At 35.6% G+C, this 576,716-nt stretch overlaps 4 protein-coding genes across 7 annotated transcripts; 1 reads left to right on the top strand and 3 right to left on the bottom strand.

Moving 5' to 3' along the window:
- Positions 1–1,637: 1,637 nt before the first annotated feature.
- Positions 1,638–105,831, bottom strand: Tbc1d8-9 (TBC1 domain family member 8/9). Of its 3 annotated transcripts, none has more exons than XM_081751436.1 (22): positions 105,561–105,829; positions 98,873–99,039; positions 95,085–95,258; positions 91,285–91,381; positions 87,860–88,046; positions 84,286–84,362; positions 76,253–76,309; positions 74,141–74,345; positions 66,299–66,507; positions 58,051–58,133; positions 52,980–53,228; positions 52,429–52,632; positions 48,998–49,256; positions 32,580–32,652; positions 31,751–31,906; positions 28,487–28,672; positions 24,865–25,062; positions 23,227–23,386; positions 18,843–19,013; positions 13,232–13,417; positions 7,879–8,006; positions 1,638–2,822 (listed from the first exon to the last, which is right to left on the bottom strand). In XM_081751436.1, exons 1-22 carry the CDS (start codon positions 105,602–105,604, stop codon positions 2,496–2,498), a joined length of 3,597 nt encoding a protein of 1,198 aa, XP_081607562.1. In that variant the 5' UTR covers positions 105,605–105,829; the 3' UTR covers positions 1,638–2,495. The 3 variants fall into 3 exon arrangements, with proteins under 3 accessions (XP_081607562.1, XP_081607564.1, XP_081607565.1); XM_081751438.1 differs by having other exon boundaries at positions 52,980–53,210; positions 105,561–105,828; XM_081751439.1 differs by lacking the exon at positions 18,843–19,013 and having other exon boundaries at positions 105,561–105,831.
- A 27,877-nt stretch (positions 105,832–133,708) lies between these two features.
- On the top strand, positions 133,709–300,256 carry fng (Fringe glycosyltransferase). Its single transcript, XM_081751440.1, has 10 exons — positions 133,709–134,311; positions 153,293–153,341; positions 171,719–171,761; positions 175,574–175,633; positions 247,169–247,316; positions 287,418–287,503; positions 291,582–291,652; positions 294,594–294,688; positions 297,878–297,960; positions 298,934–300,256. Exons 1-10 carry the CDS (start codon positions 133,862–133,864, stop codon positions 298,986–298,988), a joined length of 1,140 nt encoding a protein of 379 aa, XP_081607566.1. The 5' UTR covers positions 133,709–133,861; the 3' UTR covers positions 298,989–300,256.
- A 4,466-nt stretch (positions 300,257–304,722) lies between these two features.
- Positions 304,723–395,756, bottom strand: LOC145680660 (xylosyltransferase Oxt-like). Of its 2 annotated transcripts, XM_081751441.1 has the most exons (16): positions 395,424–395,756; positions 383,047–383,455; positions 381,159–381,315; positions 377,257–377,399; positions 373,195–373,355; positions 368,566–368,765; positions 363,749–364,046; positions 360,336–360,512; positions 357,918–358,023; positions 355,706–355,908; positions 353,647–353,772; positions 350,096–350,293; positions 336,776–336,930; positions 333,787–333,951; positions 327,788–327,949; positions 304,723–314,507 (listed from the first exon to the last, which is right to left on the bottom strand). In XM_081751441.1, the coding sequence occupies exons 1-16, from the start codon at positions 395,610–395,612 to the stop codon at positions 314,498–314,500; spliced, it is 2,859 nt and encodes a 952-aa protein (XP_081607567.1). In that variant the 5' UTR covers positions 395,613–395,756; the 3' UTR covers positions 304,723–314,497. The 2 variants fall into 2 exon arrangements, with proteins under 2 accessions (XP_081607567.1, XP_081607568.1); XM_081751442.1 differs by lacking the exons at positions 304,723–314,507; positions 327,788–327,949; positions 336,776–336,930 and having other exon boundaries at positions 333,793–333,951.
- A 26,169-nt stretch (positions 395,757–421,925) lies between these two features.
- Positions 421,926–477,995, bottom strand: Tif-IA (RNA polymerase I-specific transcription initiation factor RRN3 homolog Tif-IA). Its single transcript, XM_081751443.1, has 10 exons — positions 477,754–477,995; positions 462,421–462,614; positions 458,924–459,013; positions 453,899–454,028; positions 448,066–448,159; positions 444,164–444,316; positions 441,947–442,462; positions 437,452–437,630; positions 430,610–430,871; positions 421,926–422,174 (listed from the first exon to the last, which is right to left on the bottom strand). The coding sequence occupies exons 2-10, from the start codon at positions 462,610–462,612 to the stop codon at positions 422,000–422,002; spliced, it is 1,791 nt and encodes a 596-aa protein (XP_081607569.1). The 5' UTR covers positions 462,613–462,614; positions 477,754–477,995; the 3' UTR covers positions 421,926–421,999.
- Positions 477,996–576,716: the final 98,721 nt, after the last annotated feature.

The following is a 576,716-nucleotide window of genomic DNA, read 5'->3' on the forward strand; positions in this document are numbered from 1 at the left end:
CTAGGAAACTTTCCCGTGTTCGCTAATATCGAAACGTATCGACCTATTGATTTTTATAAGGCCAGGTTTGGAAGGGAGTGTTCACAAATTTCAGATAGTACGCAACGTTTTTGGTTTTCTTATTTCTTAACGAAATGACCAAGGTGTTCAATATTTACTGGCATTACCCTATATTTTTTCACCGTTTTTCGTGTTATGTTTCATATTTTGTTTAAATATTAATTTACATTTAAGGAAATAGATTTTGAAACGAAACTTGCGCAGAACGCCATAATGCGTTGTTGCCAAATTTGTACGTTTACTGTAGTAGTCACAATAAGAAAATTCCTGGATTCTAGCGTTGCAGTTCGAGAAGAGGAATTGCGGTAAGGGTCGAAAAATAATTTCACCAATAAGTATCTAAGCAGAATTCCATGATTACTCTATTGTCTGGCATGAGAAAATACTCGACACAATCTGGCAATGCCGCACTATTCAAGCAGTGTTTAGCGTAGACCGAGAACACCTAGTGATCCACCTTAAATGCTGCTAACAAATGAGAGGCCTGCGGTATTGCCACGTTTATTGTGTACACATTCACTTCAGTCTATTCCCTGCCACCTGATCGCGCTGTAGTGCGTCTGCTTAGCCAAGTCATAGCCGCATCCCTTTACGACTTGGCAACGTCGCGTCAGAGCTTGAATTTTATTCGTTTAGCTGAAATGCCAAGATGTTTGTCACAGGCTTTACTATAACGTGTAGAGCACGCATCGAGTGAAATGATCTTATCTTCTCAACCTGTTACTCATTTTCGTTCAACATGCTCAAATTTTCCATTTAACGAAAGGATTAACTCACTTACTCACTTTATGCTCTTCAGCCGAAGGTTCAATGCTGTCCTTACCCAACTGGATTCAGTTTCTACTTTCTATTATATATTCGCAAGATCATCTTAATATTGCCCTCTCATCAGCGCCTATGTCTTCCTAATAGTCTTTTTTCCGATTGTGTTTCTAGTTAAAATTTTAAAAGCGTCCGTACTTTCTTCCATTCTGGCTACATGACCTGCCCACCGGAGCCTCTTAGATTTAATGATCGTAACAATGTTATGTAAATGATATAAAAAATAATCTATTCCTCGTTATGAAATTTCGTGTTCCTCATTCCTGTCTCTGTTGGGTCCGAATATTCGACTCACGATTTTATTCTCAAATACATTCTGCGTTTTCTTCTCAAAGTAGTAAGAGACTATGTTTCGCAACCATACAGTACAACACCATAATTATTGTTCTATATATTTTAAGCTTCAAATTCTACAAAATTCCAAAACGAAAGAGTTTGGTTTGAATAATAATACGAATTTCCTGCTTTCAGTTGATTTTAATTTCTTCGTGGATACGATTTTGATCTGTTAATGTTGATTCTAAATGTTTGAAAGTATCCATTTTGTCGAAAGTATTATTGGATATTTTAATGTATTCATAATTTGTAGTATTACGGTCACAGCGAATTTAGATGTATTTAGTTTTTTCTGCATTTACTAATAAACCTATATCCCTGCAGGTGTTTAACAAAACTTCTTCATTTCTTTCTATTGTCCTCTTTAACGTTCAGGATATCGTATCGAAATAAGAAAGATAATAAAAGCATAAGTATAATACACTTTCAACGCTACACGTTTAATAGCCATTTTGCATTATACATAATCCTTTTCTACATATGCACAACGGTCTGTATCACAAATTACACAGCTCTTTCCCTTAATAAACATTCACATACCAAATCAATAAAAATGTTAAAACTTATAATCACGCGAACACATTTAAATAAATTCATGAAATGCATTATCTTCGGACTGCTACATAAATAAAAAGGAATGCTCATTATGCATCAAAATAACGTCTGCATCAATCAAATTCCATAATGAATGACAAGAATACAAATACAATAAAAAATATTACAATTAAGTCTCATATTCTGAAAAGTGAAGTCATGTTAAGTAAAACGAATATTTAAAAATATGTCCTAATGATATGTTGATAACTATTCAATACAGAAAATTACAGTATTGTTAATTGAAATAATCCCCAATCACAAAAATTAGCAAACCGTATTACGTACAGAAGGTAACATAATATAACACTTCGATATCCCTTATCCACGCTCTCATCATTTCTGTTATGAAGATACGGACAAAGATTTGCTAAAAAGCAATAAAAATACAATAAGAAAAGTGGCGTATGTTCCAGTAGGGTAAGTATAAACAACTATTTACATGTGTCAGTTCAACTTTGTGAACACCAAAAATATAATTTCTTGTTTTACGTTACAAATCTGCTTTACAAACATAGTATTTTAAACATTACTGGCAATATGTTACATTTGTACAGTACAATCATCATAAAATGCACAGACGACCTACTTGCAAGTCATATAATACAAGCCATGTCTGAGGCCAATTGTGTAATACTAATAAAATGAGGAGAGGCGGAACTATTTATGGATTGCCAATATGTTTAAGGTTTCTCATTAAACTGAGCCATTGTAGAATTATTTGACAATGTCTGTACTCGAGTAAACCGAGAACTGCGAAACTTTTCAATCGCATCTGAAAGGTTCACACGTTTTTCGAAGAATTCTACTAATGTAGGGTCTGTCAAAACTGAAGCAAGGAACTGTTCTACTGAAATGAACCACTGTAAATCCATATTGCTGTCTGTTCCGGACTGTTTTCTACATATGGAATTTCTCTTAGATCCTACAGAATCACTATCGGAACTATCGAGCTTCTTCTCAGTGTCTGAATTTCCATTCTTGTCAGAAAACGCTTGGTGCTCAGGTTGCTGCAAAAATTAGAAAACAAAAATTAATGCATACTTAAAAATATTTCTCTCTACGCATTAATTAAGACATTACGCTCGTCTAATATGTGAGAGATCGCTGACATGAGAAACATATGCCGAGTAAATTTACTATTAGATCATAAACAACTGCGAAAAGATCATATGCTAGGCCATGAAGATAAGAGGATATGATACGACTGGAACCTATGGAAATGGATAATAATAATTTTACTAGAACTGGATCAACAGAAAATAAAAATAGAACGGCTCACTTTTGTTTCTAAAGCCTCTATTTTCAACTTTCGAAGACTATGGCTGGTTAATTACTGAGATTATCAAAAATAACGTAACAACTTTCAAGAAACGCGAAAATATATCTTTCTACAGAGTAATCCTGGAGTTACAGTTTACTGCTTCACAAAATCCCAAATATGAAACAAACAAAACAAAAAATCTTTTTGTATATATATATAAATTAAATTTCCTATAAGTACTTGTTTTCTACCAGCACATACCAAGAAATAAGGTACTACATACACGCACCCACACATACATACGCTCGAATGAAATTATAAGTCCCGTATGCTTACGCCGGGAGCTATTACTAGCATGCAATGTCAATATCCTCTGCCTTTATACAGTTAACGAACCTTCCAGAATGTTCCAGACGGTTCTAGAACTTTCTAGAATGTTCCAGACGATTCGAGAAACTTCCAGAATGTTCCAGACGATTCGAGAAACTTCCAGAGATTCTAGAACCTTCCAGAATGTTCACACATTTAGGCCAATGCAATGTATTAGATTAATAATGGAATGTTCAGAAAGACCCCCAGAGGATTACTGAATTACAGATTGCACCAGAAAAACACTACTGCTAGGTCAGTTACATCTTACTTCACCAGTACTGACAAATTCGCAAGTTGCCACATTGGCACCCCCGGTGTCTCTCCCGACTTGGTCACACGAAAATCATTATAGATCCCAGGCCCAATCTTGGCCCAAGTTGACATTTGGCACACATATGCCAGACATATGGGGCTACCTTGGTACTCAATTTCAAGGAAATCAAATGGACACTTTCTGAGACATCACTGATCCAAAATTCTCCGGGATTTTACGGAAAATGATATGTGATTTTCAATTAAATATTCCTGGCATATCTCGTAGCCTTTTCTTTTCTCTTCAAAATAGTATATTATTTTTCTTTCTAGCTCACTATTTACGGGAGATATGAACAATTGGAGCTAACAAGATTCTACAAAGAACATCAAATTTATCCATTTTTTATCACCCTGTACTCTGAAACTACAGGGGGTACAGAGCTAAAATTTGGTGCATGATCACCTCTCATAGGGGCCTACATTTACACCAAGTTTCATAAATTCTGAGACGACGACGTTTTTCTTTTCTCCCTGAAAACTTGTTTGATTTCACATGGAATGGCTCTAACAGTTTTGTGACAGATTACTCTAATTGCATTACTGTAAGGAAGCGCCACTTTGAAACTTTATATATTATGCCTACTCAAACTAACTTTTTTATGTCTGCTTTTCATTTAGACTTTTAGCGAAATTCGAGTTAATTAAAAAAAAAAAAACTAGTAGTCTTAAAATCATGGTATTGGCTTACATCATGTGTGTTTGCATTATAGTAAGAATTATTATTTATTACTTACAAATTTACTTTATTTAGTAATCACTTGAATACGTGCGCATATTCTTCATTCTTCTTTAAAAATAAAGAGAAACAAACGAGTAATATTTCTTTTTACTTTGTATTATTTTATGGAGTATCTGTAGAGTAAAACTTTCCTCTTAACTTCAATTATTTTAAAACAGTAACACCAGTGGTTTATTAAGGATTTTGTTTCGGAGACGGACGCTATATTGAAAATAGCGATAAACCTGGTTTTATTATAACACTATGTATTACGAACCGAATGGGAAAAAAGAAAGTGTTCTTTTCTTTCGGGAGAGGGAGAACTCAAGCCCTATAGACATTATCAATATGCAAATTTGTAATTCTTATCATTTCGAAAATACCTCTCAGAAAAAAAAAAAAAATCTGAAAGAAATCCTGATCCTACAAATTATCATCTTTTCCGGTCCATGCACTCCGTGGCACATCCTTCGAAAACAATGTGCAGTTGCAGAATTTCAGTGACAACAAGCCAAGTTTTTTTTTTTTTTTTTTCCGTCATGACATTCAACTACTAGTTGAACATTGAGAACAGATTGTGAGCAATGCCGGGGAATACAATGATTCATTGTCTGATTAGCTTAACTCTTCAACAAGAAATGTATCCATTAGTTCCAAACGACACGAACTAATGAATCAACTAAAACTTCCGACACTTTTTTGTTTCCAGTAGTTCCTAACAAACGTCCAACATAAAAAAGACACAATTGTTAAAAAGTTCTGTGCCGTTTAACAGACACTGTAATGAAACTGGTTCTTCTTAAATTTGATTAAACTACTCGCTGAGAAAAACATCACTTTTTATTTTGAAACTAATAATCTGTAACCGTTTTGCCCACTATACACTTTGGCTTGTCTGATGAAATGAAAGTGCATAGTTACCGAAACCACTATACACGTGGCCCAAAAGTAGGTATACAGTCTCATACTGATTGACTTACGGCATTTTATATAATTTACTTACTGTTATCCAGACAGGTTTAACTTAGGCTGGTTTATTATTTGTTGTTAATTTCTTTTCACTTATACGCTAAAGTCGGAATAGACCGAAGTAAATAACCTCATTATCTTAATAAATTGTCACACTTAATCAATTTCACGGTTGTATACCTACTTTTTGGCCACCCTGAATATAATTAGTTTTGTATATTAAAATTGTTTTTCTCAGCGGGTAGTTTAATCATTTTTTTTACATGGATTCCAAAGCTAGTTAATACGGAAAAGATTTTTCTTTTTTCAAAAGAAAACGCGTTGTAAAAAGAGATGGATAAAGTTAATGATAAGAAAACACATCTGCATAAAAATAAATGTGAAACATATATATACACATTTGCTTTGCTTTTCGTACGCAGAAACCACATGACTCAAATCGTACAGCTTCATTGACCCGGAAGTGACGAAATTAATTGAATCTTCATCAATATCTCTTAAACTACATACATTAATAGAGTGCTTCCTACATTGTCAAATTTAATTTTTAATTAACTCGTTAACGTCCACTGTACCTTTAAAGGTACAGTTATATTTTGGTCCTCCATATATGTCGCTGCCTTGCAAAATTTTGTAAATGAGATTACTGTGGTCTTATTGTTAAACTGAAATTCATACTTGTGTTTTAAACTTTGGAATGAAAAAGATGTAGACGGCACTTTCTCCTTAACAGTCAATCTTTTTCAATTTCACCATCTTGTTTTAAAAAAATTTACAATAATTTCGTAAAAAGATAAGAACAATTGTCGTTAATAATCAAGATATGTTTGTAAGATATCTTTAGTGGTGTTAGTTGTGTTACTACAGTATTCACTTGTGTTGTATGCCAGTGGGATTGCGAGAAATAAGGGTGTTCCTCGAAAGGTACACTGGTCACTAACGATATCAGTTTGAGATTTTCCTCTTGGTCGTAAATATGTGAGAGCATATTGTGTACACTATTACTAGCACTAACAGCAGTTCTGACATCGCATTCGGTGATGTTTTATGATGGAGATGGCGTCGATCCTGGCGGCCCGGGACCCCCAAAGCTCATGTGGGCTCCCATGTATTTTTATGAATAAGTATTTTTTTTAAAAGTACTTATTATTGTTATACGTATTTTATTATGAATGCCTCCCCACCACCACCACCACCACCAAAGTTACAGAGAAATCGGCGCACTTGGCTAGCACAAGTCGAGTTTGTCACCAGCGTCGCTTCCTATCATTGCAAGAAGTTTTAGATGAATTAGAAACCTTGTCTGTGGATAATGAGTGTGATACAATTGATGTGACTTTCCTCCTACCTAAGGCTGATGTGCTCACAGATGAAGAAGGAGGTGACGATGAATGATCCAAAGAACACAGGCGACGTTCCAAAACCTAAGAATAAAACTTCGCAAAGTGAACCTCTCCCGAAGTGGAAGAAAGGAGATACTGTATATGCGAGTAATTGGGAATGTAAATGTACAAATGGAGCTGAAGAAAGGTTTCAGAAAATGAAGGAAGAACCTGAAAATCTTTTGCCCTATGAAATATTTTGTGTTTATGACCAATGAAGTATTTGAACATATTGTCCAGCAGACAAATCTATACGATCGGCAGAAAAACAATCATGAGTTCACTGTTACTAAGACTTGAACATTTCATTTTTATTCAGAATTTCATTTTTATTTTACTCTTATCGGGATATCACAGATTGGAGAGGAAAAGGCAATATTGGTCTCTGGATGAGGATCTTCATGTAAAAATAAACAAGAAAACGCCAAGCAACATATGGAGGTGGGCGGAGCAGATTGACAGTAAATATCTCACAGTTTGTGCGCTTTAGCTCATTTGGACACTTTGCCGCCAAATTTGCAAATCGATGCAGGTGCGTCCTGTGACATATGAGAACTGTCTAGGAATGCAAAAAATGTGATGTATACCTATGCCAGGAAAGAGACTTTCGAAGAATTTCACACAAAGTAGAAGGTCTTTTGAAAGTATGTAATGTTAAAAAAATGTCACCTTAAAAGCCCAGTGTCCCTTTTAAGGTACACATCTGTATCTCCGGAAGGGTAAAAGATATTACCATGAATAAATGCGTATGTTCAAATTATAGTGTTATTAGTATATATACAAAGTTCCGTTAAAATATCTCAACTACATTTCCCTTGGGCGTTAAGGAGTTAAACTGTTGTGCTTAAAGTAAGCAAACAATACAATGCATTATTAATATTTTAACTCTACGATGTTAAAATATTAATGGTAACATTAATTTATCACCCTCGAATGCAGTTAAACACTGGTGTTTGTAAATTCAACACATTTTATCCCTATTTTTTAACTATTATGGAGAACATTAATGCAAAATACCGCAGCAGTATTGATTGTTTTTAATTTACCTGAGGAGTCACAGGTGTATTATCACCTGAAGCTGAAAGATCAACAGCAGCCATTAAGCTATCAAGCGACTCTTCCCGATCAGTGTAAAATTTCTTCCCAACATCACCAAGTTGAAGGAGCAACGTACCTTGTAAGAAGAATAAACAAATTAACAGGTAATTTTTACTTAATTCGATTTTAATCAATACAATGAACTTCATTAAAGACTACACATGGCATTCCTTTGTATATATACATATATATCAAATAAATGATTGTATCACCCTTTTCAAGAATAACCTACCAAAGTGAGTTAAAATAATGAACATGAATATTGAAAAAAATTTACTACATTTACTTTTCAATTTCAAACGCTCCTTGTAGGTGGGTACTGAACCTCGTTTTGTAATTTTTCCCCCCAAGTTTACCTATTATTTATTATAATGCTTCTTTTATAAAAGATCAGTTTGAAATCTATTTTATACACGATTGCAGCTACGTTTTTTTTAATTCGCAATTTGGGGTGCTATTCAATCTTATAACTACAAGAATCATGGAAGTAAAGCTTTAATGCACAAATATAAAGTTTAAGAGTTGGAAAACAAAAACAAACACAAACTTTTAATTTAAGAGAAAACGATATTTGGATTATAACTATATCAATGTGTTTTCATTCTACATATTGGGTTAACTTATTTACTATTCATATTCATTTATTTTAACTTACAAAGCAATAAGGTACACATAAATAGTCTCTGATAATGAAAACAAATCAAACACCAAACACCATATAATTTGCGATAATTCATTCAATCTTTGTCGCTGTCTTCGTTGATTGACATATTTTAAACTTTAGAGCTTGTTTTAAATATATTAGTAACAAAAGAGAAAGGAAAATCGTGAAATCTGGCAAAGAAATTCGAAGTTTTGACCTTGAAAGTCCTAAAATGGTCAAGAAAACTGATTTTTTTTTCAATGTTGCCATGACTTTCAGAGCCTGAAAAAATATATGTTGTGCCTAAGGATACTAAAACATTTTGAACAAAATATCAGCGACGTTCCCTTCCCCCCCCCCTCATTTTTTTTTCTTTTTTACGATTTTTTGAAATTTTCAACACGCAAAAAAAGAAAAATATATGCATAGATTTTCTTTTAAAAAATCACATTTATACCTTCAGAGTATCTATAAAATCTGTAAAACTTCCAAATTATTTGGACCATCCCCACCAGAATTAAAAAATATTAAATTTTGAGCATGCATAATACGATAATTCGGTAAGGGGTGGGAGTAGGGAGTCGAAATTTTTTTTGGAGAGTGGTTTTAGGTCAAAAGTAACATTTTAGGCCAATAATGATCCAATTTGGATCAAGGGCCGATTGCACTATCTTACTAGGGAAGATCCACCGTAGCTCTACGTTTCGTACCACCTACTGCTGGAAAGGGACACTGAACTTCAATAAACACGCAAACAAATATTTACAAGTTGTGGTACAAAGCTTATATCTCTTAAATAAAAGGAAAACATGCAACCTTATGCTGGTCAATATCATATCCGTAGATTTACTCAAGATTCTTTCCACTACCTATCATTCACTTCCAATAATCATATCCAGGATTTAGCGGACCGCGAATCAACAGACTTCGGGTTTATCGGACATAAGTTGAGGCAAACAGTAATATTTGATTATTACGAAACAACATTCAACGGAAAAGCAACTAAAGCTTGAGACTTTTTTTCATCCTTTTAAACGCACTTTTAAGAAATATTTTGTTACTAGCATATATGCACATTAAATATTTTACATTTACAATATACGGCATAGGTGCATGTAATATCATATTGTAAATGTAATTTAAATGTTATTCGTACTACGATTCGCGATTTAATAGGTTTCCGATTCTACGGACACCCTTTTGTCCCAATTATTGGGTTAAATCGTTAGTTTACTGTACCTTCACTAACGTAACGAGCATAACTGCGGGAAGTTAAACTGAAGATTTCGTTTTTCCTTACAACACAGAATAAGATTACATTATCTTAGGTATAGTCGGATATTTTTTTTTATCCAGATAATGGGTGATACTCACCTATTATTCGTTATTGAGATACTATTGAATACTAATATCGTTATTTACGAGGAAAAATCGAAAAGTCTTTGCGCTTACTTTTTATCGAGCGTGTAATTCATTTTAAAACAAAATCGAGATATAAAAGGGTTGCGGTAGGCTTTTCTTGGAACGGCAGCAGTCTAATTTCCGATTTCATGCACCGCTGTTACAGCTGCCGAAGATGGCCGGTATCTTCAAAAAGTTCACACCATATGAGCAATGAAATGTTATTCGTTTTCTATGGTGCAAGGGACACACAGACACTCATATCCACAGGGAAATGCAGCCAGTGTATGCAGAAAAATGTTTAGCAGTGCGAAGTGTGCAGTGATGATGGAAGAAGTTTGAAAATGTACAAGAAAATGTACAGGACAATGAGCGATCGGGTCAACCTTTTCCTCGCTGACATCGGCAGGGTTGGAAAATCACGATTTTTTCAAAAATCATTTTTGTTGATTATTTTATTTAAATCCATTTCTTTTCTTTACGTCACTTGTACCTGGACTTTTTTTTAAATGGCATACAATTTACATGATATCCCTTTTTTAAATGGTAAACTACGGAAATTTCAGGTTGCTTTTATTATGTGATGTTAGAAAAAAAAAAGAAAAAAGAAACCGGGGGTTTCCTGATATTTACGCTGTATATTTTTAGAGATGTTCCTCACATGTGACAGTTACTTAGTAGCAGTACATTAATATTCTCCTAGCAAACACGAAAGAGTATGGGAAAATTTTAATTATTCCCCCGAAGATACGCGATTTTGATGTAATTTGGCTTGTGCATATATTAAACCTTATGATTTAATGAAAATCATTCATGTATATCATTACTTCCTTACAGGTGTCGCTGGTTATCGGTAAGGAGCAAGATGGAGAAGATAGTATTTCAGTATGATTAAGTTTTCGAATTTGAAAGTTATAGCGTACGGCAAAATTACAATGAAATGAAGTTTGTATATGGTGGTAATTGCCCATCCTATGACACTGTCGTGAGGTAGAAGAGAAATATCCAAACACTTCCCTTACAAATAAGCCAAGACCTGGAAGTCCATTCATCATGGACGACGACGCCACAATGAGGAAAGCTGATCCGGGAAGACCGACGAATAACCATCCATAAAGCTCATTATACATCATCATAGTTTACCATCAAATTTTGTATCAAATTTTCTTTGATGGTAATTTGGTTAAATAAGTTGGCTAAAACCTTTGCATGCACCACAAATTCTCAAATATAAACATGACTCGCCTTGCTGATTTGTTCATGTTTCTTGCAGTTTTATAGTTGCACATGGTACTGTAACTACTATGAATAAGAAAAAAGTTATAGAAATGAATGGAATGACTGATTGAAGTTCCGCTAATGGCTTCCCTCTGTTTTCAACGTTATATTCCTAATTAGTTGTGGTTATGTTAATATAATTTATCACAATTCATTGTTCCATTTCCTTCCTTTATTAATAATTGTTATTCGTAAGTGTTAGTTATTTTCATGCTTGCTTTCTTGCTCAGTTTGTATGGATCTATATTCTATTTGTTAGTCTGAAGCTTAAATTTCGTCCAATTCTGGTAATTTTGCCGTAAGTTTTATCGTTTTGGAAGACCATCTGCTGTACTTAACCTTAATATCCTTTAGTTCTATAGTTACATAAAAGAGGATATCGCTTGTATGCACCAATAAGAATTTCAACCTCTTCCCTTGTCCACGTCATACTCAATTTTACCGCCACCGCACAGTGATCTTCGTTTGTTTTCGTTGATGCAATATCGAACAGAAATAGAAGTTTTATTTTAGAACAGTTGTAAGAAATGTTATAAGCAACCAAAAAATTGAATACAACTTGGATCGTACACGTTCAAATTCCACTTTGATGAAACATCTGTTACAATTTATGATGGAATATTTGATAATGTATAACCAGCTTAACATCACTGAGCAAAGTGGACTCAGTTATGGTAGGATGAGGCAATAATTCATGAAAAATTACAATGTCTAATGTGTCAGCACGTTGGGTTCCGCATTTGCTAATCCCTCTTCAGAAACAAACATGATGTGACATATAGTGTCGCTTGTTGAATATTTAGAGCAAAATGATTTTATTATTATTATTTCACCATCTGATAGCTATGGACCTATACGATCGAGAGACAAAAGAGATGAACAAGGAGTCGAACAACTCATCTTTCTCTAAAACGGCAAAGATACAAAAGTTTGTCAGTGAAGTCATACTTTCCGTTTTCTGGGACTATCATAGAATCATCCTTACAGACTACCTTCAGAAGGGTGGTACTATCATTGGCACATATTACTGCTAACTTCTGACGAAGTTACGAGATGCTGATACGCAAAAACATCGCTGTATGTTTACCAAAGGAATCCGTCCCCTTGGAGACAATGCACGCGCTCACGCATCCCAATCAGCAATCGTGGAAGCTGTTAGATGTAGTTTTGAAATAATGCCGCATTCACGCTAATCTCCTGATCTGGAACCAACCCATGGTAGGCAATCGAACATGTTCCAGTCGGGCGACTGCAGGAAATCGGTTGTCATTCGCGATATAACTCGGATCTTGTTTTAAACACTTTTCATGTCTTCTTAAATCTAAAAGAAATTCCTGTCCATTAAACATTTTTATACGTGAAGTGACGAATAATTGCAGACGGCTGGTTCCACTCCCACGCAACGGACTTTTACATCGGAATACAAAAGTTCATCACATTGTATGCCAAGTGTTTGAATTCCGGTTGTGAATACGTTGAAAAGTGGTGTCACCTACGTTGTATTTATAGCAATAAATGTTTCAAGGTCATTGTGTCTTCTTGTGTTTCTCCTGCCCTACGGAAACCTACTTTTTGAAAGCGCCTCGTATTATTAAATAAGGTCAGTTTTATTTTTAGTGTCAGGTTCATGGAGTTTCTTTCTAAGGAAAGTAATACCAAATTCCTTAAGTGAAAGCTTCTAAAACTTGCATTTTACAATTACAACAAATTTCATTCCACCATTACCAATTCCAAATCTCTTGGACTATCTAATATATAATAAAACAATTTAAATATGTCTAGATTTGAAACAGGCCTTCCAAACACAAAATTTCTAACATTACTCGGAGCACAAGGTATATATGGGTTTAACATGTACAGATTATATGTTCGCTTGAATCGACTGAAATAATAGAAGCCAACTATCATTAAAGAAAGAAAGATATTTCAAAAGAAATGCAATACTGAAAAAAAAAAAAAAAAAAAAAAAAACTACTTACCAACTTTGGTTGTGGAATGATACATCTGTTGATCATCTGGATGAGTCTGAAACATATCGTACAATGTTTTCCACAATGCAATAAAATGCGGTTGAGACATTTTCGGCATTGTCTTCAAATCCAATCTACTGTCTTGACAATCAACAAGCAATCGTAGGCTAGCTGTACTCTGAGTTTCACTCCCATCTGAAATAAAGGATAATTTGCATTCACATCTATTTTATTGCCTAATTACAAAGTTTCTCACCTTATCTTCTTTCTCCTTGATATACTTACCATTTCAATGTATTACACTTTTATAATTCATTATATCATTCTATACAATATTAATAAAGAGCTTATCTTTGTTCCCGAATATATCACGTTGCATATAAAGTATTGAGCTTTTGAAGGTCAAAATTGAGAATACATTTCTTATGATTTGAAAATAACACTGTGAAACCAGGAATGCTATTTTCTTCGATGACCTTCTGCCATTTTTATAACACCATAATCTCATCGTTAGACAGCTTCTGTAGTTTTTGGTCAAAAAATTTGACACGTGGTTTTCACAAGACTCTCTCGAAACTAAGTTAACACTAGTCAAGGAGTTCTGCACAAACCGAAAAAATTACAGTCTGACAGTGTCAGGTACGGGTTATACAGTGGATAGATTAAAATTTCTCAGCCAAGTTCTCTGAATTGCTGAAGGGTCGTTAGAGATGTATGCTGTTTTGTGCTGTCAGTGTGGCATACGATTCCCTTTAAGTTGATACTTTTTTTTTTTTTTTTTTTTAACTGCTACGTGCACTCGCGCTAATTGTTGACAATACAGGTCCGAGTCTATTGTTCTGCGTGGCAGCAGCAGCTCGTGATGCACAATCCCTTTCAATCCCTCCAAACACTCGGCATAGCCTTTATGGAGCTTCTCGTCGCTTTGACTACGAACTTCCTCGCACATTGTTGTCGTATGTTATCCACTTTTCAACACTCGTGAGTAACTGCTTTAAAAAAAAAAATCGAGTTCGTTACGTTTCAGTAGAAATTCCCAGATAGAAATTCGATAGAGTACATGTTCTTGAGTCAGATCACGTGGCACCCAAACGGAGAGCTTTTTGTATCCAGTTTTCTTCAAATGGTTTAGTATTGTTTTACGATGGATCTTTAGTCATTAGCGATGCCATAACTATTTACATGCCAGTCTTGCTTGACTTTCCCCAGTATATCATCCACTTTTGTTGTGATTGATGTCCATTGCGAGGAGCACCTTTGATATCAAAATTTTCAAAATGAAAGCAACTGAACTGTCTTTTGCCTGGCCAAAGCAACACAAATTTCTACACGGGGCTGCGCGCATCTGCGACTCTATCAAAATAAAACTGTCAAATGTAGCGCACTTTTGCGGCAAGTTCACTCCTCTTTACGGCGCAGTATCTTACGTCTGATTACAAGAATTCACACACTTTTTGCACATCCACTAGCTTCAACTGTCAGCTGTCAAATGACGTTAGGCCTGACCCGCTGCGATTCATATATCCTCAATTTGTCACGTTTACGTATACTATTGGTATATTTAAACAGAACCAAACTTGTGTAGAATTATTTCTTCAATACATCAAGTAGTCAAAAGCTCTTACGCAGGAGATGGTGTAAATGTGACAAATCTGAGGACATATGGATCGCAGTGGGTCAGACCTAACGTCATTCGACCTGTAACAGTTAAAGCTAGTGGATGTTCAAAAAATGGTAGAATTCTTATAATACTTCACATGCTTTCAGAAAACTCCGAGGTGCCAACGGTGGGCAGTATGTTGCACACACATTCAGGAAATATTCTTCACATTGAAGTACTAAATAGTAAAGGAACGAAACTCTATCGTGTGTGTTAATGACATTGCTAATGTTTAAGATTACTAATAATCACTGCAGAGGTTGAGTATAAACAGGAAATTTACAAAGAAAATATTGAAATTGTATAAATGGAAATGTGTCAACTAATAAAATGCAATGAAATGAAATCCTTTTTTGAGTTTTACGTTCCACGATTATGCCGGTTAGGCTAAAGAAGACGGTGATGATGAGTAACGAATGAAATTGTGGAATGAAGTGGGAGGAAACGGGAGAACCCCGAGGAAACCCACGCACACGGTGTTTGTCCGCCACGAAGTTCACTTGGCGGGGGCTAGGGTCGAATCCGGCACCCCAAGCACCAGAGGTGAACGGTCTACCACTGAGCCACCGCGTGTCAACAATGAATTAGAAGTGTGAATTAAAGGGAAAAAAATAGGTTATTCATTAACAGTTCTCCGCCTCGATTTGTAGTAGTAAGGAAAGGCAGAATCCAATGCAAGGGGAACCCAACTCAGGGAACAAGAGGGGTCCACGGGTGGTGGATAGTGGAACGGTATCCAGTGCAGGTCACCTGCAGGTCACCAAATAAGCAGCCTCCAACCAGAGCGGCAGTAAAGACCAGAAAATGCTCTATCATCACGTGACGATGATCACCCAATCAAATAGCACAACGCCCATACCTCACCGTGGCATGGCGAGGAAGTGCTGCCTTGGTGAAGGACCCCCAAAAGCTAGGTGATGACTGTCAACAGTAATAAACCAAAACCCACGATAATGGAAATGAACAAGAGAAAAGGAAGCCTCAAATAAATAAATAAATAAATAAATAAATAAATAAGCTCCAGGGCAAATCTATAGCCAATACTGGACATGACAGCATATGAGTCATCGGTGACAGGATGTTGAATCAGCGGACACCTGAAGATACTACAACTGAGCAGATAAGTATCATTCTATCCACATCAGTACATCTGCAGAAAATTTTGTACCCAGCAACTACCAAGGCAAGAAAACCGTGAAAGCGCATGAAATAGTCAAGTGAAATAAACGAAGAATTAATGCACTTATACAACATAACAACGAAACTCAAAACAGTTAACACAGGATATAGGCAACAATTTGGAATGCAATTCAGAAAAAAAAATCCAGAAATCGAAGTAACCGATCAGAGAATAGCAGACCAGATACGAACAATAGAAGTAAACAACCTAATATCAATAATCAGACTACAGATCATCAAAGAAACAGCAAAAGCAATAGCTACGGAAACAAACAAACAAAAACAAAAAAATGACAAACGTCAGAGATTTCAGAAAATATAAACAGTACGGAAGACGCAAATAACGGACGCAATCTAAAAGCAAAAGAAATTAGAAACTCAACTAATGGCAAAGACATGGATAAGAAAGACCACAGCCAACTGAAAACAATACGAGAAAGCAAAAGCAGAATTTTAGGAAACAGTTCCAGAAGAAAAACCACCAATACAGAAACCAACACTATTAGGAAAACTAAGACAACAAAGGAAATGAATAAAATATTGCCAGAGGAAACGAACAAAGCACAAACTTTTAATGATATCCAAGCAATATTATCTTATGCAGTTTTAGCAATAACAAGAATAACAGAGGAGAGAAATAAGATCAAATACCAACCGAAAAAAGAAGCTAACAGAACCCGGAGGAAATACTTAAAGGAAGAAACCCTTAATAGCAACATAAGAGGAAATAAGAAAAGACTCAGGCAGAATAAACCAATACGAGAGATATAGAGGAAAACATTTAATGAAACACATGCAGGAAATTTTCAACAATGCAAACACACACACCAGACACGAAGAAAATAACAAACACATAACGGAATATGAGAATATACTGAAACAAAAACTAGTGTTTACAGCAGTAAAGGAATTGGAACCACGAATTCACGAGGTTAACGCAAACGTATTCCTGGCCGTTTGAGGAAACTGGTTAACAACACAGACGGCTAAGTTGATATTTAACATATTATTTTGTTTTCTTATGTAACAAAGGACATGTGCATTTCGTTCTAATAAATGAAAATCAATATCACATATTTATAAGAGAGTTATAATGCTTAGTTACTTTTCACCTACCCTGTATTACTTTTACATCATTTTGTACACCTATGCAAAGGTTTTCTCCATATGATTTTCAACTGACCTTCTATGCGCTTCCAGTGTATTTCGCGTGCAAAACACGTGTCTCTCCCTCTTAGACGCTTATTCTTATTTCCGTATATATACGATAACAAATACATATAGTGAAATTTCGTTCGTGTAATTTCCTCCTATCAGAGTTTGATTGTGCTTTATTTCAAAATACATTTTCCTCAAGAGTTTCTTTTTTCTTTTATTGTTTTTTAAGATGCTGTTTGTTTTAATCCGTTTGAATTAGTACCCAACTTTCAAACACACATACACTAAAGTAAGATAAAATAATGATTTTCATACATTTTCATTTTTAATTTCTTCAATAGAGTATTAACAATACATACTTTAAATTGTTGTTCACATTATTATGTTCATCACCATAATGCAGAATTGCAACAAAAAATTGAAAGTTTTAGCTTTTTTAACTACCTCGTGTACACAATCCTTTTTTCACTTTATGATCGCTGGATTCCAATATTACACAATGTTAGTACTACCTATTAACTGTTAAAAAGCTTTATGAAGTTTAAAAGTATCTTCGTAATTTTTTACAAGGTATGTATATAAACACGAACTTAAATTAATTTAAATATAGCTATCTAGAAATATGTGTGTTGCTTATAAAAGAATTACTGGGTTCAGTAAAATAGTAACAACATATTATCCATGTTACATCAAGTCTATTTAGAGATTGTTTTATTGTATCTAGACACCAGTTTAAATTCATTACGCTAGGGACAAAACGTAGGCTAATGCTCTTCAAACCAAAGTATTCCAAGTTCTATATGAATTCGAAATTTACTCCAACGTTAAGTATTATGACAATACTCCAATGCTCTCAATTTCAATAAATATTTTCCAATTGTATTTATTTTTTGTGATAGCGAATTGATGCTACTGATAATATGGTATTCTACCCAGCAATATAGAATTTAGCTTCATCTATATTATTTGTAATCAGATGAGTCCGTGACTCTGTGTCATACACTTAAAGCTAAGTGTTTGTCTCTTGTTTTGAATTTTGTGTTCGTAACGCAAAATTTAAGTGTTGAAAAATTCTTCCTACAAAATCGATGGAGACTTTATAATTAATTTCTTGTCTGTCAAACTGTATGATATGTACAGTTATAGTATGTGTACAGTCATATAGTATAATACATTTCTATTTCACTGACATATAACTACATCAAAAAAAAAAAAAAATCCTTCAAATAGTTTTATTATTTATTTACTTATTGGTCTGAAACAGAAACAGCGTCCAAACCATACATTTATTGTACGACTGGATTCCAGCTCAATAGTTTTTTTTTTTTCCTTCCTTCCTTTTCTTAACGAGAGCTATTGAATTCGTAAGACACAAAGCTACGTTTAACTTAGCTAGTAACCGAATCTGTTTTCTAAACAACATTATTCTTTCAAAATGGCAAATATTGATTATTTCGCCCCAGAAACACAGTGTGTTTCTCTTCTATTTTTGTCATTATTTTTAAAAATATCATGGAATCATATCAACAAATGATATACTATTTGACTGATAACTCAAGAACTATTACTTACTAATTCATACTTTCCTTTAAAATAACAATAAACTTAATATACTGATCTAACCTGTTACTGATGCATTCTCATTATTAATTGAAGTCTTGGACTTATCATCAGAGCTAATACCCAGTGTTGCTGTTTCATTAGCTTGACTTGAAAGAGAACTCAATGAATTCAAACTTTTCTCCATAGTGTCAAAGAACTCAGTAGCTTCTGTCGCCACTTCAGGTCCACTCTCTGTGAACAGAATCATGATTTCCTTACCAATCAGTCACCAACATTTCAAATATAAGAAAAAAAATAAGATGGAATAAATGCAAAGAAAACTACATAAAAATTCAGAAACAAATTAGGTATCTTGAGTTTGTTGCATTAAATAAGATTATCCTCACGCTGCTGAACACTACTGCTATATTTTTATCTGTCATCGAACATTTTGAAATCAATGATGTACATATATTCGATTTGCGAAATAGGTTTGGTCTTAAATTTTCAATGACTATATTCATTGCACTTTTTTCATAGCACTATCTATGAGACTATTACAAAACAAGCATTTTGGTTATGTTTTTGTTGTACAAAAATGTTAAAAAATATTAATGAGGCAAAGATTAGAATTCTTTTTCTTTAAGGACGCGATGTCAATTACCTTACTTGTGGAATTGTTAATAAGCGGTATATCGCAGTTATACCAACCTAATGACATGAGCATGATTACCTTTTGCGTCCACGAATGGAAACGGCGTGAGGAAGGCTTCAAAACTTAATCGTCCCATGTAACCTCTCTTCAGGACTTGTCTTCGTTCCGTACTCTTCAAATATCTCAGAATCATGATCTTTGGTAACCCCTTAGGTATTGGATTGGTGTAACTGGAATGTCCAATTTTACGTGTGGGGAAAACAACCGTCTATAACGCAAGAATGAACCGCGGTCACGCTTACGACGTCAAAAACTTTGTACATGGTCAGAAAACAAGTTAGAGTATCCTCTCAGTCAGGAAACAGTGTTGTTAAATAGGCCCGTAAAAAAATGCACCATATAGAACACAATCGTGAGTGCTCTTCATTTGTAAGTTCAAACGGGAACGTTCTTCTCATACAGTCACGAAAAATATTCACACTATACGTGGAACAGAAGTGGTGAATAAATGCTTCATATGTCGTTGGTTTGTGAAATTCGTGAGAGAACACAGAGATATAAGCCCCGCAGCTACCGACCAACAGCATGTACTGAATGTACAGGAAACATTCCTCTTCGGTTCCATCCAAAAAGTTTCGCCAGGTGTCCCAAGTGAAAACTTTTATGCAATCTTCTATCCTACCCACTTACTCACCTGATCTTGCACCCAACAACTTCTGCTATTTACAAAACTGAAGGATTCATTACGAAGCACACGTTTTATGTTCAGAAATGTCCTTAGTAGTGTTATTGTCTAGTTTCTACCCATCAAAATAACTTCTCAGACGCTCTTGATAGTATGATGAAATGATTGTACTGTTTTATAGAAGTACACTAGAATTATGCCAACGCCCTAGCAGCACTGAAATGACGCTTCTCGTTAGATAAGCAAAGTCAATTAGTGGCGGATCTGGGTCGGAGGAAAGAAGAGTGACCGTTTGTACTCACCCGATGGTGTAGGTATTGCGGTGTGCACACAGCATCGCGAGGACAGGTGGGGGGCAAAAAATAAGTGACTGACCTTCCATACGCTAATAACATTCTCATTAGAATAGGTCAACTATTGAGTAAATACATCAGGAATGTGTGTCTGTTACCGATGAAGGTAAAGCAAACTACCCTTAGTAAACAACATGAAAAACTAACTACGCCGAGTGTGTATTACTTTTTTCCTAATAAACAATGGACAAGAGGGTAGTACGATACAAATCAGGTGGAAGGAAAATCGACAATACACACACTTACATAAAAGAGTTGAATACTGAATGCTGAAGAAATAATTTGAGATTACGCAACACATAATAACCCAGGGCCTAAGATTTCCTTCAAAGATAATAATAATAATAATAATAATAATAATAATAATAATAATAATAATAATAATAATAATAATAATAATAATAATAATAATAATAATAATAATAATAGTAATCATCATCATCATCATCACAACCACCACCACCACCATCGCGAACAGCTTGTTGACAAAAATACAGCATATTTTGTGGTATCAGAGCACTACATTACGACGCAATAATAATACTACTAATAGTAATAATAATAAGAAATAAGAAAATGGTCAACATAGGAGCTCTAATATAAAACATAATGCATATAAAAGTCAATTAAAGAGAAATAATTCCTTGTCAACGCTGTAAAAATTACCAAGCTCTCTATCTATCTAAAACAAAGAAGAGCTAAGACCAGCAGTCTTATAATTACATTTTAGTTTAATGTTGATAAAAGTTATTGCTTAAAAACTATCAGTCAGATCTCATAAAATTTTCACTTGCTTAATACAGTAAGTCAAAATTTATATACTTAAAGAATCTGTCAATCTTTTTTAAACTTTCACATCTCCAATACACAGGAACTAAAATCGTGTTATTTCTTTGCTATGATGTAGTACTTTAAAACCTGTTTCGTAAACAGTATTCACTGATATGTATGTTATCTAATATTTTTTGCATGCATACTTTGCCAAAATCTTATCCTCTTTTCATACGACTCTCCAAATCCCAATAATCATTCCAATATTCATAGCTATGTGAACAGTAGCTCATTTTCATCTTAAAACATAGTAGTCGAATAAAATATTTTTGACCTCTATCTTGTTCGTCAAAAAGTTTTAAAAACACTGTTTCGTATCATCATCATCATAGGTATTCTGCCATTATTGGCAGATCACTTACCGCAACTGAAAAGCTTCCATCCTCCACGGTCTTCCGCTAACCTCTTCCTCTTCACACACGATTTTTCTGTTTTGATATCGTCCATTAATTGTAGTATCCTTCGCCCTCTCCCTCACTTTCCTGCCACCAAACCCTCTAGCATGTCCCTTATGACACAGTTCCTTCTTAGCCAATATTCCAATCAGTTTCTCTTCCTCTTCTTAATAATATCTAAAATTATTCTTTTCTCGCCCACCATTTCTAACTTCCTTTCATTTCTTTTCCGCTCGACCCAGCTAATTCTATCCATTCTTCTCCACATCCACGTTTCGAAAGTTCTCTTCCATTCGTTTTTCATCATTTTTCCGTAATGTCCATGTTTCTGCCCCATACAGCACAATACTCCACACCACGCATTTTATGAGTCTTTTTCTCAATTCTTTATTCAAGATCCCACTTTTGTCTTTACTTCCTCCTAAAGGCTTCTTTCCCCATTCCTATCTTTGCTTTTATTTCACGTTCGCACTTCATATCATCACTAATAATACTACCCAGATATCAAAAACTAGTCACCTGTTCTTTTTTCTCCCCTCCTACTTCCATATTTGACACTGGCTCCTTCGTTCCAACTACCATGGCTTTTGTCTTTTCACCATGTCACATTTATTTTCATCTCATATTCCTCACAGCTCTTCCTCAAGTTTTCTAACATCTTATTGATTTCATTTTCAGATTTTGCAACAAGAGCCATATCATCTGCAAACGGTATACATCTAATCATTCTACCTCCTACTGAAATGAAGTCTTCATTATGCAGGTTCTATTTCTCTATCTCTTCTAGATTAACCAAATGTTAGTTTTGATCTTACAGGTAACTTTTATACATATAACATTACAAGCTTTATCTCTGAAATATAGCCCACTGTTTAAAAATAAAACCTACTATCTTTTTGGAATCTTGTACAATAGAATTTATGTGATAACGAACTTTAACTGACCGTCAAATGTAATACCTAGATCTTCAATAATGCTTATTTTCTCTATTTGTACACCACTGACCTCGTATTTACTGACATAATATTGAGTTTTATTTGTGTATATTATAACTTTTGTTTCCTTATCATTAATTTTTAGTAAATTGTTTCTACATCACGTGTTTATTGTATCTAAGTATTGCTGTAGTAAATAATCATCATACTCATTGTTGACTAACCTGAACAACTTTATATCGTCAGCATATAACAGAATGTTTAGAGTACTTGATTTTTCCGGGAAATCATTTAAAAATAAAGAAAATAACAAGAGCCTAAGAGCTACACTTGCGGTATCCCATTTTTTTACTAGCCTACAAGAGAATGTGCAGGCCCCATTTTAACTTTGTATGTTCTATTTTACAGATAGCTTTCCAACCAGCGAATGTACAAAGACGAACAGACATACAAAATGAATTATCTACCAAAAACAAAACATTAAAAAACTACACTCTAAGTACCTTCGCTAAATGCTTCATTAGACAAAGAAAGAAAGTAGAAAAATTCATTATATCCATTTCATTAAAGAAACAAAAAAAAAAAAAAACTAAAAAAAAAAACTTAATTACCTGACTGAGGAGTATCTACTTCGGATGTATTTAGGAGAGGCGGTAAATGGAGTATGTAGAGCAACTTCAGCCTTTGCGTTAAATCTGCAGAGCTAGTCATGCCAAGAGCTGCAACCACTTCCCGAAAATTAAGCTGACCATCTTGGTTTCCGTCCAGTAACTACACAAAAGGAAACATTTTTACTTGTTGCTCAGGCCACGTCAAAAAAGATACAAACGAAACTTTAAAAAAAATTTTTTTTGCTATTTAAATTAAAATGATAAAAATTTTAATCAAAATTCTCAACAACTTTAACCACGTAATTATTGTTTCAAGGACTGATATATTTCTGTTATTAATTATTGAAATGTTAAGCTCATTCAAGGATTAAAATACACTTTGAAAATCTGGGAAGTAGCGCAGGGATCGAAGCTGTTATAATAATAAAGTAACATTAAGGATAGTTCTTTCCATTTTCCATTTATTTGTAGATGATGCCACAGATGTCACAGAGCACTCTAGTGATCGTAGCCATGTCTAACGGGCAAGTAGGATACAGTAAGTTTTTCACGATAACTTTAAATTTCAATATTAGTGTTTAACGGAAAATAATTTGACCAAAGATGAGACATATAGCAACTGATAAGACCTCACAGAATTGGAAGAAAATGATATGTGAGAGTGTAAAACCTCATGCATGGCTTTCGAAAATATGGATAAAAACTAATTTCTTTGTAAACTTAAAGACTGATCCTGTACGAGAAGCATACCACTTATTAAGGTGAAACTGATACTGGAATATACCTTCATTAAATTCTTTATTACGACACTAGCAAGACGCCAGTGCATATTACGATTAATGAGATACAATTTAAAATTATCATTAAATCTTAAATTTTAATTTCTGCTTAACTAAAATATTGTCGAAGGACACAAGACATATATCAATCGATAGTTCACATGAAGCTGAACAAAATAACAAGCCTGAAGATAAATTCTTATGCGCAGTTCTCGAGAAAATCAAGAAAAACGAATTTTTGTGGGGCTAAAAAGTATGTTGTTTATTTCCAATAACAAGTGATAGTTTTTATTTTGCTGGAAGAAATTATCGTGTATTTATGCATGTGAAACATACACTGTTAAATACCAAAGTGCATCTGCAGTTGCTAGTTTTTTTTTTCCTTCCTAACAGTGACACAAGTATTCCTTTACCAACGCACTACTTGTAAATTTACCACTTCTCATCAACAAATAAATTGTAATAAAAATAAAACACCATCGAAACACTTTTACTTTTACGAATACCTCATCGTTGTTTTAAAATCTTAATAAAAATAATATATTCACTCATATATACATATTAGTTCGTTGCCCTCCCCCCCCCCCTCCTTAATCTTGGTAACAAAAATTACTGCTACCCTGTAACTTATCATTATGTCTGTAAACTTCATCCTTTGAAATAAATGTAGTTCTGGATCATGGTGTTCGGTTTTTCAAAACCCAATTATTTTCCATCCCCGTATTCCTAAGAGCTGGATTTCAAGTTTTAATAAAGAGTGATTTATTTCAAAGTTTATCTCTCCAAATCTACTTTACCTCTTCTTAAAATATTTAAGTTTCTAGTCCCATAAATTGAAGTTAAATTATAGTATACGTACCCTAAACAGTCTAGCTGAAAGAGATTCTGCTAAAGATCCTTGTCCCCATGGAGAGAGACCAGTAAACAACAAGTGAAAGAACTCAAAATCCACTTGGTAGGCTTCATAATAAGGCTGTGTTGGATCGTATCGATCAGCTGTCTCAGGCGATGCTCGTCTTTGGCTCATCACCTCTTCACGAACAAGAGCAAGCAAATCCTTCAGAAAAAAGCAAAACAACGTGTGAAAAACAATAACGTATGTGATCTTTTCACAGTTCCACTAGATTTAGGAGTGCCGTGGATTCCGAGGTAGAAAGCCACACCAATCTGAATTAACTTGTAAAAAGGGCGTTACAATTTAAAATTTCTGAATTGGCAACATCATGACGTCAGTGTCTCACGAACAACAAGGCACTATCTATCGTTCATCAAGGCACTATCTACAGATTTAGTGATTATCTCTAATCCTAATTGTATTCTGCAACAACTATTTTTTTATACACTGGGCCTTTTACTTAGAAGAATGTTTTCTTCACTTGTTTCAATGACCAAGGTCCTATTATTTAATCAAATCAGTAACATATCTCCCTAACGACAAAAAACTAAAAGACCTGTCGTTCCACAACAGCTTTTTAAGACAGTGATTTAGGAATTTAGCCATGCTTATCAAAAGTAAATGTCACCTACTCTTATTTACGGTCAAAAACCCCAAACATCTGTTATAAATTTAAATTTTAGTTATTGAAACACCAATTTCTATTGCTTTAGACACCAATGCGAAAGATGTTAGGTTCGCGTCCGATTTATGCACAAGGAAATTAGATTACAATATTTTTTTCAGGAAAATTTTCCAACCTCAATAAAAATTAGCTGGGTAAGAATTAATATTTACTAAAACGTTGAGCAAGTTAAATTGTCATTTCTATTTAATTCATTCAATCCTAACTAACTCTACGAGTTAACACTCGCCCAACGGAGATCGGGTCATTTTTGACCCATAAATGTTTTATTTTAACTTTTTTCCCATTTCTTCTTCCTTTTTCCGGTCATCGACCTAGGTAATTCTTTTAACCTACGTACCATGTAGTAACACTTTTATTACTCTAATATTCTTTATTTGTCAAGCACAAATAAACAATTCTTTGTCTGGGTCTTGAATGATCCGGTTTTCGCTGTTTACGTGAAGCATATTTTATTTGTCTTGTCTACCTCACACCGTCCGATTTGTTGCCATTTTACTCTCTCTGCATGATCACTTCTACTCATGGTCACTTGCTCATTCCCTTAGCTTGCTCCATGTCAGCAGTGTTGCCAGGTAGCAAAAAATTCTCACAAAACGGGAAATTCATATCAGTGGCGGGAATGCAGGATACTTTCTTCCAAATATGTAGGATATGAGATCATTTTCTTCAAAATATGTACCAATGGAAACGCATGGTAATATATATGCATATCTGGGTGTGTTTGTGTGCGTTATATATTTGCGGGAAACATTGAATCATATTAGAAAATTTCATGTTTATACGGACGGGAAATTTCCTTTCATGAACTGGTAACACTGCCTGTCAGAGTAAATATCAAACATTTTGGTCCAATTTGACTCATGCAGACGAAGAATATAAATAAACTGTGCGCGTCTGTTCTCTGTGCGGCAATAATGTCCGAGCAAAAGTTTTTGAAAACTTCAGATGAGATATTTCGTGAACTGATTATACAGCAACAAGAAAATGCTGAAGCTATATAGTCTGGGTTCTGGCTGGCACCCCAATTTTTACCTTCTAGATCTGCCACTGAAGACCAAAATGCTCACCAATATCAAACTTTAAATTAATTGAAAATCTAGTAATAATATTATGTTCTCCTTAAAAAGCAATTAAAATATTGACAGATCAAAAATGACCCTATGTTCGTCGGATACGTTATTTCTAGTATCTTCGCTGGGCGAGTGTTAACGAAGCCGGACGTTCATCGCGCCAGAAATAAAAGAAGACCACTGAATCCTATCCTGTGCCAAACCATCCAGTAGGGATTGGTTCACCTACTTCTGACGGTTTTGCTTTATATTCTTCTTCTTGTTTGTTCTTGGCCTGCCCAGAGCTCTCTTACCCAAAAGCTTTCCAACCAGAACTCGGTAAACCCCGCATGAAGAGTTCACGTTATGTAACTTTGTTCACTCAATTTGTTCGTCTGTTTTGGCTCCAGACAGAAAAATATTAAATATTTTATGCCATCTTTAAAAAAAAAAAAAAAAATCCAAAATGGACTCACAAGATTTTCATTTTCTTTCGGACTCGCGAGATTTTCTTTTCTTTTTTTCTCTAGTAAACAAGATCATCAAAATACGAAAAATAATGATACGAGATCACTGTGAGGAAAAGGCAAATCAAATATCACTTGTTTACATCTATACTAATACAATATAATATAAGTGTGTATATAATCTCTCTGTCAGCTTTTCGCACAGAAAGGAGTAACCTAGTGTCACCAAATCTATGTCATGGATAAATCATCACAAGATCTAGTTCTATACTAAGCCCTTTTTTTCCGAATTTTGGCACGGGTGGGATTATGGAGGGTCAAAATGTATGCATAAAGAGAGATGATAAATACCCAGTTCAAATCCAACTTCAGCCCTCATCGTCGTGGGAGAAGGAGAGATATTTAGGAAAAGCGTGCAAAATAATATGTTCAAATGACCGATAGTAGTGTCAAAACCATATTTTTCAGGCTTGCTGAGATAGACAGTAACACTCCCGACGCCATTTAAGTCGTAACTTTTGCCATTATCATCATGAACGTTACGGGTGAGAAGGGCGTGCAAAATAACATGTTCAAAATGACCGATATTCGTGTCGAATTTAGTTTTCGGGATCGCTAAGCTGATTGGTGACAGTCCCAATGACATTTGAAATCAGGTTTAGGCAAGAAGGGACATGTCAGCCGGTCCGAGAATTCACAGGGGCACCGTCAAAGGCGCTGTTCTTCGGTATATACATATTTCACTCATATTGATAGGGGCAACGCCTAACCTGATATGTAAACATATCAAATAATAAGGATCTAGGACCAGCATTAACAGATCAAAACTATATCCACGAAGAAATCAAATGTTGGCTAAAATCGGGTAATTCGTCTTCGCGAATTATTTCGAAGAGTTTGAAGTTTAAAATACATGAAACGGTAACTATGCCTGTTGTACTGAATGATTGCTCGCTTACTTTGAGGGAAAAACGTAGACTGAAAATATTTGAGAATAAAATTCTGAGGCGTGTATTCGGACCAAAGAAGAACGGAAATGGGAAATGGCGGAAATTTCACACCACGGAATTGCATAATTTATACCGTTTACCTAACATTGAGTGCCATTAAGTCTAGGAGCCTCCGGTATTCAGGTCATGTAGTAAGAATGGAAGAAAGTACGAACGTTTTCAAAATTTTAACTGGAAACCTAATCGAAAAACACACACACATTAAGAAGACCTAGGCGCAGATGGGAGGGATAATTGATATGGATCTCAGGAATACAAAGTAGAAACTGCATCCAGTTGGCTAAGGACAGAAGTTAATGGAGAGATTTTGTGAATGCGGCATTAAATCTCCGGGTTCCAAAGGCTATAGATTTACTTAGTTAGTAAACGCACCTGCAACTCCTCAGAAGTAAAATAGCCATCCGTGACTACACTGCGAACAATATTCCTTGACATTCCATCTTCAAGAGATTGTACTACTCGAAGCCGATGTTTCAGCCGAAGCCTTTCAATTGTTCCAGCAGACAGAAACCCGTATCGACTGTATGCTTCATAGATAAGGGATTGAACAGATATACTCTGGAAGTATAAATACAGTATAATTAATATTGTTAACGGTACGTACACAGCAAAAACTTATATTCTCCTTAAAATTTCTTTATAAAGTCGTGTAATAATATCATTCTATTAAATTTTCTGATGCAAACGGAATTCCTTACCAAGAGGATCAAGGAGAAAATTGCATTGAGAATAAAAGTGAAAAAGTGAGATTATATATGTAAGAACTAATATTTGTAAAGAAGTTAACCTTCTCACTTGTATTGAAAGAGAGTAAGAACTTTACATAAATCCAAATCACAAATAGGAACAATACTTATGAATTAAAAATAAAGAAATATTAGTCATCAATTATGTTAATTTCTCGTATGGTACTCATTTCAGCAAGAGACTGTTGCCATTGTCAGACTACACTTAGAAGTTAATACAAGTCTAGAGGAATTTACCTATATTTTCTTATGAGACGGGCACTAATCAGTAAACATTTGAAGTTTAAACTTATGTAGTTTTAAAAAATCGTATGTTGGCCTGCTATTTTTACACACTTCTGTTGCACTTTTAACTGGAAAAGGCTACTTCAATATTTAGGTTAAGTTACGAGCATCCACTTTTAATAGCTTTTAAATGTTTATTAATCTAATCAAATTGAAAAAAGTGAAATTAATTGTCTAGTTTTATGTCCTCCAATTATGTCCTGTAGCCTAAAGGAGAAAGGTGATTAATGAAAGTGAATGATTATGAAATAAATAAGAATGTGAGAGGACAAGGGAAAACCTTGAGGAAATTCATGTCAACAATGCTGTCCACCACAAACTCATATGGTCTGGGATCGAACCGGGAACCCCTCGCACCACAAATGAGCGCTTTAGCACTGATCTAATTAAACTCTTCTAGACTTCTATTAATTTCTATGTCAAAACTCTGTAGCGAAAATAATTACCATATGCGAAATTGGATAGCACAATTAGTAACATACCTTTATTTTGTCAATTAATTATGTCCCACATGAGTTGAATAATATACTAAATGCATATGAAGCGTATCACATTAAAACTTTGAAACCAACTTGAAACGCTGACCAAGGCAATTTTAACAGATCTTGATACCACATGATAGACAGCTTTAAAGTACATAAACAAGTAACATCAACATGCAGTTAAGCATTTTCCTTTTTAACCAAAATAAGTACTGTATACAAGAAGTTCTAAAGCTAGAATGAGTAATATTCATATTATTTGGATTCCATTTATGCTGTTCGTTTAGCCTCATATAGTTTTGATGCTTCCAAACGAACGAACGAAATTTATCAGATATATAACATCTAGACGCGAAGTTTTAAATGCGGAATGTACTTACTGCTTCCGATTTTCAGGGGTCCTAATACGAGGGCTATCCAGAAAGTAGATTACGTTTTCGTCTGTGTCCGCTAGGGGCGGGGCTAGCGCGGCCATCTTGGGGTCAGAGCGTTGCGCAGCTCAGTCGGCATCTAGCCGTGCTAGTGAGAGGTTCGTGCTGTGCTCCGTTAAGATACTGTGACGGTTTGAAATGTCTGCGTTAATTGAAAATCCCGCGAGCTGCGAGGTGCGTGCAGTAATAAGGTTTCTGACAGCAAAAAACTGTAAACCGATAGAAATCTATCGGCAGCTGTGTGAAGTGTATGGGGACAACATTATCACTGAAGGTGGAGTGCGACAGTGGGTCATAAGATTTAAAAATGGCCGAACCAATGTTCACGACGAAGATCGAAGTGGGAGACCCAGCAAAGTGACTGCCGAACTTGTCGAAAAAGTCGATGTTAAAGTCCGTGAAAATCGAAAGTTCACAATAACGGAACTTTCTTTGAGTTTTCCACAAATTTCGCGAAGTTTGTTGCACGAAATCATCAGCGAAAAGCTTGGTTACCACAAGTTTTGTGCAAGATGGATTCCAAAAATCTTGACAGAGGACCACAAAAATCAGCGAATGGCTGCAGCGTTGCACTTTTTGGACGCCTACAATAAGGATGGTGACTCTTTACTCGATCGCATCGTTACTGGTGACGAAACATGGGTGAAACACGTGAACTGTGAAACGAAATTGCAATCAATGCAGTGGGGGCACACAGGTTCTCCCCAAAAACCCAAGAAATGCATGCAAACAATGTCGGCAAGGAAGATGATGGCGACTGTTTTTTGGGACAGAAAAGGTGTGATTTTGGTGGACTTCCTGGAAAGAGGCACTACAATAAACGCTCAAAGGTATTGCCAAACTCTGCAAAACCTCAGAAGAGCAATTCAAAACAAGCGCAGAGGAATGTTGAGCTCTAAGATCTTGTTGATTCACGACAACGCCCGGCCCCACACGGCAAATGTCACGCGTGAAGTTCTTGAATCTTTTCAGTGGGAGTTGTTTCCTCATCCGCCGTACAGTCCCGACCTGGCACCGAGCGACTTCCACCTATTCCCAGCAATGAAGAAGTGGCTGGCTATGCAGCGTTTTGATGACGACGAACAGCTGCAAGAAGAGGTAACGAAGTGGTTGAAGTCGCAGGCGGCCGAATTTTTCGACGAAGGAATTTCCAAGCTCGTACATCGCTACGATAAATGCCTTAATTTGAATGGTGACTATGTCGAAAAGTAGTATTTGTGTGTGGCTTTCATCTGTATATAATAAAATTTGTTTCCTATACTTTGTTGATTTTTTATTCCAAAACGTAATCTACTTTCTGGATAGCCCTCGTATCTTTATTTATTACTTATTATATTTATTTATTACTCATTTCATATCGCTCTCTATTTTTTTTTAATGAGTAACTTGTGAATGATAAACAAAAGGCATTTTTCTGCACCCCGAGGAGTTCATACAATGGAAACTCCTGTACGCAGATTAAAAAGAACCACATCATCATCCAAAATTTCATATAATCCTTTACTCACTCACATCTTTCCTTTTGTATGGCACCTTAAAAACAAATCAAATTCAGACAATTCTAAGTTAAATTTTATATTTAAAAAAAAAAAACAAAAAAAAAAACTACTGATTACTCATTCACTCTACTTCGAAGCATAAGGTACACGTAATTACTCATATGATAGTAGTATATTTCTTTGTAGTACTTACTTTTTTCCCTTCATCAGTGGAAGCTTTTTCTACATCCACCTCTACTTCTTCATTGTAAACACCTTCAAGATAATCTGTAAGTAACTGCATAGCTTCCCCATCATCAGAACAGTTCATCAATTTATCTTGCATGAATTCCAGAATAGTAAGTGCTATCTGTGAAGATAAAAATAACATATGTATATACGCCATAATTAAATGATATCACATGAAAACAATATTTTACACTGTTCATCAACAAAACATTATTTAAAATTTATTCTATCTATTCCCCCAATGAAATTTATTAACTTCAATAGTTAGTTTTAATTGAAACGATAGCATGTTTGAAAAAAAAAATGAATAAGAATGCTTAAAGGCGAGGAAACTACATACAGTGTTAAATGTGAACCAGGATCACGATCCATCGCTTTTGTCACACACTTACTTATGCATTGCCCAAACCATATTACTTTAAAGAAAAAGAAAGTAAAATATACTCTATGTATTGGACCCAAAGCTCTATTGACTTATTATCACCCTGAGAACAATCCGATTGCTTAAATCCTACTGAGCCAGCTAAGAAAAAGACATATGATACTTGCATATATTACGCACATCATTTTAGCTTCCTATCTCGCTCTGTTAACAAACAAACAAAAAAAAATGTATTTTCAAATGATATTGGTATTTTTCTTTTAAACATAACACGCAACGATTGTTTTACCAACAAGCAATTTACCTTCTACGGTTACCAGAAAATATTAATGTATAACTATTTCGATAAGTGAAATCTAAAACCATTTTTATATTATCTAATTTCAAAGCTATATATGAACTGCCTTCTTACCTGAAATATTACTTTGGCTCCATCATAAAAGAAACAGTCTATTATATTCACAGCGCTTTTATAAGGCATCACACTGAAACAAAAAAAGGTTTACATATAAATTCTTGTAAATTATTGATTCCAGCTTTGAAAAATTCAAGAACCTAATAAAATTCCAACTGACAAAAGTAGCATATATGCTTTAAGAGAGTATATATATATACTGTTTTGGTCAGTTGGAGTTTTATTAGCAATCACGAATTTTTCATTTAGCTTGGAAAACCGTTGCCAGTGAAACAGATGCACAAAGGAGTTACAACAGTTATTGTTGTCATTATATCTTTAAACAATTAAATTGGATACATAACTTAAACAGACAGAAAAACTGCATAAAATATACAATGTCGTCATATATAAATATTTGGCTAGCTGGGGCTCCGGCCCCAGACCCCGAGTCTGCTCGGCCTACGACCTCGCATTTCTTATCTATCGGCCTTTGCATCAACACTGAATTTCGTGAACTTGTTCTTCATATTTCCTGAATCTACCAATCCGGGGGCTTCGCCCCCCACACACTGTCTTTGCTCGGCATACGGCCTCGCACCTCTTGAATCCACAATTCTATAGTTTCTTTTCCTATTTCAACTATCTAAAAGATAAGATTTTGTATCCCAAGAAAACGCCCATTTAAATAGCATGGGAATTTCTTCATCCCCCCTTTAGATCCCTAAAAAATTAAAAATATTCACTTTTGGCAATTTTCCTGTCGATCAGTCCTAGAAGACTACAATCATGTTAAATTTCATCATTCTAATTCTGCCGGGAGTGTCTAAACATTTTGGGGTGTAGAAGACGTCCCATATAAATAACATCGGGAAGATTTTTCAGTTCCCCATAAAACCACTCTACGGTTGGAAATTTTTATTTCTGATGATTCACTTAGGTAACGCTAACGAAAACGTACAAGCATACCGAATTTCAAGTTTTTATTCCTAAAACTATGGTGGAAAGACTACAAGGTGGCTGCATGCGCATGTCGCCTGGAGCGCTGTCGTGGCTGTGACGTCATCTAGTTTGCAAGAGACAACGGGAAAAGGCGCGGCTTTAAGTGACAAGTGGAAATTCTTTGTTACTTTGTTCTTTTAAATGATATCGAGAATGCCTAACTGTGCAGTGTACGGCTGTACTAATTATTACAGAAAAATTAAAGGAACTAATATAATATACTTTAGATTTCCTCAAAAAGAGGGGGAATGTCTCCAGAAATGGATTTTAGCTTGCAGGCGACAGGACAAAATAAACCTAAAATATGGTAAGTTTTGCATAAAAGTAATAAATAAATGCAATGTTAAATGAAATTATAAAAAAGCTATTTCATTATGTAGTTTCTTTTTAGTATTAATAGTATATAGGGCTACAGTAGCTTGTGTTGATTCTGCATACAAAATATCCAATAATACAATTTAAAAAGACGAACTTTGAGGCAAGACCCGGATTCGAAATCATGAGGAAGGGGGACCGACAGAGGTGATCATTTCTATCATCATTTCCTTCTACATAAGATATTGAGACAAAATTTTCCCCACAGAGGCAGGCATGTAACTCAAGAAGGGAGGCACGATGATCTAGGGGGCATTACCTCCCTCGAGTTACGCAAATGGAGAGCATTGAACGCGTTAAAGTAGTTCAGGTCCCATTTCATTCTGGAGGTCTGCATTCCCTGTAGCCTCGGTGCTAAAACGGGACGTTGTACTTCAAATTAACTAACGAATGGAAGGTTCGTAATAACGATTAACGGCTAGAAAGATATATAACAATGTATTAGATCAAAAGAATAAAGTATCCACCTATCATGTCAGAGAGACATTGTCGGGACATTTTTACACTCATATTTTGAATTTTTTGTTCATTTTAATCATAATTTTGAATAATTACATATACATATTTAGGGGCCCCCTCCAGAATTACAAAATTAAGAATGACTGCAGTAAATTTAAAAATATGGTAGATTCTCAACCAATGTCCGCGAGTTTCTCGGGGTATTCCCGCATTCTCATTCCACCAAATTCCACATAATCATTCACTTGCATTTATCTTTTGTCTTCTTTAGTCCACAGGACAGAAAAGAGAAAACTTATCAAGAAAATTAAGAAAATTATGTAATTTTATGGTTTATATGTTTCCTAGTCTAGCTGTAATACCCCTACATCGTCTTCACCTACGCCTAGTACTTTGTTTCTTGCTTGAAATAGTCAAGTTGCAATTTCTTTGTTTAAGGTGCTTTGTATATACATACACCGGTGTATTTATTTCTATATATTTTTAGAACACAATAGTATACGTAACGTTTTATTTCGTACAAATGTTTAATAATACAGTTTGTTATGGCGTAAATTTTAACACTAATATTCAGAGAACTGTCAGTTTTAGCAAACCTTTTGTTTAAATACGAATTATATAAATAAATGATCAGCGATTCCAAATAAGATTATTTTTTTTTATAAATCAAAAATAAAAACTATATTTAAAATAATAAATACGTGCGTCCCTGCTCAATAAAGTTTTTAACCTCCCCTGAGATTCTAACGAAACTTACGTGGGAGCAACCTCTTTAAAAAAAACTGTCCAAGCATAACGAAAATGTACGTACGTGCATTTCTGTTTACGAAAACCATGAATTCTCCCTTGAGATATTCTCAAAATGTATATGGGGTCATCAGTAAAGAATTCTCTTTCAAGCTAAATAATAATAATAGTAAATCAAAACCGATCAATGTGTTACGAAAATATACTAGAGCACACATAAATATATAATAATGAAATGCATTAACGACACACTGTGTTATAGATTATTCAGGCCTATACATACTCGAGTGTATTACTTCAGATGTTTAAAAAAGAAAAGAAAAGAAAGAAAGAAAAAGCAGAAAATGTAATGAGTAATATTGGGTTGTTCAAGCTTTAAAGTTGTTTAATATGAACTGATATTACTATTTCTTTTGCTGTTGTAAATATCTTCCTCTGAATTCATTCAGCTTAAGCATTGATTATATTACGTTTATATAATTATTGTTTGTACTAAAATCTTTACTTCGTTGAAGATCACTATAAATAGAAGAGAAGTTTGCGTGTAAGATACCAGCGAGCAAGCACTTATTAAAAGTTCATCTGATTCTCGCTGGCCACGTCTGCGACCGAGATGACGTCATGCGCCAGAGCGACAAGAATGTAGCACTGCATTGCATCCACCTTGTAGTCTTTCCACCATGCCTAAAACATGAGATTATAGGCAAAAAAAAAAAGCCCATTTAAATAACATAGGGAAATTCTTCATCCCCTCTTTAGACCCCCTAAAAATTAAGAATATTCGCTTTTGGCAATTTTCCTGTGGGTTAGTTCCGGAAAGCTACAATCATGCCAAATTTAATCATTGTAGCCCTACAGGAAGTGCTCAATAATTTATGTCAGCTCATGTAGTTTTATATATAGTTTGGATATGTCTATAAATAATGTAAAACACATACAAGTGATGTATTGGTAGAACGCTTATCTTCAGTGTATGGGGTTGGGGTCCCTGGTTCGATCTCAGCCCGTGACAAATGTTTTGTGGTGGACAAATACCGTATGCGTGGGTTTTCTCGGATTCTACCATGTCATCCCACTTTCTTCATTTCACCCTTATTATCCATCTCATCATCACTGTGTCCCTTAGCCTCGGTACAGAGTCATGGGACGTTAAACTCACAAAAGAAAGAAAGAAGGAAAGAAAAAAGAAAAGATAGAAAAATTAATAATAAAACGTAATGAGTATATATAATGTATGTGTATATATAACATAATGAACGAACACACGTATTAATATTACATAAAATTGAAATACATAATGTAAAAAGGTGGATACATAATGTAATTGGGTGTGAAAACACGTTGATTCCTCCGATATGGTAAGCTATATGGATAATCATACATTCTTTCATGATGTACACCTTGTCTCAAAAAGGTTGAGCGCATTCTTTATTGGTGTTTTGAGGCAAAAATTTTCTAAGTCCAGCTTCGGGTATCTTCGGGAAAAAGTAAGCCAGGTTCGAACCTCCAAGCCAGCCTTTGCAATCGGGAAAAAGTTTGCAGATGTGTTTTTCTTCTTTTAAATATAATAAGACTTGTTACCAAGTGTTTAAAAAAGCAACATTGATTGAAATACTTAAGGATACAATATTTCGAAACCTTTTTTTTTTTTTAATGTCAGCACATGCTTGTTTGTCATTTAGCTCTCCATACGTAATGGAACATTTAAATAAACATTAGGAATCTTTCCATATATAAAAGAATGCTCAAAGTTAAGAAATAGAACATAATTATCGCCTGAGTACTAAAATAAAAGTCAAAGTAGAACAGAAACAGCGTTTGTAATGGATATGAATGTCATAATTATCTTGAGATCCGTTATACATCGCTAGAAGCAGAGTTCTAGAAGTCATTGTGTTAGCTCATTGGTAAGCTGTCGGATTTCTAATCATAAGGTTGAGAGTTCGAATCCCGTCTAGGTTAATCATTTTTTTCTTAAATTATATTTTCTGCAATGCATGAAAAATTATATAAAATAATTACATTAGAATACATAAGTTGTGTATATATAACATAATCATTGCAGAACATAGTAATTATTATGTTTAAAATATAACATCTGAGATAATTTTCACAGTAGGTCGGTATTATATATGAGGATGTAAATACAAGTTAGGAAAATCATTTAATAGCAATAAATAAGTTATGTAGTGTATTTATTTGCATCTATTTGTCATACAGATGTAACTTCTCAATATTCTCATTACAGCATGTCATTTACATTCGTGAAATACAATATATTCCTACGGATATAGAAAGTGTATAAACAGAGTATCCAAAGTCGTATCCTGCTTCAAGACACATAACTTTTCCCGATCCCCTTAACGTCACGGGAAGAAACAAACTCTCTTTAGAACGGAATGTCGTTACTTAGAGTCTCATTCGAATACGTTGAATATGCTTTTGTATATTCATCTCTCTCTCTCTCTCTTTCGCTTTGTTTATGTGTGTGTGTGTGTGTGTGTGTGTGTGTGTGTGTGTTGCGGAATATCCCAAGTTGAATACAACATTTGCCAAGTATATGAGCATCATTGTCATCGAATACCAGAAATAGAAAGTCGTGTTTCTTCCGGTTGGGTTTGCGTGTTCATGTTAGCTCGCTGGTAGAGTACGGACTTGCCAATAAAGAGGTCTTGAGTTCAAAGCCTACAGCTAATTATCATTCTTTTGTTAGTAGGATTGCACAGAAATCGGATACAAGGAGTGGTTTATTTCTAGAAATATTTTCAGAAGCGTTTAGGTAGCCCTGAAAAGGGCTGTTTTCGGGAGTTAAGGCGGGGACATTAATATTGTGTCCAAGACCCTTCTGAATTTATTACACGCTCCATTCTTCTGGGCATGGAATCAATTACATGGGTGACAAATCTATCTCCTTCCCCTACCTCCAGCCATGCTTCGGAAACAAGATGCCACAGGTCATCCTGAGTTCTTGGTGGATCTGCCTCAGGCCAACTTTCCCTTAGAGTACGCTTCACTTCTGCCCACATATTTTCCATGAGATTGAGGTCTGCTCCACGAGCGGCCAGTCGATTAAATCAATCTCAGGGTGCCCTGCAAACCATTCCTGAATCACACGGGAAGTATGTATTGGCGACTGGTATTGCTGGAACTGAATTACACCATCAGGCTGAAATACTCGTACAGATAGCACCATGATATTACTGATAATGTCTAAGTACTGAGCATTGTCCAGATGTCCTTCAATTCTATGAAACTGTCCTGCTCCGCGACTGGAAATCCAACCCCAACATAAAATAGATACATGGCCACTGCGATTGCAATCAGCCACATATCCATGGTCATATCGGGTGCCTCTCGGACGATACACAAAACGGCGTCCCTCCTTTGATGTTGTGAATATGGATTCATCTGAGAAAACTACGTTTTCCCAATTGAGACCCACATTCACCTGTGCAAACGCGAGACGGTAAATTTTGTGGTCGTCTGAGAGTTTTTCCTTCACGGCAGCAACACGGCCACGTAACCCAGCATGACGAAGCCTTCGCAGAGCTGTATGCTTACTACCAGGATAGAGAGAAACTTCCCTTAGCTGTCTAGACGTCCTTAGTGGGTCTAACCGGGCTTCGTTTACTAATATCGCATCTTGGGCTTCGGTTGACACATGCGGACGACCAGGAGATCGTAAATTATCAGTCTGACCTGTAGCACCATATTTCCGAATCCATCGCCTTCCTGTAGAGGCCGGGACACCTACTCGCCTGCTAGCTGCAGTTGCAGAATAACCTTCCAACTCCCATAAAGTAATTACTGCTGTACGTCTATCCATAGTTACCAATGTTCTGAGCTGTGAGAAGGAAGCAATAGGTAAAAGCTAGTACCTGACGTGTGATTGGTTAGTTGCACGACACGCCTACTGTGGGAAACAGCGTTGCCAGATCTAGCATAATGATGCTAGATCTAGCATAATTTGCATGTCTCTAGCATCTAGCAGCTTGCTTTTAGCATCCTGCCCAAATCTAGCACAATTTCAGCAAGTTTATCAAAAAGCCGTAAAACCTGGAGATGAGAAAGAAGTTGGTCGTGGGAAGAAAAAGAACGGCAGAAATGTATCCTCTTCCATTGATTCATACAGTCGGTAAACCATACAGGCAGTCTTATTTTCCGAAGTAAGTTCGAAACGTCTTTGGGCTTTTTTGTGGCTCCACCCAGGGTTTTCTAATCCTTTAACTCCGAGGCATGGGCGGAGCTATGGGGGCCATTCTCCCCCCAACTTTTTGACAACTTCACCATCTTTATTTCTGACTTCATGATCATATTTATTCCTGAAATGACAGCTCCGAGACCGACCAAAAATCTGCCGCCGCCCCCCCCCCCCCCCAGCAAACGATTCCCAACTCCCCTTATGCTGCGAAGTAATTTTCTTTTAAAATATGTAAACAAAAACTTTGCATTCATTTATACGATATATACGCCATTGAGTCTGGCAACGACTGCATTAATTTAGTTGAGTTAAAATTTTGGTGCGTGAAGTATTGAGTTCTATCCATGCATTCTTGCTCTCTGTGTATTTTAAGTTACGTTATCGTATCTCAACTTCGTTTTTTTAAACTCCTGAATTAGTAATTATGAGGATCTAGCATAATTTGACCGAATCTAGCATAAGTTCGATCAGGTTTTGAAATAATTCCGAGCTGTGAGTCTGGCAACGCTGGTGGGGAACGACTTGGTCAACGACTCGCGAAAGAAATCTGAAAATGGTGCGCCGTAATAATAATATCAAAAACAGTTTTTATAAATGAATATTAATACATACGAAAAGCTGTTTAAAGAATGAATTGTTATACTGACTTTACACGTATAAAAACATATACCATATACCAAACAGATTGAGCGATATGATTATAGCTGTTTTAAGACGAACACTTTCGAAGTCCAACTTCGGGTGTCTTCGGAAAACAGTAAACTAAAGCTGCTGGTTCGAACCTCCAAAGCCAACCTTAGTAATCGGGAAACGATGTACAGATATGTTTTTCCTTCTGTTAAATATAATAAGACATGTTGAAATGGTATTAAGTGTAGAAAAAAGTAACATTGAAATACTTAATGATACAATATTTCGAGACTATGTATTCACACTCTCGTTTCGTCATTGTGATTTCCATACGGCAAAGAGCATTTATGTATGAGCTCAGTTATATTTCAGAAGCAGCTTCCGAAAAGCGGTCATGTTAGCTCAATCGTGAGTTCGATACCCGTTCAGGTGAAATTCTTTTATGATATTCTACTTTTTCTCAATGCATGAAAATTATGTAAAATAGTTACATTACAATTCATCAGTTGTATATATCAGTTGAATGTATATGTTCATATCATCAGTTGTATATATCAGTTGAATATATATATTCATATCATTTCACGACATAAGTAATTCTTATCTTTAAAATGTAACATCTGAGGTATTGACAGAACGTCGGTGTGTTATGTGTGAATATTGAATACAAATTTAAAAAATCGTGTAATAGCAATAAATAAGTTATGTAATGTATTTATTTGCAGCTACTTTCATCGCAGATAACTTCTCAATATTCGCATTACAGCATTTAGGTAGAGCATATCGAAAATCGGATCGTGGTCCAAGACAAAAAACTAGCTAGCCCCAAACTGTCACGTAAGAAATTCGCGAATCGCAAAAGTAAAGTGAAGAGATTAAGAGCGGTAATTCCTTAATCGCTCTCTCTCAACTCTCTCTTATCTGCATTTATACACAAAAAATGTATGTATGTATGTTCCAACATAACTCATGTATGCCTAGAGCAGGGTTTCTCAACCTGGAAGTCGCGGCCCCTAGGGGATCGCGAAGATAGGCGGAAGAGATAAATATAGTTAGAATCTAATACCAGAAATTATTTTTAAATATTATTTTTAATTTTGTTCTGATAGGCATACTTTTATTTTTTATACACACTGTAAAGAACAATAAAAAATAAGTCTACTGAACATTTTCAAAGGGTGTAGAATTCGTGTTACTATTCGGTTGAAAGTCTCTTGTCGTCGCGAATTCTGTCGAGAAATTTGAAGCTTAAAATATACAAAACGATAATCATGCCTGTTATTCTGTATGGTTGCGAAACATGGTCGCTTACTTTGAGGGAAGAACATAGACTGAAAGTATTTGAGAACAAGATCCTTAGACGAATATTCGGACCCAAGAGGAACGGGAATGGGGAATGGCGGAAACTTCATAACGAGGAACTACATAATTTATACGGTTTACTCAACATTGTTAGGGTCGTCAAGTCTAGAAGGCTTAGGTGGGCAGGTCATGTAGCTAGAATGGAAGAAAGTAGAAACGCTTTCAAAATCTTGACTGGAAGACCAATCGGAAAACGACCATTAGGAAGACCTAGGCGCAGATGGAAGGACAATATTAAGATGGATCTCGCTGAGATACGAATACAAAGTAGAAACTGGATCCAATTGGCTAAGGATAGAAGTCAGTGTAGAGCTTTTGTGAACGCGGCATTGAACCTCCGCGGCCATAGAGTTAGTTAGTTAGTAGAGTTGTTTAAAAATGAATTTAAATCAAAGAGGTATGATATAAAACTAATGAGAACTGTATATAGAAATACTAGAAAAATACACATGCAACAAAACCTGCACATTGAAATACAATTAAAATTAAAACCTAATGAGACACCTAAGCATGGTGTAATTTCACTAGTTCAGCAATGTCCGGTTCAATCTTCATGACGAACATTATCAAGCCATTTTCAACTGATAAGCGATTTCTTATCTTTGTTTTAATGTTTACCATAAAAAACACACTTTCGCACAAGTACGATATAGCAAATGGAATTATTACTTTTAAAGCAGCAATCCCCAGACCAGGATATTCTTCTCTCCTCATCAGGCAGAACTTGTCCAAGTCTTCGTTACAAAAAAAAAAAAAAAAAAAAAAAAAAAAAAAAACAGTTGCAAAGACTTGTCGCATGATCGTTCTATTATTTGGTCAAGAAGTTGTGGGAAGTTGTGGGTCTCTGGCAAGAGCGTGTGATAAAAGGAAATCGTGATAGGAATTAGATTGAGAACCACTGGCCTAGAGTAATTTTAACCACATTTCTTATAGTTTCGAAAAGAGTGCTGTCGGGTTACCTATGGTGAATGGGAGGGGGATACATATAAAAGATTGCTAGAAAATGATCGATATTAGATTCATAGTTTTCGGGGTCGCTTAGATAAATAGTGAGACTTTCAATTTCGCTTAACTCCGATTAAGCTCTCATTAATAGGGATGGGCACGAACGACTTTTCTTTGAAACTCGACTCGACTCGAAACAGACATCTTTGAGGTCTACTCTTGGACTCGGCGCGAAAAATATCTTCCAACTCGACTCGGATTAGAGTCAAGTCGAACCAAAACGAGCAAAATCTTGTGTGTAGCCCTACCTAGACAATACATAGACAATAATTATTCTATCATCAATTATACTACTATTACTACAAGCAATAATAATAATAATAATAATAATAATAATAATAATAATAATAATAATAATAATAATAATAATAATAATAATTAGGCAATGGGACTAATGTGAAATGTGGACTAATGTGGACTAATGGGAAATGCTGCACTGTTAGCGGCGCTGAAAACTTACGATTCGATTCTAATATCGAAGGATTTCGATATCTTTATGTCGCTACGTAACCACCCTGGGTGCTAATGGGAGCTTAATTGGACTTGAATTGAAAGTAGAACTATTCACCTAAGCGACCACGAAACTATGGATTCGATACTAATATCGACCCGTTTCTAGCATTTTTGATATGTATCCCGACAGTACTCTTTTTCCAGACTGTAAGAAATATAGTTAAAATTGCTCTAGATATATCAGAATTATGTTGAAATACACACATAAATCCACTTTTATATTCTGTATAAATAGAGAGTGAGCGAGCGAGCGAGCGAGAGAGGGCGACTCAAGGCATCACCACTTCCACATTGCAAAAGCATTTATCAGGAATTGAATTGAAAATCTATGTAAAGACTTTCTGCTGTGGCATGCTTCATAAGGACAATTCCAGTCTGCTCACGTGACCTTTGGGGTTCATAAATTTTTTTTGCAAGCGTTCCGACTTTGGATTCTCTGTTTATACCTTCTGTTTATGCATCGAATAACTTTTCAAGAACATAAATGACATTCTGTATTATGAATGTTGAGAATTACCCTCTATATGACAAATAGCTGCAAATAAATACACTACATGGTTTATTTATTGCTATTGAACGAGTTTCTTAACTTGTATTTACATTCTTATATATAATACCGATCTACTGTGAAAATTATCTCAGATGTTATATTTTAAACATAATAATTACTATGTTCTGCAATGATTATGTTATATATACACAACTTATGTATTCTAATGTAATTATTTTATATAATTTTTCATGCATTGCAGAAAATATAATTTAAAAAAAGAATGACTAACCTAGATGGGATTCGAACTCTCAACCTTATGATTAGAAATCCGACAGCTTACCAATGAGCTAACACAATGACTTCTAGAACTCTGCTTCTAGCGATGTATAACGGATCTCAAGATAATTATGACATTCATATCCATTACAAACGCTGTTTCTGTTCTACTTTGACTTTCATTTTAGTACTCAGGCGATAATTATGTTCTATTTCTTAACTTTGAGCATTCTTTTATATATGGAAAGATTCTTTAACGTATTTAAATGTTCCATTACGTATGGAGAGCTAAATGACAAACAAGCATGTGCTGACATAAAAAAAAAAGGTTTCGAAATATTGTATCCTTAAGTATTTCAATCAATGTTGCTTTTTTAAACACTTGGTAACAAGTCTTATTATATTTAAAAGAAGAAAAACACATCTGCAAACTTTTTCCCGATTGCAAAGGCTGGCTTGGAGGTTCGAACCTGGCTTACTTTTTCCCGAAGATACCCGAAGCTGGACTTAGAAAATTATTGCCTCAAAACACCAGTAAAGAATGCGCTCAACCTTTTTGAGACAAGGTGTACATATCCTAGCACTACACGATGATTAACACTTTAGTCTACTACGATATGGTTAATAAGAAAATTGTATTTCACCTTATTTAAAAAAAATCCCAATACGGATACTTTTTACGACAGCTGAATAATTCTAAAAGTTTAAAATTATGTTAGAAGCAAGCGAACTAAAATCTTAGAACTAAAGAAAAAGAATTAGTAGAACCATTACAAAACCTAACTATACTATGGTTATCCATAAAAATGTTCAGATTACACTGATAGTCCTTCACTATTACTGATAAACATCTAACTTTGGAATACAGGAAAGTAACAACTATAAAGTGAAGCAGAAGTTTGTAAATGGCTGCAGGAAATAATATCACATGTTAGAAAGGGAAGGTAAGTGAAGAAATCAACCTGATAGGGAATGAGCACAATCACAGCAATCTTGGGTCATTTAACTTAGCGATTAGAGGTAAATTAATAAGGAACCAAGTGCTGAAGCTAATTTTACGTAAGTTTATTTCATAAGAAAATAAACCTTGAAATGGATGCTGACTGTCTAACAAATTATAATGAATGTGCGAACATTTCGCCACACACAAATTAGGTCGTTTTGTCCAATTCTCGTAATATTGATATAAGATTCTTTGCTTGAATGAACGTTCTGTATTTTGATGAAGCAAATGTCACGAGATGTCGGATCTGAAGATCCAGAATACCCATGGATCCTTACCGGCCGATCTAAAGTCAGGAATATTATTCTTTCAACCACTGATGGGCAACAACAGCAAAATGTAGCAGTGTACGGTAACCTCAATAGTGATCGTCTTTTCCAGAAGAGAAGAAAATACTTGAACACAAAACATGCGCACGTACTATCTATCCATCATCCAGTGCGCCATCAATCATGGACTCACAATTTGGTGTTCCAGATTCCACACTACACCATAGCTCTGTTTTCTCTAATGATTTTGATAAGATTAGTCAACGATGATTTGGCATCAGATCGGTACCCACGGTTCAGTTTATTTAATTTAAGTCACCTCAAACAAAAGGAGCCTTATCAGTAAAAATTATCCTTAGAAAAATAGACTTGGCAGAGATTTGATCCAGGGTTCATTGAGCAAAGGCGAGCCACAGTCTGCATTTTTCCAACTTAAGTACTGTTGTATTTCAATCTTCCACGGCTTTCGTGTAAAACACCATTATAACCGGCCTTTAACCCACACCTGAGTTCAGGGATAATCGACGGATGATATGTTCTGAGTTTCTGACAAATGCAATCCGAAATATATACTGCGTTCGGATCTGTGAAGATCTCTAGGTTTGTTTTGCTACGTACGGTATTGTTCAAAACAAAATGGCCATCTTCCTACCTTTTAAAGCCTACATTCAGGCAAAAGTATGTAGATAATCACGATGCTCCAGCTTGAAGGAAGATTTCAACTCGCTACAGAATTTTCGCATGTTTGATTTAATTCCACCTACGGATGAGGATATAGGGGTTTTCAAGAAGTTTGTCCTCCCTGGATCTGATTTCCTAAATTTCTGCAAAACCTCTGTCGATAGTACCTTGCGAATGTCTACTCTCTCAGAGTAAAGCATGTTACATGTATCTGCAACTACTCTGAGCTTAATGCTTAATGTTTCAAATCTGATCCTATATGGTTAACTGTGGATTACCTGGAATGGAAAAATAGTACTCCCTTCAAAAAAATCTCAAACACTTATGAAGAAACTAATTTTATTAATGTCTTCATTAAATTTTATTAATAATTAATGTTATATTTTCATTTCGTTTAAGGTTCTCGATCCAGATCTAGGGTAACTGGCGTAATAATTGTACTATCCATTAGGTAAGAGTTTTACCCACTATTTCTATCTAATACGACTTTACTTTCAGCAGAAACTCAGAATTAAAATGGGTTTTCCAGACTTTGGCCTCACTTTAAAATTTCGATCCGAGTGGGGCATCATGTTTTGGATCCTGAATTAGACTAGCCTTGGTGGGAATATAGAAAGATTAGATACAAATAAATATATACTGATTCACTGAAAGTTCCAACAGATTTTGAATTGTATTGCATTGTCAAAATTTTCGCCAACTCCACGCCCAGAAACCCATTCCAAACCTTGACCAGAAACTTATTCCTCTGACTTAGCAGCATGCGACTCTTCTTTTCCAAATTATAAAACCGCTTTTCAAGGACACAAATCTGAAGACATTCCAGATATCCAGCGCGTCGGGACGAAACATATGGCGAAGACTTTGGAAAATGAGTTCCAGGAATGTTTCCGCCAGTGAGATAACAAGATCACTTCACGTGGAAACTACTTTGAAGATCGACTGCAACCGCTAGCATATGAATAAGAAAAATTTTCTACATGACGACTCCAAGATTTAAATTATCACACCTCGTATATTGAGTAGAAAGTGATACATTAATGAATTGAAAAGGTACTCATAAAGATAAACTCGTACGTCATAATTTTTTTTTTTTTTTAATTGATTTATAATATAACACAGAGGAGAAAAATGAATACATTTTCACTTCATACTTGACTCATGAGGAAGTGGTAAATCAGCAACAGAGTAAAATGTATTTGCAAACTAATGTAAACAAAGTACGTTTTTTCTTTCAACGTGAAATCACAATTTAAAAATAATCAGATAAGTAGATTCATCATTTTTGTATTCTGTACGTTATAGTTGCTGCTTGGACTGATTTGTGAGTAAAAAATACAAATATCGAAAAGTTTTTGGTACAATATTTACCGGTAACTAGTGTTGTCATATATATGCTGTCCCTCAGAGAAAGTCACCTAGTACATAGAGCACTTGACAGAGCACAATGCAATTTATCGCATGGAGTACTTGCTTCTATAGCATCTACAATAACAGATGCTCAATATTCCACTCTTGGCCTTTATACAGCTCCGCAAACGGTCCGCCCACTCATCTATCTCCGCACGCACCACTTCCAATGATATGGATGCTGTTACCTGTATCGAATCTACTTTCAAAGCTTTAAGACTGCGGTGAATTTAGAGGAGACCTTCTTTTCTAAAATGATTCACAATCAGTAATCCAAAGGATGAAGATCAGGATTGCCTGAAGGTCAATTGCTACTTATGCTGGAAGTCAGACACCGGTCAGCGTTATGTCGTCATTTTTTTCTATGGGCATATGCAGTCTTGTTGCAATATCCATTGCTGCTCAGCAAATAGTGAGATGCTTAATGGTTTCACAACTGTTTTCAATACATCACTTTGATAGTTGAGGGCACGTGTTTTAACACTCGTCACGCAGAAATGCAATTGTGTGACACCCGCATATGACATATTATCACCTAACCATCACTGAAGCTGAGCAATGCTCAAGTACTTTTCATTTTAGGAATAAAGTCAGAGGACTGCTGAGAGTTATGCGCATACACTATCATTTCAGAGATTTTTTTTTTCCTCCACAGTGAAAATCATTTCATCTGTAGAAAGGATTTGTCGGTGCCAATATTTTGCGAATCTCTCAAGCTGCCTCTTTGCTCTTGTTGCCCATATGTGACGCAAACATGCTGTTAGTCTATGACTAGCGCTTCATCGGTAGGTTTCAAGCCGCAGATCTTCGTTAATAATGTGTGATGTGGTATGAGATTTTGCAGGGTGTTTCAAAACAACACCGACAACGTTGGGAGGTAATTCCTGATACCAAGATAAGGCAAAAATTATAGACCAACATTTGGTGCCTCCTTTACGAGTTATAGGCTGCAGAAAATATGAAAAAATGAACTTTAAAGGTCTACAGTTCCAAAACTGTGGCATGTACCGGAGTCGGGTCAAGAGTTCACGTAGGATCTAATATATGCACTATCCAAAAATACATGTTTCAGAATCCTAAGGTACTCACAAAACAATTTTTATAGAGGTTTATTTTTTTTTTCTACGAACATATAACTTGAAGTACTCACCAATTATCTCTACGAAAATTGTTGCGGAAGTAACGAGGGATTCTGAAACTTGGATATTTGGATAAGGCACATAGTAGTTCCTAAGTCAAGTCTTGACCCAACTACGGTAGGTCCCATAGTTTTGGAGCTATGGACCTTTAAAGTTCATTTTTTATGTTTTTGGCAGCTTGTAACTTCGAAAGGAAGCATTTGTGCACCCAGGTTGGTCTATACTTTTTGTCTTATCTTGGTGTCACGAATTACCTCCCAAACGTTGTCGATGTTGTTTTGAAACACCCTGCATATTCATTTCCCTTGTCATGATTTTCTGTTTCCTGAGCGGATTTCTGCGACTTCTTTAGGAAATCGTTAATGATGCTGATGTCCTTTTACGTAGTCGACCCACGACACGAGTCGAAACAGAATTTTCGTGATGAGAGACAGGACGAGATACGAGGACATCTCATTGTATCAGTTAATGGCGTGATACAGTTATTTGTGTTTTGTAGCAGTTTTAAAAGGTTCCAAATCTACAATGTTGCCTTGTTACATTTGTTTAGAGCAGTCAGAGTAATGTGGCTCTCTTTCATTCCCCCACTCCATCTTCAACATGTAGTGCTACCACCTAATTAGTGTGCTTTGTATTGTCCTGAATCATATGGTCTTAAGTTACGTGTACCACTCCTTAACGACACTTGGAACTACTGTAGAGGGCTGTGGAAGTAGGACACTAGGAAGCATTTAAATTTTACTACGGAACTGATGAAACGTGAAATGCTTTGTTAACATAATTCAAACACTTTAGCACGCCTCTAACAGTATAATATCCTAGTATCTTTCAATCGTAAAAAGACAGACTGTTAATTCGCTTATTTACTTACCTTAAAAATATTGTAAGAAACCAAGACAACGATATCATGCGTATCATTCCCAACTGGTCCAATCGTGCGTGAAGATACGTGTTATGCTCTTGCGTAAGGTCATCAAACACGCCTTGGTCCACAAGTGCTCCTACAACCCGTGTATTATAGTAGTCAGGTAAGAGTCTTTCACACAACGCTACAATCAACCAGAAAGCCTCTTCCTCCGAGCAATATATAAGTAACACTGAGGCCACAATATTCATGGCTTGGCAATACCCTGAAATATATAAAATTATGAATTGAAAGCGTACAGAGAATAAAATAAGTGTTGAGAAATAATTTCCTATCGTCAATTCTAGATCCCTTACGCATGAGTATATATATATATATATATATATATATATATATATATATATATATAGATAGATAGATAGATAGATAGATAGATATAGATATATTAATTTACATCAGCAGTTGCCAGGATTTATGCCAGAAGGAACCTTATGCACAGGGCGGAAGGCAAACAACGTTAGAACTTGCTACAGCTGCAAGTATCATCTCAATCATGAAAACTATACTATTTTGTGCAAAATTACCGTGCACTGAAACCAGATTTTGTTATTCTACCTATCAACAAACTGACTACCTGATACGACGATACCATTGTAAATTTAATATTCCTGACTTACTTACTTCTTGGATTTACGCTTATTACACATTCCGTGCATACTACTAAAAGTGCATAGTCATCTGACATAAGTGAGTGGTCTAAGTTATGAGGGTGGCGAGTATAAAAATGTTGGGTTCGAATGCCTTTAAGGGCAGATATATATTTGTCACTGTCTTTTAAACATAATTTAATGATTATCATATTTGTAATTGTAGTCTCTTTCAGGCAAGGTGATACTCCTGTGACATAAGACTGGAATAATATAATGAAGGTTATGACATTTAGAGAACCATCAGTCACCAGCAAAAACAGTTATAGGTTTTTACTATGTTAAAATAGCTTGTGATCTGGCAACACTGACACATATACAAAACCTAACTTTCATATTGATTGAAGTTTATTTTAATACCCAATTAATTTTGTTTTTCAGGTGTAAGTGTCCTAAAATTTACCAATTTTAGTGTAAAATAAACTCATTCAAATGTCTACCACAAGTTATTATTTTTAACTCACCCTTGCATAACGGACCACTGAAGGCGAAGTAATGTATTGCACTTTTTTAAAAAAGCTTATTAAATAGGACTTATTTAATGCTCGATACAAATCCTCTCTAAAATACTGTTAAAATAATGTTTACTTTATAGGACGGACCAAGAACTGAAACTCAGTAGCTACAAGGACGATAATTATGTATAATTATGGATAGCAATTACGGAAAGCAAGTATTTAATTCTTTCGTACTCCTGTATATTCCTGTACTTTTGATACTTATTTAATCTTGATTTCATATTTTAATATCATATATTCAATATCAAATGACTAAAGTTTTAAATCACTAACTACAATGGCTTTGAATAAGTAGTGGCTGGCGTTCCTTTTACGCAGCGCCTCTTCTTCACATTACACATGTAAACACTCCTCTAGCCTTACTAAATGTTACAATCTATTGCACCCTGCGTGGTGTTATTATTTCGTACTCAAAGAGAACTGAACAGATATTTTCAAAACGTTAACAACGATTCTTACATTACATTTTCTAACATTTTCTAATTACATTACATTTGTCTTTCTCTTTTCCTTTTTTCTAGTTCTATCTTCCGAGTGTCAATTTTCCAATTGATTCATACTGATCATGTTCTTCATAGGTCTACTATTGGAATTTTTTGAAACTATACATTCATTATACTTCTTCTCCTGCACGTCATTCAATTAGAGTTAATATGAAGAACTGACTAATCTGGTCTAAACTTTCTTCTAGCCATCACCACTTCAACCTTTTAGTATTTCTGCTTAAATTTCAGTGCTTTCTCCTCCATCATCTTCTTCGCTTCTCCCACTTGGCCGTTTCCAAAAATTGCTGAAGACAGCAAATCTCACACATTCGTTAGTTTTTGTCTAGAGTTTGCTCTGACTACTGGAAGTACTTCATTGTTGGCTTGATCTACACCGTGAGCATAAAGTCCTGCACTGATTATAAACATTTATTACGGAATAACCGTTGGACACAATAATGTAAATTCTGGTCCGTTACATAGGTTAGTATTACAAGTTTTTTTTAAGACCAATAGATGGCACTAGTGCTACCCAAGAGTGACGCAGTAAGGTAACTTGACGCGCGCGGGTTAGTTGGCGAAATGGCATCGAAGCAGGAGAAAGCGCAATGCGTGCTGTGGTATCACTAAACCAAATCGCCCATCAGTAACATCAGAAACGTACGTGGTCTTAAAAAAAAAAAAAATGTCATACTAACGTATGTAACTGACCAGTATTTACATTATTATGTCAAACGGTTCTTCTGTAACAATTTTTTGTAATCAGGGCAAGACTTTATGCTCACCCTGTACTTTTGTAATTTCTGCTTCCAACTTTGTTGGATTATGACTGTTTTTCTTAGGTAACTTTTGAACTTCCGGGTTCTTGATTCTACGTTTCCACTTCAACTTACGGTTTAACTTCTTTGCCAAACATGCCATCGCATAGGGGCAGATAAACAAACATCTAAAACATAAAGAATCCTTATTTTGGTGAACTCGATTACATCTTTTACACGACTTAAACACTTCACTAATGCTTGACGATGTAGTTGCATTTCTGTTCAATCGTTGTATCAGCATGTTTGCACTTTAGTTTACGTTTTAACATACAAATTTCTCTTTGAATAAGATTATCTCCTGATCTCGATGTTGAATTTTCTCTGCAATCCACATTCGAACTTCTGTCTACCATCTTCTGTATTTGTTCCAACGAAATCCTGAGCATAGAATTCTTTGAAGTCAGCTCTGCCATTGTTACATTGTAAAATTAGAGGTGTTTTCGGAGAGGATTTGACAGCATTAGGGATTATTTATAATTATTTTAAACTATCCGGAATAGTATTGCTCCAGTAATCATAACTTATCTGTTCACTATTATATAAATCAGGAAACCTTATTCTTACTTAGAATCGTACTTTTATTCTTTACTCTTCTTAATAGTATTCTCTTTAAAATCTTACAAATTCCTATGATTATATTTTCTTTGACCTTACGACATATAATTAGTATCTTTGATATATCTTGTTTATCCAAGTCCCACGGAATAATTATAATCAACCTCAGCCTGCATTAGCATTTGCATCTTTTCGTGACACTTCCTGCCAACAAGATAGTGCGCATATTTTCTAGCTCTAAAATAGTTTTAGCAAACTCTATTTTCGTGTTTGTCCATAACTTAACTTCTACCGACAACCGATATCACTTAAATATTAGTAACTAAACCTTCAACAAGATTTCTTACTTACCTATTTGTGGGTTTCTCCATGCATACGCTGACAATACCCTGCGAAGAGCACTGATCCCTACTTGTGACTGAAATGCTAAGTGCTCTGGCAAAGATCGATGTAAATCTCTTTCTATTTCATCATTTGCTGTAGTTTGTTTTCCTATACTTTGATTTACCAAACTCTGATATAAGCCTCGATGAGTGGTCATTTCATTTGCAGCACCTACAACAAAGAATCCAACATGATCAGAATTTTCATATAATTTCAAATTTAAAGTATAGATTTTTTTCCAGCATAATTACCAACTAAAGATTAGGAACGACATAATGAAACAGGATTTGAATGAGTATCACGCTATTAGCTATGAACGGAATGGCAGAACGAAAAATATTGAAAGCTGCGATTGAAATATAGCAATCAAATAATATAATATGTATGAAAGGAGAGGTGCATGGAAATGAAAAGTCTAGTATAGGTATAGGATAGGAAAGAGTGGAAAACTGAGTCAAACCTATCGAAAGATGGCTGACACGAGAAGAAGAATTTCATTCTGGTTGTATGAACTTTACCTGAAAATACCATCCAAACTTCTCTCCGCAATCTATCCGGAATTCCTTGCAATACTAACTTAGCAATTTCAGTTGTGCGATACATGGTAATGCCACGACCATACTCTGCGAAATGGTTCTCCCACTGATGTTCTTTCGCTTTTTCTTTAGCAGCTAACTTTGGTTGTACGTCAGTCTTAAATAGGGTCATCAAGGGAGGTTGTGCTGTCCATGCAGGAACGTCTTCACCATCTGAGAAATGAGAAAAGCCTTATCCACATTACAAGAATTCCAAACCTTTCTAAAGAAAAGAAAATAATCTAATACATAGAGGGACCGGAAGTACAACTACCAGAAATGCATTTGTTCATGTAATTTGTATATTACATGTACTTTAAATTACACATCCTCACATGTATCAACAAATGTTCTTGATTCCAATTAAATCAAAGCCCTGTCTGTATATACAGTAGGGTGCATCGAATTTCCACTTTTTTTGAAATCAGCTTACCCTTAGTGAAATGTTTTTGCGAAATGGTCTCTATATGTCATATAGAAAATCGCACGCCGATTAGTTAATTTCTTTAGGTGCCACTAACGACCTAAAGTTTCAAAAATTTGTTAAAAAATACATTTTTTAAAAACAAATTATACATATTTACTTTTACGAAAATATTTTATCCTTAGTAGTTATTTTTGGCAGAAATGCACATATTTTACGTGAAAAAAAATTTCAGCTTGATCAGTCAAGTCCTTCAGGTGCCACCAGCGTCTTAAAATTTGGACGAAACGCCCCCAAAATATATTTTATTCAGTGTTTTGTTAAAAAAAAAAAAAAAAAAAAAAAAAACGAGTTTTCGTCTCTTATAAACAGGTAATTAGGTAAGAAATGGGGCAATCAAGGTATATAAAAAAAAAGAAAAAAAAAAGACTTTATAGTAGAATGAATGTTATCAAATAAGATATATACCGGTAGTTGTCCAGCTTATGTTCGTAGCACGAAAAATAAATGATTATTTTTGTAGATAAAACTCCTTTCGATAAAACACCTGCACTGCATAGAATGAAGTCGCCCAAGAGCGAGTTTGTCGTAAAATTAGAAGTGGAGTAGTATCGAGAGAAAAGAAAAAAAGTGACTCATTGTTAGTGTGTCTGCAGATGAGATTAGGAGTAATTTTGCGTTGCTTTCTAGATATAAAAATTGGTGTTTGATGTGGAAACTGTTTACGTTGCTGATTGTGTTTAAGTGAAAATACGTGTGCATTTGTGTGCGTTTTTGAAAGATTGCGTCCTACTTGTGCTTATAGGCAGTCATTGAATGTGTCAGTTCGTCATTCCAATGGTGCGGCAAGTTTGTTGAGGTCTTGCGTTGACAAAAGTGTCTAACTGTTCAAAATTGGTTTCGGTGAATAAACTATCAAGTGTCCGTAAAGATGTCACCTAAAAGGAAGTCACGTTTGAATGTAAGGAGCTTTGTCCATAATGTCATTGGATCCCCTGCGGAATTCACTTTTAGTCAGCTTCCAACAATCGTTGATATTCTTAAGCAATTATTGTGGGAAAGCGAGAACACGAAATGGGATACAGCATCTCAGAAAGACCTCTCTGCTAAAGTGCTAGCTCATTCAGTGGCAAGGAAAGTAATTCAAATTTGGGAAAATGCATCAATCAGTGGTGCAGCTATTTTGAGCGAGCAACGGGTTATCGCGTTGATTTTACATCATACATATCACAAAAATGTCCGTCAGCTGCAAAAGTTCAAGGACAAACCCGTTTCCTTTGCTTCCAAAATTACAGAATTCCAGACGTTCGCCAGCAAAACTTTGTTTGATATCGCTTCTTGTAAATGCATCGACCCGGTTGCTTGCACTTGTGCGAGAAAGAAGAAAGTGCCTAAATTGGAGGTTTCATCTTTAATTGACCAGAGAACCACCCGACAGATGGGTATGACAGGACTTGATAGAAAGGAGACACAGAAACATGTCAAACATTTATTGCGAAAAAATCGAGGTCAGAAAAATCAACCAAAGCCCAATGAAATTAGTAGTTCCGGAAGACAAAACGATAGTGTCCCTTTACAAAATGAACGGGAGAAGAGTCAGATTCCACTGTCAAATCTCTTCCTGCGCTTAAAAGAAAGAAGACTAGCCCTTCTAAACAAATGAGAAGACTAGCCCTTCTAAACAAATGAAAGTTAGGTTGCCGACATTCCCCAATGCAGTATATAGATGTAATATATCAGACCGCAAGGCCGCAATTATCGCTTCGTCGCTTTTGGTAGATATCGGACTGGTTACCTCAGTTAATAAGCAGAAGGTGATCGACAAAAGCAAGATTCGGAGAGAGAAGAAATCCTTAGGAAACGCCATCGTTGAAGAGGCGAGTACATCACTTGAATCGACCAAAGTAAAAGCATTATACTTCGACGGAAGAAACAATCAGACTCTCACCGTTGAGACTAAAGACGGCATCAAGCACCGAATAATGAAAAAAGATCACTACGTACTGCTACAGGAGCCAGGATCGAACTATCTTGGCCACGTCTCTCCTTCATCTGGAAGAGAAGAGAGCATACGGGTTGCCATTACAACGTTATTTGTTCATCAAAATATCCCCCTGTCAGATCTGGTTGTTTTGGGTTGCCACGGTTCTTCTACCAACACTGGTCAGAAGAATGGTGCGATGGCACATATTGAAGTCTTCCTGAACAAACCCCTTCAGAGAATCGTCTGTATGATACACACGAGTGAGTTCCCATTTCGACATTTGATTAAATTCATAGACGGCAAGTCTACTGGACCAAATACATTTAGAGGACCAATAGGATCAACACTTCCAACCTGAGAAGAGTTGCCACTCCAGAGTTTTCACCCCGTTCGAGTAGACGGGAACTCAACTTCACTGAGGATTCATTAAGCACGGATCAAAAATATTTGCTGAATATCTGCCAAGCGGTTTCTTCAGGAGAATGCCCCGTTGGGTTAGCTCACATGAAGCCTGGTAAAATTCATCAAGCCAGATGGCTAACTACAGCAAATAGAGTCTTACGTTTGTACGTAGGAACAAAAGAACGCATTAATGACCTTAAAACCATCGTCCACTACATCACGATGGTCTACGCGCCACTCTGGTTTGCTGTGACCTGTAATCCATCGTGTGCATAAGGAGCTCGTCATTTGTGGCAACTTATCACGACTTCTCGCCACATGGAAGCGAAATACAGGAAAATTCATCCAGTGATCCGTAGAAATGTGTGGTACGGCCATCCTGAGAACCTACTTCTATTAATGTTGACTGACCAAGATGCTAAAGTACGAGAGCTTGGCTGGAGGCGAGTCCTAAAGGAAAGACAAACGACCCAACCTGGTGATCGCGTACCGGTACGAGAATTCGTCATCCCTGAAATCAACTTAGAAGCGACAAATTATGTTGATATGATTAATTGGTCAACATGCACGTTCATGGAGCCACCACTGACAAAACACTTGAGCCTACAGAAGCTAAGAGAAAATGTAAAGACGGCTCCAATGGCTGATGAATCTATTACATCCTTACCCTGTCACACTCGCGCTGTAGAAAAAATGGTGAAGTTGGTGACAAGCGGCATCAGCGGTATGTGGGCAAGAAGCATGGCATAGATTTGTCCTAGCAACACTACAGTAAAAAAAAAAAAAAAAAAAAAAAAAAAAAACATACCAGAATTTAATACAAAAAACAATTTGAGGTAAAAGAGTAATGATATGAACTTGCACTACCATACGCAATATTAGTATATAAGGGTGGGCGAAACTCGAACTACAGCCACCTCCTCATGGTGAGTTCTGGGTTATTTCCATCATTAATGTTTGGAAATAAGCAAAGAGCTGCAGATGTAAAACAAAGTATTTCTTATTTAATTAGCGATCCAAAAGTAGGGACACAATTGTCCATATTTTAAGCCACTGGTGGCACCTGAATGACTTGACTCATCAAGCTGAAATTTTTTACACGTAAAATATAGACATTTTACAGAAACAAAACCACATAGGATAATAATTTTTCATAAAAGTGCATATTTTACATTTTTTAAAATAACATTTATTTTTTTTAACAAAATTTAAAAATTTTCGGCCGTTGGTGGCACCTAAAGATATTGACCAATCGACTTGCAATTTTTTACACGTGGACCTACAGATTAAGGTAGAATCTGAACCACCGTACTGCGTTCTAATTTTCATGCTCTCCCACCGCGAATCGAAAGGTAAACGCCTTAGCCTTTCGACAAGCGGGAAGGGTTGTACCCCAGACAAAGGCGCTATTCACTCGTCTATAAGGGAGTAAAATAACATTATTACCTTAACGCCATGTGACTGAATAAATATTTGCATCATCTTTTACTTTAAAAGTACTGAGAAATTAAAATTCGTCCTGAACTACATCGTGTTCTACAATGTACTACTATTTTACTAAACGACGTAATAGGATACTATTAATAATAAAAGTCACAATTGTACTTACATCAACATCAAAGTAGTAAAATGGTAATTCGGCGTTACGTTTTAGTGACCCCTTTTCATCTTTTTATGTACGATTTTTTTAAAGGAATTATGCTGCTTCTAGAACTAGATGCTATTATTAGTTTCCTCCATTGTAGAGAGAATGTTAATGTTTCTTCAACCATTGCTATTAAAACTTTTTGTCAAAACCCACTCTTTCCTCTTCTTACTATGTCGTATTGTGATTTAATATGGCATGGGTATTTGTTGGTTTCTTTTTTCCAGAGAAATGGTAAGAGAAAGTAGTGGTTTCTGACAAGAAATATTAATAACAATGATTCAAGAAACATTAATATTTTCTCTACGATGGAGAAAACTGATAAAAATATTTAGTTCTACATGCTGAAATGCAGTGTCGAATTGCCAGTTTCAAGTTGCATGCTAACGTAAGTACAATTTTATTTTTTGGTATGACTATATTACTTTTGTCCTTAAAAATGTTATTGCCTACAATAAGAATGTTCCTCAACAAGTGTTTGTATTTGCTGCCACAACGTTCTTTCTCGTTATAAATCTTATGTTTTCAATGAAATATAAAAAAATACATAGAATCTTACCTCCTATCCGCGGTCTCCTATCATCATCTTGAGCTGAAGAATTAGAACCACTGCTATGGGTACTGCTATTGTCTCCTACGCCCCTGAAAATGTAACGCACTTCATTAAACCAAAAGAATTTAAAGTATTTGATTGAAGAGTACAGATAAACAAAAAATAATACACAAAACGCACCGAATTTCATATGCGTCGATGGTATGTCTTGTTGGTGATGGATTAGAATAACTTGCTATTTTCTAAATTTGGCTTCAAGTTAAAGCACTGTGTAGGCTACATGAAACAATAATATATTATTATTATTAATAATGAAAGAGACGATGATGAAACTTCATTTATTGACTAAGGACATCAGCAACACGACTATTTCGCTCCTATCATAAGTCAATGGCCAAAACACTTGTTTCATGCAAAGAATGTCAAATTAAAAACTAACCAAAAAGATTTAAAGCCCGGTTAGATAAATGAAAGTCTTAGCTGCAAAAATATATTGCATGATGGTGTCCCACCAATAAACTCACTCTAATGAGATTTAGGATCGAACTCGGTCTTTACATCTAAAACGAAAAAAAGAAACTAGAAATAGCGTTTCAAATATTTTTATTACTTAATTTTGCTTACTTTTCGTAGTCACATGCCTTATACTCTAGTCTATTAACTATAAACAGTAACTTTCCCCGTAAAATAAGACTTTTCAAAATAATAAATCAAGACTAAAGTGAAGAAATCATACACAACCTCAATCTGTGTGGCTGGCCTGGACAAGTTGCATTTCACATTCTTGTCGGCCTTAAGAGGTAGCGACTCACTGAACCCAGTGGATACAGTACAACTTTCAAAGCAATTATCAGTACAAATGGAAGCTCGGAATACTTGCACTTTAAGGACAGTAGTCCTTGAGCCAGACCCCGAAAAATGGGGTGTCTGGTTTCATTTAGAGGGAGTAAATGCCACCTGCATTTCTGAGTAGCTAATATTCTGAACTTTCAAATTTGGCATGATACTTCTCTTAAAGCGGTAGCTTTCAGGGGGTAACCCCCCCCCCCCCAATTTAGAATCTTACAGACATTTTTTACTTAACTCAGTGGTCTTTTGAAATACCTATATATCTGTCCACTTAAGTCATAGAACAATGAGTTATACCTCGTTTGATTTGGAATTAAATAGGCTTTAAAGTGATGTAACACACTTACCTATAGTACTGACGAAAGGGAAGTAATGAGTGAAAAATTAAGAAAAATGCCCTAAAAATGCCCTTTTTACAATTTTCTTCTCTTATTACGTGGCAACACTGCATGAAGAGTAAAGGACACCTATATTTCAGAGTAGCGAATACTATAAGCTTTTAAATATGGTATTATACTTCACTGTGGGTGGTAGCTTTCAGTTGCTAAAACCCCCTTTTTAGATTTCTAATGAAAATGGTAACGAAATCCCGTGTGATCTTTCGAAATTCCTTTAACTATGTTCGTTATGATCACAGAAGTAAAAATTACGTCTCTTTAGTTTTAGAATTATATAGGCTTTTAGATGATTAATACAGTTTTCAATAGTACTGACGAAAGGGAAGTAATAAGGGAAAATGTAAGAAAAATTCCCTAAAAATTCCCTTTTTACAATTTTCTTTTCTTATTACGTGGCAACACTGCATGAGGAGTGAAAAACTCCTATATTTCAGAGTAGCATATACTGTAAGCTTTCAGATATGGTATGATACTTCACTCTGGGTGGTAGCTTTCAGTTGCTAAAACTCCCTTTTTAGATTCTTAAAGAAAATGGTAACGAAGTGGGCTTTCGAAAGAGAAAGATGATCGTGTAGCCCTACCTGGAAATATTGTGCCTGGTAAATTTACTCAACTTGCTTGGGATAACATTGATAGGTTGGAGGAGACCCTGTCTGGAGCGGGAACCACTCATCGTGTGAATGGAATAGCAATACAGTTAGAATCAAAGTCACAAATTAGTAGTCTGGTTACAACAAAAATGGCAGTAAAGACAAGACAACGAACTTTTGTTGGTGCCACGAAAGACCTAACGCCTTACATTCCTGGGAAAAGAGTTGGTCCAGTTGTAATTGGGTATGATGATCCTATTTGTGAAGAGTTCGTTGCAGCGTCAAGGTCTAAGAATTTATTTTGGATTATGTTGCGGTGTATAGATCCCCAGAATCAGCTAATTCCAAGTTGGACTGGATTCAACATCAATCTACTGAGGGATCGTGAAATTCAACCAATAAGCTTAGCTACCTACCAACAATAAATTCGCCAGCAACCAGTATGACTACAATATATGGGATACTAAATCGTTCACTCATCATAAAGAAGCAACTACAACTTCAGTCTTTAGTTCTAACTGCAGATCAAGCTATTTACTCAAAAGCAAATGAAATTGTATGCAAGAATACTGAAAAGTACCGGACAATAGTTTTAAATCTTGAAGGATTCCATACTATTTGTAACTTCATGGGCATCATCGGTAGACCATTTCAAGATTCTGGCTTGCCGGAGCTCTTATCCGAATCAGGAACTGTTGCTGAGGGATCCATAATTCGAAGTTTACAAGGGAAACACTATAACCGTGCTATTCGTATGCACAAGCTAGCATTTGAGTCACTGATGAGAATAATCCTCAATGAATTCCGGTTATGGTTACAGTCCGAGTACATAGATATCTTTCCTGTGCTGAGTCTAACATATCTCAATTGTTCGAGGAAATAGGAGACGCCACTACTGAGCAGTTATCTCAAATTTTGTCAGAACAGTCTTTTGTAACAATTTGGAAAATGTTTGAAGCATATCTGGACCATCTAAGGCACGAAAATGGTGACCTATGTTCCTTTTGGATATCCTACGTCGATATGGTAGATGTTCTTTTAATGACAGTTCGCGCAACAAGAGAAGGTAACTGGCCGCTTTATCTGGTAAGTATTCGAAAGATGATCCCGTGGTGTTTTGCATATGACCATCTAAATTATGCACGCTATCTTTCGGTATATTACAATGAAATGTTAGGTCTTGAGAAAAATCATCCAACTGTGTATGAAGCATTTCAGAGAGGCGAGTTCTCCGTCCAAATGGGGACAGTCAATCCATTTGGGAAAATTCCTGCAGACCAAGTAATTGAAGAGACTGTCAACAAAGATACCCAAAGGCCTGCTGGAATAATCAAATTTAGCACTCGGCAGGCTGCTGTTGAAAGGTACTATTTAGTTTCAGATGTAAGGGCAGAATTTCTACGTATCCTTAGAGAAGCCACAAATTCTTCGCTAAAAAAGTAAAATCACTCATCTTGACCTTTCACCATCGAGAATCAAGAAGGATGAAAAAAATGTTTCGTCGATGGTTGAGATATTGACGAAGGAATGGACAAATCCTTTCAAGGAATTTAATCTGCTAAATATATCTTCTGGTATGGTAGCTTCTGTAGACATCACAAACGACTTACTTAATGCTTATGAGAAAGGTGAGAAAGCATATAAGAACTTTAAAGAGCAACGCCTCCAGAAAGGTGTGCAGCCAGGGGCATTCCACGCTCCAATGCGTAAGCAAGGATTAAAGACGTTTGCCCATTCAAAGAAAAGTAAAACTATTAAAGTTAAAGGGAGAGACGTTATTCTAAAAGTAGGCAGGGGTATTTTTGCCCAGATGGCTATAATAGCTCAAAAAAGGAATCTGAACATGAGGGAAGTGCTTGTTTATCCTCTTGGACCATTACCTTGGTCTCGGGCAACGCCACAGGGAACCATTAGGAAAACCGTCAAGTCAAAGCTGATGCATATGTGAAGTAGAAACTGCGAATCAGAAACAATACCGGAAGAGACTTCAGCATACATTGTTGACGCAATGAGCCAGGTGCACAAATTAATGAAAGTACCTAAAACATTTGGCCTCCTAGCAGAAAAGTTACTTTCAAAAATATTACTTGATTCTGGTCGTTGCCCTCGTGTTGATATCATATTTGATACCTATGAAAGTAGGTCTATAAAGAATGCAGAAAGAATGCGGAGAGTCTCTGAGGACAGTATGTATATTCAAAACATCATGGCTGGACATCCAGTCAGAAACTGGAGAAAATTCTTGAGCAACACTAATAACAGATGTGAGCTCATTCACTTTCTGTGGAAAGAATGGCAGCTTTCAAAGTATACTCAAAAACTGGGTAACAAAATTGTGTTTTTAACATGCGAGAAGGAGTGCTGTCAACTGTCTTCAACATTACCAGTGACAAACATTCCAGAATTATGGTCTTCACAGGAGGAAGCAGACACAAGACTTGTGCTTCATGCGTTTCATGCTCTTAGATCAGGCTGCTCTACCATTATAATCAACAGTGAAGATACAGATGTTGCAGTCAAAGTACTGAGCACCTTTGACGAACTAACAAAGCATGGAGGACATATTTTCCTGAAGAGTGGAACATCTAACCGTCTTTGTTACCACGATATGAACAAGATATATCACGCAAATGGGGAAAACATTTGTGCAGCCTTAGCAGGATTTTATGCTACCACAGGCTGTGATACAGTGAGTGCTTTTCCTGGTAAGGGAAAGTGTAAAGCTTTTACACTTTTTAAAAGGGGAGAGTTTGTATAGGCACTGAAGGAACTGTCAGAAAGTTTTGAACCCAAGAAAGAGACGATGGATATAGTAGAAAAGTTCGTTTGTAGGTTGTATGGTCACAATGTGAACTCTGTAAATGAATTAAGGTACTCGCTGTTCTGTGCAAAGAAAGGTTTAGTTGAATTCCATCTGCTACCACCATGCAAGAAGGCTCTTGAAAAACATATCCAGAGAGCTAACTACCAAGCAACCATTTGGAAGAAAGCACTGGAAGCGAATCCTGACATACCAAGTCCCAATCTTCATGGCTGGAGGACAAACGCATCGGGTGAGCTTGACATCGATTGGATGGATTGTCGGCCTGCACCAGAAGAAGTGATGGAGCTGTTGTCGTGTACGTGTGTTAAGAACTGTGTGCCATCCGATTGTAAGTGCATGAAACATGCATTAAAGTGTAATGACATGTGAAAAATCCAAACATGTGCCAATTATCAAGATGAAGAAATATCTGAATTGTTAGACGAAGTTGTAGACTCAGATGAATATGAATGAATCAAAATAAAGGATATAAGTATTCAACAAACACTGTGAATATGCAATTGGCTACAAACTATATCATAAGACACGCTTATTTTTCCATGTGATTATTATTTTCATGGCATATTTGAATGATGATCAACATAACTAATGTAATGTAAATAGAATGTTATTTAGATCTTGATATGTGAAGAATATTTCTAATGATGCTGTAAACATTACCATACTGAGTTACGAACTTCTCTTTAACTTACATACCGCCATGATATTTTACAATCAAAATATTTTCAAAGTTAAAATATTATGTTTTCGAAATGTTTATAAAGCATATAGATCTATTCTCTTGCACCATTCAGTTCACTTCAAACATCAAGCAATTTACGAACGGTCTGTGAAAAAAAAAAAAAAAAAAAAAAAACTGAAACTGAAAGACATAACCCCCCTTCCTGCCTCCGCTTCTCTTTCCCTACAGAAACTTTAGAATTTTCTGATCTTTCATGGTCAGTTATTCAATTATATAAAACCAGGATCAGAAAACTTATTACAGTTTTTTTTTTTTTTTTACATCAACTTTTCTCGAAATCATTACTAAATTTTCTGCCTCTCAAGGACTAAAGAATCTGAAAAGGGGGTTTTATTCCTTGAAAGCTACCGCCCACAGGCAAGTATGATACCATATCTGAAAATTTATAGTATTGGCTACTCTGAAATATAGGAGTTTTTCACTCCTCATGCAGTGTTGCCACGTAATAAGAGAAGAAAATTGTAAAAAGGGAATTTTTAGGGAATTTTTCTTACATTTTCCCTTATTACTTCCCTTTCGTCAGTACTATTGAAAACTGTATTAATCATCTAAAAGCCTATATAATTCTAAAACTAAAGAGACGTAATTTTTACTTCTGTGATCATAACGAACATAGTTAGAGGAATTTCGAAAGACCACGGGATTTCGTTACCATTTTCATTAGAAATCTAAAAAGGGGGTTTTAGCAACTGAAAGCTACCACCCACAGTGAAGTATCATACCATATATGAAAGCTTATAGTATTCGCTACTCTGAAATATGGGTGTCCTTTACTCCTCATGCAGTGTTGCCACGTAATAAGAGAAGAAAATGGTAAAAAGGGAATTTTTAGGGAATTTTTCTTAATTTTTCCCTCATTACTTCCCTTTCGTCAGTACTATAGGTAAGTGTGTTACATCACTTTAAAGCCTATTTAATTCCAAATCAAACGAGGTATAACTCATTGTTCTATGACTAAAGTGGACAGATATATAGGTATTTCAAAAGACCACTGAGTTAAGTAAAAAATGTCTGTAAGATTCTAAATTGGGGGGGGGGGTTACCCCCTGAAAGCTACCGCTTTAAGAGAAGTATCATGCCAAATCTGAAAGTTCAGAATATTAGCTACTCAGAAATGCAGGTGGCATTTACTCCCTCGAGATGAAACCAGACACCCCCTCTGGCTCAAGGACTACAGCAAGCGATAACTATACAACTTCTTAGGAGATATAGTATATCTTGTGACTGGAACGAGAATCAGCTCCTTTCAAAATCAATCCCTTACTACTCCTTCACAAGAATTTGTTGCATTAAGTTACTACTCAAGTATATAATTAGTGTTTGTATTGGTTATTTCTTAGATACATTTTAACAGAATATCAATGAGATATAATAAAAGAAAAAAATGTACTCCGGTCTTAAGTAATGAAATAAATAAGTACTAAACTATTAATACAGGTTCGAAACCTGAAGAACACGAAGGAACGAAGGACTTGGTAGTAAATGCCAAATACAGTATAAGAGAGATGATGGAGATATGTTGTAAGTTCAAGTACTTAAATCCTTAAATATCAATTACGTCCGGAGGGTGGGTTTTTCAAAGTACTCCCGTTTTCTCCCTCATTATCATTCCACTGAACATTTCATGTTATTTCTTTGCATTTACCATCATAATCATCTTCATGATGTACAGTTCGCAACAAAAGAAATTAATGTACTGGATATCCAATTTGAATATGAAATATGCTATTTTCTTTTGTTGATGACTCACCATCCGTAGGACAATAAACTTAATGCCATTTAATTAGTATTCGTTTACCGCTGTTTCTAAGTAACTTCCTACTGCTAGGTTATAAATAAATATTTATGTTTGGTTGCTTTTAGCACTTAATGTAAATTATTATTTGCTTGTGCCTTACTGATTACTTCATTTTCAGACGCTGCCTGCGTTCATCTACAAGACATGTTACATAGCAAATAAAACAAAACAAATCAAAAAGAACTTTATTGCAATGGTCTTTGTTCAGTAATTGTGTACATCAATATTGCCAGGTCATCATTCGAACTCCCTACATCGGTTGACGTAAATACTATTATTACTAGTCTTTGTTTCTTGAACTGCTTAATAATATGATGCTACAATTTACTGAGACTGTCTTCGTACAAATTAAAATGCCTATGTCTTGTTAAAATATAAAAATATTCCTAAGGTTTCTTTTCTAATTGTACTTTTTACTTTGTAAAATGTAGCTATACAAAATTTGTGCTTCTATTCAAATAACTGTTTTGACAATTACACATTGTTTTCATTGCTTTTAGAATTCCTAAGTGTTCCTTGATCCTAACTTTAATATTAGTTTTATTTTATTTATTTTATTTATTTATTTATTTATTTATTGGACTCAAGACATACTTCTGGGCTTTCGGCATCTATGGCCATTTTAGCCTGTCACGTATATGGTATAACGTCCCTCGGTGATCACACTATCTGGTAAGTGAGCAAGGAAGAAAGGACTTGGTAAGGAATTAAGCGGCCTGACACTTTTGTTAGGTACCATCTCAGCATTTGCCTGGTGTTAATGAGAAAAGCACAAAAAAAAAAAAAAACTTCACTCAGAATAATTGGCTTGAAAAGGCTTCTACACCTTTCCGACCGAGTGTCCCAAGCGGGAATCGAATCCGGCTTATATCTATTGGAGGAATTTGTACTGACCACCATCCAGAAATTTAATACATGTCCAAACGACAATATACACTGTACTCGGAATTGATCAATTTACATAGCAAATGTTAACAAAATAATTTCATAAACTACAAAAAATTAATTTCCAAAAGCACATACCGTTTACACTTATATAAAGGGTTAACTTACCCTCCTGGTACTTGTATTTTTGCAAGAAGCTCTGAGATTTTCTGAACAACGAAATCACGGTCTTGAAGTTGAGCAAACAAAAAACTAGTTCTATCCTGCAATGTGATAAGAACTGACTTATCAACGGCCGGATTAGATGCTTGGTTCTCAGCTTTTTCCACTAGACTAATGTCTCTAAGTGGTATCACAACTGCAACAAGACCTTTTACCTAAAACAGAAATTTTAATATTAGTCATCTTGTTCAAGGCTGAAGAGAAAATTTGGGAGTATCGTACAAAGTATTATAAAAATTTTACGAGTGGTTCTAAAGCAATTCAAGAGCTTCAAAATAATTTATTGAAAATATATTTTGACTGCTCTGACTTTTATTATTTCTGTTTGTTTAAAAATAATTATTGAATTTACAAATGTAATAAATAATGAATCTCTTATATTAATGAAAGGTAAAATTAACTCTTTTTATATTAGGAGATATAAAATTTAAATGATTAGGACGACCTTCTATACTTAGATTTCACTTCATCAAATACACAATAAAGGCTATTCAAAACTACGTCTTCAACATATTTAATTAACCAATAACATCAAAAGAAAGAAAAATTAAGTGAAATTTTTAGTTTAATTTGTTATGCTCGGTAGGTTACTAGAAATAAATATTAAATGTAGGGCAATGAAGAAACAAAATAAACTAGAATGAAGACAGCTGGATGAAACGAAAGAACGCCGAGACAATCCATAAACCCGATGCTGTGCACCATAATCTCATATAGCCTACGATGAAACTAGGATTCTTGGACAGAGATTCTAAGCCGCCGTTTAGGGGGAGCTCATTGAAAATCTGTAGTTATATGCGTTTACCCACATGATTATCAAAAATTCCTTATTAACGGAAAGTACAGATGCAACTACAATTTATAAGTAAAGAAAGCTTTCGACAGAAAATGTGTGCAGTACATCAATTCAGTTGGTCAAAGCAAGAAAGAAGCCGAAACATGTAGCCAAATTTATTGATTACTTTAAAAAAAAAAAAAAAAAAATCTGCAAGCATTGTTTATTCTCCGTTCGCTCTGGGCACTGAGGCTATGAGAGTTGTTTCTCCCGAACCACCAGCTGTTACGTAGACAGTTGTTTCTGTGTTCGTAGGAAGCCTCGCCCCTTAAAGAACTCGTGTGTGCTTCGCGCGATGACGTAAGCTGCCACTTAGCTGCCCGGCTTCTACGAATGTCTCCTTGTAGTGTAAAACAGGTAATAGTAAGGGAAAGTACGGAATCAGGGTTTTGAGTCAAAATGAACGTTCGTAACTTAGAATTCTTGTTGAAACATGTTTAAAAATGAAAAGTAAATTAAAAACTGTGATACAGTTATCATCATAAATGCTAATTGCATATATTCAAGGCTCAAAACTACTGATTTTGTGACTGTTAATGTAAAGTAATAATCATAATATAGAGGAAAAGTAGAAATAGAAAAACAAATAAAAACGTATATCGGAGCTACAATAGTTTAACTGGTTGGTTAATGCTTTGTTCTATTTAAACGCTATTATTACGGCATGTGAGAGTTACTTTCTGATCGTATTATTAGTTGTTTCAATACACTAAAAGGCTTGTTTTTAAACGAGCACAATTTACAACTGAGTGAATCATTTTTGGCAATACATTATTGGCGAGAGTCGGCGGGTTACGTCCTGCATTTGAATGATAAGGGCTCTAGGTTCGATACCATTTAATTACTATTGAATGTTGTCCCAGAATAAACGGTAGGACGTAATAGGAAACCATTATATATATTTGGAATGAATAATTTAAGGCTATTTGTTACTGTGAATGGAGACTGGTAACGTTCATGGATTTGATGTGCACGGTCCTGGATTTGATTACATACAGCCAGTTCTTGGTATCTCATAAATAATACGTATGTGCACGCTTATATATATATATATATATATATATTGTAAATACTAGATGCTAATAAATATATTGAATTCCATTTAATAAATAGCTAATTAGCAGAAAATATAATAAAATTAAATTGGTGAGCAGACCGTATCGCGTATTAATCCTTAGAGGAAATTTAAGTAACATATATATATATGTTTTCAGAACCGTAGGCTCGCCTTGTCAAATACTAACATACACTGTATTATTGTCGAGCGTTTTCGATTGGGCTCGACTGTTCAGATATTGCCTTAAGTGGCCATGTATTTTTTCTTCCTCAGTTACTAACACAAATCAGGCAGCCACAGACGTTAAATGTAATAAAATATTGTTATTGATTTTTAACAAATTGTTTGATTTCTCTGAGATTGCGGCATATATATATATATATATATATATATATATATATATATATATATATATATATATATATATATATATATATATATATATATATATATATATATATATATTTCCCGGTGTTACTTCCAGTTCTTCTTGAACTTTGTGTGTCTTTATAACACAACTTAAGAGTAATACAAACAGGAACTGGTACTATCCCAATTAAAAGTCCAGACTATTACACATTGGACTACTGGAACAGTGACATTTTTATCGTGCGCATTTAGTTTAAAGCGTTTGGAGATCCTGCAGAAAGAACGGGACAATACAGACATGCCTCAGTTTCAAATAATCAACCAGATCTATGACAAACAACCGTTTACGTTAGAAAACTATAATTTTAAAATATTAAATTACCACTACTTACGTCATACTTGAGTTTGATTACTAAACATTAAACTCACGCTTAACACAAATCAGTTTCTACAACGTGAGACTTTAAAGTGTCGAATAGGAGTAAGAGATTGGAGTGGGTGCGTTATACTGCAAAGGTCTTTTGCACCCGTCGGTGTCTAAAATTCAGTAACAAGTCTGCCATGAAACAAAATATGGGAGAGAAAACTTGCAAACACAGTGATAAAATCAGTAGGGTAAAATTAGTAACAAAGTGGGGTATTAATCTTTTTTGCCGGAACTCGCGGCAAGGCTCAAGTTAGTATTTGAAAGACAAAAGAATTCAAATACTTGTCAGGGTTGTCAATTGAACTGGAAACGAAAAATACTTTTAGTGACAATAGACAGAAGACAAACACATAAGGAGGAAGCAAGAAATGAGTTAAGTACAAACATAGGACAATTACACTACTGGTAAGACATGTAGGTAACGAAGAAACATAAAACTTGAGATGTTCAGTGGTCATCTCCAAGTAGTGTTGGTAAGTTTGCTAGTACCGCAAAGTCACCTCGAAACTGAGCATGATAAGAACAATCCACAAGCAGATGTTGAATACTTCGTCTAGCTCCACAGGCCCCACACAATGATGGGTCTTTGCCACAAAGTAGAAATCCATGTATTAAGTAAATGTCCAATGCAAAATCGAGTTAGAATTCGTTCCTTCCGTCGAGAAGATCGGAAGCTAATGGTTTAGAGAGAAAGTACATGTAATTTATTGTTGACAGCCTGGTCCGATTCGAGCTGCCAGCACTGATGCAACTGAGCAGTGAACAGCGATCTCAGATCAGTGCTGGATTTGAGAAGATAAAGTTCTCTTCCTTCATAGGCAACAACTTCTCTTCCTTGATAGTGCTCGTAGACAGCGATATTTCAGCTCTCGTAGATGGACTACCCAAGATAGCCGGTGATCTAATACAAAGACTCAGTAATCATATATTGTCAACAAAGGCCAGTATGTATGGCTCAGGTAAAGATCTGGGTAATATGCGAAGTTGCGAAAGCGAAAAAAGTAGACACAGTCAGTCTTGTCGATGGAGAAAATAAATGCAGTGGTTCTTGACCAACGTAAAAGCTTGATTGATTGATTGATTTTTGAGTTTTACGTCCCTTTCAGCAGCGAGGCTATATGAGACGTGGACCTACTGATGAACGTGGAATCCGAACCACATGAGCTCCCGCCGGGAACGTAAAAGCTTGTTTAGAGTGATTTGTAATTGCCTAGCAGCAACACCGACATCGCAAGAGAGAGAATAAATTCCCAGGACCGTCCACATATAACATTTCATGAACGGAAGTATCTGTCAAAGCACCATTTACCACCGCCATTTTCTTGTAAGAAGCGGTCGGAGAGTGTGGATCCTGATCGGACTCGAAAGTATTGATCTCCAAAAAACTAGTGTAGAAAGAAGGCCATACGGCCTCGTATTAAATGATAATAATAATAATAATAATAATAATAATAATAATAATAATAATAATAATAATAATAATAATAATAATAATAATAATAATAATAAAAATCTGACGTAAAATTCCATAACGCCAAGTGGTATCATAAGTCCTCAGAAGATCAAAAAAGATTGCAATTAGAAGTTGGCGATGGCAAAAAGCATCCTGGATTGCACTCTAAAGATGAACAGGATGATTAGTAGTGGAACGGAAATTCCGGAAACCACATTGGAGATTGGAAAGCAAGGAGTTAGTTTCCAAATACCACATTTAAGTGTGTATTGATCATTTTCTCCAATAACTTGCATAAGCAACTGTTACAGCAGTTGACCTATAACTGAAGCTGGGCGTAGCCGATTTCCCAGGTTTCAGGATAGGAAGAATATAAGCTTTGCGCCAAGCAGCAGGAAAGGGTCTTTCAATTCAGATACGATTATGGAGGTCTGAAGAATGTTTGCCAGTGGCAGGAAGATTGCGAAGCATAGCATGATGTATGGAGTCTGGTCCACGTGCAGTGTTTCTAGTGCTAAATGGGAGCAGTGATAAGTTCAGCAGCAATAAAAGGTAAGTTATAATCTTCACTATTTGGTGACGTAAAATATAAGGGTCTATATTACGCTCGTGCTTTAACTTGCAGGAAATCAGGTGAATAATTAGCCAAACTAGAAACTGCCGCAAAATGCTGGCCCAATTCATTAGCAATCCTCTTCTGGCCAGTAACCAATTTGTCTTACACAAGAAGTGGAATAGCCCTGAAAACAACCAACTCTGGACTAAACAGCACTCATTGAATTCCTTTGTGTAACCACGTAGCGTGCTTCGTAACGAAGGCGATGAAACTGTGCCAAACTGCCAGAAGGAGGCGCACGATTGAAACGACGGAGTGCTCTCCATCGTGCAAAAATGCCTTGAGTATTTTTTCTGCCCACCAAGGAAATGTACATTTTCAAGGAGTTTCATCTAACAATGGAATCAAAGCATTAGCATCAGACACCACACTTGCATGAAAAGCCACAATGTGTTCATCAACAGAAAGTTAGGGGTTTGGCATAAAGTCAAAGCTGCCAGAAAACTGCCCAGTCTGCAAGGAGGAGATCGTAACGAGGCAAATAAGTGAACTGTAAACCAAATAGCCTAGTAAGAATGATCAGAAAGTAGTCACTGTTATATAAATCATGGTATACATGCCAATGACAATTAACTGCAAGTTATGAGATGCAGACACAAATATTCAGTGTAAATACGTTCCTGTAACAGTGGTAAAATGTGTTCGACTGCCATCATTTAATAACATAAGGTGTAAAGTGGCGAGAAAAGTTGCAAATTCTCGACCTCAAGGCTCCGTACGAAAGGAACCCTGCAGTTCATGATAAGAGTTTAAGTCTCCCACCAGAATAACTGGTAGTGGAAGTTGACGATATATGTCACCTAGATCAGCCGATGTAAAAGCTTCAGGCCGTGTAGTGTAGAAGTTGCAAGAAGTGATCGATTGTCCAAAGAAAACGCAACAGCTAGAACTGGAAATCTCTGTTCATCTAGATGGAAGTGGAATGATATTTGCCTTGTATTCTAACAGCTATTTCGCCAGCTGCACGACCATCGTCGTCCTTGCCATGAGGGTAAACAGTGTAGATGGAAGTAATAGAAGGACGAGTAGCAGTAAGGTGAGTTCCTTAGAGACAGAAAATGATACGCAGAATGACAGTTAGAAAGTGTTTTAATTCTTCGCAATCAGCGGAACAGCCATTTAAATTCCACTGTAGAAGAGTTATTATGGGTTAGAATTAAGAACGACTAAAGGATTTCTTTATTTGTATTATTATTATTATTATTATTATTATTATTATTATTATTAATAATAATAATAATAATAATAATAATAATAATAATAATATTATAAGAAGGAAATTATCAAAATCGTCCTCATCATAGATCACTCTTGCGAGATTGAGTGTTCCTACTTTCTCTTATCCACAGGACTTAAAGACTGCTGATGTGCAGATTTCTGTTTTTGGGAGGTGATGGGAGCAACAGGCTGATATTTTAACAGATCGCTCAAGTGCACGGTCCAATGGGGACTTTGTTCCTGTATAGCTGACCTTTTAGGTTGTTGAGCTGATTTTGGGCTTAACGTCCCTTTCAGCAGCGAGGCTATATGACATGGACCTACCGATTAACGTGGAATCCGAACCACATGAGCTCGCGCCGGGAACGAACCCGGGTCTTTCGACGTAGAAAGTGGAGTACATTTTAAGAATTCTTTCCTCAAGAATCGTTGGGCAAGATCCCTGGAATTTCTCCAGAGTAGTGGTGTTTTGGGCAGCAATTGGTGGCTGCTGTGCTGTGTTCACTGCTGGCGCAACAGGAAGATTGTCTGAGTGCTACCATCAACAATCTGCGTTTCGTGCGAACTATATTTCACAGCAGATGAAACCGTGGAGGCGAAACAATGCGCCGGTTTGATGCAGCACTTGGCCTCAGCGGCGGAAATCTTTTCAGTAATCACAAGTTCACGGATTACTTTTCGTCCTTGAATGTGCGACAGTAACGAGACTAGGTTGGATGTACTGTTTTACAATTGGCATATTTACACGAATTCGTACACTGTGTTGGACACAACGCTTAACGAGAAATAACACAGTCACTGCCTTCAACTTCATCGGAAGAAATCCACGAAAAAGAAACTACTTTCCCGTGAATAGCGTATCTTGAAAATCAGTGAACGTTTACCACAGCTTCTACAGAATACCATGTTAATAACAGAACATCATCTCTAATCACATATCATACACTGATATCTCATACCACGTACAGGGGTAGCATTTTCCAAATTAATGTATCTACTGTATTTACATACATGCACAGAAAAGAATTGGGAAGGGAATCAGTCCTTGGAAAAAAGAAAAAAAAAATATTAGAGGAAACTATAATTGGCTTCATGTCATTTTATCAATATAAATAAGAAAATTTTGTGGGCATCTGTTTCTCAATATCTCCTCTAGTAGAGTCTTGGCAACTATAAAATCCTTTATATGGCACTTCATAGTTAACGTTGCACTACAAAGAAGTATGCGCTTCCGCGGATGTGCTTGAATTTGACAATGTAACTTACACATACTTATAAAAATGAACGCTATACTACCACGACACGCAATCAACACAAACTTAGAATCACATATTCTACTATAATTTTATTGCTTCCATTTCGCCACATACTACTCTACCTCGGAGAGCTCTTTTGTCTTTACAAAAAAAAGAAAAGATTGAGTAGAAGACCTGTGCTCGCAAATTTTTGAGAACATCTGCCACCTATTTCAGATGTATGAAGTATTACCGCTCTTCAGCACTTCTGTCCGAACCATAGAGTTGAGACATAGTAGCTGGTTGATCGCTTTGTTCTGCGGTAAACGGGACAGACTTAGTAATTTTTTTATTATCGGATGCTGTTTTTTTTTTTTTTTTTTTTTTTTCGTTATGTACTGAATTGCAGATGCAAACGTAACCACAATATTTTATATGTGATTTATTTGTTTACCAGTTGTAAATGTGGTAACAGACGAATTATCTTTTTCTATATAAATCAATACACTGAATATTTAGAAATGCAGCTCTAGTCTCCACTTTTTATAATAACAATTTAAAATAACAGTTGTTCTTACCCTGCTTTCGTAACATAGATAATTCTGCGAAAGAAACATGCAACCCCATACGTGTCGCTTGTTGTACGGGGTCCACAAAGTACAGTCAGTTCTACCATCAAGCTTTTCGGAACTTGGCAACCTAAACAGTAACCTATAAGCTTCTGAATGAGCTCGTGCGTCCAGATCTCGTTTCAGAAATGATGGTTTCTTTGGCACATTTTTGCTGGAAATAAAAAGAGGAAATTAAGATTTTGAGAAGAAAAGACGCATAACAATAATATGATCACTTTAGAGCAAATAGAGTTGTTTTAAAAACAAGCAACTTAGCAATCAGGATTTTTAATGGCACGATCACAATGCTAGCTGAAATTGTATGTATAATTGTTACTAGTTTCTTTAATTTTTAGCACGTTACTTTATATACATACAATGTTATTACAAATGATCTTCCCGATTACAAAATGTGAACAAATTTCCTTTAACAACATTCATCAAACGTGAAAGCATTTTCAATGGAAACGGAAATTCAAAAAGTTTTTGTTTTACAATTGGTTCAAAACATCACATCACATGTGCTCAATATGAACTCCTCTGTCACGCGCCTGTAGTCCATTTCTTGTCATACACTGTGTAACATTGAATGATCCACTAATGCAACGGTCTCTGTGATGTGAAAACGAAGATCCTGGATAGTAGTTGGTTAAGGTAGCTGATATATATGTTATCTGACAAAACCCCAAAGAAAAAAGGACACAGGATAAGGTTGGGGGAACGTGGAGGCCACGAAAACGTTCACCATCATCTCTACGAGCACGCCCAATATATATGTTTGGTAGACGTCAATTTGGTTCACGACTGACATCTGAGCGGAATTTAGGTAGTGCTCCATCATGTTGACAAATGAAGCCAGGAATATCCTGTTCTAGTTGTGGGAAAAGCCAGGTCCGTAACATTTGGAGGCATGAAGTCCCGTGATTGTGTCCTCGTCTAAGAAGAAACGGACATACAACTTTTGTGGCTGATAGCACAAAAAACATTCACGTTGAAGGAGTCGTACATACTCTACATAACATCTAGGATTTTTTTTTTCCCAGATCCTGACATTATGTTCGTGCATTTTGCTTGACAGCTGGTAGGTACTTCATTATTGAACCGCAATAATTCTGTGAAATCACCAATTTACATTTCGATTTGCATACCCTCACATCTCTTGGCTTTGTCGTCTGGTTTCATGGCCTGCAACAATTGCAGAAGGTAAGGATGGACCACAGATTTTTGTGTAAAATCTTCCACACAATTGGTTGTGGGACACCAACTTCTCTGCTGGCTACGACGGTGGATTTCTGAAGACTTCGTAAGAAACTCTGCCTCACATGCTCCACAGATGCCTAGATTATCGGTGGATGGCAAGTTGATTTTAGCTTACAGATGCATCCATTTGCTTTAAATTTAGAATAACAATTAATGACATTGTGCCTACTAGGTGATCTACATCAAACTTTCTTCTAAAATTACAATGTATATTCATAACATACTGCCAGACGTGAATATCCGACACACAAAACAACCTCCTGTCTGCATTGGTAGGCATTTTTCTCTTCTATCGCCGTAGCAGCGAAAACTACAACTACGCGACAACTTGCCCTACTGAAAAATGTTCAGTCGCCGTTTCCATTAGAAACACTTTCACGTATCGATGAGTGTTGTTAAGCAACATTTATTGAGGTTTATAATCGAGAAGATCACTTATAGTAACACTATATATATATATGGAAATAATAGTCTTGTAGTCTAGATTAAAAATCTTATTCAGGCTATATATACAGTACAGTACAAATGTGATTTATTTACAGCCTTCGGAATCTCTCTAGTAAAAGGAATGTTTAATTAGCTTTCATCAATTAAATTAATGAACACAGTTCATGTTTACCTGTTCCATATATGGATTTTTACAGGGTTAAAAGAAATATCTGCATGGAAGCTGAATGTGGTCGTGCCTAATGTGCTTCTAAAATAGTTTTATTTTTTCTTGTTACTGGTAAATAAACAATAATTAAAAAAAAAACTGCCTAATAAGAAAGGAATGCTTATATTTTAGTTCAATAAATAGTATGATATTAATGGACTTACCTGAATTTACTCAAGAGATCTCTATCTTCACTAAACCCACTTCTTTCATCAATTAACCTGAAATATTTCCATACAAAGTTTAGTACAACGAAGAATGGTAAATGAAATCAGAGTAAACGAAAATAATTATGTTTACTAACATTTTGTTAAGCACACATGTTCATAAAATAAAGATTAAAGGCGATTTCCATGAAGTAGTGCATTATACCTGTTCTTTATTTGTGGAAATGTTTCCATACGTCACACGTATTTCTCGCAATTGTTAACGTCACCAGTACATATGTGATGGTGCTAGAAACGCTCTGTTGGCGCAATAAATACCTCGCCTTTGTAAGAGGCCACACAACACGAATGTCACGTACAAACAGTGTTGCTACTAACGTAATATCCACGAAGGGAATGTGGAGACCTTCACTTAGGACGGTAGACTTGAAGGAACTCATATCTATTGGGCGGTGGCTTAGTATTTTCAGGTTCCGCAAAATGAAATATCAACGCTCTGGTTGAGGTTCCAGCAACATGCAAATGCCAGTTAGTACTTCAGCCCAGGATATTCACGCAAAGACTGAACATGAAAGTTACTCGTCAATAACTGCCTGAATATGCTAGCGTAGTACAACACTGAAGGTGATAAAGAAATTACACGTAAGGCACTGACGAAAATATATTGCACTATACGATGACGTGATGACTGCATGTGAATCAGTTGATTGCAACCCATAACAGAATTTCTAAACTGAACATCGTGCAGCGCTTATGGGCGGGTGGTGAATATGTATTATCGTCAAACAACTCCAGATTCGTTTCACAAAGTAATTTACTGTGGATATACATCTGACGCGTACGTAGCACGCAGTGCAACTGAAAGAACATCTATTCACGTAATCTTGATACAGGTCGACATTATGCAAGAACTACTACAGCCTTCTAACTGTTTGCTGAGGCAGTTCTTATTTGCCAGCTGCATTTAGGTGTGATTCTGTAGCAACATATTCTTCGGTACAAGAAGAGTGAAAAGGGATAAGTGCTCCCTTTTATTGTATGACCATTTGTATATTTCAAACGCAATGATGCTACCATTTGTGTATTTTCTAAGTACAAATATTGATTCTTAACACTGATTTAATAGTAAATGCATGCTACTAAATTTCAATTACAATGAAATCTGTCTATCTTGGCTCCCATTGGTTCTGCTGCAAAGTGGCCAGCTTAAACAGGTAGGCTATTTATAGAAAATACACTATTTTATTGAAACAAAAACTATTATAAAAAAGATCGTAATAAACATTCTAATGCAGCTATTAATTATTATGTATGTATTAGTTTCTGCTTTATAAATCATGCATGGTAAAATCTATTTCTGAAATATGAAAATATCCTATGAAAAATACGTATCTATCTTAGTTCGTCATTTCACACGTTATGTTTTATAAGCATACTAATTAGCTCCAAAACGCTACGGCGCATTCATTGTTTTTTTATTTTCTCTCCCTTTACAATGACGATAGATGAAATGAGTAAAATACCAGTTCCAGGAAATATTCAAAACATCAACACTCTATCGCCCACCACACTCAGCAATGAAACACGAGAAGCTATTGATTGTGCATCTGGAAAAATGGTTATTGGCAATCACGCATAGAAGAAAAATTGTTTTATTATCTTATGTATCTTTCTTTTTAACACTTTGTAACATGTATGAGGGCTGTCTAAAAAGTATCCGACCTTTGGCCAGAAAAATAGTTGCGAATACCTGACAGATTTGGGACCCTAATCCCCTTCAAAGTAGGCCCCTTGTGCTTCCACACACTTAGCCCACCGATCCTTCCACTGCTGGAAACACCGCTGGAAGTCTTCTTTTGGAATGTTGTTCAGCTCCGTCGTCGTGTTCCGCATTATGTCTTCTCTACTCTCAAAACGGGATCCCTTCAGAGGCGTATTCAATTTTGGAAACAACAAGAAGTCACAAGGAGCCAGGTCTGGAGAGTAGGGAGGTTGGCGAACGGTTGTAATTCCATGTTTGGCTAAGAACGTGTGGATCAATTGCGATGAATGTGCTGGGGCGTTGTCATGATGGACGTGCCAGTTCTTCGCTGTCCATATGTCTGGTCTTTTGCGCCGGACTGCGTCACGGAGTCGCCTGAGAACATCTTGATAGTACTCCTTTGTCACTGTTTGTCCTTCCGGTGCGTACTCGTGATGCAGAATTCCACGGGCATCGAAGAAAACAGTCAGCAACACCTTGATTTTGCTTCGCACCTGCCGCGCTTTCTTCGGCCTTGGAGAATCGGGATGCTTCCATTGAGACGATTGTTGTTTTGTTTCTGGGTCGTACCCGTACACCCATGACTCATCTCCAGTTATCACGGAATTCAGATACCCAGGATCAGTGTTGGTGGTGTCCAGAAGGTCCTGTGCAACGTCAAAACGGGTGTCTTTTTGTTCCTGAGACAACAACTTGGGTACAAATTTAGCAGCCACTCGTTTCATGTTCAAATCGTCATGCAAAATTGCATGTGCAGAATCTTTACTCACTCCAACATCTTCTGCAATCTCCCGCACTGTCAAACGGCGATCTGCCATCACCAAATTTCGCACCCGCTCAACAACAGCTGCATTCCGAGCAGTTTGGGGCCTGCCACTACGCTGCTCACTCTCGACTGATGTGCGGCCATCTTTGAATCGGTTGAACCATTGTTTAATTTGTGTTACACCCATCGCATCTTCTCCAAACACTGCTGAATCTTACGAATTGTTTGGCTTTGAGAATCACCCAGCCTTTGACAGAATTTGATGCAGTATCTTTGTTCAATTCGTTCAGTCATCTTGCGAGAAACACTAAATCCGACGAACACTACCAACAGCACCTCACTTCGCGACCACCAGCTCACGACTGGCACACGCGAACGCGGTGAAAAAATTCAAGCATGCGCATTAAGGTTCCTCCTTCCACCGTGCACGGTGGCGCCGCCTGAGAATCACTACTTTGCGTGGAAAAAATTAAGGTCGGATACTTTTTAGACAGGCCTCGTATTTGATCGTCATTATATTCAGAATATCCTACAAGCTCCTTGAGGAAAGAAAGGATTCGAAGAGTGACAACAACAAAAGGAGAATTGAATCCTCTGGATTGAACTAAGAAAATAAATCATGGTCTTGAAATAAAAGAATAGAAATGGGAAACCTTAACAACACTAATCTATTGATACACTTGCCGACAACAGTCATAAGGACAATAAAGAGTAGCACCACTTGCTGTCGTTTTGAGTAAGTTACTTTCAATCAACGAATTCTTCCTTTTTCTCTCTGGGTCATTCCACGTCAGTTCAACCAAGGCTTTTAACCCACTATCTCAGATTTGGATGAAATTTGGTAGTATTATAAAACTTTTAATGCTCATTACAAGTGTGTAAATTTTATTACAATAGCATCAGTGGTTCAGAAGTTATTGCAATTCAAAAATGAGAAGAAAATCCATGTTTAACGGTCGTGACATGATATTTCTCCGTTTTAGAAGAACACTAAAACAATCATATTTCCGTTCCTATTAATGCCAGAAACATAATTCTTTTTTTATTCAGATTGTCTTTAAGTTGTTTACTATTTAAAACATGAAAACTTAATTAAACAGGGTTCATAGAAAATTTATAGTCATTTGAAAGATAAAATTTTGAGAAAAAAACTAGAACGCCATTTTGTAAACTTCAAACCTTTATTTCTCAAAATCCCCGTCATGGATTTCAATGAATTTGTTTTTGTTTGAAAGCTTATTACATCTAGTTTCACATATACAAAAATTGTGATGGGCCACTCAAACACTGAGGAGACATCCCAGTCAGTGTTGCCAACTGATTGCGAAATAAACATTTCCAATAACTACCATACGATCTAACATATCGACCCCAAAATTGGTATACGTACTCTTCGGTATCCTAGAAACACGTCTGTGAGCACTACCACTCCTCCCAAGCAACCCAATTGTCAGGGTTGCCAATCAATTTCAGGGTTGCCTGTCACTGCGTTAGACACATTTGTGCCACATTTTGCAGTAAGCTTATTACATCTATTTTCACTATACAAAAATTGTGATGGGCCATCCAAGTACTGAGGATATATCCCAGTCAGTATTGCCAACTGATTGAGAATAAACTTTTTCCAATAACTTCCATACGATTTAACATACCCCATCCCCCCCAAAAAATATTAGTATAAGTACTCTTCGGTATCCTGGAAATACGCCTGTAAGCATTACCACTCCTCCCAAGCAACACAGTTATCAGGGTTGCCTGTCACAGCGTTAGACGTATCTGTGCCCACACTTTGCATTATTACGTGCGACATTACAAATATACGAAATCGTGTGGACCCAATACCCCTAATTACTGAACTACCAATTTCGAAAAACATAATATATATATTCAATTAATACAGAACACTATGTGTTCGACACCCTACTAACCTGTACGTAAGGCTCGAAACCCGTATATACTCTGCTCTCATTTCCAAACAATAGCGAAATGCGTCTTTTTCTTTCTTTCTTTGAAAATGTCCATGACACGAAAAAATACTACATGGTTCAACGCTCTAAATCTTTCCGAAAGTCAGAGTTAGTGAATGTATTTGAAGATCTTCCAAATGTTGCTTACCCCGTACAATGGAGGGCGTATCAGCTAGTATATCTATGCGGTTTTAATGTACTATAGTTGTTGTTAGAATTAAGGAAACTATTGTATCCCAATGTGATTCCCCCAACTAATTATGACTATTCAACACAAAAATTACTGCATTCTTTCAGATGATATGGAACACGGCGTACCAAAAGTCTTTCAAACCCAGAAACTGGTAATGTCGGATTTAAAACAAAATTTTCTTCGCGTAACAAAAGTGGAATATTTCACTAATTGGTGTGGAGCTCAATATAAAAACTGCAAAGCCTTCTTTCTTAAATCTTTACTTCCACGCAAGTGATTTCCATGGTATGGTGGCAAAATTGTCTTTTTTTGCTACCAGCCTTGGAAAGTCCCCATGCGATGGAATTGGTAGGGCTTTTAACCGGGTTGTGACAAAAGCAAGCCTTCAGAGACCATTGTCTGATCAAATAAATACATGTGCCCTTATGTTTCATTTCTGTGAAGAAAACATCATTAGCACCATGTTTTTCTTTGTGTACAAAGAAGAAATGACTGTTGTTCGTGCCACACTTCAAGATTTCTGAGAGCAAAAACTATTCCGGGAACACGTGCAATGCATTGTTTTGAAAAAAACTGGTCCATTAACATTGGAGCGAAGCGTACAGGTCTGGATGAAGATTTTAGTTAGTGCATAGTGATGAAGGTGGTGCTTCAATAAATTTCCTACATCCCCATGGTCCATCTCCCTAATTTTATTGGGCTGAAAATGATTCTTGTTGTGTTCCGTTTACTCACATCTTATGTAAAATGGATATAACAACTGCTACTGGCAGAACATACCTGTTATCTCCAAAGTCTCTCCAAGTAGTTATTTCAATGTGGGAAACGTTAACAAAAAGTACTGATGTTAATATCTAATTACAGCAAAACCGAATATTTATTTTATATGCCATAACATGTAGGCCTATAATACTGTCAAGCTTATTATATCTGCTTCTTTGGTAGTTATTCTGATTAACATTTAAAAATGCTAATGCCCATTTATTGTTCAGATTATTGTATTTTTCCCCTTAACTATACATTTTCGAAACTCCCTATTTCTCTTCCGTGCTTGGATGGCCCATCACAATTTTTGTATAGTGAAAATAGATGTAATAAGCTTACTGCAAAATGTGGCACAGATATGTCTAACGCTGACAGGCAACCCTGACAACTGAGTTGCTTTGGAGGAGTGGTAATGCTTACAGACGTGTTTCTAGGATACTGAAGAGTACTTATACCAATTTTGGGGTCGATATGTTAAATCGTATGGAAGTTATTCGAAAATGTTTATTTCGCAATCAGCTGAGAACACTGACTGGGATATCTCCTCAGTGCTTGGATGGCCCATCACAATTTTTGTATATGTGAAACTAGATGTAATAAGCTTTGAAACAAAAACAAATTCATTGAAATCCATGATAGGGATTTTGAGAAATAAAGGTTTGAAGTTTACAAAATGGTGCTCTAATTTTTTTCTCAATATGTTACCTTTCAAGTGACTATAAATTTTCTAGCAGCTCTAAGGAAAGATTTCATGTTTTTAATGGTAAACAACTTCAAGACAATCTGAATTAAAAAAAAGTCATGTTTCTGGCATTAATAGGAACCGAAATATGATTGTTTTAGTGTTCTTCCAAAACGGGGAAATATCATGTCATGACCGTTAAACATGGATTTTCTTCTCGTTTTTGAAGTGTAATAACTTCTGAACCGCTGAAGCTATTCCAATAAAATTTACATACTTGCAATTAGAATAAAAAGTTTTATAACACTACCCAATTTCTTCCAAATCTGAGATAGTGGGTTAAATTTCCCCAAACTTTTGATTGAATTGACGTGGAATGACCCCTCTTCTGTTTACCGACCTCCTGGAATACACAACAGTAAAATCTAAAAGGTTTTCTAAGAAACAAAGATTAAGGTGTCCAACATACAGAAGCAAATTTACCATTAGCTGCACAGGAGCAACGTTGCTTCAATGTGGGATAAACAGGTGGCCAACTTATACAGTAAGAAGTAGTGTACGTTTAATAGAAAAATGCAGGTTTCATAGGAAAGAGACAAATACAGGCATGTGGCCAAGTTAACAGGTTTTACTGTATTAGAAGAAAACCAAAAGATTTCATTTCTTGTACATGCTTGACTGTTTATTCGTAATAATATACAGTGCAATTCGGAAGTCCCTGAACTCTTGAGTTCAATATGTAATATTTAATAAACGCGAAAATATTTACCCGTATTTTTGCTAATGAAATTTATGAGGGACTTCGAAAAACGTTTGCCACCATCAGACAGAAGCGAAAAATGACAGCGTATGCGCTAGAGTTGGCAAGAAATCAAAGGAATAAAATTAATATTTTTAGTTTAACGTCTCATTGTTAAGTTCCTTAGGCTAAAGGAGACAGATAATTATTGAAAGGAACTAACTATGAAATTAAACTTTTGTGCTCGCCCAACGGAAATCGAAACTGTGATCACGCGTTGGCCACTAGACCAGCAGGGACCGCAGGCAAGAAGTCAAGGATAAAGGAAAGCCAGTTCACCATGAATCTCAAGCAAGAACAGACGGTTGCTATGGAAGCAGTGCATTTTGCAACTAAATCGTATGAACGTTGCTTTGGTATCTATCGACAGCGGTTCCCTGGTATTCATATACCAAGAAAAACAAAAGTATATGACCAAGTGAACCGTTTTCGCAAGACAGGTAGTATTGATAATTAGCCTAAAAGCAACAGACCGTCCGTGTTGGCACTAACATTCCTGTGGGATGTTCGAGATAGACTGTGTGTGTGTAGGCTGAAATTATCACTAAGTTCCTAGCTATGTTTGGAGAAGATGAACGCTATTGTTGTTTCCAATAAGATGGTGCAAAGAGTTGTACATCACACATAAGCACGGGAATGCTTCTTGAATTCTTCCAAGTTCGACTATCAAAAACTTCGTGGCTCACCATCACATGATTTGTGTCTACCAGAGTTTTATTTATGGGATTATCTAAAAAACATGGTGTACCACAACCCAGGATACTCAGATTTGCAGTACAACATAATCAAAGTCCTAATGGATACCTCTGCTAACACAGAACAAAGTAAGCAACATGTGTCGCCAGGTCAATTTGTGTCTAGGGACTAATGGAAGACATTTTCAACATCTTTTATAAAGGCTTTTGTAATTAAAGTGTAGGTAAAATGTACAGTATTTTATGTAAAATGGAGGTATTTATTGCATGTAATTATATTCTGCAGCAGTACATTCTTTGAATAAACTTGGATAATTTCAATCCAGAGTTCGGTGACTTTTTTACTGCACTGTATAACTGCGAAGTTACATGAAATCACAAAAGAGAAATTTCATACGTACTGTTTCATTGCGAGGTTAGTTAGCTGCTCCATTAAGGCAAATGTTTCACTTTTGTGAATAAACATAGAAAAGTAATACTGAAAAGGAAAAAAATAAATGCATATAGAGTTTGAAATAACTCACCAAAAGTTACAGGTTTATTATAATTATAAATAATAGTAATAATATAAAATCATGCGTAGCATGATTTTTTTTTTTTTTTTTTTTTTTTAATTTCCTCACATTGTTAACAAGATGCTTCAACATTATTCAAGCAATAATATCTGTGTTTGCTGCGTAAAAGGTTGTAAGTAGAACTTTTTTATAATATTTTGTGGGGAATAATTTATGCAGAGATTTAAAACACTAAACACTTCGCCAGCAGTGTGAAGCGCTTAATAATATTTTTTTTTTTTTTTTTTTTTTTTTTTTTTTTTAAGGCTTTACACAAGCAAAAAATTTTCAATCCTAATCTTTGTCACATGACTACAATTTATTATTTTTGGACTTAACATCTTTTACTCAGCAAACACAGATATACCCACCTAACATGAAAATCGCTGCAGATCTGGATCCGATTTACAATTGGTATATAGTTAACCTATTGATCCATGTGTCAAAATCTCAGTGATTAAACTTCCAAACAAAATTTAAAATCCTCTAAACCGATGAGTTAGTTTCTCCCTACATTTCATCTGTTTTTCCAAATACCCTAGTCAGTGTTCAATTTTGTATTATTTTATAAGCTACGATTCAAATATTTAATATAAGTCGCTTGGAGAGTTGTCTTATAAATCAACTTAAAAAATATCTTACAAAAAATACCTTACTTTACAGCGTACAACTTATTACCAAAAAAAAAATCAATCATCGATTTTTTACTTCTTTTACTAGCAATACTATCAAAACAGATAAGTTAGAGAACTTCGGGAGGATAAGATGAATAAGAATTAAGCACACAAGTAGCAACTATGTGCAGTAAATATTATAATTTATAAACACAAGCATCTTGAACCTTCCTGCATGAGTTTTGCACAGTGTAAAAGTATTAAGATATTATGGTTGCTGCAGACGACAAAGGTATCAATTTAGCACGATCTGTGGAATAACAAAAGTAGTAGTGACAGTTGTATGGGAGGAGTTTATATGCTGACCTTCCGCTGCCTTTTACAATCATTTAGCAATAGTGAAACGGTGCAAATAAGGGGGCTTTAATCGATAGCAAAGCTGGTACGGGTCTCATCATCCGACGATGTGCCTAACAGGCCCCTACGATGTGGTCGGTCAGAAATTGTTAAAAAAAAAAAAAAAAAAAAAAAAAAAAAAAAAAAAAAAAAACGGCAGCCCGCTCTAATCCCCAACGCAATGCGTGTCATTAGGACAGATGTGACACAGGACATCTAACGCAGAGAAGTTCGACCATACGGCACGATATCTCAAGACAGTTTTAATGTCATCCGGAAGACCTCACATTGGAAGTGCGTCATAGAGCGCGGACACCGCCTCACAGAAAGTTTCATTTGAGAAGCTTCACAAACGCCAGAAAACTATGAAGCACACTTGAAAGGAGACGAATGGAAATGGGTGTGTACCCTTGATGAGAGGTGACTCTACCTAGATGAAACCACAGAGTTCAATTCATTTTCTATCGCCACACAGATCACAAGTGCCGTCCTGTCTTTGTGCTCCAGTTCAAGGAAAAATTTTCAAAAGGATATTTGGTTGTGGCGGGATATTGCAATCACGGAACGCTGCCAGTCGTTGAAGTGTCTTCCAATGTCAAAGACAACACTGCATACTTCCAGGAGTGCGTCATGGACTGCATAATACATACCACTCACCTGTACGGTGAGAAGTTCATAAATGTATGGATCCACATATATCAGGCCTCCAGTCATATTGCTCGATCATCCCAGGCGTTTTATGCAAGGAAGGCAAGAGAGGAATTCGATTGATTGATTTTTTGAGTTTTACGTCCCGTTCAGCAGCGAGGCTATATGAGACGTGGACCTACTGATTAACGTGGAATCCGAACCACATGAGCTCCCGCCGGGAATCGAACCCGGGCCTCCCACAGAGAGGAATTCGAGTGATCAGTTTCGTCCATCCCTGTGAAATTCCCGGACACCTCACCAATGAGTTACTGTGAGTTTGGACTCCCCAAACAGACACTTACTCAACGTCATGCGCGTACCAAAACGATATGGCGAGACATTCCCCTTCTATTTCTACGCAGGAGTTTGCTCCAGTGAAAACTACGTTGCAAGGCGATCGTTCGGGTTCGTATTCATCTGTCCCTGTCAAGACGATCAGCCGTGGAGAAAGGGGATTTACTAAAAATAAATGATTCAGTAGACTTTTTTTTTTTTAAATCATGGGCAACCTTCTGTATGTTGAAATATCTTATGTCGGAGAATCGTTATATTTGGCATAAGTGATATATATCTTTTTAGTCTAATAAGTCTAACTTTTCAGTTATCTCTATCTAAATGTTTTAATATGTGCACGAGATAATAAGGAAATTTCAAGTTTAGTGGATTAGTGGGTAAACGTTTATATCCCCTAAGCTTTTATCTATATTCTTTAGAACACTGACGCCACATTCAAATATGAGTGAATAACATCACGATAATTATACAAGTTACATTCCTCGTAAATGTAAATAACATAAAACTGGTGTCCTTGGATGTGGAAGATATACGAGGCCGGATTAATAAGTATCACATTTTATTTCACGTGCTATTATAATGATCTGGAGCGTGAACACTGAAAGAGAAGTACTTCGAAGATCGCACTGCAGTCGGCAGTTTTTCGATTAGGTGTATCTCTAGTGGCAGAAGCATGAACTATTGCGCAAAGATGGCGCGTGTGTTACAATCGTCTACTTGTGAAGAGCAAAGGGATAACGTTCGTCTTCTGTGGGCAAAAGGACAACAAAAGCTGAGTGAAAGTTACAGAGAAATGGTATGCATGTAGGGGGAAAAACTGTATGGAGCGTTGCAGCATCTCCACGTAGTGCAAACTCTTTGAAGAAGGCCATGTGAAGCTTGGAGATTTGACACCTACAGTCCTGCCATCGTTTTGGCCTGATGAAGAAATTCTTGGCCAAAAGAAACGTTTCAAATCCGATGATGAAGTCAAGTCGGTTGTGCACAGATGGATATATTCGACCAATAGATGGATTTCTATGAACAGGATATTTTGAAACTTGTGTCACGATGGTAAAAATTGTGCTGAGACTTGCTGTTGAGCGATATTTATTGATCCGTTCTCGTACATACTTCGATTCCCTTCCACCATAGATAACACGCAGAGACATTAGATTGATTTTTTTTTATTTTCACGAACTATTTCATTTTTTTTAATCAGGTATGCTTCTTTTCTTATATTTTACCTCGCTTGCAGGATCTTTAAGGTCGTACTACTTTTCTAAAGGTCGTACTACTTTTCTAACAGAATTTTCTGAAAGAAGATAAAATATAAAAAGAAAAGAAATCACTCCTAGAGAGAATTATAATGAGATTATTATATTCTTAAATTTTAATCTTTATCCTCAGTGAGTCGCAAATTTAGGAGCTCAGATTTCGTAACTAACCTCTTTCTCTCTTATAGCAACACGTATGCTGTCTGGAAACAAAATACTATTTGATTTATCCAAAGCCGTAACATCTGACCATCGTATTATCAACTTGGTCTCCTTGCCAAGAATATACGAATAAAAGCAGAGATAATTTACACTCAAATAAAGCCATCCTTGGCGTGGAATTCGTCCTTTCCAATAGCTGCAAAAAACGAAAGGAAAGTTAGTATGACACAATTAATCGAAAAGTAGTAAATTACTAGATAAAAAGAGAAAGTTTAGTGAATTCCAAGTATTAAACAAAAAAACAAAAAAAAAAAATTCTCAATGCAGTGTAACGATATACTAAAAATGAAATAATTACAAAAACAGTAATACCATAATAAACGCAATCAATTAATTACTTTTAAGAGTAATCAATGAAGAACAAATATAAAAACAGTATGCTACGAGATAAATGAAATCAACAAAATACTATGAATGTGAAGAAGAACACAGAACACAAAATCCAGAATTCAACCACGGGTGTCTCTGGCGGTGATGTCGTGCCCCTTCCAAATATCTTGGGTATGAAATTAAATATATCAAGCTGAAAGTAGTTAAATAAAAAGAAATAACAAAGAAAAGGTACACCTGTTGTTAAGTAATTGTGTAACTATATAAAAGTTCATTTTTTTTTAAGGTAGTATGGATGAAAGTATTACGTCGCCACCCTAATCTTACAATTCTGCTCTAGTTTCTTTCTCCTTTATTCAGATGATATAATTATTTCGTCTTTATTATCTTTAAAACATACTAACTTGCAATATATATAGGAAGCTATAATAGCTACATATACTACTACTACTACCACTATACAACAGTTATAACGAACCTCTCGCACCAAAGCCAAAAACTCTTAAACAATTTAGCTTTTAAACAACTACTAAAATTATACAAAATGTGAGTGCTGGATACAACAGAGTCGAAGCTATGTGGAACAAAGAAATAAAAAACGAAGCAGAAGGAATATGGAACAAGAGAAGGAATAGGGAATAGTAGAAAATAATATAAGAGGTAATTAAAAAGAGGTTAGATCATCACTGGTGAAGAAACTGTATCTTGAGGTACATAGTAAATGTGGTAAAAGTGAATGTGACAAAGTCTAAATTGATGGGTGTTACTCAAGTGGGCAAATTTTATGTTAAGTCAAAGAAATTAGCTGAGAATTGTTGACACGAAAATTTAGTTGCTGCAAGTGACCACGTCATATAAATATACCTAGGTAATGAACTGTATAACTAGACTTTCCCCCCAACTCTCACACACACACACACACACACAAAAAAAAAAAAAAAAAAAAAAGTTCGCTAGCTCTTAAACAGTCTTTCAATTGACTCTTAATTTACACGCAAATTTAGTTAGAGCAACAATCATATGCTCTCCCTCAATTTTAATAAATATCCCACAGAAGCTCACGTATTCAAGAATTATGGGAGAGAGAAATAATTTTAAGACACGTTGATAAACTCAGAGTCTACTGGCTTATATATCACAGAGGATACTTGAAAGTTGTTTCTCTGAAAATATATTTTTTGAAATTTTCCTTTCCTTTTTAAATGCGGTAGCTTGGTTACAATTTTTATCCTTGTGCTTCTGTTTTAGTTAAATATGTAGAAGAACCGTACTTGTTTTAAACGAAAACAATATTTCAGCAAAAATTTAAAATCTTTAATTTCTGTCTTACGATGTTACGGCATTAAATATACAAACTAGGTACTGGACAAAATTCTGTAGGATTTTGATCTTAGAAAGACGATAATATGAAAACGTATCTGGAAAATCAGAAATTTTCCATACGAAGTGTGCCTTGGAGAGATACTTTACCGTTCTTACACTTGCTAAACTACCGTTGTACTGGCCGCCCATCTACCACATCCCCGCCGAATGCCTGACATATTTTCTTCTCGTTTGACTAGTGTTTGTTTCTAATTTAAATTTGTAAAGCATATAGGTCCATATGATGCTGTTTGAGTTTCAATTTTGGCCTCCTGTCACAAATGTTCCCGCTTAACTGTAGTGACCGCAACCAGCAGGCTAGAATACGAAGCACTTACTAACATGTTACATTTAATCCCAGCTCGAAACGACAAGTATATGAAGTACTTGCAATGTCACCACGTGTAAAGCAAACAGAACTTTATCGACTATGTAATACATAGAAATCCTAACTAGTTTAAATCAGCGTTTATGTATTATTACTATTACTGAAGCAAGTTAAGCGACTCAATACACATTTGTATATTTCCATTACTGTTCGTCTCCCTGTTCTATGATAACTACACGTGTGCTTTCCTTGATGCTTATAAAATAAACCGATTACTTAAAGTTGTTCCTTTGTAGATTCTAGCTATACTTCCTTAATGTTTACTGCAGGTGACACATATTTCATCCTCATCGCCAATGTTTTCGTTTATTTACATTAAAATACAAATGCTAAGCAAAGCAACGTTTTATTATAAAATAATAAATAAATTATGAATTGGAATACAGGACTTAAAATCGACGAGAAGTGGGCCAAGTTATTGGAAAATCTTAATTTGTAGCTTATTTTCCACTGGACCAGAGAGGATCTTGTATTTAGTTTCAATTTGATCAACTTCTATTATGGCTGGATGATTCTTTATTGATTAGCCAATCGGCGTTCAGAATTTTCCATGTTTCTGTTATATATGTCTGTTAAAAGAATTTAAAAATTTTAACAATGAATATTTATATATGTTAAAAGGAATTAAATTTTTCTTAACAATGAAAATATGTTTGTTAAAGAATTTTATAATTCTCATAACAATGACTAACTACATATATATACAATTTCATTTATTTTCGATAGTGTCTGAAGAAGAATATGTTAGATATCCGAAACTGTCACATTTGTTATTTTATTTTATTATAAAACGTTGCTTTGCTCAGCATTTGTATTTTAATGTAAGTTATTGAATATAGCAAAGCTAGTATGAATCAGTTCGTTTATTTAACATCGAATATCATTCACTTTACATCACATCAATATCCTCAATACTTCTAATAATTCCACATTGCCCTCCCGACAATCGTAGCTACTTTTACCATAATATATCCATTGTTAATCACTTACTCTACCCATGCAGAGTTTCACAGAAACAGAATTCACTGCCATAAACTTTCAACTTCCTTTAACTACATAATTATCTCGCAGTACACAGCGTGCCTACCATAGCCAACTCTACACTGTGAACTGATATAAAGCGATAAATTTACCTATATTTAATATACACACTTTCAACTTATTTTTCAAAACTGGTATGACAACTTGTTTCCCAATCACCTTCACATCTTTCAAAATTACTTGTACTATCGTATGACTATGATAAACGTATTAAAAGAGTTTAAACTGAAATTACAAGCAAACTACGACTTACCTGCAGGAGTAGTAGTTAACAAGTTTCTCCGACTGAGGCATGTTGAACCACTTATGGAAATTAAAAGATTTTGTTTTAAATGATGTAGTGTCTTCGTCTGTGAAAACAAGAAAAACAAATATGAACTTAAAATCACAACAAGAAAGAGAATCCTTATAGCTGACAGCTTACTTTATCTGATAAATATTTCAAATGAAAATTCAAATGAAATTTTTACAATACTTTTGTTAGGTTACTTTTGACAGCTTGCTTTATCTGATAAGTGTCGACTTGTACAATGCTTTTATTAGTTTACTTTCTCTGATAAGTATTTCAAATCCTAAAAGACTTTTTATCATTTTTTTTATTAGGTAGCATTTTGCTGGTTTTTATGTAGTGAAATCTTGCGACTTAAATTTCGCGCATCTCCATACTACCTACTGCTCTGAAATGATACCTAAACCAGATGACAATACAATGTTTTCACATAATTTTTACTTAAGCTTATCGTCTTACCGTTAAATTCATTAAGTTATTAAATTTACTTAAATTGCCATAGAGAACCTTAGTTAATTAGGCATTGCTTTAATAGATGGCAGAATGGTTCAGTGCTGGTTTGAGATCTTTGTGTGGCGCCTTCAACGGAAATGTAAGAAACTACTGCTTTCCACAAATCTTGCTCACACATTGAAATCATATAGTATTTTCAAGTTAAGGAAGTTAGGGGTACAGAACTGATTAAAGGATATTGAGTAAAGGTTAAGAAATAAATAACCGTCAAAAAAAAAAAAAAAAAAAAAAAAAAACACCTTTTAAACACAACACTTATATAAAATGCACTTTATTTTTAACGAAAAATTACGAAATAAGTAAGACTATAGCACTGGGTGCGATTTGGTATTTAAGTTAATGATTTTATGTTTAAGCAAATGACTGATCGTTCTAGCTAGTGTCCTTAAAAATTTCATCTCTCAACCTTCTGAACAGAGTCCAATACTTTATCCTTTTATCCTCAGTCTCATTTCTTAATTTAACCCCCCCAAAAGTTCTTCTTAATCCATCTTTAAAATTAATTATATTTTTAAAAGATTAATCATCTTAATGTTTCTACCCCTTGATAATTCTGCCCTTGATTCTGACGCATCTGTAATACTTCCTCTTACTGCCTTGAGGAAACAGTAGTCACTGAAATCATGTGAAAGGTACAAGCCAGAAAACTACAACTAAATCAGGCAAACTAAAGCCAAAGACTGAGGAATTTTGAAACATTTACGAAAAGTAACAATATTGTTTTAAATTATGTATTATCCCCCATGTGATAAAGGCAAGGTTAAAGATAAAATAATCCAACTGGAAAAAATGAAATGAAATCTTTGAGTTTTACGTCCCACGGTTATGCCGGTTAGGCTAAAGGAGACGGTGATGATGAGTAATGAATGAAATGGTGGAATGAAGAAAGTGGGAGGAAACGGGAGAACCCCGAGAAAACCCACGCACACGGTGTTTGTCCACCACAAAGTTCACTTGGCGGGGGTTGGGATCGAACCCGGGACCCCAAGCACCAGAGTTGAACGCTCTACAACTGAGCCACCGCGGCCCCAATAATCCAACTGGAATTCACATCATATGGCAATGTCAATCCATAATAAGACTGGATTTTTTTTCTTGATAGTATGCCTCGATTTTCATGTAACTCTCCCAGACAACAAATATTCGTAAATAATGTGTTCAGAAAGTGAGAAAGATCAATCCTGCTCGTTAGCTGATGGCATCGCTCTGATAAACAAGTGCTCATATGAGAACACCGAATACCTGTTAGAAACTAATATTATTTCAATTTTATTATAATATCCTAAAAATGACTGCTTATAGTTTGGATACTGAGGAAGAGTTCTCCAAAATTTAAAAAGCTTTGACATTTCTTTACTAGTACATGCTGATTACAAGGTAAAATCATACTTCCAAATATACTAGCATATCGGAATCCACTTTCCATATAATTAATGAAATTCAACAGTTGACAATTTTCATGGAAGTTTCTCTCTTTATGTTGAACTCTTTTTACAGTTGATCATAAGCTCCCATTCTTTCGTCAAATTTCAGTTTTTACTTTAATTATACTCACTGTCATGAGATTTAATTGCAAGATAATGAACCTGCTCTAAATTATAACGACTTCAAGCATGAAATCTCTCCTGAAAGAAACCGAACTTTCTACATATACTGATGTCTATCATTTGAGGGAGTCATTCAGATTTATCTCTTTCAAAATAGTTCCTTCCACTATTAGTATATCATTTCCAGGGCATCTTCAATTACTAGAACGCATCCTGGAACGCACTCTTTCGCAAAGCCTGGACGTCTCGAAGGAATGTCATCTCTTCTGTGAATTAGAAACTGTGATCATTCAGGGTGGATTTCACCTTGGGGAACAGAAAGAAGTATCAGGTGCCAAATCAGGCAAATTGGGTGGTTCTGGTTCAACAGTCGTGTTGTTCTTAGCCAAAAATTCCCTAATGAGGAGCGCCGAAGAGTTAGGAACATTGTAATCGTGCAGTATCCACGTTCCATTTATCCAAGTTGCCGGTCTCTTCTTCCTCAGTGCCTCCCTCAAGCGTCTCATTATTTCTTGATAACATTCTTTGTGGAAATATAATTATAATCAACACAAAAATGAAAAGAAAAGTTAAGCGTAACTTTAACGTTTGAACAACCCTCACGTATTAGTCGGGTTTCGGTGGAGATTTTCCCACCCATTCGGATGGTACCTTTGTTTTAACGTTATTGCCATAGACCAAGTCTCATCACCTGTTACGATGTTTTTCAAGAATCTATCACCTCCATTTGCACGTTTCAAATGGATTTTTTTTTTTTTTTCAATCGCAGAACGAGTTTTTCAGCTACATGATGAATGTTAAGTTTTTCAACAATGATCACTACAGGGCAAATTACCGATTTCTACTTTCATCAGCTACTTCGCGGATGGTCAAACGACGATTCTTCGCATACTGTAAATGTTGATGGGCTTTCAGGTTTCGGCTCATCTTCTATGCATCTTCTTCCTGCATTGAAACGTGCGAGGGGTCCCAGATTCAATTCCTGGTGGAGAAACTTAGTCGGAAAGGTGTGAAAGCCTTTGCAGGCCAGCCATACCAAGTGTTTTTTATCTGGATTTCCTCATCCATACCAGGCAAATGCCGGAATAGTACCTAGCATAAAGGTCCCAGGTACCTTTCTTCTCCACTTTTCCGGCTAGTGAGATCACCAAGGAATGTTATCTTCGTACGTGATGGGCTAAAATGGCCACAGATACCGAAAACCATGAAATATAACTCTTAATTCTAATCTTGCATTAAAACGCTGAAACTACTACTAGCACTGGCCCTTTCCGCACACTTTCTACAATATTTTCTAAATTTTTTATAAATATCTTGCCCAACTTGAACCAAAATTTGATGCACCCACGCGGCTCTTCCAAAATCTTCGTTTTCTTAATACCACAAAATCATCACAAGTACGAAACCCAACGTCACTTCAACGCACGTCTCACAATAATACAAGGCAGGATGATGCAATTACGTTAAAATGCCTGGGAAAATTCCCACTTCACGGCGCTGGCAAGCAGAAAATTACGGGGACAGTTTCGCTGATTGTAGTTTTAGAAATTAGATTTCTTTCTAGACAGACCTTGTAGGCTTTTAATGAGCAACGATTCACATGAATTTCAACTCCGGTCAATGATAAACATTAGTGTAAGATTCAACTTTATAGGTAAGTTTGTATCTGTGTAAAACAAATTTTATTCTACGTCATTTACTTACCTTCTTCATTTTGGTTATTCAACGCATTGTTAGCAATAAGAGATTGTATCTTGCAACACACAAATTCTGTCACATCATCTTCATTGTCAAAATTTTCAAGCGTGTCAAGCAAATTTCTTAATAACCAATCCCAGTCCTGCTCGATCTCCTTATATGTCAGTGAACAAGCTATCACTAGAAACAAGAAAACACACACAATAAAAACAATACATCAGTACGGAGTCTTTTTTTTTTTCTTTCTTAAGAAAAATACATACCACACAACATGAAATTACGTACAATAAAAATAAATACTGACCTTGTATTTAGAAAAAAAAAATCGTCTTATATAATTTCGACCTTCTCTAGAGTCATCTTAAGTAACTTGTCTCTTGCTACTATTACTTTTCTGCCAGAAATTTTTCCTTTTGTATGTATGTGTGTAGCTTGGAGATCCTCACACATCTTCACTTATTGATAATTATTCTTGAGAATTGAATTTTAAACCACTATATCATATAGGAAAAAACTATTTACAGAAGAATGCCACTAGTAAAGATACGAAATTATGTACATAAGTATGAACAACTACGTTCTTTCAACACAATGGTGCATAGTGAGTCGTCGTTCTCAATATATGCAGGCAAAGGAGAAGTTACTTAACAAGACCCCATAGAGGAATGAAATTATATACGAAAATTTTAATTTATTTACATATATACAAAGTCAGCGCTTATTTTTGATCGATAAATATTTATCCTATAGCGTCCATTAGCAAGTATGAAATTATGTAGTGATGAAATTTTATTTGACAGTTACACTATTAAACAGTAACATTTAACATGTTGATGCTTTAACAAAATAAAGACACCCAGAAATTTGCTAAAATAGAGTTAAAATATATTGTCAAATATGGCTGCTAAAGTTGTGAAGGCATTTACTTGAAGTGTTATATTATTATTATTGTCAAGGCACGAAATTTCAGATCTGAATCCAGTAGCCAGATGAGAGTTTGATTTTTTTTATTTTTTTTTTTTCTAATTATTATTATTTTGCTGCATGTGAAATAAATACAAGTACATTAATTGGTCGTCCTCCCATAGCCGAGTCGCCAAACAAAATATTAAACAGAAAAAATGAAAACTGGCTAGGCAAGATATTGCTTTGAAGCAATCAAACAGAATGCAACGATTTTCTCAGGCTCCAATATTAGCGACGATAAACCTAGTGGAGTCGACAATACTAAGCAAGATACTGTTAACAATATCTAATAGTTAATAACTAAGCGAGCTACACGTCTAATTACTTTGACTACGTTTGATCACATTATAGTTCTTCCATTTTCTTTCATTTATTAAGCCTCCGTCAAAGCAAGGAAGATCATTCGAATGAACCTCAAATGAATGTGAAAATGATTTTCGAGTTTACAGTTGTCTTGAGTAGTCAGCTCTTGCATCGTACTGTCTGTGAGCCCGTAACAGTCGATGAGTGCGACGCTCACCCCAATAACAACCATGGTGATATCCTCTGTACTTTAGCCAATAGTTTGTTGCTTAGCACAGTCTTGATAAGCATTAATGGCTGCTCTTGAACAGCCACGCTCGACACTAACTGAGCACTAGGCGTTTGTTTGCGTCATTCTGGTATAGAAGAAAAAGACTGTGATTGATACACAACTACACTTATCGTGTTATTTGAAGACCTTCCAACTACTAGCAACATGGCCTTTACAGACACTACGATCGATTTGGCCTACGGTTGCCAACTTTCCGGTACTATACAAGAGCTCCCTTATTTCCCAAACTTTTAAAACTTCCTGTCATCTCCCAATTTGATTTAATACGAGGGAGAGTCAAAAAATATCTACACTTTTGTCATACTTTTCTTACATTGCGCACTTTGTCTTCTGTCCTCGCATATTTTATTGTTAAACTGTTGTGATAATGCTGTGAATGTGTGATCTTAATTCCTCCATTTTTCTTCCTTCCGTTGCAGATATATCATGGCTGCTCCATTAGGAGTTTGCACCAAAGAGGAACAACGAGCAGTGATCCGATTCCTCTGGTCGGAGGGTGTCAAAGGGTCAGACATTCATCGCAATATGGGCAACTGTGTTTTTGTGCCTCGAGAAGTTTAAAAGTGGTCGAACAAGTGTAACGCGTGAAGAGGAGCAGAACGGCCATCAACCTCCACTACCCATGACAACATTCAGCAAGCTCGAGAGATGGTTCTGGCGAATAGGCGAATCACTATCGATCAGGTAGCAGATGCTTTAAACATCAGTCATGGCTCTGCCCATCAAATCATCTACGACGAGCTCGGTTTTCATAGTCTGTGCACGGTGCAAAAGTGGCTTTACGACCAACCGAAAACCTTTTATTTGGAAGAAATACGTAAGTTCGTTGACCGTTGGGCCACGTGAATTGATAAGGAGGGAGATTTCGTAGAAAAATGATGTGCATAGTATAACTCTAGCTTCATGTAATTAAACTGTAGAAATTTTGACTTGCCCTCGTATAAAAGCTCATCCCCGTATTTAAAAAGAAAAAAGAAAATCAGAAAAAATGGATACTTCAAGAATGAAATAGCATACAATTCGTCAAGTTTATCTTCCTGCTTTTCTTTTTTATAAAGGAATCTTTTTTTTCAGAAACATCAAAATTGAGACTTTCTGCAGTCTCTAAATATTCTAAGACAGGGGTTTTCAAACTTTTTGCAGTTGAGGCTCCGCTCAACCATCAAAATCTGAACGCGCCTCCCCTGTCAAAAATTAAATGTGTCACCAACATAAATCCGTGTGTTCATAAAAGAAAGACTATCACTATGATGAACTATGTTTCATTTGTTAATCACTAATGGAAATATATCATTAATACAGATGATCTACATTGTACACACTGACTACAACTTTTAATGGTATTAGCCTGTGTTAATAATTATAAATTGTGGTAAGTCAGATATTTATGTTAAAATTGAAAAATACGAGCAGAGAGGGAATTTAAATAATAAAAACGGCACATTTAAATGCTGAGCAAAGTCAATGGGATGTATAAGCTTGTTTCGAGTCATTCAATTTACTAAATCTCGGCACATATGTTGAAATGGCAAGACACAAGACAGCTTCGACCAATGACAATAAAACCATTTGCGAATGGCGGTAGTACTTTAGAAAAAATTAAAGCTCAAGAATCGTCCAAAAAATGTTAACAGAAAATTAAGAGAAAGAAAAATTCAGCTCTGATGGCGCCCAGCGAAATTCCAGAGACATTTAAGAAGACATACACTATTCTACAGAGATAAAGTAAAAGATCGTTAGTGGCCATCTAATAAGCATTATACACGTTTAAGCCAAAGGTGAAAGAGTCATTCCTGATTGTGTGTGGAACAGAGGTGATACAAAGGCTTAGTCCACTATGTATTACTAAAGAAGGGTGCAGACTTAAGTATACGAGTTGCATTATAAATATGTTTCTTTCTAGGGTCTTTTTTTAAAAGGCCCCAAAAATTGGTTAGTTTAGAGCTTACCATCTCGTTCAGCACCGAGACTATAGAAGACGTGGACCTACCCACAGGTTAACGTGTGATAAGAACTACATGAACTCCCAGCGAGGATTGAACTAGGGTCTCCCACGCCGAAGGCGCGTATGCTAACGATATAGCCACGAGCTGCAACACTGAAAGTCATATCTTATACCTTTCCCTTCGTATGTTTATGAATGTACTTATTTTCAAAAGCTGCATCCATATGTACGATACATATAATACATTAAATTTTGATAACAATAAAATGTTACTAATCAAAAACTTACAGTAATAAACCTCTGACGATGGTGTCTGATGTAAAATTCGATAAGGCGGGGGTTTCGTGTCAAACACGCTGTCCAGCGTTCCGACCAGTAAAGATGAAAGTCCCTTCGAGTTGCCATGTCCTTTTCGACTTTGTAAAACAAAATATGCGTTGGCCTGTTCTGTTATCCTGTAAAAACAAAAGATAATAAATTAATAAATAAACACCAAGCCAAAACCATAATAAAACGTTTTCCCATTGTACTCAGGATTCCCACTTAGTAAGCATGAATTTCCTGACTTTTCCAGTTCAAGATTTACGAATCTTCAGGTTCAGATATAAGTGAAAAAGCAAAATATTTCCCCCAAGAAGTTCTTTGTCTATTATGCGTGTACAGGTATATAATACGTGTAGGTAGAGAAGTTTTGCTTATTTATTTTTATACAATATTCCCTACCAAACAGCCGGGTAAGGCAAAAAGAGAAATGGGTTCTGAGAAGCGAAAAATTCGCACTTAAAATTCCCTGATTTTTCCAGGTTCTGCAGGTCGGTGGGAACCCCGGCTCTCCCTTTCTTCTATCTATCAACTACCTAGGGATTAAGAACAACATATTAAATAAAAAGAAGGAAAATTAATTAATACTGACAATATTTGTAAAGGAACGCCTCCCATTCAGTAGTCCATTGGCGTTCAAATTTAACTTTACAGTAAAATGATATAAGAATAAATCTGTGCAAGGTTGCTCACTCTCAACTCCTCTTTTACAACCACAGACAGAATATACAGACCGCAAACTCAACGAAAAACTGGAAAATTGGCGACAGTAGCGCCTCTAACACACGACGATGGAACTAACCAGTCGATCTAAAATCACCTACGTGGAAATTTCGAAAGTAACCACAGACTAGATTATTTTTCTTCCATTTTGTTATACAATCGTAATATTGGATAGATTATTTTAAGGATAAACGGTTTAATTTCACTGCCATATCTGATAACTGGAGGGAACAATCGATTGTATGTCACATTAAATAAACGTGATACAGGATTAAACTAGTTATTTCCTCCATTTAGCATGTAAATCTATCAGTGGTGTTCTGTAGTGTAAACACTGCTTTCAAAGTGACTCTTTTAAAAGGAAGAAAATTCTATGAATGAAAAAAAAAAAAAAAAAAAAAAAGCTGGAAAGGAACGTCCAGTCCAGAGACAGAACAAGAAAAAGTAAACATTGGCTTATCTGATCATTTTGCACTACATCTAACACTGAGATGCGAAGCAGACGAAAACAATCCGCCGGTTACTATGACAACCCATGATGTCACGTTCGAAGACCGATGGCACCGCCATCCACACAATGACACTGATGCCGCCCACCGAGAGCGTTAATTGGTTCTTTCGCTGTGCAGACGATTCAAACTGATTTCGATAGCGCATATAGGAAGTTGCTTGTCTGTATGTATTCTAGTCTGTGTTTACAACTGTTAAGTATGAAAACATTTGAATGATTCACCATATCATTCACTGATCTCCCAAAGAATAATTTTCCGATGAGAACTTGCCGTATGTCTTCATTTTTAATGTTAGGACTCAAATTCTAAATATACAGAGGAAAAAAAAAAAAAGCTTGTGTAGGTCTCTCTCTACAGCACCAGAGCCACGATTTAGCACCCATCACTATGCTTAAAGAGCAAAGATTTGTAAAAGATCTACAAACAGTTCGATTTAGTTCACTACAACAAACAGAACTGTCTTTCCCAGGTATACCCAAGTATTAAATCTCTCACGATTTCAATTGTGGACATAAAAGGGAACGTAAGGATGAGAACGAATAAAAACAAATACAATACACACATAAATTAAAGAACTAAAAGATCCCGTGGGACCTAACTACAGGTTAGTAAAAGCGCATTGCTATCGCATTAGAGATTAAAACAATCATCAGCAAAACAAACTTAAATTTTAAAATAAAACACTTTTAATTACCTAAAGATTTACTTTGTGTATTTGTTATATTTTCACGTAAAGCTGTCACAACTAGGCCTATAGCAAAGGTAATTATAGGCCTAACACGATTAAAGGATTCAATAATTGCTTGGGGTTTAATGAGGAAGCCAGAAGAGGCCTGATTCAGTTTCCTGTTTCCAAATAGGAATGTAATCAAAATATATGAGGATCTTACTCTGACATCCCTAGTAATGCTAAGAAACGTAATCCAAACTGTATGCTTTTAACCATATAATAATTGAATGCTGCAAGTGACAACAATTCAAATTTACAGAAATAAAAAAAAAAAAAAAAAAAAAACTATAGTTGATTATGTATAGGCTTTAAATTGACATTTTCAGCTTCAAACTATGTCTTTTTATGAAATGATGTTACATAGAATTGGAACTTCTATTACAGTACCATTTATCGGAGCTACCGAAGTTTTAAATGCATTTATTCCAGAAACAACGTTGCAAGCGACGGCGCTTGCAACGTTGTTTTTGGAACAACTAAACACTGACTGGGATGGGCTGGTATAGTAATGCACGTTAGTTTGAAAATACGACTTTTATGAATACACGAATGTTAGTAAAAATACAATGAACTGTTGAACATTGTTAACATGAAATTTTTTAGAAAAAGGAACAAACGTTTGAGGGATTGTTTACAATTGTTCTTTATAATTTTTTCATAACATTCCACAAACTCTTTAGGGATGTACTTCATATTTCTAATAAGTTTTTTATTTATTTATTGGAAGTTTGTCACCATACAAAGGTGGGAAACTGCGAACTTTCACCGGAGGGTGTCGTTTGTTACCGGGACCCCTTCACTTGTGTTTGCCAATGTGTGCTCTGACCAGCTTTGAAGGACCTGTGAGATGTTCTTCCACAAAATGTTTTATGTTTTTGATCAGAATATTGAAAAAATGAAATCTTTGTTTTACGCCCCACGGTTATGCCGGTTAGGCTAAAGGAGACGGTGATGATGACTAATGAATGAAATGGTGGAATGAAGAAAGTGGGAGGAAACGGGAGAGCCCCGAGAAAACCCACACACACGGTGTTTGTCCACCACAAAGTTCACTTGGCGGTGGCTGGGATCGAACCCAGGACCCCAAGCACCAGAGGTGAACGCCAGAATATTGACGATAAGCAGCTAAAGTTAGTAGTATTTTTACTAAAGTAACAAACGTTTTCGCAGTAATACTGCATATAAACTTAATGTACATCGGTTGCAACATTGTACTACTTACCTCTTTAGATGGTAGTTTGCCAGACACAGGCTGCTTTCTTTTAGATATATATATGGATTTCCAGCATGTCTTACACGTTTATGACATTTATCTTTCCACTCACTCACATTAATTTTCCTCCTTTTACCATTATTTAAACGACTTTGGTCACCAGGCGAGAGAATAACACTATCCGCGGCTAACATCACATCGGTTGCAACGTTGTTCTGGACAGGGTTGGCTGGTTTAAACCAGCTGATTTTTTTCTCTAAAAAACCAGCAGGTTTAAACCGAAATAAAAGGTCTACACCGTGTGAACTTCATGGTGACGTTTCCGCATATCAAACCATCTGCATTACTTTTTATCTCCTTTGCCAGAAGCCAGAATTAGTATTAAATATACTGACAGAAATTGGCAAAATTTATCGACTGCCTACGTAGTTTCCAACATTCGCTTGTATTGGACGTTATTTTAATTTTATTGAATGATATCTACATACTAAATTGGTAATTTAATCCCTGAGTTTTAGCGTACTAATTATGATACGTTGACCTTAAAATTTTACATGCCAAGCAATAACGGTATTTTCCCGATGGCTTAGGCGGGAGTTTCCCGATTTATATATAATTCTGTATAATGGTTTCACTTGTGCAGGAGTGCCCATCCCCCCCAAAGCTGATGGCGCACTCCCCCCCAAAACTAATAATCTCTTCCCTCCTCAAAACTCAAGTCCTCGAAAAACAATTGCCCAGCAGAAAATGGGTAAATTACCTACACAAAGCGATAAACCGACCAGCCCATCCTTTCATATAGCAACTTGCGCGGTATTTCATTCATAGAGTTTCTAAGCAGGGGATAGGGGGATTCATTCTCGAAATTTAAAAAAAAAAAAAAAAAAAAAAAAATCGCATCGTGTTCCAATGTTATTCTGACGACATCAAAATTACTTATTCGACATTAGAGTAAAATTCTTCCCCAATTTTTTTATTCCCCCCATTTTTTTTTTTTTTTCTCGATGGCACAACTTGCGCCATTCATCCCTCCTGTGGGTGGCCCTTCTCTCTTAAAACGAACCAACCTTTCCTTTCATACGGCTATTTGCGCCGTACTTCATTCATCGAGTATCGAAGCAGGGGGGTACGGGGGTTCACCCCGGAAAATTTTTGAAAATTAGCTTCTCAAAATCGTGTTTTAATGCTATTCCGACAGTAAAATTGCTAGTTCGAAAGTAGAGTAAAATCCCCCCCAAAATTTTTCTCAATGGCGCAGCTTGCGCCATACATCACCCCTGTGGGCGGCCCTGCACTTGTGCAACTGTTTATCTTTTTGTCCTTCTGAAATGAATCTTAACAATAACTATTTAAAATTCATTACAAGTATTTTATCAGGAGTCCTTAGTGAGTGAGTCGGCAGACTTACCACATTTGTAGCCAATTAGTCCCGGTTTGGATTCTGCATTAATCTGATGCAACCCCTTCCAGCATAACCCCTTTGTTGCATAATAACACCAAGGGGAAACAAACTTATTTCTGTCTATATGTAATATAAATACATAGAGCAAATTATTTAAAGCAAAAAAAAAAAACTTTAAACATTTTTTTTTAAAAATAAACCATGGTTTTTGCCAACCCTGGTTCTGAAAGAACGTGACGACTTGGCGCTCATTTCAGTGACTGTTAAGTGCTGCAAACCTCAATATTATGTAAAACGAAATAGCCTAGGTGGTGAGGAAAGTCGTTTTACATGCTGTTCTGTTAAAATCTCAATGTAACAGAAATTGTCGCTTGCAACGTTGTTCGGCGGAGCTATTCAATTCATAAGGGAGCCATGATCAACTGAATTCTTATGCCAATGCAGTGTGCTACGTCATGGTACGTAACGATAACGCGGTCTGATACGTAAGGCATCTAGTAACATGACGGACACAGCGTGTTTCCACTATCCTCCCTTACGCGCATACCTATCCTAACACACCTGCTTCCTACGGAGACAACTCCAGGTAGGCCCACCAGCTTCCGCCTGCTCTGACTAGGTTAGAAAGCATTCATGTTTTTAGTGACCACCTACCACAGATTGGTTTATGTTTTACAGTATAACCCTATGTCGACATGACATAAAACAGATAAGCCTTTCCCAAGTGAATCTGCACCCATCAATGCAACTCTCCTTCATTAGAAGCAATTTATAAGGCTGCAGTAGTACATTTCCTGAAGAAAGAATTCATAATTCACGAATTCACAGATACCTAAACTGGGATAGCAAGGTTATTTATAAAGTTACTCACCTGATTGTACGGTATTCACAATCCAGCGTATTCGAAATGTGGTAAAGCTCATTTATTCCGTTAAGCTCCACCAGTTTTTCCAACATGGCAATACTTATTTATGAACAGGTTAGGTTAGGTTTCGTCTGGTTTCTTTCACTTACTTAGTACATAGGTTTAGCCTGGCAGGATTTACCGTACTTATCCCTGGTAAAGATTTGTGGTGCAGTTTTACTATACGCATCCACAGATTGTAAAATGTACAGAAAATTTGGGGAAGTCTTTAATTTGCCTATTTTATGTCGAGAACAGAACCTAACGAACCCCTGCAGAGCTTCTAACCCGTTCCTACTATTACTGCTACTCCTACAGCTACCATTACTACTTATTATACTATGGATCAGTATACTAAAACTGCACAACATTTGTTACTACTTCATAAACGCAATGGATTGAGTATAGCCCGCTCCCCCCAGTGATTTTTAACGAATAATAATGATTCTAACGATTCATACTAGTTCATAATGAATCGGAACCGCATGTTATAAAGATTTAAGATGTAAATTCTGTGGTAAGGAAGTTTTAGTATAAACAGTAGTAGTAGTAGTAGTAGTAGAAGTAGTAGTAGTAGTAGTAGTAGTAGTAGAAGTAGTAGTAGCGGTAGTAGTAGTAGTAGTAGTAGTGGTAGTTAGTAGCAATAGTAGTAGTAGTAGTAGTAGGAACGGGTTAGAAGCCCCGCAGGGGTTGGTTGGGTTCTGTTCTCAATATAAGTAGTAGTAGTGACTCTTCCAGTTCCGGTGACAAAGAACTGGGGGGAGCGGGCTATACACAAGCCAACGCAATTAGCAATGAGAAATAAGAATAACGATAATGTACCAAATAACAGTTTTAAATGTAAGCTACTCTCCAAGAATTAAATACATGCCTATTTACAGGTAATATTGTGTTTAGTATACACCAGTCGTTTGCAAATCCCGTTCAGATGTCATTGTTCCTTTAGTTAATGGCAGCGAGCAAATTGTTTCTACCACAAATAAATTTATTTCATGTTATAACAGTAAACAACCTCACCGCCCCTTTACAAGAAATGCGTAATTTACTTTGACAGTATTGTAAAGACTGAATATCCGTAACAAGGACAGATCAGTATGAGCAAATAGCTTTTAAACATCTTTCACAAACAGGTCGTTGACTTAATTTGAGAAACGCCTATAATAGAACTTACCAAAAAGCATTAGCCAACAAAACTTCCTGAGGTTTAACCCACATCGGTTATCATAAACACAATCAATCTATATCAACAACTATCCAAACGTTGTCATGAGCTGCATTTGCAACCAAGTGTAAGCAAAAAGTACTGCTCGTCGCTACAAAATTCATAAACGCTTATGTCACTTTTCACAAAAACAATTAGCACCTAGCTTCGAAACACCTATCACAGCTGTACATCTGTCGCCATCTTAAAAATCGTATTATTCATCCATTGTTTACGAAGTGTTTCCCATCTGTACGAAAATTCCCTATACTAACAACAAAAGGGAATATTCTTCTAAACAGGAAAGAGAAAAATGAAAATAATACTAATGTATCTTTTAAAACTAAGTGTATGTAAATGAAGTATGTATATACAATAAATCTAACACACACATATCATACAGCGTTTATATTTAATACACAATGAAAACTTATCCTCATGACAGAAAATTTCCCCCCAAGTTTTCTAAAATTTCAGAGGACTGAAACAAAGATTCTGTAACTGCATAACGTTCCATTCGCCCAGTGAACACTATGTAAGCAGTGTTGCTGAAAAGTTGACACGAAAAGCCGCTAAGTGATAGGTGAAATGACTATAATTTGGATGAAAAGTTGCTATATATATATATATTCGTGGTGTCCGTGTAACGTGGGTTCCTGTCACCACGGCATGGCGCGTCCTCAGATTGCGGATCGAGGAGAAGGCCTCTATAGAGGTTAGCTGCGAATATACTGAATAAACAGTCGCGGACAGACGACTAGGAGTGGTCCTCCAGCTTGGGGGTTTGGGTAAGGCTAACACCCTCACCCTGTAAAAAAAAGGTACTTGTTCAGAAATATTCACAAAAGCCTCGGACAAGGACTGATAACTTGGCACGACATCAGCAAAAGAAAATGGACATGAGATTTGGAACATGGAATATTGGAAGTCTTTATAGGGCAGGCGCGTTAAAATCTGTAACGAGTGAGTTAGAGAAATACAGGATGGACTTAGTAGGAGTTCAGGAAGTTAGGTGGGAAGGAAATGGATCTGAGAATTCCGGAAATTTTACGTTCTTTTACGGGGAAGGAAATAAAAATCACCAGTTAGGAACAGGGTTTTTCGTTCACAAACGAATATTACCAGCAATTAAACGGATTGAATTTGTTACTGACAGACTTTCTTTTATTAAGGCGGATTTTCATGTGTCCTTTACCTCCGTGAGTTGCGAGCGATTGTGCTAAACAGCCAATGAAATCACGCATCGGAGATGGCGCGCTACACTCGCGTCAGAGTAGAAATTTGTTCAATTCTGACGGAAGTAGCGCGCGTACACTATTGTATTCACTGACTAACATGGCGGAAGTCGCAAACTTTCTATTTTACGCATGCGCATTAGCTAGGGAGTAGTAATTTGGCGCAATACACGCACGGATGTATGAAAACGAAAATAATTTACGGTGAATACGCTACATGTGATGCTTCCGTTCTAACGCGGGCATGAAAATCCGCCTTTACTCTTAAGGGAAGGTGGTGTGATATTATTGTTTTAAATGTACATGCTCCAACTGAAGATAAGGGTGACGATATAAAAGATAGTTTTTACGAAGAAGTGGAACGGATATTTGACCAACTTCCGCGATACCATATGAAGATTCTATTAGGGGATTTCAATGCGAAGGTAGGACGAGAGGATATTTTCAAACCGATTATAGAAAACGAAAGTTTGCATAAGGAAAGTAATGACAACGGTGTTAGACTCGTGAACTTTGCAACATCCTAAAACCTAATCGTGAAGAGTACAAAATTCAAACATCGCGACGTTCATAAATACACTTGGACATCACCAGACGGAAAAACACATAATCAAATTGATCACGTTTTGTCACTAACATATGTTTTTGTAACTTCTGTGTTCTTTTTTTTTCTTCTAACGTTGGTTTCTCTTTTTCGTAGAAATATGTTATTTTCATTTGAACAGAAACTGATGTTTGATAAAAATCTGAAAACTGGTTTGGAACAGAAACTAAAGTTAGACTAACCCGCTATTATAAGCGTATTTCATAACGCATCGTTACACGTGTTACGACGATGTGACCTAATTTGGAATAAACTATAATCAATAAATTATTTAATTACCATGGACGTCATTAAAGGGGGGACGGGTGGGACATAGTTTTCCATGTTATGTTTAAGTATTAGAACTGACTGGTGTCTTGTCGATAGGGCCGAAGATATTGCTAATAGTTTGATTAATGCAGATTTATCTCATAGGCAACTTGTGAGGCAGAGGAGGTGCCGGCAATTTTCCAGAGATGGCAACCCAAATCATGTGTCATATCAATGGTTAATTTCGTGTATGATATTAAATGTGGTTTGGATTCTGAAAAAAAAAAAAAAAGTTTTCTATGGTATTTGCAAATAGCGAGAAAAAACGGAAGAAAGTCATCGTCTCCCAGTAACCCTTCAAAGACTGAAGAAACTGCCAAAACAACTTACCTGATTAGCATATAAATGTATGGAAAGTGCTATAGAAGAAAATACCACAGATGATTGAGTCAGCTTTTTTTTGGGGGGGGGATCTGATTAGAATAAATTCGATCAGCCAGGGATGAAGCAAGCTTAAATAATGGGAAGTAGAATTGCTGTGAACTGAAGTTATATCCTATATTGATGAACTGACCAAGTGAAACAAATTCCGGAGAAGAAGCATATCTTCTGATGGAAATGATAAGATATGTGTACCCCTGAAATGATATTTACCCCGTATTGATATATCATCTTTAGATTTCGTATTTACGCAGTGGTTGTTGTCCATGAAATTACTCTTGAAAAAAGAAGTTTAGTTTCAAATGTGGGTAAGTTTCTTCGACTGCTCTTGATTTTACCGAATTCAACCCGTGGAAAAGCAAAAAGTAATTTCAGTGTCTTTGCCACTTGGAAAAAAAAAATGCTTCTACGATGAGCCAGAAGAAACTAATCAAAAACCTTTTAGACAGAGTTGACAAAAAAAAAGTTAATGCAAGTTTTGTTTCCAAGAAGGACAGTTTGGTACTAGCCATAGAGAATTGATAGATAATTTAGATGACTGCCATTTGTACTTTCGATAAGCTCATTGATCATATTCTATTTAATATACGTATACTGTATTATTTTGACATGAATAACATTTTTTTTCTTTTCAAGTAAAACAAGCAAATTGGTTGTTAGTTTTTTTTTTTTTTTTTTTAACCTTGGAGATTGTACGTACTTGCAGAGACAAACTTAGAATTTTCAGGGGGTGAATTTTATCAGAACGTGTAATTTTCTTAGGTTATTTTTCTCACGTATTATAATTCAATATTTGGAGGGTTTTTTCTTTCATATTTGTGAGAAAGTGTCGATATATGTCGCAACCCCCTGTGGGTTCGCCCATGTGTATTCGTATATGCTTGTCATTTTATTTTACTACATGAATTGCGATAAATCATCAAATTTCTTCTATCAAAACCAAAGCAACCAAATCAAAATATAAAGAATAACTGGCATATGTGAAATGTAATACCGTATGTTCCACCCATGGGCGGAGTTAGGAACTGTCTGCTGGGGGAGGAACGGTAAATACAAATGAAAATTGAAGGATCTTGTAGGTGGCATTTTTACTTTTTGTCAAACAGTTGGGGGCAATGCCCCCCTAAGCTCCGCTTATGGTCCCACCCAATATTTAAAGGCTAACTACAAACACAGTTAAACACAAGACTGCATTATTTCTTGCAAGATAACTAAACTTCACGGTTGAAGAAAAACAAAAAAGATCGTTCAGGTGAACCCAATCTCAGAAGTAATGTTAAATGCTTATCTGTCAGTCTCTTTCTAATACAACTCTTTTTGAAATAACCCTATTTTTCTTCTCATTCGTCAGAGACCGGAAATCACCGCATTTTACCCGCTTGCCATAGTTTGCCCATCAGTAATTTGGACTATGGGTTATGGAAGAAACGTACAGGATGAGACGCTTATCCACTTCTATATACAATATGATAATGGTGGTGACGAATACGTGGTTTAAGAAAAGATTAACCAAACTATACTAAACGCAATATTAACTTGAGAGCCGCATCACAAGCGCATTAATACATGTCGGCGCGCGTACCTTTTCACAGGGAAGCCTTTGTATGTGTGTGTGTGTGTTTTGGTTTGGCTCTCAATCGCCAGGGCTTCAACTGGCGCTGTTCTGAGTTTCAGCTGATACGCGCGGAGCGATGATTTCTCGTCATTTCCCTGCCGCTTACGAAAAATATGTTTCTTGGTCTATTTGTTTTAATAATTCATGAAGACACGACAATAGTAATAAATGTATTGGAAATTCGCACGTCATATATTTTCAATCCTCACAATTAAAACCCGAGAGAATGAAAACTATTTTGCTTATTCATTTCAATTGATTAAGGTAAGAAAGAATAAGAAATGAAGTTATTCTCATATATCTACCTGGAAAAGGTCAATCATAAACAGAAACATACGAGCAGCAGCCATCCTTCCACACAATAAATTAAAAATACGATCTTTTTTTCTAAAAGCACAGCAACTCTACATTGACACTGAGTAAACCACAGCGAACCGGCAACAATCATATTAACACTTTCTTCAATAGTTGTGTCTGCATATTTTTCTCTTAATCGAGCGTACAAATTGTTGGCAATTTACTTTGCTTGACTTTAAAGAGGTTTCCCTTCCTCGTGTTTGCGATAATACTGAGAAGATGATAATTCGGATTCATTCATACTTTCAACTTCGCGCTTAACACTCTTCATGGTTTCAATTTCAGTACACCCACGTACCCACTCTAACGCACGCGCGAAGACGATATTTGGCAGAGCAGTGTTACTCTCTGCACAAAAATTGCAGAAGTTACATGTGAGTTCCGTTATTTCTTTTGTTTCATTTATCAGCAGGCAATGAAGTTTCTTACGGGGTAGTTACTCTATTTAATTTATATATCATATAAAAATATTAAGCCATTTCCTATCCATCGTGGACGGTTTCTAACATTGACCAATTAAGTAATTTTACTGGTCCTCTGCTTTGTTATAAGATTTTTCAAGTTTATAGTCTTGCAACACTTGCAAGAAACTCGCATCTTAGCTGCCGGCTTTTCACTCCTTTCTTTCCTTCTCTCTTTCCGATTCTGAGTCGTGACGTCATTTTCATAACCCTTTACTAATAAATGTAGTATCATTTATTTTAAATATTGTTTCTGTATTGACATTTTTATATACTTGAACTCAATTAGCTCTTTGAATTGATCTCCTAAGTAATGTTTTACTTGTGTAACGCGAGGAACTATGTAATGTGCGCGGAGTCGCCTGAATTCAAGCTGCGTATCTCGGCTATCAGGATAAGGTCGCGGCAAGTATACACATGTGGAAAGGCACAGAAGATAAAAGACATTATCAAATCGATTATATTCTTGCTAAGCAACGTTTCAAGAATAACGTGTGGGTCGTAAAGATACTACCAGGAGTGGACATTTGTTCGGATCATAATTTTCTAATGGCAGAAGTGCAAACCTGGTTAAAATCAATCGGGTAAAATGGGAGGGGAAACCAAAAATGGGACTAAGAACGACTACAAAGTATGGACAGTAATGTGAAAGAAGAGATAGAAGAAACATTTTGTATATACAATAGATCAGAAGTTTTCAACCGCTAGCCAGCAATGATTTTCCTCGGAGTCGCTAGGATTGTGATGGTGTTTCATATTTACCAGTCCCCAAGATATCTCCGTCTTTTTTTAAGGTTCACGAATATCGAAAGGTTGAAAACCACTACAATAGACGATATGATTGGCAGAGTAGTCGTATCTGAGAAAAAGTTAAGCAAATTCTGCTAGCTAGATAAACTCAACAATATTATTCGCAAAAATAGGAAGGGGTTAAGTATAGTTTCCCAGAAAATTAAAAAAAAAAATCTTTGAATCTTAAAAGAAGATGCTGTACGATAATCTCCCCACCTTAGCTGATACTGATTCTGAAGTATTCATTTATCAAGCCTTTTTACTATGATGCGAACAAGATAGTGCGTTGTATGGTTGATGAGATATGGCACTATAAGGATTAACACACTTAGACTTTAATTTTTATTTAACTATGATGTTGTCCAGAGATATGTAGATCAATAGAGTACTCAAGCTGAACAAAATGAGAAGCTTGAGATTAAATTCTCATGCTTACTTTTCGAAAAAAAAATCACAAAATGTTTTAGGGCGCTAAAATGTAATAATTGAAGGTTTTCATTTTGCTTAAACAGATTATTTAAAATTTCTTTTGATTTACGGTATATTAAAAAAAATACATTTGTTAAATAGCATATTGTACTTACTGTTGTTCGTCTTCTTCTATTGATGGTACACATACTACCAACAGTGACACAAGTGACACATACACGCTACTTGTAAAAAAAAAAGAAAAAAAAGAAAGAAAGAAAAAGAAAAAAAAGTATGTTCCAAACAATGTATTTCGATGTTTCCTTTGCCCCTTAAATTGTAATGAATATTACTGTCTTATGTAAAATTGATCTCGCCACACTTTGGAAGTTGTTTCAAGGACAAAGAAAACAGTTTTTTTTAAGGATGTTTAAACAAAAAGTTTCTTGTTTCCTAGCGTAAGTTCCAAATTTGAACCGAAAGGTACCATATTTCATTTTGAAAGTTCGACCTCCGATCTGTTACAAAAGTTAAAATTCCACTATTTAACAGAACAATCAGAATTTAGATGTCATATTTTGACAAATTTGACAAAAAAAAATGACCTCCCAAAAAAAAATCACTTCAGAAGAAGTGAACTAGTAATGTCCTACATGTATGTATTAAGTTGATTATTTCATTGTATTTTCATTGTTATTTTGAAGACAAACAATACATTTTAGAGGGACAAATTATATATATATATATATATATATATATATATATATATATATATATATATATATATATATATATATATATATATATATATATCGAATTTTGATCAAAAATAACCACTTTCTATTTTTTAATGACTTGTTTGCTGCCTAGATAGACCACTTTCCGCAGGTCTTAGAAAAAAGTCGTGAATATCACAATCTATTGGTACTCTCATATCACTGCCATCCAAAGATTAAGAAATTTATGTTCGGACTCAAATGATGAAAAGAGTTGATCGTTCCTTGGACCGAATTTGGACTAGGAATTAGATTTCTGGACTTTCTGCATCTATGGCCATGTTATTCCGTCACGTAGGAAGATGACATCCCTGGGTAATCACATTGCCGGTGATTTGGAGAGGAAGAAAGGAATTAGGAAAGTATCGCAGTAACTTAGATTTTTTTATGGAGCGCATATTTGGGCCCCTTAGAAAAAGTTTTTTTTTCTAATTCTTTGGCCCCTCTTTTCATCTTTCTCTTACTCTTTATGGGCTTCCCGGAGCCTGTTTGCTCCCCATCTCCTCCAGCACCACAAAGTCTGCGGAGCCGTTAGTTACGCCCCCGGGCCCGTTCTATACATGACAAATTAATTAAGGAGACAATATTAACAAATCTCAAAGCAATGCGAATAAATATTATTTCTAGGGCCCCTAATAGTAGACATTTTTTACTGAAATGGGCCCACCCACGACTCATTTTTGTTTTATTTGCCTTTTGTGTGCTGTTTTGTTTATATAATGTAGTCCGTGGCGTATTTACGATTTTGTTTCGGGAGGGACTTTGCTAATTTTATTCCTGGAAATGTGAAAATTCAGCAAAATATTTTATTTATTTTGATATATTAATTATAATTTGGGAACTTAAGCCCGGAAGCCCCACCCCCTTAAATACGCCACTAAATGTAGTGAACCTGTTTAATGCTTCATTTATAATTTCAGGTTCTTGTCGTATATGGAGTAAGAAAATTTTGTCTTAAAATGGGCCCCTCGAACTGCGAGGAGTTTCCCTGGGGAATTAGTTGCCCTTCCTGCCTCCCCTCAAGTTACGGCCCTGGGGGAAAGAAGGAAGCGGCCGTGGATCATCATGTGAGATGAATACGCGACAAAACGTACTAGCGACAAAACGACCACCGACAAAACGTACCACTTATTCTGAGAGCTGCTTGTGAAGGGTTTTCTAAAAACACTTTAAATAATGACAAGCGACAAAACGTACCACTTGCCTGGAGGGCTACTTGCGAAGAGTCTTCCAATCAGCCATCAAATAATGTCAGGCGACAAAACGTACCACTTGATAGGACGGTATATAAGTATATATATATATCGGCCAAAATAAGGTTAAAAGTTGAACAGATGGTGGTGAGAAAAGTACCGATGCAAGACCAAGACTAAGGCTAAGACTAAGACAATATCTGCAAGATTCTCGCCAGACCAAGACCAGCAAGAATCTTGCATATGCAATATTTGAATATTTGCTGATTTCCATCACACTTTATCCAGGCTTTGGACCAGAGACGAATAGGCATTATTAGAGGGGCGCGGGCGCTTTCTCCCACAAGGGCCACCAGCATCTCAATGTCACAAATCAATTGCACAGTTTTCTTTCTACAGTAAGTCAATAGTATTAACAATTGACAATTAAAACCTGATATTCTTCCATTAGTATATTATTCTGAATTGTTCAAAATATTATATAAAGTTCAAGGAGAACGTATACTATATTACAAAATTAGCAGATGTTTTAGTGTACTAGTTTTTGATGCTACTGTATCTATCACTTTTGCATTCGAAATATTTTTTAATAAATCGGGTTTTGTCGCGGATTAAATATCCGAAATGTTTTAATTAGTCCATGAAAGGTTGTAATTTATATAAGTGGTACGTTTTGTCGTGGAATAAATATCAGAAATGCTTTAATTAATCCATGATAGGTTGTCATTTATGACAGGTCGTCAAAAGTGGTACGTTTTGTCGCGAAAGTTCAAGTGGTACGTTTTGTCGGGACACCATGTGAGATACCATCCTAGCATTTGCCTGATGTGAATGAGAAAAAAACCTCACTCAGGATGGCAGGCGTGAAAAAGCTGTTACACCCCTCTCCGACCGAGTGTCCCCATCAGGAATCGAGGCCGTGACCGCTAGCATCAAAGACGAGGGCGTTAGCAACTATGCTACGGGGAGCCACGTTTCTTGCATTGGAATGTAAAGATTGGAGTAAAGGATTCCTTTTTCTGATCTGAAAAGAACCTCTGAAAAGGGGAAAAAAAAACTTTCGACGTGAGCAAACAATTCATCTTCAGATTATTATTATTATTATTATTATTATTATTATTATTATTATTATTATTATTATTATTATTATTATTATTATTATTATTATTATTATTATTATTATTATTAACTTTTGAGCAACGATAGGAGAGAAGAAAATTTATGAAAAAATCGATTAGAAACTTCATGGATTTATACGTTTAACGGCTCCGACTTCTACATGCCCAAAAAGTTATATTTGAAGTCTATCTGTCCATCCTCCGGTCAGATTGTTCCGATGTAAATGTGTTCGCTTGCCTGGAGGTTGTATCGTTCAACATATCCACACCAAATTTTAGCTTTTTAAAAGATACTCTAGGAGATCTGAAGTTTCTTTTCTCCGAGAAAAATCAAGAAGAGAGTTTATTCTTATGGGAGTGAATTTATTTGGGTGATTTTCTATATTTAAAAAAAAAAAGACGTCATTTTTATTTAATAAATAAATTTCCACTAATAAGCTGATAGCACGTCATAACGCATTTGTCCTGAAAACCTCCACAAAGGGATCACTCACTGGGAGGTAAGACGGATTCGGACAGTTTTTCTCAAAAGAGAGACAGACGAATTTCTTCATATTTGATAAATGTATGTTTCATCGGTTCCGTGCATGTAGCGCCCGTAGACTTAGCGCCCAGTGTTTCTGGCTCACAGAAGGAATTTCATATTGATTTTATCTCACAATCAGGGATGTCCAGTTCATTTTACCACTCTTTCCACAGGTCGTTAATTCCTGTTATTTTCTTACATCCATGTTCCGTGTACTTGGCGTCCACTAAGTAAAACTGTTATGAAGAGGGAGAGAGAGAGAGCGAGAGAGAGACAGAGAGACCAGCCAATAGCACTGATTATGACGCTTCAATGAATCATAACCTCCGGGGGAAAGGGTGAAACGCAAAAACGTAGTTATATATATATGTATGTATGTATGTATGTATGCATGTATGTAACTGTACTCCGTGGTATGCAATGCTCTACAATATTTAAATGTACTATAAACTAAGGTTACATATTTAGCTTTTAATGTGAAAACTATGTAAAACAGACGTAATCTAGAATACAGCAATGAGGATAAGGCATACAAAAAACGGTGAACATATTCTCACGACTGAGAACCGGGACAAAATGTAAACTGGCGAAACACCGGGATAAGAGTCTTCATGGAGGTCACGGTGGTTCAGTGGTAGAAACACTCACATCTGGTTCATGGGATCCCTGGTTTTATCCCATCTTGCGTCAAATGGGCTTTGTGGTAGTCAGATGCTGCGTGCATGGATAAACTCGGAGTTCTCTCGTTTTCTCTCACTTTCTTCATTCCAGCATTTCATTCATTCTCACAATCACCGTCTTCTCTATCCTACTCCTATCTCCTTAATCGTGGGATGTAAAATTCAAAGATTTCATTTCATTTCAAGAGCTTTCAAACCGGGACTGTCTCGGTAAAAAACCTGACATATGATAACTCTGACTATATAACAACATCGGTTTCGATACCAAAAAAGAAAAAGTCAAATTATCATATGGTATTACACAGTTTCAGAAAAAAAAAAAAACATCTAACAAGTTAGCCGCATTAAGTCTGATACATATTTTACAACTTTATGCGTAATATAAATGTATATAGTTAAGCAATTGATATCATACACTACAAGCACTGAAAAACAACGTAACGTTCTATAATAAAAAGAACGTTACTTTACGAACCAATAAGTTAATCGCTCTACGAACCTTATTGTACACATTATACCCTAAAGTTACAGCCTTATGCAGTAATCAATTCCAATCAGATATTGAACGAGTATGGTGTTTCTTTGAGAATAATCCATCACTAAGTTGAACAAGCGCCTTTGAAGGTTAATCGTCTTCCATTTTACCCTCTTCTTCGGTAATTCATCTCGCTACTCTTGTTCGATGCAGTTGAAACCATGACCTCATCCTTTTGCAATGTCCATCCACAAGGAAGGATGAACAGGTTCAACCTTTTGGAATTTCAAATTCGAAGCTTCTGTCAATTTATTTGTTCGTGTCTCTTTCTGTAATGTTGCTATATGAACGGGTATGTTGCGAGGAAACAAAAGAGGCTAGCAAAGAAATCGAATCGTAAGATCACCATAAGATGAAAGCCGCATACTCCAGAGACTACCTGATACGTAGTTATACGTAGTTATACCTGATACGATATGTTGATCAAAATAAATAAGGAATTCTTCAGTTTCTTCTGGTACGATTTGCTGTAACTAATCCATCCCTTCTGACCCTTGTCAGAGAGAAGGAAAACAAATCCGTCCACCATTCCATAGAAATCGGACCTTCTCATTCTCCCTGTAAAAATTCGCCAATCCCAACTGCTGCAGTATGTACTTCGTGTTCGTGTGACTTGTCTGGAACGCTTTGGCTTACGACTTCCCTCACTAGCCACGTCTGGTTGTGAATTTAATTTACATATTCCAATATTTGTTTGTTTTATCCCTCCCCGCTGGTCTAGATGCAAGCACGCAAGCCTTTGGCGTATGAGGTACAAGGTTCGATTGCTGGTGGAAGAGCATTGAGTGACCAAAGTGGTTCGGGTTCCACTATAATCAGTAAATTCAAGTCTTCCTTAGCCGACCCGGCAAAACCATGGAACGTAAAACTAAATACAAACCTTTTCTTTTTTCACAAAAGGAACGTTTTATTATGAAGTAAAACACTATTCAGAAATATAATATTAAAATTTGCAACAAGGAAATTTATTTCTGCGTAAAAAAAATTAAAAATTAATTATTCACAGGTAATTGTTTTATTGGATTGTAACGAGTTACAGTATAATTTCCCAAAGACTCTTCTCATACAATTCTGCTGTTTTCACATGTAACACTTCCCAAGTGTAACACTCCAATTTTGATAAAATGTAGCAGGTAGATATTACACATGAAATAAACGAATGCATGTCTTTTTTCTTTTCAGCGGAAAAACAGTTTTAGGGGGCAAAAGCCCCCACCCAAAATTTTGAAATTTGAGTCCCGAAAGGCAAGAAGTAAACCGAAGTGAATAATATTGTGCACAGATGCTATAAACGTAAAACGAAGGAATAGATGTTTCGTATTTTCCTGGGAAAAATGGTTGGACATAATTGCAACGATAGTTTGTGTAGGAATAGTACGCAAAAATAAAGAAACAAAGAAAGAAAGAAAGAAAAGAAAAAAGAAAAGAAAAGAAAAGAAAAGAAAAGAAAAGAAAAGAAAAGAAATGATTACGTGTTTTTGATTTTGTGCAGAAAAACAAAAGTGTGACAAAGGGCCCCCCTCCTAAAAATACGAAATTCAACTCCACGAGCCCAGAAGGAAATATACTGTAATAAATGAAAATGTCCACAAATATTGTAGACGTAAAATGAAAGAATAGGTGTCGTATTTTCCTATGAAAACTACCTGCGCTTCTGCGGTAATAATTACTTTTTTTTCGGAGGGACTTTAGTCACACCACAGTTTTTCCGCAGAAACTAAAAACACGTATTCGTATATTTTTTTGCGTATTGTCTCTAAACACAGTTTCGTTACAATTCTCCATGTCCTTTTAGGTACTTTTCACTATACTAATGAACACTTTGATAAATTGTGATTAAATGTTTGAAGGGGTCTGTACCCCACCCAACCATCTTTTCCAGAAAAATTCTGTCATTTTACGTCTACAATATATGCACACAATTTCGTTCATTCCGGTCTACTTCTTCATGCCTTTCGGTCGTCAATTTCAAAATTTTCGGTGGAGACTTTTGCCCCTAAAAACATTTTTTCTGCAGGAAATAAGAAAGAAGTGTTCACTTAGTTTTTCTATATTGTCCCTACCCAAAATTTCCTTACAATTCTCCATGTCCTTTAGGCATGTTTAACGTACTGTTATTAGCGCTTTTGATATTTCGAGATCAAAGGTTTGAAGGGGTCTGTGCCCCACCCAACCATTTTTCCCGGGAAAGTACGAAACATATATTCCATCATTTAACGTTTATAATATCTGTGAACAATTTCATTCACTTCGACTAACTTCTTCTTGTCTTTCCGGCCTCAAATTTCTCCAAATTTTGGGTGGGGGCTTTTACCCCTTAAAACAGTTTTCCCCAGAAAAGAAAAAAACACGTATGTTTATTTCATGTGTAATATCTACCTGCCAAATTTTATGAAAATCGGAATGTTACACTTGGAAGATATTACATGTCAGTACATTCATATAGCTTGCATTTGCGGCAGAAAGTTCTTGTTTTCTGCTCCCTCTTTGCTGGAGAGACATTTTTTAGGCTGTTCCTCTTCAGTATACTGGGAAGCTTCTATTCTCCGTGATTTCTTCTCAACGTTGGCGAACTGCTAACCAGACGAAATGAAGAATTTACGGCGTTTCAAACTTTTTAATGTTTGTTTCTCGTTTGAAATTACGCTTTGATGACACAATACCATAAGTGTTGAGTCCACTTACATCAGTTATGTAAAATACTGTCATAGGCCATTTTGTTCATTGTTTTGTGGTGTAACGGCGAACTATATGATTGTTAGTATGAACGTCTGATTTTGTTGTGTTGTAATATATGATAACTTTGAGTATTTTCCTCCGCTCTAGAAGTGACCACTTCAGGATATAGTTGTGCATTGTGTTTTGCAATTGTAAAATGGCTGATCTTAATGGGTATATATTGTCAAAAGAGACAGCGCACCCCAAAAAATGAGAAGTTGTTCGTCTACAGTCATATTATATATAAGAATAAAATTATATTGCAGAGTGTGTGAAGAATCTGCAACTTCACGAATTAGGAACAATTCGTCATCAGGTATTTTAATAGCGCCGATGTTGGCATCAAAACATAAGGCAGCCCTTGTAGGATCGCTTTTCTCCGGAGTTTTGCCTTTTGCATTAGCTATAGGTGCTACGCTTCAAACTTCTAACCAATCCTCTGGTTAAGAAAACTACTCAACGTCTCATTTCAATATCGGTACCTGAACAAGAAACTTCAGTTGCATTTGTATACAAGTCTGCTAATATCTTATCGTCTGTCGGGAATCAATTTCTTCATTGTTTATTGATTTACCAAAAATATTCCTCCTCTACCATCAACAGTGACGTGTATTGTTAGGCCTAATCAGTGACGTGTATTGTTATAGTAATCTGTTAATATACCACGTGCAATAGTCAAAACACACTAATAATAAACAAAACTTTACATACAATCAGTGGCAAAGCCACGATTTCTATTGAGGGGGGAAGTCAGTGTCCTACTCCGGAAAACTTTTTTTTTTTTTTTTTTTTTTTTTTTGTCAATATGGAGACTGAAAGCGCAAATTTAGGTTTTATTCTAGCAACTTTTAAAAATGTTGGGGCTTGGGAGTCCAGATCCCCGGAAACTGCCACTGAATACGCAACTGCATACAATGGGAAATTAATACAGTTTGATAGAAAAAGCAACAATTATGCTTCTGACAAGGGACTTATATAAGTGAATAAATAAAGAAAAGCTGCTACTAAAATAAGCAAAATTGCAAATAATTAAATCAATCAAACTGCATAATAACATATAAAGTTGCAATATGTTATATCTGACTTCATTAGAACAGTTAGAAGATTATCAGAACGTTAACTCCGCTACGAGCCATAATCTCAATCTATACTGAATCCATCCTCATATTTCTGCATTAAGGCTGGAGTTTAATGGACCCACTCGGTACCCAATGCTATAAATTTTAAAAACTATCACTTGACTCACGGAAATGAAAAAAAAAAACTTAAATAACACAACACAAGAACACAACCAGGGAAATATCATAGAATCTCAATAGTTACTAAGCCTTAGTAATTATTAAAGAAAGTATGCGTACGAGTGCAATGGACCCACCTGGTAGTCCTAGGGTTAAAAGTGTATCCTTGTATGGATATTTAGATAGAGGAAATACTAGTTCTTGCCGGATTTCTTTAACTACTTGCATAGTTCCATTATTTTCAAACTAGGGTTTAAAATGTAATTGATTGCGTTTAGGGCGGCTTATAACACTGAAAGGAGTCGTTTTATGACATATTTATTAGAACGTTTTATTTTCATTTGATATAAAGAATTACCCACCAAATTTTGGCAGTTGAATTTTGCCCTCTGACACCCTGTATTTACGATAGGAAATGAAGTTATGTAATGTGCATAAATAATTGCTGTTTTTGATGCAGTACTCGTAGTATTTGCATTAAGGTGCGTGTAATTATTATTATTTAAAACTATATAAATTTTAAAATAACACTAGCACATGAATTCACATCCACATATGAAAATCTCATAGGTGATATGGTAATGCTCTTAAGTCGTAATTAAATTGTACGTAATTACAGATGTACATGAAAAGCCAGAGTGTTAGAGCTGACGGTGGTGAACAGGAGAGGAAGAAAAGAACACATTTCTTTCAAGTTGCCTAAGGGGTTTTAAAAGTGACATGACAATTGTGCAGCAAGAATAGCAGGATCTTTCAAGTGAAAACTCCTTGTTCTTTAGTCGTGAAAAGAGAGGGGATGCGGGTAGATATGAGTACGAAATTACATTTATACATATAAACTAGTTCTCTCTTTGGTCAACCCTAGCACACTGATAAGCATCAAATATTTTCTGGGCGCTAAGTACACGATATTATATGTGGGCGCTAAATCTAGGGGCGCAAAGTATACTCCACGGTTTCATCAATAACTTGACAATACATACACATAATTTTCTCAAATACAATTCATGGGATTTTGTTGGTATTTCATGAAAAAATATATTAACAACGTCAATATATACCGTAACATCCTTGCTTTTGTTTTGTTTTGTTTTGTTTTGTTTTGTTTTTAAAGGGTAGTTTGCTTTTGGGAGGTAAAGTTTCTTTGGACAAAATTTTCTGAAAACGTATTATAATTTTGTTCGTGCTTTACTAATAAGTAATGAGTAATAACTGCAGGAAGAATTATTTAGTTTGAGAAATTGGAGCAAGAAAGTTTAGTGTCGTTGCCCGTACCTTTTATTTTTAAACTTGTAATCTTTTGAAAGCCAATCTTATTTTTCTGGAGTAGTAGCTAAAGTAGCAGGCGAATAATATCCAGATGAATATCGGATGAGAGATCATATCCAAATTATGGGTGTCATTTAAGTATAGGATAAATGGATAATATTCGGGTAAAGAAAATACCGGGTGTCAAGTAAATGATATAAATAATTTCGAAGAGAATATAGAATTTGTACTAATAATATTTTCGGAAAAAAATCTCTCATGTGTCGCTCGACAAAGGGACTGAATATAAAAGTCATGAGTAGGCTTGGCTTTTATCTTCAAGAACCACTGGTCCGTTTACATTAGTGTTCTTTACATTACTCCTGTCCATCATATTTTAATCGCACCTTGTATATCTATTCATTATATTTCACATATACACATATATATATAAATACATTCATAACAATTCTTTCATTTCATCAATATTTATCTTTAATTACATTAATTATATTTATTTCATTATATTATTATTACATTTTCTTATTAAAATATCGTCGCTCATTTAATTCGTCGTCGAAGTGTGCGATTTCAAAAAATGTAAAGGACAAACGTGGGTTACAAATAAGATAAATATTTTCGGGCGCATTAAATAACAAATAAGTCAGATGTTGCATTTAAAGATATACATAGTAGCACTAAGATGTTATAATAAAGAAGAATATTGTTCAAGTAAGTCGTTGAATAATTAGTTTTATAGAATAGAGCTTCTTTTTAACATAATCTTTGACAATTAAGTTTTCAACACAAATCAATCTAACATAAATAATCTTTGCCTTTAATTAATTATAAATCGAATTATGATTCTTCACATTAACAAGAAAGAATAAAAATCATTTGAAAATTATCATTGATTAATGAGAATTAAAGAGAATTAAATTGAATAAAAATCATTTGAAAATCAATTTTCCAGTCTACTTAAAACTCTATTTAAGCATTTCAAGTATTTTTAAGAATCGTTTTCATTATTGATATTAACACATAAACTTTAAAATGAAATTTACAAGAATCTATAACTAACATGAATTTAACCTAATTTCAGTAACGGTAATCAGGTTACATTCGAACTTGCATACGGTTCTAATAACGTACACTGTACTGCGCTATCATGATTAGGTTCTATATCATGTCGTACACGTCTTTCATCGTGATTTTGATTTTGGTATGAAGTCCCATCTCTTGATCTCCAATTACGTCTATACACGTAGTTCGCTGTGTTTCTGGAATTTCGCTCAGTACTTCGACTATTTTTATATCTATTGCGGTTGAGTGATCTGACATCATAATTACCATGATTAGTTAGGTTAGGCGGACTCCCTACATAACCTTGTTTATTTTGTTCATTTTGATTGCTAGAGTATACTCGGCTTAGGTTAGGTTCTATATTATTCACACTCCGAATATTTAAATTCCGAACAGGCACCAAATGATCTGAATTATTCTTATTTTTACCCATTCCTGATTGTGGATTCATGGCATGGTATTGGGTTTCGTAGCATTGGACAAGCATCAATAAATGGCTGAAACTCATACACTGTGTGGAAAATAAGATCTGTTGCAATTTAAATGGAAGCAAATTTCGAATCGATGCTATTATTCTCGATTCCGATTGCAAAGGATTAACGACCTTTAATTCGTTGTAGACATTTACAACAAATTCTACAACAGATTTGTGCACTCGAGGATTGAAGTGTTGATTTCTAAGGGTGGCATCTCTATTTGCCAGCAAAAAGTCATTTTCATTACACTTACCAATGAATTTGCTCATAGCTCGAATTTCACTCATGTTAACACTCGACTTTACCTTCTTTTTCTCATTCCTTGTTCTTGTTGAGTGATAGTTCCTATCCATAACGTGCTGTGTCGTCACACCATCTATGTTTCGCTCATCAGTACTCTTCGGACAACTTTCTTCATATTGCTTGTTAGCTTCGTCATACCTCAATTTTATCTTCTGTTCCACGGTCTTGTTAGATTCGTTGGACTTCTGTTCCATGGTCTGGTTAGATTTGTTGAACATCTGTTCCATGGTCTTGTTAAATTCGTTGAACTTCCGTTCCATGGTCTGTTTTAATTCTTCTGTTTGCTTCTTAGCTTCGTCAAACTTCTGCTCTATGGTCTGCTTTATCTCGGTAGTCATCTGCATTATTTGTCGCTGTATAGCTAACAAGAGTCGATCCTCTGATGACAAACCTGGTGTTACACTAATTTCACCTTGGTCACTAGTATTTGATTCCTGCTGCATTGTTTCGTTGTCCATTTTTCTTATGATTACTTTACCACTTCGCAATATGGTTAAGTTCGTATTCATTAACTGTAGTAAAAGTAAATTCAACCTTACTCTTCTTCTTCGGGAACTGAATTTACAAAGTCCCGGGTGAGGTAAACCAAATTTTTACAACGACTTATCAAAATGATAGTCGTAAACCTGGTTCGTTTGCTGAGATAAAAATTCGAAGTGGTAGTATTTCTTTGACATTAAAAATATTAGCTTCTATATTTAAATACCATTAATCTCACCTTTTTAATAAAACTGACAACGTCAATAAACGATGTTAAACTGGTTTATTATTTGATATAACTTATAATATCCTTTTCTTAAAACTGTTAAGTACACAAACTCACTGACTAGGTAACCATAAAACATGTCCATATCAACAACTATCCCATAATAATCTCATACATATATTAAAAACATTCTTCTTTTGTTAATAGGAAATGAACATTCTACTAAGTTTTTACAACGACTTATCAAAATGATAGTAGTAAACCTGGTTCGTTTGCTGAGGTAAAAATTTGAAGTGGTAGTATTTCTTTGACATTAAAAATATTAGCTTCGATATTTAAATACCATTAATCTCACCTTTTTAATAAAACTGACAACGTCTATAACCGATGTTAAACTGGTTTATTATTTGATATAACTTATAATATCCTTTTCTTAAAACTGTTAAGTACACAAATTCACTGACTAGGTAACCTTAAAACATATCCATATTAACAACTATCCCATAATAATCTCTTACATATATTAAAAACATTCTTCTTTTGTTAATAAGAAATGAACATTCTACTAAGTATAGTGCATATGTATGAGTACTTTCTGCCCAAGGTACAGGTAAATATTACACAAACCAAAGTATTTTGTTATATAAAATGTCGCTCGACAAAGGGACTGAATATAAAAGTCATGAGTAGGCTTGGCTTTTATCTTCAAGAACCACTGGTCCGTTTACATTAATGTTCTTACATAACATATGTCCATCATATTTCAATCGCACCTTATATATATATTCATTATATTTCACATATACATATATATATAAATACATTCATAACAATTCTTTCATTTCATCAATATTTATCTTTAATTACATTAATTATATTTATTTCATTATTATCTACTATATTATTATTACATTTTCTTATTAAAAATATCGTCGCTTATTTAATTAGTCGTCGAAGGTTGCGATTTCGGAAAATGTAAAGGACAAACGTGGGTTACAAATAATATTAATCTTTGACAATTAAGTTTTCAACACAAATCAATCTAATATAAATAATCTTTGCTTTTAATTAATTATAAATCGAATTATAATTCCTCATATTAACAAGAAAGAATAAAAATCATTTGAAAATTAATTTTGATTAATGAGAATTAAAGAGAATTAAATTGAATAAAAATCATTTGAAAATCAATTTTCCAGTCTACTTAAAACTCTATTTAAGCATTTCAAGTATTTTTAAGAATCGTTTTCATTATTGATATTAACACATAAACTTTAAAATGAAATTTACAAGAATCTATAACTAACATGAATTTAACCTAATTTCAGTAACGGTAATCAGGTTACATTCGAACTTGCATACGGTTCTAATAACGTACACTGTACTGCGCTATCATGATTAGGTTCTACATCATGTCGTACATGTCTTTCATAGTGATTTTGATTTTGGTATGAAGTCCCATCTCTTGATCTCCAATTACGTCTATACACGTAGTTCGCTGTGTTTCTGGAACTTCGCTCAGTACTTCGATTATTTTTATATCTATTGCGGTTGAGTGATCTGACATCATAATTACCATGATTAGTTAGGTTAGGCGGAGTCCCTACATAACTTTGCCTATTGTGCTCATTTTGATTGCTAGAGTATACTCGGCTTAGGTTAGGTTCTATATTATTCACACTCCGAATATTTAAATTCCGAACAGGCACCAAATGATCTGAATTATTCTTATTTTTACCTATTCCTGATTGTGGATTCATGGCATGGTATTGAGTTTCGTAGCATTGGACAAGCATCAATAAATGGCTGAAACTCATACACTGTGTGGAAAATAAGATCTGTTGCAATTTAAATGGAAGCAAATTTCGAATCGATGCTATTATTCTCGATTCCGATTGCAAAGGATTAACGACCTTTAATTCGTTGTAGACATTTACAACAAACTCTACAAGAGATTTGTGCAATCGAGGATTGAAGTGTTGATTTCTAAGGGTGGCATCTCTATTTGCCAGCAAAAAGTCATTTTCATAATTAGCGATCAATGCCGCTTTGAATTCCTCATATGTACTAATGTGATCACGTATTGCCTTAAACCATAAGGAACAAGGTGGGAGTAATACATGGGGTATTAATTTCATATATTGGGATCGATCGATGCACATTATATTGCATTCGTCTTGGAATTTCTCTAAGAAAGAAGTAGCATTCTCATTACACTTACCACTGAATTTGCTCATAGCTCTAATTTCACTCATTTTAACACTTAATTTTACCTTCTTTTTCTCATTCCTTGTTCTTGTTGAGTGATAGTTCCTATCCGTGACGTGCTGTGTCGTGACACCATCTATGTTTCGCTCATCAGTACTCTTCGGACAACTTTCTTCTAGTATAATATCCTCATCGGACCCCGGCGAAGGCGAGTTCATCTCTGGTGAGTGGGACAACTCAAAGCGATCACTACCCAAGTTATTACGGTAAATGTTGTCTTTGGCCTGTAACATTTTAATCTCTTCCTGAATAGTAGCTAACAACTGTGTATTTACACGTATGTTATTAGAGTTGTTGCTGACCTGGATCTTTTGCTGCTTAAGGGAAGATTCTATTACTTCTAGATCTTTTTTTACAGCACAGATTTCTTGATTTTGGTGATTGTGCTTTTCCTGACAATCATCGGATATTCTTTTTAACTTTTCCTCGAACTGTGAGGATAGGTCGTTCACCACCTGGACAATTGTTTGTTTCGTTTCATCTGATTTCTGTTCTATCCGTTCTATCCGTCTACTTAATTCTTCATATTGCTTGTTAGCTTCGTCAAACTTCAGTTCTATCTTCTGTTCCATGGTCTTGTTAGATTCGTTGAACTTATGTTCCATGATCTGGTTAGCTTCGTCAAACTTCTGTTCCATCTTCTGTTCCATGGTCTTGTTAGATTCGTTGAACTTATGTTCCATGATCTGGTTGGCTTCGTCAAACTTCTGTTCCATTCGTCTACTTAATTCTTCATTTCGCTTGTTAGCTTCGTCAGACTTTTGATCTATGGTCTGCTTTAATTCTTCATTTTGCTTCTTTATCTCGGTAGACATCTGCATTAATTGTCGCTGTAAAGCTAACAAGATATCTTCCGATGACAAACCTGGTGTTACACTAGTTTCACCTTGGTCACTAGTATTTGATTCATGCTGCATTGTTTCGTTGTCCATTTTTCTTATGATTACTTTACCACTTCGCAATATGGTTAAGTTCGTATTCATTAACTGTAGTAAAAGTAAATTCAACCTTACTCTTCTTCTTCGGGAACTGAATTTACAATTTCCCGGGTTTCGGCACCAAAGAAGATTCGACAATTATGGATTCATCCAGTTTAGTGAATATGGTGAAGATCCGAAGACATAACAAGTTTTTGAAACGTAATTCGCAAGTAGAGTCTTTGCAAGAAGGAAAATATCGGATCAAGGTCAATGACTTAGTTTTTGTTAAGCAACATCCACAAAGTAATATGCTGTTAAAAAAGATTTATAAATTTTGTGACATTTTCTCAGGTCCTTATTTATGTTTTAAGGAAATAAATCCTAAAGTTTTCGAATTGTTGAACGCTAAAACGGGGATGTCAATTGGACTTCGCAATATAGATGAGTTAAAGGTTTGGAAACCTACTCCGTATACAAAGGAAAAATGGATGCATCTAGTGAAAGAGTTAGTAGCACCTGACATTCTTGCTCAAATAAATAGGAATGAAAAATAATAATAATAATGATAAAAATGTATTTATATAATAACAAAAGGATGTCTTTTGTTTCCGTAAAAATAGATTTATTTACTTACATGTGCTTATTCAAACGTAGATTGTGTTTAATTTTTGATTTTTGTTCAATTATATTTTCTTTGATTTTCATTCATCAACGATAAGTTTTCAATAACTTGAATCCTTTCTTATTAACGTGAAGGATTATAATGTAATTCATGATTAATCTAGCACAAAAATTGTTTTCATTATATTAATTTGTGTTAAAACTTTCTTGTTAAAAATAGGTATTTGATGAAATGAAAGAATTGTTATGAATGTATTTATATATATGTATCCAAATATAGGGCACATATTCACATAAAGAATATGTGGATAAAATTCGGATAAATGACATCGGATGATCCATATGACATCCATATAATATGTAGATAATGTTGGGATTAATGAAACATAAATAACATTCAGATAACTCGGGAATTTTTCTGAATTCCGAAATTGTCTAAATTCCGAAATTTTTCCGAATTCCGGATTTTCTCCGATTTTACTTTCTGAGAGTAAGAATTCCGAAATTGGCCATCCCTACACAAAACAGCATCTAAGTACCGCATTCTGAAGGAAAAAAAATAAGAGAAGTTCATTCATTAATCAAGGATAATCGATCACTCGATAGGAAAGGAAAAGGAGAAATTGGTGGACACAATGGGTTTTCTAGTTCGAACGAATTGTTTGTAGAGCTATTACGGTAAAATTACAAAATTGTTATTAGTAAAAAATTGTTTTAGCGAAAATTTAATAGGGCCTCAATAACTGTTCTAGAAAAAAATGTAGTAGTTAGACTTAGTGGAATACAATTATCATTTAGAATTTATGCATTAACTAAAACTTCGACAGTTTTGGTCCTAAACAATTTTTAGGCACAAGGTTTCGCGGAATAAGTTAAAATTCAAGAGGGAGAAGGTTATACCCAAGTTTCCTATATCAAATATCAAATACATATTGAAGTAAAGAAAGAATAAATTATGTAAAGAATGAACTTTTAGTGTCGTTAAATTAGCATCCTACCCAAAAGAGCCGTTTCTGGCTTTACTGACGTACGCTCTAATAGAACATATGAAGCTCACCATAAAATGTTTTCCAAACGGAGAAAAAGGTGTGAGCAAACTAGGCGAAATTCTATACCAAAACAAAGATAGAATTTGTATCTGTTTCCTGGTTTATGATAATGCTTTTTTTTTCTTGTCTGTCAGTTTGAATTTAGGCAACTCATGGAATACGCACAACAAAGAAGTTTAATTTTCAGGAATTTGATAAAGTTGTTTAGGCAACCAACATGACCCTTGTGATATTTTGGGTTGCATAACTTAGGTACACTTGTTGCACACTGATGAAGTGTCAGTTAGAAGACCAATAAAGATACCAAGCCAAGATCTGAACATAGGACTCGTGAAGTTTCTATTCGTAGTGACCCGGGGCAACTTTGGAGTTTTGTGAAAAGCAAAACTAAACATATGCCATCAGTTCCCTTGAGTTACAATGGAAAAGAAATAAATCATGACAGTGAGATTGCTCAGGCCTTTGCGCATTACTTTCAATCTGTTTATAGCAATGTTTCAGCAAAATACAACGTAGATAGTTTAATTTCTAGCAAGACGGAATGCAGTAGCCTGTTGGACAACTTTCAACTTGGAGAAATACAACTTCAAGAAATTGAATTGGCTATAAAGTCACTTAAACCAAAAGCGTCATGTGGACCTGATGGCATTCCTCCCTATGTTGTCAAAGGCTGTATTGATATATTCAAGTATACACTCCATACTATATTCAATATATCCATAAGAACAGGCACTTTTCCGGACAAATGGAAAGAAAGTTTAGTGTGTCCAGTACCAAAGTCTGGAAATAAAAACGAAATACAAAACTTCAGACCTATAGCTATATTATCTCCTTTTGCCAAAATTCTTGAGAGTATTTTATATGCACGAATTCTGAATCACGTTAAACCAGCTATATCCATACATCAACATGTTTCTTTTACGCAATAGATCTACTGCAACAAACCTAGCAGTTGTAACAAATTTTATAGCAACGGAGTTAGACAAAGGCGGCCAGGTAGACGTTATTTATACCGACTTCAGTAAGGCATTCGAAGTCGTGGATCATGATTCGATGAGTGGTGAAATTAGCAAGCCTAAACTTTACAAAGTCGGCAATTGAATATATTGTGTCATATTTATGCAATCGGAAACAATATGTTCTATACAAGGGTCATATCACTGAAAAGTTTGCTACTCTGTCTGGGGTTCCTCAAGGATCTCATCTGGGTCCTCTGTTATTTCTCCTACTTATTAATTATATTCCGCTTTTTATTGAAAACTCCGAGATTCTCCTATTCGCTGATGATCTCAAATTATATTCTAGAATTAATGCAACTGAAGACTGCATACAACTACAACAAGACCTACAGCGAGTTCAAACATGGTGCGATGACAACAAATTAATAATAAATGTATCTAAGTGTAAATCCCTTTCTTTCACGAGAAAAAGAAATCCCATCACCTTTGACTATACACTGAAAGAAACCAAACTGTCTAGGCCAAGTACTGTTAAAGATTTAGGTGTTATATTTTTGATCCTGAATTAAATTTCAATTAACACATAAATATGATAACAAACAGCGCATATAGAAACTTAGGTTTAATGTACAGAATAGGACAAAACTTTTTCAGTGAGACAACGCTAGCAACACTTTATTTTACATATGTTAGATCAAAATTAGAATATTGTTCTACTATACGGACTCCCAATAATAAAAAATATTCTCTAGAAATAGAAAGTATTCAGCAAATTCTTGAAAGTGCTTACATACCAAAAAAAAAAAAAAAAAAAAAATAGTTTTTATCCCAAATATTTTTCCTACAATGATCTAGTAAACAATTTTAATTCTCAAACTTTAGAACAAAGAAGATGGATGTTAGACTTGTTATTCTTATACAAGTTATTAAATAATGAGATTGATTGTATGGAGTTGGTCTCGAAAATATCACTGCGGATTCCCATTTGCAAAACCAGAGTAGAGAATACAAGTACATTTTATTGTGCGAACGCCAGAAGCAATATATTATTTAAATCCATTATGTGGAGGGTGTGTACGTTATATAATGACATTGTAAATAAGTTTGATAAAGTGGATGTATTTAGTTTATCAGAAAACAGGTTCCGATCATATGTAAAACAAGAAATTTTCTATAGAAATAATTAAGCATTTTATGTATGTAACATTTACTGTATGTACACAACACTATTCTTAGGCACTAAGCCTGTTGTGTTGTATATTAAATAAATAAATAAATAAATAGTGAATGTTGTAAAGTCATTTTCATTTAATACTAGAATCTCTTACAAGAAAGCAAAGGTCAATAAGAAAATCATAAGAAGTCAAAAATAGAGAAGTTTTTAGTTCATTCACCAAATAAGTCGGCTTTTTTAAATGAAAATTAACTTCCATCCCTAAAAATTCAGCTTTTTTGCATATCTAGTCCGGACCCACCTCAATGATATCCAAAAGGCGGATAGTATGACAATAAGATCGTATTCGAATGGTAGATTATAGCTATTTTTATATCAAAATTCCAATGTGCCAATTAACTTCTTATATGTGCTGTTAATTCAGAATTTAACATATAACCTCTAGCTTTGAAAAATTAACATAAGCTAATAAACCTTAACAAGGAAAGGAGAAATGCAGAAACAAAACAGGAAATAAGGCATTTCCTTGAGTGACACTTTCAGAAAAAAGTCCTAATGTATATTACCTGTAATATTTAGGATAGTTTATATATATATATATATATATATATATATATATATATATATATATATATATATATATATATATATATATATATATATATATATATATATATATGTGTGTGTGTGTGTGTGTGTGTGTGTATGTATATATATATATATATATATATATATATATATATATATATATATATATATATGCTTAAATTATAGTATTTTAGGAAATTTATATAGTCAATTTCTCCGAAAGTGTAATAAGTTATATTTTTAATGTAACAGTTTATACAAAAATTATCAAATCATTATATCTTCTTCTCTAGTGAAAGCACGGTAGCTCAACGGTAGAACACCCACGTCTGCTGCGAGGAGTTCCTGGCTCAATCCCAGGTCACCATCCATGGACTTTCTAGAGATTCTCTCGTTTCCTCTTTCACTTTATTTCTCCAATTCTTTCATAATCACTCACTTTTATCAATTATCCGTCTTCTTTAGGGGTTACCCTACAGAACATGATCATGGAAGATAAAACATATTTCATTTCATTATTTCTTCTCTCTTCTAAAGACGGTAGTTTAAAATTTATAAATATCTTTGTTAATACATTTTTTTGTAATTTTCTTATTTGGAATAGTACTCTACGAAAAGAAAATGATGCTGCTATTTCTGAGTATTCTATTGATATAGATTGCAGATTCCAAATAATAACCCACGCAAATTTTAATTTTGTTTTTCTTTAAGCTCAAGATTTATATATAACTATGTGCACTGTCAGTGGCGTATTTAGGATTTTGTTTCGGGGGGGCTATGCATAACACGGGGAAGCAGGGGGCAATTGCCAACCTGAGTTTGAGAATTAAAAATATTTTAATTTATGCATAAATTGAAGTTTTAATGACAAGAATTGCAGACTGGTGAATTTTGTGTGATAGGATACACACAAAAATTTAGCAGTAAAATGAAATGAAATCTTTAAGTTTTACGTCCCACGCTTATGCCGGTTAGGCTAAAGGAGACGGTGATGATGAGAGATGAGTGAAATGGTGGAATGAAGAAAGTGGGAGGAAACGGGAGAACTCCGAGAAAACCCACGAGCACGGTGTTTGTCCACCACAAAGTCCACGCGGCGCGTGAAAAATTTAGCAGTGACCCGGGTTACTTATCCCCCCCTTGATTTTCTTTAATTCAAACATTTACCTTCCTTTGTAACTAAACATGTAAATATTCCTTTGCCATAGTAAGTCCTATTATGTTGATATCCATGCAAATTGGTGTGGAGACGACTGCCGATTTGAATCATAACTAACAATGGTCGGAAGTATGATAGGAGAAACGAAAGAAAGTAACAACTAAGAAAAAGAAATAGAAGAATAGGATGAACGAACGAAAGAAAAAAAGAACGTAGTTCTTACATGGAATAAAATTTGACGAATACAGTATTATTTTTGAACAAAGACCATAAGAAAATGGAAAGTCAATGAAATTCTTAGAAATGCTAAGAAGGATTATTGTTGCACGTGGAATGCGAAAAACTAACAAATTTATTTCAGGGGGCTTGAGCCCGATAGCCCCCCCCCCCATAAATACGCCACTGTGCACTGTTATATGTTAGCTTTCAAAACACCTGCAGTACTACGCTAAGAATTACATCGAAGATAAGGTGAAAGAAGTGTGATAAGCGATAAGAGAGGGCGCCTAAGAAACCGCAAGAAATATCTTCCCACTCTTGTCTACCTGAAGACTTTTCTCAAAACGACGTCAGATGGTGCTAGTTGTTCACCCAACTGTTGCTCCAGCAAGTGTTTGGGTTGTGGAGGAGAGATGCGCGGGGAAAGAGACTATTGCAATGAGGGCTGTCGTCGTGCGATCTTGTAGTATAAACAGTTGGAACTTCGATGTGAGTGAGTGATGTGAGCAGAGCAGTGGTGTAGACCATGTAGTTGTCAGTGGATTGAAGATAATGAGGAGCGATGCCCCTGGCACAATGAGAATGCGACTGAAGCGTGTGTTACAAGCAACAACTATTGCTGTAACTACAGTATACACAACGCTTCTGTTGTATCGAATGTCAGGGCAGCAAGACCACAATAGCAGCAGTGGACTTCCAAGGTTCATCAGCGCCGTGTTAGGCCGGACTAGCAGGTTCAGTGATTGGGGCTGGCAAGAACGAGTTCCAAGATCTATACCTGACGTTCCCAAAGAAGATTATGAAAATAACTTAGTGATAAACTCCAATCTATATCCGATAAACGGTAATTTTGTGCCGAGTCCGACAGTGTTAGTGACAGCAACTACAAAACCAACCACGACCCTTGAAGATATTTTCATTAGTGTTAAGACAACGAAAAATTTTCATCAATCAAGACTTGATGTTATTTTGAAGACATGGTTTGCATTAGCAAAAGAACAGGTGAGTTTTTTTAAAAATTCCAGTCTTAAATGTTATCTACGATGTAGTCACACGTTTCTCTTTTTCTTTCATTAAAAAAATGTTTCACGTTAACTTTAAAATTATTTAAAACAATTTTATTTATTTATTTGTTGTTAATAATACATATTAAGTTGAAATGTTTAAAAGAAAACAAACAAAAAAGTCAGGAGGTAGGTAGGATAAAAGAAAAAAAAATAGACTTATGGAGCAGTTTAGATTTTAGAGTAATTAAAAAGTGCACTAATTTAGAAGTGTAGAAATGTCAAAGGTCGTAAAAATGAGTGTCAGTTTTGGTACTGTCAGCGAGAAAAGTGTTGATCTTTAATGACTTACGATTTTATCTTTAAAGAAACACCTCTCACTTCCAATTTTCTTTTGTCTGTTTAATCCATAGAATAATTTAAAAATTCTTTATTATTTTTTTGTTTTAAATTACTGCATTTTTAAATTAATTATATGCGAAAGAAAAAAAAAGAAAGTACAAACGAACTTATTCTGACGAATAAATTCATATAGACGGACTATTCAAGTTCTCGTCGCTGACTTTCTTATGCGCGGGAATTCTGAACGATACACAGCTGACGCACATTTCTGAATCCACATGTTTCCATCAAAACTATTTTCTCTCCGTTTATAATTCATGGAACAGAAGGGAAGCGAGTATCAGGTTTTAAATTTCCAAAGAGAGAAAACCATTGGAAACACACGTCAATCTACAAACTCCTATTATTATAGTTTTTTTTTAAAAAAATAATAACAATATTGGGAGAAATCAGATGATTCCCCTTTGATTTGTCTCACCCTTTAGATCGAAGGTGCTCAACCTGCGGCCCGCGAGACTGAACATTTCGACCAAAGTGGAGAGTGGTATTTAGCTATATAGTTCATGTCTGGACAGCTCTTATTTGGATTAAAATTAAGTTCCTGTATTTTAGAAGGATAATAGAATGAACAAATAAATATATTTTGCTTCAATACTAAAGTATCTTGAAAAAGGAAGTGCAAAGCTATAAGGCCCGCAACGCAAACACTTTCAAAATTATTTTTGTGTAGAAAACTACATATACACCGCACCATGTATACCTTATACAAAACTTCATCTATAATTTTCATTTGTTATATTGGAAAACATTATATTAGTTTACAAATGGAGATTTTCTCCGCCAATCCTGCCGGTAATTCACACAATAACAAGAAGATGTCTATTTATTTATCGCTGAGTTGCCAAACTTCTTGCAGTCGGCTGATAGCAAACGAGAGGATTCTTGACGGGAGAATGAGGGGAAAATCCCCTCCTCGTCTGAAGATTGCATGTTATTTTCTAGAGTGTATTAAAAATATCGCTAGGAAAATGAGTATATGTTGGGCGTGTAATACGAGATATATTGCTTTTATGGCCATTTTTTTTTTCAAGTAGTCTTGTTCAAAGTCTTAGGAAACCACTTTTTTTTAAGCATTTATGTATAGACAACAAATGACAGAAGTGTGAGCTGTCTTTAGCTGTTCAAGACTTTAAGTTCAAGTGAAAATATTGAAATGTCTTGCACATAGTTATGAAGTTACGCTCTTTTCAGTGGCGGCTCTTGACGAAAGCGAAATAGGTAAAAGAAAAAAAAGAAAAAAGAAAGAAAAAGAAAAAAAACAATCACGGCACCTTTTGCGAATAAGACTATCTCACTTATGTCTCATACACAATCCTCTAATGCAGCGTTTCTCAACCTTTTTTTCTTTAGGGCACACTAAAGTACATTTCAAACTTTCGAGCACCCCTGCATGTAATTTTTTCTCTAGATGCAAGAAAGCAAACATAAAAATACATATAATACAATTTTTTCAATGGAACAACTGTGAGATACAAATCCCAAGCAAATTACGTTAAGATTCTTGAATGGAATCATATTAACGTAAATTAAACTTACGACTTTCAAGCAGGAATATGAGAAAGAAATGTTACCGTCAGAAATGCAAGTCGATTGGCGATACATTTTTATTTTCATCTAGAGATAATGTCTGTGCGGAAGATCTTAGAAGACATTAAAAATCTCGCGACACATTTGACATATATTCGCGACACAGCGGTTGAGAAACGCCTCTCTAATGGATAGATGGATTAGATTTTTTTTTAAGTTTAACATCTCAAGGGAGATGGTGATGATAATGGAGAATGACTGAAGTGGAAGGAAACAGATTCCCGAGAGAACCAACGCGCCAAAGATGAACGCTTTACCACTGAGCCACCGCGACCCCATTTATGGATTAGAGTTTTTAGCGTTCCTTTTAACAGCGAGGCTATATGAGACGTGGATCTACTGCTTAGCGTGGAATATCATCCACATGAGCTCCTAGTGGGAATCGAACTCGTGTCTTTAGCGCCAAAGGTGCTTACCCCATTTGTTAAACATTAAGCTACAAGGGAGCTCAACTACCCTATAATAGTAGGAAAGGGAAAATAAAGAATACCCGATTTTTAAAAATCGTCAACAATTTAGTCTTACATAGGCCTATGTACTGTTATGAAATACTGAACGAGGGAGAATGGCACCCACCATTTGCAAAGTGGGACATGGAACGCTTAGCAACGGTGCAAAGGATTCTGGTGCAATTCCAAGCGACGGGAGCTTGCTCTTCCGCTCCCCTCATTCCCCATTTTTTAAATGGTCGCTTCCGTTTACAATTTTTTCTTTAATCTGTGGAACATACTTGTAGAGCATAATTAACCTATTTTAGAGAAACTCTCGTGGCTATATGGTTATTGTTTTCGTCCCTTTTGGTTCTGAAGACCTGGATTCGGTTTGTAGTGACAGCACAATGGGTTGGAATTTGTGGTAAACTCCAGGTGAACAAACAAAAATCTTTTATTATTTCGGAAAGAAATTCCATGGTTGAATAATACGTCTTATAAAAATACTTGCAAAAGTCAATCGCACACCGCACCACCTTCAGAACAAAACAAGAGGCAATACTCTTGACTTGAAGTTCTGCATTTGCATGGTATCAAGATCTTGATTCATGACACGAATATACGAATATCATTTACAATTATGAAGATTCTTGTTTCGTGGCAGCAGCAGTTCTCGAACTTCGTTCAAGGATGAAGCGCCTTGGCAGATATGCAACCCGCCCGTCACCTCTGAATTTGTGGAGGTCTACCATTTAAGGATACGTTAATACTGATGAGAACTTTTTTTTATACACTACATAAGGCATTAAACACGTGAGAACTTAAACAGTCTACCAATATTTAGAATAAGATCCTGGATCCAATTCTGATGTCATTTTTGAAAATTGACCGACATATGAAGCCGAACTAGAATTGAGAAGTGGCGAGCTCTAGTGTCTTCATAAAAAATGCTGCTGGAAGATGATGCGAGACGTGTCTCACAGAAGAAGTCACAGTTGAAAGTGCAGCATCTGGCGGGCATCTGGACTTCATGGAACGTAATGCCACGGAAAGTCATTATTATTATTATAGTTATGCAGCTATTATAAAGTTCAAGAGATTTGTAAATTGTATTGACTATAGATTTTTGGATAGCTATCATTTTGTGAACAGTTCATTACACTTCACTTCTACTTCTCAGAGAAACTCAGTCCTCTATATGGACTTTTACTTGTAGTTAGTTTTCTTTGAAAGGTAAAAGTTGAATTTTTTAATATTATTTGTATTCGAGCACATACGGGGAATTACTTTCGAAATTTTAAAGTACTTCTCATAAATCTTATTTCTAGTTTTAATAGACAGCAGTCTCGTGTATTACATAATCCCGTTAACAAATGAGAAAGAAAAACTTGATTGAGGCACAGAATGAAATCTCAATTGCAATCCTTCATTTGTAGATGCATTTTTTCTCTCTTTTATGCGTGTAATTAAAATACTAAAGGCGGAATGTTAACGGTAAATGGGTTCAAATTTAATTTATGACACATGCGTAGAATAATTATAGAAATGTCTTCATCTTGTATCTCCTACCAACCAAATCTTGTCACAAGTGCACTTGGACAAGGAATTTTGTAAAAGAAAACGATTTTTTCCCTCAGTTTTACGTCCTACGTTATCCCTGTAAGCTTAAGGAGACGGGTGACTAATGGAAGTGAATGATTATTAAAGGAAAGGTGGGATGAGAATGTGTAAGGAAACGGGAGAATCTCAGGAAAACTCACGTACACGATATGCATCAATAACTCACATTTCCTGAGATCAGACCAGGGAATTCTCACACCAGAAGTGAGTGTTTTACCACTGTACCTCTTTGCCCCCCTGAGGGATTTAATGTTGAATAAGTGAGAAGAGGTTTAAGAAGCAGAGTTATATCCTAAAATTTATTATTGTTATTATTATTATTATTATTATTATTATTATTATTATTATTATTAATATTATTATTATTATTATTATTATTAGTAGTAGTAGTAGTAGTAGTAGTAGTAGTAGTATTATACTTCCAAACTGTTATGAATAAACTCCTATAAAACTGCTATATCTGTCTATCTGTCTGTTGACAGATAATCAGAGCAAGAACGGTAAGAAATATCGACAGGTAGTTAAGTCGGGGGCACAGTGGCTTAGCAGTAGAACGCTTTTGAACTTTTGGATATTGATATTTGTAATTGTGATAATAATAATAGGACTTACTACTTGGCTTTCGAGACACAGTCGAATTTTACACTGTTTTATTTTATTTTTTTCTTTACTTTACCTTGATTTGAGACTTTTAAATTTTATCTTAGTTTCCACTGAAAAGTATCTGTAATTCAACAAGGAAATAATTTTATATTATAAATTGAAATTCATCGTTATACGGCCCCTGACAAACACTTTACCATTTTTTATCGTAAAGGTTCGATTCAGCGGTCTAGTAACAGAGCGGTGCTTGAGCGATTGACCGTATATTTTCAGAACCTTGTTTTATTACAATTGTGAACTCTTTATTTAGTCAGTAGAGAGGAGGACGTGGTCAGGGTTGGTGACTATGGGTTTTAGTGAGTGGTGGGTCATGATGGGCCACGGTGAGTAGTGGGTCAGAGTGTGTCACGTGAGTGTAGGGGCATTGTGGGTAGTGATTCAAGTAAGTCGTGGCGGGTAACCGTGGGTGGTGGGTCAGTGGGTGATGGGTCAAGTTTTCATTGACCCACGCCATATCTGGTTTCAACATTAATTTTCACAGAGCAAGAACAGTAAGAGACCGAGCATTGTTTTTTTTTCTTATGCATCGTTCCAAGAACAAGTTCTATCATCTGTTCTAGCTCTTTATACAACAATGAAGCCCTAGAAATAGTCCATTTCTGGTTTCACCGTTGATCGCCCTAGACGAAGAACGGTAATAAGTAGCGAGAAGCAGTTTCTTGATACGTATGGATTCAGTACTGCTAAAATATGTTTGCTTTGTTACTTCATTCCTCTAGCAACCGGAAGTTATGAAAATGTACTCTCATTTTCAGTTTGAATATTAACTTTTAAATATCCAAAACGGTAAGAGAGAGCTAGAAATTGCTTTTTAATGTGGCTTTAGTGTCCCAAGAATCAATTCCACCACTGATCATCTCCAGTTCGTACAACTAATGGTTATACGTAGACCTACTACGCCTAGTTTTAATATTTCGGTATTGACTTCCATAGTATGGAAGTCTACCGTGGTTTCAGAATGTGAAACATAACTTTATTATTATTATTATTATTATTATTATTATTATTATTATTATTATTATTATTATTATTATTATTATTATCCACTTCCCTGGATTGAAATAAAAAACTTTAAATGCACAACTCCTTATGTCATGTGTTTGGTAAAAATGTCAGTAAAAATTAAATATTACTATTATTGGCTGAATTTGATTTAAACGGCATCGGAGGGGTCATTGTTCATCTCATCGACCCCGAAAACTATGGATTCGACACTAATATTGGTCAATGTTGGTAATTTTTATATATAGACCTCAGATGTAGAAGGTGATAACCCACATACCAGGAAAATTTTAGTTCCGTGAATGAACTATAGGTTGTCACCTTATACGTGCGTAAGATTTCCCAGAGCAGCATGTCACCGTGCCTTTTCTTACCATCTATATGTGAAAATCAAAAATGTTTCACCTTGAACAGACGGAGAAGAGGCTTGCCGCCTTGTTCATTCACAGAACTACTATCCATTTCATAAAGATAGGCCCCTGACTTCGTGGTGCTGCCGTGACGTTCAGTCAAAACTTATATTGCATTGCCGTACCTCGTTGGAATTGCTGAAATGTTGTCTTTTCAATACTTAAGACATAAAAATTTTCTCTGTACTATGTAGTGAGAAAAAAATAAAAATTAATGAAAAAGTGCGTATTTTTTCGTACTTTTTTGGTAGATCAATGTTTAGAGGACTATATCTCAGAAAAGAGATCACGTGAAATAATTTCCTGTGCACAATATGTAGATGCATCCATTAACTGTAAGTTGTGAAAAGTTCAATTTTCATCACTTGATACTTTTTGTGTAATTAAAACAAATGTACGACGCTCTGATCTCCTTTACCATGGTAGTTAGAGAAACGTACAAAACACTGTTCGAAAATTTGGAAGTCTAGTGTTCCAAATATTTGAAACTATTAACATAAAAAGGTTTAGTTGGTAGAGTATTTATTTTTTTAATTTTTTTTTTTTACTTCAACATGTTCTCTGCGTTAAGCGGTGAGCCATGTTGCAGCCCAATCTTTAAATTCCCCGCGCTTATATGAAGAAACAGCATACAGTAAGTGGAAGTGCGGCAACGCTGTCGTGCAGTGTTGTCGCGTTCAGGAAGTTTGTAGCGCGAAGCTTACTTCATAAGAATGTAATAGGAAAAAGTATTTATTATAACCTTTCACAACATCATAAAAATAATAATAATGCATTACACATCTCAATTTAATCGAAATAAAACGTTGAAGTAAAACATCCGAAAACTCATCTATTTACTTCATTCACTTTCGTAATGGGTTTGTTGACTCATCGCTGCTCCTGTTATCTTCCTGTATACTTATTAACAATGGCTCCATTTCTACCTCAAGATCCTGTATCAGTATACACACTTTCCAGCTTACGAACATGTTAAAGGTTAAAAAGAAATGTATCCTTGGCAATCACGTGTTCACTTAAGTTCTGCGATCAATTCCCCTGCCGAATGTACAATAACACAGAATGGGTCCTTTGTTTTCTTTCAACGAAAAAAAAAAAAAAAACAAAGCAATGAGTAGGTGACGAGGGCTGTATTTGGGTCTAATCACGTTGCACTGATTACGTCTTCAACACTTCCCTTCGGTTCGTAGGCGTCAAAAACTTAGACATGCACTCACACCATATGGGTTCATTGCAATGAGACGGACGAATAGGCATTTATATTTTCCTTAGTATATGTCGTGGCTTTTGATTATATATATATATATGGATATTCCTTTACGAGCGGTGGTATTACAAAAAGAAGAGACAAATTTTTTAGGGATAATGAAATTGCAGAACTGATGAATGACTCCGACTCAGACGGTTATGAGTTAGTAATGAATAGTAATGGCATTGATTATTCTGTGCTCAGTGGCGTATTCGGGAGTGAACAAGATAGTAACTCTGTTTCAAGTGAACCTGAGGCTGCGCCGGGAAAGAGAGAAAAAAAGTGTCGTTCTTATTCAAAGACAGATTCTGATGTAGCTTGGAGCGATAAAATTCAAGTAAATGCATACCCCTGTTTAGTGGTATCCCGGAAATTGATCAAAATGCTGGGCTATCTACAGAGTATTCCGCATATAAAGTGTTTCAGCTGTTTTTACCGATGAAGTTTTATAGTAAAAAAAAAAAAGTTGAATTGATTTTGAGTTGAACGTCTTGTTCAGCAGTGAGGCTATATGAGACGTCGACCTACTGATTAACGTGGAATCCAAACTACATGAGCTTCTCCCAGGAATAGTAGTAAAAGTTATGAATCAATACGCAAAACAGCAGATTGAGAAAAAGAAAAAAATACTAAAACAAAAATCTTTGTTTTCTAAATGAAAGCGTGTTACTTTAATTAAAAACAAGGAAATTTTTACACTAATTATTCACATAAGCCTTGTACGGAAGCCAGCTTTACGCGGTTTTACAAATCAACTACGCAAGAGCTATTAGTATGTCTGTCAAGTGGTGGAACAGATTTTCTGTGAAGTGTAAACTCAATATTACATATCAACTAAGGTTGTATCATATAATAAAGTTTATGCTTGTATTTGTTTCTGTGCAAGTGTATTTTGTACTGCGTGCAGTAAGTGAAAAACTGATAAAAAGCAACAAATTTTCGAAGACCATCACATGCAAATCCAAATAAAATAAGAGTTCGCTTTTCTAATTTTGAACATTTGGCACATTTTCTGTATATCCTGTTAATTTCTAAGAAATTGGTTTAAAATCTGTGGAGATAAAATTTTAAAAATATCTCTAAAAAGTGCCGGACAGTGTGCGTGACAAGTTTAAATACCCGTCCGTCTGAGAGTGTATACGCGCCAGGAAAATGTGGCAACGTAGCACTCCGTATAAACTGCGATAGCGAAGGGCGCAAAGCTGAGAAAATCATAATGTCATATTTGTGATTATTTATCTTTTAAAACAAGTCAAAACAGTTTGGTTGAAAAAGCTACTTTAAGATCTTTCTAAAAGTTTTTTAAGATTGTTAATACACCGCAGCAATTCAGAGATAATGATGTCTCACTTTTTACTGAATAACAAGAAAATTACTACGTGTTGAGTGATGAAATTTTCAGAACTTACAGGTAACATATGCATCTACATATGGTGCACAGGAAATTATTTCATGTTATCTCCTTTCCGAGATATAGTCCTATAAACATTGATTTACCAAAAAAGTACGAAAAAATACGCACTTTTTCATTAATTTCTATTTTTTTCTCACTACACAGTACAAAGAAAATTTGTATGTCTTAAGTATTGAAAAGACAACATTCCAACAATTCCAACGAGGTACGACAATGTAATATAAGTTTTGACTGGACGTCACGGCAGCACCGCCAAGTCAGGGGCCTATCTTTATGAAATGGATTTTGTGATATGTGGGTTATCACCTTTTACAACCGAGCTCTAGACTCCCTCACCCCAAAGTTACGGGGCTGAATTTGGATTTAAACGGCATCGGAGGAGTCATTGTTCATCTCAGCGACCCCGAAAAATATGGATTCGACACTAATATGGGTCAGTTTGGGTTCTTTTTAAATATCTTCCCACTTCCACCTCAGTTAAGTTGCACGTCGTCAAAGTGAAATGATAAAAAAAAAAAAAAAAAAAAAAAAAAAAAAACATCCCAGGCACGAACCTCATCTATGTTACAAATTTGATCGAGATCGGTCTCCTTGTTCAAGAATTATTAACTTTTATTTATTTTCAATATATTTTTCCTTCCCTACGTTGTATCATCAGAGTGAAATGATAAAAACAATCCCAGGCTCGAACCTTATCGACGTTCAAAATTTGATCGAGATCGGTTTGGTGGTTGAAGCGGTGAGAAGTCAAGAACATAGTTACTTTCATATATATATAAAATTATACTAAGGTTGTTGCGGGCATTTTAGTTATCCTCCATAAAAATCTTAAGGTTTCCATGCAAATCGTAACTAAATTCCTATTGCTTTGATTGTTTCTTAGTTAACTCACGTTTAGCCCCTCTTTGGCATTAGTCGGCTACCATTTATCTTCTAAAATGTTGCAATTTCCAGTTTTAAAGATTCAAGATAAATTATAAGAACTTGTTTTATATTAATAATTCGCCTTTTTCTTCTTCTTCTTTTAAATCTTTGACTCTTCAAGCTTTCTACACAGCTGAAGGACTTTTCTAGTCTTATGAAACATTGACAACGTAAATCGGTGTGAGATATTTTCATCATTGGTTGATGCTTTTCGTCAGAAAGTGATTTCCAGTGCCGTGGCTGCCGTCGTGACTGATATGTTCAAACAGAACTCGGTTATGGTCCAGTTCATGTCAAATAACTATTTCTGAATGTCTGTTACATTCTTTTTACACTGGACAAATGTTCATATGGTACTTTGAAAGCTGAGAAAGATTAATCCTTTGGATGAATAAATGGAGAAATCATTTAAAAAAAAAATCATAACATATTCATGATTCCAATTAATTGTTGTCGGGATATCAACCAGGTGTTTGTGTTCGTTGTCCAATGTGTGGGGAAAAATGAATCTAATTCAAAGCATGCGTAAAGTTACTCAAAAGGTTGACGTTTCTAATTGAATGGAAAAAATATTACAATATATTTATTATCAAGAAGGATAGTTAACGATGTATTCTGCCCACCCTTAGCTCCTTAAGAGGCTTACAACAGTGGGAAGAAGACCCTCCACAATGTGACATTTGAACCAGCAATTGTACTGCGCATATAACAATGCTTCTCCATCATGAAATCATACGAGATATGAAAGATAGTAAGTACTTTTTTTTGTTCTTATTGTTGCGTTGCCATCGAATCCATCTCCCGTTTTTGTTGCTGGATCAGCCATTTGGTAGCGGATGTCAGTCAAGTTTTCTCTGGTACTTTGTCCTGTGAAAGAAGCCATTGAGGTTGTAGCACCGTCAGCGCTGATGCTGCAACGTTTCAATCTTGTATGTATGATAAAAAGTAAGATAGAAGCTGCTGTTTATCCCGAATGCACCTTGTATAGCTGTAACTCTCCCAGTTGCCCTTTGATCTTCCTCCCTCGCTGTAGAGTACGACACCAGTGCAAGGTCACGTGGCGATGACATGGGGCAGATTGTTAACTGGCAGCAACCAGACGGTTCCCACGACCCAGGGGAGCTGAGCCAAGTGGGAACTCCGATCAGTCTGTGCGCTGTGCTGTTCTTGGCTCCATTTTTTTTTTTCTCTATTATTATTATATACTTTAGGGTAGGAAAGGAAAGCCACTTGAGAGTATATACCAGACGGAAAACTCTTTCGGTAAAAAAAAAAAAAAAAATATGTGTCGTGTCATTAGAGAAAAGAAGTTCGTGAGCTAAATTAAGAAGAGGGCTTACCATGAAATTAAACTTCCATGAGTTCATGTCGAATAGAAATAAGTTAAAAGTGCAAAATCCCAGTTCTCAAGGGTTTTCTTTTCTTTCTTTAACAAAATAACATTGACATTGGAAATGAGGTTATTATACGTGTCATGCTTCCGGATTGATGGTTATTGTACTTCTGCGTGTACATATCTAACAAAGTTACTATAAGGAGAGGTTTTATATAGTTTTTATACTTGAAGTTTCTCTCTGAAAAAAAAAAATCCGAATGCGAACATACTTTGATTTAGTCTTTATTAAATTGCAAATAATGCGCGCACTTTGTAGATATTAACCAAGCTATAAACGTCCACATACTTTTGGAACTATTGTTATACCTTGTACTGAATTCCTTTAAGTGGCCCCGCGTAGCGTAGTCGCTAACATTCTCGCCTTCGGTGCGAGCGGTCCCGGGTTCGATTTCCGGTGGGGGCACTCGGTCGATGAAGTGTAAAACGCTTTTTCAGGCCAACCACTCTGAATGAGGTTTTCCTTATTCACACCAGGCAAATGCTGGGGTGGTACCTAACTTATAGGTCCCAGGCCGCTTCCTTCCTTCCCCAATCCTTTCTTCCTTCCCTTTCCCCGGACTGGGTGCTCACCGAGGGACGTCATCCCTCAAAACGTGAAGAACTACATGGCCTTAGATGCCGAAAGTCCAGAAATCTAAATCCTTAATCCCCTGAATTCCTTTAAAATTATGTTCAAAGAGAATTGTGGAGGGAGAATTTGCCCCTATGTTCATTGCTTTATATCGAGCCCTGAGTTGAATGTTGAACATTTTTGAACTGAAACCACCTTAGCTTGCTGCTAGAGAAGATACGCACTAATACTGGTATAAGTAAGAACAACATAACATAAAGGTCTATTTTTCCTTATGAATTAAGATAATTGGCAATCATTGACATTTTTTTCATAATTTGCATAATAATTCAAAAATAATTTATATATAATTAATCAACTGTAGTTCTAGTGTTTTTCGTACTATTGAAAAATTCTTGACAAGAATTATGGGCTTGTTAGCATTGACAATAATAACTGTTACTGGCAGGGATAAAAGTGAATGGGGAATGCGGGGATGTATCGTTCCCCCAGTTGCAAAAGTAATTGTGGCGTCCCTCCACTTCCTAAAAAAATAAAATGAGTTAAGATAGGCGTGACATCATGCGTCCTCCTACCTTTCAGATCCACTTTTACCCCAGGTTACCGGTTCCAACAACTTTTATTTTTACCAAATATTCAGTACTCCGCATTATTTTCTATCCTTATTTAAAAGAAAAAAATATTTTGTATGTTAATTGTCTACTATAAAGTACATATAATAAACAAAATTATTGGGTACCCTGCATTATTCTAACTTTTAATGCAAGACCGAACGAACGGATTTCTTTTTCTAAGAACAGATACTTGCGTGTCTTGAGACATACCAGACTTAGCTAGAATTGTATGGTTTTATAGATTCGTCTGTAAAAATAAACTATTTCTTCTCTCTTTCTGTACCGTTTGGTAATTAGAATTGTCCAAAGTGCAACACTAAACCTGCTCTAAAATCTGACAAGACAGACTTGATGAAAGGGAGCTCAACTTCCCTTCTCTCGTAAGGGTCACACTTCACAAAATCCCTCAGCGATTTCTGAGATCTGGTTATGATTTACCGTTTTTTTTTTTTTTTTTTTTGTTTTTTTACATAGATATTACTTAATTAAGTAGATAAAAAAAGAAAATGTGGAATAAAAACAAACTGACAAGGAGCGGACATGACTGTCATCCGGACATCCGAATCAAACCTAGTCCATTCGATAAACATAACAAAGATATGTTCGTGCACAAAAAATAGGTGCCACGGACAACCGAGTAAGTCCCTGAGGCCCATTGGCCCTGTTAGTATAAAGAAAATCGTAGACTCGCAGTGAAATAGCTGTTGAATCAACACTGTTCATTGCAAAGTCATGGTTTATAGTTCATTCTCTTCAGCATGAAACAAGCTTTCCAGAGCTTCTATGTCTTGTAGATCATAATGTGTTTGAATAAGGAAAATCGGGACCCCCACTACTATAGAAATCTTCCCTTCTCTTCAAGAGAAAGATTTCCTAAAACGCTGAAACCTGTGCTCCATTGTTTTTATTTAGGAGTTTACATTCCGAATTTTACACCTCTAACTGAATCCTCATATTCAGCTCTTTGTGAACAAATAAGGGAAATTTTACTATAACTGAAATGCCCTTCCCTCTTAACCTCCTTAGGAGTGGAATATTCGAAAACACTGAAATAAGTGTCTCATTTTAAATTTAAAGTCACCAACATACGTATGTCAAAAAAATCGAAATTAGTCACGCAACAGTTAAACCACGCCAGTGGCCGCTAATAACAGCTGACAATGTTTATGAATAGGTCCCCGAATGTTTTACTTTCTGTATTCATACAAACGATAGTTAGTTAACATAATTAACCTTAATGTACAGCCAACATTTCAATTGGTGATATCGCAAGTATGATAGTATCTTCTGCTTTAATTTTATCACTTATTGTCATCATTTATTAAAATGTCACTTAAGAGTTCATCAAACGAAGTGCTGCTCATGTGAAAATAACTAAAGAACTTTTCTTCGATATTACGTAAATCAATAAACATGGAAGAAATCTGTATCTGAAAATAAAATGAGCTGTTTTCTATGTTTATGTGAACTGGTTGGGCTGAGACGCCCGCCCGAGTTCGTTGCAAGCCCGCAGCAGACTTTCCCGCTCGTCTGAACTGGTTGATCTATAACGCCCGCGCGAGTCTGCTGCGAGTCCGCCGCGGGCCCGCAGCAGACTTTCCCGATCGTCTGACTCGAGACATAAGGTGATGATATTCCTTCAAATTTGGGATTCAAACGAAGCTACATGTTTCGGGGTAACATAAAAACATTTCCAGTTTTTGCTTCGCAAACGTTGAATGAAAAAAAAAAAAAAAAAAAAAAACAGTATAGCTTGCCGGTACTTTAGGTTCACGTGTCATGCACATATATTAAGAAATGAGCATTATAGCATTTTCCCTTTCCTTTCTTATATCCAGAAAATTTTATGTGATTTAGTTCTCAGCCAAAGAAGGGATGTGAGTGTTGTTTTAGCTGCTATTTATGTGGGTTTGCGAATGGTAATTGGGTGGTGTAATTTGGGTGTAATACGTAGTTTACTAGAGGGATAGGTTGTTACTGGGTTCGATTCTCCGATAGTATCTTATTTGTATTGTTAAACAGGATTGAGTTTTATATATATATATATATATATATATATATATATATATATATATATATATATATATATATATATATATATATATATATATATATAACTATTCTTTTTAGGAGCTAAGAACTTGAGAACCAGTGTTTATAAAACGAGAAAAAAATATTCCGATTTCGCCTACAAGAAATTGATTTGACAGAATTCATTTAGGACTACCTCTAAGTATATGGATTTTGGTAGAATAAGGATAGACTTAAGATTTTGTCTAATTATTTTGCATGAATTGGGATACACCTATTTAACTCAGTCTACAGCATAAAAAGAGATGGTTATCACAAGAAATAAATCTACATGTCTAGAAAGGTATATGTAGATCATCTAGGTGGAGCTTTTGAAATCTTAATTAGAAATTTCTTTTTTGCCCACAGGAAGGAAAAGTTCTTAATAACTGAGGGATTTTTTTATATATATTTTAATGTGTATGTTTATATGCTAACCTACTTTTAATTACTATATTGTTCGCATTTTCTCATTTTGTTGGTATATATCTAGAGCAATTTTAACAATAACAACAATAATTAAACTTTTCCATAACAGTGTTAACGTGTATGTATATATCTGTGAGGTAAAGGCACTGCGATAGTTTGTCTGCTTCTGCTCCAACGAGGAAGCTGTGTGAATTTCAAATGACTGTTCCCGTAACCTCCTTTCACAATTCTGCCATTGGTTCCTGACAGAATGGGTGACAGCTAAGACATCATTCTACAGATTCACTGAACTCGCAAGTAAAGTGTATTTTTTTTTACCTTGTATAGGCAGGAGCGAAATCTAAAATCTTTAAAAAAAAAAAAAAAAGAAAAGAAAAGAAAAGAAAGAAAAAAGGACGGAAAAAGGGAAGGAGTTGCATGTGAATCTTTCCACGGTACCAATTCAAGCGTTTGTTTTGGACTACAACAACAACCAGGAAAAAATATGGATAGATAAAAATATTTTAACAACCTTTCACTTCACGTAGACTAAGATCGAGCGTGTGGTGATGTCCCTATAACAAGCATCGAACTGTGGGTGACGCCAAAGTTACTGATATTTCATATTCAAATGGAGTTTTATTTCGAATCAGTGATAGAGTGCTCTCCTCTGGTATGAAAGGTCCTATGTCAAGTGAATTTGAGGTGAACAGTATCGTCGCCGTGTTTTTTTCTCGTAATTCTCACATTTCTTCTCATTCCGCCGATTATTTCATTAATCATTCACACTCATTAATCACCCGTCTCCTTTAGCTTAAAGGTCATAAACGAGGGATAAGAAACTCGAAATTTCATTTCATAATTTCAAACATTCAGTTGATGACAAGCAATTTTATTAATAATTAAACACGGAATTGTTTTATTTGCTCTTCCTAACGTCGTGAGGGCAAATGGGAACCTACTTCAATCAAAAATAACCAGAAACGTCGACACTGAACAAGGGATGTACTGAACCCTGCAAGCAGAGACGTACGCAAGAATTTATTTCGGGAGGGGTTTAAAGCATTTCGAAGGGGCCCAAATACAATTTGAGGTTAAATTATATGAACATTTCTAAAATTGCCCCTAAAAGTAGACTACATTTATTAAAAAGTCGGGATTTGGGGAGGTCCGGACCCCCAGGACCCACCCCCTGCGTACGCCCCTGCCTGCAAGCTTAAAATTGCCAGCTCGTTGGTTTAAGTTCTTCAAGATAAAATGGAAGTCTTGGTTTTCGTGTTATAATGCCACGTTGGCTGAAAGAGGCCCACGATAATATGATGGTGAAACTATTATTGAATTGAGGATAGAGGAATGAAGAAGAGATGCCAAGACCCATAGACACAATAGGTTTATGACGCTGGCAACGTAATCTTATACAGTAAAACCTCTCAATAACGACATCGATGAGACATAGTCCGTCACGATTGAGGAATGACGTCCGTGGACTATCACACTATCCGGGGAAGTGGGGAAAATGAAGGAAGGAAGCGGAACTTGTCTGGTGTGAATGAGGAAAATCCAGGAAAAAACCTCACTTTAGGATGGTTGGCTTGAAAAGGCATTTATACCTTCCAGACCAAGTGTCCCCACCGGAAGTCGAACTTGAGACCGAAACTTTGCTTGTAACTCGTGGATTAATTAGAATCAAATTGAAGATGTATTTTCAAATTGCGGCGTTTTCTGTGCTAAATACATATAAGCTGAGAATAATTCCTGTCTGCTAGGAAGAGATTACTAAAACATTGGTTCTAAAAGAAGACTGTTCATATCCGTATCAGAGAGTCTCAGTAAAAGGAAGAATCCTCTTCCATGATAACACATATATTTTTGCCGGGACGAATTTGATTGTTTCGAGGTTTGATAAAGGCACTCGAATACATTTGAAGGTCATCCATAATCAGTAAACGATATACATAGCAATATTATCTTCCTTCCAAATAAGGTTTAAATGCTAGAGATATCTGAAGCTACAGCTGCCAACTGTTAGCACCTAATTCAAGCATAAAAGTAACCAAATTTTGTCAGATATTGTATAAAGAGAAAAGTGAGACAGTTCTGACCTAGCAAAATACAACAAATTACTACCAAGATCCACATTATTACCTGAAATTGAACTCAGTTGTAAATTGTTTATCAGATTTGAATATAAAAAAATTGCAAATAAAGAATCATATAATTCAATCTGTAACTAATATTTTGCTTTACTTTGTCATTGGTATAATTATATTACCAAGGATGTTACTCCCTGTCATATTGTCTATTGATTTGAACACTTTTATCGGGAAAGTATTTATCCTTCAATATTAGTCTTCCCAAAATTCAATAAAGGAAGGTGGGTTGCATGTATAAAAGGTGCATGTATTTGAATATGAATAGTTTTACATTTCTTAAAAAATGAAAACGAAATCTTTCAGTTTTACGTCCCACGCCTAGGCTAAAGGAGACGATGATCATAAGAAATGAATGAAATGGTGGAATGAAAAAGTGGGAGGAAACGGGAGAACCCCAAGAAAACCCACGCACACGGTGTTTGTCCATCACAAAGTCCACTTGGCACAAACTGGGATCGAACCAAGGACTCCATGAACTAGAGATGAGTGCCCTACCACTGAGCCCGCGGCCCCTACATTTATTAAAGTTTAACGTCCCATGATTATGCACCTAGGCTAATAAAGACAGTGATCCTAAGATGGACGATAATGATTGAATGATGAAAGTAGGACGAAACGGAAAGACTCCCAGAAACCTCACGCTTACGGTTTTTGCTTAACACAAATCCGACTTGGTGCGGGTTGGGATCAAACCACGGACACCACACACAGGAGGAAAGTGCTCTACCATTTGAGTCACCGCAGCGATGCATAACTTTCTGTAAACGATACACTTTAAATAGAAATTCCAATATGCCATTGTAATACACTTCTACACCAGACTTCTACATTTCTACACCATTTAAAAAAAAATCGGATTAGATCTCATTCCAAATTGAGAAATATTTTCTAGATGACGTTAGTGATAATAATAATTAGGCTAAATTTTCGTATTTGAGATTTAGTGGTTAGAGTGCGTGCCTTTCGTATATGAAGTCCGGGCTTCAATTATCGTTAGAGAACATCAAACCACTGCTGTGGTTTCCGATCATTTCAGAGTTGTGGACCCCTTTAGATTTTTAAAGGAAGCTAAGGACCCCATGTCTTTAAATTTTGATATCTGCGTAACAACAGTTAAATTACAGATGTTTATTCATGTTATACAACATACAACATACACATGTATATAAATACAAAGTGTCCATTGCATTACTTACATCTCTTATAAATTTTGAGATATTAATAACTCTGCGCAATGATGATTTCAGACAGGGCATGGGAGTAAAATTCCCTCCCGGCGCTACAGAATTTCTTTTGGACCATATTTCCGATTGTGCTTAACGTGGGTTACCAGCATTTTTGCAGTGCTACTTTCTTCCTTGGTATTGAAAGTTTCCCTGGAGGAGATCTTCCGAATGCCACGAACCTTACCAGAGGTCAACAAGGAGACTACCAATTGGGAAATAATGCACTAAAGTAATTACAAAATGAAATGAAATGAAATCTTTTAAGTTTTACATCCCATCGTTATGCTGGTTGGGCTAAAGGAGACGGTAATGATGAGAAATGAATGAAATGATGGAATGAAGAAATTGGCAGGAAACGGAAGAACCAAGAGAAAACCACCACAAAGTCCACTTGGCGCTATCTGGGATCGCACCTAGGACCCCATACACCAGAGGTGAACGCTCTACCACGGAGCCACCTCAGCCCTACTACAGTAATTCCAGATCCCACTTTAAAACTGTATCCTATATTGCCCCTCTGGCAAAAGGACTGAATAGATATTAGTCGATTAATATGCACAAGTTTTAGATTTCCGGTTTCAATATTGATATCTAATAGAACAAAAATGATACCAGATATGATACGATTTTTAAAATATGAATTCAACGACCAAAGGATAAGTCCTATCTCGACCCTTAACCTTTTACTGAAATCGGAAATAGTATATTTGATCCTTTTTTTTTTTTTGTATAAGTTTAGAGTACTTTCACAATATAGAAATAAATTCCCTTTTGTTCCTTAATGATTACTAACAGCAAATTTAATACGTGATTCGTAATTTGTTTCTTTCTTTTTTCAGACATGGTTCTTTACCGACTCAGATGATCCCGAATTCCAGGAAAGGACAAGTAAGACTTATTATTATTATTATTATTATTATTATTATTATTATTATTATTATTATTATTATTATTATTATTAGTAGTAGTAGTAGTAGTAGTAGTAGTAGTAGTAGTAATAGTAGTAGTAGTAGTAGTAGTAATATTTATCTAAAAATATAGTCGTCAAATTTTAAAATAGTTGTTACTACTGGGTATAGTATTATTACTGTCCTCCCCGATAAACGATTACCTTTACAAAGACACTTACGTGTCGGGTTGGGAGAATTGCGTGCTACACTAAAATTTGCTATGACAGCGGTCGGCTAGAAGGGCCACCCCTAGCGAATTGATTTAAACGGAGTAACAGACGAAGAGTGTTCTGGGAGAAGGCAGCATTTCTCCAGTAGTCAAGTTGGCGGAAATCATAGTGATTGGTGTAACAACTTAGGAGTCCGATTTGTGGCAATAGCGTATTGTGATATTCCGGAACGGGGATGCCAAAGTCAATCACTTGTGCGACACGAAACTATTGCAAGCAGCAAAATAAAGCTATACCGAGGAAAAATATAGAAAGGGATTTAAATTCTGAAATTTTTAACAAAGTCACCTTTGGGTTCCTCTAAGATAATAAGGATTGATGTTTTGGTGTACCACAACTTTCGTTAATTTAAACGTTGAATCACGATTTCACAGACAACACTTCTTCAAACTTGAGGAAACTTATCAGATAACGACGAAATCGCAAAGCGTCCGTTCTCTTTTACGTTTCTGCACCAAGTTTTCAGTGCTCACTTCGTTCCTCATGATGAATATTCTTATGAGCAAAGTTCTAATCCATTTTCGCACTATTCCATCGTTCATAACGTTTTCTCCGTATACTTCACTAATCTGGCGATGAATTTCAGCCGCTTTCACGCTAATTAACATGAAGAAAACGAATCACAGTCAGCGGGATGCTCAATAGGAGGGAGCATGTTAACCAGGCCCGTATCCAGGAGGATCTAGGGGGCCGGACCCCCCTAAAATTTTCACGGTAGGCTTGCATATGAACCATAATATGGTGAAGAGCTATAATATGGTTGGATCTCCCCCTCCCCGTAACTTCGGCCGGCCCCCCCTACATTTTTGGACTAGCTACCATCCTGATTTTAATTACTCACCAACATACGTAAACGCAGTCGAATATTTTAGGTTTGTGGCTTGCCAACAGATATAGGTACACAGCGCGCATATGTGGGATGGCGACCACAGCACTAGAGCGACTGAATTTCAAAACGGTACTTACTTAAAAAAAAAAAAACACCTCGTAGCAAAACCTCCATCGATTTACACCTTTGTACCCTATAGAATGGCCAGTTTTCCTTTATGCTTAATTGTTAATTATTTTCCCTTCAGAATGCAGTAATTAAATGTTGTTTTTTTCCTATTCTAATGAGAAAACAAGGACACAATATTGTAGGATGTAATATTGTCTACACTAAAATTGAAATATTTTTTTAAAAAATCTCAGCATTTCCCAGGCAGAAAACAGGAAAAGCTTCGTTATTATTATTATTTTTTTTTTCGTGCCCTCGGATCACTATGACGAGCACCACACTGTGATTTTGCACAGGACATTGTAAAGGCTATACTCCACCGGAGCTGCTATGCCACAGCCGTCCAAAAACTTTTTCTATCTGGATAACAAAAGCTATAACTGGTTATAACTACGCATGGTAACGAGAATATTATGAAATTCGATCTACTACTTTTCCAAAATATTTTTAACTACGCAAAAACAACTATTGTTGTAACTTAATAAAATGTAAACGTCATATCATATCGTCGTATCATAATATCGTAAAAGACTTAGTCTATGCTCTACTCCACCTGTAGGCAGTGTGCCTTCCATCATCGGTTAAGGTGATTGGGATTGTTCTGGAGACCATTCCATAGGCTGTGCCTTGGACTTCAGGCTTCTCGGCAGTGGTCCGGTTTTAATTAAAGACTCGGAAAAATGTCGTGTCCCTTGTTTTCCTGTGCTCCAGCTTGTGTTAACCAGATACATTTTCTTTGTGTCTTTGTGTGCGTGTCTGTGCATTGAGGAAAAATACGTATATGTGGCGTATGTAAAATCCTAGGTTACATGGTAAATCCTGTAGTTTTTGGACTTAACATACAGCAAACATATAACTGAGAAAGTATATTTTATACGTACTTTACGTGTAAGTGTTCGAATAAACGTACTTTCTGTACGAACGAAAGAACTATATATAGAATCTCACATACAGATGGACGTATGCAACATATAGCTAAAGTGTGTAATATAAGGAAGACTATTAGATAGTATACATCCTGTAACGGCATGATGTAACATGTAAGTATGTAGCGTAGAGACCTGCACGGGCCGGGCCAGGCCCGAGGCCCGAAGCTCGGCCCGGGCCGCGGGCCGGGCTTGGACGGGCCGACTCTGCCATTTCTTTGGGACGGGCCGGGCTTGGTCGGGCCGACACTGTTATTTCTTTGGGCCGGGCCGGGCTTGGGCTGGCCGACACTGATTTCCCTTCAAGTCGGTCCGGGCTGGGGCCGATCAACTGCAATTCTTTAATAATTATTGACTTTCGTTAAACGATAATTGGAATAGAGCCAAACGCTGAAGAAGTGTGCCCGTGAAAAATGTTACAAAGAATGCAATAGCAATTTACAGTTTGTGTTGCTTAGCGGCTCCACTTTCACTATAGAGGATTGCAGGCATTATGCGGTAAATTGAGCTCTGACCTTGACCTTCACTGAACTCAAAATATAACAGGAAGGGGTGGGAATGTTTTGCCAGTCGCTAAACAATATTGTCATCTACACTTTATGCTAAAAATCAATTAAGTTAGAGTTTTGTTACAGGGAATGGAATTTTTGTTCTCTCGATGACAGGCAAAGTTCTAGGAGGCAATGGTACTATTCGGGAGGCAAGCGCGAGGTTGTGAACCAGAGTTTAGAAAATGTTTCTGAGGGTGAGGTCAAATTTAGTACTAAATTTTGAGAAAGATTGGGGCTCGAGCTAAGTTTTTTTTTTTTTAAATTATCGGGCCGGGGTCGGGCCAAAAACTTTTAAAATTTATCGGGCCCGGGCCGGGCTTGGGCCAAGAATTTTAAAAAGCTTATCGGGCCGGGCCGGGCTCGGGCCGAAAATCTTCAAAACTTTTCGGGCCCGGGCTGGGCCGGGCCTAGGTACGTTCGGGCTGGATTGGGCTCGGGCCGAAAAATTCGGCCCGTGCAGGTCTCTAATGTAGCGTGATGTAAAGTATGTAGCATATGGATAACGTATGTTCCGTACTGATTTTCGTAGTAAACATAAGGATGCCGTATATTTGTACAATATACCGCTGTCTGTATAACAGATTTTTCTCAGTGTGTATGTATATGTATATGACGGCCGTCTGGTGCAGTATGACGAGGTCGACAGCACGACCATAGCACAGTAGGGGCATAACCCATGTGATCTAGTTTAGTACTAATAGTCCAACTCTGGATTTTCTTCTTTTCTCTTTGACATGAGCATAAACGACTGTATGTGAGAGTTACGTAAACAACACAAATACGCTTCTACAGAAATCAGGTTTCACAAATAAATTGCATGAGTTGATATTATGCAAGAGTATGTCCCCTTATACAAAAGTTTTCAACTGTACTTTATTTCCGATTTCAAGTGTAGTTTTCCGATTGATAATAAAACATTAGATTTTTTTTGGGGGGGGGGGAGGAAAGAACGTTGACGATGATACATATTTTGAATGTATACCATTCTAGCATTCACCTGATAGTACTGAGGAAATACTCTGAAATACCTTAGTACTCAGAATAGCCATCGATGAAATTTGAACCTTGGAAGTTCCCGAGTTTAAATCGAGAAAGCTAATCGTTCACCTATAGCAGGATTGTTTAGCAATTTTTGGTCGTTCTAATTAAATAATTTGTATGTATATTTTATCTACCTAGGTAGTATTCTTGACACTTTCATATTGAAAAAATATCCGAAGTAGTTAGAACTATTAACATTTGACTTTACTTTTATATTAGTTTCTGAAAGAACTTCGCATTATTTTGTTTATCTTATTACAATATCATAAGAATATTTTCTCTCTCTTGAAGCAACGCTAACATCGAATTTAACAATACCTTTTCCCTCCTATGGGAAATAAAAGACTTCGAATGCCCATCGTTATACTTAATCTGGGTAATTTAGCTTCAAAAACTTTTTTGGCACCAGTAAACAAGAACAATAATTTAACTGTTGTAGTGGTTAACTGTAAGTTCGTTTGTATATTAATTATAAAAGAACAGTAGACAGTTAAGCGAAATGGAAAGAGTTGGTGATTGAGTGAACTTGGGGGAAAAATTCTTTTTAAACAAAGGTAACGCTATTGAGTGGAGAGAGAAAATAGCGGGCGGGAAACTGGCGGAAGTGAGAGCAGGTGTGCAACAGGTGTCTGCTCAGCAGCTGTTGTTTAGCCTTGCAATGCGATGCGATGCGATGTAGACGAGTCAAGTTCAGACTTCAGATGGGAGGAAAAGGGAGGCTTCCAATTGGAACGAACGGGTTTCGCTTGTAGCTTATAAATCGACGCTTTGGTTTCCGTGTGGTGAATAAAAATAACTCTACAGTTGGCCTGCCAAGTGCCTAAAGCAATTTTATACCATAACAATTACAAAATTTAAAGCAAAATTCTTTAAATCACCAAGGTTAAAGTTTACAGTATATTTTACTTGGAACACATTATATAATTGTTTTTGCCATTCATTTGTGTGCAGCAGAGTGGATTTATTGTTGTCTTTTTTCTTTGCATATTTCAGATCTCCCCTTCCACTTCATCACTTATCAATCCAGTGTCGTTGTTTAGGGGAAAGGAGGGGGCAATTGACCCCCCGCAAGAGTTTGAGGAATACATATACTTTAATCGATTATCGAGTAATATACTAGAACAAAACCTAAAAGTCTTAGTTAGTGGTGCTCTTCCCCCTTCAAGCGAAGTCTGAAATGACTCCCCTGTGTCAATCTCTTTGTCCTGGCGTAAGATTAATCAATTTTTTCTGTTTTATCCCGTGAATTTTCTTCATTCTTCTTCACACCCATTCGAGTCGTTTCGGAAGTGTCTATTTGTTTCTAATGAATTAGTCCCAGAAGCGACAGTCCTATTAGCGACAGGAACTGTTATCTGTCCTATGAGCGACCGATTCATTTACATTGAGATGATGGAAGATGATATGATTCCATCTCGTGAAATATGTTTGCTCTGGCGTTATTAGCGCCCGAACAACCTTGGTATGAAATATGTACGTGCCAGTGATACTGTTCGTCAAATATATTTTTTCTCTACTGTGAGTGCAAATAAAACTTATTTTAATTTTGAGTTAGATTTGACATAAAACATATCAAATAATTTAACGAGACAACAGAGATATTTCCATGAAAAGTACATTCCTATGTAATTATTCAAAATCCAGTTGTAATATCCCCTTTCTTCTAAAGCTCTGTTTTCTGTACTTAATTTGATTCAAATCTAATTACTCACTAAGCACAGTAATATATTTTATTTTGAAAAAGTTAAACATGTAAGAGTTTCGCTAACTATCTACTTTTTAGACTTCCTAAGACTCTAGTAATAAAATGAAAAAAAAAAAAAAGTCGATGATAAAAGACAGCTTTTGAGATCCCTTACATCTGATTGGCTATTCTCAGCCAATCCCACCAATTACAATGCAGTTCACTCTAAACAATCCAAAAGATAAACAAACTCTTTAAACTACCTTCCCCCCTATTGTAAGTTACTAAAACGTAAACTAATTGCTTAATTTGCTTTCCTCCCTTGTTTTGACTTATACATAAAAGCTTGTTGTGTAGTAATCTGAAATAATCCCTTATAACTAGACGAACTGTTAAGTCCTGCGAGAGATTTGTAACTTGTGTAATAATTTCTTCGAATACACCGTGTTTTTTAGATTTCTTTGATATCCTCAAATGGTGAACAACTTTTTTCCATGGGCGCCCGGTGGGAAGGCAGGGGTCGCCCCCTGGCTCACAAAAATGTATACGTAATATAACAAACCACGTATATTAAATACCAGATATACCAGACGTGATACAGCAACCATGAAAATACCCCTCCCTAGAAAATTTTCTTCGGGCGCCCCTACCTCTTTCTGATTTCTTTCTTATGCCATAAACATATTCAATCTAAACTTATGCTCCGTATCATTTTAACATGATTTTTTAAAATTATATTAGAATCATAGACAAAGGGGGAACTACTCTAAATATTTACTTAGTTTTCCCCTTGATGTATTCATAGAAATTAATTCAAAATATAATATTAGGAAAAACGTATAAAAGACTGTTAATGTAATGAGAGCATTTTCACGTATTAAATTCAGGTAGAGCGAAATTTTTCATAGTACATTTTGTTAGGTTCTAAATCACATTAGCATGAAACAAGTTAAAGAAGAGAGAACCTTATCTTCTTCCATTATCTTAGTATGAACGAATCGGTGACTCATAGGGCAGTTAACAGATCGAGTCGGTCGCACATAGGACAGTTAAAAGTTCCTGTCGCTAATAGGACTGTCGCAAGTGGGAAGTATGTTGTACAAAGAATAGGGATTAAATTAAAGATTAAAATAATGCAATGGTAGTTGGAACGATGCAGTTTCTATTAATTACAAAAATAAGAGAGGAGATAGAATAAGTGATTTCTGAAAGGATTTAGTCACGATAAGTTCTAGTTAATCTTGTGTTAATCGACATGGAGAGGGAATTGAAGCGTTTGGAGGATAAAGGTGTTATACTACATTTTTTGAAACGTTGCATTCTGGTGGTTCATGCACGTGTTATATGTTAATCATGCTACGTAATACGTTATTTAGTGAGTCGTCGTCTGGGTGCAGATATTTAGAAACGATGAAGGCGGTATGTTAACGGACAAAGTTGTAAAAGTAAATTTTCCCGTCATATTCAATTTGTTACATAACACCTTTATCCTCCAAACGCTTCAATTAATTCAAGCACTAAGGCGAGATTTCTTGAAAATGGCTTTATTTAACTCTACTGTACTTTTTATACGTGTATAATATTTGACAGTTTGAGTATTTATTTATGTATGGGAAACATAAAATTTAAAGAAATAGACACAACAGCCACTGTGCAATGTTGCCATATGGATAGAGTGAAACATGAGAAGATAAAAATTAAAGTTTTGATTTTGCTGATGCATCGGCCGTTTCCTTAGTCACAATCGTTTTCCCTCCACATTCAGGAATATTTTCTAGTGATTACAAGTGATAGTTTGGACTAGTGTTCATTAAGTATTAATTTCTGATGCGGTTTGCTCTGACTATAACGCTAATTAATTTCGTGGAATTCATCAATAAACACTCTCTTAGCATCAACCAATTCATCAAAACTCGTGTCCGTAAAATTGCGCGATCCAAAGTTTGATTGCGTATATCTTTTGAACCAAGAACGATGAAGACCTGAGACTTAAAAACAAATATAAGCGTATTCTACGTAGATATTTTGAATATCATGACCAGTGATGTAATTTATAACGTTTTTGTGTAGTAACGAAAGGAAGTACTAAAAGTGTTTTTAAAAAATGTGCAAATTGAATAAAATCAATATTCAATTGCAAAAAACTGATTTCCTGTGGGTGAATTCCTGTGTGTATGCAGTATGCATCAATATTTATTCATTGGTGCGAAAATGTGACAAAGTTGATGCAATGTTCTCATGCAAAGAGGCTATTTAATGCAAGTCCTTAAAATTGGTGTTTTTAGACAGAAACGCGCCCCATGTGAATACTGTTGTCGTAAAATTACTGCAACAACTGTTTTAATTTTATTTTTTTTTTGGATTAATTAATGATAAGCAATGAGCATTTGCGCGTAATTGATAACCTGAGCTTTTATGCCGGTTGCCAGGTGGGTAATTTTTTATAGCAAATTTTTGCATACGAACTCAGGTTATCAGTTATGTGCAAATTTGCATTGCTTATCGTTAATTAATCTAAAACACATTTGTTGCAGCAATTTTACGACATCACTGTTGGCAGGGGCCGCGTTTCTGTCAAAAAAACACCCATTTTACGGACTTGTATTAAATAGCCTTTTTGCATGACAACACTGCATTAAAACTTTGTCACATTTTCGCACCAATGTATAAATGTTGATGCATATTGCACATACACAGGGATTCACTTATAAGAAATCAGTTTCCTGCAACTGAATATTGGTTTTCTTCATTTTGTACATTTTTTTATTTTACACTTTTATTACTTTCTTTCATTAATTCACAAAAACGTTACAAATTCCAACACTGGTCATGATCTCGAAAATATCTACAATAGAACATGTTTATATTTGTTTCAAGTCTCAGGTCTTATTCAAAAGATATGCACAATCGAACTTTTGGTTGCGCAACTTTACGGACAGACTGGACAAGAGTCTTTGGGGATAGAGGGAAACGTGAGAAATCAGATAAGCACTAGGGTTGTCTACAAAACAAAAAAAGTTGAGGCTGTCTCGTCTCGAGAAGATGTTGCGGAAATGATGTCTCGTCTCAGAAAAGTGTATCTGCTTCTATTGGAAGAACTCAATTTCGCCTGATATCTCGTCTCGAAAATTCTGATTTTGTGGGCAACGCTAATGAGCACCTGTCTTCTATGTTGAACTTGGTAATGTAGGATAATGATGAAACGATACAAAATTAGATAGGCCTCATCACAAGCTCCTGGCGGCTTCGCAATATACGGTAAATTCTGCACATGCTATACTTGTATTAATGCATATGTTGTATTTTCTCAAATTTCTGTTTAACATTTTTCGTTTCAAGCTTTCGATACTCTGAAAAGTCTCTAGTATTTTGTATCTGTTTCTTCCTTTGGAGATACGTATTAACCTATAATCTTCTTTGAAGTGCCACGGGGCATTTAGCAATTAGAAGCATTAACTTTTACAATGCTCTACGCATTGTATAGTATATTTAATGTAATCTCCTGTTTCTTTGTCCTTCTTATTACTGTGTGTGCAATTGAATGAATATTCTTTTTCATGTTCAGATGCAGATAAGTTGAGTCATGCAACGCGTTGTATGATAAAGTACACTTGCACTACCGGTTCTTCAATAGTAGCTCACACGAATAGTGCCATGTTGGTTCAGCTCTTATAGCGTGATATATACACGTCGTGCAGTAGGTGTTGTATCAGGAGAAAGTACACACTAAATTAGGATGAAAGAAAGAAAAGAAGAAAACAAACAAAAAATAAGCCTGGTTCTTAATCGGATTCGTCTTTTGTTGAACTTGGCGTCATTATTTAGGTCCTTTGTACACGCTATAGTTAGTGTCTTCCCTTTTTCAAGGACCTTTAGGGTACAATAAGGTCTCCCGGAAATTGAAAAACAAAATGCAAGGAAAAAAAACTGTGAATAAACCCTTAGGAGATGGGATGACCACTTCGATTTTTCTGTTTATTATGTTCAGCGAACTCACGAAAGAGTTCAGGGTCCTCGCAAAAACATAACTGCAATTAATATAGCTGCTCGACCTGTTTGAATAATTATCGTGCACTTGACAGGAGACGTTACGGAAAAATGCTACATGTTCCATTTGACCGTGATTACTAGTTTTACAAATGATAATAATAATAATAATGAAAAACGTTCTAGTAGGTAAAGATGATAACGTTCTGTTTCCTTAACGGTTTTGAATACCTGCGCCATCTTTGATTTTATCCTATTGATTTATAACAGGAAATTATATTTCTGTTTTCTTAATGTTTAATAATCAAATTTGATTTAAGTATAATAGGCCTACATTACACTTATATATCTAATGCAAATTCTTTTTGAAAAAGTAAAGAATGTTAGATCAGACTTGATGAAATCAGTAAAATTACATAATTAAAATTCGTTTCCATGTCTCCAAATTGCCTCTTAACCTTGTTTGTTTGCCAGAACAGTCGAGAATCATATGTATTTTGGTCGCTATTACGTTGCACAAGAGTTGGATAAAAAGTAATGGCAACATTGTTACAATTCGTATCGTACCTGGCTTTACGCACAAAAGAATTCCTGTTACATTTTTTTTTTTTTTTTCAATGTAATCGCCTCCCGTCTCTTTATCACCCTCTGCCACACATGTGGAAGGCGTCGTCGTACACCGTCAGCGCGTTAATCTTTGTCGAAGTCCGGCAAAGACCGCTATATGATACAGATATGGGTTGTCTTGAGCCGTAGTACTTCCCGTGAAGTGGTTTAGGTGAAAAGGTGTCACGGAGTTCCTGAAAACGTTGTTGTGGACTGTGTCTACATACAACTTCAATCTTGATCCACGCATGTTGTTCATTTTTCCGAAGCATATTGTCAGGCGCTTCCACTTTCTTCCTCTACTTTACGGCATTATTACTTTCGGCTGAATAACAAACATTCGTTATCATTCGACACACTTCATCTCTCAACATTCCTTTATCACTCTTCTAGCAGCTACTGAGTTCGAGTAGTGCTAAGACACAGCTCTATGACGTGAGAACAGTGTTGCCACTATCTTTTATCCAACCTCTATTTACAACGATTGCCCTGAGACTGAGTACGGGGATTATTTAATGTGGTATGATGAGTATAGAAGACAATCAGGGTGTGAATTACTGGCAAGATGAGGGATTTCCCCCTCAAATCACATTTTCAGCTCCTCAAAGAAACTAACTAAAGCATCCCTTCTGGATGTCCTTGTTCCCCCTCCCCAAACCATGTTTATTTATTAAAAAAAAAAGTTGATGTATAATGTCAAACTGTCCTTTGTGTTGTAATTTTAGTCTATTAGCTGTATTCCGAAATCAAAGAACTGCTAGCTGTACTATTCAGTTTCGGCTAATTTTATACTCACAACCATGGGCGGCGATTAGGGGGGCAGTTGCCCCCACACTTTTTTGAAGTAACCCATTAATGTATATAGTTTCATTTAAAAATGTAATGTTTTTTTATGTATTACTGGTTCATAAAAAATTGTGCCATAAAATATTTCCCGTTGCGTGAGTACATATTGGTTGTCTTCTCGTGGAGTTAAGCAAGGTACAGGAATTGCGTTTTAATTGCCATTCAAAGCAATTAATATTGCAATTGCGTATTTCTTTAAATTTCGTAGCATATGCTTGTATTATCTATTGTATTTCATTTTCTAACAAGGTACATTCGCGAAGTGTACCCTCGGGATTCGTGTAAAATTGATTCAAATGCAAAGTTCTCCTCGTCACAACGTGTATTGTACTAATTTTAGAGGCCCATACTGGTATTTATGTATCTTCATATATCCAGAATTCAATCATATACTAGTATAACGCTCAGACATGGACGGGCGGCCCATACTGGTATTTATGTACCTTCATATATCCAGAATTCAATCATATACTAGTATAACGCTCAAACATAGACGGGCGGCCCATACTGGTATTTATGTACCTTCATATATTCAAAATTCAATCATATACTAGCATAACGCTCAGACATGGACGGGCGGCCCATACTGGTATTTATGTACCTTCATATATCCAGAATTCAATCATATACTAGTATAACGCTAGTATGTAACTGGACATAAATATGGGCATGTGCAAAACAAAATTTGATCAAGTACTGCTTCTCTGACACATGCTACCAACCCGAGCTGCCATCTTGGATTCAACTTTCGGTTTTTCAAAAGGGAATAGGTGCAAGTGAGACATCAAATTCATCTACAATTTTCTCGGAAACTCACTGATGTAGAGGATTTTACTGTAGCTTGTACCGTTTGCAAGGTATTGCATGTTAAATCCTTCCAGGCATTTCGCGAATAGACATTGCAGAGTAATATAAGTTACACGCATATTTTTGATGTTGACAAATCAAAATAATTTCTAACTGGAAAAAATACTGTAGATATAAACAAACTCCTTACAACATTGGTGTCATAATCTTATTACATTTCTGTGAGTGATTGTATTACTTCCATGATATACTATAACAAAGAAGTATTGTATAACGGTCAAAATGCTTAATGTAAATTCAGATACGACCATATTTAGGTGAAGACCATTTCCGTATTGACGTATGTGTGTCTGTATTATGTACGTTCAGAGAATATTTCGTCAACGATAAATCACGTAAAACATTACACATACACAGCAGGCCCTACATAAGTTTCTATTTGATTCAATATTCATGAAGTACCTGACATTTAACACGCAATAGCTACGGTAAAACTCACTACATTAGTGATTTTCCGAGAAATTGTACATGAACTTGATGTATCACTTGGACCTATTCCCTTTTGAAAAACCGAAAATTGAATCCAAGATGGCAGCTCAGGTTGGTAACATGTGTCAGAAAAGCAGTACTTGCTCAAATTTGTTTTGCATATGCCCACATTCATGTCCAGTTACATCTAAAGAAACTAAAAGCAATTTTGTGTCCGAGCGTTATACTAGAGTATGATTGAATTCCGGATATATGAAGGCTCATAAATACGCAAATTACCAATATGGGCCGCTAAAGTTAGTACAATACACATTGTGGCGAGGAGAACTTTGTATTTGAATCAATTTTATACGAATCTTGAGGGGACACTTCGCGAATATACCTTGTAAGAGTAATAACATATATTTAATGTCATGTGTAGAATTATAAATTAAGTTGTTCATTAATCTCCAGTTTGAACATAACTTTTGCAAAACAAGCCTCATTATTCATTACTATAATTAATATTATCCTTTCTATTTACTTGTTTTGTAATCTTTTTTATTAAATAATCTGATCACACAATTTTCCAGACATAATTTTAAGATGTTCATGAGCAAGGAATCAGATCTCTTCTTATACCTTCGTTGTTTAAGAGTACAAAGGGCTAGTATCTACTTCCGTTGCTCTTGTCAATTTATTTAATAAAATATGAAATACGATATACAGTATTTTAACCGAAGAAGATAGTATCCTATTAGTTATACAACCTTTCGTCAAACACAGAGTTAGAAACAATCAGATAAACTAAGATTAATATACAAATATTCAGATGATTCCTTGCCCCCCCACCACCACTTTTAACGTCCAATCGCCGCCACTGCTCACAACTACTACAAAATACACATACTCCCTCTCCCTGTTTTCATCAATCGCTTAGTTTCACTATTTTATTGTGACTTCAGTTGTCCTTTAGCAATCATATCCTCATACACTTCAGTTTGTCACTATGAAGGTAAATTTGGATCGAAGACATGCATAGATCTTACATTTCACAGATGTATACAAAGTAAAATATTTCCAGTTCGACACCCAAATACATACATTTGGAAAGGCGAGTGCCGGTATCTCAGCCTAATTGTTGCTAAGTTCATTGATTTAATAAATTTCTTGTTTAAGACTTGTCAAATAATATTTGTGTGGAAAGAGGGAAAGAGTGTCGTTGTGTCATTTTGAATTACTGAGCCTCCAGATTTCTGTGTCCTGTTGGACTTAATTTATCCCTCTCCCCTCAATATCAATAATCTAATTTGCATACTGCAAACTTTTACATACTGCAGTTATCTAGTACATAACGCTAGTCAAGAGATTACGGTGTTGTTACGGCAATCTGTCAGGGTGGTAAAATGTATAAGAGCAGTGAGTGAACGTCCCATTTTAGGTTAAAATAGTTAAGAACATTTACTGAGCCATGTGCTCTTCTATGCCAAAAGTATGGGAAGCAAGAAATGTCACGGACCCAAGTTCATGATTGTCGAAAGTCATTTCCAAGTAGTCATATTTTCACTAAAGGCATCCAGTTCTTACTCAGATTAGCAAGATTAGAAATAATTGCTATATATCATTAAGGAGTGAGACGAGACCTGCTTGTAGCTTCTTCTCGAAGACAAAACATTGCTCAAGGTTCGGTGGTTCACTTCAGCTGGAGCTGTACGAGACGGTCGTTGTGAAAGAGGTATCCAAAAAAGGAATTCAAAGACTTTTTTTTTTTTTTTTTTTTGACAAGTAGCATCAACGCTGGTAGAAGCGTGTCGCTGTCCAAGGTCATTATCTTGAAGGTGATGGTGTAAAAAAGGCTGTATTTAATTTGCAGTAGAGATTTCTATAAAAGTTTGGTTTATTTGAGTGTACTAGTAAACAAAAAAAAAAAACAACCTATTTTTGCTCTCATTTTTACAATTAAATATTCGGTAGATAGGATTGGGATTTAGCGTCCCTCTCAGCATCAAAGAAGTAATATATGCCAAATTCTACTGTAGTATATTAACCATACAGCCACGAGAGACCTCAGTCAAGTGCTTGGCCTAAACCAAACATAGACTAATTCAAGTAGATGACTTACGATTTGACATGACCGATCAGCGTGTTCTTATCGCGTATTTTGCAGATTTGTGTGTGTGTGTGTGTGTTTGTAGAATTAAATATTGATGCTGTATGATAGCCAAGCCACGTATTAAGATGAAAACTTATCCTGAAGTATCCTGAAGGCGATTAATGAAGTATAGCCTAAGATTATGATAAACTTTTAAACTTTGATTTCTGTCTAACTGTGATTAACTAACTAACTAACTCTATGACTTATGGAACCCGGAGGTTCAATGCCGCGTTCACTCCCATCTGCGCCTAGGTCTTCCTAATGGTCGTTTTCCGATTGGTCTTCCAGTCAAGACTTTGAAAGCGTTTCTACTTTCTTCCATCCTAGCTACATGACCTGCCCACCTAAGCCTCCTAGACTTGATGACCCTAACAATGTTTGGTAAACCCTATAAATTATGTAGTTCCTCGTTATGAAGTTCGCCATTCCCCATTCCCGTTCCTCTTGGGTCCGAATATTCGTCTCAGGATCTTGTTCTCAAATCCTTTCAGTCTATGTTCTTCTTTCAGAGTAAGCGACCATGTTTCGAAACCATACAGAACAGGCATGATTATCGTTTTATATATTTTAAGCTTCAAATTCCTCGACAGAATTCGCGACAACAAGAGATTTTGAACTGAATAATAACATGGATTTCCTGCTTTTAGTCGACATTTAATTTCTTCGTGAATATGATTTTCGTCTGTCAATATTGATCCTAGATATTTAAAAGTATCCACTTTATCAAAAGAATTATTTAATATTTTAACGCATCCATAATTTGCTGTATTACTGTCCCGACCCACTTCCATGTATTTAGTTTTCTCTGCATTTACTTCTAAACCCATGTACCTGCAAGCGTTTAATAAGATCTCTGCATTGCTTGCTATTGTTCTCCTGTCATCCCCTATTACATTTACATCAGCAGCATATGCCATAACCTGGTGAATACCGTTCAACTCTAGACCCTGGTTGTTATCTTTTCCTTATAGCGTATTCCAGGACAAAGTTGAATAATAATGGTGACAACGCATCTCCTTCTTTCAGGCCTTTTTCGACGTGAAAGCTCGTGGACGAACATTTTCCTACCCTGACTTTGCTTTGGGATTCATTTAAACATGCCTTAATTAATCTAACTAGCTTTCTCGGTATTCCAAGTTGTGTAAGAACGTTGTATAATGTTTCTCTCCTAACCGAGTCGTAAGCCTTTCTAAAATCAATAAATAGTTGATGTACCAGAGTATTGTATTCCCACTTGTTTTCGAGCATTTGGCGAATGGTAAATATTTGGCCGATAGTTGATCGATTTCGACTAAATTCTCACTGATAATCTCCAATAATTTCATCTGCGTATGGTGTCTAACTGTAATATTTTCAAATATAAGACAAATACAAAGGGGGCTAGGAAAGTGTTACAGTATGACTTTTTTTTCAATGTTTCAGAATAGTTTGTATCACACATGACATACTACTCCATTCTTTAAATCCCGTCTTCAAACAAGCTCTGCCATGTTTCGTTTGAGATTTGGACACATACATCGTATCAAGACCTTAGGACGTCATCATCGCTCCTAGAATGCCCTCCTTTCAGTCTGTTCTTTACCTGGTGCAAAAGCATGAAGTATAGAGTGAGGTCAGGATTGTAGGGATGGTGCTCTAACAGTTATATTCCAGTGCTGGCCAAATACTCGAAGCAACCTTTGAAGCCATGCGCTCGAGTGTTATCATGGTGAGCAAACCATCTGTATATCCTTGAGTGGGCGCAGCTTCTTGAGAGCTTCGATAACTTTGGGTAGGCATTCCTTGCTATACAACTCCCCTATGAGTGTCTTCTGAGTTTCCAACACAAGTTGCTCCAAAAACAAAAGTCGCCACCATTCTCTTCACTGTTCGGGATTTTCGAACAGCCTGTATCCTTATCTTCGAACACACACTTTGATCCGAATCTTGGTCGAGATGTCGTCAAAGTAAATGCAGATTTTGTCACGTGTCAGAATACCTTTTATTTTCCATTTTCAAACTTTTTTAGCATTTCACGGCACCGTGAAACATGACGTATCATCTGATCAGCGGTGAAGTTATACGACACCCAAAGGATACAATGTTTCCTAACTTGAAGATGATCTCGGAAAGGGTATGATTTGCTGGTGCATATCTCTATTTGGTGGTAAGTTCACATCTGCCAGTCTCAAGTATTTATTGTACTGCGGCAATGTTTCTTTCAGTCGCAGACGAAGACAGTCAACCTAATACTGGAACATCCTCCAAGTCCAAATTTCCTTTTTGATACTCTTGGTACTACTTAAATATTGTTGTGCAATAGCAATCCTTTCGAAGTACAGAAGCTACGGTGTATTTCGTTTAAACACTGATCAACACTTAACCCACGTGCAAAATTGTTCGATGTTCAATTTTTGACCATGACGACACCACTACTTTTTTTTTTTTCACTAGCACAGCTAATCTGCAACTGACAATGGGAATGTGACTAGAGCGGTTACAGTGCGTTTTGAGCCTGTTTAACCCTTTCCAGATTTAGGCTTTTTGGGCTATTTTTTAGACTTTCAGTCAAGCAGCTACTGCATCGTCACTATTTATCCTACAATCATGGTTCACCTCATTCTCTTCAGAATAGAGCTGGCTTTCAAATGGTACTACTTGCATGCTCATACCATATACCAGAAGCGGGAAAAATTATGTCAAAGGGAAAATTTCGGAGATAAATATTTTTCTCGCACTTTGCCCCCCCCCCCTGGAGCGGCCCTGTGTGAACGTAGCCACCTAAAAAAATCTGATAAATAGTACTTGGTATACTGAATGTGTGTGCCAAATTTCAAGTTTCTATCTGGAACAGTAAGGGCGGAAGAAATTTTATGAAGAATTCCCACAATGCCCCAAATTACCACAAAACACTATGATCTCAGGGAAAAAAATTCCTGAGACATCCCTAATTACCCTAGGGTCATGTTTCGTCCATCATTCTCTTCAGAATAGAACTGCCTTTCAGGCGGTACCATTCACATGTCTCCATCATGTATCTAAGGCGGGAAATTCCCGAAAAAAGGGATTTTTTGGTCTAAATATCCCTTTTTCAACTTTTAGCCCCTCTGGATCCCCCCTGTTTTAACGCATAAATCCGGAAAAAATCTGTTAAATACTACTCGGTGGACTGAATGTTTGTGCACAATTTCAATCTTCTAGGTGCAAAAATAAGCTCGCCATAAAATCTATATAACGACATTGCCCCATATTCCCCTATACACAAGTATATTTTGATAAAAATTCCCTGACACATCCCTAATTACCCTAGGGTCATGTTTCGCACATCATTCTCTTCAGAATAAAACTGGCTTTCAGACGGTATGACTCACGTGTCTCCATCGTGTATATAAGGCGGGAAAATCCCGAAGAAAGGGATTTTGGGGGTAAAAATATCCGTTTTAACTCACAAATCTGAAAAAAAAATCTGGTAAATACTACTCGGTGGACTGAATGTTTGTGTAAAATTTCAATCTTCTACTTGCAAAAATAAGCGCGCCAAAAAATATTGAACATAGGCTTAATAAATGAAAAAATATATTTTAGACTTATGACGTCGTCACCTCCTATGTCTGGACGCAGGAAGGTGTGAAACCATATGTAATGTCTTTTACAATGCCTCTGGACTTGAACAAAAAAAAAAAAAAAAAAAAAAAAAACCGGACGAAAAAGCTCAGATAGGAGAGTTATAACGCAATGTACCATGAAAAACGTGTATGGTACAAATTGTACCACAAAATCCCCAAAGGGTTAAATATGTTCTAACTTGCAACTGTTTGTGATGATCGCTCACGTCGTATTACAACACTTTCCTAGCCCCTTTGTAGGGTAACATGTTTCAGAGTAAATTATCATGTGTAATTTTCGAGGAAATCGAGCAAAACGAATGTTTATGGCGCTAGAAAGTGTGTCGTTTGTCACCAGTAATGATTGATAGTTTTTATTGCGTATTACGTAACTAATAAACTTTGAATTAACGTTTTCTTCTTTATTTTTCAGATGGCCACATGATTAATACAAACTGCTCGTCCTCGCACAACAGGTAAGTTTTAATTCTAAAAACAATACTTTTTGAATGAGTTTATTTTTACTTTTAAAAACTTTTTCGAGGACCTTAGTTCATATATATTTTTAATATTACTGCTTAATAAAAACAAATACTGTAAATGCGTTTTCCAAGCTAGGTACTTGACTTTTTGTATCTTTCGATTAAAACAATCATTCATGACCATGTGTAGACTACGCGAATATTTGCTATATATCCAGTGTTCGAAGTGGAAAAAAACAGAGCCGGTATGTTTTATTACGATTTTGACTTGACATACCGACTACCTAAATGTTGAAATGCAGTGAGGGTATGTTGCCTAAAAGATTGTATTTCTATTTACATAATGACTGAAAACCATTGGAGAGTTTCTCTGTAGTAACGCGGGAGGCATGTAGAGACTTTGATTCCCTCCAACTTTCTGAAACAAAATATCCCCTTACGTTGTATTATAGAGAATTAACACGAAAATGCTCAAAAACCGAATGAGGATATTAATAACTTCTTGCGGGAAAATTCCCGGTCCCACACTCGACTGTGGAGTATTCTAAACACCGGGAAGGTCCACTCCCACAGCAGACAACTCCTAAACCTGTCCATGCTCAAAACACGGCATTTATATGCATTTAGGCAAGAAGCCACACACATATACATAAGAAAGAAACAATTCAATATGGCACATCAAAATATAAACTAAGTGAACTTCGTTTAGAACACCTCATTTTATAAACAAAGGTAGGAAAAAGATAACAAAAATGTCGGTATTGTCACCTTAGAAATTATTCTACGTAAGAAATAAAATCTTTTTGCGTGCAAAGCTATTCGTCAATTACTGCATCTACTTTCCAGCGACGGTATATTTTAATCATTGGAAAACCAGAGGCGGTATGACATACCACCGCATACCGTCTCACTTCGACCACTACATATATCTAGTCCCGGCTTTGTTCCCTTGTCTTGAAAATTTACTTGGTATGAAATCAAACGTACGACAATGTGCAGTAGAGGTATGACCTTAGATTAAAACAAGAATACACTTTACTCTTAGAGAGGTTTGAATTAAGCAGTGACGATTCAGTAAAATTTTCCCGTAGCTTGTTTGTTCTTTGTTACTTTTGTATTGCTCCATGAAGTACGTACTTTCCAAACTGGCAAGGAAAGGACTTCCTAATCAGACCTAGTCCATTTGATAAGAAATCCGTGTGTACTAAGTTTTGTATTGCTAGACAGAATAGGTACGAGGGGAAATCGTGTATTGGTATACAAGCTTTTCCCTTACCGTATATCTATTCCGTCCATTAATACAAAACTTGGTACATTTATTTCCTAACCCCTATAGTATGTTTAGAGATACCTTTGTATGCTTTTACCCAGGGCCATTCCAGAGGGGTCCAAAATTGATGGGAGGAAATTTTCCCGACATTCTCCCAATTTTCCATGTTCAAGTATGTTATCAGCCCCAATACATAGCACCTCTGGCTAGCTTGTTTCATGCTGAAGAGAATGAACTATAAACCATGACTTTCCAGTGAACAGTGTTGATACAATAGCTATTTCATTGCGAGTTTACGATTTCTTTTATACGAACAGGGTCAATGGACCCCAGGGACTTACTCCGTTGTCCATGCCACCTAACTTTTTGTGCATGAACATATCTTTGTTTGTTTATCAAATGGACTAGGTTTGATAGGGAAGTTTCGTTGACAGGTTCATGTCCTTTCCTTGTGAGTTCGTAAGCTGATCAAAGAGAGTACCGTGTAGGCTAAAAGAGTTTATAGGTAATTCAATGCATTACCATTTTAAATCAAAATTGGCATCATATGTACTAACTATACCTATGATCCGAGAACAAGGAGGGACGTGAAGTTTATAAGATTAATATAAAATAAGCCCCAGGTGTATTTCTGTACCGATCTATAACTAGATCCGAATCTGTAACTTAATACAGGTTAAAGTGCTACTGGAACAAAAATCCTAGAACCGTAAAGTGGTTACGTAAAATATAAGTTTTCCGCTCTGTAAGCGCCATTAAACACGTTTTACTGTATTTGAACTACGATTTTTAATGATTTCTGAAGTCGAGAGGTACGTTATTGTTAGCCAGGGTTTCCTAATTTTGTATTCTCTGCCTGCCTGGAAATAACATCATCTACAGTAGATTGCAAGAATACTTATTGCGCTGTTGAACGATTTACTGAACCTATTCTCACGATGTAACATCGTCAGGATTCCAAATGTCAAGCCAAACCATTGTTTCAGCTCAAGAGTTATGAACGAGAGGAGTGTGAAAAGATTTAGTGAACTATAGAAAAAAGCGAGAAAAGAAAGAAGAATGATGTAGAACTCCCAAAACCCGTTAGATCAGCTGTACCATCTACAAATATGTATAATAGCAAAGGAAGAGCATTTCTGAAAAGTTGAAAGAGATATCATACTATTATTATTATTATTATTATTATTATTATTATTATTATTATTATTATTATTATTATTATTATTATTATTATTATTATTATTATTATTATTATTATTATTATTATTATTATATTATTATTATTATTATTATTATTATTATTATTATTATATTATTATTATTATTATTATTATTATTATTATTATTATTATTATTATTATTATTATTATTATTATTATTATTATTATTTTACAAAATGGACAGAAGACGTATAGGTAAGCCAGTTTATTTCGTCATTTCTGTGTTAGTAGAATGTCCATATAGTGTATAGGCCCTACTTCCAAACAACTTGATTGCTATGTGAAGAAGCATAGGCTGCCTACATTTCACTTTTTTTTTCTAATCAAAAATGTGTTTCATTCATTTGTTCTTTATTATGTTCCTCTTTAAACATACTTGAACAAAAACAATTAGCACTGTATACAGTGTACACCACGTGAAGAAGTTTGGTTGGTTTGTGATAAATCCGAGTTTGGTGGATTTTTTCGATGATTTGTCGCGAGATGATGATGGGCACTCAAAGCAAACACAATCTTCAACACTTATCTTGTCAAGTTTAAAGCGCCGAAACCACTCGAAAACTTTTGTGAAACTCATAGACCCTAGCATTCTTCTTGATAGCCTGTTGAAGTATCTGGTAAGCTCCCGTTGCCGATTTTTTGACTAGGAAGCAAAATTTCAAACATTCTTTGTTCCTTTTAATCTGCCATAACGATTTCGCAGGGGGCAAACGAAAATAATTAAGAAAAAATAAGGAAAAACAACACTATAATCAAATATTAACCTCTTAAGCAGACGCTACGTGGGCAAGGGCAACTGATTTGGGAATTGAGAAGGTCTCTACTATGCCTAGGAACGGTCGCGCGCTTTCAATCCGGTTTCTTTTCAGTCATTCTTCATATTATAGGCCTAACATTGTTTCGAGATGTAACTCGAGATAATGCAACATAAATAATTAAATTAAAATAGTACGGTCTTTAAATTGTAAATAAATCCTCACAATAAGTTTAACACATTGCCTGCAACCAATTTCTTTAGCGTGACTCACAAACTAAGACGTTTCTCATTCATCTAGTATATTTTTTTATAATTAGGATAGACAATTGTCTAGTATGATAAGCTTGCTAATTAAAAATTGAAATTGTATAAAATATATAAAATTAAGTATACATTTCTTCATGCTTATCTGTAGTTTCTAGATCACTCCTGCACATAAACACAAGACGTCTTTGTTTCATGTAGACCTTGTAGATTTGAATGTATGAATTGTATATTAATTTTATGCTGTTAATTATCTTTTTCAAAAATTGTTATTTCTATGCATGATATTTTGCAGGAAAGCGCTCTGCTGTAAAATGTCCGTAGAATTGGATACATTTTTGGAAAGTGGCAAACGGTAAGTGAACAATATATATATGAAATCGTTTACATAGTATAGTACACAAAGACTCTTATCGGAGTCGTAAAATGATCATAAGTGACTGACCACATACAATTCTTTAAATATATCACTTTTACACTACTTATTTGAATACTTTTTTGTTTTTGTTTATTTATTTTTTTAAGAACAACTATTTTAGAATTTTTACTTAGCGGCATATATGCTTTCTACTGCTATGCAGTTAGAAGTGAGACTCGATAACTATTTGACATCGCAGTCGCAGTTCTCCAATTCACTTCACGCTGATAACTCTCTTATTATTTATTAGAAGATGGAATGTAATAATACCAAGAAACATGTTTGCAGATATTCTAAACGATATTAGACCTACAATTCAGAATATGTTTGCATTCATTGATGCTTTTAACGGCTCTTAGTCTCTCACTACCATACATATGTAAAATGGAATATATGGGGCTAAGAAGCTTCCTAGGTAGTAGAGGAAGAGGTTCACTTTTCTTATTTTCTATTTCTTATCTATCTTATATATAAAAGAGAACGCACAAATCCTTTGTTCCCTCATCACGCTAATACGGCTGAACCAATTTCTTTCATTTTTGGGGGGTTATTAGGATTTGGACCCTAGATGGTTTTTATCATATCACTTTAATTTTCAATTACCAGTGTCTTGAGATAATTGACCATTCAAGTGTCCATAACGTACAAATCCTTTGTTAGTTCATCATAGGTAAAAATAAACGTATTTATATGCAACCCGCATGACCGTGTCACTCGGCGGGTTAACATAAATGACAGGCGATATAATGTTAACATTTACTGCAATCTACTATGGTTTTTATCATATCACTTGAAAGCGAAAAAGTAAAAATTATCTAAGTAACAAAGTTTATTGCGTTCCGGGGTGACCCCAGCGAAGCGGGGTGAACGCTGCTAGTCTATATATAAAAATGAAATTGTTTATGTTCGTGACTTTGTACCTCGTGAACCACCCGACTGAACTCCATCAAATTTTCAACATAGATGGGGTTCGAGCCTGTAATTGATTTTAGCATTTCACTTTGACGGTACAACTTAGGGGATTGGGATATATATATATATATATATATATATATATATATATATATATATATATATATATATATATATATATATATATATATATATACTAGCTATAAAGTGTTTAATAAAAATGAAAGTGACTGCGTTTGTAACTTAATAACTCTTGAACCACCCGGTCTCGGTCAAATTTTCAACATACATAATTTTGCGGCCTGAGATGGTTTATATAATTTCACTTTAACGGTGAAACTTAGGGGAGGGGGAGATATTTTAAAATGATCGAAAATGACCGATATTAGCGTCGAATCGATAGTTTTCGGGGTCGCTGAGATGAACAGTGACACTTTCGATGCCGTTTAAATCTAAATTCAGTTCCGCAACTTGGGGGAGGGGTATATATATATATTGTAGTCAAACTCTAACATGAATTTTTTCAAGTTTCTTCGGTCCATACTTTGTAGAAAAAGTTGCTTTGTTTAAAATTAGCGTCCCTTTTTCAGCACGGAAGCTATACAAGGGTGGCTTTGGAGCTTAAAGTGGAATCCAGATCACCACAAAGCACTCAATGCTCTTCCTTCTGAAAATCAAACACGGGACCGCACATACAAAAATCACGCGTTCTAGCCTCTAGATCAGCATGGAGGGCTTGCCAAGTTGGAAAATTATAATTCAGTATTCATTAAATTTCTGTTTAATACTTATGAAAAAATTGTAATTTATAAGCTGCAATCTACTTCTGAAGCTAACAGATATGTTGTGATTTACACATTCATATAAGTAGTGAGGTCATGAAAGTCGCCTATTATTTTAGTGGAGTTCTAATCCTTACTCATATTTCCAACCGAAACCTTGATTGTAGCAAATAGGTGTAGGTTGGTTGTTTTTGGAATTTAATGCCCCTTTCAACACTGAGGCTGTATATAACATGGACCTGTAGCTTAACATGGAATCCAAACCATATAAACTTCCACCGGAGATCGAACTTGGTTTTACCCTATATCCAAGAGGAAGCTTGATTCTAGCAGGTTTTGAATCTGTAACCACATCAGCGAGCATCATAGATATTGCACTAAACGGTGGTTCTATGTTTGTCTATACATGTGAAATTTATTGTACAGAAATTGTATAGTTGTACAGCAACTATACTCATTGTATAACACTTATTTGTCGTTGAGGATCTATATTGGGTAGCCATGGCGCCTGTCAAGAGGGTAACTTCTCTCTTTCTCTCTCTCTCTCTCTCTCTCTCTCTCTCTCATGTGAGTTTGTGTGTGGGTGGGTGGGTGCGGATGCCCCGTAGGCCCTAGTTTAGCCTCATTAACAGGGTTTGCCCAAGTGGGCCCAGCCCGAAAAAAACCACCGGGTTTTTTCGGGTTGGACCCACCTGATAAAACCCACCTTAAAACCCACCTGGGTTTTTGAGCTTTTTGTTAATATATTATTGATACAACCAAGGTAATCATATTGAAAGTGATTTTTATCAGATTTTGGTCTTTCCGTGGGCGAATTGAATGCTTTTACGTTAAGGTATACAATAACATTCAACACAAGACCTTTATAAAGTTCTGAATGCACTGAATGGAAAAAAAAAAAACTTACCTTAGCTTGAGATAATTAAGTAACAAATTAATGTATCGATTATGCTTATAGCCTATTTGAAGGGAAAAAAATGCAAGTTTATACTTTAGAAAATACTTTCCGTGAATAGTGTGCTCGCCAACTCGGACGTTGTCCCTCATACGTTTGACGCGTTTAAAGGCATAGATGCCGGTACTGCCAGTAAAATGTAGTGCATTAGTAAAACTATTAGTATTATTTCTTACCTTTGATGGTAACACAAGTATTCTTCAGTAAAATTTAGTTTTCCAACAACAGTTTAGTGCAGTTATTTGTAGGTACTCTTCAAATAAGCATTCTGTAGAATCAACACCAACAAAAGCGTAAAAATTCGTCAAATTTAAAAAACTCGATGCTCAGAGTTCCGAACTACGTACCGCTTACTATTTCAAGTGCTGAATTCGAACTTTCGTACTAGTGGAAGTTTCGATGTACAGTAAAGGGAGTTGTATTTTAGAGGGAGGAGGAAAAAAAAACACGTCCCGAAAGAAGTTCTCGGGAAATTCCCCCAATTGAACGCACAAAGCATCGGAACTGAATACTTCAACAATAAAACTATTTATTTTATGCTGGAAGATATTTAATTTCATTTAAGACATTCTGAAACATCCTAACTATATATAAAACTACATGAGCTGACAAATTATTGAGCCCTTCCTGTAGGGCTACAATGATTAAATTTGGCATGATGGTAGCTTTCCGGGACTAACCGACAGAAAAATTGCCCAAAGTGAATATTTTTAATTTTTAGGGGGTCTAAAGAGGGGATGAAAAATTTCCCCATGTTATTTAAATGGACCTTTTTTGGACCTATAATATCATGTTTTAGGTACTTAAAATTGGAATAAAAACTTGAAATTCGGTATGCTTGTATGTTTTCGTAAGCGTTACCTAACTGAAACATCAGAAATAAAAAATCCCAACCGTAGAGTGGTTTTATGGGGAACTGAAAAATCTTTTCCATGTTATTTATATGAGGCGTCTTCTACATCCCAAAATGTTTAGGCCCTTCCAGCATGATTAGAATGATTAAATTTGGCATGATTATAGCATTCCAGGACTAACCGACAGGAAAATAGCCCAAAGTGAATATTTTAAATATTTTTAGGGGTCTAAAGGGTGATGAAGAAATTCCCTTGTTGAGCTCCTCCGTGGCTAAGCGGTTAGCGTATGCACCTTTGGCGTGGGAGACCCGGGTTCGATTCCCGGCGGGGGCTCATGTGGTTCGGATTCCACATTAATCAGTGGGTCCACGTCTGATATAGCCTCGCTGCTGAACGGGACGTTAAACCCAAACTCAACTCAAATTCCCTTGTTATTTAAATGGGCTTTTTCTTGGGATACAAAATCTTATTTTTTAAATAGTTGAAATAGGAAAAGAAATGATAGAATTGTGGGTTCAAGAGATGCGAGGCCGTAGGCCGAGCGAAGACAGTGTTTGGGGGGCGATGCTCCCGGGTGGGCAGATTCAGGAAATATGAAGAGCAAGTTCACGAAATTCACTGTTGATGCAAAGGGCAATAGATAAGAAATGTAAGGCCGTAGGCCGAGCAAACTCGGGGCAGGCCCGTAGCCAGCCCGAAAATGTAGAGGGGACCCGGTGGAAGTTAGGGGAGGCCCGATCCAAAAATTTTAGTTCATCCCATATTATAGTTCATTTTCAAGCCTACCGTGAAAATTTTAGAGGGGGCCAGTAAAAATTTAGGGGGGGCGGCCCCCTAGACCACCTCTGGATACGGGGACCTGGGGCAGAGCCCCCAGCTAGCCAAAAGCTAGTTTATTTTATAAAATATGAATTATATCTTTCTTAATAGTCTTAAATTAATTTTCTGGAAAGATCCCTCTTGAAACAAGTGCTCGGGAAATTCCCGTAATTGAACGCACAAGGTATCGAAAGTGAACTTCAACAATAAAAAACATTTATTTTACGCTGTTAAATTAATATAGTTGGTGTTCATATTTGGCAAACGTCACTAAGGCTTCTGTGATGGTTCAATCTGCATTTGTTCGTTCGTCTGCTTGTACCACACATACTACAGGGAATCACTTCCGGTCTTTTAAGTGTAAATTTTCAGAGTACAAGCACGAGACACACTAAGTTTCCTGTATAGATTTTGGCGGCATACCAACGTAAAATTTCAAAATGGTGACAATTTATTTTTTTCAAAATAGCGGGTATGCAGGCTACAAAGCGCAATTTTCGGTCTTTTAAGTCGAAATTTTTAGAATAGAAGAACGAGGTACTGTAAATTAGGTTGTATGTATTTTGGCGATGATCCAACATAAAATTTCAAAATGGCGGCCATTTTTTCAAAACAGCAGTGATTAGAAAATTGTTGCAAGTTGTGACAATGATAATCTTGAATTATAAATCACATTTTAACACTTTTACCCCAAAGACATTGAAATATTTTGATAAAACCCAATTAAACCCGAAAAAAACAATAAAACCCGAAAATACCCGAAAAAACCCATATGGGTCCAGGTGGGTTGGGCTTTTTCAGAAAAACCCGGGTTTTTTCAAACCCTGCTCATTAATATGTGGGATAAGAATGGGTATAAAATTAAATTTTCAAAATGACTGAGATGAGCTTTTGGAATTGGGAAAACTGGAGATTCGTTTGAATTGGCATTTAGAACATACCGGTAGCTAGTACGAACCTCAAGCTAGGAATTTATCATGTCGCTTTGATTAAAGGGCGTATTCTAGAGTAGTAGGGTGTTTGAAAATTTTTGCCAAAACTTTCATTAAAATGCATATCCAAAGGGAGAAGGAGATAAAAATATTTTTCATAAACCTGTTCTCCTTGTGCAAAGAACGGCGTTTCTGTTAGTGGGAAATACAAGGTATAATTGATTTGTGAAAATCGAAAAATTGAGAGTCAAAATAAATGCCATGCGAAATATATATATATTGTATGTATCTCGATTTCTTTTAACGTTTCATCGAAGAGTCTCTTTCATTCCTAGCAAAGAACTACGTAATAAGTTCTGTTATTGTACAAGAGAATTTTGCAAAGAAATGTCATCTTTATTTCTATATAGGAGAGTATTAACTACAACAGTGAGTGTATGACAATGACAAAAATGTATACGAACTGAAGATCAGAACAAAACGTTATAATAACGCTGTTGATCTCATCGGAAGGAGAGATGTTTTCATTTTTTTTTTTCTCACGAAAGTACTGAGTACTGAATGAAGCTTTTTTTTAATTTTAACTCTTTATTATTTTAAAGGAGTGATGTGCTCAGAAGGATAGTTATTTCGTGATGCTTTTCTATTTCCTTTTCGTAGCTAGAGTCACGTCCTCTGACCGCGAAGTAGTAGCCTTAAGGATCGTCATTTCTTTTATCCCATACTGGTTTTTCATTTCTTTTTTCCCAGAAAAAAGTATATAACGAAGTATCCGTAGCTTAATCGATAGTTTTACACACAAATAATACACACCTAGTTAGTATACCTACAGAACTCAAGACTTTTAACACTAACTAAACATTACTAGCTTGACGAAAGGACGTCGTTCCGGAGCTGATCAAAATTTGTAGAGACAACTTGTGATTCATTAGTCAGTTGCAGGCAAAAAGATGTAAAGTTCATCACATGCGTGGCAGAAAGTCTTGCTATTGCAGTATACAATACGACAGTACATCAAAATACAAGCGAATAATATTTTTAAAAAGCTATTAGGAAAATAAAACAAATAGCAGTGTCACAGCGCGTGTTTTGAGAAAGAGCCCATCAAATTGGTGGGGGTCATGACGTCATCTGATTAACCTTCAAGAGTACAACGCAAAAGGCTTATTTTGTTCTCTCGCAAATGCTGTCTAAAATGTTTTATGGGATCCAAGAAGATATATATATATATATATATATATATATATATATATATATATATATATATATATATATATATATATATATATATATATATATATATATAATTAAGTAATTTTGAGATCCGTACGTTAACACAGCCGGTTCAGAGGGGTCTAAACTGTTGAAACAGTTTTTTTTTTTTTTAAATACTAATTTCCTCGAATTTCTCTCTTCAGGTTTATGATACGGACATGCGAATGGTACTGTTTGGAAGGTTGCTTTAGTCTGAAAAGAATGACGTACGAACCAAAATCCTAGAGTAAATACTGTAGTAATGATGTAGTAGCTGCTTGACTGAAATCCCAAAATCCCAAAAGGGTTAACATGCTCAATTTTACCAAGCCAAGACTTAAATGTAATATTGCATACTTTAACATGAAAGAATATTTCAAATAGATTTTTTTTTTTTTGAGTCTTTAAATTTGTCAAGACATTTACTATCATTTTACCGTCATATTCCACGGACAGATTAGAATTTTGCTTTGTGCACAATATGCTAATCCGCTAATCTCAACAGTACTGCGATTGATCTATGAAGCAAGGATAATGCTCATAATTACTCCCACATAGGAATACATGAGGAATCGATACCGTAGTTTTGTCTTCTAAGTCCTGGCCAAAAGTGATGGAAATCCATGAAGTACTGTGGTTCTTGAGATTTTGCGTCTCCCGTCAGGCCCGTATCCAGGTGGGTCTAGGGTAGGATGACCAACCGTCCCGTAAAAACGGGATTGTCCCGTTTTTTCACTCGCATTCCCGGTGTCTCGAAAAAATCTCCCGGGACGCCACAATGTCCCGTATTTACATTGGACACTTTCCAATCGCTAAAATTTCCTAATCTATATTATTTTCTAAGCTATGTGATTATATTGGAACATATCTAATTACTGAGCAACATCACTACGACGTTTGCGATGGTGGATGTGTTGGCTGCACTGTTTCCCCTCCCAGGTCTTCTCACTCCAAGACTTCCACTTCGCAGATGACAGTGCAAAAGACTGAAAGCCTTATGAAGAACAAATGTAACCTGTTTGTGCTCTCGAGCTCTCGTGGTTAAACTGTTAGCGTGCGCACCTTTGGCGTGGGAGACCCGGATTCGTTTCCCGGCGGGAGCTCATGTTCGGATTCCACGTTAGTCAGTCGGTCCCGTCTCATATAGCCTCGCTGCTGAAAGGGATGTTAAACTCAATATCAACTCAACTCAGTTGATTTTCTCTCTATTTTGGGCCGTGGAAAATTGAGGCGCTGTCATCAGTACAGTACAGTGTTTTCGTGATTTGACTAGACAATAATCCTTTAAGTGAAGCATAAATACAGTTTATCTATAACGAGCTTAGTATCTCCCGCACGGAATTAAGAAAATTGAAAGGAAGTGCAAAAACAAATGTTATGAATGTCAATAATGGAAAGCATGCTTAAAGCTATGTCTAAAAGAAAAGAGGAACAGTTTTTATCATTTAATGTAAAATCCTTTCTCAAAAGGAATGAAAATACGCAACAACACAAAATCAACTTCAAAAATGAAGTTAACGAGTTTTATGAAACTTCCATTGAATATCTAAGGAAAGTTCCCTACTTTTTCAATATTCAAATGGATGCTGTTGAGCATGCTCAGTTGGGGGCAGGTTGAAAATAGTGTTGCTTACTTCAAAGAGAAAAGTATTGAAATAAATGATTGTTTCCTTTTCTATCACGTGGCTTCGTTGAAGGATTTAATTAATAATAAGAGATAAAGGAGCGGAGAAAGGAAAATTAAAAAAAAAAAAATCTCTCCACCTGCCACAAGAAGTAGGTTTGTTCTTTTTAAACCCCATACTAGGTCTGAGCACCACTCTGAATCTTTAAAGATAGACCAATATATGTTTGCGATCCCTGCTTATAATGGTAATACTCAAAGAATATTTTCGCTCATGAACATTCAATGGACAGACGAAAGAAACAGGATGGTAGCGGAGACCCTTTCTGCAATTCTTCAAGTGCTATACAATTTCAAAATGGATTGTTTGACTTCTATAACTTTGTTAACTTGTTAGAAAAAAAAAAAGAAAGAAAGTTTTAAAGACAGCTAGGTATTCTCATGAATGTAGTTCATGAAATGAATTCGTTTTGCAATACATTATTGTCATGAACATACCTCATGTTTTTTTTTTATCTTAATAATTGAAAAAAATGTTTCATATATTTTTAATAATGTTTTCAAATATGTCATTATTTTATATTTTCATTTCTTGTTAGCTGCTGATAATTACTTGTTATTTAACTGATTCTACAACTTTTTCAATAGGTTTTAGAACGAAAAAGTGTAAAGTTGCCTCTTTTTATGAGAGATACAAAAAGAGTGAGAACGGAGAGGCTAAAAAATATATTTAGGGGGCAACCTATCCAAAAATAAAAGATGTCCCGTTTTTTCTAGTTGACGATTTGGTCACCCTAGTCTAGGGGGGTCGCCCCCCTAAAATTTTCATGGTAGACTTGCAAATGAACTATAATATGGTGTTGAACTATAATAGGTTAGATCGCCCCCCCCTAACTTCAGCCGGGCCCCTCCTACATTTTTGGGCTGGCTACCGGCCTGTCTCCCGTACGAAGGGGCACATGGATAAAGAGAGAGTAAATGTATTAAAAAGTTTTTGGTAAACCAAACTTTTCTTCTTGGTAAAAATAGGACCTGCTGAAGACTTATGAATACTATTGTTCGCAATTGCCCACTCGTGTTTTGAATATATATAAAAATCATTGGCTTTTACTATAAATGGAATGACCAGTAACAAACTACAAAATTATAATCTGAATTGTTTATATTTTAGTTAAAGTAGAAGGAACTAAATAGTTTTATTAGTTATACCTAATTTCCTTTAAATTAAATTTAAAGAATATCCAAAGAGATTTGGATTAATATGTATCCATCTTTGTCTAGATTTTTTTTAAGTGTTAACAAGACAGTATAGTAATATAACGACAGTGAACTCAAAGCTGGATAAGAACTGACAGCATTCTTTCTCCAAATACTAAAGAGCCACTAAAAACTCACAATATCTCCCTCAGTTAAAAAAAAAAAAAAAATGCTTCAGTTAATTACAGTTCATTAGTAACATGTCTTAGTAAAGAAAAGAGAAAGAAAAAAAATAAGAAAGATCCAAGTTGACATGGGATGGCGTTCTATATAATTAGTTTGGCAATGGGATGTTTGTATGTGTCAATAAAGAAAGAACGAGGTACTTTGTCTGAAGTGGTACTGCTTAAGCAGTTAGCTTTTAAAAAGTCTGCAAACACAGATTATGAGAACTAATAATGAATATTATGAGGCCTACTGTATATACTAAGCGGTGAAGCTCAGGGAATGTCGCTATCGACAACGGTGGTGAAGCTAAAGATTTACAGCTACGCCACAAGGTGTCGTTACAGTCGGTGGTAAACGTAAGTGGTCTAGCCCGTTTTATTCTAATAGAAGTACCATTGTGTATCTTAACATCAATGGATAGTTATGTACATAGTACGGTTTCTTATTATAATTACATAATTAAAATTGAGTACATATTTGAACTGTGTGATTTGTAGCTTTGCACTGACGCGACACACTTGTTTGGTATTTTTTAAATATAAATAATAATATATATTATAATATTGAAACCTATTAATGTTTATAATGACTATATAGCACTGAGCATTATTGCTAGTGAAACTTTTGGTACAGTATGTCTCGATTTTAACTAATTGTTACTAAATTCTTTATGATTATTAAATTCTATAATTTCGCAACACCTTAGGGGGGCTGCATGACATACCAATTTATCGGGTCAGTGGTAGAGCGTTCACCTCGGGTGCATGCGTCCTTGGTTCGATTCCAGCTCGTGCCAAGAGAACTTTTGGTGGACAAACACCGTGTGAGTGGGATTCCTCGGGATTCTTCCTACTTTCTTCATTCCACCATTTATTTCATTTCTCGTCATCACCGTGTCCTTTAGCCTAGCCGGCATAATTGTGGGACGTAAGATTTCATTTTATTTCATTTCACCAGTGTGTCGCAACACATCGGTTGAGAACCCTTACTCTAGAGAACCACACAGAATGCAAATTTGATTGTAGTGTTGTCTACAAGATGAAGGGCAAGACGAGAAGCATGGCAATTCTCGTCTCGTTTTTGAGATTGGACGATTCGAGAAATTCAAGTCTCGTAAACAACACTAATTCATTCAAATATTAGACCTTTTTAGTGTTATATGGTTCATATATAAAAACTATAAATTGATAAAGTGATTGTAGGAACACAATGAAGAGCATTTATCAACGTTTTAAAAATATGCAAGTCATTACACAATATACTCAAATAATAAATATGATTTAAATGATATATCACATCCTTCATCAATTTATTTCTACATTCTTTGTGCATGAAGAAAGCGAAATCGACCAAGTATTTGACTCGGTCAATTTATTTCGAAGTTATTGAGTAATTAAAATTAACAGTGTAAAAACGCATCAAAGTGCATTCTAGAAGCATTTTTGGAGTTATCACAGATAATTTAATGCCTTATCACTTGTCACGTAAAACGTTTTCTGTGTTTGAATTCTTTATTTTACACAAGTTAAAGTTTAGAGTTGAGTTGAGTTGATTTTAACGTCCCTTTCAGCAGTGAGGCTATATGAGACGGGACCTACTGATTAACATGGAATCCGAACCACATTAGCTCCCTTCGGGTTAAAGTAAGGGTGTTCAATCTGCGCCCTAGCAGGTGGCTCATAGGTAGAGGGTGCCCAGGGGCTCAGTCATTCTCACTTCAACCACTTCAGCTTCGCTTAAAACTTACAGTTGCTTATTTAGATAAAAGTATGTTCAAAAGGTAAACAGTTAAATAATTCTTATAGCTTATTTCATTACAAGAAAAAAAATGTTCAATTTGGTTGTCAGGCGGAATGGAGAACCTAATTACAAATTTTAGTATTTCTGATCCATCATTTCTTCTAAGGAAGCATCTCTTTCGTTTAAGGTTATTCATTACGTCCAAATAGTTTGTGTCTAAAACGGTAGATGGCGCCACCGTCACCAATGTTAACATATGCAACTAATAAAATTAAAACAATCAAAAATAAAATGAACAATTCAAAAATTAATCAAAAACGGATATAATCTGGTTAATGGACTTTACAAAATCTAGGGAATGGTACGTGTCGATTTCACTTATTGTTATTAGTTTCATTGTTAGAGGCCACCATTGTTAAGTAAACAATCAACTTTATCTGCCGTACTTTTTACCAGAAACTGACCAAACTTTACACACCCATTTAAGATTGAAATATCTAGGGAATGGTACGTGTCGATTTCACATATTGTTGTTAGTTTCATTGTTGAAGACCACCATTGTTAAATAAACAATCAACTTTATGTGCCACACTTTCTAAAACAAACTGACCAAACTTGGCATACCCATCCGATTAGCACAGATACATCTAGCGAATGGTACCTGTCGAATGTTCGACAGGTTTCATTGTTCGAGGAAACCATTGTTAAACAAACAATTGCTGGATTTTTCCATTGTTAAATAAACAATTAACTTTATCTGCCATACTTTATACTACAAACTAACCAAACTTGGTATACTCATTTACAGTTGAGACATCTATGGAACCGTACGTGTCTATTTCACTTATTGTTGTTAGTTTCATTGTTAGAGGACATCATTGTTAAATAAAGAATCAACTTTATCTGCCACACTTTCTACCAGAAACTGACAAAACCTTGCACACTCATTTAAGATTGAAATATCTAGGGAAAGATATGTGTCGGTTTCTCATATTGTTGTTAGTTTCATTGTTCAAGACCATCATTGTTAAATACACAAGCGTTGGATTTCTACATTGTTAAATAAACGATCATCTTCATCTGCCATACTTTCTAACACAAACTGACCAAACTTGGCGCACCCATCGGATTACCACAGAGATATATACTGAATGGTACCAATCAATTTCTCATATTGTTGTTAGCTTCATTCTTCGAGGCCACCATTGTTAAACAATCGTTGGATTTCTCCATTATTAAATAAACAATCAACTTTATCTGCCATACTTTCTACCACAAACTGACCAAACTTGCACAATCATTTACGATTGAGATGTCGATGGAACGGTACGTGCCGATTTCACTTATTGTTGTTAGTTTCATTCTTAGAGACCACCATTTTTAAAAAACAATCAACTTTATCTGCCACACTCTCTACCAGAAACTGACCAAACTTTGCACACGCATTTAAGATTGAAGTATCTAGGGAATGGTACGTGTCGATTTCACATATTGTTGTTCTTCCATTGTTAGATGCCACCATTGTTAAATGAACAATCAAGTTTTTCTGCCACACTTTCTACCACAAACTAACCAAAATTTGCAGAATCCTTTAAGATTAAGATATCTATGGAATGGTATGGGTCGATTTCACATATTGTTGTTTGTTTCATTGTTAGAGGCCACCATTGTTAAACAAACAATCAACATTAATGGCCATACGTTCTACCAGAAACTGACCAAACTTTGCACACCCATTTAAAGTTGAAATATCTACGGAATGCTATGTGTCGATTTCACATATTGTTGTTAGTTTCATTGTTGTAAGACACTATTGTTAAATACATAATCGTTGGATTTCTTCATTATTAAACAACAATCAACTTTATCTGCCATATTTTCTACCACAAACTAACCAAACTTGCACAATCATTTACGATTGAGATGTCGATGGAACGGTACGTGCCGATTTCACCATTTGTTGTTTCTTTCATTCTTAGAGGCCACCATTTTTAAAAAACAATCAACTTTGTCTGCCACACGTTCTACCAGAAACTATCCAAACTTTGCACACGCATTTAAGATTGAAATATTTAGGGAATGGTACGTGTCGATTTCACATATTGTTCTTTCATTGTTAGATGCCACCATTGTTAAATAAACAATCAAGTTTTTCTGCCACACTTTCTTCCACAAACTAACCAAACTTGCACAATCATTTACGATTGAGATATCTATGGAATGGTATGGGTCGATTTCACATATTGTTGTTAGTTTCATTGTTAGAGGACACAATTTTAAGTAAAGAATCAAATTTTTCTGCCGTACTTTCTACCACAAACTGACCAAACTTTATACATCCATTTAAGATTGAGATATCTAAAGAATAGTACGTGTCGATTCCACATATTCTTGTTAGTTTCATTACTGAAGGCCTACATTGTTAATTAAACAGTCAACTTTATCTAACACACTTTCTAACACAAACTGATAAAACTTGGCACACCCATCGGATTACCACCGAGATATCTACTGAATGGTACCAATCGATTTCACATGTTGTTAGTTTCACTGTTCGAGGCCACCATTTTAAAACAATCGTTGTATTTCTCCATTATTAAATAAACTATCAACTTTATCTGCCATACTTTATACTACAAACTAACCAAACGTGGCATACCTATTTACGATTGAGATATCTATGGAATGGTACGTGTCGATTTCATTTATTGTTGTTAGTTTTATTGTTAGATACCGCCATTTTTAAATAAACAATCAACTATATCTGCCATACTTTCTACCAGAAACTGACCAAATTTTGCATACCCCTTGAAAGTTGAAATATCTACGGAATGCTATGTGTCGATTTCACATGTCGTTGTTAGGTTCATGATTGATGGCCACCATTTTTAAATACAGAATCGTTGGATTTCTCCAGTGTTAAGTATACAGTCAACTTCTGTCTGCCATATTTTCTACCAGAAACTAACCAAACGTGGCACACTCATTTACGATTGAGATATCAATGGAATGGTTCGTGCCGATTTCACATATTGTTGTTAGTTTCATTGTTGAAGGCCACCGTTGTTAAGTAAACAATCAACTTTATCTTTCGTACTTTCTACGAGAAAATGAAGAAACTTTGCACACCCATTTAAGATTGCAGTATCTAGGAAATGGTACGTGTGGATTCCACATATTGTTGTTAGTTTCATTGTTGAAGGCCACTATTCTTAAATAAACAATCAACTTTATCTGCCATACTTTCTAAAACAAACTGTCCAAATTTGGCACACCCATCGGATTTGCACAGAGATATCTACTAGTCGATTTCACATATTGTTTTTAGTTTCATTGTTCGAGGCCACCAATATTAAATAAACAATGGTTGGATTTCCCCATGGTTAAATAAACAATCAACTTTATCTGCCACACTTTCAACCACAAACTAACCAAACTTGGCACACTCATTTAGGATTGAGATATCTATGGAATGGTACGTGTCGATTTCACTTATTGTTGTTAGTTTCATTGTTAGAGGCCAGGTTTGTTAAATGAACAATCAACTATATGTGCCATACTTTCTACCAGAAATTGGCCAAACCTTGCACACACATTTAAGATTGAAATATCTAGGGAAACATATGTGTCGATTTCTCATATTATTGTTAGTTTCATTGTAAAGATCACCATTGTTAAATAAACATTCGTTGGATTTCTCCATTGTTAAATAAACGATCAACTTTATCTGCCATACTTTCTACCACAAACTAAGCAAACTTTGCACACTCATGAACGATTGAGATATCTATGGAATGGTATGTGTCGATTTCACATATTGTTGTTCTTTCATTGTTGAAGGCCACCATTGTTAAATAAACAATCGTTGAATTTCTAAATTGTTACCTAAACAATCAACTTTATCTTACACTCTTTATACCACAACTAACCAAATTTGGCGCACTCATTTACAATTGAGACATCTATGGAACAGTACGTGTCGATTTCACTTATTGTTGTTAATTTTATTGTTAGAGGCCACCATTATTAAATAAAGAATCAACTTTATATGCCATACTTTCTAGCAGAAACTGACCAAACCTTACAAACTCATTTAAGATTGAAATATCTAGGGAAAGATATGTGTCGATTTCTCATATTTTTGTTAGCTTCATTGTTGAAGACCACCATTGTTAAATACACAATCCTTGGATTTCTACATTGTGAAATAAACGATCAACTTTATCTGCCATACTTTCTACCACAGACTAACCAAACTTTGCACACCCATTTAAGATTGAAATATGTAGGAAATAGTACGTGTTGATTTCACATATTGTTCTTAGTTTCATTGTTGGAGGCCACCATTGTTAAATAAAGAATCAACATTATTTGCTATATTTTGTACCAGAAACTGACCAAACTTGGCACACCAATCGGATTACCACTGAGATATCTAGGGAATGGTACTTGTCGATTTCACATATTATTGTTAGTTTTATCGTTTAAGGCCACAATTGTTCAATAAATAATTGTTGGATTTCTCCATTGTTAAATAAACAATCAACTTTATCTGCCATACTTTTTACCACAGATTAACCAAACTTAGCACACTCCTTTACGATTTAGATATCTATGAAATGGTACTTGTCGATTTCACTTGTTGTTGTTAGTTGCATTGTTAGAGGCCACCATTGTTAAATAAACAATAAACTTTATCTGTCATACTTTCTACCAGAAACTGACCAAACTTTGCGTACCTATGTAAGATTGAAATATCTATCCTATGGTTCATGTCGATTTCACATATTGTTTTAATTACGTTGTTGGAGACTACCATTGTTAAATAAACGATTCACTTTATTTTCCATACTTTTTACCACAAGCTGACCAAACTTGTCATATTTACAATTCAGATATCTAGAGTGGTACATGTCGATTTCTCATATTGTTGTTAGTTTCATTGTTGGAGGCCTCCATTTTTAAATAAACAGTAAACTATTTTCCATACTTGCTACCAGAAACTAAGCAAACTTTGCTTACCTATTTACGATTGAAATATCTATGGAATGATACATGTCGATTATCAAGGGCTAACAAGCTCTAGCCAAATTGTGTGTAATACATCAGTATGCGTTGGGATCAAACGATAATTATTCGTGATCAAACGAGCTGGACAAATTCCGATTGAATTTGTTTTCATGGTGGCTGTGGTGGAGGGGCTAACAGGTCATCGGTAAATGTTATTGTTCGGAAAATGGAATAGTATATATATATATATATATATATATATATATATATATATATATATATATATATATATATATATATATATATATATATATATATATATATATATATATATATTTCATTCAGAACTTTGTTGCGCCAGAACTTGTTTATAGCCAGTGTGAACTAGTTGTGTGCCTCCAGATTTTTTTTGTCTCAGGTGGAGCGGGATGGCCCCCTACAGCGTTCCTAGAATTACACTCTAAAAGCCCACAGTGTTCCTAGAATTGCACTCTAAAAGCCCCTCCCATACATCTGACCTGTGCTTCCCAGCAGACACCTCACATATTTGAACTCTGTTGAGATTCTATGTAAGTTTGTCGGCTGTACGTACAAATTCAGAGAATAAACATGTATTAGGGAATGAGAAGTTCTCGAAATAAATTTGCAAGCTGAATATTTTTTCGCGACATAAGTGAAGAGTAATTATATACCCTTGAAGAGTACCCTGGAGAGTAAAAAAGCTCTAAGCAAAATAATCATTGAATAAATAGCAATGTAATCACAGTAATGTGTATATATCATGTTGTATTTCTACCAGATTGTCAGAGCACTAATTATCTCATTTTTTGATGTGAGCGATCTCGCTATCGAATTTCCAGAAGAACATTAAAAAAAAAAGTTGTATTTAGGTCTATTCCATTTTAAACAAACGAAATACGTTGCGTAAAAGAATTTTCCATGTTAAAATATTTGATGGGTAGAGTAGTTTGTGTGGGATTTGATTGTTATTGCATGTATCTATTGCATGCTGAATGGGTAGCTGGGAAAGCAGCCAGGATATTCATTCTGACGGTTGCAAGCCCATGAAAATACAGAGCAACAGTTACTCCAAGGGAGCAGATAATAGATAAAAATTCTTAAAACAACCGTAGGGGAGAGAGCCGAAAATTTGGGCCAGAATCACCTGTATACAGCTCTCATTGTTGAGACACTAAAATTTTTCAATTACTCGTATACGGAAGATAAACATTACGAAACTATTTTTATTTATTTATTTATTTACTTATTCCTCGGGGGGTAGTCTATTTCAGAAAATTACGATTAGCATAATTCTATGTTTCAGGAGTGCGCTTCGAACCCACCCCCCAGAGGCGGTTTTTTGGGCGGGCGAACTATACCTGGTCCGCAGGTCCACACATTAATTAAAGTATATGTAACACACATGTACGTGTGTGTGTGTGTGTGTGTATGTATATATATGTGTGTGTATATATGTATGCTAAATGTAAAATATTTTTGAACCAATGTTTCCAATCCAAATAATAGAGCCCCACGGCTCCAACTTGCCAAGGGCTCCATAAGAACAAATTCCGCCTGTGTCACCTTCTACACATCAGTGACTATGCCCATAGTATATTCTATGATAACAATTGACTGAATGTGCTTTTCAAGTTTCACTTTCTTGGAAAGAGAATGCGTAAGACTCTCTTAGTGTTCTAACGAGACGGGACTGGACTTTTTGAAGCGAGACACGATACAATACGAAACTTTTTGTGAAATGTCTCGTCTCGAAAAATACAAACACAGTTTCTGAATTTGCTTAAAAATTTATTAACCCGGAATAAATTATTTGCCTTCGAAATGTATACCATCTTTTATTATTTCAAATGATCCAAATGATTCAATGTTTCAAATCCTACAAAGAACAGGGAATACCTAAAGAATTTTTTAAAAATGATTCTTACAAACAGCTTTCACTTCCATTTTTCAATCGATTCAAGTTTAATTATTTTGTGATAGTGCTCTAGATTCAAATACAAATGTAAAGCGTTCATTGAGATCAGTGTTTCAGAAGATTTTATTCCGGGGGCTGGTGGAGATATCTACGTATAAAAATCCTGTTATAGAAGTACAAGTAGAAGTGGCAATTTTATCAGTAACTAACTATTGTTTCATTGTCTTTCTCGTTCCGGACCAAGACAGAAACGTGTCAGCCTTTCTCGATACTGAGTTTTGAAAAGATGATGATTTGACAACAAAATTTATCTTTTTTATTGTTTTATGATGTTATTCGAAGCTAAACCATTTTTTAAATGGGAAAGTTACATAGGCCTCCTTATTTGTTGAAGTGGCGCCAGGGGTTCTGAAAAAAGGATATCAGAATAAATGGGGAAATCTTGCCTTTCGACTGTACTGACGGTATTGACAAATGTTCCTATCGAAGTAATTACTGGTTCAGTCGAATCTAAGCAGCCGTTGCTGGAAGATTGCAGTCGTGTTGTGTGTTGTGCTACCAAACAAAACTTGGTTAAAAGTTGTAATTTTAACCACTTGGTATAACAGCTCTTTTTTGGGCCTCAGCCTTTCTGGTGTTGCCACGAGACGAGACAGAACCATTCGATATGAGACGAGACGACACAGCCAGAAATCTCGTCTTGTCTCGTGGCAACACTAGACTCTCTAGATATGTCAATAAAAGGAATGACAACGTTCCTCACGGAGCACGTGTTAGCTCTCAGCCTCTTTCTTTCACTGATGTTTGTTTACATAGTAGATGAATATATAGAGAGTAACAAAAGGATGAGATATGCAGATTCTCCTGAAACCACATTAAAATTGTAGCAGTATTTGGAGCTTGTTATAAATGGATGTACCGGGGAACTAAAATAATTCTTGGAATTGATCATACAGTATTGATATAAAAAAAACATGGAAACAAGTAAAGACAAAGAACTGAAATCGTGAATTTGTTTTCAAAATACAGAAATCTCAAAGGAATATCTGTTTAGCCGACTTTAATTGTAAACGAATTTTGAATAAATTTGCATTCCCTGAATTCTTATACATAAAAAAAAGAAATTTTTCTTTTAGCGTACGAATGAGAGGCTTTAGGAAATTAGGCCAAGATAATTAAAATGATACTGTCCTTTACAAAATTTAAGGGGAAGACCATGATCGAAAAAGCATCAGTCAAACTATAAAGGTCAATGGTAGCTTTTGTCATTTCTTACGACCACTATATGCACCTTATTGCGAAAAATTTATTCGTATTATAAAACCGCTATCGTTCAATAAATGTCAAATTTAATAGATCTTAAAGATGAAATTGTCATTACCTCTGTCGCATAATATATTCTAGCTTTATATGACTATGTCATTATATGACTTTCACGATAAGTGACAAGAAGAATATAAATCCCAAGTTCAAAACGTAAGGAAAGAAACCAGCTGTTCGCCCTTCAAATTATGAAAAATGTACCAAAATGGTTGAAATTATGATTTTGTATTTCTTTACGAGAGAGAAGGCCACTATCTTCTTCAAGTTACTAAACTAACTTCAAGTGTTTCAACCATTTTTGACACATATCTCGAAAACTTTTAGTGATATTAGAGGCAAGAATACGTGGTTGATAATGAGCTTTTTAATTATGTCACAATACTTTTGAATTTTACCTTATGAGAAATGGCATATTCCAAAAATAATTCAGTACCACCCTAACCTGAATTTTACCAAAAGATTAGCGAAAGTGATACGGTGTGCGTCGTCCAGAGTTTAATTCCCGGTGTGGCACTCAAACATTGCTGTGTTGACCAAACATCGAGAGAAAAGTTGGGAAACTAAAAGATAGCGGACTTCAATCTAGACAGCCGGCTACGTTGGGTGTAGTTGTGCTGACCACTAACATAAGCCCGCTGCAGACTCAGATCACAAGGGACTGTTGCGCCAGGAGTTTATATATATGTATATATTGGTGTTATTATTTTACCTTACCTCTCAGTAGCGTAAGTAAGGACGAATGGGCCTCCCCGCAAAAATGTTAAACGGACCCCCTCTATCCACATCCATGAGTCACGTAAAATTTACAGAGAACAGTTTTGACTTTCTATGTTCTATCAGTGAGTCACAACTTGCTCATATGCAAAAAAAAAAGCACATTATTATTATTATTATTATTATTATTATTATTATTATTATTATTATTATTATTATTATTATTATTATTATTATTATTATTATTATTGTGCTATAGTTTTCGTCTATTCTTCTGTACCAACCTCGAGAGTCTACGACATTTTTAATGAGATGTAGTCGCCCCACTTTTTGTTGTTTGGTTCGATGCTGGTTTCACTGTCCTTTTCCCATCTTTGAAATACATAAGCACTGCAGATCGCGAAAACTCGACAAGTCGCGCTGTTTCCGAAATGAAGCTCCCAGCCATTTACTCACCCTGATATATCGTCGTCCTTCCCCATTCAAGGCACAAGCACCACACTGACTAATCGAGTGAGATTCTTGTCGTGTTTGGCGCGAGGTTGTGATATGCCTTGTAGCTCTTATCTCAGCCCGATGATTTCGTTCAAAAAGTAGCGAGTGGTCATAATGTTTTCGCTGGTCAGTATAAGTTTTGTTGGCATTTAATTTAATAAATAATCGCTCAGGTGTTACCGTCTTCACAGGTAAAAATGATATATAGTTGAAACATCACATAATTTTTAACATCCTAACATTATAAAGTTTAACTTCGAAACTGAAATGGGCCTCTTTCTGTTCTGGGCCTCTCAATGTTGCGGGCCCTGCAGGCCCTTTAGTTGCGCCACAGCATTCTCTCTACTCAGAAGGATAGGGACAAATAGAAAAATCAAAATTCATTCTGTCCATTTTTCAAGCATCATATACTTCATGAAAAAAAAATCATATAATACTGATATGTAAGAAAATATTGGCATTGTTCGTTTTCTGTATACAAAGAACCATTTAGGTTTTTTATCTCATATTCTGGTAATAATCGAAAAAAAAAGAAAAGAGCTTCATGTGATAAACGGACGAAAGAAAATTTGTCAACGCGATGCGAATGACGCTCTTTGCAACCTAATTCACGTTTTTCGTACAAAAACTCTATTCCTACCTGCAAAAAGAAAAGATTTCTGTTACCCGTCAATGGTTGAGATTTTGCCCTGCGGCTGAACAACACGGCTTGCTGACTGACTGCAGGTGCAAGAAGGAAAAAAAAATGTTGGATTCCTCTCCCCGCCCACTTCAATTGTGGATATCCTGGACACATTTAAACTGAGCGGTACGATCTTTCAGTTCTTCCCAGTAGAGGTACCAGCAGTGATTGCTAAATGAAAAAGTGAGCATCTGGTGGCGAAAAGGCGAAGTGCTCGGACAAGGGGGTGGGCACAGTAACCTTAACTTGACTGAGCTGTTCTCATGAAGGTTCATTTCCTTATTGACTTAACTACGATTTGTAGCATCACTGAGGGAGGAATGGATTGGTATCTTGTTTTCTTAAATTGATTTTTATCTTTCTTTTCGGAAACACTATATTATTTATTGTGCCAATCTGACCACTCTGATATTTCCTTTTTGATAAAAGTTCCAGGTAAAGCTTTATGAAAAGTTCTTGATAGAATTATGTATTCCTTTTTGTAATCAATTTTCAGAACTTGTTTAAGTGTTGAAATAATGAGACTGTGCTAGTTAGCCGCATCCCCTCCCCGAAAATTATCCTCTGTGTTAGTGTTCTGACTACGGACCTACCAGTGATGCTTTGAGATTTAACGGTACGAAGAGTGTAGAAAAGAATATTCAGCTCTACAGCACAACTATATGACTATATCCTATGAGCAGTGAACAACTAGGCATGTCAGTTGAATTAAAAATACCTTCAATGACGAATAAAGTGACTTAATGCGTTTTTTAATAATATAATAGCATGTTACAGTATCCTTAAAATAGCAAACGAAATGGAAGACTGCAAGTTGCAGGTTTCATATTGTCTGTTCACAGCAAAAGGGAGGGCACTCCTGGTTTCACCTGTCACTGGAGTCAACATTTATTTGGAATGTAAGCATCAGTACATTCGATATAATGATGATCGAAGCTAATCAATCTTAATTGTAAATGAAAAATGTTTAGAGAGGCAGTTTATTGAAAAGGAAAGAAGTAATACGACTCTTAGATAAACATTCTTTCACTTTTCTCGTAAGAAAGGAAGCGTCTGGTAATTAAAAAGCTGCGACAGCAAACGGAAAAGGAAAAGAGAGAGAGAAGTCTTTAATGCCTCTGATTGATTAATGCAAACACACGCAACTGGAGCTTAACGAATACGAAGCAGACTTTTGTTCCTCAAGTGCAGTGTCAATAGTTTTAAAGCAAAGTCATTGTGGAAGTAAATTTACAAAGAATTATCATATTCCATGCTTCAACAAGTTGTCCGAGAAACATCATCAGAGCCTGCTGGAAAAGAAGGTGCACTTTTCTGGGATGAAATACTATTGAATTTCTTCACCATCTCCTTCCCATACCTACATCGTCTCTGTACACAGTTGACAGAAGATTGTCTTTTTCAATGGATTTGTAAATATCTTTTCGCTTCTGCAGGTATCCTTATACAAACATGTGAATGATTCCAAGTGGAAAATAGATGTTATTTCGTCAAATGCGCACATGCGCAAGTTTGTGGATTTTTTTTTTTTACATGAAATTTAAATTAGCTGGGTCTTTAGATGACATTTTGTTATAGTTTTATGATGTAAATGTGGTCATATATATGACAATTTATCCTCTTAAAGTCTTCTAAGCGAATTCCCCTATTATAGTACAATGTATGTATATTGGTCCTTTACTCTTTTCTCTGAAGGAATCAAAAAATGTTCTCTTTGAGCTAACAAGGAACTTTTCTTCAAATTGGTCCATCTATTCCGAAGTATTGACATAAGAAGTTTTTGTCAGTTAAAAGCTTTTCCCCCTTGTTTCTTCTTTCTTTTTGGAACGGCCTGTGCAGTCAGCTTGCAGCGTCCAATCATTATCAGTAGTTTCATCAACATATCTTAATCTGTAGCCATCTAAACGTTTTGAAAAACTCACAATACTACACTGAGCCTGACTATGTGATAAAAATATATAAAAACAGAAACACGTAATAGTTTCAACAGTAACTGTGTCTTCATCAGTCTTCCAGTTCTTCTGGCTTCTTGCAAGTTGGTTACCTCTTATATACCGTCCGAAGATCAACTTTTAATAAGGCTGCGTCTCTTCATTAAAAAGTTTGTCTCTTCATTAAAATACTTGTTTTTTTTTTTTCACTTTCACTTGTTCAGCTGCATACATGTCCAATTTAAAATATACCTTTTTGCTAAATACGTACAAGTCCTTTAATTATCCTTCTTTATGTTACCTTGTCCCTTTGTTCTCTTTCTTTCTTCTTTTTCCTTTTCTTCTTTAAGTAAAATCCTCTCCCATTCACTTATCACAAATCCTCCATTTCAATTTATCGTCTTGTCTCCTGTCTTCATGATTTTCTTGGCTTCTTTCCATTTTCTTACCAAAATCCTGTTATCTGCTTCTATGATCTCTCCTCCTTCCCGCTCTATCTTGTGGTTTATCCTTTTCAATCTTACGCCATCCTTGTGCTACTTTATTCTTTCTCCCATCTTCCCTTTTGTTTCTCCTATGTATTTTTTTACACTTCGCGCATCCCACTTTATATATTAACCTAGTTTATCTTTGTCCACTCTTTCTTCCCTTGGTTTTTCTGACTACTTCTTCCTCCTTTCCTGTATGTCCTAATTCCTGCTTTCCGAAATATTCTTATTATCTCCTCTGTTTCTTTGCCTATGCTCTCTATACCAAACTATTTTTTGTTCTTGACTTTTTCCTCTTCCTTTCTCTCTTTTGCTACATTTCTTCTTATTCTATTCTTCTCATTGTATTCATTACGCCTTAGTTATGTCCAAAACTTCTTAAATCTTGTTCCTCTGTTTTAAATCTGCGTTTAAGTCTTCTATTCTTTCCTAAATGCTTTTTATGAAATTTTTCTTCGTACCCTTATCCTCATCACTTCTGTTGTATGGAAAAAAAACTCCCTCTGCATACTCTTTCTGGTAACAGGATGTAATGAATTCTCCTTCTACTGACTTTTTTTTTTTATTTTGATATTTAGATAGGTTTAACTATCTGATTTATACTAGCTTTACTATATTCAATAACTTACACTAAAATACAAATGCTGAGCAAAGCAACGTTTTATAATAAAATAATAAATGTGACAGTTTCGGATATCTAACATATCCTTCTTCAGACACTATCGAAAATAAATGAAATTGCCTCTAACTAGATAGTTTATCTCCTTGTCTACCTCTATCTCATTTTCTAGTCTAATGTCTTTCTCTTGATCTTCCACGTCTCTTATGAATTTATCCAGCTGCCTTTTCGTACCTTTCCATATTCGTAAACAGTCATCTACATAACGGCGCAAAAGAAGCAGTCTATGTCCTTCTGTTTCTATTGTTGCCTTTTCCTATTGCTTCATTACTATATCTGACAGTATGGACTCAAAGAAGTTCCTATATTGAGTCCTTCCGTCGTTTTTACAATCCTGTCCCTGATTATACAGTGTCCATTCTCTCACAATACCTCTGATCCTCTTCTTATCTTTTTACTGTCCCAATCTTCTATTTTTTTCACCCAATTTTTCTTCCACTATTAGACATACTCTTAACACAATTTTGCTATCAAATTATTCGTTACTCCAGAGGTGCCCATCTCCCAACCAGTGTTTCTTCCAAACATGTTTTTTTTGGGGGGGGCACTGCCTCCCGGAGCTGTGAGAGTTCTCCCCCGGAGGAGACCAAATAATGCGTTTATAACATAATAATAATTAAAATAGTACCAGCAGTGCACCCCAAGATACTAAGTGCCTCCCCCGGAACACGTTTTCTGAAAGAACGACTGCTCCCAACGATTCATCATGCAACCTCTCCCATGCGTAAAATGTAATATGTCCCCCGCTAAAAGAAACAATGCTCATTTAACCCCCTCTCCTCGTATATAGTTGATCAGTTTACACCATTACCTTTTCCCACTTACGGACACTCCTGGTTCTTCAAATATTTCTCATGAATGTTTTTTTTTTTTTCAACTACTCGAATATATATTATTGGAGTAAGTTATATTTTGCTAAGCTCATTCGAATTTTAACAGTACTCTTACATTGTTTCTACTTTTCTCTTCTTTCTTTCTTTCTCTTTCTCTCTCTCTCACACTTTTCACCACTTCCCCTCCACAGCACATAGGCATTCCTTGTATGTCCAAAGGACATGAGTCCTGGTATTGTAGGATCTCCACGGGATGTCCTGTTTTTGCCGGTAGTTATCCTAGAGAAATTCAAAATCTCCGCTTATGACTCGTAAGTTTTCTTAAAAAAAAAAAAAAAAAAAAAAAAAAAAAAAAAAAACAACAATAGTTTTAATCGTATTGTGAAAAGCTACATAGTAATCTGTTTCCTCCAAATTTGAAAAAAGAAAATGCTCAAACTTGTTGATATGAAATCAACAGAACGCCTTGGGTTCGGCAACCAATCATGCTCGTGCAGAATTTGGGTTGTATAAACAACAGGCGCACATTAATAAGTACATAATTACTTTTTAAATCAACCTTTAACTGCCCTGATGAGAATAAGTTACCCTTATAGTCTTGTGGACTCTGACATACCTCAATTGTTTCTTTCGTGAATTTTGACTTTGTTGTGTTTTTCTCTTCTAATTCATCGGCTAAGTTTTTTTTCTGTTTGTTTCGCGTATTACAAAGCTACCAATATATATGAACTCGAGAAGTTACTATTCGTAGTATCATGATGAAAAATATTTTCTTTTGACTTCTGTGTTATATTCATCCCCAGATATTCAATGTTAAAATACACTGAAAATAAATGTCATGTTCTTCTTCCACATCGTCTCTGCCATGTATTTCTTGAAGACAAGATTCGTCACTAGTAGTTGAGCAACCACTGTCTTCCAATTAATTATATCACTTTCAAATTCTTCGTTTGTTTCCTCTTTTGTCTTAAAGATTCTGAGTAATCTCCTAGTCTTTGTCTTGACCATTTTCAAATAAATAAATCCTAAACTCACATACACACTTCAACAGATATTTGTACAGTGTCTGAAAATAGTCTAGCCGCAGAAGGAAACACCTTCTGTAGGTCCAATGGCATCTGTTATGTAGTTTTGAGAATTATATGTAACAAAATTCATAAAAGTATTTACCATTCACGACGTTTAATAGAAGAAATACAAACGTTTATACTGTGGTGGGATATGTCAGATCCCATGTAGCTCATATAGCAAATAGTCACTGTAATTGTTTTGTTTCCGTTAATACAATGATAGTTCCCACCAAGCTATCAGAGTATATAACAATCAGCGTAATCTATTGAAACCATTTAAATTTACAGAGAAACGTATGAGGGCTAAGGTCTGTGAGACTCCTTCATAGTAGGTAAAGGTTAAATTTACAGTAAAAGGAGACGGTAAAGCAAAAAAATATGTAAAAATATTGTGCACCAAGTTTACGTATCAGTGCAAAATTAACTTTTACTTTGTACTTAACGCAGTTATTATGATAGGGCATTACCGTTGAGTTTACGTATCTGTGCAAAATTTGAGAGTTGTAGTTAGTATGAAAGGGCATGAAATTAAAGTTCCAAGATTTTACTCAAACAGAAAAGTAACTAAGTAAAGCATTTTTGGAAAAGAAAAAAACAGCTGACAACGTGATTTGATATATTTCCCATTACTGTTGAGTATTTTATTACATTTTCTGTGTTTCTGTTACATAAATTCTTTATTTTTCTATGATTGTAATAGGAGTTAAACTAATAGGTGTCCATTTTAATTCAGGAAATAATTCCATTTACAAAATATCCAATTTGGGCCACACACACGCACACTATAAGATTAATCACTATGCATTCTAAAGGAAAGTTTTTTTTTTTTTTTTTTTAAGCATGTAAACAAACGTTGTACGACAGTAGTGATTGTCTGTTACTTTGGGCAGTATTCTTTCGTTTCTTTTTAAAGACTTTCTTGGCAACGTCCGCCGAAAGAGCAAATTACACATTTTACTTTTCCTACAATTCTATTGGCAATTTTTTTTCTGCAAACTAGTAAATGAGCAAACCAGATAGTTATTTTCGATATATTTTTTCACTCAAGCATGCGATTATAGGAAGAAAGAGCAATGCAGAGCGTAACATATGCTTAAAATACTTGAAGTTATTTCCAATTGCTATCAGACTAACAACTTGCTTTTAACATTTACATAAGTTTTCTTTTGCTGGAAGTAATTTACTGAACAAAAGGAAAAAAAGATTGAAAAACTTCGTGACTTCCCGAGGGCAAATTAAAACCCTTTCTTCTTAAATTATTGGAATATGAATGCAGAAGCCTATAAGCAATGAATAAACTACCACATACTATAGGCCAAATTTGATTTCACAAGTATGACGCCATTAGGAATGATTAAAATTCTAATAGATACGTAACTTAAGGGTTGAGTGCAAAGAATTCCTTTTCTGAAAAATCCTTGAAATGTCTACATGCAACCCTAAGATTCAAGTCTCGAATATGGAGTGACAGATGTGTTGTGAGCTAAATAAAAATCCACCCTTCTAGTCATAAGTAAAAACTTCAGTCCCAAACAGTTTTTAACCTTGGTAGATTACAATTTTCAATAATAGTGTTTCAGTGGTGTTTCCTTACCTTTTAAACAGTGCCATCATTTATTTAGGAAGGCACGGAGATCAGTTACCTCTAAATTTGATAAGCGAGCATGACGGTGTGTCGCGATTTTATTTTTTGTTTTATTTTATTATTTTTTTATAGAATTTAAGAAAGAATTTTGTGATATCCAGAAGTTTTTATCCAAAATATTTTATTTTTACTAAGAACCCTTCCATAAGTTAAAATGCTTTTTGAGACAGACTTATTACGTCAACGCCAGTGATGATGCTAGCCTTAATTTCTTTGAGGGAAGTGGGGAGGGGACAAGTGAACGAATATAATCGCATTATTTGACATACCTCACAACATGTATGGGGTGCAGTCGTCAGGGGGCAGACGATGGAACCGGGTGATGCCCTTCTCCCTCCCGTTATTCTAGCGTCGTCACTGTCAATGTCTGCTACGGTAGCAACAATAAACAATTCTAACCTAATTTAGTTTTCCTTGAAATGTCGAAAGTGTTAAGCTTATTGTGTAAGAAATTTGTTTTATTTCAATGAAAAATGTAGGTGAAACACCTATGCCAGCCATAGAAGGTGAAGGGAACTTAATGAACCAGGGACTAGTTTTGAGCACATTAAGCAAAGGTAGAAATATAGTGAGAACATATTGTTTCGTTATGAGTCGTTAAAAAGGGGGAATAAAGTTAATGCAAAAGGCTCATCAAATGCAAAAGGCCAGTTGTAGGTATTTTGACACCCTAGACAAGAAATATTTTAGGGCCGTTTGTCCCTCCTCTCACATTTTCATCCCATCGGTAAAATTGGAAGGAGGGAAAATGTAAGGTTGCCAATCTGATTTAGTAATATTACCTTTTTCTTTCTCTCTCTCTCTCTCTCTCTCTCTCTCTATCTCTTTGTTAGGTAAAAGGCGTTTACAAAAAAAAAAAAAAAAAAAATCCTGACATGAACGTAAATTAAGCTTGCTACCATGTATGGTAGCTTCTTCAATGTTTTTACATAGCTTGTTGTAATAAATGTTCACTCCATTAATGTTACTAACTTCGCAAAGAAAGAAAAAAGAGAGAAGAGAAAACATGAGCCGCGCCGCCCTAGGCAGGTGCGTAGGTCTCCTATATGGACAAGCCGGCCCTGATCCGATATTTTGTGTGAAATATGTTATGCTGTAAGGAGTAACAAACATAACTGGAAGTATATCTAATAAATGTGAAGACAAATTAAGAAAATTCGCTGTTTGAAGCGAAACACTAATGAGGGAGAATTGGCAAAATTGGAGAAAAGATAACAATACTAGTGTTCTTAAATGCAGGCAAATGGAACACGCTAGGAAAGTGTTTTTCGTGTTACCTCTTCACATATTCAAACATTGTTCCCTAGGGTTTTTATTTCCAAAGTGTATTTTTTTTTTGGCATCATTTAGTTCTGTTTAAATGTTGTTGTTTTATTACTTTTAATATTTATTTTCATTCTATATTCTTCACAATTACCTTTGTAGTTCCCTTGGCTATTTTAGGTATTTAAGAAAAAATAACAATGTATCGTATGAAGAGACTTTAAAAGAAAGTTAACCATGGACTATATTTAAAGGTACAAGACCAATGAAACTGAGGACTGATACGTCCAAAGTCGCGACTTCTGCTTAAGCTCAATAATTGATCACCTCTTGTGACGCCCACAAAACGAAAAATAAGTTTGTCTTGCCTCGAAAATTATTTCGTCTCATTTTGTAACTTTATATACAAAGTTTATGCCTTTTTTTTTTTTTTTTTTAATTTCCTCTAGAAGTTAGTCAGAATCCTTTCGCGAGGGCTCCACGAAGGATATGGTATAAAACAACATTTAAATCAGAATTATCATTGGAGCATATTATGTAATGATTTGTATATCTTTAAATGTTCATAAGTGTTTGGGATCTAAGACTGTGACCTAGTGTTGTCCACGAGATATGAAATTTCTCGTCTCGTCTCGAATTTTAAATCTCGTCTCTTGTGCAATACTTAAGAGTCTTCATCCCGGCGAAATTAAAATACCGCTAATTTTACAGAAATTATGTGATATCTTCAAATAGATAAAAGATAATCGAAATGTGGAACAAGAGCGTCCTAGACAATATTATTTTACATGAGAAACCGTTATCACGACTCACTTATCTGCTTTCGATTTCGAGCCATTTTGAAAATCGGCATTTATTATCGCGTTTCTAAACAGCTGGAAACGGAAAGCCACTAGGTGACTTGTGATAACGGTATCTCACGCAAAATAATATTGCCTAGGGTGCTCTTGTTCCATATTTCAATCATCTTTTATCTATTTTAAGATATCACATAATTACTGTAAAATTAGCGGTATTTTAATTTCGCCGGGATGAAGACTCTTAATCACCCCGCCTCATGTGAACGCGAGCTCTGTAAGTAGATACTGAGCCGGGCCCATAAAATAAGACGACAAACAAGGTTGACTCGCCGTTAAATTTTGTGGAAGTCTCGTGTCGAAAAATGTTTTGCCTCATTTTTGTAAAACCGACAGAACCTCAACCTCATTGAGCAGACTTGAGCCTCACTGAGGATAGCGAACATGAGCCCCCAGAGCCATTGTTAGCCTCATTGAGGCTGGTGAATGTGAACTTCATTCAGGTTCACTGGTGAATGTGAACTGCTGATTTTAAGCCTCGATTCAGTAATAAACATAAGAAACACAAGTGGGTCTCCCGTTCCGGGCTGTGAAGCTGATAGTGAAACTTCCAATTACAAAGTAGGAATGACATCCATTTATCCGTTTTCTTGCAAACCATTTGGTCAAGGCTTTTTGAACACATCAATACTAGAAATGTGTGTGACAAAGTTTGTGTTTGTAGTATTCAAGTTGTAGAATGCGTTTACAATGAGAAGTCATGTATACGTGAAGCATGCGCGCATCCAAAAACTTCTGTTGGGAGGGGTCAAAAATTTCGGGGTGGGGGGTTCAATACTACAAACCACTACGTCTGTGTAGTATTGAACGGGCATTATTTTGCATCCGAAAAGACGATAAGTAATTGTAAAATGTTTCTACCTATATTTTCAGGAGAAAAATGATAGAACTAGATTGTTTTTATAAGAGAAAGAGTGCAGATAAAGTGTAAGATCAAATTTTCATGCTACATCCATCATTTCATTGTTAAACAAATATAGTTTTTTTTTTTTTTTTGAAAAAGTATATGAATATATGTTGAGTTAAAAAGTGTTTGGGGGGCGGGTTTGGACTCGGTGGACCCCTTCTGTGGGTGAGCCCCTGACCAGTGGCGAATCTATAAGATAAAAACTAGGGGGGGCAGCCAGAACCCAGACTATGATAAGTATATCATGAGTTTACGATAAACTTCCAAATATATATAAACAATAACTTTTTTTTATTTTTGTCACTCAAAAATCTGGGGGGCATAGGCCCTCCGGCCCTGGCGTGAAAGAATTCGGGCATGTTGAAAATAGTTGCATGATATGCAACCAGCATGTAACTTAGGTAAAAGTTTGTTGCATACCACAAAGGGGCATTACACGGCGAACCGATTTTTGATTGCCTTTGGGTTTAACTGGATGTATAGCCTCATCAACGAATTTGATTCGTAATCCTGAGCAACATTCATGTGTAATGTAACTTTTAATATGTATATTAAAAGTTACATTACAGATGGTGGGCCATCAAGTAGTTCTTGAGTTTTTTTTTTTTTTTTTTTTTTTTCTGGACGGACAGACGGAAAGGGGTTTTGGTAGACCAAAAAGGAATATTAAAGATAGAGAAATCCAGCAGTGTTGATCTACATGAACACTCACAGTACATATCTCGCGAGAGGGATTCGAATTTGCTAACTTTTCTTCTTCGTCGTCTTCTTTTTAAAGAGATATTACATCAAACTGTGAATTGACTGTTTCCAGTACATGGATCATACTGAACATTACTGCAGTTTTGACAACAGAGAATAACTTCTACGTTGCGTGTATAGCATAAAACTCTTTAGAGCAATAAATTTCATGTTGAATTGAATCCGTATTTTGTGTGTTGTTAACCGTAATTGCCTATGTAGAGAGAGACTTTACTGTTTACAGCAACAAAAGTTAGATTGATGTGCCCGTAGGGAGTGAAGCAAAATGGAAATCATACACTTATTATAAAATAGGAAGCGCTCTTGTTTTACCCACAGGGGAGCAGTTAATACTTCCTTCTTCTGTTCGAAGCTATATTTCGGAACACCGACCGTTTCACTAATCAAGGTATATGACCGGTGACCGACCAATTGCGTGTTACAACCAAATAGTGCGCTTAAAGGCAAACTTTCAATTGACAGGTTAAAAATATACATACGATTAACCCATTCGTTTATGAAATAAAGACGGCTTTAACAAAGTTTTCTAGTTTTGTATCTGCGCTCTGTAAAGAATTAAATCCGCCTTGAGCACTCAAAAATAGGAACAATACAGCGATAAAAAAAAGAAGTATAACAAATTTTTGTTGTAGGATATAATATTAGGAAAATGTAAAAAACAAATGCTAATGGATTGTTATTTGCCAACATGGAAAGTGCATTTTTTTTCTAACGGGATTCAGTATTGTAAATATTAGGATTTGTAAAAAGTCATACGTGATTCATTTCACACCAGTTTTCACTGTGAAATGCAGCCATAATATTTTATCATTTTTCGAAGTGTTGTTCGCAAATTATTATTATTATTATTATTATTATTATTATTATTATTATTATTATTATTGAAGAGTTGAATATACTTCTTATTAGACTGAGAATTCAGTACGACAGGAGTTTATTTAGGTAACGTAGACTTTCCGATAATTTTAAGTCCAAAAGATATAAAATAAGAATCACTGAAAGGTTTTTCACAGTTTATGGCTACTTTTGAGTTTATTTTATTTTATTTTTGAACTGCTGAAAATTGGTTGATTTGGAGTTTGGCATTCCCTTTCAGCACAGGGTAGAGACGTTAAACCGAACGTAGGATCCGACTCATATGAGCTCCCATCAGGAATTGAACACAAGTTTCCCGCTCCAAAGGTGCGCATGCTAACCTTATTTTTGAGTCTTGTTCTATTGAAGAGAAACAAATGCTTTCGTTGATTCTGAAAATCGAGGAACGATTTTCTTCTAACTCTAGACCATAGATATCCCCGATTTTTTTAACCTTATATTTTCTACTTATTTGCCCATCGTTCTATCTAAAATTTATTTTTATTGATTTTTCTCGAAAACTCGAATTGAGCAATTATTCCAATTTATTGCACCCTTAGTTTCTATTGTCTCATTTGCTATCGAAGATAAATTTGCTGAACTTCGAGGAAGAAACAAAGCGAAAATTTGTTGATCTAAGAATGACCCTATCTTTTTCGGTCTTAAATCTATGAATTTCTCTCCTATTCGGAAAGAAAGGTAGAACTTCTCATCACTAACATTCTTAAGCAATATTTTAGTGCACATTAAATATACTTTTAACAAACGTATTGAATGAATAAAACTTTGATATTTGACCAACAGTGGTATAATATAAGGCTAAGGGTATACCATTTATCCGAGCAGCACAGACATGTTCTTCCGCAACAGAAACATGCGATTTGGATGATACATTAAAACTGTAGGCCAGTGTCTTACATGGACTTTGTGCTCCGTGCTGAAAATGATCACCAAATTGCAAACATCCCAGAAAACAAGGTTAGGGACAGGAATAACGGCTTTGACACAGTGTGGCCACATTTCTCTTTTGTTTGAGGGATGGTAAACAGATCCTTTGGCGCGTTTCCTTCTTTCCCCTTGTTGGATGCATTTATTTTTGAAGAAATTAAATTTTATGTTTTGAAGTCCATGCCACTGTCCTGTGTTTAATTCCCTATCTGAATATACTGCGTGCCTGAAGCCAGATTTCAATAGTTCTTAGTTAGGCTGGGCCAGTTTAATTAATTTATTTATTTTCTTGTGAATCAAGACACTTCATGAAAGTTATGAGATGTGGGCGAGGATGCGAAGTAGGATCGGGAAAAAACTGAGTAATTATCGCTTCCTATACATAGATATTTACTTATACATGTTCATTAATATTCTGTTTATATATATAACACTTCTGTTATGCCATCAAGACAGGTCCTTTGCAGAAGTTTTGCGTACAATAAATGTATTTCAATTTTGTCATTTACTTTATTGACAGTTACAGTAACAGCAATTTAGCATCTTTCAGCCACTGATTTTAGATTTGATTTTCGAATCTTATGCTGAATAGCTCTTGTAAGAAATCATTATTACCCCCCTTCCCCACAAAGCTTTCACTTATTTAAATCTATAAAATGCTTTCTTTCGGGCCGCATAAGTATCGACTTCGGAGTCCACTATTTTCTTTTTTTTTTTTAAAAAAAAAAAACCTTTCTTCATCTTGGGTATGTTGTTAACGTAGGTGCATTCGGCGCGGGAGATTCAAGTTGATTCCCGGAGGGAGAATGCTCAAACGGTTTGGACTCCACGTCTCATATAGCTCCAGAGTTCAAAGGAACACTAAAACTCAAATACAAACAATTAATTTTCGGCACTGATTCAACATTTCCATGATGGAGGTGGAGAGTTACTTAGTTTTTGTGTTTTACGTCCTTTATACAACACCGAGAGTGAGCTCCCTTGCTTATAAGCGGTTAGCATACGCGCTAAAACTTCAATACAACCCATTAATTTTCGGCGTTAATTCAACGTTTTTGTGACGGGGCTGGAGGGCTACGGAGTTTTCGTTTTTCATCCTTATACAACACTGAAAGTGATCTCCTCGTGGCTAAGCGGTTAACGTATGCGCCTTTGTCGTGGGAAATCTGGGTTCTATTCCTGTTAGGACCGCATGTTGTTCGGACTCCACATTAAGCTTTTAGCTCCACGTCTCATGTAGCCTAGGAGCTGAAAGGAACTCCAAAACAACCAATTAGTTTTCGGCGATGACTCAACGTTTTCGTGATGGGTAGAGATTTACTGAGTTTTTGTGTTTTACTGAGTATGAACGTGGGCTCTGAGCAAGAACTGGAGCTTGGAGTCAGTTCAGTTTACGGATTCATAGATCATCATACGATATCAATCCTCACATGGTGCGCCGTTCCCCACTACACGATCTTGCCTCGAACAGAACTGAATTACGGGACCACGCTATTGACTTCAATTTATTTCAATGAAAGACATAGGGGATTGTGGGTTCAAGCAAACTAGAAATAATGACAGGAGTCATTGATGAGACGTTAATGGTTACACGTTATCCAGTTAACTGTAGCGCGCTTAGCAACGCCACAGTTCAATTAATATATTAAGCACGTTGTCACTTCAAAAAAACATGCGATAATAATTAAAAGAAAATGAAACTTGAGATGTAGAGTAAGAAATACTTGACAGTGACGCACAAATGGCGCCAGACGCTGATAAATGAATTGGTTCAAGGGCTTCTGTTACCTTTTTAAGTGAAAAGCCGTCTTCGGCAGGATATCAATGCCAAGCTACAACTTGTCAGAGGAGAACAAGATCAATTTTATGAAGAACAGTCGCTACTTTTGTGGCTACTTTTTTGGTGTTAATTACTAGCAAGGCCACTGCATTGCTACAAAAAGTTGTATTTTATTGATTACCGTAACAGATATACATGTAAGTGTTCTGAATTGTGGGGAGAAATGTGCAACCAGGAGCAGCTACAGTATATTGGTTGATTTTATGCTGATGCTTACATTCAGCGTTGTCGGTGTTCCAGTAACTTCAACGTTTTAATGAATCTCTCTGTTATATACAATAGAGCAAAACTATTAGTTTTCAAAGTTCGCGTGTAGACGATTTTATATACCAATGATGGGCATAAGGACCAGCTGAAAAGCTCTTCCTTAAAAAAAAAAAAAAAAAAAAGAAAAGAAAGAAAGAAAAAAAAGAAAAAAGAAATCCTAAATAACACAAGCACAGTTCGGAAAGGAGGACTTTAATATTTATGATATTGTATTTAGGGATGCGCACGAGACGAGTCGAGACAGGATTTTCCTGACAAAATTCGAGTCGAGACACGGATCTTGCAATACTAAAATATACATTTTTCGAGTCGAGACATCACTTTTACAGCACATTTTCAGGACGAGACAGCCAGAAATCTTGTCTCGTGCGCATCCCTAATTGTAATAGATTATTTATAGTTACCTTGAAAACTGCATATTCTGAAGAAGTATAGAAATGTAGAAATATAGCAAGTGCCCTACAATTATGATGAATTTAGCTGTACCAGAATTTTCTGTCACATTACATATTAACTGACTGATTATTGATTATTTTATTTCATAAAGTTTTGTAGATTCAAATAGCCGATAATTACTTTCTAGGCGAGCACCCAGAAATTTTTGTTTGGAGGGGTCCAAACTTGAGGAGGGAGGGTTCAATACTGTAAGCTACTATGTCTATGTACTATTGAACGGGTATTATTCTGCACTCGAAAAGACGATAAGTAATTGTAAAATTCTCCCACCTATATTTCCGGAAAAACTGATAAAGATAAATTGTTTTTATAAGAGAAAGAGTACAAATTTAGTGTGAGATCAAATTTTCATGCTACATCAATCATTTCCTTGTTAAACAAGCATAGTTTTATTGAGAAATTGTGCAAATGTATGTTGAGTTAGGAAGGTTTTTTAGGGGAGGGGGGTCCGGACCCGGTGAACCCTCTGTGGGTGCGCCCTGCTACTGTGCAAAGCTCTGAATCATTGACGGTGGCCTGGGAATGTAATACAGCTTACTTAGAGGCGAAATAATGTGGTGAGAAATAGCCTTTGTTGTGAGCTTTATTTTGCATGATAGTCTGTGCACTCGGTTCAAAGCCTTGTAGTGGTTGGGAGTCCATTGTTATTTTAGTTTGTTTATTGAAGTTCAGTAGCATGGAGGCTAAATGAAACGTACGGTGGAAATAGGAAATAGATTTCTAGCTCTCGGCATTTAAGGCCTTTTAGCCTGCCACGTATATGATACCGGCATTAGCCTGATGTGAATGAGGAAAACCCTGAAAAAATCTCAAGAGGGCTGACCTGAAAAAGCTGTTACACTTTTTCAACTGAGTGTCCCCACCGCAAATCGAACCTGACCCATCAATAATAAATCCCGTCGTTCATAGTCTCGATGTTGCATAATGACACGACACAACTAATAATTTCCGATTCTTGGTTTTATGGTGAGTATAATACATCGGGTGACTAAATAGGATTGGTCCGTTTTAAGATGTTGAATATTTGCCATGTATTTATTCCATGAAAATTACCGTTCATCTGGATTTTTTTTTAAAAAAAACTAACTAGCTGAACCTGCGCTCTCACCACAGCGCATCATTCACATATGATCATGATCCTCATAACATCTGTACATGTCCCTTTACAGACACAAGTGAAGAACGTCTTGATAAAAATGGGCAAGGGATATCATGAAGGAGAGATTTTTTTTCGATTATTTTTTTTTTCAATATCACGCACCGATTGCAAGATTTGAGCCTACTTCCGGTTGGAGTTTCTAATTCATATATGATCGGTGTTTTCTTTCTTCTTGCATGCAGTATGTAATAAGCAATTACATTATACACACAATTAATTATAATGTCAGGAATATATGGTGTTCATTGAGCAAAACACTCCAAACAATGAAGATTCGCTGGAGACTGGAGAAATGGCTATTCTTCGTTTTTCATTATCATTTCGCCATGATACAAACGCCGGAGAGATATACTAACCCCGTATACAAGTGTGTGGTATTGGAATATATAACTCGCAGGATATGTTCCTTTTTAAAATTTCAATACTTTCAGTGTACCCCTAAAAAATGCAGTAAAGAGAAAACGGCCATTTTTAAAAATATTCAATTAGAACTGAAGAATCTACACAAAATTTGCAATCGATCAGTGAAAACGGTATCTTTCTAGAGCCTGTGGTTTCCGAGATATCATTGTCAAATGAACTGGCCACAAACATGTAAACTTTTCTTGACCACAAACATATAAACCTAGCATTTTAATATATAGATAGTGATGGTATACTTTTATTCTTTGGTGCTATTCGAAATTCAAAATTTCTTTATCGTAATGATTTCGGCATTGACCTATTTTCATTTACTCTTTTGCTGAATCAAACACTATTGTGTGAGAGCATTGCCAATGACGTTTTGCGTCCGTGGAAAGATCATATTTATTAAGTAGCTTGTTTTATTGTCGTTTGAAAGTGTTCATGGTTAATAAGGATTTATGTTAATGTTGTCCTTCGCACCATAATGCCGAAGATACATGCTCTGAATTAGAAAAGAGATCTTGAAATACAGTAGACTTACGATAATCTGGTACGTTCGGAACTTGCCCAATGCCGGAGTTGCTAAACGCTTAATCGTAGACTGAATATAGTTATAACATGATGTTGGCAGCAAATATCGTTTACCAGAAACAATAGGATAATCATTTTAGCGCAAATATAGAAGTACAACTAAAATAATTTTATTCTACATTTGAAACAATACAAACTGGTATAGAATTACTGTATTGTCCTGTTCCAGTTAGTCTCGGAAAACGCCGAACGCTTTCGAGTACCGTTTGAAGATGTGATTGTCAGATTTTTACTTCCTGTAAGCATTTATAGCTTTTTCTTTTTTTAACTGTTGATGCCGGAGTAACGAAAGTCCACTGTATTAAAATTTAGCTAGTACCAACCAATGCATTCACTAACTCTGTTTTGACATGTGTACCACCTATGAAATGTTTATTTCTAGAAACATTTATTGAGGATTCGTAAGATATGAAAAATATGCACCGTATATATACAGCATGAAGGCGCCAATTTTAATCTATTCGCGTCTTTTTCATAAAACGAAAATGATTTGTGCTGATTTTCAAGCTTTCATATCCAATCCTTAAAAGAACCGTTAAGTTTATGGGGTAGCGTAGCGGTATGTGCTATTGTTCTATTAAGCGTCTTTTGAAGTATAGACAAAAGTCATTCTGAGGCAAGGTCCATTTGTTTGTTTGGTGTTAAGAATGAGCATTAATGACGACACTTTCATGCATGAAATCACTTAGTGCTCGTTTTGAATGCTGTAAGTATTTTAAACTCTTGTAAACGTCTTGACATTATCAAGGTTGTTTAGTCTTTAGATAATATATTTTCGTAGATGTAAGCATGAAGTCATGGCTTTGGGATGCGATGCAAGACATAACGAAAGAAAAACAGCAAATATATAGTAACGCATTCCATTTTATAGCTGTGTCGTCTGTTTTTCTGGCAGGATATTGTCACTTTCATTGTAGTTGTGTCTTTTATATTCTATTATTTCCAGTGTTCGTAAACCTCCCTTGGGGCATAATTTGAGCTCGTGCTTTCGCGCCCTTCCCCTATCAGTAAACAAACTGGCAACATTGGCTGCAGCCACGCTCCGCCGTCCGCCAGCCACCTGCTTGGTTGCGCCAATTTCGTGGTGACCGGTAGTCAACCTTGCTTAGCCTGAGGCTGTTCCAGTTACACCAGGTCATCAAGCTTCTGGAGGCTTTTTCTTTTTCTCAAGTGGAGGACAAGGCAAACTGTATATGCTCCTCCCATTTCTCCTCTGATCGTTCCACCCCGTACAGCTTCTTCTTCTTTGTTTTGTTTACGAAAAGGAAATTACATTGCTTGGAGAATCGGGAACGATTTTCTTATATGAGACGGCACATACACGGCGCGCGGACAAAAAACTTGTTTGTCAAGTCACGTTTTATAGGCGATACGTTCTTGAATACTGTATATTATGGTTGCATCTGGAAAAAATTGATTGGATAGACTGTAAAGGAATGGGGACGATAATTGGACCTTGCAGGGCGGATGAAGTGGCATCCGTCTCTTTTCACCCCCTTTTTTTCTCCATGCTTACTACTACCCTTGAAAGAAAAAGAATGTAGGTGTTGAGTCGTTTATTTTTGATGAAATCCGACTCGGAGAAGTAAAAAAAAAATCTTCGTTAAAAAACAAGGTAATCATTAAACGTGATGCAGTGTGATCAAGTAAGCCGTGATCAAGGTGTAGGCACGTCTAGAATCTGATATAGAAGAAAACCTTGAAATAGTGAATGTTGAAGAAAACCAACCACCACTACGCTGAGATATTCAAGAGGATATATACATATTTCTTGTTTCTTTATTATCAACTTATAATAGATAAAGTTATAGTCTTTTTAACAAGACAGAGAATTCCAAAATTACTTGATCCTAGTGCCAACATAGTTTAATTGGCTGACTTCACCTTGAAAGTTTTTTTTTTTTTTTTGTTCAATATTCAAGATGGTTTGAATTAAAGAAATATAATTAAAGAAAAAAGTGCCGACCCTATATAGACACAAAGTTAAGGCATGGACTAAACGATACAAGTTGCTTTTTAGATCGGTATTTTTGTCCCAAACTGGAAGGCGTCCTATATAGATGCCAGCCAGGACTGCTGTAGAACTTACGTAAATCTAAATGACATGAAATGATTATTCATTGTATCTCTATCTCACTATCTGAGATTCAACGCTGCATTACCTACATAAAGACACTGAAGTTCCACCAGACCTACTAGTGGGAGATGGTGTTAGCAGGATCTTAAAAATGGATAAAATATTTTATTCCCTAAGAAGAGATTTCGAAGGAATTAAGCTTCGATTTTTAAGAATTTTGAACAAAATTCTATTCTAAGAATATAAGATTATTATTCACGTGTACAAAAACTTTAAAACATCATAATTTGAAATATGAATAATCAAGTTAAAGACTCTCCAAGTAATGCTCCTCATTCGCTTTTCTTGTGTTTTTGTGCTTATCTGCTGTAACTGTATAATAATGAAAATAAAACAATTTTGGATATTAGACAGCTCTATATTTATAACAGTAAAGAATAAAAGGATGATTTACAAAACAGTGGTTGGATCAGCAATAATATATGGAGCAGAAACATGTCCAATAAAGAAAGCAGAAAAAAAAAGACATAAAGCTACCGAAACGAGAATGTTGCACTGGATGTGTGGGATTACAAGAAGAGGCAGAGTGACGAATGAGAGTGTAAGGGGAATTACCAAGATTGTAGAGAAATCTAAGATGCAAAAAAGAAGACTGTAGTAGTATGGTCGTCTAATGAGAAGAACAAACAACTATGTGGTTAGAAGAGTTACAGCAATGGAAGTGGATGGGAAGAAAGGTAGAGGGAGACCAAGAAAATGGATGAGTGACATGAAAACTCTACATTCGGCAACAGCATAGCTAACTTAGTACATGTATTACACATGAAACGAGAATGTACGTGGGTTTTCTCCTCGTTCTCCTGTTTCCTCCCATTGTATTCATTTCGGCATTTTATTCATTGTCATCATCACTGTTTCCTTTATTCCAGAGCACACTGGTAAGCCGTCGAACTACAAATTTCATTTATTTCATAAAACATCATTGTTGTTGAAGATTTTGAGTATTTGTGTTTTACCATGTTCTTCTGTAACATCGAAGTTAAGAAGGACGGGGCCTGCTATTAAAGTAAGACTCCGAACCACGATCGTGGCTTAAGAGGCCTAATCACTGCCAAATTAAAATACCGCTAATTTTACAGTAATTATGTGATATCTTCAACTAGGTAAAAGATGATCGAAATATGGAAGAAGAGCACCCTAGACAATATTATTTTGCATGAGGTAGCGTTATCACAAGTTACCTAGTAGCTAGCCATTTAAAAATGCGAAAATAAATGCCGAATTACTAAATGGAAATCGAAAGCAAACAAGCGAGTCGTGATAACGTATTACATGTAAAACAATTTTGTCTATGGTGCTTCTTGTTCCACAGTTCCATCATCTTTTACCTATTTGAAGATATCACATAGTTACTGTAAAATTAGCGGTATTTTAATTTAGCCGTGATAGGGCCTCCCATCCGGTGCAGTTGGTGGATGCACGGACCATTATGATGTAAATTCAAACTCTCATAGTACATTCCGTTCCCCATTTCACTATTTTGCCTCTTAATATAAGAGAGCTGAATTACAGTACCACGCCACCATTACAGTGTCGTCATTGTTATTGGGTTAACGTCACCGAGTGTAGGACAAAATCCAAGCGGACAAAATCCAAGAGGACAAAATCCAAGCTAAATTATGGTAAGACGGACAAAATCCAAGCGGATAAAATCCAAGTAACAGTATCATGTGCGTAGCTGTGGTATGTGCCTGTGAACACCCTAATTAAATTGTATGTTTGTTTCTTTCTTCAATTGTCATGCATTTTAAAGTTTTATCAGCAATTCTTCAATTTATTGAAATAACATCTCATTTACTTTTAAAGGACTGAAAATCCAATAAAATATGAAAAATTGTCACAGTAAGAGTGCAGATGAGCTTTAATTACTCATAAAATATTCTGGCTACTGCTAGAACATGCCCAGGTGGATCCAATTTAGGGTGATCAGAAATATTTTGCTAAAAAGAGTATATTCACATAAATAACCAGAAAATGAAAGCACTGACTTGCTAAATCAGAGATAACAAATAACAGCAAAGCAGCCCAGTCTTAAAAAGAGTACACTTACGTAATTTTATTCTATTCATTAAGAATTAAAGTAGAAATAAAATTAAAAAGATATAATTTAGATTTAAAAAAAAAATTACTTCTCTACCCTCAAAATATTTACATCAGTTACACTTTTGAAAATAACCAAAATCCAATCAATATACATTTTCATTTAGTTTGTCTAGACACATTTTCACATTTCGATTTTCTAGATAGCACTTTTACATTATTTAATTCACACACATTATTATATTATTGAAAATACACACTTCAATAGCATTCAAACATAATAAATGGTGGATGGCAACGAGTAAAAAAAAAACACTCAGCATTCTACCATTACCATATTCACATTTTGATCTTGATAGATACATCTATATTTCACTTATTTTGAGTATAAGCGAAACACGAGAATACAAAAAAAAAAAAAAAAAAAAGGCATTCTACAACTACCGTACATGTTTCCATTTTGATCATTTCTGACGAAAATTTGATCAGTATATCAGAATTATTTGTTTCAAAATACTGTGTATAATAAAATTGAGATGAAAATACATACTTTTACAATGTATTTGTACATACATAATACTTTTACATACTTTCATATGGATGTGATAAGTAATTAAAGCTCATCTGCACTCTTACTATGACAATCTTACATGTTCTATTGGATTTTCAGTTCTTTAAAAGTAAATGAGATGTTATTTCAATAAATAGAAGAATTACAGATAAAACTTTAGAATGCATGACAATTGAAGAAACAAACACACAATTTAATTAGAGTGTTCACAGGCACATACCACAGCTACGCACATGATACAGTTACTTGGATTTTGTCCGCCTTGCCAGAATTTAGCTTGGATTTTGTCCACTTGGATTTTGTCCGCGCCCCAACGTCACCTGCCATTCAGTTTAGTGGGAGTAGTTGGCCGGCTTTTATTCGTTTCAAGAAAGGATTATTATTATTATTATTATTATTATTATTATTATTATTATTATTATTATTATTATTATTATTATTATTATTATTATTATTATTCACTGTCACTCATCTTATCATTGTTACCATGGTCGGTTGTTGTCATATACACTTGTGTTACCACAATATCCATTGGTGTTTCACTTAGCTTTACAAACATCAAGCTATGTAAATGCCGCATTTCACTTTCGTTATACTCTTGGTACTTCGTTCCCCATTGCTATTGCGACACCATTCTCGACCTTATCGACAATCGAATAGAAATGTGTAATTTCCCGATATCTCACCTTTTCCTAACTATCTGGCTTCACTCAAACCACCATGTTCACTTTACATTCAGCCATTTCCACTTTTAAATTTTGAGGTTTCTCTGCACGCCTTAATGTTCATCCTTTCCAGGTTGCTATACTAAAACGAAAGTTATTACTATTACCATTACTTTTTCCTCTGACAATTCTTCCCGGAATAGTCACCACCCGGAGATTCGAGCAGAAGACTATTTTACCTCAGGAAGAACTTCTCCTCCTTGGAAAAAGGTAATGTAGTATTCCCGTTTCCTTTAGTACCCGGCTATTTGAGGCGATCGCAAAGCGTATTTATTGCTCATGCGTACTCTTGAAATACGCTGACCATGTATTTAAATGTAGATGGCTAATCATAAACGCGAAAGCAATAAAATCGCTGAGAAAACGTCAGCTCGAGCGTATTTGGTGCAGGTCGGAACAATAGACCGCCTGCTGTTTAAAAGATTTCAAAAGGAAGGGGAAAAAAGGAAAGACGTGTTGCCAGGCGAAGGGATTGTAGCAAGAAACAGCTGCCTGGAAGATGGTTTGTGCAATGTATTGGAACTCTACTATTACACATTTGGACCTGCCAAAAAGACCTGGAAACCCTGACTGTCTCACAGTATGATTTACACATCTGGTGAAAGTAAAATTACTGAATAGCCACTTTGGCCGCGTTCACTACTTTGGCCGCGCTTTCTCAAATAGCCTAAGACTAATACTTCTCCATGCTGTTGACCGCCTTGTAGTTCCGCCGCCTTTTAGGATAGTCCCCCCTCTAAGGACAAAAAGGTGCCCTGATCTCCACTCGCTCATCCGCCCTCCGAGGAAGCCGATTCGTATCTGGTGGAGGTTGACTCCTTATCTCGGGAGTCAGTCGGTTCCTACCTACGTTAGCCGTTTTTATCTTCAGACTTTGCACGCAGATAAAATTTGAAAACACTTTTAGGCTGGTTGCACATTATTATTATTATTATTATTATTATTATTATTATTATTATTATTATTATTATTATTATTATTATTATTAGACTATTATTATTATTATTATTATTATTATTTGATTTTTGTAAATGACGGATTCTTTTAGACTTTAGTAAGATTAAGTAAAATGTAATTTTAAAATTCTGTTCTTAGCTTTTCTTTGTTTGAGATGGAGAGCTTACCAATTTTTATAGCGTTTACAAGGATTTATTTCTGGTCGATCTATGTTTTATATTAGTGCTTCTCGTTTTACCGTTTAATTTATTATTATTATTACTATTGCATCGTAATGTAGTGCTCCGATACCTCAGAATGTGCTGTATTTTTGTCAATAAGATGTTCGTGCATTGAAATAACGATTATTATTATTATTATTATTATTATTATTATTATTATTATTATTATTATTATTATTATTATTATTATTATTATTATTATTATTATTATTATTATTTATTATCTTCCTCAAGCTTTCCGCTCATCTACAAAAGTGTCTGTACGCTAACAATATATTTTGGTGCCACTAAGAGGTAGCGCAGTTGGCGACAACTAGTAGCTTGGCTATGAATTATTAGGAATGTAACTGGCAGACTCAGGCTTCTTACTTATAATAAGGATTAAGATTATCGTAAATATCTTTGCCTAGATATGTATGCAACCCGTAACTCATATTTTTTGAAGTTTGCATATTAGTGTTACTCACTGGAATGTTTCCGCCTTATGCAGAGTCGTTTTGATGTATGATTAGCGTAATACTAAAGGCACGACTACTGCAGGAAACATATGTTAGTAGAACACTTTAGTATGACACTAATCGATTGTCAGAACGACTCTGCATAAGGCCCTTTATGTTTTATAAAAATAATTATTGTAGCCAAAAACAAATACAAAAGCGAATTTTTACGCGCTAGAATGCAGTTATCGTTTGAATATACTATATAGCACTAATTTGAACTCACAAACTGTTACAGACAGAACGTATTTGAACATGAACAGCGACGTACATACTGTACGCTAGTTGTCGCCCAGAGAAGGAACTTGCCTTAGCACCCCCCTGACCAACCAAACCAAAACACTCCCCCAAATATTTGCCCAATTTTTCACCGTCCCAATCTTGCGTCCGGGGCACAAGCCCCGTTTGCCCCTCCCCCCAGTTACATCTCTGAACATGATTAAGCATGAACAGAAAATGAGTAAGCATATGTTATCAAGTCCTGCAATGGAGATAATAAACCTATGTGATTATTATTATTATTAAGAAAGTTGAACTAACGAAAATGGTAAGAGTTTGGACTCATGAAACCACTGCTGTAGTAATATGATATGTGACAAGCGATAACATTTCAACTATATATATATATATATAATCCAATGGTGTTGACATCGTAACTTGACGCGAGATCACCTTGAACCAGTTGCTTGGGTGTATGGCCGGTCTGGAATTCTCATTAGAGAAAAAAAAAAAAAAGCGAGAGAGAAACCAAAAACGAAAGGTTGTTTTTCCAATACTGTTTTTTTTTCCCCTCTCTAGACTGCCTAGGGACGTGTTTTTCGATCTTAACTGGTTTGTTCAAAAGTTTTCGTGCTGTCGCATTTCTAATGTTGAAAAATAAGTGCTGCAGATTTTTACTGGCGTCATAAACATGGTATGAAAAGAAAGTATTAAAATTAAAGGCTGACAAACACACACATAATAAATTCCACTATAGTCAATCACTGTTTTTATATGGATTGAATTCTTGTTTCTTACTTATTTACAAACATTCTACAAATATTATAGCATTGCCCTAAACGAGTAAGTGATTCTCAACCTATATATCGCGAGCCACTGCTGAAGTTTTCATATTGGATTGGGCCAAGAGCTCGAGGGAATTGGGAGAAAATAGATATTTACATTGTGCATTAGTATCCGCCACAGTTTTATTCAATGCTCTTTCAATGTAGGCTTAAAATTCGTACACGAGATCACTACTTCAGTGGAGGTAGGGTAGGTGGGCTCTTTATTTCGCCTATGATTCTAAAGGATATAGACTGTATACAGATTTCAAAATTAGAGAGATAGAGTGAAAGCATACGTTTACCTTTGGATTGAGAAATATTATCGGGAATATTACAAAAATAAGTAGAGGAGTTCAATAACATAGAATTAAAGGTTACGACACAATCGCTAGAATGTGTGCTCTGCGAATGATAAGAAGGATGTGACCCGACATTGCCGTGTGGCAAAAGGGTACAGTCAAGCAGACGAGCTACAACGTGAGCAGGTGACATAACATCACGCCATGGGCGTCTCTGGCGGGGAGGACGAGGGGGACGCGTCCCCCCAATATTTTGAAGTACAAAATATTCCATATTTTATTCTAATTTAATTTATTTACTAACGACCGTATTTGGAATATAATATTCAGGATGTGAAACGATTATAACAGAGTTCGGAGTTCTCAGGGGGTCCGGGAAAGTAACAAATGTAATCAAAGATAATACATAGCTTGGGTTAGGTAGTACCATTTAAATAACTTTTTTTATGTCCCCCCAAACATTTACATGCCAGAGACGCCAGTGCATCACGCTGTCTGCTTTAACAAACTAGATAAGATGTGGCAACGCCACAGCCCTCTCGGAGCGCCGTCTTCAAATGCGATAAATGCTGCCCCTTTGCATAGGTAGAAGAATCTTTAATGGGAGTTTCATGTAAAGTATTGAACTCTATGTATGAAAACGTCGGACACTGTGTTGGGTTTTTTATCCGGGGCAAGCACTCGTATTCCTACCGTGACCATGTGCATAGAAGCTAAAAGTTGTAATTGATTTCCAATTTCTAACATCTTGTCAACCCTATATGTATACGAAACCTATCCAGTGACTTTCTTTTACTTTACCAGCCTTCGTCATCCTTTCTTTTCGTGTATATGTCAATACCAGGTTGCTTCGATTTTTCTACTCTTGCTTGAGTGTATTCCTGCTTGATTGCTCAATCTAAAGTCGACTGCGAATATAAGAATGTTTCTGTTTTTTTTTTTTTTTTTTTAATTTGCCGGGCAGGTGCTCAATGGGACAAAAATTTATAAAGAGATTAAACTAAAATTAAAAAAAAATCCTCCGACTAATTAGCTGTTAATATGTGTTATTTCTACCTGGGGCTGTCAGAACTCGAATTTCAGATGGGTGCGAATATTACAAGACTATGGGGATTCGTTGTAATACTAAAAAATGCAGGAAGAGTCTAAAACGTTTAGTAAATTTTCATGTTAAAAAATTTATTTTATTTTTTTATTTCTTTTTTAGTAGAGTATGAGTCGGAGTGTTTGGTCTGGTCAACATATAATATCATATTTTAAAATCAGAAATAAAAAATGTCAGAACTGAAAAATTGTCGAGTTTATATAGTACAGGTCACTCACTTATTTTACAATTTTTGAACCTCCTTGTGTATCGTTCACTCCAAGATTAAATAATACCGTGAGAGAGTCCGAAATATCGTGCAAAACACGACCTAGCGCGTTCGCGCTCTCGCTGTGAAAATAATAAAGCAGAGGTGAGGGTTCATTCATATGCATCATTCTTCCTGAGGACGCAGCTATTAATGAATCAGTTGAAAGTGACGACGATGACATCAAATAATTGGTAGATGATGTCGAAGAAGTGCGCTTGATCCCATGACGGCTGACGGGGCTGCGGTGGCTCAGTAGTAAATTCTTTACCTCTGGTGCATGGGGCCCTTGGTTCCATCCCGGCTCGCACCAAGTGAGCTTTGTGGTGGACAAATACCGTGTGCGTAGGTTTTCTCGGGGTTCTCCCGTTTACTGCCTCCTTCTTCATTCAACCATGTCCTTCATTTCTCATCACCGTCTCCTTTAGCCTAACCGGCATAACCGTGGGACGTAAAGCTTAAAGATTTCATTTTTTCCATGGAGACTGATCATTACTTTCATAGATATGGCCGTGTTTTTTTTTTTTAAATTAATAGCTTTGATAACATCGCGCTCGTTTCATTATGTATTTTGTCAATATATATATTTAAAAAAAAAAAATCTTTCTATCGATGTAGAAATGGTCGTTTCAACTTAGCAACTTAGCATCAAGAAAGTGGGGATGCGTGTCTCTGACTACATGAAATATGCGTTTTGATTGTTGCAATGACATTGGTTTAACATCTGTGAGTAGGTGTTTATGATATTTTTCTTTAAAAGAAGTGTAAATACTTTTTTTTTTCTTTCTAACAGAATTATATCACTTAATATTTAGCCATATGCATCGGCGCAAATCTGTCTTCAACATTGGGGGAACGGGTAAGACTGTTCCCATATAACAGTCTTACCCGTTCCCCCAATATATATAAAGTAATGTTGAAAATATTTATGAAGTTGAAAAACAATGCTGTGAAGGATCAGGGGAGCAGAGTTGTCTTCAAAATTGGGAAGCGGGCAGATTTGAGGCTTATTCTAAGGTTGGGAGGTGAGACTTATATTACGGTAGATGAATCTGATTTCTGAGGTGAACCTGTTGTATATTGTATATCAAGCGATGTAGATGAAGTAGTTAAAATGAAACAGGCCGAGGGACATCAATTTCATCTTACTTTCCTTTGTAGCAGTCGGACACAAATAATCACATTTCTCCCCCCCCCCCCAAAAAAAAAACACATTACAAATCGGATTATTGGGGACAGTTCCCCAGTTCCAGGATGAGGGACATGTCCTTCTCATTCCCCGGGATTTGCGTCAGTGGTCACATGAACATATTTTTTAGAATGTAGGCAGGCAGTTTTTCAATTTTAATATACATTAAGATATGTTATAAATATATAGTAAGTATTAATTTTGAAATAAAAGTCTATTTTTACTGTTTTCTACACGATTGTTTTATTGTATCAATCTTTTGGTATGATCAGATGGGAGGATAATATTAAGATGGATCTCACAGAAATAGGAATCCGAACTTGAAACTGGATACAGTTGGCTAAGGATAGAAGTCAGTGGAGAGCTTTTGTGAACGCGGCATTGAACCTACGGGTTCCATAGGCCATAGAGTTAGTTAGGTAGGTAGGTATGTTCAAATTAGCTTGACCAGCTAAATCATTGACTCTCTGAGTAAGACTAGAGAGTATGCCATTTTTTTAATTTTTTTTTTTAAGTTTCCAGCTCAATTTTCCCAAAAGATATTAATTTAGATTCCCCCTTGTTTTTGCGTTTTTACCCCACTGTGCGGTGGCGTGGTATTGTAATACAGCTCTGATGGTGGCGAGATTTTGTGGGTGGGGAACGACATATGCTGTGAAGATTAATCTTACATGGTGATCAGTGCGTCCACCAACTGCACCGGATCGGAGACCTCATTAATAGCAAGTCATGTCTCTTATAATCTCGACGTTGCATAAAGACGTTGAACAACACACTACCTTATTTCAGACCACATTTCATTATTTCGATTTGTTCTCTTTTTCCATGATTCGTTCGCATTTCATACTCTTAGTCTTCATTGAAATTGTTTCCCACTTTTGTCCCTATCTGCTGAAGTCTTTCCCATATATGATTCCTTAGTACGTTAATCCCGTCTCTTTCTAATTACATATCTCAGTTCACATATTGTATCTATCGTTAACATTTCGTTTCTAAAATTGTGTTGCTCTCTCTCGCTCACATTCTGTACGATATGACAATTATTGTTTCGCATGTTGACCATTGTTTATTTTTAAGACGGAAATTCCCTCAAAATATCAGATAGTACTTTCGACAAAATAGGTACTTTCAAATATCTAGAATCTGTGTTAACAGACCAAAACCCATCCACGAAGAAATTAAATATCGACTGAAACCAGAAAATTCGTGTTATTATTCAGTTCGAAATTTTTGTCGTCAGGGAATTATGTTGAGGAATTTAAGGTTTAAAATACATAAAACAATAATCATGCCTATTATACTGTACGGTTGCGAAACATGGTCACTTACTCTAAGGGAAGAACCTAGACTGAAAGTATTTGAGAATAAAAATTCTGAGACGAATATTCGGACTCAGAGGAACAGGAATGGGGAATGGCAAAAACTTCATAACGAGAAACTACATAATTTATACTGTTTACCTAACATTGTTAGGGTCACCAAAAGAACGTTTTTAAAGTTTTAACTGGAGATCCAGTCGAAAAACGACCCTTAGGAAGACCTAGGCGCAGATGAGAGGACGATATTAAGATGCATGTGGCAGAAATAGGAATACAAAGTAGAAACTGGATCCAGTTGGCTAAGGACAGAAGTCAATGGGAAGCTATTGTAAACGTGACATTGAACTTGCTGGTTCCATAGGCCATAAAGTTAATTAGTCCCGCAAAAATTATGTATCTGTTGTAATATAAGGCAAATAAGCAGTGCTTATTTTTTAAAAGTCACTCTTCCTTTATTTTATCTCTATTTTCTTAAATTTTGCCTTTACTGCAAGTCGAGATGAAACGTAAGAGAGGATTCCAGATCTGTTGACCTCAACCTCATGTTAACAGTACTTAGTATTGTTAACTGTAATTGTCATGTAACTTTTTAAAAGTTAAGTTCTTTCTATTGAGGACAACGCTTTACAAGTTTTTTTTTTTTTAAATTTCTTTCTCGTTGAAATTATTTATTCTTGGCAGTTCTGAGTGTTCACAAGACAATATAACTCCATATCTGTATCACTGTCCATATAATACAGAATGTGACGTACAATAAAATACTGTTATATATACACATAAGCTATGTGCGTGTGTTTTATTCAGTTGTTATTTAAAAACTTGATTTTAATCTTTAGAAGTTTTCATATATCTATTGTTTGTAATTTCTGTGTGTTTTTCTTTTCCTTGAGGACAATACAGTAATATATATCCGCTTTTATAAACGAGAAAAAGGTAGAGAGCAAATTTTCCAAGCTTTTGTTACAAATGTTACAGGCTTTTTTTTTTTTTTTAAATGGCGTGATGGGAAGTAGCAGACAATACTGTAGTCACCGTATTATATATCTTATCGCAAATTTACAATGTGACCATCAGTCCTTTTAACCCGTCATGTGTATCTCCTGTTCTTTTTTTTCTTTTCTTTCTTTTGTTGGCGCATTGTTGACGAAAGGTTGATTTTTTTTTTCTATTCGAAGAGAATCAGGTGTAAGTATTCAGGTAGCAAGGAAGGGGAAAAAAGAAGGTTTATTTGAATTTCGAACATTTTCCTTTTATGAGTGATGTTTGAAAAGGTGTTTTGTTCACCTACATAATATATATATATTATGTATGTATGTATGTATTTGATTTTTACGTCTAGTTATCTTGCTTTGCTTGTGATTTTTGTTTGAGAGTTACTTCCACCAAGGAAACTTCTTTTTCGGTATGTGGCATAAAATTTGGGACTAGTCTTTGATTTATTCTCTTGAATTATGAGGACCATTACATATAAACTTATTTAAAGATAGGTAGACTGAAGGATAGCATAACAGCAGGAACGGATCCAGGACGGACTTCTGGGGGTGGCGGTGGGTTGTAAGAGTGCTACACTTAGAGCAACATTTAACAGCTCCAAACTCTGGGTTGGGTTTTATTTATATATAAAATAAGAAAGTTTCGTCTTTGGGGGGGGGGGAGATCTCCCCCAGATCCGCCCTTGCATAACAGTTAATCATATTGACTACCTAAGCTTTTTTTTAAAGCTCATTGGTTTATATAGGCAGTGGTGCCCACCCCCCTTATTTCCATGACGCACCCCCCCAATTGTCTACCCATAGGTGTTCTTCCATGAAAAAAATCTTCTTTTTGATTAATTTTTACACTCCCTCAAATATATTTATACAGATTTTTACCCCCCCCCCAAATATTTCAATGACGCACTTTGCGTCATAGCCCCCCCTTGTGGGCACCCCTGATATAGGAATAGGGAATTATTTTTCGGTCTTCTTTGAAATAAATTTAGATTTTAAAGATGTGATTTTACTCTTCTTCAAGTTTACATAAATGTCCCTTGCTTTTTTCAAAATGAATTTGCATCATGGTCAAGTTTAATATTCACGAAGTAAGGAACGTTTAGATGGATTTGAAGAAGATATCAATAAGATTGAATCATTAAATATCCACTATATTGCAAAGAAAAAAATAATTCCCCTTAAAAATCAATAGGCTTTAAAAGAACGAGAGAAAAAAAAAACCAGCGCGAGTTTTCAACACTTTTAACAAGCAAGGTGTTCTCAGATGTGGCTTAGTGGTAGAGCAGTCACTTACAATGAGGGGGTTCTGGTTCAGTCTCACGCCATATCAGATTCTGATGCACAGTATTGTATTTGTGGGTATTCTTGTTTTTTCTCCAGTTTCCTCTCCACATTTTCATTAAACCACATGTACTGTATCATGGGTTTTCACTTGTGTTTATCATTCATCTCCGTAAGGCTCAACGGCATAACTGTGAAACAATATAAAGATTTGATTTAATTTTAGTAAAACCGCTAATTCCTTTAAATTATTTGTATTTACTGATTGACTTAATTCCTGTTATTTTGTTTGGAGCATAGGGCAACACTGAAGTCATTTCATCTCATCATATCACTGGCTAACCTCTCCACGTCTCCTCAATTTTTCTCACCTTACCGTATTTCGTAATCTACTGTTTTCTTCCAAGTTTTTTTTTTTTTTTTTTTAACTGTCCTTTCCATCTTGCTTTAATGTATGACCTATTCATTTCCATTATATATTATTTGATCGTTTATTGGACGTTGCTGTGTTCTTTCCCATAACTGTTCGTTGGTAATGATTTCTGGCCATCTTATGTGTAGAATTCTCCTTAAGTCATCGATTTACAAATGTTTGTAGTTGTCTCTGAATAGTAGCTTGTCACTTTCCATGTTTCACAGTCATACAGTAAGATTGATTTCATACCTAGTATTTGAGTTGAAAATTCGAATCTTTTGAGTGTCCTTAGCATTTCTCCATACTAGGTCGTGTTGCACAAATGCTCCATTTACTTGTTGGATATATCTATTCTGCCCATTTTTGTCACCATAGTTTTCAAATAAAAGAAGAAATCTACTTCTTCAAGGTCTCTATTATCCATCCGGAATTTTCCTTCTACAGTTGCATTTATTTTCATTCCTTTTGTTTTACATGAGTTTATTTTTAGCCAAGCTCTCAGTTTCCTCCTTTAGTAATTGTAATTTTGTTTCCATACCTCCAAATCTCTTCTAAGCAAATGCCATCTGCAAAGTCTAGATCTTCAAAATGTTTTGTTTAGTCTCCATTGTATGCATCTTCTCCCTCCTTTTGTAACTTCTCTCAAAACTGTATTCAAAATTACTACAAATGCTATTGGAGACAGTATACACCTTTATCTTATTTCCGAATTTCTTTTTAAAGCCTCCGTTAGTTTCCCTTCGTGTACAACGTGACAATCGTTTAATAATGTTTACAATGTTGTGGGCATACCATATTCTTTCAGAGTATACCGTATTGTAGATCTATTTACAAAATCAAATTTTTTTTTTCGAAATCTATGAATATTAAACATAGTGTATTTTACCATTGATAGTATTGTTCCAGAATTAGTCTGAGTGAATTTAATAAATTTATACAACTTCAAATCCTGTATTTTCCTAAGTTTTCGTTTTATTGTTTCTTTGATTCGATTTAACAGTATTCTAGATAATATTTGCCTTTAGAAGGAAGAAAAGTCTGTTTTGTGGGACTTTGAATAAGAAGTTGAGAAAAAGACTCATAAAATGCTTCGTGTGGAGTGGTGTATTGTATGGGGCGGAAATGTGGACATTACGTAAATGTAATGAAAATCGACTGGAAGCCTTCGAAATGTGGGTGTGGAGAAGAATAGAAAGAATTAGTTGGGTCAAGCGGAAAACGAATGAAAGATTGTTAGAAATGGTGGGGGAGAAAAGAGCAATTTTAGATATTATTAAGAAGAGGAAGAGAAACTGGTTGGGACATTGCCTAAGAAGAAATTGTATCATGATTGACGTCCTATAGGGTATGTTGGCGTGGAAGAGAGGGAGGGGCGAAGGAGACTACAATTAATAGATGATATAAAAACAGAAAGATCATACATGAATACGAAGAGGTTAGCGGAGAACCATGGAGCATGGAAGCTTCTTAGCTGCGGCAAGTGACCTGCCAATATGGGCAGAATACCAATGATGATGATGATAGCGATGATGAGATAATATTTTACTGAGAACTGAGAGCAATGTACCTCTTCAATTTTTTACGCTCTGAAAGTATTATTTTCTTCGATAATTTTATTATTATACCTTTCTTCCATTCTTTTTTTCCTCTCTCCATATTCTCTCTATCAGTGTGTGCGTCAATCTGTATGTTGTACCTTGCTTCACTTTCATTGCTTCAGGTGAAATTCTATCTTTTCTTGGGAATTTGCCAATATTTATTTCCTTCAGAACTATTACTAGTTTTTTCATGTGTTGGCGTCTAATATTTATTCTAGAGTCCGTTTCTGCATGGTCTGCGTGGTGTATCATTATTTCATGTTTGTTCTAGAGCACTTAGAATTTCTTCAGTGTTTCTTCCACCTTTGCAGCTGTTCGCCTTGTCCCGCTATCTCTCCTCACTATACATCTTGTATTTTTATATACGTAATTCCTTAGTATCTGCTCTTTGTGCAGCCTCCTCTGCTCGTTTGGCGCAGTTCTCTATCCGTTTCCTGTTGTCTCTCCTGGTACTTCCCTTAACTTATTAATATCTGCATATTCATAATGGATCTATGGTTTTTGCCTCCATGTCTTACTTATATTAAATTTAGCTTTCGTTCTCTTTCTTTCGCTGGTTTGATTCCATGTATCTTCTTGGTATCCATTCTTTCGTTTATTGAATCTTGTAGATATTTTACTTTTCCATTGACACCATAGTATGTATTCTTTATTTGTTTCCAATATTTCTGAATGTCCTCTTGATCTCCCTCTAATACTTGTAGTACTTGATAGTGGTTTCTAATTTCAACCCTATTTTCCACTCTTTTCTCTTGTTCTTTTAATTTGCCCATATCGTTTGTTTCCTTGCTTGGATTCCTACTTTGACGCTATAATCTTCAACTTGAACTCTCCTAGCATTAAATAATGATCACTACCAACATGTGCTCGTCTCTTATTTCTAACATTTGTCAGTGATCTTCTAAAGGTTCTACTTGATGGTTGTTTAGTCTATTTGGTTTTCAGTAGCATGATCTGAAGATACCCACGAGATTTTGTAACATGTTTTATGTGGGAGTATAGTACCATCAGTTACTAAATCTCAAAACTTAACAAACATGTCTTCATTCTCATTCAAAGATTCCACTCTGTGAGATCACATCACTTGTTCCAATTCTTTGTTTTCAAACACGACTTTTGCATTTTAGATCTCTCATTACAATTTTTATATCCTGTTTTCTTGTCTTTCTGAAATCTTGTAGTGAGAAGTGTTTTTCTTCTGTTGTTGAAGTTTCCATTAGTGTATAATACTGGTAGGTAGTAACGCATCTTATTTTAGTCTTAATTTAGCGATAAATGATCTATCTGAGGTTGGATGTCATACTATTAATGCTCTTCGTGCAGTTTTACTTAATACCAATCCTACCCCATTTCTATGTGCTACATTGTCTCTACTTTGTCCAGAATAGAGGAATGTACTTCTAATCATGTGATTTCACTTAGCCCCAAATGTCTAGTTTGTAGTTTTCCATTTTCTTTAGCTACTACCATATTAATTTACTGTATTCTACTAATGTTCTTACGTTCCGGAAATGTGTTCTCGATCCCGCTATTTTCCACTGCTGTTTCAGTTAAGTTTTACGTATGAATGGGATTGGCCTATAATAACCCTATCATGATGGAGAGGCTACCTCATTTTGCGATCATACTCGCAAAAGCGTAGTTGTTTAGCCTAAAAGCTTAGGATTTGTGCTTCCATCTGGTTAGATTTTTAGAGTGGACTCCTTCTTTCTTATCCGAGTTTGAGACCGGTAACGGCAGAGTTCCCTTAAATTATATTGTAATGTATTTATGGTGTATTGCAGTGCAGTGTGCTTCTTTTCTCAAAATTAGATTTTCGAGATGATTAAAACTTATAGCACGATCACAAGAAACCATTCTAATCTTCGGGGAGTAAGAAACAGATGGTTCATAGGGAACATAAATAGGAAACTCCTCTAAAATGTAAGTCAAAGATATTGATATGAAATTCATAAGGCATTCGTATAAATCACCCTTAGCAACGATAGAGATCTGGCAGTGACACAGCATACCTCAAACAAGACGCTGTAATGATTTCTATTATTTATCTGGGCGACTGTAGCAGCTTCTCTTCGTCAAATCTCCTAAATTTATTTAACAAGATTGAGATCTAGTGATCGCATTGTCCATTTTAAATAGGGAATATTTTTACTTTCTGAAAAATTGTCCAGCAATGTTGTTATCCAACCACCGTGCGCAGTAGAGGCATTCGTACGCTACTTCAACAATGTAGATCTTAAAGAGTCCATTTAGAATAATTTTCTCAAAGCTGTAATGAGAAATCGAAATCCTGAATCTGTAGTAGACTTAATTTTTCATCAAGTAATGAGAACAAAATCAACAACAGAGACTTCACGTAAAAAAAAAAAAAAACAAAGAGAATGTATATCCAGTTGCTCCGAATTTGTTGTGAGGTGAAATTTCGTAAGTTTGTAACAGTATCGTTTCATGAGTTTACACATTGATTGTTACTGACGATGTGTAATACCGTATCTTTCTTTGCAAATGTAAAGTAATTGACATTGTTGTTTTATTTTATTGTTTAATCTGTTGGGTAAACATAGAAACTAGTTTTTCAAGAAGTGCAGTGTCTTGGAAATTCCTGGACTATACCTATTTATTTACATAATGATAATACTGGGTATGTAAAAGTGCATTTGTGTTTATTGCTTAATTGTTACATTATTATGTACGTAGTTTTCTTCTAAGAATAAGTGAATGCAATATTTAGAACTTGTTACTTATTTTAAAGAATTTCAGAAGTTTTGTGCAAATGCAGTAACGGTAGTGGGTTCCACTTATATACCAAGAATCTCCAAACTACGGCCCACCCGCGAACACCACCAATCCGGCAATACAGTTTATTTTGATGAAATTGTTAAATTTACTAATTAAACCATACAAAATAATAATTAGATGTATTTATACTGCCAATTAAGGAACACAATAATTGACATACATAATGAAATTGAAAATTTTAACTGTAATTAAAGATATGAGATTTACCAAAAAAAAAAAAAAAAAAAAAAAACAGTAAGTAACATCCAGGTAATTCACATAATTAAATTAAACATTATAATTATGGTTAAATGACATTTATATAGCTGTAACTTTCCATTGACAGTTATTTGCACTTGTGAGTCAAATTTACTAGTGGAGATTATTAACACAGACTTAAAATGCTCATTAGTTAACTTCGGCCTGTAGTTATTTTTATATATTTCATTTTGGAGTTTTTTTTTTTTTTCATACAGATAAGTAGTTTCGAATGGAAAGAATGCCACCACCAAATGTATGCAACTGATCAAACTGTGTGATCGGAAGACATAAAATTCCAGCAACGGTAAATTAAAAAAAAAAAAAAAAAAAAATCTTTGAAAATATCGCTACGTTACTAATCAGTCTTTGTCATTTGAAGTTCTTCGGCAAGGGCTTCTATGTCGGTGTTAAAGGGATTTTGAAAAATCTTTGTCGTTTGCAGTTGCATCAAATCTTTTTTTATTTTTTTTAATAGACCCAAAGTTCATTTCTAAAGCACCCAGAGCTTTGCAAAATCTGCCTGAAATGGAGCCTCAGTTTGATGACTGATTTGTTTGGCATGTATTACAATGCGTGAAACTTTTTTTTTTTTTATTGGGATTGAAACAAAAGGTTGATTTTCGAAAGGACTTAATGTGGGTCTTTGAACAAGACATAAGCTGATTTCCTTCTTGTAATTTTAAATTAAGGTCATTCATATGTTAAATTTATATTAAATACTAACTTCCATAACCTTCATAGTTAACAAGTAGTACGGATTACCTTGGGTTGTCCTTTGACTCTTTATGATTATTTTATAATACTGTCTTTATTTAGAAAATTAACTTATTCTAATTGAGTTCAAACGCTAACAGTTGTTGAAATTAAAAGCACCTTCCTGTTGCCTTCAAACTCATATATTGAATTTCTATTGCTGCACTTTTTTTTTTTTTTTTTTCGGCTGTAGCGCAGTTGCAATGACATGAAATGACCTTATTTGCTGATAGAAAAAATCATCCTTTCCTGAATTTTGTTGATAAATTTCAAGAATTAAACGCTAAAATAAAATAAAATAAATTTTAAAAAATCCGGGTTACTTTCTTCGTGAACCAGACATTATTTGCTTCATCCACGAATTGGGCAGTACGAAACATCTTTAGATTTACAGTACATGTATTTCTTTCTTCGTAAAGTAGTAATGACGAATAACATTGGCGCCTTCTGTTGTAACAAAGGGAAACGAGAGAAAACAGAAGCACTTCGTCTACACCAAGTTAAACCTCAACTTCTTATATTCTACGCTTGAGGAACTACATTAGTTTATTCTGTTAGTAATTTGTACTTACTACGAGGGAGCTGAGCCTTTGAAATTATAAATCGTATTTTATCTGCTGTACCGAGCATTAAATTACTGCTCGTTTGCTAAACTCATCAAGCAGTAAAACGTTATTTTTTTTTTCTTACACAGTTGATGCGTTTGTAGGTATACGAAGCATGAAAAGGAAGAGTATAAGAGTAAATGATATGTTTAGGAAGAATCTTGCTCACGCATCTGGAAATAATATCAGTTACATCATGCCGAAGAATAGAGTAATGTAGATGATATGCAGACGCTTTTGAAACATTTTCTGCTCTCTCAAATGGTGCACTAGAAATTAACAGAAAGCAAAGTGTGTTGTGCTAGTTGAATGTACAAAACGGCACAGATAGAGTATTCATAGGTCGTGACAATACACAAAACTGAAGGTGGAGAAAACGAATCAACATGCGTTCGTTGGGGATACGCTTTCCAAGGTGTTCTAGTGGATTGTGACGGTTTTTGATATGTCACTGTCGATGTAATAGTGGGAAAACCATGCTACTTAAATGTACCTTGAAATTTCAGTAGCCATGAGTTTGTAGACAGCGGAACCATCCTAGTCCCTTACGATTTTGTGTACAGTTACTGGAACTTCCAGATGATATTTAGAAATGATTCAAAATCTTTTACCAGCTAAATTACTTGCCCGGGAACAATAAATATGATTTAATGATTCCGTCACGATGTAAGGACATTAGACAAGAAATCACACGTATAAAGCAGACTACATAGAGCTATACAGAATTTTGTAAGCCCGCAAGTGTACGGTGATTTTCTCCAAAAAGAAGTAGGAGCCTTGGTCACGAACTTATAGTTACTGAAACTGTGGGTAATGTTGAATACTTTAAGTTACTTAACTTACTCACCATCATCATAGTGACGTATCATAAACCGTAACAACCGGCGAGGACATCCTGTATATCTTAGGATATTTCTACAGTGTGGCAGTATTAATTTCTCTCTAAATAAGCTCCCCCAGTACGTTTTTTTGATGGCTAGAGGCCTTATCGACTAGAGTACTGCTGTTCTGATTAATTTCCTAATATAAATAAGAATTTATCTCAGGAAACTTAGAAGTGGATGAAGTTTTTTTTTTTATAATCTGTATATTTGCCAGATTTTGTGCATCCTGTAAGATAAAATATCAATTTGTATATTATTTATTTTTGATTATCACTAAATATTTGTACTGATTTTTGATTATCACAATATTTATACTGTACGATTCTTTTTTTTTTTTTTCTTCTTAATTTGATTTACTTTCCGGCCCTGACTTTTCCTTCAGATAAGATGGTATCTGTGAATTCGCCTTCAACCAAGAAAACTGTAATTTAAATTTCTTTTGCACAAGAAAGCAGGTTAAAATATATGGTACGAACTGGCTAACTAGTAAATATTGTAGCACATCAAGGTGGAGTAGAAACTTGTTCACGGGAGCGCGTTCATTCTCTTTGGTCTCTTTTCATAATGATTATTATTTAAAAAAAAAAAAAAAAAAAAGAATATAATTGTGAGTTGAATCGTGCCAAAAATTTGGACATAACTACGTTTAACGTAAAATTTCAACGTTTACTTGTAGGGTTGCAAATGATTCAAAGCAGAAAACCAAGATTCACACATGACGAGAAAAAATACACACCTAATATGTGTTGTGTGCGATAAAAAATGAAATGAAATTTTTGAGTTTTACGTCTCACGGTTATGCCGGCTAAGATAAGGAGACGGTGATGGTGAGAAATGAAGAAAGTGGAAGGAAACGGGAGAACCTCGAGGAAACCCACACACACGGTGTTTGTCCACTACAAACTTCACTTGGCGGGAGCAGCGTTTGAACCCAGGAGCCCATGCACCAGTGGTGAACGCTCTACCACTGAGCCACCGCGGCCTCGTGTTGTGTGCGATAGTTCGTTTTAGTTTTCCACTAATTTGATACCGGTATTGCAAAGGTTTGTATTTGCAATTAATTGCGCTTACACTGAATTATATAAAGTTGTTGCACTCAATAGTTGACAAACATTTCATGATTGAGAGTGTTGGACTCTACCGACAAACCATAAGAGGTGATTCCTCTCATCAGAATACGAAAGAAAAAATTCATGTTGGGAATACTCTATTGTTTCGAAGATAGAATCGATCTAAAGCGTGAAGAAAATAAACTGTAGCACGCGTTGTCCCGAATACTGAACTGTGGATCTGACGATCCTAACACTTCCAACGTAGCGCCGACACATTCCGTGTTAGCTGCTTCCTTTTTTGCCTACTTAACCCACCTGTGAGTCTCAGCGTATCTTGGAGATCTCTATTGTCTATGGTGAATCTCTTACACAGCCATTGCGCATTGTTAAAATGTGAATTTTTGGGTGATTTCCTTTATACGGTGATATGGGCCACCTCTCTGCTGTTCCTCATGTTAGAAATATTGCGCGGTGCAATGTATTACCGCCTGGTTTTGATGTCCCTAGTCGTTTCGCCGCAGATTCAAATTGACTTTTTTCCCCCTTATTATTATTTTGATGTGAGGAATCACCTCATACAGCTTATCCGTCTACTTATATATATATCCGCCTATATATATATATATATATATATATATATATATATATATATATATATATATATATATATATATATATATATATATATATATATATATATATTTATAAGAGAATGAGTACAGATGAAATGTAAGATCAGTTTTTATGCGTATGTTGAGTTACGAAATTTGGGAGGGGGTTCGGACCTGGTGGACCCCCGTAAGTGCGCCCCTGAATAGGGTGATTATGCACCAAGGCTAAGCTATAGATGTAAGAGACTGTCTACGTACTGCTATTTATGAATATTAAAAAATGTGTTAGTTGGTCGATTAGAGTTTGGCGTCGCTTTCAGCAACAAGGCTATATGGCACGGGGTCCTATAGCTTAACGTGGGATCAGAATCACATGAGTTCCAACTGAGAATCGAACCCGGGTGCATCTTAAGTTTTAACACTAGGTTCACTTGGCCAGGTACTTGAACGTTAAATATTTATTTATTTGTTTAATTATAGAGGAGTGTTCAATTGTAATTATATATTGAATGTACAGTAATATTCATATTTTAAATTACACGTTTTCTTCATATTTAATAGCATTCTAAACGAAAATTCTGGGGATCGATCCTCCCTGCTTTCCTTTGTCGGGCTTCACTACCTCTTTTATTGTTTTATTATTTTGTTTTGACAGAGAGGGAGCTGGACAACGTTGATCTTTCTTCATTTTTAGAAAGCTATAGTTGAACATGGCTTGGGTTCAGTGTCTATATAACGGTGTCTATATAATCCACCCCTCTTGAAACGACTCGTAAACTCGGTGGCTTTCTAGCCACATGTACGAGTATTTCAAATGAGAGAGAATGTCTTGATAGCACTTTGAGCCGGCAGCGTTGCCAACCAGATTAGAACATATTATCGTACGCAGCACTTAAAATTATCGTTTTTGATGTAAAATTATCGTATCTTTTGTTTTCAGTCTCAATATCAAGCTTTATTATTATTATTATTAATATTATTATTATTATTATTATTATTATTATTATTATTATTATTATTATTTTTATTATTATTATTATTATTATTAGACCCTATTATTATTATTATTATTATTATTATTATTATTATTATTATTATTATTATTATTATTATTATTATTATTATTATTATTATTATTATTATGAAATTAACATAAACGTTTGCAGCTAAAACTATAATTAACAATCTGGATAAAAGACAAGTTTGAAGCGTAATTCTTCATCAATCTATCGAAAAAAATCTTTCTTTCAACACTTTATGCATTTACTTGCGAAAACTTATCTAATACATTAAGTATTAAATAGTTAGTAATTGCCCCTTTTTGATCGGTTGCCTGTGTGCGTGTTCGTGGTACTCGGTTTGATTACAGGTGGAATCATGTGTTTACAGTACAAATACTAATACTGGTTTGGATTAATTTTATAGTACTATGTTCCATCTCACACAGTATCGGTGTTCAAAATGTATGTTAAACTGCAATGATTCAATCAACCAATTATCTAGTAATAATGAACTGTGTAAGCAGGTGGATTGGTTTCACGTTTTTGAAGCACGATACATGTAAAATGTAGTTGTGTAACAAAAATATTTAAATTACTAACCGAGTAACTTTAATTTGCCTGGATTATTTACCTTCTCGAGGCGGTTTGAGTAATTTTGTCACACTACACGTATGTTGCCAAATTCATATTCTTTTTTCATGCAATGAATAAAATTTCTTTCGAATTTCAAAGACCTGCAGAACTGTCTTTGCTTCTTACCAAGAGTTGTTAAATTATCGTATACTTTCCTATTATCGTACAGCGGCTATCGTACATCGTACAGGGGTCAAAATTATCGTATGATTCGATAATTATCGTACAAGTTGGCAGCACTGCTTTGAGGGCTAGTCCGGCCCTCAGCCTTGGATCTTTAACATGCTTTACGGTAAATTCTCATACGTAGAATATCGAGGAAAAGTTATTTTTATGACATTATAGCAAATACAGGCTGAACTATCTGCAACAGATGGTAGCAGGTTTTTCCTATTTTTCCCAACATATTTCGTTCGGAACGACAGTATTCAAGAAATTTGAATCAGCTTCAGGAGATAAATGTTCAAAGTTTGTTCAAGGACGAATAGAATCAATAATTAAAGAATAATCTAAGAACTTTTTGTTGTAGACAGCGCGTCATTTTACTCAAGCATGTTTTGAACATTAAAAATATCTAAATTATTCTCTTAATTCTTCACTCACGTTGTCTTTGGACAACGCTTGAATATTCATGACCTGAAGTTGATTCAGTCATTATGAGTATTGTCTCTGCCTACGAAATACATTGAAAAGATGGGGAAAACGTGCTGCCATCTGTTGCTGATTAGCACTGATCTTAAAAAATATGTCGATCATTTATAATCTCAAAAGCAGTTAATAATTTATATTCGGTTAGAATAGATTACTAACTTTTGAACTAATCAAAATGGAGGATATTATGGAATTTCAACTACCTGTATTAAGAAATTTATTTAATATGTAAATTGTTTATCTGTGGTTTCTAGTTTTGAAAAAAAAAAAAAGATATAAAGTACGAACATTGGTGAAAATCGAATTAATACGAATATGTGCCAAATGTTACAAGATATTAAAAGTAGTATGTTGTTCGTAGACATATAAAGTAGTTTGAAGTATGTGCTTCACTGCTAGGAGTGTCTTTATTACTGTTAGAAGACACGATATAGATAATGTGTAACAGAGTACAGTGAAACCTCTCAATAACGGACACCAATGGGACATGAATTTTTGTCCGTTACTGAGAGGTGTCCGTTACAGAGAGGTTACAGTAATTTAATTTCTCGCAACGGTAACTGTATGCAGTAATATAGGGTCTACAGTAAATTTATTATGTATGAGCATAACTACGTAAGATTCAATATGAAAATAAATATAGTATGTATTTGACTTACTGGGAGGAATGAAGAACATATTGATTTCTGTTAAATAGTATTATTGTTGGGGATGTGATAATATATTCGTATATTGCAAAAGATAATGCATGTATGGTAATAATTTTATTCCTACATGGGAGGGGAAAGTGGGAGGGAAAGCGTTTTTAATTTCTTTCAAATTCTGAGGACCTTCTCAAAAGATGCGTTAGGCATCAACTAACCGGTTAAACTCATTAGCAAGTGTCCTCTGAAAATCCTCAGTACAGTTGCGGAAAAAATGTGTGTGTGTATGTGTATGTTTGTGTACTGGCGGAATGGATGAAAAAGCAAGTTATTGTGATTACATGTGTTTATTGACTCAGCCCCAATCACAAAGAATATCTTCTTAGAAAAAGTGAAAAAGGATGCCTGGAAAACTCCAACCCAGACTTGTTCCAGTATCATAAGTAAAAGAAAAATGTTACTTTTCAAAAAAAAAAAAAAAAAAAAAAAAAAAAAAAAAAAAAAACGAGGAAATATTGTTCGTTGAAAATGTTATTGTAAAGCAAACAGCGTTTGTTTTGTTATCTATGAAATTGTCGGGAAAAAATTCAAGGCTCAGAAAGAAAAGGACTGAATTTGTTAGGGAAGGGAAGATCTTTTGTATAGAATTCTTGGCCAAACGACTGACTCTACATGAGTGTTATTACTTATTGAAGGTTTTCTATGATTTCCACCAGAAAGTAGTTTATTGAGGGCAGACAAAAATAATTTCAAGTTCAGCTTGAAGCTGTTCTGTTTGATGGTTCACTGGCCTAGACTCATGATAGATACATCTGTGGGGAAAAGACTTTTCTGTCTACTGTAATATATCGCAGAACCGAGAATAATTCCTGTCCGTTATGAAGAGGTTATTGAAACGTTTGGGGGAAAAAAGGACTGTCCGCGTCCGTATCTGAGAGTGTCCGTAAAAGGGAGGGTTTTGTTCCGTAAGAGAACATATATTTTTGCCGGGACAAAAAAAATCTGTCCTTATTATAGAGGTGTCCGTTATTGAGAGGTGTCCGTTAAGGGAGGTTTCACTGTATATACAGCGTATAAATGTAGCTAGGCCCTATGAACAATCTGTTCCACCCAAAACTATCAATCTTATTGGAAACGAACCACGGCGCCACAAAAAGTTAATTTTTGTCTATTTTCTCATGAACTACGCAGTAGAAGCATGCAGTTGTGTTAAGGTCGATGAGGTCTCTAAACTGATATACTGTATATATAGTTGAGCCTGATAGCCACCGCCTAAATACGCCATTATATATATATCAGTTGAGAGATCTCATCGACCTTAACACAATTGCATGCTTAATTGTATATGCTGTATCTTTCAAGAATATTTTAATTAAATAGGAATACAACTAGGGATAAAAGTGAGGGAGAACGCGGAGGGATGCCGTCCTCCCACCTCCAAAAAATATGTACGGCGTCCCCCAGTTCCTAAAAAATTACAATGGGCAAAGATAGGCAAGGGGATGTTGTGACATCGTGCCGCTACCTACCGTCCCTCTACCTTCTTAGCAGGGTTGGCAAAACCAGGTGTTTTTGGTTTAAACAGTTTGCTCTATGTATTCATATTTTATATGGACAGAAATAAGTTTGTTTCGCCTTGGTGTTATTGTGCAACAACCGGGTTATGCTGGAAGGGGTCACATAAGCTTAAAGCGGAATCCAAACCGCTTCTCGACTTACATCCGAGAGAAATTGTCCTCCATTTGAACTCGGAACCAGGACTAATTGGCCACAAATGCGATACGTCTGCCGACTCACTCACGAATGAAATGAAATCTTTGAGTTTTACGTCCCACGGTTATGCCGGTTAGGCTAAAGGAGACGGTGATAATGAGAGATGAGTGAAATGGTGGAATGAAGAAAGTGGGAGGAAACGGGAGAACCCAGAGAAAACCCACGAGCACGGTGTTTGTCCACCACAAAGTTCACTTGGCGGGGGCTGGGATCGAACCCGGGACCCCAAGCACCAGAGGTGAACGCTCTACCACTGAGCCACCGCGCCCCCATACACTCACGAATGACTCCTGATAAACATACGTTGTACTGATCTTTACGTAGGCCTACTTGTTAATATTTATATAATTGTCAAAGAGTCATTTCAGAAGGACAAAAAGATAAACAGTTGCAGAAGTGAACAGAATTACATATACAGAATTACATATGGACAATTTGAAAGTACTACAGAGTACAGAAGAACTAATTTAGTCCAAGTTAGTTAACAACAATTTTTATTAGTCCAAGTTAAAGAAATACTGTACAACGACTAAATTTGCATATCAGTAAGAAAAGTGAATAAAGATACGAATTAGTTGAGTCCACTTTGGCTTTGACCCATTTATACATAAATAGATACCAAAGGTACTTCTCATTTCACTAAATGCCTCTCATGGGGTTTGTATGACCCCCACACACAAAAAAGTACGGCATTTCGATGTATTTTATCAATAGTAAACATTATTGAAACGAAACAATATTTAGAATTTTTCTTTGATTGCATTTACATAACAATAATAACAAACCATAAAAAAATCACAAAACATTTATAAACATAAAAAAAGCTGCTTTGTAGTATAATCTTTTTGAGTAATGAATAGGGGATTTAGGTCTGAATATAATACAAATAATATACGGGAGTGAAACGTGATAACCCACAAAAGTGTGTTCATCAAGATTTTACAAACACTTACACTTTTAAGAACATTTTTCGTTTTTTGGTTTAAACCAGTTGTTTTTTTCTGAAAAACAACAATAACAACAACAACAACAAACAGCTGCTTTAAACCAGCCCACCCTGCTTCTTAGATCTACTTTTACTCCTGAATACAACTGTAAGAGTTAATGATCATAATCTCGGGCTATATCTCATTTTAAATATCTGTTCTGTCGTCTTGCTAGTGTCATAATGAAAAGACCTTCATGAGAATATATTTCAGGATCAAATCTCATCTTGATAATGGCGTGGCTTCCGTTTTGCATCAATTTTTATGTTTACGAAATATTTTTTTTTATTTTCTCGAAAACTACACATGAGGTTTTACACTGACACGTATCATTTTGTTCTGCTTAATGAGATCTATTAGTTGCTATACGTATGATCTTTGGACATTTTTTTGTTTCGTTAAACGCAAATAATATTGTAGAATTCATTTACTTATGTCCTGTACCGGCGCGAATCCAGAAATTTTTGTTGGGAGGTGTCCAAGCTTTTTTTTGGGGGGGGGGGAAGAGGTTCGCTACTACAAGCCACTATGTTCTATGCAGTATTGAACGGGTGTTATTCTGTACCTAAAAAGACGATAAGTAATTGTAAAACACTTCCACCTATATTTTCAGAAGAAAAATGGTAGATCTAGATTGTTTCTATAAGAGAAAGAGTATAGATGAAGGTTAAGATCAAGTTTTCATGCTACATCAATCTTTTCCCTGTTAAACAAGTATAGTTTCATTAAGAAAATGTACACATGTATGTTGGGTTAGGAAGTTTTTTTTGGGGGGGGATCCGGACCTGGTGGACCCCCGTGGATGCGCCCCTGGTCCTGTATATGCATAAGTAGCAGATTTTATCTATTGTTGTTTTATTTCTCCTAATACTGACACAAAAACTATTCGTGATTTTTTTAAATATAGGCATTGTATTAATTACAAATTATTGTTACGGCCGATTTGACATATTGTATATATAATCTTGGCTACAGTGTTTGAGTGGCAATGAGAGATAACGTTACTGTATCATCGCACTGTTGGACTAGAAGTGCAAATATTGCGCAGAGAAGCAACAAGCATCGCCACCTGCTAAGAAATTCATTGACCCCTCAACTGATATTTCCAGTTTCGGTAATGAGATTTTCTTGTATAACGATGTCGGTTCAGCAGCTGCAACAAGTTACATTTTCTTCTTCTTCGTGTTATATTTTCCTATGTTGGAAGAAGCTACAGTGTGTAGTGTATATAGTGTGCTTCCTGCGTGGAATATATAATCAGGCCCACCACAACAAGTAATTTAAAATGTTTTGTTAATACCGTAAGGTGAACTAATACGGCTTCAAATCCAGATCTAGTTGAGCGAATATGTAAAAATTCTGTCCATACTTGTTCTAGATTATTAGTAGATAACTATTAGTAACCTCATTTAAAAATATTCGTGTGATTTATAGAATGTTAAATGGGAATTGATTTTGTATCCGAAACGAGGACCTGAATTGAAAAGATTCCAAGTCAATTTTTTTCGTAGAGTTTTTATGTATTTATTTATTTATTCGTCGTCATCTATGTTCCAAGGGCAGTTCACTTGCCCATTCTCCACTCTACTCTAAACTTGAAGTCCATTCTTAAAAATAGTTTCAGTTGAGAATAACATACCAAGTACGGTTGGTGTGTTATTCAATTCAGTTCAGGGATCTAGGATATTCTTGCAATCGCATCGCTGCAAGGAAAACTTCAATGACTGAGAAAGATTTTATTCGGCTATAATGCTTCATTTGACCTTACAGTTGGGATCACGGTGGCTCAGTGGTAGAGCGTTCACCTCCGGTGCATGGGGTTCTTGGTTCGATCCTAGCTTGCACCAAATGAGCTTTGTGGTGGACAAATATCGTGTGCGTGGGTTTTCTCGGAGTTCTCCCGTTTCCTCCCCCTTCATTCCATCATTTGATTCATTTCTCATCATGACTGTGTACTTTAGCCTAGCCGGCATAACCGTGGAACATAAACCTTAAAGATTTTTAACTTTACAGTCGCAAATAACGAAACATCATAGCCACCCTTCAGACATTTTTAATAACATTACTAGATTCTTACTCCCGCTTTTTGAAGTCGGTTCGGCATTTTTAGCTGTTTGATTTCGGTATACTTTTATACGTAATATCACAACAATACGTAAATCACATTTTTTTCAGGATTTGCTTTTTTGAGGGGTGTGTGCAGAACTCTCTGATATAAGTAGATGTTTTACTTTGTCATTAGTATATCATAAAATATAACCAATTATTTACACTTTGAACATGTAATGATTCTTAACAAACAACCAAAAAAAAAAAAAAAAATCAAATTGAGGACCTAAATTGAAAAACATCCTAAATCCACAGACATAAGAATATATACATATTTTTCGTGTGGATATAGCTGTTTCACGCAGACTACAAGAAACATAATTAATAAGACCAAAAAAAAATCCAAACAAAACCATTCAATATTATAATGCTTTTTTTTCCTCCTGAAACAAAAATTACTTAGGAGGACTTAGGTCTTCTTTAATTCATGTCTTCAACTTAAAATATAATTTCGAAATTTGGTGAAGAATGAATTAGCTATGATAGTATGACTACTTTATTAAATAAAAGTTATATATATATATATATATATATATATATATATATATATATATATATATATATATATATATACAGGGGCGGATCCAGGATATGATCAAGGGAGGGGCTAAACCATATTTTGCCGTTTTATCCAGTGTAAAGCAGGATTGAAGCCCATTTTATCCAGTGTATACCTGAGCATCAAGGGGGGGGGGGCTATAGCCCCTATAGCCCCCCCTTAGATCCGCCACTGTGTATATATATATATATACATGGAAGTGAAATATGTGCAACTGCTTTTTGTAAATAAATAATCATTAATTTAACATTAAGAAAATACTTGTCAGACAAAATTGTGGAGGTTTGCCTCTGTATGCATGGAAAGAAGTGATCAGTGAAATGTAAGGTGTGATAGCTAGGTTATTTGACTGATTTTGCGTTGTGCTCCTACGTTATCAAGGAAGAGACATACCGGGATCCAACTTGAATCCGTGTCAGTTAGTAGGAGCATAGACTATGATGCAAGTTCACCTTGCACCAAGATTATTTGATCTAAGATTCTATTGACTCAGTAATAAGTTAGAGATTGGCCATTAGTGCTGTTATAATCAAGGATGTTATAAATAGAGGATCTGCCCATATGTATCTTCATCCTATTAAATCGATGAAGCCTAAAAACAACCGAGCATCGGCACGTCTGATTGGCTACTTTCGTTTCCGCCATGATTGTTGGCTCAAAACATAACGATCCTATTGGGCGAAGTGGGCAGAGTAGGGGTGGCGAAACTGTGACGTATAGCTTCAAGATTTTGTTGTAAGGGCAGATCCTCTATTTTATAAGAGCTTTGGTTATAATACTCTAGTATCCTTCCATATTATTATTCCTACAAAAGTTGATTGTTGAACATCCACCAAGATGTGTCAAAAGTCCTTTTGCGATATACTTAACTATTATTTTGTCAGCTTTGCCGCTGCCATTGGTGTTATGTATAGAATTTTTGTGGTTATTTTACCTAGGTGTAAAATAGCACTATTAAAATTTAATCTCTCTCTCTCTCTCTCTCTCTCTCTCTCTCCCTCCCTCTCTCTCTCTTGGTTTATTAAAGTACTTCAATATCACATTGTTTATTTATGTGTACAATGTCAAATTTACGTCAAAATATTTGTCTTGTTTCTAATAGTCATTTTTTACCCCCCAGATGGTTCTGCCACTTCGATGACGATAATTACGTGAATATCCCTCGTCTAGTTCAGTTACTAAGTAATTTCAATCCTCAGGAAGACTTCTATTTAGGAAAACCAAGCATAAGAGCACCTTTGGAGATCTTGAACCGTGAAAATATATCGGTGAGTACCAAATACAGTATATATTTATCAACTAAATGTTAACCTGAATTATAGTGTCTGAAAATAGTGAGAATAATAGAAGTGGTTGTTGGACTAATTTTCCTTTTTATGCACAGATGGTTTGTATATAGGCCTATGGTATACATACAATAGTTTATGACAATGTAATCAAGCATGCCTGGAAAGTGTATGTAAATTTTGCTCAAGTACAGGCAGAATACTGCTCTTTTTATATAAGGATGTTATTTACTTGTATTACATCAATTAACAACAGATTAGAACCAGATATAAAACAAGAAATATAGAATCTGCGAGATGTCAGAATTATTCAGACTCTTCAGATACTTTGAGTTCTTTCAGACAGAAACAGTACACCATTGACTAGAGCTCTTGTTGTAGCCTGAGAATATGAATTCAACTTGCATATTGTCCACACTGGCGGTATCATCGAATTGAGTTGATATTCTCACCTTTTTTTTTTTTAAATAATAATAATAAAAAAGACTTCTAGATGATGATCTAGCTACTATGGTTTGCTTTGATTGATTGGGATGGATAGGAAGCTCGTGCCAAGTGAATTTTGTGGTGGACAAACACCATGTGCGTGGGTTTCTTCGGGTTCTCTCCAAGAGCGCCGATTTTCTGTAAATTTGGGGGGACCCACTCATACGCAGAAGGTATATATATATATATATATATATATATATATATATATATATATATATATATATATATATATATATATATATATATATATATATATATATATGAGGATGTTAAGACAAATTGCATTCAAATTATGACAAATATTGTATATTAATAAGTACACTAGGGGGGCCCACATGAGCTTTGGGGAGGCCCGACCCCCCAGGATCGGCGACCGTGGTTCTCGTGTTTCCTTCCACTTTCTTCATTCCGCCATTTAATTAATTATCGTCATCACCGTCTCCTTTAGACTAGCCGGCATAACCGTCGTATGTAAAACCTAAAAACGTTCTGTTCCCGATGGTAGAACATGGAGCTCACTTCAAATTGTAGGCCTTCGTGCTATGAAATGTCACTGCTGACAAAGGATGTAACTACACATCAATAAATGAATCGCACTATCAATACTGTACACTATTTTCGAAGGAAAACTGTTTGAAACAAAGAATACTGGTAATTCGATAGAAGATATAATAAATATACCGTGTTATTAGAGTATCATATCCTTGTGTTATACAGCGTACACCATACGTAAGCGTACGATTTAGCTGTAATCTTTTCTCTTGTTTCGTATTATCGATTACTTCAGTCCTTTCTTCAAGCAGCAAAGTAGTCTTCATGAAACAGAAGCAAGCAATACGGATAATATTTGGTCTACACATGAGAACATCATGCAAAGAAAAATTTAAACAGCACCACATCCTTACCCTACCATCTATGTATGTATACGAAAGCGCAATCTATGCAGCTAAATTGAAAGATGGAACCCAAATAAGTCACGTTTATAATACCAGACAACAAAATGAAAGAAGACAATATTTTACAAAACTAACATTAGTACAGGAAGGCCCAAGCCATATGGGAGTACAAATTTACAATAAGCTGCCCAGAGAAATAAAAAATGAAGAAAATATAAATGTTTTTAAAAAGAAACTCAAGAGATTCCTGGTGGATAAAGTATATTACAGCGTAGCAGATTATCCTTACAATAATGTATATTAAATAGTAGTAACATATTTCTTTTTCTAAGTGTATTTAAAACAAGAAAGAGGACTGTCTGAACCCTCCAAGTACCAAATGTATCTTGGTTTCAAATGGAGTAAATAAATACAATACAATACAATAATTCTGTAGTTTATTATTATTATTAATAATAATAATAATAATAATAATAATAATAATAATAATAATAATAATAATAATAATAATAATAATCGAAGTAGCCTCTCGAAGACTTTTCTCCAAGCAGTGTCTTTTTACATTTTGGAGGGAGACATGGATGGAGGGAGACAAGGTACTCCACCGACATAAAGAGTTTCACTTTTTTTTATTAGTATATTAGTATACAATATATTAAAATGTATGTAGTTTTCAAACTTAGGGGAAAGAGGAGTGACGCCCATCCCAAACGACGCCCTTGTTTTCTCCCCTTCGTCATATTTTTACACTCAAGTGTTCTGAAATTCTTTTATCAATGGTTGATAACTTGTATTTCTTTTAATTATAACTGTGCATTAGATAGTACAAGCAACATGTGGTATGTCAGGCAGGATAGCTTAGTCAGATAACAGGAAATGCATTAGATCATCAAAACTACTGTACACTTTTTTTTTTTGTGTGTGTGTGTGTATTATTAAAGAAGAAGATAGTATGTAAGAGAGTACATATAAAAAGGAAATGTGTTTGTGGGGGGAGAGAGTAGTAGCAAATGTTTATCCAGTGTCAAGCGGGAGGGGGGAGGCGAAGGGAAGAGGGAGTCTCTTTGTTGGTGGAAGAAAGAAGAGACTCAACAGCTTGTATGCAATGAGTTTCTTCTAATGAGTCTCATCCGGTAGCTGGTGTCTGACTCTTTGTTGCGTGGCTCAACTCTTCCACCCAGTTATTAAGTCATGTAATGTGGAAGAAAACGCTTTGATAAAGGGAACAGTGTCTTCGACTTCTGTTGTTGTAGGAGGAGAAAACCAATAGAAATGCAACAATTTGATGATATGACTTTATATATATATATATATATATATATATATATATATATATATATATATTCGAGAGAGGTTAAAATATAATTATAATTGTACTTGGAGAAGTGTTAACTAAAAATTAAGTTATAGATTACCAGTAATAATAAAGAACATTTGCGAAATTGAAAGAAAATACAGGCAAAAATAATTTACTACATGGGTTGATAATGGTCAGTATTGTTGCAAAATTGAAGTTGAAAAAATACGTAGACTCAATGATGCGCCAACGTAGTTAAAAGTGTGTATTGGCTAACCAACAATTTGCCGTCATTTATTCAACAGTTGGCCACTTAAAAATTTGTCGTTATTTATTCAACAGTATATGTTGGCCAACTAACGATTTGCAATCATTTATTCAACAGTTGGCCAACTAAAAATTTTGCCGTTATTCATTCAACAGTTGGCCAACTAAAATTTTACCGTCATGTATTCAACAGTATATGTTGGCCAACCGACAATTTGCCACCATTTATTCATCAGTTTATGTTGACTAACTAACAGTTTGCTGTCATTTATTCAATAGTTTGTGTTGGCCAACCAACAGTTTCAATCTCATACTCCCAATTGTAATTTTTACTACTTTCGTAGGGCCAACGTAGGCGAATTTTAAATAAATTTGACGAATAACACAGTTATACTGAAACGATAGTTTAAATTATTGATTAATACGATTTTGATTCTGATTAAGCGTAAAATCGTAGTAGGCCTATTTATTTGCATTAATTTTTTCAAAGTTTCAATTTGAATTTCATCAGAAACTTAAACTTGCCAAATGGATTTTGAAGAAGGAGGCGTTACACCCCACGTTTCCTTTAGATTTGACCAGAAGCATCTCAACTCAAAGAACTTAACTTCATAACTGAAAGAGTTCACTTGTTATTGCAAAATGAATTGCATATGAAAAAAAAAATGCGCAAAATTAGTGCCACGTTTACTAGCAAAAGGGAAATTGCAGAGGAAAAGCGAATGCGCATGAGAACATCTGCAGACAATTTGTAAGTGTCTGAAAATAATTCAGTAGAGTTTTGTGTCGTTTTATGACAATTGACGAAACTTGGCTTCACCATTCTTATCCCAGAAATGAAACAGCAGTCAAGACAATGAATCGCACATGGCGAACTGACTCCGAAAATCACGAAATGCGTTCCATCGGCTGCAAACGTGATGGCATCAGTATTTTGGGATGGCATTGCAAATAGAATTCTCTTAATTGACTGCATCGAAACGGATAAAACCATTACCGAAGAGTGCTCTGCATCACCTTTAAACCGATGAAATGCGGTAATAACAGAAAAACGCCCTGAAATTAAAAAAAAAAAAGATAGTGAATAATTACACATGGGTGCATTCAAGCTGTGTTGCCACACAAAAAATGACCGAATAGCGATTTGAACTGCTTACGCATCCTCCCTATTAATTAGATATTGCTGCCTCAGACTACCATCCATTCCCGAAACTCAAAATTGAATACGGTAAGTAAACAAGAATTTTGAGAATTTGGAAGAAACGTTTTTTTTTTTTTCTGCGAAGGAATCTAAGCTGGAGAAACGTTGGGGTAAGTGCATTGAGCTTCGAGGGGACTGTGTCAAAAACATGAAGTATGTTAAAAAAAAAAAAAAAAAAACTTCTGCTTTCTTTAAAGTCAAAGCAAGTTACTTATCACACTAGTCTTGTAATTCAAGTTTTATAAATTAGCATGAGTGATAAATTTTGGTAGTACTTAATTAATTTTGAAATTGAGTTCACAAAAGAAAATTAAAGTAGACCTCTCAATTTAAAAAAAAAAAAGAAATCATCTGGTAGACATCTGAGGAAAGAAAGAAACAAAAATAATGTAAAAGAATTTTAGTTAACATTAGTAGTCTTCACTAGCAGTGAGAGACATTATGGCTATTTTGGACGCCGTGACTGGAATATGTAAAACAAGTTTGCAGCCGAAATTTTGCATAATTGTCCAGAGAATGGAGTGACTGCTTTATCAAAAAGAAGGGAAGGGGGAGGGAAGCGAGCAAAAGCTCATATTTCAAAGGAACATATCAAGATAACGAGTTTTCATTTAACTATATAGCTACGTACTTAAGAACAGAATGAAGGAAACGTGTCTTCACGAAGAGCTTCGTATTGTCATAGGTGACAGAAGAAAACAAAGTATAAATGTTTATTATAAAGACATTATCATCAAATCAAGTACGATTGAAATGCATTACAATGTACTTTCTTTCAATCCCAACAGATCGTAACCTTCATGCATTGACCAATGAGAAGTTTTTTTCAAAATTATAGTTCAGTGGAGGTTATTATTAAGTCCTTACTAAGCAGTAGGCAAACACCATGACAAGCAGAACTGCAGCTGAGGGAAAAGGATGAGCTATGTTTATAGATTTGTGTATCCATGGTTTTGTTTTTCTTTTTCTTTTTACCTTCTTATATCTACTGGGAATGAGAAGTGCATGCCCAAATAACAGAGTGGTTCGTGAGGGGCATATAACTAGTAGGCTGAAGATTTCTCCCCCAACATCCGTCTTAGGAGGCACAATTATATTAACTTTCCTTCCTTTTGTGCATTGGAATGTGCATATAGAGGGAAAAATAATAATAAAAAAGTGGTGTTTGGCTAACAAAGATTGTGGCGTTATTGTTGAAGTTTTCCTTGCCCCCCTTTTGCCACTGTTAGGACTTCTTGAATCTTTTCATGTGTTGATTCTTGGTGTTTACTCATGCACACAATAATGGTCTAAAGTGGACGTGACTTGGATTTCATCTGTGTTCTTCCCGAGGTGGATTTAAAGTGGGAAAAAAAAGAAAGAAAGAAAGAAATAATGAAAGAAAGATAGGAAGAGGAAGGAAGAAGAAGAAAAGGAACGCAACATAGATAAATGATTAGAGCTGTTTCCTTGTATGAAACCTTTCTTACTATGAGTCTCTTCTCTCGCATACATCATTGGTATCAAGCATTACAATGAAACATGTTGGTGCATAAGTGAAATAGTTCGTGCTTTTTTCGTATGGATCACACACTATATTACTCCGAACGGCACTTTAACTTGCGTAAAAATCAAAATACTGTGAAAACCGTCTGATATTAACACATCTGTAGGTATAAGAAGTTTTCAAGTGATGCACTGTGCTCTGTTATCCACGTGTAGGGCCAAGAACTCGATATAATTAATATTTTACTAACTTTACCTACAAAAGGACAAGAAGTACAATACAACAAATGACTTCCATCAGAGGTGTTAAAACGAATCCAAAATAGTTTAGCCTGTCTCATCTCTGAAAGGAGTCGTGAAAGTGATGTCTCGGAAAATATTTATTTCTCCCTGTTTCTATTGGAAGAGCTCTGTCTCATTCCGTCATGTTCTCCTAGCTAGTGTTGTGCACTAAAGTTTGAGTTAAACTGTACGTGCATGTCTCATATAGCTTCGATGTTAAAAATGGCAGCTAAACTTCAGCAACCAAGCAATCAATCGTATCTCGTCTCGTCAGTAGCTTAGTGATACGGCGCTCACCTTTGGTACGAAAGTTGCATGGTTTAATCCTAAGCCATGCTAATTTGTGGTGAACCATGTCGTGCGTGTCCGTTGAACTTCTCGAAGTTTTCTTCTTGTTTCTTCCCATTTAATTACGCCACAAACCTTTCCATTACCATTCACTTAGGCTTTCTTTCCGACAATTTTGTTCGGGGGTGGTCAAAGTGTGACGGTGTTGCACTGGGGCACTATTTTGATATATTAGCAATAGTAACTTAGTTTTTGTTTGCACTGATTGAGTAGATGATCAAATGGAGGGGGGATTCGAAAGTGTGCCTGGAAAAAAACATTAACTTCCATTTATTATCCGTTGCCATTATTCTGTTGGGGACAATCATTCTATTTCTTTGCAAAACTCATTCTCAAAAGCGAAACTTGTTTTGAGTGGTCGTGAACAGGTGGTGGGGTGTACAATCGCTAGCATGAGGGCTAGATCACAATTCCAATTGAGTTAATACAGTGGTTCTCAAACTTCTTGTTACTGTGACCCACATTAAATAGTAAAAAGTATTTTGTGGTCCGCCTACTTTTCTTCAAATACACATTGACATTCTACGTAATGGTGGTGTATTTCAAAACAGTTAAATTTTATAACTCATATCTCTAATTCCAATTCGTTCAATAACAGTCCGTATGAGTGATTAAAATGAAATTTATTTGGGGATGTTGTAAACGCCCCGAGCGACCACGAATGTTACAAAGTGCAGCTCGATGCTTACATCTTAATAAAGCAACATTTAGTTGGTTGCTTTCATATCTATCGTAAATATCTCACTTTCAAGTGAAATTGTAATGCAAATTTATGAATATAGTGGTCCTGTCGGTACAAGAGCGTCAGTCGGTGACGATCGAGCAAATGTAATGTAAATTTCTTTCTCAATGACTGTATTTGTTATGTGAAATTGTACGCATGCGCAAAGAGGGTTAAAATGTTTCCATAGAAAGGTAACACAGAACACTAGTTCCGACGCAATGCCCTCTTCCATGACTCACTCATTTTCTTTCCGTCCTAACCCAGCATTTCACGGTGTACATTGTTCGTGTGCCTGTTCGCGGGGCCATTTTTCACGATTAGCTTTACCGAAGTTTGAGTCCGACTGGAGTCGAATCTCGGTTCAGTTGAAAACGCTACAGATCCGAGGATTCGTCCGCTGGGCCGCCTGAATATGACCTCCCCTCCTTCTTCACTCCTAGACCAACCCCTCTCCGAACGGATTCCAGGGCTTTGGAGAAAGGTAAGTCTTAAAAGTGGAATTTAAAGAAAATGTCATAAACGCTAAATAAAATGTTTTGGCCAGTCTTCTTTCACATGCTGCATGGCTGAAATACAATCACGCTAATGCAATTCGATTGGGATAGCCTGGCTGACCATCTCTCAAGAAGCAAGTGAATTCTTAATGTTTAAGAATTCAGTTGCTGCCTGATGCAATTTTTAGACTTCACCAAAAGTATTTTTTTTAAATGATAATAAAACCTAGTATTTAACTGAGTGATTTGAGTGAATGGCGTTAGTGATAGTCAGCTCAACTATCACCAAAAACACTAATAGTATAGACTCAAAAATAATAATAATAATAAAAGGATTACTGAGTTAGCCAAAGTAAATAAGTTAAAGATGTTTTACATAAATGAAAACAGTTAGGAATTTGATAACGGAAATAAACTTTTAATGACTAAAGAAAAATTCGAATGTGAATATTAAATGAGCCAACAATAATTTTGATTTTCTTTTCCTTGAAACAACAATAAAACAAAGAAATAAAAAAATGGTTACGTAACAGGAATTTTGTTATAGTAATAATTACCGTGACTTTGAAAATGGTTAATAACAATTACCTTCTTGCAATCTTCTTAATTTTACAAAGAGAATTGAATCTGTTATCTTGTTTGAGTACAAGAATATTATTTAAACTACATTCACAATATCAGGCCTTAAAAATCCTTTTTGACACCTAAATGAATTGCATTGATTTTGATCTACCTTTTACGAGTTAGTACATTGATACACAGGTATCGAGTTACACGTAAAATGATTTATTACAAACGAATACCATTTATTTAAAAGAAGAAATATATTAAAAAGAGAAAAATGATGAAAGGAGAAAAATACTTGAGTAATTTAGAGGTTGTGGATACTTCTGAATTTCTGTGCAGTCATGACTTGCTAGATGAGTGAAAGCTCGAAAATATATGAGGGATAGACAGAATAAAAGTGCACTTACGAAGTTTAGAATAGATAACGTTAAGTTTGTATACGAGTGTATGAAATACATCTACATAAATTAAACATACGAAATGATCATTAATTATACTTATATATATATATATAACCTTAATACCAAATCATTTTGATCTTCACAATCATATAAGTATATGTATATAAAGCACTTGATACACAAAACTACGTCTAATAATACACATAGAAATATTCATACTTGTACATAAAAAAATATTGACGTTTACTTATTAATTGGTCATATTTATAATATCGACATTTATTTAATAAAAATTGACTCGTGCACAACCTTTCGTGAACTTAGTCCTGGTAATAGGCTTAACGTTGTATTTTCCTACCAGTAAAAAAATTGTCAAGAATACATCTGACTTGATGTCTGATAAATAGATAAACCATAAGATATCAAATGCTACTCTGATTATAACAATCTTAGATGAACTGACCATATTGTTAATTTTATGTCATCAATGACATGAATGATAAGGAAGCGATTTTACAATATTTGTGAATATTAATCTACAAATGGTCTCGATTTTACAAAATCATATCTGGAACTTAAATTATGACCACTAGCAACCCTAGGTCATTAGAAGACCGATGTAAGTGATAACTTAATTTGATCAAAAAAATATTATTGTTATTATAATTAAAATTTGGTCATCTGCACAGTTTTTATCGATGGAGAAAATAAAGTTTTAATTTCGCCCACATAGCAAAAATAAGAGTCACTTCTTCTTTCGGGAATTAAATATACATTATTGATAAGTCTCCAAAATAACGAACGTTGAATTTAAAGTTCGTTGAGATTCCCCCAACACAGAAGCTATGGATCGGTGCAGCAAAAGGTAATGTAATGGATGATAACCACAGTGGCCATGAAACCGTGATCCATCGCACATCCAACAGTCTGATTAGTAAATAAAGATTTAAACAGCCTACCTCAGTTTTCATGTGTGAAAACTCTCGTTCTCTTACTTCATTGTTACTCGTATACACTCGAGATTGGAGGCTGGGGGCTGAGTCCTCTCCTTCCCTCTGCGACAAGAAAGAAGTAAGTTCTGGTACTGACATCTCGTTGAAGCTTACTAGCCACGCCATGTTACTGCACACAAATACACTGTCCAATACACACATCATCAGGAGAGAGTAACTCTAGATAATACAAGATGTTCGGCACATTGACTAGGACGACACTACCGTCTGTAACTATTTATGCATGATGATGATGTTTAGAATAAAAAAAATGCACTACAAACAAAGAAGCACTTATCCAACGTGGTGTCTTTTCGAAGGTTTCCGTACCACTGCCCTAGATTTTAAAATTTTGTCTTTCTCTCTCTCTCTTCTGTTAATTTTAAAATTTGTGTGTGTGTGCGTGTGTAGTTCGTTAAGATGGCTGGGGTTTCTTCGTCACCCGAGAACAATAAATTACCCTAGTGACAAGCGAGGGTGTCCTGTTGGATGCTGAACGCGATGACCACTGCCCAGTTTCGTGAAAGAAAACGTGGACAAAAAAAAAAATACATCCAAATTGAAACAAAAATAGGAAAACAAAAATACAAATTTTTATTTAACAATATAAATACAATTGTGGGAGGTGACGACTGTCATAATTACCCCCCTCCTAAGATGAAGCACGAGATGAAGTGAAACGGAAGATCTGCTTCATCTCAAAGAAGTCTTTGTAAGTGACAATGAGTCACCGACAACAATTATGCAGAGATGTTTTACATGAAAATCCTGACCCTGATGTTGCTTCAACCATTCTTCGTTTAAGGGTTAGCAGAGAACTTCTTTCTGTCAAAGCGTAACATATTGTAGGGTTTCGAGTCCGATCACAGTTTGACGAGCCGCTAGAGTGCTATTTATATTCGCTTCATTTTGCGTATTTTTGGCGCCATTTGTAACATATAAATATATTGCAACAAATTATTATTAATTTTTTTAACGCAATTTTAACATATTCTGAATGCAAGGTCATTGACTCTTCGATATTTATTCATTGATGTGTCGATATATCATTTATTTTTCTTTTCCTTCGGGGATGCGTTCTGGTATGTCCGGAGGTGCTATTGGAGCTTTTGTTCTTCTCTTTTGCGAGGTAAACTTCTTTATTGATACTTTAACTTGTACTTCTCTCATGCTGTACTAATCTTACATGATCCACTTGGACTTCATCTATACAATCAATTAATAAAATAAGAGGACGTCTTCTATCTTCTACCATACTGGGTAGGAACAAATTTATAATTCTGGTGGACTCTGAGGAAGTTCGCTGCTTCAAGCGAGTATGTACTCAAGCTCGGCGCGTTAAATCCTACAGAAAGTCTACACCACAAATACGAAGAAGGTTGCGTTGAGCTTCTTACCAAGTGCCTCTAACGCAAGCTCTACTTCGGAGCTCAACCGGGACCGTAGTACAACCGAGTGCTCTAACTTCCATTTTTCTCGAGTCAACAAGTGTCATCTTCATTGTCAGCCACAAAGTGTAATTATTCACATGTTCAAATTTCCCCTCAAGTTTTGCTCCTCCGTCTTCAATGTCGCTTCTCTCCGTCACTACCTTGCTTTCGACAATTATCCATTAATCTCAATTTCTAAGCCTGAATTACGTGTTTTCTTATTTTTTCTTCTTTCTCTCCCTTGTGAGAGCAATGTTGTAGCGATATGCATTTTAACTTTGGGAGGGCGCGCTGTTTCTGTTATCACAAGAGCGCTGCTCACCTCGACCAGATAGTCTTTTTTTTATGGTTTCTTCTAATATTTTTTTGATCGATCTACATTACTACGTTTTTTTTTTTTTTGCAAGTTTCTTATATGACAAGTAGCGGCTTATTCCTTTGGCACTCTATTTGATCGTAGACTCGAACCCTGAAGTCACAGGCATCTAATAATTTGTTTGGCTTTGGTCGTCATTTTGTTCCACTTCGGTGTCATCAACTACTATATCGGGTTCCTCTCTAGCAGACTGGGACTGACCGTCAACCCGAAACCCACAACGTTGGCGGTCAATTTCTAGTTTTCCGACTGCTGACCGCTTTGCTGGGTCGCACTTTCGGAACCGTTTGTAGTTTGGCTAATTAGATTTTGCCTGCCTCGTGTGCCACGACGATAAGGCCTAGAGTTTCCTCGCCGATTTTGAACACCTACTTCCTGGGTATTGACTTGGCTGATTTGTCTTTCACGCCTTCCACCTCTGTTCCGTGGACTTCCCTGGAACCTTCGCGATTGTTGACCTCTGGACGGAGGTGTTCCTCGTCTCCTCGTGCTTCCATCATCCTCGTCACTACTTGCCGACTGTTGTATAGCGCGGTCACTATGTTGTCTTCGGTAAGGGTGATTTCTATGTTGTCTCTGTTGATGGTTTGTGTACTCCTGCCCCCTTTGGTACTGTCCTTGTAATTGCTGTACTCTCTTTTGGCCTTGGGCGACTCCTCTCTGATTTCTTTGTGCGTTCCGGTCCCTCTGTTGCAATTCAATACGATCCAGCTCCTCACTATCCCAAAGGATCATAGAGAGCTGCTCTGTGTCCTCTAAATGAACTCCTATCAGCTGCCTCTGTACCCTGATAGGCAACATGTTCTTAACGTTCGACAGGATTTCCGTCTCTGACATGCTGGGACTCAGTTCACGGAACGATTTTACCTGCTCCCAGAAGAATTCCCGGAGCGTTTTCTTGGAGTCAACCCTGTACCTGGTGTTCCTCAAGCGAGTGAGTTTCCTCTGCACCATAGCCTCACTCTGAAAGTTTCTTAGAAACGCGTTTTTAAAATCGTCAAAAGATCGAAATTGGTTCAAATGATTATCGACCCACATCTTGGCTGCGCCCCGCAAAATGCGTGGCAGGATTGGTAGAAGTTCCTCCTGTGCTATCCCATATAGACGACAGTCATCCGCCAATCGGTCCAAGAATACGGAGGGTAGACCTGTATCGGTGTCCGGATCAAATGTAGGTAACTCGTCAATCTTCGGAGCACGCAAGAAACTTCTCATACTGATGTGTGAGTCAGCCGATCTATGTGACACATGGTTCTCCTGACCTAGACCCTGCAAGAACGGATTGGATGGAGGAGGCGTTGGTGCTCTATGTGCCTGCTCGTTTTCTACTTGAGAAGTGGAAGGTGCTGTCCTCACTGTTTCTGCCATTCTCTGCTCTACCAACTGACTTAGTCGGTTTGTCAGCGAAGTAGCCAACTGATCCACTTGGTCTTGAATGGCTTCAGTTTTTCTTTGACCTTCCTGCTGACGTAGTCGCAGTGTGTCAATGATATTGGACTGTGAGGTCATTTGTTCAACAAGCTGCTCCTGCGATTGTCGCACGGAGTCTTCAAAATTTTCAATTCTGTTCAATTGTGAGGTTATTTGCGCTGTTATATCCTCCTGTCCATGTCGCACAAACTGCTCTAAGTTCTCCATTCGAGTCTGTAACTCCAGTCTGTCTGTCTTGGTCTGCGCCTCTACATTAGAACAGATCTGCCGTACATCTTGCAGCAACTGTTCTTGCTTCCTTTCAATCTGCTGCACCACCCTTTTCTCCATTTCTCTGGTTTTCTTGCTTAATCCCTCTTCAAGCTGTTGCAGCTTGTCTTCTAATATCTTAATTTGTTCTTGCCTTTCATTCTTCCTTTCTTCCTGTTCTCTTTTTCGTTTTTCTTCTTGCTCTTCTCGTTCCTTCTTTTGCTGTTCCACGTACATGCGAAACCATACTGGCATCTCTATGTCGCTCCGTGTACTGTTGTTCGGCGTGACGCCTTCCTCGGATGTATCTCCTACATCCATAGTGTTCCCTACTTGTTCGTTGCCTAGCTGTGCCGAATTTTCCTTTGCTGACAATTTTCTGCGACTTTGTCTTTTCCTTATCTCACCACAAATGACGCAGTCAAAGCTTATCTCTGTGGACTCCGACTCCTGCTCCCACAAGTCACGTTGACATTCCGAGCAACGTTGTTTTTCTCCGAATATTATTTTTCTTCTTTCTTCTCTTGTTGAGGAACGCAGTTTCGGCATCTGTAACTCTTTAAAAAAATCAGGACCCTTATCCCTTCACACACAGTATCATCACAATAAAAATTAAAGTAATATATGTATGTATATATATGCAAATGTATAGTTGCACTGACCAATTAATAAAAATGATTTCATAAAATAAGTAGTGCCGCCTTCGTTCCAGTGCCGTTTGAACATCATACATTATCTAATCTCTCTCTCTCTCTCTTTCGTGTAACTACTCACTAATATTAGATATTTCTTACATCATATAGAAATAAATCAAGATATCCTAGCAGTAAATACTGTACATTTAACATACTAACAGACATAAATAGAAAAATATAAGACCAGTAAATATACAATACTTAAAAAGAGAAAATAAAGATATTGGTGTTTTATTAATATAATGTGGAGCATAAAAATAAATACTTAAACCTAAAACGTTACTAAAATTACGAGTATACAAACACCTCTTGAATAGAATAATACTAATGAATGATTAACTGGGTTCGAAGTAGATACATATAGCAAAAGATAAAAAGAATAAATCAACTTAGAGTTAATTGTACTTACTTTTTTTATTTACCTGTTTTTTTTCGGTGTCCCGTTCATTTTTGTCTTCTACTTTCCTTTTTTCTTCTTTTTTTAAAAAAAATCCAGTCAAGTCCAGGCAAAGGACAGAAACACAATGGATCATTTTAAGCTTAGCCAATACAGTACTCTTTATCTTTTTTTTTTTTTTTTTTACAACGGTCAGAAGGTTCACCCCCTGTCGCTAACGAAGTCTTCTTGACCTGAGCTTTCCTCCCTTCTGTGGTTTAAATACTCAGAAGAGTAACAAAAAAAATTGAACGGTCGACAGAATGTAATCCTTTTTCTTTTCTTTTCTTTTTTTTTAAACACGTAAGTCTTTCTGGGCTGTTCCGCTGAAACTGTTTTATCCAAAATAAATAGAAAAATTTTAGATTACCGAAAATAAAAGAGCAATGTAATGAGTGTTATGACACTCGTCGTGTTTGTACTTAGGAGGGAAAAATATTTTTATTTACTGCGAATCAACCTAATATTCGCGAAGCTTTTTTTTTTTTTACAGAATATTCGGGTCCCTGTTCGGGCGCCATTTTTCACGGTGTACATTGTTCGTGTGCCTGTTCGCGGGGCCATTTTTCACGATTAGCTTTACCGAAGTTTGAGTCCGACTGGAGTCGAATCTCGGTTCAGTTGAAAACGCTACAGATCCGAGGATTCGTCCGCTGGGCCGCCTGAATATGACCTCCCCTCCTTCTTCACTCCTAGACCAACCCCTCTCCGAACGGATTCCAGGGCTTTGGAGAAAGGTAAGTCTTAAAAGTGGAATTTAAAGAAAATGTCATAAACGCTAAATAAAATGTTTTGGCCAGTCTTCTTTCACATGCTGCATGGCTGAAATACAATCACGCTAATGCAATTCGATTGGGATAGCCTGGCTGACCATCTCTCAAGAAGCAAGTGAATTCTTAATGTTTAAGAATTCAGTTGCTGCCTGATGCAATTTTTAGACTTCACCAAAAGTATTTTTTTTAAATGATAATAAAACCTAGTATTTAACTGAGTGATTTGAGTGAATGGCGTTAGTGATAGTCAGCTCAACTATCACCAAAAACACTAATAGTATAGACTCAAAAATAATAATAATAATAAAAGGATTACTGAGTTAGCCAAAGTAAATAAGTTAAAGATGTTTTACATAAATGAAAACAGTTAGGAATTTGATAACGGAAATAAACTTTTAATGACTAAAGAAAAATTCGAATGTGAATATTAAATGAGCCAACAATAATTTTGATTTTCTTTTCCTTGAAACAACAATAAAACAAAGAAATAAAAAAAATGGTTACGTAACAGGAATTTTGTTATAGTAATAATTACCGTGACTTTGAAAATGGTTAATAACAATTACCTTCTTGCAATCTTCTTAATTTTACAAAGAGAATTGAATCTGTTATCTTGTTTGAGTACAAGAATATTATTTAAACTACATTCACAATATCAGGCCTTAAAAATCCTTTTTGACACCTAAATGAATTGCATTGATTTTGATCTACCTTTTACGAGTTAGTACATTGATACACAGGTATCGAGTTACACGTAAAATGATTTATTACAAACGAATACCATTTATTTAAAAGAAGAAATATATTAAAAAGAGAAAAATGATGAAAGGAGAAAAATACTTGAGTAATTTAGAGGTTGTGGATACTTCTGAATTTCTGTGCAGTCATGACTTGCTAGATGAGTGAAAGCTCGAAAATATATGAGGGATAGACAGAATAAAAGTGCACTTACGAAGTTTAGAATAGATAACGTTAAGTTTGTATACGAGTGTATGAAATACATCTACATAAATTAAACATACGAAATGATCATTAATTATACTTATATATATATATATATATATAACCTTAATACCAAATCATTTTGATCTTCACAATCATATAAGTATATGTATATAAAGCACTTGATACACAAAACTACGTCTAATAATACACATAGAAATATTCATACTTGTACATAAAAAAAAATATTGACGTTTACTTATTAATTGGTCATATTTATAATATCGACATTTATTTAATAAAAATTGACTCGTGCACAACCTTTCGTGAATTTAGTCCTGGTAATAGGCTTAACGTTGTATTTTCCTACCAGTAAAAAAATTGTCAAGAATACATCTGACTTGATGTCTGATAAATAGATAAACCATAAGATATCAAATGCTACTCTGATTATAACAATCTTAGATGAACTGACCATATTGTTAATTTTATGTCATCAATGACATGAATGATAAGGAAGCGATTTTACAATATTTGTGAATATTAATCTACAAATGGTCTCGATTTTACAAAATCATATCTGGAACTTAAATTATGACCACTAGCAACCCTAGGTCATTAGAAGACCGATGTAAGTGATAACTTAATTTGATCAAAAAAATATTATTGTTATTATAATTAAAATTTGGTCATCTGCACAGTTTTTATCGATGGAGAAAATAAAGTTTTAATTTCGCCCACATAGCAAAAATAAGAGTCACTTCTTCTTTCGGGAATTAAATATACATTATTGATAAGTCTCCAAAATAACGAACGTTGAATTTAAAGTTCGTTGAGATTCCCCCAACACAGAAGCTATGGATCGGTGCAGCAAAAGGTAATGTAATGGATGATAACCACAGTGGCCATGAAACCGTGATCCATCGCACATCCAACAGTCTGATTAGTAAATAAAGATTTAAACAGCCTACCTCAGTTTTCATGTGTGAAAACTCTCGTTCTCTTACTTCATTGTTACTCGTATACACTCGAGATTGGAGGCTGGGGGCTGAGTCCTCTCCTTCCCTCTGCGACAAGAAAGAAGTAAGTTCTGGTACTGACATCTCGTTGAAGCTTACTAGCCACGCCATGTTACTGCACACAAATACACTGTCCAATACACACATCATCAGGAGAGAGTAAGTCTAGATAATACAAGATGTTCGGCACATTGACTAGGACGACACTACCGTCTGTAACTATTTATGCATGAAGATGATGTTTAGAATATTAAAAAAAAAATGCACTACAAACAAAGAAGCACTTATCCAACGTGGTGTCTTTTCGAAGGTTTCCGTACAACTGCCCTAGTTTTTAAAATTTTGTCTTTCTCTCTCTCTCTTCTGTTAATTTTAAAATTTGTGTGTGTGTGCGTGTGTAGTTCGTTAAGATGGCTGGGGTTTCTTCGTCACCCGAGAACAATAAATTACCCTAGTGACAAGCGAGGGTGTCCTGTTGGATGCTGAACGCGATGACCACTGCCCAGTTTCGTGAAAGAAAACGTGGACAAAAAAAAAATACATCCAAATTGAAACAAAAATAGGAAAACAAAAATACAAATTTTTATTTAACAATATAAATACAATTGTGGGAGGTGACGACTGTCATAAGCATCTCTGCTGACTGTACAACAAAACAGGGCTCTTGAGTAACTGCTTACTCTTCAATTCATTAACAGGCACTTCCAATTTTCATTTTCTGAATAATACTTCATAACATATGTTTCTGCATCAAAATAAAATTTTGATAATTAAAAGGAGAAACTTCTCGCGACCCATCAAAAAGCGGGCCGGGGACCCACCAATGGGTCGCGACCCACACTTTGAGAAACACTAAGTGTGAAGGTTATTGAATTAAGGAAAGAGCATTGCCTCACATGAATTAAGTACGTCTAAATTGATAATCTACACAGATTGCAACGATTTTTTTAAAAACAAACGAGCGTCATTTAGTTCTTGTAGATTGCTGATCAAACTGAAGTGTTATTGTAAAAATTAGAGATTTTTATATTGAGCAAATTTAATTATTTTTACGTTGTACAACGATTATTATTATTATTATTATTATTATTATTATTATTATTATTATTATTATTATTATTATACTTCCAAATTGTTATGCATAAGTATCGGAAGTTTTATAGAACGGTTATCTCCGTCAGTCCGTCGATAGGTATTACAACAAAAACAGTATGAGATATCAAGAAGCGGTTTTTTGCAATCTATTCTTCGTCCCAAGATAGGTTCTATTTCCTCTGTTAACGTATTATTCGAACCTGAAGTGATTGAAATTAACTAAATCTGGTTTCAGCGCTTTTCGACGTACAACAAAACGGGCAATATATAGTGACAAACTTTTTTTTTTTTTTTCTTGGTAATCGATTCAACGTCTCATGGAAACATATCGTTACCATTCGGAACACTGCCAAAACCGGAAGTGGTCGAATATTTACTGCTACTTCCGATTTTAATATTGATTTCCATAGAGAGAAGAAAAAATGGTAAGTGATACTGAGAAACGGTTTCTTGGAATCGATTGTTTCAATAATAGGTCTCAGATTTTCCATTAACCCTCTATTCAAATCGGGAGTGGAAGAAATCAACCATTCCTGGTTTTAACGTTGAATCACTATAGAACATAAACGATCCGTAGGTTATTTAGGTATTATAATATCAATTTTGACAATGTTGGCCCATGTCATATTAAGATATGATATAGTCATATGTTAGTAGCTTGCAGTCATTGCTTGTCTTGGATAGAGATTTGGCTATAACCCATTTCAGTTTATTTAAAATCCAAAATGAAGGACCATTTAGTATATTTTTAAAGATTTTTTTTTTTTTGGCATATTGATTATGATACCTTAGGCTAAAAAAGCATTAAACTTAAGTTGCTGGAAGAAAGCCGAGTCTTATTGTGAAGTATTAAAAATAAAATATTTTTTCGTTATTAGAATTATTCTTAATAAAAAGTGTGTTGGGCTCTATAGCATAGCCAGGACCAATGCTGGAAGGGAGGGGCTGAGATGATACCAGAATCCTCTTTACATCTAATGAAATTTAGTTTAGACAACACTGTTTCTTAGGCATCGAAGTTCCAGCCTACTCAAATCCCATGGCCAGGTTTTCTTCCAGAAAATTTTGCCCCGGGGGTTCACTGAGACACTTTTTGCTACAGGATGTGCCTTACACAAGAATGACATATAGTTGCAATTTAATTCATCTTAGTTTCGGGGAGTGAGGGGGGGGGGTTGTTGGACAACTCGGAGGAGTTGCTTCCCGGAAGTATGACCGGAAGAAACACTGCCCATGGCTACTCAATGCCAGGTACTTAGTCTACAGATACTCGATGCGTTCGCAACACGTTTTTATGGCTCACGCGTACGCTTGGAATACGCTGAGCATGTATACAAATCTGGATGGCTAATCACAATGTGCAGCAAACGCGAAAGTAATAAAAACACGCAAAATATGTCGGCTCGAGCGAATTTGGTGCGTTTCGGATCAATAGACCACCTGCTGTTTCGGAATTAGTAAAAGATGTCTAAAGGAAGGGAAAAAAAGGAAAGACGTGTTACCAGGCAAGAGGATTTTAGCAAGACCTTCATGTCTTCTCACAAGAAACCAACTGAAGCAGGTCATTCTGATTCTACCCTTCCGGCGTGGGAAATGAAAAAAAGAAAAAAAAATATCTGCAAACCCTGACTGGCTCACAGCATGATTTATAACTCTGATGGCGAAAATAAAATTACTGAGTAGCCACCTAGGTCGCGTTCGCTGCGGGAAGTAATACATCGGAAACGCATCCTCGTTAGCCATAGCCTTAGCGTTTTACTTTAATGATAAATATGGGATTTGTGCAATGATCGTTGAACTCAAGAGCCGTACTTCAAAACACCTGTTCGTAAACAATTCACAACAACATATAGTAGGACTGCGGTAGTGGTCCGGTTGTTTTCCTGGGACTTCATGGGACGTTTGTTTGCTTATCAAAATGGTGCTAAATGACAGTGAACCATCTCTATAAGAGTGAGTCAACACAAATACAATAGAAACCGACTGTTGCTGGTAATAATTATATGCAATGAAATAGGTAAACAATGCATATATTATGATAAGTACGAAAATCATGTTAGTGTAGAAACTCACACTTTGATCAAAAACAAAATACAGTTTCGAGTTCTTTCTCCTTGTTTCTTTTTGAAATCACAAAGTAGGTTTTGTGTATACAAAAAGACACGAACTAAAAGGAAAGAAAAATCAATAACCACTCAAATTTCAAAACTTGCTCATGCAAATTTATTATAATAAAGTTATGTGTATATTGCTTATCTCTCCTAGTACAGTCAAGCATATGTTGCCCGACAATGTAAATTAACGAAGTAGAAATAACGGGTATAATCTAGTATAGGCTTCTATAATTTAAATTGACTAAATAGAATTAACAGAGTTGAATCTAGTATAAACTGCTCGACATTTTTAAATTAACGAAGTAGAAATTACGGGTATAATCTAGTATAGGCTTCTGACAATTTAAATTAGCTAAGTAGAGTTAACGGAGTTGATCGATATGTTAAATTAACTAAGTAAAATTAACAGGCACAGTCTACTATAGGTTGCCTGTTTTTCATCATTACATGACAATCGGCTCGTTTTCTAATGGGAACCGCTGTCAACCTATAACCTTGTCGAATCACAAATACAAAGCTAGGGATGTACCGATACCACTTTTTCACCGATACCGATACTTTTGGACATATTATCAAGAATTTTCAGAATAATGAAATGATCAACGTTGTAATAGGGTATATTAGATATAAGGTCAACATTTGACAAAGACAAAAAGCAGAATTTCATATTAGGTTCCACACAAAAAATATATTTCCTCTAAATTTAATCCAGCTCACATAAAATGAACTAAAAACCACCAAATACTTATATAGTGTAAACTTTATTCTAAGAGTCAGTGATTGATATTTGGAGTGATAATGTACTTTAGTTACATCGTATTTACTAGTCTCTATTACATACATATAATGCAAATGGATGCTACCGTTACAAATGTTTATCATTTACAAAATTATGCATGCTGAATCAGGTGTTGCTGTGTATACCATAAAAAAATTAAAGGGTTATTTAAGCGAAGTCAAAAACGATAAAACTATTTATTAACTTTAGAACTAATTGTTTTTAACCAGTAAGTAGGAGAAAATAATAACAAAGTGAGCATCTTTGTATTTCTTCCATACCATTTTCTTCTCAATCGAAACCTCTGTCTGTTTTGGGATTCAAATTACGGGTCTGCTATCGTGACCTCCCGAAGGGGGAGGGTAGGGTACCACCTGGCTCCCGAAATTGTATATGTATATTAAATACCAGACATAATATAGTAACCATGGAATGCCCCCTTCCTAGAAAATTTTCTTCGGGCGCCCATGATCCTGACTGAGGACCTTTGGCTTTTCTTCACCACTATTTTGGCATCAAAGGGCATCAGTTGAGTACGAGTAGTGCAAATCAAAGATGTGCACATACACAGGGCCGTGCCGTGGAAAATCAGCGCCCGGGTCGAGAGTATACGACGGCGCCCCCATACATATATTCCAAGCAATTTTTCCTTTTTTCTCCCGAATTTTTCGCCCCCTTACTTCGGCGCCCGGGGCCGTCTAAGTCTAAAAGATACCAATGAAATATGTGTCACTGTTAATATTAAACAAATTGAAAATAGTTCGGAAAATGTAACGGTAAATGTCGGTGTCCAAAAGTGGCCGATATCACTAATACCGACACCGATATATCGGTACAACCCCATACGAAGCCTCTTGGTGACATCAAAGGATCAAACTATGCGTGTCAGAAAAAAAAATGTTCCTCAATAGTTATTTCAATCTCGCAGACATAAAATCATTCTTAATCGACAATCATAGTACTTAATTACTTGTATCATTCTTCCTTATGTAGAGGGCCGATGCCCGTCTACATCATCTGCATATCAAAATGCAGATGAGAGGCACATTTGCATATGTATATGTAAATAGGATAATTTGTGATTTAATTATTTGCTTAATATTAGCATATTCTGTGCATATTTATTGGATATTATTAGTATTGATGTGTGAAACACCTAGCATAGTACGTAAATATTAATACAATATTGTAATATATTGTATTTATTTCATTGTGTTTATTCCATTTATAGCCCGTAGATAATGTACTAATGGGTTGCAGATAATTACTTCGTTGTTGCATAATGCATAACTAACAGGGGATGATGGAAGATAATGAATATAAAATCAGAGATGAAGGATTAATTAAAGAGGAAATGAGCAGAATCTATAAGAATCATACTTGATTTTTCTGAACGCTTGGAAAAGAGCTAGAGCTGAAAAAGTTTTTTTTTTCTTTCCCGACTGACTGTCGCCTATACTACAGGTTGGGAGGTCTATCTCAACTCAACACGGAAAGAAACACCCAGAATAGAAACTAAATAAGTATTGTATACCCAGGAAGTAGCCTAGAGACTTCCGTTGGTGAATTTACACTGGGTTTGATACAATGTGTTGAAACACGGAGTTCTTATTGTTTAAAATGTCATAAACTTTTTCACGTCTACATGTGAAAATATTGGTTTCTATACGTGTGACTTCCACTGCATCCAGCGTCAGCGTCTCTTCCTCCCCCCTTGTTCACCAAAACCAGTAACCTGGCTAGCGAGCCTCTTGCTAGGTTCCCAGTAGGCAACACCAATTTTGAAAATGTATACTTTAATTTGACTCATTTTATGTGTTTAATATTAATATTTACGTACTAAGCTATAATCGTTCTTGGAAAGACCGCATAAAATTCTGTTTATTTTTAACAACGAGTTTCCCTTATCGAGCAAGACATTTAGATCTTGTTTTGTGAAAATTAAATTATTTACAATGATGTTTCCTTCAATCTCTCTCCAAGAAAGCATGGCTGCATTAGTAAGCAGACGGTTTGAACGACTGCCACAGTAATTGGGTAGAATGCTGCTTCTGGGAGAGATGTCAGTTAATAAATTGTATCAATATGTAATCCTTGTATGTTAAACTTTATTTTTATGTGTAATATCATATGTTTCTGTATTTCATTCATATGTAACTAGCAAAGGAAAACAAATGTAGGCGGAAATCATCCATAGTTTCTGCTGTGAGCATTAAGCTTCCGTGTTGTCCGCTATCAGGGAGGGGCAGCACGTATCAGCCGAGAAAGGTAAAGTTGGCTACGGATGGTAGCTGGAAGAAGGGCATTGACACGGGAGACCACCCGCAATATTCGCCGCAAGGCATGAACCCTTTGTCAAAGGGTGGTGGAAGAAGCGAGTTTCTTCGTTTCCTGTGTTTTGCCCAAAACATATACTCGTTTTCCGTGGAGAAGGAGGCAGTGGAAGCTAGACTCATGAAGTAACACGAGGTAGTTTTGCAGTGTTAAAGGGAGTCATCCGACTTCCAGTACAGAGTTCAAGACCCAGGACGCGGTGAGAACAATTTCGGTTCCCCGGGTTTTGTCCTGTGAACTACAGTATCGCGAGTGAGTTGTACAAAATTCCTCGAAGAACATGAAATAGTACAGTGACAAACAGTGTATAACTTAACCTATTCTTAGTTATACGTCAGTGGTGCTATTATATTCAGTGAAAAATGAAGCTTAACATTGAAAGTTAATATTAATTATTCTCCATTCACTGAGTGCTTAGGACCCTCAGTGGAGCTAATCTATTTTAAAAGCTCTTCACAACCCCAGTGTTAATATGGGACAATTGCAGTTTCCCCAATATGGGAGAAATCTATATATCGTTACATATCTCAATTAGAGATATAACATCAAGGCTAGTAACGCTATTATACTAGGTCTGTCCTTGGACATTTTAGCACAAGGCTTACAAGTAACCATTTGCTTGTTTAAAATTGGAGCTACTGAACATTCCTTTATAGAATGCTTCACATTCAGTGTACCTGATTTTGTAGCAGAACATTTTCATGTGGTGGAATGATCATCTTGGAGGAGACTGTGTCAGTGAATTGGAACTTTGAGTACGTAGAGTAACGGTTTGGAACAGTGTATCAGCATTTAAAATTTTCTTAATTCTAATCTTCACTCTGTGGTTTAGGTAACAAATAATAGTGAAATATGTTGCTTCGATATTTTAATACATCTCTCCTCTAGAACTGTTAGAGACGAGAAACTAGATAATTATGAGGAGATAAAAATAATTGTATAAATATTTTCTATAAAAGTTTTTTGTTATTTTTAAAGGTCAGACAGACCTTTTCAAGTTATCAGTTTAATCTCATTCAATTTTTTTTTTTTTTAAGTGTGTTAAATATCAAATATATATCAAATAATAAGTTATGTGTTTCATGTGATAGTGCACTAAAAAGGTGAAAAGAAATAGTGTATAATGAGTGATATCATCTCATCTACCATGGTTGGGATGCCTGTTTTCTTCAGGGAAAATAAATCTGTAAGCTCTTACCGGAACAACTGTGTATTCAATTGCTGTAGGGTGAGTACCTGCACTAATGACAATTTTGTTTCAGGAGTGTGATTCAAGGAGACATTTTCCCCTTGATTGTGTATGTTGACCATCTCTCTGCATGGGGCTCAGAGAGAGAATACTGCCCAAAAGAACAACTAACAACCATGAAATAGTGAGATCATTTACAGGCTGCTACCTGTAAAAATTTAAATTATAGATTTTTTTTTTTACATAACTTTGAAACTTATTACAGACTCACTATTTATAGCATCCTTGAGCATGGTTGTTATGCAGATGGCCCTGAGATCTTCTGTTCTACAGATAGAATTAATATTTGCTCTACCGAATTCATAAGAGAGTGGCGGCCCTGACAGGAGAGAACTAAATCTCCAAGAGGGAATAAATAACTACGATTATAATATTTCTGATATTTGCATTTTATGTAAATCTTCAGTTAATTAAATATTCCCAGCCACTCTCCTTTCAACATTTTTTTTTTATTTTATTGTGTTGGTGTTTTTAGGTATAGAGTAGCTTCGGCTCTGGCCACCTAGCACCTCACAATAAGAAGTGGCGACCCAGCTATCGGGCTGGAACTTCACGTGCTGTGTTAGCCACAATATAAGTGGCTACCCAGCTGCAGGGCACGATTCTTCACGCTTCTGCGCCACAATATAAGTGGCGCCTTCAGCGTTAAGGGCAAGAGAGTATAATTCTATATACTCAAATGGTCAACATACGGCTTGTGTTAAATTTCGGTATATGTTTGTTTTATCTCCCCGAAAATTTCCAAGAACGTAGGTGTCTTGTGTTTTGAAATTTGTTTATGTTTGAATATTTTTGTCTTAACATTAATAGAGAATTCAGTTATTTTGAACTTTGGGGGGAAGAAATCTTGTAAGCCCGTTTGTTGTTTTTCTTAATGGTGATAACGCGAGCACAGGCTCGAAGAGTAAGAAACATGGATAACGAGTTCGTTTTCGAAGAGTTCGCTCAGAGAGCTGGGGAGCTCTCAGAGGATAGTAATGTTGTTGACGCGCAGAGCGCTAGCGAGCGTCCCGTCAGCGTTGTGGGAGACGCTGATGCGGTAGAAACGGTTCCGCCAGGTCCCAGTAGGGAACCGGAAGTACCATTGCGGGAGGACAGGGAAGAAACCGCAGAAATTACAGAACGAGGTGTTAGCCCAGCCGGTAACATAAGTAGTGCTATGGTAAACATGAGTAATTTGAATATTGCGGCCATGTTTAGTGAGCTTTTGGAAGGTCAGCGGAAATTAGAAAAAAGGTTAGAAGCAAAATTAGATGAGAATAGCAGAAGTTTAAAGGAGGATTTGAATTTAAAGTTAGTAGAAAGCTCAAAGGGTCTGGAAAAGCTAGAAAAGAAAATAGAGGAAAGCAATAGCACGCTAGAAACTAGTTATCTGAGACTAGAACAGGTGGTTGAGTCCAGTAATGCTCGTCTTGAACTCCAGATGGAGGCTGTGAGTTCAAGACTGGAGCAAAGTGAGCGTCAGCTGACGGAGCGTCTTGAGCTCACGACTGCAGATCTTAGGGGGGAAATACATCAGGCCAGAGAAGAACTGTCTACGCGTGTAACCGAAACTTCTAGCAGGATTGACGAAGTTCAAGAGAACGCTTCTAGCTTAGCCAGACAGTTAGATGAGAATTACACCGAACTAGCTGAGAGTGTTAGACAGGTCTCGTCTCGCGTCGAACAGACCACTCTTACCTTAAATAATCAGGTCAGGCGAGTGGAAGTGAATTTCGCTTCCCAACTAGCTAGGATCCGGGGGGAACTAGACCAGGAAACGCCACTCGATGAGATCAGGTCAGAATGTAACGGCAGCATACAACAGATGCAAGAGACCGTTCATGACGTGTGTGCTCAGCTCGAGAAGAAGATGGAGGAGTGGAAGAGCTCCATCCAGAAGGAGACCAGTGAGGTTATAGAGGGGAGACTCGCTAACATCTCTGTCTCCGGCACACAGGAAAGGCCAACGTCACCAAATGACATCTCGAGTCGCGATCTGCCTGGTTCTCAACCTGGGAACCTCGCTACTTCCCGCGAGACAGAACCTGTCCCGTCGACGTCTCGCTCATGCAATCATGAGACGAGACAACACCTAGCAACAGCCTTTGGACTAATACACAGGGATGTTACCTTACCAGTGTATTCAGGGAACGAATCTGAGACAGAAACATACAACTTTCTCCAAGATCTCGACCGGTACTTTGAGGTCACTGGAGTACCGGACGAGATGAGGCTCAGCTTCATACCGCGAGCGATCCGTAATACTTGCTACCAATGGTTTCAAGTTAACCGTAACAAGATTCACAGCTACGAGGACTTTGTACACAACTTTAAACAGTGCTATCTTAGTGAGGAGCGACTGGCGAATCTAAGAGCAACGATCCTCACCTCCTACTTCGACACCCGTGTACACAAATCCCCAGCAGAATATCTGCTGGATTTGTTACATAAAAACAGTATTTTAGAGCCAAGGATGTCTGACGCTACTTTGTTAAAGGTACTTCCGCGTCATTTCCCAAACTGGCTGTTTAGGGCGATAGTCTCTTCTCGCCCAAAGACAATAGCCGAGCTTTTAAATCTTGTGCAGGAACTGCAGTCGTCGATGACGAATCGCGACCAGTTCTTTCAGGGTAACCAGAGGAAAGGGGTCAACATGCTCCAAGTGAGCATCGAAAACGAGGACAATAACCCCTCTGGCCACAGTGGTAAACACGCTGCTCGTAAAAAGAATAGAACGAGAGAAAACCAGCGTCCTTACCAGAGAAAGAGACAGCAAACCACGAACCAAAACAACAACCACCAGCGATCCCCGCCTCGCCACCAGAGCAGCGGATGTGGGTCGTCTGGCTGGTCACGTGGGGGGAACTCCCACTCCTCTCACAACAACAACAACGTTCGTGGAGCCCGAGGTAGGAGGGGAGGTATGCGCCAAACGGATAGACAGCAGGGAAATTCCTTCCGTCACGAGGACCAGGAAATCCAGCTGTTGGAGCACTATGACCGAGCGCCTCCTCCTACCAGTCAGAATCATAACATGCCCAGGAGTAACCAATCCTCTTCTTCTGCTCCCAGAGAATGAGGATTGTCCGCATGTACTTTGGACAACGGTAGGATGACTATGGAGAACACGAGTACATCTGAGTTGACAAATGAAATTTCCAAGTATGTGCGTAATTTAGAAGAAAATGTAGAAAATATTCATTTATATGATAATACGTGTGAAACCGCAGTGAAAGAGATTTTTGAAAATGTAGTAGAAAAAGAAGAAGAAAATTGTAATATTTGTTCAGATATAATAGCAAAGAAGCATTTTAGTGAAGGCATGTTCAAAAATAAGTTAACCTTGTTAAGTAGGACAGGAGAACACATCGATTTAGATAGGGCAGTATATGAAGAGGCCAATGGCATTTTTAAGAATTTATTTGATTCAAGTGATGAAGAACTACCCAGTAATAACGTCATATCACTACCAGAGATTAATGTACTTTTGTTTGGAAAGGAAGTTAATTCATTATTAGATACAGGAGCTACTTGTTCTGCTATCTCTAAAGAAATTTGGGACTCCGTCTCAAATAGCCACCCCACACCCGCATTTTTGAGTGCTAAGAATATACGGGTTACGTCTGCTTTCGGAAGTAAATCAGCGACGATCATAGGCCAGACGCTGTTAGTCATTCAGATACATGGGAAGGAATTTCATACATTAGGCATCATTATATCAGGTCTGAATAGATCTTTGATTTTAGGTTCCAACTTCTTTACAGAATCTCGTGCCGTGTTAGATTATGATACTGGCCTTCTACATCTCAAACATCCTCATGATGTAGAAGTCAAATTTAGATCTGTAGATTGCGAGACTGAGGATCTAGTAGTTCGATGTTTAGAATTGAATGGTGAGTGCGAGAAACCATATAGTTTCATTGAAGAGTTAGATAATTTTGAGTGTAATTTTTCCCCGTCAGATGAAGGACGGAAGGCCATACGGGTTAGCGCACAGGATGAGCATAAGACCTGCAGAGAAAAGGCTGCTCGCGCCCCGAACTTGGATGATGGGAGATTCCCAAGTGCCCAAGAAATGGCAGTTCATGTTTTCCCACCAGAAGAGTGGCGTAAAGTGAACACACGTGCCTCCCATTCAGATATAGAAGATTTTGTCACGAACTACACAGATCTCTCAGCCTCACAAAGAGAGAGTTTGAAAGCTGTTCTTTTAAAGCACCAGGCGCTTTTTGATATCAAGCCAGGTTGCATAACTAACTACGAGCACGAGGTTGGAGTAACGGACGAACGTCCCATAAAAACTAAATTGTATCCTTACCCAAAGAAATTCAGAAATTTAGTATCGAATGAAATTTCGCGTTGGGAGGCCTGGGGTGTGATCAAGAAGATGCCTACCGCTTTCATAAACCCTCTGGTAGTGACACCGAAGAGCGATGGACGTATTCGTGTCTGTATAGATGGCCGAGCTCTGGCTAAAATTTCAGGGGATCTCTCTGACAGACCTATGCCACCCCTATCTGTTCTCCAAGATATTTGCGACAACTCTTGGTTCAGCTGCGTGGATGCAACTGAGATGTTTTTACAAATTAAGGTCAAGGAAAGTGACCAGAAGTATCTTGGGTTCCTACATGAAGGCATTTCATATGTTTTTCAAAAACTACCGTTTGGGACAAAACAGAGCCTTGCTTCTTGCGTAAGAGCATTAGATATGATAATTGGATCAGAGGCTAGAGAGTACTGCGGCGCTTATGTAGATGATTTAATTCTAGCCGACAGGAGCTTCGAAGATCATTTGGTACACCTCGACAGAGTGTTGGGTTTACTCACTGCGGGCGGCCTAACTCTCAGGCTGAAAAAGTGTAATTTTGCGAGAAAATCACTTAACATACTTGGTTTCCATCTTTCGCAATCCGGTATCGGCAAAGATCCGGCGAAAGTGAAGGCGGTGTTAGATTTTAGGACACCACGGAACGTGAAGGAACTGCGTTCCTTCATTGGCTACTGCCAGTATTATCGTTGCTTTAGTAGGAAGTACTCGGAAGTTCTCCATCCGTTGTTCCAACTGCTAAAGAAGAATGTTAGATTCAAATGGGAACCAGTACATCAGGCAGCGATGGACAGGATCAAGCAGATCTTCCAGGAGGAAGTAGTTCTGAAAACCGTCCTGCCTGACAAGCAACTGATTCTCGAATGTGATGCGTGTGATATTGCGTGTTCTTCACTATTGTACCAGCGTGATGACAATGATGACATCCGTGTCATTGCTTTTACATCACGTGTGTTCAATGCCGCACAACGCAACTATTCTATAACGGAGAAGGAATTTTATGGACTCATAGATGGCGTTGTTAAGTTTAAGCAGTACTTAGTTGGTACTAAATTCATTGTACGCAGTGACCACCTTGCTCTTAAATTTATTCTCTATTGTAGACTTACAAACCAGCGTATCACCCGGTGGGCGATGTTACTCTCAAATTTCAATTTTGAATTCCAGTTTGTCAAGTCCAATGAGAATCTGAGTGATTATCACTCTAGGTACCCTCCTCACACAGAAGAAGACCTCAGTGTTGCACGGAAGCCTATCCTCCAGGAGTCGCTGATGTCCATCCTGACGGAAATTCCATGTGAGTTGAGGAAGATGATAGCCATACTACCGGAGATGCAGTCTTCAGATCCTGTCTATGGCAAGATCAAGAAAGACGTCGAAGAGAAGACGGACTCACCAAAGGTGAACGGTGCTTGTCACCGTTTTGAAGTTTTGAACGGGCGCTTATGCAAGCGTGACCGGGAAGGAGTCCGAATTTGCATCCCAGAAGTGTTAGTAGTTCCACTGCTCGATTATTACCATTCAGATCGAGGGCACCTGTCGGCCAGTAAACTACTTCGGCTTCTAACAGAATTCTTTGTATGGCCAAAGATGAGAGCAAGTGTGAGGCGGTTTTGTGCTTCCTGCGAACTGTGCCAGAAAAGCAACCCCCCTCAATGTTATCGTCCGGGACCACTGAATCCCGTCGTAGTTGAGAAGCCAGGCTATTTGGTCTGTGCTGACTGGTTAGGGCCTCTAACCAAGGGAATTGGGGGAGTCCACTACGTATTAGTATTTTATGATGCTTTCTCCAAACTAATAGGATTGTACGCATGCAGAAAGGCAAACACTACCACTGCCATAAGGAAACTCAAGGAGTATCTGAAGGTTAATCCTAGTGTGGAACTAGTCTTAACAGACAGAGGGTCACCTTTCCAGTCTAACCGCTGGAAAACAGAATTAGCAGATCTTGGTATCAGGCACATCACTTCGACGCCATATTATCCGCAAGGAGAAATGGCAGAAGTAGCTGTCAAAGCTACAGTACGTTTGCTACGTAAATTGTGCCATGATAACCAAAGATTGTGGCCCAAATACTTGGAAAAGATAGAGAAGTGCTTGAATTCCGCTAAACACCTGACCACTGGCGTCTCAGCCTTTGAGTGCCATTTTGGACAGTCTATGTCAAGAGACATAGCCAGGCTGTTTGATATCCCAGAAGTGGATAAGCGCCATGACGTGCAGTACTATGTAGAAATTGCTAGAAAGAACCATAAAAGGAATGCTGCTGCACGAAAACGCAATTTTGACAAGTCACACCGTACTGTAGAGTACAAAGTGGGTGATCTTGTTCTAACTAGAGTTTTCCCCAAGTCGGATGCTCTAGCAGGTGTGTCAAAGAAGCTCTTGCTCTTGTACTCGGGACCGTGGCAGATTGTCGCCGCCACTGGTCGAAACATGTACACACTAGGGGATCCAGCGACTAAAGAAGTGAAGATGACAAGGAATGCGTTTCTATTGAAACCATACATCTCTAGAGACGAGAAGGATCAAAGTGGTACTGGTACATAGAGAAGACACAAATCACACATATATGCATCACGCAACCGGAAGTGACAACTAGTGTATATAGTGATAGTGTTAGTGTATATTTCAGTGTATGAGTGTGAGTGTATGTATTGGGAACTTATGTCATTTATATTCATGTAATTCAGGGAACACTGAATTCTCTTATTTAGCTTTTGATTATTGTTTTGCATTTATTATGTTTATTGTGTGTTTAACAGTGTTTTATATTGTTTTTTTTTAACCTTGGATGTATTGTGAAATTCTAATATTTCAGGAACGAAAATGTGCCCTCCGTATGATCTACGTCCTGTACTAGAAAGTACAACACCTAGAATCATAGGGGGGAAATTTATGTAGAGGGCCGATGCCCGTCTACATCATCTGCATATCAAAATGCAGATGAGAGGCACATTTGCATATGTATATGTAAATAGGATAATTTGTGATTTAATTATTTGCTTAATATTAGCATATTCTGTGCATATTTATTGGATATTATTAGTATTGATGTGTGAAACACCTAGCATAGTACGTAAATATTAATACAATATTGTAATATATTGTATTTATTTCATTGTGTTTATTCCATTTATAGCCCGTAGATAATGTACTAATGGGTTGCAGATAATTACTTCGTTGTTGCATAATGCATAACTAACAGGGGATGATGGAAGATAATGAATATAAAATCAGAGATGAAGGATTAATTAAAGAGGAAATGAGCAGAATCTATAAGAATCATACTTGATTTTTCTGAACGCTTGGAAAAGAGCTAGAGCTGAAAAAGTTTTTTTTTTTCTTTCCCGACTGACTGTCGCCTATACTACAGGTTGGGAGGTCTATCTCAACTCAACACGGAAAGAAACACCCAGAATAGAAACTAAATAAGTATTGTATACCCAGGAAGTAGCCTAGAGACTTCCGTTGGTGAATTTACACTGGGTTTGATACAATGTGTTGAAACACGGAGTTCTTATTGTTTAAAATGTCATAAACTTTTTCACGTCTACATGTGAAAATATTGGTTTCTATACGTGTGACTTCCACTGCATCCAGCGTCAGCGTCTCTTCCTCCCCCCTTGTTCACCAAAACCAGTAACCTGGCTAGCGAGCCTCTTGCTAGGTTCCCAGTAGGCAACACCAATTTGAAAATGTATACTTTAATTTGACTCATTTTATGTGTTTAATATTAATATTTACGTACTAAGCTATAATCGTTCTTGGAAAGACCGCATAAAATTCTGTTTATTTTTAACAACGAGTTTCCCTTATCGAGCAAGACATTTAGATCTTGTTTTGTGAAAATTAAATTATTTACAATGATGTTTCCTTCAATCTCTCTCCAAGAAAGCATGGCTGCATTAGTAAGCAGACGGTTTGAACGACTGCCACAGTAATTGGGTAGAATGCTGCTTCTGGGAGAGATGTCAGTTAATAAATTGTATCAATATGTAATCCTTGTATGTTAAACTTTATTTTTATGTGTAATATCATATGTTTCTGTATTTCATTCATATGTAACTAGCAAAGGAAAACAAATGTAGGCGGAAATCATCCATAGTTTCTGCTGTGAGCATTAAGCTTCCGTGTTGTCCGCTATCAGGGAGGGGCAGCACGTATCAGCCGAGAAAGGTAAAGTTGGCTACGGATGGTAGCTGGAAGAAGGGCATTGACACGGGAGACCACCCGCAATATTCGCCGCAAGGCATGAACCCTTTGTCAAAGGGTGGTGGAAGAAGCGAGTTTCTTCGTTTCCTGTGTTTTGCCCAAAACATATACTCGTTTTCCGTGGAGAAGGAGGCAGTGGAAGCTAGACTCATGAAGTAACACGAGGTAGTTTTGCAGTGTTAAAGGGAGTCATCCGACTTCCAGTACAGAGTTCAAGACCCAGGACGCGGTGAGAACAATTTCGGTTCCCCGGGTTTTGTCCTGTGAACTACAGTATCGCGAGTGAGTTGTACAAAATTCCTCGAAGAACATGAAATAGTACAGTGACAAACAGTGTATAACTTAACCTATTCTTAGTTATACGTCAGTGGTGCTATTATATTCAGTGAAAAATGAAGCTTAACATTGAAAGTTAATATTAATTATTCTCCATTCACTGAGTGCTTAGGACCCTCAGTGGAGCTAATCTATTTTAAAAGCTCTTCACAACCCCAGTGTTAATATGGGACAATTGCAGTTTCCCCAATATGGGAGAAATCTATATATCGTTACATATCTCAATTAGAGATATAACACCAAGGCTAGTAACGCTATTATACTAGGTCTGTCCTTGGACATTTTAGCACAAGGCTTACAAGTAACCATTTGCTTGTTTAAAATTGGAGCTACTGAACATTCCTTTATAGAATGCTTCACATTCAGTGTACCTGATTTTGTAGCAGAACATTTTCATGTGGTGGAATGATCATCTTGGAGGAGACTGTGTCAGTGAATTGGAACTTTGAGTACGTAGAGTAACGGTTTGGAACAGTGTATCAGCATTTAAAATTTTCTTAATTCTAATCTTCACTCTGTGGTTTAGGTAACAAATAATAGTGAAATATGTTGCTTCGATATTTTAATACATCTCTCCTCTAGAACTGTTAGAGACGAGAAACTAGATAATTATGAGGAGATAAAAATAATTGTATAAATATTTTCTATAAAAGTTTTTTGTTATTTTTAAAGGTCAGACAGACCTTTTCAAGTTATCAGTTTAATCTCATTCAATTTTTTTTTTTTTTAAGTGTGTTAAATATCAAATATATATCAAATAATAAGTTATGTGTTTCATGTGATAGTGCACTAAAAAGGTGAAAAGAAATAGTGTATAATGAGTGATATCATCTCATCTACCATGGTTGGGATGCCTGTTTTCTTCAGGGAAAATAAATCTGTAAGCTCTTACCGGAACAACTGTGTATTCAATTGCTGTAGGGTGAGTACCTGCACTAATGACAATTTTGTTTCAGGAGTGTGATTCAAGGAGACATTTTCCCCTTGATTGTGTATGTTGACCATCTCTCTGCATGGGGCTCAGAGAGAGAATACTGCCCAAAAGAACAACTAACAACCATGAAATAGTGAGATCATTTACAGGCTGCTACCTGTAAAAATTTAAATTATAGATTTTTTTTTTTTAACATAACTTTGAAACTTATTACAGACTCACTATTTATAGCATCCTTGAGCATGGTTGTTATGCAGATGGCCCTGAGATCTTCTGTTCTACAGATAGAATTAATATTTGCTCTACCGAATTCATAAGAGAGTGGCGGCCCTGACAGGAGAGAACTAAATCTCCAAGAGGGAATAAATAACTACGATTATAATATTTCTGATATTTGCATTTTATGTAAATCTTCAGTTAATTAAATATTCCCAGCCACTCTCCTTTCAACATTTTTTTTTTATTTTATTGTGTTGGTGTTTTTAGGTATAGAGTAGCTTCGGCTCTGGCCACCTAGCACCTCACACTTACACGGCAGACCACACAGAAAATCTGTGAATCCGTCCGTAGTTATTTTGTAAATGATATTTCAAGTGTATTCTCGTCTGTTCAGTGGTCGAAGTGAGACGGTATGCGGTGGTGTGTCATACCGCTTCTGGTTTTTCAGTGATGAAGACATACCATCTCTGGTTTTCCGGTAATCAAGACATACCGTCACTGGAAAGTGGATGCTAATATACCTTTAATAAATTTATTTTTATGCACCGTAATTGACGAATAGCTTTGTACGTTAAAGATTTAATTTCTTATTTACAAATAATTTCAACACATTTTTTCTACCTTGTTTCTAAAATGAGGTGTCTATAATGAAATTCACCCCTTGCTCCTACGCAAGAACTCGTTCTGGTTGTGTTGGTTGCAGATAAGGATCCCATGACTGAAAAGTATGAATCATGGGCTCAATCCAAACAAAAAGTAGTGTATTGAGACAACTCGTTTAAACTGAAATCGAAAAATATTGTTATGAGTTCGTCGGGACTTCTTTTGAGCCTACAATGATAAAGAAATACATAACTGAGTCCGATATTTACGAGGGAGGTCATCTAATCAAAAAAATCTGTTGGTTTCATTAAAAAATATTTTTGTCTTTTTCTAATAATTGGATAACACTGTGAATACGCGTGCGGTGATTGGGTGCGTGAGTGTATCCCTAATATTTAGATCGTTGTGGCGATTGCTTTTAGATAATTTAATCTGATATTGTTACTTAATGGAATTTAAATATTATCAATATGGGGTGTTTAGTAAAAAAATAAAAAGCAACTCTCTTACGTGCTTCCCCAATAAATTCATTTATCAGGACCGGTTTCAAACCCTGCTTCCGCCAAGTGAGCTTTGTGGTGGACAAACACCGTGTGCGTGGGTTTTCTCGGGGTTCTTCCGTTTCCTCCCACTTTCTTTATTCCACCATGTCATTCATTTCTCATAATCACCGTCTCCTTTAGGCTAACCGGCATAACCGTGGGACGTAAAACTCAAAGATTTCATTTCATTTCATTTTCATTTATCAGGAAATTAATCCTTGAATTTCGCTGCATTTCCTGATTATGTTACTAGAGCATAATGGGAGGCCAAATTTCCTTCCGGGGGTCTGCGTTGAGTGGGTGTTCAGGAATTGTCTCGCGAGAAACTTTAAAAAATGTTCATATAAAACTCGGTTTTTGAGCATTTTTCCCAGAAAGCTGGGGGGTGGGGGGAAGCCTCTTCATGTTCCTTTTCCCCATAACTACGGAGGAGCTCTACCGTGGTTTTAAGTCATTATTTAAATAGAAATGCAATATTTTAGGCAACATACCCTCACTGTATTTTAATATTTAGTTAGCTGGTATGTCGAGTCAAAACTGTAATAAAACATACCGCCTCTGATTTTTTTCCACTTCGAACACTGCGTGTGTTCATTAACGTTTTGTTAGATCAGTGGTGCCAGTGATATATGCAGATAGCAAGATATCTGCAAGGATTATTCATGTATTAATTAACGTTTTATTAGATTAGTAATGCCAGCGATATATACGGATAGGAATATACCTGCAAGAATTAAGTACAGAAGAAAATCATCCAAAGGATATTTAACGTCTATCCCAATGATGCAAACAAACCATATATTGTAAATACTTTAAGTGTGAATTAAGGATAAAAGTGTTTGATTTGCATATTGTACAGTATGTTTTAGATAGTTGGATTCTCTTTGCTATAAACTGGTTGCTTGTCATACTAAAGGTTTAAATTTAAAACTCTCTGCTAAATTTAAAAGTTTAGTGAAGACAGTGATAGACAGTGAAGAATGTTTATAAAAGTATAGAAAGTGACCCAAATAATATCTACAGAATGCAGCGGAACAAACTATAACTGTTTCCAAACATTTTGTTATATACTATATGAAAAGTCTTGAAAGTAATCACTAGTTCGTGTAATAAATAATATTTTAATGAGCAAATACCTTTTTTTTTTTTTTTTTAAGTTTTCATATTCTTCAATGTCTTTTAAGTTATTTACTAAAATTTAAAACAAGTGGAGATAAGCTTAGCGAAGTCTTAAAAACAGACAAACAATGAACTGCCATTGTGCAAATTTAGAAATAGTTAATACGAGAAAAAATGTCAAATGATTTGATCATAATATTGATCATAACTCAGCCACACAAATAAATAAATAAATACTAAAAGTTCTGTGCACTGAACCTCAAGATATGGATTCAATGTATTTTGTTACACAGAATCCAAATTTCGAAAATGAAATGAAATGAAATCTTTGAGTTTTACGTCCCACGGTTATGCCGGTTAGGCTAAAGGAGACGGTGATGATGAGTAATGAATGAAATGGTGGAATGAAGAAAGTGGGAGAACCCCGAGAAAACCCACGCACACGGTGTTTGTCCACCACAAAGTTCACTTGGCAGAGGCTGGGATCGAACCTGGGACCCCAAGCACCAGAGGTGAACGCTCTACCACTGAGCCACCGCGGCCCCTCCAAATTTCGAAACCCCAGGACAATTGACTGTGTCATTTTTTTATGGGCAAAAAATTTGAACGATTTTGAATAGGGTGTGTTATCGTTTTTCGCCCATAAAAAGGAATTGACATGATTAATCGTCCTGGGGTTTTGAAATTTTGGATTCTGTGTAACAAAATACATTGAATTAATACTCTGGGGTCTGCTGCACAGAACTTTTGTTTCTCTGCATATTTGTATTACATGTATCCTCCCTATGCAAAATCTCTCAACTTTTTCGCCAGTAACAAGAAATTGACACAATCGACTTTCCTAGGGTTTCGAAATTTGGATTCTGGGTAACAAAATACATCGAATCAATACTCTGGGGTCCGCTGCACAGAACTTTTGTTTCTTTGCATATCTGTATTACATGTATCCTCCCTATGCAAAATCTCTCAAGTTTTTCGCCAGTAACAAGAAATTGACACAATCGACTTTCCTAGGGTTTCGAATTTTGGATTATGTGTAACAAAATACATCGAATTCATACCCTGGGTTCCGGTGCACAGAACTTTCATTTTTTTTTTTTATGTGTGGCTGTATAATTATTCCAACTAAATCGTGTCATTTACATATGTTAATATTTTTTATGTTTTTGTAAAGAGAAACATTATTGAAGATGCTTTTGTTATTCATTATGAATAGAAAATAATGGAGCTTTTTATATAAAGAGAAGAACCTGTTCGTTTTGCATAGCAGTTTTCAAGTTATTATAATCTGCTTCATCTTCTCTTTAACCAATCTTAATTCCAAACGCTTCTCTCAACGTTGAAAGTATCATCGTGCAACTTTGCTGTTTTATTGCCTGTTGGTTGCAGAACTGTTCTTTATTCTGAGAACAAGGGCTAATTCATGGTTGCACACGTGCCATGAAAACCTATCCATTTGCCTTTGCTTTTTATCAGTCATCATCACTGAGCAAGAAAAAAAGATCCCGACGACTCATCTAATCTTGTATAGTGGCTCGAGGAGCACGAATGCTTCTCTCTTACACTTACTCTCTCTCTCTGCCTGCCCACGGCGGCAAATCTCTTGAATTTTCAAATCGTTCCATTAGAAACTAGTTTAACTTGCTGATGGCGTTCTGCAGGTCAATGAATAACTATAACAGGTTCGTGTTGCTCTAGGTTGTCTCAATTACACTCTCCCTGCCGCCTGGCTGCTGTTTGTAACCATGTATAACAATAGATAACTCGGAATTTTGTACGAGACAAATGAAATCTATATGATTAAATTCTTCTGCTATATTACATACAGTACAGTGACTAGTAAAAGTGTAATGACTGTTTTACAAAATAATCTTGAAATATGCCGATTAGAGAACAGCTATGCCTATAGCTTAAGAAGATTCGGAACAAAAACTAACATTATGTTTCGAACGCTTGCATTTCAGAGTCAATTATACAAGCTGGCTTTGGAGACTAAAGTTTCAGCCAAATCACATCATATTACTTTAACGTTCATATCTATTTCTTTTTATCAATTACCTGCTTTTCTCCTAGTTTGTATATTGAACTTTAGAAAACACTAGCTTTACTGCTAACTCTGTATTCAATTAACAGATAAAACAAAAATATAAAAGAAAGATAAAGATATTTTAATCTTCTGATTGTTAGTTTATATATTGAAAATGCTTTTATTATTATAGTAATAATTACAAATTTATAAACTATCCGCTTATTCGACCTTCCGAATTTAGTGCTAAGGAGTTTAGCTTATTTTATTTTTTCTTAGAATGTTTATTATTATTATTTTGTGAAATCAGTTCAGAATGAAAATTTAAAGAATAAAAGAAGATGATCTTGTCAGATGTTACGAAGGATTTGAATCTTATACTTCGATCTAACAGGCGTTCCCTCTTTTACTTATTCACAAGATTCTTCATGGTGATTTAATAAGAGTTTATTATTTAAAAAAGAAGAAGAAGAAGAAATTTAGTTCCTTTTGTTATAATTGTGACAGCAAATACATTTTATTTTTTACTGCGTCAATTACCCGCTTCGCTGGGTTAAAATACGAAAAGTAGTAATATGTTCCGTTAGTCAGACACTTTATACTAGTACAGAAGCGCTCTCTGATATGGGCCACTTTCGATCATTTATATATATGTATATATCCCCCTCTCCCAAGTTGCGGAGCTGAATTTGGATTTAAACGGCATCGGAAGCGTGACTGCTCATCTCAGCGAACCCGAAAACTATGAATTCGACACTAATATCGGTCATTTTCGATTATTTTTATATACCTGCACTCTCCTCCTCCCCTAAGTTACACCGTCAAAGTGAAATGATAAAAACCATCCCAGATTCGAACCTTATCTATGTTGAAAATTTGATCGAGATCGGTTGGAGGTATGAAGTCACATAGTCACTTCTATTTTATTTAAATCTTGTATATCAAATTATTGAAAGAAATGACAACAATAGTCCAGATCTAAACTTCTGCTTAAGAATCTAGCATTTATTGATATTATTTATATTAATAATCATATAATGTCCGATTTTGATATAACAAGACTTTATCTTTTTATATCAAAATCAGAAGATATCAAATATATCTTCGTCTTTTTCTTCTTGTTCATTTTTAATTTAGAAGGAAATGTTATTGCTTCTACTAATTGCTTACGATCAGATAGAAAGAAACGGTGTTCTTTATTTGGAGCTAAAAGACAAAAAATATAGAAACAACTCGTTCATTTGAAAGTTACATCACAAGAAAAGAATGCATGATGTTGATGCTCTACATATAGATAAATATACCAAGTTGATTTTTTAGTTTTTTCTCTTCATTTCTTGTTAAAGAAAAAGAATATGTCCATACGTGTATATGATAATTTTACTAATTAGTATTTTCCTTTCCTCTTTACGACAGCAAAAAATTTCGTTTTGGTTTGCTACTGGTGGAGCTGGTTTTTGCCTCAGCAAGTCATTGGCCCTTAAAATGGTTCCATTAGCCAGGTAAGTTGAGCGTTTGCTTCAGTTATGTTTTCTTTAACCACATACTAATATTTTCTTTTTCAGATCACAAGCATTTGAATTCAGTTTTTTTTTTTCATCATTAACTTTAAATTCAAGTATCTTAGTGAAACGTTTAGCCAAATAAAGTAGCATAATATTACGTTCTTCTTTAAATTTTATGTACATTGAGTAATTTCCATTGGTTTTATATACATAAAATAGTCTACATTAACATTTGATCATGTGGGATTGTACGTCATGGGAGCACGGTCTTCTAGACTGTTTTAGTTGTATCGCGTTGGCCAACTGGGTAATAATACGTTTACAAATTTAAAAAAAGGTGTAGCCAGAGTATAGAGAAGTTTGTTAGACTTTGTAATTCAATTCTCTGTAATTTAAATAAGGCATCGGTTAATCATGATCTAATTATTACACCATAGTTTCCAAATGTTAGTGGGTTGTTATAATGAGAATATTCGAAATTAATGTCAAATTTGTATTGGAAACCAAAAATTTTAAAATCACATTTAATATCTCGTCTCTCTCTCTCTCGCTTTGCTTAATATTAAAAAAAATCCTATATACACTTTCAAAAAGTTATTTTAAATAGATTTATAATACTCCTGTGATTAGATAGTTTCTGATATTTTAGTGGTAATAACACAATGCGCAGTGCGCCATGATGCTTATTAAAATCTCAATACTCTCAGTCTACATCATGATGCTAAGATATGTACACTCATGTCCAAAATGAGTGTCGCATATCTATAACTGTCTTCTTGTAAGAATATAATTTGATAGTGATTTTTCAGTCTACTTTTAATACTGATACTATGTGTATAATCGGGAAATGTGTATTTGTGGTAAATTTCATAGGAAAAAAATTATAAATACGAAAATTAGAATAAGTAAAACAAAATGTTGCTAAATGGACAAGAAAGTTGTTTATTTTCGTTTTATTGTTGTTATTTACTGTTCTTTTGACATGAAATTTGCCACATACATGTCTTTGCCGATTATACACATACTAACATTATAAGAAATACCGGGAGAACTCGTTATCAAATTATATTCATACAACAACATATTTATAGAATGCGACAATAATTTTGGACATGAATGTACATGTAAACTTTCACACTAAACATTTTATTACTGAATCTTTTGAGGGTGAAATTTATGCTCTAAACTAAAAACATTCATAAAAGCCTTGTAATCAGAAAGAAAAGCTGTTATCATTTCTATTAAAACACATTTCACATCAACTCCGTAAAGTCTTCCTATCATTTTGTGTCTTTAAATATCCATCACCATGGCTGATACAAAAATAAAGAGTATCCAAATTGTTGAAGGAGAAGGAAAAAGATACCGGTAACAATATAAATAGCTGCACCGAGTAGAAGAAGGAAAAAACATTAACCTTATGAAAACATATTAATTTTAAAATTTAAACAATAATCTGTATATGTCGTTTATCACTTGTTATTTGCATATAGTGTATAATAATTACTTATCTGACAAATTCGTGCGTTTGTTTTGTGGAGTTGCTGCTTCGTGTTGATATGCAGTTATTGGTTAGAGAAGTTGTTGAGAGAGGAGGTATGAGGTTTTCGAGAAAACAAATCACACAAAGTAATATATTCTGATATTAGGACTACATATAAACTTTATAGAAAAGAAAAAAACTGGACTCATATTGCATTTAATAATATAACAAGACACAGCTACCTGTGCAGTTGTTGAAATTGGTATATTTTGTTAAAGTATATGCATAAATCCACATTGTAGGCTAGTGGGAAAGGAAAGGAGCTGATGCTCTTTAAGCCTACACCCTCATAGTATAGTGATATCAAAAATTGATTCTGCTAATATGCAGTATATTCTATTTGTGAGTCCCGATAATACCACTTTCCTTAAAATTTATCACAAATACTGTATAGCTAGTGATGTTAAAAACAAAACTTACTTCCCAGAAGCTCTCTTTAATCATACATAAGAGTTTAACAAATTGATTATGCACTGAATTGTCTTCTTTTGAGGAAAAGGGACTCTGTCTCCGTCAACATAAGCATCAAAATGTACCATCTGGAATGCAAGTAAGAACATTAAAAAAAAGTTGCTCGCTTAAAGAAAAAAAGTTTGCTTAGCTGAATTATTAGCGCACGTGACTTCGCAGTGTGTCCCTGGTTCTACTTCCAATTGGACCACTAAAATTTTCTGATGTTGACTCATCATTATGAAGGGACGCGGTAGCTCAGTGGTAGAGCTTCTCTCTGCTGTGTGGGGTTCATGGTTTGATCCCAGCTTGTACCACCTAGTGATTCTTGTGGTGGATAACTACCATTGCGTGAATTTTCGCGTGTTCTTCCATTTCTTCCCAGCTTCTTGATTTCCACCATTTCTTCATTATCATCACCTCCCTTAGCCTCAAAATCATAATCGTGGATCGTAAAGATTTCATTTCATTTTTTTCATCATCATGAGATAATTGGGGAACTGCGTGAATTAAGAAGTAGCGAACTCAGATCTAGAAAGTCGGAAATAATGACATCTGAGAGCCAATGCATTAACCACGTATCACCATGTTGAACGTGCTACATCTGGTTAGCCATAGCTCTTCATGGATTTTAGAGACAGTGAGTTGAGTATTTCTTTCTGTCTGTTAACTAACTTGATCAGTATTTCAAATTCAAACTCCTATGACTGTAAAGAAAATTGAAAAGAATGAGACTTATCTATGCGTCGATTTATATATATATATATATATATATATATATATATATATATATATATATATATATATGTGTGTGTGTGTGTGTGTGTGCTTTTCTGTGCTTCTTTGACATGAGGCGTATTAAATTAATGTTTTTTGATATCTTATTATAGGCCTTATATTATTTGATATTCAAAGTTCTATTTTCATATGGGAAATTTAAGTTTGCAGGCATCTACATTGTTTCATTTCATGTTAAATAGTTTTACATATTCAGCCGAAAACGACTGAAAATATTTACAGGACTGATTCCTTTAAATTTGATTTGGTTCAAGATATCCCTTTGATTTTCTTGAAAACTGCATATGAAAGAAATCTCAAATAAAACTAGTACCTCTGGCAACCCTGCCATGGGGCTGGCGTCAGTTGCAACGGCGCCAACTTTCCAAAATTTATGTGGGTGCATATCAATGGCGGGAAGTGTTGGCCTATATGTTTTCAGGGAAGTCTCGATATTTGATTGATTTATTTTTAGTTAATATCTTTTATGGACACTATCATAAAAGGCTGTGCTGTGATAAAGCAAAATATACCGGTACTATAAGGATAAGTTGGGACTGCTCTGGCTCAGTCGGTAACATGGCTGACTTAAAAAGCAAAAGAAACGAGTTCAAACCCGGGTTCAAACTAAAAATCTTGCGGGTGTGTCGCACCCACAAGATTATTTGCGTGGGTGCCGGAGCCCCGGAGCACCCACGTAGTCGGCGCGCATAGTCAGTTGAAAACAAAGAAATTACTTCGCAACTTTGCCGCACGCACAGATAAATCAAATAAGATATACATGCTTTATTTTATAAAAACTGACTATTCAAGTGTAACATTGATAATCTTGGACCATCTGAATTTTCTTCTGTGCTGATTCTACATTATCTATCATATGACCAGTACTTAGTTCCTAATAAACGGTTCCAAGGAAAAAGAACTGACCATTTTGCAGACTCAAAGCATAATCTTCATTTAAAATGTTAAAAAAAAAAAAAAAAGAGAGTGACTTTATTATTAACTATAGAAGAACAGCGGAAATTAGAATTAAAGTATTTAGAGGATGAAATACTCTTATTTCTTGATACGAAGGATGAAATTCCCATGTGCTTGTTTCATTTTGTAAAATTTCATACTTCCTCTCAAATTTTTGTTGGTACCTCGATTAGGATAGGTTAAGTTGCGATAATTTTTCTCCTCTAATTAGCATCACTAGATTAAGTAAGGAATAAAATTAAGTATGGTTTTAATCGTAATTCCAGAAATTATAATTTATTAAGGGACTTTAATATTTTTTATTTTTTATTTTATTTTTTTTTTCAGTGGAGGAAAATTTATTAGCATTGGCGAAAAGATACGACTTCCGGATGATGTTACAATGGGATATATTATTGGTGAGTATCTAAAATACCGTACTTACCAACCACAAAAACTCTCTACTAATTAACTTAACTTTTATGATAATTAATGGGAGGTTATTAAATCCGAGTTTGTCACCAAAAATTGTTGTTATCGTATAGGTATGGAATCCATTAATCAAGTACAAAATGAATTACTGTACTGCTGGACATGTAATAAAAAGACTGAAAATGTAATCAGCTGAACCAGCTGTGGGAGAAAATAGGATTTAATAAAAATAAATAAATATGCAAGTCTTCTTATGCATCGTAAACACAGGGCCTATGTCGAGAATGGTAGTGCTTTTTTAATTTCTTATTGAGTTCCTGCCCACACAAGGAATGTTTGTTTATAAGGAGCTGTCACGTAAGATGTCACAACTGACGCATATGTTTGCATTCCATATGGCAATATATCTCAATATTGTGCAGATGGTATGTTTCTGAAACAATTTTCACTCTCATTTACTAATAATGGACATAGGAATTTAAATTTATTTCTGCGGCTGCCTTTGTTCTATTGTCAATTTCATGTTGATTGCATTAATAATGTGTTGTCGGCATCGGCGTTCACTACTCATTCAACGGTTTTTGAAAGTATCTATTTACCTAACATTTCCTTGTACTAAAGGGACGGTAAACGGAAAATGAAACAAGAAAATTATTTGTTAACTATACATGCTGCTCAAAAATACCTTTTAAAGTAAACAATTACAGTAATGATTTTGAATTATTACAAAAATTTTCACATTATTGCAAATTCTTCTGTATCTTTAGTAACAACATTAAAATATTAGAAATAATTGACTAGGAATTTCTGATGTGTTTCATGTAATCAAGCGTGTGTACTTACTGCCGTTTTGGAAGGGGAGAAAGCAAAATCATGATTACGCACTGCTACATTATAAACAAATATATAACTTTTCAGTTGTATCTCTAATATAAAAGAAAAGGCTGAAATGGAAAATGGATGAAGTCAGGTTTGGGGCTAAAGTTTAATTAATTGATATGCATCCTCAGAAAGGTATTTTTCTGATGCCTAAACAAACTAAGGTAGTTGATTGGTTGCCCAATATTTAGTATATGCCCAATATATTTCTTTAGATTTAAAACTGAATTTACAGTTTATTTTATTTACTTTTATTTCGACAGAGGAAATATTTGATGTTTATACATATTGATGATACAACGAAATTCTGGTAGTTTTGTCAACATTAGTACTTTTAATGCGACACGTCAATAATTTTAATTCTTTTATGTATCGATTTAACTTGATTCAATGTTCAGTTTATGAAAGAATCATCTTTTTGAGAAGTAGAGATAATGTAGTGTATTTCTGAGATTACTAAAGTTTGTTCAAGGAATGTTCAGTACCTCATGTAAACAAATACACGTGGTGATTGTTTCATTTTATTGGTTAAAGAGCCTTGGAACATCCATGCGGCAGAAGAAAATAGTCCATTGTTAAGTAAGCTGTTTTTCAATGCTTTTGTTGCTTATAAGGCTCATTATCAGAAATGCAATTTCCTTACAGTTAAATAACAGAAACAACATTGTATCTAAGAACTAAATTGAATTAATGCAATAAAAGAGAATACGCATGCGTAGAAGGTGGCTTTGACCCATCTTACGGGCGAATCACAGTTTACAATATGGCCGCGTGCGGGAAGTATGTAAAACACGGACAGGATACAAGCACGTGCTTCTTGAAAGAAGCGCTGACCGATAGCCAATCATCCGATGACTGGCGGAGTAATACCATTCTGCAATGTTTACTTCTGGATCAGAAGGTTCGTTGAATGAACATTAGTTTTAGTGCTTGACCCTGTAGAGACGTTGCTAGGAATTGTAAAATTTGCAAGTCTGTTTATGTATTTAAACTATTTCAGTAAGAAACCGATTTTTGCCACTAGACATTGTTTTTAGGTTTCACCAGTTAATGAAAAAATATTTAAGTTTTATGAACTAGTTTTTAGTAAAGGTTTCAGTAAGTTGTTTGTGCGTTGCTTCTCAATAAAACTATAATTTTCAACAGGGAAATAATCGATGTAGCATGAAAATTTGATCTTACATTTCATCTGTACTCTTTCTATTATACAAACAATCTAGTTCTATTAATTTTTTTCTGAAAATATAGGTGTAAGTATTTTACAATTACTTATCGTCCTTTCGGGTGCAGAATAATACTTGTTCAAAACTACATAGATTTCAACAAAAAATTCTGGGGCGCGCCTGAAACAGAGTGTGTTGTTTCACGTGGTACTTATACTCCAACTCGTATTTGCTAAAGTCTATTTATATGCTCAACGTAAATTATGTTTTATAGCCTAAAACAAAGTGAAGACATAAATTTCGAGGAAGGTTATTATATAAATTTATGATTTAAATATCATCTTTTAAAATTGTATTATATAATTTTATGTTGCTGAGCATTTCTACACATCTTTCAACATGGTTCAGTTTTAATAATGTGCAGAAATATCTCACTTTATCCGATTCTTCCAAAATCACAGTGCTTTGAGTAGAAAACATTGCTAGTTGAAATAATATTCAATTAATTAAGATTTAGTCTATATTCATCATTGGATATGCCAAAGTCACCAAACTATAAAATCTGTTTTGAGAAAATCTCATTTAAAAGTTTTATGATAAAACAAACATACCTACGTTTTTTCCAATCGAAAAATATTTCTGATATACTACGAAGGATAGCTGAGCACCCATTATACAGTATTATTTGTTTTCGATTATATAATAAAGTACCTAAATGGAAGTAGTCAAATTTGTATATTGATGTCTTAGACATGTTGTCAATGGTAGTCGATACTTTATATGTGTATATAATCTGTTTCCATTAAATACTTTTATTTTAAACTACAGTAGATGTTATAATGTATTTTCATAAAATACCTAAGGAATTTTTTTCCTTCCTTTGCAGAACATCTTCTGAGAAAGAAGCTTACCGTTGTAGATGAGTTTCATTCTCACTTAGAGCCAATGAAGTTCCTTCACCAAGACACTTTTTCAAACCAAGTAAGTTGCGCTTATCTACTCCTTATGTAAATATTATAAGTTATTAAATATATATCTACGAGAAAGGTAATGACTTAGTAACGTTCAGAGTGTGTGTGTGTGTGTGTGTGTGTTTTTTTTTAAATACCAAAATAACTATTTGTGTTCAAACTAGACTAATGTTTAATCAAGACAGGATGCCCACAATAATTCTCAATGCTGAATATGAAAAATCAGTTAGCAGTATTGTTGTTCCGAGGTACTTCGACGCTCATATCTCACCATCCGCCATGTCCACCTACACAAAGACTAATTTCATATTGATCACAGACTATTTACCAAACTCTTTGTTCAAACTACTGTTCATAACTATTCACTATAACGTTAAGAGATCGCACTAGAAGCAATTGTTGTGTATTACGATATGGATCATCTGTGTAGTTTTGTACATTTGGCTTATGTCCAAAAGAAGTAGTATTAAGGGTATCATATTTTAATTTTGTCAAACTGAGATCCTATTTCCCTAATCTCGAAATGAACTACTGATACTTGGTGATCTCGTGCCTTAACAAATTTACTTTTAATGGTATAAAGAGCTTCGGTTTCACAAATCGTCCTTATTTTATTCAGCTTAGTTTTTTTGATGCTATCTTAGTTTATCGGACCATATATGAATTCATGTTATTTACGAATTCGTACTTCTTTCATATTTAGGAAATCGACTCCTAGTACTTTATAAAGTGTTTCTTATGGGAGGAGTTGCATTCCTAGGTTCAGATCAGATTCACTTTAGGAGGGCTTAACTGTTATAGGTATACAGTAGCCCTACGCGGATACATGCCGTAAAAACGACAATGCAAGAAACAACCAACCGTATTTAGTGACCACTAAAAGCAAGAATTGTATCTAAGCCGCGTAAGGGCAGGGCGAAGCTGGTGGACTAACCTAGAGGTGTCTGTAGGGAGCAGGTTTCAGTGATGGTGGGTATGCACATAAACCAAGATAGTGGAAACATACTGCGTTTCTCATGTTACTAGATGCCTTACCAGTTGGACAGCTTTCAGACATTTTAGTCGTTACGAATCATGACCTAACATCTGCATTTACATAACAAATCAATTCATTATGGCTTCCTTATGGACTATTACGTGATTGAGAGCATACACTTCATATTACGTTTCTCAACATTATTACGGTTGTCACATCTAAGATCAATCCATCTATCTTCTATCTATCTATTAAAATGCTACAATAGAAATTAAAAGCGCCTGAGCTCCAACCTATAACTTTGGCTTTCAAATCTTTCATTTACGGTTATGTACAGGGGCGAATCCAGGGGGATCGATCGCCCCCCCCAGAAGAGGAAACTTTTTATTTTATATATAAATAAAATATATAGTTTATTTTTTGACGCTCTTAAAAGTAGCTCTAAGTAGCAGTATTACAACCCACTGCCCCGCTTCCCCCCAGAAGTCCGTCCTGGATCCGCCCCTGGTTATGTGTGATTTCACGTTTAACAAAGACAAACATTTGAGTATTTGTACTTTAAATAGTCTAAATTAGTTAACTATATCTTTTTCATAAAGTTTATGATATAAAATTATTGTTCAAAGCCTTTGTATTTTAATAAGCCTTCTCTAAAATCAATGCATGTGAATTGTGCTTCCATCTTCCGAGTTCTTTTAAACTATGTTTATATGTTTGTGGTCAATCCTTTCGACAGTGAGATCTCGGAAACTACAGGCTCTAGAAAGATGACGTTTTCACTGATCGATTGGAAATTTTGCATAGATTGTCCAGTTCAAAATTGAATATTTAAAAAAAAAAAGACATGGCCATTATTTCTTTATTACATTTTTTAGGGTACACTGGAAGCGTTGAAATTAAAAAAAAAAAAAAAACTAAAGCATCGTATCCTGTGCGTTATACATTCCATCACCACAATGTTGTATATTGGGTTTGTATATGTCTCAGGTGTTTGTTCCATGGCCAAATAATAGTGAAAAAGGAAGGATAACAATTTCTCGAGTCTAAGATAAATCTTTATTTTTTGAGTGTTTTGTCTCATGAACACCACATATAACTGACATTATAATTAATTGTATATGTGATGTATTTGCTTCTTACATACTGCATGCAAGAAAAAAGAAAACACTGGTCACACATGAATTAGAAACTCCAACCGGAAGTAGGCTCAAATCTTGCAAACGGTGCAAGATATTGAGAAAAAATAATCGAAAAAATCTCCCCTTTATGACACTCCTTGCCGATTTTTTTAAAATCAAGGCGTCTTTCACTTGTGTCTGTAAAGGGACATGTACATATGTTGTGAGGAATGAGAAGGAGATTTATGCTCATATGCGAATGATGCGCTGTGTAGAGAGCGCAGATTCAGCTAGTATATATTTTAATTACTTATACATTCGTCTTTTGAAGCAAGATTGAATATTTCTTCTGTAAATTATACAAATCTCTGGCTCCATAAATGAGAATGGTACCGTTCTTTTTTCACAGAAAACACTAAAACAAGCAATAATATTTTAAAATGTTGGGGTAGTCACTACTGACACTAAATCACAGCTTAGTGGTACCAATATAAAAACAATCTAAGACGATGCTATTTGCATATGTTTCATAGAATTAAAATATTTTTCACTTAGGCTTACTTCAGTTGTGGATGCAATTTGTCAAATGCTTTAACAAACTTGTCGTGATAAAAGAAAGCATTGGAGATTAAGACAGGAAAATATTTCGATTATAGGGTTACAAAAATCGGAGAAGTGTACTTCTTGTTTTACTACTGTTAAATTAATGTTGAGTATATTTATTTCTATAACTAACCGGATATACTTCTACGAAAGTTTTCATATCATCTGTCAAATTATTAAACATTTTAATGTTTGAGATGATAAACATAGCGTATAGTAAAATACTATAAGATTATACTAAATTATCACGCAAATAATGAGTATATAACAAACTATTCGAAAGCAAGTAATATAATAATAATAATAATAATAATAATAATAATAATAATAATAATAATAATAATTATTATTATTATTATTATTATTATTATTATTATTATTATTATTATTATTATTATTATAAAAAATCTTTAAAATAAGAAGTTAGATAGAAATTAATATCCACTGTAAAATGAGAAGTATACTAAACATTTGGTTTATTGTTTTTTTTTTTTTTTTTCAGATAACATTCAGCTACTCTCGGCACGGTAAAGAGAGCAATGTGTTGCAAATTGATGGCTTTGGATTATGGGCCGACCCAACAAGGTGGGTAGTCAAAATTAGCTCTTTTTCTTTCTCAAAATCCAAATTGTCTATAAAATGCTTGTCAGTACTAATTCTCACAACTTTTCACAACTATCATAAATCTCAATTTTGATGCTCTGAAATAGGATACATAGCTGAAATTTTATGTAAAGACTAGAAGACATGCTGTAAAGACCAGTAAATATTGGATACCTTAAGCCCACCTTGTTACGTTACATGAATCTTGTAGTTGTCATTTAAAAAAATTGCAACCCGATCTTTCTATTTACTGTTTACATGTTATAACTTCCTGAAAGCAAGAAAGGTATCTTCACCGATGCAGCAATGCACTCTAGTGGACAAATAGTGAACCTCCTCATTAAAAACTTGTATTTTGGCGCACTTCCCGTCCCTGTCCAAAAGAATACGTTGTTTCGGAAGCGGCGAAACTGTTTTTTTTTTCTTTCTTTATGTCAGCGGGAGGGCGATAGCAAGTAGCAAGCAAGACGACCCAGAAAGTTGCACATGGTTCAACTCCTTGCAAGATGGAAAAAAATGTTGTATGTCCCTTTCAAGATTATGTTTACATGGAGAAATATAGTAGGCTTGCATTTTTTTTTTAATAACAGCTACAAGATTCATGTAACGTGACAACGTACCATGAAGCATATATTTTTTTACTACATTTGCTACCAACATTTCAAGGATTTGACGCAAGATATTACAAAGCTAGGACAATTTTTATATGTTAATGAAAACAAATTAGTAATGGCTAAATTAAAAATTCCATTGATAAATTGGAATTTTTAAAACTGATAAATTAAATATTCGTTGAGCTGATAAATTAAGTAAAAACAATGTTTCGACTAATTTGTTCGAATTTTATTAGCGCTTGGTATGTTCTTCAGTTTAACTGCATCATTCAATAGAATTTAATCCAAATTGGTTTACACAGTGTTCATTACTTACACTCTTATTTTAATCTTTGTTTCAGATTTCTTTCCCTGCACTGCTTCCTGTTTCCACATTTCAGCTTTTGCCCAAGGTGAAAGTAAATTTTTGTCTTGGGGCTAACTTATTTTCGTGTTATAAAGCGTTTCATTTCCCCAAGACGTGATGATAAAATATAACAGAAAATTCAAGTTAGCAAGTCATAGTCAAAATGTTAAAAGGGTTTCGAGAAGAACAGTGTACAAGAAAGTGTGTTCACGAGTGTCTTAAGTGTTTACTCAATCTTTTACAATAATGTGAATGCAGCTGTGAAAGAAGTTTTAGTCATGTAAATAGTGAATTCGATATTTTTTAGAAGCGATTTATTTTATAGATATGTATATATTATATATATAAATATTTTGTATAAAGAAGTAAATATATAAAATTGTACAAATGTTCCGTAAAAGCAATATTGAAATGCAAATTTTGAGAACAATAACAATCACTTTAGAATTTACGCTTGCCGAGTTAAATGAAATTTGAAAATATCGAATGTAAAGTATCTGAAAATCGCTGTTTTAATAAAAAATGGTACGTTGTGGACGAATGAGTCATTCTTTAGCGAGTATATGTAAGAAAGTTTGGTTTATATCGGTGTCAATAAGTGGAAAATCACCGAAAAATACAAAAAAAAAGGTTTCACATTCAAAGTTTACTTCCATACACATTGATCAGGTTATAATGATAGTGATTAAATATTCAGTATAAATATACGAACAGTTCCTAAAGATAAATAAATTTTATATAATGACAATATAGTTTGCTTTGATAGTAACATTTTATTTTGAAACTTTTCTTTTTTTTTAAAAAAAATTACGTTATTTGTAAAATGCATCCCTTGTCAATCGAAACATATGACTACTGCAATAGTTGTCTTGTACGTATTATTGTAGTACTATTTTTAGTCAGAGTTTAGTGAGCATGTGTGTAATTTCTTCGGACACTCCTGAAGTTTGTTAATTTCGTATTTTTTAAATTAATATTATTTGGAATATTAACTACCGTATCAAATTATATCTCTAAAAATTGTTACAATGGTAGATTATTTTAAAAACAGATATATATGTATTTGCAATTGTGACATAGTTTGAGTATTATCTATATAAAATGTGTTATAAATATTTTTTTAAAAAAGAGGATAAAGTTCCTTGTTTCGTTTAATTTCATGTCTGCAATATATAGATTATGATTTATAGAAGTAAATTTTTCAAAGGATGTATTAAAATAATTTTTAAAAAGAGATTGTGCAATAAAGAAAATAGGTATACGAATGAAAAAAGTTTATGTGAAAAATAAATCAAATAGAGAATTGAATTTTTATGTGCTATTTACTTGAGCTTGTTTATACAATATAAAAACTATTACATAATGTACAATAATTGTTATAAATTTTATGTATTATTATGAATTTTAAAAAAAGTTTTTGCAAAGTAAACTACTAAAATTTGATGATTTTAAGAAGGCTTTATTATTTCTTTACACCTGTATTTGAATTACAGGGTGGCCCAAAAGTAGGTATACTCCCCTGCATGATCAAGTATAATATTCTAGCTTATAGGTTTATTTGCTTCGGCTGTTCCGAGGTTAAGATATAAGTAAAAAGACATTAAGAACAAATAATAATGAAACTATGGATAACAATAAGAAATTATATAAAATGCAGTGACCTGATCAGTACGGGACTGTATACCTACTTTTGGGACACCCTGTGTAATGGTCAAAATTTATGTCAATGAAAGTTAATAAATGCTACTTTTTTTTTTTAAACATGAAAGAAATTGCCCGATAGAACACATAGAAAATTAAATTGTTTAGTTTTCTGAAGACAGGTTATTCCAAAGCCTTTTTTCTCTTTTTGTGTTGCTTCTACCTTGCCTCTATTTTACTCCATCAGTTTATTGCAGTCCTAACTCATTTCACGAGTTGTTAGCTAGAAGCTAAGACTCGCAGATTCTGCAACCACCGGATCTAAAGGCGCCAAGTGGAAAAGTCTGTGAACGTGGTGGAATTGTGGCGACAGCTGGAAGATTAATAATGAGAAATCGGAACGGGCGAAATGATCCCTATTTTGCCCATTGCTGTTATAACTGGACAAATGATGCAAAACTGAATCATCTACCGACTACGCATAGAGGTCTATGCGGATATACAGAACATTTCTACGTTCTGCTTTCGCCTGAAACATTTTTATTACTGCTGCATACATGTGGTATTATCTTCTCATGAAGCTACTTCAAAACGTTTTTCTTTTAATAAGAGACATTTTTGCCAGAAACTTTAAAAATTATTACTCTTTCTTAACATAGAAGCAGTGCCGTGCCGTGGAAAGTCAGCGCCCGGGGCGAGAGTATACGACGGCGCCCCCATATATATATTCCAAGTAATTTTTCCTTTCTTTTGCCTTTTTTCCCGATTTTTTCACCCCCTTACTTCAATGCTCGGGGCTTCCCCCCCCCCCGGCACGGCCCTGCATAGAAGGAAACCAAATCTCGAATTTGCATCTGCAGCTAATGAGATAACAAATATATGGAACTTGTTTATTCTATGACAAGATTTCAAAAATAGTTTCTAATATAACAATTGCAAATATGTCCTGTATAGTTTAATGAATCCTATGATATAATATCAATAAAATTCAAGCCAACGTTGAATACAGTTTCTTCCTACGCTAAATAAAGAAATTAATGGAAAACATACGTACTTGTTAAGACCTCCTCAAATGCAGAATTCTGACGAGACATTTGTCTACCGCACCTGTGAATTTCATATATATCGTCATTCCATACATCATGTATCATGTATATATGAAATGAAAAGTTTCTATGGAACTCCAATTGTTAATTTCTTTGCTTAGCAACGAGTCCTTTTATTGTCATAATCAATTACAGCTCAACTGTAATAAACAATATAATACCGTAGAAACAATACAATACATTATGTGATTGGGCTTGTTGGAACACAACACAAGGGCAGGACTCGGGGATTTGGCTGCCATAAGTGACAGCAGACCGGAACTCAGGCAATTGGGGCAGAGCTCGAAGGGTACAGCATCACTCTTCAAAATTCGAGTTTTTAAAATTTAAGAACTAGCATAATTACTCTCTTATCTTGATTCCTCCTAATGTGCTTGGACAACCCTGCGGAAACGTCATGGCTGGCCTGTTTCGATATAAATAATTGTTAACTTCACTAGCGTGTTTCTAAATACAGAAATTTGAGTGTTATTCAGAAAGATGTACCAACATAAACATAACAAAAGTAAGATTTTGATATCAACGCTATCTCTGTGCATGGCCAAGAACTTTTCATCTTGCTCATTTTTTTTTAAGAATATGAATAAAATATATATAAAAAATATGAATAGAAAGGTGGGGATTTTCTTTTATTCCAGTGAGGCAATTTTAGGAAAGAAATATCAACTTGGTTCCGAATAAAGTCCTTGTTCCTGTAGTCCTCTTCAGAGGCAAGTTTGGATCGTAGAAATCTCCCTTTTTCCAATGGTGAAGCTCGACCTTACTTCGTTTGCAGATTTTTAAATTTCGGGAAAGTGATTTTGCGGATGTTACATACCAATAAACCAAATTCGTTGGATATATATGTAATGTTAGGGAAGTGAAATACGTTCAGCTTTCAACTGAAACATTTATACCTAGGTATTACTGCTGCACATACGTTGTAACATCTCATTAAGCTACTTCAAAACTGTTTTCTTTTAACAAGACATTTTTGCCAGAACTTTAAGATTATTATTCTTCCTTAACATGGGAGGAGACCAAATCTCGAATATTGATTTAGAATTCAAAAGATGACTACTTTTTCAAAATACCCTGTTCATACAAGTCTGTCTTAGCCATCTGTGCATAACGGATTTGACTTAATAATCAGAACTGAAACGTTCACCGGTCAAGAATTTCTTCATCAGGTCAAAAAGATAACAATCTGAAGGTGCCAGATCAAGACTGTACAGCGCTTGCTTGAGAACATCCCATCCAAACTTGAGTTTCTCACAGCAGAAGCATCAATATGGAAGTATGCACTATCATAAAAGAGTATAGCATTTCCAGCATTAACGTCACTACTTTTGTCACGAGTCGCCCGATGCAACTTTGCCAATGTTTCACACGATGCACCATTCAGTCATTACAAAATTCATCAGCAGAACGTGTTGCATATCCCAGAATAAACTAATTGGAACTCTTTTTACAGATTGACTTTCTTCTTTTGTTGAGAATCGGTACTTTCTATTCCATGGATGCCCGCTTTGTTTCAAACGTGTAGTAGTACGCCTATAACTCATTTATAACGATATCTTCCAGAAAGGCATATTGTAATTTTCGGTACAGCAACGATACACGCTTTTCCCCCCTTCATCTTTTTATTATAAAAGATGTTTATACACAAGATCACAAAACAAGTAATTTTCTATTTGTCTGTATACATCTTGTCCGTTGCAGCTTGGAGATAGGTGAGGATACCTCTTGCCCGTTGCAGCTCAGAAGTAGCGTTAGAGAAGTCTATCTCACCCATTGCAACATGGAGCAATAGGTAGGACATAATCAATTAACAACTGATAACTTTTGCCTCGAAGTGTCCGTTATATAGCCAGTCTTTGGAGGCGGAGTCTTGTGTTCCATCGGTGTGACGGTATCCGTCGGCTGCTTGTACTGAAACGCATGTGTCTGTTTACTAATACAGGATGCTTCCAATATAAGGGGATATTGCAATACCCTTCTTCAACGTACCGTGCCTGATGGTCCACGTACGTTATCATTCGCTCCCCTTATTGGCACCTACCAGGCACTCACTTAACGAAATTTCAGTTTGTCATGCACTACACCATACACTGTACCGCACAAAATGTTGAATATGGGGTTCTTTGGATTTGACAATGTTTTGAGATGGATTCGCCGGTCATTACGAATTGTTTCTTCAATGGCCGTGGTGTTCAGTTCACTTATGCTGTTACTACACGCATAGTATGTGACCTATCCGCAACGTTCACATGGCTCTTTTCAAAATATTTGCATTACCTAGGGATCCATATACAGCCCATACGCTACGATCTATACAGTCTGCCACATATACACACACACACACTATTCCCTGTGAATTTCAGTCGGCTTTTGTACTTTAGCCCATTAAGAATTCTGCTCTACGTAAGTAGACGATTATTAACACACGCACTATCTTTATTCAGTAGTTCCTAGTTTTGCCGCTAGAGGTACACCAAATCGAAAACTGCCAACTCAGTGCAAACTTCGAAGTACAAACCCAGCACTATTCTTCAAACTTTCCAGATCGGTATAATTTCGCGTCAGAAAACATATTGTGCGCTACTTATTGATCCGCCCACGTAGACTCTACAGCTCAAAATACTTCTTTCTTGAGTTATATCCTTTTTGTATCATTCGACCAATTTTCGCAGTTCTGTAGTTCCTAGTGACGCCTTAGTGCATCCAAATCAGTCTTAAGTTCTATCTCTTTTTTTTTTTTTCCATGTTTTCGAGTGAGGGATCCATCCATCTTCAGTTTGTTGACGTTGAGTATATATATATATATATATATATATAATTCTATTATACATAATAATAATACAGAAATATACTAATCCACGTTAATGTACCATTGAACACATCGACTTCTGCTTTATGTAGCTTTACGAACTGGTGAAAGGAAAAAATAATCAGAATTTTTAAAGAAAGATGATATGCGTAGAATATGATTCCAGTTTTATCTTGTGTAATGTTTTGTACGGAATGAACCATTTCCGAATAAAGTGCACATGTGAAATATTATTTAAATATAAAAGTTTATTGCCAGAATATGAATTTTACACATACAAACTGCAAAATATACGTTATTTGTTTTTTTTAAACACTATACATTTTACATAACTGCATAAATTGTGCTCCTTACTAGTTTCATTTTTATACATTTTATTATTTTTTTACATTATATAATACAATTTCGTAAATTATTAAAAATAGGATAAAGTTTAAGAAAGAAGAAATCAAAATTTTCTCCTTTCTTATTTTGAATGGTTGATTACTTAAAAATGATAGCTGTAAAATTCTAAGGATAAAAAAACATAAAAAATAAAACTGCAAAGAAATTTTGGGGAACATCTTTGCACTATACATTTTCTTAAAGAATAAAGTTACAAAGCCGCTGAACTAATACACAATAATAAAAAAAAAAAAACTAAGTCAATCATGTAGTTGACTCTTCACTACCTGCCGAGGTGGAATATATATATATATAATTAATATATTACTATAATATTAATATAAGATCTGGAATTTTCTTTCAAATGACTATATCAATACAACAAATTACTAAAGTGACTATAAGCGCATAAATAATAGTTCATAAATAAACAAAGGCATTACTTGTATTTATATAGTTATTTTGTTAAGTAATATCTTTATTTATTTTACTATGTTAAGCTTATTTTAAAGCTGAAAAAAAACATTAACAAGAACAAGAAATTTTACCAACAAATTAATGTTAGAGAGAGAGAATAAAACACAATTTTATGTCATTTATTTCTTTCTTACCGTGACTTTTTTCCTACAGCTTGATGATAAACACTTTACTAAAATTATGCACTGTTCTTCATAAATTGGATCTTTCACTCTTTCTTTACTATGCTTAAAAATAAACAAACATGTATTTCTTACGGATGGCCAATTCCGGGTAATATCGGAAAAATTCTGGAATTTGGAAAGATTCTCATGTCGGAAAACTCCGGAATTTAAAAAAAATCGATTTCGGAAAAATACCGAAATTCAAAAAAATTCCGATATTTTTCCGAATTGGATTTTTTCTGAATTAAGGAATTTCTTAAATTCCGGGTTTTTTCCGAAAGCCGAACGTAAAATTTTCGATTCCGGAAAATTTTGGTCATCCCTAGTATTTCTTATTGAAGTATTAGCCTTCTCAAATGAAATAAATCGTTTCATTTTTGACTAAGTAAGGTTTACACACCTTAAAAATAATTTAATATATATTTGATTACGATACACTGAAACAAAAAGTGTCATACAAGAAAAAAAAATGTCTTAATTACGAAGCTGTTTTCATTGTGTAACATGCGTACCAGGTACCACACAAAATTTTCAATATACACTTTTAATCCTACTTTTAAGGCCTAAGCGTATAACTATTTTTCTCTTCTCCATTTTCTTTATAAGTTGATCAGGCTTGCTGATTTGCTAGAACTAAAACCCTCCAGTACCTAATAAAGTAAACAGTTTTCAATGATTTAAACTCACTTAACAAATGTACATGCCAATCTACCTACAAAATTACGTAAATGTTGACTGAACAGTGTACACACACGCTTTTTGCTGCATCTGACTCTTCTTTCTTTGCTTTGAAACCCTCGTAAAGGGAGTGTAGTTACTTTTTATGACAACAAGATTAAGGTTCAATATTATCCAGGAATTACAGGTTATACCAACTTTAACCTGAATAGCTTTGCATGTTAAAATCTACAACACCATGAAGTAATAATCTTGGAAATACATGTTCTTCAATTATGCACCTGTTACGACACGAAAATAATAATAATAATAATAATAATTAGAAGAACAAAAGAAAATAAACTCAAAAAGGGGAATATAGCCAAGTATTTGAGTACTATGGCACTTACTCAGTTTTACTGTAGAAAACTACTGCTAGTATTATTATATTAGTTAAGGTTCAGAGGATTCGTTTCTAGCACCTTTTAAAATTTAAGTGTTATCTCGAATACACGAACCTATGTGAGAAACTTGAAAATACCATACACATTCATATTTGATATTTCATAGTGTTTGTTTCGGCAGATACCATTTTATTTTAAAAATGCAGAGTAGCATACATACTCCACCCAAATGTTTATCTATCCCAGAATCCCAGTGCATAACACATACATGCACTTTTATCACCGTTTAATCATTTTTCAACTATTGCTTTTTTTCGTAAGTCTATAAGTTTTTAAGTGCATTTCGTTCAACTAATTCTTTTTCAGACTTAAGAAATAATCGATACGCAAAGAAATATGTTATGACTGATCTCTGTATGAAATATATAGGATAAAAACAATAATTAGATAATTAATTACCCAAAAAGTGATTTTAAAAAGTTCATATCACCAAATTTTACATGGTATAACAGATAATTAAATGAGATGTTCGTATTATTACAATCTCAATACTAATTATTAGAAAAGCTGGTACCGAAATATGAATCATGACAGACCACCCATTGTAAGTATATGACCTACATAAATAAAAACAACCCAACAAACAATAATAATAATAAAAAAAAGAAAATTTTATAAAAACTTTTCCTTACTACACAGCGCGAAATTTCCGGTCCCCAAATCGCTATTTGGGGCCCAAATATTTTAATTTGGCAATAGACATTTGGCCTGTACTTTGTATGCCAGATGCCAAAGGCGACCGAACTCTCTGATATAGATATTCGATTTAAACTTTAAATTTCATGTTCTACCTTAATATGTATGTTCTATTTCCCAATACAGTATCAAAAACATTATGAAACCTTTTCTTTTTACATAGCTCGTTTTTACAATATTTTATATGAAAAACAAATATGTATATGTATATACAACACAGTCTGAACAGCAATTAATTTTGAACACATAAGTAAATAAAACTATACAGTCTTTTACAGTCCTTTATTAAAACTTTGAGCAGCTACTTAAAAGTAAGATAAAAATCTACTCAAACAATAATGAATGATCATGTAAAAACATGTTTTACTCTCCTTCATCTCTCTCCGTTACACAGACACACACACACACACACACACTCATACGTACCGATGCATACATATATCAAACACACATTGTTTTAAAGTCTCCTACGATAAGCTGAAGACTTGCATTTATTAATGAAATAAATCTTGCTTTTTATGTTGCACATGTAACTGTTTTGTCATGCCGAAAAAATCTTGAAAATTGTCCCAAAATAAAAGGATATCAAAACTTATATAACACACAAAACTAATATACATATATACTACAAATAAACAGTTTGAAAACGGATGGGGAGGAGAGAGGGGAATATCTACGTAATGGCACTACTTAACGGCAAGACCTTTTTATCTTATGACTAGTATTTAAAAATATGTTGAACAGATTTATTGTATAAGAAAAACGTAACTTTCTTGTTAAATTTTTATGATGAAGCGAACATAACTACCTTTTTATTTTAAAACTCTGTAACTTCCTTACTATTATTCACTTTTTTTATATCAAGATAAGATTGTTGTAGAAATAAATTATATTTTGGTGCGGTATTATTGAAAGCAAACAACATCAATATTCGATACCAGACGCTTCTTCTTCACAAAAGCTAGAATTCGTGACAGGAGCTTGAACATATACAAAGCGTTGTTTCTAACAGTCTTATACGTAAAATATCTAGTTTTATGGTTGTACAACACTGTACTAACAAATCTAAATGCATATACATTATGAATAGATTTGCTACAGCTTGTCAAAGTGTATGACAAACCAATTATTAATGAACATAAGTGTACAATACATTTCAAACTTTTTAGAATTCTTTCTAATACTTGAAAGCTCTCTGCTTTCTTCACATGGTATATTTTTTTTTTGCTCCAAGCTTTATTAGTGTAACAAAATGCTGTTATTTGAAATTATATAGAAAGAGCAGTCAAATGAAAACAGATCATGACGCATAAATCCCATAGCGTGCAAGTTGGTAATATTGGCATTTGTTACGGACTATGACATCTAGTGAGGATTCCGGAAAACAAAGTACCAGCGTGTACAAATACACCAATCGTGTGTTGAAATGTGCTGGATCTAAGGTAGTCGATACAGGTATTCGTTCAATATAAGAAGTGGAGGCGGATAATGAACAGAGACGCGTGATAACCTTTTTGATCGCTAAGAAGCTGGAGTACGCAAAATTCATCGTCAGATGGATGCTGTGTACGGCGAACACAGGATGTTACATTTACGTGTGCTGGAGTGACAAGAGAGATTGCGATCATCACTTCTTATGTTAGTATTTGCCTAAGAAATCCTTCAATATTCTCGCTATAGCCCAGATCTCTCCCATGTGATCTTCACAATTTTGGAGAGCTGAAGAGAGATATTCGTGGAAATCTGTTTGCATAGGACAATGACGCGTGCGACTGTGTTAAGATGTAGTTCCATCATAGCCCACAGGTTTCTTCAAGGATAAGAATGACGGTTTCCTCCCTCAGTGGGGTCAATGTGTGCAGATAAGGTAATAAATACTTAATGGCATTTTTTGGCGTCTAACTTGTTTTTATTCGACTGCCTCTCTATATACATATAAGAACGTTGTGCTTTCATATGAAAATATAGTAAGAATAATTTTCTTGAAGAAGTACAGATACCAATAGTTCTACGCATAAATTAATACTACTACAATTATAATTGTAATACTATTAAAATTTTAGTGGAACACTTAATTTTAACATACATATATTATATTCAATTACTGAATTTAAAGGAGAGGCATCAATAAGGGCCGTGTTGATACGTTACTTGATTACTATAGCAACATACTGATGCAATTTGTTACTGAACTGAGAAGTAAAAAATTGCTGTTTACCTTTTACGCAAAGTGCTTTAAAGTTTAATTACAAATGAATATTCAGTCAACGGCACTATCTTCGAGAAAAATCGACTATGAATCCTTGGTACTATTACTTAATTAAAATCCAACTGAAGTTCTAGTTTTAGAAACATGAACTTCAAACAACTCACGACGTATTCACATAGGATCATTTGCAAATTATTTTTCCATTCGTAATTTAATATTCTTCGCCACGTAAAACAACTTTCCCCACATTTTCATTATATTAATTTTAATAGCTCTTAAGAACAATTCTACATACAGGAAAAGCTGCACTTCTACCAGCTACAATAGCAACCAAATACACATGGGCATCCAATGCTGCACAAATATCGAATTTTATTCTAATAACAGTGAAGTCAACAAATAATCCTCGTATATGATGTAAAATATAGCACGAAGTACTCAGACAAGCTGACCAAAATTAAATACATTCAGGTAATTACCATCTATTAGTATATATATATATATATATTGGAAAGAGCTTATCTGAAATTTACTGTTACATTAACACTATGCTCTTATTTATTTTTAAATAAAACATACATATATAAAGAATGTTTAACACTATTCTATGACAGCCTACTTTTCATATGAACTTCTTCCTCTACGTGTGCTCATTTTTCAATTCTACACACATGTATTCCTCATAAATAACTCTGCATATTAATTAATTATCTGCCCTTCAATTTCAGTGCCTATGCATGTTGGCATTATTATTATTTTTATAGTTAGTGAAAAAATGTATTAATTGTGAATCTGTTCATCTTTAAACAAACAAGTGGTGAGTTAAATAGTTATAGGCAATACATAATACAAAGCATCATACGATACTTTTTCTTTCTTAAATAAACATGGCTTCGGGCTGAAATCATCAACTACAAGTAGTAGAATAGTATTTCTGAGAGAAGAGAGTCAGCAAAGAAGGTATTGTTTACTGATCAAACTTAGCATCGTTAGTATATACTGTATCCCCATTTAAATGCTTATTGGCCCCCAATGATACCAGCTGATATGTCTTACAAATATTATGATATATATGTATAAATGTACAGAAGGGATAGAGAATTCGTAATGTATCTGTGAAATGTTATTTAAAAAACAGGGCATTTTTTTCCTTGTGTATAATCAATCATGTGGATACTTTTCATTCTCTTCATATGAAATTGCGATTAAGGCCTCCGGAAGCATACACTTCATATACACTATTATCCTATTTATTTCTACTTGCCAAGACAGGGCTTTATGTGAATTTAATTTTAATGTCTCACACTTTTATATTAATTTATATCTCATGAATATACTCCCCTTCCAGGTAAAAGTATTATCGCTCTAAGATTTCCTGGTGCGTCGTGCACCTTCTTTCTTTATATAATATGAATTTAAATCGCTCTAAGATTTCCTGGTGCATGTGCACCTTCTTTCTTTATATAATATGAATTTAATTCGATTAACGGTTTATTTATAGTTTGTCTTGTAATACCATATATGGATTACATGCAACATTAGTTTTAAGCCTACCAAAGTGATTATATATATATAAATTTATTTATTTTAAAAATTCTCTGTGAATTTTACTGCCACAGATAGAAAATCAGACACACAAAGTAGCATGTACTATGTATCAATAATTTCATCTTGTATTAACTGATATAAATTACGTTAAAAAAAAAAAAAAAAAAAAACTTACATTACTGATTCACTTCTAATTCAAATTTCGCCTAGATCACTGTAATAATGTACGGTAACTGCACATATAAACGAAATAATGTTAATCTGAAGGGATTCTAGTTAACGAAGTTTATGAAAAATCACACAAAGACATTAGATTTATAAACGGTAATTATAGAATTTTAACTCAAAGGTATGTACTTCAGCCATCTAACACACACATTTAGTTCAATAAAACTGAGATTAAACGCTAAGTAATAGTTGTAAATTTAACGACTCATAAATTTGGTCCCATTTTCTTTAAAATTAATTTTTCCCCTTGGAATATTACTTTAGAAAATAAAACAAGGACTGAATTTATTTATTAAAAAAAAAAAAAAAAAAAGTAAAATCCATCAAATACGCATTTCTATTCTGTCAAACGAATGTCGTAGTGGTTTTTAATATTTCTTGCTTCTTATAAACCACTTTCTTCTAACATAGACGAATAAATTGTTTTGAAAATGTCATCATTTTTTTTTTTTTTATTTTTGTCCGTACGTTCCGGAACTAAGTCTGCAGTGACTAATACCCATAATTACATTACGAAAGAAAGACAAATAATACAGAACTGTACTTTTAATCAAGCACACTGTTCCACACGACAGTGTAAAATACACTATTAATACAGTAAATTCAACATTTTAGTTTCAAATCAGGACTTTCTGGCTGAACAGACTACATCAGAGTTTGTCCGTTGCTTCCGAAGTTCGTTAAATCAAGGGATGAGTGTACATGTATATCCTGTTCTTGACAACTATAAGAGGAATGTAAAGAAAATAGTGTATGTGAGATTTAAAATTTCAAGTACTAAACACATGGCATTTGGGAAAGATTACACAAAAACAACGAGTAAAAAACCTAAGGTTTCAACCCACGACTTCCAAGAACGGAAGGAAATATTTTGTACATGTTATGCAACTGATATGTTCAAAAATTATTAGGAAGACTCATTTAAATGATACAACTGAGTTCTGGTTAATAAATATTCACAAGAGAATTTAAATATGTAATATACGTAATAAATGCAATTCAGAAAATCCTTAGTGCAGTGTATTTAAGATAAATGGGATTTCGATTATTGGATAAAAAAGAAAAACCTAGTTACGCAACAATTATTTTAAAACATTGTACAATATGGATTTATATAACGTAAATACAGTTAACTCGTTCCTTCGACACATCCTATACACAGGCCTACGCGTAAGTGCAGAAAATTAAATTCTCACCAGGAGGACATTACAAAGAGAAATTACCACAGAATTGCAGTCGTTAATAAAAATGTCAATTTGTCACTCAAAGTTTAGCTTATGAGATGTGTATTCTCAATATATATAGTATCTTAATATTCGAAATACATCTACCTGAATCACGGCACATTACTTCTGCCTTCTCCCTCCTTGAGAACATGCAATGGCACTCAATGCAATTATAACCAAAGGAAAAAAATACAGATGAATTTATTACAAAATAATAGAACATAAGAAACTACCTAGAAAATAAAAGCAAAATTACAACGAAATTTAAGATTTTTTGACTCATTCATCACAAAGAAAACACAATTCTATCTCTTTTTGTTGCTCTGAGTAATAAGAGGCTGATTTCTATTATCCTTTACTTAAGACTAGCACTAAACCTTTATTCCGCAACGTACTGTTCAACACAACAATTATCACTACTATCTTGCTGTTGTGCACGAGTCACATGTTATGTAGATACTGCATTCTTGTTTAATTTATTTGGTGTGAACTCCAAATACTAATTAAAGTAATGAATAATCATTTTATGCAACGTTATAATGATTACAGAAAAACCTGAAGAATTCTGGCCAGACAGATGGCGCACATTTAACAGGCTGATACGTGATCAGTTGGATTCTTAGTGTCATTATTTTGGTTTGTTTGACCCTTAGAACCCAGCTTCTCAGATGTTCATCGAATGGACTACTACGTATGGGACGTGGTTGAGAGAAGTTCAACAAACATCAACAGAAAACCGCTGCGGCTCTCGGGGCAGCTGTTGTGGATACAATAGCAGACATTCCCAAGACCCATCTCCTTACCGCCAGCAGGTAGTTTCGACAATACGTAGAAGGTCTTATTGCGGAAATGCCGGTTTTATTTAATGATGTCATCCATTGTCGATGTGATCACATGTACAACCCGTTAAAAAATAAATGCTTTCTCTCTATTGTCTGTTCTTTATTGGCTACAAACGTGACTTCGGGGTACCTATGACAACACTCCTCTTTAAGTTATTTTTAGAACAATGGCATAATTCTTTTTAAATAAAAACACACTCTCATCTTGTTGGAGACACTGTAGAAATTGTTTGGACCATGTCCGTATTACATTACCGTAACGAACAGATTGATACACTAAATAAAGAAACTACATTACATAAAGAAAGAAACACTTGCTAAGAAACAAATTAAATGCAAGCATCTTGATACTTCGGCGCAACGAGAAAATAACTAGCGAACATCCAGCCTAGCAAGCATCAGTTTATATGCATTTTTTTCAAGAATGCAGTTCCTACAAAACTGTTACTCTCTTTGCACAATATAACGTTAAAACAACATTTACAATACTTTTATATAACGCATACGATGCAAAGGCTATGCGTCTTTAAACAGTACATTTCACACTACCTTTCCTTCGCTCATATTAAATTCATCAAACATTACATAATGTCTCAGAAATGTACAATTAAAACTATAATGCAAGTCTACACTGGAACTAAACAATGAATACTACCACAGAAGAGACTAAGTGATAACAAAAACTGATCCCTAACTTCTTTTACTCAATACTGAAAATGAAAAATTGTTTCATTTTATGATCAATACTGAAGAGAGATTTCTTGAAAGTATTTCTTTGAGGAGTATATTACTTGTATATTTTGCAATAGATTTGATATGTGCTCCACGAACACTGTTCGAAGATATTAACTGAAACGGGTGCTGGAATGATTAAAAACACACTCAAGTATAAGGCAATATACCGTCAACTAAACCATGCACTATATGCATTATAAACTCTTATCACAATATTGGTATGTTTGAACAGCGAATGGAAAATATAAACTTTTCTTCCTTCTTTTTTGTAAACAAGCACATCTGATACTTTACCACTGAGCACCATTCATAATTATCCTCATACACTGATGAAGAAATTCCGAGAAGTTGTATACTTGATCACTTTATCCCTTCAGAATAACCTGGAAAAATAATTAGTCTAATTATTATTCTGTGCTTTATCATAGTAAAGTATCTGAATAGCAACAGTTCGTATTTTTTCTAAAGGTAATAATATACCAAAACAAAGACATTTTTAAACTATTGAATGGAGAACTTCCGGAAAATGAAATGTCATAACAATGTTTGTAACATCCTTTCATTTCTAAAAACAAGCATTCATATATCTACTGCATCATTACTTGACATACAAGCTTACCGTGACACACCATGTCTTTCTAGCATACTACAGAGGTTGATTCATTTATATTGAGTCGAATTTGAATGTGCCACTTCTTTAGGAAATGCCGTGTTCCCACTGGATGTGTTCGATATGCAGGCTACCTCTACTGTCTATTACCCAGCATCGGAATTTCCAATGCAGGAAATTGCGTTGCAGCTGGACCCCACTTTTCTTTGCAGGCTTTCCATAGGCCGGAAACGGTGTGGATTTGACGACGGAACAGGCATCACTGTGGAGTCCGAAAGCACAATAGTCCATTAAGTTCGCATCTGCACTCTTGAGAGGGATGTCAGAGAAGGAAATAGCTGAAACTCCAGTTTTCTGTTCCAAACAGCGATAGAACTCTAGTGATGTTTTTGTGTAGATGGATGCCTCGTCTTGATGCAATTCAACCTGGTTCATAGTTTGTCCGTACAATGCTGGGATTTCATGCTGGAACATTTCAGGACAAGAGTCTGGTATTTCGCAGCATTGATTTTGACGTTTCGGTCCATCTTTCGGAGACGCAATTTTCCCCTGTACGCAATATTCCCCGGGCGTCAACAGGTCTGTGTGTTGTAATGGGACGAACTTTACCACAGTCTGCGAGGTAAATCCACGCCTCATCAAGGGTAACAACAAACTTCCACCACCACCCGCGAGATGAGGTTAATACAGCCTCCTGTAACTTCTTTTTCGCCGTCACATGACATGTTTTCAGAGCATGCATACTACTCTTGCGAACAACTGTGAGGCGTAAATCCTTGTGAATGATGCGGTTGATTTTCGCGAGTGGTATGCAGATTTACTGGTTATTGTAGTATGTTGTATGTATGTGGATTTTCGGAAATCGCCACATCCGGAACCACGTGCAGCAATTGTGGCGGTGTGGCGGGCCCAGGACTCTGTGGGGCATATTTCCATATAATACGATTCACAGTGGGACGACCTACACGAAAATTACGCACTTGACACATTTCTACGATGCGCGACACACTGGACTTAGCGTCGGAAAGGGCAACAATGAACCCCTCCCAGAATCTGTTCAGTTTTGGGGGGCATCGGACTACGCTCAACCACACTGCTCTATTGCGTGACTAACGAGATACTGTTCTTGCTTGCTTCGTGGCAATTTCATGCTGATGGGTTGCGCACCCGCGGTACAGTTGCACATTGACTTTGGCTCAATATAAATGAATGAACCTTTATACACTTGTTCAAAAGTGTTACAAATTATTTCAAAGACTGAAGGGGATGCAGTCAAAATGAATCATATGATAAAGGAATGTCCACATAGTGATATACCAAATGAGTAAATATGAAAAATGTACCAAGAAGCTGAACTTTCAGTTTGAAGAATATGTTATAATCGTCAGTTTAAAGAAAGCAACTATCAGCATAATGCAAACTATACGCAAGACAAGAATATGTTCCAGTGAGAACTGTGAACTGGGCTTTGATGAGGTGTGAAAATATCCACAATAACTACTCTTTACGTAAGAAAAGCTACAGGTCAAAAAAATAAATAAATAAATATATAAATATATAAATAAATAAATAAAATAAATAGAAATAAAAATAAATAAATAAGTAAATAAAAAAATAAATTGTAAGTGATTAGAAAACGACTTCGTTTTACGATAATGCCGTTAATTTAGAAATAAGTAAGTTTGAAAATAAACCAGTCAGTATCATAACTTCGAAGAAAGAACTTTAAGATTTAAATCTTAAGAGGATGCGTTGCACCAAAGGAATCATTTCTACGAGATGAGAATAAGAAAACTATCATACTGAATATCGAGACTAAATTTACATTCTTAGCGAAAGAAGGTCTTATTAACTGACGAATTGCGTTTGTACTATTTGGTAAAAACCGAAAGTTCGTTTGGTTTTGTTTTCTTATCATTAGTTCAACTTACTTTTCCAGCACTAAGTAGACGCGAAAAACTGCTTTATAATTTTCAACTTGAGATCCGAATCGTATGTATTTCCACTGGAAATCGAACACCGATTTACCAGCACCGAAGTCCTGCAATCCGCATCTCCACATAATATCGAGATTGGGTAAGATCGAATAGTAACATGGCAGGCAACATTGTAGAAAGAATTATAAAGAAGGAGCATTATGGTAGCATTCTCCATCGCTATGCAAAGCCGTTTAAGAGATATTTAATTGGCATTTAGTTCGTCCTACACAAATTAGTCCCAACCCATACTTTGCAGAAAGTGTGATGACAATTTGAAGAAAATGCAATCCACAACCAATTTAAACCATCTTAGGAATAAATTACACGAATGAAGGGACGTATCTGTGAAAGACTTGAAGTATTTGATAAAAGAGAAGTAAATGAAAAATCTTTGAGTTTTACGTCCCACGATTATGCCGGCTAGGCTAAAGGAGACGGTGATGATGATTAATGAATGAAGTGGTGGAATGAAGATAGTGGGAGAAAACGGGAGAACCCCGAGAAAACCCACGCACACGGTGTTTGTCCACCACAAAGCTCACTTGGCGGGGGCTGGGATCGAACCCGGGATCCCAAGCACCAGAGGTGAACGCTCTACCACTGTGCCACCGTGGCTCCAGAAGTAAATGAATCTGTACTGAGAGACAATAATTTTTTGCCGAAACCTACACAGATAAATTTGGGTGCTTTTGATGCGTATATTTTTAATGAATATTTAATATGCTTCAATTAGATCAATTAACAAATGCACTGCTTTCTTATTCAAACTAATAAATCAATAATCATTAATCAGGAAAAAGAATAAAATACACATTCACCTGATATAATAATATTGACTTATATTATTGAATCATGTCAGTTGTTTTGAGTGTAAGTAGAAAGTAGAGTTGATGAACTTAGATTCATTATAACATTGAAATGACTAATTAAGCCAAAGACGAAAAAATAAAAGAAAGAAAGAACGAAATCGAATAACATGAGTTCTTTGTTAGTCATGTATTTGATGTTCGTAATTCCCCGTTTCTATAACGGAGACTTCTGGAGAAAAATCGAACTGAATCACATTTACGGTTTGCCCTTTTCTTACTATCTCCAAGTACTGAAGATAACGTCTATTCCTCTCTAATGCTTTTAGGATATCAGAGGGAGGGTCAAAGTAAATTTTCAAGAGCTGAATCTCTGATACATTGAAGATGAGAAGAGCAGAAGACACTTTTTAACTACCCATTATATATATAAAATTGCGACACCCTGTAAAACATGAGGAACATTGATGTACTTCCAGTATTGGGTTCTTTGGTGATAGGAAGTAGATGATTAACTGTGTAACAGTTTCTGCCAACAGATGGCAGTGCTACAGAGGGACATTTGCGCCACCTGTGAAGAGTCTGTGTTGTGAATTAGCAGAGGCCGAAGATCAGCAGGTGCATGAAAGTGACTTACACAGTAAACACAAGCAAGACAACATGACTCGACGACGTAATCGTGCTCCATACAATCAAATGTGTGAGTTCGAACGGGGTTGTATTGTGGGCCTTGGAGAGGCTGGTTGGTTCTTTCGTCAAATCGGCAACCAAGTTGGCCGTGATACAGCACTAGTGCAGCGGTGTTGGCAGCGATGGATAGCAACCCATTCCCACACCCGCAGAGAAGATTCTGAACGTCCTCGTAGCACGGACGTGTGCCAAGATCGGAGTATTGTAAGGGCGGCATTGGCAGACCGCACAGCTACCACGTCCAACATTAGAGCGAATGTGGCCCCTGAAGTTTCCACACGCACTATTGGGAACAGATTACTAGCGGCAGGACTTCGGACATACACACCAATTGCCCGTCTCCCACTGATGCCACATCATCGCCGTACACGGTTGGCCTGGGGTCAGCAAAGGAGCACCTGGAGGACGTAATGGCTTTTAGTTGTGTTTAGCGATGAAAACCGATTCTCTCTCTATGCAAGTGATGGCAGACTGCGAGTGCAACGTCGACTGAAGAGCATCTGCTCTCACAGTGCGTGCGTGCAAGACGCAGTGGTCCCACCCCAGGTGTTATGGTGTGGGGCGCGATAAGCTACAACTCTCGCTCACCTTTAGTGTTTCTGAATGGGACATTGACAACCACCGCTTACGTGCAACAGGCGGTAGAACCGATTTTACTGCCTTTCTTGAGACAGGAGAGTCCTGTACTCTTTCAGCAAGACAATGCCCGGCCACATATTGCCCGTGCAACAGAAAGTGCTCTGCAAAGTGTGTCCCGACTTCCCTTGCTAGCACGTTCCCCAGATTTGTCTCCTATCGAACATGTATGGGACATTGTGGGTCAACAACTGACAACTGCTCCACGTCCACCTACAACTGTTGCTGATTTGCGGGACCATATCGAGCAGGGATGGCAGAATGTACCGCAAGACTGTATCTGTCATCTCTATGATCGAATGCATGCAAGAATCCGTGCCTGTATTGCAGTTTGTGCGGGGTATACACGGTACTAAAGTGGTGGTGGTACTGTGATGATAGACGTGCCGTTCACAAAAGAATGTACTGAAGGAGCTAATATTATAATAATCTCATATTCGTACCATGTACAGTATGGAATAAATGTGGTTCAGATTAGAAAACAATTTCATGGTGTTGCAATTTTATTTTCCGGTAGTATATTATATATATATATATATATATATATATATATATATATATATATATATATATATATATATATATATATATATATATATATATATATATATATATATACCGGGTGAGGCATTTAAAACTGTTTTTTTGAATATCTGGAAAACTACAAATCGGATTTTGAAAAAGTTGTAATAAAAGTTGTTCGTCTCGAAGGGGGATATCCAATGATACCACACTCGACCCCCTGCCCCCACCCCCCGGGGACGGGAGGGGAGGCAACTTTGAAATCTTAAATAGGAACCCCCATTTTTTATTCCATATTCTGATTCCCCGTGAAAAAATACGTAACTTTTGTATTGAACATTTTTTTCGTTGCGTGATAGATGGCGCTGTAATCGACAAAAATCAAAATGGCTCACAAACATTTGAAAAATGAGGCATTTAAAACTGTTTTTTTGAATATCTGGAAAACTAAAAATCGGATTTTGAAAAAGTTGTAATAAAAGTTGTTCGTCTCGAAGGGGGACATCCAATGATACCACACTCGACCCCCTGCCCCCACCCCCCGGGGGCGGGAGGGGAGGCAACTTTGAAATCTTAAATAGGAACCCCCATTTTTTATTCCATATTCTGATTCCCCGTGAAAAAATACGTAACTTTTGTATTGAACATTTTTTTCGTTGCGTGATAGATGGCGCTGTAATCGACAAAAATCAAAATGGCTCACAAACATTTGAAAAATGAGGCATTTAAAACTGTTTTTTTTGAATATCTTGAAAACAACAAATCGGATTTTGAAAAAGTTGTAATAAAAGTTGTTCGTCTCGAAGGGGGACATCCAATGATACCACACTCGACCCCCTGCCCCCACCCCCCGGGGGCAGGAAGGGGGGCAACTTTAAAATCTTAAATAGGAACCCCCATTTTTTATTCCATATTCTGTTTCTCCGTGAAAAAATACGGGTGCTTGTTTTAGGTGAGTCCTCTTGAATCTCACCATCGGGGTGCTTGTTTAAGGTGAGTCCCCTTGCCTCTCACCATCGGAAGCTCCATATTTTACCGAAGCAAATGTTCAAAATGGTGTCCGTTTTCTGCAATACACATTACAACTCTGTTTCTGAAGAACAATTCTACTGCTCTAAGTGTCTCTTCGCTAATGTTTGCACATGCATTGATTATGCGCTGCGACATATTTTCTGGGGTTGTTGGTTCTTCCGTGTAACATTTTGCTTTTAGCGTTCCCCACAGGAAAAAGTCGGAAGAAGTTAAATCAGGGGATCGTGCAGGCCAATTTTGAGAACCACCTCGTCCAACCCATCGATCAGGATATTTTCTATTCAAAACCTCACGAGATATCCGTGAATAATGCGCTGGACATCCGTCTTGTTGAAACCAAATATTCATTCTTGTTTGAAGTGGGACATCTTCCAGTAGTGTTGGCAAAATATTATCTAAAAAATCGGCATACATTTGACCATTCAAATTCCCGTCTATGAAGTATGGGCCAATTATTCGAGTACCTAAAACACCGCACCAAACGTTCACACTCCATGTACGTTGACGCTCGGCTTGCCTTAACCAATGTGGATTATCTACTGACCAATAATGCATATTATGCCGATTCACTTGACCAGTATTCGTGAAAGTTGCCTCATCAGAGAAAAGTATCTGTGAAATAAAATCATCATTAACTGCCAATTGCTGTTGTATCCAATTGCAAAAGTTCAAGCGGTGTTGAAAGTCGTCCCCATGTAGTTCCTGATGCAACGAAACGTGATATGGATGGAATCTGTGTTCATGCAGTATGTGCAGAACACTTCTTTGCGACATTCCAGAACTTCGTGCGATTTGCCGAGAACTGATGTGAGGATTTGCAGCAACTGCAGCTAAAACATTCACTGCGGCATTTTCGTTCGTCACAGGCCGTGATCGGACTCGTCTGGGTTGAATACTTCCAGTTTCAATAAATAATTGAATAATACTGCGAAAAGTCGTTGCAGAAGGAACATTCCTATCAGGGAACAGGTTAGCATACCTTAAACGTGCTTCTTCTACTGTCTATTTGACTCAAAGTATTCCTTAACTTCGTCACCTAATGTTACTGATATCTTCAATTGATCCATAATAAGAATTTTTCTGTAACTAATGAACAACTATTTTCATCATTATTGATCACAGACTCTAACTACATAGCAACGTCCAACTTCATCATACGATACGGACTATTGTCTTGTTGTCCATATTCTTTTCTTTCAGTTAACATCTCATTAAAAGTGAAATCCACAATCGAACTCCACTCAATAGAATTTCATCAAGAAACTAATCCTTGAAACTACATGTTATTCTCACCAATACAAAAAACGATATAACCCTGAATGACATGTGAACGTACTTTGTGAGTACGTTATGTAACATTGTCTTTCTTGGCGCTGTCTAATAGATAGCGCTCTAATAGACAACAATCAAAATGAGTAAACACCGCTGACAAGTGATAAGAAAATGTTCGAAATTGTGACTATTTTTTGCGATATATTTTGCATTATTCAAACTACCGTCTACGAAGCAAGAACTGCTATCACGCGTAGCAGTCCATGGTTAGATTTCCTGTAGGTGTAACACTTGCAATTAGGGATGGGCACGAGCGAGTTCGAGCAAGTTTTCTTTGAAACTCGACTCGACTCGACTCGAAAAACTTCCTCCAACTCTACTCGAAATTCTACTCGAATTCGGGTTAAGTTTCGAGTCGAGTCGAGCCAATTCGAGCTAAATCCTGTGTGTAGTTCCAAATACTCTTTTCAAATATCCTACGTAGATAATATAATTATCAATGATATTACTAGTAATATACTACCACTACTACAACTTATTATTATTATTATTATTATTATTATTATTATTATTATTATTATTACGCGGTTTGTATCTGAATACTAAAAACTAGTTGACTGTCTATCTGCGTAGTCGACAAGTCTTTAGGAGGCAAGGACATCGGTCATGAGGTTCTGGGTTTGAGTTCCGGAGGAGCAAGCCAAAAATTGATAAAAGTTATAGGGCGTCGGTCAAACATGTTCAAAACTGCTTGGTCCGGGTTTAGGGTTGTCATCGGCTCAAGCGGTCGGCTCACAGCTTATTCACTATCAAGCCAAACAGAAAAGTGAGCCAACAGCTCACCGAAGCGAGCCGGCTCAGCCATAGGCTCAGTTAAGATGAGTCGAACCGAGTCGATGGGCTGCTTTTAATGGAGCTGGCTCGAGCCGATGGCTCACATGAGTCGAGTTGGTGGCTGATCCGAATGGAACCGGCTCGAGCCATCGGTTCAATTGTGCCGAGTCGCTGGCTCGTCCCAACCAAGCCGGCTTGAGCTGTTCGCTCAGTTGAACCAGCCGAGCCTATTGACATCACTGCACGGATTGGGCTTCTTCTGGGGCTCAAAAAGTCGACCGTGCAGGTCTAAGCCTAGACGGTAAGAACTACAGTATATACTTATATTGGTGCTCACGAAATTTGAAGCTGTCTCGTTATAAAAATCTATTGTTGTCTCGTTTTCGAGACGAGATGACATATACTAAACGTACCCCCACCAGATGTACCTCTGTCGTGAGAAATATTGAAAGTATTCGACATTACTGCTTACATTTCTCATGGCTTTCGCTTTCCAGTCTAAACAGACCATAGTTTAAAAACGAGTTAAAAAGAGCTGAATGTGCGAGCCATTTATCAAACTCGACTCGACTCGAAACTCGAGCTCAAAACAAGTCGAGAAAATTGCCTTTGACTCGACTCGAATTCAACTCGAGTCGAGTTTAAGCTCGACTCGCGCCTACCCCTGCTTGCAATGTGTAGTCTATTGCAGAAAAGGGGGACCATTTCGAACGTTTGTTCGTTTGTTCAGTAAACAATGAAGATGTGTGAGAGGCAAAGAGACAACCCCAAAACAAACACCCGAATGGTAGGATGCAAGAGGCTCAACTAAAACAAACACCTCGATGACGAGACTCAAGGGGACTTACCTGAAACAAGCACCTCCTTAGTGAGAGGCAAGGGGACTCACATTGAATCAGCAAACAAGAGGCAACAAACTAACAGATACTATGTCCACGTAGTCCAATTGAAGTAAATTTCACGTACATCGGTAACAGAAATTACACCAAAAATATGGGCAAAGTAATGAATTATGTTCTGGAGAATCAAGTGTTTTGCTTAAAACATTACAGTTTCTCATTAAAGATTTTAGAATAACCACCTTTCAGAATAACTGAGATAGCGTTACGGTAGTCAACTATGGTGTCATTTGATAGTATTTACAAATATATCAAAACTATCTACTTTAATTTTCTTAATCTGATGCGTATTTCTTGGATATTTTTCAATTGTTCGAAACAAATTTTCGTCGATTACAGCGCTACCTATCACGAAACGAAAAAAATGTTCAATATAAAAGTTACGTATTTGTTCCCAGGGAATCCAAACCTTTATTAAAAAATGGAGGTTCTCGTATAATATTTCAAATTTGACCCCCTCCCGCCCCCGGGAGGTTGGGCAGGGGTCGAGTGTGATATTGTTGAATGTTCCCCTTCGAGATGAGTGATTTTTTTTTACGTTTTTGTTTTAAAAATCCGATTTTTAGCTTTCCAGATATTCAAAAAAACAGTTTTAAATGCCTCATTTTTCAAATGTTTGTGAGCCATTTTGATTTTTGTCGATTACAGCGCCATCTATCACGAAACGAAAAAAATGTTCAATACAAAAGTTACGTATTTTTTCACGGGGAATCAGAATATGGAATAAAAAATGGGGGTTCCTATTTAAGATTTCAAAGTTGCCCCCCTCCCGCCCCCGAGGGGTGGGGGCAGGGGGTCGAGTGTGGTATCATTGGATGACCCTCTTCGAGGCGAAGAACTTTTATTACAACTTTTTCAAAATCCGATTTGTAGTTTTCCAGATATTCAAAAAAACAGTTTTAAATGCCTCATTTTTCAAATGTTTGTGAGCCATTTTGATTTTTGTCGATTACAGCGCCATCTATCACGCAACGAAAAAAATGTTCAATACAAAAGTTACGTATTTTTTCACGGGGAATCAGAATATGGAATAAAAAATGGGGGTTCCTATTTAAGATTTCAAAGTTGCCCCCCTCCCGCCCCCGGGGGGTGGGGGCAGGGGGTCGAGTGTGGTATCATTGGATGTCCCCCTTCGAGACGAACAACTTTTATTACACCTTTTTCAAAATCCGATTTGTAGTTTTCCAGATATTCAAAAAAACAGTTTTAAATGCCTCATTTTTCAAATGTTTGTGAGCCATTTTGATTTTTGTCGATTCCAGCGCCATCTATCACGCAACGAAAAAAATGTTCAATACAAAAGTTACGTATTTTTTCACGGGGAATCAGAATATGGAATAAAAATGGGGGTTCCTATTTAAGATTTCAAAGTTGCCCCCTCCCGCCCCCGGGGGGTGGGGGCAGGGGGTCGAGTGTGGTATCATTGGATGACCCCCTTCGAGACGAACAACTTTTATTACAACTTTTTCAAAATCCGATTTTTAGTTTTCCAGATATTCAAAAAAACAGTTTTAAATGCCTCATTTTTCAAATGTTTGTGAGCCATTTTGATTTTTGTCGATTACAGCGCCATCTATCACGCAACGAAAAAAATGTTCAATACAAAAGTTACGTATTTTTTCACGGGGAATCAGAATATGGAATAAAAAATGGGGGTTCCTATTTAAGATTTCAAAGTTGCCCCCCTCCCGCCCCCGGGGGGTGGGGGCAGGGGGTCGAGTGTGGTATCATTGGATGTCCCCCTTTGAGGCGAACAACTTTTATTACAACTTTTTCAAAATCCGATTTGTAGTTTTCCAGATATTCAAAAAAACAGTTTTAAATGCCTCACCCGGTATATATATATAACAGGTGCGGCAGTGAAACGGGCGATTTTGAAACCTCCACCAGCGATACAAATTTATTCACAGCAATATAAATATAAAAGAATTACAACATAAATTTACAATGCTTGGTATTTGTGGGGAATGTTTCTGAACAACTTGCTTATCTTGCACATACATGTCACGACACAAAATGTCCATCACTTGAAACTGACATAAGTAGGTGGCCCCCTTTTTCCTTCACACATGTTCCAAGTCTTTTACGAAGTTAGACATCACATCTCGCAGGACTGGCACTGAAATTCGATTAACTTCCTCGCGAATTTGATCCTTCAGTTCCTGGATGGTGTGTGGTGGGTAACACCGGAAGATCTCAGATTTCAAATGACCCCAAAGGAAAAAATCACATGCTGAAAGGTCAGGGGATCTTGGAGGCCAAGGAAAGTCCCCGTTCTTGGAGATGAGATGACCACGAAAAATCATCTGTAGCGCGTTAATGCAAATGTGCGAGGTGTGGCATGTGGCCCCGTCTTGTTGAAAAAAAAAATTTTGCAGTTACAGGAAGATCAGCAAGCTGTGCACTAGGAAATGGTTCAACATGAGAACGTTCTGTATTCACAGAAACAGCATTACCGCGATCGTCTTCAAAAAAATAAGGCCCGATGATTCCAAATGATGGAACGCCACACCACACTACCACTTTCCGACTGTGAAATGGCTTTTCATGAAGCATCTCAGGATTTTCACGTGACCAGTATCTAAAGTTTTGCTTGTTAATAAAGCCTGACACACAAAAATTGGCCTCATCGTTCATGATCAGATTGACGCACAGGCTTGGGTTGTCGTTCATGAGTTCCAACAATTCCCGGCAAAAACGTGGTCTCTTTGGGAGGTCGTCAGCATTCAGTTGTTGCACTATTTGCATTTTGTATGGGTGATATTGCAGTTCTTTGTGCAATATTCACCGTACACTGCGATCCGGTATGCCAAGTCGCAGGGCACGCTTGCGTGCATTGTTCTCCGGTCCACGACGCTATCTCAACTGAACACCGATTTCAGGATCAATGGCAAATGTTTGTTGTCCAGATGGCACCACTCTCGTTTTCTGATTCCTAACGTAACTTACTATTTCCAGGGTTTCAAAATCGTCCGTTTCACTGTTGTACCTGTTTATATATATATATATATATATATATATATACACGAGTCACTTAACTCGAACTGGCAACACCGCTACGATTGGAGTGTCGTGTGGGCAGCAGACAAATGACGAACGTAGTGTGTTCCGTGGGTGTGTACGAGTCAGTTCAACGCTGCTGCGGTCTCATATTACGATGTGTGTGGCGAGTAGATATTGTTAAAGTGATTGTTGTGTGAAATACCACCCTAACGCAATGTTCACGCGTGCAGAACAGCTTGTGTTTATGAAATTCCAGGTGGCACGAGGTCGAAATGCTAGGACGATTCGCAGAGGATTAGTAGAGGCCTGTGGTGAAGCTGCTCTACCGTATAGGACAGTGGCGAGATGGGTTGCAGCATTTCAAGCGGGACGACAGTCAACAGTCAAAATGCACGGTGGAGGGCTTATGTGAACGGCTACGGACGAAATTTATCTTGCAAGACTACGGACACTGCTTGACGGTGATCGGTGCTGGACTTGTAGTGAATTGGCGCAGGAGCTGAACATTTCTTCCGGATTCAGTGTTCCGCATGCTAACACAAGATTTTGGCATGTGGAAAATTACAGCCAGATGGGTACCTTATGCTCTGACCGAGGTTCAAAAGAGGCATAGGTGGGAATGTGCGCGCCTACAACTTAAACGTTACAATAAGGAAGGTGATGCCTTCTTGCAACGCATTATTGCAAGTGCCGAAACGTAGGGAAGATAAGCCTGAATTGAAACGTCACCCAGAATCTCTACAACTGAAAAAGCTTAGGCAAGAGCCAGCAAACGTGTATGTGACGATAATAATGTCATACGATCACGAAGGCATTATCCTGTCACATCAAGTTCCACCGGGCGTTACCATCAATGCTGAATACTATGTTTCATACTTCAGTCACCATTTGCAACCAGCATTGCGGCGCAAACGTTCACACCTCCTGGAGTCTGGACAATTCTCCTACACGACAATGCCAGATGCCATACAGCCAATCCAGTACAGACTCTGTTACGGCGATGGGGTTGGAAGGTACTGGGGCATCCGCCATACTCCCCAGATATGAGCCCCTGTGATTTTAATCTTTTCCCAAAAATGAAAAAAACTCTCAGGGGCAAACGCTTCAGAGACATTCCCAGCATTGTTCGTGCCTTAGGGCGCACTGTCAACACCCTCTCACAAAGTGGGGATTTGACAGGTATTCAACGGTTACCAGACATCTGGTGAAGAGTTCAACAGGCTGGTGGAGACTACATCGAAGGACTGTAAGCTTCTTGAGGTCAGTGATTCACTACATCCCATTTCACAACTATGTTGCCACTTCGAGTTAAATGACCCTCGTATATTTGTAGCTGGAAGGTGTTCTCAATATTTTTTAACCTGTTTATATTACACATACCTATTTAATCTTCCAGTAGTACTGTTTACTGATCCTATTCTAGATTTTGGATCAGGAGAAAGGGAACTCCAGAACGTTTCTTTGCAAGAATCAAGGAAATCTCCTGAACATATTTTTCTCTTAGTATGATGCGCATAGCATGAATCCTGTACGGTATAAAACCTGCAAAAATACAAGAAAAACAACACTATTACTATAGTGCAATAGTAAAATATAATCTAAACCAAGTTTTTAAAACAAAGTTTGCACCGCATTATTTTTTCCAAATAACAGTGAAGAAAAAGGAATGATTCAAAATTTTATATTTTTCCTTTTGTTGTAAAATTATGTCGAAAGAAAGAAAAGTTGAACCAATTTTACTTAAAATTACTCTCAAATAACAAATAAAAGGTGTCAACCATTCATAATTGTGTTAACTTCATTTAATTCTTTTTTTTTTTTTTTTTGAACAGTTTTCGTAACTCTCAATTGAAAAATTCAGAGAAAATTCTACAATATTTTTAGTGTTCAGCGAAGACAGAAAAATCTGTCTAATATACCAATCGATAGATCCTACTGAGCTGAAAACATGATCTAGGTAAGTGTAAATCCTTATGAGTAGTTTTAGAAAAAAAAATTTAATGTAAACCTACAAATTGATAATATACGCTACTTAGTAAGACTAAATTGATACTGAAGCATACACAAAATCATGCTTCTTATTATGATACTAGCAAGACGAAAGTGCATAAATACTTAATGAAACAATATGATTAGATCTTACCCGGGATGTACTTGAACCTGAATCCACTAAACGTGGGTGATGTATATATTTCCTGAAAGCCTGGGTCAAGGTAAGATCAAAACCGGTTACCAAAATTGGGGAGGTCTCATGTATTCCGCGTGGGAGCAGCACTTTACTCATTTTTATTAAAACCTGTAAGCGTGTCTATGAAGTCCGTTTCAACCCCGACAAATCTGAAAAGGTGAGACAGATATGAAAACAGAAAAACATGTCTTTCATCATTTCAAAAGTACAACGTATCAAAATAAAATAAATTGCCCCGGTGTCCCTCGCAGGCTCCCAGACGGGGTCCAACTCAAAATTTTTTAATGGAAAAGGGGGTCAACTTGCATATCGTATGAAAGTTGGTGTTAAATGAAAGTAGATAAATCAAGTCTCGACTTTCTACGATAAGCCTGTGCAAAATAGCGGTGGGTCAAAATATCAACACAATCTTCATTGCAAAGTTTATGGCCACTCGTATGAACCTGAAAATGGGATAGGTGTAAAAACAAAAAACACGGATATGTCATTATTTCAAAAGTATAATGATTCAAAGTAAAAAAAAACATGATCCAGGATCTCTCGCAGGGTCCCAGACGGGGTCCAACTCAAAATGTTGAAATGGGAAAGGGGTTCAAGTTGAGTATCATTTGAAAGCTGATGTTAAGTGAAAGATGAAACAAGTCTCGACTCTTGATGATAAGCCTGTGCAAAATGGTGTTGGGTCAAAATGTCAACACAAGCGTCATTGAAAAGTCTATGCCCACTCCTATGTAATCTTAAACGGTACAAAGGTATAAAACAAAACAAAGCAAAACAAAACAAAAAGTTTAAAATGTTTCAACACGCTTGTGTTGACATTTTGGCCCACCGCCATTTTGCACAGGCTTATCATTAAGAGACGAGACTTGTTTCATCTTCTTTCACTTAACATCAGCTTTTATACGATACTCAACTTGAACCCCTATTCCATTTCAACATTTTGAGTTGGACCTCGTCTGGGACCCTGAAACATTTTTTACTTTAAATCATTATACGTTTGAAATACTGACATATCCGTGTTCTTTTGTTTTTACACCTATCCCACCGTTTCAGATTCATACGAGTGGCCATAAACTTTGCAATGGAAATTGTGTTGATATTTTGACCTACCGCTATTTTGCACAGCTTATCCTAGAAAGTCAAGACTTGATTTATCTACTTTCATTTAACACCAACTTTCATATGGTATGCAAGTTGACCCCCCTTTCCATTTAAAAATTTTGAGTTGGACCCTGTCTGGGACCCTGCGGGGGACACCGGGACAATTTATTTTACTTTGATACGTTGTACTTTTGAAATGATGAAAGACATGTTTTTCTGTTTTCATACCTGTCTCACCTTTTCAATTTTTTCAGGGTTGAAACGGACTTCATAGATACGCTTACAGGTTTTAATAAAAATTAGTAAAGTGCTGCCCTCACGCGGAATGCATGAGACCTCCCCAATTTTGGTAACCGGTTTTGATCTTAACTTGACCCAAGCTTTCAGGAAATATATACATCATCCCCAGTTTGTGGGTTCAGGTTCAAGTACAACCCTAGTTAGAATTAGGAATTATATTTCTGGGCTTTCGGCATCTATCGTTATGCTAGCCTATCACGTAAGAGGATGACGTCCCTCGGCAATCACAATGTCAGAGGAATTGGAAAGGAAGAAAGGAACGGGAAGGAAGGAGGAGGTCTGTAGACCATTACGAGGTACCATCCAGGCATTTTTCTGGTGTGAATAAGAAAAACCTCACTCATGATGATTGGCCTGAAAAAGCTTTTACACTTTTTCGAATGACTATCCCCATCGACAATCGAATCCGGGATCGCTCGCACCGAAGACGAGAGCGTTAGCGACTACGCTACGCGGGGTCTCATGATTAAATCGTCAACTTCAAATTTTTGTTTAACTATAATGTTGAAAAGACCTCGACATATATCAATCAATAGATTAATTAAGCTGATGTTTCTACGCGAATATTTCGAGAAAATCGAATTTTTATCTGCTTAAAAAGTATATGTTCACTGTCAACCTAATTAGATAGTTTTTGTTCTGTTGCAACAGATACTGTAGTTTGATTTCTCATAAGAGTGATACATATACTACTTTTTTAAATAATAATAATAATAATAATAATAATAATAATAATAATAATAATAATAATAATAATAATAATAAACACTGAGCTTTTGATTTTAAGACACCTTTTTAAAACAAATCGCTGCAAGAACTATGCTACATGATACTGTAATGAAACTATGAACTGAGAATTTAAAAAATCATTTTTTTATAAAAATTATAATGGCAATTTGGTAGGTGAAGATGGAACTAAGTTTTCTGTAATATTTTAACTTTTGGATACATGCATCACATTATTTTTAAAAACTCACAAGGACAGTACTTGTAATCAAGAAATCGTTGGAAGCAGAAGCAAAATAGTCAAGAATCACCTGTAGTCAAATAACATTGCTTGTCAGTAGTAATTAACAATTCGGATAAAATCACGAAAAAAATAAAAGCAAACCTCAGGGTAAATTAAAATTCAAAAATACTTATTTTTACATCATTAAATAACAACAATATTTTGTCAGAAAATGTAATTAGGACTTTCCTAAGATTTTGTAAATTTTTATGTTGGCTTTTGGCAAAGTTAAAGGAAAAATAATTAATGAAACCATGAACTGAGAATTTAAAAACTAATAACATACGCTAAAGGTACTGTTCAGGAATTTTTCTTCCAGTTGGTGGGGTAATGTAATGAAACCATGAACTGAGAATTTAAAAAATCATTTTTTCATAAAAATTATAATGGCAATTTGGTAGGTGAAGATGGAACTAAGTTTTCTGTAATATTTTAACTTTTGGATACATGCATCACATTATTTTTAAAAACTCACAAGGACAGTACTTGTAATCAAGAAATCGTTGGAAGCAGAAGCAAAATAGTCAAGAATCACCTGTAGTCAAATAACATTGCTTGTCAGTAGTAATTAACAATTCGGATAAAATCACGAAAAAAATAAAAGCAAACCTCAGGGTAAATTAAAATTCAAAAATACTTATTTTTACATCATTAAATAACAACAATATTTTGTCAGAAAATGTAATTAGGACTTTCCTAAGATTTTGTAAATTTTTATGTTGGCTTTTGGCAAAGTTAAAAGGAAAAATAATTAAAGTAAACAAGGACAATAGTCCATATAAAATGACCAAGTTTGCAAGTAAAAAAGGATTCTGCATTCTGCATTCTGGGTCCTGTATCCAAAATCGCAATGGAATGGTCTATACGAAATTACAAATGCTGCAAGAAAGACCATTGTCCGGTCAAAACCAAGCGACTTATGCAATGAGGTAAAGTATGACTACAGAGAACTTTAATTGTCTATTTTGCATGTGACATGAAATTAGGAGGTCTCTGAAAGTGACAGGCAGATTTAAATGTTTAAATATTTAGCTTATTTCCGTTTGGTTAAGCATTGAGTAAAATTATAATAATCTGTTATACAATTAATCTGACATACTAATCTGATAATCTGTATTCAGTACTCTTGGATGTTCACTGTTAAATAATTTATATTGTTACAAAAATTTCCACTATACTACCATTGTAAGTCAGTTGTTTCATCAATAAAATATTGTCATTTTATGACAATAAAAGATTGCAACCATTAGTTTAATTGAACTCTTAATTTGATTTAAACATTTACTGTTCCTTTAGTTATTGATTTCAAACAATTTACTTTAATTTTTATTTCTTTAATATTTAATTTTTTTGACTTACGGTACAATACACATTAGAACAAAACTAAACACCTCAAGAATTCAATTAACTTTGCTGTATAGATCCATCTTGGTTCCTTGAGTCCGTGGAAAGACAGGTCAAGCTATGGATTATTTCACAAGTTATGGGAACTTTCTTTCACGGATTTCCAAACTATGTTATGCTATGCGGTGTAAAATATTTATATCCGTCCAGCCGTCCATCTGTTGACAGATATCAGACCAAGTTAGGTGCAAGACCGCGAGAAATAAGCTTCTAATACGAATTTAGCGTCCGAAGATAACGTTCCATCTCCCTTGTCCCAATATAACAATCGAAAGTGTCAGAAACAACATTTCCGGTTTCAATATTGATCACTATAGACAAACTGCTAGAGATAGCGAAAAACTGTTTTTAGTATGAATTCAGAGTCTCAACAACAGACCTAATCTCGACCCTTATCACTTTAGAGAAAGCGGAAGTGGTTGAAAATTACAGCAAATTTCAGTTTTAATACTGATTCCCTTACAGCACAAAACAGTGATAGCAGCGATTGGTTGGTTGAGTTCAGCATCCTATGGCTTACCGAAGGCTATATGAGACATGGACCTATATCTTAACGTAGGATCTGAACCACGTAAGCTCCCACCGGGAGTCATGCTCGGTATGCTAGTCATACAGTCATAAAGAAATTCTGGTAATAAAAGAAAAAAGTTTTTAACATGAACTTAGTGCCCGAAGAAGATTTTCCGTTTCCGCTCTATTCACTGTACTGTAAACTAAAGTGGAAGAGATCTACCATTCTTGGTATCAATAATGGTTGCTTACAGAGTATAAGTAGCAGAAATGCACCCAAATTTTTAGGTTTCAATACTGGTCCTTTGGAGCAAAATAGATAATATACAACAAACTTTTTTTCCCCACCTCAATTCTTATCCCTTTAAAACACCTGCAGCGGCAGGTATACCACTTCCGGTTTCAATCCACTTTTATCCTAATCTAGTAAACGGTAATCGTTAATGAGAAAAATCTGTTATATATATATTTATATACAGGTTTAGGATCCATATCTCCACTAAAACAAGGAATGATAGAAATCTATTACCTTTTCCAGATTCAATATTGATTGCTGCATAGCAAAACTGTAAAGAATACCAAGAAACGATTTTTATATGGGTTCAGTCTCCACCTCTGACCCTTTTCCTCTATGTAAACCCCACAATTTAGAAGGCTACCGTACTTTCAAAATGTGAAACGAAAACACCTGTTTCCTTGATTAATAATAATAATAATAATAATAATAATAATAATAATAATAATAATAATAATAATAATAATAATAATAATAATAAGTCACGAACCCTGATTAAACTTCAAAAAATTAACTGCTACATATTACATCGATCTTCCCGTTTAAGTGGCTTTATTACTAGTTATACCTACTTCTTTGTAAGAGAATCAATCCAATCCCTGAGATCTGGTCCGAATCGCCTTGAATTAACGACTGCTTTCCTGAGAAGTGAACTTCTATCTTCTGCCTTCAAATACTTCTCGTACTCCGTCACATCTTGGTTGGTGTACGCCTGTCCTGGTCCATTATGAAGTAAGCTAAAATAATTTCCAATGAATTAATTTCTCACTAAATATTGCATACATTGTTTCTAAATCAGTATCAATAATAATAATAATAATAATAATAATAATAATAATAATAATAATAATAATAATAATAATAATAATAATAATAATAATAATAATAATAATAATAATAAAGGAAATGACAAGAGAATTGATAGTCATTTCTGAGTGTAACAGTCAATTATTTTACTGATGATCATTTTGAAGTACTGTTTGTATTTATAATCAGGTTCGCACTACAATTAAATTCAATGAGATGTGTAATTACTAGGCTCCGGATTCTTAGGTTCGAACCTATTTTATTCCTGTACAGTGAATGCAAAAAATTCGTGTTTTCTTTACATTTCAAGTTGCTATAAGTAGACCTATATTAGTTTTATAGGACCTAAAATGTCCTAATTGGGGGGTTAGGACCTAAAATATCCTAAATGTGCTTTTAGAACCTATAACGTCCTAAATGATTCTTTATAGTTATTTTGAAATTGAAAAATACTTTGAAACACGTAGTCAACCAGTTTTCAACAAGGCAATAACAAGGTTTCCTTCACACAGCATGTTTCTTTGTAATTTGCGGCTGCGATTGTGAATAAGCGGGGCAGCAAGTTTATTTTTAGCAGCAACAGGTGCGCTGTCATTCGATAGAAAGTTCAAGCTGATGGCGTTGACCTCTTCTCCCTGTCAGCAATGGACATTGTGTCAGTGTTCTAACCTTGTAAGAAAGGAGAAGGAAATGTGTTTATTGGGATTGCATTTGGATCATATCAAATTTGTACGAGTTCTCTTAACATTGAAGATTGGAACTGAAAAGGAAAGATCACGCCGAAACAAAAATCATCCAAAAGTGCTCTAATTCGAGAATGGAAAATGTCGGACAACATCACAACTGATGGCAAAGTCATCTTTTGCCAAGCATATATGCGTGTGCAGCGTATATGTTGAAAATGGGTGAATGCTTGAAGGTTTTCCATCCTCGCATGTTGCACGTCACCTGTTTAGCACACGGACTCCATCATGTAGCAGAAATCATTCGAGAATTACACCCAATCGTCAACGACATAATTTCATCTGTAAAGAAGGTTTTCTTGAAAGCTCCTAACAGAGTGGCTACCTTCAAGGATATGCTTCCAAACACACCACTGCCACCACAGCCCGTTATATCCCATTGTGGAACGTGGCTCTGCAGCAGATAATGCAGAGATTATTTTGAAAGCATTGTTCAGGTCATCGATTCGCTCGACGAGATTGAAGCCGCTTCAATCACGTCTGCAAAAAGAAAAAAAAAAGCACTGAAGTCACAGTTTGCTGTACAACAACTAAGTTACATTAAAGCCAACTTTTCTCATCTGCCTCAAGCCATCACTGAATTGGAGAAGAAGTATCTTCCACTAACAGAAGCTCTTCAAATTCTTCAAGAAGTGAAAGAGAAAAAAGTACTTGGGGAAGTTCGAACAAAAATTGTGGACAAGTTGGAGGCGGTTTTGAAACGCAGCCCTGATTTCACACAGATACAACTAGTGGGCCAAATTCTTTTGTTGAGACAATATCCAAGAAAATTTACTATGGAATCCCGAGGAATTAGCCAGTATGAAATATGCGCCTCTTACATCGTGTGATGTGGAACGCAGTTTTTCTGCATTCAAGAGAATTTTGTCAGACGACAGGAAAAAGTTCACAACAGAAAATCTTGCCAAATATTTTGTTGTTCAGTGCCATTACAGAGAGTGAAGTGACCACTTTTTGCACTATAGAAAACATGAAAAGTGCCGGAAAAACAATATTTGAACATTCGTATTTCCTCAGTGTATCGTTAGAAAAGTGAAGTGATATTTGTGGTGTATAACATTTCAAATATGAGAAAACTGACAAAAAAAACTACTACTACTACTACTACTACTATAGTACGACAGGCCATACGTATGTTAAACTATATTTCAGCTATCAAAAAAAGTCCGAGGTAAGAAGAGTTTTATTATTTTTATTACGCAGAAGACTGGTTAGCATAAAGCTTACTAAATTAAGGTTACCATTTAAGTATGAAATAGCTAACAAAGTGTTTAAAGTGTAGTAATATTCCGTTTTCAGTAATATAACGCTAAAAATCCTAAACGGCTTTTTTGAAAACCTATAAAATCCTAAAATGCACTTTTTAAAATCCTAATTTGAAATTTTTGGGACCTAAAAATCCGAAGCCTAGTAATTACAATTTATCTGTTTACAATGTACAACTTTATTTCAGTATCAACCATATTGTATAGTTATTCATACATATTTTTTTTTCTTATTTTGTATTATTCAAGCGCTTTAAAATCTTGAGTTTATTGCTAACTACTGTATAAACAGCAATAAACACCTTTTAAATTAAAACATAAAAGGCAATCACATACAGTTGACGACCCACACACCAAGAAAGAATTCATTCACTTTTTACAAAACAGTGGAATAAATGATAAAAAAGAGAAGAAAATCACAGTGCAATCCAAGGAACATAATGTGCAAGAAAGCTATACACATAAAAGCTTTAGAAGTACGTCATTTAGTTTACACCAATCGAATATCAAACAATACATAAAACAATGTAATGTGTTTTCTTTATATTAAAAAAAAAAAAAAAAAAGTGAATTCATGCCTTAATTGAAAACCACAAAGCCAAGGGTTATGGTAGTAGTCAGGTTAGATTTGGAATCTTAAAACAGTAATAAGGTATTTGAAGGGAAATAATTATTGGACGAGAAATGCCATTAGGAATGGTTCAAGCAAGGGTTAGAACCATGAAGACAAAATTCCATTACATTACCCTGCTTGCTGTTGAGAAATTTCAACTCCCGATATGAATTCAAGGGGTGATATTAGGAACTGTGTTTCAACGATAACCACCCCGTTATGTATCATTTTTACTGTCCATATACCTGGTCTTAAAGGTTGTCGAAATCCTGGTTTGATGAAATTAACCTAAAAGATAAAAGCAATTTAACAAAGAACATTATTTTCTTTTCCTCTTACGGCGTGAATTTTCCATATCTCCGTAGAGCATTTTAGTATTTTACGTTTGCATTTTATATGCATATCTCCAGCATAGATAAGTTTTGTAACACTTACATGACGGTCTCATTACTGTCGACATTTTATTGGGGTGAACGAAATCAAACAAGATTTATTACTATTACACATGAAGAAGCAGTTAATCATAGAAACAATAGGAAAACGAAACAACACATACATGGAAGTTACATGATACACTTAAGTTATTAAGATGAACACGAGAAGGTTATAGAAAATGGGAAGATAAATATATTTAATATGAATTTATGTGTAAGGAGAGGAAACACACAGATATAAAGAAGAAAATATTAGAATATAGCGTGTTTTACATAAAGAAACAGAACTATTTTGGTAAGTAGCAGTACCGATTACTTTTAGTAACAAAAATCCATATAAACATGTGTATAATTCTCAACAGATGAGGAGATACAGCTCTGAAATAAATGCGTAAAGCTTATGATGAGAGTTATTAAGAACAACAAATGGCGTCAAACTACAATAACAAGCATCAATTGATTAATTGGAGTTTAACACTCTTGACAAGCATCGAGATTAAATTAAGCGGAAACTACAGCTTGAAGTGAGACTTGGATCTCAACGAAAACAACTCGGTACCATGCAACGTACAAGGTATAGAGTTCTTACTGATTATATATATTTATCAATATAATATACATAGTTAGTTAGTTGGTTTCGACTTCCGTGAATAATATAGATCTTTCAAGCTGTTTTAATATTAGCGGTACACGATTTATTTGTAATATAGTCTAATCAGAGCAATGTACATAAGCATAAATTATTGAAAGTGCTAACTATACTGGCACGCTCTTGTTTTATTTATTTATTTATTTATTTAAAGTATACTGCGGCTCAAGTACATGTCACCATGCAGAGGCTAGACTTCACGTCAAATCGCACTATCTCACACAATTCTGATCACAACGCAATTCGCGAACTCTATGGGCAAAACACCATTAATTGTAGTTTAACACCCTTGACAAGCATCGAGATTAACATCTATATATGTAACAAGTTGTTCATTCCTCTTTCTTTTCCTTCTTTTTAATTCGACATCTCATGGCTGGACTAAAGGAGGTGCATGATTAATCAAATTTAATGATTATGAAAGGGTTGGTGGAATCAGAAAGTGGGGTCGAACTAGGATCAAATCACAGACTCTACGCAGCAGAGGTGAGCACTCTACCATTAAGCCACTGTGCCTCTACGTTGTTCATTGTGCTAATCGCAGTATATCTAAAGAACACTTGTAAGCTCATAGAACCATCAAAACAAAAAGCACGATTAAAGTCTTGTGCTTTCATTAGGTGCCCTTTCCTTATTGACAGTCTGATTGATACAAAATATACAAGATGATACGCTCCCATATAGATGAAATGCAAAGGGCATGTTATTTTCCAGGTGCAGCACAGAATCGTGAAATCTGCATGGTGTATGATATGTCCATTACCACACGTAGTAGTGTTGGGCGAAGTGCAATAGCACCAAAAGTTAACTGATTTTAGGAAGGCTACATTATAGCTATCAGATGCACATTTAAGTTATTCTAGCATTGTTAAACGTCCTAAGATCATGGATATACTGTTGAATAGTTTCGCTATGAATGCGATAGTGCGACGCTATGCTGCGCAACAACTCTCGAGCTGTGTAATATCAATTACTCGACATCTGAAACGAACCATATTAAAATTAACACACACCATTGGTGCTGTGCGGAACTAAGACACTGAAAGCATCGGAGAATCCACCGAAACAGTGCTACTGCCACCCCAGTTCTGTGCATCTCAACCACCATACCATTCACAGAGTAACGGCTCAAGGTAGTCCTTAAAGCGAATGTTTATGTGTTAAAATCAATCACGTAGCCAAATGCAGAAAGCTATACGTGCTCTATTTGGCGGGAGATCGGAGGAAGTTTGTAGTCATTGCAGACGAGTATTACGTACAGAAGTGTCAATGCAAAAGAACGAAGCAATTTTGTTTGTCAATACACCGAAAGTTATACACGAGTTTTCATGGTTATGGACGGATTTTGTAAAAGACGGAAATAAAAAATAATAATAATAAAAAGTTGCGTTCCAACAATGTAAAAATCAATGTTATGTATTGTTGGGAAAATGTTTTAACGAATATTTACAACAACGAAATCTTCACACTGCATGAAGAGGACACCAACAAGGTGAAACTGCATAAGGACAAGGAGTACAATGATACTGCAAAAACATCGCTGGGATTCTATGGACGGATGGAACTGATGCTATTCCCTCCACTCATATCCCAGTGAAGAGTCCACATGCCAGCCCAATGGACAATGTGCCTTCTGACTACTGAAATATAGTCTTCCTTCCCGTAGGGTGCGTACAGTTTGTGGCCTCTGGAAACCATCCCAAGGAGTGGAATGAAATACCAATTGCACACTTGCAAAGAAGTACTTTTCAGTGAAAAGAGCGCTATCGGGAAAATCGTCAAGGTGGTTGTAGTGAGATAAAACACAACTGATGGTGAAGAGTGGACTGTCATAGGTAAGAGAACATTTCAAAGTCGTCTACATACTCTAAGTCTCTGTATGAGCAAGTGTAACATAGATATCTAATTTAAAAAAAAAAAAGAAAAAGAAAAATGACTTCCCAATGAAAACTCACATGTTCATACACTTCAATAGCATTTGTAGCAGGTTCTCTTGGTTATAATATTTGTATATTTTTTCAGCATGATGGAGCTCCTGAACTTCACTACAGCCTCACATTTGAGTTCTAGTTATTAAAGCATTTTCCATCGTTTACACAGAAATGTCATTTAATTAATAAAACTGGTTTTTTAAAACCATAAAATTTATGCCGGTCAGATGGCGCCATTTCATTAATAAACTGTAGACTTTTGAGTTCATAAAAATTTTAGGTCAGATTGCGCCAGATTTATTAATAAACTAGAGTCTTTTTAAATCCACCGGTCATATGACGCAACTTTTCAACTGGGTGATACTTAGCGCATTAATTCCCAACGCCATGATTTCTTGCTCCTTGATGACACATGTGCATTACATCTTAATTATACAGTGCCCCTATTTTCTTATGATAATGGAGCAACATCAAAAATTCAATGCCCAACGGGAATAGAACCCGGTACAATAAATAAAAAAGGCACGTTCACCACTTCGATATACGAACGCACTCACATGTTATCATTTTTTTTTTTTTTTTTAATATCTCTCATAATAAGTCTTTCAAATGTCAGTTTGAAATACCTTCAAATAATGCTGAAAATACTACACATGTTAATATGAGTTTTTACTCAGAATATTCGATACTAACACTATTTACTATTTCATCTGTGATACTCTGGTATATACAATGACAGAACGGTAAGAAATTAACTTTGACGCACAAAATGATATTGAGTTCGACATTTAAAATTTGTGCAAAGCTATCATTCATATAACATGCCTATATACATAAGTTACAGTTCGCAATTAACAGATATTGTAATTACTATGAAAAGACATATCTGATGCATTCTAGTTTTGAGTAAGATTTCGGTTAACTGTTTTAAATCTTCGTGCTTGTACATGTTACGTTCTCCTCCTACATACTGGCAAGTTCCCATAAATTTTATGCTTTTACACTCTATCCTGTTTGAAAATTCCCAATTTGAAGAAGACGGGTAGATGTCATCGAATCAGTTATCATACTCGAAAGTGGTGCATTTGCTAACCCTTTTCATAGTTAATACCTATATACATGTTAAGTTTAAATATTCTCAATCAGAAAAATGAAAGATGGGTAAGACATAATACACTTAAGAAACAGTAAATTATTGTTTTGTAGAAGCAAGACACTTTCTCGCAAATTGCAACAACTAAATGTGACTACCATACTTAAATGTCAAAAAATAACAACAATAAGTGAGCAGTCCCCACAGAAACGAAACCTCTTGATTAGATCCTACAGATCTAACAAAATATTTAGCTCGAAAAGACAAACGAATTGGTGAATGGAGGATATTTCATAATGCGGAGTTCTGTAATACCTACAAGCCAAAGGGTATCATGCGAATAGTAAATTCTATACGTTTTACTGTTAAAAATCTATGTCGCTCACTTCGAACCATGAGCGGCATGCAAGAGTTCTCTACTCCAGAAGTCCGGTGCAAAGGGACGTTTGGGTACACCAAGAAGAAAGTTGAAGGATAATAAAAAGCAGACTTTTAGGAAAGTGGCAAGAAATGCAGACTGAATTGACGTGTCACAGCACACAGCCGCTGATTCATTTATATTGAGTCGAATTTGAATGTCCCACTTTTCCTAGGAAATGCGGTGTTTCCAACATCGGTTCTGTTCGATCTGCAGCCCAGCTCTACTGATTATTGCCCGCCATAAGAGTTTCCATTGCAGGAAACTGCATTGTATTGCATCCCACCCTTCTTTACAGACTTTTCACCAACGGGAGACGATTCGACTCGACAATGGACAGGTGTCGCTTGAAGGATCCAAAATAGTTCATTGGGGTGGTATCTGGACTCTTCACAGGATGTCAGAGAAGGGAATTGCCGAAATTCCATGTTCCTGTTCCATACAGTGATATATTCTAGCGATGTTTGGTTGGATGCCTTGTCTTGACCCAGTTCAATTTGGTTCACGTCTTGTCCGTACAATGCTGGGATTTACTGGTGTACATTTCAGTCCAGACAAGAGTCTGGTAGTACGCAGCGTTGATTTTGACGTTTCGTTCTACCTTTTGGAGACGCAGTTTGCCCCCGTACGAGAAACCGGCCACAATTATAAACCATTTTGGGAAACTCTGCGCACTAGCGGAAGAACGTGCTTCGGCCCTTGACGTCAACAGGTCTGTATGTAATGGCACGAACTTTACTACAGTCTGTGAGGTAAACCCACGCCTCATCAAGGGTAATAACAAACTTCCACCCGCGAGATGGAGTTTATTCAGCCTCCTGCAGTTCCTTTTTCGCTCAGCCACATGGCACGATTTGAGGGCGTGCATAATGCTCTTGCGAACGATCAGGAGAGTAAATTCTATAAATGGCGCGGTTGATTGTTGCCTGCGATGTGCAGCATTAGCTGGCCATTGCACACTGTGTGTGAGTATTTTCGGAGGTCACCATACGCCGAAATACACGCAATAGTGAGGGGTCCTCTTCACAGGAGTCGGTTTTAAAATGCTCATGTCGGTGTGCTAGATCCAGAATTCTGCGCCACATATTTCCGTATAATATAATTCACAATGGCACGACCTGTACGAACATTCTGTGAACTTAGTGTCGGAAAGTGCCAGAATAAATCTTTCCCAGAATCTGTTCAGTTTCGGCGGCATCAGATTACGCTCTACCACACTGCTATAGTGCGTGACTAATGAGATACTGCTGCTTGACTGGTGGCAATCTCACGGCGATGGATTGCGCATGCGCGGTACAATTGCACATTGACTTCGGCTCAATATAAATGAATCAACGTCTGTATGCTGTGGCACAACAATCAAATCTGCACTTCTTGCCACTTCCCTAAAAGCTTGCTTTTCATTATCCTTCAAATTTCTTCTTGGTTCACCCAAACGTCTCTTTTCAGCGGACTCCTGAACTAGAACTCTTAGATCCCGCGCATGCTTCACAAGTGAACGACATACATTTTTAATAGTAAAACGTCTAGAATTTACTATTCTCGTGATATCTGGTGACTTGTAGTTATTACAGAACTCCACATTAAGTAATATCCTCCATTCACCAGTTTGTTCGCGCTAAATATATTTTCTCAAAACTTCGTTATTGAAAACCTGTCTTTTTTGGTTCTTTGCGCGTCACCAGCAACTTTTACATCCAAACAATACAATGGGCTGAATAGTACAAATATGGAAGTTTGCTTTTAATTTCTTCGATATTAATCACGAAGATATAATATTTTGTTCATGACTTCGTTCTTATTCATTATTTGTATGCTTAAATATTTGAACTTATTTTCTCTACATTTTTTATTATTAATTAGTTTCTGTGACTAAGACTGGCTTGACTATGAATTCGCAATTCTTTAAAGTTGTCTTATATTCTGCTCAACTTTGTGATTGCTGGAGCTACTACCTTCACCTGAGCTTACACTGAGCTTGGTTCAGAAATTTAGATAAAAATTAAGTTAAAAACAGGGAAGATCGAATAATTTGTTTCCTGAATATAGTTTCTTAAACTTACACATACACATGAAACACTTCTTGTCAAACGATCATTACTTTATGTGGATGCACTACTAATATATTGCATATGCAAGCTTCTTATAATGTACTTTCTCTTATCTTCATTTATTTCCAGATCGATTTTCTTACACGTCATGAGGAACCATGATGAAAGAAAGACGTTCTTCCCTGCCAAGAAGTGATCCAGAAGCCGCAAAATGTGGAAGCCGATGGGAGAGACGTTAGATGAGTAAGGAAGTGTTTCATACTGCAATTCATGGGTAGTCTGCACCATCCTTTGAGCGATACGTAGTCATGCATTGTCGTGTAACATGCGAACATTATGTCTATTGACCGTTGTTGCATACTTGTGGGCAAATTTGCTGTCCATTAAATGGGGTTCAGCACTATACCGATCTGCTGCGATGGTTTCGTCTCGACCGAGAAACACATGGATCCTCCCCACTATAGACAACCATACCAGCAAATAACACCTGCGGGGGGTGGTGTGGTTTTCAAAACCGTTCTGGATGTAGATCTTGATTTACTCTCTATCCTTACCGTTTACGGTTATCGTTGCAGATCTATTTTTCATCAGAAGCGACACTCAATGCCGAAAATCTTCTCGGTTATTCCGTACACTTTGATCATTAGAAGCGACAATCCAATGCCGAAAACCTTCTCGGTTATTCTATACACTGTAATCACCAGAAGTGATAAATCTAACGCCGAAAACCTTCTGTTATTCTGTACATTGTACTAATCAGAAGCTACAATCCAATACCGAAAATCATTTCGGTTATTCCGTACACCCTGATCATCAGAAACGACAATCCAATGCCGAAAATCTTCTCGGTTATTACGTATACTCTGATCATTAAAAGCGACAATCCAGTGCCGAAAACCTTATCGGTTATTCCGTACACTCTGATCATCAGAAGCGACAATCCAATGTCGAAAATTTTCTCGGTTATTCCGTACACCCTGATCATCAGAAGTGACAATTCAATGCCGAAAACCTTCTCAGTTATTCCGTACACTCTGAGAACTGCATACATTTCTAGACGGCGATCCTTGTTGACTGGTGTCAAGTCATATGTCACATATATGAGTCCAACTTTTTCACCTTACCAATTGTGCAGAACCACCGAACGATAGTGTATGCGTAAATCGTCCTTAATTGTAAGAGCACTTTTCCGTAGATCTGCCTCCAAGGTGTTCCTAAGAAGACTATCAGATCATATTATTTATTTGCAGCCGTGGAGCTCGTTTTTTTAATGTCACCAAAACGAAATTTCACAAACTAACAGCATATAGTGCGTTTATTCACTATTCGTGGTCCAAATGCATTGTAAATGTTTTTCGTGTTAGATGTACAGAAATATCCCAGCTTGAACTCCTAAAGGAAAACCAATCGCAACTGTGTTCTCCGTAGTCACTTTCATACGATCTATTCAAATACACACTTCTCCCTGACTGACTGGTGATCACAGTCTGTTTTCCACATATTTACAGTTTTTAACGTCGTATATAACCTCGGTACGCCTATTCCGTTACAAAGGAATACTTTCCAACCAGATGTAAGAGTGGAAATTTCAATTGTACCAACCCCATATCTAAAACAGCTAAATTTTCACGTTAAAAACTGCTGGTTAATAAAAATACATAAATAAATAAGTCCAATTAATTAAAATAAATAAATAAATAAATCCCTGAAGATGACCGTCACATTTTGATCTGAAGATGGCCGTCACATTTTGATGTTCAAATTTTCGGAAGAAGTTATTTATATTTCTAACGTAACAGCATAACAATGAAGTACTATTTACACTTCTACAGTTTTATATATACATTCTGAAGTATATGCAATTGTCCTTACTTCAGCAACAAAATGAAGTTATCTGGATGTCATGAGTTTGACCTTAGTTGGAAGATTTAACGTTTTTCCAGAATCGAGAAACTATGGAATGTGGTTTTCCAATTTCAATAGAACTTGAAGCACATGTACTCCCATTGGGATTCGAGTTATTTGATGTTATTTTCCCATATCTGTACGTAATAACATACGGTAAATATAGTATTTTTCCTGATAAACAAGTTTATTTAACTCTATGAATTCTTGTCATGCGACAGAAATGACACTATATCAATCACCAACAACCCCAATTTACAACTGAGGTCTACTTAATGAATACGTTTTTAAGTCATAATTTTATAAAGAGATTCAAAGAAATACCATGACCAGCTAAATTATGTTCAATATACTACGGATTGCCTTTTAATATATTTTGTGAACGTATCTTTTTCTCGAGGTACTTAAATGACTTTAAACTAATAAAGATTTTTACTACTTGGAATGGATTGAACGAAACGTACAAACATGTCTTTGACGGATGTGTTCAACAAAGCACACGGCATCACTTTGTCAATGCACACTATAAATGCAGAGAGTACTCACAAAATATTAAGACTAAGTAGCATCAACTTAAACCAATTAGGAAATAATTATGGTTTTGCATCTCTCTCTCTTTTGGAATTATCATTAATTGATGGCCATACTTAACTTTTCCTCTTTTTACGTCTTTCTTGTAAGTCTTACAAATATGCCTATGATGTCAGTACACGTTTCACAAAGACGGCGGTGCTCAAATTCTTTACAGCATGATTATACGAGGGACGTTCATTAAAGTGATTTGTAGACTTCTATCAAGAATATGTACTGTGGAAAGCTATTTGATCAGCACATATTCGGCGTGTAGTAGTTCGGCTGAATACCACTCGAGAACCAGAAAACCAACATGAAGCAACCTGAGAAACCAGCTGAAGTTCACAGTAGGTTGTTTTTTTAAAGAAAGAAAAAATATCCAAAAGAAATCCATGCTGAATTTGTGGCGGTGTACGGAAGGAATGCTTTCTCATATGACATAATGGTGTGGAAGTACTCAATGTGGTGAAACAAGTCATCAAGAAAAATAACGTAACGGGAGGCCTCCTCTCTCAGATGAATCAGGAATTGTAAAAAAAAAAAAAAAAAAAAAAAAAAAAAGTAATACGAGTCTCTCGTAGTCGCAGAGGGAGGTGAACATTAATCAGTCAGTATTTAACAGCACACGTAATGAGCTGCACATGATAAAGGCTGATGCCTTCCGAACTGCAGCACAAACAGGAGGTAGTAGCGGAAATGCTTCAGCTCTGCAGTGCCGATCGAAAGGATTTTTTCCAAATACCGACCATTGTGAACTGGATATGCTACTATGACCTAGAAAGGAAGGCATGAAAAAAAAGAAATCTTTACGTTTTACGTCGCACGATTATGCCGGTTAGGCTAAAGGAGACGGTGATGATGAGAGATGAGTGAAATGGTGGAATGAAGAAAGTGAGGGGAAACGGAAGAACCCCGAGAAAATCCACGAGCACGGTGTTTGTTCACCAGGAAGACATAAAGTAAATAGTGGAAACACCATCCACACAAAGGCCAAGGTAGTGACATCGGAGGCAAAAGTAATGCAGAGTGTCTTCTTGGAACTTCTATGGTGTGCTCATACGTGATTACGTTCACAATGAGTAGATCATCACTGAGTGGTACTACCGAGACTTCCTACCCACGCTGTAGGATGCAATCAAAAACGAATGGTGTGACATGCTTACGAAAGGAGTGAGGCTTTTCCGCGGCAATGCTCCCGGCTATTCCGAGCCGTGAGATTCCTTGGTAGCAGTAACTTTTTTACATTTTGCTTTTCTACATGAGGAAATTCTACAAATTATTAATTTAAATTCTAAGAATACGTTACTTTGTACAGAATATTCTTGGATAAGGAATAGCTAGTTACTTTTTTTTTTTTTTTTTTTTTTGCAAAATTTACTCTTAGAATGGATTATTATTAATTCAATGAAAGTAGGACAATACTTACAGAAGTTCTATATATATATAAACTATTTCAGAGAAGGAATGACTAGCAAAACAGAGAAATTACGAATTACAGAATACAAATATTCCAAATTAATTCACAACTAACTTTTTTAATACAATCAGGCTAGGCCTAGCTCAAAGGAAATATTCAGAAATCCTTGAACTTAAAGAAGCAATCCTCGTAGCCACCCACGTTACTTTTGTACTTACGTTAAGATGGGAGTTTTTAAGCACAATTTCTTTGTTTCCTATTGACGACTTAAAGTTCTCTTCGTACACTTTTTTTTTTTTTTTTAAATGTACCAAAAGTAGATACATAATATTACAAGTAAATTGCTTTCGATAACTTTCAGAAAAATCCCGGTTTCTAGTTAAATTCCAGGTTTTCCAGGTTAGTAGATACTCTACTTTGCATATTCCACACATCGGATTCAGCAACCTCTTTTTCTTTCGAGAATTAAAGAATCCTTTGTGCTGGAAAAGTTTCAATGACGATGATGTCATCACTTCTATGGAGAATGAACTGGACAGCCACACACAAGACTTCTACAACAATGGTATCCATCAGTTAATGTACCAATGGGACAAGAGTACAATCTGGGTGGAGGTTATGTAAAGAAAAACTTTGTTATTTACCAAAATTTTTGTGCGTTACCGTATTATTTCTTGACAATAATTATTACTTTATTAACGTCACACGTATAAATGTTTTATATTTACCTAGCCTGTAATAAACACAAGACTAGCCCAGAATCGAATGTGAGGCAACGCGCATCAAAAATGATCATGTTAATACAGGGGTACTTATTTACTTCACGTTCAAAGATTGTGTAATCGTTATCTACATTTCTATATTGTTTATATATTAAAACCTAATTTAAAAGCTTAATAACATTTTTGACAGACCAAGAAATAACAAACCTGAATCTCTGAACCCTACATAAGAGTATTTTAGTTTCGAAACTGATTTAATCTGGCATTTTGGTTCATGCCGTAAGTGCGTTAATTCTCAGTACGCTATCGAAAAATCGTATTTCAATTGGTCATTTTATTTAGAAATTATTACCAAAAGACATTTTAAGAATAGGAAAGCCTTTTGGCGGCTATTGTACAAATGTATTCCCACATTTAAGCACTGACGGAATGCTAATAATTGAAGGGATTAGAGGATAAATATGTCATGTTACATTTTTGAAAAGATGAGTTTTATGGAGGATGAAAGAGTTATGTGCTATTCTCGATACACAACACCTCATTTAAATGATTCCTTGTCTGGATGAAGAAAGAAAAAATTGTGATCCATTAATAAATTCTATCATAAATACTTTGACCTCAATTTTCTCGAAATATAACATTTATTACATACTACATTCATCATCTATTCTTCTCAACTAGCACAGTGATCATTTCCATTTAAACAGTTAAGGACAAAACACAAACCTGCCACTTAAAACGAAGAAAAAGCTATATCCTGTAGCAGCCATAACAACCGAGTACGCAAGAAACTCTCTATTTTCAAATATTCATACCTCGTAAACTTATGTATATATGAAAGTGAAGCTTCTGTTGTTTTACTACATATTATGAAGCTACAGTATTCATAGTTTTTTTTTTTTTTTTTAAATATTTGTTTCAGTATTTTTTTCAGGTATGAGAAAAGACTAGTTGACTAACCATTGAGGGGAAAAATTTAAAACTACTCAGAGATATGTTGTCAAGGTGCAACAGTGTTGAAATCAACATTCTAGACATTCTCTTCTGACTGCAAAAATAATCAAAAAGTACTAATGATACCATTAATGTAGCGGAAATTTAGAGAACTTGCAGCCCTTTTGTGTCATGCTCTCAAAAAACTTAAAGACATACTTGATCAAAGTACTTCGAAATCTGTCAAGCGAACCCGACGAGAAAGTTATTACAGTCGTCATGCTCTAACTGATCTTCATGAAGTTACAGTATCGGCCATGGAAGTCTCATACTGTCCAGTAGTCTCCTAAATGTAAGGATTCTGATAGGTATGTGGTATTTCGCGAAACAAGGCTTGTATAGAAGAGTATAACGATCAGTTGAACACTATTGATCTGATGATGCTATCCTAGACATGACAGAATATAAAACAAGTCAAAAGTGAGAGTCTGGGGCGATATAACTTCCTTGGATTCTTGCATCCTGTCCGCTGCGAGGTATTATGAAGGCTGAACGTTATCTATAAGTATTACAAACATTTGTGAGGACAGGAACTCTATATGGGAAGAGATAAGCGGGCTGATAGTTATGTAAGAAAGCAGTCCATTCCGCCAAGTCTGTTATGAATTTGTTAAATGAACACTTTTCAAAACGACAGGTACGCTATCGAGAGTCCACAAAATGAAATCTTTAAGTTTTACGTCCCACGATTATGCCGGCTAGGCTAAAGGAGACGATGATAAGAAACGAATGAAATGATGGAATGAAGAAAGTGGGAGGAAACGGAAGAACCCCGAGAAAACCCACGCACACGGTATTTGGAGGGTCCACAAAGTAACCTGAACTACGATCAGACCTCACCCTCTGTGATTACTTATCGGGCTGGGCACAAGAAAATGTACCAGGTTAAATCTTAAAACTCTTGGTGAACTTAAGATCACTGAGTCATATTTGGTGGATCTCCCGATTTCCTAAGGAAGACCATACAGAATGTTTATGGTCGTATAGAGAAATGTATTAAGAGACAAGTAAAAATGTACATTTAGAAGTAATGGCATATAATAAACATACTGTTTCTTCAAGTGTTTTGATGAATACATCATTACAAAATATTATGTACTTCATTTACTAGATTTAAGCTTCATGATGGTCACGCATCTCCTGATTTACTATTTCTACATACATTAACAGCATTCAGTAGATACCTTTTCCGAGTTGTTTCTCATTACAAGAAGAAAAATGTATTCATTATATCATTAATTAAAGCTTGAAAACACAACTAACTTACCACTGCCGTATTTTCAATAAGAACATCAGAAACTCCAGCTATAATTTGTGCTGGATCTATCCACAGGAACGTAACATTGGCAGCATCGCCAGCAATAAACTGATACATTAGGGAAGGCTCTGAGAACGGACCTAAGGTTCTGAAGAAATTTCGTGACACATATTCCTTTTGGTCGAATTCGGAACTCACCAATAACAACTGAAAGTAAAATACATTACGCATTTATAATACATTCAAGTTCCAAATAACACCTACAGTCGTGTGATATTTAGATAAAAAAAATTATTATTTAACAACATCTATTACAAAGAATTAAATATTCTGCGTAAGTGTATAAACGAATACTGTAGCTCTATGTGCATGGTAATAACACTTTAAATTCGAAGATAGTAATACTATCAAAGAATTTAAATATGCTAGGCAACACTGTTTAACTCAAACTATTAAGAACAGAATGTTGCCGATCCAGTAGTAGTTTAAATGCCCTCCTTAGAAATACTACTTCTCTAATACGAACAACAAAATTACATTCACAGTTAATTGTGTATCTACAATCAAAATAATATGTACTTACATAATAATGAATAGAAGTGCAATGAAAACACACATAAAAGCACTTAGCTTTCAAAACAGAATTTATTTTCATCAGAATATAGAAGGTTGTTAAGAAAGAAAATAATATACTGAATAGAAGATTAGTTATGTATCATACTGTAGTTGCCATAATGAATAATGTGAAAGGATGTTACGAAAAACAGAACACTGTCTATAGATCACTAATATGAAATAGTGAAAAATGTGCAAATGACGAGATAGAAAGAAATAGCAGAATGGAGGAGTGGCACAGGAAGTGGAAATAATGTGGGGAAAGAAATTAAAGAAACAACAAATGAAATGAAAACTAATTAAATAAACAAGTAATGAAACTATTATTATCATTATTAATTAACCCTTAACGAGTTTTCGTAACCATTTGGCTACACATTTTTTGATCTTGCCTATTGCGTTGGAAGACTATTATTTTTAGGTATTTTTCCTTGTGGTTATTTGTGCACATACTTTCCGCGATCCAGAGAAGCTATTACCTCCTGGTGACAACTCTGGTAAATTTTACGCGGAAGGTAGTCTGTGGATATATTGTTTTGCAAGCAGTGCCGGAAACAGACAGAAAAGATAGGGAACCGTTAAGGGTTAAAGGGAAAATAAGGTGTAGGTCGGAAAGGGAAAGATGATAAAGGCGATATAGTTTAAGCTCACAGTTGCCAAACACATGGAAATATTTCTGTGTATTACTGTCTTTCTTAGATAAGAAAGGGAGTTTGGATGACAAATGTTTAAGATAGAAACACGAAAAGTTGGGTCGAAGATTGAGCTGTAGGTATGAATGTGCGAAAAAAAGATTCTGGGTATCTGAACAAGAGTAAATATAACAGTTGATACGTATGGAGGTTTAGGCTTTTCTAATACAAAAAGAATGCAGGACAGATAATAAGCCAGTTTAGAACGTAAAAAAGCTTGGAGAAATCTTAATTTCCTGATGGAGAAACCAATGTATATTGAAAATTCTGGGATTTATATATGTCTAGCTGGTGTCGAAAGTGGAATAGGTTTCATGTCTGAACTCTGTTGACAATAATTCGACGATACGACGCGAGATTTTAAAGGTTTGTTCTCGTATGAAAGTATGCACCCTGGAAGGTATGCGATTTAAACGACTTAAGTGTAGAAAATGTTTTATCAGTTTCTACAGATGAAGTACGAAAGTATAGCAAAGGAGAGGTTCATTATAATGGATTTGCGTAAAGAAAATACAATGAAACAAGTTCAAGGTCACTCCTTCACTATATAGTACGAGGCGCAAATTATAGTCACAATCAACTCTACTAAGGACCTAAATCGACGTCATTCGTCCAGAACTACTCGTTATACAATACATTTGATCTAAAGCATGGCTTCTCAACTCGTCGTGGTTCAAATAAAAAAAAATATATTGTCTGATGTGCGACCAACACATAAGTCAGACAGAGTATACGAAGAAAATGCGATAACTCTGAATTACTGTTACTTACGATTAGCTAAACGGAACTTTCAGAAAGTAAGTGTTCGTGGTTTTTCCACATTATTTTTTTTTCAAGTATAACACTAGCAATATCAATACGCTGAATGATCTACTATATGACATGACCCCATGTTGTCGGATGCAACAATTAAAACCTTAATGTGTAAAAATACAAGGTGTTCCAAAATGAATGTCAGGGTTTTAAGGCTCTGTAGTATTTATTTATTACAATTAACTTGCAATTTTAAATAACACATCAAATGAAAGAGCAACTCAAACAGTTTTGTACGCACGCATGCGGATGCACTGTTTCCTCTGTCCGACGTCAAGAAACGCTATTTGTGTTTTACATTTTGCAAAGACTGAATCTGTAGTTACAGTGCAACCATCTATGTGAAGAATTTTAAGGAGACGCTTACGACTACGCCCTTATTATTTGCAATTGCTGCGAGTTCTACAGACTACGGTTTACGTGCAAACTTTGCAAATGAAATGTTACTGCATGACGACGAAGATTTTCTGGATCGTGTTCTCTTCAGTGATGAATCGACATATCACTTAAGGGGCGAAGTGAACACTTATGATGTTCGCATCTGGGGATCAGAAAATCCCCACGAGATGGTACAGGTGCAACGAGACTCCTAAATTGAATGTGTTTTGTGCCATATCCCGATGGAAAATTTATGGCTCTTTCTCGTCTATAGACTCGATGTGTGCTGTGACAAATAGTGGTCACATTGAACACATGTAGCAAAAACTGTTTCAGTTGCTCTTTCATTTGATGCAATATTTATAATTGTACGTTAAATGTAATAAACACTACAAAGCAGTGCCGGACTGGCCACGTTGGCTACTTGGCAATCGCCAAGGGCCCCAGGCCAGAGGGGCCCCGCAGAGATCACGAGACGCAGGACCTGTTGGCCTTGATCGAATTTTCGAAGTCCCAAATGCTTTCTTGAGTCTTCCTACCAAAAAAGGTTGTGGACGCATAAGTTCATCTTTCCGAAAGAAGTCTTCTCGTCCAACCTCCTTGTTCATATCAGTACGGCACCGTGAGCCAGTAAAACTTCGTACTTAGCTTAGCAACCCCCCCCCCCCCCCAGTTTATGTTTATGTTTACAGAAAAAGATTGATTCCAGAATATAGACAAAGAAAAGTAATTGATTTGATTGCCTCATCAAGTAGAGAACTGCGTTAAAAAAAAAAAAAAAATAAAATAAAATAAAATAAAATAAAATAAAAAAAAAATGGGGGGCTTTAAGGACCCGCGCCAAGGGCCCTCAACTTGGCCAGTCCGGCACTGCTACAAAGCCTTAAAACGCCGAAATTCATTTTGAAATACTCTGTATCTTACTCTTTCTACGAAGTTAATGAAATAGTTCATGGTACACATTCAAAACTCAATAAAATGAAGCGGCTCTTAGATTAAAAGTGCAAATTTTATACCTTTAGTGAGTTTTGATGTGTCAAGATATTTCCTCAATAAACTCACCTTCAGTCTTTCAGCTAACCCCGTCAACTCAATGGTAGTAAAGTGATGTTTCGGCACAACCCATGTTTCAAGTTTGATCTTTTCTGGCATATTATTTACAGTTACTTCATGTAACACCAATGAACCCTGTAAAAGAAAGAATTTTTCGTATATATTTACACCAATACTAAATGTAATAAGGCATTAACACCTCTAAGTTTTACTTTCAAATTCAACTTACAATAAATGTATATGAATGTTTTAACATAAATTCTATTAAGCAACATTAATTACCATACCGATAATTTTAATTGATATTTACTTCTTTATCAGTTTTTAGTATGCCTTTTGAACAAAGGTTACATTAGATGTGGATCTATGGTTTAATTTGGGATCCGAACAAACATTAAAATCCCACCGGAAATGGAACCCGGATCTTTAACACCAAAAGCAAGAACGTTCACAATAGTTACGAGGGAGATCGTTATTTTATGTTTGTTTGCATTTATTCAGTACCTTAATTGTATTACTTTGAGCTTAGGTGTACACAAAAGACGCACACAAATGGATTATATGAACTACAAATGTAGTATATACAGGATGTTCAATTTAAAAGAGACTCATAGTGGGATTTTTTAATTTACTTTACTACAGAATAAGCCAAAAACAAAGAACCGATTAATTCACCGTCCTGAAACGACACACCAGATGCCGATTTTCTCTGGGTCGAGGTCTCTTTAAATTCATGAAGATTTTTATTGTTCCACGTTCTGTAATTTTGACTATTAACATATCCACTGAGATAGAATCAAGCTTCATTCGATAAAAGAACGAGGAAAAAAAAAAGGTGAATTTTTCCTCGAATAAATTTTTTTAAACTGGTTACGGTACTCAGTACTATAGCACCATTATAACTGTTCGCCATAATCATGTAGTGATTGATAGCTCTTGAAACACCTGCATCCGATACGAACAGAATTTAAGCATTTTTCTTAGGCCATTGTGGGTAGAACCAAGAGTAATTTCCATTTTCTGGTTTAATTTTCGCCAAGACTTGCGTGAAGACGGTGCAATCGCCTCCTGAACTTCAGATGCTATGTCTCTTGTTAATACAGACCGCTTTCGTGTCGTGTTTCTTATCAAATACAGAACACAAGTCACGAAACTTCTTTATAAGCACGTACGTTGCATTTTTCACTGGAGTTGTCTTTCAATACCTTTCACTAAAGTTTGCACAACACTGAATGTAAAGATTCAATCTTTAGACAAAGCTGCACTAAAGATCACGTTCTTCAACATTTACCCACATCGTCTTGTTAGCAATTCAAAAAACTTTGGAACAACATCAGGGTATCTACTAAAATTCCAAAATGAAATTTCATGACATTTTCTTTCCCAAACTATAAAATTTAGTAACATTCTCAAGAGCGAATTTGGTTGCGAATTCAGAAGAATTTTCATGCATGCAATAGAACAAGGGTGCTTTGCTTACGATTTGGTAGCGTTTAATGCCGACCACATTTTTGGTGGTGAATTTTGACGTTTTACGAACAAAATTTTCTAGTCTATATTTATATTTGTAGATAAAAAAAATCGTGACTCAAAAGCTAAATTTCGTGACTTTCATGACCGTTTTTTGATTTCATGACTTTCGTGACCAATAGACACCGTGAACACATTTGTTCAAAACAAATCACGCTCGACTGACTCATCAAAAATGTATGCATCTGGAGGCTTTTGCAGTGTCTCCAAACTGACACAGACAGGAGAATTACATATCAGTATTAGAACAATGTGCACCAAAATTTCAAACTAACATTAACATCTACATAGAAAACCTTCTCTTAAATTGAACACTGAATACTTATAAACAAAACTAGTATTTCAACTTTTTAACAGGGATCATCTTCCTTTTCTACGTAACTACTACTACTTTATGAAATACTCTTGAAAATAAACAGAATTGATTTTATAGATGGATATCATAGTTGCTCCAAATTTATTATTATTATTATTTTGTTTCATAATTTTACGATTATTTTATGCTATCTTTGAATCACTGAACATAACTGTACAATACCTTATAATTATCACTTTGGTGATATGAGGTAACTTCCAGCACCTCGCCTGACTGTATGGCACACTTGTTGTCGATATCTATCAACGCCTTAATGCTCAGCCTTGAAACGCTTGCCGCAATGGTAACTAAAGCTTCATCTGGAGGAGGGCTTAAATCGAGATGATGGTAAGTGTTTTGCCAATAACTATGTAGATTTGGAAAGTCTGAAAAATAATGCATATAATTACCATTTCACAATTTCAAACAGAGAGGGTATTAAATGTTAATTTGTTAACTTTTTTTTTTTTTTGGTCTATTTACAATATTTTTTACTTATATACAGTACACACTTCGAAAGAAGGCTGGAATATCTTGAGTAAAATAATGAAATATCATTATCCAAACTCTATTATATCGAACGAAAGTACAATCCAGAAGTGTACAGTCCGCAGCAGAAAACCTGCAACATGAGCATGTAAGTTTACTGTGAAACGACGAAGTCTTTTGCTCCAAAATAATTGTGCAGGGGAGGATGCCGAAGTTTCTCCTGGCGTGATTCGTACCACTTAGATGTTATGTTGATTCCCTGGGCTGTTAGGCATATTTTCACAATAAACTTACATGCTCATGTTGCAGATTTTTTGTGCGGACTGTACAATGTACGAATGAGAAAACACATTTGATCTATTATCATAAAGAAGTAACAGTAAGTGGTATGTCTCCGGTACGAGAAAATTTTCATATTTACAATGTTTTAATATCGCTTCAATGATCCCTTTAGAATTGTGCAGTTTTCTGATACGTTGTGGAATCTCTGTCATTAATCTACTAACAATGACTCCTGCATGCACTTCATCTGGCAAATGCAAATGAATTCCTGAAGCTTTCAATGAAGGTTGTGGACGATAAAAGCAGCCGTCCCTGACTGAACTTCATGTCTTATGAATTTGAAGACGAACTTAACGACATAAAACGATAAGAATATGTACATATTTTGCAGTGTTCTCCATCGCTTATGCCAGCACTGGCGATGTCTATCGTATATGTTATCTAATATCACAATATACAATATAATATTACAAAGTATTTATAGGTTTATATGGCAATGGATTGACTGAAAGAACAAGTGATATCTAAAAAATTATCAATTTTGTTTTTAACTTCAGTATATGCAATTTAGAATATTAATTTCTATTTAGCAATATATCTTATCGTATAATTTTAAAGAATAAACGATAATTAGTCGCAGAAACGTTTCTATACATTACTTTTACATTATTATAGTAATCTTGATTTGAATCACATTTAGGGTAAATGCCACTTATTTTGTATAGAAGCTATATGCAGCAATCGAAGTGTTTTCTCAAGCTGTAGTACAGCAGATTCAATATAGGGTATCGACCCAATATACTGCAACTATACATAATTACATTAAAAAAAATTGTAGTAATTACAAATAATTTAATCTTCATTGCAAAATAATATAACTAAATAATTATCTAGTATAGGTCCTTCCGGATAAAAAAGGAAAACATGCTTTAGGAATTTCGGAAACTTTTTTGCCTGCGCGTCCTTCAAGATTCTAACGGTCTTTATGTCATTGAAACGCAGGAAACAATACACCTGTTCTACGTCTTTCTTATTCTCCGTTGATATGTCTACTACCCTGATTCTGACTGAATCACTTTGGATTTATTAACAGCATCCTATGACATATTATAATAATAAAACTTGTAACCGACATTCAATTTCCAGCAATATGTGATGATAAAAATCCGCCCTTCATTTCAAAACTGAAGAAAAACTTTTTAAGATCATGTAAGGGTCAAATCAGAATTATTCGTACATTATCAGATTTTAAAAGTATTTCTTTAAATTCGAGGAGGAGTCAAACCATACAGGACAAAATTAGTTAAAGTAAATTAGAAATCCTCCCGTTAATCACTGCATATACACGTAGGTAAACGTAAGTCAAATATGTGAAATAAATAAATTAATACACATATCATCTACTACACATTTCTTATACAAAATATGAAGGTCATGCTAATTTTAAAATATTTCGAAAAATGCTTCTTCGATCTATTTCTTTGGTAAAGTAATATCCGCCTTGCTGGTATTTCCATTAAGATAGAATATGTCCTGTATGCTTTATATGTTTTACATACATATATTCATGAATGAAAATGTAAAAATAAACCAAGAAGTTACGAAAGGAATATAAAAGTCTTACTTGATGGATAGGGACCATACAACCACTCTTCCACCTTTTCAATAATTGCTTGATTTACAACTGGTTCAAATTTTCGTGCAAAATACAACAATCTATCTTCTGTAGCCTGAAACAGAAATTTTTAGTATTACCATCGTACGTAGTGAAACAGTGAATTTTACATAATAAGGCACCATTCAATATATTCTAATATATAATTAGTATATGAATACGATTGGTCGATTAAAACACTTGCAGCTTTAGATTATCTACAGTCTACACAGTGTTCACTATAGGAGTGATCCCACTCAAGACAAACCCACGTGGTCAGGACCGAAATGCAACATAGAAGGGATGCATTCAGATAAAATAGCTCCAATTTTAGAATTCATAACAAATGGAAATGGTAGAAAGTATTATCTTCTTACATCATTAGGAGGAGGAAAATTAAAGACAAATTTCAACAGTCTTGTATTACGTCATTCTGACGTCTCATCACCAATCACTGATCTTTCACTTTCGCGCTGCCAGGTGTAAAGATGTATCTGTAGATCTAAACATTTTTCAAACCAATGTGGAAAACAAGAATTTTTGGTATAATCTACAGACTGTTCGACTTCCAAACTGTGCTATGCATTAAGTGTCGGAAATTTTATAGAATGGTTATGTCAATCTGTCTACCCGTTTATTCACAGAAGTCTCAGCAAAATCGGTAACAGATATTGAGAAGAGGTTTTTCTGGAATCGGTTCAGCGTCGTAAGAATATGTTCCATTTTCTTCGTTAACCTTCTATTAAAATTGGAAAAGGTAGAAATCAACCGTTTCCAGGTTTAAATGTTGACTCCCATAGAGCAAAAACGGTAATAGATGGCGACAATCGGCTTTTTGGAATTGATGTAACGTCTCAAAGAAAAGACACTATCTCCATAACACTACTAAACCTGGAGGTTTACTAGCATTTACGGTTTCAAACCATTAGAAGTGTTATATGAACTCGAATCACTGCGAAACTCACATTAAGTTACTTGTAGAAGCAACATACAGTTACTAACCTAACGTATTCTAACCCACTCTACTCTACTATACCGTAGCACACGTTGGTATAGTTCTCATGACATATCAGTTTACATACATATTATTTATCTGTACACAATTGTGAATATGCGAAGAAACTAATAGTGCAGAATGTCTTAGAGAATCATTTAAAGAAAGAATATCTGAAAGAAGAGAATCATTTAAACCGAAGCACAGGTAGGTGTGTTTTCTGCAATAATAATCATTTTTGTGGCATTTCAATTTGCCCGCAGATTAACAATTTGCCTCCATCCATTAAAATACGGGTGAAAACAATGGCTTTATTGTCCATTGGATACAGTAGCAAAGAAATCAACTAACTAACACTTGACATTGGACGAAATTAACTGCAAGAAATGCATGTCGAGGTGACTCAACATCAGAATGGAAAGAACAAGATTAAATGTCGAGTCCTACCTCTTTTCCATGACCCAACTCAACAAAATATCAGGAAGGTCTAAACTATCAGACTGATAAAAACATCGATTATTGAGCATGTCATTAACATTTGTGGACCCTCTGAATGCTAGAACAATTTATTTAATTCGCTCTATTTTGACATTAGCTGGAAATTATACAAATCACCTCTAGAAATAGCTAGAAGTTATACAAATTATCATTTCATTACATAATTACTCAGATATTTTAATAAATATACGGATTTCTACAGACAGTTTGGCTTTGCGACCTGGCAACACTGCTTCAGAAGGGATACAATTGTACACAGTTTACATTAGGTTCGCTCTTACATTGAACAATGTGTAAATTGAACTAGTTCACGGAAATGATGGTTATGAGATAAAAATTATCACAATTTATTTAATATGAGTATTGGATACAGTAATAATGATTATCAAAAATAAATTAAATGTTATAAAGCAACATCGAATAGTTTAAGTTCCTGCCCTTTTTTTAAAGCACAATATCACGACGAAGCTTTAACAGACCATATGCTTTTTAAAATAATAAGCCAATCCAATCCTATAATCACGTATTAACAGAAAAATATAATTCCACGACAACAAGTTTTTCACGATTTCTAGGTGCATTTTGATATTCGTATCCATAAAAAATGATACGAATATCTATCTAGACATGGTGCAAGTAATAAATATAAATAAGTAAATTTAACAAAACAATTACACGAATACATACAGTATATCTACGATACTACAATTTATTAATGTTACTAATATAAGTTTTTTGCTTAGTCATTTCCAAGTATTCATTGGTTGTAAAAAGACTATACGAGACTCGTACTACAATTCTTGATATTAGATCATTATCACTTTCAAAAAGACTATCGTTTCATGTATTCGATTAAAGTGCTTCAAAATCAGAATTAACATATTCGGTGGTATTACCTGCAATCGCGGCCAGTCTTCCGATTTGAAATCATTTGGACTACATCCACACCAATCCACAACATGTTTATATTGGCACTTGCAGCCTAATCGTCTCTTCCAATTTGTTACATGTAAATTATTATCAACGTAAGTATGACAAAACTTAGAGTTTCTCAGCACAGTATGGAAGAATGACTATAGAGAAAGAACAACAAAACACAATTATACACATCGCAACATTATAATGTTGAAACTAATTAAAGAAAATAAATAAAATAGTACAGAAATAGAAATATCTAAGTTTAATATTGTGTGGGCTGGATTAAGTTCTAATCTATGAACTACTTTACCAACAGTGGTAAAAAGAAACAGAAGCTTCCCAGCATACATGGCACTAATTTTAAACAATAAATAATATTTACATCCATTTTGAAAAATAGTTCCTTTAAAAAGAAAGAAAAAAACTATATTACACGTGCACTCATTTAACAGAAAGGTATTATTTTCGAAGAAGAAAATTAAAATTACTATACAAGGTGTCCGTACAGTTACTATGTATTATGAATGCACGTTTCCAAGTATAGACCTATAAAACAATCGAAACACAGTCGGTAAACCGAGCTAACAAGCTCACGCGTACAAAGCTATGGAATACAGTCTCTGTTGTACCTGATAACCATTTATACATTAATTCCCACGGAAAATACATATAAAGTACCACATACAAGCCGATCCAAACTCGGCCATCAAATATAGCGATCTTCATTCATTAGATAATGGGTTACTAGCCCACCAAATTTCATTCAGACCCGGCCAGTAGCTACAGAAAAATGAAGTATTACACACACACCTGGAGTGCAACTATAAGCTCCTGTATGCTTACGCCGAGAAACAAAAAATTGCATCTAAATATCTTAACAAACATCTTCGCTACACTAACATACAAATGTGTCAGTAGGCATGTTCGTACGTCCGGCGAGATCCATTTTAAATATTTTTTATACAAAATACTTCAAAATGGTGCTACCTTCGGTACACAAAAACTTTTCGGACACCCTATATATTCTCTTATGTTGTCTTTATACCATACGGTGAGTCAAAAATCCCTTACCACCCCTTATAAAATGAAAGCGAGTATAGAAAGCCGGAATTGGTAATTGTAGGCACACGTTAGGCCGAGGGGGAATTTTTATGGTGCATGTCAGGTGAACGGCCGCCATCTTGCTGTCTTCCATTTTGAATCACGCTCAAAAATTTTAAATAGGAAGGGGATATATAAAATACGACTAAAATTTTAAGAGAAATCCGATGTCTAAATATCTTAACAAACATCTTCGCTACACTAACATACAAATGTGTCAGTAGGCATGTTCGTACGTCCGGCGAGATCCATTTTTAATATTTTTTATACAAAATACTTCAAAATGGTGCTACCTTCGGTACACAAAAACTTTTCGGACACCCTATATATTCTCTTATGTTGTCTTTATACCATACGGTGAGTCAAAAATCCCTTACCACCCCTTATAAAATGAAAGCGAGTATAGAAAGCCGGAATTGGTAATTGTAGGCACACGTTAGGCCGAGGGGGAATTTTTATGGTGCATGTCAGGTGAACGGCCGCCATCTTGCTGTCTTCCATTTTGAATCACGCTCAAAAATTTTAAATAGGAAGGGGATATATAAAATACGACTAAAATTTTAAGAGAAATCCGATTATGTAAGCAATATTACATAACTGTAATTACTTTTAAGTTATAAGCACATAATCAAATTTATCTTTCATTTTTAGGTACTGGACCCATGCCATTAGCCAAAACTTACCGCACTGAGACCGTCAAGTGTGGAGTGATGGAAGTGCCCGTGCTGTAGTTCTGATTTCAATAAAAGGCATTCTCAATATGCACGTAGCATAGTTACAGTTACTGACCAAGTTCGAAGAGACAGTCGAGGAGTCCACGATCAGGTAGGCCCAGAATTGCCACTAACGAAGGTACAGCTATGGCAGTGCTCGCACCGTTTCTTACGTCTCCACAGCGCAACACATGCCGATTATCACTGGAATGCCACACCAGTCAAACCTCCATTTGAAGGGTATTACAGACGTGAAAGTGGCATCCTTACAAGCTGCAGATAAGGCAACATCTTTCTGAGGATGACCTAGTTTGGAGAGTGGGTGGGCAGCGGAACAATTGTGGCAGGACCCCAGCTTTGCAATGCAAATTCTACACACCGATGAAGCAAATTTTTACGTTACAGGAGAGGTAAACAAACAAAATCTACGCTACTGACTCCAGAAAACCCCAAGTCGACAGATCCGTGTAAAATGGTTCGTGCATGGAAAATAATGGTATAGGCAGGGATCTGAGGAAACACATATCACTGGCCCATTTGTTATCTCTAGCACCTTCACTGCAGAGTGTTACGTGGACATGTTAGAACAACTCATTCTTCCCTCAGTGTCGGCCCAGGATGACAGCTTTCTCGTATTTTACCATGATGGGACGCCATCTCATTATGGACTGTAGATTCGTCAGTATCTGGATGAACAATTTCCTGGTCGACGTGGATCAGTGAAATGGCGTGCCACATCACTTGATTTATCATCATTGGGCTTTTACCTGTGGGTTTACTTAAAGGCAATGGTATATGGTGAAAAGATTAAGGATCTGGATCGTCTGAGCAACGGATACAGGATGCATGTTCACAAATCACAACTGAGACAATGTTTCGTGTTCATACAGCTTGGATTTTGTAAGAGGTAATCTGAGTTTCATGTGCTTATAACTTCAAACTTATTATAATTATGTGAAAAATGATTACACCATTGAGTTACTCTTATAATTCTAGGCCTGTTTCACGTATTATATGACCTCCTTCTCATTTAAACCTTTTGAGCGAGATTCAAAATGGCGGACAGAAAGATAGTGGTCATTCACCTAACACGCACCATTAAGATTCCCCCTCGGCCTAACATGCCCCTAAAATTACCAATTCCAGTAATCTACACTCGCATTTATTTTATAAGGGGTGGTAAGGGACTTTTGATTCACTTTGTATATTATCTTTTATCTCTTGTATTATGAAGAACAACAAGGAGAATGTTTTGGTTGAGAAAATTAACTTTTTCACAGTACCTTATAACATACAAGATGAAATGATTATTTAATGACTAATTACTTAATTATGATCAGCACATTCATAAAAAGATTAATACTCTAAAAATACAGGGAAACCTATCTGCGTTGGCCTCTTTTAGTATCATGGAAAGTGTCGAACATGTTTTAATGACCAACTCACGGAGTAATGATAATGACTTTATCTATATTGCCACCGATATACGACCAAATTAAATAGACGAGGTGGCCAATTTAACAGGTTTTCTGTAATTTATTTTCGCACCACAAAATCGCACACTTCTTTAAACATACCTCAGCTGGAAGAAGAGTATATTTAAAAACAGTTTTTAATCCACTGACTAATTTATCTTTGGTATTCACTATGTAATCAACAAATGACCTAGACAATGAAACCCAATCACTTCCACCATCCATCTGCACACCCCAAGGCAAAATTCTATCTCCAACTCTCCACATGTGAGTATCACACTCGTAGAACGTCTTATCCAGTCCCTGCTTCTGAATGAATCGTTGAACTTCTCTGCCATGAGACTTCACAAAGTTTCTTCCTTTGTTTGCAGTTAGAAAAAGAACTAACTGATCGTTAGTCCTGTAAGAAGGAGAAGGAGTAATTAAGTAGAATATAAAAAGAGATAATGTCTGGTACATGTTTGACAAAGGAGCAACTCACTAACCTGATTCATCCAACTATAATGTTTCTAGAAGTTCAATGTTGAAATAACTTCAGCAGGTGGCTACTGTTTTCGTCGGTCAATCAGCAGCAGCAAGCACCTTCCTGATATTATTGCAACATTGAACTTCACAGAAGCAATATAGGTGCTGATCAATCAAGTCAGTGAGTTACTACTTTATCTTAAGTAGTACATTTAATTAACAACTAGTCAACTAACACCATTTTGAATAATCTAAAAATACATTGACTACGAATTTAATAAATAAAATTTCCAATCCATCGCTTAGCTGTTTCCATGCAGTGTCTGAACGAAATAGTGTATCTTACACAAGCTGAAACACAAAACATGAAATCCTAACGTTAGATATACCGCTCTTTCCACCGTTCATAAAACGGTCTACGGTTCATTCCGTTTGGCCTAAGGGTTCAAATTCTCTTCATATACAGATACAATATATTTCGTCGGTATCCAGAATAGATGTTCAAGTCATATCACACGCAATGGATTAACTAATTTGTAGAGATGGCCCAGTAAATTCCCCTAACTACCACGAGACGACGTTAGCAGTTGAGGCTGGACCTAGAGGGGCCGAGATGTCTACACTTGACGTCGTCAATTAATTAATTTTAGGTCCATTGGAACATGACAGGCAGTCATCATTGGCAAGAAGGACACATCGTACAGCAATTCTGTCCCGTAACGAACACATCAAAGTAATTACGCGGAAGTAAAATGTCGTTCTGGACTTCCATGAATAAATATTAGAAAGACTATGTAAGCATCTCAAAACTAAATACTGTTAGCGTAACATATTTAAATAATTTAAGAACACTTCACTACCATATTTCAACAATAGGAAACTGAATACAAAATATCATCCCAGTGTTTGTCCGAAATTGTTTTATTTTCGAACTTTGCTGAAAAAAAAAGTTAAGGAAATGCTGATACAAAGGAAATAAATAGTAACAATATCCTCTCTTCTTAGAAAGTTTATCATACAGCTTAGAAATCATATCAGATGAAAATGGAATATTATTGAAGAAAATGTAGAGTAACAGCGAGGCATAGAGCTAATATTATTTGCTTCAACTATGTTAAAAAAAACTTTGATTTTGGTTGGTATTTGTAAAATATAATAATAATAATAATAATGTTTTATTTTTGGTGGTACGCAACGGTACGACGGGTACCGTACCGGTACCTTTCTAGTGAGAACAATATCTAGTGTTCTGTCTTAAAATGAGGTTGACAAGAAACTTCGGAAATACCAAATAGTAAATATATAGTTTTACTGAAAATCATACTTTTATTGTTTTCCTTTTCCTCTTTTTCTTTCTAGAGAAAAAGCTGCGAATCTTCGTTCTTTCTTCAAGTCAGCTAATTGAATTCAGGGACTATAAATATTTGGGTTCTCCTGTCTCTCGCTCGCTGGCACGTCCTCGCACTTCCCTTCGCACTCGCACTTTCATTCCTCTTTCGCACAGTAATATAAACTATGAAAGCTCTGAACCGGCCAGATTTTTTTTTTCTTTCTCAAAAGACTGACTTCCTATAACGAAGTAATCCCAACAAATTTGTCTGTCGCTGAAGTTCGACTAAACTGAAAGCCAGTACAAAAATTCTCTTGGGACTCCATCTCTGTACTTTCTCTGCAGAGAAGCCTTTGTTCAGTTCCTATTTTAACGGATCGAATTAATTGCTTTTATTCATTATTAGGAAGAGGATTAAGTGAAAACATCATCTAGATTTTTTTTGTAAAGTTTATGTATTAATTTAGTAGATGTCTGTAGCATGATTAGTATTCTGAAGAATATTATGTAAACAAGATATTGTATTTGTGTTGTTATTGAAATTCAGTATTTATGGAGCTCTTGATGCCGTTCAAAATAAACAATAATGATAATATTGATTATTATTACATTTATTGTATTATAAAATTAAGATGTGAGACATTTTTAAAGCATCTTTATATCTATTATAAGAGATTTTAGTTACAAGACTGCAGTGATACGCTACTGGACACCATTTGTTCATAATACCCTGAAAGGTATGCAACTTTTTAACCATTAAGAACCTGTGGTCCAACGTACCGGCACCTTTATTTTCATAAATAAAACACTGATGATGATAATAATAATAATAACAATATTGGGACATTTATAGACCTGTATATCATTCGCTATGAACAAAGGAATATGTCAAAAAGAAATTTAAATATCAGTTAAATTTACTTTTTATGTGTTCTTTAAGACAATTAACGAAAGAATATGTTTACTAATTCATATTTCGGAATCATTCTCTTGTATTTGTTTAGAATGAGCTCATGTATTGGAGATAATTGATGTACAACGATGTGAGTTTGGATATAAAATAAATATATTAATACTAATAGCAAATATATTATTGAAATATATTATAATCATTGAAATATATTAATAGCATTTATTTCTTATTGAGGAACAGACTATTGTGCTTTCCACTCGAAAGGGAAATCATCTATGGCGCGGCATAATTGTCCGAAACATTTATAGTTTAAAAATATATATAAGACTTTTCAATTTTCTATTCATATAAAATACGGCGCTTTGCAAATCGCTTTCATTTAGTAACTTGCGATGCTTATAGCAACCTTTAAATAAAACCATATTACTTCATATTACAGTATTGTAAAATTATTATGTGCAATTATTGTATAATCAGTTTTACTCTTCATTTTATTTGGCTGCACGCACCGAATTGACGACATTCGGTTCGAGAAATACACCTGACAACTTTCGCTATTCAATAAATAAACCATAGCTTTATCATTGTATATCATTTATGCAATATAAAATCATTTAAACATACCACAAATTGTAATATTTGCCATTACTGTAAAATATACAAACAAATTGCTGTTCATAAACATATCGTTGTACTATCAAATGTCATTAGATAATCTTAATGAGCATGTATATATACAAATGTTGATACTAATTCGATTCCTGAAGAAATTTTTAGTACTGCGAATTTTGCTAGCGACTCTTTAATTTAAAATTTCCCTAATGTATCAGATGGCATAGTATTGGAGGAGAGACCGAAAGTTTCCAAAAATACTGCTTACAGCCACTGCATTTTTACACAAATTCCAGTGATTAGAACCAAACTTCTGCACAAAAGTGCCAAGAGCAAAAATAATGATGCACTTACTAGAAGTGTTTTTTTCGCACTACAAATTTGGATTTAATTTTCCAGATTTTAGATTCTCAGTTTGTACCAGTAGCAAAATACACTTCTAGTATTTCATAGTATTTTTTCAAATTGATATTCACTTGCATTGTTGTATTATTTTCTTATTATCAAAACTTAAAGAAAGCAAATTTACCTAGAAACGTACAACAAAAATTGAACTTTAAACAATAGATATAATTATTATTAAAATCTAATTAAAAAATAAATAAAAAAGACTTAATAATAAATATATCATTTTGTATTACACATGACTCTATTACTCAATGATGTTATTTGGATTACATAAGAACTAGTATAGTGGATTAGTTTCACTAATTCAATGTGGAATGGAAGCTATTGAGTAATGAATATTTAAAGTGCATTTGGTGTATATGTTGAATGGATTTAGTTGCTAAGCCTAACACGGAATCTAGTAATGTCTCTTTGTTGAAAGTATAGATGCGCTCAATTGTGGATTATAAATAAGAACAATTTCTGGCGCAGCTCCAGTTTAGGCGTTCCTTTTTAAACTTATTCAAACTGCACTGAATAAATCTAACATTTGGAACAGTTGGTAGAATGGAACATTAAATATCTAACTAGTAGTTGGTGTGCATGATTTGTCTTGTGGGACAATAGGTCTAGTTTAAAAGCAACGGAACAGCTCGTAGCATGTCGGGCTTTCCCTATTCTACTGTAGAAAAGCAGTAGTTTAGGGCATAGACACCACTTTCTTACGTTGGAGCAGTCGGTAAGATCACTTTAATCACACAATTTCTGAATTTGATGTTCATGATAAATGTCCTCATTCCATTCAAGATTCATTCCCAACAGGTAGCAGATATCTGATGAATTTATTAACTATTTACAATTGACGAATTACTGGAAGAAGTTACAAGGATTAAAATTTCAGGGAATACTGTAAAGTAAAAGCTCTTGTACAAAAACTGGAAATAGTAAAAACTAGTACAACTTCTGATTTCAACATTAGTTCTTCTAGAGAAATAACTGTAAGACATAGTGAAAAAAACTGTTTTGGATATGGATTCAGCGTCCGAAGAACAGGTTCCGTCTTTAACCTTATCCCTCCATTACAACCGGAAGTCATAAACCTACTACTTTCGGTTTCAATATTGAATTCACATAGTTTTTGGTAGTGTATTGTAGTTTCACAACGTGAAACGAAACAAACACACAAAACAAATAAAAAAAATACATACTTACTTGATAGGAAAATCCGACTCACTAAGATTTACAACAAAGTCCCACTTCCATTCAAAATTTATCAATTCAGTCATACAATGCAAAAGCATCTGCAACAAACTGGCTCCACCCCAAATAGTAGCAAATCTAGTTCTAGTTAGATATATATTAGGTAGAACTTTTTCAAGATATAACAGCTCTCTGAACAAGTAATCTTGCCGCTGCAAAATAGAGAACAAATCATCACATTATTAGTATTTAATATTGTTTAATTACAAATAGCCAAAGAAAATTATCACTATTTGAAAAGGTGAGTGCATGTCAATAAGAGGCTCTATTTACGAATAATAATAATAATAATAATAATAATAATAATAATAATAATAATAAACTGTGACGGCAGTACTTCACTTATGCTAATCCACAATCATCAGGCTTTCTCTTAAGTAAATATATTTTGAGACCTGATGCATTAGCTCCATATTAAAGTATTAAAATTGATATACTTGTAGAAAGAAATTCAATTTGATATTATAATCCAAGTATGATTACAAGATATAAAACGCACTTTACATGTAAATTGAATCTACCCCAACATGGAGCTACCTGGACGATATACAGTTACTTTTCTGTTCATTCATTTTTCTTACTTTTCTTCATACTCTTTACCATTTATATCTATACATGAGAGAGAGAGAGAGAGAGAGAGAGAGAGAGAGAGAAAGAGAGAAGTTGTAACACTAAACATTCGTGTGCGCTATTAGTTGGGAGTAAGTACATCGAAGACTGCTATTGTTTTGTATATTGAGAACACGACCGTCTTTGGCATGTAAAAGTTAAGGGGTATGACTAGAACAAAGAGCGATTGTAGATCGCAACTAATACGTCAAAATCATGAGATAAACGGGAAGCTACTTGAGCTAGCGGAATCAGGTTTTTACCAGAACACTTAATCATAATATATTCTTCCATCACTGATAGGTCATTTCGTACTCATTTATAAGTTTCCACACGTTATGATCCTTATATAATTGATGAAGAAATTATACCACTAATACTATTCATTTACTGTATATTTCTCTACCTTCCTTTTTTCTTCAACCATACATTCTTCCACGTCATTTAAAGTACAATTTATTCTCTAATAAAGTCCTAAAATCTTTTAAAATTATTTCACATTATATTCTTGCACCCCCTATTATTTCTAATGCCCCTTATTGGTTTATCGTTCTAATCAGCTAAAACTTTTCCATTCCACTCAACGAATAAATTTTAAAGAATTCAAATATAATATTTTTTGTTGTCTCTCGTAATGTTCACATTTTTGCTCCGAACAATATCCAGCAATATTCAGCATTTTTGCAACTCTTTATTCAGTGACTCACATTATGTGTTCATCATGATCACCACAAACCCTATTTCATTTTTCACGTTGCTTTTTATTTCTAGTTTACATTTCATTTCTTTTCTACTTTCTTTGCTCAGACTTCTTCTTTCTTGTCACTCCCTCAATCATGTTCGCAACCATTACTTTAATATTTTTCATATTTGTTTTGATCTCAAATTATTTTTACAGCTTTTCTTTTGTTTTCTGACATCATGTTAATTTTTGATTCAAATTTCGCAACGCCAACCATATCATCTGAAAAACAAATATACTGTATACTAGTTCTTCTAGTTCCAATCAAATTACCTATTTCTTAATCAAACTCTTCTTCGCTACTTTTGTAGATAGCAAATAATGACACTGAAAGGCAATATTTTTTTTTTGTCAAACATCTCTTCCAACTTCACTACCCTATATTATTTCTTTCTAAATTTTAATGGTTGGTTCATATGCAAATTTCTTCCGAGTTTGGTCTTTTATTTCATTCCAAGCATGTTTCAGGTTACCCACTTCAGTACTTAAAAGCCTTCCCTAAATCAATGAATACTAGTTCAAAAAGCTTCCATGTATTTTATTCGATGGAGACAAATTGTATCTTTGTGCTGTGTCTCCTTCCAAATCATAATTGCTTAACTTCCTCATTTTGTCATTCCTCTCTTTCATTTTCGAACCTGAGTTTTTTGCTCGTATGATGTGAAATTACGACACTGGTGGAAAAGCATTTTAAATAACTTAATATATAGTACGTTGCACGATTTGAACGAAATATGCTCCATAGAATGTATATTTGTAGAGGACATACTGATCTTAGTCCGAAGATCCCAGCAACCATAGACAGAAGGCTCATTGTAATATCTGTAGAGGATACGCTACTGGGCAATAAGACGAGGATAATTAAATGTGAATCATTCCCGGCCGACGCCAGTGAGCCTCTACTGTACAATTGTCTTCAAGTGAAGCCATATACCGACGTGCCCTTTTCAGTGCCTTCACGACGTACCGAAGTGCTCCTGAAAAGACGGATCACTCGGGCAGCTCTAACCAACAGGGCGATGACAGTGCGGTCACCATGGTTTCCAGAATACTAAACCCAGTGAGAAAACAAACACTAAACAATCGATTTTTGAACACTGATCTATTATCTATTATACACATTAGTGTTACTGTGTATACAAACATAAAAAGCTATCTAATTATTATTATTAAAGATATATCTTGAGTTAATAACTTTGCTAAATCTCCATCTTTTCTCACTTACGTAGGGTCGACGTTTTTGATGAGCCTTTTTCATAAAACCCTATCTATGAATTATTTCCCTGGTAGACCCTTTTCCCTGAATCCATTCTTAACCATACCCATCCATTTTCTTCTTGGTCTCCCTCTACCTCTTTCCGTTCACTTCCATTGCCGTCACTCTTCTGACCACATACTCATTTGTTCTTCTCATTTCAATCTTCTTTCTTGTTCATCTTAAATAACTCTACAAACTTGGTTCCCCTTACACTCTCATTCCTCATTCTGCCTCTTCTTCTTATCCCACGCATCCAACGGAATATGCTCATTTCCGCAGCATCATCTTTTACTGTGTTTTTTCTATTGACCATGTTTCTGCTCTGTACATCATTGCTAATCTAACCACTGTTTTGTAAATCATCTCTTTATTCTTTAACGAGCGGTAACAGAGAACTCTACAAACTTTCTTCTAATTTCGCCATTCCTCTTGCATTCTGTGTGTTATTCCCAAGTCTAAATCAAAATTCTTAGCAACAGATGAACCTAAACATTTGAAGTTTTTAACTTTATTTAATTATTCTCCTTGTAGCCTTACTTCCTTCTTTCCTTCTCCGTTGAACTCGAGATATTCCGTTTACATTCTATTAAATTTTAAACCGTGATCTTACAAAGACTTCCTCCAATTCTACTTTACGTTCAATTTCTTCCTTATTTGTATTGCATACAGCAATATCGTCGGCAAACATCATACACCAGGGGCTTCATTTCTCATGTCCTGAGTTTGTAACATTCATGTCAACGTTGAAGAAGCACGTGCTTAAGGCTGAGCTCTGGAGTAATCCAACCCTAACAGGGATTTGGCATGGCTTCTGTATACACACATATATACATACGTTGCTTTTTCCGTCTTCATTTTCTTTAACACTTTCCCTACTTCCTCCTTGCTTATTCTTGATGTTGCTTCAAGATGTTACTCTCTTCTGTCCTATAAATATCCCACTATATGTTTGCTTCACTCTTTGCATTAACAGCTTCTTGCACTTTCTCGTTCCATTATCAACGTCTCTTTTACTGTAGGGGAACTCTTTCCTGAAGCTCTATCCATCTCTTCTCTGTGGTTATTAATATGTTCCTACTATCTGCGCTTCACCATTTTTCTATATCTCCTCTTCTTGCAGTTTACTTCTTTCATAAATCTTTCTTTGAACAATTCCCCTAGTTCTCCTCTTTCAGCATCCACCATCTTATTTTCGGTTCTCCATTTCACAGCTTCCTATTGTATCTACTCACAAATTTCCAGTCTACGCTCACCATTCTATGCAGTGGGACAAGTTTCAAATACGCACCAACGTTCAGCGAGCTACGTTAATTTTTAGGGTTTCGAAATTTTGACTATTTGCACTGAAAGTATTAACAAATCTAATAAAATAAAGGCAATATATATATACAGGAGCGGATCCAGGATATGATCAAGGGAAGGACTGAACCATATTTTGCCGTTTTATCCAGTGTAAAGCGGATTGAAGCCCATTTTATCCAGTGTATATCTGAGCGTCAAGGGGGGCTATAGCCCCTATAGCCCTCCTTGGATCCGCCATTATATATATATATATATATGTGTGTGTGTGAGTGAGGAGTTTATGTCAAAGCAGCAAAAACATGCACTGAAAAAGAAGGATTTCAAATTTGAAAGTGATGATTTGCAAATGCGTTGGTCGCATTTTCATTAATGTTTTTACTGAAAGGCCATTAGTTCCAAATACTCGGGATAACCCTGAAGATTACGTATCTGTTTTCTTTAACTTGGGTTATAAAATGAATATTTATCTACTGTACATTTTAAGATTATAATCATTCAAAGACAAACATTTTATTAGAACATCCTGTAGTACTGAGCCGACTCCACAACCTTCCATTTTATAAATATTTGATTTTACTGTTACATACGTGAAATAATTTATCTTAAAATAACAATAATAATTAGAAAATTTTTACTTCCGAAAATATTATGTTACAGAATCAATACTTACAGAATCAACATGAATGTAGAAAAAATGATCTTTATGGAAAAGCACCTTTATTAGTCGCTGCACCTGACGAAGAGCTCTACCATTTAAAGTAAGCAAAAAGGCAATTCTCACACGACGCTCTTTAGGATCAGCAGCTTCTCTTGGCACTTGTGGTGTAAATTCTGAAATACAGAGTTCGTACAAAGTATCTGCACAATATATTTTATTCACAATAAAATTCATAATTATTTTCAGACCTATTTAATCAAGTTAGTTAAATCTGTACATAACATTATCTGTTTAAGGAAATAATGGGAGATGCAGACGTACGCCAAAGCCGCATTTTAAAGGTGTAGGGAGTGTTTCAATACAGAAATATGTAATAAAAGTAATTGGTTGAAATGCTAGCTATTTGCACTGGAAGGCAAAAATTTATAGAAAAAATATGAATGATATATTTGAACCCCATTTTTCTCCTTAGGATGTGTTTTTCACTCGAAAAGAATTTATAGAAACTCAACTAAAACGAAATGCTATGTTCAAAAATAAATTTCAAACGGTTCAACCGTTTTTCCGTGACGACGTAATAGATAAAGTCGATTTCATTTTCATTTAGAGTGAAAAATATAGACCCCCCCCCCCCTTCTTCAGAAACAGAATTCGAAACTAAGGAACAGGTTATTTTTAATGAGATAGGATTCGTAACACTTTACGCATTGTAACACTTTAAACGCGAAACCTCATAATCAAATGTTTTTGTTCTAGGGCTAAGTAAGATGGTGAGTACTTTGTATTGTATTATCTTAATTTACTTAGGGCACTCATTCACTAGCGAAGTTCGTACAATATTACAATCACAATTGGGTCAAAGACTTCAGAGTGCAGAAGACTTCAGAATCAGAGTTCAATGCGGCCACTTTGAAATTATGTGTTTCTAACCGAGAATTTCTTTTATTTAATCAATTATTGACATTCATGGTATCTTTCATGTTATTTTCCTCAATTATGTTACGAATTTTGGACGATCCACGCGCACCTACAACAGACTAATTTATGCATTTAATGAATAATTCATTTTAAAATGAACTGAGTTCGATTCTCGGTTGTAGGTCAATTTAATCTGAAGTTTGTATCACACGCTAATATTATTACTATCTTTTGTCAGTAGCAAGGCTATATAGTACGAGACCTACAGTTTAAAGTAGGATCTGATTGATTTGAACCACAGTAGTATGGTCGATGCTGTACCATCGGATATCGGAACAAGGACCTCTTCCATCAAAGAGACGCTCATTAGGTACTAGTTCAGCGATGACGGCCGGTTAATAACGTTTCAAATTCCTATCCGTCGAACATAACATGTTTTTAGAAACTCCAAAGACTTCGTGGGACACCTTAAATTTGCATCTCTACAAGGTTACTAAATTTCATTCGACTAAAAAGAGGGTACCTCATTTCAAGTATTGGTATTTCAAACAAACTGCTTTAAAAACGAAATTAATGGCGTCAAGTGCAAACACGTTCTTCTACCCAATACAAACTCAATTACTCAATGCAAACAATGATGAGCTTAAAGATAAAACAAGCAAAGTCGCATGACGTTATCAAAAGTACCTATCTCAAAACACAACATGGCCACTAGTCGTTTAAGATGTCTGATTCTATTCGGCACCTGCACAAGCTCATTTTGAAGATTATTTCTAAAAAACTCCTGATTATTTATCTTTTAAAAGTCGGACATATTACTATATCTTAAAAAGCCGACCGGACACATTTTCCGAGAAGAAAAAAAGAGAACATGTGTGGGGAAAAGAGGACGTTTCGTAACTCTTCATGTCTAGGATAAAAAATCTTTGTAAAAAAGTATATATATATATATATATATATATATATACCGAGTTCATAATACATTACTAACAGTATATTTAGAGTTTCCATGTGTATTCTATAGTAGCTATGTATCTTACGAAGAGTACAAATGGAAATGTTACCAACTTATTCACTAGACTCTCCAACTTAACTTTCAAATTTCAGATCAATAAATATTAATCTATATTGAATTACTGGATTCATACAATCATTGCTTCACATAATGAATATATATCTTTTGCACTTGGGTTTAGTAAGATGAACAATAACTATTTCACTTCTCTCTCGGATATAGGGTATATGATGATATAAGCACAGAACACTTCGACAAAAATATTTTACGTTATGTTCTCTATAATCAATACTACTAGAACGCTTATTCTACACTTTCTAAGCAATTACAGAATGAAAATAAATTACAAAGATTTTCTTTTTTTCAATACTTAACAAAATCTAAACAAATTATAAGAAAAAAATTATCAGCTCCGCAGATTATTTAATTCCTTAAAATTAGTATAATTATTTTATACTAATTCGATAGATATTTAGAATAATAATAAAATACTTGGAGTTTTAAATTGGTTGCCCTAGGTCTTTGAATATAGTTCGAACTTTACTATTAGACTTCATGTTAATGTACAATACTGTTTACTGCTTTTCCAACATTGTTCATATTTCAGGGTGTCTGCTACAAGTGAAAAATGTTATTTCGTCACTATTTCTTGGTATAAGCTTTTTGTTTTTTCTTTCTTCTTTCTTTCTTGTGCATGTCTAGCTAATTAACGATCACATAGTTTAAATTTTACATCTATAGAATAATATTTTACATCATGCTTTAGCTCTTTTGGGGATACTACCTTCTATTGGACTAACCTATTTGGAAAATGCTGTCGTTCTTAAAGTCTACCTTATAATCTTTACTGAAATCTAACCTATAATCTCTTTTTAAGCTCCGCACAGGGATGTACGGATAGCTTACAATTGTAGCTACTTTCGAACAGGCATGGTTAAACAAAAAGTCGGACTGAAAAGTTATTACAAAGTGTTCCTTTGGTAATGATAGTGACCTCGAAAACGAAAACTTTGCCTTCAATAGAATATCTGCTAAGAAAATTTTGTACAACACTGAATTCTGAGTACGGAGATCTTGTCTGCGTGTGATTGGCGCATTTAACGAAGAAAGATAAATTCTAATCGTTCTTTGAGTAACGTTCCAATTGACTGATTTATTGATTTATATTACACATCGCTCATCAGTGGAGAGGCTATACAATTTAGAGTGGGATCTCACCATCATACGGCGTTTGATACTCTATCACTGAGAATCGAAACCCGAACCTCGTGCATCAAAGGCATGATTGGTAGTCATTAGGCCAGCGACAAAGCCCGGCTAATTAATGTTTCGAGTTTCTACTCACCGAACGAAATGCACTTCTAAAAACACGAAAGTCCTTCCTTGTGAGACGCCTTAAATCTGTATGTCTAGAATGAAAATCTTTGAAAAATTGCTACATTGTTTACAGAAAATTTATTAACACGTTATTTAGCTTTTCTATGCGTAGTTCTGTAGCAGCCGTGTATCTTATGAAGAGAACAAGTGGAAATGGGAATACGTTTTTAGTTCTCTCCACTGGTCTAGTGGTTAGTGCGTGTGCCTTTAGTGCACGTGGTCGCAAGTACGAAAGCATAAAAATTCAATTTCACTATCATTCTTTTTCATTATCAGTATTCTTTACCCTAAAGGTATACCCATGGATGTTAAACATTTTTTTTTTTTTGGTAAGTTCTTTATTTGTATCTCCAGTTTTACTTTTAACTAGTCTTTCGGTATCATTTAAGAGCTTTAAATTTACACCTGGACCTATCTTCTGTTCCATTCGATTCGAATCGAATTCATTCATTTGGCTCGAATTCTACACGAATCAACACCTCGTAACCACAAGAACTCTAAATTAACGACTAGAAGAAGAAATAAAGAAAATCTTTTCCGCTTTCTTGAGTTTTTTACTCAAACTTTCGTAACGGCCAGGCCAGACACCCTGTATTTGGACAATATTTAAAAAATGAAAAGAACAGAAGGCAATTATTTCTTTAAATACGACACTACATACCACCCAGTACCATCCACAAGACATAAAATAAATGAACAGAAATAGTTGCAGAAATTAAAACATTAAAATTTTGGATGAAAAGATCATTGACTAAAAATCTTACTAGATATCCCTGTCTCAAAGACATTTATAGTGAAGACTCCTCCACAGGCCTCTTTTGGATTTAAAGGACACTTCATGTTACAGGAAGAATCTGGGAGACGAGCTGTGGACGGAGGTTCATCATTTCCGCAAAAGCATTCAGTCCTATAGAGAAACAGTGAACGAATTTTTGTACAAACGCAACAATCTAGTTAACACTCAAGATATAATTTCTTGCTGTATGATTTTTGTTACACCTGTTCTATCAAGAGAAAGAAATGACAAAGATACATAATTTACAATAAAACAAGCGAGCAGGCTTTTACTTTTATGTAAGATCGGCTTTTACTTTTGTTCCAACTTTCAACTATAGTGTAAACTTAGCCTGTTCCACTTGACGATACGCGATACACTGAAAAAATATCTGTCTTTGAAGAGAAACTGATATTTTCGAAGAAGTATTTTTTGATTAATAATTCAAGGTTAACTCGAAAATTAGATATTCAACCATTCATATACAATAAATAAGAATACAAAATACCATCATAATTTCTCAGGTTTTCCCACAAGAGGTATAATGTTCTAACACTAAAGAGACCTACTTTAATAGCAATTAAGAGTTGTCAGAATTGTAGTAATTATCTGGAATACACGATGAAGCGGATATCTGGAGACAATTATTTACTGATATATAATAATCTTTATCCTGTTCCTCAATATTATCTCTCAACTTCTTCATCGTCTTGATAATGCTATCGAAGTTAGAGCCAAAATTTGCCAAGTATCAAATTGATTTCACGGACAAGGAGCATTTTGGAACGGGGATGGGGAGATTGAAATCCCGAGTCAATGCGTCCAAATTTTCCTACATTACATAGTTACCCAAAACATCATCTTCTCGAGAGACACCATGTTTACGAAAACATTTGTGTGTTCACTGGGGAAGATTAAGTGTTACAACAAAACCAGTACCTAAGAAGGCGGTAGTACATTGTCAGAAGACCAAATTGGTCTAAATGGAGTAGCCAGATGGAGAAGGTCCTGAAGACCCCGCAAGTTCTTCCAACAGTCAAATTGGCTGGAATCATAGTAACTGTACAGCAACTTACTGTTAATTCCAGATGCTGTCAATGATTTTAATAGCTTATCACTGAAATGTAGAAAGTAACGGAAAATTATCAAATTAATTTTTCCTACTTTGCCTAAAATGGAAAATTATGTAAGATAATAGTTCACGAAGGAAAACTACGAGGATCTATTTAAAATTTTATAGAGAGAATTCATTAGTTATAGGTTCCCTAGTACAAAAGAAGATATACCTGTAAATTATAATAGCTAGAGAGGTATCAAATTATGTCACGACCCAGGAAAGATTTTGAAATATCTTACCAACGCATGAGAAACCAATAAACGGTAGGAGCACTTTTAAGATTGGCATAAAACATGCCGCGGAAGAACCTGTAGAGTACTGCGATCAGATAAGGGCTAAGCCGTAAGTTCGTGACATAATGTTAAAGAAAATGAAAGAAAGAAGGATACTGAAATAGGGTATTGTAGAGAAAGAAAACAGGATGTGCAGGGATGAGAGCTGAATAATAAATTACAAAAGAAAACCGATAAAGTCAGAAAGGCTTATTACATAAGTAAATGTAAAGAGATAAGAGGCACATTAGGTAGAGAAATATTAACAAATGAATTAGAAAGGTAAATAAATAGAAGAAATATATATATATAAAAGGACAAATATGATAGTAGAAGATAAGAATAAAAAGATAATAAGAAATGTTAAGTAAATAAATGTAATATACCGACCAAGTATACGAAAATAGTAACAGACCACGTGGTATGGAAGTTGAGGATGAAAACAAGTAAATCAAGATGAAAAAAATATTCACGATACTGAAGGCAGAATTCGAACAAGCACTTCAGGATACGAGGAAGGAAAAATGCAATTGGGATAGACAATATATCTATTGAGATAATCGAGAATTTGAGGAAAGAAGAAAGGAAAAAAAAGGTTGTTTTGTATATGCTGTAAAATAGTGAAACGAAAAGACAGTGGTGATTCTGTTCGGAAGAAAATGGGGGTAAACGGGAAACAGAACAATTACAGGGTGTCTACTGAGTTTCACTTTCAAAATTCCAGTATATTCATTTAACTATCAGCAAAATTCCAGTGTCTATTACTATGATTTTTAAAAAAGTTTTTAAGGAATAATCACACCCTTGATGATTTGAGGTTTGTAATTGTTTTACAATCAAAAGAACATTTTATTTTAAAAAAATTTAGTTAGCAATGATTTTTTGAAATACGCATGATTTTTTAACATTTTTTAAAGGGCCTCCCAACTTCCCTCATAGCCCTACACTCCACCCATTGCTTTAAATGTCTGATTACAAGATGTACACAACTCCTGCTTTGAAAAAAATTACAATCTCAATGAATATAAAATTGTTTCTAAGACTATTAAAACTATTACAAAAAAAAAAGCATTTTTGACAAATTACCAGCTTCATGATTTTTCCAGTATGTGGATGAAAATGCCAATATATTTCCAGTATCAAAATTACATTCTAGTATAATTCAAGTATTTCCAGTATCAGTAGACACCATGAATTAGTTTAGTAGCATAAACGGCAAAAACTGCAGCTCCGGTCTTCAACAGGAGACTTTACGCAAAATCAAATGAAGAAACTGACGACCAGCAGTTGAAGTTCAGAAGGGGAAAAAGCACAACAGGAGTGCTGTCTTTTTCAAATATCAATTTTACAAGAAATAGTAAAAAGGATCCATGTTGAAGTTTTCTTCATTTAAATGAAATAAAAAAAACTTTAACATTTCATGCTTTTGTTCTGTACGCTAAAGTAAACGAGTGATTAATAAAAGTGAATAATTATGTAAAGAATTGGTGGAATGAAAATACGGGAAAACTCAGAGAAGATTCACGAACAAGATCTTATCTATTACCAACTCACATGGTTTAGGATCGAACTAGGGACTCCTAGAAACAGAGATGAGCGCTCCACCACTGACCCATCATAATCTCCGAGGAAACAGTGGTACTGACCGTACAACGATAATAAAAGCTGCCCAGTACGGGACCAAAGTGTGGGCATAACTTAAGCCACGGCGCGGTAATCGATAAGTTGAAGTGGAATAATTAAACCTGCCCTCGTTCAACCTTACGATGGCCACGTACATTAAAGAAACGGGAAAACACTAAAAACTATAATTTCTTTTGACTTTTATTTCCTTCTAATAAGTTTTTTCTGTTAATTTGAAAAATTTCTACATTTTTAGTTTGATAACGAAATTCGCGGCTTATTCCAGGTGTTCTCATGAAATACGAAATCCACATGGTTTCATGGTCCACAGTTGAGTGGACACTGACTTTTGCTAGTAAATCACAAAACAAATTCAAGCTATATGAATAAATGTTCGTATTTATAGAACTAGATAAATCAGGTTTGAAACGCGATCACACACGAACTTACGATAGCAGCTATATTCTCTTAAAATTATACCCAATATTCTTTCAGAGTATTATAAAGCTCTAAATAACGTTAATGGTATCGGCTTAGTATTCACCTACTAATGCTGCAAGAAGTATTGCAATACGTTTTGGCAGAACACCAGCTATGTAACCTGCAACTCTCCGTAACACGATATTCGAATCAAAATTTGTCTCCAGATAACTGTATCGCTGTTTCCAGATTAAGTATATTACACTACAATAATTGTTTTTAAACAACTTATGGGGAAAAACAAATTCAAACGATACGCACAAACTACAAATGCGCGGAATAGTAACGAAAATATGTAGACCATATATATTTACATGCGTTTTATATTTACTTCCAAAACAATTGTTTCTATAAACACATTTCAAATTGTTTTGTAAAAGGGAAGAAATTTATACTTACGAATATTGAACACCTGCATAAGTAAATCCTGATTGAAGGCACAAATTTATACATTGTTGTGGTGAATTGTCATTTTTTAAATTGGCGTAATATCCTGATAATATCCTAAAAGCTCTTTCATCTTGATAGCAACCAAGAGATCTACCAGCGGAACGACCTAGAAATTAAAAAAAAAAAACAACTTATATTTGAAGAATATTACTAAGTAAATGCACACAATATGTTACAATCCAGAGAGTTTTCCTAGCAGGTACAGCCTCTATCTGAAATTATACATGTTCATTATATACAATATTCTATCCAGAAGATTACAAAGTTTAAAGTTAATGTTAATTATATCAGCTTAGCATTTACCTATTCATGCTAAGAAGTATTAAAGTCGGGACGGCACAACGGCAAGGCAAGAAAAATCACTCTAGGAAATTACCAATTACAACAAATTATCTTCACAAAAAGTGAGTAACCGCTCCAGCCTTGTCTCTTAACTTGATTCATTGAAAGCTTTTCTTTTCTCACTTTTCTCGAAAAAAATCACGAGACGTGGGTTGCCCCTATGTAAAACTGCGACAAACACAAAAAATGATGATATTGTTGCTTGCTTAAATGATGCAACTGCATCCGACAAAAGCGAGATCGTGATTTGACGTCCAACCAATTCAGCGATTATTATTTTTATTTCTTACTTCATACATTATATTCAACCCAATATTCGAATTTATAAATATACAAGCTGAAAATACCCATTCTTCGCATGGGGGCTGTATTTGGAAGTCAATACCGTGGGAGTATCTCTATTCATCTCAGCGACCGCGAAAACTATGGATTTGACACTAATATCGGTCATTTTGGATTATTTTTACATGACTCGGTAACCCCCTCCCCAGTGAACTCTGTCCCCCATACAATGGTGGCTGAAGTTGAAAGTCATCGCTAATGGAAGTGTCACCATTGATCTCAGCGACCGCGAAAACTATGGATTTGACACTAATATCGGTAATTTTGGATTATTTTTACATGTCTCGGTATCCAGCCTGGTAACCACCGGCCCGCAACCGAATGGGGTGAATTTGGAAGTTAATGCAATCTGAGTTTCACCATTGATCTCAGCAACCGCGAAAATTATGAATTTGACACTAATATGGGTTATTTTCTACTACTTTTACATGTCCTGGCAAACGACCCCCTGGTTCGAACTTAAAAAAAAGCTTCGTCTTGGTCTGAGGCCTGGACTAAGGTACCCGTGACCAAACTTTGGTAGCTCTCGATCCAGTCGCCTGGTCCCCAGGCCGCACACAGACGCACAAAGAAACTCTTTATTTTATTCATATTATATTTCAGTTTTCATTTCTGAATTTCAGAACAAGGTTTTGGAACAATAATTATGGAGTAATTTACTCATCTGCTCACGATGTAGTAATAATAATAATAATAATAATAATAATAATAATAATAATAATAATAATAATAATAATAATAATAATAATAATAATAATAATAAGAGGAGGAGGAGAAGAAGAAGGTGGTGGTCGCGGTAAAAAAAATAATTACTTCATAATTATTGATTCCAAACATTTTTACGAACTTTAAAAAAATTAAAAACATATAAAGTGCAGTTGTTTAGGTAGCATCTTCAACATGGATAGATATACTTGACCCCAGCTTTCTTCTACTTTCTTGAGGAAGACTATTTTTTTTAATTAACAGCATTATACTTTAAGAAATACAATCCCCTGAAAATATTAACAAAAGTTACATTTGAAGATGAACACAAAGTTTGCCACGTACCTACTTGCTAATTTAAAGACACACATCTATTATACATATAATTAATTATTCAAGTTTATTTCAAGGACATGGCCACTCCTAATTCTGTATGTAAAGATCTCACCTGGAGCAAGGCAGAAGTTAGGAAGATGCGTTGGATATAGTTTACCCTGCTGAATAAGGCACGTTATATCAGCCAACTCTCGTTTGCACTTTTGTGTTCTTGCACGATGTATAGCTGAAACTGCCTCCTTTAATCCGATATCACACGATGGAACGAAATCCAAATCTTCTAATCTTAAACTAGTTCTATTTATATCCTTTTGAACACTTAACTGAGAACTGAATTTTGAATTTCTTAGAGGCATACTATCCACCGCATTATTTTCATATTGCCCTGATTTATCAGGAGGAACTTTATTTCTATGCAAACTATTCACTTGGTTGCTATTACTAGGACTATCTTCATCATCTACTGAATAATTGTCTTTAAACTTCCTAGATGATGCACCAGCTTGCAATGGGTCCACAATCTGAAAAAGAAAAAGTTAAATTTTACTTACTATTATCTGATACTTCTTTAAGACTTACGTTGTAACAGAATTTTGTAATGTTTTTCTCGAACACCATAGTAATTATTAACGAAACTTAAGAATAGAAAATCTGTATCTTATTGAAGGCATTTCTCATCAATATTTGATCATTATTGCATCGTACTTTCAAGTTATTTGCCAAAATATTTGTCACTTGCTAATGCAAGTCTACTTCCTAGTATTATTTGAAACAAAAATGATTTTTTCTTTAGTTTAGCGTCCTACGGTTATGTCCTTTAGGCTAAAGAAGATGGATGATTAACAAAGCGAATAACTGTGATTTGTGTGTGTGTGTTCTCCCATCGGGAATCGAAGCCAAGACCTTATTCACCAAAGGCACACGTTCTAGACCAGCAGGGAGGGTATTACCTGAAGTAAATAGTATTAATAAAATGTATAATTTTCTAATTTACATTCCCAATAATTTATTACATTCAATAAATGGAAAAGTAGAGTAATTTTACAACGTGGAACAACGCAAATCATTGACGTTACTTATGTCTTCTACCATACTTTTCATCACGTTCCTAATAGAACATCTCTGACTATTTTTAACTTGCTTTTCCCTTTTATCACACCTTTAGGATGTTATAATATTTTTTTTTTCTTTTAATACTCTAACAAGTTTGTTTTCCATTTTTTTTTCAAAACTAATTTCCTCTTTTTAAAACAATTTATCATTGGTTTTACGCTAGAGTCAACTTTCTTCATTTTTCTTCGCACATATTTCGCCAACTTTTACAGTTTTCGTCATATCAGTCTTCTGCTCCGTTCAGTACAATACTTCACACGAAATATTTGATGTCTCTTTATTCAGGATTCAGAATATCAGCTTTCCTTCTTCCTTCTTTCGCGAACCCATACACCTTCTTTTATTTCCTGCTTGCATATCAGTTCTTCACTAATACTATTCTTAGGTACTAAAAGCTAGTCACCAGTTCTATTTTTCCGCATTAAGCTCTATAGCAGAAACGTTTCCTTTCGTTCCAAAGATGAACTACCTTTTCAGCATTCACTTCCATTGCAGCTTCACAGCTTGCCTTCAAAAGTTCCGGAATACGTACTAAAACATAAGTTTGGTAGATGGAAGGTATCTTTCGTTGAAATCTACATGTAGAAATTAAATGCTTTGAACTTCTGAATTATATTATTAATCGGAGTCCTTAATGACATTGAAAAAGGCTATTTTGTAGGCTATATCAAGTAAAAACAAAGGAGACTGTAGACTAACCAGTCTCGGATAAGATACTTTACAAATTAACTCTATCATTTAGAGGTTAGAAAACGAACTTTTTGAATTTTTTTAGTGATTTACCCCTAGTAAGATGCCAGTAGGTACCCCCCTCCACACACACACACAAAAATTGCATTCTTCCAATTTTTGACAAATGATTAAAGGTGTTTTCAATTTTTGAACATATCTGTAAAGAAATCTGCGCGATAACTCAGCTACAGCCTTAATCTCAACAAAACTTTTACTTCTGACCCTGGATGGGGATTGGCTTTTCTCATTTATATTTATATCATCTGTAATACGACACACATCTCTGAAATACAGAAGAAAGAAAAAAATAAAATAGACTTAAAGCAATTTCACTTGAGCAAATTTAATTTTTTGTTCGATTGTGTATTAAAGAACGTGTAATGAGAGTATTCTTTTCTTGTCAACACTTTTTTTTTTTTTTTTTGAGCCTGAATGTCCTTGTGCTCTTTGCATTCCTTTCATGATACCTTCCAACATACCTTTAGCAATATGTATCTCCTTTAAGTCCTCCTTTTCAGGAGCCTTTCGAAATCGATCTGTGACTTCACCAAGCAGAGAATTTGCAAATTCTTTTCTGTCACTGTTCTTCCTTTTCCTTTCCATTACTTCTATGTTGTTCTTAGCACTGCTAGCATTTTCCAACCCATCTTCTTCCGAATTTTTCCACTTCATTTCCTCTTCTCTAAGCGTAACACTTCTTCCCTGTGCTAGCTGCTGTTCCTCCAAAAACTGCTGGAATGTTTATGAGCATTTTGAGCCAATCAGTTTCTTAGTAATTGGAACGATATGAAGCATGTTGTTATAAAACTTCACGACATCTTTCACCGTCAGAATACTGTTTAACAGGGTGTCTACTAAAATTTCAAAATGAAATTTCGTGACCGTTTCTTTCCCAAACCATAAAATTTAGTAACATTTTCAAGAGCGAATTGGGCCGAATTTTCATGCATGCGATAGAAGCGCGCTTTGCTTGCGATTTGGTAGCGTCTACAGCCGACCATAGACTTTTTGGTGGTGAATTTTGACATTTCATAGAACAAAATTTTCCAGTCTATAATTATTTTTGTAGATTAAAAAAATCGTGAGCCAAAAGCTAAATTTCTTGACTTTCGTGACCGTTTTCTGATTTCGTGACCGATAGACACTCTGTTTAAGGTTCTACAAGGCATCTTCATCTTTTCCTCTGTAAGAGTATTTTTTGAAATGAAGATTTTTCTTTCAATGTCAGCATTGCCATGGAAGCAAGGTTGCCGCTTTTATTACTTTATTTACCAAAAGCAACTTTGGTGAACAATCCTCCCTCTTTAGTCCCATGAAAGAAACCGAGTAACTGTCAATATATGAAGATGATTTCACTTCCAACAGGTTCATCCTCAAGCAGCAGACATTTCCACTCGTCAACCAGTTTATCATTCGGAATGGCCACAGGTAATATTTTTGCCATAGTTCTGATATATCTGCAGCTATTTTGTAATTTTCTTGTCTGAGGGTTGAGAAATGCAAGTGCTTGTTTAATGTGAACAGAATGAGTCATTGTATTTTGTACCAAATATTTATCACATAAAATATGATGTCCTTGTACATTCTTCAAGAGTTACAGATCATTTACTTGTGGTAACTTAGACGATTCATATTTTGTTTGCTCTGAAACGACAACTTGTTGAAAGACAGTAAATTATCAGATTTGAACAACCTATTATCTGTCCAATCATATCAAAATGACTTCATTTCACTAACAGCAGTACTTTTAGGCACTCTGCCTATGATAGTTTCAATGGCCTCTCATAACTCTGGATATAAAACACGTATCAGTGGAACTTTTCAAATTCTATATCGCTGTGTTAAGTTGAATCCTGTGAAGTAGAACTAAAAGAGGGTTGTGCTAATTACTCCGAAATACAGTCCAAATTTTACATATTTCTGTTTTTTGAAATATAATCGTGTTTTGAAATGAATTGTGTGGTTTCATACATTAGAGAAAGTTCAACGAACGAATATCAAATAGATATATACAAAATGCCACCAAAAAGAAACGAAGTGCAATATTAAAAACTGAAATGAAATCTTTGAGTTTTACGTCCCACGGTTATGCCGGTTAGGCTAAAGGAGACAGTGATGATGAGTAATGAATGAAATGGTGGAATGAAGAGAAGTGGGAGGAAACGGGAGAACCCCGAGAAAACCCACGCACACGGTGTTTGTCCACCACAAAATTCACTTGGCGGGGGCTGGGATCGAACCCGGGACCCCAAGCACCAGACGTGAACGCTCTACCACCGAGCCACCGCGGCCCCTATTAAAAACTGAATCACCGAGAAGTGATAACCTGTTGCAAATTCACTTGTAGTGAACAAAAAAAGGTAAGAAACAGAGAAGGGTCTTCCTGGCAACCTCCCTCCTAGGAGACAGAAATCCCGCTAACTTCCCACATAAGCTGACTATATTTACTTTGTATTATGTGGTCTCCTATTCGTCATCATCATTATTATTTTATTTAATCACCGACATATTCCAGTACATTGGCCACAATCCAAACAATTTGACTAAGGAGAGGTAAGAAAAGGAAGACTGATAGATACTTTCCCCCCCAAAAAAAGAAACTTTTAGTTGAAGGAGAGACTCGCTCCAATCCTTGTCAATATTATTTCAATAAAATGAAACGAAATGTCTAATTAACGTCCATTATTTCTCTGGACGCTAAAAGAAATGGGTGATTAATGAAATTGATGACTATGTGAAAATTGCTTGCGATGGATACAGATGTGAAAGGAAACGAGACAATGCCGAAACAAAAGTATCCATCATAAATTCAGATAGCTTGCGATCGAGTCAGGGACTTATCGCACCATAGGTACTGTAAGAGCTCTTTGTTTTACACCCTGTCCCCTTCCTCTATTAAAAAATGAACCTAAATTAAAATAAAAATCATAATGCCCCATGATTATGGCTTCTAGGTGAAAGAAGACTGATAATTACTGAAAGTAAATCTATGGTGGAATGAGAATGCAGGTGGGAACGAGGATATATATATATATATGTTTATCAAACTTAAATAATAAGGTCGAAATTTTATAAACAACCGTACAGTTTTAACGAATCATTATCAACGATGTTGAAAAAAAACTTATAATTACATTATTTCTTATAACATGAACTTGAACATTCCTGAGCTAAATCTTCGACATGTAAACGCATTTGTCAACTTGCATGTAACAAGAATGAGAAAACAAAAGAAAAAAGAAAAAAAAGCTAATTGATCACTGACAGCAAACTCACTCAACTGTAGTGTTATTTGAAAAAGACTAATTTTGTGCATAGGTTTAAAGTCCTTTGTGGTAGTTTATATAAAACACGAATAATTAATGTAAAAATACTAATGGCAACGTTCTGAAAAGATATTGTGTTTTGGATCACGTTGAAAACACGCAGCAACAAAAGAACTTCAAAGTAGTGTAACTGCATTGAAGATTAATATTGTGAAAAATTAATTATGTGCACAAATTATGTATGCTTATTGAAATATAGTAATTGTAAAGATCTACTACCATATATAGTATTTTGACCTCCATTTTAATTTAAACCTACAAGAAATTCAAGAGACCGATACCCTGATAACAGTTATAAAGCACAGAGACCGACAGAAATATTCGAATAGTAAAACACTTTATCGTATGTATTATAAACAATATAATATTTATTTAGTAGTACTGAATTTGTAAAACATATAAGCGTTACCATTGTGTGTCACCGAAACTATATTTAAAATGCCATAATGCATGAACACAATCTATAGTGAATTTATCCTGCGGTCCCACGTATCGGACGACATAAGTTTTCGAATGTACCCAAAGAGTAGAAAGCCACATGATTGGATGCATATTTTATGCCCTCACCATACAGTCGTTGTATTCACACTGTGTCTCGCAACAGCAACTCGTAGGCGTTACTCGTACTACTCGTAAGCGTTCATAAGTGCTTCTCATAAGCGTGTGATGTACTCGTAAGCGTTCATAAGTGAAATGGGACGTAAAGGTACGGACACAACGGTGGAAGAGAGAAATATTGTAATTAATCTGTACAAACAACACAAATCCCTCTCTCAAATTGCCAGTAAAGTGAAGAGAAGCAAAACGACCGTGTTGTCTATCATTCAGTGCTTCTAACAATAGCGTTATGAATAAGCCGAGATGTGGCGCTCCTTCTAAACTTAGTACTAGAGACATGAGGCAAATAATAAAAATGGTGAAGCAGAATCCAAGGATGACGGCACCTGAAATTACAGGAAGCTTTCAAGGATATTCTGGCATACAAAAACAGTTGAGTAGGTTTTACATAATACTAATTACAATGCCTGTGTTCCTAGAGGGAAACCATATGTCAATCGTGTGAATTAGAGAAAGCGTCTCGAATTTGCAAACTAGTATGTGGGCAAACCAACAGAATTTTGGGATCACTTTCTCTGGTCGGACGAGAGCAAATTCTGCTTATACAAAGGTGATGAACGTGTTACAGTTCGGAAGCTACTAAATACAGAATGGGAACCTAAGAACATACTAGCAACAGTGAAACATGGACGCAGCAGAGTGATAGTATGGGGCTGTATGGCTTCATCAGGCGTTGGGGAACTGGTGTTTACAGATGGGATCATGGACAAGTTTGAATACAAGAGGATTTTTGAAAAGAATCTTAAAGAAGAGTGCTGAGGCTGGGGTTGGGAAATAATTATACTTCCAGCAAGACAGTGATCCAACGCATACTGCGGAAATTGTGTGACTTTGGATCGTGTACAATACTCCCCACACTTTGAAAACACCACCCCACTCTCTATAGATTTAAAACCTATTGAGAACATCTAAAATGCACTCGAAGATTGTGTTAGGAAACATCACATCAATAGTAAGGGCCATCTGAAAGAACTTCTTCAAACAGAGTGGAGACATATGAACTAGACTCTGCAGTCATCAAAAATAAAAATAATAATAATAAAAAAAATAAGTGCAGTCAATGTCCAAAATACTATCGGCAGTAAATCATAGAAAAGAGACGATAACTAAATACTAGCTTTTCTCTGTTCGAATACTTCCGTCCAGATGTAAACACACTATCTTAGTTCGTTCTGGTATTGGAGATACGTATTAGTTGCTTTTCATAAGTTTATATGTTTCGTAGAAGACTCAACTATACTTTGAACCAGTTGTATTTATGTAGCTTTCTTTGCATACTTACAGCAATGATAGAACTAGTAAACATGTTTATGTTCGAATACTTACGTCGGCCTCTGTATATAGTTTTCACAAGTACAGTTGCTGTACAGTGCCACAACTCGTAGGTGACGTAGAATTTATTTTCCAATGTATTCGCAGTATCGGAAATTACTACACGCAAAAAAGGTCAGTCTCTATTTATCTTGTAAAATGTATTCCATACGTTCTATTAGTAAGTATTAATTTGTACACTTGTTCAGTATCATATTATATATGATAAATTGAAGAAATAACCGATTTTACATTATTCAGTTCCAGCTTATCATGCCGATGTGTAAATAACTACGCTACCCAGTCCGCTCCATGAACATAAATACATTCTATCAAGATAACTCATGAAGTCGGTGTTCAGCCACTGTATTACATGTATTATATGTTAACGCATTGGAAGGGTGAGCTGAATAACCGGTTTTGATTCGCTGTTCAGTCGTGCATTTTTTAAAACTCTGTATATAACTGAATACCTAAAATTAAATACGTCCGAAATCCACCGGAATATTTTTTGTTTGTTTGTTTTAGAGAAACAAAAAACATTAAAATATTGAAAGTTTTGGTTTGGAAGTGCTCTTTTGTGGTTTGTCTGATTATGTTCCTTGTTAACCCTCGTTACAGTTCCAATTGCACGGCATAAATCAATGTGAAAAATATGTAGTTATACCGTGGACCTGGGATGTTTTTCAATTCAAATCCCCAAACTGAAGGTTTGTGTGTGTGTGTGTGTGTGTGTATTGTTAGGTACCGCTGTATGTTCAAAATACAAATAATTGGTTTCATTTTAATACACAAATTAAAAACGTAATTTTTATATCGAAGTCTTGGCCCTGTCCCCCAAGCAAATCCTGAAATGACGCCACTATATTCTGTTACATGTTACTGAGTGCTTGTGGTAATGTTATGTATAAAAAAAATGTATCGAAATCAAACAGCTTAAAAAGTACTGACGCACCGACTTCAAAAATGGGTAATTGGGAAGTGACTAACTTTGGCTTCTCGTTGTTTGCGACTAAAGTTAAATAAAGCGTTACAGCCGAATAAAATTTTTTGGGGTCATTTAAGTTTTCCACTGCAGTGATATGATTCGCCTGAATGAGGGATGTCGTATTATTCGGCTGAAATTATTTTGTATTAAAGATATGATTTTGATTTAAGCTTAAGTTGTAATTCTATCCAACTGAAAAGCCCTTAGAACACAGATCAAGTACAATAATAACAGAAACTTAGAAAATACGAAAAAAGTAGATTTTGGATAGTTTTCAATTCAGCTCCTCAATTGAATTCGCCCCTATAAAAGGATTGTTGTGATATAAAATTGGTTATTTCCTCAGTTTATCGCATATAATTCATCCGCATGAGGTATTTGTAGCATAAGCACTGGGTTGTCAACGCACAATAAAAGTTGTAGTACACTGCATGAAGAGCATTTCTATTTCAAGTGTGCCCCTGCTGGCGCTGGTGTCGATGTCGGTTTTCTCGTATTTCCCTCCAAAGAGAAGAGACAAATAGCTGTGACCGAGGTCAATCAGTAGTTGAATGTGGACAGGGTTGCCACACTGAATTATTTTAATGGGCTTCGCTATGCACTGTCTTGTTAGCCATTCTGAGAAGCGTACGATCTTCACTCGCCAAGACTAAACGACTAAATGGCAAATTGGCAACAGAGACAAGATCATTCACTTCTTTCTCCCAAAGCAAAGGGAAGGTTTCATCTGTAAAAGGGCGGCGGGGTGTGGCTGAATTATGTTTCACATATTTTCCGAGGGTACACGTGAAATAAAAAGGCTTTAATCTGAGTGGTTTAGCATCGACTTCAAGAAAGAATATATGTCGAGAACAGCGTGGGTAGTGTACGATTAGCATATTAGCACGGTAAGCTGGAGACTCTCCCATTCGATTCTTGACCAAGTCGTGCATTTTTCACTCTTTCAATATCATTATCTAATTTCTTTATAACTTTTTAAGTTGTTATCTGTTTAGTAAACCCTGGCGGATATAAGGACGAAAACGAAAAATGACAGAAAATGTTTCTATATTGTGAAGACACTGTTCAATGTGATAAAACTGAATCACATCTGTTACGACAATACTTAACTTACTAATTACAGTAAATAACTGGAATAAGATCAACATATGAATTTAATTACAGTGTATAACTAGATATGCTTGCACGAAAATGGTGGAGGATGGCAGTACTCACCTCTGGGGCCATGTGAGCTTGTAGTAAACTATATTGTATCCATGGATTCTCTCTCGTTTCCTCCCATATTCTCACTTCACCAACTAATTTCATAATCACTTTAATTAATCCTTCGTCTCCTTTATCGGACGTAAAATGGAAAGGTTCCCTTTGTTCTCTCTTTTCGTGCTTGTACTAGGGATGGCCACAAAATTCCGGTTCCAGCGGAACCGGTTCTTGGAGATCCGGTTTTCAGAACCGGTTCCAGACCTGGATCCGAAAACTCGGTTCCGGAACTGGATCCGTTCAGATCCAAAAACTGGTTCCACCAGGAACCAGTTCCGGCCATCCCTAGCTTGTACATAAGGATTATTTTCGTGATTTAGCGAGAAGTATTCGAAGCGAAGTGGAAGATAGGGGGTTAAAGAGATGTAGGGTACGAAGGCGTAGGGCGGGCTTTTTTTTTACCATTGACATAGTCCCTTGGGTAAGATTACGAAATATGCACTTGTTTGACACTGGTACCGTAGCTAAAATATTTAATAATATATATTAATGTTGGTTAACTGCCACAGATGGCGGGTCCGAAATACAAAAATTTACGGGGAAATGAACAGAATTAGATTAGGGATTAGGATTTAGATTTCTGGGCTTTCGGCATCTATGACCATGTTAGCCCGTCAAATATGAGGGATAACGTCATTTGGCGAGCACATTATCCGATGAAAGGAAGATAGGATTGGGGATGAAAGGAAGCGGCCTGGGACCTATATGTTAGGTACCACCCCGGCATTTGCCTAGTGTGAATGAGGAAACCCAGGCAAACCTCACTGAGGATGGCTGCCCTGAAAAAGCTTCTACACTTTTTCGACCGAGTGCCCCTGCCGGGAATCGAACCCGGGACCGCTCGCATCAAAGGCGAGAGCTTTAGCGACTACGCCACGCGAAAATGAACAATCAGACGAAATGCCAGCATGAGACTAATAAAAGAATTAATAAATGTCATCACAATAGGGTAAGTAATTATGGAAATTAAATTGTGGACTATACGTCTTCACATATTTTGATGAAATACTGTATTAGATAAATATCATAATGTGTCAGTGTTTTAAACAAACTCTTCTTAACTAACCTAGGACGTGTATGCTGAAATAATGAAGGGAAATACATAAATGCGCCCAAACTGGCTGCTCTTGTATGGCAACCTGGCACATCTAAGAAATAATTTCGTATGCGTTTAGTAGCTTTTGATGTTCAAGGGACTAGTGAGAAAGTAAGAATTCATTGTTTTTGCCATTTCTGAATAGTGCGCAGTTTGCAACACTTAACAGTTTAAATGTACTAATTTTGTACAGTAATAAATACAGATGCAAAGTACTTAGTGAAAAGCAAAGAGAGCAGGACTGTAAGAAACATTTGTCATTAACAGTTAGGAGTGAAATAAAACAGAAGTAATTGTGAATAAGATATATATATATATATATATATATATATATATATATATATATATATATATATATATATATATATACTACACCGTTAGAAACACAGTAATGCACTAATGGAAACAGGGACACTACTTCCGCAGACAATTCTACCTGTTATAGTCAATTTTTTTTTTAAATTTTCACATTTTTGGCATGTTGGCTCGCCTACATTCACAGGGTGTCTACTAAAATTCCAAAATGAAACTTCGGGACCTTTTCTATACCAAATCATAAGATTTCCTAATATTTTCAAGAGCGAATTTGGGTGCGAATGAGGCCGAATTTTCATCCATGCTACAGAAACGTACTTTGCTTGAGATTTGGTAGCGTCTAAAGCCGGTCATAGACATTTTTAATGGTGAATTTTGACGTTTTATAGAACAAAATTTTCCAATCTGTACTTACATTTGCACAGTTAAAAAAAAAAAAAAAAAAAAAAAAAAAAAAAAAAAAAAAAAAATGACCCAAAAGCTAAATTTCGTGACTTTCATGACCGATAGACACCCTGATTCACTAACTTTCGGTTAGGTTAGGTATCGTTCGCTCTAAATTTTTATCATGGTTGCCAATTATGATATGACTGGTTGCTAGGTTAGGTTAGCTTAAGACGACCTTTCTATATTTACTAACCCACACACTTGTTTTCTATACACACTTACATTTCCGTTTCACTTTGTTTAAAGATTGCATAAATACGCAATTTCACCTGCAAATTTTCTATTTGGTAGAATGGTTTGCGGAAAACCGAAACAGGTTCATATACGCTTCATTCGGAGTCATCATCGGCAGAAGATTAGGGGTTATGTTTAGTTGAAGGGATCCAGAAGTACGGTACGTTAAAAACAGAAGATTTACTGGAAAAATGAGTTGAAGTAACGGAATCGTAACTGATTTTTGTCATTTAAAAATGAAATCGTACTACATGTTGCGGAAATGAGAAATGCAAAATGTTGTAGAAACTACATGTACTTACCGGAAGCGCACGTAAGGAATATATAAACAAATATGCAAGTAGTTAACCCTAGCCTAAAGTAACCAAACTTAATATAATATTAACAGAAATAGGCGAAATTTCATCATTTTTTGAAAAATAAAGCTGGATCCCATTAACTAAACACAGGCCAGCCTTAATATTTAAATCGGTAAATGTTTAGCAGACGGGAACCAGAAGTACAAATACCTAGACCTATAAAAACCTAACCAAATCTAACCTCACCTAAACCTGAACTAACCTAATAATAATAGATATAATTGAAATTATATCATTTTTTCGAAAATTATGCTGGACCTGCACTAACATAATCTAACCAAACCTAACCTAATATGAACAGAAACTACTGAAATTGTAACATCTTTTGGAAAAAATAGCTGCACCCCTTTTGCTAAACAATGTCTAAATTTTATCTTAAATATTCCACTTTGTGAACTGGTTATTCGAAATCTATACTTTCCGTCGCAATTCGCTAACTGCGCCCTGAACCTGTTAGGTACACGCCTTCCTGTATTCCCTCCAGCCGATTAAATAGTTTCGTTGTACCACCATGTGTCACAAAAATGACATTGGGAGATAATATAGACCTTTAAGCTATACAGAAACAAATTTATGTAAACCAGAGAAGCAGTAAATTAATTTACAATATTGTTGTCAATAGTTAAAGAATCGCTTAAAATCTTAATACGGAAGTAAGTCGATCTTCATATATAAAGAATCATATCTTACCTCTGATTTTATTTTTTCCTGGCTATGTACAATACCGTGTTCCATTCCATTAACCTGATTTTCTTCTGCATCTATTCTCAAAAACTTGCATGCAAGAAAGACTTGCACACTCAATATAAGGCTACCTAATACAAAGAACAATCGATATCTTCTTGTCCATTTTATGCCTAAACCTTTCGTTGCGGCCATGGCTATGCAACATCAACAATAGCACCATAACACAACACTCAATATAAAATCAACAACAATAAATCTTCGTTCAACCCATTCACCATAGCAAGTTACGGCTAAGCCCACTGCTTCCACTTTTGATCTTCTTCTTTCTTTTCTTTCTATAAAAGGCTGTAGTATGTGCTTCTGTGACAATCGTAACGCAGTGCAGACAATTCGTTGCATGATATTTTCATTTAACAATTTGAATGACAGATTGTTGTTCTTCCTTCCTCGATCTTGCTTCAACGACTAGAACCTAGAATTCAATATATTTATGTTTTACCGCCCCTACCGTACTTGCCCTTATATCCTACAAATGCATGGAATTACCCCACTCATATAATTAACGTCAAGACTAGTATAGTGACCCTAAAGAAAATACCGTTCTTGACACGTCTATCGTATTACCCAAGGTGGTGTTACCCCTAGTAAATACTACATTAAAAGCGGTGTTATGCTTACTGGATTTCAATGGAATGAAATGATATTTCTAATTTAACGTCCTATAATTACGCAACGAGGCTAAGGGAGAAGGGATGATGGTGGAATGATGCAAATGGGAGAAAACCGAAGAATCCCGAGAAAAGCCACGCACCGGTGTTTGGTCACCACAAAGGGAACCGGTCAAAATCCCCACAGCCAAAACCCCCACACTCAAGAAATGTCAAAACGCCCACACGATCGGTCATAACCCCCACACAAATGGACAAATCCCCCAAACGCACGAACGGTCAAAACCCCCACAGCCAAAACCCCCACACTCAAGAAATGTCAAAACGCCCACACGATCGGTCATAACCCCCACACAAATGGACAAATCCCCCAAACGCACGAACGGTCAAAACCCCCACAGCCAAAACCCCCACACTCAAGAAATGTCAAAACGCCCACACGATCGGTCAAAACCCCCACACAAATGGACAAAACAGCCACACATAGCAACGGTCACAATCCCCACATAAATGGACAAAACCCCCACACAAATGGACAAAACTCCCACACAATCGGTCAAATCTCCCACACTCTGAAATGATCCTGGTTGTATGTCTTGCCCTTGTACTTTTTAATAACATTTTTTATTCCACTTAAACCGATGTTGCAACTATTCTTCTTGCACTGTTTTGTAATGACAGAAACACTAAGGTGGGCGTCGTAAAGAGCCGCAACAAAGACGTGCAATCACGGTATTTTCAGAGTGTGGGGGATTTGTCCGATTGTGTGGGGGTTTTGTCCATTTGTGTGGGGGTTTTGTCCATTTATGTGGAGATTGTGACCGTTTCTATGTGTGGGAGTTTTGTCCATTTGTGTGGGGGTTTTGACCGATCGTGTGGGCGTTTTGACATTTCTTGAGTGTGGGGGTTTTGGCTGTGGGGCTTTTGACCGTTCGTGCATTTGGGGGATTTGTCCATTTGTGTGGGGGTTATGACCGATCGTGTGGGCGTTTTGACATTTCTTGAGTGTGGGGGTTTTGGCTGTGGGGGTTTTGACCGTTCGTGCGTTTGGGGGATTTGTCCATTTGTGTGGGGGTTATGACCGATCGTGTGGGCGTTTTGACATTTCTTGAGTGTGGGGGTTTTGGCTGTGGGGGTTTTGACCTAGACCCACCACAAAACCCCTGATCAGATCGAACCAGAGACTACACGCACCAGAGGTGAGCGCTGTACCACTGAGCAACCGCACCCGCTATTGGATTTCAAGTTTGGAAAACTAAACTGGAACCTTCTTAACCTGCTTAGAAACGAATTTGCACAAGTTGTGAGGAATGAGAAATTTACAAAGAAAATTTCCACTCACCCTTCTTACAGCCACTCGCCGATTTCTGATAACTATGGGTGGGGGAAAACATTCAGGTATGTGTGTTTTGTTGTTAGATATCCATCCAAAGAAACATGCAAATGTATTTACATCCTTACGGTCCCAGAAAACTTTATTAGGGGGAGGGGTAGAATTGGCGCCCATCTTACAGCGTCGTATTGTAAGAATAGAATATTACAATGCGTCCATGAGTCCTCTTTTCAGGGCCGTATAAATAATAAAAAATATAGGAAATGTGTAGAATCTTATATTCTGTTTGTTTCCTATGAACAATAATGATTTTAAGATACTTTAAATCACGGGTGCCAATCCCCTCCAAAGGTTATGACACCAATCTCCCAAATTAACAAAATAACCCCCTCACATTTGATTTTATACCTCTTCCTAGGATAACATGTGAGATAATTGGTGAAAAAAAAGGGGGGAGGACTCAAGGCTCACATTGCAATGACACAAACTTTCGATTTAAATGTAATTTATTTCAACGTAAAATTGATAATTAATCTTTGTACACTTTAGGGTGTTTCATTTTGTAAGGCATAAAATAAAATGTAAAATTTTTGCAGACTTTGCTACTGCTCCGAGTCTCCATGATGTAAAAGTTATGTAGAACTATAACAAATTTCAAGAAAATTGAAAAATATCTTGTGGTTGCACACTGGTCAATTTTGTAAAAGTAGGCAAAAATGCGAGTTTTCAATGTAAATAATTTTTAGTTTTAAAACTAGACACTAAAATTAACGGTAGTATGACAGGCAAAATATGTGTTTTATTAATCAACTTTGAATTATGCAATCCCTTCTTTTGTTCACTTGACGACTTTTCTGTGATGCTCGACTATCCTCAACAAGAGTTTTTGTTCTTCGTCCCTGACTGAGACCCCAATAGTACCCGAGAGACTTTTATTTATTTATTTATTTATTTTGTTATTAGAGCAATTCCTCTTTCTATGGCACAGTTAATTAAAAATTATTGTTATTTTACTTACCTAAAATTCCCTATACACTTCGATATTCATTTGTAACCAGTATTTTACTGATTTATTTTTTACACGTAAGTTTATGTTAAAATTAGCGTTTACTTAGGCATATTGTTATATTTATTTTGACATCCGTTAACGAAAAGCAAGGCCACATGATGAAAAGGAAGACATATTTTCTTAAAGATACAGAAAAAATTACAGAGTTCCAGAAATTGTAAGATGTAAAAATTACATCAAGTTACACAAGTGAAAATGATTAACAAAAACATTCAACTTGATGAATGTAACGTTTTAACAACAATCTTTGTCTTTATTTATTCGTTAAGGAAAACTGATCAATAATGTCCGCATTCATTCAAATTTTCAGTCTCGCTACTTAAAATTAGTGTTATTTAACCAAGTATCCCCATGCTTGTTCCGAGGCGATTTTTTTTATAATTTTGACCCGACTTATGGTTTTCTCAGTTAAGCAGCTTGTTACAGAGTGAAAGCAAAATTCTGTAAAGCCCATTTAAATTTGGAAATCCTGAGAGATGTAAACTGTGTATGGCTTAATAAAACCTCATTTAATCCAAAGCTTCATAGTTGCTTCCATGCTGTTTTCCTCTTCATCATTATTTTCTTCTCCATCTAAATCTTCTTGAGCATCTTCTGAGTCTAATTTACTACCAATGTTCATGTCTTCTTGAAAATCTTAGATTATTATTATTATTATTATTATTATTATTATTATTATTATTATTATTATTATTATTATTATTATTATTATTATTGGTTTGGGCAACAAATCAGAAATGTCTATTTTGTGGTGTGAGGTCTTGTATATGAATGAAAAGTTTCTTTTTTTTTTTAAAAAAAAAAAAAAGCTCTCATCTGTTTCTTCATTATTAAGATTCAGTTATTACTTCATTAACTGTCAGCTCGTTCAGAAACATTTTCCCCTTCCGTGATCTTTTGGTTGTTTCATGTTTGGAAGTTCATGTTTTCCAACAAATGCTTCTGTCTCTGAACATATATTATTCCACGATTAATCATTCCTTAGTGAACTAAGCTTCTTTTTTTTATTCCATCAATCACTGAATAAACTATTAAATAATCAACTGTTGTGCCTTGAAGATAAACCGTCACAGGGTTAAGAACTTTAAATACCTGGAGCAGAAAGGGGCAATAATGTTGTAATTGATTGAGTACCTAGCTTTTACCTTTATTTAACCTTACGTGAAATGAGGCAATTTTAATTATTTTACATTAAAAAAATCCTCCCAAATTTTAATGACGCCATTGGTGTTATGTTCCCCCCATGTGGGCACCTTGTTTTAAATACAGAGAGGGTAAAAATATTGGAAACACAAAAATATTGAGCATGATCGGAGAGGAATTTCATAGCTCCAGGAGAATTTTCCTCAGGCTACCCCACAGGCCTGGTGTTAGTGATTTGACACAAAGACGATGTTAAGCAGTGTGAAAATGACATCGCGGCTGTTACAGAACTAGGTGAATGAACGAACGAACGAGTAGGGAGCACCCCACGGTGATCTTTCTATATACACAATGTATTATTAGTAATACCTCAGCTAACATGGTAAACACAGACCATTGATATACCAATAGTTGTATAATTCGTTAGTGGTCAGCGAAAAAAATCATTTGGTAAGATCAGTGACTGAGCAAATTTGTCGCCTCAAAATTCTATGTATCAATCAGATATGGTACGTTCACTATTTTAACTCTAAGCATTTTTTTCTTTGCTAGCCGGAGATAGCTACACGCTCGAGGGTTACGCCCTTTATGGGGAGATGGGTAGTAGCGTAAGGAAGAAGGAGTAGTAGTTGTAGTTGGTCTATGGGATAATGTCGTACTGAGGCAGGAGAGAGATAAAAAGTGCAGATAGAATAAATGAAGGAGGGCAATAGGATAATTACAGAGAGGAAATTTTATTTATTTATTTATTTCAAGCATTGCCCGGTAGAATATTGTGATCTTTAGATCACAATCATGAGATGAACATGGAAAGGCGACATTTGATGTGGCAAAGCGCACTGGGCTATGTTAATTGACCGATGTTAGTTAATCTTCTCGCTTGGGAGGCTGCTCCAAGCATTGATGGCAGACAGGAGAAAGCCCAGATTGTAGTCCGCGTCAATTATGAATGATTAGATTTCTTCCTGAAGGTTTAGTAACAACGCACTGCAAGCTTATTGGCTGATGCCACACGCCTATTCGGGTGACGCGAACTATAGTAACAGAGGTGTTACAGTGGGTATGATAGACAGATGAGAAACTGAGTATCGTAGTTTTCAAATCTTCCGATAAGGGTAGATAGTTGTGGTTTGGAGGTAGATTGTAGTGGTAAATCGTAAAGGATGTGATAATGGTCTATTTATAATAGAAGCTGAAATAAGAAAGTCTATGTAGGCGTTCATGGTGTCTACAAGGAGCGGATGGCGTTCATACGAGTGTCTATCGATATATTTGAGACGGAGAGATTCAAGATGAAAGAGAATGTGTGGGAGTTGTGTTCTTCCATACAATTTGTATGTCGGATGGAGCAGTATTATCCTATATGCAGTGTGAAGTGCATGGTGTTCAAAGATCTTTAATTTGTTGCAGACGGACGGAGGTGCAGGATTCCAAGTCAGATTAACATACTTCAGAACCATGGGCGGAGTTAGGAATTGTCTCCTCGGGGGGCAGACCTATTGTATGCTTGGGGGCACGGTAAATATAAATGAGAATTGAAGGATCTAAATAGGTTGCATTTTTATTTTTTGTCAAAAAGTTGGGGAGACAATGCCCCCCATGCCCCCCGTAGCTCCGCCCATGGAGAATTGGAAGCAAAACGACATTATTAGTATTTAGCATAGTTCTACAACTGAGATCCCAAGTAGTACCCGAGAGACGTTTTACTAACTAGGAAAGAACATGAACGTGTCAACGGGACTTCCAACGATATGTTCATGCACAAAAAATTAGATGTGGGGCCCATTGACCCTGTTAGTATAAAGAAAATCGTAGACTCGCAGTGAAATAGCTATTGCATCAACACTGTTCATTGAAAACTCATGGTTTACAGTTCATTCTCTTCAGCATGAAACAAGCTTTTCAGAGGTGCTATGCAGGGCCGGCCTTAGGTGGTACGGGGCCCGATTGGGAACATTTTGCGGGGCCCCAGGTTTACAACTAACTTGCACACGCTCTCTCTCCCTCTCTCTCTCTCTCTCACACACACACACACACACACACACACACATATATATATATATATATATATATATATATATATATATATATATATATATATATATATATATATGTATCTATATCTATATCTATCTATCTATTTATCTATCTATCTATCTATCTATCTATCTATCTATCTATCTATATATATATATATATATATATATATATATATATATATATATATATATATATATATATATCCCAGCTGGACTATCTTTTATACTCATTTCCCTTTATAATGTTTTTCCATCTGAAAATGTTCCGCTGAAAACACTCACCCTGTTCATTGCTTATAGCAGCTATTTTTTTTTTTTTTTTCTTCTGAAAAATAAGTCAAATGGAAATGCAGACAGTAAATGAATTTTAAAATAAATATTTCACTCTTGTGTCTCGCAATTTTTCAAGAAGATTCTCTTCCAGTATTTCAGAGTTTTCTTCTCTTACAAGTAAACCTATTGCTGTCGAAATCTAGTTTCTTGGGAGACCAAAGTTGGCAGAGAAGTGTGGAATATCAAGGAAAGAGCGTAAGCAAGATTTAAACTGCTTCTGTCCATAAAGACGCCCGCAGTGTCCAAAAACTTGATTGATCAGAATAAGCCATAACAATGGGTGATATCAATAAAACGGAGAAGTTACTCATTACGCCCAATTTTGAAGTAGTTACTCGCATTGGTATCAATAAAAAGAGAACTGAGCACTAGTCGTCTCGGCTGACCTCGGAGAAGCCCCGCCCTTTTGAAGTAACCACACCTCTATTCTCGAGACGAGTAACTACTCCGCGTTTGATATCAATAAAAATCAAAGACTCCTCTGTGATGCTAGTAACTTCTCCAAATTTGTGGAGCAAGCTAAATAGGTGACTCCGTGCGAAATATGGCAGAGTATATGATTGTTTTACTACGTAGAAAAACTTATAAACTGCATAGAAATGTTGGAAATGGAGATTACAAAAAGCATTATAAGTTTATGAAAGAAAATGTAGTGATTAGCACAACATTTTTTAAGGAGAATCAACCGAAATTCGGGGTGATGGACTACGTAATGATGAAAAGATGCGGGTTTTCTTCAAGGGCGCCGATCCTGTGGGCCCGGGCTCCCCAAAGCTCATGTGGGCCCCCTATTGTATTTATGAATATACAATATTTGGCATAATTAGAGTGCAATAGTCTTAAAATCCTGATATATATACCTTCTGCATCTGAATGCCCTCCCCCCCCCAAAAAAAAAATTACAGAGAAATCGGTGCCCTTGGTTTTCTTGCGTTACGTGAGTGATCCGGGATTCCAGGTCGGAATGTCAGGCAATTCTGGTGTGGCTCAAAGTACTGTCTATGACTACCTGAAAATGGATTGTTTCCGGAAGTGTGCGTAATATACAAACAGCAAAGGCAGAGTGGCAAGAACAATATACATTTCCGGGTGCTATCGGAGCACTTGACTATACACAAGTGGCATTAAAGAAACCTAGTATTTTGGAGAGTAATACGTTAATAGGAAGAGTTATTTCGTGGCTAAGCGGTTAGCGTACATGCCTTTGGCATAGGAGACCCGCGTTCGATTCCCGGCAGGAGCTCATGTGGTTTGGATTCCACGTTAATCAGTGGGTTCTGTCTCATATAGGCACGCTACTGAAAAGGACGTTAAACTAATAATCAACTCAACTCAACGTTGATAGAAAGGGTGTATACATGAGAATGTATTTTGTTTATGTCAAGGCGAAAGGGGACACGTATGGTGTGGCAAACGCAATCAGATGGACGTGATTTATGACGTGGGTGGCTGGACTTTTTAAAAAGAAAACAAAGGAGCCAAGTGTCTGATTTCGTTCTTAAAGCCAAACAATCTACAAAGACCTTGGACAACACGTCATATGCGCTTGTCGTGTTAATCTTGATATTGCTGGATTCCAATCAACATCCATCAGTTCCAAGAGGTTCGTTCCCGTGGTTTCAGTATTACTTTCTTGTTTCCCGTTTTCTTTTTCATTTTTTTTAAATGCTCGCTCGGATATCAAAGATTCTCTTTTGGATTTGTGTCTCATTTGTAGATGTATTTGATATTTCGTTGCATTTCACTGTAATTGCCTTCAAAGCTTCGGCTTTCCTTCGTTTACTTTCTGGTAACTGTGACTTTGAAAGTACCACTGGAACTTTTATAATATCCACAAATGCACTTTAATTGAAACTGTTGTTGCTACTTGTCCCTTCCATGGCGTTTAGGATACTGCGCCAGAAGTTACCCACAACGAAATGACCGCCCAACAGATGAGAGAAATGAGTAACTACTTCTTTTATTGATACGACTCAGTGCTACGTGCAGAGGAAGCGCGAGTAAACGTTCATAAATCTGGAGCAGACTAGACCTGAGTAGTGGCTTGTTTTATTGATACGAAATTGAGGGAGGAGATTACTCCAGGTGTAGTTACTCCGATTCTCGAGCAGGACTTCTCAGGAGTAGTTACTTATTTTTATTGATATCACCCAATGTGTTTCAAGTTTTAAAATTTCATTTCATTTGTAAAACGGGTAAAGGGATTAAAAACAAAAACACATTAACCAACACCGGGAGGAAGTATACATCTATTTGAGGGTATGCTTATCATGGCTGCCATTTTGAAATCAGCCATCTTGTATCGCTCGACTTGTTTAAATACGAAGGGGGTCATGTAATACAATGGTGAAATCTATGTTTCCATAAGTTTATATTTGCAAGACACAATGAAATGCACATTGATATGAATTTGTTGGTTCAAAGATTTCTTAACAGCTGTTTTGTTTTGAAAAGAATTCAAGTCAGGAAAACCTAATGTACGCTAGTGAGAACATCGTAGGTAATTATTTATGAAGGTATAATTAGCTTGAAATCATTATCAACTGCAGACAAAATGAAATGATGATGAGACGATCACAGACTTTAAGGAACTGATTGAATATGGATGACATATTTTCCATTGGATTATTCGAGTTAGAAGATAAACTTTGATAAACAACCACCTATTCAGTACGGACTAGTATCCATTCTGTTTTCCTAACTTGATTTAAAAAAATAAATAAATAAAAATACATTTTCGCAGGAGAGAACAAAGTTTGTCCTCTTGTTTTGTATTTTTAATATAGCTATAATAAGAGAAAGGATATGCAAAGAAGTCTCACTGAGGCTAATTCATTTGATACCATCTCGATATTCACGGTAGTATTACATGACATAATCAGTAGGAACGCCAAGAACTTTTCTTAATGGGGTGTTCAAAATAAAAGTGTGTGTGCACCCAGAATAATGATACACATGTTTACACTAACTCAAAGAAAACCATATTTTTTACGTCCAGGGGCAGGGAGTAATCTACACCCCCTCAACACCCCCCTAACACCCCTCCAAATTTCTTTACACACACCCCTGGATGGAAAAGGAATCCTCCACCAGATCCAATTGTATCAATCAGTATCACATATCTTATTTATTACATCAAGTTAAAAAAGTTGAGTTGAGTTGATTTTGAGTTTAACGTCCCGTTCAGCAGCGAGGCTATATGAGACGTGGACCTACTGATTAACGTGGAACAACATGAGCTCCCGCCGGGTCAAGTTCAAAAAGGTTTAGCGTTTAGGAAAGAAGGCAATATTCTTATTTATTTTATTTAACTTCAAAATAGTACGAAGCGACCTCGTTCTCATGTACGGCTTCGAGAACCACATGACCTCATTGTTTCGGGCGGTGTTTGGATCGAAACAATTAACAAAACAGACCGTTGATATCTACCATTCTGGGCTCCGCGGTCGTTTCCGAGAAAAGAGATTGATGGACAGATGCAGATGACTGAAATTGGCAACGTCTTGAGGGGTCATTCACCTACCTCCTCCTCAATAAGGAAAAATGTGAAAATATAGTAATAAGCCTATACCACATTCAATTGGTAAGTGCTATTGTGCTGCCAAAATGTCTTGAGCCGTGGCAAAATGCAAAGCTCACACACTCACGCGTTGAGCCAATAAGGGTTCAGCTGTTACTAAGCGAGAGAAAGCGAGTGGAATTCCCTCAGCAGATACCAGCGCTTGCAGCGGAAGACTAGGGATCAAGTTAATGTGGTATATCTTTAGTCTGAAACAGCTCGCAACAGAGGGGGGCTAGGGAGGGCCTGGCTTTCCCTAAATTTTTCATGTCCCCTCCAGACCTCAATACAAAATGCACAATTTAGATATTTGTAACAGAATTTTTAATGACTTGGCCCCTCCTAACATATTCATGGCCCCCCAAAGCTGTGTGGCTGGTTTCGAGCCTGCTCTGCAAGTGGTGTATCAACGGACGGATGTTAGAAGAGTGTAGTCAAAACGTGTTTAAAAATGAAGAGATCGGTCGAATTAAGAATTATATATATTTTAGACTGATTCTAGTGTTATGCAGGAACGCATTTGGCGCTAGCTTAATGTTTTGTAAAGTATATTTTTATTCACGTAAATTCGTTGAGTGGAACAGGGCTCATAGCGAGTCACTTTTTTTAAACTAAAATTTACTTTTTTTCAAGTTGGTCACTAAAAGTTACTTTTTTTCAAATTTGTCACTAAAAGTTACTTTTTTTGAGAGGTAAAGTGACTTTTTCGTGTGATTTATGTTTTGCATTGGCAGTTTTCTAAGAAAAATATAAAAACAAATGGAAAAAGGCAGAAACTTGTTATTCATTACTCTTCTGAAAGCTTCAGTACTTGCTGCTACATGTGAAACAGTCAGCTTTATTCTCACTTCAGCTTTTATTCTTTCTAAAGCACAGTGGACGGTTGGTGGATGCTTAAGCTCTCAAGGTGGGTTTGAGAACCCATCTGTGTCTATTTTTCTTCCATCATAATAATCTTTTAGTTTTCTCGCGTAATAGTTAACGCTCCGTTGAACGTTGTGTATGTGTGCCTGTGTGGTTCATCATGTTCGTCTTGTGTTATGCTTCTTGTATGTTCTTCTTAAGAGTAGGTGATGAATTTGAATATTTCACGTTTTTAAGAACTCTTAATGATAAATTAAATATAATGTCTGGGATGAAGAAATTCGGAAATAGTCTAGAACTGGTTCCACTTACTCAGAAGCTTTTTACATCTGTTAAGTCTGCTTACCGTAACTACAAAGCATACTTTGAAAACCTAAGAAAGGAGGAAGCTCAAAAAGAAGAAGTAAAGAAGAAACAAAACAACAAACAAAGAGAGAGGTGATGGAGGAATTGACAAAGGGAAAAAGGGGCATGATGAGATTTTGGTCACTTTTTAGTGTGCATTTGGCCATTTTTGGTCACTTTTCCGCTATTTGCAAGAGAGCAGATCACTATGTGCCCTGGGATTATAAAAATTAGGGTATATTAAAGAAGACAAAACAAAAAGATACAACATATTTGTAAATTGAAAAACTGCATTTCTGGAAAACAACTAAATCAATGAATAATTTTCTTATGAAAGATATTCAGAGCGAAAAACGTAGCCAGGAAGGAGCAGGAACGGAGATTAAGAGGTCAAAAAATATTACAACAATTAACGTTAACAACAGGGTTAGAATATTAAATGAAATTGGAACTATGTACAGTATTGACGAATGTGATTTCAGCATGAGACGAGGGAATTTTTTTCCAATTAATATTTTGGAAAAAATCACCCACTAAAACTTGCTTGGGGTGAATAAATTGAAAAAATTGCAGAATTTTGCAAAATAATTACAATAATTCGTATGTAATCAATTCACATGTAATTACTGGGTAAAATAGTGGAGGATAATTCCCACAATGAAACCTCTCTTAACGGGCATCTTTCAATAGTGGACATCTTCATAAGAGGACAAACTTTCTTATTCTTCCATGCCATAAATATGTGTGGTGTGGTGTTATGAGAGAAAACCCTTCCTTTTAGGGACACCTCTCATTTACGGACAAATAATCGGTTCCACCGATGTCCGTTTTGAGAAGTTTCATTGTAATACTTAGTTTAATAATAATAATAAGTGCTCAAATGTGTGAATTTACTTTATTGATCTTATCTCTGCACAGAGCTGATATTATTATTATTATTATTATTATTATTATTATTATTATTATTATTATTCCAATAGTTGCGTAACAAAATATACTGTTTTCTTGTTTGAGTTTGTTTAAAAATTATATCACGATTCTGAAAGCACACACCCCCTTTTATATTGAACACCCCCCCAAGTAAAAATTTCTGGCGTACTTACTGTCCAGGGGTGTGTGTAAGGAAATTCGGCGGAGTGTTAGAGATGTGCAGAATATCTCCTGGGCATATCTATTTTTACAACAGAAGTTGTAAACGTAAATAAAATAAATAAATAAATAAATAAGAAAAAATAATAAAGAAAGAAACTACTGCAGCATTAAATTCAGAAAATATTTGCTTATGCCCGGAAACAGTACAAACTATTCATTTACTTGTTAGGGAGAGGCCATACCCTCGCTTGTGGAGTCCATGGATGAACCTGTATTGCCATATGTTGTTGTGTGTACTTGACTACTGAGAGTAGCAGATCCATCTTAACGGTACCATAGCCACTTGGAAGCGGCCCCTCAAACATTGGGGGGCCCCGCGAGCAGAATGGCATGTATTAATTACATGTATTAGGAGCAAAATTTAGACATAGGAACCACAACACACTTGTTTGCTCTGGGGCCTAAAATGATGTTAAAACGGCACTGGAGAGTATATTAGACTGGACTGTAGAGTAGACGGTATTAGTGCGGGGCCCAATTGGGAGCAATCGGTCCAATGGGCTTAAGGCCGGCCCTGGTGCTATGTATTGGGGTCCTAACGTACTTGAACAAGGAAAACTGGGAGAATGTCGGGAAAATTCCCTCCAGAAATCCCTCCCATCAACTTTGGACCCCTCTGGAGTGGCTCCGGATAAAAGCACACAATCCAAATGTATCTCAAAAAATAGTATAGGGGATGAGAAATGTGATTACCAAGTTTAGTATTGATAGACGAAACAGATATGTTGGAAAAGTTTGTATACCAATACAATTTTCCCTCATACCTATTTCGTCTATCAATACAAAACTTAGTATTCACATTTCTTATCACCTATACTATTTTTCGAGATACATTTGAATTGTGTGCTTTTATCCGGGGCCCAAAGTTGATAGGAAGGATTTCAGGAGGGAATTTTCTTGACATTCTCCCAGTTTTCCATGTTCAAGTACATTAGGGCCCAAATACATAGTTACCTCTGGAAAGTTTGTTTCATGCTGAAAAGAATGAACTATAAAACATTACTTGTACTTTCCAGCGAACAGTGTTGATGCAATAGCTATTTTATTGCGAGTCTACGATTTTCTTTATATTAACAGGGTCAAGGGTCCCAGGGACTTACTCCATTGTCCATGGCACCTAATTTTTTGTGCATGAACATATCTTTGTTGTTTATCGAATGGACTAGGTTCAATTAGTCCCGTTGACAGGTTCATGTCTTTTCCTTGTAAGTTGAGACGGTTTGAAGCTTGTGTAGTCACGGCCTGTAAATGTGGTTTCCAAGAAAGTGAGGTGTGCATCTAATGTGAGGGCGAGGTATTTGACAGATTTACTGAGTTGAAGACAAATTTGTCGTCTATGAGATGAAGGAGGTCGGGTTTCGCTGGACATTCGTGCGCTTTTTGCGCGACAGGAAAACAATAGTCTGAGTCTTCAGAGCGTTTATATTGAAGCCCCACTTTTCATACCATTTAATAAAGGAATCTATGGCGGACTGCATTAAGATGTTAAGTTGGTGAACAGTTTTGCCGAGTGCTAAGAAGGCGATTTCATCTGTATATTGGAAACCATGGGCGTGAGTAGGAAGTGGTGATAAGTCGGCCACATAAAGAAGATACAGCACAGAGGACAGTAAAGATCCTTGGGGTACGCTAGAGTAAGGGAATACAGACTGTTTCAAAACAACACCGTCAACGTTTGGGAGGTGATTTCTGACACCAAGATAAAACAAAAAGTATAGGCCAATCTGGGTGCACAAATGTTTCCTTTCGGAGTTATAGGCAGCCGAAAACATGAAAAAATGAACTTTAAAGTCCATAGCTCCGAAACTATGAGATCTACCGTATACTCCAGTAAAGATAGCCCATTTTTCTGCCAAGAAAGGAACAAATTAGTAACAAGCTGAAAATTGGTATGGAAGTAGGGGGATGTGTCAGGAATAACATACTAAAAGTCCCCTAAAATCCCACTGTAGCTTTTCCCGCAATTTTGAAAAATGTCCGCCATCTTTAGACGACGACAAGGAATTTATGGAAATCGTCACCCTTTATGTTTATTCCTCTAGCCACCGTTCTAATTATCACAAAGCCATGAATCATATATGGTTGGAAAGCTTGAAAGACAGAAAATCTAAGTAAATAACATATATGCCCTCGTGCTAAATTTCTAGAAGAAGAGGAAGAAGAAAACAGCCTTTTTATTTAAAAAAGATATATTTTCAGAAATCATGAGAAGTTTGCAAAACTGACAGTTATTGCACACCAACAGATGTCCTTGATATTTATCTCAATCATAGCCAACGATGACACAAATCGGTGCAATACAAGCGGAGAAAAAAATATAACTTATGTTACTTTCTGACCTCTTTGTACAAAAGTGCATAAGGTGACACACTTTCACGGTTCTAGTCACCTTCTTTTATCACATAGGACTAAGAGTTATATATCATTGGAAACCTTAAGAAACGTAAATTCGAACGAGGTAACACTTATACTAATCAAGCCCAATTTGTGGAAGAAGCGCAAAACTCAAAAATTCGGGACAAAACGTGATTTTCGCAAGAAAACTTGCAACACTGACAATTATCGTATGTTATCAAAACTCAGTTACCGTTTTCACTATCATCATTATTAATTTACTCTTAAAATGGCCAACGTTTTTCCCAATGGAGTAATCTTTTATGAAACATAGTTTTACATCACTTAAATATAGCACAAAAATCATTTATTGACAGCATTAGAAAGTAGCAGAAATTGGTAGTCTCCTATTCATAGAAAAATCGTAATTCACAAACTAAAAATAACTCTCAACTACAATAGTCATTTTAATGTATTTTTTTTAAAATGGCTTGTTTATAACTAGAATGCAATTTTCCTCCTAGCATTCTTCAAATCAACTTAATATTTAACATTACACTTTAAGAACATTCGAACTTATTTTATTAGAAATCGATGAGGTTATCATTATCTCGTTCATCTCTATGGTCTTCATCATTTGGTTTTGCATTCATGCATCCAATTCCTCGACACTGAAATAAATTAGAGCACACAATTCCTGCTTTTCGACAACCGTACATGCTTTCACAGTCCTTTTTACAGTTACAGGATATTACACGGAGCGGGTTCCTTGGTCATTCTTGCTGGTACGAGGATATCTCCTAATGTTGTCCATCCATATTCAGTCGCTCGCAAATCATTTCCACGATACAATTGAACCTGATGATATGGTGTTTCGCAGCATCACTGGTGGGTGGCAGTTTTGCCAATTGTATTTCGTTCTGAATTGGGAGCGACTTACTGCAAGGGTGTATGAATGATACTGGAATTCATCCAGTAAGGTTACTATTGCTGGAGAATCGTAGTGTGTTAGTAGAAATAATGTGTCAGCTTAATAGATTGTACACTAGCATTATCATGGTTCAAAACTTCAAGTGATCGGCATAAATCTTCCCGTTTTTGAAGTAATCAGAATGGAATTTTCTTTCCTTGTTGATACAAACCACATGATGTGTCGCATCTAGTTAAAGCATGGTAGCTGAGCAAACCAGTTAGTATATTTGCCTGTGTATCTTACAACTTCTTAGTACTAAATTCCTTACTCACATCTTGTAGACACAAGCTTTCGAAATGTGATGTCGTACTGATTATTACCTTGTTCAAGCAAAATGATTAACATATCAACATCCTCGTGTCAACATCATGTCAACATTATCACGACGTGCTTACAAGGATTTAGAGATTTGGCTACAGCAGTTTTAGCTATAAGTGCGTCACATCACTTCTTGCTTGCTGGGTTTGAATTCCAGCTTGTGTCAAATGAATCATCAACTCACGGGCGAAACAATCCTTATTTTTGAAATTACCTAAGAATTTATCTTTTTTGTTAATAATGTGGTTTCATTTGTGAATAACACCAAAGCTGATTGAACCTTTGACTCACGTTGCTCCCGCTCTGCGGCTTTTGTACAGTTTTCAGTGCAATACCTATTAAAAAAAATTGTTGCTTTCGTTCCTGAGTTTGTGAGTACATAGGACACATACGAGTTGTGCACGGCAAGGTATGTTCCATATTGTGGCCAAACAACATGATGTAGAAGCCAGCCTCCATCTATAACGTACATAGTGTTTTCAAATTGAGTTTTAAAATTTGTCCGATATTCAAACATGTCGTACAAAGCGGACTTTTTCGTTTTTCTCATGGGCATTTCTGTGAAAAGAGAAAGTGAATAGGGTGCAAGCTCGTAAGCAAAACACTGCTGGAGTTCTTTTTCGGACTTCTACTCATATGATTCAGTTGAAGTATGGTGTTTACAGCCAGTGGCTCATCACGGATACGCATTTTTTGTTTCACATTTCCAAAAGTCCGCCCAAACATTCCTTCCATAGCAGCCAATCCGATTTACTTAGATTTATCAGTTGACCATTTCATTACCTACCATGCCAGTGCTTAGGGACGCGAGCTCCGGATTTTTTTTTTTTTTATAAGCCTCCACTTCCCCCTGCCTTGGCCGATTTCTTACGGTCTTATTATAGGGCAGTCGCAACTTGCCTCTGCCTTTTTTTCTCTCTCATATACTCTTTTATTTCAGTTTTTCTCTCTCTTGCTATTCGGCTTTCGTCCTCGACAGATTTGAGGTGAGGCTCTGTTTTATGGCATGGTACCTAATTATATAAACCATGCCTTATTTTCTTCTTTTTTTTAAAAAAAATTACTATTTATATTTATTACAATTATTATTATTTTTTTTTACAAAAGTACATACACAGACGATCACAGACATAAAACCTGAAAAGAGACAGAGCTGAAAAGATACTAAAAATAAAAAATGATTAATAAAATATATAAAAGTGATAGTTATGATAGTAAAAACACAATAATTTCCTTCTCGTTTATTAGGAAATCGGTACTCCAGACTTCCTAAAAGTTTTTCTTCTTGTTTGTTAGGAAATCGGTACTCCAGATTTCCCAAAAATTTTCTCATATTAACTTATCTTTATTGTTTATTTACTTTTTATCTAGATTTGAATTTTGCCTCTTGACAGAACACAAACACTGCACATTCTGCACTACAACACTACACTAACACTAAAACACTAAGCAGATAAAGTGTTTAGCTCTTGGCTTCCTCAGAGCTGATTGTTTTATTTGATATCAAATCTATTTAATTTTATTTTTATTTTTAGTGTATCACACAAACTTTATCTTCTTCTTCTTTCTTCTCGTCTTTCTTTCCAAAGGTTTTCCAAAACATGTCTTGCCAGAGTACTAAATTTTTCTAGTTTATGTTCTTCTTCTATGATCGTTTTTATGCTATTTTCTTTCAGTTCATTCCTTATTTCTTTTATTGTATTGTTTGTTATATATCTGTCGCAAGACCAGAAAATATGTTCCGGAGTGTGAAGATCGCCACAAAAGCATTTATCATCGTTTTGTAAGTTTAGTCTTTTAAAATGCGTTTTAAATGGTCCATGTCCTGATATATATTCTATCACATCTTTACTTATATTTGCCATCCTTTCTCTTGTTTCTAAATCTGGTATAATATTTCTAGTCCTGGCACCTTTCCTGGAATTTTTCCATTCTTCTTCCCATTTTGTTCGAATGATTCTTTCAATATCGTCATCGCAGCTTGGTATTTCTCCTGTGATTTCTATCTTCGTCATTTCTTTATTTTGGATCCAAGTCTTGATACATTTTCTTAATATTTGGAGATGTATTGGTTCTTCATATGTAAGTAATTGCAGTACTTCGGCTGGGATTGTCTTCATTATGTTGTTTACCCTTATTAAAATAAGTCTCTGTACTCTTGTCAATGTTTCTTTTAGTTTAATGTTCATAAAAATTCGGTGTCCCCATATGCCCACGTAGTACTGTAAGATTGCCATTAAAATTGTCTTGTTATATAATTTGAAAATCTTCTTGTCCAATCTAAAGTCCTTTGTTGCAACTGTTAGTAATTTGTTGGCTACCTTTTTTGCTTTTTCTGTTATTTCTGTTATATGTTTATGAAAGTTTAATTTTTTATCGATCCATACTCCAAGATATTTGAATTCATTTACGTGTTCAATTTTTTTATCATTAATTTTTATTATTGGATCCCTCTTTAAGATTTGACCAAAGACCGTGTATTTAGTTTTACTTGCTGATAAATTTAACTTATTTTCTTTGCACCAATTATCTAATTCTGTTAATACTATTTTCCCTTTTGTTTCTATTTCATTTCTTGATGATGCTGAAAATACAACTGCCAGATCATCAGCATAACCCACAACACCGATTGTTTCTTGCATATTATTTAAGTGATTTAAACATGGCTGTAGTGTAACATCCCACATTAAGGGTCCGAGTATCGAGCCTTGTGGGCAGCCTTTTGTGCTTATTGTTTTAATGGTTTCTCCCGGTGTTTGTATTTGTATTTGTCTTCCGCTACAGTAATCTAACATTATATTATACAGTGTTTTACTGATGTTCATTTTCTTTAATTCGTTGAAGAAAGCTGGCCACCATAAATTATCAAATGCTCCACTTATGTCAGCGTACATCACTACTTGATATTTTTGTACTTTTCCCTCTTCTATCAGGTCTATCATTCTTTTAATAGCTGTTTCTGTGTTTTTTCCTTTCCTAAAACCATATTGTAATAAGTCATTTTCTAAAACTCTCGTCCGATTAATCCTTTCTGTTATTGTTCTTTCAAACAGTTTGCTTATAATATTTAGTAAACATATAGGTCTATAGGATTTCGGATCGTCATCTTTTTTATCGTCAGATTTCTTAAAAATTACTAAGTTAGCCTGTTTCCATCTTCTGGGTATTTGTCCTTTTTTAAAACATAGATTAAACAGCTTTGACAAGTATGGTGCCCATTTATCCGCGTTTTTCTTATAAATTTCTGGTTTTATGCAGTCTGGACCTGGTGCCTTTTTATTTTTTAATCTTTTAGCTCCGGATATGAAGGGAATGGAGAATGCTGGCAAAACCAACGCAAGAATTTCTTTAGATGTAATATATCTCGCGATTGACTGCTTTAGTACAGGCCCACATTCCGACCAGTGTGAAGTTCTTGCCTATCTTTGTTTCATAATTTTTCAAGACATTCTCGTAAGTGGCACGCTGCTGGCATACTTGACACACACCTAGATATTATCTTTTCAGTTATGCCTCTCCTATGGGTCAGTCCACCGCTGCTCTTCATTGCTCTCGCTAAAACCTGCTCAATCGTCATATCAGACCATGTGCCACTCCAAAATATATCTTTTCTACGAATAGTGAAGTACCCGTCTCCTGTAAATAGCTGGAACTCATGAAGATCCATTTCATCCTCCAACCGCAACATTTCTTGTAAGTACAAATGTGCGTACTTGGCATACAAAAGATGCTCAGCTGCATAGAAGTATGGTAACATTTCTCACATGCAGTGAAGATGAAGATTCAAGTCTCCAGTTCTTTCGAACTAAAAGACGCATAATTTCTACAAGCTGAAAGTACAGAGCGAATAACTTAGAGATACGGCTTGTTTCTGCAGCAGCGTCAATGAATAACTTCAGGTAATTTACAATCTTGATTGACTATGTTTGAATGTTGAACCACATCAGTATCGATATCTTCTTCAGTCATCAGAGGAATACAAACATCTCGTAATTGACGCTCAAACTCCTCAGTGGCGTCTGATTCATTAAATAAACAGTATATATTGCAATTGCTAACTGTGTTTTAAAAAAATTAGCTCGCAAAGCACGAGCAATAAGAATGGCATGGCTTTATCTGTGGCATGGAGTTACTAGCATACACACAAGACCAAAGTTCTTCAATGCCACTACCTTTCATTATATATGTAACTGTTTCCATAAATGACATTATAGAGTGAAAAACCCCCAAGTCTAACAATCACTGACGGTAATTCACCAGAATTTCTACATGCTGCTACAATGTCACATGCTTTAGAGTACAAAGATTGATCCAAAGTGACTAAGCACGCTTTTTTGCTTATTTTCTGCACATTCTTTGCTGGCAAACATAAGCGCCGAGTATACAGCATCCATGCTTATGACTGAAGATTGATGAAAGGTTGAATTACTACTTAATATGCTTGGTACTTATGGTTGTTGCTTGTCACCAGCTGCATAAATCCATTCCAATTCGGGCAAGTTGGTGTCTTCAACCACTTGAGAATCATCCATGTTACATCGTACAGAAGGTGGATTTTAGTTTGAATATTCATAACACGAAGGTATCTTATCTCTTCAATGATTAAATCCGAAAGACCATTACCTTTGCGTGTGTACGTTAAAAGTGGTATATTTCATTTATTCTTTGACAGTGTACGTTTTTTGAGCCCAGGTATTGCTCAATGATATGCGAGCGACTGAATAAGAATGGATAACATTAGGAGGTATCCTCGTACCAGCAAGAATGACCAAGGAACCCGCTCCGTGTAATATCCTGTAACTGTAAAAAGGACTGTGAAAGTATGTACGGTTGTCGGAAAGCATGAATTGTGTACTCTAATTTATTTCAATGACGAGGAATATGGATTCATGAATGCAAAACCAAATGATGAGACCATAGAGATGAACGAGATAATGATAACCTCATCGATTTCTAATAAAATAAGTTCGAATGTTCTTAAAGTGCATACTAACGTGTAATGTAAATATTAAGTTGATTTGAGGAAAATTGCATTCTAGTTATAAACAAGAGATTTTTAAAAAATTACAATAAAATGACTATTGTAGTTGAGAGTTATTTTTAGTTTGTGAATTACGATTTTCCTGTGAATAGGAGACTACCAATTTCTGCTACTTTCTAATGCTGTCAATAAATGATTTTTGTGCTATATTTAAGTGGTGTAAAACTATGTATCATAAAAGATTACTCCATTGGGAAAAACGTTGGCCATTTTGAGTAAATTAATAATGATGATAGTGAAAACGGTAACTGAGTTTTGTTAACATGCGATAATTGTCAGTGTTGTAAGTTTTAAAGAATTTATTGCGAAAATCACGTTTTGTCCCGAATTTTTGAGTTTTGCGCTTCTTCCACAAATTGGGCTTGATTAGTATAAGTGTTACCTCGTTCGAATTTACGTTTCTTAAGGTTTCCAATGATATATAACTCTTAGTCCTATGTGATAAAAGAAGGTGACTAGAACCGTGAAAGTGTATGTCACCTTATGCACTTTTGTACAAAGAGGTCAGAAAGTAACATAAGTTATATTTTTTTCTCGGCTTGTATTGAACCGATTTGTGTCATCGTTGGCTATGATTGAGATAAATATCAAGGACATCTGTTGGTGGTGTTTCGTTGGTGTGCAATAACTGTCAGTTTTGCAAACTTCTCATGATTTCTGAAAATATATCTTTTTTAAATAAAAAAGCTGTTTTCTTCTTCCTCTTCTTCTAGAAATTTAGCACGAGGGCATATATGTTATTTACTTAGATTTTCTGTCTTTCAAGCTTTCCAACCATATATGATTCATGGCTTTGTGATAATTAGAACGGTGGCTAGAGGAATAAACATAAAGGGTGACGATTTCCATAAATTCCTTGTCGTCGTCTAAAGATGGCGGACATTTTTCAAAATTGCGGGAAAAGCTACAGTGGGATTTTAGGGGACTTTTAGTATGTTATTCCTGACACATCCCCCTACTTCCATACCAATTTTCAGCTTGTTACTAATTTGTTCCTTTCTCAATCCTATCTTTACTGGACTAGTAGTCGGGTCAAGACTTCACTTAGGAACTACTATGTCCCCTATCCAAAAATCATGTTTCAGAATCCTGCGGTAATGTCGCAACAATTTTTAAAGAAGTACTTGGTGAGTACTTCAAATTATATGCCCGTAGTCAAACACCCTCTGTAAAAATTGTTGAGTGAGTACCTTAGCAGTCGGAGCAATGCAATGGCCATGAGCATAGTGTTTGTGTTACGCCGCGAACAACGCATTTTCAGAAGTTGGAGCACTGCTTGGTCATCAAATTTCTCACTAATGACTATTTCCTCTTCCGAGACCTGAAGAAATACTTGTGGGGACAACGTTTCTTGTCGGACGACGAGATCCAACAGACTGTCTTCCAGTGGTTTGCAGGTCATGACAAAAACTATTTTTTCTCTGGGATTTCTTCGCTGCCCACGAAGTGGCGACAGTGTGTGGACCTCCATGGAGACTACATCGAAAAACAATGATGACCGGGTGAGCCTATCTGCATTCCTTACTGTACAGGCAGATGACTTATTGGATACTCCTCATATCTATGATGTCCGGTGATTATGCGACCTACTTTATAGTTTTGATATGGCTTGGAGCTGTATTCTGCCAGACCGAAGAAGCATAGGTTAAGATGGACAGTATCATTGATTTGAGGATATGTACCATTGTTCTATGACTGCGAGATGCACAGCGTAACATTATGCACAAGGTGAATAATTTACGAAGTGCTAGTTGTTTAATTTCTGAAATATAGGTAGCAAAGTTGAGGTCTTAGTCCAAATTCCTAAATATTTTTCAGCGGGGATTCAGGTATGAGTCTCCCTTCATAGTATAATGTCGAATGATCTCGATGTCTTCCTTTGATATAAACAGCCACACTTTTTTTCCGAATTTACTTGCAATCTTCTTTACTCAGTTTTGGAATGCGTTGAGTTGATCTTGTATGTATCGGTAGCAGAAATTTAATTTATGGCTGAAAGTGAAAAACCTCTGCATAGGTTGCAGGGAAGCAGTGATAGTGTATACACCTTCTGTGTAGGTTAATGGTGAAATACTGGTCCTTGCGGTTTCCCAGCTACAATTGGTCTGGGGGAAGAAAGAAAAACTTTGTCTATAGTAAATTCTAAAATGACTGCTTTTCAGGTAAGAATTTAGTAGTTCGACATAAGTATGTATAAGGAATATTTTGTTGCTTAATTTATACAATAGTTCTGACAACCATACCCGATCCAAATCCTTTCATACCTATATCTAGGTACACTCCCAGTCGATTGAAGACTGTGGTGATGTAGTCTATTTCACTAATTGTGCTGTGTTGATTGCGAAAACCAAATTGATGGGGGTAGCAGGGAATATGTCTCAGTATCATGTTTTAGCCTAGTAAGAAACATACGCTCAAATAGTTTACTTATATGAGATAGTAGACTTACAGGCCTGCAAATCCTTGGCAATGCCCGGTTTCAATATTGTAATGACCTTTGATTCCTTCAATGCTTTTGGAAAATAACGTGTATGAGGATTGTGTTGAACAAATAAGTTAAGAAAACGATCAACTTTCTTGTGCTATTCTTGAGTAATTCCAGTCGTACGGTATGTTGTCCATACCAACGGCTTTCTTGGTTGGTAATTTTTCGATATGTTCAACTTTTGGGGGGGGGGGGAGCTTAAGTTCATGAACAGATGGAGTTTCACACATGCCTGCTAATGTCGAATGTCGCTCTTACGTGTTGGATGACGTGCAGGTCCGATGGAGTAGTGATCGGTTGAAACTGTTCTTCCAGGGTGTTTGCAAAAAAAATTCTACCTGCTCTTCTGATAGTAATTTAGCCACTTAGGACTCTGTATAATTCTTGTTCGAGAATTAGTGCTGTTTGACAAAAGCCTTAGAGTAAAACCAAATTTTTGGGTCATTAATCGAGACTTCTTGAAGGTGGTTTTCCCAGTGTTTGATGCTTTGTAGTTGGTTAAATGTTTGATTTGGCGACTAAATTTGTTCCGTTTTATAAACCGGGTGGTATGTATACTGCCATTGATTTCGTGTCTATCGTTTTAAGTGAACATAGATCTTTAAGATATAGCAATGTCAGTCAGTCCCATCTGTCTTGAGGTTTGTGAAGTGATTGTGTTAGCTCGCTCTGCTTGTCTTAGTGCGTATGAGCCACGACTTGATCAATTTCTACTATAGTTTGTGAACAGTCTATGAGGTTGATAATGGAGTTTAGCTCTTGTCTAAATTTATCCGTTTGCGTGATAGTTCTTAATAGAATGGATTCTATGAATGGTTGTTTTGTGTACCAGTTTGAAGAGAATAGAGTAGTGATTTGAGTCCAGTGCTGAAATAATAAAGGGTTGACTTTACAGTGGGACGTTCTTGTTAAGTACATCTAGAAAGTCTGGTTTACTTCCAAATTTTGGATAATGTGTAGAATCTTTTGGAGCACTGATTAAATACAGAATTTAGTATATAGTCATGCAGTGCTTCTTCGGCAGCATTTTGAACATGAGGGTTCTACTCACTGTTTTGGGTGTAACACTCCTGTCAGTACACTTTTGGACCAAGATTTGCAATATCAAAGTCAGTTGGCTCAAGAATTGTAGAGGGCGATCGGTACCCTCAAACCAAGATGAGGGAAACTCCAAGAGTCTGCTGGGGCTTCTAGTGTTTTAAGGGCGGAACAGGTAGTAGTCATGTAGGTAGGTCTCGTTTAGTAACTATGAGTAATCCTTTACATTGATTTGCTCTGTCCAGTCTTTGTGTGGTGTAATTTGGGCCACTCCAATCCTTAATTTTATTAGTAAAGTGTGTTCTTGAATAAGGCATATATCTACTTGATCTGTGAGAAGCGTACCAGTAGAGAATTTTGGTTTCTAAATCCATCGACATTCAACGTGGCTATAGTGAATAGAGTAGTTTATTTCGGTTTATTTAGAAATAGCCATCATTAAGCATTCCCAAAACTATAATAGTTGATTTTGTTGCCATGTGAGTTGCCTTTTGGAATTTCTTTCATCCCCTTTGTATATATGGCATCAATGTCAAAAGGTCAAGACCTTTTAGAAACTCTAATACTGATTTTATATTGGTGGACTTGTGGATGGTGGATTATGGGAGTTTGCAGCATTGTCTGATGTTTGTGGTGATTTTCTGGAGACTGTTGTCTCTGAGATATCAAGTTCGGTGGCTGTGACTGTTGCTTTAACGGTAGAGGACTTTGGAAATCTACAGTGGCGGATATGTTTACTGGTCGTTTACTGTTTGTGTTGCTTCTTGTCCGAGTTTCTTTAAAGCCTCTGAGTAGTATTTAAATATTGGACAGCCTCTATAATTTGCTGGGTGAGGTTCATTACAATTGGCACGGGTTGTACTGTTTGGCTTGGTACAGGCTTTGGTGAAGTGCCCTTGTCCGCACTTAAGACATCTTGGAAAAGTTTTTGACACGTATCCTGTGAGTGCTCCATTCTCTGGCACCGGTAACATTGCAAAACAGATGGGGGGCCTGTAAGCTTCTATTTTAACTTTGTGGTTACATTATGGAATTTATTTTATATCTCTCTTTTGATTTGAAGTTCATGCACGTACACACATGCCACTAACAATCCTTCAACTGTGTAACAGCAACCACTCACATCACTCATAGCTTCATAACTGTAATGATCCACGTGACCCTGAAAACAGAAATACCAGACAGTGCTTCAAATAATGTTTCACGATAATTTTCGCCAAATTTTGACGCAACATGCCATAACGGAAAGGTCCCATGATACTTTTTGTAAAATATTTCGAGATTGAGAAAGTGAATCTCCCCGTTTATTTCTTAAGTGTTCCATATTAAACATTCTGCACTTGAAGAGGTTTTGTCTTAGGAAAATTTCGGCTTCGCGAGATTCTGTTCCTCGGGGGGAATTTGGGCGGCGATGTATTGACCGAGAAATTTTGTCCTTTCTAATTCCTCTCTAGCCCTTACTAGGGCATTTCCATTATGCAACACGAAAAAAGTTAAAACTCAATTCGTCATTGTTAAAAGGGATATGTTTCATCATCGTTAGATCTAAATGATTCATATCTCCTTTTAACAATGGCCGATTCAGTCCCTTTCAGTAAAAACTTCGATTCATGGAGGACATATTTCACATTTCCTTCACTTTCTTCGCATGTTCAATTTTACATTAAGTGAGCATATCACCAACAAATACCGTACCGTGAGTTTCCTTGCGAATACATCCGATTCTTCCCATTATTAAATTGAATTATTCTATCATGTAAACTGGGCATTAACATGAGATTGTATGCACAAAGAAAGAAAAAAAAAAAACATTTTTTCCTGAACAACGTATTCCGTTTATTTCAACGTGATAAATAAACAACTCAGATGTAGTTATGACAATATATTATACATGTTTAAACCCCGGTGATGTACTATACGAGAACGCTTCTGCTAACTGCTTTGAAGATGTGGACAGCGGTTCATCGAGGAAGTCATCCTCATCACGTTGACAGTACGTTTCATAGTCCTCCAAGGAATCATCATACTGCCTGTACAATGGAGCGATAACTTTCCCAGATCTGAAAGTAAACAACAAAGTATTGTAATTATATGTAATGTCTACACTTTGAACTCTCGCTTATACTAGGTTTAAGGCTGTTAAATTATAAATAATACACACAGGTCGCGTACACAAAAGTAATGAAGGACGGGACCTATTGTTAACGTGGACTACGAACCATGCTCGGCACTTGAATCCGATGCAGTTTGTGGGTGCACAGACTATTGTTGGTCGATTAAATCTCTCATAGTATAGGTCATTCCTCACCACACTACTTCGCTTTCAAGAGGGCTGGATTACAAGAGCACACCACCAGTCACAGCAAGCGTTGTTATTGTTATTATAATAACAGCAGAAAAGAAAAACAAGCGGACTCACTGCATGACCCAAGAGGAAGAATAATATTTTTACACCAGCACTTTCTAATGCCTGTTATATTATAAATACGATCATCATTATAGATACGATTTATGACTAAATACATAATCGTTATCAATAGATTAACATCTACAAAACTAGATACATACTACGTAAAGCACATTCATAATACTAGAACATCTAAATAGTTTTATTATCTCGATTTAACACTGCTGAACAGTTTGCACATGTAATGACCTAAATGAACTATAGTGGAGTGAAATCAGTAAACAAAAGTAGTAATACAAATGAAGCTATGATTTTATGGACAGACAGTTAACAAAATAATGGAAATACTCATGCACTTTAACCAGGCCTATATTTATATATTGTGCGCCCCTGTGCTCTAAATAATTTGCTGCCGCCCGAGAACGACCAATATTAGTGTTGAATTCATAGTTTTTGGGATCAGTGAGATGAATAGTGACAGTTTTAATCCAACTCAACTTCAAGGGCATACTCCACTCCCCAGGGAGGTGGAGACATTTTAAAAGTAATCGGAAATGACATATATTCGTGTTGAATTCATAGTTTTCGAGGTCGCTGAGTTTAACGGTATCAGTTTTCATGATGTTCAAGTTCATCCTCACCCCTTTGGGTAGGGGTGGGAGAGGATGACTTTTTAAAAATAATCAGATACGCTAGCTAATTAGTAACTACTGTAATTAGAGCGAATTAAACACATTAACATATTTTCTCGCACTTGCGTGGGACTCTGCGGGTTGCTAGTTTTAAATACTACTTTATTGTGAATCTCTGGTTCATGGGGTCCTTCGTTCGATCCCAGCTCGCGTAAAGTGAGCTCTGTGGTGGACAAACACCGTGTACATGGGCTTTCTCGAGGTTATCCCGTTTCATCCCATTTTCTTCATTCCACTATTTCATTCATCCTTATTAGCCCTCCTTTAACCGTGGGACGTAAACCTTTAAGATTTAATTTTATTTTTAAAAATCCAAAATTTTGCTACCCCCAAATTCTGCCGCCCTGTGCTCGAGCACAGAATAGCACTTACCTAAATACGGACCTGACTGTAACATGTAACCTTTAGATGTTAGTATCACTGAGCATTTGTGCACTCAGAGTGTCTATTGAGTTTCAATTTCAAAATTCCAATATATTTCCAGTATATTCAGTATAACTATCAGCAAAATTCCAGCACCTAATACAACGACATTTTAAAAAGTTCTTTAGAAATAATCACACTCTTGATGATTTCAGGTTTGTAATTGTTTTGCCAACAAATGAATATTTTATTTTTAATAAATTTAATTCGCCTTGATTTCTTTGAAATACAAATGATTAAGTATATGTAACTGCTCATGAAAGCGCTGAAATCTTTATACAAGCAATGTGCCACATCTATACCAAGCATTAAAACTGGCTCTTAGTTTCTCATCATTGGACATGCTTTTACTAACTTTACTGGCTAATTTGCAGCCTGTATACTGTACTTGAAGCATTGCATATAATACAATGCATCCATTGTTATTATACGTGAGTTATTGAAAAAAAAAAAAAAAGAAAAGAAAAAAGAAATAAAGGGAAAAAGCGGAAACTGAAAACAGTATTAGTAGAAAGGGGGAAGTTAGTGACTATCTGCAACTCCAAGAGAGATGGCATCATCTCTTAACGCCGGATCATTAGGGAAAATCACAATTTATTATTTCAGTAACTGTACCGTATCACATAAATATTGTTGTTCTATCAAAACACTTTTTTTATGATCTGAAACTTAATTTCACTACTTTCCTTTGACCGACAACCTCATTCATGATTTTCATGGCCCGTAGACACACTGCTCGGAGGCCTAATACAGTAAGCCAAGAGGATTAAGAGGATTACTTGTATTATATAAATGTATTATTAAGTTACATTATAACTTGTATAAATAACTGTGTATTATTCTATTCTACTTTTGGAGTTCAAAAATACAAATAATAATATTTGTATACATTTCATAATTTTCCCAGTATGAGGATCAAAATTCCAGTATATTTTTAATATTTCCAGTATCAAAATTAAATTCCAGTATTTCAAGTATTTCCAGTACAGTAGACACTCTGGCACTGTGACTGTCTTGCAGGCGCGGATCCAAGGGGCGCTATAGGGGCTATAGCCTCCCCCCCCTTGATGCTCAGGTATACACTGGATAAAAGAGTTTCAATCCTGCTTTACACTGGATAAAGATGCAAACTATGGTTTAGCCCCTCCCTTGATCATATCCTGGATCCGCCACTGCTCTCTTGTGTTAGGTATTACGTATTGAATAGTACTAAGGCGGTGGCGTATAGATTCGTATATTGAACAGGCCAAACGTTGGCCACGCAAAATGGGAGACGTCACAAAGGAAACAAATTGCTCGTGCGTACTTAGTTGGAAGTACATGTACCCAAGAAAACTAATAGACAGAAATACAGTCGGTCACAAAAAAAAAATAGCACCACTCAGAGCAACCACAAAGGTTTCATTATATTTACTATTTAAATAAGCCATTCCGTGACATACTGGTATCTACTTGGTGTTTCCAACAACCTTTAAGTTTAGGGAAGATCAGAGCAGTATTTTGCGTTACAGTAGCTCAGATGCTCTCCGTTTGGTGTCTCTGTAGTCAATATGAGTGTGGCTTAAAATGCTCATTTTATTTGCTTTTCTGGAGCGGTGTAAAGTGCAAATTTTAATGAAAATTATGTATTATTGAATGTTCGTTTTGTTTACGTTCTAAACGGAAGTGCTTCACGTATATTATAAGACGCTGAAGAATCTCATTATTCCCTAGAAACTCGAAATATGAGAAAAGTCAGTGATACAAACCTTTGTAAACAAGGACAAATTCTGGCACTGCGAAGTGAGGGATACTCAAATAGACAAATTGCAAAAATTCTAGTTGTACATCATACTATCTTTGGTAGAATAATACAAAAGCAATGAGAGCATAGTATGTCTTCTGCATGAGAACGGTGTGGCAGAAAATGAAAACAGCTGCGAGATTGGATCGAGAGGTTTTTCGCTTGGCTGTATCAGACAGAGCTTCCAGGGCTATGAAATACAGCGATTATTTATTCTAATGCAGGTTACAACATAAGCTGGATGACTGTTGTCAGACGATTTAATGAAAAATGGTTATATAAGAAAACCCTAAGAAAGAACCAACTTTTAACTAATAAACATGTAAACGCTAGAAGAGAGTTCGTGGGTAGATACGGTGCATGGAGTGACGAATAGTGGTGGCACGTAATTCTTCAGTGGAATTAAATTTTGGATGAAAAAAGGAGAACATGTGAAACCAAAGTATGTTTGCAAAAGAAGGAAATTTGATGGAAGTGTCATGTTGTGCGGATGCTTTAGTTCAAATGGACTGGGATGAATTAAAATCTGGAATAAACAAGTTAATGCGGCATATTACATTGACATCCTGAACCGAAAATTACTACTATCATCTGTTGACTATTTCTCAGATCCTAATTCGAGTTGATTTATTTTCCAAGACAACAATGCGCCGTGTCACAGAGCACGGAGTGTAGCGGATTGGTTTCAAAGAATGAATTTCCAAAGATTATGGTGGCCACCAAATTCTCCAGATATGAATTCTACATAGATTCTGTGGCATATTATGTCACAAAAAGGACATGGGAAAATATATCAGTCTAGGAGACAAATCATTGAAGAACTGGCACCTCGAAGTGGATATCACATTAAGTGAAACACTTGTGAACATCATATCCCGTTGGTTTGCAGCATTAAGAGCTGCCCGTGGCGTTGTAACAAAAGACTGAAGTGTCATAAAGATTGTGGTGTAAACAATTTTCTTTTTTCATTGACTTTCAATGATTTACCTACCGTTTAGCGATAAACTTTGCACAAAGAGTGTGATAATAAAAAATATGCATTAAATTTAGTTTCTGGATTATAAGGTCCCTTGATGTATAAAGTAATGTTTATATATGTACTATAGTAGCACAACATTAACCATTGGAGAACTATTAAAAGATCAGTTAAACAGTGTGTGACCAACGAGGTGTATAAAATAGGGCTGGAACTAACAATATAACAGTTTTTTCAAAGTGTGCTATTTTTTTTTCTTTTGTGACAGACTGTAATTCTATTTTTTAAAATAGACAGCTAGAAAGACAGAGTGCGTGGGTTTTCTCGGGGTTCTGATGTTTCCTCTTACTTTCTTCATTTCACCATTTCATTTATTCTTATCTTCAGCGTGGCAAAACTATGGGATTCTAAACTGACTACTGATTTGATTTTAACGATGGCTACCCATATCTACGTGCACGGAAATACGTCCGAAGTTATTTTTTTTTAAAGGTTAAACTTCACATACTTGGGGTATGAAAGGTTATATAAAGCCTAGGGTATTGTTTATGTTTGGAATCAGTTTAACCTCAAATGGAAGATTTTTCGGTTAAACCTCTAAAAATGTAGGCGAGGCTAAAACCTCATATATTCGGGGTGTATAATACTGACTGCTTCGACTACCAGATACATTTATTCATAAACGTAAGTTTCACGTAATCCTCTTTACTATCTTCATAAGAGTTTATTTTGATAACTGTCTTCAGCGCCTGTCCAGATACAGATTCACTATGGTACGACTTCTATTCTTTGAAAGATTTTACCTCAAGTTTATTGATTGGTTGATAACGCTATGAAAAAGCGCAGCAAGCGAATAATTTACTTCGAGCTTTCAATTTGCAAAGAAGGGGAGGCATGGATTTGTAAATGAGAACCTCAAAATTGAGCACAACTTCAAGAGTTTTGTCTTCAATTTTATGCATTATTTTCATAGATATCATATATTTAGATATTTAAGTATTTGTGAAGAGATTTGTACCCCTAAATTTATCATCAGCTACTCTTCTGGTTGTAAATACTTGGTCAGACCAACTTCTGAAATATTTAAGTGCTAATCCTATGATTCACATCTATATGAGTGCAACAACGTTGATACGTAAAGCGGAAATTACAGTTCCTACTTCTGATAAATGATTTTTGTCTTAAGCAATTTCAGCGTTAAAAACTGACCTCCAATTTTACCGCTATACCTAACCTATCGCTATTATTTTTCTTCCAATCTATCTGATGAAGTATTCGCAGAAGAACTTTCATTTCACACACTTCTTATTTCTCAAAATTCCTTTTGCTATCAAGTATCCCCTCACCCTTGTTCATGTAGGATAGAAACAAGAATAAAATAAATAAATTAATAAATAAAGTTAAAAAAACACCAAAGAAATATAAAAGAATGGACTTACCGGTAAAGAGAAGTGAAGATACATGGATATTATGATAAAAAGGCCTTGTGTCCATCTTAAACACCAACTAAATACAACTTTCTTACAAGGCTGTCTATGATCTCTATTATAAATTAACTAGAAATGTTACAGTTTCGGAAGTATATCACTTCCTTCTTCAGACTCAACAAAGAGAATGCAAGAACGTTTAAAACACCATAAAGATGATGTAAGATTGAAGAGAGACACTAATGCCATTTACAAGCACGTCGATGAAACAGGCCACGAAGTAAACTGGGAAGGAGCGAATATATTGGAATATGAAGGGAGACAACTGGTTAGAAAGTGGAAAGAAGCGAAGAGGATAAAAGAAGTTTACGATAAATCTATGAACTGGAATAGTGGTTTGATTATTAATGAAGAGTGGGACATTTTGAATAGAGAAGAAAGGTAGAATATAAGGACAATATAGGGTTAAATTTATTTGTGTGTTTTTTCAATATTCAGGTAGTTAATTAGTATTCAATATTCAGGTAGAAAATTTTAATATTTAGGTAGTTAATTAATATTTATTTTAGTTAATATATGTTAAAAGAAATATAAAGATTTGTTAACAATCTGTTAAGAATTTAAAATGTCACAACAATGAACATATATATTGAATTTTAATGAAAAGTGATTCCTGATTGGTAGAGATAACAAATGATGTAATATTATTTATGATTTCAGTTGGAGTAGTAGTCTGAAGAAGGAAGTGATATACTTCCGAAACTGTAACATTTCTAGTTAATTTATAATAAAGATTATAGACAGCCTTGTAAGAAAGTTGTATTTAGTTTGTGTTGAAGATACATCTACATCGGGAGGTTTTTTCTATGTTATTCAGTCAATATTGGATCTATTTTCTAATTACCGTCTTCCACTCCTTACGTAACTAAGCCTTATACACATTAAGTTTTGGATGTTTTATAAGAATTAACAAATTTTCTAAAACTACTCTTTCTATTTCATTTTTGACTTCAAAAACGCTTGAAGGCGAGTGTTCTGCTTTAGGATTTCTTACGATGTTCTTTGGCACGTATCCCTAAATTTCTCTGATTTCTGGTAAAATACGTGGGTTGTTCAACGAAAGTTTCCGTATGTTGCTAAAGAGTTATTTCTTAAGGTACAGAAAAAAAAATCAAGTTGCGCCAAATGGCATGGTCCTTTCTCACTCTTCAACATACGTAATCTCCAAGGCGGCACAAGTGTTTGTCCTATCGTTCCAAGAGTTTTTGAAACCCATCTGCAAAATACTCGGGGTTCAAAGAATGAAGAACACTTTTCACAGCTGTCTCAACCTTCAAACCATTTTGAAAAGGTTGCTCCTGCAGCACGGACTTCAGCTGAAGAAACAAGGTACGTTATTCGGTGCCAAGTTAGGACTGTAGGGGGTGTGTGGTTACCTATCCTATTTCATTTCTCAAAGTTTATCCTGTGTTTGTGCTGCCGAATGGAAACGAGTACTGTCATCCAGAAGAATGACACCAGCAGAAAGAAGTCCTGGATGTCGGCAGCGAATTGCGTTGGGCAATTTCTCCAATGTTTGGCAATAACGTGCAGCATTGACCGTTTCCCTTTCTTCACCATTTCTTCGGAATCACAAAAGACAGTTACAAGAACCTTACTTGTAGATAGTTAAACCTTGAACTATTTCCTCACAGAAGACGTGGGATGTTTCCATTCCATCGACGTCTGCTTGAATTCTGGAGTGTAGTGATGAACGAAGCTCTCATCGTGAGTCACAATACGGAAGAGAAAGTCGTTCCTTTTATTGTGGTAACGGTATCTGTTCTTTACTATACACCAGCAACACACTTGTTCCACCATGACACATCAGTCATTATAGCCAAGGCATGTTTCTTGCTGCATGACTCATGTTAATCACGCGTCGCGCATTTGCGGTAGCTTGCACGAACATTGCATTGTGTGCTAAATGTAAAGAAAAGATAAGAGAGCATATTGCTACTCTCACGACAATTATCGGGCTCGTACTTTCTCAAAACCTTTTCTTCGAACGACCCACGTAATACATTTCCCATGATAGCCGTTAGATTCGATCTATTTTGTCTTTTCTATATACCGGATGAATCAAACGTCCGGGACCATACGAAAAAGTGGAAAGAGAGGAATGTTGTTGTGTAACATAGTTTTCAACCTAAAATGGTAGAACTTCCCCAATAGCACCAGCCGTTTACGCTTCACACTAGTGATGCTTCCTACGTAAAATGAAAAAGAAACGTTTCCAGTTCAGCAAACTGTTCGAACGGAACACAAGGACATGTAAGAAAAACAGAGAGAGAACCCAGAATACCTCGAATCTGTTTCCCAATAATGCTGTATTGTTACTGTGGCGAAGGCCTAAGGAAATAGCCTGCTGAACTGATTACATTGATTTTTTGTTTAACATATGGTGTCTTACCAGTTCAGAACCTAAACGGCTGAGTGTAGAACCCAAACGGCTGGTGCGACTGAAAAAAAAAAAAAAACACATGTTAGATTGAAAACCCACCTATTTCTAATAACTTTTCATGTTTTCGTATCTTTACTTATAACGGAGTTGACCTATGGCTCCGGGCTTCTGATACACTCGAAAAAGAGGAATCCAAAGGATGAAATAGAAAATAAATTAGAGAACAGCTGAAGCACGTCCAGATAGGATCCAAACACAGAAAGAGAAAATACGTATTTTATTTTGCTATTCAACGTAAACAAAATTCAATATTTACTCTACAATTAGATTCGATCTCTACTTACCTGGGTAGCACGTATGGATCGAAAGGAAAGAACGTTTCCAAGTAGCAATTGCGATAACTCTTTGGATCTTGCAACTCTTCGATTGTGACAACAGGAATACTGCTTCTATTATTATGTTCAATGATGGTATAACAATACGCCAGCTGATAGGTTCGTGTCACAGCAGCGAAGTTTTGAACTACTGCAGGCAGACACACACGAAGCGGATTTAATCTGCAAGTCACTATCTTCGAGAAATTTAGACTTTGAAGAAAATTGAGATCTGAAACATAATAAATGAAGTATATATAAAAAACAATGGCACTTGTGTATATAACAAATTTGTATAATTCGTTTAATATACACATGAAAAAGCATGTATCAGCACTTTCAATCAATTACTGTAATCAATAACTAAGACATACATTCAACTGCTTTTTCAAACTTTTGTCATTGACTAATTATTATTATTACTAGTTCAAACGTCCGTTCTTCGAACAGGGAGAATAGATTTATGGGAAATATTTGGGTTTCCTTTCTCCTTGGGCTATGCATTTCAATGAAGTGGAATGATAAAAATCCATAAGATATTCTACTTTTGGCATATATTTTGAAACACCCTCCCCTCCTCCTTCTACAATATGCTCTTTAACCCTTTCCAGCCCAATGATGCCATTTGGAATCACAAAATTTTTATAATCATAAATCTAATATAAATTCATGCAATTTCCCCATGTAATCATAACACTTTTCTTTCGGGTCAATCTCATAATTTGATATCTCTACTTACTCGCGTTGAAACAAAACCGAGGATCTATGATGTGGCACCATTGCAATAGGAAATACTGTGTACATATGTTTTTCCAAAACACAAAAAAATTCGGGCTGGAAAGGGTTAATCAAAATAACAAAGTGGATAATAACTGTTAGAAAAAATCATTTCAAACGAATCAGCCGATTTCCTGATCCTGAAAAGTATGGGTCTGTCACTAATATTGATAGTTTTCCGTTGTTTCTATATTTCAGTTTTCACCTTTTTCAACCTCCCATGCTGGTGTTTAACTTTCACTTACACAACATTTGAAGTGTCACTATTCATTTTAGTGACAATGAAAACTGTGGATTCGACACTAAGATCGATCGTTTTCAATTATCTTTACGTCATTTCCTTCTTATCCCTCCCCTAGAGGTACCTTACTCCCTCGACTTAGTCTTAAATGTCATCGGAACGGTCATCAATCAATTTAGTGACTCAAAAAACTATGGATTCGATACTAATATTGCTAATTTTAATTATTTTATATGTCATCCTTTGGATGGAGCAGAAACGATAAGATAGCAAGCGGTATTTCTGGAATCGATTTTGAGTTGTAAGAGTAGGTACTATGCTCTCTCTTAACGCTGGAACTACAGATAAAATTTTATACCTTTCAATACCAACCGAGTCCAATGGACCCACGGTGATTTCTTAGCTTTTGTGTAGCCAATAATGTACACTTAAAAAAAAAAAAGAGGGCATTTAAACAGTAAATTGCTACCATTTTACGTTTTATGAACTATATAAAACTTCCCAAAGAATTTTCACAAACTAGCAGTGGTTCTTTCATTTTAGGGAACAAATGAAGTTCATACGGACTTATGTCAGGTGAATAGGGGTGTGCTCTAGAACCTTCCAATCCCATTGTGCAAACAGGTTCTTCAGAGGAACTGCTTTGTGACAACGGGCGTTGTCATTCAAAACAATAGGTGGATCCCTTATGAAGTTGGGTCGTTTCCTGCGCAGTGCAGGACGAAGATCATGTTTCAGGAACCTGTGGCAGTGCACTGCATTTATGGTCTGGTTCAGAGACACCATGCCGTAATATGACACATGTACATCGTGTGCCACTATCTGCACCACCTCCACATTCCCCCCAGGTTACATTTACCTTCACGTCCTCTGAGATCAGATAGATGATGGGTATTACCATTCATTGGATTGGCGCTTAAGTTCTGGCTCATAAGGACGCGCTCATATTTCGTCAAGTGCGATAATCCTGTCCCGGAACACGTGATCTTCTCGTCTGTAATGTGCCAAATGATCACAGGCGACGGTATATCTATGCCATTTTTGAACGCCTATAAGGTGTGCAGTATCCACCGGGATGCAATTTTTCGTAACCAAGGACATTGTGTATTACATTCAATACTGTAGTGGGATATTCCTACCTCGTTAGCCAATTTCTTGCCAGTCCACCTCCTGTCCACATGCAACAAAGATTGAATCAATGCAATGACTGTTTCCGACACCATGTCGACCTCCATCTGGTTCCTGTAGCACACTATTACGTACTGCACCAAACACTGCCACCCAAAGTATCGCAGTCCGATACCGCAATACGTCATTACCGCATGTTTCACGTAATGCAGCGTGACATTCCCTGGCGTCTTTTCCACGCACCACTTCCGATCTTTATCCATGCACGTTGTTCTAACTTGAAAAACATCCCCTTTAGACCGGTATGATTTGACAACCTACATTCAACATACCCCACTATTATCACTACAGAATCTACATTAACGCAGCCACCTGCATTGCATTGTATTGTTCCACACACCCTCTACATGTGTTGCCAACAGTAGCACGAACAAAACTCCTTGCGCGGGGATAAAACAATGTTGCCATAAATTTCTTTCCAGCCCTCGTACTTATTTCTAGCTTCAACATGATAGCTAGGAGAACCTTAAAATGCTAATGCTGCCATTTACAATGGAAAATTTCAACCGAAGCTGAAGTTTGATAAATATATTTGCCCTCAATAAAGGTGAGGGCCCAATGGACCCGCATGGGACTTGATGCTATATATTAGTAAACCTACCACATTACTTACAAAAATAAAATAACATCTAAGCAATTTAAAACAAGAATGCAAACAGATAAAAGTCAGGGAATATCAATACCTGGAAACGCACAGTATCATTATAATCACTGACAAAAGAATCCAATGGACCTACCTGGTAGTCGTAGGATTAATCTTCCGGTTTTAATGTTTATCGCTAAGGAGTAAAAAGGGTAACAGGTAACGAGAAGCTGTCTTCTGCAATCAAGCGTCCCAAGAATGTCTCAATTCTAACATCTCTACTAGAAACCCTTTATTACTCCCAGCAATTATTTCTAATTTCTACAATTTGTGTTTCTATAATATTATCATCTGGAGTCCCATTACATATACGTACAATCAGGCGCGCACCAAACATTTTTGTTGGATGGGATCCAAGTTTATTTTTTTCTGGCGCGGGAGGGGGGGGGGGGGCAATACTACAAGCCACTATGTCTAAGTAGTATTGAACAAGTATGATTCTGCACTCGAAGAAATTGTAAAATACATGCACCTATATTAAAAAAACAACTAGATTGTTTTTATGAGAGAAAGAGTACAGATGAACTGTAATATTAAATTTTCATGCTATATCAATTATTTACCTATTAAACAAGTATAGTTTTATTGAGAAAGTGCACAAATGTATGTTGAATTAGGAAGTTCTGGAGAATATCCGGATCCGGTGGACTTAAAAAATATTTAACACGGCAAAGCAACAAAATGTACTTCATTAAAAGCTAAAGATAAGTTATTCATAATCTATGTGATTATGAGCATTATCATTTTCCGGTAGAAAAAATTCGGGAAAGTCCACAGGAAACACGAAATAATTCATCTCAAAACAGAAACAAGTAACAATACGCACGATTTTTTTTTCTTATCTAGTAGCCTTAACCAGGATGAAGACAGCAGACAATAGATTGCTGAGGTGGATGTGTTGTGTAACAAGGAAGGATAATAATAAGAATACGCGGGGAAAAAGTCATGCAAATGAAGGTGAGCGGATCACGAAGAGGCAGGCCTAAGATAGGTGGCGGAATCCACTGAAGATGTACCTGAGAAAAAAATGGTAGCCGAAATTACTTTAAACATTCCAGAAATTGCTTTCCAGCACGTAGCCTTTGAGGAGCCTGCGTTAGTACACTGTATTTACGGTCTGGTTCAGAAGGACTGCATGCCGTAACATAACACCATGTACATCGTATGCCACTATCTGCATCACCTTCACATTCCCCCCAGATTACACTTACTTTCATCCTGACACAGCTTCTTGGGTTGGGGAGATGATGGGTGGCACCATTCAATGGACTGGGGCTTAAGAGCGCGCCCATATTTCGTCAAGTGCGATAATCCTGTCCAGAAACACGCGACCTTCCCGACTGTAATGTGCAAAATAATCACAGGTTAAGGAGTATCTGTGACATTTTTGAACGCCTGTAAGGTGGTGGGGTATCCACCGGAACTAATTTTTTCGCAACCAAGGACACTGTGCATCACATTCAATAATGTATGGGGATGTTCCTACCTCGTTAGCCAATTCCCCGCCAGTGCACCTCTTGCCCGCATGCAAAAATTGAATCTTTTCAATGACTGTTTCCGACCCCATGTCGACCTCCATCTTGTTCCTGCTGCACATTATCACGTCCTGAACGAAACGCTGCAACCCCCCAAAATATCGCAGTCCGATACTGCAATGCGCCATTACAGCATGCTTCACGAAGTCCAAAGTGACATTCCCTGGCGTTTGCTCCACGAGCCACTTCGATCTTTATCCATGCACGTTCGGTATGACTTGACAACCCACATTCAACATACCCCACTATTATCACTACAGAATCTACATTAACGCAGCCACCTGCATTGTATTGTTCCACACACCCTCTACATGTGTTGCCAACAGTAGCACGAACAAAACTCCTTGCGCAGGGATAAAACAATGTTGCCATAAATTTCTTTCCAGCCCTCGTACTTATTTCTAGCTTCAACATGATAGCTAGGAGAACCTTAAAATGCTAATGCTGCCATTTACAATGGAAAATTTCAACCGAAGCTGAAGTTTGACAAATATGTTTGCACTCAATAAAGGTCAGGGTCCAACGGACCCGCTTGGGACTTGATGCTATAAATCAGTAAACCTACCACATGACTTACAAAAATAAAATAACACCTAAGTAATTTAAAACAAGAATGCAAACAGGAAAAAGTCAGAGAATATCAATACCTGGAAACGCACAGTATCATTATAATTGCTGACAAAAGAATCCATATGGGTTCAATTGACCCACCTGGTAGTCGTAGGATTAATATCGATGTAAGCTCAGGAAACCAAAAATGCATTGTTTCTTTCATGTCTTGTATAGTATGTACGTTATGAACACACAGTTTGAAAATTACGTACCACCAGATGTTCTATGTAATGGCCATATCGTTTAATCTACAACCGTAGTTGCCTTATTCACTCCGATTGCACACACAGAATGTCTGGTGAAATGTGATTACACACATGCCGAATATTTCCTGTAAATACCTTATATCGCGGGATTTCTCAGCACACACTATTTTAGATGGTCCCACAGACAGAACAACGGGTGTAAGGTCTGGTGATCTGGATGGCCATTTCAGGGCATCACAGCGGTTAATCGGGGAATAGTGCATCAAGCTATTGACGCACACTACCGCCATAGTTGGGATGTGCCACGTCACGTTAAAAACAAGAAAGTTGTTATCTGGGCTCAGAAGGGAAGGAAACATGTTCCTGAAAGAGCGTCAGGTATTGTTATGCCTATTGTGTACTGTTGATGAAAAATGCACCAATGATGTGGATGTCCCATATGCCACACATCATTATCTCTGCTGGACTATGCTCCTTACCTGAGTCAATCCAGTTCCGGTTCACTGTTATACCATTAGCAACAATTTGTCATCTGACCTTCCCATTCAAACAAAAGTAGGCCTCGTCCCTGAACAGTATACTAAGGGTAGACGAGGGATTTAGTTTATGTTGGTTCGTAATCCATGTACATCTGTCGATTTGGATCATCCTTATTTATGTTGCATATGCAGGTTATAAAGATGCCAGCGAATGTATGCAATATTCGGACAATGGAGGACTGGTTGACACCACTTCCCAGTGAGAAATTACGGGTCTTGCGTCTGGGACTCTTCACAACTGATTCTAGAACCGTCGTTGGAGTCTCATCATTGGTAGGTCTTTTGTCGTCCACTACGTGCCCTATCTTCCACAGTGCCACTTTCTCGGAATTTGGCGTGTGTGATACTGTAGGTCTGATAGGGTACTGTCTGTTTGCAGTCCTTCGCAATGTTACTAGAACTACGATCCCCTGATTTTAGTTTATTTTTGTCCTTAGTATGTATGAGAACTCCTTATTTGACTGTTTTTTTTTTTTTTTTTTGTCAGGTATTAGGATGACTTCTATTCCTTTGACAAAGGCATCTGAGATAATCTGCAAAAATAAGATATTCTACCAGTAACAATGAAACTTTTAGTGTTCATAACGTGTAACCCATAAAAGAAACACAAGAAACAAATATACCCTTGGATTCCTGAATTATGCCCATATTACGTGATATGCGACAACATAGCCTCCTTCCCGTTTGAAATTTCGAATTTGACTGCTATGATCGCCATGTACCCTTGGAAACTGTGGATCTCTTTAACTACCATCTCCTATTAATAGATTTTACATTTTTCCTCGTTGTTTTGAAAATTAAGGAGTGTCCAAAATCTTTTTGATTCACCCTATGCATTTATGTATACGTCTTAGATATGCCTGTTTTGACCTGGAGCGCGGATGAAAAGTTATGAACTCACTAAGGGCAGCTTGAACTTAAAAAACAAAACAAAAAAGTAGGAAACTCTGCCATACGTATTTACAAACCGAAGGGATTCTTTTCACGACACACAACAATATTTTAAATCTGAACACACGTACACGAGCATATTACATATTATATCCATATATAACACCATTAATACATTACCTTCCTTTTTGTTTGCTAAATCGCGGTGTCGAAACGCCACAACATAAAACAAAGCTTGGCAAAGAGAGTAAAATGCTCCATGTACCCGAATATCGGATTTCACACATCCAAGTCCATCTTGAGTCTCAATGTATGAATGTATCCATTGGGCCATTTGAAACAAAGAAGTTTTGACTAATCTGTGAAAATAAGAAAGATATTTCAAACACTGTTAAATCTAAATAGTACTTTACAACAAAATAAAGAAAATCTAATTTCTATTTATTGTTAAGCAAAATTTAAAACCGGAGAAATTGTATTCAAAAATGATACGCATTATCTATTCCATTGAAATGAAACACGTGGGGAGATTGATAAACTTCTGCTCTCGTATGGAAATGGCTGTGCTGTGTAAATGAAATTTACGTAGTAAATGTGCAATTTTTGTGTCTATAAACAAGTATGGAGTCTGGAATGAGTGAAAGTGTCGAACTGTGCTCACATCTTTTCAGAAACAGCAAAGAGTTGATTGTGCATCCGAAGTACTGGCCCTCTGTATGACCATGGATGAGTGCTGGGCACATTACCACGATCCAGAGACTAAAGTTATAAATAAATAGTGTACGGATTTCTACTTTCCCCACCCAAAAAGACCCATCTGCAGCCTTCTGTCTAGGAAGTCATGTTTTCGGTTTTCTAAGCATAATTATCAGATTACCTAACTTATTGTCAAAGCATAATTCGAACATATTTACAGGGAATCTGCTGCAAAAACTTGGATAATGCTGTCTAAAGGTAAAACGTCATGACATACTCAGAAAATATATCCTATTGTTAAGCTGAAATGTACCCGCCCACAATGTCCAGGAAACAATGAATGCTGTACAAAAACTCGGTTACCAGATATTTTCCCAGCCGCCATATTCCTATTACTGCGCTGCCGGACATCATCTCATTTCTAAAAATGAACGGAAGGCGAATTTCCTTCATATACTGAGGTCATTTCCACTGTCAAGCAATGATTTTCAAGGCAAAGTGATAGTCTACAGAGAATAGCTGTAGAAGCTGAAAGACCATTTAGAGAAATGTGTTACATTGTAGGATGACTATGTGGAAAAGAACAAATAACATGAGTCAGTTTCAAACTTCTAACTATATTCTCTCTATGTGAGGGCAAAAATTTATTAATTGTCCCTCGTATAACAATCTATCTATTAAAATGCTACAATAGCAACTAAGAGCGCCTGAGGTCCAACCTATAAGTTTAGCTTTCAAGTCTTTCATTTACGGCTATGTGTGATTTCACGTTTAACAGAGACAAACATTTTAAGTACTTGTACTTTAAATAGTTTAAATTAGTTAACTATATCTTTTTCATAAAGTTTATGATATACAATTATTGTTCAAAGCCTTTGTATTTTAATAAGCCTTCTCTAAAATCAATGCATGTGATTGTGCTTCCATCTTCCGAGTTCTTTTAAACTATATGTTGAGGACGTTTATATGTTTGTGGTCAATCCTTTCGACAATGAGATCTCGGAAACTACAGACTCTAGAAAGATGACGTTTTCACTGATCGATTGGAAATTTTGCGTAGATTGTCCAGTTCTAATTGAATATTTAAGAAAAACTTGACCATTATTTCTTTATTACATTTTTTAAGGGTACTCTGGAAGCGTTTAAAAAAAATAAAAAAACTAAAGCATCATATCCTATGCGTTATACATTCCACCACCACATTGTTGTATATTAGGGTTGTATGTGTCTCAGGCGTTTGTTTCATGGCCAAATAATAATGAAAAACGAAGGATAACCATTTCTCCAGTCTAAGTTGAATCTTTATTGTTTGGAGTGTTTTGCCCAATGAACATATATCACTGACATTATAATTAATTGTGTGTATAATGTATTTGCTTACTACATACTGCATGCAAGAAGAAAGAAAACATGATCATATATTAATTAAAAACTCCAACCGGAAGTAGGCTCAAATCTTGCAAACTGTGGGAGATATTGGAAAAGTAATCGAAATAAAATCTCCCCTTTGCGGATCTCGTGTCGATTTTTATCAAGACGTCTTTCACTTGTGTCTATAAAGGGACATTAACAGATGTGAGGAATAACAAGGAGATTCATGCTCATATGTGAATGATGCGCTGTGTAGAGAGCGCAGATTCAGCTAGCACAAACTTAGAATGTACTACTTTCCAAGCTATTTTTCCTTAAATATATATATTCTTTTAAATTCTAGAGAATACAAAAGTACGCGTTACGTATTCGTAAACTAAAACTGCACAACTATACATATCCAATTACAAAGCAAGTTTAAAAATTTGAATTCCAAGCAAAACAAAACGTTCTACGAATTTCAGACAAATAAGGGGCGGATTTTAAATAATAGTTGTCAGTTTCAAGTTTAAAGTCGCATAATTTTTGATTAGATGAAATTTAACGTCACTTTCAACAACGAACTTATATACAACTACTTAAAATTTGAACGATTACTCGGGTCTTCTTTAATCAAAGATTAGTATACCCTCCACTCCGACCCGAAACCACGACCAAGTGCACAGTAAACAAATTAATTAGCTACTTGGCCATTTTTTTTTTTTTTTTTTTTTTTTTTTAAATAAGAGTTTCAACATTCAGAGAACATCTCGATATTCGAGAATTCTATTAGGGAAATGTATATTTTATAGTTAGAAAAATATTTACAAGTTGGACCTGCACACGATTATAATCAATAAATATGAATCCACAAAGCTATTTACCCGTAATGTTGCTGTCTGGTAATGGAAGGTCAAGTGGGTTCGAGTCCAGGTTATGACAAAAATTTCGACTGACGTTTTCTAAGCTGATTTTAAGCCACATCAAACACAGCCCGAAATGATATCTTACACATAAAATGCTTTTATCTATTTCTTTCCCAAAAAGAACTGTCATGTACAAATGCAAATAATATTACAAGGTACGTTGCAATAACGTCACATTCATTAGAAGCTAAGATTACTACGAAACTTATAGCAATATAAACCTAAAACTACTTCACATCAATAAGTTTTTCATCTCAAATTATCGCAAGATTATCATCCTCACTAAATAATCCTGTACATTTTTATTTATTTATTTATACATATTTCTGGGCATTACCGGCTTCTATGGCCTTAAGCCCGTCACGTCTGAGAGATGATGTACCTCGGCGAGTACGTTATGAGTGGAAAGGTTAAGGAAGGAAGCGGCTTGGGACTTGTATGTTAAGTATCATCCCGGTACTTGCCTAGTGTGAATGATGAAAACGAAGAAAAAACCTCACTCAAGGCGGATGGCCTGTAAAAACTGTTACTGAGTATATTGTACATCTGTTATTCTTACGAAGGCACTACATAATTAACATTATTATTATATTCTTATAGTATTTACTTTGTTGCGAACAATTTGGAAAGGTCATGAGGTAGCATAAGAACATGTTAATTTCTATTTTTGAACGTACAAGACTTCAAGATACTGAACTCCAACCAAACCTTCATTAAGACTTCAATCCACAATTCTCAGTTCACTACACGAAAGCCTTTTCTACATCAATAAACAGAACATTCAAGTCCCTTCTTTTCTTCCATAATACTGTCACAGATTATTCTTACCAAAGTTAATAGCATTTGTGACCTTATCCTTCCCATAACTGTTCCTCCTCAATTCAATATGAAGCCTATTAAATCAAGTAACTACTTTCTCATTTGTTCTTTCATACAGGCTTCTGTTCCGTATTCGAGTACAAGTTTTGCAGACTACTAGTTCCCTGTTGTGCATGGTCTTGGGTTTCTTCTTTTCAGCCAACGTACCACTGACGTCTTCAAGAAATCTTTCGGCCATTCTCTAGTTTAATTAATTTCACTACAGAATTGGAATAATTCTTTCTTGCCCCTCTTCCCCATATTCCTGATGAGTTCGACTGGTTTATTATTTATACTAATTGTCTTGCCATTTACTCAGATACAGCTTTTGAAAACTGAACCAGAAGTGGGAGCACGGTGACTCAATGGTTGGTTGGTCATCTCTAGTGAGAGGGGAGAGGGACACCCTTGGACACACGAGTTAGTAGTGGATAAAGCAGTGTTCGTGGGTTTTCTCGGAAATCTTCCGTTCCCTTCTACATCATCATTCCACCAATTCTTTCAAACATTACTTTCATTATTCATTCGTTTCCTTTAGACTACGTGACATAACGTGGGACGTAAAACAAAGATTTCAAACTCGTTCCGAAATATAGTAAAGTCTTCTGTATTTTCTTCAACTGCTAGGTTACGCGGTCTATCCCTACTCTTATACAATCCCCAATCTATTCTTCCGATCTTCCTTCGAATTCGTTCTGGTCGCTACCTTCTCATTCTTATTTTCTACTCCCATAGTAATAACTAGCTTGTTTCCTCCAAATTATCCTATCAAAACTGAATTCTAGTTTAAAACTACTACATACTAATTTATTTTCACGGTTTAGTTTTAATTTCATCATACTTACTTTAGAGGAATATAATTAGCTCTCGCCAAAAAACCAGCCATGTAATTAGCACAGCTCTGACGTATTCCTGATACTATGTTTGGATTTGAAAACTTAGTCCACAAGGAGGACATGAACGCCTCACATAAACACACTCTAAAGCTACATAAATATAGTACTAAGAACTGTACATAACAGGTTGCCTGCACTGGTAAAATAACAGTTTTAAACACCTCTATGAAATCTTTGTAAAACAACCTCGTCCTTTCTAGATCAAATTCATCTTCGTTATGACACTCAGAGTACACGTAAGATAACATGCGTTGCATCAGGTGATCCAATGTATTTGCTACTGGATGTTTAATTGCAAATTCTTGCAGACTTGAAATTTCCGTTCCACACGTAGAGGGCGCCATTTCCATATCTTGTTCCATTGAAAATGTGTCTTCAGTTACACTCTTTTCGTACTCTTCTTCCATCTCTTCCTCTATGCTCTCTACTTCTGACCTTGGAGCATTCAGATCCAAAGTTGTTAGCCTAGAAATAAAATAATAAAAAAAAGTAACACTTACACTGACTGCAAGAACAGTAATAACAGATAATGATTACCTATTTTCTTCTTAAATAAGGGATATTTTATTACGATATTATGACTATTATGAATTAAAAACAAATGCTTTGAGTTTTCAAATATTTTATTACCCAAAATAGCCATAAAATTATTGCAGAGTTCTTATATACAACTGCTAATTTGGCAGAAGCTTGAACTTTGAAATTTTCCCTACATAATCTACAAATTCTCTGCATTGTAGTCAAAATTAATAATGATTGGTAATTCAGATTTCATTAAATCTGAACTACTTTAGTCCCTATCATCTATTTTTGTTCATAAAAGAAAAAATGTTTTCTGTGTGAACATTAGACACTAAGTTTTGTGTGAGCATTAGACACTAGAATACTCAAAACAAAAATAAAATTTTCATCCAGCGCGTACTACTGATTAAAGAAGATAAATTTTACAACCATATAACACGATTGCACACTGCAAATAGTAAAGAAACAGCCTCTGGACTACGCAGGCCAAAACTGGAAGCAGAAGTTGTGATCGTACCAATTGATTTTAATGTGGTATCGATAGTCGCATTGGATCACTTATGGTGATCTCAACATTAAAATATATTTCAATGTGTAAGAATTACTAGAATAATTTCTTTTAAATTACCCGGCGGCTTTAAATAAAATTTTACTTTTTTTCTTTCTTTTAATACGAGTGTTGTGAGCTTCCGGATTAAATCAAATAGGAAGACGAAAAAAAGTTAAATTTAACCAAACACGAAAATATTGGTAATCCTAACGATATCCTACTTTTTAAAGGGCAACAAAAGTTAATATGAATTTTGAAAAAATCATCTCCGTAAGAGTACTATTTTAGCTTTAATGAATTACTGCAGAAATAAAATAAAATAAATAAATAATAAAAAATAAAAGTTAACAAATAGTATATTGATAGACAGAAGAGTTCACTGCAAGAAACTCTCAATTAAGTCCCTAGTCTCAAATATACAACTAGCCTTAACGTCTACTATATTCTTTCCGTTTCACTTCGATTATTTACGGAACACACCAATTAATTATTCTTACAGTGGCTTGGTGCGAGTAAGTGGTAGTACTACTTTCTTTTAAAAATAATTCTTTTAATTTAAATGTTACTTTTAGTTATAACCTTTATGTAATTCATACACAATTTTGCTAGTTAAAATATTCATGTGCTCAAGACAAACGCTTAATCATACTATATTAGACAATATAAGAAGAACTTGTTCCATCAAGGATGAAATAGAAGGTATGGAAAAGATAAAAGGAAAAGGTAAAGGTAGAATGAAAAAAAGGGAAGAAAAATTTACAAACAATACTAAAAACTTCAAGAATAAGTAAACCATCGGAGGACGAAAAGCTCAACATAGTTTTTTTTTCTTTCTTTCTTGTTGTTTTTATAAATAGACCCAGACACTTGTCTCATAACTAGGAACGAACCTGGAAGCACTAAACACAAATTTTAGATGGTTTGCAGCTAAATGTAATGTATAACAAATAAATAAATTTAAAAATCACTCGTGATTCATTTTCATCTCGGGCATTTTCAGACATATTTCAATTAATAAATACAAAAATATATTCAAATAAGCAAAACCGTCAGCAAATAAACTACATGCAATTAAACTATTTAGAATAACTTACTGGTCAGCAATTATCTGTAAAACTTCCAGTTTATGTTGTGGCTGGTATCGCAAAATCCACAGAAGATTGTACAGATAGGAATCCTGTTCATACACAGAGCGCTTGAAATAGGGATAATTCTTTCCTATCAAATGCGGAAGGATATCCTGAGTCCTGTCAAGAATAATAATAATAAAATAACATATCCTGTCTCGATTTAAGGTACACCGAATCAAAGGTTATAGACACAATGAAAGGTGTAAACCTTGTTACTATGCTAAAACGTAAGAATTGCACGTTTTCATCGTATCTACATTCCTCTTGACTCAGAGACCTCCAGACTTAAAAAAAACTTACGAGACACATACAGGAATATACTACAAAACATTAAGTTCTACTAGATTTACTGAATCTGTAACTGGACTGAGCATGGAAGGCTGATCCACATTTATAGAAACAAGTTTGCACTATCCCTATGGACGCTGTAATCGCAATGTGCAAAACCAAAGCTCAGAGAAAGATGTCTATATTAGAGTGTATGCAGATATCTTTCTCTGCAAACACTGAGGACGAACATTGCCTATACGTGGTAGGGTGGTGCCACCTACGAACTTACGTTGTTTAAAGCGATCTATCGAACCTTGTAATATTGCAAGGTAATTGGAACTGTTAACACTAATTGTGATTGTGTATAAAAGTGTTTCATTTTTGTGTCGTGAAGATCAAATAGTTAAAAGTTATAATATGTGTGAGTTTGTATAAGGAACCAGGATTAAATTCTAGTGTGTTAATATTCACTCATTCTTTATATATATATAAAATGGTAATTTGATCGAACGTTGTGGTGAGTATTGGTCGTCCACTTGGGATATGACTGACTCCTATTCTATTTTATCTTGTTAATATTTGTGCTAATTGGTTAAGTATCCTAATTCGAACTAACCTTCTGCTTCGAAATTTAAACTTAAAAATTAATCTAAATTATATATTCAATGGTAAAATTTTATGTTAAGATACTCCACCTTCCGACATTCAAACAGTGATTGAATGGAACACTTAATTAAAGGAATCATTTTTCTCTTTGTTGTTAATTATTTATATATGTTATTTGTTTATTATTTTGTCATAATAAATTTACATGTTTGTTGAAACTAATTCCTTCCAATTTACAAAATTAAAACTCCTTCACCTAAATATGAACTCCGTAACCACTCGGAAATGCAGTGTACTTATCAATCCTTTGATATGATTGCCGCAAGAGGAGGAAGTCACAGCCTATTTGAACACAGCGTACGGTAATCAAAAAAACAATGCTCTTCGCCGGTTTAACTATATTGAAGAAGAGTATCAGCAACGACCAAACCTAATAATGTATCACCGCAGCAAGCAAGTTGGTCTACAGTGGAAGACGAGAAAACACCCAACGGATAGCCCAAGCAAACAGCGAACGTGGTCCAGCAAATGCATCTGCTGGTTAACAGGAAAAATCCATTTACTTAACAGGAATTGCCAGGAATGTGGGAACCCAAAACGACAATGCAAAATATCATTAGCCCTGATTTACAGCCCAAAACAGAATATAAGAAACGTGTTCATTCTTTCAGAGCAATACAGCCAAGAATACAGATGCACTATACGCGAATGTGTAACCGGTATTTATCGGGTGAAAAATGGCAATACGTTGTAACACTGGATGAGTCCTGAATATACTTGTAAATATCCAAGCAGGTTCGTCCATACGGCGAAATATTTTCATGCGCATTTGTGGAAGTGGCAGGTTTAGGCAAGCATTCGCCGCATTGATTTGCACCAAATTTCTAAACAAATGCAGCATACTATCGACAGTATTGTAGCAGATACATCTGTTCTTTATATGATGATTAAGCGTCGAAGGTTTACGTCCCTCAGACAAAGCGCCCAGTCACACAGCTTTAACAACTATGGTCATCAGATTTTTGGGCTGTATCGTGGAATCGGATATGTCAAAGGAAGTGTGCCAGAAAAAGTCAATAACAACCCCCTCTAACGGAAGTTTCGGTGTAGAGCTACTGTTTAAAGTCAGAAGCGCCATACAGAACAATATCGCTGGTAGAAATATAGTGCAAAGCTCCGCATTTTATTTCTATAAATATGGACTGAGCCCTGTATTCACCTAACAACAACACGCAAATTAGAATTATTAATAAAAAGAAATCCATCATTCAAAAAATAAACAAGAAGAATATTGTGTGCGTCTTATTTCTTATTCCCATTTTATCAAGGAATATAACGAATACATTATATATATTACACGCATCACCAGTACATTAACTTCTATCAATTATTTTTTGTTTTCTAGATCAGAGTTTGCTATTTTATAGAAAAGAAGTTCAAGTAGCTCTCCAACGGACTCCCGAAAAATTGACCCTTTTCTGATCTACTTGGTCTTCTACACGTCGGCTTGTTTTTCAGTCATTTTCTTCCACGAATTATCTTACAGGGAGTCCATAAAGTCCTGCAGGAAAGTAAAACTCTTTAATTTGGAAATCGTTACGTTTAAGTGTATAAATTTTGGGGGTTAGAAGAAGGGAAGTTTAAAGTTTTGTTCTGGTCACAATGTTCGATGACGTTTGCGCTAGTAATCATGTGACTTAAGATGGCGTCTATTAAAGAAAAGGCACAATATATTTTGTGGTTTGCGAAATTAAAATCTTGTGTTTCAGTGCGGAGAAAGTTCCAAACAACGTATGGGAAAACACCCCCAGCAAAAACACGTATCAAGAGATGGTACGAGAAATTCAAAGAAACGGGAAGTGTGTCAGATTTACCACGCAGTGGAAGGCCAGGAACGAGTGACGATGTGATTCACACGTTGCAGGACAGCGTAGCCTGGAGTCCAATGAAGTCGCTTAAACGTAGGTCATTGGAACTGGGAATACCGAAGTCAACGTTACAAAAGATCGTACGCAAGAATTTGAAGTTCCGGCCCTATAAGTTAAAATTTGTGCCCGAGCTGATAGAGGAAGACTGTGACATGAGAATGGAATTCTGTGAGTCAATGCTTACCCGCTTACAAGAAGATGGTGACTTTCTGTCTCGATTTCTGTTTTCAGGTGAAGCCACATTTCATGTGTCGGGAAAAGTGAACAGGCATAACTGCCGAATTTCGGGGGTGGAAAATCCACGTGAATTCGAGGAGCACAAGCGGGGTAGTCCCAAAGTCAATGTGTGGTATGCTGTTTCAATGGACCACATTATCGGCCCTTTTTTCTTCGAGGAAGACGGTAAATGGTAACAATTATCTGAACATGCTACAGACATTCCTTTTGCTTACTTACTAGATTTTACAGAACTTACTAGATTAGGCATTCTTAATGAGGTCCACATGCAACAGGATGGGGCACCGCCGCACTATGCCCTTCAAGTTCGACAGTTTCTTAACGAAGAATTTAAAGCGAGATGGATTGGCAGAAGAGGACTCACACCTTAGCCTGCAAGATCACCAGATTTGTCGCCTTGTGATTACTGGCTGGGGGGACACGTGAAGACCAAAGTGTATTCGCAGAAGCCAGCTAATCTGCACGATCTCAAAAACAAAATAACTGATGTGATTTTGAACATTCCAGACGGGCACAGCCAACACGCAATTCTTGGTTTCCCAAAAAGACTGCAAGAGTGTTTGAATGGTGCACAATTGGAGGTTTGGCGATGAACCTTAACTAGCTGAAACAAAACTTTGAACCTTTCTGTAAGTACACCAAAAAGTATTTGTTAACACATTACGTAGTTTACAAGTTATAGAGTTTTACTTTCCTGCAGGACTTTATGGATTCTCTGTACTATCAAAATTATCGACCTTTCCTCCAATTTAATCTTACCCTATTCTATTAAAACTTTCTACTGTAATAAATAAATAAATAAATAATAAAATAAAAGAAACTTACATTGGAACTATTTTAAGAATTCCTTTAAGAACTTTATGAATATGCTGAAACAATTGTTCATTCTCCTCAGGATCACATTTTTTCTCATCTCCAACTGAAAGAAAAAAAATAAATAAATTATACAACAATGATACTAAAACACAACATATTGGACCTAATATTACTATTACAAAATGTTAACTGACAATCTCAGACAAAGAGCAAATACTACTCAGTACACCTAGGTTGGACCTCTTTCTCCTACCATACAGAACTTCATTAAGATTACAATATTAACTGTCACTGAATTTGAATTTATAAATAAACTAGCATAACAAATCTGTTCTCACTCATTTTTAACGCACTATCTAATGCAATCTTCATGTCATAGGCGTTCATTAACATAGAAAATGAGTTTGAACAAGTACAACAAGAATTATGACACAGTCTATATGATCTGAATGGTTAACTAATGAGATCACGAAAAAGAAAAGAAAAATAGTGACTGGTCAGGAAACAATCAATACATCGTAAGATGGATACCACACTTCAATTCTGGATCCTTTAGATTTCACTTAATTCGTACAATAAAAAATGGGTGGTGTAAAAAAGACTGCCTCTTTCTCGTCGCAGAGTGCATAATGGGCTCTCAGTCAGTCAAAACTAGTTCTGAGCATGGGTGTTTCTGGCATGTGAAAACTGAGACGTCAGTTGCTATTTAGACTGTAACATAACTGCTTGAGTCGTCACGTATCAACCCTTATGAGGCAGAAGAAAGCCACAAGGCAAGACATCTGCACCAAGATAACTATATCGTAACATTACTACACCATGGTTATATACCATTAAGGTTAGAGACATGAAATTTTGTATTTAGACGTCTCACTTAAAATAATTCAAGATCTGTTTCAGCATTTCAGATCTGTAAGGGAGAATAAATGCGGGTGAAAAAGAAAAGAGTGGGAGTTGCAACTGTTACAATAAAATGGACATATCTCGAGACCCCTTACGGTTAAAGGAATGAAAATTGGAATTTGGACTTTTAATTTAAAACAATTAAAGATATGTTTAAGAGTTTCTTGACGTTTCTCTCAGAGTGGAAAAACGGGGCGGGGGTTGCAATTGTTATAATAAGATGGCAATACCTCAAAATCCCTAAAGATTAGAGATATGTTAGGGATATGAGAATGCGAAGCCGTAGGCCGAATAAATGCATGGGTCTGAAGGAGAAGTCCTAAGCTGGCAAAAGGTTTTATTGGAGCGAGGAAATTTACACATTGATTGTTAGAAAAAATACAAATGTTTTTCAAACAAAAATCTTGTCGTTCAGTCTCTCGTTTAATAATGGTATTTACTCTATCACTTGGGTATTTGCAGCAGCATCTTTTTTTTTTTTTTTTTTTAGTCTGTTCCATGTCATTACGGAAAAAGAAAAGCAAAATCTGAATTATTGTTTTTCACTTCTGCAATACAAAACAGAGACAAAAAAGAAAAAGCAAGAAAGATAAAAAATCTATATGCTTCAATGGAAAGGAGAGGAACTTCGATCTCCATTTGCCCAAGAGTTGCCTCTTTTATTAATTTAAAGCATCGAATATTTTCACAGGCATAATTTAAAATGTTCAGAAATTAGTTGGTTGACTCTGTAAAATAACTGGTCACTTAAGTTTTGCTTCAAAAATCTCTAGTTTAATAGGTTTCCTACTGATCTGGAGAAATCTATTTCCCTGACTTCTCCCTCACTTTGGCAGGAAATTCCTTGACTTTCATGAAGGCATTGGATGACGTTGATATACAAGGAATAAATAACAGTGAATATTTACGTATGAGAATATTTATTCTATAGAGACAAATAGTAATCAACTGCTCATACGTACATTCCAGTTACCTTCCATAAAAGATCTGAACAACGTCCATTATGATGGTTGGCTAAGCTGAAATTGGTATACAATTAATATTAGAAAACATATGTTATACAATTTCCCTGATTTCCAGTTTCTTCCCTTGAACTTCCTTGACCTGCGCCATTTTCCCTGACTTCCCTGACCAGTAGGAACCCTCTTCAATAACTAAAGACTTTCTGATATGCAGTACTACTGATATGATCTACTGACTGGAATTCAGTTTCTCACTACTCCAGTTAACTTTTTTTCCCCACATTACCGCACATGAAATATACACACTTTTAAGTATCCAAGTAGCTATTGACATTTAAATAGCATAAAACGAACTTTTGTGTAGTATGCCTAATTATTTATATTTCATGAGATTGCGGATAGGTCTTAATTAAATAGATTTTCGGAAAGTAGACATCGACAAGTAGTTACTACTTGATAATGAATGAGTTAAAGCAAACACGAATAATCCAAGAAATCAATCAGAAATACAAGATTATTCAAATTTGAGAAGAGCTATATGTTCTGTGTCCTCATGCAACATCGAACTTGTGTATGGCGGGAGTTACCATTAACGTGAGCTCCGAACCCAACCACAGCTTGACTCCGGTGTAGTTGGCAGGAGCACGGACTATCATGCAAATAGTACAAGGAGTTCCCATCACACTATTTTGCCTCCTACTGACAGGGATGTGAAGTAGGAAGAGTGGAAGTATAGAGCCTATTAATCCTGATGATCAAATAACCTCAACTACGCTCTTGTTTTTTAATACGCGTTTACCAAATAAATAAAAAACGTTCCATCTTCTAAAGAATATTTATGTATGAGGCAAGAGCTGAAGCTGTCTTATCTTTGAAAGGGTCGTGAAAGTGATGTTTCTTCACGGAAAAGTTCTGTGTTTGTATTTAAAGAGCTGTTGTCTCGCCACGAAAATTCTTTCTCGAATCTCTCGTGGACAACACTACTCACTAGCTGGTTCCTGGTTATATATATAAAGCGCCACACAATTCTCACATGCCTCTTTTGAAACTAACATAACGCCACTGCCACTTAGGGAACTTTGCGGAGACCAAATAAATGAGAGTGATTGTGCTACATCCGTGTTAGATCGATGCATTAAAACCTTCCAGACAAATTCTGAAGGGTTGTTAACATTTGTATGAGGTCTAGCGTTGTCAGCGTGGTACACGACAGCGTTTTTGTCAACCAATTCCGGGTGTTCGGTTTCTTTTGAACTGCTAGATGTACTAACGCTAATTTTCGACAGTGTTAAGCCCGAGCCTATCGTTCTACCCGGCAGCAGCACCGCGCGTTGCACGGTGCTCTTGCAACAGACTGTTTTTTTTTTTTTTTTTTTTTTTTTGCCAGCTTTTTCCAAATAGTTTAACATTGTTTGGTGTTGGATGACTCCTTACATGGCGATGTCATGAATGTTTACATATCAGTCTTGCTCGACATTTGGCAGAATATCATACTCTATAACTGACTGGTCGCCCACTGCGAACAGCATCTTGAACATCGAAAAATCCAGAACGAAAGCGACTCAACCATCTTTTGGCTGCTGCTTTTGACAACGTATCTTTCTCATAACAGCAAATTTCTTAACGGGAATGTCCAACGTTTGTGCCTTTATCGAAATAAAATTGTAAACTGTAACGCAGTTTTGAGGAAAGTCCACTCATTTTCCCGCGCAATATCTTAGTCTACTTCTAAGAATTCCGATACTTGTTGCACATTTTCTAGTTTTTTTTTAGCCATCGAATAACGTTAGGTCTTACCCACTGCGACTCATATAGTGCACAAAAGGCTCACTACTTTTTAAACTACCTGATATGTATCACTTTGGTCAGATAGAATTTTATTATAATTTTACCTAAATTCGCTTTCCTGTTGTGCTTGTTTCATAATACTATATTGTTTTATAACGCTCATCAAGTTCGAAATTTCCCCATTACTAGTTAGTTCCTGTATATATTATTTCATTTCAATACTTTTATTAAAATTCTGAAAGAATATGCTTCTACATTCCTACCTATGAACATTTTGCTATCTGACTTGTTGCCTTCTATTATTTTCTGGCTACATTTTTCAGTTACCTCCAGAGAGAATATTCGTATTATCTAACAATTTTGAGATCTATGTTGTACTATGTTGTATGTTTACATAACTTATTTTGTATCCCTTCTAATCGAATGAAGACTTTCAAATCGTTTCTTACTATCAGAGAGCTCTGTCTTCCACTGTTCATCAATTTCTTTCTTCTGTTTTTGTTCCCTAAATTATATCTTCGTATACATTACTTGCATCACTTAGAATTAAACTATTTCTATGCATTATGTAATTTGAGTTCAAGTATTAGCTTATCCATGGAACTTTTTTTATTTTATCTTGGTTTTGATTTATATTTTTCGCTCTGTAGGTAACTAAACACTATAGTTTTATCGTCTTTATGTTAGAATATGTAACACCATCCTGTACTTTTTAGCGTAATTATTTGTTATGTCAGGTGGAAGAGCAGCCTCCATGTGAACCTCGCCTCATGAATAAAGGCATGTGTCCCTTCCCCACAAAAGCAGTCATATCATCCACAACTCTACTTTCTTTTTATCTGTGATTTACTTATTTTCTCGTACTTTTCACTCACTATAATTATACAAATTATTAGTTTTAAGGTGCGAAACGCAAGAGATGAATGTTGAAAGTGTACATAGATTAAATTCACCTTTAGCTTCTAATTTTATACTCAAAACTACAATATATACACATTATTTTCCTCTGCCTTTCGTCGTCGCCCAGTTTAACTATTTTATTGTGCTTATACTCGTCACTTACAACCGTATTCTCATACCCTTTCGTCGTTGGTGTATTTGGATGACGGTGTTATACCAACTACGAATAACAAAAAAACTAATGTATAGATTTGCGAACGTCTTACATCGAACATAAATTATTTAACATACTTTCAATTCTATACTCAAACACGTTCAGTAAGGTTAGACGCGGGTGTTTTAGGGAATATATACTAAATTTAGTTATTATTGCTAAGTTTAATGATTTAATATTTCTTATTTATTACTGTTATCAAGTAACTATATTTATGTGTGGTGGGAGTCTTATCTCATTTTAAATTATTTCACCTTTGACTTCTGTGTCTTGTTCAGTCTCATTTTATTCTCCCCAATATCAATAATCTAATTTACACATTGAGTATTTTTTTTCCTTTTAAATACAGAGAATGGAACTGAGTTGTGAGACAACTACAGAATGCAGCAAGCACTACTATCCAACAGAAGAAATAACATCCCTTTGCTCTTCATATTCTTTTAGTTTCATTTATGTAAGTTCTGTCAGACTTGATCAATTCCACCTCTAGCACTGGATATCTGAGGGGGCCATGTTCCCCCCATGCCAGAGAGGACTGCGGTTTGAAGCACTAAGAACCGGAAGCACGTTACCCTGACATTTTTTTAAAAGTAAATTTGTTATTTCTATAGAGAAATTCCCTACAATTGCTACTAACATATTAAGTTAATAAAAACTAAGAATTTTAACAAGTGACACTACAATTTCTAAATCCGCTGTTACCTTTCTCCCTCAATGTACATAAATCGCGAACGCTTCTTCACTAACAATAGCTGAAAGATTGAACCAAAACAAGAATGACTAATTATAAAATGTCAGTATGTAGTATGTATATCTTAGGTTGTCCGCAAAACTCGCAAGCAAGAAAATAAAGTTACTACCTCTCATGTACAAAGAACTTACAATAAAATATAGAATTTTTTGTCACATCAGTGGACTACGGCAGGTAAGCTGAGAGAGAGATTATAATTTCGAACAAACGAGATTTCTTTTATCATGCGAGCTAACCGTGATACGGTATAGAATCACTAAAAAAGCACGTAAGTCACATAGAATGCAATAACATATGTGTTAAAATTACAAGAAGATTACTTACTTGACCGAAAAGTTTTTAGAAGCGCTTCAATAACGGTATTGGAAAAGTAGTTGTGTGCCGAAACCAGGTCAATCAAGAAACCTTGATATTCTGCCACGACATCTTCGCTTCTCTCCACCCATTTAATTCTCTGGAAGAAAATCACAGATTTAATAACAAGACGAAGCACACTTACAAATCGGTTAGGCTGCAAAGAATTTAGTATCTTTATTAATTTACACAAACAGAAAATTATGAAAACTAACTATTAGTATTGTCTATTAATTTAATGCATGGAGTATACTGTTCACTATACACGAGTGTTTTTTGAAAATAATTTAACTGACTTGAGCAATATTTTTATTATTTTAATACATATGTTAAGTTTAATATACTTAATGAGTGCTATCTAGTAATCAATTACAGAAATATCCTTCACTCCTGTTATCTTTTCGTCCCCAACCACATTTCATCAAGTTTACGAAGGAATAACACGAGGAAACAAAATAAAATGGAATCATGCATATATTCATCGTACAAATACTTTCAAAGAAACAAACTATATTTTATCCTCCTGGTTCCTTTACGATGCTTCGTGATTCATTATCTCAGAGTAGATCAGTAACTGATAAACATGCCTCCTACATTTGGAAGGTACCTCCAAAACTGTTCATGACCCTGGTCTAGTTGACCTCTGCCCCAATTTAATCCCGGTTTTTCACATTGAATAATTTACTCACTACCTAATTTCCTTGTACTATTGCTGAAGTGAATAAATTTAAATGTTGGTAGTCATCTCAATTGTTGTACTTTAAATGTAATGACATCCTAGAAACTCGATGATGTATCCTTTGTATATTTTCCAATTTCCTCTTTGCTTCAAACTCTGGTCGATATGTTTCTCTTTGTGGTCTCTATACAGGTTTCATTACAGAAAATAAGAACTTCATACAACTCTTCTGTTTCGTAAATTGTACGTCTTTCTTTTATTTTATTAGGTTGAAAGAAATTTGAGTAAATCTACCAAAAAAGATAATAAAACAATTAAGACTTAAATACGACCATTATGTACAGAAATCCTGAATTGAATATTAAAGTTATTTTACGGATATTTAATAAAACAGTACGGTTTATAGGTTTCTTGATCCTGTAACAACACAGATATAGGAATTAAAAGATGAAACGTATTAACCAGAATTAAAGAACATACAAGGGATGAAAAAAAAATCCTATTTCCAGACTGTCACATCATTTGAAGCACAAGGGCGGATCAATAAGCAACGCACATTTTTTCACGCGATATATTGATCTGCGACTTATTTAATGGCTTCAACATTTCATGCGGTACAGTGTATTATGTAGTGCTTGACAAACTGAAACTTCGTAAAATGAGTGGTCCGGTGACGTCATAGACGCCCAACCAATTCACAGATGCCTATAAGGGGCAGCGAATGATGACATCCCTAGACCACATGCTGTACGCTGAAGGACATAAGTTTTCTGAAAGGTATCATTACAGGACCGAGCAACGAAACAAAGCAGCGCCCATGAAATGGAAACATACCTATTCCTAACTAAAAATTTATATTAAATGAGACTCAATCTTAAAAAAACATGCAATAGGCTGTAGTGATGGATTTTCTAATATGTGAGGGCACTTAACTGTATCGTATGAAACAACACTGGCAAAGTTGCGTCGTGCGATTCAGACAAATGCCCTAACGTTAATGCTCGAAGTATCATACTCCCTCACGACAACGTACACCCTGTTTGTGAGAAACTCGAGAAGTTTGGGTAGGAGGTGCTCGAGCTCGTGCCGTACATTCCTGATCTGGTACCTTTAGACTATCACATGTTTAGCCCGATGAAGAAATTATTGATCGGTCGAAGTTTCAATTCCGATGGTGAAAACGTTTTCATTTTTTTCGACCGAGTGCCCCCACCGGGAATCGAACCCGGGACCGCTCGCACCGAAGGTGGAACTAAATTAAGCGCATTCTTCAATCACTTATGGAAATACTAGCAGACGAGCTGCAACCCCGTCACAGCGGCGACAACCGTATCATTCAGTCAGTTTTTATCTGAAAGTTCTCACAACAAAGTTATCGCAACGTTTTGTGCATCGTGGCCAGTGGACTGTAAATTAACGCCAATTCTTTTAACATTTAATTTGCATATACATACAGGTGATTTAAATTGATTGCATTTCAGAATAAACTGCCAACACTGACAAGTCGGTCAATCCATTTCGTACCTCGAACATCTCAACTCGAGGAATTTACTCCACGTCTTTAGGTAACCAACACATTGTTGGGTTTGATATAATAGTATGTAAAGGGGCACACGTTCGATAGCCCGTGAAGGACTTCCACAACGGCTAGCCCCTAATTACTGAAATCTTGGGTTCACAAACCCCGTGCGAAAAGTAGTAAACGGGCATACCAAGAATTTAATTAGTAGTGCAACTGTCTATATTTAGAGGTCTGCGCGGATACAAAATATCGCATCCGTACCGCATCCGCAACATCTCTATCCGCATCCGCATCCGCAGATAATGAGGTTGCAAATATATACAACTTACATATTCTATAATACACGTAGTTTTCTGAATCAAACGAAACAATATATTATATAAGTTTCCTCGTGATCAAATACCAACTACGATAAATAAAATGCAATATAAACCGTGCAGATACAAATTAGAGATTAATGAACGATTTATGTACTTACCCAACATCTTCAAATGCAGATATCGGACCAAAATAATGACACGTAGGTAAAATCCCCTCAATCGACTAATTTTAGAACACGTCACTAAGTTTTTAAACCTCATCATTACTCATAAAAAAAGAGGCATTTGTTCTAAACACAAAGGCGAAATAGGAATAATCATTATTAAGAAATAAAAATTAATCACAGGACCGCAAACAGATCCACATATCTCGAACTGACACTAGCACCAGTAATTGCACTAAATTTAAAAAATAAGTGACGAAACTAAGAACGCAATACAATGCATGCTTTCAGACCAAGCTCGTTCGTGGCTAAGCAGTTAGCGTACGCGCCTTTGGCGTGGGAGTCCCGGGTTCAATTCCCGGCGGGAGCTCATGTGGTTCGGATTCCACGTTAATCAGTAGGTCCACGTCTCATACAGCCTCGCTGCTGAACGGGACGTTAAACTCAAAATCAACTCAAGCTTTCACGACCACGCTTTTACTGACACTAGAAGTGAAAATAACTTCGAATACAAATAGGAAGTCTATACCGTTAATTTCGGGAAGAGGCAATAGAGGAAGTTTAGAATTTACTGCCTTTCTTTGCAGCCCCCACTCATTGTTGGACACATTTAGGATAGGAGAAAGAACGCATTGGTTGTTCTTTCTTTCTTTACCAGAGGCCCAGAACTTACATACACACACACACACACACAAGAAGAAAGAAAGAGAGAAAGAGAGAGAGAGAGAGAGAGAGAGAGAGAGAAAGAGAGAGAGAGAGAGAAATTGCTGTTATAAAACTCCAATCCCTCGGAATGTTCATTGAGGTCCGTGGCACCTCTCCGAAAAGAGAAATCTGTGTGGGTCACAAATGTGCATTCAGTATCTGCTGTACTTCAAAGGAATCAGTGAAGATTTTTTTCTTTTCTTTTTTTTCTTTTTTTAAGAGAGAGGGAGAGAGAAAGATGAGCGTATGATGTGACTTGTTTACTATTTCGGTGACCTACGCGCTTCTCCAGTTTGTCACAAAAGGCAAAGATAATTCTGCTGACCAGTTTTCAGTTTATGGAAGGGGATGCGGTGTTTCAAATTAGGGTTTTGGTTCCTGACCTGTCAGGCTAGAAAAACTTTATTTGAAGACATTTCTTCCTCTTTAAGGCGAATGGTCTGAAAATTTTCAGCTTTATCAGAGGGGCTTTGGCGGCAATTAGTTTTCTTTTTTACAGCAAATAGCGGTACTTGAGGAGTAGTGATGGGGCCTGTCGTTTCTTTCTGTTTAGGTCAGGGATGTCATTCACCTACAAAACGGCTGCTAAAAATATTGAAAACAGTAATAAAAGGACAACTCTCTCGTGTCATTTTTTGTCCTTTTGCTGTCACTGAATCACAAGCTTCAAACACACTTGTATTTTGATTTTAGTATTTTTCAACTGGTTTTAAAACTTTTAATTCCAAACGAACGTTTCTAGTGCTCTTCCCACCATTATCACAGCATTTTTTTAGGTAGAGAAAATGTAGGAAACATTATCCGCAAATTTATGCGCTATCCGCACATAAGATATATATCCGCAAATGCCCGTTTTGATGCTGATATCCGCATCCGCGCAGACCTCTATCTATATTCATTTGCTGGAAACTATAGTCAACTTCTGCGGATTTTGCAGCGGCTACGAAAGTACTTCGTAGGATTACCACCAAGTGCTAATCCCCCACGTGCATTAGTGGTGTGAGAAAAGTGTTTCTAGTGAAACCCTAATTATAATCTTTCGTTCATCTATATACGTGATACAAAAGGCTATAATATAATAAATGTGAAGTGTAATTTTGTTGTGGAAATAGTTATGTGTTTAGTGTTGTAATTGTTTTTTCTCCTACATTTTTTAATAGTGTTTTAATAAATAAGCATAGTGTCATTTTATTTAACGGATTTTTGTTGCATGTATAAAGATATTTGTGTGCGCTGCGGTCTGAGCGACCATCTGAACGTCCGTGAGGATTTCGAGACGAGACATCCGAATCTCTCGGTGCTTAATGCTCATCACATTATTGAGACCGGAGGGCGATCCAAGAAAAGATCTGTAATCCCTTTTTGGAAATGTTCTTTGATGTCTTAAACAGGTTAGTTTAGATATCCTGAAAGTACTCATTGGTGGGACAGTAGGGGGCAGATCCGGAAAGCAGTTACAACGTATAAGGCATCTATATAATTGGTTATTGTTACTTGGGTAAATTACAATGGTTATCATAAATTATATCATGAAGAGTAGCAACTTATATTCTGCAACGTATATTTTTTAATAACTTAGAACCATAGTAGAATGAAACTACTTACCAACAGGGAATTCACAAATGTATCGCATTTTTTGTTCAGCAGTGTTACATTAGCTCGTATCTCGTGAAGCCATTTACGCAACACATCATCCTGGAAAACAATTGGATTATTATTTACACACTTTCATATTCACTTGTTTTCAAATAATTATTGAAAACAATAATAGAAAAAAAATGATCACACAAAAATTGTTTTAATTTCACTACACATTTTTAATCTCTATGGTAACATTAAAACGTATCTCTCTAGTATATAAGTTAAATTTCTGTGTGTGTATTTCTACTGACACCACATACACACACTGTAACTGTTAATGGGCGCCAGTGTGAACAACTATAGGGGAGCTCAAGAAGAAAATCGTTTTCCCACAAATTACACTTTTTTTTAAAGTAATGTATTTCAAATATATTAATTTCAATTAATGGTACAGAAGTCTAATTTATATTCCATTACACATCATCAGTGTCTCCTTTAGCCTAGCTGACATAAGTGTGGGACGTAAAACTTAAAAGATTTCATTTTCCATTGAAGAGAAAAGCATAAAATAGTAAATATGCATAAAAATAGTAATTCTTGACTAATCAAACCCTGACAACTCCCATTTTTTTTTCCTCAATCTGTTTTCTTTTTCCTGACTCTGACTAAAAGCTTACGTCATACATTGAAGAGTCGGAAATTAGCTTTATTTAAATCGGAAATAGTAGAAACCAATTACTTTCGGTTTAAACGTTGGTCATTAAAGAACAAAAACGGTACAGGGTAATGAAAATCTCTTAAGCGTCCTAAGAATAAGATTCATACCCATCCCAATCTCTCTACTAAAATCGGAAGTTGTAAAACTCTAGCCCTACTTGCAGTTCAATACTAATTTTCACAGATTAAAAAACACCTGAGTAATAGCAAGAAATAGTTTCAGAGTCCCAAGAATACGTTTCATCTCGATCTTTATTTCTCTATCCGAACCGAACGTTAGCAACTTATGATTCCCATCCCCGCTTTCGACGCTAATCACCATAATAATAATAATAATAATAATAATAATAATAATAATAATAATAATAATAATAATAATAATAATAATAATAATAATAATAATTAAAAAACAGCAATAGATAGCAAAAAGCAGTTATTTTTTTATTACAACAATATATTTTACCTCCGATTTTATTCCTCTACTTCAATCGGAAGTGGACGAAATCTGCTACCACTTGTAGTTTTCAACATTAATCTTTATAGAGCATAATCGATAAGAGATAGCGGGAAACCGGTTTTTAATATAGTTTCTGCATCCTAAGAGTGAGTTACTTCTCTGACTTTTCCTTTTGTTACAATGGGAAAGATTACTATTTCCAGTTTCAGTACCAAATTCACACACTTTAAAAATCTACCGTGGTTTCAGAATGAAAAACAAAAGTCACTTGTTTGTTTTATATACAGTGAGTTTTATGAAATGAAATCTTTGAGTTTAACGTCCCACGATTATGCCCTTTAGACTAAAGACGACGATGATGTAAAAACTGGTAGAATGAGAAAGTGGGAGGAAAGGGAGTACCCGGAGAAAACCCACGAGCACAATGTTGTCCAATACAAACTTACTTGGCCGGGGATCGAACTAGGGACCCCACGCACCAAGGGTAAGCGCTCTACCACTGAGCTACCGTGCTCCTCGTACAATGAGTTTTACTTCAAGCGTTTGATTGACAGAATGAGTACTATAAACGAAACGAAGTTTGTTCTTACACGAAGTCTGAGGCATTCCAGGGACTAGATTATACAAATGATCCCTGCAGAATATAATATAAGTGAAGTAATCGTTGAACAATGGTGTCAAATTTAAAAATAGTACGATTTTTACACCTCTTTTATCGATTAACAATATAACGATATTACAGGGTGTCTACTAAACTTCCAAAATGAAATTTCGTGACCTTTTCTTTACCAAATCATAAAATTTTCTAACATTTGGAAGAGCCAATTAGGCCGAATTTTCATCCATGCGAAAGAAACATACTTTGCTTGCGATTTGGTAGCGTCTAAACCCGACCATAGACATTTTTGGTGGTGAATTTTGACGTTTTATAGAACAAAATTTTCCAATCTGTACTTACATTTGTAGTTTTAAAAAATCGTGACTCAAAAGCTAAATTTCGTGACTTTCATGACCGTTTTCTGATTTCGTGACTTTTTAGTGATATTCGTGACCGATAGACACCCTGTATTATGAATTAGTAACAATAACAAGTTGGTCTAAAAATACAGTAAAGTTTATACTCTACTGTACTTGTACAAATATGTAAAACTAATAATTCTATCTCTTTTTTCGTTCAATATGAAGTAGTCGAGAACAATTCGAACTACTGAATATTGTTTGCACACAACAAAATACATGTGACCTGGATAGACTCTCGGCAACCGTGATGAAAGCTGTGCTATTATGCATAGTTAAGAAAATGAGAGGATTAAGGAAATTAATCGAGTATAGTAAGTTAATGTTTTTATTTTGCATAATACGCTGTTATGCAAAATAATAAAGAAATAAAGTTACGTACCTTAACCTATTTGAGTTTTAATTTAAGCGTCGATAATTTCAACGTCTACTGACTTTTTCTTCTGGACGAGTGAATACTGACTTTTAGCTTCTAACAATTTACATGTTTATCTTGTGGTTTGTTCAACTGAAAATACGCAACTTCCAATAGTCATCGACGGAGTGTATTTTCAGTAGAAAAGCTCACAAGATAAACATGTAAATTGTCAGAAGCTCAACTATTAACTCAAGATTTATTCGTCCGGAAGAAAATGACAGACACATTGAAATTACCAACGTTTAAATTAAAACTCAAATATGCAAAAGTACATGTCTATTATTTCTTTATTATTATAATACACGTGTGTGAATTACAATGAGATAATCAATTCAACACAGTATTTCATGTTTTGGCAATAAACAACTTTCGGTTATGTATTTTTACGGTTCTCGGAATGCGAGTTATGATCACGTGAACAATGAGACATAAATCTAAGTTAATATTCGTACATCAAAAGGGAGAGCCTTCCGGGTTCAAATCCTGTGGTGGTCTGCCATCCTGACTAAGCTTTTCCCTTTGTTTTACTATCTATTAACCTGTTAAATCAGAAAAATATTGTGATAGCATTATAAATATAGGCCAGGATCGACTTTCTTTTCCACAACTTGCTGTCAGTAGTTTCAGGACTCATTTAGAGGGAATTTCTGGGTCAAGTTGTAAAGTTGTCATCTACTATATCATACAGAAAGAATGTAACTAAAAACGTTGAATATGAAACTTTATCTGGCTAACGTTCATAAGTACAAGGGCACACCTTATTACAAACACTATAGAATATAATGCAAACAGAAACTTCTGAACGAAACAGAATCTTCCGCCAATGTAATCGATGAATTTTGGAACAGGTACCAATATATAATTATACGCAGAAGATTTGTAAAATCCTGGCTCCAATATTTCTATACTTACCGGTAAATCGGTTTCTTCGATAAATGTCAGTAGTTCTCTGTATGACTTGACTTCTACTTTCTCCAAATAGTTAGTAAATATAGTCTTCAAATTCTGTGGTGCTTCAAAACGTACTCGTGCACCTCGAGGTGAAGGAGAAGGTGTTCCAGACACCTTCAAGATGGATGGTCTTGATGCTTTACTTTGCGCCATCTCTGTAAAAACAGAATTAAATAAGATACTCTTACACAAGTGGGCAAAACTATATATAATGAAAGAACAGCTCCAAGGAACCGATTCATCAGGAACAAATTTCTAGAACAATTAAGGTCAGAGACGGTGAATGTGAACAGTCCAAGAGATAAAACTGCTAAAACACTCTCCGGGAAACTAACTCCTTATAAATCGCTATCAAATATTCATTTGGACTAATCTTGGGATACATCTGTTACTTACAAACAGCCGAAAATTAATGGGTTAATCACATATATTCATGTACAGTCATCAACAAAAGAAAATATGCAATATATATACACAACCCTTTTTATATTGCAATGATAGAGCATATATAAGTAATGGTAATGTTAATACCCTTACTTTCCTGCCCCACTTGTACTTATAAACTAATATGAGTTTTTATATTGTCATGCTATGAAAAATAACTTCACTTTGAACTTACCACGAATAAAATTTTATTGTAAAAAATGAGTTACAAATGTGGAAATAACAACTATGTAACTTTGTGACTAAGATTATGAAGGCTGATGTGAAATTTTGAAAATTGCTGAAACATGCATTTCAGGTCAATTGAGGGCATGTATCTCATTACCCCTTTTAGAAATTTTGAAGGGGTAATAACAGACATCAAATTTATATTTATCAAGCGCATGACGAGTATAATCTATTTTTTTCTTGTATATAGAAAGTAAATAGGAAAATTATTACTCTGGCAATACAGTCAGAGTCTGTACTATATTGCCAGAGTGACAGTAACAGCGAAGAATATGCTTTGGATGAACTGATTACATCATCATCCGATGAAAGTTTGCCACAAGAAATTGATCCAACCAGAGCAGAATCTTGCTTTAAAATGTATTACGCTGTGTACGACGATCTTGACTGGTATATTGGTGAGGTTATAGCTTTTCCAGATGAAGGACCGTGTAAGCTTAATTTTTTTTAAAAAAAGAACTAAGTGGTTTCAATTGGCCTGCCTATGATGACATTCAGTGCCATCCAAATTTCCAGAAGACAGCTCCAAAAATTCGTGGTGTTTACAGCAGAGTGAAAAAGGACTTTTGCAAACAAAACAGAAAGATTAAATATGACTCTCCTTTTAGTAGGTCTAGGTGTTTGTAGAACAATTGGTTAATAATTGTTAGACTCATGCCTATATGTCAACAGTGCTTTTTGGCCTAAACACTTTTCCTGTGTTCGTGTATAAGTTAATTAATACGGCCTACATGTTACACCAACGTTTAAATTACATTTATGAGGTTTTTAAATGATAACTTGAGGTTTGCATAGGCTAGCATAACATTTCCAAACTCTTTTGTACATTTTTCATATGTTCGTTCGTCTTACAGATTTAATATTCACTTTACATGTTTTTCGAAAATGTAGTTTTATATAGGCTACATTTTACATAAAATTTTGTCAACAATAGGTTTACAGTATTTTTCAATGTTCTCTTCTTGTATGATTACAATTTCGTATCTGTTTCAGTCCATTTAAGTTAGCTAAAACTAGTTTTCAAATGCAGTGTTTTTACTTCGTTGAGAATTTAGGTACTTTTTAAGTTCATTTTCGACATTCGAATTTCTTGTCAGCATTCTTCTTTATTTGGTAGTGTGAGTTTTATCCATGGTGTATCTAGATACGGTAAAATTCAACTATACTTTGTTTCAATGGATTTTGATATTTAATACTTAAGCAAATAAATTTTCAGAACGAACTATTGAATTTCATTTTTAAATCTTGATATTTCGGGAACATGTACATATCTCAGATCTGGAAAAAAGTAAATTCTTCAGAATTATCTGAAGATGTTTCTTAAAACCCATACTCGTTTTCTATTCTAGTGAGAGCCCTGTCTCTTATTACCCCTTGACTTTAACAAAATTTTTCGTACTTTTTTTTTTTGGCATGAAAAATCAACTGGAAAAATGTGTTAATACATCAGCAGGCTTCATTTTTTTTAAAGTACGATCACATATATTTCTAGTTAAAGAAATCAATCCAAGTGCTAGAATTTTTCTCTCTCATTACCCTGGCCTTCCATATATAACTCTTTTTCACAGATTGAAAAATTAATACATTATAATAACAAACCTAACATATATATCGTTATTATATTAAGTACGAGCGGTGCCCCATAATCAAGTACACATTAATCTTGCAGTTGTCACTCGTATGTTGCGGAGAAGAGAGAAAAATTGAACCTACACCGAGTTAGTCTTCGAGTTTCTTTGAAGGAATAAGACAGAAAAAAAAGTTGTGCTCGTGAGCTTTTTTGGGGTTCTTCGGTTTTCTCTCAGATTCTAATTTCACCAGCTCTATCATCATTCATGTTCATTGATAATTCATTTCTTTTATTCTTAAGGATATAATGGTAGGACGTAAAATTAAAAATGTAATTTCATTTCATTTGAAGGAAGGAAAAAAAAATTAGAAAGAAAATCTGCATGGATCTGTGTTATACGTATAGGATGTCTGGTTTCGTGTATAATTACCCAGTGCCATCACCAGTAGCTGGCTTAGAGCATCAGCATGGGGTTTACACATAATCGGTCGCAGGACAGTCGATGAAGCTCACATTTTTATTTATTTATTTATTTTTTTTTTTGTGTTCCCAGGTTTTAGGAGAATTTTCTGTCACTTGTGTAGGTGTAGAGGTGTCATTCGTTCGGTCGCTTCTGTTTTAGTCTGTGGAAGTTAAACTACGGGTTGTAAGAATAAAGAAAAGGATGTTCTTAACTTTACAACTTCGAAAACTTAACAAGATAAAAGAAGACCATGTTCCCATCTGTATTAAGTCAAACGGAGCATCGAAAATTGTTTAACTTTTTACAAAAATAAGATATATATAAAGTAAATAAAAGTAGTGTGAGATTGATTGTAGTGTATAGTGTGATGATTTTCATCTTCCTTAGGACTATGGACTGTGCAAATGTATCACTGACTGGTAGCCGCGACACCCACTGGGCCCCGTGCGGGTATGCTACCAACGATCTCTAATCCATTCACCAGACCATTCGTCCCCGGAAAACTGAACTCAAATTTAGCCCAAAGAAGATGGTTCCAGAGTATCTCCCATCACAAATCGAAGCTCGGCATCCAGGCCTGCAGTCTGTTATCCGCAACCCGTCGTGAGAAAGGTTACGAACCACAAACCACAGACATAGGATGTCAACCTCCCAGCTGAGTTGGCAATGATGACTACTGAAACTGAAATTTGTGCAAGGATGTTATAAAACAGCGGATCTGCCCATATGTATTTTCATCATATGAACTCTATGAAGCCAAAAAACAACCGATCATCGTCTGAGCCGGCACGTCTGATTGGCTACTCTCGTTTCCGCCCGGAACATTGGATCTTAGTGGCTCGGAGTGGGCAGAGTAGGTGTGGCGAAGCTGTGACGTATGGCTTCACAATTTTCTTGTATGGGCAGATCCTCTATTTTATAACATCCTTGAATTTGTATGTGTAATGGCTGTACCATATATATATATATATATAAAATTCTAACTAAAATTTTGCGCAACGGAAAAATGAAGTAAAAGAAAATTTAAGGTAAAACCTTCACAGTATTCGGTCGTATCTCACTCCGGTCGCACCAAGAAATCCTTTTCATATTTGAAACTAGTGTAATCTCACTTTCCACTGAAAGTTAAAATACCTCTGATACTGCTTATATATTTTACACTTTGACTATATCTCTAGGTTTTACTGTATATAATTTTATGACTCATTATACAGTTTAAATTTCCAATTCTACTTAAAAGGAAAATTGTCAGATTACGACTTCTACATTTTATTGAAGAAACATTTTATGAGTTTATACAAATACTATAACTACATATTGAACAATATTAATTTAAAGAAAAAAAAAAAATCATATTGATGTGTCTACAAGTTTTTCATACTCGATTTCAGCTTTAACAGAATATCTGGCAACATGTATATAATGTTTCCATTCTTAATGCAACAAAAGTCTTTAACTGAATCATGACATTTTCAGGAAGGGAAAAAAAGTTGACATTTGAAAATCATTGTCACTGACAGACTGACACTGAACACACATCAGTATTCGTAATCAATTTTCTTTATACAACTACTTAACGGGTGTTTGGTGGGCTAGAACTTTCACGCTTACTGTTCCTCATTTCACTTTTGTGTCTTTACACAGTGACTCCGGAGGCAGGATTTATGCACATTTTCTCTACCTGCACTCTATGCACGGAGCATCTTTCACTGTGCTATGTCATTTTTGTTTTATATACCATAAACATAGTTCCGACACAAGAAAAGTACATGAACACACATGGGTAAAGCTTAACCTACACCTAGTCTAACCTAACCTAATCTAATCTAAACTAACTTAACCTACAACAAGAAAAAAATTATATTATCACCCATATAACATTCATAGCCCCTACATCACACCTGAGTTACAAAGACTTAAATAACGTCAACATTACGGATCAGACTGAACTAAAATTAAGAAAAACAAAAGAATAAAAATTACTTCCAGACGAAATTACTAAATACGGTATTAAATAATTTATTTATATTCTCTCTTTTAACAGGATTGAATAACGTCCACGAGCTATCGAAAAGAAATTCTGTTGCCAGAAGATACGATGGTGCACCCACAAATTTTACCTGCACCAGGTTTTCAGAGTAAATACAGATCGTAATTGGGAATCTAAATATTTTATTCGGATCTACTGCTAACAAGCCAAAATAAGTTTTAAATTTTGTACGTTAGGAGCAGTATCTCTGTTACATCTGAATAAACTGCCCTTTTGGTGAAGCATTTTTCCTATTGAATTACATTGTCGAGATGTTACTAAATATATTGCGACAAATAATCAAATTGTTTAAAACCCCTTTCCCAACTCATTCGCGTAGGACCCGTCGTTCACATGATGGATGTGATTGCAGTTTCTAGGGAAACAAAATTTACGTATTTAGAATTGCATGATGATTTCAGACACGATCACTAAACACATACTAGCCATGTTTAGTCCAAAACAAAATTCCAAGATTAAAACACTAAACCACAAGTTTAGTTTCCATAAGGAGAGGTAAAGTACAACAACTTAATTTTCCATGCATCTAATTAACTTTACTGTCAATTTCTAAGTATATCTTCACATCACATTTGACTAGATAAAGAAACAGGAAAATCTTTTACTGCACTGGTCTTCTAAACCGAATCCCACAAAAAACATTTAAGGAGACATATCCATCTTTACCAAACCTATCCTCGACCTAAGGCGGACCACAGCAACCATATAGCAATGTTAATTTAACTTTTCACTTCACCATCCACTGAGCACTGCATCACAATAATTGTGATAAACTCTGACACAAAACTTTCCACATTCTGCACAACTTTGACGGGAAATTGAATTGTATTTCCGATCTTCAACACGGTTTTAGGTGAAAGACAAACAATTCCAAGGAGAAGAGAACTAATTGGTTCTTTTGTGACGCAGCAAAAGGATAGCACCTAAATCTCGACACATCAAAAGGAGCCGAACTCATAGGCGCCCAAAGGGGAGGGCAGGGTGGGGCCCGGCCCCCCTGGCTCACGAAAATGTATACGTAATATAGCAAATGGCGTATATTAACTACCAGAAATACCAGACATAATATAAGCAACCCTGGAGATGGGACCCCTCTAAAAAATTTTCTTCGGGTGCCCCTGGCCGACCCAATGATAAAATGAGGAATAAGCATCAAACCAAAGTGAGATTTCTTTAAGCTCCAATGAGAAATAATTTCTACCTAAAGAAAGCGATGTGCCAAGAAGACATCATGGTCGAATTTCAGAATGAAATTTTGAAGAAATTACAAAATTAAATTTTAAGAGTTTCTTTGTGAAGATTACCTACATCTAAATTCCCTTGAAAATAGCACAAAACCTATAAAAACTACAAAAATACACACCTTTGAATCCACATAACTTAATACTAAGGACAAAATATACAAAAAGAATAAAATATTACTATTTTGACGAAATATTACAATTTAAAACTGAACCCTAAAATATACTAATGATTTACAATAATTTTCAATGTCTTTTTAAAATAAAGATAAATATACAGGTGGTTAAAAAATAATGGACCATGATATATTATATGCAAGTATAATGTAACAAAACTTTTGTTCTTATATATAAATTTGAAAAGTTTCAGTTGCTTTAGAAGGTATTAGACATAACGTAACATCGAAACCACACTGATAGATAGGATACGCCGGTCTAAAGATTGGCTACTGGCATTATTTGAGTGATGTATGTGGTTAGGACTGAGCCTTTGAAACTATATATGAACAAAATGTCTCTACTACACATACCTTCACAGAACTGATTTCCAGACAGAGTTAATCTTCATATTCTTCTACGATATCTTCATCTAATGTGGTTGCCGCATCACAGCATATTTAGGAAACACGTAACATGGCGAAACCAAAAGCAAGTGTGAACACACACAGTAGAGATGCAAGGGCTCGGAAAAAAAAAACGGCTTTTTTGAAAAAAAAAAAACTCGGTTTTTTCTGCTTTGCTTTTTTGCTTCGAAAATTTTGGGCTTTTTTCAAAATACTGCTTTAAATTGATAAAATAGACTTTGTATCGCTTCCTATAACACAAAAAATCATTTAATTAGTGGTTGATGCTGATAATAATATAAAACATCAAAAATAAACTATGAGTTTCGAAAAAATATTTCAAACAATTTTTCTTCAACATATTTACATTAGGAATTCCACAGGATTAACCAATGTATATAATAAGAATTTTTTAACCTCCTATATACAAAAGTAAGCAGAGTTGGCAAGAACCGTGGTTGTTTTTGAAAATGCCAAAAACCCGTTTTTTGGGGGATGTTTAAACCAGGCTTTTTTGGTTTAAACCAGGCTTTTTTTACTTAGATTTTTTGCTTTATGTATTTATATTACATATTCACAGAAATAGCCTAAGTTTGTTTCGCCTTGATGTTATTATGCAACAGCGGGGTTATGCCGGAAGAACTTCCATAAGCTTAAAGAAGTGCGGTCAGTAAATTTCTTAAGTTGAGAATCTCCCGCCCTAGCCATTGGGAAAATCCCGTCATTACTTGAAATGTAAGACAATAACGGGAAAATCCTGTTATTGCTTTGCATGTAAAATTTAAAGGTCAACGTACCATATCAGTACGCTAAAACAGGTATTAAATTACAAATTTAGTACCGGTACGTAGATATCATTGAAAGTCCAATCCAAGCTAATGTTGGAAGCTACGTAGGCAATCGATAAATTTTGCCAATTTCTATCAATATATTTAAGCAATATTGGCTTCTTTATAAAACAACACGCATTTAGGCATGTAGAAATATACAATTTGGTTTGTTTCGTATATTTAGGCTTAACATCCTTACGAAATACCGAGGTTATCAAGGAGAAGTCTTTCGCTTAAACTGACATCCGAACCGCTACTTGGGTTACGCATGAAAGAAGGATTGTGGTTCGACCGAGAATTGAACATGGGACACCTTGATTAAAAGGTGAAAGGGAAATAAAACTATTGCAGGTAGTTTGATATCTGGAAACGTCGCCATGAAGTTCACACGATTCGCATTTTTCATTCTTTTTATTTTTGTGGTTTAAACCAGTTATATATATATATATATATATATATATATATATATATATATATATATATATATATATATATATAAAAAAAAAAAAGTTGGTGTAAACCAGCCAACCCTAAAAGTAAACACTTCTTTTTAAAGACTACACAAATAACTAGCAAAATAGTATGTAGTATTTTTACTTCAAAATATTCCATACCCTCTTTTTGAAACAAAATAAAATTAAAATAAAACATAAGAGAAATACTTAGATTTATATGATACACTTAAAGGCTGCACATCTAGAGCTTTTGGTTCTGTATATTCTTGAAATTCTACAGTTAAGTTTTATAGAACCACCATCACAGTTTACCCAATCCTCAAGTTTTCTGAATTTTTAACAAGAGGGATTCAACATATCATTACGGAACTCCCCCCCCCAAAAAAAAAAAAGACTACGGAATATATTTAAGTTAAGCTAAATACAACTGCACAACAAACATGACTGAGTGATTAGCTTTTGCGCTTCTATCGGGAAGTCCGGGATTCAACCAGCATTCGACCATTCTGACAAAGCTTTTCTTCATTCCATCTGTGAATGTAGAAATAGTGCGTGTACTGTGAGTTGTGCGACTTCCTTTTTTATTGTTTTTAAATCGTTATTATTACTAATTAGCAGCAATGACGGTTTTGCGAAGGTTAGGGGGGCGGTCTTTCGGACTGAAGCCCGTTCCCCAAAGTTACGGAATGTCTGCAACAAACGAAATATCTATTATTTATGCCTTTACTCATAAACTTTAAGCTCCCGTCAAATAAAAATTACGAATGTTTAAAAAAACTAAACATTAGTAAGAAATCCTTCCCAAAATATTTTTCTAAATCCGCCACTGATTCTCAGTATAAAATGATTTTTAAAGTTGTATCCGGAAGATTATTGCTAAACATATAAACGAAACGAAATATTAGTTATGCCTGTACTCATAAACTTCAAGCACTTCCCAAATAAAATTAGGACTTTTTAGGAAACGAAACAATCAGAAAAAACCCTCCTAAAGTACTTTTCTAAATCCGCTACTGATTATTTGTATAAATTGGTATTCAAGGTTGTGTCCGGAAAATTATTGCTAAATCACTTCACAGCTACAGTATAACAGAAATGTGGAAGTACGGTTTGACGGATATATTGAAAAACGTACGCTTTGACGGATAAATAGAAAAGCGGGCAAGTTTAACTTTTGCGCTAGAAGCTAGAGTACTAAAAGCTCTTAGAAATGAAACACGGATGACAAACTAGAGAAGAAAAAAGATGTCGATAACTCAAAAGTTAAAATAAAGTTAAATAGCCTCTAAAATTACCCTCAAATACTACATTCTTCATGTTAGCTTTAATTCGTAAAACATGTGCTCCATCCATCTTGATGGTGAATTTCAGAGCGAAATATCACATTCAGGTCATGGAATTTTTATCTAACTATAGAATATACTATAAGAAAGCTATTTAGATAGAAAAATCATGAAGTTGAAAAAAGCCAAAATTTCCAAAATTCTCGTTTTTTTTCCAAAAAAGCCGGCTTTTTATGTGAAAAAAACCATCGATTCAAAAAAGCCGGCTTTTTTGCATCTCTAACACACAGTCAGTGGGACTTCTGTGTCATAATATAGTGAAAGATGCAGATTTCGCTTTTCATTTCTTGTTCTAATGATTCTTTCAAAACCCCGTAGAACCTCATGTAGGTTCAAAATAGTTTCTTATTTTGCAGAAACATGCGCTTACTAAATGTAATGGGAAGCAGATAGCACGGACAAGTCACAGATGAAATTGAAGACAAAGTTTACTTCTTGTCTTCAATTGAAGACGAAATTTACTTCTGAGAAATTATTCTGCAAAAATTCAAAGATGATCTCCGTAAGTTCGAAACGCCACTGCTTTTTGCAGAAATATACAAGTGGCAACTACAAGGATAATTCTAAATTTAACAATATACTTTATATTCTACTCTTCAGTATTAATTAAACTATCTAAAATACGAGGGCTATCCAGAAAGTAGATTACGTTTTCGTCTGTGTCCGCTAGGGGCGGGGCTAGCGCGGCCATCTTGGGGTCAGAGCGTTGCGCAGCTCAGTCGGCATCTAGCCGTGCTAGTGAGAGGTTCGTGCTGTGCTCCGTTAAGATACTGTGACGGTTTGAAATGTCTGCGTTAATTGAAAATCCCGCGAGCTGCGAGGTGCGTGCAGTAATAAGGTTTCTGACAGCAAAAAACTGTAAACCGATAGAAATCTATCGGCAGCTGTGTGAAGTGTATGGGGACAACATTATCACTGAAGGTGGAGTGCGACAGTGGGTCATAAGATTTAAAAATGGCCGAACCAATGTTCACGACGAAGATCGAAGTGGGAGACCCAGCAAAGTGACTGCCGAACTTGTCGAAAAAGTCGATGTTAAAGTCCGTGAAAATCGAAAGTTCACAATAACGGAACTTTCTTTGAGTTTTCCACAAATTTCGCGAAGTTTGTTGCACGAAATCATCAGCGAAAAGCTTGGTTACCACAAGTTTTGTGCAAGATGGATTCCAAAAATCTTGACAGAGGACCACAAAAATCAGCGAATGGCTGCAGCGTTGCACTTTTTGGACGCCTACAATAAGGATGGTGACTCTTTACTCGATCGCATCGTTACTGGTGACGAAACATGGGTGAAACACGTGAACTGTGAAACGAAATTGCAATCAATGCAGTGGGGGCACACAGGTTCTCCCCAAAAAACCCAAGAAATGCATGCAAACAATGTCGGCAAGGAAGATGATGGCGACTGTTTTTTGGGACAGAAAAGGTGTGATTTTGGTGGACTTCCTGGAAAGAGGCACTACAATAAACGCTCAAAGGTATTGCCAAACTCTGCAAAACCTCAGAAGAGCAATTCAAAACAAGCGCAGAGGAATGTTGAGCTCTAAGATCTTGTTGATTCACGACAACGCCCGGCCCCACACGGCAAATGTCACGCGTGAAGTTCTTGAATCTTTTCAGTGGGAGTTGTTTCCTCATCCGCCGTACAGTCCCGACCTGGCACCAATCGACTTCCACCTATTCCCAGCAATGAAGAAGTGGCTGGCTATGCAGCGTTTTGATGACGACGAACAGCTGCAAGAAGAGGTAACGAAGTGGTTGAAGTCGCAGGCGGCCGAATTTTTCGACGAAGGAATTTCCAAGCTCGTACATCGCTACGATAAATGCCTTAATTTGAATGGTGACTATGTCGAAAAGTAGTATTTGTGTGTGGCTTTCATCTGTATATAATAAAATTTGTTTCCTATACTTTGTTGATTTTTTATTCCAAAACGTAATCTACTTTCTGGATAGCCCTCGTACTTTAGATCAATTACGAAAATACAAACAGAAAGGAAGAAACTTATAATTCTCATTATTAACTACAATAGAGTAATCCTGCGTTATAAAGGAGGACCAGCTACCTCATAACTTTAGCACTACAAACAGTTTTAGTAAAATGAATGTTCAAATTTCAACTAGTAATGTCACTTCCTTACACGAAATTTACGGATTGTGAATAATGAAATTTTCGCCAAAGCATAAAAAGTTTTCATTATGAAGTCAATGTCGAATATATATATTACTAGGTTATACCTTTATTTCGCACAAGCTGTCATGTTACGTAGAAATAACAGTTAAAGCACGGATATCACTGACATGCAATAATCAGTTCGATATAGATATCAAGAAAATAAACCATTAACCTTTTCTATGTGCCCTGGAAATCATAATCGGACGATCAATTTGATTCTCAAGGCACAAAGAAAGTTTAAAGAAAAAACACAGCTTTCTTACAAGGCTGGCTAGACTATTTTTTAATTCTTTTATAATAAATATTTTAGCCAGCCTTGTAAGAAAGCTGTGTTTTTTCTTTATTCAAGATGGACACAAGGCCATATTGTCATAATATCCAAGAAAGTTTAGTGGTTGTTAATCTTAACGAAATGCGCTAAACTTTATCCCTTCATCCATAATCAAGCAAAAGTTAACAGCAAGGCAGCAATAACCAAAGAAACTGTCTGTCTTCGTATATATTGCGCTAGTCGCCCCCCGCCCCTCCCCCTCTCTCTCTTTACAACGCTAAAAATTAACCCAAACCACCGCAATCCGTTCAAATAGCAATGCTCTCCGAGCTGGGGCTACACACGCGCGACAAGGCAACTAGACCAACTTGGAAGGTCAAGAATGCTCTTGAAATGGAAGAATTAACTACATAGGTCGAAAGTCAAAAAAACAATTACCAATGCAATGAAAACTTTGATACGAATAAACTTTTTAATGAAATTGTTTAAGCAAATCACTGGTTTTATGTTTCGTTTAATTAGATAATTGATTTACGACAGGATTTCTGTTTTTATGTTTCTCTACTTAAAGAAAAATAGGCCACTGTAATAATGGGCAGTGCAATACAACCGAGTATTTGGAAAGATCGTATTATTCGAAGGTATGTCGACTATCTATTGATATACTGTTACACAGAATTCGTAACGATGGGGGCTGGTCAGTAAAGTTGGAACTGAAGAGGTTTCCCTTTCACGTAACTTTATGAGAATTGAAAAGGACTATCAGATTTAACGCCATAACTTCGATACTTAATGTGAGTACAAATTTTTACTACTGTTATTAATATTATTCTATTACACATTAAATAGTTATAAGGGACGTGTTACTCACTACACAGCACAGATACGTCCAAATTTACATGTCTGACTCACGGGTTTGAGCTCAATTATCGAACGTGAATTTTGTAGGTGCGAGCCTGAATAACGTGAGTCTCATTCAAGATAGTTAGCCTGAGCCCACACAAGCCCCGATTATGAAATGGCCATATCCGGTGCACAAAGGAAAATACTAAATGCAGAAGGAACACTATTAGTGTTCTAAATGTTTATATTATTTCAACATGTAATAGTGCTGAACGATGATTGTGTATACTACTGTAGTGTATCATACTTACAGCCGCCAATTAAGATTTTAATTAATTAAATAAATAAATAAATAAAAAGTGGAATGGTCTGTTTTCTTTAGTTGATTAGATGTTTCATGGGTACTCATTTAGGTCTTTGTACCGCGGAGTAGGTCCAGCATCTAAGGCTTGGTTAGGGTAGGTTAATTTAGTTAGACCTATTGGTTAGCAGAAGGGGGCCAGTAATTTTTCCCACAAAACGTTACAATTTCGGTAATTTCTGTTCAGATTAGGTTAGTTTATGTTAGGGGTTAAGTGCCGTAACGCCGGACCAATTTTAGGAAATTTACCGGATCAATTGGAGAATTTATGTAAGTTTGTGAGGAGGAATGAGTGAAAGTGAGATACGTGAAACAGTAAAAGTGAAGAAAGTTTTTTTTGATGTAAGCGGCACAGTATGTGGAGGCGGAAGGACTATTTCGCGGAGAGGTACATTTCTTATGATATACTAGCACGAAAGGCATGGCGGTGGGGAAGAAGGAAGAGCATTTCGAGGGCTATCTAGCGGAGTATTTATTTAAGGAAAAGAAACCCGAGGAAATTGTTGTACACGATTTTCTTCCAGAAATTGGAAAAGTTGACAAGCCAAGTAAATGACTTCAAACTGAACGGGAATGTATTTCTACACAGTATACAGAAACTGTATTGTGTTAACAGTGAAGCGTTGCAAGTATGAAACCATGACAAGTGCTATTGAAATTTTTATGACTGCCAAAACCCACACATCACTACCCTCGCTTACACGTACACCCACCGTCGCTGACGCGCCTGCTTCCTTCGACGCACCACCTCGCTCCGATCGGGCCCCCCCTGCTACAACTCGGTTAGCATTCGTGCTTTTAGTGGCCACCTAGCACAGGTTGGTTGATTTTGGACTGTAGTTTATATGCCCCTAACGTAAAGTAACGTCATCTAACGTAATTTAATGTAGTCCAACAAAATACAACCGAATGCAGTGTTTTTTTTTTTTTTTTAAACAGTTTTCAAAGTGGTCTGGCGATACGGCACTAATGCCTATGTTATTGTAGGGTCCAGCATAATTTTCCAAAAAATGATAGAATTTCGCTTATTTCTACTAATATTAGGTTAGTTCAGATTAGCTTAGGTGAGATTTGGTTACGTTATGTTTGGCCTTAGTACTTACATCATCCATTTCTCCTGTAAATTTTGTATTTCTTACGTGCTTTTGAACCCCTTCTGCTTTCGGCATTTATATTATTAATCCCAAACACTTAGTTTCGGTTAGACTCGATATTCCTGTACCGCTACCTATTCTGTGGCACTTAAGCCCTCAAGCAGAAAATAGTAAAATAGGACAGATTAGATAATGTTAAGTCAGACTTACTATTTGCTCTTATGAATAGCACGTACAGACGCAGAAGCCGTTATTGGTTTAAGCCGTTCCCATTAACATGATTTGCTTAAGTGATACCGTAGTTTACATATTCAATCATTTGTAATCGGAACATCAAATAGTCATTACCACGAACTATGATTATTCCCAATCAAGAATGCTGATTATCGATTTCACAACGCTGTTAAATTCATTGTCGTATGAATTTATGATACACAATAACAAGTTCAGATTGGATATAGTGTACATGAAGCTGCATCAGTTCCCGAAGGAGCAGGACCTTCATACTTTTAGGGATTATTCATTGAGTATGTATGAACTTACAAAGGGGTAACAAAGCGACTTTCATTTACTTATCGACTGATACGAAAATAAAAAAGAACGTACCTGTACTTTATATCTGCATGTGTAGTGCCCTTGTACTTTATCTATGACTATGTGTGTGTGTGGGGGGGGGGGATTTAACGCTTATCGCATGTCTTGTGCACTAGATACTTCTTACTATTGCACTACGTCGAAAATACATGGTATTTCATGTAGAAGTGGCAATAGAACACAGAAGAAACGCAGATTAGGGGGTTCTCATGTATACTATTACCTTAAGATTTTCAGAGTCAATTATTTACCGAGTCCGTCACATAGGTAGGTCTACTAATATCAATACAGAAAGGAATCAGGGGATAGTTTCCAAAGATGTGAGCCAGGATGTTTTACGCTACAATTGTCTGAAAATTTAACTTAAGAATTCGCGAACGTTATGTCTCTTATTTTAGGTCTGGCTAGGTTCTTGATTACATCTGCGGAAGTTAACCCAGAATTACTTCCTGTGGTACTTTGATAATGCCTTCATGAAGAAGAAGAAGAAAAGACAGATATAGGTTGCTTGCGTTCTGCAAAATAACGGATCTAGTGATGACAAAAATAGAAAAAATCTGATCAACCAGCCGCATGATCTCTGCTACCCCTCTGCTAACGCCAGCACTAGAAATGCTGCGCACTTATTTCGTTGGATTTCTAATTGGCTTACTATAATTGAACAATAATACCAAATAATGAAGAAACATTTTTAATCATATCATATTATGGTTATCTAAATCAGTAGAACAGCTGTTACTAAAATAAGCTGCCACAGATACTCTTTCATACCTGCCACATGTTCCTCGGGATAGGTCAGGAAGTAGTATGTCGACCGTATGTAAATGATCTTCTGTTTAAATTACCGTGTTATGTTCTTTATATCCTTGTGCACTAAAACACATAAATAAATCACGTTGTTTAGTCCACTCATTAATACAAATATAAGTATTAACCTCCATTTACTAAGAGTTAACACATCCTGAAATCATTCCAGAAAGCACACAAAATGTGAGCTTGAAATAAAAGACAATCGAAATTGTTTACTGATTTTACCAGACTTCTTTTTCTTCTTTACCACGTAGATTAATGGAATAGCCTGTCACTTTACTTCATTTTATGACGTTATCCGAAATGCACTGAATGCATGTTCAAATCAAAGTAACATAAACAAAATTAAAATGCTTAATTTTAAGTAGAAAATCGTGCAGGTTTACTTTAGACATGCTACAAGAAAATCAGAATGAATGTAGTGTTTCTTGGAATAAGTATATACATTATGGCTCTTATGCTGTTTCTAGACGATCATAGAAAGTTTGGACAAAACCATCAATACCTCAAATTTATACATTTAAAGGAATATTGTTCAAGACATTTGAAGAAGAGTCTCGAATGAACTTGAAACAAGTTTCACATGATCATAGAGGTCTTGAATAGTGTTACCAACTACCCCTGAAGAAAACAGGCTAGATGGCCTTCAGAAATAAGCTTTTTTACGCAAAAATAGCTAGATTTTGAAATGCTAACCTATAACCCACATTGTAGATTTTGTATGTAGGATTATAAATGAGTTATAGTAAAATTTGAAATGTTGAATTTTATTCGCTGAAGACTAACTAGCAACATACATGGCTTTAAATTACAATAAAATTAATCAACAACTCATCTGGTTTGTGAAAGTCAACAGCTGTATTATCAGTTGAATTGAAATAAGTCATCACCAATGACGTCGCTGCTAGCTGAGGCACTGGAACTGGATGCACCATCGTTGGATTATGGATAGATTGTGTTCAGGGGCGCCCGAAGAAAATTTTGCTCCATGGTTGCTATATTGCGTCTGGTATTTCTGGTATTAAATATACATGGTTTGCTATATTACGTATACATTTTCGTGAGCCAAGGAAGCCCGGGCCCCACCCTGCGTCATAGTTGTGTTTGTGTAGACTACCATTGTCCCAATTTTTATAGTACTCCTTTCCGCACGTCATAGTCCTTATAAGCACTTGTTATTTCTCCGTACACCCACATGAATCATCATGAATGCATTGAGAGTTTTGAAGCTAATTAGGTATACAATTTGTTTCCTTTAATAAACAAAAACGATTTCTGTTGTTTGAAGAACCGAACAGTTTATTAAATTTGTATTAGAAAACTTTAATTCTTGCAAGCAATACGAGTAATTTTTTTAAAAAGTAGCAAACAGGACCGTTACGGGAGCGACATTAGAATTCTTTCTGAGTCGATAAGTATTGTTAAGTAGTTGTCTGTAAGTGGGGAAAGAGAAGAAGAATGAGAAACAAGTGTTTGTTGCGTAATAAAGTACCCTTTGTCTAGAGAAATCAATTAATACGGTAATATATAATGACATATAGCTAATTTTTAAAAAATACACTTTATTTTCAAAGAAAAAGTATTTTTAGAATTAATTTAATGGCCAATAAAAAGCCAAAAATGGCAAAAGAGTTTCATAAAATAAGCTATATTTAAGGCTATTCGGATTTCGTAGATTTGTATGGCTAAATGCCTCTCCAAGGGCCAGTCCTACAATATCCTGATATTCTTTCTGATTACTATCAGTCAGAATTAGATATCAGGAAGTTGTCAGTTACTTTAACCCGTGGTTCGTTCTACAATATACTGTGCATGATATATACTCTGTCAGATAGTTAACCCGAAGCAAGGTTTTAACGGACCATTTGATTGGTTGGTTTTCTGTTGCTCATATTGAAAACAATTGAAACGTCAAGTGCGTTTTCAGTATGCTTGTTTAAATTATCCTATTGAAAACATGGGAAACAGAAATAAGTACCGGTATTTTTTGTTATGCACGTTATTGTCTAGGGGTACACTATCGTAAAGGCAAACACAAACTTAAGTAATAAACACTTTTTAGGCTACACGTACATATGCATTGGTACTATATACATAGAAATATTGCTGTTCGTCCTTACAACCTAAGAAGCATTACTAAAATTTATAACTTTAATTTCGTTATATATTACTCCATTTTATAATACTACACGTAATAACACAATCTGAGCTTTTAATTAATTCATTTATTTGATATTCCACCTCTAAAAATATGTAAATTAGATTAATAATTTAGATATGATTTTATATATCATTCAATTTCAATAATTAAACTCTATATTGTATATAGAATATATTTCTTCATCTTCTAACTACACAAATTACATGACGCTTATGTGCGGGCACTTGTAGCCAACGGGTACTATTTATCGTTATAAATTGGCATATATTCGAACTAAAATGGTCTTCTAGGCCTCGCTATATATTGAACAATCTCCTCATCGTCCACGGACACCATCAACAACTCTTCGATTTCGTCTATGTTTCATTAAACGACAACTAACAAGTAGCTGATAGCTGTTAACAGGCAATTGAACTTCCTGTCAAAGTACCAACCAGCTGATAGGGTTTATCAGCCACCTGATTGTTATCAGGACATTGTAGAACACTTATCGCAAAAATGTCAGGAGGATATTTATATCAGACAGATATCAGAAGATGGTAGGATTGGTCCCAAATAGGTTAGATTTAGCCAAAAATAGGCTAAATTGGCATCATTGGTATTTAATCATGTTTTATATACTTGTTGATAGGAGGCAGTCCAAAACAAGTGTCCGAAACTGAAAACAAATGAAAGCGAAACTACGTACTGAGTTAGTTCAGACCTGAGCATGAATAGCTGTAATAGCATTTCTTTCCTAACTTTCTACAGGCATTTGGAATTTAATAGATCACAGTAAAGCATTTAGGGCCAATCCTACCATCTTCTGATATCTGTCTGATATAAATATTCTCCTGACATCTTTCCGATAAGGGCCAATCCTACCATCTTCTGATATCTGTCTGATATAAATATCCTCCTGACATTTTTCCGAAGCAGATCAACTGATTTTGTAGCAACGCCATCGATTTTTCACTAAGTAGTTTGACCCTTTTACATTAAATACGGGTTAGGTTAGCTTACGTAAAAAGAATAAAGTGCTGCTTAGGTATAAAATCATTCCCTGTACTAAGCTTTTAAAAATCTGATTCTTCATATGGCGTACTGATCACACTTAAAAAAGAAAAAAAAAATAGAACTGTTTCCCAAAATTGTGGCATCGAATGCCTTTTGATGTTATTTATGCTGTGGCATCGAAAACTTTAAAGAAAAGGCTGAAAACACAGGAAACCAAACGTAGCAATGATAATATTTTTTCAGCTACTGGAATTACCGCTCATATTTGCATCAGACTTTCTTCCTAAACCTATTCCATATTTGATAGTGATTAAGAATAGCCCGTCAAACAAATAGTAATTTTACTGTTAAAATGTATGAATACGTATGAAAGAGGATTATCTGGGATAATAATTCACCGTCGGAACGCCTGTATAATGTAGGAAACCAGTATTTATGTTTAGAAGTTTAATGCTACCAGTATCAAATCATTATAAGTTCTATATTTGAGTTCAAATGAGCGAATATGATGTCAAGGGTTTGTTGCACTATTCTTATTTAAGTGTTATTCTTATTCTTATGTTTCTTGCGCTATAACCTCCGTCGATGACGCGTCTGCTTCTACGGACGTACTCTTGCGTGAGCCTCCTTCCACGCTCCTGCTTTGACACTGTTAGATAACATTTTCGATTTTATTGTTCTTTTGCACTTTCGTATATGTGGCAAATGTCTGGGTGCGCATTTGTTCAAGCCTCGTAAAGTTAATCTGCATGCATGAATGCAACTACCACCTTAAGAAATAACTTTTGAAATACTGCGTATGAATTTCGTGATGAAATAATTGCATGTGCTATAATAGGACAACATGTAATCATTTCTAGGGTACTTCAGTTTACGGGAATATTGTCAATCTGTTCGCAATTATTTGTTACTATTCCAGATTAATAACAGTACAAAACGTCTTATTAAAGCAAGAAAAGTCATATATATATATATATATATATATATATATATATATATATATATATATATATATATATATATATATATTTCTTAATTGATGGTGTCTTCTTTCTTAATTTAAACTCGATATTCTTGTATATTAAATTCTCAAATTAATATATATATATATATATATATATATATATCTTTGCCTCAAAATTTAACAATAGTTATGGGCGTCCAAGCACTGTTACTACATAAATTGTGCATATTATCAACAAAAATACTAACAATATCTTCCAGCGCGGATATTTGCTTTTGTATGCACACCTTGAATATCAGATAATTATGGAAAATAATAATAAAACTCATTTATTTAACAACTGCCTCTCTGTCTCACGACGCCATCATAGTTGTTTGGTATTTTCCTGCAATCAACTCCGGCTCTGATTGGCTATTGAATGCTCTTGAATTGGATTGTTTGGAATAGGAGCGAAACGAAATCACTTGAAGGAAACTATTGAATTCAAGACTAAAATGACCAAGGATCTTATAAAATAGAGGATCTGCCCTTACAACAAAGCCTTGAAGCCATACGTCACAGCTTCGCAACCCCTACTCTGCCCACTCCGCCCAATAGGATCGCAATGTTTTGAGCCAACAATCATTGCTGAAATGAAAGTAGCCAATCACACGATGGCGGAAACGAGAGTAGCCAATCAGACTTGCCGATGCTCGGTTGTGTTTTGGCTTCATCGATTTAATAGGATGACGATACATATGAGCAGATCCTCTATTTATAACATCCTTGAAAATGACATCAGTGCTGACGTCTTTTTCATCAAATACTCTTAAATGGTCTTGAACAAGAGTTGTTCAAACTTCCTTTGACCGTCTATAAAACGCATTAGACATGAGAGCTCATTTCGTACCATCCTTCATGAAATTGTAGAGTATAATACAATGTAAAGTAACATAAATATGCAAAATTCCAGCTCCTTAACTAGAGGGTAACAAGCAAGCACAGAGAAATATTGGGATTTATTGCATGCAATAACTAGATAGTATGTAAAATCTTCTAAGAAATAGTATTTGCAAGTGACCTTACACATCGAAGTTAGTAGCATTGACTAAAAATTACCACTTTAAGGGACTGTTTCCTTAATAATAGTATTTAAAGCTTATGCTTGAGAAAAATAAGATATAGAATTGTCTATGAAACTGTAACGTACTTAAGACATGTTATTCTCTCCCTCAGTCAAGTATCATCCTAGAACTTACTTATGCAACGACTATGAAAACTGGAGTCAGAAATGCACAAATAAAATTATTATAAATGTGATTGCTGTTATAGTTGGTTTTACTCAGTATAATTTAGCTTATTTTACATGTTTAGGATTATGTCAATTAAATTTAGCTAAAATTTGGTAAAGTGAACATTGTATAGTTTCGGTTAGATTAAAGTAAATGAGTATAGGTTAAAATTGGGTAGGTTCCGTTAATTTAGCATTGGTTAGCTTAGATTTGTAATTACAGCTTAGATTAGCTTGTTCCAGCCTCCACTTTGGCAAATGTAGTTTTGGGTTAAATTTGGTTAGTTCTATGACTTTTATTTTATTTTTGAAAGTGCGATTTTTCTAATGTTCTTTAGGCTAGTTTTAGGTGGAAGCATTTATCGTAGCAAAAATCGTATCGTCCATATCGTGTTATGCAATAGCATTTCCCATACCATGGCATATCCTATGGCATTTCTTGCCTATATAACCTGCTTTATTTCGTAGCATTTCCCCCAGCATTTCTGGTCCGATTTACAGCGCCATGGTGTGTTAAAAGGAAGCGAAATATTTTGTGCCAAATATTCATGCTCTTTATTTTGTGTGGGAAATTGCATTGTAGTAAAGAAAATGAGTTGGAGTAGGGATGATATTATTATGCTGATTGAAAAATACAAGGAGCATCCTTGTTTGTAAAAGTTAAAAGTCCTTTGTATCATACTAAACATATGCGACAAAGGACTTTAGAAGAAATAGTTTTCAGTTTCGGAGCCATCATTACACTCTTCTCCAGTGATTTGTTTGCTCCCTCACTATAAGATGCTTATCAAAATGGTATCGTGTAAAAGCAGCATATACTTTTGATGCCTAGCATATTATACGAGATTTTTGGCAGTACATCTGCTACAAGAAAAGCTTCGATAAATGCTTCCGCGTAAAACTAGCTTTATACACGCTTCAAGTTTATCTGCACCTTAATTAAGCTATTCCACACTAATAATGACATGCCACTATAGACAACTCATTAATGCATTAACTGTCTCAGTCGATTGTGTACAAAACTTTGAGGGATTCGTCTGCTAATCGAATGTGACGAAGCGACTTTTCATCTAAATGGAGATAGGTCTGGTCGGAGTGTTCCTTGCATGAAAATTAGATTCCAATTCAGTGCTTGTGTGTGTGTGTTGTGTTTCGTTTTATAAATAGTTTAGTTTTAAATATTTCTTATATATTTGAAAATGTGTAAATGTAATAATAACTACAATGACAGAACTGCAATTTGAGAAGATCTTGGGAAATACATGTAGTGTGCATTAAGTTAGTAGGAAACTACTTCTTGCGGAGATTTCAGCAACACAGAATCTTAAAATAACACTGGTCAACAGTGAAAATGCTTCGGAGATAAAACTAACCAATTCTTACTAATTTTAGGGTGCTGATAACGAATATGAAATTAGTTTTTGAAGATTGGTTCGGGTTTCAAAGAAATACGTTATCACCTGATGTGCTCTGCTTTGCAAATTAAGGGTTCGTGGCAATAAGAGCTGTCTACTTATTTCCATAAACTCATTGTTTGACGGTCAGTTTCATTGCTATCCTCAGGGACATACGCAGGGGTGGGTCCTGCGGGTCTTGACACACTTACTTGTTTGTAAATTTAGTCTAATTTCAGGTGCTATTTTACAAGTTTTAATATAATTTAGCTTCAAAATGTATTTGGACCCCCGAAAAGCTTAGGACTCCTCCCGAAATAAATTTCTGCACAGTCTCTGGCTATCCATATTGCTCGCACTTCATCGCTAACAAAGAAATATCAACCACTTCACGGTTTAGTTTGTATTGAAGAGTTTGCCAGAGAAAACATGTGTAACGTTCTTTTGTAGTTACAATTTGCCATCTCGGAAGTAGTCGTGGTAAGATATTGGGTGGGTGCATGGGTGTTATTATTATTATTATTATTATTATTATTATTATTATTATTATTATTATTATTATTATTATTATTATTATTATTAATCGTTCTATGACTATACTAAGCAGAAACATGTCGCGTAAATGTGTTTGCAGTGCAGAGCAAATTGTTTTTAACGAAGTGAAACGAAAAGTGGAGTTTCGCTCCTATCATAAAGAAAGTCTATCACTTGTAGCTACTTTGGCTGTAAAGTGGGAGGTGTGGACAAGAAGTGAGCACCACATATATGTTGTAATACTTGTTCTACAAATTTGTGAGACTGGCTATACGGAAAAAAGCCATGCGTGCCATTTGCCTGTTCTAATGATATGGAGAGAACCGAATATCATACTTCAAACTGCTATTTTTGCATAGTTCTTTCAATTAAAGGTCTATCCAAAAAAAAAAAAAAAAAAAAAAAAAAGAAGTGGACTGCTACCTATTCAAATATTTCTTGAAATGTTCGTCACTGTGCCACACTCTGAAAAACTAAAGGTTCCACAACTTCCTGTACCTTACTCCAGTGTTTCACCCGATGAAGAGCAAAAGGCGAACAATGTCGACCCACATTGTCAAATTCTGCTACAGATTCATCGTCTTCCACCGATTCTAACTTCACAAAACCAAAATATCATTATCTATTCACCATATGATACTCAACCTGAATTAAAATACCTGGGGTAGTCAAAAGTGGCGCAGAACTCCTGGCATCCAAACTCAAGAAGTAGGGAGCTTATTCTGAAGATCTAAAAGTGTTCATGTTTTGAACACATCAGAATCCCTAAACAGTATTTTCAGTGGAAAGTGACATATTACGTTGTAACAATGTAGGCCTAACTGGTCTTATGAGTAAACTTACCATATATGATGAATGGCGGCTATTCATAGACGCATCAAAACTATTCTTTAAATATATTCTGCGAAAACTTCCACAAATTGCTGAAACTAAAAGCAGGTAAGAACCCTTATTGGCACTCACATTCGCTAACTCCTCAATGATCCTGAATTGCATGCAGTGTTAGAAAATGAGGAGAGGATTGCATGAGATTCTTTCCGAAAAGTGGTGACGAATGTTTTGGGAAACGATCGGTCTCAGAACTATACGGAGGTAATACTTAATACCTTCTACCAAGCAATAGGGTGTAATGTATCACTAAAAATGCATATGTTGCACTCCCACATAGATTTCTTCCCAGAAAATTGCGGAGCAGTCATTAATGAACATGGGAAACATTTCTACCAAGTTATATCTATGATGGAGAAACGATATCAGAGCTACTGGAGCAACTCTGCTCTTGCCGATTTTTGTTGGACGGAAAATTCCTAGTTTTATCCCAATTTCCCCTTTTCTCGTACAACACACACACACACACACACACACACACACACACACACACACACACACACGCACACACACACACACACACACACACACACACATATATATATATATATATATATATATATATATATATATATATATATATATATATATAATCATGACACCATTTGAAAGCCTGTTTCATTCTGAAGAGAATGACGTGTAAGTCACGATACTCAAATGAATAATACTGTTCGGATTCATTTGATTTTATAGTTATCTCACTTTTTCCTATATGAAATTTGGTATTGTCTGGCAGAACAGAAATATTTTTTCCGTCACAACTATTGTAGGTATTACAATGAAACTTGGCACATGTATTACTTATAAACTACAATAGTTTTAAAGGTATATTATATTTGGGTGCCTTTAGTCGGGGCCGTACCAGAGGGTGCTACATTTAAAAAAAAAAAGGATTTTTGGACGGGAATTTCCCAATTTTACCTTAAATTTCCCTCTTCTTGTACTACCATGAGCAAAATAAATGACGCGTCTCTTTATTCTGAAGTTTTTTGAAAATATCTCCATTTTCTTTATATGTTCGAAATTTCGGAAGGTTTCCCCAGCAGGACAGGTTAATAACAAACCCGTTTTTAATATTTGTGTTAGATATTAGCTTAAAATAAATAAATTAGAAGCAAAAAACATTAAATCGACAGAAATCTCGAGAATTACCAACTCTGTTAAAGTGGGAAATTTTCAAGAACGCGAGGGAATTCTGCAGTTCAACACGAAGCAGCGACATTTATGTCATTGAGAGAGACGTGGATTAGATCTACAAACGAAACTTTTAACGAAACATTTCTAATGTGTCTTATTACATGCATTATCAGCGAACTCCAAATATATGAATCTATGCTAAGTATTAACGTATAGATAGAGCAAATAGTGGAAATTACCTATGGAAAAAGACGAATTGTTAGCACAATCGTAATGAAAAATCGTCTTTACCGTAGAACAGGTTCAGTTCACGTAAGAAAACAAGTAGCTCAGTTAGTTAAAGCAACTAGTCTGTATGCCGAAGGTATTGGGTTCGAACCCCATGGAAGTGACGTTGTAATTTTTATTACTGTGGTTATTTTATTTATTTTTTATGTGGGAAAAATCAAATTGTAACATATGTGTAAAACTCATGACGATAACAAAAAAAAAAATATGCCTTCTCGCACTTGCATTAGTGTCTCTAATTTTTGTTTGCAAACAGTTTCGTAATAATTTCCCCTGTGCTCACTACTCACTACATGCTCACTGGTGCATAACGAATGTTTTCCAGTAAATGTTAATTCTAATTTGGAGAATTTTATAAAGTTTCACAATGTTTCTCGCTTGATAGTCTTCTATCTACTTTTTTGGACACTTTGATAACAGATTTCCCTATTAAATGTTTAATTTCCCCTATATATATTTAACTACAGAAAAGTTTTACATGTATTTGTCTTAAATTGAAATTGTTTTGAATTTACCACATGAGGAAAGTAGCCCGAAGGAGGAGAACTAAAGTAACTGATATTCTACGTAAACGCAACCTATTGTAGAATTATTATGCTTCTTAACTTCAGCACATAATTTTTACGTTGGTCAGACAGAGAAAAACCCTGTTTTTTCCTCTCCTATGACCACTCATCTTAAAGCTCTACATGTAATGATTCGTGTCACATAATTTCGGCTCTCCAAAGACATTTATTATTATTATTATTATTATTATTATTCCTGAATATGCCACCCTTACATAATGTAACTTTAGATATCTTGGTTTAAGTGCTTTCTTTAGTAATAATTTGAGCAACCATGTAACAAAATTTAAAATGTATGAGGGGGCACGAAGTTTTCCCCCCTCTCTTTTCAGCACCGTCCCAACAGAAAGTATATAATTTCTGACAAGCAGAATAGACAAAATAAATAAGAAATATATCTAAAGTAACCTTTCCTCCTTCGTGAATGGAATATCACGTAACATTTTTTATTCTACTGAAGACGACCCTAGGCCGTTATGGTTAGGTAACAAGAGTTGCTGTGACCATCTGAGTTTCGATTTCTTACGCGAAAGAAGTCTGTTATATTACGAGGCATGCTTTTCATTAGCAAAACTGTTCGAAGTAATACGAACATGGCTCAAGAACAGAGACGGAACTGAATTACCACTCGATTGACCTTGAGGCCAAATCACCAAAGAGTAGCTACAAACGTAAGTTCAGCATGCATTTCTGTGGAGTTCTGTTCAGTATTCCAATCTGTCAATCACGCTTGTTTGTAAGAGTAATATTTTATAAACCTAACCTTTCGATAGAGCACAATAGCAAAAGAATAAAAGGGAAGGAATTCTTGCCCTTGTGAACGTTGGATACCACCATGTGCAATAAAACTGTCGCGTCTCCTTGAAGTGATATTTTATCGAAAATAACTCTTTTCCCTTTATATATCCGAAGTTTTTGAGGGTTTCAAAATGAGGAAACGTTACTGACAAACAAGGACGCATTTAGGGGTGGGTACAGGGGGTCCGGACCCCCTCTGAAATCCCAACTTTTCTGTAAATTTAGCCTAATTTTTGGGATTATCTTTTAAAATTTTATTATAACTTATCCTAATATTGAAGTCGGGCCCCTTCCGAAATAAATTACTGTATACGTGCCTGCTGACAATTTTCAATATATTCGTTAAATAATAAAGTAAAATAATTAAATTAGGAGCAAAAAGCTTCAACACGGGCTAACTTTTGTCCACTGCCAATATTGTTAGAAGGGATATTAATAGCAAAAACTGCTAGTCAATGCTGAACCTTGAAACTTCACCCCGAACAGCAAGCCTATTATTGAGAACTACATATGAAACATTTTATCAAAACTTATATAGCTTTTATGTGGCATGAAATTATTATATACACTAAAATGCACTATCCTAAAATGTGTATCTAAACATTGCTCTACGTATCTACGAAGCAATGAAAATTTTTTATCGAAATATTTGGGCAGGAAACTCTAACAGCCAGCCATTCTATTTAAATCGTAATAAACCCTGTAACCGTGCGTTAACGTGAAGACAAAGCTTGGTCCATTGGTAATGTATTGGAAGAATGAAAACTCAATGTTCGTAGGTTCGAATTTATCCACTCACCAGAACATTTTATTCTTATGTGTAACGATGAAATAAGAAAGAAAAAATGTATAACCGTTAAGACAAAACTTCAACCAAGTCTGAAGAGAACAATACTAAAATAGTAACACAATGACGCCAACCAAGAATTATTTCATGTAGCGTTTGGACGAAATTACAACTGTCAACAAGTAAAAACAGGCTGATAGGCGTAATATAGTCTAGACTTCTGAATGCATTTACTTCCTCAAAACTTCCGTCTCGTCATTGGTATGCCGTTAGTCATGGTAAAACCTTTCAATTGGAAGTGAAATGACAAACTAAAACAGTTTTAAATCAATAAATGTCTATGTGTAAAAGTAGGTGTCTCTTATCTGTAGTTCTGAGTTCCTTTTACTTTGAAGTGACAAATGAGAGAAGAAAGTATGGTGATCGAAAAAAAATCAAATTTGAGATTTCAACGAATTTACACGTATTATAGCCCCTAATACCGAAAAAGTTATTTTTTGATACATGTCCATCTGTTCGTCCGTCCGTTCGCTACACTTTTCTGTGCATTCGCCTAGAGGCCAACCGTTCAACTTATCTGCACCAAATTTTAGTTTAAGATTTTCATAGTATTTCCTATAGTTTCTTTTGTTTCTCTCCTACTCCCAAAACAAGGGTAGTTTCCTGTACGATGAAAATAGAAAAAATATATTTTCTAATAACTGGCTCTAACGATCTTGTTTTCTTTCTTTTTTTATAAATCAATATTTAATTAGCAACCCTATTTTGTGGTATAAGGCATTTATTTGAGAAAAATCCTCAAGGGGTAGTTTATACTTAGGGGTGAGTTTTTTCTCAGTGATTTTCTCAAAATGGACTCAAGTGTTTTCGTTCATATTTCATAAATAAATATTTCATTAATAACTTAACAATATGGCATAAATAACTCGTTTGTCCTAAAAAAAATGCGAGGGGTAGTTTATTCTTGGTGGAGTGTGTTGTCTGGGTGATTTTCTCAAAAATGACTCAAAAGAGTTTATTCGTATTTCAAAAATACATATTTCTTTAATAACCGAACAATATGGCAAAACTCGTTTGTCCTGAAAAAAAATATACGAGGGGTAGTTTACTATTGGGGGTGTTTTTCCTCCACGATTTTCTCTAAAATGAATCAAGCAATTTTGTTCGTACTCAGAAATAAATATTTCATTAAAAACCTAATAATATGGAATAACTCGCTTGCCCTGAAAGAATCCTCAAGAGATAGTTTATTCGGGGAGTTATTTTTCCCTCACGATTTTCTCAAAACTTACGTGGACAATTTTATTGATAATTCATAAATAAATATTTCATTAATAACCCTATATTTTAGTATAAGTCATTTCTATGAAAAACAATTACGACGGATAGATTATTTTGGGGGTCAAGGTTTTTCCCAACAATTTTCTCGAACGACAGGCGATTTTGTTCAAATTTCGCAAATAAATATTTCAGTAATAAGCAAAAGTATATCTTAACTCATTGTTCGGAACAATTCACAAGGGGTAGGTTACTTCTGACGTGTTCTTTTTGAACGACTTTCTCGAAAATGACTCATTTGATTTTTTCATATTTCATAAACAATTATTGCATTAATTGCTCTATTATATGTCTAATGAAAATGTGCTCAAAGTGTGAGTTAGTTTTGTAGTGTGGATTTTCTTCAATCGAAGTTTTTTATTCGATAATCTGACATTCGATGTATTTGAATAATACGATTTTTTTTCGTATTATCCAAATACACACTTCAGTAACAACTGCGGCCTAACACAGTTAAGAAATTGAATTGAAAAAGTTTAGTGCGGTGGCCCTGTAATTGAATATTTTTTGGTAAACACCCTAGCTTTTTGTGGTAAACTCAGGCTTTTCTTTTTCGAGCGACAAAAGAGAGAAGAAAATATGGCGATTGTGAAAATAGTATATCAAATTCAGATTTCAACGGATTTACATACTTCATGGCGTCTACATACTGGAAATGTGATTTTTCGATACCCGTCCTCCCGGTCCGTTCGTTTGGTACACTTTTCTGTGCACTCGCCTAGTGGCCATACCGTTCAACGTATCTACACCAAATTTTAAACTTAGGGTTTACATAGTATTCCTACAAGAGATTTTCCCATTTTTTTCCTACCGCCTAAAATAAGTGTGGTTTACTAACAGCCGAAAATCGAAAAAAGCTATTTTCTCCAAAATGGTTTTAACAATTTTGTTTATTTTTCATTAATCAATATTTAATTAACAACCCTATATTGCAGTATCAGATATTTCTCTTAGAAAAATTTACGAGGGGTAGTTTATTCTTGGAGGTGACTTTTTCTCGACGATGTTCTCAGAAAGGACACTTGCAAGTTTTGTACACACTTCATAAACAAATATTTAACCTTGCAGCATGGTATAAGTCAATTGACCTGTAGTAGCTTATTCTTGGAGTTGAATTTATTTCCAGTGAGTTTCTCAAACACGACCAGTTGGCAACCCTGTATCTCGACAACGAAGCTGAACTCGAAAACTGCAAGAGGGCTATTTGTCTCCTTTTGATGTCACGAATCATCTCCCGAAGTTTGTGGACATCTTTCAGGTTCACTCTTAATGAAGCTTCCTTTCGAAAAGTTAACTATTAACTTTAGACATTGTTTATTTTTTTAAAAAAATCACAAATGCCGTTATTAACTTTAAGGCAGAGAGCTACTTTTGAGAGAATAGATCTTTAAAAATAATTTTAAAACTTAGACTTTTGTTTGCGAGACATTCCAGACAAGACGAGACATTTTAAAAGCTATCTCGTGTCCAAAACATTTGTTACGTCTTCTTTTGGATGTCACAAAGCGCGTCTCGTCTCTTTCTCGAGACATGTCTTATCTCGTGCGCATTCGTTAACACTTGGGAAGGATTATCTTTCTACTCAAAGCATTGTTTTTATAATGGTTGCATATTTATGATAATTGCCGTCAACATAAATTACAGTTGTTTCAGTTGAATTAATTGTTTATTATTATTATTGAAATTAAAATTAAAAGGAATATCTAGTTTAACGTTGCACGATTATGCACCTACGCTAAGGGAGAATGATGATGAATGAAATGATGAAATGAAGAAAGTGGGAGGAAAATGGAAAATTCCAAGAAAACCCATACCCATGCACACGGTATTTGTCTACCTCAAATTTCACTTGACGCGAAGTGGAGTCGAGCCACGGACCCCATGAATGCTCTATTATTATTATTATTATTATTATTATTATTATTAATAATAATAATAATAATAATAATAATAATAATTGAAGTGAGCTTAACGAGTTTCAACCGTCCGACTCAGCCAATGTTTGGGTGCCTGTTCGTTCGTCTACTCCATGACAACTTTTCATAAAAGACATTTCCTTTTAATGAAACTAGTAAGTGCCTTTTAGCTTTGAGAAATAACTATGCTTGGAATTTGAAATCTGCAAAATATAAGAGGTAAAATTAACCAAATGGTGCAAGTTTACACACAAAACAATTTTGCAATATCAATTACGTGAATCTTGTCCCATAAAGAAGCCGAAACCCCTACACCAAAGAGCCCTCCGAGATTTGATAATTGTTCACAAGGACTGAAATTGTCATTTGAAGCCAAGACTTTAATATTAAGCCAATAATTTCTTTAAAATAGACGAAAAATTCGAAAGTTATAAGCATTTTCATATTTTTGCCTTTTCCCATAATGGAGCCGTAGCACACTATACTGATGAGCCCCCCCGACTCCAGGATTTGATCATTCTCCATCGGACTGAAATTGCCATTTGGAACCAACACTTTAATACGAAGCCCAACAATTCTTTAAAATAGACGAAAAATTCGAACGTTAGAAACATTTTAATATTTTTGCCTTTTCTCATAAGGGGCCCGTATTAGCCTACACTGAAGAGCCCCACGAGATTTGATCCTTGACCACTGGGACTGAAATTTTCATTTGAAACCAAAACTTTAATATGAAGCCAAAAATTAATCTTTTACATCAATTTAAACTGACTGGGTTCCAGTTCACTCCACTATTATGTTTAGTTTAGTTAACTGGTAATTTGTGACAGCTTCACATCATCAAAAGAATTTTTCACTACCCTCCCTCCCAGAAGTTTGTGCTGGATCCGCCAATGGATTCAATAGACATTTTTCCTATTCTTTTTATCACCTTGTTGGGGCTCCCTCGTACAAATAAAGAAGCGGTAATATTACAATCAAGGGGCGCTATATATTAGGTATTTCTTTAGTTATCTACCCCTAACCGCACAGGGCCATCTTTGGTAGAATAAAAAAATGCTACGTGATATTCCAATAATGAAAGGGGAGAGGATGCTGTAAATATATTTCTTATTCATTTTGTCTACCCTGCTTATGAGAAATTACTTTCTGTTGGAAGGGTACTGAAATGAGAGGGGCAAAATAAAACGCCGTACCCCCTCCTACATGGTTGTTCAAATAATTACTAAAGAAAGCACTTTAGACTAAGATATCTAAGATTTAAACTAAGAAACTAAGATATCCTTACATTATGTAAGGATGGCATATTCAGGATTATTATTATTATTATTATTATTATTATTATTATTATTATTATTATTATTATTATTATTATTATTATTATTATTATTATTATATGAATGTTTTTGGAGCACCGAAATTTTGTGAGACGAACAATGGAATGTAGAGGTTTAAGATGGGTGGTCATAGGGAGGAAAAACCAGAATTTTTTTCTGTCTGACTCTCTAACGTGAAGATTATGTGCTGATGGCAAAAAGTATCATCATTCTACAATAGGTAGCTTTTACGTAGAATATCAATTACTTGAGTTTTCCTCCTTCGAGCTACTTATCTCATGTGGTAAATTCAAAACAATTTCAATTTAATACAAATACATTGTAAAACTTTTCCGTAATTAAACATCTAGGTAAAATTAAACATTTAATAGGGAAATCTGTTATCAAAATATCCAAACAAGTAGATAGAAGACTATCTAGTGAGAAATATTGTGAAACTTTATAAAATTCTCCAAATTAGGATTAACATTTACTGGGAAACAACGCGCCAGCGAGCATTACGTATAGTGAGCAGTGAGCACAGGGGAAATAATTACTAAACTTTTTGCAAACAAAATTAGGGATGCTAATGCAAGTGCGACAACGACATTTTTTCTTTTTTTGGTATCGTCATGAATTTTACACATATGTTACAATTTGATTCTTTCCCACATAAAAAATAAATAAAGTAACCATAATAATAAAAATGACAAAGTCACTTCCACCTGGATTCGAACCCGCTACCTTCGGCATACAGACTAGTTGCTTTAACTAACTGAGCTGTTTTTTTCCTTACGTGAACTGACCCTGTTCTCCGGTACAGACAATTTTTCATTACGGTCGCGCTACCAATTCGTCCTTTTCCATAGACAATTTCCACTTTTTGCTCTATCTTTACGTTAATACTTGGCATATATTCATATATTTGGAGTTTGCAGATAATGCACGAAATAAGACATATTAGAAATATTTCGTTAGAAGTTTCGTTTGTAGGTTTTATCCACATTTCTCTCAGTGACATAGATGTTGCTGCTTCGTGTTGAACTGCAGAATTCCCTCGCGTTCTTGAAAATTTCCCACTTTAACAGAGTTGGTAATTCTCGAGATTTCTGTCGATTTAATGTTTTTTGCTTCTAATTTATTTATTTTAAGCTAATATCTAACACAAATATTAAAAACGGGTTTGTTATTAACCTGTCCTGCTGGGGAAACCTTCCGAAATTTTGAACATATAAAGAAAACAGAGATATTTTCAAAAAATTTCAAAATAAAGAGACGCGTCATTTATTTTGCTCATGGTAGTACATCATGTACATATGCACATAGTACCATTTGCAAGCTTGGTTTATTCTGAAATGAATGACATATGAACCAAGATAATCGGATGAAAAGAATTGAAGCAATAGCTACTTAAATGAAAGACCAAATAGAAAATTGAACAATCTAAGTGTCAACACTACATAACACACATTTCTATCGATTATACTTAAACTCGAACCAATTTCATCATTTTTATTTTTATTTTCGTATTCAGGATCCTCATTTGCATAAGAAAATGTACTTTTCTTTTCCGAAACATGAAAAATCTTAAAATTTGTTGTCCAGTGTAATTGGAAGAAATCTTATTAAAGTATATTTTAAAACAGGTATGCATTCTAATGGTTTCCTCGTCCATGATATTCTAATACAATTAAATTTGTTGGCATTTATTCCGAACCATGCAATATATTGTACCGGTGTAATGAAGGATGTGAAATCAGAAGTACCTATCGAAGAACTTCTTCAAGATGTTAAATGTAAGACACTGATAATCTCGGCTCGTAGAATTTATAAGACCAGTCAAAACAACATCCAACAAACTACTATACAATAGTTCTTACCCCTCGCACAGTTAAGCTCAAAATCATGACATAAACAGTGAAGTGGGGGACCTAAGTAACCCCATTAGAAATTGTATTAAATTTTGTTCTTATTGCCTTTTTTCTTTACACAACTTCTGTTACAGCGTCTATATGTCTATTTTGACTTGATAATATACTGTTAAGATAAACATGCTACTCCAAACATTACTTTCATAACAAAGTTTTAGTAATACATTTTTTGTGTTACTATCTATATTGTATGTCTCACTACATATCTTCTTCGCAATTTATCCTTTTTTGATTCAGATTTTATGCACAATTGTTACACTTCACAACTCTTACAGTCTTTCTGTGCTTCCTACCTATCCATCACTCATAGGTTTCGCATTTAACCTTTGACTTTGTATCCTGCTTTCTGTTACACATGAAACACCTTCCTCGTTTCACTTCCTTATGTGTTTTTCGTTCAATTTCATAATCAGACACATATTTTAGGCGTGTTCGAATAAAAAGCATTATCAAGGTCTCAGGAAAGGCGTTTCTATGTCTATAAACATGTATGTATATATTTAAACAGACTACTTGTATATTGCTCCATGTATCTATCTATTTATACGTTCTTCTGTCCATCCATCCATACATACATATCTGTCTATAGGCTATATCTACAGTATCTGGACTGCCCTGTAGTGAAGTTCGGTAGAGCGTCCGACTGCTCATCCAGCGACCCGGATTCGTTTCAAGGAAGGTGAATAAAAGAAACTCTTCATTTCAACCTCCAGAAATAAGTAGCGGGGCCAACCCTGGGGCCAAACTGGTACTCACAAAGCGGCTGAGAATAGCGGTACCCTGACCACGTGCCACCCACAAAAAAGCTGCGTGGCAGGCCTTAGCTCTTTAGTGCTGTTTCGCCATGTGGTTTGGTTTATATCTCTACTTGTTTGTATATCTCTATCGTACAAGTATGATCACTCACCACTGTTTAGTTATTTCTTGTGGCCATAATGACATACGGCTATAAATATACAATATTGACTTGACACCTAGTCTTCCGTTTCAGGCGCTGCTATCGGCTGAAGGAATTTCACTCTCTTTCGCTAAGGCTCTCTCGCTTAGCAGCTGCTGAACCATTATTGGCTCAACGCGTGGGTGTGTCGGGGTGTGAGCTTTAATTCGCATTTTTGCCACGGCTCAAGACATTTTGGCAGCACAATAATTCTAATGAAAGGTATCTTCTTCGCATTTATTGTATGAGACTGAAGATAAGATGGAAATTCTCAGTAATGATGGCCGACACCGGAATTCGAACCTTGAAATGCCCGATTATACAGCAAGCGCGTTCATTCAGTTCGTACTGATTATATAGAAACGTCAATATTTTTTCTTAAAAATTATTGTAATATATACATGACTTAAAAAGTAAACTTGTAATAAAAAATATAAAACCTTACATTGATAAACTTGTAGTGACTTGCAAGCGGTAAACAACATATGGAAGAGTTAATTCCTTGCAAAGTTCCTTTATGAAAACATTCCGACGGGAACTGTAAAACTGACTCCAATCAGGGTACTTCATAATGTAAATAATTCCTTTTATCAGCAACTTAATAAGTCATCATATAGATCATAATTATTTATGGGGTACCTTGGAACCTCCACTATAACCAAAAGTGAATACAAAATTTTAGGTGGCATGAAGGTATATAGTGAGGACCTTAGGTAACCCAACGCTTATAACAGGGGCGGATCCAGGGGGGGGGCGATCGGGGCGATGGCCCCCCCAGAAGAAGAAAACTTTCTTATTATATATATATATATAAATATAACATATTCCAAAGTTTTGTGCCCTTAAAAGTAGCACTACGACAACCCACCGCCCCCCTAGAAGTTGGTCCTGGATCCGCCCCTGGCTTATAACATATAAACCAAGAGCTTTAGCTAAATAAACAATGCACTAACTGTAAGAAAATAACACACAAAATGATTTCAAAAAATAATAATCTGGGGGACCTTAGTTACCCCACTTGGCCGTTCAAGGGTTACATTTGATCCTCAAACTTTACCGGCGGAGATTAAAATGTACTATTTAAAATTGGAATGGAGATCTACATTTCAGATATAAATGAATGTACTAATTTTTTTTTCGTTTTGGTCACCTCTACGTACCTGTAAAGCTACAAAAATCCGTTGTTAATAGATGTGGTCAATTTCATGAAGACAATGTTTGTAATCAGGTTATTAGTTGTTTACATTATGATCAAGAACATGTAGCGAACTCCCCTAATTACATAGAACGTGAAAAGCCAAAACGAATCATGATAATAATGGCCAATCAAGTAATTGCGTTCAATAAAGCATGTCCAAGCATAAGAAACTTGTACGAATGAAATAACACAGTACTTTATAGTGAAGCAGTACAGTCTCCTCTCAACCTCTCTAATAAGGTCTCTACTTCTACTTTGTATCAAGTAGGTAATTAAGTTAAACTTTTTATTAATTCAGGTCTTGATAACAAATTCATTGCACTAATGGTTTAGAAGTCCCCATGGGAAGAAAAACAAATACAACTGAAAACATTTTCTCTGTCAGAATTTTGTGCCTTCATTATATTGAATTCAGTCAGAGTTTAAATTTTTTTCTTTCTCTTCTGAAGTACTTTTCCTTCTACAAGGTATAACTCACTTAAAAAAACATGCCAAAGTTAGAGGGTGAATATGTTACTGTTGTCAAAGACAAATCCTTTAGAAACGAACGTTGGACAGAGTTCAAATGCAAGTTGAACTCATTTGTCAAATGAATGTCGGATGAAGTCGTCACATGTAGCTCAAGAGCAGATGGAAGACGGTATCGATGATTTGATACAAGAATATGACACAGGGAAATAATTATTGCAATGAAAACAACTTGTGAAATCAGATCAGTAACAAAAATTCTAATTCCTAAATCCTAATCCCTAAACTATTCCTCTTAATGACCCAGACAACACGTACCTGTACGGCACATGTGCCCTTTCCATGCATAAGCCGTACATGCGAACATGTTCATTTGTGTGGATGATGTATACATACATAACCCGTGCTTAAGCCGTACATGTGAATTTGCGTGGATGAAGCACACATACAGAGCCCGGGCAAGCGCACATGTGCATTTGCGTGGACAAAGCACACGCACATAACCCGTGATTAAGTCGTGCATGTGCACATGTGCACTTGCATGAATGAAACACATTTACATAACCAGTGCTTAAGCCGTTATCTGCACATGTGAATTTGCGTAGATGAAACACACGCACATAACCCGTGATTAAGAAGTGCAGGTGCACATGTGCATTTCGATGGATGAAAAACGCATTTATACAAGACGTGGTTAAGCCGTGATATGCACATGTGTATTTGCGTAGATGAAGCACACCCACATAACCTGTGATTAAGTCGTACATGTGCACATGTGCAGTTGCATGGATGAAGCACACATTTATATAACCCGTGCTTAAGCCGTTATGTGCACATGTGCATTTGCGTAGATGGAACACACGCACATAACCCGTGATTAAGAAGTGCAGGTGCACGTGTGCATTTGCATGGATGAAACACACATTTATATAATCCATGCATGAGCCGTTATATGCACATGTGCATTTGTGTGGATGCTGCAAACGTACATACCCCGTGATTAAGAAGTGCACGTGCACATGTGCATTTCGATGGATGAAAAACGCATTTATACAAGACGTGGTTAAGCCGTGATATGCACATGTGCATTTGCGTGGATGAAGCACACCCACATAACCCGTGACTAAGTCATGCATGTGCACATGTCCACTTGCATGGCTGAAGCACACATTTATATAACCCGTGCTTAAGCCGTTTCGTGCATATGTGCATTTGCGTAGAATAGGCACACGTACATAACCAGTGATTAAGAAGTGCACGTGCACCTGTGCATTAACATGGATGAATCACATATTTATATAACCCGTTCCTAAGCCGTTATGTGCACATGTGCATTTGCTGTAGATGAAGCACACCCACATAACCCGTGATTAAGTCGTACATGTGCACATGTGAAGTTGCATGGATGAAGCACACATTTATATAATCCGTGCTTAAGCCGTTATGTGCACATGTGCATTGGCGTAGATGAAACACACGCACATAACCCGTGATTAGGAAGTCCACGTGCACATGTGCATTTGCATGGATGAAACACACATTTATATAACCCGTGCATAAGCCGCTATATGCACGTGTGCATTTGCGTAGAATAGGCACACGTACATAACCAGTGATTAACAAGTGCATGTGTGCACTTGCATGGATGGAGCACACATTTATATAACCCGTGCTTAAGCCGTTATGTGCACATGTGCATTTGCGTAGGTGAAGCACACGCACATAACCCGTGATTAAAAAGTGCAAGTGCACATGTGCATTTCCATGGATGAAGCACACATTTACATAACCCGTACCTAAGCCATTATGTGCACATGTGCATTTGCGTAAATGAAGCACACGTACATAACCCGTGATTAAGAAGTGCACGTGCACATGTGCATTAGCATGGATGAAGCACACATTTATATAACCCGTACCTAAGCCGTTATGTGCACATGTGCATTTGCGTGGATGCAGCGCACGTACATAAGCCGCGATAAAGAAGTGCACGTGCACATGTGCATTAGCATGGATGAAGCACGCATTAATATAACACGTGCTTAAGCCGTTATTTGCATATGTGCATTTGTATAGATGAAGCACACGCACATAATCCGTGATTAAGAAGTGAATGTGTACATGTGCATTAGCATGGATGAAGCACATATTTATATAACCCGTGATTAAGCCGTTATGTGCACATATGTAGTTGTGTGGATGATGCACACGCACATAACCCGTGATCAAGAAGTGAATGTGCACATGTGCATTAGTATGGATGAAGCACACATTTATATAACCTGTGCTTAAGGCGTTATGTACATATGTGCATTTGCGTGGATGCAGCGCACGTACATAAGCCGTGCATGTGCGCAAGTGCAGTTGCGTGGATGAAGCACACATTTAAATAACCCGTGTTTAAGCCGTTGTGTGCACATGTGCATTTCCACAGCTACTGCACATGTGTATGACACATTCATAATACCGTGCAAGTGTATTTAGTTTCATTCTCCTAATATTTACAGCATTAAATATAGTATTTTTAATTGAAAGTTCATTTTTTTAAAATCATTATATTACTCATTCTAAATAAACAATATAATGTAACCTGCATTTTTCGAACGTTTAAGTACATTCGAATAATCTACACGCTATAAATAGGCTCTCTTAGTAGCATAAAGAATGTGCAGTGTTCGCTTTGATGTAATAAATGACGTGAGATCCGAATAGACATGTGTCTGATTATATACATACAAAAAGATATGTAAATATAATAATCTTAATAAGATTATTATTGTTTGCAAGTAAAACATTATTTTTCTCTATTCGTTATTAATTTAATTTTTATTTCGAATCGCGCATGCGCACTGGTTGGAGCTGTGTATTAGCCATGCGCGCTCATTTGTGTGGTCGGGTACGAGCTGTTGTGTGGTGGTGTTTGTTTCATGTGATTGAATTCGAAGAATTCAACATGATATTATAATGAGGTGAGTGATGAAATTAATTTTAGTGTGAATTTGTAAAATTTAATAAAGCACCAGTTTAAATAATAAAACAGGCGTTAATGTTGCCGTATACACATGCATCCTGTTCTTCACAAGCAGTATTTATTAGTTGACATTTTATGTTTTTGGAGGGGACAGATGAATAGAATAGAATAGAATAGAACATTTTTATTGTCGTTAAACAACATTTGTTGCAACGTCAAGAGAGTATACAAAATATATACATTGAATATATAGGTATGTAGCTAGTCACTTTTTATTTTTTAATTCTTTCTCAAATTCTAAAACGCTTACACAGCTGTTTGAATGAGCCAATATTTACAGTGTTTCTCAGTTTCTATTACACATAACCACGCATTTCTGTAGGTAGAAGATTATATATCTTCATCGCAGTGTATTTATAACTCTTTTGTGTTTTACTTAACCTGAAATATGGTGTATCGAGGTCATCTTCGTATCTTGTGTTATAGCAATGAATTTTATTTCGGGTACTGATATTTTCCAAGTTTTCTTTAATATACATGAGACAGCTATGGACAGTGGCGAAGGGAAGGGAGGGCAGAGGGGCCGGGCCCCCCCAAAGACGTCCGACAATGTACTTTGGTACTTTGATGTTTGTAATTTTTTATATATTTTTATGTGTATATATTTTTTGTTTTTAATTACTCATATGTACCTACAACAGCACTTGCCCCCCCCCAAACACACATCCTGGCTACGCTACTGGCTATGGATATACATTGAAGGCACTGTCATGATTTGCATCTCTTTAAAGAAAGGTCTGCAAGAGTCATAGTAGTAATCGCCCCACTTGGTCTCACTTTCGACTTTGACCCCGACCTTTGTGACGTCATAGGTCAAAGGTCAATGACCTGGCCCGGGGTCAATGACCTAGGGGTACATAGGACCACCCCCTCTAAATTTTGGCAGGGGTACCTTGGCCCACCCCCTAAATTTTGGCAGGGGTACATAGGACCACCCCCCCTTAAATTTCGGAAATTGCCAAATCTAAAAATTGGGTGTGGTAGCCTAGGACCACAGTATGTACCTCTATTAGTATTGGGTGTCTATGTCGTTCCCTTTTATGGGTAAAAAATTGCCAAAAATTCAAATTTCGGAGGTTTTTGACCTAATTTATCCCCTTTGATGAGGTGTTATTACCTTATATAGTTATATGGGCGTATACAGGGGTCCATTACCTTTCATAACATATGGGTATATTAATGCACCCCTTGAAAAATTTGGGAGGGGTACCTTGGCCCACCCCTTAAATTTTGGAAATTGCCCAATTTCAACATTGGGTATTATAGTATAGGACCCTAATATGTATTATGATAAATTTGGGTGGTCCACCTCATTCCCTTCTAGGGGTACAAAATTGCCAAAACTATAAACGTAAGCAATACGTTATACCACGTGTTTGGTTTTCGGCCTAATTTATCTCCTTGGATGAGGTCCTATTACCTTATATAGTTATATGGGCGTATACAGGGGTCCATTCCCTTTCATAAGACATGGGTATATTAATGCACCCCTTTAAATTTTTGGGAGGGGTACCTTGGCCCACCCCTTAAATTTTGGAAATTGACCAATTTCAACACTGGGTATTATAGTATAGGACCCTAATATGTATTAGGTTAAATTTGGGCGGTCCACCTCATTCCCTTTTAGGGGTACAAAATTGCCAAAATATAAACGTAAGCAATACGTTATACCACGTGTTTGGTTTTTGGTCGATTTTATCCCTTTGATGAGGTGTTATTATCCTATATAGTTATATGGTCATGTATAGGGGTCCATTACCTTTCATAAGATATGGGTATATTTGTGCACTCCTTTAAAAATTTGGGAGGGGTACTTTGGCCCACCCCTTAAATTTTGGAAATTGTCCAATTTAAACATTTGGTATTATAGTACCGGATTCTAACATGTATTATGATAAATTTGGGTGGTCCACCTCGTTCCCTTCTAGGGGTACAAAATTGCCAAAATATAAACGTAAGCAATACGTTATACCACGTGTTTGGTTTTTGGTCGATTTTATCCCCTTTGATGAGGTGTTATTATCCTATATAGTTATATGGTCATGTATAGGGGTCCATTACCTTTCATAAGATATGGGTATATTTGTGCACTCTTTTAAAAATTTGGGAGGGGTACTTTGGCCCACCCCTTAAATTTTGGAAATTGACCAATTTAAACATTTGGTATTATAGTACCGGACCCTGACATGTATTATTATGATAAATTTGGGTGTTCCACCTCGTTCCCTTTTAGGGGTACAAAATTGTCAAAATATAAACGTAAGCAATACGTTGTACCACGTGTTTGGTCTTTTGGCCCAATTTATCCTCTTGGATGAGGTCCTATTACCTTATATAGTTATATGGTCACGTATGGGGATTCATTTCCTATCATAAGACATAGGTACATTTGTGCACCGGGAGGGGTACTTTGACCCACCCTTTTAATTTTGGAAATTGTCCCTTTTATATGTTTGGTATTATAGTATAGGACCCTAATATAAATTACTATAAATTTTGGTGGTCCACCTCGTTCCCTTTCATGGGTACACAATTGCCAAATTTTAGTACAACCACGTGTTTGGTTTTGGCTCAATTTATCCCCTTGGATGAGGTCCTATTACCTTATATGGTTATATGGTCATGTATATATTGGTCCATTTCCTATTATAAGACATGGGTACATTGATGCACCCTTTAAATTTTTGGAAGGGGTACCATGGCCAACCCCTTAAATTTTGGAAATTTTCCAATTTGAGCATTCGGTATCATAGTACATGCCTCAACATGTATAATGATAAATTTGGGTGGTCCATCTTGTTCCCTTTCATGGGTAAAAATTGCTAAAATATAAACGTAAGCAATACGTTATACCACGTGTTTGGTTTTTGGTCGATTTTATCCCCTTTGATGAGGTGTTATTATCCTATATAGTTATATGGTCATGTATAGGGGTCCATTACCTTTCATAAGATATGGGTATATTTGTGCACTCCTTTAAAAATTTGGGAGGGGTACTTTGGCCCACCCCTTAAATTTTGGAAATTGACCAATTTAAACATTTGGTATTATAGTACCGGACCCTAACATGTATTATTATGATAAATTTGGGTGTTCCACCTCGTTCCCTTTTAGGGGTACAAAATTGTCAAAATATAAACGTAAGCAATACGTTGTACCACGTGTTTGGTCTTTTGGCCCAATTTATCCTCTTGGATGAGGTCCTATTACCTTATACGTTATATGGTCACGTATGGGGATTCATTTCCTATCATAAGACATAGGTACATTTGTGCACCGGGAGGGGTACTTTGACCCACCCTTTTAATTTTGGAAATTGTCCCTTTTATATGTTTGGTATTATAGTATAGGACCCTAATATAAATTACTATAAATTTTGGTGGTCCACCTCGTTCCCTTTCATGGGTACACAATTGCCAAATTTTAGTACAACCACGTGTTTGGTTTTGGCTCAATTTATCCCCTTGGATGAGGTCCTATTACCTTATATGGTTATATGGCCATGTATATATTGGTCCATTTCCTATTATAAGACATGGGTACATTGATGCACCCTTTAAATTTTTGGAAGGGGTACCATGGCCAACCCCTTAAATTTTGGAAATTTTCCAATTTGAGCATTCGGTATCATAGTGGTAAACGTTTTCTAGGACCCATTGGTATTCCTCTTATGGCCAAATATTCAAAATTTAAAGGTTATTGACCGGCTTTATTATTGAATAAGTACAGGATTTATTACTTTTTCATAAGACACAGGTGTATTTGTGTACCAATCTTAAATTTGGGAGGGGTACATTTCTTATTGTCATATCAATAATTGGTAATTGTTCTTTGGGTAAATCATTATGATCACGTGATCAGTTATTGACCTATGATAGGATTAAGAGTCCAGGACATTGGTACATTTAAACTTTGAAGGATAATTTGAGAATGCGTCATTGGTATTGATTATTACAGCCAAATATAAACGTAAGCAATACGATGTACCACGTGATTGACCTTGATGAAGTAGTGTACAGGGATACATAGCTAACCTTATTGAATCTTATGACTCATAGTCTTAAGGGAATACATGCTACAACACTGGCAAAGTTATTGTTGATGCAATTTGATTGGTTGATCACTATCTTTCGTGCAATCTGATTGGCTGATCACTATCTTTCGTGCAATCTGATTGGTTGATGATTTTCAAATCTTTGCTGCATTCAGTTTTAAGTTTTGTTTAACATTTAAAAATCTTGGTTTCGTTTAACATTTTGCACGCACTGATAAATATGATGAAAACCGTTTATTTGTTAATCGAATAGTTAAAAACCGGATAAAGTTTGACGGTTAACCGGGAAACGTAAATTTTGTTTTAGTTTGAAAATTTTTGTTTGAAAATTTTTGTTTGAAACTTTGGTTTGAATTTTTTTAGTTTAAAAATTTTTGTTTCGAAATTTGTTTCAAAATTTTTTGTTTGAAATTTTTTTGTTTGAAAATTTTTGTTGCAAAATTTTGTTTGAAAATTTTTTTGTTTAAAATTTTTTGTTCGAAATTTTTGTTTTGAAATTTTTCGTTTCCAATTTTTTTGGTTTCAAATTTTTAAGTTTGTGCACTTATTAGTGAAGAACCGGAACTGCTTAGAAGAAAATATGGTTTGAAATTTTTTTGTTTGAAAATTTTTGTTTCGAAAGTTTTGTTGCAAAAAATTTTGTTTCAAAGTTTGGTTTGACATTTTTAAAAGTTTGTGCACTCATTAGTAAAGAACCGGAACTGTTTAAAACAAAAACCTCTGGCAACATTGTGGTGCAATAGTACACGTCAGAACATGATAATGCAACGTCATCACTTTTGCATCATATATAAGTATCGTTCGAGTTAGTATTCATGATAACATCATCATGGCTACTTGTCTGCAGTTTCTAAACACACGTGATGTGATGAAAGCATTTACCAAGATTACTGATTTACAACAGAATGTACCTTATAGAATCTTAGCTAGCCAAACGATCCCTACAAAGTTTGGATTAAGAATCGTAGTGAAGCTTGAAAATGATAAGAATATAATTTTACCAGCAAGATATTTTCCCATGGAAGCATCAAAACAAGAAGAACTCCTGCGTTTCTTAAATACTGGATCTGTATCTTTATGTTACAAAGGATTCTTGGGTCGAAGTCATCAATTTGAATTTAGTACACAGCCAGATTCGTCAACAATTGTGATGAAATCATGAATCAGCACATTCCTTTGACGTCAGACATAGTTGTATGAATGTGGTTGGTCGGCATGACGTCAGCAACTGTGATGAAATCATGAATTCAAACGTCAGCACATTCCTTACCAATGACGTCAGCCGTAGTTCTATAAATCAACCAATACACTGTCATCCCACGAAATCATTTGAGCAAGTGCTTTTCAGGAGGAAAGATGTGTACTTCTAACGATAAAGAGTTCATCTTCGCAAGCTATTATCCAATAAATATATTTCAAACAAAACATGTGATGATTGGTATCAGTGCTAGAACATTTGAACCTGTGATTCGATTGGGCAAAGCAGAACAATTTGGTGTACAACTGACCTGTGAAGAATGGCAAATATTATGTTCACGAATCGACCAAATGAACGATTATTTTCATGATGAGCTAAATGTGACCATAGTCAAATCATTAGGCTCAAATCATGAAGTGGTGCTGCGTACAGTCCTCGAAGAGAAGATGGTGCTGTTACGTAAGAAGAGTACATTTCATGTCCCTCACAACATGGTGTATCTAACACAAACGGAATGGAACAAATTCATCAGCGTATTCCAATGTGTGAAACATGCAGTGGAAGTGTGCAACAAAACAAGTATATTCCTGAAAAAGTACTATTTTGAAAAATGTGTTATGCATATTGTACAACATGTATCTAGATATTGTGATGGTTGTCAACATCGTTCGTGGGTGCATACCTGTATTGATAAACAGTTTATTTGTGATCAAATGGACATTGAGTTTCCACCAATTGATATTGCATTAGACCTTAAAAGACTTCAATTGGAATTAAAATTATATGCTAAAGACAAACTAGTGCAAGAAGTTCAAAATACATTGTATCGACAATATCCAGAACCACTATCTGGTATGGATGTATGTGGAGTGTAATAAAATGATCCATTTGAATGAATTGTGTTTTTTCATTTCAAGTACAACCCCATGTTCTGACGTGTACTATTGCACCACAATGTTGACAAAGGTTTTTGTTCTAAACAGTTCCGGTTCTTTACTAATGAGTGCACAAACTTTTAAAAATGTCAAACCAAACTTTGAAACAAAATTTTTTGCAACAAAACTTTCGAAACAAAAATTTTCAAACAAAAAAATTTCAAACCAAATTTTCTTCTAAGCAGTTCCGGTTCTTCACTAATAAGTGCACAAACTTAAAAATTTGAAACCAAAAAAATTGGAAACGAAAAATTTCAAAACAAAAATTTCGAACAAAAAATTTTAAACAAAAAAATTTTCAAACAAAATTTTGCAACAAAAATTTTCAAACAAAAAAATTTCAAACAAAATTTTGAAACAAATTTCGAAACAAAAATTTTTAAACTAAAAAAATTCAAACCAAAGTTTCAAACAAAAATTTTCAAACAAAAATTTTCAAACTAAAACAAAATTTACGTTTCCCGGTTAACCGTCAAACTTTATCCGGTTTTTAACTATTCGATTAACAAATAAACGGTTTTCATCATATTTATCAGTGCGTGCAAAATGTTAAACGAAACCAAGATTTTTAAATGTTAAACAAAACTTAAAACTGAATGCAGCAAAGATTTGAAAATCATCAACCAATCAGATTGCACGAAAGATAGTGATCAGCCAATCAGATTGCACGAAAGATAGTGATCAACCAATCAAATTGCATCAACAATAACTTTGCCAGTGTTGTAGCATGTATTCCCTTAAGACTATGAGTCATAAGATTCAATAAGGTTAGCTATGTATCCCTGTACACTACTTCATCAAGGTCAATCACGTGGTACATCGTATTGCTTACGTTTATATTTGGCTGTAATAATCAATACCAATGACGCATTCTCAAATTATCCTTCAAAGTTTAAATGTACCAATGTCCTGGACTCTTAATCCTATCATAGGTCAATAACTGATCACGTGATCATAATGATTTACCCAAAGAACAATTACCAATTATTGATATGACAATAAGAAATGTACCCCTCCCAAATTTAAGATTGGTACACAAATACACCTGTGTCTTATGAAAAAGTAATAAATCCTGTACTTATTCAATAATAAAGCCGGTCAATAACCTTTAAATTTTGAATATTTGGCCATAAGAGGAATACCAATGGGTCCTAGAAAACGTTTACCACTATGATACCGAATGCTCAAATTGGAAAATTTCCAAAATTTAAGGGGTTGGCCATGGTACCCCTTCCAAAAATTTAAAGGGTGCATCAATGTACCCATGTCTTATAATAGGAAATGGACCAATATATACATGGCCATATAACCATATAAGGTAATAGGACCTCATCCAAGGGGATAAATTGAGCCAAAACCAAACACGTGGTTGTACTAAAATTTGGCAATTGTGTACCCATGAAAGGGAACGAGGTGGACCACCAAAATTTATAGTAATTTATATTAGGGTCCTATACTATAATACCAAACATATAAAAGGGACAATTTCCAAAATTAAAAGGGTGGGTCAAAGTACCCCTCCCGGTGCACAAATGTACCTATGTCTTATGATAGGAAATGAATCCCCATACGTGACCATATAACGTATAAGGTAATAGGACCTCATCCAAGAGGATAAATTGGGCCAAAAGACCAAACACGTGGTACAACGTATTGCTTACGTTTATATTTTGACAATTGTGTACCCCTAAAAGGGAACGAGGTGGAACACCCAAATTTATCATAATAATACATGTTAGGGTCCGGTACTATAATACCAAATGTTTAAATTGGTCAATTTCCAAAATTTAAGGGGTGGGCCAAAGTACCCCTCCCAAATTTTTAAAGGAGTGCACAAATATACCCATATCTTATGAAAGGTAATGGACCCCTATACATGACCATATAACTATATAGGATAATAACACCTCATCAAAGGGGATAAAATCGACCAAAAACCAAACACGTGGTATAACGTATTGCTTACGTTTATATTTTGGCAATTTTGTACCCCTAGAAGGGAACGAGGTGGACCACCCAAATTTATCATAATACATGTTAGGATCCGGTACTATAATACCAAATGTTTAAATTGGACAATTTCCAAAATTTAAGGGGTGGGCCAAAGTACCCCTCCCAAATTTTTAAAGGAGTGCACAAATATACCCATATCTTATGAAAGGTAATGGACCCCTATACATGACCATATAACTATATAGGATAATAACACCTCATCAAAGGGATAAAATCGACCAAAAACCAAACACGTGGTATAACGTATTGCTTACGTTTATATTTTGGCAATTTTGTACCCCTAAAAGGGAATGAGGTGGACCGCCCAAATTTAACCTAATACATATTAGGGTCCTATACTATAATACCCAGTGTTGAAATTGGTCAATTTCCAAAATTTAAGGGGTGGGCCAAGGTACCCCTCCCAAAAATTTAAAGGGGTGCATTAATATACCCATGTCTTATGAAAGGGAATGGACCCCTGTATACGCCCATATAACTATATAAGGTAATAGGACCTCATCCAAGGAGATAAATTAGGCCGAAAACCAAACACGTGGTATAACGTATTGCTTACGTTTATAGTTTTGGCAATTTTGTACCCCTAGAAGGGAATGAGGTGGACCACCCAAATTTATCATAATACATATTAGGGTCCTATACTATAATACGCAATGTTGAAATTGGGCAATTTCCAAAATTTAAGGGGTGGGCCAAGGTACCCCTCCCAAATTTTTCAAGGGGTGCATTAATATACCCATATGTTATGAAAGGTAATGGACCCCTGTATACGCCCATATAACTATATAAGGTAATAACACCTCATCAAAGGGGATAAATTAGGTCAAAAACCTCCGAAATTTGAATTTTTGGCAATTTTTTACCCATAAAAGGGAACGACATAGACACCCAATACTAATAGAGGTACATACTGTGGTCCTAGGCTACCACACCCAATTTTTAGATTTGGCAATTTCCGAAATTTAAGGGGGGTGGTCCTATGTACCCCTGCCAAAATTTAGGGGGTGGGCCAAGGTACCCCTGCCAAAATTTAGAGGGGGTGGTCCTATGTACCCCTAGGTCATTGACCCCGGGCCAGGTCATTGACCTTTGACCTATGACGTCACAAAGGTCGGGGTCAAAGTCCAAAGTGAGACCAAGTGGGGCGATTACTACTGTCATTATCACGTAGTCCCTTTAACATAAAATAAATTTTGCATACATAACCCTACATTTGAAAGGAGGTAGTGTTCCAACGGCAGAACCTCCGAGATAATTTACAATCACAAGCATGGTATGCAAGTATCATTACCAAATCCAGAATGGGAATTAGGGGTAATAGTTAAAATAGAACCTGGTAGTATGCATGTATTTTTCTTGAGCCATCTTTTAAGAAAGGTATAAAGGCATTACTCGAGCAGACAGTTCTACCAAATTTACACGCATTTATTGCATTTTCCGGTTTCTTTTTGCAGAACATGCACTAAATGAGGAGCTAGTGCATAAACCACGAACCAACTTGTCTAGGTGGCCACTAAAAAGCACGAATGCTATCTAACCGAATCAGGGCAGGAGCGCAGCAGGAGGCCCGAGCAGAGCAAAGGGGTGCGTCCGTAGGGAGCAGGCGGGTCAGCAACAAGGGCATACGCATAAACGAGGATAGTGGAAACTTGCATTAAATATCTGTAATAATTTTTACCTTCAAAAGCACTTATATAATAGTAGTAATTCTTAACTTCCAAATGGCTTCACTGCTTTCCCGCGTACAAATGGTCTGCTGCGAGGAGAAATTCGTCTGCTCTGAATTTTTACTTTTCTACACTTCGCACAGTTGATTGTAGGTTTCAACGTACCATGACGCTTGAAAAACTATAATAAGACGCTCTTTATCACACAATTCTTCGTAATAAAATCGTATGCTTACATTACATCTATCGCAGTCGTCCATTGCTAACATGAACGGAACATTCCCGCCGTTTATATTCACCTTCTTCGCATTCTTGTATTCTTCCGCTTCAGTAAATAGTTACATGTAGAATACGTTCACTACCATTGAAAATGTATTTCAGTATGATAATCCACTGACAGAAATTACTTATATTTACACTCTGCTTCTTTTACGAAAAGTATTTCACATCGTATTTTACCTATAAATTTTGTTTTCGGTAGAACCGTCTGCTCGAGTGAACCCATACAAGCATTTGAAGACCTTACTGCAACATGCAATATTTAAAAAGAATATCTGAATATAGCTCGAATTGATTCAGGATATGGCTTAAGGGCAACTCTTTACTGTAGGTTACACATGCAGGATTGGCTGGTTTAAACCAAGGTGGTTTAAACCAGCTGTTTTTTTTTTTCAAAAAAAAAAAAAAAAAAACTGGTTTAAACCAAAAAAAAAAAGTTGTTTAAGTCGTGTGAACTTCATGGTGACGTTTCCACATATCAAACCATCCGCATTACGTTTATCTACTTTTCACCTTTTAATCGAGGGGTCCCGTGTTAATTCTCGGTCGAACCCATCTTTCAAGTGTAAACCAAGTAGCAATTCGAGGTGTCTCTTTAAGCGAAAGTCTTCTCCGTGATAACGTTGGTATTTCATAAGGAATTTAAGCCTAAACATACGAAATGAAACCAAATTATATATTTATACTTGTTTTATAAAGAAGCCAAGGTTGCTTAAACATATTGATAGAAATTGGCAAAATTTATCAACTGCCTACGTAGCTTCCAACATCAGCTTGGATTTGACTTGGTTTTAATTTTATTGAATATCTACAAACCCAATTTTTAATTTAATACCTCAGTTTTAGCGTGGTTATTATGATACGTTGACCTTCAAATTTTACACACAAATACATTTAAATAACAGGATTTTCCCAATGGCTAAGGCGGGAGTTTCCCGATTTATATATATATAATTCTGTATAATGTTTCTACTTGTGTAACTGTTTGCCTTTTAGTCCTGAAATGACTCTTGACAATTATAGCTATTAACAAGCAGGCCTATGTAAAGATCAGTACAACGTATTTTTATCAAGAGTCCTTCGTGAGTGAGTCGGCAATCACATTTGTGACCAATTAGCCCCGGTTTCGTGTCCAAATGGACAATTTCTCTTGGATGTAAGCCGAGAAGTGGTTTGGATTCCGCTTTAAGCTTATGTGACCCCTTCCAGCATAACCTTGTTGTTGCATAATAACACCAAGGCGAAACAAACTAATTTCTGTCCATATTTAATATAAATACATAGAGTAAATTATTTAAACAAAAAAACCTGGTTTAAACTCAAAAAGAAAACGGGTTTAAACCAAGAAACCTGTTTTTTTGTTTTTTCAATAAAAACCATGGTTTTTGCCAACCCTGCTGCGAGGGAAGGGGGTTAAAAGACTTATGGTAACTCTTTACTTTGGGTCGCTAGTAATAGGGCGGGTCAGAAGCCCCGCAGGGCTTGTTATGTTCTGTTCTCGAAATTAGTACAAGAAATAGTAGTAGTAATAGTAGGGCGGGTTAGACGCGACTGAAGTCACTCTGTGACCTGAAGTAAATTTTCTTCTTACAGGGCTCATTGTCATCTACCTTGGCATTTATGTTAACCCAATTTCATCAATCTTCAATACAGAGAGGCAGTGGGAGGGAAGGGGGGGGGAATCGGAGCATAAACTTCTCTGTACGCTGTATGCGAAATAGTTTTTCTTTATCTGTCCCGTATAAAAATTGCGTGAAGTATTATACTCTCGTAAATACAGCAAATATCATCTCATTAGCAAGGTATCATTCAGACGGAAAAGGATTGTATATCAAAATTGTTGTTAGAGTTTTTCTCTTTCTCACTTTTGATGTTCTTATTTTAGGATTTAAATTTACTAATGAATGTATAATTTCATATATATCAACATAGTCATACGTACATTTTTTTCTAGCATCTGCAAAGAAATTATATCCTGAGTGTTCGGAGGAGCAAATCAAGGAAGCGATAAGCGATTGGCTGCACCACGCTAAACAAGAAGGTCACGAAAGTACGTATCACCTCTGATGTTTGGTTTTCATGTATTCGTAAACCTTTATTTTAACATTTACATACAATTTTGCAGCAGTTTTCAAAATAAGAACGGTTAACAAGTGGTCTCCAAGCTTTAAATTCTCACTATGATCTACATCAGAAGTCGGCAGCAGGGCAGACATTTTTGCATACTTCGGACCTAGCGGGCAAGAAGGTGCGGAATTGTGCATTTACCTTGAAGTATGTGCGAGTAGCTAACGGAGTGTGTTTGCTCTCGTAGGTAATTTATAAGCAGTAAAAAAAAAAAAAAAAAAAAAAAACTTTGACGTAGTCATTCCAGCGGCGTTCTCATTTCCAAAGGGGACACTAGAACAAAACTGGGCCATTCGGGGGTGTTTGAGATTTCATGATCTTTAAAACTTTTTTCTTATTGTGCGAAAACGATTATGTATTTTACAAACTAATTATTAGAATTTTTTAGACTTTTTAGTAAGTTATTTATGACACAAACACTTTTTCTTTTGTTTTTTTAAAGGTTAATATCGACGGAAAAGAGATTAACATTTCATTTTTGTTTTTCGTCTTGTACAGTGTTCAACATAAATATCGCAACTCGACTACAGTCTTAAGTTTTTATCTTATGCAACAGATTTGAAATCAATGTTCTGCAGGTTGCTACATAATCAATCTAACCTTAAACTAACGCCTGATAAGCAGGTAACCAGCGAAATATTGATTTCAAATGCATAAAATAAAGTATTATACTATTATAGAGTTGCGATATTTATGTGGACACTGTACCACCTGATGATAAAGAAATTGACTCATTGATAGTAAAAGAAATGTTTCTTAAGAATCTTAATAGTATTGTCCCGTTACTAGTATTGGGTGATATCAATAAAAATAAGTAACTACTCCTGAGAAGTCCAGCTCGTGAATCGGAGTAACTACAGCTGGAGTAATCTCCTCCCTCAATTTCGTATCAATAAAACAAGCCACTACTCAGGTCTAGACTGCTCCAGACTTATGAACGTTCACTTGCGTTTCTTCTGCGCGTAGTAGTGAGTCGTATCAATAAAAGAAGTGATTACTCATTTCTCCCATCCGTCGCGCGTCATTTCGTTGTTTTTAACCTATGGCGTAGTATCTTAAAAGCCATGAAACGGGCAAGTAGCAACGACAACTTCAATCAAAGTGCATTTGTGGATATTATAAAAGAGTTTCCATTGGTACTTTCAAGGTCACAGCTACCACAAAGTAAACGAAGGAAAGCCGAAACTTTGAAGGTAATTACAGTGAAATGCAACGAAATATCAAATACATCTACGACTGAGACACAAATTCAAAAGAGAATCTTTAATATTCGAGCGAGAATAAAACAAAAATGAAAAAGAAGAAAAAATTAAAAAAAAGGGGAAAGAAGAAAGTAATACTGAAACCATGGGAATGAACCTATTTGAGCTGATGGATGTTGATTTGAATCCAGCAATATCAAGATTAACACGACAAGCGCATATCACGTGTTGTCCAAGGTCTTTGTAGATTGTTTGGCTTTAAGAACCAAATCAGACACTTGACTCCTTTGTTTTCTTTTAAAAAAAAGTCCAGCCACTCACGTCATAAAGCACGTCCATCTGATTGCGTTTTCCACATCATACGTGTCCCCTTTCGCCTTGACATAAACAAAATACATTCTCATGTATACACCCTTTCTATCAACGCTGAGTTGAGTTGATTATTAGTTTAACGTCCTTTTCAGTAGTCTATATGAGACGAAACCCACTGATTAACGTGGAATCCGAACCACATGAGCTCCTGCCGGAAATCGAACGCGGGTCTCCTATGCCAAAGGCAGGTACGCTAACCGCTTAGCCACGAAATAGCTCTTCCTATTAACGTATTACTCTCCAAAATACTAGATTTCTTTAATGTCACTTGTGTATAGTCAAGTGTTCCGATATACCCGGAAATGTATATTGTTCTTGCCACTCTGCCTTTGATGTTTGCATATTACGCACACTTCCGGAAACAATCCATTTTCAGGTAGTCATAGACAGTACTTTGAGCCACACCAGAATCCGCTGACATTCCGACCTGGAATCCCGGATCACTCACGTAACGCAAGAAAACCAAGGGCACCGATTTCTCTGTAAATTTGAGGGGGAGCATTCAGATGCAGAGGTATATATATCAGGATTTTAAGACATATTGCACTCTAATTATGCCAAATATTGTATATTCATAAATACAATAGGGGGACCCCACAGGATCGGCGCCCTTGAAGAAAACCCGCATCTTTTCATCATTACGTAGTGCACCACCCCGAATTTCGGTTGATTCTCCTTAAAAAATGTTGTGCTAACCACTCTACATTTTCTGTCATAAACTTATAATGCTTTTTGTAATCTCCATTTCCAACATTTCTATGCAGTTTACAAGTTTTTCTACGTAGTAAAACAATCATATACTCTGCCATATTTCGCACGGAGTCACCTATTTAGCTTGCTCCACAAATTTGGAGAAGTTACTAGCATCACAGAGGAGTCTTTGATTTTTATTGATATCAAACGCGGAGTAGTTACTCGTCTCGAGAATAGAGGTGTGGTTTCTCCAAAAGGGCGGGGCTTCTCCGAGGTCAGCCGAGACGAGTAGTGCTCAGTTCTCTTTTTATTGGTACCAATGCGAGTAACTGCTACAAAATAGGGAAGAATGAGTAACTTCTCCGTTTTATTGATATCACCCATTGTTTAAATTCAAAATTTACATTATGTTAGTTAAAAAAATACGTCAGGATTGCAACGCTGAGTTAGGAAGGAGGATAATCCGATGTCCCGTCATTGCACTATGCGATTTGCAGGCACCGAGACAGAGAATATGGATTTTGCCGATAGTTTATCTAGGATATAGGATGTTTTTTTCATACACAAATTTGCCACGGTGTTTTTGCATATTTTGTGCATTGCCACGATGTTTAAGATTTATAAACTTGTTTCACTGTGAGTCATATAAGTCAGGGGTGCACTGACAGGAAGTCCGTCGGATCTGAACCCCCATAACGTTTAATTTGTATGAAAATGAATATAATTTCAAGGGCAGATACGTAACTTATTTGCATTTCGTACTCTAAACCATCCTCGGCCGCTCGCAGAGAGGAATACAGAGTGCACTACTGTATATACTTCTGCCTATCTTGCATAACGTGGTAGAGATCAGCCAGTTATATACAATTGATTATATGGAAAAGGCAACGTTTTTTATTGGTTGTTCATGCCACAAAAATAAATCTTTTTTCAGCTTGTTTGTTTCTCAGAATATTGTTTCTTACTTTCAACCCATTTCCCCTAGCTTAGGTAACATAAAGCTTCAATTTGTGCTAGATTTTTCTTCGTTATGCGTTGCCTCACAGCTTTCGTCTTCATTTTGAACTTTTCAGAAGGCATTCGAAGTGTAGTGTTTCGATCATCCGTGAACATTCACCTCAATTTCTCTACCAAATTCACTTCTCATAGTTCTTACTGCATCCAGTCTTCAGTTTATTCTCATCCTTCACTGTCCGTACGAATGAGCACGGGGTGAACAAGCGTGCTCATACATTTACTCCTGTTGTAATAACTCAGTTTTACATGTACTTAAACCCACACTTGTCAATGTCATTCAAGGTCAGTGCATTTAGTATCATTTACTCATGAGATATTCTACCCGTGTTTTCAACACACGTTTGCACAGGATTGCCACCTGTCGATAAAAAGTCAGCCTCGTTTTCAAATTGCTAATTTAAATACTCTTACTGGAATTGATTCAATACCCTAAGAAATCTTATTTCAGAGATGCTGATGGTGGTGATTTATTGAGCTTAAATGATAGTCTTTAGCTTTGTTTCTGGAGAAAATGGTATGGCATGTATAATTTGGATGCAGCATATTTAAATTCTTAATCTCAAACTATGCTAAGAATATTACTGTGATTTAGTTTAAATAGATTGATTTAGTGTCTGCACTTACTGTATTACTTTTAAAACTTCTCTTTACAGGATGCAGAGGACTGAGGCCAAGGAATTATCGGAGAAAGTAAATTAAAAGAAAAAAAACTACAACCATCTTGTAGATTACTTTTTATATTTAATAAGAAATAAATGTATAGATATATATAATCAGTTGTTATCAATGTTGTAATACCTACTATTTCCATAAAATTACAGCGGAGTTGCACCAAGTTACGGTTAATAGAATATATAAACATTTTTGCACTTCGATATTTTTAAAATCTAATTTAACTTGTGATTGAGTTGAGGCCACTTTACTTTATCATGCATATATTTTAAATCTGAAATAACTCCATGATGGCTTTTGGCAAAATCATATTATGTAAAAGCTATGTTGACAAACAAAGCACTGTATTAAAAGAAAAAAAATATGTGCAAACTACAACTGTTTATAAGTTCAGAACCTAATTATTCAGGCTATAACCGCCACCAGGTTATAGAAGTATTTTTTTGTGGACGCCCTGTATATTTCGTGAAGACAGTGATTATCATTTTCGATTTATACTTTATTCTGCAACGCACATAAGTTCTTTCTTTGGTGGGAATTGCTTCTTTCCCACATAATTGGACAAAGAAGTCTTTCATCGTTTTTTCATATATATATTTAAAACGTTGCTTTCGCTGAGAACATTTCAGTTAGTGACTAACCATTTCAGTGTTTCTCCCTGACTCATTATATGCACAGTATATATTCTATAGTTATTGGGAACTGAATTAAGTGTTTTCTTTAATCGCTTATGGAAACATTATAATAGATTGGAGAAATACGGACTGACCAGATGTTTCAGTAACCAAAGTGGCACCAACTGCGTTGTATTCCAGCCCGTTATCTGTACTTTCTCACGCCAGTGTTATCGCCGTGTCTAGTGCATTATAGGCAGTTGACTAAAATTAACAGAAATTGTTTTCTATATTCTGTTTGTATGTGCATACAGGTGAGTTAACTGAGTAATTTTTGAAATGAACTGCCAACACTTTTCTGTTGACCATTGCAATCCGTAGCTTGAGCTTGGACGCTCAGGGAGTTTGACTCCAGGTCTGGAAGATGCAATCACGCATCTCGCGTTGAACTTCAAATATAAGTTGTGTTAAGGGGCACAAGCTATTTAGCCGATGAAGGACGATTACTTACGGCTAGCCCCAATCAGTGAAATCCCAGGTCCTTAGACCTTGTGCGTTTCAAAAGTTATATTCGCGCCCTCCAATATCAGAATTCAACTGTGAAGACCTTCTTTTCGTTTATTTACTCAAGATTTACTTTTACGCTGCAGGACTGTTCAGCGTAACAATTGGGTTCATCGTGGGACGATCCAGACAACTTTTCCCCAGTGCGAATCCCCCAAGTGTGTTCATGGTGTGAGCAAAGTATTTATAGTGATACCTAAATTATAATCATATCTACATAGAAAGGGCTATATTTCCCGAATAGGGCAAAACGTAATTTCAGCGGCAAAATTTATTAGTGTCCAGTGTTGTATTCATTTCTCTTCGTTATTTTTTTTTTCAAAATAGTGTTCTAATAAATAAGTATAGTGTCAATTAATCCAGTGTGTTTTCGTTGTGTGTATGAGTGATGTTGGTGTGCGTTATGGTCTGGATGACCGTATGATCGTCCGTGAGGTTTTCGAGACGAGACACCCGAACCTCTCGGCGCCTAATGCTCATCTCATTATTGAGACCGACGAGCTTTTTTGGAAACAGTTTGTAACCTTTCTTGGAGAGGTCTTCGTCATCCTGTCCAGGTAAGTTAAAGTATCAGGAGTATACTTATTGGTAATACCACGAGCCAAGGACAGCGAACAGATTAACTACTGACGGTTACAAATAAATAGCTGCCCGAACATGGACCACGACCTCTAGTTGGTTACAAATAAATGGACGCCCGAACAGTGACATGAACACTCAATCGATTACATATAAATGGCGCCCGAACAGGGACCCGAATCGAGACCGTTGGTGCTCGAATATACATTTAAGATTAATATTTTAATATATCATTTCTCTTTCAGCTCAGGAACCAGTAATCTGAAAAAAAAAAACTTCTCTTTCAGGTGATTTTAATAATATGTTTTGTGATAGCATATTTTATTTTAATTGTATGTTTTAAGCTTTATCTTGTTCAAGATGGCATACAACGAAGCAGATTTGTTTACTAAGATAGCTTCAGTTTTTCAAAAGCATTTAGATAGGTTAGAAGGAAAGCTAGATCAAAATAATGAAAAAATTGAGAGATACATAAAGGAAAGTAAAGTTGATTTTAAAGAGAGCTGTGTTGAGTTTAAAGAGAATTGTGCTCGCTTGAAAGAGAATCTCGTTGAGTCAAAGAGTGGATTAGGTCAAAAGATAGACGCTTTACGGGACGTGTTTCGTGAAAATAGTCAGAAAACGGAAAATGCTGAAAACAAAACATCGGAATGTGAACCCCAGTTACAGTTAGATGTTCCTACTGAATACGAAACACCGGAATTTGAGCCTCAGTTAGTGACTGATATTCCTAGTGTAAATAAAACATTGGAATTGGAACCTGAGCTAGACACTAACATCCCTAATGAAAAGGAAACGCAGGAATCTGAACTCCAACCAGAGACAGGTAGTCTAAACCAACCTCGTAACAAATCTGGCAACGATTTTATCTATTCAGAATCTAATAACATCCCTAATAGTAGTACTAGTGACGCCGCTTGTAGTAGAAGTAGTGAAATCCACGAACATATGATTGTAGACGACAGAGGTCGTAAGCGCACAAAACAAACTACCACAAACTACAGAGAGAAAAAGCGTAAACGAAGTTACAGTTATTGTAATAAGCAAAGATACGCAAACCGGAGCGTAAACAATACGAAATTTAAAGGGAATCAGAACCAAGACCGCACTCGAAAAGGCAGAAACAGAAGGAGTCGTAAATCACGTTCACGTAACCTGAGTTATCACATACTAGACAGGAACCGCAATTTGTGTGACATTAAGCATAGACTTGTACATAGAGGTAAGCATCGTAGAAATAGACGAACAAACCGTAATTATCAAAGCAGAAACAGTAATCATAGGAAAAGAAAAAAAAAGAGGGGCAACCAAGACTTTGTGTGTTGATACAAATTTTTCTTTCAGAAAAGCGACGCATTTCTAAGCGATAAACATGTATTCATTTTTCTTCCTTTTTGCTTTTAGTTTTTGATAGAACACCTGGATACGAAAAGAAGAGCTACGCATTTCTTTTAAAACTCCTTTTTGCTTCCAGCTTTTAACTGTTCAGCAAAGAGCAGATAACACGTTTTCTTTCTTTATTTTGATAAGATAGTCGCTGCATTTTCGATCACCTGTTAATGTCGATGAATGACGGACAACACACAGCTGATTGATTCTTTGTGTGTGTGTATGTGTGTGTCTTTGCTCAACGTAGTACTTCATACTTCAACCAGTTGTGCATTTGTGTTGCAAACCTTATCACTATTTACTATTAGTTTAATGTTATTAATTTTTTCTTGTTTTCATTTCAGATGTTTGAATTTAGATCTTTTAGTAAATAATTAACGTATCACATACGTAGGGGAATTGCATTTTAAAAGCAATTTGAAATCTTGGCGCGATTTCCGTACCCCCAGCCAGTGGGAAGATGTTTTGGCGTTATAATATATATTTTTATTGTGTTTTTTTTAAAAAAAAATCTTTTAGGATTTCTTCCCACTTTCGAAATTCTTAAATATGTTATTACATGTTATTTAGAATTAATGTTTGATTTTCATTTAGAAAAAAAAAATGTATCGAGATGTCCAGGATAAGAAAATTTTTAGTTGTTAGTTACGTATATATTTATGTATTTGTAAATGAAACTTAGTATGCAATCTCATGCGTAGAATATGGAATTTTACACTTATAATCAATGTTAAATTTATTTTGTAATGTTAATCTTCGATTTTCGTTTTCATTTCTCTTCTTCTTTTATAGAAACCCATAACTAAGCATGCGTATTCTTAGGTTAGATTTTTTGAGTATATTTTGATGTCTAGTAACATTTCAGTGAATATTTTAATGTTTATGAACCGTAATTCTATTAAGTGGATTTGTATGCTAATGAGTTGTAATGTTTATTTTTCATGTTAATTTTGAGAAAATTGTATTTTAGTTCTAGTATGTCCTAGAAACTATTCGAATTTGATATAGATCCCGAAAAATAAACTTATTTTCTTTCCAACAGCATGAAGCCATAACGTTTTTTTAAAATTATTTTGTTAATTATTTCGTATGCTCGATGACTGAATTTTAATGCGTTAATAAGACCATTTTGAATATTTGTAGCGAAGATGCCTAAGGAAGCTTGTTACAGCTGTTTTGTAGGGAATTTAATTGGATGTTTTAGATTGACCAGAAAGTTGTAATGTCGTTGACTATATTCTTGTTTGTATCTCATGTTTTTCTTTTAATAGGTCTCATGTATTTTGTCTTTTAGAGACATATTTTACGATGCTACGAGAGCATTTGTATTTTGTGTGTTTACACATTTTTTCCAGGTGGATGATGTACGTTATGTTCCAGGGAACATACGTGTATTTTACTGAATATTAGTGTTGATATTTCAGTTATGTATAGAAACATTTTGTAAGTGCCTATGGTTGCAGGCCGTTCCACGTTTCTAGTCTTGCCTCGCAGGTGTCGATGGCATATTTTGTGTGTAAGTACGTGTAGTATTACACATTTTTCCCACCTATGGTTTTGGTCAATTCATGACGTAATGACCATTTATTTTCAGGAATGTTTGGACTAGCGAGTCAACTTCCTTGATTCAGACCTTTGAAAAACTTGGATCAATATTGAATAGTTTTCAACATTTTAATTAATAAATTTTTTGCAGATAATACCCATCTATTCTGGTAACCCTACAATGTTTACGTTTTTGGAAGTGTACAACAACCATTATTCTAGGCCTAAGCTAATAATAACTTTGTTTCAGAATAAAATCATTTGTTGTATTGAGCATTATCGAGCTAAAGTCTCGACGAGCAGATGGCATTTGATCTTATGGCGTGCCAAATTTTCTTCATACATGTCAACGAAATCACGATCTTTTCTTTGGTATGCAGAATCATGCTTATTTCTTGGAATTACTATGAACGTCAATTTTGACACTTAAGTTTATTTTTTTTTTTATTTTTGAAAAACGATTTTTCGTTTTCTTTTCTGCCAAACAACACGAGGCACAGTTAAAAAAAAAAAAAAGGACATACAGGTGAAAATCTTATTTTGTTTACATATTGTCAGTTTATCATGTGTTTATATTTCCATTCATTTTACTTTTTTAATGACTTTGATATTTTTCAAATATATTATAGCGATATCGAAACTTTAATAACAATTCTAATATTTTAGTACCTTTAACATGTTTTGCTATTTGCTTATTCATTCACATTTTGATATTTTAAATACAGACATCAGTATATTTACTAATTTTTATTGAGATATTTGATAATTCTTCAAGTCGATGTTTTCATGAATAGTTATCGTGTGTGTATATTTATTTCATATTACACAAAATAAAGTGATCGAAACGGAACACTTAAACATTTTACGAAAAGAATTTATTAATGTTTAAAAAAAAAAGCATTTAAATAGCCCTATAACGTATTTACTTCATATTATATCAAATATAGTGATCGAAACGGAACACTTAAACATTTTATGAAAAGTATTTATGTGTTTAAAAAAAAAGTAAGAATTTTAATAGCCCTATAAACGCTTTCTGCGAACTTAAAAAAAAAAAAAAAAAAAGGTTATCATACAGGTGTTGTAACCGTACTTCGTTTCTCACACCAGTGTTAAAAAAAAAAAAAAATCTCCCCTTCTCCCCTCATCAACTTATCGTTGGAGAATCATGGAGGATACTCGCACAGGAAGACAGCATGGTTTCAACATGTGAAGAAACGGAAGATAAGGAAACCTAACTGCACCGGTTGTTCAAGAGGATCTTATTACTTCACGGAACATTTGGATTGGACATTGCTCATGCAGGAACCTCATCATGTTGTAGTGAGTGAACAAGTTACTTAATTATTTTAAATAGCCCTTTTTTCAGGTGAAAAACCATTCATCGTTTATACACGTAAGTCTCACACCATATGACAGTGTTGCCAACTAACTTATTTAAAATTTTCAGGTGAAAAACCTAATTTTATTCATTACTTCGTCATACGGCCAAGGGTTCTCAACCTGTCTACGTGTGCACTTGACAGGTCGTTCCACTTTCGGACACCAATCTATAACCGCCACCAGGTTATAGAAGTATTTTTTTGTGGACGCCCTGTATATTTCGTGAAGACAGTGATTATCATTTTCGATTTATACTTTATTCTGCAACGCACATAAGTTCTTTCTTTGGTGGGAATTGCTTCTTTCCCACATAATTGGACAAAGAAGTCTTTCATCGTTTTTTCATATATATATTTAAAACGTTGCTTTCGCTGAGAACATTTCAGTTAGTGACTAACCATTTCAGTGTTTCTCCCTGACTCATTATATGCACAGTATATATTCTATAGTTATTGGGAACTGAATTAAGTGTTTTCTTTAATCGCTTATGGAAACATTATAATAGATTGGAGAAATACGGACTGACCAGATGTTTCAGTAACCAAAGTGGCACCAACTGCGTTGTATTCCAGCCCGTTATCTGTACTTTCTCACGCCAGTGTTATCGCCGTGTCTAGTGCATTATAGGCAGTTGACTAAAATTAACAGAAATTGTTTTCTATATTCTGTTTGTATGTGCATACAGGTGAGTTAACTGAGTAATTTTTGAAATGAACTGCCAACACTTTTCTGTTGACCATTGCAATCCGTAGCTTGAGCTTGGACGCTCAGGGAGTTTGACTCCAGGTCTGGAAGATGCAATCACGCATCTCGCGTTGAACTTCAAATATAAGTTGTGTTAAGGGGCACAAGCTATTTAGCCGATGAAGGACGATTACTTACGGCTAGCCCCAATCAGTGAAATCCCAGGTCCTTAGACCTTGTGCGTTTCAAAAGTTATATTCGCGCCCTTCAATATCAGAATTCAACTGTGAAGACCTTCTTTTCGTTTATTTACTCAAGATTTACTTTTACGCTGCAGGACTGTTCAGCGTAACAATTGGGTTCATCGTGGGACGATCCAGACAACTTTTCCCCAGTGCGAATCCCCCAAGTGTGTTCATGGTGTGAGCAAAGTATTTATAGTGATACCTAAATTATAATCATATCTACATAGAAAGGGCTATATTTCCCGAATAGGGCAAAACGTAATTTCAGCGGCAAAATTTATTAGTGTCCAGTGTTGTATTCATTTCTCTTCGTTATTTTTTTTTTCAAAATAGTGTTCTAATAAATAAGTATAGTGTCAATTAATCCAGTGTGTTTTCGTTGTGTGTATGAGTGATGTTGGTGTGCGTTATGGTCTGGATGACCGTATGATCGTCCGTGAGGTTTTCGAGACGAGACACCCGAACCTCTCGGCGCCTAATGCTCATCTCATTATTGAGACCGACGAGCTTTTTTGGAAACAGTTTGTAACCTTTCTTGGAGAGGTCTTCGTCATCCTGTCCAGGTAAGTTAAAGTATCAGGAGTATACTTATTGGTAATACCACGAGCCAAGGACAGCGAACAGATTAACTACTGACGGTTACAAATAAATAGCTGCCCGAACATGGACCACGACCTCTAGTTGGTTACAAATAAATGGACGCCCGAACAGTGACATGAACACTCAATCGATTACAAGGCAAGTATGAGTTTTTTCTTTCTTAATATTTTCAGTATCATATATGGGCTAGGAAGTTAAAGACAGTTTTTCCCAAGTGCCCGAAGGTAAGGAACACCATAATATATGTTCATTTTGGGTCATTTTAGGCCAGGAAATGCTTAGTTTTAAGTCATATTTGGCTTATTGGTCCCCATTACCCTTTAAGTCTTAACAGCTGGTTTTGGTACTTGACCTTTTTTCAACTACAGTTTTGCTGCCCATTCTTAATTAGAAACTCTTAAACATAGTTTTCTGTAGTAATCTAAATAAATTTGATTCATCTCTGACAATAGGAACCCTTAAATGACTGAAGCAGGTATAGTAGTTATGACCAGACAGTAGATGCTTGCGAGGATTGCCCTCCAAAGTAGTTCAAAATGAACAGCAGAAACAGAGTGATGAAAATGCAAATTATTTTTTTTTTGGCTGTGCGACATATCGCCAGAATTGTGTATTATTTAAATATTATACACATTAAGTGTATCATTATTGATTTTATCACATTTTAAGTATTTTTTTTCAAATTTTAGGTCATTTTCTTAATATATTTAGACTTCTTAAATATATTTTTAGGTAAGGTCTTCAACGTCCAGGCCCTAATGGTACGATACTCAATATGCTGCATAGCAAAATGAAAAGTATATAATAATAGATGTGTGGGAGAGTATTTTTCTGTGGGAACAAAGAAAAATATTGTCTAAATGTTCGTGACAGTGGTTTGTTAATATATACGCTACTGATAAACAAAGTTTCGACAGAGTACCATATTGTCTCGTCTTCAGGTGACGAGAATATGCTGAAGATACCTTTTGAGGGGGGGATTGAAATCTAGAACTTTGAGATTACTGGCCTGGAACGTTAATGGTGCTTTAGAGTAGTGCACGAGTCAGTAATTTTGGGTAAGTATATAATTGCTTTTTCGTTACATGTAACTCTAAGTTACTTTTCAAGAAGACGTTTACAATGTTGTATTTGAACTGCGTAAGACACCAAATATATAAACTTTTTTTCGTTGCATCTCTAATATGCTTTTACATCACCTCTACACTACGAGGAAATCACCTGTGTCCTACATGAAAATCATCTGGGTACTGAGTGTAAATCACCTCTGTCCTACATGTAAAAAAAACCTGGCTACTGCGTGTAAATCACCTCCGTCCTACATGTAAGAAAAATCTGGCTACTGCGTGTAAATCAACTGTGTGGAAGGTGTAAATCACTTGTGCAGGACGTGTGCACTGCACACGTACTGTGCACGTGAAGATGTTAAATAGGACCTGTGACGCTTATGTGCATCACATGTACAAGCGTGCATTTATACAGATGATGCACATGTTGCATTCGTGCAATTGTACATTTACTACATGTAAATCACCTGTGTGCTACGTGTAAATCAACTGTGCGAAAGGTGTAAATCACTTGTGCAGGACGTGTGCACTGCACATGTACTGTGCACGTGAAGATGTTGAATAGGACCTGTGACGCTTATGTGCATCACATGTACAAGCGTGCATTTATACAGGTGATGCACATGTTGCATCCGTGCAATTGTACATTTACTACGTGTAAATCAGCTCTGTCCTACATGTAAATCACCTGGGTACTGCGAGTGAATCACCTCTGTCGTACATGTAAATCACCTATGTGCTACGAGTAAATCACCGCTGTCCTACATGTAAATCACCTGTGCACTACATGTAAATCGAATACATGGTACTTGTAAATCACCTGTGCGGTAGGTGTATATGACTTGTGCAGGACGTGTACGTGTGCATTGCACATGTCCTGTGCACGTGAAGATGTTGAATAGGACTTGTGATGTATATGTGCAACACATGTACAGGCGTGCATTTATACAGATGATGCACATGTTGCATCCGTGCAATTGTACATGTACTATACGGATACTGTACGTGCATTGTGCTGTCTGGGGATGATATAAATAAAAACTCTTTGAATTGCAAAATCCAAATCATACAAAAACAAGTCCAATGTACAAAACAAATATTAGAAATACTTTAAATCTCAAAAAATGTTAGTTTGTCAGAACAAGATTGTGACAGGACTTTACAATAGATAAATAAGTTACTAATTTTTGAAGCTGTCTAATTAAGTATGAAATATTAATTATAATAAATTTAAAATTATACGTGGAATATTCAAAGCTTTTATAGGAAATAGTATACTCTCCGTAATACAATGTATTGTTTCGAACCACACTTGGAAAACAACATTTTATTGGACCAAACCAAAAATTCAGTTCAAAAATTCAAATTATAATGTATATGAAGGGGCACAAAGGGGCATCTTTCTGCATTAGAAAAGGTTAAAATTTTAAAAGCTTAGCATATCAAACCTATTTATAAGCTCAAAGATGCACAAACTATGATATTAAAGTCAATCGACTGAAGTTTATAAACCTCTACATTTCACCATACACAATTCCAAACATTAACTTTTGGTATAATCTTATCCAAAACAATATAAATGCTAAATAATTCTTGGTGATTTAAACATTCTATCTAAATTATGGGAGTAGTTGTAGTGAAAATCGAGCAATAAAGCACTCGTAATTGCAGCACTTTCTGAAAGCTCTTATTTATATTTAAATGGTGAAACTGCAGCTAGAATATCCACACATGGAACAAGTTATCCAGATCTAACATTAATTAACAATCAATTATATCTTCAGTCAGTTTGATCCATAAATCATTATCCTCTGTACAGCGACCACTTTCCTATTATACATATTGAAATAACTTTAGAGGATTTTCACTATAATTCGATTATAAAAGGAATAAATATAATTTCACGTACAGGTTTAATATATATCAATCACCTCAATTGATCAAACTTTTCTTCTATAGTTCAAAACCAAATTAATTTGTCGGTTATTAATAATAAAAAATCATTCAGTTTAAATCAATTACAGATCATTAATAAGTATACTGTACAGCAATCAATGTTTTCATGAATCAAGAAAAATGTTTACGTTACTTTTCCTTTTGACCAATCACTAAATAAAAAAAAACTAATTTTATAAGAAAATGGTACGCTAAACCAAAATGAAATAGGATGAATACCAAACATATATAAATCTTCAATATTTACATTTTGAAATGTTCTTATTGACTAAAAGTAAAGCAGATTTTCTAAATTACAGCAAATGGAAAACTATTACCCGACGAACTTTATCTATCATAAAAAGAGGACAGTGGGAAAACTTCTGCAACAACTATCTAGTTCCAAAAAATAAAATTTGGAATTTTATTAGAATCCAACACAATACTAAAACTATAAACAGTTATAATCCTTCTCCCGGTACTGATGAACGGACCATAAAGTTTCACAAAGTTCTGACACAAGTTTACAATGACATTTTACATAAATTACGGTTCATAAAGTCACAGGACAACAAAATAAATCAATCTTTTCCAATACAAGAACTCAATCTTATATTTAATTACGTTAAAATTAAGTCCAACAGGGATCGACAGTATTAAATAGATTCACCATGAAATATACCAACGGAAGGTCGTAATATATTATTTTATTTATATAGTGTCACCAGGGACGTAGTGTCCATTAAGGCTATAAGGCGTAGCCTATCCATTTATTTATACATCAGCCTCAAATGTTGCTTTTGGATATTGATGCAATTAATTTTTATTAAAATTGATTTATTTTATAATACGCTGTTTAAACATTAAGCGAGTTGAAGCGAAGCTTCTGCAAGAACGCATTGAAAGCTACCGGCGGCTATCATGGAATTAGGAGAATGGGGCGGTGACAATCACTTTCCCGCTACCCTCAGCAGACGAAAACTTCTTGAGTTATACACAAATTCATGATGCAACGAAACTGGACGAATGTTGACGAAAGGCTAGCCTTTCGGGTATTTGACGAAACAAAAGCGACAGGATGCGGTCTTGGAAGAAAGTATAGAACAGAGACTATGAACAATTTAGAAGCTCACATTCAGTAATGAGTTTTGACCAAGAAAAAAAAAAAAGAGACAGAGAGAATAAAAATGTTATGTTATTATAAATAGTATTAATTCATCAGGGACCTTATTGCGTACTGGTTTGCGTTATCACAGCGTAAAATTTACATTTTAGTTTTCGGTAATTGACATAGCAGTTATGTTGTATCCGTGTAACGTGGGTTCCTGTCACCACGGCATGGCGCGTCCTCAGGTTGCGGATCGAGGAGAAGGCCTCTAGATATAGAGGTTAGCTGCGAATATACCGAATAAGCAGTCGTGGACAGACGACTAGGAGTGGTCCTCCAGCTTGGGGGTTTGGGTAAGGCTAACACCCTCATCCTGTAAAAAAAGGTACTTGTTCAGAAACATTCACAAAAGCCTCGGACAAGGACTGATAACTTGGCACGACATCAGCAAAAGAAAATGGACATGAGATTTGGAACATGGAATATTAGAAGTCTTTATAGGGCAGGCGCGTTAAAATCTGTAACGAGTGAGTTAGAGAAATACAGGATGGACTTAGTAGGAGTTCAGGAAGTTAAGTGGGAAGGAAATGGATCTGAGAATTCCGGAAATTTTACGTTCTTTTACGGGGAAGGAAATAAAAATCACCAGTTAGGAACAGGGTTTTTCGTTCACAAACGAATATTACCAGCAATTAAACGGGTTGAATTTGTTACTGACAGACTTTTTTTTATTGCTCTTAAGGGACGGTGGTGTGATATTATTGTTTTAAATGTACATGCTCCAACTGAAGATAAGGGTGACGATATAAAAGATATAAAAGATATAAAAGAAGTGGAACGGATATTTGACCAACTCCCGCGATACCATATGAAGATTCTATTAGGGGATTTCAATGCGAAGGTAGGACGAGAGGATATTTTCAAACCGATTATAGGGAACGAAAGTTTGCATAAGGAAAGTAATGACAACGGTGTTAGACTCGTGAACTTTGCAACATTCAAAAACCTAATCGTGAAGAGTACAAAATTCCCACATCGCGACGTTCATAAATACACTTGGACATCACCAGACGGAAAAACACATAATCAAATTGAGCACGTTTTAGTAGATAGAAGAAGACAATCTAGCATAATTGACGTCCGGTCGTTTAGAGGGGCTGATTGTGACACTGATCACTACCTGGTAGCAGCGATAATACGGGAGAGATTATCGTTGAATAAAGGTAATACTCAATGTCCGAAAACGGAGAGATTTAATTTAAAGAAATTAGAAGAGAGCCAGGTAAGAGAGGAATACCAGATTGAAGTTTCGAATAGATTCCCGGTTTTAGAAGACTCGGAGTGCACTAGTGTTGAGGATACTTGGATTGAAATTAGAGATAGCATTAAAAGTTCAGCAATAGAAAAATTGGGACACGCGGAAATACGTAGGAACAAACCATGGTTCGACCAAGAATGTATTAAACTAGCAGAGAAGAGAAAACAGGCAAAATTACGGTGGCTACAAAATCCGAATGAAATAACTACACAAAATTTCGCAGATATCAGGCGGGAAACTTCCAAAACTTTTAGAACAAAGAAACGGGATTTTTTGAACGCTAAAATTAAGGAACTTGAAGATAATAGTAAAAATAAAAATATTCGGGACATGTATAAGGGGATCAGCGAATTTAAGAAAGGCTATCAACCTCGTGCTTATATATTAAAGAAATCTGACGGGACAGTTCTCACTGATACGGATAGCCTCTTAAATAGATGGAAATATTTCTTTGACGATTTGCTGAACACGCAGCCAAAAACTAATGTGCGTGGAGAAAAGGAGATACACACCGCAGAACCGTATATTCCAGAACCCAATCGAATAGAAGTGGAAGCCGCTATAAAGAAATTAAAGAAACACAAATCTCCGGGTGTAGATGAAATTCCGATTGAGTTAATTTTAGCTGGAGACGAAAAATTGTGGAACAAGATACACAAACTCATTCTCCTTATCTGGAACAAGGAAGAATTGCCACAAGAGTGGAAAGAGTCAATCATTGTTCCAATTCACAAGAAAGGCGACAAAACTGACTGTAATAATTATCGAGGCATTTCTCTTCTGTCAACATCCTATAAAATCCTTTCAAATATTCTGTTAGCAAGATTGACCCCATACGCAGATGAAATTATTGGAGATTATCAGTGCGGATTTAGACGAAATCGATCAACTATCGGCCAAATATTTACCATTCACCAAATACTCGAAAAGAAGTGGGAATACAATACCCCGGTACATCAACTATTTATTGGTTTTAGAAAGGCTTACGACTCGGTTAGGAGAGAAACATTATACAACGTTCTTACAGAGCTTGGAATACCGAGAAAGCTAATTAGATTAATTAAGATATGTTTAAGTGAATCCCAAAGTAAAGTCCGGGTAGGAAAATTTTTGTCCACGAGCTTCCACTTCGAAAATGGCCTAAAACAAGGAGATGCGTTGTCGCCATTATTATTTAACTTTGTGCTGGAATACGCCATAAGAAAAATCAAAGATAGCAACCAGGGCCTAGAGTTGAACGGCATTCACCAGGTTATGGCATATGCTGATGATGTAAATTTAATAGGGGATGATAGGAGAACAGTAGAAATAAATGCAGAGATATTATTAAACGCTTGCAGGGATATGGGTTTAGAAGTAAATGCAGAGAATACTAAATACATGGAAGTGCGTCGGGACCGTAATACGGCAAATTGTGGATGCGTTAAAATATTAAATAATACTTTTGATAAAGTGGATACTTTCAAATATTTAGGATCAATATTAACAGACGAAAATCATATTCACGAAGAAATTAAATGTCGACTAAAAGCAGGGAATTCGTGTTACTATTCGGTTCAAAATCTCTTGTCATCGCGAATTCTGTCGAGGAATTTGAAGCTTAAAATATATAAAACGATAATCATGCCTGTTGTTCTGTATGGTTGCGAAACATGGTCACTTATTCTGAGGGAAGAACATAGACTGAAAGTATTTGAGAACAGGATCCTGAGAAGAATATTCGGACCCAAGAGGAACGAGAATGGGGAATGGCGAAAGCTTCATAACGAGGAACTACATAATTTATACGGTTTACCCAACATTGTTAGGGTCGTCAAGTCTAGGAGGCTTAGGTGGGCAGGTCATGTAGCTAGAACGGAAGAAAGTAGAAACGCTTTCAAAGTCTTGACTGGTAGACCCATAGGAAAACGACCATTAGGAAGACCTAGGCGCAGATGGGAGGATAATATTAAGATGGATCTCGCAGAGATAGGAATGCAAAGTAGAAACTGGATCCAATTAGCTAAGGATAGAAGTCAGTGGAGAGCTTTTGTGAACGCGGCATTGAACCTCCGAGTTCCATAGGCCATAGAGTTAGTTAGTTAGTTAGTTAGTTATGTTGTATTTTTTGCGTTGCGTTGCTATCCGCAAGTTTTTCGAAGATCGATACTGAAGAAGACCTCAGATGATTTATAGTTTCTTTTTTTTTCATACTTTCAATCTAAAAATAGCTTTTTCTGTAAAAACCATCAACTGACTGTGAGTTACTGCTCCACTGTTTTCCATTAGTATGCTGATATGCGTTGTTGTGGGTGAAGTGCTTAAGTTTGTCTATGATTTGGGGAAGTTACACTTAAGATCGTCCTATAGCTATCCGTTTTTATTTGTTTCTTTGAAACAGTAATACAGTGTATATGTGATATGCGAGTATTGCATATGTAATTAAACCGTATGTGTAAGGGAAATATGAAGCAGAACCACTCTTATACTTTTTCTTGCATTGTATGAAAAAATTATTGCATGAATTAGCATTTCTCTATCAAGTATTACAGCGTAGTCAGAACACTAAGACGTGATCGTTTAAATAAGGTCGGGATAGGTTTTGTGGGGGAGGGGGTCACTTAAATTCACTTTACATTCATATATACATACAACAAAAAATGAAAGTTTTAGGGGATTGGGCCCCTCCTAGCCACCCTCTAGCTACGAATCTAATTTCAGCCTACCAATTTCAAAGCTTCACGCTACGTTACTGAGTGTCACTTGGAGGAAGGCAAAAGTTCCTTAGTTCTAGAAGAAAAGGATAGTTGTGCCCATTTTAGAACCTAACAATCCGATCAATTTGTGGGGTAGTTATAGGCCAGTTGTAGGGCCTTATTACCTTGTTCATTTAAATTATATGAATATTTTATTCTAAACAGGTTTTCTGGTTTTTAGAATTTGATCAACTAATCTCTATCGATTTCCGTGTATTCAGGAAAAAGCATTCTACTTACGATGTTCTAGAATTGCTCATAGCTGACATATGGTGTGCCATACAAAATGAAGTTTTAATAGCTATTACTATAGACCTCCGGAAAACCTATGATTCGGTGACTTGAAATACTTTTACAAGAAATGTACAACCCTGAAATTCCCTCAAACATTATCAGAAAAGTAACTTATTCTATAAGAGAGAAATTCGTATAAAGTAAAAACCATTATAGTCAACTTTGACAGACAGTCATGGGCGGCGATTAGGGGGGGCAAAGGGGGGCAGTTGCCTCCGCACTTTTTTTAAGTAACCAATTAATGTATATAGTTTCATTTGGAAATGTAACGATTTTGTATGTTACTGATTAATAGGAAAAAATGCTGCCATATAATATTTTGCTGTTGCGTGAATACGTATTGGTTGTCTTCCCGTGGAGTAAAGAAAGCTACAGCAATTGCGTTTTAATCGCCACAGAAAATAACCCCAAAAAATAACCTATTGGAGCACAATTTCAGCATACTTTCATTTCTTCTTACAAGGGCTCGATATGTTAGTGAGCCGCTTTGAAGCTAATCGAAAGAACATTATGCAAAAAAGTAGGGCCTATTTCACAAGTTATTCTTTAATTGCACAAAAATTGACAGTTCCTAAAATGTCTTTTCTTCTTTCTAAAGTAAGGAATATCGATTAAAAAGAGCGTGATAAGAAACAACTTCTACCTTTTCCATTGTTTTGTAGTGTAATATACGAGTGAAGTGTTGTGTTTAAGGATGTACGAGTGTATATACAATAAAATTTAGTAAATTGAACATAATTCTAGGTTTTAAGTTTATTTTGTATAACTGAAGTGTGGATTGTAAGTATTGTTGTGTTTTGATGTGTTCCAAGAAAGTGAAATCTGCACCTAATGGCAACGAACATATTTCAAGAAGTTGCAAAAGCAAATATTTCTTTAAATGTCGTAGCATATGCTTGTAGTATTTACTGTCTTTCATTTTCTAAGAGTAATAACATACATTTAATATCATGTGTGGAATTAAATATTAAGTTTTTCATTAATCCTCAGTTTCAATATAACTTTTTGCAAAACAAGCATCATTATTCATTACTATGATTAATATTATCCTTTCTATTTATTTGTTTTGCAAATTTATTAAATAATCTGATCACAAAATTTTCCAGACAGAATTTTAAGATGTTCATGAGCAAGGAATCAAATCTCTTCTTACACTTTCGTTGTTTAAGAGTACAAAGGGCTAGTATCTACTTGCGTTGTTCTTCTCAATTTACTTAATAAACTATTATATACGATATACGGTATTTTAACTGAAAATATAGTATCCTATTAGTTATACAACCTTTCGTCAAACAAAATGTTAGAAACAACCAGGAAAACTAACATTTATATACAAATATTCAGATCATGTCTTGCCCCCTCACTTTTAACGTCCAACCGCCGCCACTGCAGACAGTGATTGGAGCTCGACAGCAAGCCCGATTTTTAACACAGACTAGAATACATACGGACAAGCAACTTCCTATATGCGCTATTGAAATCAGTTTGGATCGTCTGCACAGCGAAAGAACCAATCAACGCTCTCAGTGGGTGGGATCAGTGTCGTCGTGTGTGAATGGCGCTGCCATCGGTCTTGGAACGTGACGTCATAGGTTGTCATAGTAACCGGCGGAACCATAGATGTAGTGCAGAAAGATAAGATAAGCTAATATTCACTTTTTTTTTGTACTGTCTCTGGACTGGACTTTCCTTTCCAACTTTTTTTTTTTTTTTTTTTACATTAACAGATTTTTCTTTTAAAGAGTTCACTTTGAAAATATCTAAGTTTCGCGAAGTACGTCAACAGAAAAAGCTGTTCCTCAAATGCAACTAAAGGAGCGAAAGAGTAATAGGTACTTTCGAAATTTCCACGTAGGTGACGTCAGATCGACTGGTTAGTTCCGTCCTCGCGTGTTAGAGGCGCTACTGTCGCCAAGTTTCCAGTTTTTCGCTGAGTTTGCGGTCTGTATATTCTAGTCTGCGCTAGTTAATATTTACTTAACTAAACGGTCAAGCGTTGATATGAATTAAACAAGAATAATTTTAATTTGTCTGTACAGGTACTGGTTCACTCAGCGTTTTAACATCATTGGCAACAATTAATTAAAATGATAAAGCAACATGGTTTAGTGTTGTCCATAAAACATTTATTTTGTAAGCTGCAAAATGTAAAGTGTTCAATAAAGTTAATATATTCTTTACCTCACGCTAATAAAAAAATAAGGAACAATGTAACCAATTTACTCATTCATCAGCTGATGTCAAACAACTAGTATCAATTAGACTTCATGCTTCCAATTTTCATTCTATTGTAAAATCTTACGTTAACAGGCATTTACAACTCCAGAATAATCAGATCAGAAGTAGTTCATATTATTGGGTAATATTATTAGAGTAATAAATTTTTCCGTAGATTACTATTAAACACTGGAACAGAAAACAATTAATTATGTTATTAAGATTAAGATTGAATAGTGCACTTACCCTAAGAAAGTTGTATACAATAAAATGAAAGGGCAATGACCTTTGTTAGTGCAGTGAAGAAACTAAGTTGTTTTCAAACGTAATTTTCAAATTAGGTTCTTAAACATTTACCTAACAGTCCTGACCTTGGAGCATGTGACTATTTGTTGTTTCCTCGTGTTGTTTCCAGAGAAGGTCTGTCATCTCTGGGAAAAGCTTTTAAGAGAGCGTATGACTTAGCTAGATATGCAAATTGAGTATTGCAGAGAATACTTCAGTTGGAAAATAGTGGTGCCTTCAATAAATGGTTGTAGAGCCTGCGAAGATGTGTGGAATAAGATGTAGGATATTTGAAGGATTGTAAAGGGAAATTAGTACAGTTCAACATATTTTAAAGTGCCACTTGCAAAACTTTTTGAATGACCGTCATTTATCATTTTGCATTAGTTTAGACTTATTGGGCCTTATGTAGAGTCGTTTTGACGTATGATTAGCGTCATACTAAGGATTTGACTACTGCAGGAAGCATATGTTAGTCAAACTCTTTAGTATGGCACTAATCAAGCGTTAGAATGACTCTGCATAGGGCCCATTGTGTCCAACATAATTGACGTTTTGTTCGAAATTTAATGCGTAACTGAAATTACCCCATTTTAAACATAAATGAATCCAGCCATTATTTGTGGTTTAATAATACGATGTAGGTCTTTTGGTATTGCGGAATTAAGTAACAGAAAGAACTGGATTAAAGATTAAAAATAATACACTATTTTTATATTTTTTATTTCAATAACCCACGTTCACGAATCAATACATAATCAGACTTTCCTTGCTAATATTTTTGTAAAGAAAGCTGACAAAGACAGGTAAATGAGTCTAACAACTAGCTGTCAAAGTGAAGCTGTTAAGCTATAAGCGGCTATCAGACATGAATGTGTCTAGACATGTAACATCACACTAGTCACACATCCTTTCACTTTCGGTGACGTAGAGAGCTATTTTTCCCAAATTTTCGGCATTGTTTTATTACTTTTTTTAAAAAAAAGTAAGTAAAGGACGCAGTTGAAATATTAAGTTAAAATGTAGAAAAGAAATGTCCAAATGTTGGAGTGGCTTTCCACTTGACCTGCAAAGTGCAGGGGGAGGGGGGGGGAGAGAATCAAAAAGGCAAGCACGAACGGATCCCCCAACCTGCTGCGATTGTTTGCACGAAATAGCACGAAGTAGAGAGTGTCATGTGCGGTTGACAAGACAAGTATTTCCGTGGTTGGGTGAATATGCCTTGCTGTTTTTTTTAACGAGACTATTTTTTGTGATCAAATACGATGCTTAGCGGCTGAGAACATTTACAAGTTAGTAATAGATAAAAAAATAGATTTTAATCTTTTAATAGTAAGCTTTAAAATACGGATTTCTTTTCTTCAAATTGTAATAATAGTAAAAATGCTGGACCTTTTTGTATAAAAAAAAGATTAAAAGATTTCAGCAGAAGTACTGCGATAAGTTAATATGCTCTCTATTTTCATTTTTTCAAGAACTTTAAAATATGAATTCAGTTACATTTTAAAAGAGCGAAAAGAATAGATTTACGATTCTTGAATAGTTGCAGCTACTCATCATGAACATGTTATTATAGCAACTTTTACATTTTTAATATACCTTCTGACATACCTTTGTAATCTCCAGATAGCCTCTTGCTTTCGGCATCAGTGGTTTCGAACCTTGTTTATCTGGCGCCCAATTCGTAAACTTTACATACTTCACATACCCCTCCTTAGCTCTTGTTGATGTGACCCCTCTTGTGAGTTCAGGTGCAGCATTGATATTTAAAATCTTCAATAATAATAATAATAATAATAATAATAATAATAATAATAATAATAATAATAATAATAATAATAATAATAATAATAATAATAATAATAATAATAATAATAATAATAATAATGATAATAATAATAATAATAATACCGTGTGTGTGGGTTTTCTCGGGGTTCTCCAGTTTCCTCCCACTTTCTTCATTCCACCATTTCATTCATTACTCATTATCACCGTCTCCTTTAGCCTAACCGGCATAACGTGGGACGTAAAACTCAAAATTTCATCTCATTTTCATAATAATAATAATAATAATAATAATAATAATAATAATAATAATAATAATAATAATAATAATAATAATAATATGAAATTACTGATAATAGTGACGACAGCCTAAGCCATAATTGGTCACGAATATATATACAATGGAGGATTACATCATAATACAAAATAAAACAAAATAAACTCATTAAAATAAAAGAACATTAAAATAATTTAAACAGGTACAATACTATATGTCATTCTCAGACTTTATATATATATATATATATATATATATATATATATATAATTATTATTATTTAATTTAACAATCACCAGATACAGCTCAGAGGTCATTTTACGTGGATATCTAACAACAATAATAACAATGAAAAGGATTTGGGAAGGTATCGTCGAGAACCTGTTTAGTAGGTACTATTCCGGTATTTAGCTGGTAGGACTGAAGAAAACCTCAGTCAGGATTATCGGCAGCGGGAATCGGACCCACTACTTGGGGATACGAAGCCAATGTTTTAATAATAATAATAATAATAATAATAATAATAATAATAATAATAATAATAATAATAATAATAATAATAATAATAATAATAATAATAATAATAGGCTAATAATATACTTATTATATTTATTTCTATCCAAACTCTACACACATTTCATCATCATTGTAGGTATTCTGCTATTATTGGCAGGTCATTTGCCGCAACTGAGGAGCTTCCATGCACCACGGTTTTCAGCTGGCCTCTTCGTTTTGGTACAACTATCATTCACTTTAATACCATCCATCAACTATAGGATTTCACCTTTCCTCTATCCCTTTCCGTTCTCCCCTCTAGCATATCCCTCTCGATACACTTCCTTCTGATCCAATGTTCCAACTAGTTTTCCTCTTTCTGATTACAACTAAAATTGTCCTTTCTCTTCCATAACATTTTCTCACTCGTTTTTGGTATGAATAAGCTAATTCTCTCCATTATTTTCCAGAGTTCCCTCGTGACTAGGTGGATAGCGTACGCGCCTTGTGGAGTGGGAGACCCGGGTTAAATTCCCCGTGGGAGCTTATGTGATTCAGATCCCACGTTAAGTTGTAGGTCCACGTCTCGTATACAGAAGTTCAAAACGTATATATTTGTCCGATTTTGACGTCTCATCTTCTGTAAGGAAAACCATGGAACCACTATCGCTTGCCCTTGATGTGAGCACCATGTGTCTTGGCAATTAGCCCCTCCGTTGTAGAAGGCTTGTTGAAGCACAGAAATGGACATTTTGAACCACTGCTCCTGGCAGGTTTTACAGAGTCCACAGACAATGGTGACACGACGAGATGCAAGGGCTCTATTCAATAGGCTAAATCCGCAAAAATCCATGGGACTTACATCAAGAAACTTCATTGGTATGTCCTGGATGCTGGTGTCTGCTGCCGTCTGTTGCAGAAACATCTGTGTAGAAGTGGACGTATGTAATGAGGCCTTACCTATATACATACGATTTGATTTATTGAATTTCCTTACGTGAGGTTGGTGTGTGGATATATTAGTAATAAAATGCGGAGTTGATTTTGTAGTTCTTAGGCACCTTCCGAATCGTTAACTCGCCTTCATAACAGCATCTCACGATAATCTGAAATCCCTTCGAGAAACTTGCTTTGCACTGACGAATGAAATCAGGACGGTTTTTTGCATGTCGTGGGATATACATTATGGATCGAGTTTTGTCACAATCTGATAGATAAATCCATGCTTCATCAAGTGTGGCAACAAACTTCCACTTTCCTTCTGATAGATGGGGTTCGTAGAAGTGCCTGCAATGGTTCTTTCTCTCCTTCCGATGGGACACAGTAAGGACATGTCCACGACTTTTAAACATAATTTGTCACTTAGGTTGCGGTTCACAGTTGACTGTGCCACGTGCAATTGTCTTGCAATCACACGTTGTGTAGGAAGGTTTTCCTGCATGGCTATTCGGTGCAACTACCGAGCTACAGGTGGAGTCACCGCAGTACACGGTCGTTTTCTACTCCCCTTACTACATGCAAAATGTTGGAATGTCGTAGTGATTATGTTGATTAGTTACATTTTTGATTGTTGTTGATACCAATGCAATACATTTTCCCTGTACAGTTTTTGAATCTGTTTCACGAAAAACTTAGCGTGGAAAAGTGTTACGACGTAGCCTTCTTAAAACCGGTTCATTTTGCGAGTAATGATGCACATATGACACACATGCGAACTTGACGCGATACTACAGCCTTTGGCTTTCTTCTACTGTTTGGATCGGTGGATTCTGTGAGCAGGGGCGAAGGTTTAAAATCGGACAGATATAAACGGATCAGCCTTTAAAAGATTTGCTGCTGAAACGAACGCTAAAATCAAACTCAATCATAAAATCTCCACATTCACGTTTCGAAAACTTGTAGTCTCTTTTGATTGCTTTTCCGTTATAAACATGTTTTTGCCCCACATAACATAATACTCCATACGAAATGTTTTATGAATCTAAAACAGGACCCACACAATATACTCTTTTTTCTTCTACATACTTCTTCCGCTATTCCTATCCTTGCTTTTATTTCCCATTCACACGTCAAGTTACCAGAACAATACTATCTAGATATCGAAAACTAGCCAGCGATCCCATTTCCTCCCCTCCTGCTCCTATATTTGACTCAGACCACGTCGTTCCAACCATAGTCGCTTTTTCCTTTCTAATATTTATTTGATTTTCATCTCATATTCTTCACTGTTCTTCTTCAAGTTTTCTAACAACTTATTAATTTCCTTTTCATACCATGATACTGCAGTGTTATTTTTAAAAACCATCTTCTTTTTCTCTTCAACCATAGGTTGGTGGGTAACATGGAAAGTTTAAAACTTTCTCTCCCTTGGGAGAGTTGTTTTATACTTTGACAAGGCCTCTTCTTCGTAACTGCATCTAGATATTGTATCCTTGGTCTTTCTCTTCCTGGTTTTCCTTCTGACTTTCTCTCTATCAACACGGTTAACCAATCGGAGCCGAATAAGATGACCAAGCATGCTGTTTCTGCTTTTTTCTATAATCTTCATAATCTGTCATCCTTTATTAGCTTCTATTTTTGTTCTGCTCAACACTATATTTCAAATGCTTCCAGCTTGGATATTTCAGCTTTCCTCAATGTCCATGTCTGTGATCCGTAAAGCGCCATGCTTCATACCAGTCTTAATAAATCGTTTTCGAACGTCCAACGACACATTTATTGATGTTAGCAGTCTTCTTTTTATATTGAATGCTTATTTAACCTGACGCTATTTTTGAACTTACATCTTTTTCACAAGCTTATAGTGTGAAGTAACTGTGTATTAGATGTGAAGTGACGATGAGATAATTGTGTAACTCCTAACTTAATTCGCTACATTCAATTATTTTATTAAATTGCATTATCAACGACAGAATCATGAACTTTTGAAAATTCATCGGAAGAAAACTTTGATCAAGATTGTACATTCTCAGACAGCTTTTGTAAACGTATATTTGTTAATAAACTCGACTAGTTTCCTCATTGCCTTTCCGCATACCTTCAAGCATAGCCTGATACTTCCCGATTCTTTGAACTCCAAAGTCATCATTCTTCAGCGACACAAAACCAAGGGGGACACAACAACAAGGGGTATTCGCCACGAAGTTGAGAAAGGTGCAGGATCATCGGAGACAAGCAGATCCCACCATTGGACGACGACCGACTCCATGTCTAAAGAATACCATTCTGCCGGTTCATCGCCGCACTCACTTTTGAGTTTGTTAGTTGAGACTATTGGAATGAAAGTGTAAGAAGACATCCTAAAGACGCATTATCGCAGAGAGAGTTCGACGCCCCTCGCAGTTCAGCAGGATTAAGTTCCAGTTGTTGGCTCTTACCAGAACATCCAGGTTCCTCCAGGGCAGACCCTTCATCGTTACAGATGACCAGGACGACGCCAACCTCGTTGGAATTATCAGGCTAGTGCTCATTCCTATTTCTTAATTACATCCTTTCTCTCTCACCTATTTCCCACAACTAGTCATTTTGCAAAATTAGAAGCATTTGAATTTTATTTAAATTCAACCTCAATCTTACAGTTAAGTACCGTGTTGTGCATCAGTTTCATCCCCATTTGGTTGCGTTCATTTAATAAGTATTATTAACTACAACTGATGGCACGGCACCGGCACAATAGTTTCTAATGGAACCACAGTTCTTATTCAATAGTTATTTTGTGTTTGTACGGTATTTTATTTAACATCTTGTTACAACACCCATAATACTTCTAATTGCGAATATCGTAGTTTATTTTTGTCAGTAGCTTTCGCTGCCTTACTTCCTCTCCATGCCCCCCAGATTGGGAACCATTGTCACTGTAAGACAGTGGTGTAAGTCACTGTGAGATTCATCTGAAAGTACTCCATATTATATTCATTGCAAGGTATTGGAATTGTGATCAAAGTAGACTTTAGAGGAGATAGTATGTCCAGGTCAAAGAGAATAGTATGCCCGGGTTAGAGGAGATAGTATGTCCGGGTCAGAGGGAATAGTATGCCCGGGTTAGAGGAGATAGTATGTCCGGGTCAGAGGGAATAGTATGCCCGGGTTAGAGGAGATAGTATGTCCGGGTCAGAGGAAATAGTGTATCCAGGTCAGAAGAAATAGTATATCCGGTATTGTTTTCCTAAAAAAGATACGGAAATCACGGACTGCTCTTGTTTCATTTCAGCGAAATATAGTGCCTTTTTGGACTATAAATGAAAGACATTAAGAGGTGTGGTAAACTATTGATCTATATTACCTTATTTAAATATGCACACTATACTGTTGTTCCAGTGTTCAAATCGATCGAAACATTCATTTCATAAATAAAATAATAAATTAAAAAGGAGACAAATAGCTTTCTCAACTTCAGAAATAAATATTCCGCTACTATATACCGCTGCGCACCGTTAAAAAGAAAAACATTGTGTTGAGAGATACTTTTGGTGTGAAGGACTCTTGAGTCAACCCTATTCTAAGTAAGCTCCTGGATGTGTCCAAGGGTTGGATCGGGTTTATTCCGTTTATCCCACTTCGATCAGAACGATATTCACTTCGATCGGAACGAAAGTAGGGAGCAAAACCCACGAATACTGAATCAATTAATTAATATTGTACAATAAAACAGTTTTTGATTTCAATACTCGCGCAGTTGATCTGGTTAAAAAACACGTCTGAAAATGTGGCCAAATAGAACTAATTTAACGATATTATTAGCGTTTAACGAAAAATAAAATTTGTTCAAAGTTGGGACATATACCAATCGACAGATCTTATTGAACTGAATATTGAGTAAATACACCGTATAAATCATTATGCGAGCTTCTTGAGAAATTAAAAAAAAAAAAAAAACTTTTTCTAAACATAAAAATTGATACTTTACGTTAACCACGCCACTTATTAAGATTTATAATGAAGCTTTTCATTACGACCAGGGTAAAAGTGAGAGGGAACGCTGAGGGGCGCTGTTACCACACTTCCAAAAATGTCTACGGCGTCCCTTCACTTCCTGAAAAATTACAATGGGCAAAGATAGGTACAGGGGACAGCGTGACGTCATGCCTCCCCTATCTTTTCAAATCCACTTTTACCCCTGATTACGACATGAGCAAAACGACTGTATACAATGCAGCTCATGAGATTTAGCTAGGGCTCCCAGTGTCCCAGATTTTAAAACTAAAAATACCGAAACATATGAAAATTTACAGTATATAATCCCTGTTATTCAGTCCGCAAATAGAGACGGGTCTTGGAGTTTAAAAAAATGATTATAATGATATCCTGATTATTGAATGAGAGATTGCTCAGGATGCAAGTCTCTCAGTTCCGCTGTGGCCTTTGGATGTTAGAAAAATGTTTAGTGTTGAAATGGAACAGCGTGTCAAAGTGAAGTAATTTTATTTAAAATGAGAAAAATTCTCAACATAAACCTACAATTTTCTGAAGGTAGTATACGAAGATAACTTTATCACTCGTACAAGTTTTCGAGTGGTTCAAACGATTGAAAGAGGTACGAGAAATAACCACAAATGACCCACGTCCTGGACGACTTTGCACGCCGAGATCTAGTTGAGTTGATTTTAAGTTTAACGTCCCTTTCAGGAGCGAGGCTATATGAAAAGTGGATCTACTGATTAACGTGAAATCCGAACCACATGAGCTCCCGCCGGGAATCGAACCCGGTTCTCCTACGCAAAAGGCGTGTATGCTAACCGCTTAGCCATGAAGGAGCTCACACGTCGAGAACGAACTCAAATATTAAAAAAAAAAAATGCTATTTAATTCGAAAAGATCGTCCCTTCAGTATCTGAGCTGTTGCTAAAATCACACAATTGAGAAAGAAAATGTTCGTCAAATTTTACATGTATTAAGTTTTAATATGAAAAAGTATGTTTAAAATTAGTATCAAGAAACCTGACATTGGAACAAAAGGAAACTCGGATGAACATTTGTGCTGATATTTTGAAAAACATTGAAAAAGACCTTACATTCTTAGAGAGTAATAACCTGTGACGAATTGTGGTTTATCACGTACGATCCTGAAACCAACAACAATCAATCCATTGGAAGAGCCCGAGTTTGCCACATCACAAGAAAGCTTTAACGAGCAAAAAGAAATTCAAATGATGATTTTTTCGACATTCGTGGGATCATGTACGTTAATTGGGTAGCCGAGGGTGAAACTGTGAACCAACACTACTACACTACAATCTATATTTATACTTATATACAAAATAACATGTCTGTGTGTGTGAGAGAGAGTACGTGTGCGTCATTATTCTTTGTTTCACCCTAGGAAGAATATAAAACGGAAGTACGTCAAACGCGTCAAACCAGTGTAGCCAGTAGCAAAAAGTGCACCTTTCTGTCAGAAAGGATGAAAGACTATTGTCCCTTTATACATGTGCATATAGTCTCATACAACGAGGTTACAGACCCTATAGTTGCCTCTATTCGCAGAATATGAGGGAAGTGAACAACACAAGTGACTTTATGTAGTTACTTATAACAATATATTTACTTAAATAACTTAATAGTGTTTGTTATCCAATTTTATGTATGGCCAAAAGACAAAGCAGAATGAAAAGATTTTCGGTTTATATTAGACCCCAATAACAAGTGAGATGTTATCATATCACATTAATTATAATAATGTACCAAAGAGGAGTGGGGGGGGGGAGTCTCATCAGCCTCTCAACTTAGAAAGCTGAAATTTGACATTTTTAAACAATAAGCAGACAGTCTGGCAATTTTAGCGTTTTTGATAATTCCCTTCAGATTCTAGATCCTTCTAACATTCAATTTTTTACACATTTCTGAATAGAAAAGGAATCCAATTCTATCTTCAAATCCAATTCCATCGCTCAGTATCATATATTTATTGCATCAATTAAAAAAAAGTTTTGCTGATTTATTTGTTTCCTTTCAAAATACGAAGTAAATACATGCTCATGTCTGGTTTTGTAAAGCACATTATTTCATTGTTTCGGAGTTTGGATCAAGACAATCAACAAGATGGACATGCTTAATCCTTCTCCTCTGGGCTCCGCAGTTTCTTCCGCGAAATAATTAAGCGCGTAAGTTTTTTTTAAAGCAAATTGATACGTATAAATGAAGGTTGAGAGGGAGGAGGCCATTAAACCAGTTATCACTAATAGCTGCGTTACAGAATATATTGCTTTGTGAATACACCCCCTTTTATTTTGAACATCCCCCTAAGTACAAATATTGATTTCCTTTCTAGTGGGAGGTCGCGCTTTTAGTACATTACGAGTTGGTAGTGGGTTGATATGTAAAAATAATCGGAAACGATTGATATTAGTGTCGAATTCATAGTTTAGAGGTCACTGAGATGAATAGTAACTTTCCCGAAGCTGTTCAAGTTTAAACTTAGCCCCATCCACATGTGGGGATGAAAATAAAAATGTTCAAACTCATTAAGATTAGTGTAGAATTCATAGTTTTCGGGGTCGCTAGATTAATAGTGACAATCTCCAATCTGTCCAAATAGTGTTACTCACGAGACGAGAAATAAGGAAGACTTACTTCTCGTCTCAATTATCGAAGGATTAGTTCTCATCTCATCTCAAAATTTATTCGGACTGTTTTGTAAATTTATTTATGCCTGGATATTTCTTAATTTCATCCACAATTTATGAGATTCCCTCCTCATCACGAGATGTTTACGAAAGGTGTAGTATAACAAAAAATTAAACTATGTTAATTTTTGTAGCAGTAGTGTGGCCAGGGAGGATCCGGGCCTATACACCCCTATTTTTTTTTAATTCCTGCATTATTATTTTTGTCAAAGCTATAGGTAGCCAATTTTAAAGCTGTCAAAGTTAATAGCCTATGCTATTCTTATTTTTAGTACATTGTATTTTTGATGTATTTTATTGTTATTTATGATGTAAAACCTGTTTAAATGCGCTTGGACTTTCTCTATTGAAAGTATTTAAGCAAAACTAAATTTGCTTGAACAAGTCATTGAAGCGGTGGGGGAATATAAATTTGTAAAAAAAAATGAAGCCTAAAACAACTTTTATGGGGGAGGGTTCCGAAGCACCCACTGTTCTGTGTGGTATTCCATACTACTGGTGCGAAAAGAAATAACGGTTTTGCGGTTTTTAAAAGAACCGACAGAGATTTTTCAAAAACCGGGAAGATTATAAAACAGTTCCGATTTTCAGAGAAAATTGTTTCGAATTTAAAAACTGTTGCGTTTGTGACTGGAGCCCCTTTTTAATAGAAAACCGAACCGGTTTTTTAGTAGAAAAACGAGACAGTTTAAAACCTAAAACGGTTTTGGTGAATTCGGTTAGTGACAGAATTTAAAATGTTTTTGAAGATTGTGGTAAAAACAAATTAAACTTCAGAGTTGACTTGCACGGCAGTTTATAATTGTTCGTGTGTCCAGAATAGCTGGTAAGTTCATCTAGTATATTAATATAAGTGCTTGCAACCCTAACTGTAGCCGACATCAACAGCATAAGCATGACACAAGTAAGATTGTCAGATTTACTCTCACTCAAATATTAGTTTATCGACAAACTTTTTAAAATGGAGCTACTTTTGCAGTAGATACACAAATAACGTAAGACAGACTGTTAGAATAACAATAGAGGTATGCAAACTCATTCTTTATCAGTTACACTTCTTACGATAAGGTAAGTTTGGCAACATGAGCTCAGTTGTTGCCACGTCGGCGGAAGCGGGATGACAGTTTTCATTCATTGTGTTCTGTGATAGTTCAATGAATTTTGTTGTGCGCGTTTCTTGTTTTGTTTTATTTTCTTATTTTCTTGTTATAGTTATTCCGTGTGTTACCTGTGTTATTATTAGTGCTGTTAGTAGTTAATTTTGTGTTTAACTGCTGTAGTGGTATTTTTGGATACAATTGCTGAAAATTCCCACATTGTTATAAGAAGCAAAGAAAGAAGAGAAACCTCTTTCTACTGGTGAAAAAATCATGCTATTAAACATTTATTCATATTTTCGAAAACAGACAGTGAAACTGGAGAGAGGATTTGTGCTTAGGCGTCAAGGCATCTCCGGAAGGGGGGGGGAGTTATAGTGTGATTCATACCATGACAGAGGGGGTAAATTCCTGGGACTGACCTCGTTTTTCATGGCACAAAAACAGGTGATTATCACGGAGAATTTGAGCAGCAGAATATGAACATTTCCAAGAAATACTCCTTCCGAATGTAGCACCAAATTCCGTGATTGTTATAGATAATGACCGTAGACACTCAATAAAAGACGAAAAAATCCCTACGAAATCATGTTCCAAAACAGAAATTGTAGAGTGGTTAAAAAATTAAAGTGCTGAATGTGATTCAAGCTCCAACAAATTTGAATAAATAGAAATGTTAAATAAAGTTGCTTCCAACATAGAAGTCTCCTACAGAATAGACCGCTTTGCAAAGGGAGCCGAACATTAAGTTCTTCGTCTCCCCCTTATCAATGCGAACTCCCTCCCACTGAACTTGTGTGGAGTAAAGATTTGGGTGCTTCTTGCCTCCAGGAATAGATTACGTAAGTTAAGTAATTACAATTCATCTTCTATTATTATTATTATTATTATTATTATTATTATTATTATTATTATTATTATTATTATTATTATTATTATTGAGTCGCTTACCGCTGCGCAGTTTGGTTTGTGTTCTTTTCTTATTTTCTCAAATCGGCTTCCTCCTACTCGTAATAAGTAGCAACGTTGCGCTCGTTGAACGTCATTTCCGTTTTATAATCTTCCTAGGGTGGGACAGAGAATAGGTTTACGCATAGAAGGAGTGATCTAGAGCTACCATATTTCGTACATCAATAGATCTTTGCCAAATCTGATACTGTACGAAACTAATTTCCGATTTTCGGTTCGAGTGTGTGAGTATAAAAATGTATGCGAAAACATGTGCATGATTCTAGTCAGCCCTGTCCAACGCGGTGCCCGCGGGCGCCATGGCGCCCGCCAAGCATTTTCCTGGCGCCCTCTGAAATCGAACTCAAAATACGCAAAATTTCTTGTTTTCAACATTAGATTTTCTTCTATTTCTGTTATTTCATTTCGAAAATAGTAACTTGCACTTCTGGCTGTTCTGGACTCTGGGAAAAAGCATTCAGAAAAATCGAGGAAATAGTTTCACAACAGTTAATTTGAACATTTGTTACTTTACACTTGGATAAGGCTACCGCTACGCTATGGCAACCGCGGTAGTTCGCTTGCCTGCTGCTGGCGGCGCTGTCTGTCTTTACCCGATCATCTTTTGTCATATCGCGCCTTGGAAAATTTCCATTGTGGGGATAGACTCGCTCTCTCTTGGGGAATACTCTTTGTGTGAACTCGTGTGTGTTGCGAAAAGTTGCAACTGTACTCGTGACTCCTTTTATTCAGTGCTTTTTTTTTTTTGCCATGGCCAAGAGACAAAGAACGTATAGTTTTAACTGTGGATGGGAGGAACAATATTGTTTTGTTAAATACAGAGGAAAACCGGTGTGCTTATTGTGCAATGGAAGTGTGTCTATTCCTAAGAAAAGTAATGTAGAGAGGCATTTCGCGACGAATCACAAAAACTTCGATACTGAATTTCCTATAAATTCTGAACTCAGGAAACACAAAGTGAGAAACCTAAAATCTAAATTAACGCTGCAACAAAATGTGTTTCAAAGGCCTGTTCAACAAGCTACTAACGTAACAATTGCCTCTTTCAAAGTGTGTTATGTGTTAGCTAAAAAGAAAAAGCCTTTTAGTGATGGTGAAGTAGTGAAAGAAGCAATGATTAGTGCCGCTGAATCCCTGTTCGATTGACACAGATATAAACATACAATCGTGTCTTCCATCAGTGCACTCCAGTTGTCTCACCAAACTGTTGCTAGAAGGGTGGAGCAGATTTCGAATAATCTGCAAAATCATTTGCACCAGGACTTGCAATCGTGTGATTTTTTTTTCGCTCCAGTTAGATGAAAGTACTGATCTGTCCGACACTGCTGAGTTGTGCGTATTTACTAGAATGATTTTTGATGATTTCCCGATGAAAGAGGAATTTCTCAAATTGCTGCTACTTCATGGGCATACTAGGGGGGAAGATATATTTAACACCTTTCAAAAGTTTGCTAAGGATAGCAATTTGCCTCTTTCTAAACTTGTCGCAATAACAACGGATGGGGCACCTTCTATGACTGGTAGGAATAACGGGTTTCTTGCTCTCTGTGCTAAGGATGAATCATTTCCAACATTTCTGTCTTACCACTGTATCATTCATCAGGAAGCTTTATGTGCAAAAGTTTTAAAATTCGACCATGTCATGAAAATAGTAACTCGTGTAGTAAATTACATTAGGTCATCTTCCACTCATCATCGATTATTCAAAAGTATTTTGAATTTATCAGATGCTGAGCATGGTGACGTTCTTCTTCATGCAGACGTCAGGTGGCTGAGTAGGAGCAAAGACACTGGAACGATTCTGTTGTCATTTGGATGAAATCAGGGATTTTCTTAAGTCATCTAAGGGTCAGTATTGTCATGATCTCGATGAAACATCATGTTGCTAGATTTAGCTTTCTTGGCAGATATCACTTTCAAATTAAATGAGTTAAATCTAGAATTGCAAGGGAAAGGCATCATAAGTACAGTTAATGCTTTTCAAAAGAAAATGAAGCTGTTGATTGCTCACTCAAACAGGAATTCCCTTTCTCACTTTCCAAACTTCAAATCTATGGTGGAAAAGGTAAATTGTGTTGGTTGTGATCTTTCAAAATTTTCAAAGCATTTGGAAATTCTTATTCTTGAGTTTCGTAACAGATTTGCCCAGTTTGTAGCACTTGAACCAGTGGTTCTGTTCATCAATAATCCATTTGTCTCTGTTGATGTTATTGATCTTGGTAGTAGGATATGTGAAGTGTTTGGAAATTATAATCTTGAAGATTTAGAACTTGAAATCCTAACTATTCAAGAAGATATAGTTTTGAAATATTCCTATGCAACTTGTACTAATATATGGATTCTAACGGACGGAGTAAAATACCCCCTTCTGAGCAGTGTTGCTAAAAAAAAATATTCCTGCTTTTGCTCAACTTATCATTGCGAAGTCGCATTTCCTGCCAGGAACATGATCAAAAATAAGTACCGAACCTCCCTGACACTCTCTCACCTGGATGACGCAATAAGAGCAGCGTGTTCCAGCTACACACCAGATTTCCTTCAACTGGCAGCAAACGTGCAGTGTCAGTCTTCTCACTAGGTATGTATCAATTTTCAAAATAATAATAATAATAATAGTGATGATGATAATATTAATAACAAATAAATAAGTAGTAGTTGTTGCACTAGTAGCAGTAGGCTTATGTCTATAGTAGTTTTGTATTTTTTCGAAAGGCGCCCGCACGTCGGAAAACAGGAGCCAGTTGCACCCGATAAGGTGAAAACGTTGGACAGCGCTGATTCTAGTGGTTCCTTAAAATGCCTTGTTTCTATGCAACCCCAATTACCTCATGGATATGCGGGGTTACATAACATCACAGGATAAAAACAAGGGAAAGAGTTAAAACCTTTTCCCCTCTTTTAATTGATGTTCTCAATAAAGTCTGCAACGACGGGTGCTTACTCTTTATATTTACATAGAGTCTGAATTAAGACCAGACAAAGAAGTAGAAGAAATAAAATTATCTTATAAAGAACACTACTAATAGTTTAATTTCACTTTCAACTTCAACTAATTGAAAACGATTATTTTTAATAGACTAATTAACGAGATTCGTTCTTATGATTATTAGTATGTGATAAATTTGGAAATAATATCAAAATACTTTATTATTCTAGAATACATTACTAAGAAAAACGTATCCAATGAAGACAGTAGAACAGCTATCTTCAAACGGTGCGCCCCGGCACACTAGTATGACGCGACGGAACTACCGGTGTGTCGGACTAGGAATAAATTAGAACATAGAAAAATTGATTACGTATTTATACAGTATCTTTCAAAACGGAAATAACAATCGCTATTCGTTATTTGATACTCAAGCAGTTGTAGTTCCGTAGGTAATGTTTCGTTATGATTAATAGTAAAAACAACTTGGCATTTGTTGTGTGTAGGGCATCCGTACATCTTGGTTTAGCCAGAAAAATCCTAAAGTTACATATCTGTTCTCCTAATCCAAAGGAATTGTTCGAAACTCCAAATGTTTCCTTTCGGAAAACAAAATCTTTCAGTTTAACGTCCCATGACTATGCCCTTTTGGCAATGGGAAACGATGATTAAATCAAGTGAATGATGATGGAGGAATTGGCGGAATGATAAGGTGGGAGGAAACGGAGTAGTCTTGAAAATCCACTGCCACGATGATATCTACCACAAACTTACTTCTCTGGGGATAGAACCAAGAACCCCACGCACCACAGGTAAGCGCTCTACTACTGAGCCATCCTGCTCCTCCTGAATGTTGCCTTTTCCCTTAAAACATAAGTGCACTTGTGCAATATTGGAAAAAATATATCGGTTTTATTAGTCATAGATACTCAATAATCTCTTCTCTGTTACTCAACGAGAATATTCATATGAATTTCTCTGCAGTGTGTATTAGATCCTACTCTTTAGACCAGGGTTTCTCAACCTGGGGGTTGCGACCTCTAGAGGGTCGCGAGAGGGTTTCATGGGAGTCACGAAGATAAGCGGAAGAGATAAATATAATCAGAATCTAATATCAGAAACTATTTTTAAATATTATTTTTGAATTTTGTTCTGATAAGCATATTTCCATTTTTATACATACTGTTAAGAACAACAAAACTAGATCAACTAAACATTTTCAACAGGTGCATAATTGTTTTAAAATCAATTTAAATGAAAGAGAGATAATATCAAACTAATGAAAACTGCACATTGAAATACCAGAAAAATACAAATGTAACAAAACCTGCATTTTGAATCACAACTAAAATTGAAAGCTATTGAGATACCTGAGCATGGTGTGATTTCACAAGTGCGGCAATCTCCGGTTCAATCTTCGTGACGCACATTTTTTAGTCACTTAAACTACTCAATAACTTTTTAAAACAACTGTTCAAGTTTTAAAACCAAAATTAGAAATCATTTTATTTTTATCATTTACCCAAAATTAAAGGAGTTAAGAAGTTCTAAAATTTTTAAACTGTCTCCATTTTGAAACAGTATGACGGATCGGATTCGATATTAGTAATATGAATGAACTGATCAAATTTGGTTTTAATCCATTCGCTTTTAGGGAAGTTACAGTATCCACTATATAGAAGAAATGGATTCTACTATTAGAGAAATAGATGGATATCATCGATGGTGCTATTAAGCCGGTTCGCACCGGTTCGGGTGAACCGGTTGTTAAAATATTTCGAGTTCACAGAACTGTTTATTATACCGAGATTAGTGCTCTCAACGGGTTGGGTCGGGTCGGGTTGAAGACCGACCCGACCCGACTGACCCGAACCGTGATCCGATCTGATTGACCTGACCCGATAACCCGACCCGAGCTGACCCGATTGACCCGACCCGAGTAGCCTGACCCGAACTGACCCGACTGACCCGACCCGACAACCCGACCCGACTTGACCTGACCCGACCCGAGTCGGGTCGGGTCAACTCGACCCGTTTGAGAGCACTATGGTCACGACACTGGGTGAACGCCAAAATGCACTCACATTGGGAATTAAACCCGGACCACGTATACCAAAGTCTTACACGTTAACCACTAGCTAGATCAAGCGGAGGATTTGTATATGCATCTTAATGAATATTTGGCATTTTTGAGGTTTAGTTATTTCTCTTTATAACTGATACCAATGTCCGACGTGGGAGAATTTTTTTCTTGCTTTAGTTCTATGTGACGAAGTTTTTCTTCAAGGTCAGTGTTCTCACCTGCTCGGACGGCAGAGGGTCTTCTCGGAAGGCAGTAGCAAGAGTATCTTGGCGGAGACAAAAGGAAATCGTTTAACTACAATGATAAGGGTTGAGGAAACGGGAGAACAAATGTGACTTTTTCCAACCCTTCAACTTTCATTCCAAAATAGGTTCCTATGATTCCGGGCCCCGCGCCACTTTGATTTTTCTTTCTCGGTAATTAAAACGTATTTTATAGTATATATAGTTGCAAGTAAGAAGATACATAATATGAATTTTGTAATTTAAAATTTAAAAATACAGTATGATAATTAGTTATAAAGTACTAATTTTATTTCATCACTTTCAACCCAACAAATGAAATTCAAACAATTCGCTCCCTGGGTCTTGGTCATCAATACTGCGTCTTATCCTTTGTCTTGCAGTCAAGTCTTGGTCCTGCATTTCGTAGTCTTGGTTATCTTTCATGCTATACAAGAGCCAAGAATGCTCGCCTCATAGGTACAAATGAAGACCAAGTGTGATTTTGATTATGGTCTTTCATACTATACGGAAAGCAAGAAAATACGCTCATCGCTACTTGGTGATCACCAAAAAAGGCGAAGAGCAAGATTACTATGCACTTCGTCTTGCATATCCAATCTTTATCTTGTTCTTGTATCGGTGTCCTTGGGTTTGGTGAAATAAAATGAAATATTCAGTTTAAGGTCCCTCGATTCTGCACCGAGGCTAAGGGATATGGTGACCATGAGAAATGAATGAAATGGTGGAATGAAGAAAGTGGGAGGAAACAGGAGAACCCCGAAAAAACCCACTACACGGCGTTTTTCCACCACAAAGCCCACTTAGCACAAGCTGGGATCGAACCATGGACGCCATCAGTGGCGGAGCCAAGGGAGGGCCAAGGGGGGCAGGCCCCCTTGCTCAAATTCTTGGCCCCCCTAGTGGCCCCCCACACAGATGATGCTATTATAGGTCGACAAACGGTGAGTTGCCAGTGGCTACAAGTGAAACTACTTCCAAAACATCTCTCGACAACAAAGTTACGAACTGCAGAATACCGTCGCGTTCCGAATGAAATAGCTCCACTCGTTTTAGTTTGTAGTACGGGAAGATCTAATTCATGGAAATCTGTGGGATGCTTGCATTGACCTCGCCACCTGGACATTCATTTTAACTTCTGTCCATTATCTAGTTATCTCCTTTGTTTTTGACAAACAACCAGAAAAATAGAAAAGTTATTATAACAAAGGAAAAACATATTGAAGGTTCCTCTTGATTACTTTTCAAGGCTTTTTCTTATAATTCACTTAAGCACTATCACTTTTTTTCACAAATTATCATATCCATTTATTCCTTTTTTTCCATAAAATCTGTTTTCAACACATTATATTATCATGCGGTATTAAAACAAATCTGGAACTTCTGATATTTATTTACCTCCATCATTCCATCCGGAAAATTAGTGTGATCTGTACACGAGGGAATGTTTTCGGGCTGCTAAAATTAAGATTACTGGTGCCATGATATAACTTTGAGTTTCGCCTTATCTCAAGTAGATGCAGACATGTCAGAAGGTTTTATCCTTGTAGATACACTAGTTCAAACGCTGTCCAAGATGAGGTCTGGTAAATATGACTCTCAACGAACAATATTCGAACAAATTTATCAAGAATGTTTGGAGATGTGCAAAGAAAATGGTCTCGAATTCCAGAGCCGGAAACAAATAGAATATAGGGATTCCTCGTGGAAACGAACTAGACATCCGCCATCGAAATATCACAAATTCATTTTGGATGAATCTTTTCCTTCATTGGATGCAGAAAACGAATTTTCTAAAGATAATATATCTATCAAGAGACATTTTTCTCCCAACTATTGATAGACAATCTCTGGTATGAAAAACCGCTTTGTATCATGTTGCAAAATCATCAGATCAATCACCACTCTCCATCCAAAAAGTAAAAACTTTTTTAAATTACAACATTGTCGAGCCTATAACCCAGAATTATGGAGTGATCTGCAAACATTAAAGTGAGAACTCAAAATCCTCCCAAACACAATTAATAGAGCAACCCAAAAGCATAAAAAGCATATAAAGCATAACAGCAATTTACACATATGATTGGTACCTTGAACATGATTGTGATTGTCTAAGGGTCCAGAAAAAACTAGTTTTAAAAGCATAATTTTAGAAAATAAAGGATAAAGCATAATTTAAAATATATAACACAATTCTTGGAAAATTATCTTTAACTGAAAGTTTAACATACTGTGTTAATATTTTTTAAAACTAATATTTACAATGCAAAATCATTGAGAACATAACAATGCAACAATGAAAAGCTTATTTTCATTTCTGTAAACTTTTCGGTGTAATCCTTTGATGTGGAGAAAACAAAAAATTAAAAGAAGAAAATTTTCCGCCAACAGTGAATAGTATGCAAGAACTCCACACTATATTGTTATGTTGACTTTTTGAACTTAAGCACTTTCTGTACTTTTTGGTGGCATCTTTTATTTTCCCTTTCTGTATATATGTACCTGTAAGGCGCACACAAATGATAGAAAAAATTTATTCGAGCAAAGCACATCTCTTTACAATGAATTAAGTAGAAAGTTCATTAAATATGAGAGAAACTAGTTGCAAAAAAATATCAATAAATAGATCAAGATATTTAGAATACATTATACATACATGAGATAAATATTATACATTATACACGATTAATGTAAAATAATAATTGAAATTAACAATAAAGCATAATTAGAAAAAAAAAACATAATTAAACAAGAAATAAAGCATAATGGGGGTTGCTCTAACAATTAAGTTGTATGAAGACGAGAAGAAAACCAAAGCTGATTCCTTAACGAATTTCGTTGATCTTCTTTGTGTCTACAAAAACGCATTCCTAGAAACCTACAAGTTAGGTATTACCTCTGTGATTATATCAGTTTCTAGTGCTACATGTGAAAGGTCATTCTCTTCTTTGAAAAGATTAAAGACTTGTATACGCAATTCAATGACTCATGATAGGTTGAAAAACTTAGTGTTACTTTATATTGAGAAGAAAATTGCTAAATCGTTAGATTTTTAACAAGTTGTGGATATGTTTGCTGTTGCCGACACGAATAGAAAGATCCTCTTCAAGTAGAGGCATGAACCTATAAGTTATTTTCTTTACCTGTAAAAGCGTGTTTGCTTCCACTTAAGTCAACCAGCTACACATATTTTAAACGCCATGATTAAATAACTATTTACTTATATTAGAAATCAATTGCATTAATGAATTGTAGTTGTTTGAGGTACTAAATTCTTATATTTTCACTGTTTTCCAAAGAGTAAAATCATGAACCACAAAGATGGAAACATTCACCTTTGTATATATATATATATATATTGGAGATGATCCCCTCAAAATCCTCTTCGGCCCTTCATTGGCCCCCCTGAAAAAAACTCTAGCTACTCTACTGGACACCATGCACCAGATATGAATTCTCTACCACTGAGCCACCGCGGCCCTGCTTGGGCTTGGTCGTCCATATGCAATATCTGTTTTGGCGTTGCTTAAACAACTTCTAGTTTTGTTCTAAATCCAGACTCCATATTGGCGTAGATATTAATATTACAGTCGATTGATAAAATCGATCTTCCACATTTAAAAATTAAAGTACACACAAGTACAAAAATAAGCATTTACCATAAAAACACTAGCTGCAAGTGTTCAAAATAGATTTATGGTTTCTATAAAATCAATTGAAAATTGCTATTTTTAATTAGGCAGCTAGTGAAAAACAGCAGCTTTCGACTCCAGCCGAGTTTAAACTCAACCTAAACTCAGTTGACCAAAGTGAACTGACCCGACTGACCCGACCCGACAACCCGACCCGAGCTGACCCGACTGACCCGACCCGACAACCCGACCCGAGCTGATCCGACTGACCCGACCCGATAACCCGACCCGAGCTGTCTCAATTGACCCGACCCGAGCTGACCCGACTGACCCGACCCGACCCGTAACCCGACCCGTTCGAGAGCACTAACCGAGATAAACCTATATACACACATACACACACACACATTACCAAGCCAAGCTTGAAAGAAAAAAAACAAACAAAGTATGTGTTTAAACCTGGCAGAATCCATTTTCAGAATTTGAAAATTATACCATGCAGATCGTTTGTCCACCATTGTTCTCATAAAATTTTCATTTGTTCAGGATTTATAAACGATTTATATCATGAACAAATTGGGCGGTGGCAACTTCACTTAGCAGAACCCATTTGCGGCAATCGAAAATAAACCATGCAGATAAGATTTCTATATATTTTGTGTTTCTATTGGCATAACAAGCGTGTGCATTGCAAATTTCAGCTGGAAGGGAAAGCTTGCAGAATACAAAAATTTTCACAGCCAAAAAATCTGATCTATTTGAAGAACATTACCTTGCTCTGTACATACGAGAAGATTAATGGAGGCGTCGGAAACGGTAAATTTTATTTTAAGTGACTTTGTTCTTAGAAATTCTAATAACTACAGCGTTAAGTACGATTTCTCAGAAGAAAGTATAGACGTTTATTCCTTAATTTCAAATGCTCAGATATCAAGAATGAGAACTGGGATCATATGAGTGAAGAAGTGGGAGTTATTTATACTTGAAACTCATACATACCATTATTAACAATTGTCAATCCATTGCTGGATGAAGGTATTTAAAATACTTATTGACAACCATCTATCTTGGATAATTAGTTTCCAAGATATTCGAAGTGTAACATAATTTCGTCACACCATTTGTATGCTGTGTAGGTCGCTACATCTCACAAGAGAATTATATCTATCAATCTTCCTTCTATCTATATACCTGTTGTATACACTGGATAAAATGGACTTCAATGCTCCTTTAGATTGCTTTAGATTGGATAAAGCTGCAAACTATGGTTTAGCCGCTCTCTTGATCATATCCTGGATTCGCCACAATATATATATATATATATATATATATATATATATATATATATATATATATATATATATATATATATATATATATATATATATAGAGAGAGAGAGAGAGAGAGAGAGAGAGAGAGAAGAGAGAGAGAGAACCGGTTGTTTAAAAAGTAGAATAGCACCACTGGATATTATGAAATCTCCGCAATAGGTATATTAAAAATCCCACATAACCTTATCACAAACCAGAAATTATATGGAGGTTGCTGGCAAGAGGATTGATAAAATGGAGGTCGTGTTAGGAATTAGGTTGAGAACCACTGCTTTAGACGATTCTAGAATCCCAACTTTCATTTTATTACGTCTTCCCGACAAGAAAAATAATGATACTGTAAATGTTCATAGGGTGTCCCAGTTTCTTACTCTAGAAAAATGAAAGCCGTACCTTTGCAAGAAAAGTAAGTTAAGAAGTTATAGATCTGTATTAATGCCACTAAAATACTGTTATAAAATATAGAGAAAGTATTTCACAGAATTAAGAACAAATAAAAAAATGAAGACTACACAGAGGAGTGTAATAAATCAGTTCAAAAGTATAAATAGAATTCTCTCTATTATGAAAGTACTTAAATACAGTAACATGAGTGAATTAAACTATTTAAGTGGCTAGTAGTTGAACTTTCATTTCACAGCCTTATTTTTTTTATCTACTTATAAAAGTTGAGCATTCCGAGTGAGAGACAATTGAAATATGAAGCTTTGCCGTTGCTCAAACATAGAGAACAGAGACAGAAAGAGGATGGCAAACTGAGAGAGATATATATGTTTGATTTGTGAGAGAACCCGTGTTCCGAGTCGTCCTTTGTACTAAATTCTCCTTCCTATGGAATCCGGAAGCATGAGCTCCAACTTACTTTTCTCACGGCTTCCATGGTATTTCGATTTTAGAGAGGCGAATTCTGTCATCAGTGCGTATACATACGGATCAAACTTCTCTTCCTGCACCCTTTGTGTGACACACACACACACATCGACAAAGTCTCGACTGATTAACTCTCATGTTGAACTTTCCGAGGAGATAGGAAAGTATGCATTGTAACAGTTGAATTTACGGAAAAAAAGTAAAATAAAAGTAAGGTATATTTTTCTCCTAATGTTATGAGTCTTGATTTACATGCACGTGTGGTTTTTCTTGTGAGGTTGGGAGCTCTGTTTCAATAAAAGACAACTAACTGCTGCTAGCTCTGTCATGTTTCAGCTCAGAAATTAAAATGCAAGGATTGGCACAGGGTTGTCAAAAAGTTTGTTAGAAGTTTTTTTTTAACAAGTTTCTTTTCTGTTTTAAATATCATGAATAAATATCATACACATCTAACGATATCGAAGTTCTTGATTTTTGTAACGAAAGATAAAACTTGGATTTTACTTTTGAGCGACGAAAAGAGAGAAGAATGTATGGTGATCGTGGAAAAAAATCGAGTCCAAAATTTCAAAGGATTTAAACGTTGCATGACCCATTGATATAAAAAAATGATTTCTCGACATGTTTTTTCATCCGTTCGTCCTGATGTACAGTCCGCAGCTTAGAAATTGTTAGAAAAATTCAGTCCAAATTAATAACAAACTCTCGCCCCGTTTTCTTATGCAATCCAGAAATACATGTATAGATCGATTAGTTATTTCTTGTCTTCAATCCAGCTCCCTCCCTCCTCCACCTCTCCTTGTCTAAAACAGTGTGTGTGACGTAGTACACTCTTTCCATTCAGACAAAAAAAAAAAAAAAAAAAAAAAAAAAAAAACAGGAATCAAGTTTACAATGTTATAGCTCTAAAATAGCCTTTTTCATTCGTTTGTCACACAATCTTCCCATAGCTTCATTAATACCTTTAGTTTCATTCTTTCCCTTCTTTAAAGACTGCAAGCTAGTAAGATGCTCCTAAGAAATCTATGGAAATTGCCAATAATGGCAGTAAGTTTTGTGCTTCCTAAAGTCTGTAATGCAATCACAGAGCTCGAGAATATCTACTGACAGAAATTAGTGTTATTCAATTATTCATTTAATTTCTTTTCAGTAATTGCAAGCAAATGTTCCAAGAGCGTCATTTGGGCAGGACAGGAGGATGTAATTTCCCCTCCCTTAAGCTTCATAAATACATATTGTTTGAGCAAATATATAGTAATACACTAATAAAAAAGTGAAAAGTTTTTGTCGGCGGAGACTCCCCCCCTCCCCGAATAAAATCTAAAATGACGCTGCTTTTAGCAACAAACCTAGAGTTACGATAGCACATTGCTAGAGAGCTTACATTTGGTTTCAAGAGTCGAAGGTTTGATCTCAAGCCATATGAGTTCCTGGGCGACATTGAGAGAGAGGCAGCCAGAGAGAGAGATTGAAATATGGAGACAGAGAGGAATGATTTACATACACAGATTTAGAACTGGGAAAAAATGATCGAAGAGCATTCGTATTATGACGAAAATTGTGATTTTGTGATACAGAAGAAGGGAAGGTTTCGAACTGCGAGGATCACATTAGGCAGTTGTCGAATTAAGGTGGAGAACACTTTTGAGAGATTAGATGATTACGAATGGAGAGAAAGATCTTGAGAACTGAGAAATAAAGAATTTTAAAAAATCTGAAGCTTCCGAGACGGGTTTCGAACCGCGAACCTTGTAGTAATCGAACAATGACTTTATCCATTCTGCTACGGAGAACTCTGTACCCTTGCGCATACGTTTCCTTTAGCTACGTTGAAAGCTAACTTAATGGAATATTCCAAAAGTTGACTTGGTGGATGCGCCGTTCTGATAGGATATAAACCTCTTGTAACTTAGTTACAATGTGCATAATGAATTTCTCGTTGTTCAGAACACTTTTTAGGGCAGTAAAATTTGTTACTATTGTGTTAATTAGGTTACATTTGATAGAACCATCTGATAAAGTAGTGCCAAACCCTGTGCGTCATTGTCTGTTAGGTGAATGGTTAATGTAAGTTACTCCTACGCGTATGGTCCGAGCTTCGAATCAAGACCATTCTTATTGATTATTTTCTTTGAGCTACGCTCATACTATGCATTCAACAAATTCAATTTTGAAGTAATGTAGTCACAGCTAGTTTAATTCGAAATGATTTTCAAATATGATATTTGTTATTACATGCGTTTCTTTAACTTGCAATGTTTCAAACTTGATATTAAATCTTACAACCTTAATGCAACTCATTTCCCTACGGCATATCATCATGAATGTTTGCACAACGACGACAGGCAGGCGTTAATACAAAATTCAGTTCTTACTGTAATGTATGTATATATATATTTAGAGAGTTTGACTCAGAAAAAAAAAGTACAGTGCAACATTGACTCTTGGAGGAGTTTCAAACGAATTTACTATACGTATAAATTACCATCACAACAATCTACTGTGGGGGCTAAGACACTGAAACCACCCCAGAGAAGGAAAAGGGTTATAAGTAAAAAAAAAAAAGTAATAGAATACGACAAATATTGGTGTCAAATTTATAGTTTTCTGATTCGAAGAGATGAATAGTGGCTACCAGATGGCACTCCTCACTTGTTTGTAGCCTTGCATAAATGGAAAATTGTTTTAAACGTATATTTTACATTCAAGTATGATTGTTTTAAAAAAAGCTTGTCCTTCAACATTATGGTTAATAATTATTTTCTACTGTATTTCTTATTTATAATAACATATTTTCTATATATAATTATTGTATTCTTTGTTATACGTTTCTTAATTACATTTTACGTCTTACATTTGAAGAGGAGCTTATGACAATTCAGAGTAGCAGGGATATATACACAGAATGCAGGCCTTAGCAATTCAGAGCTCCTGCCCCACGAAATCACTACTTTTTTGTAAATTATATCTAATTTTAGAGATGATGATAGACATTTTAGTAAAACATGCCCTCAAAAAGCCTTGTCTACGCCCCTGCAAAGCAGTGAAAATTTTAGAGTGCGAGCAGTTAGTAATGTTTCTCCAGAAGTTAAATCTCCGATAATTCCGAGTGTGATATCAGTATTTGTGCATTATCACTTTTCACCCGCAGTGTATTGAAACGCACTAAAAAGGAACAGTTCTGAATTCTCCACTGGTTCCCCCTATGACCTCATGCCAATAGAGTCAACCTTGGACATATCCACATCTGAAATATCACGTTTTATTTCAGTGATTCCGAAAACTATCCAGTCGACACAAATATAGGATATTTTCGATTCTTTTTGCCTGTCACTCTCCCATTGTCAACTCTATGCCAACCAATTCTTAATTTGGACTTACACAGCATCCACAGTGTCACTATTCATCTTTGCACATGAATTCGACACTAATATCGTTCGTATTTGATGTATTTTACATGTCATCTTCATCTCTTGGTAGAGATGGCTTCAGTGTCTCGCCCCCATAACTATGGAGAAATTTCAACAACGTAAGTATAATTATAAATTACCAATTAAAACATAAGTGTACAGATGATCTTTTTCGGAGAGGAATTCGTTAACTACTTTTTCGATATCAATGTACTGCCTTTTTTTGCTTTCCATGGTAAAAATTGCCAAAGGGCTCAACTTCATCTGCACAATTGTGATATGAATATAGGTTTTAGTGATTTAATTCACTGAATGCTCGCTTAGATGTTGCTCTAAGAAGAGATACAGTTATAAAAGAAACAGGAAAAGTGCGATACAGTTATAAAAGAAAAATGAAATGAAATATTTAAGTTTTACGTCCTACGTTTATACCGATTACGCTAATGGTGACATTGATGCTGAGAAATGAATGAAATCGTGGAATGAAGAAGTGGGAGGAAACGGAAGAAACTCGAGAAAACTCATGCACACAGTGTTTGTCCATAATAAAGTTCATTCGGCGCTAATGGGGATCGAACCAAGGACCCCATGCACCATAGGTAAAGTTATAAAAGAATAGGCGTCTAAACAAATACGGAACATTACTATCAATGAGAGTTATATAAGATTAGATCTTTAGCTATTTCATTCTAAGGTAAACTTTCAATCAATCTTCTTCTTCATTACTGTTCGAAAACGTAAAGTTGTTGCTCCAAGGACGTGATAAATCTTTTCAGTAGACTTCACAGTCCATAGCTCCTTCACAACTTCTTTTTCATCTAAGGCTAAAGTAGTTGCATTTTAGACATTGAGGAAAAAGTGTGAAATTATATAACAACCTCCAAATTGGAATTACGAAACTTCAGTGGGCCCCTTTTCGTTGTAGGACTCCCTCACCACACTTCCGCTAGCTACGCCGGGTGCATGACACAGTTTCGCCCTTTTAGGAATATTTTCTAAGGCAGTACAAGTTTTTTTTACAGCTGTGTGAATTGAGTTGTATTTGTTAGAATTGTTTTTTAAAGGAGACGAAAGATCCTATACTCAAACACAAATCATGTCTTTCAAAGCTCTAATGGAAAATGAAACGAATCGTCGTATACATGTTACGTGTTTGAAGAGAAAAAGAGCAAAACATTGATTGCACAAACGTATAATGGTATCATTTGCATGCAAATTTATAACTTATAAAACGTGTTGGCTTGTTAGATGAAGGGTTAGTAAACGGGATTCTTCTGCTGGTGGTTCTACCTTCGAATCTCGTCCACTCTTGTTGCGGTTTTCAGCTACACTAAGTTTGTGCATTCCAGATCTTCAAGCTTGAACCAAATCTAATACCAGTTAGTGAATTAAAAGCAGCTGACATTATTTTCAAATACGAGACGTTATTACATGCTTTTCATTAGCTTACAGTACTCAACTTTGATATCAACTCTTCCATCCTTCATTTAACTCATTTATTGACGTGTTTTGTTACAAAGTTCATGAATCCTGACGGAAAAATTGCTTTACCACTTAATGGTGACTGCTTTGAAAGCAAGTGCAAAATATGAGAATTAAATGTCATATCTGTAGTTTCGTGTGGAGAAGAAACAAACTTGTGAACCAAAGGTTTAAGAACAAATCAAGTTATTAATATAAACTTTGCCGAAGATTATTCACTTATATCATCATAAAAGAAATACGAATGACGTTCTGAAACGAAGAAATACAACTTTGCAAGCGGAGGCAAAGAAACCTAACGTAACAAGACTAAAGACGATTTATTTACGGCGTAGTGATCATGGTTGAGTGGTGCCCCCCCCCCCGCTGGCCTAGTGGCTAGCACGTGCGCCTTTGGTGTACGGGGTCCCGGGTTTGATTCCCGGTGGGAGAGCCTTTGTGATTTTAACTGTCCTCGATGTTTCTGTGTTCGTGTCCCTGTCGTTCTAGATCATTGGAAAAGCAAGGTAAAATGAGTAAGGCAAGTAAAATTAGTAATAAGTAGTTAAGTTTCTGAGGCATGTTCGGTGAATCAGCTAACTTTTAAAAAAATAAAAAAAGTGGTCAAGGCACTGGGTCAGTAATCTAGAGGTTCGTGGTTCGAATCTGCATCGGGCACTTTTTTACTTTAGGATTTTTGATGGCGATTGATCGACGATGACACACGTTTTATTATATTCAGATATTTGAGTACTCGGATGTTTCAATACTTGAACTATCAAATCTTCAGGGATTATAATAGTAATAATAATACTTATTATTATTATCTCGTAAAAGATTAAAAGCTAGGAGCTAATTATAGCTCAGGTCATACCATTTCAAGCAGAAACGTGACATTTAGCAAGAATATTTCTGTTCTGTTTAATGTTGCCCACGAGAAGAGAAATTTCTCATCTTGTTTCTAAAACAAACAAAATAAGATGAGAATTAACATTTTACATTCGAGACGGGATAAGGGTAACTCAAATTATCATGTCGCTTTAGAGATGAAAATCGAGACGAGATGAAAAGTATCGTAAACATTTCTCGTCTTGTTACGATTTTCGAAATAGTGCATGTCCATTGTTTAAATAACAATTGCTCTGTAGACGGAATCTTATAAGCTTTTTGTTACTTTGTATTTTACAGCTCATTGAATTATGGTCTGTGTAGGTATTTTTTTAGCAAAGCTTTTACACTTACCTCTGGATATCCTAAAAATTAGTATATTATATGCTTACTGTTGAGTGGTATTCAATTATTTCTATTACAGTTATTTTTCCTAAAACATACAGTAGAACACTTTCTACATGAAACATTAGTGGAAAACTTTTGTTTAAAATGTGGGTAGTTGCAGAGGTGTATCTTGAAGGTACGGAAACCCTTCTCCGAAATCCCTACGTTTAAGTAAGTTTTTCTAAATTTTAGACCTACTTTATAACTTTTAATACCATTATTATTATTATTATTATTATTATTATTATTATTATTATTATTATTATTATTATTATTATTATTATTATTATTATTATTATTATTATTATTTTATTATTACTGAATATTTGAGACCTAAATATTACGTCTTATTCCAATGCAAATAAGCATACTGAAGTTAAGAAAAATCAAAAGAAATTTGTTGGAATAGAGGGGAAGAGAGGGAAGGAAAAGAGGGGAGGGAAAGAAGGTGTCAGCTACTGAACAATATGAAAATCGAACCTTCGGATGCCTTAACAGAAACTAACTAAGATTTGTCTTCATCACGATACATAGTAACGCTCTTTCTTTGGGTAAAAAACATTGGATTATGTTTGCGTTATATTGATATTTTAACGAAATATATATACAAAAAAGAGTTCGTATTTACCAATTTTGGTTAAACGAATATATGGAACGTGTTGAAAATGACGAACGGAAATATTATTATTATTTTTAGTAAGAGTGGAAGAACGTAGAAACAATTTCACAATGTCGTTTCAGACAAATTTATGACTTATACTAGACCTTAAGGATGACCGTTTTGTATTCATGAATTCTTTGCGAAACACGCCGTTTTCAGACAGTAGGAATCGAGAGTGTATACTGTGACGTCATGTTAGTTTTCCCCTTGCGAAGGAAGTCGTTTAAACTCTAACTTGTAAGAACGAGAGAAATTGACTATGTCAGAAATATCAACTTTGTATATTATAAAATATTTCGGAAATTCGTCGGCAGGACTCGAACCGCGGACCCCTGTCTCACAAAACGACTGCTCAAGCCACTACCCTAAGACTGCTCTTCTAAGTAGGAGTCAAGAAACACTCATATATATAACACATTGCAAACGTTTACGATTGCAATATTTTATTAACGATAAAACACTGATTTCGTTCATGATAAAATACTATAGTCCAGAGAATTTAAGTCTATTTTTTTTAAAAAAAAAAGACCGAAAGTATCTCCGTAACTTACCTCTATTATATTCAGTTATTCACATTTTACATTTATTTCCAGTAATGTTGAACGACAGGAACACGAACACAAATACATCGAGGACATTTAATATTTCAAAGGTTCTCTCATCGGGAATCGAAACTGAGACCTCGCCAACTGAACTATCTGATTGGTGGGGTGCCTGGTTCGTTCCCAAGGCAAGTAAGCTTGAGACGGAAAACATTGTGCTCGTGGGTCTTCTCGGGACACTCCCACTTTCTCATTCTACCAACTTGTCCATCATAGTTCTTTCTTTAATCATAGTCTTTTTCAACCTAACATGCATAATCGTGGAACATTAAACGTAGAGATTACATTTTCTAGCTGTTAACCCAAACCAGTCCGAATCAAAAAGCAGTTGGATATTATTGCTCATTAAAATGTTTTCACAAAAAAATATGTAGAAAAAGAACGGGGAATCGTAATCGTGTTTCGTTTTAGGTGAAGGTATTATGAGTCTACTGTTTCACTTTTGAATGGAATTACGATTCCCAATGGACGAATTAGTGGAATGAATAAGTGGGAGTGTCCCGAGAAAACCCACGAGCACAATGTTGTCCGTCTCAAGCTTACTTGTCTTGGGAACGAACTAGGGACCTCACCCATCAGATAATTCAGTAGGGGGGGTCTCAGTTACGATTCACGATGGGAGAGTCTTTGAAATATTAAATGTCCTCGATGCATCTGTGTTCGTGTCCCTCTGGTTCAAAGTTGCTGGAAATAAATTTAAAAGGTGAATAACTGAATATAATAGAGATAAGTTACGGAGATACCTTCGGTCTTTTTTTAAAATTTAAACTTGAATTCTCTGGACTATAATATTTTATCATGATCGAAATCAGTGTTTCATCGTTAATAAAATATTGCAATCGTAAACAATTGCAATGTGTTATATACACGAGTGTTTCTTGACTCTTACTTAAAAGAGCAGTCTTAGGATAGTAGCTTGAGCAGTCGTTTCGTGAGTCAGGGGTGCGCGGAGTAAGGTACAGGAAGTTGTGGAACCTTTAGTTCTTCAGAGTGTTGCACAGTGACGAACGTTTCAAGGAATATTTGAATAAGTAGCAGTCCACTTTTTTCTTTTTTGAATAGACCTTTAATTGGAAGAACTATGCAAAAATAGCAGTTTGAAGTATGATCTGTCGGTTCTCTCCATATCATTGGAACTGCAAATGGCACGCATGGCTTTTTTCCGTGTAGCCATTCCCGCAAATTTGTAGAACATGTATTACAACATATATGTGGTGCTCACTTCTTGTCCACATCTCCCACTTTACAGCTAAAGTACAACTGATAGGAGCGAAATTCCACTTTTCGCTTTACTTCGTTAAAAACAACAATTTGTTCTACACTGCAAACGCATTTACGCGACATGTTTCTGCTTAATATAGTCATAGAGAGATTATTATTATTATTATTATTATTATTATTATTAATAATAATAATAATAATAATAATAATAATAATAATAATAATAATAATAATAATAATAATAATAATAATAATAATAATAACACCCACCCAATATCTCACCAATATGTCCGAGATGTCAAATTGTAACTACATAAGAACGTTATACAACATGGTTTCTCTGACAAACTCTTCAATACAAGTTAAACCGTGAAGTGGGTGATATTTCTTTGTTAGCGATGAAGTGCGAGTAACATGGATAGCAAGAGACTACGCAGGAATTTATTTCGGGAGGGGCCCTAAGCTTTTCGGGGGGTCTAAAAACAATTTGAAGCTAAATTATATTAAAATATGTAAAATTTCACCTGAAATTAGACTAAATTTACAAACAAGACGGGGTGTCAAGACCTTCAGGACCCACTTCTGCGTATGTCCCTGAGGATAGCAATGAAACTAACTGTCAAACAATGGAAGTTTATTTAAATAAGTAAACAGCTCCTGTTGCCAAGAACCCTTAATTAAGTCCCTGTTAGAGTTTTTCTATTTATTGACTTTATTCTAGTTTTTCCATAATTTACTCGGAACTCTTCTCAGTTTCTGAGGGGTCAGATATTTTTTATTTAGAAATTCTAAATTAGAGACCACACCAATCTTCCGGCTGGACCGGCCGTAATCTGAGTGAATCGGTACCGGAAACGGTAAATAGTCAATCATTCCACTGGACTTATTCCTTGCGGGATAATTGCCTAGAAGGTACGGATTCGTACTTAGGCACTCGGAGACCCCGTTAGGTTACATATTTTGTAAGTCACCTGTTTCTGCATATGAAAGTACATTTGGGTGTCACATGTCTAAATTCGACTACTTATGTTTGTAGTTTTAGTGTCCAAGGTTACTCTTTTGACGAGCCACTGTTTTTTACTCTAGCTATCCTTCTATCTTCTCTTCTCTAAGATTTTTTAAAAAATTTTTAATCACCTTTTCAATAACTATTCAAGTTTCTTTACCATATTTCCATCATTATCCAGTAATCCTTCATCTCTAATTCCTTCTTCCTTTGTTCTTTTCCTCTTCTTCTTTTCCTTCTCTCCTCCTACCTTCTTCTTCTTTCTCACTTTTCCTTTCCTATTTCTAATAAAACTGAAGAGGGGTCGTAACTAGGAGTTGTCGTTATAGACATGGTCATTAAATTCTTGTGATGTTCCTCTTCGGAAGTCCGATATAAATTAACCAGTAACAAAACATACATACAAAGCAAAAATTCCGAAATTCATTCATTAATTTATATTCTCTAAATTATCCAATTGGGGATTAAGTTTTAAAGTTAGCGACTTCATTCCCCACTCACGACGATATATTTCAAATTTCTCTTTTCCAATATTTCGTTGTAGTTTTTTTTTTTTCATAATAGTGCTAGTTAAAATACCTTCAAATTCTCAGTGGTCATTGGTCCACTTCATAGATACGGTAATTTCGAGTAAATCTTCAAGATTCAAGAAGTAAGAAAAATGCTTCATGGGTTGATTTGTCGTGTTAGGGCCCTAGAAACTTCAACAAAGTAACATAACTTCCAGACACGGCTTTCGATATATTTACGCACCTTCTGAAAAAAATCAGTAAATAAGCTTCCAAGGATTCTATAAAAGAAGAACTATTGGACTTCTCAAGGAAGTTTGAATCCTTGAAAGTGGTCTTGCTGACGAGTACAATCAAGAAGACTGATTACGCCGATAGTGGAAGTGATTCGAGAGTAGAAGAAAAAATCTCCACAAGAAATGTGAGTGCAAAAAGTGTTGCAAAAATTATCCAACATTTTAATTTTGCATAATTATAATTTGTACAGTAAGGCTTACCCAGGTTTGCTACTAGCATACGAATTTCTGTTGACTTTTCATGTAAGCCAGGTAAAATGTGAAAGAAGTTTCTCAAAAGTGAAATATATTAAAAATAGGTTAGGGAGTACCATATCTCAGGAACATTTGGGAACATTTATGTTGATGTCTATTGAAAAGGACTTGTTAAGAGAATGTTTCGAATGAAAAGGTGATCGACTGTGTAGCATCAAAAAGTAGTACACTAAAATATCTGCTAATTTTGTAATATTGTGTACGTATTCCTTCAACTTTGCGTAATAATTTGAACAATTCAAAATAATATGCTGTTAAAAGAATATAAGGTTTTAATTGTTAATTGTTAACGCTATTGACTTACTATAGAAGAAAACTGCTTAACTTGATTTGTGGCATTGAGGTGCTAGTGACCCTTGTGGGAAACAGCGCCCGCGCCCCCCTAATGATGCCTATCCGCCCCTGGCTTCAGCTGAGGGTTCAGTGTCCTGTGTTGGTGGTTTGATGTTTGGAAACTTCTGCACAGAGGATTGCAAATAACAAACCACAGGCCCTGATGGTGTATAGTCTAAGCTAACATGGAAGATGTCCTAAGAAACTTCAATGGGCTGAACTAAGTTTTGTTTCTCCGGGGACATATTGAATGCACAAATATGTTGTTAGTTGTTAAATGTACGTCTGTTTAAGCCCACCATAATGTTTAGAAATCAATTAACAGTATATTTGAGCAATTCACAGTCTAATGGAAAGCGAACATTATAACACATCTTTAGTTATTCAGTATATACAATTTTTATTTCATTTATTTTAAATTTACACATTCTTTTTGTTTGAAAATTTACTCTTGAATTTTTTATTTTATTTATTTATTTATTTATTTATTTATTTATTCATACTAGGGTCAATCCATACCAAGTGGTCCAGAGGTGGTTGCTCGACCATCTCCGAAAATTATAAAAAAAAATGAGTGTGATGAACCGTGTGTATAAGAAGGTCAATAACATCATTCACGTTGTCGTATGTACAAGTGTTCCTGAATCGCGGCCATCTTTGTTGTCAGTGGAGTGCCAGTTTTTGCATTTGCAAGCGTTTACAAAAATTACAGTTGCTCAGGACGTACGAATTAGACGAACACCAAACAAAAACGCATGTTTACAGGATAGACTGAGGTACACGGAGAATATAAACGTTTATGTCTAAATAAATATGCATGGTTGCAAACGAATACATGAAATCACCAGAAAAAAACTACAGAAAATTACACTTTTAAGGGGTTTATTTTGGAATGCCATAAAGTGGGGGGTTCATAAGTTTTGTGCTGAATACTATTGCATGTAAAGAGTCTGCAAAAATATCCACGGCTATGATACTACTGGCACTTTTATTTTAGTTAAATAATCTTTGAGAGGGTCGTCGTAAAAGAAAAGTCGCACTGGCCGGTGGTCTAGTCGACTCCTTGTACCCGACACTTCGAAAATTGATTACTTTGGATTAACTATTCTTTACAGCACCAAAGTCATGAGAGATTGAGAACCTTCTGAAAAAAAAAGCGCTTAAGAATAGGTTTGCCCACGAGGCTAGATAAGAGAGAATTTCATAATGAGACAAAGATCTTTTAATCGAAACAGATAAATTTTCCGAGACGAGACATCACTTTTACGACACCTTTCCGAAGTGAGACAGCCTCAACTCTTGTGACTCATGTAGGAAAACTTAGAAGCAGAGCTCTTCCAATAGAAATAGATAAATTTTCCGAAACGAGACATTACTTTCCCGACACATTTTCGAGGCGAGACAGCCTAAACTCTTGTGTCTCACGTAAGAAAACTTAAAAAGAGATCTCTTCCAATAGAAACATAAATTTCCGAGAAGAGACATCCTAAACACTTGTTTCGTAGGCAAGCCTATTCAGGAGCTTCATTCAGCTTCATGCTCCACTTGAAATCTAATCCAGTATGAATCTAGTTCAAAAGTTCTTTATACTTACCAGTGGCGTATTTACGATTTTGTTTCGGGAGGGGCTTTGCTAACATTCGGGGGGGCTTTGCCTGGAAATGTGAAAATTCTGCAAGATATTTCATTTACTTTACTATACTAAGTAAGATTTCGGGGGGGGCTTAAGCCCGGAAGCCACCCCCCTAAATACGCCACTGATACTTACCGAGAAATAAGACATATACTTTTGATTCTTATTGTTTTTCTTTCCTTTCTTTTACCTTTTAAAGCAAAAACAATCTTGATACAGTATTTTAGAGGTTTATAGGAAAACGATATATTTTGTCATTAATTAAAGAAAAGTTGTTTCAAGTAATTATTATAACATATTTCGTATGTGAGTATTTATAATTAATCTATTAGGTCAAAAGATTTTTACAAGCCTAGGTTCTACGGGTCCAAAGGGTCTACCGGTTTTAAAATTCCAACAGGTCACACGGATCAAATGGACCAAGTGGGTATACGTGCCAAACGGGTCAAACTATTCTGAGCTCGTATTCAATCGGGTAAAAACGAATGCATCTAGTAACAAGCGGGCGGCGGTTACCTGTTTGCCCGATAATTCCAAGCGCTAATGCATACATTAGGAGGAAAAAGTGAAATGAAACCTGAAAGTTTTACGTCCCAGGGTTACGCCAGCTAGGCTAAAGGAGACGGTGATGATGAGAAATGAATTAAATGGTGGAATAAAAAAATGGGAGGAAGAACGCCGAGAAAACTCACACACACGGTGTTTGTCCACCACAAGATTCACTTGAGTGGGATCGAACAAAGGACCTATGCACCAGAAGTGAATGTTTCTCTACCACTAAGAAACAGCAACCCTCTATCTTATAGGAGAAATCCAAGACCTTATTTTCTTCATGCCTCGTCATGCTGTAGTCATTCTGGGTGCTCGCCCATGGTGAGCTTATACGCTACTGACTTCTGAAATTTTTGTTAATTTCTAGCAGTGCCGTCATATAGTGAATATAATCGTTTGGAATTAGCACTATCTTCACATTTGGAAGTATTATCTCTACTTCTTTGTATTGCATTTTTAATGTCCAGCAGGGTATTACAATCATCTTACAGATTCTGTTACGCATCTTGTCGTTACTTGCCTGATAACAGTGATAACAAATAACTTGATCTTGCTCTTCATTGCCGCAAATGTACATTTTTCTAAAAAAAAAAAAAAAAAAAAACAGAAACAAAATAGAAAAAGCAAAATAATAAACTACCTCTCTTTCAAAGCCCACTTTATCACAACTACATATTGAAAACGATAATATTTTGCTTAGAGAAATAGTATATGTCAATTGACTAAACAAGATTCTCTCAGTTTGATTTAATTGCACATGTGGACAGAGCTATAGGACTTTAAAGAGGTGGGTAAACAACTTTTTAAAATCGTCCATACTTTAAAAAGTGCGTAGAATTTGAGATTCTAGGTAGTGATTGGTAGATTGGAATTGAGTAGGCCTATGCCTTTTAGCACTGAGATTATATATAGAAGCAGATCTATGATCATATAAACGTGTGATCCGGACCATATAAACTCCCTTTGGGAAGTTATTCCGAGTCTTCCGCATCGAAGACGCATACGCTATTCTATGTACTGAAAAATGTACCTAGGTACAGGAGAAAAGTAAAAAATTAATAAGAGTTCCTTTATATATATATATATATATATATATATATATATATATATATATATATATATATATATGGGTTATATATATCATCCTACCTTCGTGATATTAAGGAGGATGACTGAAATATACACATTTCCAAGCATGCAGGATAGATGTAATTTCTATATTAGGAAGTCCGAACATATACACAACTGCTGTAGTAAAAGAAGCGCAAACAATACAAAAGAGAGAATATAAATAAACAGAATATACAATATGTGTTAGCTACCTAACTACGTGATACCATACCTTATTCCGTGAGGGTGTGTACCTAATTTCGTGATACGGTAGTGTAATCACGTTATATTAATTATCACCGTCTGTATCACTCATTTGTCATTGCACATATGCTGCACATGAAAATGGTTATGTGAGCTGAATTAAAACTCTGGCTCCTTTCATGAAACCACCGTAAACAGGAGCAGCACTCTATCCAGGGGCTACAATTCTTTCCCGAACTGTAGTGCTCGTTACTACTAGCGTTCAACTCATCATTTTGCTTACCTGGCACTTGCTCTTTTTAGCTGGAGAATCACGTTGCACTGTAGTGACATTTACCATCGACTTGTGGCCTGATCAGGAAGATGAACTGTTGCATTCATGTCTCGTCGAGCTTTTCTGCTAGAAACAGTATTGCTTTTGTTAGGCAGGATTAAATTCGGTACACAGAGAAGACTATCCATCGGTGATATAGAACTACTGGTCTAAGCGAGTGATTCATCCTTAGCGCATACAGACCTAGTTGCGTCCAGGGAGGAATCGAGACGTGTTGGGGCTATTGTAAGTGCTTCACTGGATACTGTGTGAGGATTGGGAGGAAATATTTCCGTTTTAGTGAAACCAGATATGATATTATTTACAGAAAATGTTTTAATGAAGGAAAAGTTGAAGAGAGAGTGAAACTCAAAACAACCATGAGCCACTCTGACACAAAATTTACAAGAATATGATGCAATTTGATAAGTGTCTATTGCTTTACAGCTGCATTACTTCTTCAAGATTTCTCACAAAATGACAACCAGAGTATTTTTAGAGCAAACGTCTGTAACAAAAGCTACACAATAACACCATACACAGACACAAAATATTTGGTCTTCGAATTTCAGTTGACTGAGAATCGCTTTCTACCCTGTGCACCAACTAACATCGTAAGTGACGTCCGCACAGTAACAGTTGCCATTGGAAAACCTTTTTACCACTTGTCGGTATTTCTACCCTCTCTTGAGCACCGCTGTAACTCTATCTATAATGCATACCTTTCTCTGTGAAGAATAATTTGACTCGTATATATAACTATATCTATATCTACATCTCTCTCTCTCTCTCTCTCTCTCTCTCTCTCTCTCTCTATATATATATATATATATATATATATATATATATATATATATATATATATATATATATATATATTGTACAGAGTTACAACAAAATGGAAGAGGGGAAACTATCTCCAAATATGATGTTTTTAATCTAAAGTGAAGTAATTATTTAAATAGCACGAGCCGTTTGGGCTGTACACTCTTTATGCGCCCAATGTTAAATGAAAATGCAATGTTGCCATTTACCTGGACCCGCAACATGTGAATAAAGTTACTGTCTTTTACGCTAACGTGTCGATAGTCAGCCTCCATTTCAAACATGCTTCCATTCACTTTATGGTTTGGGTCCATGTAAATGGCAACGATGCATTTTCATTTAACATTGAGTGCATTAACACTGTACAACCCAAGCGGCTTGTCCGATTTAAAAGATTCCTTTACTTTAGATTGAAAACATCATATTTGGAGACGGTTTCTCTCCTTATATTTTGTTGTAATTCTAATAATAACAGAGTTACCCTATGTAAGGGGAGTTTGAGACACCTTGTATATATTAATTTATTACAACTAGCAGGATATCCGTTCTTTGCATAGGAAGAATAAGATTTATGCAAAACAAAAATGAATAGAGAAAGTAGACTATATATGAACAGAATATGTCGTAGAATCTGCAACCTTTATTGCTACTACATTGTTCGGATTAAATTTGCAGGCACTTAGGTATTTAATCGCCCTATTTAATAGACACTTAATTTCTCAATTATTCCAACTTGTGGACAGTGATTATCAAAATAATATGATAAAAGCTCGACTTGACACAAGGACTAAGTATGTTCAAAAATTATTCTCAAATGATTTAGCCTTTTTGTAGTGAAATGTAACATACAAAGTCGATTTCATTTCTACAGTAAATAATAACAAAAATAGTATTGTTGCTAATATTATACGTGTATATTTATACACTCCAATATATATTGGTATACAAGGAAAAGATGAATTTGGCACATATGAGTTAACGCATTTTCGCATCGGTGCGCACAATTACCCCAGCAATATTGCAGCGTGTTTTCAGGTGCACTGCGGAGAGATGCAACTCTGCTTGGATATGGAGAGTGGTCATGTGAAACTGCTGTGATTTCATTGACGTACGGTATCTTCTTTGATACTATATGCACTTCGTTTGAATTCAAGTGCTCATTGCCAGAGGGACTTCTCGGGCACCCTGCAGTAAATTACTAAACAGCCATACTACTAGA

The sequence above is a fragment of the Thermobia domestica genome, chromosome 3 (genome assembly GCF_964235325.1).
Source record: "Thermobia domestica chromosome 3, izTheDome1.hap1.1, whole genome shotgun sequence".
Classification (NCBI taxonomy): Eukaryota; Metazoa; Arthropoda; class Insecta; order Zygentoma; family Lepismatidae; genus Thermobia; species Thermobia domestica.

What these genes read in the sequence shown, in the direction of transcription:
- Tbc1d8-9 (XM_081751436.1), bottom strand. Translation starts at nt 105,604, where the DNA reads ATGTGGGTTAAACCTCAGGAAGTTTTGTTGGCTAATGCTTTTTG. An exon ending in GAATAACCAAAATGAAGAAG is followed by an intron (nt 91,382 to 95,084) that starts GTAAGTAAATGA and finishes TTGTTTTCACAG; the next exon opens with ACGAAGACACTACATCATTT. An exon ending in TTTCAGCTAGACTGTTTAGG is followed by an intron (nt 23,387 to 24,864) that starts GTACGTATACTA and finishes CCTTTTGTGTAG; the next exon opens with TTACTGGACGGAAACCAAGA.
- fng (XM_081751440.1), top strand. Translation starts at nt 133,862, where the DNA reads ATGAGGAGCGATGCCCCTGGCACAATGAGAATGCGACTGAAGCGTGTG. An exon ending in TTGCATTAGCAAAAGAACAG is followed by an intron (nt 134,312 to 153,292) that starts GTGAGTTTTTTT and finishes TTCTTTTTTCAG; the next exon opens with ACATGGTTCTTTACCGACTC. An exon ending in TTATGGGCCGACCCAACAAG is followed by an intron (nt 297,961 to 298,933) that starts GTGGGTAGTCAA and finishes TCTTTGTTTCAG; the next exon opens with ATTTCTTTCCCTGCACTGCT.
- LOC145680660 (XM_081751441.1), bottom strand. Translation starts at nt 395,612, where the DNA reads ATGGCCGCAACGAAAGGTTTAGGCATAAAATGGACAAGAAGATATCGA. An exon ending in GGTTAGCTGAAAGACTGAAG is followed by an intron (nt 350,294 to 353,646) that starts GTGAGTTTATTG and finishes TTTTACTTTCAG; the next exon opens with TTGTTATTGGTGAGTTCCGA. An exon ending in ATTTCTCAACAGCAAGCAGG is followed by an intron (nt 333,952 to 336,775) that starts GTAATGTAATGG and finishes AAATTATTTTAG; the next exon opens with CTTACTTCATAATGGACCAG.
- Tif-IA (XM_081751443.1), bottom strand. Translation starts at nt 462,612, where the DNA reads ATGGCGCAAAGTAAAGCATCAAGACCATCCATCTTGAAGGTGTCTGGA. An exon ending in CATTTGTGAATTCCCTGTTG is followed by an intron (nt 454,029 to 458,923) that starts GTAAGTAGTTTC and finishes ATTTTCTTCCAG; the next exon opens with AGAATTAAATGGGTGGAGAG. An exon ending in GCTAATTATATTCCTCTAAA is followed by an intron (nt 437,631 to 441,946) that starts GTAAGTATGATG and finishes TTATTTTCACAG; the next exon opens with ATTAGTCAAAACTTCTTTGT.